Source organism: Filicampus tigris, chromosome 4, assembly GCF_054856515.1.
Source record: "Filicampus tigris isolate MCC_2025a chromosome 4, RoL_Ftig_1.0, whole genome shotgun sequence".
Taxonomy (NCBI): domain Eukaryota; kingdom Metazoa; phylum Chordata; class Actinopteri; order Syngnathiformes; family Syngnathidae; genus Filicampus; species Filicampus tigris.
Genome location: NC_141220.1, coordinates 21,701,467 through 22,241,519, shown reverse-complemented (window position 1 = coordinate 22,241,519; position 540,053 = coordinate 21,701,467). Strand labels below are relative to the sequence as shown.

General features: G+C 41.0%; 24 protein-coding genes and 2 long non-coding RNA genes across 63 annotated transcripts; 12 read left to right on the top strand and 14 right to left on the bottom strand.

Moving 5' to 3' along the window:
* Positions 1-17,772: 17,772 nt before the first annotated feature.
* frmd4a (FERM domain containing 4A) lies at positions 17,773-131,188 on the top strand. Of its 9 annotated transcripts, none has more exons than XM_086027880.1 (24): positions 17,773-18,230; positions 89,433-89,498; positions 96,151-96,245; positions 97,359-97,451; positions 101,049-101,133; positions 103,344-103,400; positions 104,736-104,758; positions 107,197-107,280; positions 107,361-107,426; positions 107,508-107,565; positions 107,770-107,856; positions 112,751-112,827; positions 115,735-115,876; positions 115,993-116,134; positions 118,692-118,703; positions 119,070-119,203; positions 119,282-119,404; positions 120,125-120,356; positions 121,638-121,932; positions 122,089-122,247; positions 123,037-123,375; positions 124,064-124,632; positions 125,487-125,589; positions 126,677-131,188. In XM_086027880.1, the coding sequence occupies exons 1-24, from the start codon at positions 18,198-18,200 to the stop codon at positions 126,777-126,779; spliced, it is 3,177 nt and encodes a 1,058-aa protein (XP_085884006.1). In that variant the 5' UTR covers positions 17,773-18,197; the 3' UTR covers positions 126,780-131,188. The 9 variants fall into 9 exon arrangements, with proteins under 9 accessions (XP_085884006.1, XP_085883999.1, XP_085884005.1 ...); XM_086027879.1 differs by lacking the exon at positions 17,773-18,230 and adding an exon at positions 41,703-42,042; XM_086027877.1 differs by lacking the exon at positions 17,773-18,230 and adding an exon at positions 54,596-54,929 and having other exon boundaries at positions 115,738-115,876.
* A 2,950-nt stretch (positions 131,189-134,138) lies between these two features.
* Positions 134,139-135,888, bottom strand: LOC147148958 (galactose-specific lectin nattectin-like). Its single transcript, XM_086027505.1, has 6 exons — positions 135,541-135,888; positions 135,391-135,421; positions 135,196-135,281; positions 134,907-135,038; positions 134,314-134,425; positions 134,139-134,243 (listed from the first exon to the last, which is right to left on the bottom strand). The coding sequence occupies exons 1-6, from the start codon at positions 135,628-135,630 to the stop codon at positions 134,161-134,163; spliced, it is 534 nt and encodes a 177-aa protein (XP_085883631.1). The 5' UTR covers positions 135,631-135,888; the 3' UTR covers positions 134,139-134,160.
* A 117-nt stretch (positions 135,889-136,005) lies between these two features.
* Positions 136,006-141,616, bottom strand: tmem253 (transmembrane protein 253). Of its 3 annotated transcripts, none has more exons than XM_086027501.1 (7): positions 141,367-141,616; positions 141,025-141,174; positions 139,677-139,791; positions 139,549-139,577; positions 139,010-139,120; positions 138,740-138,892; positions 136,006-138,668 (listed from the first exon to the last, which is right to left on the bottom strand). In XM_086027501.1, the coding sequence occupies exons 2-7, from the start codon at positions 141,172-141,174 to the stop codon at positions 138,615-138,617; spliced, it is 612 nt and encodes a 203-aa protein (XP_085883627.1). In that variant the 5' UTR covers positions 141,367-141,616; the 3' UTR covers positions 136,006-138,614. The 3 variants fall into 3 exon arrangements, with proteins under 3 accessions (XP_085883627.1, XP_085883626.1, XP_085883629.1); XM_086027500.1 differs by having other exon boundaries at positions 139,549-139,605; positions 139,681-139,791; XM_086027503.1 differs by lacking the exon at positions 139,549-139,577 and having other exon boundaries at positions 139,681-139,791.
* Positions 141,617-142,034: 418 nt separating this feature from the next.
* On the bottom strand, positions 142,035-150,989 carry LOC147148956 (cadherin-1). The gene is made up of 15 exons (XM_086029544.1): positions 150,840-150,989; positions 150,635-150,715; positions 150,278-150,367; positions 150,057-150,212; positions 148,744-148,885; positions 148,509-148,681; positions 147,506-147,634; positions 147,249-147,431; positions 146,665-146,909; positions 145,754-145,896; positions 144,692-144,916; positions 144,390-144,620; positions 143,903-144,042; positions 143,089-143,232; positions 142,035-142,565 (listed from the first exon to the last, which is right to left on the bottom strand). Exons 1-15 carry the CDS (start codon positions 150,864-150,866, stop codon positions 142,317-142,319), a joined length of 2,358 nt encoding a protein of 785 aa, XP_085885670.1. The 5' UTR covers positions 150,867-150,989; the 3' UTR covers positions 142,035-142,316.
* A 693-nt stretch (positions 150,990-151,682) lies between these two features.
* Positions 151,683-159,609, bottom strand: pdp2 (putative pyruvate dehydrogenase phosphatase isoenzyme 2). Its single transcript, XM_086028702.1, has 8 exons — positions 159,052-159,609; positions 158,657-158,866; positions 157,664-157,783; positions 156,674-156,960; positions 156,231-156,336; positions 155,779-156,015; positions 154,637-154,936; positions 151,683-154,072 (listed from the first exon to the last, which is right to left on the bottom strand). Exons 1-8 carry the CDS (start codon positions 159,124-159,126, stop codon positions 153,809-153,811), a joined length of 1,599 nt encoding a protein of 532 aa, XP_085884828.1. The 5' UTR covers positions 159,127-159,609; the 3' UTR covers positions 151,683-153,808.
* On the top strand, positions 159,501-170,378 carry terb1 (telomere repeat binding bouquet formation protein 1). Of its 11 annotated transcripts, none has more exons than XM_086028696.1 (18): positions 159,501-159,516; positions 160,216-160,299; positions 160,829-160,939; positions 161,524-161,655; positions 162,437-162,568; positions 162,661-162,721; positions 162,806-162,903; positions 162,980-163,108; positions 163,184-163,336; positions 163,402-163,533; positions 164,002-164,127; positions 164,221-164,593; positions 165,789-165,856; positions 165,940-166,011; positions 166,116-166,361; positions 166,503-166,574; positions 167,286-167,351; positions 168,662-169,311. In XM_086028696.1, exons 2-18 carry the CDS (start codon positions 160,218-160,220, stop codon positions 168,745-168,747), a joined length of 2,139 nt encoding a protein of 712 aa, XP_085884822.1. In that variant the 5' UTR covers positions 159,501-159,516; positions 160,216-160,217; the 3' UTR covers positions 168,748-169,311. The 11 variants fall into 11 exon arrangements, 8 of the variants coding, with proteins under 8 accessions (XP_085884822.1, XP_085884823.1, XP_085884825.1 ...); XR_015086540.1 differs by lacking the exons at positions 159,501-159,516; positions 168,662-169,311 and adding exons at positions 159,527-159,928; positions 169,614-170,378 and having other exon boundaries at positions 166,116-166,273; XR_015086541.1 differs by lacking the exon at positions 159,501-159,516 and adding an exon at positions 159,527-159,928 and having other exon boundaries at positions 166,116-166,273; positions 168,662-168,740.
* A 1,215-nt stretch (positions 170,379-171,593) lies between these two features.
* LOC147148953 (uncharacterized) lies at positions 171,594-175,830 on the bottom strand. 2 transcript variants are annotated; one of them, XM_086028594.1, is made up of 3 exons: positions 175,667-175,830; positions 172,716-172,972; positions 171,594-172,643 (listed from the first exon to the last, which is right to left on the bottom strand). In XM_086028594.1, exons 2-3 carry the CDS (start codon positions 172,963-172,965, stop codon positions 172,336-172,338), a joined length of 558 nt encoding a protein of 185 aa, XP_085884720.1. In that variant the 5' UTR covers positions 172,966-172,972; positions 175,667-175,830; the 3' UTR covers positions 171,594-172,335. The 2 variants fall into 2 exon arrangements, with proteins under 2 accessions (XP_085884720.1, XP_085884719.1); XM_086028593.1 differs by having other exon boundaries at positions 171,594-172,972.
* A 1,804-nt stretch (positions 175,831-177,634) lies between these two features.
* Positions 177,635-179,057, bottom strand: LOC147148952 (uncharacterized). Its single transcript, XM_086028758.1, has 3 exons — positions 178,790-179,057; positions 178,585-178,678; positions 177,635-178,098 (listed from the first exon to the last, which is right to left on the bottom strand). The coding sequence occupies exons 1-3, from the start codon at positions 178,894-178,896 to the stop codon at positions 177,814-177,816; spliced, it is 486 nt and encodes a 161-aa protein (XP_085884884.1). The 5' UTR covers positions 178,897-179,057; the 3' UTR covers positions 177,635-177,813.
* Positions 179,058-184,271: 5,214 nt separating this feature from the next.
* On the top strand, positions 184,272-193,514 carry neto2b (neuropilin (NRP) and tolloid (TLL)-like 2b). Its single transcript, XM_086028268.1, has 12 exons — positions 184,272-184,538; positions 185,784-185,840; positions 187,037-187,195; positions 187,878-188,126; positions 188,435-188,482; positions 188,566-188,693; positions 188,998-189,099; positions 189,923-190,049; positions 190,484-190,597; positions 191,852-191,982; positions 192,076-192,168; positions 192,928-193,514. The coding sequence occupies exons 1-12, from the start codon at positions 184,529-184,531 to the stop codon at positions 193,369-193,371; spliced, it is 1,662 nt and encodes a 553-aa protein (XP_085884394.1). The 5' UTR covers positions 184,272-184,528; the 3' UTR covers positions 193,372-193,514.
* A 1,201-nt stretch (positions 193,515-194,715) lies between these two features.
* Positions 194,716-204,056, bottom strand: LOC147148950 (uncharacterized). 2 transcript variants are annotated; one of them, XM_086028612.1, is made up of 12 exons: positions 203,930-204,056; positions 203,795-203,838; positions 202,891-202,954; positions 202,686-202,817; positions 200,460-200,564; positions 200,333-200,382; positions 200,142-200,258; positions 200,011-200,056; positions 197,795-197,866; positions 197,555-197,708; positions 196,170-196,252; positions 194,716-195,912 (listed from the first exon to the last, which is right to left on the bottom strand). In XM_086028612.1, exons 1-12 carry the CDS (start codon positions 203,960-203,962, stop codon positions 195,736-195,738), a joined length of 1,077 nt encoding a protein of 358 aa, XP_085884738.1. In that variant the 5' UTR covers positions 203,963-204,056; the 3' UTR covers positions 194,716-195,735. The 2 variants fall into 2 exon arrangements, with proteins under 2 accessions (XP_085884738.1, XP_085884737.1); XM_086028611.1 differs by lacking the exon at positions 203,930-204,056 and having other exon boundaries at positions 203,795-203,877.
* Positions 204,057-205,763: 1,707 nt separating this feature from the next.
* LOC147148949 (snaclec CHH-B subunit beta-like) lies at positions 205,764-208,770 on the bottom strand. Its single transcript, XM_086027508.1, has 7 exons — positions 208,759-208,770; positions 208,534-208,596; positions 208,365-208,392; positions 208,158-208,255; positions 207,893-208,015; positions 206,223-206,319; positions 205,764-206,146 (listed from the first exon to the last, which is right to left on the bottom strand). The coding sequence occupies exons 2-7, from the start codon at positions 208,594-208,596 to the stop codon at positions 206,070-206,072; spliced, it is 486 nt and encodes a 161-aa protein (XP_085883634.1). The 5' UTR covers positions 208,759-208,770; the 3' UTR covers positions 205,764-206,069.
* A 4,843-nt stretch (positions 208,771-213,613) lies between these two features.
* On the top strand, positions 213,614-222,416 carry LOC147148948 (C-type mannose receptor 2-like). The gene is made up of 14 exons (XM_086027372.1): positions 213,614-213,673; positions 213,960-214,022; positions 214,155-214,182; positions 214,299-214,384; positions 214,514-214,639; positions 215,080-215,188; positions 215,260-215,352; positions 215,408-215,415; positions 218,179-218,238; positions 218,357-218,384; positions 218,506-218,594; positions 218,731-218,862; positions 222,119-222,227; positions 222,301-222,416. Exons 2-14 carry the CDS (start codon positions 213,960-213,962, stop codon positions 222,414-222,416), a joined length of 1,047 nt encoding a protein of 348 aa, XP_085883498.1. The 5' UTR covers positions 213,614-213,673.
* Positions 222,417-224,567: 2,151 nt separating this feature from the next.
* Positions 224,568-226,328, bottom strand: LOC147148947 (echinoidin-like). Its single transcript, XM_086027506.1, has 7 exons — positions 226,307-226,328; positions 226,104-226,166; positions 225,976-226,003; positions 225,760-225,845; positions 225,457-225,591; positions 224,893-224,995; positions 224,568-224,823 (listed from the first exon to the last, which is right to left on the bottom strand). Exons 2-7 carry the CDS (start codon positions 226,164-226,166, stop codon positions 224,753-224,755), a joined length of 486 nt encoding a protein of 161 aa, XP_085883632.1. The 5' UTR covers positions 226,307-226,328; the 3' UTR covers positions 224,568-224,752.
* A 7,765-nt stretch (positions 226,329-234,093) lies between these two features.
* LOC147148946 (galactose-specific lectin nattectin-like) lies at positions 234,094-235,914 on the top strand. Its single transcript, XM_086027507.1, has 7 exons — positions 234,094-234,126; positions 234,262-234,324; positions 234,447-234,474; positions 234,608-234,693; positions 234,837-234,971; positions 235,458-235,554; positions 235,626-235,914. Exons 2-7 carry the CDS (start codon positions 234,262-234,264, stop codon positions 235,700-235,702), a joined length of 486 nt encoding a protein of 161 aa, XP_085883633.1. The 5' UTR covers positions 234,094-234,126; the 3' UTR covers positions 235,703-235,914.
* Positions 235,915-247,711: 11,797 nt separating this feature from the next.
* On the top strand, positions 247,712-249,486 carry LOC147148945 (galactose-specific lectin nattectin-like). Its single transcript, XM_086027504.1, has 6 exons — positions 247,712-247,871; positions 247,966-247,993; positions 248,114-248,199; positions 248,462-248,593; positions 249,010-249,121; positions 249,192-249,486. The coding sequence occupies exons 1-6, from the start codon at positions 247,755-247,757 to the stop codon at positions 249,269-249,271; spliced, it is 555 nt and encodes a 184-aa protein (XP_085883630.1). The 5' UTR covers positions 247,712-247,754; the 3' UTR covers positions 249,272-249,486.
* An 8,430-nt stretch (positions 249,487-257,916) lies between these two features.
* LOC147148944 (ADP-ribosylation factor 4-like) lies at positions 257,917-262,487 on the top strand. The gene is made up of 6 exons (XM_086028098.1): positions 257,917-258,138; positions 258,663-258,743; positions 258,825-258,934; positions 260,148-260,219; positions 261,351-261,476; positions 261,565-262,487. Exons 1-6 carry the CDS (start codon positions 258,072-258,074, stop codon positions 261,646-261,648), a joined length of 540 nt encoding a protein of 179 aa, XP_085884224.1. The 5' UTR covers positions 257,917-258,071; the 3' UTR covers positions 261,649-262,487.
* Positions 262,488-263,542: 1,055 nt separating this feature from the next.
* Positions 263,543-268,673, bottom strand: LOC147148943 (uncharacterized). Its single transcript, XR_015086604.1, has 3 exons — positions 267,975-268,673; positions 267,817-267,914; positions 263,543-263,980 (listed from the first exon to the last, which is right to left on the bottom strand). It is a non-coding gene; the product is annotated as an uncharacterized LOC147148943 (long non-coding RNA).
* Positions 263,629-269,346, top strand: LOC147148942 (protein tyrosine phosphatase domain-containing protein 1). 3 transcript variants are annotated; one of them, XM_086029132.1, is made up of 13 exons: positions 263,636-263,795; positions 263,928-264,064; positions 264,152-264,232; positions 264,314-264,432; positions 265,664-265,801; positions 265,879-266,150; positions 266,214-266,507; positions 267,369-267,572; positions 267,645-267,761; positions 267,828-267,929; positions 268,023-268,103; positions 268,543-268,653; positions 268,743-269,346. In XM_086029132.1, exons 3-13 carry the CDS (start codon positions 264,174-264,176, stop codon positions 268,863-268,865), a joined length of 1,620 nt encoding a protein of 539 aa, XP_085885258.1. In that variant the 5' UTR covers positions 263,636-263,795; positions 263,928-264,064; positions 264,152-264,173; the 3' UTR covers positions 268,866-269,346. The 3 variants fall into 3 exon arrangements, with proteins under 3 accessions (XP_085885256.1, XP_085885258.1, XP_085885257.1); XM_086029131.1 differs by having other exon boundaries at positions 263,637-263,795; positions 263,867-264,064; XM_086029130.1 differs by having other exon boundaries at positions 263,629-264,064.
* Positions 269,347-270,708: 1,362 nt separating this feature from the next.
* On the top strand, positions 270,709-277,726 carry LOC147148941 (ciliary microtubule associated protein 1B-like). 2 transcript variants are annotated; one of them, XM_086029134.1, is made up of 7 exons: positions 270,709-270,837; positions 272,508-272,622; positions 272,720-272,923; positions 273,006-273,113; positions 274,851-274,972; positions 275,491-275,631; positions 276,782-277,726. In XM_086029134.1, the coding sequence occupies exons 2-7, from the start codon at positions 272,511-272,513 to the stop codon at positions 276,896-276,898; spliced, it is 804 nt and encodes a 267-aa protein (XP_085885260.1). In that variant the 5' UTR covers positions 270,709-270,837; positions 272,508-272,510; the 3' UTR covers positions 276,899-277,726. The 2 variants fall into 2 exon arrangements, with proteins under 2 accessions (XP_085885260.1, XP_085885259.1); XM_086029133.1 differs by lacking the exon at positions 270,709-270,837 and adding an exon at positions 271,089-271,224.
* A 2,477-nt stretch (positions 277,727-280,203) lies between these two features.
* LOC147148940 (ciliary microtubule associated protein 1B-like) lies at positions 280,204-285,967 on the top strand. Of its 2 annotated transcripts, XM_086028745.1 has the most exons (7): positions 280,204-280,426; positions 281,002-281,080; positions 282,218-282,421; positions 282,511-282,618; positions 283,845-283,966; positions 284,037-284,177; positions 284,809-285,967. In XM_086028745.1, exons 2-7 carry the CDS (start codon positions 281,005-281,007, stop codon positions 284,923-284,925), a joined length of 768 nt encoding a protein of 255 aa, XP_085884871.1. In that variant the 5' UTR covers positions 280,204-280,426; positions 281,002-281,004; the 3' UTR covers positions 284,926-285,967. The 2 variants fall into 2 exon arrangements, with proteins under 2 accessions (XP_085884871.1, XP_085884872.1); XM_086028746.1 differs by lacking the exon at positions 282,511-282,618.
* A 574-nt stretch (positions 285,968-286,541) lies between these two features.
* rabl2 (RAB, member of RAS oncogene family-like 2) lies at positions 286,542-292,919 on the top strand. Of its 2 annotated transcripts, XM_086028821.1 has the most exons (9): positions 286,542-286,969; positions 287,033-287,184; positions 287,269-287,298; positions 287,928-288,007; positions 288,377-288,456; positions 289,070-289,181; positions 289,267-289,364; positions 290,123-290,206; positions 290,912-292,919. In XM_086028821.1, exons 2-9 carry the CDS (start codon positions 287,075-287,077, stop codon positions 290,993-290,995), a joined length of 678 nt encoding a protein of 225 aa, XP_085884947.1. In that variant the 5' UTR covers positions 286,542-286,969; positions 287,033-287,074; the 3' UTR covers positions 290,996-292,919. The 2 variants fall into 2 exon arrangements, with proteins under 2 accessions (XP_085884947.1, XP_085884946.1); XM_086028820.1 differs by having other exon boundaries at positions 286,542-287,184.
* Position 292,920: 1 nt separating this feature from the next.
* On the bottom strand, positions 292,921-297,784 carry LOC147148938 (uncharacterized). Its single transcript, XR_015086558.1, has 2 exons — positions 296,967-297,784; positions 292,921-296,357 (listed from the first exon to the last, which is right to left on the bottom strand). It is a non-coding gene; the product is annotated as an uncharacterized LOC147148938 (long non-coding RNA).
* Positions 297,785-297,849: 65 nt separating this feature from the next.
* On the bottom strand, positions 297,850-499,414 carry shank3a (SH3 and multiple ankyrin repeat domains 3a). Of its 9 annotated transcripts, none has more exons than XM_086027947.1 (31): positions 451,860-451,918; positions 434,928-435,102; positions 430,685-431,163; positions 410,374-410,577; positions 406,706-406,777; positions 382,836-382,944; positions 380,964-381,115; positions 377,775-377,942; positions 377,365-377,481; positions 371,243-371,320; positions 370,686-370,752; positions 368,877-369,112; positions 368,318-368,481; positions 361,071-361,252; positions 358,633-358,656; positions 354,380-354,418; positions 354,125-354,151; positions 353,073-353,099; positions 352,641-352,706; positions 335,715-335,828; positions 321,369-321,444; positions 318,812-318,894; positions 317,537-317,661; positions 316,678-316,813; positions 314,665-314,745; positions 314,239-314,262; positions 312,848-312,975; positions 312,645-312,750; positions 311,478-312,004; positions 308,976-311,086; positions 297,850-300,253 (listed from the first exon to the last, which is right to left on the bottom strand). In XM_086027947.1, the coding sequence occupies exons 3-31, from the start codon at positions 431,006-431,008 to the stop codon at positions 299,701-299,703; spliced, it is 6,120 nt and encodes a 2,039-aa protein (XP_085884073.1). In that variant the 5' UTR covers positions 431,009-431,163; positions 434,928-435,102; positions 451,860-451,918; the 3' UTR covers positions 297,850-299,700. The 9 variants fall into 9 exon arrangements, with proteins under 9 accessions (XP_085884073.1, XP_085884074.1, XP_085884070.1 ...); XM_086027948.1 differs by lacking the exon at positions 434,928-435,102 and having other exon boundaries at positions 430,685-430,989; positions 431,141-431,163; positions 451,860-451,878; XM_086027944.1 differs by lacking the exon at positions 434,928-435,102 and having other exon boundaries at positions 451,860-451,935.
* A 73-nt stretch (positions 499,415-499,487) lies between these two features.
* arsa (arylsulfatase A) lies at positions 499,488-505,255 on the top strand. The gene is made up of 8 exons (XM_086028485.1): positions 499,488-499,805; positions 500,887-501,127; positions 501,882-502,100; positions 502,175-502,344; positions 502,494-502,618; positions 503,014-503,141; positions 503,610-503,712; positions 504,307-505,255. The coding sequence occupies exons 1-8, from the start codon at positions 499,585-499,587 to the stop codon at positions 504,600-504,602; spliced, it is 1,503 nt and encodes a 500-aa protein (XP_085884611.1). The 5' UTR covers positions 499,488-499,584; the 3' UTR covers positions 504,603-505,255.
* Positions 505,256-506,041: 786 nt separating this feature from the next.
* mapk8ip2 (mitogen-activated protein kinase 8 interacting protein 2) lies at positions 506,042-530,852 on the bottom strand. 3 transcript variants are annotated; one of them, XM_086028482.1, is made up of 14 exons: positions 530,325-530,852; positions 523,044-523,149; positions 517,286-517,528; positions 517,101-517,179; positions 516,398-516,499; positions 513,896-516,122; positions 512,280-512,488; positions 512,001-512,076; positions 511,596-511,768; positions 511,223-511,332; positions 510,974-511,096; positions 510,083-510,153; positions 509,912-510,010; positions 506,042-509,136 (listed from the first exon to the last, which is right to left on the bottom strand). In XM_086028482.1, exons 1-14 carry the CDS (start codon positions 530,387-530,389, stop codon positions 509,064-509,066), a joined length of 3,756 nt encoding a protein of 1,251 aa, XP_085884608.1. In that variant the 5' UTR covers positions 530,390-530,852; the 3' UTR covers positions 506,042-509,063. The 3 variants fall into 3 exon arrangements, with proteins under 3 accessions (XP_085884608.1, XP_085884607.1, XP_085884609.1); XM_086028481.1 differs by having other exon boundaries at positions 516,296-516,499; positions 530,325-530,851; XM_086028483.1 differs by lacking the exons at positions 523,044-523,149; positions 530,325-530,852 and adding an exon at positions 520,348-520,488 and having other exon boundaries at positions 516,296-516,499.
* A 967-nt stretch (positions 530,853-531,819) lies between these two features.
* LOC147148934 (zona pellucida sperm-binding protein 3-like) lies at positions 531,820-538,626 on the bottom strand. The gene is made up of 8 exons (XM_086027738.1): positions 538,168-538,626; positions 537,936-538,054; positions 537,189-537,292; positions 536,940-537,114; positions 534,464-534,581; positions 534,288-534,373; positions 532,230-532,801; positions 531,820-532,157 (listed from the first exon to the last, which is right to left on the bottom strand). Exons 1-8 carry the CDS (start codon positions 538,564-538,566, stop codon positions 532,096-532,098), a joined length of 1,635 nt encoding a protein of 544 aa, XP_085883864.1. The 5' UTR covers positions 538,567-538,626; the 3' UTR covers positions 531,820-532,095.
* Positions 538,627-540,053: the final 1,427 nt, after the last annotated feature.

Genomic DNA, 540,053 nt, shown 5'->3' with positions numbered 1-540,053 from the left:
TGCAAGCACCTGTATACTGGTGAAAATGGGGTCCCAACTTTACCACTCACAAAATTGACTCAGGATTGCACCCTGGAAAGTTAGAAAAACAAAAATAGCCCAACACCAGTTTCAATGATTTACCCGAAATTCGGTGGACATATTTATTATAACTGAAGATGCAGGAAAAAGTCTCAAGGACCAATGCCTGGAACTGAACAGGAAGTCGTCCAGCTGTTATGGGCCGATTTCTAGGGTTGCTACTTTGACAACTAGGAAATTCATGTAAATGAACCCCAATCAGAAGCAGATATAGAACATGGTTGTGCGAAGTTAAGTTGCTCAGTTTTTTTCACCTACACCAATTTATTTTGTCTTCAGTTTTCTCAGTGGGGCAACTTTTCACTGTCACCGCTCCATTTAGATGTGGAGTAAGATCTCTGTCAAAAAGGCATATGCGTGATTAACGATTCGTATGCGTAATAGTAATAATTTGTGAGTACAAATTAAAATTGTGAGGGTTTGACCTATTTTCTTGAGAATACGAATCAAAATCGTGAGGGTTTGAATTTTTTGTTATCTCTGTTTTCTTATCGCGGGGAGAGGAATCGCGGATCGATTAGCTCCCCTTGGGACCTGACTGTTCTGCGTGACGTCATCCTAAATTGCATATTGTGCAGATTCGTCCTCTCACAAAGTGATTCGTATCCTCAGCAATTTGTGCGTAATGAAGATTCGTAGTCGTAGAAGCGAGAGTTGTATTCACAAAACAATGGAACTCACAATTTTTATTCGTACCCACAAGAAAAGAAGTCAAACCCTCACAATTTTGATTCGTACTCACAAGAAAAAAAATCAAACCCTCACAATTTTGATTCATACTCTCAAGAAAAGAAGTCAAACACTCCCAATTTTAATTTGCACTAAATTATTACTATTACAGATACAAATCGTTAATCACGCATATGCCTTTTTGACAGCGATCTTACTCCATATTTAGACTCCCTTTAAAACGCTCGCCATTTACCACCTTCAGCGCTTGGCACCAAACAGCCCAGCATGCACATCAGTGGCTCTTAAATGTTGCTCTGCCATGAAGTAAATAACACACACTAATGAGCACCTGATAAGTCCCTGTGAAGCTGGGTGATCTATTCACAAAACCCAATAACATTCAGAGCTTGAACCCATCTGAATTATTAATGGGGGTTTATTCAGTGTATGTGCATCGGTGCGTGCTTGGCTGAGCCCTGGCTGATATTGATTATGCTCCCTGCATCTGCGTGTATTAATATTGCAGGTGAATAATTGAGGATCTCCTGTTGCTATGACTGGGAGCTGTTGTAAATAATTTGCAATGACATAGATAGATAGATGGGTTGTTGGATCTAAACTTTGGCCTCTGTATGCACAGGTAAACAAGAAATAATTATTACAATGAATATTGACCATTTGTTGTATATGTATATGTACATGTACTGTATATGTATATATATATTACATATTAGAATAAGTATTTCCCATTCATTCCCATGAATTTTATTAAGCAATCAATTCAAATCTGTGCCTCTTAGCGAGTGCCAGGTGTAAATAGGTGCAGTCGACCAACATCTCAAAGGCTCCATCCAATCAATAGGTTTAGTTTTTCATTTGGCTAATCTAAGATTTATCATTTCAACGCGTGTGGACTAAAACGCTTCCTAGAATTATAATTAACTCATTCACAGGCAGCTGTTTTCAAAGCAGAGTTTCTCATATTGCCATCAATTTCAAAGCATTTCGACAGAGCTTTCAAGACCCACAGCATTTTGTGTTCGATGACTATTAGCACCGAACCTACCAGAACACCCCTTTGTTTCTACCGCTTTCTCTTCTATAGTAATCAGCAGTTGAACATGTGATGGTTTCACCAATGTCTCCATTTACTGACTGTCCTCTACTTCCTCTTATTGCATGTTGGGCTACTGTTTCAACTTCTAAGTAGATTTTATCAATATGTACTTTGCTATCTGTTACACTGTGACTGAACCATGTAAACAACCATGGGAGAAAGCAGAGCTCTTGCGTTTTTATGCATTGCCTGTGTGACATCAAGGCACACTCGTGAAAAAGACGGCCGGTGTCATAACGATGACCTCATAACGGAAATATTATTGAATGCTCAGCTAAGGACCAGCAAAGAGACCAGCCAGAAATGAAGACCTCACATTGTCCTTGATGTTCCCATCTATAGCTCTTAATTACTGTCCCTCATTTGATTATCCCGCCACTAGGTACGCAGACAAGATGACTCCGTGTGATCAAGCCTAAGGTTTCTTTTGACACTAATCAAATCAGCGCTCTATGACATAATGCGGTGTACGCACGTGTGCGTTTGTAAATGCCCACTTGGAGCGCAGCATTGTGTCAACGCCCGCGATCACACCTCACGCTCAAATCTTCCATGCACGCACTGTTATCTTTGCATGTAGAATTATGGTTCTGCCTCCTGATTCCTGACGTGGCGTGCACCTGAAGTGTACAGATGGAGGAGGCTGCTTGGGGGAGGGTGGGCAGCATGACATCATGCTGGGATAATTGATTATTGCCTGTAACAATGGCAGAAGGAAGATAAGGCAGATCACGGTGTGTGTGCATGTGTGTGTTTCTGCACGCCGTACAGATTTATATCTCTCCTATCTGGTGTAAATGATACAGGTGCACTTGGAAGCTATTTGTTTTCCGTCATATTCACCTCCCATCTCTTGTTCTTGCACCGGTTTCTCCATTACAATAATGAAAAATAGCAATCATTTTGCACTTTATCATTGGCTCAAGGCCGCAGTGCGAAAGTGGAACGGTCATGCTTGAGTGACGCTGCGAGTGCTTACTGCTGATATCAGCTAACGAAAGCTGCAAAGTTGCTGCAGGCGGACGAAAGCTTTGTGTCCCGTTCACCTTATTAACTGTGTTCATTCTGCCAAAAGAAAAAGTGGGGTATTAATATGATTCATTTGTTTACTGATTGAACTGTTTGGTATGTGATGGAAAAAAGAGAGAGAGTTTTAATGTTAACACGTGTGGCGTGACGGTGGTCGTGCTCCAATTTGTTGTCGCCATCATAAAACGTTAATCTGTAACTGCAATGTTTTAAATAACTTTCTCAACTGGCCTACATAGGCTGACGTGTTTGTATAAACATAAAGAGATTTGAAGTGAGCTGTAAGCTCCCTCGATGCAGCAGCATTGGAGAGGTACAGACTTGGTATGGTGGTCTCGCTGTCAATTCTGGCACTCGAAACGGTCGTGGTATTTGTGTGTATTTTGAATTGCATGGCTCAATATTTGAGATTATTTAGATGTACTACTGACAGGCCTCACCAGGTTGCTCCGAGCTAATTTACAGGTCGGCCACCTTCATTGCTTCCCAAGTGATGTTTTCAGAGTTTCCTATCAAATGAGTTGCTGGTTTGTGCCGCAAAGTTTTACTTCATCAGCATCCAACACAAATACGAGCTTATTCTTGTTTCGTCATTTTTTTCCCTTCGTACTTGCTCCCGGCTCATCGTGTCTTTTGGACATCTCAACTGCCATGATGTCAGAGATGTCAAATGCTGTCAATGCAGCAATCATTGCCTCTCTCCTTCCTTGAGCGAATTTGGTGCTCTTCACGCTCCGTGTGTACGGCGTGCCTCACGGTAGTGCTTATGCTCATCAATTGCAAATCTCTTGCGCATATGGGCAAATGCATCCTCTTGCGCAAAAATGTGTCCATCTATAGAAGATGAGACCCTATGCAAAGTGCGTTTCCTGCGTTTAGGGAGGGACAGCCCTGGGTATATGTCCGGTTGGTGAAGTGGTGTGTTAGTAAGTGAGCATTTTTACGAATATTCGTGTAGTCGTACGGATTTAGCACCTAACGGTATTGGTGCATCCATAGTATTGATAGATCAAAGCAGTAAAATACTCTGAATTTAAAATAACAAATGAATGAGGCAGATATGCTTTTTATATAAACAGTTAGTAAAAAAGTACATTTTTATTAGTCATGCAAGTGTAAAAAGTAAAGTTTAATGAGTTAGCAGATCGCCAGTTGCCAACAAGACTGTCTTTAGCCTCACAGTCATCACTTTTGGTATACTACTCTATTTGCTTTATCAGACAACAGCAAATAAATACTGGTTGCCTCCTCCATTGATAACAGTGATATAAAGAACATCATCATAAATAAAACATCATAAATACGGATAAATACACCCGCAAGCTTTTCCTGATTTGAAATGTGTTTGGTTTTGCTGGATTTAGGCATGGTCTGTTAAAGTGATCTGCAGCAACATTAGTCACTTGTGCAAACTGTATTTGGAGCAAGTTACCCAGTTTTCTTGCACTGAGTTGGTTTCGCTTGTGGGCATGTGGCTCAGAGTGGATTTATTTGAGCTTGTATGACAAAAAAACAACAACCGTCTGTTGCTGGATGAAAGGATGGCAGCAGTTGAAATCAAGTTGACTCTTGCTGAATGTGCAGCCTTGAAAAACAAATTTGTGGAAATGTCAAGTTGGGAACGAGTGTCTGGCTTAGCCACTGATGATCATGTGTCCATAGTGACTGATTGACCAGGCAGCACAGAGACCTAGTGGCTCACACGTCTGCCTCACCGTTCTTAGGTTCGGGATTCGATTTTTGGCTGCCCGTGCCTGTGTGGGTTTTGTCCTGGTACTCCGGCTTCCATATTCCAAAAACATTGATGTTAGGTTCATTGATGACTCTAAATTCTCCATAGGTGTTAGTGTGACTGTGAGTGGTTATTTGTTTCTTTGTGCCCTCCAATGGCTGGCGATAATTCCAGAGTATTTCCCAAAGCCAACCGGAATAGGCTCCACCTCACCTGTGACCCTAGTGAGGACAAATTAAAACAAATGATGGATCGTTCTAGTTTCAGGATGGTTACTCACTGTTACTGAAGACAACATCCATCCATCCATTATCATTATCACCGCTTTATCCTCACAAGGGTCGCGGGCGTGATGGAGTCTATCCCAGCCGTCTTCGGGCAGTAGGCGGGGGACACCCGAATTGGTTGCCAGCCAATCGCAGGGCACACAGAAACAAACACTCACAATCACACCTAGGGGCAATTTAGAGTGCCCAATGAACTTACCATGCATGTTTTTGGAATGTGGGAGGAAAGGAGTACCCGGAGAAAACCCACGCAGGCACGGGGAGAACATGCAAACTCCACACAGGGAGGCCGGAGTCGGGATCAAACCCACGACCTCTGAACTGTGAGGCGGACGTGCTAACCAGCCGACCGCCCAAGACAACATGAATATTAAAATAAATAGCAAACAGAAAGGGGTGAAAAATGTTTCTCACGTCTCATCAGCACATGCATAAATGTATAAGTGCTGGTACATGTTAGACCGCAGTGAGAGCAGCGTATACCCTTAAATCGTCCGCACTGTTGACATTACAGCCTGTTTAAGACTACTGATGAGCTGCGGAAGTGAAGGTTTCTCCACATGTAATTGACTGACTAAATATTTGCGGTCATTTATTGTGTGAAGCTGCAGGAAGCTCTCAGGTGTGCAGCAAGGTTCCATTAAAGTGTGACTGTGCATCAAATGGCTGAGCGGCTCTGAAAGCAAACATTTATCAAAACTATCATTAATGAGAGGAATGTCCATACCCCTGACAGACGCTCTTCAAATGCTGGTATCCAACTGTTCATTTGTAGGGCTCTCCATCATTATTCTGCTTTCCCTTCATTTGTATTGCCACATAATACGTCTGTAAAAAAAAAAAAAAAATCAATATCATGCAGACCTTACATGTGTCTGTACCATTCATGAATATCAAATGATTGTGGTAGTCCAGGTAAACTGGAGTTCTACGGACCAGTAGTATTGAAACATGAAATTGACCATATTTGGACATGGACAGGGTTTTTGCCTGCCAGTGACAATATGTAGTATCTTCAAATAAATTAACACGCAATGTTAATTAACATAATTTGGGATGAAGCCTAGTAACCTGAGAAAAACCACGCAAGCGCCCATAGGGACAAAGACCAACATGGAAGCTTGGAGATCCAAATCAATGTTGGCCTAACAAGCAGTTTCCCAACAGCTAAGGTGTTCTACATATGATATTCATCTTGTTTTGCGATGGATGGGGTTAACTGGAAAAAGGGCAATACCAAGAGACCTAATTAGGGTACACTACATTCTCCTTTGGCAGATGAATCAATTGCCCTTCAATTTAAATACTAGAACAACACAAGTTCACTATTACATACCTTAGTCAAACTACAGTGTGCATGTCCTCATACATTTGTTTTCTCATTACTCGTTTTCGCATTTATTCTTAGAATGTTTTGTCTGTCAGTGAGGCTCTGCTTTCAGAGCAAACAAAGTTCACGCAGCAAACAGAAGAAAGAGCCGTATCTTATTACACAGTAAGCCTCCAGGATATTGCCTACAGCAGAGCCCATGCATGACATTTATCTGATGTCCTGATGCCCTGCAGAAGGCCAAGTTGCCATCCAAATAAACAAGACAAATGTGTGCTTGTGCTTGTTGGTGTGAGCATCAAACCACGAGAATAGAGTCTGTGTACTCCACTTTAATCCACTATGGCGGACATTTTGGCAGCGGCCAGTGGTACATTAGATTTACAGTCTCTCATCCATGCCGTCAGGGATATTTTTTTTTTCTGTGTGTGCAGAACTAAGGCTACATTTTATTGAGATTAAAGTGCTTGAATGTGTGTATTTGAAACAATCGCATAACTTTGCCTTTAAGTGCATTTGCTTAATGCGAATTGGAAGTGCCATCGTCGGGCTAATGACTAGTTTTGATTGGCAGTGTTATAATGCTTTGGACGAACCAACAATATTTGCCTTGGAATAGCTTGTATAGTATCAATGTAATTACATTGTTTTGGTCTCGTCACCGTTCCACCCTTGCAAGGTGCCACCTGTCATGTGTGCTGAGGAGCGTTGCCAGAAGGGGCACGGGCAGCCCAGAGTGGCAGAGGCAGCAGGCGGTCTGATTGGTTGGCCATCTGTCTCCGGGAGCAAGCAGATGTCTGAGTAGGAAGACCAATCTCCGCTCGCTTCCATATTCACCTCCGTTCCCTCTGCTTTCCTTTTATGTGTGTGTGGTTGAGAGTGTGGACCTTTGACATGCCGCACTCGGCTTGATGCAGGTCCCATCGGGGCTTCCATATGGATTGAGTTTAACAGTGAATAGGTCCTTGTCATAATGAAGAGATGCCTTGTTAGCATCACAATCAAAAGATCCATAAACCACTTTCAGCAACCACTCCGTTTGAGGTTACAATGCGTATGTATTCTCATTGATGAGACGTTTTTAGTTAATGTACATCTTCGACAGCTTATTTTGACAAGGGAACATAACTTCATCCTCATCTATTATTTTGTGAGGCCCAAATTTTTGATACAGCTTTGAATCTCTTTTTTTCCACAGGATTCAGAGGGAATGTTACAATACTCAATGAAAATTTACATTACTGGTATTGCTTTTTGTTAGGTAAGTATCATTGTGCAAATTTCAAGTTGGATCGATATTAGAACATCATAATCAGCAGAGATGGAAGGATCCCATTTTGGGAATGGAGGATGAGAATTTTTTTTTTTTTTTGAAAGGACAGACACCCCAAACCACAGGATAATCTTTCCAAGACACATGATAATTGGGCCTTTGCTGACTTTGATCAGAATCGAGGGGAAAATGCTCAAGCTCTTCCAGATAGTGGCTGTTTTTTAAATGTGTGGTTAGCTTTGAATTTAAAACAGCATCTCTCTCTGTCCCCCACACCAGCGTTACCTTGGTTGTCACGGCAACATTTTGCATTCCTGCCCTGCAATTTGAGAACAACAAAAAGCATGTCGATGATGAATGAATAAAAGAAAGATTCAACTGGGCTCAATTTAAAAAATAGCGACAGACATCAATGCAAGGCGAGTGTGGGGCCATGAGCAGGGCATGTGATTTGCGCAGGTGTCAAACATGGCCAGGGGACTAATTTCACTTTGACTGACATATAAGTGCCTCATATTGCACCGCACCATTTAAACATTAAGTACACTGCAGGGGAAAAAAATCCAAAGAGGAGGGGGAGGCAAGAAGGCTCTTGTTGTTTATCACGTTTGCAGCTAGAGGGAGTCGGAGACCACAGAAATTGGCTTCCAAACAGACAGAAGATGGTTATTGCTTAGCTGTGTTTTATTGGCTTGCTTAAATGTTGTATGCAGAGTATAGCATTTTTAAAACAATATAATTTTTGTAAACAATAGTAGGTGCCAAACTTGAACTGTTAAAAACATTGAATTAGTCCAAATAATGGAAAAATCATTTAATTAGCCAGTCCCTCAATGATCTTGTTAACTGTGTCTGAATTTCCACAATGTCCATTTTTGAATACATTTAACTGTTAAAATGTAAAATTACCACTTCAGTTCTGCCTCCTTTGGAAGCAATTTACCCCATGTAACATCTTTCCGAATGACCCTTCACACTTTCAAACTCCAGTGGTAAAGAAGATAATGATCACCCAAGCCATTTTTCCCATATTCTCATTCGCTCTGCCTCGGTTAGATAGCATAGAAGGATTTGATTACTAGTGTTGCATTTCGCAGATCGCTTGAGTTATTTCCACCCAGGTGTGTGATGTCATGGTGAAAAGGTCTTTAGTGCCTCTGGCATTTTCTCGTGTGGTCTCAGGTACTGTGCACTCAGGTTCAATGTCAAACCCCTGTGGTTAGAAGCAGGTCTTCCCTGTGTGCTATTATAAATGGCAACGCCGCAGGAAATAGGCCAGTCACGTACCCGTGCATATACTGTACATAAGGAAACCGTGTAGCTGAGGGTTAATTATTGAACTGTTTATCTCAGTGGAGCAGATTAGACAAACAATCGTTCCTTTGACTCTGGTGCTAGCCACCAGAAATTCCATTAAGATGGACATTTATTTATTTTTATTTTTTTTGGTGTGAGATAATGTCAATATTTTTGTATGAACAGCCACAGCACAGTTACTATTGTGATGAATATTATGTTTCTTGGTTATGCTTCCATTACTGTTACTGACTGTTTCTAGCATTAGTCAGACAACAACTTTGATTGGGAGGACAATTCCAGCCTTTCAGGATCCCTATCTGAAAATAACTGCCTAATATGAATAGAAAATGTCATCATATAGCTACATACTGTATTTGTCCTTATAACCTGACTTTTATGAGTGTGTGTAGTTGTTTGCTCATAGAAATACTGACTAAATGCAGATATGATAGGTATGTATGTTGACTCATTATTAACTATGTCAGAGAATGAACATAATGAATCCTTCAGTCCTTGTTTAACGGAAATCACATAACTGTTAATTTTTGGTGAAATTCATTTTGATGGCTTGTGTTATTGACTGACTGCTTCTGCTCCCCACACCTGTCAAGTTGTACACTTTCGGCGTAATTTCTACAAGTGGAAACACCTTTTCAAACATGTACACCGTAAATAATATGTAATGTGCAAGATTATATACATATATAAGGGCAAATTACAATTTTCATAAGATTCAGTACACCCAGGGGCCCTCCAAAACCAGTCTAGTGTATTTTACGTTTTTGTCGATCACTTCTGTTCTTAGTATGCCCCCTTCTTAACCTTTCACTTCATCACCCGTCTCACACACACATGCAGTAAGATCAGCACCCTCAGACAATATGTTCAACCTCAGGCCACGTTCATTTAATTTCCATCCTCATTCATCACTGCAACTGCATTTCAGCAAAACCTGTTTTTCTTATCTTGAGCAATTCTATCAGAAAACGGGAATACATCCTCGCTTATCAGCACCTTTACGGTGTCTTGATTCATGTTTGTTTGTGTGCATGTGAGATGTTATTGTACATATCAAGATGGAAGGATGGATTTTTATCAACATTGCGATGGATTACATGAGCTCCCTGCTGTTAATACAGATGCTTTGCACGCATTTTCTCTTTGAACACAGGCGATGTACACTATAGTAGTTCTTCTGAAGACTGCTTGCTTTTACTGTGTTTCGGCAGTTGGTGGCGGTGTGTTAATATCTTTGCTGAGTGAGTACACACATGTGTCAGTAGTACTGAAATAGGTCACGTTTTTGGAGGGGCAATGTAAACATGGCACCCCTTAACAATGGACATGATTGATGATGATGATAAAAGATGGCTCTCCAGAGATTGTTGACACAATGCCCCTATATATATTTTTATACAGTATAGATTGATCTATTCTCTTAGTCTCCCCTCTCTGCAAAGCTCAGTCCGTTGTCTCCAATGCTGGTTGCCAGTGGCGACGGTTGCCAGGCTACCACTCTGGAGTGACTTCATAGCATGGGACGTGTGTGCTGTGGCTCAAGATGAATAGGAGGGCATTTTCTCCTTCTTTGGGTCCAAATTGTGTATTTAAATGTCTATTTCGGAGCACTGATATAAATCTCTCATGCAGCATGTGGTGGGTAAAAGTTGTTTTGTCATAGATGATATTAGATGTGCTTTTCGAAGAGATGAATGGCGATCAAATTTGTTTTTAATGGTTTATTGGTGAAGAAGTACGGACACAAAGGTTCTCTCCTTAGATGATGAAAGTTATGGAAATGAGCTTGATTAAATATTCTCTTTCTCTTTCCATCTCTGCCACTCTCTCTTGCTCGCCCACTCTCTCAGAGTCCCGCATGCCCTTCCGCTCGCTCACATTTTGCTCTCCCATCCGTCTCCCTCCCTCGATTTCTGTGTCTCTGCACTCGTGAGATAAGATGTTCCTTGCTGTGAGCGACAGCGCTGGTGGTAGTGGTGGCGGTGAGGTGTGAGGGAGGAGGAGAGGGGCTTCCCTCTCCCTTTTTTTAACCACCTCCAGGCTTGCCAATGCCCCCACACATTGCAAATGTGGATCACATCTCTGTGTATGCATTTTTCGCCTGCGCTTGTGCAACGTGTTTCCTAGAACTGCTGTTTAATTAACTTTAGATTGCACGTCACACACGCTGTCCCCCTTGGCAACAAACATGAACCATTGGCAGCAGGAATGGGCCAAAGTACTTTCAGTATTCGGTGGAACTGTAACGATTGAAAGCAAAACATTCTGGATTGCTATATTTTTTTATTTTCATTGTTTTTCCAAACCCCCCAAAATTCTTCAAAAAAATGCTGATAAGCAGTCAATAAATGAAACAAAAATGTCAATATATGTTTTCCACGAAATATGGGAGGTAAATGGTGGGGGACTCTGGGGGGACCCCCCCCCCAAAAAAAAACTAATTATTTGTAATTATTTTGTTGTTGTTGTTGTTGTTTTTCAACTGGGAGTGGCATTAAACATTGCATTGGATTGAAGCCTCCTTTTTCAAGATCAATTGTTCCCTATCTGCCAAACTGCTGCTTATTGTGAAATGAGTTTTCAAGTCAAAGCAAAAACAACAACAAAAAACAAACACACACACACACACAAAAAACAGCTGAATGATTGCTGGTATCTTGAAAAACCTGAACGTTGGGCCTCACTGTTCTGAGGTTCAGGGTGGGGTATCCCTCTGTGGTGAAATCACCAAAATGGCTTTGTGAAACCTCACGTGATTTCCAAATTGCACATTTTAAAATGTTACGGTTCCACTGTATCGCAAAATGATTTGCCATGACTCAACCTTCAGGAATTGTAAAATTGCATAAAAGGTCATTGAAAGCGTCCGCTGGAGGCAAACACCCCAGCTCAACTTCACATGCTCAATGTGCATATGTTTTGAAGATCATGTCCCAGCCTATCACTGCTGGAGTAATGTCTGGATTAACCCACCTTCCTGCCTACCCCCTGTCCCGATTAGGATTTACATACTGTATGTTTCACTTAGGTAATTGATTCAAACAGTCATTATTACCCTCCGTGGCGTATTACTTTAATCTCACAGATACATGTCCCATAGATCCACTGTTAATTAGTGGAATTAGATTGCTCCTCTGCCTTTGCCAATGCTGTGGACTGGAGTAGGAAGCTTTCCAAAAAATTATGTTCATGGACAATGAAACATGGACGTGTCCACATGAAATATGCGACTCATCAAGTTCCAGACAATGCACTTTTCCGTCAGAGCTTGCTGTGTATTGACCCTTGATTGTTAACAGGCACACATGAGTCGATTAGTGTTGTTTTGTACGAAGCAGGAGTCTCACTCTGGCGAATGAGAGTCCACAGCAGTTCCCTTTCGAGCGGCATTGATTTAGCCGTAATGCTCTGACAGGGTTGCGCATTGACTTATGGCTCCCAGAGCCAGACGCCCGGGACTACACGCGAGTAGCGATGAATATGGTTTCTCTCTTTTCGCGTCCTGCTTCTCCATGTCATTGTTGCCATCCTGTGTTTATTCAGTCCACATGGGTCGCTGCTGCGTTTGCCATTCCTATTGATGCAACCTGTCGTTACTTTTCTTACGTATGAAAACAGATATTCCCCAATTGCAGTTGCACGATCACACAAAAACAAACATTTCAAACAGTTCCCATGTGTCTTAAGAAAACGTTTCTGACATTTTTCAGTGTGTGTATGTTCAAAAAGGAGTAGTAGGAACGATAAACATATCTATTCCTACTCGCTTATTTTTATTTCATAATTAATAAACGACTGTGGTTAATTCATCATCCGAAACTCTTTTTCAAAAGTCTAATAGCCATGAGTGATGCAATTAACAATAAATAAATCAATAAAATAATGAGCTGAGAAAAGAGTGTAATCAGATGATACTAATCTGCATGCATACTTACCTTCGCGGCTGATGCACTTTCTTTTGCAACGAAGCGTCCATGCAAAAAAAAAAATAATAATAATGATACAGTTTCCATAATGTGTCCAGTTGACTGTGAGTCTGACGAGTCTCTAAAAGACATAAGACGATCCCTAATTCTCCCTTCCTGGCTGTGATGTAGTTTAATTGATAAATCAGTACAATTTCACTCCTTGTTTCCCCCTTGGAAGGGCAGCTTGTGTTTAGCGGCGGCTAATTACCACAGCCCATCGGCCGTCTGCTTTGTAATTGCAGCTCTGTGTCGAAAGAGCCCAAGAAAAATCACACATTATTTACACGCATTTGTAGACTTGTGTCTGCAGAAGCCTTCAGATTTGACATGGCTGTAGGCACTCGCCAAATTAGGCACCATGAGATAGAAACTCAGATGGAACACAAGAGACAAGAATAGCAAGACGTACGGATGATGCATCACCGCACTCTGACCAAGTTGTGTTAGCTCACATGTGCGTGATGGAAAAAGTCACAAGGGATTCATTTTAGGGTCCAGATGGAGCAGCGAAGACCAGTAGGAGATGAGGAGGAAGGGGGATGGGTTCACACTGGGGGTGGATTTCAGGGTAGCATATTGCACTATGCATCGAGCTGTGCAATATTGTCCTATTATTATAATGTTATTGCCTCCTACATCCCTTGCACCCATTCTCTTTTTTATGTGTGACTATGTGTAAGATTTAGTGGGGGGGCTGGTAAGGTTTGGGGGCAGGGATAGTCTGTATTTCTGTCTGCATGTATATATCTACTGCGTATGTATGTATGTGTGTGTGTGTGTGTGCATATATATATATATATATATATATGTATATATATATATATATATATATATGTATACATATATATACCTATATACATATATATATATATACACATATATATACATATATATACACATATATACATATATATGTATATTATGTATATATGTTTGCTATCAGCAGTAATGTGCAATGGCAATATATTGGGCGGCATGTCACTGAGGTGCGACAGACTCTGTAAAAAGAAAAAAACAAATACATATACAAGGCAGCTTGTATAAATATCTTTTGTGCCATAAACATCCTCCTGCCCAAAGAGACCCCAAGCTAAAATGGTCTTATTTATTCAGCTTCTACATTAGCTGAGAACAAGAGACGCGCAAAATAGAAACAAGGCATTTGTGTTAGTGCAGTCTGTTCATTCCCCAAGCACTACTGCTGCCGCTATCACAGGTCAGCTAAATAATGAGATTTCCCATGTGAGACCCCTGCTTCACTTATCCAATTTTGTCCATTATCAGTGCATGTGTGAGAGAGAACGAGGAGCTGATATAGTGCAAGTGTGTTTATTTGTGTTGAGCTTGTGAGTGTGTGTGTGAGAGGGAGAGCTTGTGTAGCGCGTGCTGTGATACAATCATATGGTCCAGTGGCGATGCTCAGCACAAAGTGATACATTCTCTGATGTGAAGTAGACCACGGAATATTCTCCTGTGGGAGATCCCCTGTTTGAATGCGCTTCATAAATGAAACCACATGCCACGGGCGAAGCTGGCTCATTTTCACTTGATGTTAGCTGGCGCACAGATAACAACCTGAAAGGTAATGTTTGCTGCAAAAGAGTGGACGTGCTATACGCAGGTCAAATTGTCCTGATCTCGTCATTTTGTGTTGTCAATGCCAAGAGGGCCATCCTGCACCCACCTGGCGATGACGGCTGCCGTAGTTAGCTTGTCGCCAGAATGGCCATCATTTAGCGTCATGTAAGATATGATAATCAAGACAGCAAAAAAATAAATTAAAAAATCGAGCCCAAGATGTGGATGTTGTCACTTTAGTATCTTAGTTTAATCAGACCAATGTTACAATTAACACCGTCATCAATACATTATGAAAAGTTTGTAATTGTCTAAGACATTTTTTTATGATAAATAATAATAGGTAATGTCTGATCGCTCGCTGATTCTCACAGATCACAGATGGTCACCGTAATACCACAATTCTTGATCAGGTAATCACTGAGCCCTATTTATATTACCCTTTGGAAGGTAATCAACAGAGTGGCAGGTATTTTGGGGCTGATGTATATGATGTATATGCTCCACCAAAAAACTAATAAATAAAAAAAATTCAATAAAAAAAAAAAAAAAAAAAAATATATATATATATATATATATATATATATATATATATATATATATATATATATATATATATATATATATACACACACACACACAGTATATTGCGTCTGTCTCCGTGCCCAGTACAATGTGGCCCACGGACCGGTGGTTGGGGACCACTGTGAAAGACCATCAACTTTAACCCAATTACCGGTAGTTGAGAACACCGCTTCTGAAGAGATCATTTCAGGCATGTTACTGTTGAGCAGTCTCTTCTGTGAGTGAAAATGACTTCATTCGCCCAAATTCCTCTTGTTTCAATGTCAGTGTTTTCAAGTGATAAGCAAGGAGGAAAGGAGGAGGAGGGAAATAGCGCTGACTCGTCTCTCTCAAGATGGAGAAGTGCAGGTACAAAGGCGGAGTTAATCTAACCCACTGCAGAATTAATCTAACAGTAGGTGATAAACTCTGTGAAATAACACCGACTCTGGACTCCATTTAACGCAGAAAATGTTTAAACTATTTTTTAAAAAACGAGTTAAAATCATCTCCCAAAAATGAACTCTCTTTAACACTCCAATTTTTGCTGTGTAAATTGGTGATAGACTTTGATGAATTCCATACAAATTGGAATTATGTCATGCTCCTTTGAAACGGCTTTTTATTTTAAACCGATGACCCTCTGTATACAGTATCATAGAAAATTGAAGGGGTTGGGAATGAACCATGTTCATATAGGACTGCGTACATTTCTATTTTTTTTTTTTTTAACTAGGCATACATTAACAACCTGTCAAGGTCCCCTGGGGCACCCATGCAATTGGAACTGCGTTGTGTTCGAAATGTCACCTGTGCACAGTTCAGACAAAGATATGCTGTCCTGTGCATTAGAGGACAGTCATGTCCACTGTGGTTAATTATAGTACAGTTCTTTTTTTCACCTTTTCTGGGTCAATGCAGAGAAGCCTAGCTGAAAATACTTGAGGTAGATGAGAAGGGATAGAGTGAGCGCTTCACTTGTAGTTGCGCTGTGCACCCTTAAAGGCTTGTCACAAACACTTCTTCATTGTAAAGGTCATGGACAACACGCTGTGATTTTTTTATTTGTTACACTTTTCAATGCTGGCTTTGTGTTCCTGGCCAAACAGACATGGTTGTCTTAGCATCGAGCACATGCAGCTGGGATTTGTCCACGTAAGTGGGGTACACACGGCAATTTTTATCTCGAAAAAATTGGACGGTTGTTTGCTTACTGCTTATACTGTACTCGAAATGACCAACACGCTCTTCCCCTTAACCAGAAGTCGGGTGTAGTACCAAGACAGACCAGTGAGAGGCAGCATCATGCGACACAGCATCCAGACTGCCAGAACAAAGAAAAAAAGAGTAGTAGCAGAAAAGAAGACGCTAGGCTGGCTAACTGTTACTTTATCTGGTAACTAAGTTGCAGTTGCAACCTCTTCTCCTTGTCAAGTGGTGAATGATTTGTGAGACACTTTATCCAAACAATTGGCAATTGTTTTGTTTTATGGCTTAGCTCAACTCGATGATGACAGGTCCTTTTGATACTGTTTGACTCTACTGAAAAATCACTCTTAAAGGGGGAGTTTGCCACAATTATTAGCAATGTTTGAATGTAATATAGCCTCACTTCACTCTTCCCTCTCTGACCAAAGCCACACCCCTTACTATTGTGAATAAGTGTGATTCTCAAGCATTACCATTTATAATGGCAAGCAAGTGAAAGTGCATAGAGAGAACGCTTGTTGAGCTTCAACATAAGCGCAAGCATCAAGACTGTACATACTGTAAGCCAGGGGTCACCAACTCCGGTCCTCGAGGGCACCTGTCCTGCAGGTTTTCCATCTCTCCCTGCTGTAACACACCTGTTAAAATGATCAGGATCGTTATCAGGCTTCTCAAGAGCTTGCTGACGAGCTGCTCATTTTAACAGGTGTGTTGCAGCAGGGAGAGACGGAAAACCTGCAGGACAGGTGCCCTCGAGGACCGGAGTTGGTGACCCCTGCTGTAAGCTAACGTTAGCTATGGCTGCTATGTTGGTAGTGTCACTTTTTCATATTGAAATGTTACTGTTAATTGATTGGATGTTTTATGTTTTTGGGGACAATTAAGTGATAGGAGTTTAAGCAGGAATATTGCTAATTCCGCCGCACTCTCTGAAGCTTCCACCCTGCTGCTGGTTGTCTTGTGCCCACTCGTTAACCAATGAGAGATGGGGGCTCTTTTTTCATTTTTCAGAGGTGGATATTCAGCCATTGGTTTAGCAAAGGCCCTTTAACCCAAGGTAACAAGTCAGCATGAGGTCAATGACTGACACCTCGCCAGCCACACCTTTAATTAGGCCTGATTATCAAGATGCAGGTACCTTGCGTGAGTGCACAAAGCAACTCCTACTGTATAAAGAAACAATCACCCCGTGGAACATACCTCACAGTGGTCTTCTGTCATGTCTCACGATTGCCTACAGCTGGAGGCCATGTGAGAATGGCTGTGTGTGTGAAGTACAAGGTCTGTGCATTAGCGCTAGTGACTCATGCTCTTGTCTATTGAGAGAAAGGAAGCTGATCAGGTTGCTAGGCGATTAAGAGCCACTATTGTCCCAAGGGACAATACTAGCCCCGTTAATGCCCTGTCCCTCTTCTGTTCCTCTGTTCTTTCCTGTGCCACCTCTTTCACACACATACACACAGACGGGCACCGTTTTTCCCCACCCCACCATAACCCCCCGCCCACCCAAACACACACACACACCTCCCTTCTGTGCTTGGGTGGGAGCTGCCAGTGAGCAGGAGGACAGTAAAAGATGCAGCGGGGCTGTAGCATTAAAAAAAACTGAAAAAAAAAAAAAGACCTGCAATCATTTGCCACATTGAAGGGAACAAATGTAGCTGGAGGCAGGAGAGAGAAGGGAAACGGAGAGAGAGGTAGCACAAAAAAAGAGAGAGCGAGAAAGAGAGAGAGAGAGAGAGAGATCTTGCTGGACATTGTAGGCTGAACTCATTGACAGGTTAGTGGGAGGAGAAGCACCAGGACTTTTGCACTGCTCTCTCTTCTCCTGGTCCCAAATACAAGTGTGTCAGTGATTGTGCGTGTGACACACAGTGCCACACACACCGCTCACACTGTCAGTGCACTGCGTGTGGGTAGAGAGGAGATGTTCGCTCCGAGGATGAGACAGCGTTTCTAACAGGATCTATTTGCGGACCGGGGATAATTCCGCCGACACGGCTGAGGCAAGCGAGCCCACCGGAACCGAGCCAATCCGTCATGGAGGGGCTGCTGTCGCCGATGAGGACGCGGGTAGGTTACCATGGGGATTGCTGAGTTTCTCAAAACTACCATCGCCAAGATGTCAGTAGGGAGGAGAGGATGCTGAGCTGATCAAATGAATGAATGGCTCCATGATGCGGAGAACTTTTCGAGCCAACTTGCTGCTTCGTGCTCGGGTTATAGGTTATGAAAGTGTTGAAAAAGAACGACGCAAGCTGTGAGTGTGTGTTTGTGTACGTGTATCTCCGGCTTTGAAAGAATGAGGCAGTGTGTTCGAGTGGTGCCAATCTCCCCTCAGTACCACTGTGGCCTTTTGATTTGGACCAGAGGAGCAGAGCAAGAGGTGCAAGGGAGGAACTTGTTCTTGTCACATACGAGCCTTTGTGTTGCGCTTTGCACTTGAGCGTTTAGTTTGTCTATAAAAAAAGTACTCTGCTCCCAGACAACACAAAAGGCAACTGGCACATGGAAATGGTGTGTGTGGTTTAGTGAAAGTGTGCTTGTGTGAGAGCACACTCAATTATTTGTGTGGAGCCATGCGCCTGCCTGACACCCAATGCGAGTGCGGGGACCTTAATGCACCCCGAGAGCCTCGTCTCCCTCCCAGATGAGATGTGAGACGAAGACCTGTTTATTCCAGCGGGGATTTTATGTTGGTTATATATTATAGCGTGAGCGTCAAGCTTGATGATAGCCTGTATTAATATTTATAAAGGCATGATTGCATTTTCAAAGAAAGCGGGTATAAGTGGCTTTGTGCTCCGCTCAGTTAAAACCGGGGGGGCTATCAAACACAGAATAAAATGCACTGTCGCAGTGTAACAACATTTGCAGAATGAACTAGTTGTCATTTTAAACTGTTTTTCTTCTAATTCTCAGTCTGACACAAAGCCTCTCTCCTCCTCAACTCAGGCATATCACTACTGGTACAGACCGATACAACCCCTAAAATATATTCTGGATGCAACCTCCTCTTCCAACAGCTTGACAACTTGTATACATTTTCACAGGAGGGCAACCTTAAAGCGAGTACTCAGACGACCTACGTGCCCATCTGCTGCCTTTTGCTAATTCACCTTTAAAGGAGATATCATAAAATGCTTTCACAATTTAAAACCGCTTCCCATCTTGTGTCTTAAAGCGGAAGTCATCCCAAACATATTTTTTTCAAGGATATGTTCTATGCAGCCCCACTAGTTGAAACACGGCATTCTGATTAATATTGCGTTTGTGGATTCAGAGTTAAGCAGCAAAATCCACCCGTTTTTTGCCGTCTCAGGAGGCGACCATTTTTGTCACTTCTGTCGACTGAAAATGACATCACAAATGCTCACTTCTTAGATAACGACCAATCACAGCTCACCTGTTTTCTGAAGCCGAGGCATGATGGCCGCCCCCGCAGAGGGCAAAAAACAGGTGGATTCACTATTATTCCACAAACGTAATTTTTATCATGTGTTTTTATGTGTGTTTCTCACCAGTGAGTGAATGCTTATCAGTGGTGGACTGGTTACCAGTAAGTGTGTGTCTAACAGTGGACTGGATCTTTCCAATGACTGCGTGCGAGACAGCGGGTTGGGTCTCGCTGACAGGTGTATGAACCACAGCAGACTTGATCTTGCCAGTGAGTGCATGCGTGAATGCAGGCGTTATCTCGCTGGCGAATGTACGCAGAACAGCACGCCAGGTCTTTCCATTGAGTGCAAGCGTAAGCGCGGGCTAGATCTTGCTGGCGAAATCCCAAGAGGCAGCCAATGAAGGTCGTCATGGGAACCAAAGTTGGACTTGCCATTGGCTTAGAAGTGTATGGTCTGGAACCCCCTTAAAGACCGTATCCCACTGAGCGTCGGAGGTTTGCGATTTTTTTGCGAACGAAGTAAATTTTGATTTTTCATCCGGTTTTGTTTACTCACATCTAAAAGATTGTCGGGTTGTAGACATACAGTGCTAGTGAGTTTGTGCTTAAATTGGATCTCGCTTGGAATTCTTTTTCACTCTTCCTCTTTCATTAGGTCTCACCACTCCATCTTGACTCCTCAGCCCCTCGCAGTGTATTTGGCACCTAATATGTGCGGCCCAGCTGGTAATTTCGTATGACTCCCGTGATCTTGTCCAAAAGAGTGGCTTCACAGGGCTTTTTGGAGATAGTTTGGGCTTCAAAGGCATGGCGGAGATTCAAATCGAGCTGCTAAATCAATGCTGTCTGCCACACTGGCCAGATTTACCCAAGAGCAGCGCTAATAACCGTCAATGATGAAATGACCTTTTTGATTCTCTCAGTTTATCTTCATCAGACACATTTAGCTTCTGATGCCCCGCAGTAGATTTGGTGTATCCTCCCTGCTTTGGATTCAAAGCCACTTTGAGATTTATTTGAAACAATCACAGCGTGACGAAACTGAGAAGGCGCCACACTTAAAGTTTTATACCTCTCTGTGATAAAAGGAAGAATAAAGTGCAGGCAGATTGTGTCTCCTGCTTGTCTTCATATTTAACCAGCAGCAACTTTTCTTCTTTCACCAGAAAAAAAGTATGTGTCTAGCTTTTACCATGATTTAGTAATCAGCGGTTGTTCATGGGTTGGTTTCACCAAAACACTGATTTCTGACAAAAGGTTAATCAAAAGAACAAGTAGAAGAGTGACTTAGAAGCGAATATGTTTTTCAAGACAGCGAAAGGGCTTTTGATGGTAAAATAATCATTCATTTACAGGTCATTTACAGGCCTTAAGTGACGCTGAACCACTGCGTGGCTCCAGTTGAACATCAGTGGCTTTTTTACATGGCTTTCGTCATTCGCTCCATGAAGTGCGTCATCTTTTACGATAGCAACACACACGGTCTGCCACCTACCACGACACATATACTGTTATACTCTTACCTATACATATGCGGTTCAAATGTGGATTGCCTAAACTTGCCCGACTTCCAACGTTCTCCCTCATAATCAAAGTGACAAGCCGAGATTCACCCACTAATCGTTATCTTCTACTTCAAAACTGCGTTGATCTCAAATTCAAAGTGACGCACTTCCGGCAGTGGTTTACAAACCTGAATTTGACAGACAAGCAGGGTGAGACTCTCTTCCATGCCTACCCATCGAAAAACGTACTTTACGCTGGTGGCAAAGAGCTGGATTCTAGTTGACTGATATAAACATTGATAGGTGTGAATGTGAATGTGTGTACCCTGCCTCTCAGCTGGAGTCAGCTGGTACTGGCTCCCGCAGTCACCCTAATGAGGACAAGTGGTATAGAAAATGGATATCTGACTGACGCCCCATGTATGTGTCTTGTTATACGGCTTCACTGCAACACGCGCCACCTGCAGAGCACATGTGACATATTTAACGCTATAGATTGTGAGAAAATCCTTCTACATGCCTTAAAAAGCAAACTTTGTGATATCCACTGACAAAGGAGCCTGCTTTTCTGGAGGAGGGACAAAGAAAATTAGGGAGGAGTTGGAAAGAAAGCTTTCAGTGTATTCTATGTGGGACAAGCATAACTAAGCATTGTCTCGAAAAATTATGAGAAAGAGGCAAAGAAATGCCCCACGGCCACTGTTAAGCGATAATACAGTACTGAAACTGTTCTTTTCAGGTCTTATCCATTGGGTTTTTTTTACTTCAGGGAACCACAAAAGCGACATCAGCCCAAAGATAACTGCAACCCTGAAGAAAAACTGCACCCTCCGTAATCGGCTGCCCTTTAAAATGAGAAATTTGTGCTGCGTAGGGTTTCTAAGAGATGTACTCAAAGCATCCTGCCAGTCTGTATCTCTCATGTGTTGTATCATTTTATTACTGGTGACAGTAATGCGCAGTGAAGCATGGAGATAAAATAAAAAGAGGCATTTGTGCGATGCGTTGCATTGCTGGCTGGAGTTGTGTTGGACTAAAAAAAAAAAAAAAGCAGGACAATGGAAAAACTGTGAAAGAAGTCGCACTGCTTACACATATTTCTTGTTACCAAGTTGTTGTTTCTTGGTGTCCTTTCAAATGAAATATTACCGTTTATTTCTGCTGACCATTGCACACTATCTTGGGAGGCATCCAGTGGCTAGCGGTGACAGTGGTGTCCCAAACCACTAGAATTAAAATAGATGCAAACTCACAGGGGCGTGGGCTTCAACCTCTAGCCTTATGTGTGTGTGTGTGCGTGTGTGTCTGTGTGTGCAATTGTCTGCAGCCGGGGAGGAAGTGAACATTACAGTGCTCTCCTATTAATTAATACAATAACTCTGAGTTGAATTTGTTCTGTTATCAAGCTTGTCATGCAATTTACTTGTATATCAAATCAATGTCCCCCATTGAAATTATTTGCTGTGGAAGGGGAATATCCGTTGGTGGCGCTAATGCACCTTTAAGTTGGTTTTCAAACTGCTAATAGACCCCACAGAAGAACATCCATCCATCCATCCATTATCTGTACCGCTTCTCCTCACAAGGGTCGCGGGGCGTGCTGGAGCCTATCCCAGCTGTCTTTGGGCAGTAGGCGGGGGACACCCTGAACAGGTTGCCAGCCAATCGCAGGGCACACAGAGACAAACATCCGCACTCACAATCACACCTAGGGGCAATTTAGAGTATCCAATCAAATTACCATGCATGTTTTTGGAATGTGGGAGGAAACCGGAGTGCCCGGAGAAAACCCACGCAGGCACGGGGAGAACATGCAAACTCCACACAGGGAGGCCGGAGCCGGGATCGAACCCATGACCTCTGAACTGTGAGGCGGACGTGCTAACCAGTCGACCACTGTGCCGCCGACACACACAGAAGAACAGTTAAGGGTAATATTGCAGGGTACAATTTGCAGGTTATGTGGAGAGCAAATGTTATTACTGTTTTAAAACAATGCACAATTGCTGAGTGCAATTTTTCTCATTAAAAATTGTGTGAAGAAAAATATGATTTTGAGGGGGCGGACCGAATTAAATGCATTTCCATTTATTTCAATGAGGAAGAATGATTTGATATACAAGTGTTTTGATATACAAACATGTTGTTTTTTGAGGGGGTGGAACGTATTAAATGCATTTCCATTCATTTCAATGAGGAAGAATGATTTGATACATGTTTCGATATACGAACATGGACATGGAATGAATTCAACTCATATCTCAAGGCACCGCTTTAATGTGCTTTTTTTTTAAACCATCAAGTGACATAGTACTTGTATATCCATCCATCCATTATCTATACATTATCTATACCGCTTTTCCTCACAAGGGTCGCGGGCGTGCTGGAACCTTTCCCAACTGTCTTCGGGCAGTAGGCAGTTTTTCGAATGTGGGAGGAAACCGGAGTACCCGGAGAAAAGCCACAAATGCACGGGGAGAACATGCAAACTCCACACAGGGAGGCCGGAGCCGGGATCGAACCCACGACCTCTGAACTGTGAGGCGGACGTGCTAATCTGTCGACCACCGTGCCGCCCAGTACTTGTATAATCATTTTTATTATGCTAAACAATAAGCTATAATTATAAATATTGTGCTTGCTAAATGTGTACCGTGGGCAGGTCTGAGCCAAGAATCTCCCGGGACCAACTCTTAGCTTGGAAGGACTGCTCCACACAGGCCTGTTCAAATAGTGCAAAACACACACACTGCATGTAATATATGCATATAGGTCAGTAGAGTAGCACAAGGAGAGCCATAATTGAATCTTCCTCTTGAACAAATGTGAGACACTCTGAAGTGTATTAGTATGTGTGTATGTTTGTGTGTGTGTGCGTGCGTGCCTGAGTGCATTGTTAACACTCCCCCTCCTTACTCAATCAATATGGAGTAGTTATCAAGAGATTAACCCTGTCGATGCATTATCTGTCTAATCATCAGCGCCCACCATTGCACTCTATCCCTCTCCAACTGCTGTCATTTATACGCTCGCTTGCTCCCTCTTGTGCCTCCTCGCACATGGGCACGTTTTTTCCGGCCACCTGCTGTGACAGATGTCTCCGTTATGGAAATGGTCGCATGCATGGACCAAGTGCAAACCGAAAATGTATGCTGTTTAGGGACGGATGGTTAAGCAGGATGTTTGTCTTCATTTTTCTCCTTGAGTTAGTATTATATGCACAATCTAAAGTTGAAAACAATGAATTCCTGCAATTTGCCAGGGATTGGGACCAAGCACTAACGTTGTACGAACTTGCCGAACTTGATTTTTTGTGCTGTATGTGTCAAACTGTATTTATGAAGCTAAGTTTCAAATTTCTGATGTTAGCTTTACTCTAGCATAGTTAGCACACCATTGACGTTTGTTAATACCTCGGTGGCCAGCACTCATGTTGTCTTGTTGATTTACAGTGTTTTGAGTTCTAATCTTATGTTAGGTGGATCAGTGCAGGTGGCGATGATTCATTGACATCACATCGTCATCCGTGGCGAATGTAAGAAAACAAAAATTGATTTTACCTACTAAGCTTGACTCTTTTTGAGATTTTTTTTGTGTGTCTGGATTGCTGTTGTGTATAAACAAGATCAGCGAGGAATCACAAACTTGACCCTTTTCCACCTTCAGACGTAGTATCATAGCCGTAATTGATGCAGACTTAACTCTTTATGGGAAGGAATTCTGCAATGCTTGGGGACTGAAGGGCTTTGAAGTTGACCCCCTGACACTCTCTCCCTCCCAGTCGTGTTAAAAGCTGGCCAACAAGTATTTCATTCGTCAAACCAGAGGCTGATGTGACGTCAAAGATCTGTTCATCTAATTCCGGAATGCCGTGTAAATGTATAGTTGCGTTGTACAGATTTCGGACATATAACCAATGCATTTGCTGGTGTGTGTACAAATGCTGCTTAGCGATCGTGCCCTTCTCTGCATCTCCACATGCACAGCATTCATTAGCAGACAGGCGGGCGGCTGTCAGGATGACTAAATTCAGACTGGGGATTCAGAGCGCTATAAGTCAGCCAAAAGGGAAGTGACCAGAACCCGCATCCCTGCAGCCAAACGCCTCACTACTCAGATGAAAATAATTAGGAGGGAAAGGCAAGGGTGAGTGGGGTTTGGATCTGCTGGACAAGGTGGCCGTGCCTTTGGCAGCACACATACATATTCAGCACCACAGCAGGTTGGCTCGCAGCATTTAAGGGCCAAAGGAGGGACGATGTCTGGTGTTTGGAACCGCAAGAGACATTTTTTTTTTTTTTAATGTCACTAGTTCACTGTCACTGTTGAGATTTACAAGAGGTTTTCTCTAAAGACAAAACATAATCACAATAATAATTACATTCATCAATCTTTTGGATGTTTGATTTATTATTTACAGCTGATAGGAAAGCAGTTATTATTATATTAGTATTATTGTAGAATATGAGTTAACCAGCAAAAAACACCCGTTTTTAGCCATCTCAGGGGTGGTCGACTGAAAATGACATCACAGATGCTCAGGGCTCAGATAATTGCTCAGATAATGACCAATCATGGCTCAGCTTCAGAAAACAGGTGCGCTGTGATTGGTTGTTGATGAGCCCTCGACAGAGTCGACAGAAGTGACAAAGTGGCCGCTCTTAGAGATGGCTAAAACGTGTGGATTAGCTCTTATTCCACAAATGCAATATTTATCAGAATGCCTTCTTTCAACTAGTGGGCCTGCATAGAACATATTATTGGAAAAAATATGTTTGGGTTGACTTCCACTTTAAGAAGCTGTTGTTATGTTTTCACCCAGGCACTTACAGTAATGAAAGAGTGTGCCTGAGTGATGTCAGCGGGGAAACTGTGATGGTTGTACACCGATCCCCGTTTCAAGCATTACCTCTTCGCCCTCGCCTTGTGAAGGGCACACCCGCCATCTTGGCAAGCGGCGTGCGTCCGCGGTGCCTGCACGTCTGTGTCAAGCATGTCAAATGTGCTCTTGTCCCCTTGAAGAGGCCCGTGTGATGGAATCAATCAAAGCGCAGTTGAGCGGCCAAGGAAGAGAGCCGGCAATTCAGTTAATGTTAGGAGTTGTCATGGCAACACCCGATAAGGATTTTCCACTTCATTACTCGGCCGTCCTATTGCAGGCTTTGCTAGAACGAATAGATTGATGCCAGGGGAAATTAAATTTATGTAAAATCCCATAAATCACTGGCTGAGGTAATTGAGATACAGTGGTGACTTGAGATATATATGAGTGACCTGATGTAAGATTTTGAGATTTGAGTTCAGACGATTTTTATTTTTTTTAATTTTTTGCTTTGGCTTGCTAGCAGAAATTTGTGACATGAGCGCTGTGTGGTTGCCAGTCCCAGTTTATTTTCATTCAGCAACCTTCAGCAAAAACAACCAGTTCGCTTTGCACTGATACATTCTGTTCAGCTTAATGCTAACAAATAATGCAAAGCAACGGAAATTTAAACAATGGATATTTGAACACAAATATTGGAGCAACACATGTATAGACAGTATGACAGTACTCACAGGCATACATTTTTTATCCTCTGCAAATAACTTATATTACTGCAGGTTACTGAGGAGTTGTGATTGTCTGTATTATACTGCCTCGAGATTGCTAAAACACACAGAAGAAGATGCGCAATGTCCATTAAATTAAAGGGGAAAATGTGTCAAAAACGGTTTCATTCTTTACATTCTATTTAAATATGTTATACCTACGTTTTTTTAAATAATAAATTACAACAGTATATAGAGTGCTGTAGTTCTTATTAAGAGACACATCATAAAATGTTTTGTTTTATTTTGGATTACTGGCTTGATGGCATTTCCATTCATATCAGTGAGGAAAGTTGAGTTGAGAAACAAGTGTTTTCAATTATGAACTTGGTCACTGAACAATTGTATTCGTATCTCAAAGCATCTCTGTAATTTGATTCTTAATTGGCTAGATGTGCTAAAACCACGAACTTTACATGCAGTAGTTCTTTTAAAACATACGTACATTTTTTTTGCCAAAGCAAAGACCCATTAGACCTTTCTCACCTCTGATTTTTACAAGACCCGACTGGCAATTATACCCTTTCCATTACTGGGAGTTAGTCACACACACATGCAAACACACGCACAGAAAGACTTTGATGAACGAGCCGAGGATTAGTAATGTCACCCCTACCATGAAGGGTGACCCCTGCGTTGAAAGGATATCATACATCACCCCATCAGAAGAGCTTCATATTTACATAAACCCTCATAGGAAATTGGAGGGTCCTCGAACCTCATCATACATTTTCTCTCATTCTGTCTTTTTCTTCTGCTATTTTCATATAACCCCATCATTAGATGCTTCCACCCTGCCCTCCCTTTTACTTTTGGCCATTTGTCTTCTCTCTCGGAATCGCGGGCTGGCGGCAGCTATTGGCCGGCTGGCCTGCTTAAGATTGATTGGCTAACCGTGAAGTGGACCGATGTCAATGCTGTCCTGAGGGGTGCCAAGAGAAGGAAGGCAAGGACCGAGAAGCGGAGGGACAAATGAACTACATGTTTTGTGGAACCCAATTTGGAAGTACATCCGTAGCAATGACAACAACTGCATTTTAAGCTCCCAGTTTGTCTCCAATTGAATGTGTCCTCTGGCACGTCACAATTCCAGTCACTGCCTGGAGGTGTGTTGCAAAGACAAATCTGCAAGGTTCAATCTCCATGCTGCCGTGTTCCCGCTCTCTGGCCTCGGTGCTCCTTTGAGGGTAATTGGCAGTGTTGCAACGACAACAAGTTTCCCGGGCCTGGGTCCATTTTTTGGGGGGGAGATCCCATGGGCTGTGTGCACGCTTTACTAGACAACCGAGAATGGAAAACAGCTGTGAAGAGGATGCTAGCCATTCCAAACAGAGGAACATGAAAAGGAGGAATAAGAACAAAATGGAGTTCTAGGACGCAAGTCCAATGTCTTCATATTTAGCGTCAATTTTCTTATTTGCCGTTCAAGATTCCACTGTTGAATAATCCGCCACACATTCACGGGTCACTATTCACAAATTCACTCATTCACATTTTTTGTGGTCTTTGTGAAATGCTCTGAGAGGCCACAAGATGGTACAAAATCCCTGTCTATATAGGAATCGGTGTCAAGGAAATACAGTGGTCCCTTGACTTGCAGGTTTGATTAGTCCTGTGACCGTGCTTGTAATTCAAAACACTCTCAAATCCTCTTCTTCCATTGAAATGGCCTCCTCGCCAAAATTTAATCACTGTGTTGTATTGTACTTCATAAAAACACATGGTTATCAATAAGTCAATTATTATTGATTGATAATTACATAAGCTGTATACAGACATAGTGCATTGAGATGGTTTGCTCAGCAGCAGGCTGCAGTAATTTTTCAAAAAGGACGAAGAAAACATGCGCCTTGAGAATTATCATATTTTCTCTCTGCCTGTGTTGCTGCACTTTTGTCCAAAGTGTTTAAAGGATTATAACACCACGACTATCAATACCATTCATTAGCCTGTCAGTGGCGTTTTGAATTGTGCTAACAATAACTCACCGGTCAATTTTAAGGTAAAGTTATGTGGTTGTTGTGAATGCACAATTTGTTTTATGTTTAATTTGACTGTCAGCTTTAAGTGGGAGTGACAAGAAACAGCCTGAAGCCTCTTTTTTGAAGAATTATTCATCTGCCAAACTGCTGATTGCTGTGGCATGAGTTGAGTTAGCAGCAATCACATTGCCTTCTCAAATCGTAACTCTTGAGTCAAACCAAATAATCGGCTCATATTTTCAAACTTGTATATCAAAGCATCACTATATATTCTAGTAATACATCTCGACTGAGAGGTTTAATGTTTGACAGTGGTTCACTTTGCAGTGTTTTTATATTTTTCACAATATTTTTCTTGTATTTTACAGTATAGTAATTTACTATAATAATACTGTGACCAGCAGGTGATTACCAAACCAACATCATTTGTGGTCTTTATAGAGTCATTAACTGTGTTGACGCTTTGTCTTCCTAAAGCACAGCTTTGCTCCAAAGCATGTGTAGTTTTTACACTAGCAATCTTAATGCGTTAAAGATAATGGATCGACATCCTTGTTATGCCCCAGTGCACTAATGTCGATTTGATGATTACCATGTTCAAGGAGACAGAGACGTCAAACACTTACTGTGCTTGCATGCGTGTTGTTCAATTTGCATGCGTAATATACTCTAAGAACGGGCCACACGCACAGACGGCTGGGGCCAAATTCAATCACCAGACGGCTTTTCAGTACCTCCGCTCAGAAAGGCTGAGGCTTGCAGGTTAGGAGAAGCTGGCCAAAAACGGACGGATAGACAGATGGAGGAATAGGGAGCAGGGACTAATAGAATGAGAGATGATGAAGGTGCCAGATGAAAGGGGAATAAATCTGCTCCAATTGTACTCCAGAGAGGAGAATATTTTTAAGGCGAGGGGGATTTTTGTTGAAGCAGGAGTGCATGACACCGAAAGCAGCAGTGAGCATTTAGATTCCTCTTTAACGGGGTACACATGTCGTAAAATTTGGACCGACTATCAGTATGTGTGTAGGGGAAAGCAGGGGTAGAACTACCCAAAATGGCGGTGCATTGGTCAACTACACTAGTCTCAAAAAGTTCGGAATATTGCGCTTTTGGGTGAAATTTCACGATGATCCTGAATTGCACTGTGAACTTTACAGGTCAACTTAATTTGACTCTAAACATTTGAATACACGTCGACTTTCATGATTTATTAGTGCACAACTTGCTGTTCTCTAACACAGAGCTGAATTGGATCAGTGAATGGACCAATCCATTTTCTGGTTGAATTGGATGTGCTATTTTTCTTCATCATACTGTTCACATTTGACAGTATGAGGCTTCAAACAAGATGGACATAAAGTTTACACAAGATCAAATGAAGTTCACCTTTAAAAGTTAGAGCAGATTTAGGTTCATCCTGAAATTTCCCCAAAAAGCAAAACTACCGCGACTAACTGCATGGCACTCTCATGTTTAATCATTCCAGGCTCGATTGTCTGGCATCAGCACCAAAGTGTAGCGAGTACTGTTTGTTTTGTTTGACCTCTCCTGCGTAGACGTTTAGCTACGGATGGCGTGCAGTGGTTGCCAAGTGTCTAATTATCACACTTTTCCCATGTGCACACCACACCGAATTAAACCCAAATATGAAATCGCACTTGATAAATTGATGCTCACCGGCCTCCAGGGAATACTCACATCAACATAAGTGTCTCGCTGACCCCCGATGCTCAGCTTGTTACAGCAATTAAATACGACATGCGTCAGCTTTATATCTCACCCCGTGTGTGAATGTGCGTGCGCATACTCGGGGGGTATTTCATTCTGAGCAGATGTGCACATCTGCCGTCGCAGTTAAGGCCATTAATATATGTCTGGAGGTGTTTGTACGGATGTGTCTGTTTTCTGGCAACAGCTGCTGTTGTTCGGCCTGTATTATACGTTTTGGATTAGCTTACTTTGTTTATAGAGAGTGCTGATTTGAGTTTACTCTTTCTCTAATTTGGGTTTACAGTACAATGGCACAGACACATGGTAGCTCACCAAACATTGTAAATTGGAACGGCACGCTAAATTGTTCTGTAGATCCTGAACTTTATCCCCCAAAAATCCCAGCCCCCAAATACAAAATGAAACAGATTCCTGAAGCTGTTCTTCACTAGACCCTTCCTGATCCCTACACGCGTTTTCTTAGAATTTAGTGTTGTAGTTTTTGCATAATCCTCATTGCTGAGGTCATTAATACCACTCTGTGTCAATTAAAATGTTCAATTATTTTTGGATTAGACGTTCTCAAAAATGATTCCAACACAAAAACATAGAAGCTCAGCTGGCCCGATTTTTGCATTCATGACTTTGAATGGTAATTCAACCAGAATTATAGCACATGGATTTCTGACTGGCTAAAACTTCAAGGGTAAGTCATTTGGCCAAGGCAGACTGATTTGAGAAAACATAATAAATACTGACTTAGCAGTCTTCACTACTGCCGTAGTTTAAAGGTGTGACGTCAGTCAAAAAAAGATGATCTTACGTGATATGCTTAGATGGGAGACAGATCGCCAGATAAAATTCACATTTTGGATTCAAACGACAGTGTTTCAGATGTATTTAATATGATAACCGAGGGACTGGCCAATAAATTTACTTTCTTGTTGCTCTGGTTCATGGCACAGACATGCTCTTTTGACGCTGAAGTGGTTAGCACAAACCAACCCAATAAACATTTTATACATACCTGTGAGGAAATCTCTACCACACACCCAATAAACAAATGCTTCGTTACTGTACTTGAGTATTTTTTCCAGTACTTTGTAATCCAAGGAATATTTATTTTTTAGAAAACTTTTTACTTTTATCCGTTCCATTTTAACACCAGTGTCTGTACCTTTTACTCAATACATTTTCAAAACAGGGTCGTTGCTTTTGTTTTACATGATGCATGATGATTAAAAAATTAATTAGATCATAAATGTTCGAGGCTCCGCCAGTCAAATGAAGGGTTACACCCGGTCCCGGACATCCCAGCTCCTAGTTCTATCTCAAGCTTTGAATTCATCTGAGAAGACGCTATGCTACCCCGCTATAGAAGATAATTTAATTGGAAGGTGAGAAGAAGTGACATGATCGACGATGTGGAGTATGTTTATGAACAATTCTTGGCGAATGCATTGTGACTTGTGTAAACCTATTGTCCACGAGCTTGCCGCCGACAAGAATTCCCCACCCAATCTGAGAAAACATGTCAAGGTAAAGCTAAATCATTACCCCTTCGCTAGCTTGGCCCTGGTTAATGACGTTCATTTAGCATAACATGCTGTATTAGCATTGTGTATGTGATGGTAGACCATTCCATTTGTTTGCTCTCGAGAAGACTTAAAAAACTAAAAAAACCAATCCAGTCAGTTGAAAGGGTGTGAAGTGACGACTTTAAAATTTAATAGCCTTCAAATTATATGACATTAGGAGGAAATATCTGGTAAAGAATGTCAGTACTTTTCCCATCTCTGAAACCTATTGAGGTCGGTGTATCTGGATGCCGAACCACAAGCACAAGATTGTGTCATCATTTTCAGTTCAAGTCAACAGTAGTCTTTTTTTTCCACACTATTCTGGCGCTGCTTGTTTACAAACATGAAAAGGTCTGTATGTGCCTCTAGTCGATGGAAATTTGGTGCACATTTTTGGCTGTGTGTCTTACACACACTGGCCACCAGAAGGCGCCCGATGATGGGCTTCCCTTTAATTTGCCAAGACTTCCCTAAAACAACGCCAGCACTTCCTTGGGCTTGCGTCTCAAATGGTGTTTACACTCCTAAATAGGCACCTTTAATGAAAAAAAATGGAGAAAGAAGAACTACTAACTGAGAAACATATCCATCTCTGAGGCGCACGAGGACTCCTCCCCGGGTCGTGTCTGATGTATGGAGCCAATGAGAGGAGACCTTGAGCTCTAATGAGCGGCGCTCTACCACCCGGCTGCTGTAGTGGCTGGACGTTTGGCCCCAGTAAACACAGACCTTTAGCGGGCCGCTCCGCCCATCCGTCATCAAAGCTTCCTTACAGGGGACCAGGTGGGAAAGCAGGAGAGAGTGGGTGTATAATTAATGACCTCAAGTCGATCCTCCTGCTGTCCCGAGCAGAGACAATGTTGGAGCCAGACAAAGACTGGAGACAGCTAATAAAGGCAGGTAATAACGAGTAGGGAAAAGAGAAAGACACTATGATAAAAGGGTTGCATAACAAGGATGGATTTAGACTGCATTTAGCGGTGGACAATTCGGATTTAATTAGCATCTCTGGTTTATGTCCGTCTATTTCAGGGTTGTTAAACTCACTTTCATTGCGGGCCACATCATAGTTATGGTTTCACGTAAAGCGCCATTATGACAAGATCATAGATAGACAGTGGTTCCTTGAGATACGTGTTTAATGCATTCCACGCTCGTTACTCAAAACAATATCTCAAATTATTTTTCCCCACTGAAATGAATGGAAATAACATTAATACAGTCCAGCCGCCATCAACAAAAATGTTTGTTGTGTTTTTAATTTGAAAAAAAATCACGCCCTATATTGTACTTTATTATAAAACACAGTTATGGCTTACCGGTAATTAAAGGGAATGTGAAGGAATTAAAAATGTTTTGCTTGGATTTAGTAAACACTGTGCCGCTCCTTCTGATGTGCATGATGTCCACTTGGCGGAGTATAATGCAGACATGAATAGCTTCAGCTATTACTGTACCTACCAGTATTTGTGTTTGGGCAGATGCACTTGTGTAAATGTTACATTACTGATCGTTCATTTTGTTGTTTGTTTGTTTTTTTAATAGTGACATCAAGAATACATTGATGGGCCATATCCAGTCTTTGTGTTTACACTGCACTCAGATTGGTAGACATCCAATATCTGTCAGGCTTTTATCCACTGCGGCCTGATTCTAATCTGAAGCTGTACGATTCCGTGCCGTTTTATTTTTCTCTTTACACTTCTGCAATTGAGGCACTTGAGAGCAAAGAGTAAAAATTGAGTCACTTGATCGAAGTAGTGCGAAACCAGCCTGGCACCCATGCTTAGTTCTTAAATCTGTCTTTTGTCTGCAGCCATCCCATTAAGCTCACTATCTACCAGAGGCGCAATTACACTAGATCTAGCCCCTCCTACCACTAATCCCGCCTCCTCTGCTCTTTTCTGTCCTTTTGTTACCACAGAGGCCTTTCAGTTTCCATGGCAATGATGGGAACTGAGGCTAAAATCGGGGCAAACATCAAGGGAAAGGCTTTGGCCTAAAGTGGAACCTGGGAGTGATCAAGCTCTGTCTGTCATGGCACATATGTTTTAAGACGGCCAAGGAGGTGAGGAGGACAAAAGCAAGCAAAGGTTGGCTTGACTGGTCTGTAATCTCAGGGGAAGCCTGTAAAGGCCATGGTCCCCATGGGGTCAGTACTTGCCCACTTTTGTCTTCACTACACATGGCAGGGTTAAATGGCATTATGCATGCTCTCTGAAAAGCGGTTTCAGCTGAAATCAATCCACAAACTCAGACAGTAATTTTAAATAGTGAATGGGATTTAACTTGTATCGCACTTTTCTACCACTAAGTTGCTCACATCAATGATTCCTAACCAAACCAAATCACATTGATCTTTTCTCGATATGTTCATTCTCTGTCAACCAATCAACAGGCGACAAGGCGTGTCACTGCCTATCACCAAAGTGGGACGTGGGGATGCGTATTTGTCTGTACCCTTACGATGGAAACCCACTAAATTTTGTAACATACTGAGCGGAATCAAATTGCACCACTTGCTCGAGACAAGACTTTGGCAAAACATTACATGCAGCGAGGTTAGTGGGTGGAGACCAGCTCCTCAAATTACATTTTGAACCTCACAACAATCTGCCCACGTCCTTCGCTTGCATGGCTACCACAGCTTTCCCGCACCTGTCTGCGGTGTGTACCAACAAGCAGCTTAGTGTCATGCCTGCAGCAAGAGGTGGAGCTTTCGCCTGCTTTGCCGCCCTCCCGGCAGAGACCGGATGCTTGTCCACTGAGGCACCGACATTCACTAGGTCATGTTGGCTCGTCTGGAGAACTAGTAAAAGACAAGCCTGAGTGAATGTGTGCGTGACCCAGTGCGCAGGTGCATCCTCTTTGGACTTTATGTCCACATGTGCGTTTAAGTTGTTGGGCCATGTGCCTGAGGGATTCTTTGTCTATAAAAGAGCCGAGTCGTTTAGTCATGAGCGGCTGAGAGTTTATGAGCCTTATAAATGCAGCTGCATCCTGTAACCAAACAAAATAAAAAGCTTTGCTTCGTTTAGAAATATGGAGATTTGGTTTTTGCCTTTAAAAAATTTTATATTGATTGCCTTTGGTAAAGTGAGTCGAACAACATAGAGCAGGCTAATTAATAATGTATAAGGTGTGTGTTTATTTTGATTTTAACAGCTGTAAAGTTGAATGTATAACCTAAGTTCATTCATCCATATATCCAATACTCATGCAATCAAAATGTTACCACATGAAATCAGAACAATAGTCATTGTTTTGCATCTATTTTTTTGACAGCAAAAACTTGCTATTAGAAATGTCGTACGGACATCGCATGCGATATCGCAGATTTCTAAAAAAAAAAAAAAAAACATATCGGACTTTATATCTGAAAATTTTATTCTATATCGCAGGATTTTTCAGTGATCATTTTCTACATGAACTAATGTTACTGCGGACTCATATGGTAATTAGCGCATTCCCGGAGAAAAGAGTAAAAGACAGAGAAGGTTCAAAGTTTGGAATCATTTCACACTTAAAAAAAAACACTTAAAAAAAAGAAGATAAAGTACAGCGTCCATCAAAACAGAACTGTCTACGATAAAGTAAGCATAGTTACAGGGCTGCAGAATAACTGTTTTTACTAGGAGCTCAGCCTTTAAATTTTAGAGGCCTACAAGAACAAAATTTAGGGGCGCACATGAATTACGAATTGATTTCCGTAGTAAATATACACAGTTGCACTTATTATCCCGATACATTACAATACTGCTAAGTGGGTCGAAGTGGCTATGGACAGAGGTTTGTCAGCAACAAAAATATTCAAGAATATATATATATATATATATATATATATATATATATATATATATATATATATATATATATATATATATATATATATATATACACTTTTTTTTTTTTTTATCTGAAAATTTACTGGTCACATATGCGCAATGATGAAAAATTTTGTTGCACTGTCTGTCTGAAATTGTCTGAAATGGCACCATTTAGGGGCAGCCTGGAGCCCTGTAGTTATCCAATTTAATATGCTTGTTGTTATCCCCCCACAGGTGGACAAGCATAGACACAGCCGCTGGTACCCTTTCAATCACTTTATTGAACAAAATTCTAACAAAATCATTCTGTACCAAGCACATTCATACACTAGGTAACCGGGCAACAACTCAAGCGCAAACGGTTAACAGTTAACCTCCAGCCGCTACCAACTCTACACTCTCATTCGCTAACTCCCACATCACGGAACAAGCTCAGCCCTGAATTTAAAACTGCACACTCAAATGAATATTTTGTAGTGGGGTTATGCATCAAGCTTTATAATATTGTATATAGTTAATAACAAGCTATATATGGTTGCTATTCTGCATATTTTAGAGTGAAGAAACGTTTTTGACTGCTTGTTTTTTAAGGCCCTACTCTATTTAAACATTATCATCATGTGTTATCGCATAGTCAACTTGGTTGAAATTGATTAAAAAACTGATTTGATATACAGCTCAGTACAAAGGATTTGCTTGTGAGCGTGGTCACGGAAGGAAGTCAAGGTGCCACTGTATCTTTGTCCACTTTATCAATAAACTTCCCAAACAGTACAGTTTCCACATATAAATAATCCAAATGTAGGGCAGTGATCCATTACTGAATTTCTGTTGACATTTTTTCAACACACAGACTTACGCTCATACATGCGCACATTCAATTGTGTAAACCCATGTTTCTCTTCTTGACAGTGTTTTCCCCTGAGAGCGGAATCATGTCCCACCCATTTCCCCTCATGATCAACCCTGTACAGATGAAATATGTAGCTGCGGCATCAAACATTTAATGCCCACTGCTCCAAATCAGACTCTTAATCGTGCGTGGACTTTAGGGATGTGGACTCACGTGCCTGTCTTGATGCTAAGTGAACGTGAGTGTGGAGTTTGCACGCTAGAGTAAGTCATAACGGTCGTGCTGGATAGCAGGCTAGCGAGCATGTTGGCTAATTGGAAGAGTCGGTAGGTGCGTGTGCGTCTGTCTGTGTTTGGATGCTGAGCCTTCTTGTTGCTGGGTAAACTGGGCTAAGTTTACTAGGGCAGAAAATGTAGGAAGCCTTCATACAAGCAGCATCTAAAATCTGCCCCGTGTCACATTCTGTTTGCTCACTGCCTCTCAAGCATGCACTCGTTTACCAATGAGATGTTTGGACGGACAAGCCCTCTAAGGCAGAAAAGTTGCTGTTGATGTCAATAATTCAGATATTTCTGATCAACTCCTTTCCCATGACAAGAAATGCATACAAATGTCAAAGGCACCTGCTTCTGTCCTCACATGCCTTTCCAGAAATCGCAAGGAGCAGCTTCCAAAGAGAAAAACACACAACAGAGACATCCACTCTAATGTGGAGTGACATATTTAGGGTGCCGAGTGACGCAGCAAAATACACATGAATGAGAGAATGAGTGAGCACAATGCCACTTGCTTCCTTTTGGCAAAAACAACAGGAATGCAACTCTCCAAAAAAAGAGAAGAACATCTTTTTTTACTTGTCCTCATTAGGGTAGGCTGGAGCATATCTCAGCTGACTTAGGGCGAGAGACTTGTCGCCAGGTAAAAGCAATGCACATATAAACCAACAACCATTCACAACTATAGACAACTTAAGGCAATGGATCCTCAAGAGCCTCTGTAAGGATTGGACTTGGGTACCCCTGATTTAAGGCGTTGCAAAACCCATTCATGTGCTGCAATGATGCAATGATGTAACACTGTTTCGTGTCATGCGGTGACACTCAATGTCACACATGGCATTTGTCGTCACGGGGCCGCACTTAAATAAATTCGGTTGCCGTATCTCTGTGACATCAGACGGCACATTCAATAGAAGAGGGGTTGGCGGAGTGAATTAATTGTGCAAACAGCAAAAGGTTTTGGTGAACTAGTACAGTCGATGGCACAGAGAAACTGAAAGAGGTAATAATGATTTATGTGTCCCAGAGTCCTGAGCGTTGGGAGACCAAAAGAAATTACATACTGTGACGTGGTTAAGAAGGCACAGCAATCGACGGAGATCTCCACCACATGAATCCTAATTCATATTGCTAAAGTCTATCCGTCCATCCACCCATCCATTTTCAATAGCGCTTGTCCTCATTAGGATGAGCTGGAGCCTATCCCAGATGATTTTGACAAAGAGGTGGACGGGTCACACCCTGGACTAGTGGTCAACCAATAAAGGCCACATTTAGAAAAACAACTATTTGCATCCACACCTATGGACAATTTAAAATCGCCTAAGAACTTCATGCATGTTTTTCGAATGTGGAGGAAGCCTGAGTAGCAGGAGAAAACTTACACGAGTACTTGGAGAACATGCAAATTACGTAGGAAGGCCAGAGCAGAGATTTGAATATAAGATCTGATCTCAACTCCATCAGATATCTGTGGGATAAGCTAGAACTGAGCTCACGAGCCAGACCATCGTTCACATCGACCATCATTCCCCTCACAGGTGTTCTTCTGGACGATGGACAATTTGCAGACCCACACTGAAAGGCGCACAATCAGATGTAGTACAGGTGTCTCAACTCTCTACACTATCACACCTACTTTGTGTCAAAGGGTATATGGAATAAATCCCTGAAACAGTTGGCTGCAAACCTTCCTTAAGAAGCTTTGTCAACGTGTCTGGAGTAGATGCTATTTTTAAATGACACAGTGTGTGTTTGCATGTGTGTGCCCGAATTTGGAATCCTGCCCAGGATTTGATTAGCATCTTATTTTCCATGCCAGGTGATAACATCACCACCAATCATGAAGACGAAGAGGTGTTCTCGAGCTCAGAGTGTTAAAATGTCCTGAGAGGTTAAGGTTGACAGCAAGCCCGGGACTTGTTAATTTGGGGGTTTTTTGCCATGCAACTTATGAGCTGCTGCAATAGTCAAAGATCAAATGGCTTTGACACTTTCTGGATTACTTGTACAATAAGCTTCCTGGACATGTCTGATGCCAAGGGACGATGGGCTAACAGCTCGGGCTGCTTCAGCATGCTGCAATTAAAGGTACTGCCAGATTTGGTTTGATTTCCCCTAACAATGGGAAAAAGAACATTTTATTTGTTGTCCTTCCTGGATAATCCCTAAAGTAAAAGACCACCATATTCCTAACATCAAATAGTGTTCTGTGTTCAGTATCCTGGATCAGTCTGAGCTCCCCTATTGTTGAATTTTGATGTATTATGTTAATTAAACTTACAGCTCAGTCTTCGGTGGGTATTTTCACATGAATAAAAGCATCCTAAAGTGTAAATGTTACTATGTATAGTACACGATAGTTTCATAGTGGGGAAGCACAGTGGTACTCTGGTTGCCACTTTCCCAAAACAAGAATGGTAATTTGATTTGACAAAATTATCCATAGCAATGAATTGTTTGTGTGAATGCTTCTTTGTCTATATTTGCCCTGCGATTGTCTGGTGACCAGTCTAAGGTTTTGCCTAAAATCAGCTGTGATAGGCCCCAGAACACTCATAACCCTAATATGGACAAGAGCAAAAGAAAATGCAGTAGATGAATGGAAAAATCTGGTTGTTTCCATCAGGATTATGCAAACATTTTTCACCAAGTATATTTAAGTTCCCTTTCCAGAAAATAAGTGCTTTTCCTAAAATGGCTTTTGTCAGACTATGACTTCTGTCTCCTTGTCTTCATTTATCATCATCCGCACGTTTAAGTCAAGTGTTTAGCTGTGAATGATGCGCCAAAGACATAGTCACACTGAGACGTGGCAATCCGAGTGGTTACTGTTGAAGGCTAAGCTCCTCACCAATGACAAACGCGGGTCCAATCGTTGATAACCTACCGCATTCTGCCCTCCACCTGCTCGCCGCTTATAAGTGACGCACAGTCTGTCTCCACATTCAAGGCGAGGAGAATTAATAATAATTACATGAGAGGCACACCGATGAGAATTAAGAGGGATATAGTGAGTTATTAATAGTGGTTTGATGCATATTCACTGCAGGCTGCAGGAACCATAAGGAGCTACTTGGTGATTGGCGAACAGCCTCCTGAGGCGAACAAAGACCCCATGATTGACTGCATTTTGTCTTCAACACTCAGTCGCATATGTTCCGCGTGGCATATATGATCCATGAGTGTGCAGAATTCAGGCTGTGTCATATGTCACAATCCGGTGCTCCTCACCGCAGAGCTGATGCAAGAACTTATGAGTTGCTGATTCTGTTGACCTCGCATTCAGGAGGGGTCATGGGGCCAAGTGTCATCGGCTCTCTGGGACTGTACGACTTTGCAAGGCAAGAGATAGGACAGACAGGGCATGTCTCCATGATGAGATGTGAAGCTAGAACAGGGGTGTCCAAACTACAGACCAGGGTCCATTTGAATACACCAGTTTTGGTATATTGCAATGTTCTTTTGTTATTTCTAATATGTCATGTTTGTATCATTTCCAGAGTGTAGTTTCGTATTGCAGCAGTGCAGTTTGAACGGCTTTATTTTAGAGATCTTCCGTTTGGAATTCCAACTGGGAATTGGCTGTCCCTTCGTGAGCGAATTGGATGCTTTTGCTTTGCTCAGTGGATATTTACCTAAATGTTTTCCTTGGACCATCCATACTAGAAACTACAACGCCCAATCACTTGGAAATGAAAATCCAACCAACCATTCACTTTCTTCCGTGTTTCGGGGTCTGGTCGCGGGGGCAGCAGCCTAAGTGAGGCAACCCAGACTTCCCTCTTATTTCACCAGGGATGCTTCCTAACCAGGTGCCAGAGCCACCTCATCGGGCTACTCGATTCGGAGAAGTGGATGACCAAGCTTCTTACCCTATCTTTAAGAGAAAGCCTGTACACCCTGCAAAGGATAGTTATTTAGGCCGCTTGTCTCTGTGATATTGTTCTTTCAGCTGCGACCCACAGCTTTTGACCATAGGTGAGGGCGGGGAAAGTAGATCAACTGGTAAATATAAAGGTTACATTTTCTGCATAATCCTGCTGAAGAACAAGAAACAAAGCAAGTAGGAATATCTGCCACTTTTTGCAATATGCTTATGCAAATGAACTGTCTCCCTGCTTATTCTAGTCATATCCTGTTGTGGGAAAAGCCCATATAAACTCACCTCCCACATTTCTTCCTACATCTTCTTACTAATAAGTCTGTATGTATCACTTCGCCTCAGACAGAACAGAATCTTCTTATAGGGCAAACAGAGGGTGCATTCCACCAGCGCTTAGCAGAAAAACAACTCTTCTTGAAGTGTCCTATTAAGATCCTTCACTTTCGCTCATCTTCTTGCTTCCTCCCTCACTGATGCCCCTGTGTTCTTCCCTACCCCAAAACTGCTCGTCCCCCACCCCTGCCCATCAGTGTTACGTAAGCTTCCTGTCAGTTCATCGACATATCGCTGTTGATGTCCCCCGCCCCATGTGCCTGTGAGACATGTGAGATTTCTGGCCAGTCTTTAATGAGACCTTCACAAAGGCGCATTGACTAGAAGCCCAGTGTGAGAGAGGATGACCCTAGCCAAGAGCACCCAGAACTGGGCATCAGCTGCCCCAGGCTCACTCTCCTTACAAAGACGTCCACTGTGGACACAGAGTTGAAAGGGCATGGAGGGGAAAAAAGGGGAGTGCAAGAGAAAAATAAGGGGGAAGAGGGAGGAGACATCCTGTTCCAACAAATATCCCAAAAATGAAACTGTTGCATGACTTTTCTGAAGATGAGTGTCCAATCAAGTCTTCTCTAGCGGCAAGTTAGAGCTACCCTATACAACTCTGATCAGTAGAGTCCACAATGGGGATGGTCAAAAATTTTGACCATTAGCCACCCAAAAAAGATCCAAAGGAACACTCTTGGAACCAGTCGGAATACTTATCGTAAAGCGCTCATTTGCTACCATCCTCTGTGGACAAATCCACGCAGAAATCAAGGTGTTATCATTTAGGGAATGGTTTCAACCAATTGCCAGGATTCCATGGTTAAACATAGTATCAGTACAGTTTAAATTCTTTTTGGGGACATTTTTTTTTGTACTGGCTAAAGAATGACTCTCTCATCCCGACTGGAGGACATGGAGGTGACCTTGGAGCACATGCTGATGGATGTCTTTGTAAGTTTTTTTTAGGGTCTCTTTTGTCTTTATGCTCTGTAATTTTGCAATTTTGCTTTTTCAACATGTTATTTCACTCTCCGTTTCTTTTGCACATGACGTGGCTGACCTCTTGGTGCATAATTACGATCCGAGGCCAGAGGCCGGGATATGCTCATGTCTTTTCCAGATGCTCTCATTAATTAGTGCAGAAACATTGTGCCGATTTATATGTCAAAGGTAACACTGCAGGATAAATTGCTAGTCCAGGGAGCTAACCTTGGTTACGCGGCCTACATGGCTCAGCACAAGGTGAGCCCACTGAGGAGCGACTTTAGTGTTTTTTCAGCATGCGAGATCCTTTCATCCATAGAACTTAAAACTCAAGTCGTGGTTTGATCTTTTGCCTTATGTCGTCGACATCCTTCACATGTTTTCTACAGCGAGCCATGAATCACACCACTGGGAATAAATACAGGAAGGAAGGATTGAGAATGAAATAAGGAAGGAGAACAAGATGGGGATTCTGATGGATGCTGCTGTCATATTTCCATGTCCCCTGACGCTTGTCTTGAGACAGATGACTCAGAAGGCTCATGTAGTTTACGAGGTGCCCAAGCATTCCCAATGAAAACTCACATACAGTCTTTAAGATACGCTACCTTAAATGTCGCCCAGTACGGTGTCCGAATCCCCGCTTGCTTTGAGCTGCTGGATGATGTAATGAGTTTGGTCATTAAGCTCCTGTTTCCCCTTAACATTGTTTACGAGCACAAGCATCTGTTGGAGGGAAGAGTAATCCTTTCCCTGGATAAACTCAGTCTCTAGCATAGCACCTTCCAAACTTAAATCCAGGGTAGCAGTGTGTCAATGTTACATATTTTTGGCGATAATTATTATAACTGTATTAACTGATGAGAAATTATCATTCTGAATAATAGTTTTAGGCAGGAACATTGGATTATTCATGCAGTGCGTGATGTCCAGGAAAATCCTCGACCTCCTCCGTGTTTCCTCTTCGCCACCTAATTAGGCTACCGGTACTCAGTTATTCATTGTGCTAATTGCTGGTGGATGCTGGAAAACAGAGGGATACATACTTTGCATTGCTGATTATTCAAATTGTTTGATTAATGCGCACACATACACAGTGGTACACGGTTTCAAAAACATTTATTCACCCACAAAATACAAATAAATTAATCTATCAAAATGTCATTCATTGTACAGGTATGATAAAGTTGTTTCGATAGCAATGCTAACATTGTGAACAACCTAATAAGAAATGCTAAATTAGTTATTGATAACAAATGAAAACCTTACCTGTGTTCTTTCAGCTGGCACAAGGCTCAACACATTAATCAGGAATCTGTTTTTTTTTAAGCAAAGTCATCAAATAATTTTTGTAAAGCCATCCTGCCCCTCCAAATTTGTTGCATCATTGTCACTAATGCTCCCTGGTTCCAATTCCTTCAAGTCGCCGCTGTCTGTTTATCTGCCTTGTAAGACCCCAAGATATCAATCAAGATCTCAACCTCGGTAAACTTACCCTTTATCGTTTTTTTTACGTTGTGTCGTTATCTAAGTACGTTGGAAAAAATGAATGAGCCTATTTTGACAAAGTTGGGACGAGAAAGTACAGTAGCCAAGTGTTTTACTTACGTTACTTCCCACCACCATCATTGTCTATCATTTTGTTTCATGTCACAATCTAGAGGTCCATAACTCTGCCCTCCTCAGTGTTGACCACAAATACATGAATGCTCCTTTGTAAATATCGAACAGTTTTAACATGTACGATTGTCAAGCCTTTTTAGCTGAAATGCTCACATTTGGTCCGATTATCGGTATGTCCGTACCCCTCTTTAGTTACAAGAACTACTCCCCTTTATTGATGACCTTCTGTCTCTTGCCCTGTCCTTATTTCATGTGTTAACCAATGCAACCTTGCGTAAAGAAGGGAATATTAGAAGTCAATACTGTAATATAATGAAATGTTCTTCACCCCTTAGTCATGAAGAGGTCGCAGACCCATCACATAGTTGTGCGTGGTGTTAGCTATTTTAATTAGCACTGGGTTAGCACAGCGAGGGCACATGAATGATTCAGCTACGTTAAGAGGATTTAAGGGAACCAACCTTCCTTTTACAAGCACCACACTGTGAAAGTGGGTCATCAAATACAGTACAACCACTGGTAGATTTTGGATTTTTCAGGTCACCATTCTCATTTCTTGTACATGCGCAACAATAAGTTGCTGTCGCTAAAGAGTCATCCCTAGAAGCTTAACATTCCGACATTCTCACGGCATTATGACAAAGGCCGCAAAATGCAACAAAAATAAATACCCTGCCCAAGGGAGGGCTATTGAGCGTCAGAAGAAAGAGCTTTAAGTCTATTCATGTTTCCAGGCAAAGTAGTTCCCCCATTGCTTACTACTGGCTTAATTTCCATGGAGTCTGTGCCACAGAGGTTTCATTCACACACAAACATGTCCACAGTGACAAGTCTCCTCTCACATTAGCCAAACAGTGGCATGATGTGTATGTGCTAATTGGATCCGCTTTTGGCTTCTGCAAAATGTCTCTTCGTGGCACCCACGTGGTCTTCAGCCAAAACTGCTGTGTTGTTTGTTGCGCTTCTGAACATGCACACACTCACTCACATGCGCACACACAGATGGTGGATCCTCATCCTTACAGTCCTACACAAAGGCTGTGGCTGTCACGTCAGGAAACGGAGCGGCATGATTAAAAATACATTCATTCCTTATGTAGTTTAATTGGAACTCTAAACCCCACCAACCTCTCAGTCCTCTCCCCCAACATGCTTTCTTCAACGCAAGGCTGGTTCCCGCAGCCAAACACCCACCTTTCTTTTCCTTGTTTTGTTCTCTCTGCTGCCTTTTTACAGAAGAGGACCAATGCAAAATGGGAACGCTTCCATCACATCTGCTCATTTCTGCATCTCCTCTCCTTCCAATGAATGCAAGAGGCAGCTATGCCACAAAGGTCTCGGAGTGATTTCAGGAATCCAACTGGACCATATTCATGAACCAGATGCTGAAGTGATATAACTGAGATTTTTTTTTTTTGGAATCTCACATGGCACAATTGGCAGCGTAAAAAATGCTTACAATAGGATATGTTCACAATGGATTAAGTCCACTTCCAAATGTGACAAATCCTAGCTGACTTTAGGCGAAAGGCAGCGTAGTTTAATTCGTTCCGCGATCCTGCTCGTAACCTCAAAAATCTTGTACCTCAAATTCCCATTAAAACGAATGGAAATGCCATTAAACCTTTCCAGCCTCTCTCACATATTTTTTAAATGTGACTTTTATTAAGAAAAGTAACAATCTATAATACTTCGTATTTAACTTTATAAAAACGGACAGTAATGATTACCAAATTTTTTGCTTCAATTCAATAGACATTGTGCCGCTCCTTCACGTGTGTGTACTTTTGCCACCTGGATGCAGGTTAATTCTGATAAACATGGAAATGGTCAGAACTCCTCAGTAAGATGCAATAATATTAGTCATTGTTAATTGAGGATAAAGAATACATGTTTGTGAGTAGTTTATATTATGTCTTTATCTGTGTTGCTCCACGGTTTGTGTTTTGCTATCCATTGCATAAGGGGTTATAGCACTGCAAGACTGATGCTGTTCATTCGTCAGTCAATGGCATTTTGCATTGCTTGTTAGCGGCCTTTTCTGAGACGAAGTTATAGGCTTATTTTAAATACATACACATAATTGTCTTTATTTAATATTTCGTTTGACAGTAAACATAAATTGGGAGTGGCAATAAACAGCTTGAAGTCTCTTTTCTGAAGAATTGTTCACGTTCTGCCGAACTGCCGCTTGTTGTGAAATGAGCTGAGTTGAGTTCACCGCCACCATACAGAGCTCCTATCTCAAAGTTTTGCTTGCATGTCAAGCAGAAAAAAAATCGTACAAACAATGGCTTGTATCTCAAAAACCCGTACGTCAAATGACTTTTATCTCAAGGCACAACTCTACTTTCATTAGTTACGTATTGTTTGATCCTAGTGTTGAGTTATTCAGGTGCAATCGGTGTTAGTTCCATGTGTTCCATTAGCCTTATTGGATGTGAGTGACTTGAAATGTACATGGTAATAGTAAAAGAATAATAATAATAAAATAAGGGATATCCAATAGGTAATAAATAAAGCTAGAGAGAGAGCGAGTCCATTGCTACTGTGTCCTCCTAATCACTTATGTAACGGGTGTGTCAAAACGACTCAATTATAGCAAGCTGACCCCGTCCCTCTCACTCTCCCTCTGCCGTGCCCCCTCCCTCCTCTCTCTGCTCATTCAGTTTGAATTTTTTCGATATTCAGGCTGATGTCATCTCAGATCTCTGGCAGAGCACGCTATGGCATTATGAGTTCTCCCACTTTGTCATATCGGGAACATGTGTCACCATGCATATACTTTGTACTTTTCCCCAAAACTTATATTCTCCAAAAGTCCAGTCTTTACCCTGCCTTTTGCCCAAAGTCAGCTGAGATAGGCTCTAGCTCACTCGACACCCTAATAAGGCTAAACGCTGTAGAAAAGAGATGGAAATAATGGAAACAAAACTAACTGATACTAGAGCAGAATCTTGGCACAAAGCATCCTTTGTTCCTTGAGCTCTAAATTGTTAAAATAGAGGTATTAAATTTTGGACATGTCACAATATATTGAAGCCCCAAAACTGACCTCCAGTACCCATATGGAAGGATTAAAATTGGAGCATAATCCTACTTTAATCAGATCTCCTTCATTAAACTTCTGCCCAGGCTGCACAATAAGCCAAATACTGTACATGGAGCGAAGACAATTACCATAAATCTGATCCCATTTGTATGTGCACATAATCAATCCTAAACTTGTATTACCGTTATTATTATTGAGCCTCCGCTTTCCATCAGTTTGTCATCTGCCTATCACATACATACACATGCACACACACACACATGCAGACACATGCACACACACACTGAATAGGCATGGGTGTGTAATTTAGAGACCTCATCTGCTATTCACAACTGCAAATTGCACATCTCGCATCCATTCATGACAGCCTCTGCTCTCTTAATCGAGTACTTATAGGGCCATTTGAATGATATATTCTGAAATATTGTAATTCTAATACCAGCAAGGCATGATGGCTGCTTATAAGGACAATGGGTGTGGACTCTTTTTTTCTTTGTTGCTTTTTTGACGGCACATTAGTCAGTACAATGTTGAAGACCTTCCTGGAGGTCATAACATGTACGTTGAAAAGATGAAAGGGAACATTAAGGCTACCTACTTTACCGGTGTTTCTGACCTATTGGTGGTGGTAGCTGGCTAATGATGTCTATGTTTGACATTTGTATAAGTCTCTCAATTTAAGTACGTTCAGCACCGGGATCCATAATGATCTTTTTCAGTATTTACTAGTATGTTGGTGTACCTGACCAACAAGCTGCTCAGTTTTCTTGGTAATTCAAAACTGGAAATGTTTTACTTGTTTTGTGATAAAAACCATAGAAAACATGGCTTTGTGTGATGGTCTTTGTGTGATGGTCTTGTGCTCACAGTGGGGTCTCTAATTTCCTGTGCAGTTCGCTAGTGTCTATACTTTTAATTTGGGACTTCAAAGCATTACCATGAATAAACCACATTTAGCCCGATGCTAATTTCCATCTGTAGTCCCATACAGGAAACCTAAAGAAATAGACAGACAAAATATTCTCTTGTAACATTGACCAGTGATTCCCAACCTATTTTATGAATAACAACAGGTTACAGGACACAGGTTAGTGAAAGAGCATTTCATTGTTCTAAATGTCACTATAAGTCACCGGCATAGATAGATCAACAAATATATATCGCTAGCGCCGGGTCAAAACCTTGTACCTCCAAAAGAGTCACTTTTAAGGAAACCCCAAAAATGGCAAGTTTGCTCAACCATTAGCATTTCCATTTTCAACACTCAACACAAAGATTGTCCGATAATGTGTAAAAATAACACCCAGACGTATGGACTGACCAATACTATAGATTTTTTGAAAAAAAAAAAAAAAATTGCCAAAATATGACTTATAAGGTTTTGGACTGACACCAGCGATATGTTATTTGTAGTAAATAATCATTTTAGTTTTCCGGTGCTATTTCATGTCATGACAATGACAAAAACAACATCTACAGTAAAACTAAACACATAATCTATTATGAATGTATTTGTTGTACTCTCAATCTGCTAGCATTGTAAAACCTTTATTAACCGCGAAGACAATGTTATAAATTTTAATATTTACGTGGTTGTATGTAAGTCTCTCACTTCAGCGTCATTTGTAACTGTGAGATTTCCCGATCAAGTCGTTTTGATTTGCGGTTCTACTGTACCTCAAATCTTTGTGTCACTGGCTAAAGAGCTTTTATTTTCAATGCCTATGTTTTATTCATAGGGTAGCAACAACCAAGCAGGTTGAGCATGTTTTTCAGAGGGCAGCCTGGCTTGACTCCAGTGAATCATTGATTTTCCTTGACTAGCCACCCTGACAAGCAAAGCTGTAATATTATAATAACAACATATGGCGAGACTTGCATAGGCTCAGCAAATGCAAAGATAGATAGATAGAATGTCATCGACTTTCCACTTGGTGTGCTGAGGTGCTCAATAAACTGTTTGTGAACTCCAGAGACTTTCTCAGGAATCTGTCCCGCTGTCATCTGTGCAGTGGAAAAGCCAATAACAATCCTGCTGCTCTCACCGCATGATCATATTTAGATTTGGTGACTGTGGGGAGGAAGAGGAGGGAGGAAGTTTGTGTTGTGTCAACAAATAGACATGCAGCTCCACAAAGGAATGTGATTTTAATCATATTAAATAATCAATATGAGTCCATATTGACTAACGAAATCAATGTATGAGAAATGGCTCAAATGCTAACCATATTTCAAGCTGATACATAAAAGGGAGGTACACGCATACTAATAATCGTACCAAATTTGAGCATTTTCCTCTCTTTCCGTCAAAGTCAGGTCCGATCAGACGTCTCTAAAGCCCGTATCTCACTGATCGGTGAAGGCTTGCGAGTGTTAGCGAATCTAGCGAATGTTGTTTTTCACCAGCGTGTATTATAGGTTGCAAAATGTTGCAAAGACGTTCGCCGGTTGCCAACAAACAGTTTTAATGGTCGCAAACAGTGTTTCTTGTCACCATCAAATTTTGCACATGTTCAAAATTTTGAACACGTTCAAAATTTTTGTGTGACAAGAAAAACGGTTTGGTACCGTTAGGGTAACTGTTTTCAAATGTCTGGCAAACCTTGTAACCTTGAATGAGCACTGACAAAAAAACAACATTCGGGCCGTGTGCTCATAAACCTTTGCCGCTCTGTGTGATATGGGCTTAAAAGATTATCCTGTGTTGTGTGTGTGTGTCTCGAGTAATTTTTCCTCTCTAATTTGTCCAGAAAATGATCGTCCATGTTAAACTTGTTCAGTATTTACGATGGCAAATCCTTACGTGTGTGGTCAACAACGAGCTCAGCCGAGCCACAGAATCAGTGATTGTGATAACAGATGATATTGTGATGTTAACTGCAACGATAGCCAATTAGAAATTGGGTACACACATTCCGAGAATCAAACCAACATTTTGGCTTTGTTAGCACCCTTCTGATCAAAGTTGGCAAAAATCAGATTATTGGATGTCTCTAAAAGCTTAATCCTGTGGTAATGGGTGCTTTCTTTCATCACAGGTAAGTATTGGTATTATGAGACATCTGTCATCTCGTGAGTGGGTGGGGATATGGTTATGTCTGTAATGTACTGTGTTAGTCATCCAAAGTACACCACATACTTTAAGAGCAGTAAGTACATACTTGCCGATTTTTTCCCTTTTCACTTGTGAGGTCGATGTAAAAAATCATTGTGCATAACCAGCTTCACTGTATGTGAGTCGCCTCACAGCAGGTTGAGCAGATGCTGCGCTGAATGATGCAGTTTGTCCAAAACAGCTTTGTCCCCTGAGCGCGGACAAAGCTTTTCAAATATATATGTCCCAGTTTTCGACACAAGTCGTACAATTGCTCCCACTTCCAGGAAACCTCCAGGCAATCTATGAAATGTAGAACTTAACTCACAAAAGAACTTCTCTGTAAAACTGTACTTGTATTCAAAGCAACTTATTACTTAGTCATCCGGAGCAACTGATGATTCTCTCTTCGGTGCATACCATCACCTCCTGTACATATACAGTCAATGCAGTCTGGATCACGTTTCCATCTCTCTTCAGCAAAACAGACATCCGTCGATAATGAACTGTGAGACCCGTTCGGACGACCAGTTTAGTTATGTTTACACAGACGGACGAAAATCCACTTCCGTCCTATGCTTATTCTGTCTTTCCCATCTGTCGTATAACGTCAGCAAAACGGGCATCCGTCATAGACAGATAGATGGACTAGTGGTCAGATGGAATGCCCACCTCTGTTAATTAATTCCGGGTCGCTGGTTGGCATCCATTTTGTTTACATTTTGAAAACGTTTCCCAGCATAACACATACTTGAAAAAAAACGGTAAATGCCAGTAATAGACTTTGTTCCCCCAGAGCGTATCTGCTCTGTTTGTATCAGTTGCTGCTCTGTGTGTGTTAAAGGAACAGTTTATAATTATTGTAAAACCTATGCTAATTTCCATTATCCCGTTTCGCAATATGTGTTAGCTTTAAGCTTGCATTATTTTGCTAGAAAAATTCGAGTATATGGTTTGATTATACGTTTGGTGTTTAAATCAGTTTGGTGAATTAGAGTTATATTTGTTACAGTCCTATGATCATTTTCTGATTTGCTGCTTTGTCATTTGCTTAAAGTGAAAACACCAAGCGGATTGAGAGGCAAGGCAGTCCAGCTCCAGGGTGTCATTCTCCTAAAAACAGATGCAAAAAGAGAAAAAGCCCAGTGTGTAGCAGGACCATAGGGATGAGTCAGACGGCCTCAAGGCAGTCAAACAGTCTGGCAGGGTTATCAGACTAAATTAACATAGAGCCTAGATCCAACGATGCTTTTTATTACATCCCAAAACAAAGAGGAGGCAGATGTCTATAATCACACATAAAATTAGCCCTGCTTTGATTGCATCTCCCTTATTAGCTTTCTCTTTTAATATGGACTCTCTTTCTATTCTAGTTGCTTGGTTTGTATCTGTCAAATCTTACGTCTTACTATCAGGGGGATGTATTAATAGCTGATTTATTTCGAGGACTGCCGGCGCAAACTGACCCAGATCACTGAGGCATGTAAGAATCACCCGGTTTAACGCTTGATATTCACAGTTTAATGCCTTGTTTTTAGGTCCTAATCATGCGCGAATGATTTTGTGGAGATGTGTTGCCCTTGGCTGCAAATGCAAACGTAGACCCGCCCATGTCTGTCAAGATGATACGGAGGGAAATTATTTTGAGGGGAAAATGGTGATAACACACACCTAGCGTGTGGTCTTCTACCTATGAAGGTCTGTCAGGCCAAAACCCCATCAACCAGACCAACCTTTTGTCTCACATCTCAGATATGAATTTTCCTTCGGCCATCATGCGCTCCAAGCAGAAGGGCCAAAAGTACTCATACAATTTTTTTTTGAAAGCCAGAAGCTTCCGGCCCAACATAACGTCTTAACAACGAATCAAGATCTCAATCAAAAAAAGTTAAAAGCCTATTTTGACAAAGTAAGGAGTAAAACATACAGATATGTCTTCAAATGTAGGGATTAAAAATAAAAAGTCATCAGAAAAATAAATACTCGTGTAAAGTACAGATAACTAAAAAAAAAGCTACTTAAATTGAATAAAGTATTTGTACATGGTTACTTCTCACCACTGAGTCCTACGTACCAAGCAGACGCAACGTTTATAAATAAACGTCTGATATTTCTCATGTAGGCCACAGTCAGTGGCATGCAGATGTGGGCCAGTTCTCTTGAATAAATAATGCTGACTGGGGATTACCTCAGTAGATGATTTTCTCCTGTGTGATTGTCAGTCCGCAATGTGTGTCGGTGTGTTTATCCTATAGTATCATGTCATGAAAGCTGGCGGGTGGTCCTCATGGGTGGCGGTGGGAGATGCTCTGTTGGATGGCTGCTTTTTAATCTGATATTAAGACCCAACAACAAATCATATGACCTTAGTTGTCAGATTGTTTTTGATCCTACAGCGTTAGAGTCGTTAGAATCACATTTAGAATGTCTTGCAGAGGTCTTCTCTTTCTGACACAATTCCATTCCTACGTTCACTGTAATCAGTTTTGCCTTTTAAAGCCGGGGATGGGGCTGTGTTTAGAATTAGAGTCAGCATACACCACCATTTAAACTGCTTAGAAAGTATTGAAGTTTAGCCCGTCTAGCAGGTTTTCACCGACATTTTTTGCCTTACAGTAGAAGCTGGGTGGTTTGGTGCTTACAGTACACTGACTGCTATTTGGAACTGTCCACAACTCCCTCCACCTTGACTAAGGTTCCAGTTCCATCTGAAAAAAAAATAACAAGCCCCCAGGCATCATACTGTGTTAACACAGAAGCGCTTCAAAAAGGGGCAAGTGTGCTGACTCCCATAAACCAAACACAAGTTTGAATGTGACTGGTTAATACTGAACACAGCCACACACCCCTGTTATAATAGGGTGTGCATATTATTGGACTTGTTTAGTTTTACATAATATTTTCCAAATGAACTGTACAGATGTTTGGTCACCTTAATGGAGTAAAAAGTGGAGAAATTATATATCTCGGTCTCATATTTTATGTCATAAAAACCTAGCATGTAGACTTTTTATATCCACTGTATTTCTCTGTGCACGTGTTTTGATCCTCTCCGATTAATCAGCCGACAGCTCAATATTGATGTGTGCAGCCCACCCGGGCTTGGCGGTGAGTGATGATGAGAGACCCGGTGGGTGCTGCCATATCTCACAGGTTCAATAGTTCTAATGGATATGTAAACCTGGACCTCCCCCGCTAGAAGCTGATTCAGCTGAATGGCCGCTGACCCGGATGAGGGTCTGAGGCTGCTGGGGGGGAAATCTGGCTAATTTCCTGACTGTTTTGCATACAGATGATGCATCTTGTATTAGAATAATGTAGGCTTGACTTCACTGATGAATGTTTGTGTGTGATCCCCCCGCCACCCCTCCCCCTAAATCCAGACAGTGCAGCGAGAGAAAGCGGGATGTGGGATTTCATTGATAATCTCCCTACCAGATGGCAAAAAATCCCATATTCCTTTTGAGGTCCCTTCACACACATACGTGATCCCAGTGGGTGGGTGCGTCTATCAATGTTGTACTACAGGGTTGGGCAATGTATGGCCCGCCGATCATTTATCAGTATTCCTGTAAAAATTTGTTGCATTAATTTAACCTTTTTTTTTTTTTGTCTAAAATGTGGTTCCTTTTTTTGTTTTTAATTAGCTTTAAATGATTGAGTGTTTTTTATCGTAAGTAATAAAGATACAAATATTAGTAAGTAAAAAATATGAATACTGTTCATGTTTACTTTTTTAAATGATTTAAAATATATATTTTGTGAAATTATTGGTAAATTAATATGGTTAGATACATTAGAAAACAATACAGTTAAAAATGTACAGTTAAAAAATGTATTCACTCTGTTCTTTAAGGCAGTTTAGTTCAATTCATTGCAATAGTCCTGTGATATTTATTAATTTAGCATGTTTCCCCCTCTAGAATTAGGTACTTACAATATATATATTCATTTTAAAAAAGTTATTTTGTAGTCATTTACTGTATTACATTAAATAATTTTCAAATTCATTTATTATAAATAGTAAATAAGTAAAATAAACAATCAAACAAATTTCAATTGATATTTTTTATTTGTTAAATTGGTTAATTAATTATGGTTTATTTCATTGTAAATTATTTTAAATTGAGATTATTCGTGTTTTGCCATTATTTTGTTCATTTACCTAATTCAGTAATTAAGGTTAATGTTTTGATCTATTATAAGTAATTATAATAAACGTAAAATAAAAAATACATATATATTGAATTTGATCTTTTCAAGTAATAGGTTAAGTAATTAGAATAAATGCATTTTTGTTAATGTTATATAATTCAAATCAGACACTGTACATTCGTAATACCTTTTGTTTTGGTTAATAATTGGCAAATTAATTCTAATGAAATTAATTGCAAATTACTTACAGTTACAAAAAGCATGAGAATTAATATTAAAATTAAATATTTTACATACACCATTTTTTTTTCCAAACACAACTAGGAATGAAATGGATCCTCCCGATTTTAAAAATGAAACGTTCGCCCACCCCTGGCGTTCCGTTCATGCAAAACGACAACCCGAGCGCATACGCTCATAACATCTATGACGTCACATTAATCCCGTGACCTGGATAAGCCCCCCGACTGGAGGAAGTGAGGAAGGGGAAAGGGGAGGGTGAATGTAGAGGGGTGGGTTGCCGCTGTCAGACTGAGAGGAGGAGAGACAAAAGCGTCTCCCTGTCCCTCCCACTCTCACTCACTCATTCAGCACAGAGTGTGGAGCACGGCGGAATGGACAGCGTGCTCACAACAAAGAAAGGAACTTAGAATTGCTTCTTTTTCTAAGCACACTGAACACCTCCCCCCCAACCCCCTTTCTTAACTGGTGCACGCGGGAAAGCTCGCGTGGATCCCGGCTGCCAGGCTGGACGGGACGGCAAGGACGCCCACGCCTACGCCAACCTCGCACGGCGGCACACATGCTCACACGCCCACGGACACTCTGGAGCGTACCATGCTGGTCCAGGGAGCAGTGACGCCCGGGAGGACCCGCCGGCTGATGCTCAAGCTGCCGGTTGGGACTCTCCGGAGGAACAGCGGCGAGCGGGTGAGCTCTTGGGTTTCCCTTTTCCTACTCTTTTTGGACCAGGCTCTTGTGTCTTGTGTGTGTGTAAACGGGATTGCAAGTGGTTCTAGGCTAATCCAGGAGATGGCATTAGTTTGGAGTTGGAGGCAAGTCGAGAGGAAAGCTTTTAATCTCCGCGGTGGACAATTACTGGTGTGTCTGTCAATCCTGGTCCGTCTCTAACGTATTCCGCCATCTCTCTGATAGTTCAAGGTTGTCAGAGGGACCGTGGGAGTGCTCGTCTCAACACATTCAAAGTGACAGTGAGGGACCGTGAGCTCTTTTCATCAGCTTTGTATCACGTACTACCGGAGCTCAGTTTGTAACTCGCATTGTGCGTCAGTGGGTGCGGATGCAGGGTAATGGTTTTCCAGCAAAGACTTAGACATGGAATGTGCGTGCCACACAGTTCATCATAATTTGTTTGTAAAGACAGGCTGCAACCTGCCAGCTCAATGAATCATTTGCCCGGTGTGTTCTTCAGGAAAGTTGTCTACCAGAATGGGAAGCTCGTTGGTGGTGTAGCGTGGGTCACGTTGTTGTTATTGCTTTTCTCAGAAGACCTATGACTATAAAAACCTTATATAGAGGTTTTTTTACCATGACATTTTCACACCATGTACTTCCAGGTGGGGAAAACTCAGGTATTGTCATTGTAAGCAAACCATTACATGTCATTTGACAAAGTGCAAAGTGATTGAGAAAACACCGAAAAAGGCTTGATGATGATATTAGCCTTCATCTTTGCCACCATCGTTTGAATGTGTGAACAAAAGATGATGTTACATGAGGTGAACTGCTTCCAAGGAAGATGAAATGCTGGCCAAGAAGTTGATTCCAAAATAGATGTTAGGAAATTCAGGCATGGTTAACATGATCATTGAGGAACTGGCTAGTCAATTGACTTTTCAGTTGCTCGGATTTATGGCAAGGGGATACTTTTTGATTCTAAAATGGATAGCGTCTATAGGGCTGACATTAGCCAGCAGGCTAGCCAATTACTCAATAGCGTTGAGAAAATGCCTTCCACAAACCCGATGATGGGGTTTTGGTTGTCGTCACCACTAGTGATTCTTGTGATCTTCTCTCCAACTATTTACGCTTCGCAATATTAATTCAGATATTTTTATTATTTTTTACACAAATAGAAAAATTTGATATCTTTTGGTGTATATCTGGCGGTGTTGAGTGACTACAGATTTTCATTTGATATTTTTTCAGTTGCCAACTGAAACCCTTCCTGTTTGCTGTGCAGATGCACTACCTGCTGATTTCAGCAAGGTGTCAGTCATATCAATACTGTAACGCACAGAACATATTATTGTGAAGAAGATTTGGGGGTTGATTTCCCCCTTTGATGCCCATTGGTGCAACCCCTAACACAACGAGTTTTTGTGCATGATTTTCAGTTCAAGTCAGCGGTAGTCAATCGTTATTCCCCACCGCAAGCACCCGTGTGCCGGTTGTTTACAAATATGAAAAGGTATATTAAGCGAAGCTAACATTAGATTATAGGATGGCATGTATTTGAATTGCATCTTCTTTTGTAGTTTGCAACTCATGTAAACGCCTCGAGCACCGCTGAGGATTCTCTTTGTACTTTACTTCTTTGAATGCACGCAGGAGTGTGTGGAGCCCACACATTGCTGTCGAAAATACATGAGTTCACTACACCGGAGGCATTACGGCGGACAAGTGATTTGCATATCTGCCTCACACTCGGGGGCTTTGGAATTGAATCTCCTCTGTTGCGTGGATTTTCTCCTATCATTTCACAATCACTGTTTGAAGACTAAATAGGCCTTAGGAGTGAACCGCCTTGTCGATCCATTGTGCAACTTTTGAAGTGTACTCTACGCTGTTGTTGTCATGTAAATACTGAGAGAAAGTCAAATGCTTGGAAGGAAAGCAGATGAATAAATACTTCCTGACGTAATTGCGTCTACCCCGTTAGTGAAATCACCTCGCTTACGACGAGCAAGGCAGATTTTCTGGCAGAATAGCGGTGGGAGGCCTGCACCGTGATTGCAGTCTCACATTCACATCCTCTATATTCAACTTGCAGATCTGCCGGGTTCAGGAACGCTTAGTGGGAGTTATTTGTGGGGTGTATGTCTGTTCACTTCAGAAAAATGTCTGACTATAAACACAAGTAGTGTATTGACCTTTTGGCAAAAATGCAGTGGAGTTTTACATGGGAGACTTAAAATGCTTTAGGATTTAATTTAAAAAGTAATACAGTCATGAATGGAAAATTGACACTCTATTTTAGGATGACCTCTTTAAATTAACACTTACATATCGCTTAGGTCCCTTGTAAACATGCAAGTAGTATATTCTGAGTCCATTTTGACCAAGAATATCCTCATACTAATTTTCTGTATCAATTGTATTCAATCAATTATGAACTACAGATCTTTTCAAATGTATTAATAGCCTCGTGGTCAACATCCCTGCACAAAACGTCTCCCGTATGTTGGACAAATTTGCCTGTCTTGAAGCTAAGAACCAATTAAAAGCAATTAGGACATGAGGGAAGCAGATTTTTAAAGAGCCTACAGCATTGAGCTGCACACACGCATATTAGCCTAGTGCATGCATGTTACTTTCTTCAAAACGCCATTAGCTACCATGGAGATTTTATTTTAATGGATTCACTTTATTTTCCTCTCTTTTTTTTTTAAATTAAATTGTCTCTTCCCTGTCACTCATTTAATGCAGATGAATCATTCAATGTCGCTGTAAGTGATGGATGTAGGTAAGATGATTGGTTTCTACCGGGAGAACACATAAAACAAGTGCTTAACTAAGCAAAAAGTAAATTGTATGCAATTTCTCTCCTTTTACAATACGAAACTTGTCACGCCCAGCTGCTTCGCCTTGACTTCCTTAGCATGGAAAGAAATCAAACATTCAAGGAGGAATATTACCGGTATGTCTGTGACATGCTTTCAGCATAAATCCCCCAAGGGTCAAGAACTATAGCAGACTTTTTACCCTATTTCTTATCATGATGACATCATCATGTCAGCAACATCTATTGACAGACATAACAATTAAATGCTCTTTCACTAAATGGCAGAAGGCACAATTAACCTTTATAGCCACCTGTTGCCATTCATACAACTGGATTTCTCGTAGATTAAGTCAATTACTGAATAAATTGAGATAAGATCATCATTGTTTCGGAATGGTAAATATACTTTTGTGATCGTTCGGTCTGGTGGTGCACCGTCATATTTTCGAATGTAAAATGGGCGTCTTGGCTCAACAATATTTGGGAAGCACAGTTGTTGACAGTGTAGTCTGAGCACAGGACTGCAGTTGTTGCTTGAAAGTGGTTCTGGATTTTCTCCCAGCCGAGCCGGCCAGTCATTGATGGAGAAAGTGTGGCGTGGGGATGGTTATAATATAACTGTGGCTTGTTCAAAGACACATTTTCAGAAATAGGCAGATAAACAAATAATCAGTGGTTGTTTAATTTCACACTTGGTGGGCAGGCACCCCAGAGACCCAACTATTTACTTCAAAAGTCAATTTTTCATACTGTATTATGTCCGCTTTATGTTAAATAGCAGAGAGTATAAACAGTTTGTTGTGGAGATGTTTACCTCTGTGAGCAGTTTGAATTAGGATTATCGCCCGCCTTTGTTAACCCGCTACCACTTTAAGCAGCTCAAGCTTTTACTGTGAAATTAGGGATAGAAAAATAACAAACAAGGGGATGAGAGGGCGTGAGCAGGAGCCAGACGTCAACAAAGACTGATTTACTAAAGCTTCGCACGGGCAAAATCGGGAGAGGAAGAATGTTAGACAAAGTGAGAGGCCTCAGAAATTCACTCTTGACACCCCAACACGACCGAGAGTGGTGTGATCGGAGAGGCAGAGCACGCTACCCTCCCATTAATTTCTGAACATACTCTGAAGCTTGTGCTTGAACGGTTTCCATCTATAATACCTGGCGCTCTGGGCGCTCCGCGTCTCCAGTTGGAGCAGGAAGAGTGTGCTCTGGCGCTCCTTTTACGAAACATATCTTTTATGAGAGTGCTGGCTCACAATCATTTTCTGTAATGTACATTTTTCTGAAATTTTCTGTCTGTTTGTCTGTCCAATTCCATCACTACGAATTTCATTTTTATGCTTGTGGCGTTTTCACCAATTTTCCTTGGGGAAAACCATCATAGCTACAGAAAGAGGGAAAAAAACGTCTTTTAATTATGGCCGCTTTCACCACTTTTACACTTGTTGCCAGTTTCACCACAATCTGAACACACAATTTAGGGCTGACTATTTGGGATCTTGGTAAACCAGGACTTTGGGATTTTGTGTGTGTGTGTGGGGGGGGGGGGGGGGGGGGGCGTTAAAATGCTCTCTTGCATGAGAAAATGTCAGCAGAGGAGCAGCTAGTTGTAAAGCTTGCGTGGCCAATGAAAAAAAAGTTCACTCACGTATTTTCCAGACACATTCAGCAGCAAAACAATAGCAGACAATAGCCTGACTGTAATTTACCGCCGTATATATTGGCCCTTTAAAAGCGGGGGAAGCTAGACAAGAATACTAATCGATCCTCGTTACCTTTAAACAGCCTGTCGGCGCCAATCACTGAGAAGGTCAGCCGTGTGGATCAGGTGCACGCAAATTCCAATCCTCATCAAGATGATCCAATTGTGCGCACATTACAGTCAGGGTTCATTTGGAGAAATAACATCCACATGCAGAATCACTTAATTCCAGTGGCTCCCACTTTGTAGAGTTTGTCCTAGTCTAACCATCCGTGCATCCATTTTCTATAGCACTCGTCCTCATTAGGGTCGCAGGTGAGCTGAAGCACCCAGCTGATTTTGGACGAGAGGTTGGATACACACTGGACTGGTTGCCAGCCAACCACAGGGATACAGACGAGCAAGCATTCACACTCACTTCACACCTCTGGACGACACAGAGTCTTCCCTGATCCGAACATGCATGTTTTTGGAATGTGGATGACTGTGAGGGAGATCACCACGTGCACGTGCTACCTTGCATCATTTTGTTTCAAAATGTTTCAAGTTTGTTTCAAAACCCCAAACAAATCAGACATTGTGTTCCACTGTACGATTGGACCTCATCATGGAGGTTATGTTTTGGAGCTTCTAATAAAAGAGGAAACTCCGCCATGTAACAACCATATCTTCACAGTATGACATTTTTAATGGCAAACATTTATGTAAAAAATGTTTTTTAAACATTTTTATTTAAAAAAAATGTTTTTTAAACATGTTTATGTAAAAAATGGTTTTACAGTCAAATCTTGAATTAAGTACATTTTTTAAACTGTAAAATCCACAGTATCAGTACTTTTTTTGTACCGTAAATGTAGAAAAGTTTGTAATTTAACGGTAGAGTTTCGGCAACCATAGATCCCGGTATTTTACCATATAAGTAATATTTGTTTAATGTAAATGTTCAGGTAAAACATTTTTTTTTAAATGTTAAAAAACAAAAATCTACAGTAAAATCTTGAATGAAGTCAATTTTTTAAGTGTAAAAATAAATGGTAGCAGTACATTTTGTACCGTAAATGTTGAAAATGTGTTACCACAATTTAACGGTAGCTTTTCGGCAACCACAGCTGCCGGCGTTTCACCATAAAAAATGGAAAAAAAAAAATTTACAGTGTATTTTATCATTTATATTTTAAAGCTTCATACACAATACCAATACAAAAATATGCATGTGAGGTCCAGGTGTTATACTCATACATTGCACATTCTACACTGTATCTGTGAATTGCAATGTTATTAGATTGAAAATCGTCTTTGAGAGACGTCGGCGAATGACTCAGGCTCAGAATAGCGCTGGCTAACTGGCTAACCGTTATCCAGTCTGCATATTGAGTTACATGTTGTAAATTATGGCCATCGGCAGCTTGTTTATGAATGTGCTGTTACACGTTTATTTTGCTATGTTTGTTCACTAAAGCTATTGAAGTTGCCCGTGTCTATCCTTGACCACCTACATGGAGGGATTAAAATTTGTACCAACTTGTGGTGTAGGCTATATTGAATTATTCTAAAAGTGCAGATATCGATTTTATAGGAAAATGTTCACCACAAAATACTACGTTATGTTGAAAAATCAGTGATGTTAAATTAGATAAGTACGATCGTAAAGTGCTTTGTTCCAGCTCTAGCTGTTATGAAATGCGCTATATAAATAAAATAGTATTATTATATTGTATTGTTTTAAAAATCCACAACAGCGCAAAATGTAAACTACGATACGGCGAGAGACCACTGTACTTTGTGTTTACACTAGCCATGCCGCTGTTACCGACTAGCTCCTTTAAGTGGTAGCCAACATATTGATTTCCTGTGATCTCACCGAGCCTTCCAGGACTTCGGGCAGGAACGCTGAGGCCAGTCAGTCCAATTAGAGAGACAAAGGACAGTGAAAGGCAGAGGAAAAAAAAGAGTTGTGAGAAACTGGAGCTGGAGGCTGGGCGTCCCCTGCAGGCCCCTCTCGCATCTCCCTCCCTTGCCCGCCTTGAAAGGGAACCCCCCTCTCCTCCCCAAGGCTGAATGTTTTTGAGACTGGAGAGGAGGCAAAGGGAGGGAATGAAGTGACTCCCATCCTTTCATCACTCTCTGCTGTGATTTTTTTTTTCTTTTTTTTTTTTTTGCCCTCTCTCCCTTATCTTTTATTCCCCGTCCAAAAATCAGACCTATAGCCACCCTGCACAGCTGCGTTCAAAGTCCACGTGCAAGATCAAACGATGAGGAGCCTTTTGGCTGCAGGAGGACGCCAGTCAACCATTAATAATGTCTCTCTCTCTCTCTCTCTCACTCTCTCTCTCTCCCTCTCTCTTTCTCTCTCTCTCTTTCTCTCTGTGGAGACAGTATGTTAGCCTGGTCGCTATGGTGAGAGTGGACTCCTCTGTCCTTGGTAAAGCATCCTCAGTGGGAAACAGTTGGGGGGGGGGCGGTCTCTCTCTGCCACTTTCACACAGAGCTTGGGAAGATGACTTAATTATCTCTACTTCTTTATTTGCAGAAATGTTTGCTGGCAAGAGGAGGACGAGAGTGGGGGAGGGGGGGTGTTGGAAGGGCTTTGAAAAGGAAAGAGAGGGATAAGGGGAGAACCAAAGTATAAAATATTTTCATGTTGGCGAATATCTGCGACAGAAAAAGGCATCGTGACGTAAATGTTTTCATTGTGTGTTTGACTGTTCTTGTCTTTCCGTCTTTGTGTGGCACCTTCCTTGGTATTCTCATATATTGTACTTTTTATTATGTGGACACTTTGGCTGGTATACGGAATATATTTTAATTGTGTGTGTGTTTGTGTTCTTGCCTTTCTACTTTTGTTTGGTTCCATCTTTGAGAGAGAGAGAGAGAGAGACCAAGAGTGACTGCTTATGTCCATCTTCTTGTCTTCCTATTGTTGTGTGGCGCCATCATTGTACTTTTTGTTGTAGACAATTATATTGGTCTACACAATAATTTTCTTTTATTGTTCGTGAAGGGGGTTCTTGTCTTCCTGTCTTTGTATGGCACCTCCCTTGTTAACATCCCACCTTTCTATGGTATGGACAATGTGTGTGGGTGTGTGCATGTATATGTGTGGTGTTCTGCCAAAATGTCCTACCCGTGCAAAACTTCCTACCGGAGGCTGATTTGACAGCCTATTCCGCCAAAATGCCTAACCCTAACCCGCAAGCGCGCTGGGCATTGGTAGGACGTCTCGATGGGTAGGAAGAAATTTCAGAACAGTGCGTGTGTGCGCTCTTGTCTTCCTGTCTTTGTGTGGCACAATCCTTGTTGTCTTGTGACTCTTTTAAAGGGGTGTCCATTGTGTGTGTGTGTGCGCTCTTTTCTTTCTGTCGTTGTGTGGCACAATCCAAGCCACCTTTTATTGTATGTGTGTAACATTTTTATTTTGCGTGTACAATCTGGTGCATGTGTGTGTGTGTGTGTTTGCTGTCCTTGAAATAGCGTTTATTTTTTGGGATATTTCTTTTTCTTGTGGACATTTTGAAGAGTGTATATATGTGTTTGTGTTCTTGCCCATGTGTCTTTGTATGGCACAATCCTCGACATCCCACCTTTTTCTCCTTTTGTATGTATGTGTGTGTGTGCACGTACACGGGTATGTGCACGAGTGAAAAAGAGGGAGAGAATATGTCTTCTCCCCTCCCTTGTTTTCCTGTGGGTGTACTGCAGTAACATGGTAATCCTCATTAATATTTATCTGCAAGGCAAAGTGGATAGAGGGAATGATTAGCTAGAGCACATGCGCACGTTTTCTCTTGTCGGTGCTCGCTGTACTCTTTATTATGACTTGTCAACTAGGTCATACTGTGTACCAGATATTCCTGATAATTCAAAGGTTTTTCTTGACATCCTGTATATGATCATCTGTGCACATATACGCATCACCGTGGAAACCAAAGCACACACACACGCAAATACGGAGGCTCCCTGTCTTCATCCCTCTCTCAAGCAACATTAAGTTATGTTATTGATTTTCACGCTTGCAGCTCTAACACAATCAAATTAAATGAGAGTGATCGGAATTGAATTTCCATCACATTCAATCCACACGTCACTTCTCGTCCCAGCTGTATCGTTAACAGCACGGACTGATTCCCAACCAGCTGTGCAGGGAGAGATCACTGGGAAATTATCGAATTTCAAAATGTATTTACTACGAATAATGTGCCTTTGTTCATCTATCTGTGCCAGGGACTGGTAGAACAATTACATTCTCCTCCACGAGATGGCAGAAGGTACAATTAACTTGTGTATCCACCTGTTGGCATTCATTAACATAATAATAGGTTTGTGTTCACCTAAACAGGCTCCGTTTTCGCATGGATTAAGTCAATTTGTGAGTAAAAAAAAAAAGATCATCAATATTTCAGTGTTACCTTGACATACCAGTGTCTCAACTTGTTAGTTAAGTTAAACATATCGTCCCTGTCCTGTGAAAAACACGTCTATTTTTTTCAATGTTCTTATTTTGACGTGAATTTCCGCATTAACATGAAAATTAAAAATATTTCCAAAATTGGACATAAGTGTTTTTCACAGGACAGCGACGATATATCAAAGACAAATTTATGTAAAACAGTCAAATGTTTTGCCTGTAATGCATATCTTTGTTGTAAGCGTTAAGGGACCAAAAAAGAAGTTCTTTTATTCATTATTTTTCCTTGCTCAGGGCATTGCATCGATCACACCGGGACTGCACTCTTTAGGACAGGCACCAGCCTCAGGCTGATCTTTTCTAACCAAGCTTTGGTGCATGAACTGATGAAGCCTTCTTGGATGAGTCTTTTAAGACAAACAGAGCAGTCCATTTGTGTTCTGCTCAGTGCCCTGAAAAATAAAACACCTGATGGAATGAGAATATCTACAAACATCTTTATTCATTATGTATTTTTTCATTAATCATCCGATTAATCGGTTATCAGAATTGTATTTAGTCAAATATCCAAATTGCCATCAGCCTAAAAAAAAAAAATCCATATCGGTCAGACCCTAGACATAATTAGAATAAAAAATAATGAAACAGTTTTTGTCAGACTTTGTATCTATTGAATGGTCACCTGGTGGCAGACAGATATGAATACTCTATGTGGAGACGTTTCAGCTTCCCTCTGCACTAATATTACTTGTGCTTCAAAGAGGAGAAAGAATATATGACTGGGTACGGTTATATTGTCGATTGTGTTCAAATATCTGCCAAAATGCAGCTTGTTGTGAAGTTGAGTCACTGCCTCCAGACAGTGCTTGTATCTCAAGCTTGCGCTTTTTTGTTTGGTGATGTGCTGTGAGATTTTTCTAATAAAATAAAAAACACGTACCTTGGTTCAATGAAGTTTGGGAAACACTGGATTTAGCGAGTAGAAATAATACGCCTGTAGTGTTTGTTCAGCTTTTTGCACTTACACTTGTTTAGGCCAGGTAGCTTCACATAACGCCGCTGTTTAAGCATTCGTAGAGTTTGTGACCCATTTCACTCCAGCGCGCACCCGCTGCCACTTCATTCTTCATGCATTCGCCTGAGTGAAGATGAGAGCAATAGGAGGGATGAGAGTGAGAGGGAAGCGGGGTAGAGATACATAGGGTCGAGGAGAGGAGGCAAAACGTTTGAAAACGAATGCACAGATGAAAAAGAGGAAGACTTGTTAGCGAGGACCGCATTTGACGCCTCGTTAGCAGCGGAAGCTCTCAAGGACGAGAACTTACAAGATCATACGTGGTTCGAGCGGCAGTGGCTGTGTAAAATCATTCAGTCATTGACTGTTGAACTGGTTGTAATTTGTCATTTGATTGGGCAGCTCAAGTTAGGTTAGTTAGTTAGTTAGTTAGTGCGTTGTTTCTCAACCTTTGCTGAACCAAAACAATAGCAATATCTCATGGGACACCACCTAACAAAAAGTGAACAGAACTGTGGTCCTTGAGATTTGAGTTTTTAAATATTTTTGTAAAGTATTTTGGAATAAGGAAAATAACACTCTCTACGATATTATACTTCTCAAAAGCAAACAATCCGATCAACGTGGTAGGAAATCAGGGCCGATCATGTGATTTTCATGTGATCGGCTGAAAAAGATTGGATCGTTTTCATAATTTCTAAAGTCAAGAATAAGATATTTTCGCCCTTTACTTGAACCACTGAACACTTTACTCGAACTACTGCTGATTGACAGCCATGTACAAAAGTATCATCTTGGGATACCTTAAGGGGAAGTCAACCCAACCATTTTCTTTACAAGATTATTAAATTCTATGCAGGCTCACTACTGGAAACATGTCATTCTGATTAATTTTGCATTTGTGGAATATGAGTTTAGCACTAAAATTCACCCGTTTTTGTCCATCTCAGGGGGTGGCCATTTTGATATAGGTGTCAACTGAAAATGACATCACAGTTGCTCAGGGCTCAGATAATGACCAATCATGGCTCAGCTTCAGAAAACAGGTGAGCCGTGATTGGTTGTTACCTGAGCAACTGTGGCCCAATCCCAATCCCACACTTGCACCCTACGGCCTTCACTGAAGTGCACACGTAGTCGAAGTGCATGAAGGGTTCGAGGGCGCAGGTTACGTGTGTACAAAAATTGCAGAATTGGTACACTTCGTGTGACGTTATCGACTTATGCCCCTGCGTCAGCGAACATGGCCGATAATAATTTGTGGATAATTCATGAATTTCAACTCCTTCTTGTCTGGTATGCACAACTTGGCAACCGCGGGGCAGTAAAATACAGTGATGCAGACCCAAATGAAGAAAACTTTCACAACTACTGTGCGGGCCTCATTTTTTGCAGACTTTAATATAACGGTCATGTGGTTGTTTTCAATACATGTGTAATTACTTTTGTTTTATGTTTAGTTTGACAGTAGACGAACTGGGAGTGGCAAAAACAGCTTGAGACCTTATTTTTCTTTTTGGAAGAATGTTGTTCACTTTCTGCCATTTAATAGAAGAGCATTTCATTGGTTCTAGCGTAGACGGATTTTGAAAGTGGCTGGACTTCAGAGAGTCAACTGTGCTATTTCAGAGAGAGAGAGAGAGAGACCAAAAAACAGCAGTTTACCTGTCAATCACAACTGGTATTTTTATATTCGACCAGCTGTCACTGATTGTTTACATCAGTGGGCCCCGCGTGACCTTTCCCAGGATTCAGTGTGACATACGCACACACAGGGAATCATGGGAACAGTTCAGTGCGGTCCCTAACCCCGCAGCTCTCACCTCGGCAAATATTTACTCCTGTCATAAATTACGGCCTCCGCGGAGGTGCGCGTGTCCAACCTTCCGACGTTGCTCCAGCCAGTCCCGCTGATTCATGTTGGAAAAATCACAGCGTAGGAATGCTGCGCATTCCTCCAGGGTTTCTCAGGAGACTGCTGAGAGGGCAGCAGCACGAGGCCCTGAGATAGGCTGGTGAGAAACTATGCGCTTGTTCGTTTTAAATGGGCTAAAACTGTACAGAGGAGACATTCTGGTCCCATGATGTCATCTAAAGAAGCTTCCAACTTGTGTAAGGGTGACACCCTTCCAACATCCATCTGTTTCTCAGGCCTTCCTCTAGTCTCTTTCACACATGCATCATCCGAATCTGAAGACACAGATTAAGAGACAATGGCTTTCAACCCTAGTGGTTAGCATGACTGACTCACAGCTTTGAGTTTAGCAATTTGAATTTCAGCGCAGGCGTGTTGGGCTTTTTTTTAAGACCGCAAACTGTCCATAGATGTCAATGTGAGTGTGAATGCTTTTTTTGTCTGTATGGGCCCTGCGATTGACTGGCGACCAGTTGACGGTGCAATCTGGAACTCATCCGTCTGGCTCGAGACCTTAATGAGAACGAGCGCTACAAAAACAGCTGGGATTGGCTCTAGTTTACTCGTGACCCTAATGCGAAGAAGCGTTGCAGAAAATGAATGGATATTTTCAGTCACATTATCAATATGTGCCCTGTGATTGACTGCCGCGCAAATAAATGAAATATGTATGGTGGAGAGTTATGTGTTGTCATGTATTTAAAACAACCACATAGCTTTGCCTTAAAGTACATTTAGCTTAGTGCTGACAAACAACGAGTGTCTGTTGTTTGAACAAATATTCTAACACAAACAGTGGAGCAACACATGTAGAGATAAAACAATTTACAGGCATATATTGTCAATCCTTTGCGAACGACGAATATTACTTTAGCTCACTGATATGTGCATATCTATACAGAGCATATCCATACAACACAACTGAATGGAGGCAAAAATGTGTAAAAAAACCTGTTTATATTCTGTACATTTGATCTAATTTATGTCATTACCCTCTGTTTTCCTGAAGTAAAGTATTATACAGTGCCCGTGTTTTTATTCATTTGTTTTTTAAATGCATTTAGAACATTTCTGTTGCGCTTTAATGGGGTTGGAATGGATTAATGGCATTTTACCATCAACACCAAACCATGTAATTTTGTCAAAGCAAAGTCTGCTATCTTAATTCTAATATGTAATGAAAACTGACATGTATAGACAAACGGAAATTATCAAAGATTTTACAGTAATTGCAAAGCGTCAAACAATTGCTGTTTTGTCACACATGGACCTTAGTGCTGCCTGAAATTAAATTCCCATTCCGAGATGTTTAGCGCGGTGCTCCAATGTAACTTTTTCTCTCAGCTTTAGCGGAAAAGCAACAGTTGTGTGTATCACTTTAAAACCAAGCAGCAGCGAGAGAGCGATGGTGACGAGGAGAGCGTCTGCATTTCCTTAGTGGGAATGTTTGTTTTTGTGGGACCGGAGAAGTGGGACTTGAGTGGGAGAGTAAGCAGGGGTTGATGAGGAAGAGAGGCTCGCTGGGGACCATTAGTTGCGTGGGACTTGCAGGGCTTTGACCTTGACGAGGGAGAAAGCACACAGGGCAGCTCTCTCTGGCTCACATCCAGAGGTGACCCAAATATTTTATCGTATTCGTCCCAAGAGACGCTGATCATTGCCTCGGCGTTGGGAGATGTTACCTGTGATGGCTCATGTGGATGTTTAAGGAGACAAGCAGCACCTGTGGATGTCTGACCGGCTGTCCGGTCATGGAGGCTCTCTGGCCTGGCCCGGATGAAGCAGCGTGTGCCCGGCATCGTAGTCTTCTCTGGGCCGTCGTGCATTCGCGGAGCTTTCATGCTCCACTGCAGTTATTACACGCTCACGTGTGCGCTTCGAGGCCACTCTACCAGGTAGGATTTAACTTGCAAGGTTAAAAAAAAAAAAGGGTCGTCCTTGTGATGGATTGTGCCGTAACGTGGCACTTCATTCAGGGGGTGTCCAAAGTTTGTCCCGGGGGCCATTTGTGGCCAGCTGCGTGTTTTTGAGTGCTGCTGCGTATTCTAATAAGAAAATTAAACATAGCCTGCAGTGAAAGGTTATGACAAAGAGTGAAAGTTTTAGAAGACAGCAAAACATTTTTAGATGATTAAAATGAACAAAAAAGTTGAATGTTTCAAGATATCAATTTTATTCCAAAATTATTTTTAAATTTAAAAAAAGGTGATGAAAAATGGTCAGAATTGTGTTATTCAAAATTGTAAATACATGTGAAAGTTGCAAAATCTCACTTTATTACAAATCTAAAAAAAAGTTGAGAGAAAAATTAAGTTTGAGATTTGATCGGATTTTATTTGCTTTTAAATATTAGTTTTAAATATACTTTTTATTACGATTGTAAATGTCGATACATCACAAAATCACACTACTATTTAATTTTAAAAACTACATATCACCCAAAACCTAATAATGTTTCACTTTGTTTCACCAATAACAGATTAATACTGCACAGTATTATATTCTAAATTGTTTCGCTAATAAGAATATGTTGAAGTATAGGTGAAGTCGGTCCCCCTCTTCCTTCCATTTGTTCTAAAAGTGGCCCGCAATATAAAAAAAAAAACGGCCATATCTGTGGTAGACCATAATCAGGGGGAAGGGCTGATGGCTGATTTGCTCCATTAATCCCAGTGAAAGAACTGTTAGATAGTGCCAAGCCGCTTGCGATAACGTCGCTAACGACGTTTCATACTTAAACTGTATGCGAGATCAGGTTGTGGTCTTCTTTTTGTTTGTCATTGTTCTGCTCAGGATGCAGAGACACTTCCAGGAAATGGCGTTGTGAGGAAGGAGCTGGCTGCCAAATAAGCCGGTTATTGTTGAAATGGATATCTGAAAAGAGGACAAACACACAAAGCTTTCATCGGCTTTCACTGTGCCTTCAGGCCGCCTCCGGTTAAAACACACTCCTTGGTCACTTTTGATAGCCTTAATGTGCTCGTTTCATTAGTTGTATTGATATTTAATGCTGAGTGAAAAACAACTTTGCTCGGTGAATCAGCAAAACGCTTCATCAGTATTCGGTGGGTGAGATCTGAACTTGGACTCAGAGCTTTCATGGAGCGATTAGTATTCCCTGTGTGCTTCTCTGGCCCCGTTTGCAGCTGGCAACACCAGAACTAAACCAACAGGCCTCTCGCTAAATGCACGATCTGCGCTTAAAAGCAGCGGTTCTCACACTGTTAGGGTCCAAGGGAAAAATCGTTAGGCTAATTGCATAACTGTCAATGTCGTTTTGATTTACTGTCACAGTATCAATGAAAACAATACTGATATGATGGAAAAACATTGTGTTTTTACTTTCCCTATGTGGCTTCTCAGTCTTCCAGGTCATAGAAAACAGTAGTATATACATACATACATACATATATATATATATATATATATATATATATACATACATACATACATATATATATATATATATATATATATATATATATATATATATATATATATATATATATATATATATATATATATATATATATATATATATATATATATATATATGATGTGTTTGTACTTGGTGTAAGAACTATTGGTAGACAGCTATTGTACATTGCACCTGTCTTGCATGTTCATTCATTGTGTTTGCTTGTGGTTCCTGAGGGAGAGTAAAACAATAGAAGGAAACCCAACCGACACAACAGGTTGCCCCAAAATAAATGCCTCTTTAACGCCCCCTGCTGCTTCAGAGACACTCATATGTGAAACGTCAACACCCGCCAAACATCCTCTTCCAAAAACAGTGCTTTCAAGTGGTATGAGCAATATGTGCGACCCTCGCACTCCCCGTGTCTTGATGAAACCATGGAATCCAAGATGAAGCACTTATCGGTGGGGGGTGGGGGGCGCAGGGTGGCAATGGGGGGCTCGGTTCGGTGCGTCAGATTGCAGGAAGGGGATATCCAAGGCTCCCTGCTTTGCCTCGGAGCCCTGCTTCCTCTGACGCTGTCAATATGACACCGAGACTCACTCAGTTGGTATGTACATTGAGTGTGTGTCAGTATGAATCATACTTATCAGACAATAATTGCCACATGGGTATTGTTTTTTGTCCAATTGTGTTTTACATGACTAAACACCTGCATTTACCAAACATTACTCATCTGTTTTTTTTTTTTTAATTATAATTATCAGAGGTGGGCAGGTGCTGACGAATTACGGGACACTTTTTAAAAATGACGGACTAAGGTCTGACGGAAGTCGATTTTCGTCTGTCAGTGTAATCGTCACTAATCGTCAGTTTGACAAACCATCACAAGGCTACAGTGTTCAATCTAGGGCCAGAGTTCAGTTTATCTCTTTAATTGATAAAAATATTTCTTTGAATGATGAACATAACCAGTTTGGCTTTCTTCAAAATTAGCTCATAAATGTGCCTGCCATCTTGTATTTAGCCCCACAAATAAACGTAAGGCCAGAGCAAAGTGCACCAAAATGGTTAAAAACTTAACCAAAAATCTCTTCGTCTTCTACAATGGAAACCATTTTCGTAACTGTCACGGCCCCCTACTTAGCTATCAGCTGTCTATTTTATCTTTGTGATTTTCGTATAACACTTGGATAGCAATAAATTTACTAAAGGGAAGGCATTTAGCTTTACTGGCAGATGAATGGCAAGACCTTGAAGTTGAACCTGTGTGTCGTCCTTCTGATGAATTTTCATCCCGGTCCCAATCTGTTGTCTGTCTTTACTCTTTGCCATAATCTGGATCTGTATGTGAGAAAATCCCCCCTCACCACCCCACACAAAATGTTCCTTTCTCAAGGTTTTGAGAATGCATTTTGCTCCTTGTTTCTGAACTTTCCCAGCACCCTATTTGGGTTTGAGGGCAATTTTCTAATTTGTTTGGGACTCGCTGGAGGCATGTTTGTTTTTTGATATGGCAGCGTTAGCGCACAAACAACCGCTGTAGTCATTTGCTGTATCTCTGAACTGTCTTATTTGCATAGTTTGACTGGAAAGCACTTTCACTGCGCCATCGCCAGCTTGTGGAGTGATTACACAGTGGCTTGGGAGGAGTCGTAATCTTTGAACTTCCACAGTCCACTATCCACATTGTCACATTACAAAGCTTTGGAGAAAAAAAAAAAAAAAAGAAAATACAAGGAAAACTTGTCAATTCATGTTAAATTGTCACAATATGTCCCTGAGGACAAATGGAATATTGAGTTGTTAATGTCTGTTTTACAAGTACTTACTGCGCGAGTGCCTGCCTTCCAATCAAGGGTGAAATTCACCAAATAAAATTATGGAGTAGTCTACCTATTTCTGAAAATGTGTCATAGTGGACTGTATGTCCCCTTTATAACTTGTGATTGTGTATTGATGCCACTCACAATGTTTTTGCTCTAAAGCCTTGCCTTGTGGTGTCCGCTTCCCACCCCAGGGAGCCCAGGTCATGGCCCTTAATATTCATCCTTCCCTCCAAACGTCAGACAATTTCAAATATTGTAGGAATATGAACAAAACTAAAAGTAAACAGAATTTAACCACTGTTAATAGTGAAACGTTTTTAAAAAATCACCCATTATAACTTTCTTAGTTGCCGTACAAGTGTAAAGAGTCATAAGAATAGGCTTAGGTTATGGAATAAAATTTTGAGTTCAAAGGGTATGGATACTGTTGCAAGCCATTGTATGTGAATGGGAAAATAAGATCTCTTTCTCAGCCATCACCACAATCTGTTAGGAAAGCTCGAATGTGTGCATGGCCACCATTCAGCCGATTAATTACAGCACACTTGGATCGGGGCGCACTCACGCATGGCTCACATGCTCACCACGCAACCACCTCGACTCTCTAATCTGATTTAAGGCCGGGCATTAGTTTTAATGAGAGTAGGATATTAGAATTTTACACTCAAAAGGATGGGAAAGGCAAGTCCCGGATGAATATCCCACAAAAATATACAGACGTTTCGTCCCTCACCTTGTTGGAGATTATTGTCATGTTAAATTTGATAAATGCTGTAAAATGTGTTTTGCTTGATAAATCTGGCTAGCCGCCACAGACCTCACATCGTTTTTTGAGGTGGTCCTCCTAGGTTTAACTGCAGCATTAGTGACGGGGATAAAAGCGTTTATAATGCTTTGGGTTCAAAGGTTAGGGCCTCCAGTGTAGGATGGTAATCCAGGCGGATTAAAAGGGAATCTGGTGAATATCTGAGGAAATCCCACTCGGGGACTTTCAGATCCTATGTTTGCATGGATATAATAGCCGCGCTGTGTTTACTGAACTGAGATTTACAAAGTTGTACATGAGGATGTGTCATTTGACATTTAGAAAGGATGTCAGTTGATAGATAGATAGATAGATAGATAGATAGATAGATAGATAGATAGATAGATAGATAGATAGATAGATAGATAGATAGATAGATAGATAGATAGATAGATAGATAGATAGATAGATAGATAGCATTGTTCATAGATAGATAGCTGAATTGTGTGACGAATTTAATTTAATTGTGGAGAGTTTTTCCACACTCTTGAAGGAAAAATATTTTTTTTGTTGGATTAATGGTGGATTTTTTTTTAAATTATTTATCTTAGTCTCTCTTTTTTTTCATTTTTCTTTTTAACAAGGGTGTGTAGACTGTATATATAGTATGTATGTTTGTATGTATGAACCTGTATTTGTATATATGTATGTATGTATGCATGTATGTATGTATGTATGTATGTATTGTTTCATCTATCTTAATTGTCATTTGTAATGAGAGTTGATAAATGCACTTATAAATGTCGAGGCTGCATAGATTCATGCTTAATAAGCGCATATTTTGCAGTAATTTTATATCCTTTGTGACGCTTGAAAAAATGCTCTATGGTCTTAATAGACCTTATCAGTTATCGTTTAGGAATAAAATGCATGAGAACATGAGGACTCGATATACAAATTTCAAACCCCCACCCCCGCGCCCACCCCGCCGTCCCTCTCGAGTGCTTCCATCTGTAGACTGAATTATTCATATACATAAATTAAATTGCACAAAATGTGCAGAAATGTGCAGTCAGCGACTGTTCACATAGGTTTTGCTCTTATTTGCATCTTTGTATTACCGTTACACACAGATGTTATCTCAACAAGTAATACAGACGGTTAACGGTTGGGAAAATGACCACGTGTAACATGATTGATCAGGTGTTTTTATTTATTGAGCAAACTCCACTTTTTTTCCACCTCAGATCCTGGACCCTGCCTGAGGCGTAAAGGCCAAATGGCGGACATTCAATACATTTTCAATGACAGGGGTTCCCTTTGGAGAAGAACACAGTGTCGGCTATGCATCCTTGCCGAGGGGCTCTCCCTACAGATGAGCCGGGTCATTTTTCATTACGCCGTCTCGGTGGAATCAAGTGTGACGGTACATTGAGCCAAAGTTGTGCGGGGCTTTTGCAGTGTGGGGCTTTTGCAGGTTTGAGCCTTTGGTTTTAGATGTAATTTAATTTTTGGAACTCGTCTGTTTGTCATTAGAATGAGCGGGTCGCTGACTGACCTCCGACTTCAGATTTCAAATGAGGTTTTTCCCCGAAGAAAACAATGATTTTTTTTTTTCCATGATCAAACTATCTAAGATAGAGGCAGAGTTCATCCATACGTTCATCCATTCTCTGTACTTCTTATCCTCATTAGATTTGGGGCTGAGTTGTAGCCTATCCCAGGTAATTTCAGGCGAGTTCACCCTGGACTCGCAGCCAGCCAATCACATGGTACATAGAGGCAAACAACCATCCACATGAGTCCCGACTGATGGTAGTTAAATGTACTTTCCTTCTAGATTTCCGGGCACGTTTTTCAACAAAATGTTGGTTTAAATTAATTTTACATTTAGGGGATGTTTGAATGGAGGTTCCACTGTGAAGGAAATAATCTGTAAATAGCAGAGAAAGTCCAAGGTTTTGGATCATTTAACACTTCAAAAAGCTGAACCTGAACCTGTGCAAAGATGAGATAGCTCTTAAACTAACTTCAGCATAACCTCACATTGTCCCCTCTCTTATGTTTTGCTTTTAAGTCAGCCTCCGGTTCCGGCTTACCTGAGTGCTTTGCCCTTTTCAAGCCTGTAAACCCTCCCAACCACTTACTGTTTTTATTGTAAACCTTCACTCTCCATACCCATCTTTAATCCCTCTTACATCACACAAGTCAGTGTGTCCTGAAGGTCAACGGAGTTGTACTGAGCAGGTGACTGCAGTCATCCGTAACTCACAATATTCCCAGAGGCATGATGGATTACTTATGTCCTGTTCCATTCCAGTTACTCACTTAATTCTGACGTTTGGGTCCAACCTTTTCATGACTTTTTCCCTAATTCCCAACATTTCTAGCACAATCTGCGCTTTGGGGGATGTGCACATCTCTTAGGAAGTTTTCAAAGGGACGAACTTTGAATCAGTAAACCTTGATCAACCTCGCAAGTCCACTGCTACACTCTGTTGTTTCACGGAGGTTCTGATTCGTATAACTTTTTAGGTATATCTTACCCAGACTTGTCATGATATTTACTTATGGTCTGATGAATAAAATGGACACGGTAGTCATTTTCTGGATTCAATAAATGGACATTTACATGCGTGTTTCTTTGCATAGGTCCTCAGCAGTCAGTCGCGCTGATTTATTCCCTAACTTGTCAGCCACATTACTCACTGCTGACTGAGTTGGCAGTTAGACACGCACACACATACACGCTAGGGGTGGAAAGGCTTTTGAAAATCGTTTAAACTGTTCAGTTTGGCTGCTTCAGTCTGGTTCATATGTGTCTTATCAGTTCATGGGCATGAACAACTTTGTCTCATTTATCGATGAGGCGCAGAAGTGTACAATAGTGCTAATGTTAGCCAAGTAGCGCTAATGCTAGCCGGCGCAACCATATGCTTCGGCTAGCTGCTATCCTCTGTGGTGTTCTTTAATTACTATTTTATTGCTTGTGTATGAACAACGGTTATGTGAACATTCGCTAAAAATCTCCTAGAACTCGTCAAATCACACTGTAATCCAATGTCGAAAAGAAAAAGAAAAAGGCATGGCTCGGTCGTCATTGCTGTCTTGTGTCCGAGCCCACTGATGGCCGCCCAAAGCCACCACCAACCATCGAGCTGGGTGAAAATGATTATGACAGGTCTGATCGTATCATGTGACCGAAACCGGACTCAATAAGATATTTATTTTTCTGTGCCCCTGTGCGAACCGGTCCCAAATATACTTAAGGACCGCTACCACCCTCCTGTCTTCTCTCCACTCCCAAGATGTTCTGTCTCAGAGAACAGAGAACACAAAGCACTGCGAGAAACTCACTCGTCTACGACTGTATTCAGGTCTGCTTAATATTCAGCATACAAAACCATTAGAGTGTTTGGTATTCAAGCCAGTCACATGGCAGTGCATCAAGGCCACTGGGGTTCAATGTCTCCTCAGTGAGCAATGCCCTTGAGTTTGCAAAACACTTAGAAAAAAAGAAAAAACAGCAGAGCAGATCAAGAATTCTCCATGGATAGGCAAGAGTGTGTCAGTTTGAACTCAAACTGTACATTATAATAAAACACGCAGAACCAAATACCCCCACGTGACAACACGCCGTCTTCCGGCATACATTTCCAGCCGTGTCGGTGAGCTGAGGGTCACATGGGGTCCACGCGGATTTCTCACCTTGTAAATTATAAATGAAGATAGAAGTGTAAGCGGAAAGAGATCCTTCCCTTGTGAACTAGGCTCACACTCATTGTCACCTCGCATCGCTGCAGATCCCGCCAGCCCCCTTTCGGACTGAGTTTCATTGATAAAAATCATGATATCACACTCAACCTTTTTGTCTCTGGAAGTCATGCCACGTAGGCCGGGTTTACAATGCAAGTCCAAGTTCCCAATCAAGCTACAATATAATGCATTTATCCATTTATTTAAGTATCTTTCAAGTGACACAAATGGCTGTGTTTACGCTGATGGAACACGACACAACCCGCATGTGCCAACGCCCAACTTGCATGGAAATAACTACAGCGACAACGTCAACTATAATACATGAGTAATACAAATATTAAATGTTTCATAACATTCATCTGGGGTGACTCCTTGCCCACTGATTTAAATGAAGTAACATTCAACTTGCTCCACTTTATTTGCTCATTTAAAGTCAGTAAAAGGGAAAAGAAATGTAAACATTTTGTAAATGTGACACACTACAGAGAAGAGTGTCTTTAACAACTCGGCGAAAATTGAATTATTAGAAAAATTAGCAAGTACATAAAATGAGGCTTCAAAACACCCCAAAAATCAAGCCGTTCTCTTTGTTTTCAGACTTTGTAAGCGTGTCCGCTGAATGCGCTGAAAGGGTTAGTGTTCGGGTGAGTCAACCGCCAATCAAATACCTCAAGTAAGACTTTGAAATGGGAGCTACTTTGTCCAGCATCTATCCTATGCCTACACATAACAACAGGAGTGAGTCGTGACACATCCACTTAAAGCCTCCAGTGGCTGGCATATCCCAGCAGGTTGTAGCAGGGCTTTCCACGGTGCAACAACGAGGTGCTCTAAAGTGGCTATGCCAGTCCAAAGCTCCTGTCCACATGCATGGCTGTCACATAGGACTTAAAAAAATGTTTTACCTCGCTCTTCCATACCCTCTCCTTGCCATCCACACACTCCCAGTCAACAATGAGGCACTCTAAAGTGACCACGCCAGCTCAAAGCCCCGGTCCACACAGTGGCTGTCAAGTGGACTTATTTTTTAACCTTCTCACTCTTTGGACTTTCTTTGCATGGCGTGTTTGCACTCATGGCTGACAATGAGGCGCTCTAAAGTGGCCACACCAGCAGTCTATCCAAAGGAAAGATGCATTTCTGGAATGTGGGCGTAGCTATTTAGCTAACTGCACGTCACAATTGTACCGGTTAACCACTGATGCCAACAAAGGCGATCAAGTTCTTATATTTTGGGGGAGGGGCAACTCATGCCAAAAAAATTGAAAAAACTGAAATGGTGCAAAATAGTTTAATGCTTAATCCGCACAATTGAGGTCTACAGTTATAAATGAACATGTATAATATATTTAAAAACGATTCTCCGAATACACAGAATACACACTCTTTAATTGCCTGTTTAGATTTACAGTGGATGTTTTTTTTGTATTTATTTTGATATGTGTCAAATTTGTATCCACATTTGGAAGAGGCCTGTTTCAGATCGAAAAATCTTGCATTCCATGCGATTTTTTTTTTCCACCTCTACGCTCCCATGACACATCCCAATATCACCAAAACGGTGTCACATAAACCATGTAGTCTAACTCCAATCTTAGCTTGAAATTACATTAAATGACAGTGGGTAAGAGACTTGTTCTACTATTACAGACTGCCAGGCAAGCCTTGGTTCCAACCAAATGTTTGGTTCGCAATTGTAATTATTTTCCTTTCTACTGTTGCACAGGCTATGATGAACTGATTTATAGCAAACCACTTTTCAGTACTCTTCAGTTGGGATACCAAACCACAGTAATGCAGTACAGTACACTCGTGGTAGGGTGGCGTTAGATTCGATAGAATGGCTGATAAAGAATGCAGCATTTCTCTGTTGACTTACATGCACATCTGCAGTGTGCGACCCAGTTCGCCCTGCCTATTCTGGGTATCCTTGAGGGCAACATAGGAACTTGGCCTGATGGGACATGTTGTTTTTTCTGCACTATCAGGAAGTACAAGGAAAAAGGGATGTTAAGTTGTACATCCATTATGCAGTTTCTCTTCCGCTTATCATGATCAAGGTCACGGGCAGATGCCAGACTGGTTGCCATGCAGTCGTGTGAGAGTCAACTATGAGAACCCTTATACTACCAATGGCCCGTCATACTCCTTATTTTGGGTTAATCAGTCAAGTAATTTCAATGTAATGGGTCACATTCACAACCCGTCCAAGAAACATGAAAAACAATGACTAACAGAGTGTGACAGAACAGGAAGTCTGGCAAGATGAATTGGAGAATAAAATGCACTTAGGAAAAACAAGTCAATCACAAAAGAAACTGCTGTAAGAACACCACAAAACACTTTTTATGTGCTCACTGCCTGCCGAACAACCAGAAGTCCCATTTCTTGGTCCATAAAAGTGGTGGTCAGATTCCATCAAATCTGTCAGTTGGAGGCAAAGTTGGAAATCTGGGGAATAAATGTGAGTTTTTATTTATTTATTTTTGGGCGGGGAGGTCATAACGTCTGGCAATGTTGCATCCAAGTAAAACAAGAACAAAGGCTTGTCTGCTTTAGAAATATCTTCTATTTGTTTTGAAGTGCCACAGCGTGTTTCTGATTTGGGGAATAAAAGAGGAAGAAAAAAACCTAACTGGAACCACATTTCAGCCTCAAAGTCAGTCACTGGCGCACGGGTGGAGCTCGCAGACACACACAAAAACACAGTCCCACGCACACATACACACACTTGAGCAAACAAAACAGATCGCTCCCGGTCAGTGGATTCTCGAGACATTCCTGGCTGCCTTTGCGTGACCCTCCCTGCGCAGTCTCAACTTTGGTGCTTTACGTCCAGGAGATGCTTATATTTTCTCATCACTAGTGGTTTGAACAAAAGAAGTACAACTACCCCATTAGTGTATTTGAAGAGGAAGTCAACCCGAACATACTTTTTTCAAGAGAGGAGTTTTATGCAGGATCACAAGTTGAAACAAAGCATTCTGATGAATATTGCGTTTGTGGAATAGGAGTTAAACAACAAAATCCACTCGTTTTTAGCCATCCCCGGGGGCGGCCATTTAGTAACTTCTGTTGACTGAAAATGACATCACAGTTTCTCAGGGCTCAGGTAACGACCAATCACGGCTCAGCTTCAGAAACAGGTGAGCTGTGATTGGTCGGTACCTCAGCCCTGAGCAACTGTGATGTCCTTTTCAGTCGACAGAAGTGACAAAATTAATTAATCAAGTAATTAATTTATCGAATCGATTTTAAATTGATTTCCGCTTTTATCGTTACATCCCTAATCTTCTGTGTTTGTAATGCAGCCATGTGTTGATGCGCAACCGTCATGTATCAGTCAGAGTAAGGCCATGCTTGTTTGTTGAGTCACCGAGGTTGGTGTTAAGGAGACTCCCCATCTTGCCTCAATCACCATTCAGGCCGGTTTATATCAAATTGCAGCCAATGTAGGTTACCTTTTGGCGTGCACGCCATCCCGTTCTGTTCCTAACACCCACCATCCAGATCACTTCCCATCAGCACGTCGTTAAGACCGCACCTCACCATCATAACAAATCTCTGCCCAGATTGGTCACACCTAGTCAAGTGTTTGCCCACATTGTATTTTTTGGCATACACCCTTTGTGGGTCACGGAACATGTGACATATGAAAATGGCAGATGTTTACCCTGTTAAGCGGGGTACACATTTAAAGGGGAATTCAAGGCAAAACGTATTTTTGCACTAAGATGTGCCCCCCGCTAGTCCAAACACTGTAGTTTTATTAATATTGCAGTTGTGGAATAAGAATTAAGCAGATTAATCCATGTATTTAGATCAGTGTCATGGCGCTGCCATTGTGTCCTGCACCACCCTCTACTGTCAACTGAAATTGATACCAAAGCGCCCTCGGGCTTGCATTGCGAAAGTCACGGCTCACCTGTTTTCTGGTTTTGGTCATGTAATGTTCGCAATGCATGCCAGACGGGCACACTTCAAAAATGAGGTCTGTTAAAAATGATATGTGCACTCTGCTATACTTTAGTCGCACTGCTCACGTTATATTCATAAACTTTTGAAGGGAAAGTGTTTAGGGTCTTCCTCTCACAGTTCTCCCATGATCACTCCCCCAATGTGTCTTTTATCGATTTTTGCCCATATTGTCCCCTTTTGCACTTCCCTCCTTCGCTTCAGTCAAACAACCGGGGCCTTGTGATGGCTAACAGAGGAAGTAACCAATGAAGGCAAATATGTATTTGACTGCGGGGAAAGGAAAAATGAGCAACGGGTGTTTGTGTTAAAGCCGGGGAAAGGACTCATCTGGAGATGTTTAAGTTGGACAAGGCAGTTTCCGGTGTCTGGGAGAGGCCAAAAATATCCAGAACCAAAAAAACCCGGTTAGAGTGAATTTGGAAGCGGGGTGGAGAGGATACACCTCCTTTTTGCTTCTCATGTGACCTTCTAGAATTCAGCAAAAGTGAGTGTTGAACTTGCAGCAATTGTTTTGGATCAAATAGAACAGAGGTTGGTCACTGTCACTGATGCTGGCGTGGTTCACTTGCCTGACTTCCATGTGTCAGTGAGTGTGAATGGTTGTCTGTCTTCATGGGCCCCATTTTCGTGCCCAACGCAGATCTAGCACAAAGTGCCGTCTTAACTGTGCGCATGGATGGAGTTTTCATTCTTTTGGTAATTTCATTGACAGACGCAATTAGAAATGGGCATTTGCGCCGTTGTGGGCGTGATTCCTTGATTTGAAGCGGCTTTCCTCATTCCCTTTAAATTCAACGCATGAGAGGCACGCGATCTACTGTATATTCGGAAGTATAACGCATTCACTGGAGGTCCGTGCAGGACATCTGCGTGCTCCAAATACACTTATGAAGAACCGCAATAAGATCTCCACTTGCGGATGATGTAAAGTTGGCCACTGCGAAGTGGTCACTTGGAGATGATTCAGGCAGTTTGATGTCATATTTATGAATGAAATAGATAACACCACCACACATTGTTAATCGTGTTACACCACCTGCGCCACAACTTAGACCTGCTTTCACCAGGTCTAAAGTCTACTCTACTTTCCGTCACCAAAGAAAGGTGCACCGGGTGCGCGTCATATAAAACGCTCTCGGTCCGCCGGAACGCCCAGAAAGATGTAGCGCAAATTCCCAAACACGGTAAACTAGACTTGCCCTGGCACGAAAAAGAAGATGCACCAGTTTTTATGCGCCCTGTGTACGAAAATAGGGCCCAACGTGGGGTTACGGTAGTGCCATCATAACCTGTGGCGTTTCCAGTCATTACAAGGGTAAATGTACACAGGAAATACACCGACCAAACGCCAGTGTCGTAACTGCGCCCTTGTGATTCAAGCCAATCACATCGTCAGAGCTGCTTTGCAATTTGAGGGTAAACTGATAATATTGTGCTTGCTCTAGCGGTTATTACTTTGTATGTGTTTATTTCTAAGCTATTTTTGCAAATGTAGTTGATGCAGCATCTCAAAATGCCCTCATTCAAGCTTGTTTCTTTAATATTTAATGGACTTATTTATCTTTCCATTCTCAGGCACTCAATAGGAGGACACAAACTTATTTGAATTCTACTCACATTCACATCTATGTACAAATTAGGGTCCTCAATTAAACAAACACACAAGCACTAAATATGAAACCCAAACTCCTGAACTGTGAGGCAGACATGCTTAACCCGATGTCACTGTGCTGCTCAACAACATCAACAACTTTTTTTTTTTTTGCAGTTATTTTACAGAGTTTAATTCTTGATCCCTTAAATATTATTTAAAAAGCGTGCAAATTCTGGATCGATATAATTTACTGTTATTCTGGCAAGTTTAAAGTTAAGACTGCAATTTCTTGTAGCTGAAATTACACTGAATAGCGTGCACACACAATAATCTCAGAAATTTCTATTACTCTAAGAATAGTAGACAAAGAAAGAGCTGCCTACGCATACGTCTCGGAGGCCGTGTCTATTTTTGGTACCAAAAACTGGAGCTGATTGTGTTATGTTAACAACTTTGTGGTTTTCAACAGCTGCAGCTCGGCGAGCGTCAGGTGAACACAAGCTTCCAATTTAGCTTCCCGGAACGTGAGTGTGGCGGTTGCGTGAGCGCTGAGGGCCAGAAAAATCATTGAGGCGAGGCGAACCCGGGGAAGGAGATTTGTGTTGGTGGAGTGCGGAAAGGAAGCAGCGGGATGGAGAAAGGCCAAATGCAGGCAGTGCAAAGCAATCCAATTGGAAGCGCCATTATTTTTCCTTGTCTGTGTATGGAAATGAAAACTTGTACTCTCTATAATAGCACCGTAAACCCTGGCTGATTTGAAAACTCACCTTCTCTGAGAATTTTTTGAGGTGGGTAGTAATAAGTCGGCATATTTCAGCCTGCAAAAACTCCACTTCGAACTTGAGAAACAGAACAACAGGTTGTGTTGGTCTGCATTTGCAAAACGTAATGCTCTGTGGAAAAAAACAGCAGGTCAACGGCAGCATGTGAATACAAGTTGCAGGTCGTCTGACCCAGTTTGACCCAATTAAGTTCTGTGTTTCTCGCTGCAGGGCTGGAGTACTCTAGTCCGGACTCGGATATATACTGCAATGATAATATATAATACTGTATTTAAAATTTGGGAACAGATTTTACTAGCAAGCATCATGGAAGGTGACATACTTGATTTTCTTTTGCAGGCCACATAGAATAATGTCGCAGGCCAGACCTGGCTCCCCGGGCATTGAGTTTGACACCTGTGGTTAATGAGCTGGTCTGTCTTTGTGACTTTGTGACTTACCTTTGAGTTGCAAACCTAGTATGTTGCCATTCTCTTTTTACCGATTGTATCAGTCATAATCCTTCAAATCAAATGTAGTAATCTTCATTAATCAATCATTAATTGTAATGCAGTAGGCATTTCTTTAGGTTGTCTTTTGTTAGGTTTTTATGCAATAATTTTATTTTCTTTATTAAAAACACATTTTCCATCAATTCAAATATGAGGACAATTGATTTACGAGATTGGCCCCAGAACGAATTATTCTCGTAAATCAAGGTGCAACTGTAGAATAAAATTACTATCAAGTGTGGCTGTGATAGAGAGCAAACAGACAGGTGTCCATACGCGCTTTTATGTGAATGAATGAATGTGTGTCATCATCATGTGTCATCTTCCAAACCGCTTATCCTATACAGGGTCGCGGGGAGGTGCCGGAGCCTATCCCATCTGACAATGGGCGAAAGGCGGACTACACCCTGAACTGGTCGCACACACACATACACCGTCACTGAGCGGGAACCGATCCTACGATGCCCGCACATAACTCAGGCGTGTGTACCACTACACTATCAGTGACATGAATGAATGAATCACATGTTTTGACTGTAGACGTGAGAGTGCAGTGCACGCGCGAAGCCAATGAGAATTTTCGAGAAGGAGGGTTGCTATTTCTCTTGGACACGAGCGCCGAATGTTTCCTTCTACCTCTTTGTCATATTTTCCTCCATTATTCAGATGTCGTTACCCCCACAAAGGAAACAATCCAATCCAAGACACAGTGGAAGACAAGTTTCCGAATTCATTTTTGATGGGGTTTCTTTTACCCCCTCCCCCCTTTGTCACTTGGTACAGTCCGTTGCTCCGCTCTCGTTCATGCAGTTTACGCCGGTGGCGGCAGGAGGAGGAGGCGGAAGAGGGGAGGGAGCCCGCATCATTCTCAGCCTTCTGGAGGTGGAGCGGGAGGGATGAGAGCAGTGGGAGCTAACCTGCTAGTTAGCCGAGTTATTCCTTCGTTGAGCGGCGTCCGGGCTGGCGAGGGGGCGGGGGGGAGACGACGAAGCTCGGAAGAGTGCCCAGTGAGTGAGCCGCTTGTCCGTTGAACCCGCTGGTCAGTTGTCACCTCTAACATGGATGCGGACGTGTCTCCTCCTCCTCCCTCGGGCCGGCTGCTGTTGGACGCTTGTCTGCCTGCCGCGCGACTCGTTTCTTTCTGGGATTAATAAGAAATTTGGAGTCTTTTTTTGTTCTTCTGAGTACCCCCTCTCAGTGTTTTTTTTTTTTTTTTTTTGCGTGGGAGCCTCACGCACCGCGTTGAAGGTAATGTTTGAATTGAGTGTATGCCGGCGCTGGCTGAGCATCACTGGCAGAAACAGTCAAAATGACCAAAAATGCTGATTAATCTTCACACCCAGGTTGAGATGCATTGCACTAGTGTGTAAGACTTGTGTTTACATGCTCACCTCTCCTCTTGACATGTTAGATTCTGATCCTTCCATCCTAGCATGTCTCAAATATTCCACGTTGCTTTTTCTTCATCCACTTGGCTCTATTTATACACTTAATTGTTTTTGGCTTTAAAAGGGCTCAGCAGTGTTTGTCCAATGCCACAAAGCAAAAGCCAAAAGTGTTTGTCCCTTAAAATAAAAAGCCTCCAAGGCGGTGATTTGTTGCATTTGCACTATTCTTGTCACTCTGCATTTTGGGTGTTGGAAAGACATTTTAGCATTCAGTCCAGATCTTGATATCCAACAAGGTCCATCTATTATTACTTTTTCTCCTCCCTCTTCCTAGCACACTATTAGAATGACTTACTTTTGGATTTTCTCCACTACTAAATTACATTTCTGCACACCAGTAGAACAAGTTTGGCATACTAGTAGGTCAACTACATGTTAGTGGTGATGCAAAACCATTAGTCTGGTCCAAGAGGCTACCAGTGCTTCTAGTAAGACCTATTAGTGTTACTAGTGCAGCAGAGTAGTTTACTACTAAGGTTTAAATGTATACTAGTTGGTCAAAAGTGGCACTAGTAGTGGAAAAAACATTACTGTTACTGTTGTACTTAAGTTGTATATAAAATACATGCTCAAACGGTAGAACTTCAACTGTTCATTGTGCGGTATGTTTTAAAACACATGGCTGGCGACGATGTAATACTGTTGTCACAATCACATTCCCCGAGGTAGCACTAATTAAAATTACTTGTATACAGTATAAACACAGAACGATAAATCCAAGATGAAAGCAAACGGTTTAGAGAATAAATGTGTTTGTGTGCACAGGTGCACCTCATCCAAAGCCTCAAACCGCAGTGGATCAGTCAGTGGCGAGTGGGCGGGGTCAGCTGAGGCTTTAAAGCGCAAGGCGACCGCACATGCTTGAACAGTTCACGAAATGCTCACCCCAATCCAAGCTGCTGTGAAAAAGTGTGTTTGTTACCCTTCCCCACCGCACCATGCTGTGGACACACCCTGTGCACCCTGGTTAGTGCGCCCAACGCGATCCCTGTGGTTGAAAGTTGTAAACCCGTTTTGCATGTGTGTATGGCTGCTAAGTTTTGGAACTTTTTCATTATGTTTTTTCCAACTTTTCTTCAGCGGGTTACCCTCATACCAGGGGTGGGGCCTCATTTCTGTAGTTTCACTCACCTTGTGATCAGAATGACATCTTTTTGAAAATCGTTCATTATTTACGACTGAAAATCACATACATACAACAATACATGGTTGTGTGATTTCAACTTTAGTTGGTGGGATGGAACTACAGAGACCTAACTTTTAAATATGCAAGTAATGCCTGTCAAATGTTAAATATTCAGTTAGATTTTATTCTGCCCCAAAAAACATAACAGAGTCACCCTTCTAAAATAATGTCGAGTAATTTTTTAAATATTTTTTTTCTTTCAGAAAACACAATAAACTGACCCAAATTCTAATTAGATTATATGTATTCATAATTTCCATTCAGGGGTGGAAATGAATTATCTATTTAACTAAGGATGTAGTTAGCCGATTTCAGCAGAGCTAACAAGTTTACGGCAACAAAAAAAAAAAATGGGATTCAAAATATGACTAAGCCATTATTTGAAGACGTGATGACATGCAAAAAAATAACTACACAGGAGAAATAGTTTTTTAAATGCTTAAAAAATACTGTATCAAGACGCTAAATATAAAATAATCATTGAAACTTAGGGGAAACTTAAGCGTATGAGATCATAAATATACATGGTCTGTGCCGGTTCTGGCAGGGCCACCACCACATAGATCAAATAGGCTTAATGTAGGACCTTGCCAGTGTACCTACTGGTTGAGTCATCTCAGTAGTTAACCTAACAAGTGCCACTATGCTAGAGCTTGTATTTTTTACACCATTTCGATTGCAGAACGTAGTTGTTTTCAAAGTGTGGTATGACGGCTCCCTCAAGTGGTACCCAAAAGAATCACTTCCCTAGTTCAGTTGTATTTAACTTTTTACAACATTTGCATTTCATCTTTAAGAACTGTTTGTTTTCAAACTTTTACTATGGTACTTTCGCGTGCACTACTGTATTTTCCGGACTATACGTCGTTCCGGAGTACAAGTCGCACCAGCCATAAAATGCATAATACAGAAGAAAAAAACATATACAAGTCGCACTGGAGTATAAGTCGCCCTCCACCCCCTCTCGGAATCCAAGTTGTCTCTGTCGCGTAATGCAAATAAACGTGTCCATATAAATCAAATTAAAAAAAATTGTGTGCTTAGTACACATCATTTCCACCAAGCTACGATGGTAGCATTTAGCTAACATCTACACATGTAGCATTACAAGAAAGTTACGGTAAGATAACTTTAAACTCACCAAAACGTAGAGTCACGTCGTAGATTGATTAAATAAGTCTTCTATTCATTGCCGACCATGTAGAATGTTTTCAAGTCTCCAAAAGTATTTTTGTATTCGGTCAAGTCTGTCTGTGTGTGTGTGTGGGGGGGGGGGGGGGGCCTGGCTGATGATGCAAGACCATACACTGCCAGGCGCAGCGCCTTTTAAAGGAACAGTACACTATTTTGTATAGATGGATTGATAGACAGTCAAATTGTCTTTTTGTCATACTATTTACTTATTTCCACACTGTTAGATTTTAACCGTTTAAATTATTCATGCATTTTAATAACTTTTAGGATTTATCTTTATGTTCTTTATGTGGGTTAAAATAACATATGAGATGATATGATATACAGGTAATAATGTGTTAATAATTTCACACATAAGTCGCTCCGGCGTATAAGTCGCACCACTGGCCAAACTATGAAAAAAAACGTGACTTATATTCTGGAAAATATGGTATTATACAGTGGTGGGCAAAGTAACAACGGAAATGTTGATGGACTGACAACTGGTTGGTTAGGCACTGACAAATGATGAATGAGGAAGTATCACGTTTGTTGTTGCAGCAATGCCATTTTACAATGTATAATTCAAAAGCCACAAAGTTGAGTGCTCACCTCTACCAAGATCGAACTGCTAAGTTATGTTTGTTTTCCATCTGTTGATTCATTAGCAGGCTACTTCCTGATTCATGGAGGATAATGAATTCAGCAAAAGCCAGATTGTCAGACCCCTGTGATGTGGTGTGTGTTAAGAGTGACTTTTCCTCCCCGATATGCTCACGAAACAATCGGGAGAGAGGAATGTAAATCTTAAACTTGTTCAATGTTTACGATGGCTAATCCTTGTGTGCGTTCAACAAATGTTCGGCAGAGCCACGGACCCCTTGATGGTGACATGAAGTGGAATAATAGCCAGTTACGACCTGAAGCTCGCACATCAGTCCCTCTGTGAGGGGGGCACATATAAAATACTTGACGGAAAGTGACAATTGCAATCGGCGTGGTAGAGAAGGAGTGTTAGGTGTTGAACTTCACACAAAGGTTTTCAGGCCCCATTCCCAGTAAAGTGGCCCATCAATAGATTTACAGACCCAAGATTTTGTTTGTGCGTTTACACAGCATGTGTTGCAGCCACAGTTGCTTTCGACATTATGGCATGAGTCGCTGGTATTAAACTTCATACACAAATTAGTCATTGGATTTAAGCCCCCCCCCCCCCACACACTCTTATAGTTCCATTACTTACAGCAGCTAACCAGTAATTTGCCCGCTTCGATAGCCAGTGCGAAAGAAGCTAAAGGTCTTGCCCGCCTCTATTTTGCCTCTGATATTACCTGTGAAGGTGGAAAATTGCCAGGCCGACTTACCCTACCCCACCATTTCATGTTGGTGCCCTTCATACAGAACAGTGACACTGGGGGGGAAAGGTTGACATACAACATATTTTTCAGGCGGTGTAAAAGCGCTTTGGTTTGATCTTAGCCTAAACCCCGTCTGCTTTCAAAAAGAGCCTAACACCGATGGGATAAGCTGCTGCACAAGAGTTTGTTTGCCCAGCCACACATGCAATTGCTTCATACGTCTGTGGAATAGAGTGCAGGTGCGAAAAGCAGCACGACTCTGCAGGAATTATATAAGTGCATGACAACTACCCGACAATACCAGTCAGTCGTCAATTTCCGAGCCCAGTGAACACCAAGAAACCAGGAGAAAACAACAATCGGCTTCATTCTCAAGGATCGGACAAAACTATTCAACTAATCCCAACCAGTCTGTACATCTCCAGTACAACTTGTGTGAATTTTGAAACATGTGGACATGATTGGAAGGAACTTGTCTCAGCTTTGTCTGCCGTTCGGATTGTTTAGCTCGTACTGTGCTTGTGTGCGAGCGCCGTGTGTTTCCCACACTATTTCGCCGTTGCACCTGCTTGTGTGTTTATGGACTTGGCAGCTCTATTCAGCAAGCATTGCATCAACAATTCAAACGTTGTCACAATCGGCCGCCCTCATTGTGGTTGCTGTAGTTAAAGCTTTGATGGATGCTGCTTTTCCTGCTCAAAAGCGGGATTGCTGGAAAGGTCCGTCATCACGTGGCTGTATTGAGCCATTGTGTCTTTAGAACTGTGATCTAACCTTGTTATGACTGGGGAGGGTTCACAGACTGCGATTAGATTATTGGATAATATGCATTTTTCTTTGTGATTAAATATCACAAAATATTGACCAGTATCTCTTCTGTCCGACAGATGACGGAGGGGAGACGATGTCAGGTCCATCTCCTGGACGACAGGAAGCTGGAGCTCCTGGTGCAGGTGAGTTGCTCATACCGTCTAGCTCTTTTATTCCTCTTTTCTTAGCTCCAAGTAAGGGAGGAGTAACGCCGGTGTCCCAGAGGGGTCCACAGTTGCTGCTGACTAGGCAAAATGTGTCAGCAGTAGGTGACTTTGCACTTTTCTCACGCTCACCTGACCGTGCAGACATTAAACAGACAGATGCCCGGGGCAGTGCATCAGCAAGGCCTGAATCTGTTCTTGAGTGATCATCTCGACCCTACAGAATAGCTTTGGATGTCCTTGGGTGTCTGACAACAACCTTCACGATACAAAGGGTCTCATCAAAACAGCCACTTAGGGAAACTGTTTATTTATTTATTTATTTTTTATTTCCCCCTTTTTTTATGCATATAAGGCAATTTCAAACCGATTCTCATTTGCAATACGGACCTGGCAGCAGACAGCATTGTAAAATAAAGACAAAATAAAAGCAAATACATAAACAACAAACTGTAATATAGTTCGGTAAATAGCTGCATATTACCATATTACATTGTTACATTATAGCACATGTTGAATAAAAGGTTCAGGAGCAGTGATCATGTACAGTAACCCCCACTAACGTTTTAAAGAAAAATGTTGGGATGAATAGATGATTTTTTTTTTTTTCCGTATTACAGAGTGTTTGAGGAACGCAGAAAGGGGGTGGTGGTATGCATGGTGAGCAGAGAGCAAAGATTGGGTTGCTTCTTGGCAATGAGTGTCTTATAGATAAACACGGACCAGTGAATTTGTCTGTGTGAGTAACGAGAGGGCCAATTAGCCGGGGAGTACAGTTCACAATGGTCGGTGTTAAAGGGGCATCCTACGCCTTCCCCTAAACTCTCAATTCCCCTCAACTCTCAGGCCTTGTCTACACGTAGCCGGGGTTTCGGACAGCGCCACACATCATAACGTGGGAACCATCCCATTGACTGAAAAAGTCAAGAGGTTTTACCCAGAGATAGCAAATTGAGATAAGGGCTCAGAAATAGACAAATGGGAGAAAGGGAGAGGGGGAAAAATTCAGTTTCAAGTCTGATTCGATTACGGTGCCAGAGCTGATCCCCTCGTCCTCTCTCTCTCTCTCTCTCTCTCTCTCTCTCTCTCTCTCTCTCTCTCTCTTTCTCTTTCTCTCTCTCTCTCTGTCTCTCTTTCTCTCTCGCCCGCTCTATCTTTCAGATTTCCGCTTCATGCTCCTGCAGTTGAGCTTCTTTTCCGAGTCACAGCCTCCTGTTGCCCTAACCACCAAATCCCACTGCTTCTCCAAACACAACTGAACCGTTACCTTATCACCTCCATCCATGCGTCCATGCGTAGTGTATCCATTCTTTCTGCCATCCTTTTATCTGTGCAACCACCTATTCAGCCATCCCATTCATCCATACATTCCCAATTGATCTGATCCTAACATTTATCCATGCATGCAGTCACCTCTTTATCTGTCCCACATCCACAAATCCATCCAGTCAGAAAAACATCCAACTGACCATCAATCCATCCGTGCATCCAGTCATTCACCCGAACAACCATCTAGGCATGGTCTGCTATCAGATTCAGAGTTTTGCATGTCATTCCTCTACCAAGCGACGGTAACTGAAAAATTCCCAAAAGAGCTGACTTTTTTTTCACAAGGGGAAAAGTCATTGAATTGTAAATGTTTCATGCCTGGTTACAACCAACCTATAATCTATTCTCCCGATCGCCCACTTACCCATCATGAAGATGGGTGCAGTGAATATCTGTGGCATCTCCTTTTTACCAATGAGTATGGAGATTTGACACGTCTGTGATGCATTACTCAAGATACTGCCTGGGAATTCAGTAGGCTACTGAGCCATTAGTAAGAGCAGAGAAAAATTATCATGTTGACTTTCTGAAAATGTTGTCTTGAGGGAATGGCCATAACCCGCCAGAAGTGGAATGTTTTTTCCAAGCGTTGAGAAAGTAGTCTTTTGCTGTGCTGGACTATTTCATGTTTTGCTAATAATTTAACAGCGCCTTTCCTGCAAAGCCTCAGATGGACTCTAAAATCTTTATCTCATTAAGGTCAGCGACTTGTAACATTGGCCAGGTGTTTAATCCCAGAGTTCTCATTTCCTTGACGCCCCCCCCACCCCCCCCCCCCCTTCCTTTACCGCCTTCCTCTTACCTTTTGAGAGGGAGTCCTCTTGCGGTTTGTTTATGGAGCAACGCCTCGTTGGCCGGCAGCTATGTGCCAGGAGGCCAGCGCACCTATTGGCCAGGTTGTAAACCTAGAAGCCCACCACCTGATATCACCTGATATAGCACCCTTGTAAAATATGTGCCGTTTATATGGCTAACACTCCCTGTGGCTAAATGGTGTAGGCTAATGGGCAGCAAATGGAGCATTGAGGCCAAGTTGTGTAACGGTGTCGTGCATCCATCAAGAAGGATTTGCTTCCTCTGTGTCTGCGTGATGCTTGTTTGCAGGGTTTCCCTTAAACTTTTACACTGGTTGAAGTGGAATGTCAGTCAGAGAGGCATTGCGGCCCAATAAGGGCACATTAATGTTGATGCACGTCTGGACCCGAAGTCAGATCTGGCGCTTGGACCTTGTGCAAGGCATCAACATTTACTGTATGTCTTGATTTATTTATTCCCATGGAAATGTTGCACGGACCTCTTTGATCGAGAAACTCTCGTACCACCACAGTATTACAAAATGAATCGTTTGACACTAAGGTACTAGTACACAGTAAATATCATAGAGTACATTTTAATTCTAAAAAATATATATTTGGTCCCAGTCTAAAAAGAGAGTAAAATAGTCAGAGTACATTTTACTCATAGTAGTGGATTAATTGTACTCCAAAAGATTAAAATCAACTTTTATTTGATGATTTAGTCGACAACAAGTGGCAAAATGGCCGCCCTGATGGCCAAAAACGGGTGCATTTTACTAACGTAACTCATATTTCACAAACACAATATCAATCAGAATGCCATAGTTAAACTATTGGTGCAGCATAGAATAATATTATTGTAAGGAAAATTGGGGGGCGGGGGGGGGGCGGGTAGCTGGCCTTCCCTTTTAAGACATTTTTTTACTTAGGCAAGGCGTATTGTCTGAAGATAGAGCCTAATTAGGAGTGCGCGGTGCCTTTTGTGCATTTGTCACATCTTCTCAACATCAGCACTCCCCTGCAATTTTACTCTTAATAATTACCTTTGTTACCAGCAAGCTTTTTTTGCATGAAACCACTTACTGACTTGTCAGTCTGATTCCTCAAAACACAGTTGCACGTCCTGTATACCATATGTTTGGTGTCTACTGCCTCACAGATAAGATGACGTACAGTGTGACAGGTAGAAAGATCCAAACCCAATTACACAGTTCAGCGTAGCCTGTACGCTACAGTATTCATAACAACGTAGCGACAAGTGACTCAAGGCAAAGCTCCCAGGATTGCTTCTGTTGCTCTCATCTCCCTCACAACAGGCTTTTATCATTGTGTCCCTGTTCGTTGCTCGCAGCTGGATCCGCTGTGGTTTGCACGGATGCGCATTAATTGCTATTATCGGCCCGAATTGTTGATGGCTGCGTGTGGTAATAAAAGACCGCGGCGTGCGTTTCAAAAAAGCCGAAAACACTTATTACTGCTAATGCTAGAAAGCACATCGTTCCAGACCCAACATTTCCATACATTGGTTATGCCTGCTACTTATCCTCGCCTGGCGCTTACAATGCATTAAAGGGCAAGTTACTGACTTTATGTGGCTCTCCAGTTCAGGGCAGAATAAAAACAGTGCTCACTTACTGTACATTCACATGGCCAGTCAACCCAAACATTTTTTTAAGAATAAGTTAAGCAACAAAATCCACCCGTTTTTAGCTATCTCAGGGGGCGGCCATTTTGTCACTACTGTCGACTGAAAATGACATCACAGTTGCTTAGGGTAATGACCAGTCATGGCTCAGCTTCAGAAAACAGGTGAGCTGCGATTGGTCGTTACCTGAGGCCTGAGCAACTGTGATGTCATTTTCAGTCGACAGAAGTGAAAAAATGGCCGCCCCCTGAGATGGATGAAAACAGATGGATTTTGCTGCTTAATTCATATTCCACAAATGCAATATTAATCAGAATGCCTTGTTTCAACTAGTGGGCCTGCATAGAACATATTCTTGAAAAAAAAATGTGTTGACTTCCTCTTTAGAAGCTGACTCTCTCTTCATCTGTTCTATTTTATTGAAAGCGTTTGTCACAGCCTGACAAATATTTTTATATGTTACCCGGACCATGAAGTTTTCACACTATTGCAGCAATATTATACTTAATTAGATTCTGAAAAAAAAAGAAGCAAAGGTGGTTAATACAGCATATGATACAACTCGGATGCTTCAGTTTTGTGCAATAGTAAATTTTAAAGTATATTTATGTCCTAGAAGTGATTTTCATTTACTGTACTTTAATTATGACTTGTCACTTTCCAATTTTGTTAGCGTAGGTTAGTGATGGATTACGGTGTGTTCTGACTTAACCTACAAATTTGAGTTATGCGACATCACTTTCATAGGAGCGCAACTCCATTACAAACCGAGGACCCCCTTTTATTTTCCTTGATGAAAATATGGTTAATCAGCTATTTATCAGCTCTCATTCTGCTTTTGTGTCTCAAAACTAATAGATGAAAATCTCAGACATGTCCCGACTTATATTTTTCTCTCTGTTGTGCTTGTCTGCTCTCCTCAGCCTTTTTTTTGTGTTGCAAACAGAAAATAGAAAAATCACTGTAGGCGGCCATTCTTACATGTGATCTAGGTCAGTGGAGATGTGTGCGTGTGTATGTTTGTGTATGTACTGGGATGACATCATCAGTGGCATCTCTTTAAATAGCTCCCAGTAGCATCCGTCACTGTGGTTGTACAACATAAGTGTGCTGTGAGTAGATAGCAGCAGACCTCGGGGGAAGATTGTTAGTGCTGTTGCTAATAGTGCGAGTGTGTTGCGAGTGCAAGGGCTGTTTGCTTGTGGAGCACATGCCCGTGTCTGTGAGTGCGTATGTGTGTGCGTATTGCAGGGGCGAGGCACACCCATGGTTAACCTCACTCAGGGCGGGGCATCCTCTTACTCAAGATGTCACGGCCCAGCAGCATGAGGCAGCAGTCCTCATCCGCAACCCTGATTTAAAACGTCCCCGGATGCCGTTAGCGAGGCGATGAGTGAAGGGGGGGTGGCTGTCATCACATTGCCTCTACGATACATCACTCACAACTGAACGGTACGCCACAGCCTCAACCATTCGGGCCGACGATTAGAAGCTGGTCCCGGCCGCAGCCCTCTACCTCCTCTGCAGTACAGCGCTTTGGCCCAGAGGCATGACTCTGCAGCAGAGGTGCGGGTCAGGGGCTGAGAGGAGAGCAGGAGCAGAAGGAAAGGCACGGTCGCCGCACTGTCAGCAGCATCCACGAGCGTCATCCATTTCTACTCCCTTTCTGTCATTAATCTCTTCTTCGCTCACTTATTTTCGCACTTTTACCCCCGTTCTGTCGAAATATGCTTCGTCACTGCAGTGAACCAATACCCTCTGTACACTATGCACTTCATTGCTAGCAAGTCTAATGATAATAAAATAATTTGTTTCCTATTACGCTATGTACCTATATGTTATTGTTAAGCCCCGTCTAGTGGTGTCGAGGACATAACACAAAAAAAGGATTCTCATAGCCCCCAAGTCCCCAAGCAGCCATGAGACACATAACTCCACCATTGCAATGGAAATTTATATTCATCAACTGTAATCCAGCTGTTTACTGCCACTGACATATATATTCGTCAACAACCGGAATATTTTTCAGCGGGTTTTGAGCGTTCAAGAGCGTTTGCAGGTTTGTTCTAAAGCTATTTTCCCCACTTCAAATAGGTTAATATTGTGTAAAACAGGCAGAAAAAAGAAAACTGTCAAGGGCTGCAACGAATATATTTTAATAATATATTTAGCTGTCGATTATTTTGTTGATTAATCACTGAATCGCCCCCAAAAAACATGTTTTAATCCCATCCTTTTATTCCAAACAGGACATTGTTTCACATTGACAGTGTAGAAATTGTACAAACATAAATTACTTAGAATTCAGTTACTGATTTGTTCCATTACATGTCAGAAAATGACATTGTTTTCCAGAGTAAAGCAATCGTTTTATTTTTATTCAATCATTCTGCTGCCATGGTAGTCTTGCATTGCATTAATATGTATTGTTGATAAGCTATATACCAAGCATTTGGACAAATTTAACAATAGAAAAATTTAACTGATTGATCGATTAGCAAAGATAGTTCTTGATTAATTTGATAATGAATGAGTTTTTCGATTAATCATTGCACCTCTATAACAGACCAAGTGGGGACAGGCACAGGTACTATTATGGGGAAATGGGCTCGTCCTCTTCCTCTGCCACAAGTCTGACATGTTTTCATGTTTTCACCCTAAATATTTACCTAAAATCACTACCGAGCCTTTTCAGAGGGGAATTTTTAGTGTAGACATAATTCTGAAGTCCATAATTTTAATTTGCCAATGTTCGGCCAATTAAAGTAACACTTAAACTTGGTACAGTCTGAGAGACAGCTATGTATGCTGCAGTGCTCTAAAGTCATTTGCTGATGATATCGAACATGTCTTTCTGTAGCCCAAGTTAATGGCGAAGGACCTGCTGGACCTGGTGGCCTCTCACTTCAACCTCAAGGAGAAGGAGTACTTCGGAATTGCATACACAGACGAAACGTAAGTAATAAGTTACATTTATAAATACATTTTCTTGGTGGAGATGATCAGTCTGTAGCGCCATTTCCTCTATCAAAGCAGAAGAAGAAAAACCTGAAAAACGTTTCGTTTTGCTCCAGTTTGGTGACAGGTTTGTTCCAGTGTACTAGCAGAGATCACAGTTCCTCACCAAGGTTTCCATTCAGAACTTTGCTTCAAACGTAGAAAAAAATTACACGTAGTCAGTCTATTGCTCAGCATGAAACACTGCTCGATACGGAGTCCTATCAAGCTAGCGGGAAAGGGAACAAGAGCAGGAAGTAGAAACCATCTGATTCTTTTTTACTTATATTTCCACGTATATTTCAAATGACCCATAACTGATATGGCTGTCTTTGCACTGAATGCACAATATATGAAACAACGTACGTGTGCGGAAATCCAAATTTCATGTGAACTCCAGAAGCATCAACAGCAGAACAACAAACACACATCCAGCCATCCATTGAGCCTATCCCAGCTGTCTTGGGGCAAGAGGCGGGATACACTGAACCAATCGCCGGTCAATCGCAGCCACAAATAGACAAACAACCATCCACACTCACATTTCACACCTACGGACAATTGAGATTGTTCATTCAACCTACCATGCATGTTCTTGTAATATGGCAGGAAAGCGGAGAAACAATAATCCATAAATAAAACAAATATTAAATTTACATTTATTTTCTCATGGGCTGACATGTACATGTATAGCTGCCGTCTACAATTATTTTGCAGAACAGTGCAACATAATAGTAAATAGTGTCCCTTGACCCTGGTAGTGTAAGTCTAGCCTTTGAGCAGTGGCCATTGTTTGAGAAAACACAGTAATGAATTCTCCGACCTACTGTACAATGACAAGTTGCACCTCGCGACGCTCCATGCAAATCCATGTAAAGGCTCAAATAATTTACATAAAGGGAAATAATGTGGCTGCTGTTGTGCGCACGCTTGTCTCCTTTGTTTATGTCAATCAGGGGGAGGGGCAAACCCGGCAGAAACAATCAGGCTCATCAGCATTAGTAATTATTTTCCTCCAGCATATCTCAATAGGGGGGTTAATGGTGTTGTTTTGTTTTTTTATCTCCTCAGGGGCCATTTTAGTTGGCTACAGCTGGACCGCAGGGTATTAGAACATGAATTCCCCAAGAAATCAGGACCCATTGTCCTCTACTTCTGTGTCAGGTGAGTTCTTCATCCACTTTGTCCCCCACTTAAGGATTGTGTGTGTGTGTGTGTGTGTGTGTGAGAAAGACGGGCCGTTATGATTGTGTCTTTGTGCCTATGCCTCGGTGCCACATGAATGTGGTCGGTTATTACGGTCCCAATAAAATTGCGCTGGCCCGAGGAATTAACTCCCGGCGTGTGGGCCTCTCAAGAGCCGCCAATCAAGAGCCTCGCTGATCTCAAGTGTGTGCACTGTTTACCATTTCCCACCCCTCAACAAAGACTGCTTGACATTTTTATAGAGAGGAGTGCACATTTGTTAAAAAGATGTTCAGCTTTGCAGCTTGTCGAGAGTAAAATGTGGTCATTCACCAACTCAAAATGCTACTCGTAGAAAAATATGAACTGCTGATGCGAAACACACACACACACACACACACATAAACATGCAACCTCAGATAGCCCTGAGTGAAAAGCACAGGCTTTGTTTTTGGCCCACTGGAGTTCTTTGTTCCCCACACACACATCCGGATAATGTCACTGGCCCACCCCGCCCCAGCTCCCCTCTGGAGAGTTCCCCATTGGCTAGCAACATGCGTAGCAACGCGGTACACTGGGCCAAACAATGCTGCTGAGAAGTCGTTCCTAGGTTGACATTTACAACAGGATGAAAAATAATGACACAATGCAGCGACTGTTCGGCAAAAGCCTACTGTCGTCTCAATTGGAGGAAAGCAGTGGTGTCTGTGCAGCAGGGACTTTTTAAAAAATGAATGCATTTTATTTTCTATGATGCGCTAATATGTTGTAAATCATGCCGATCTGATCATGTGGTTGGAAATCGGAGGCGATCATGTCATTTACAGCTCAGGTCAGAAGACTCTTTTTTTTTTTTTTTTTTTTTTTTAATTTTTAAAGGTCATAACGCAACAACATTTTTTACTAAATCAAACAGACATAGCTTAGTTTTTTATTCACAATGTGCTCAATGTATTCATGTGATCATTTTGGGTATGTGCGGTAATAAATAATCAAGAGGCAGAAAACCACTGCACTAGGCTTCGAGCCATATAAAAAGGTATCTTGTTGGGTTGCATTATTTCAAATAAAATGATTTGAGACGATTTAAATGTACTGTTTTCCTTAATGCATTAGCCAGGTATTCCTTGCCTTCAAACCCTCGAAACCTCACATCAGCCGTCGTAAAACCAAGGTCCCCCTGTATGTGTCTATTTACAATTACTCACAAATTACAAAGACAGTGTCCGTAACTCATGACATTTAGCATTTTATAGCCCTTATATATGAAGGTAATAGGATGTGGAAGGGGTGGTGTAACTGCTGAACTAAGACCCCAGTTAAAGGTTCTCACTCACTCATTCGCTGCCATTGTTCAGTCCAATCATCAGCCTCAATACCTTCCACACACACACACACGCACACACACACACGCATGCACCCCTACACACGTGGACTGGCAGATACAAGACTGATAGAACAACAATCAACCCAAATGTCAACGCTGAATTCATTTCCAGCCCAAGCATATTGTTTTCACTGGCATAAAGTATAAGGATGGTTGTGTGCGTATGGTATTTGAATCACGCTTAAAAATGTACGGCTCTCATCAAGGGTATGGCTTTAATTAAACGTTCATACGTGGTTATCGATCGGGCCGGTCTTCCATTTTGTCGACGTTCAATCGGTAAAGCAATAAGGGCCCTCCGTCGTTGATCCTTTTACGATCCCTCGCTGTCACGGCCTATAACCTAAATCAGTGTGTTCCCAACCGTTACCTAGCCAAGAAATACATCAAATAAAATCTCGACACCAAGCAAAAATGTCACAAAAAGCGAATACTGAAATAATGATGATCTTGTCTCAATTTACTCACAAATACAGTACTTCCTCAGGAAGAATGTGAATACCCCTAATGGGCAGTAACGCCAATCGTATGGAGTTCCATAACCATTTAGGTTGAGAGGGAGCCGGTATGTTTTTTGGTTAATAAAGCGTTCTTAATAGAACAGCCGCAGAACTACATCCTTACTGAAGCACATCTCAGAGTTTTATCTTCTCCTCAATGTTCATGATCTTACTTTGGTGCTAATAGGCTTAATACAAGAAGCCCTTCCAAGATGTAAGACACTTTTTTTGTTACCCAATCAAATTTCAGCCTCTATGTGTCGTTATGTCAATCTAATCTGCCCAAGGCCTTCACAATCAGGAGTGTTGGCCAATGAAACTTAACATTTATTTCGTCCCAATGTTTGTTTGTTTAGTCAATCAGATTTCAAATGCATCCTCATAGGGCCAAACTGCTGGCCTTCGATGGCGCCAGCATTTTTCCATCCACCGATCGGTCCATCAGAGCAAAACATCCTAGTTCGAAAAACAACATCTGTAGCGATGTGCACACATTGATTTCATTTATGTTGCACAGTTGTGGGCTGTTATATTGTGTTTTTGTATGGCTTGGGAGTTTCTACAATATAAGTGTGACGTGATAGTTGTGATATTGAGAGATGGATAAAGTTAGGTATGTCATCAGGTACCAAACACATACTAAATAAATGGCCTGCCGCTGTCTAAATGTATGTGGTTAGGATGGATGGCCAAGAGGTGGTAGGAATTCATTTAGTGTGAAGCATCTTTTAACATGGGCACTGAATGAGTAGCTTCCTTCCCAGCATACTGCCATCGTAGCGTCCCTAAAGCTCTACGTGCATGCATGCATGCATTCATGAGCTAAATTTAGAAGGCGTTATTATGTTACTTCCCTGCCTCACAAGCGGCCCGCCAGAAGTGGGTTACTGTGCTTCGCCCTCTACTGTGTGCGTGCGTGTCTATCTATATGTATCTTTACAAGCCAATATAGGGATACGGCAGACATGGTTTAAGGATCTGAACGTGAGATACACAAGCTCACGATAAAGAGGACTGTAGTGCCTCCTTGTGGTCATTTTGATGGTCACACACAACAGCAACGCCATTAGGTACACCAGCTGTTTAATGAGATCCAGTCCAGTGCAAGGGCTGAAAGCAATAAACCTGCCTTTACACTTATAGTAATACTGTAATGCTTTGCTTGTCATGTCAGTGATCTTTATTGGTTTTACGAGAGGGACGAAATATTAGAAACAGCTCACTACAGTGCAGCTCTTCTCCATAATAGTAAATATAATGTAAAAGTAGGGGGCGCTGCAGACCTACTTTTTGTACACGTGTATGGCGACTTTAAAATATCAAATTTTTCGCCAGTGTGTGCAAAGTTTGGTGAATTTTCGTTGACGTTTAGTTACTCAAAAATGTGAGTGTTTACAGTGACTAATAATAATAATAATAAGAAGAAGAAGAAGAAGAGACCTGCATTGTGTCATTATTTTTCATCCTGTTGTAATGAAAACAATAGGATACTGGCAGCTTCGCTACTCGGTGCCCTAATGAATAGCTGTCCAACAAGTGCATTTTCATCCTTTTGTCATATAAATCTCATTCGACTGCATAGGTGTGCCTAACAAAGATGCCAAAGTGTGCACGTGCTCAGTGCAATCGTTTGTGTGCTGTTTTCCTTGTTGGAAATGACACATTGTCTTTTGTTTTCTTCATGTTCAGGTTCTACATAGAGAGTATATCATACTTGAAAGACAATGCCACCATTGAGCTGTTTTTCCTCAATGCCAAGTCCATCATCTACAAGGTAAATCAGCTTTTTGTTGCCATAATGTATACTGATGACTAGATTACTGTTTGGTATGTCATTCAAAGTGGCTCTGCTCTGCAGCATTACTAAATAACTTAGTGTTAATAATACAGAAAATTAAATCCATGTTTCTTCCTTTGCTTCTGCAAACTTTATGGAAAATGAAAATAAGACAGTGACATGAGATTTGGTCCTGCAAATGACAAATGATTTCATTGATTGAACCATTACCGGTCATCTGCTCAGTTTTGTTAGTGGTGCAGATGAGCCAATCAACCAAATATTTGATAATACAAGCATGAAGTTTAGCAAAAATTGCGGGGTCGATTTAAGGGGGGAAAAAAGTGCTAACCAACTGAAATTTCAACATGACAGCCAATTTTTTGGCAATATGGACGTGTTTTGTTTACTGTTTTAAATATATAAAGTCAATGATTTGTATAAATAGCCAAAGTGCAGTTATTATTGAGATACATTTGGGGTTTCTTTGCCATATTGCATTTACTGACTTTAATTTAGAGAACAGTCTGTGCCTGTCAGGAATACAGTGTAGAAAATGATTGCCTCATGTGGAAAATATGGTAAGTTCTCAAATTACAGTTATATATCTTCAGTTCTAAGTTATGTATTGCTGTATATTTGTCCACATAACTTACTGTTACTATTTTTAGTCATCAAGTAAGAGCTATACTGCGGGGAAAAACAAGATATGATACGTATTTGAACACGTTATTAACTATGTCCGAACTGAATGAACATCCATCCATCCATCCATTATCTGTACCGCTTCTCCTCACAAGGGTCGCGGGGCATGCTGGAGCCTATCCCAGCTGTCTTTGGGCAGTAGGCGGGGGACACCCTGAACTGGTTGCCAGCCAATCGCAGGGCACACAGAGACAAACATCCGCACTCACAATCACACCTAGGGGCAATTTTTAGAGTATCCAATCAACTTACCATGCATGTCTTTGGAATGTGGGAGGAAACCGGAGTGCCCGGAGAAAACCCACGCAGGCACGGGGAGAACATGCAAACTCCACACAGGGAGGCCGGAGCCGGGATCGAACCCACGACCTCTGAACTGTGAGGCGGACGTGCTAACCAGTCGACCACCGTGCCGCTGAATGAACATAACATGTTATATCTAAAAGACACCAATATTAGATTTTTTTTTTTTTCATGGCTTGCACTTTTTTTCCTCAATTAGTGAGTTACAGATTATTTTCATACCACATATCATGCTTGTCAATTGAATGATTCTGGCCAAAAATCACACTTGGCTGCTTCGGCCATGCCAGTGGTTCTCAAACTTTTCACACTATTAAATGCAAACATATTGAATGTATGTTAAAGACAACTGAACTGTACTTGTTCAGGGATTTCTTCGCACTTTAAAAATCACTGCCCTATACCTCTGCTACTGCTGCTACGCCAGTCAAGCCTTTAAGTGTCGTGTCCAGAAGAGGGCAACCATCACCCAAAATTATAGCAGCCTTCCATAAATCACATGTGGGAAATCATGAATGGATCAAATATGAGCAGCTTTTTTTCCCCCTCACCATCATTAATATCTACTTGTCATAATAATAAAAATAATAAAAAGCAGACACATGTCGATTTGTGATGCACAGAAAGAAAACAATGTGTTTGGTGTGCGTTACAAAATGACACATTTGCGTTTGAAGGGGCAACGCTGTGGGTGGTACGCTCTCAGTCTGTCTCGTGTTTCATCGCGGCCGTCTGATCTCACCAAGCCAATTAAGAGGTGGATTGGAAAGAGAGCATTCCTGGCATACTTGGCCCAGTATTCACATCCACAACCACCCTCCCCCCATAATATACATTGGATAATATAAACAGAGACGGGGCAAAGAGTTCTCCTTGCTTTCCAAATCTTGATTTTCATGTATCATGTCTCCCAAGGTGTAAATAACCCTTTAAAAACCAAATATGCAATCAAAAATAAGTTAAGAATCATCAAGAAGCTTGGTAGCCTCCCAAATCCCCTCCCCCTAATCTCCCAGCCCCATCCACATGAAGAGGTCACGAAATGAGAGATGGCAACAGTTTGAAAGCAGATGAAAAGAATTACCAGGCAGTCTTTGGGCAAGACATGAACATCAGAGACATTTCAGTGGGTCCACACCCCATTTTGGCAAAGTGTCTCATTTCCATCATGTCCTTCATGTGTCTCTTTTCTCTCATAGGAGCTCATTGAAGTGGACAGCGATGTCGTCTTTGAACTGGCTTCCTATATTCTCCAAGTAAGATAAAGTGCTTCGCCGCCTCCCCTGTCCCCATTTTCCTCAAATGGCGCACTTGATCTGATCCAAGGAAACGGTCCCCTTTCCACAGTGTGGCCACAAGCGTTTGATGCTAATTGACGAGGATCAAACTGGCATTATGTTATGCGCTTGTCGGTCTGTCAGAGATGGTGTAATGATGCTTCCAAGTTGAAATACCCAAAAGCCTCCACTGTCTTTGTTGGCGGCCATCGACATTCCTGGCTGCCCTCAGCCACTTCTAATGTAACCCAGCAGCTGGGTGACGCTTTTGGTTCACATAGTCGCGCCATTTATAAGTATGTTTGCATGTGTGTATGTGGATGCGCTTACGTGGGTAGAGGGTTACATTGACTTTCGGGCTGTAACGATTTATTCGAATAATTTGATTAACTCATTCACTGCCATTGATGAATTTATTTGTCTTTTCACAGACCAGCCATTCAATCCACGGAATTTATCTATATATTTTTATCATTGTTTTTCAAACGTTAGGGTAAAAGAGGGTCTGAAAATGTCTGGCAGTGAATGAGTTAATTATTGTATTTTTTTTTTTTTTTTTTTAAAACACGTTGAAGCACAATCTCTTCCTTGGAGCTTCCCACATGCGCCACTCAGTGTAGAAATATATTGGGATGAAGCCCTGTAAAAAAACAAGACAATCCGAAGTTTGGGAACCATTCTCACTTTAAAAAGAGGATAAAGTGCAATGTGTATCACAACGGCACGTCTACATTCACAAGGTTAATATAGTTTAATATAGTCTACCTTCGCTATTTAGAATGTATTGCAACGACCCCACAACTGGTCAAAAATAGATACAGCCATTGGTGGGTTTTCAATCCTTATATTGAACAAGCATTAAAAAAACAAACACGTAATAATAAACGCTTTCATTCAGAAATTTGTCAAAGGAGACAATCCACACAGATTAACGCAGCATGCAGACTGGCTAACAGGTTAGGCAGTTAACAGCCGGCCAACTCTCCACTTCACTGATGTCCACATCCACCTTTTCAAGCCATACACACTCAAAATCACAGATACTACAGTAGAAGGTGAGGATGACAACCCTAGGTGGACAAAAATAATACTTCCACTTCTTAGGTGACATTTGTAACTCGTGTGAATTTGGCCTCTCAACGTAATGCAAAAAAACGACCATGTGACGGCTTCTAAGATAAGGTTCCACTGTATCTCCTCTCAGCGCCTTGAAAGACGGTGGTGTCATTTTCCTCTGTGATTGCAACCAATAACAATGCAATGTTTTATAATCCAAATTCTCCCACACTCATAATCCCTCTTGTCATTTTGCAGGAGGCAAAAAGTGATTTCACCAGGTAAGACCTCTCACTATTCGTGTTGCTGTCTTCTCACTGAGATACACTTTTATTTCATTCAACTCGTTTGACTCTGCGCAAAGCACCACGACACTGTTGGAGTCGCTAACGAGGCACGCTTGCGTCTATGGCTAATAACACATTTCCAGTGTGGCTGTATTTACACAAACGACACAAATCACATGTGCAGACACCAAAATTGTACGTCGATAAATCCCAACGCGCCAACGTCAGGCAGGGACAAGAAAACAATGATACGATATGATGATATAATATGTTAGCAAAACGGACTCCGGTGTGAAGGTATCAGAATCCACGCAGTTTTTTTTTCTATTCTTGCTGCCATGATGCTTATTCCAATTGTCACACTGGCGCGGAAAAAAAATGCAGTTGTCACTTTAACCATTCAGTGGAAATCTTTCTTGCGCTGAAGAGATAGAAAACTATACATAATCATATACTGTACGGTACTGTATATGTGCAACGAAAGAGAAAGATGAAGTGACAGTCCTTGGCAAGGCAATTTACCGCAAATATTACTTTAATGGGTAACTGTGAAGTTAATCAGCAAATGTAAAGATTGGTGTAGACAAAAGTATTGAGACACCACCCTCAATTACTAGTTTTAGTTGAATGACTTTGGTTTGGAAAAACTTGACAGCCTGGACCTCAACCCCACGAAACAAACTAGACTGTGAGCCTATGACCTCACAAGTGTTCCACAGAGCCACTCCAGCATCTTGTCGGAAGTCATCCACATGCTTGGAATCTGATCTGCAAAATGGAAATGTCTCGTAAAGGAAATCACCATGCTTCCCTTTACATTTGCCTGTATAGCATGCAGTATGGGAACTCTGTTAGTCATGCCCATGAGGCATTGAGGCCACACCCACACGTGATTTTTTTGTATGTCCTTGTGTGTGATGTCGCCCTCAAAGTGTGTCATCCTTCATCACTTTGCCTCAGCAAACAGTGACATACTGCAGCAGCCTCCACGTCTGACCTCATTTCCTCCAGTCAAGCATCCTGCATGCCCGAGTTGGAATGTGACAAACTCCGGTGACATTCCTGCCCACTTCTCTTTCTCCCTCCCCCCGCCTTACACCCACATACTGTTCGCCCTATAAGGCCTACCCCCCTGTCCCCCAAAGCCATATGCAACATTTCCCTGTAACTCTACCGTGCTGTTTCTCAACCTCCAATACAGTCCACTCACTCCTAGTGACTGGATACAGATACATAACCTGCTATATAGACAACAAAAAAAAAATCTTATGTGCTGTATCAGAATAAGCTTCAGTTTTAGTCACTTTAATCAAAGAAACACGAAATAGGCCTGTTGAGTCTCCATTGCCAACTGGGCTGCATGACACATTTCATTTTTTTTTAAAATAACTCTTAAGAGAGTCTGAGAGGATATGTGTCATCATGGCAGCTGAAAGAGAAAAAAAAAGGCATTTAAATGGATGTCTTCAGATCAAACAGGACGTTTCCAAATGTCGATCTTTCAATGCGAAAGCAGCCTTACAAAAGCATGGAAAGTTTGTCCGTCATTAAAAAAGCAAAATAATGCAGCAGGTAGGTCATTTCTGTATATCAAATTGCTTAGTCAGCTCATCATTTTATGTATTGTGTCACTCATCGACTTTGCTTTTTGACCTGCTCAATGTGTAAAGTGCCTTTAAATAATATCTATTGTGAATTGGCTCAATATGAAAATTTATTTTCCAGATGACTCCTTCTTTCACAACAAATACAGTAGCAATCTGGCCAAACAGTTCGATTGTTAAATGGAGAAATCACATAAAACCCAAGTGGTTTCCTTTCCCTAAACGTAAATATGTAATTTAATGCAGTTGTAAAAGCATGAAAGTTGATCCTGAAGGTCTTTAGAAAATGACTTTGGGAAAAAGCTGTATGATCCTAGAGTGTAACCTATGAAGTACAACAAATTGCGTTCACACGTCAAAGACCCAGGCAGACTGTCGCTGGGAGATCTCCCTGGCACTCAATTCCGAGACGGTCGTGTTCCCAGGGCTTCCCCCAATCCTCCCGGTGCTTGGCAGACAGACTTTGGGATTAATGCGAGGTTTTCGTGACCTCCTGCCAGAGGCGGTCTAAAAACTCCATCCAAAACCAAGTCTGTTTGGCTCATTGCCTCATTTACGCTTTCTGTCTTTTCCCTCTTCCATCTTTTTGCTTTTTAATATCGCTTTAATATGCTTCTTTATTGCTCTCTATTCTTCCTGTTACTTGACTCTTTCCTGCAGCACAGAGCATCCGCTGTCACTCTTTAATGTCTTCACACTTGATTTAATGTCCTTCTTCCAGTGTAACATGATACAGTCATCTCGCTACAGTCCATCGGTGTCGCTTCAAAGCTTTATGAACCGAAAAAGATGTGTTGACCATGCCTTGTGGTCTCTCTCCCCTCCTAGTAACGAGGCAACCAGGTCTGACCTAAAGAAGCTCCCTGCTCTGCCCACCCAGGCCCTAAAGGAGCATCCGTCCCTGGCCTACTGGTGACAGTCAAATCTACTCACCTTCCTCCTTCTCTCAACTTCTTTTGTTTATTTTCAAAGCTTTCCTTCTCCCTTTGCAGCGAAGAGCGGGTCATCGAGCACTACAAAAAGCTCAACGGACAGTCCAGGGGACAAGCTATCGTAAAGTGAGTGTTAGCGCCACTTTAGCATGATTAGCCTGTTTGGCTTCAAGTCTCACATGTGTTGTCCGTTCCTCATTCTCACAGCTACATGAGTATTGTGGAGTCCCTGCCCACATATGGAGTACATTACTACGCCGTAAAGGTACAATTTTACTACCCTGCCTTCTTTTTTTCCACACCAACCTCTTTTCACCACGTGTTGTTTTTCATTCTGGACTTTTAAGCAGTCAGTGTGGAGCCATAATGGCGCTTGAAGCGATCTGGGCTTTGGGTTGTCTTATTTCTCTTGCTGTCAAACCATCCACACACACACTCAGGTGATGTTTTAATTGTCGTTTTGTCACAGGATAAGCAGGGGATCCCATGGTGGCTGGGACTGAGCTATAAAGGCATATTTCAGTATGACCATCAGGACAAAGTCAAGCCAAGAAAGGTGAGATGACTCCAAAGCATCCCTGCTTTCCCCAGTCGGTCAAAGATGAAATACAGTGGAACCTTGACTCACGGGTGCTCCAATTCGAGCGGGGGGGGGGGGGGGGGGGGGGAGTAGCACGGGAGGCACTGTGATGCACGGGCATGTGAACCTAGCCTAGGTTAGCACTGCAGGCAAATGCGACCCAGATACGACCTATATCTGATTTTTTTATGACAGTCTGAACGGCTTAATTCCGATTTTTTCGCTTTCATATGTGATCCTAGATCGGATACGTATCCAAATTTTTTCAATGCGACCCCGGCCTGAACGGCCAAGTCGCATATATCCGACATTGACGTATCCGGAGCCCAAAAAGCGACCCGTGCAGGAAGGGGAAAAGTGCTGGCAGCAGGGGATCGAATCTGCAGTTGTTTTGAGTAACATTATTGACTCTATATTTTACTTTACTTGAATCCCACTTGAAACATGAAGCATAAAGTGGACATTTATGGCGATCGCAGTAATTCAGCTACGGCTCGGATCGATTCATTTTTTGCGCACGGTTATGACATGACATCATCGTTAGTTATGTCTCCATGAAATGAGATATTAAAGCATCACCTCGTGATTTTCCCCAAATACTGTATTTATTTCCACCTTCTAACTAATCGCTTCACTGTATAAATACCCCGACACGCTCGACCACATTTACTTCCGCAAACACGTCGGGAGTGACGTCGTCTCTTCTTCTGCGCACGTGGGCAACTTTCGTGACGCATGTGTTCATACAGCAGACAAGACCGAGGTCGCATTTATAATGTAATATGAACGCTTACACAGAAAGATCGTGTTTTTTCAAAAAATCCGAATTGAGCATTAAGACCTGCGGTGTGAACCTAGCCTAAATGGTCACGACTCATATTTTTTCCCCGCCGGTGAGTCAGTTTATTGTGTTAGAGAAGAACAGTGACAGTGTTTCACAGATCTGTCTGTCTGTCTGTCTGTCTGTCTCTCGCTCTCGCTCTCTCTCTCAATCTCTGTCTTTTGCTCTCACTCTCTTGCTCTGTCTCACTCTCTTGCTCTCAGTCTTTTGCTCTCTGTCTTTTGCTCTCACTCTTGCGCTGTCTGTCTCTCTCTACCTCTCTCTCTCTCTTTTTTGCTCACCTCTGGTGCCCCCCGTCATGTTTAAAGCCATGCTTATTGGCATTTTGCCTCTTCTCACAAGGTGTTAATGGGTTTAACACCATCCCTGAACGGCCACCGACACACTCTGCAGCACATAAACCCACACACGCGCTCACAAATTTGCACACACACTCACAGGAACTGAACTGAGTTATGAACTCGTCATCCTGATAAATACATCCTGTCTGCTGAAGCTTTCCTGTTTGTCACAAATGATTTGTCTGTGTGTTTCAGTAACAGAAGTCATCCAGCTAAATTATGTTGGGTTACAGTTTTGAGAAACCAAATGAGCTATTTTATTAGGTGTAAAAAATTATACTCTGTTTAATCGTTATTTGGCTTTCACCATATCGCTTATTACTCCTGGACAGAATGAATGATTGCCGCTTTTCTTTGTAAAATGTCAAAAGGAAGCGGCAAGAAGGAGTGTGCTAAAACCATATTGAACATTCCGACACAACTGACTTATCAAGCATTACCATAACCATAGCAACAGCCTCTCTGAGGCTCTTGTCTGTTGTTATGTATCAGAACTGACCACTGCACCACCACTTTCTCCACCCCCTCAAAACCTCCATGATACACACTGTCACTGTCCAATGAAAAGCATCTATAATCAACACAGCAGTTACCTTCCCTTAGGAAGTAATACAAATTAAATGAATCAGTTCAACGGTCAGTCTTCATTTGAAGCCTTTTTAACCGTACAGGCAGGTTATAAGCGACTTCAACGTTGTCATGCAAATGTAAAAATGATGTGATGCAAAACATGACGTTAATGCTGTATTAACTTTCAGAACATATAGCAACTAAATAAGGGGGTAAAGACTTAGGGCTCTATTTTTGTGGCCAGCGCAAGTGCATCACAAAAAAATATATATTGTAGCTACATGCTTGCCTTTAACGATACAATGTATTGACTACATATATGGAACATTCCAAGACGTGACTCAATTCCACTGAACACACGGTTTTCATTGGTGAAAACAGGATGTGAAGTCTTTAGCAGGAAGATATACATACGCCTCACTAAAAGAGAGGGAGAACAAATTCTCAGTCAAGCGTACCGGCTCCAGTAATCACTGACTCACGCTGTCATCCCTTGCTTGCCACTGAAAGGCTGATTCAGTTAGGCAAACACACAACACTTAATTGTGTGCTATTTTGGAGTGACTTTACTATCTTTTTTCCCACAGTTAAAATAATTACTGTGTGAAATGATCATCCGTAAGCTACTAAGTGACTGTACTGCGTATAATACGCTGCTAGCGGCTTTTATATTGCTTTTTATGGTTACTGTATAAGACCCTGTTGCTATTTGGGGATGTGAAAGACCACACATGCACACGCACACACACACACACACACACACACACACAGACACACACGCACGCACCTGAAGCTCACAGCATTGGAGGTTCTACTACATCATTAGACAGACGGCTCTGTCGAGTGACTGACTTCAGGCATATCATATGATTTCATTTTTGAGCGTACCCACCCACCCACTCGCTGGAGCGCAGAGGCGCATCCAGACATCCAGCCGGTTCCCATTACTTTTTCCAGATATGTCATCCCTCCAAAATGGCACAGTCCCATGAAAACAACAGGAAAGAGTGTATGTGCTTCGCCTTGACGACGGCTGGATACACCAGAACCCCACCCACATGGACGTAGCATTGCAGTCCAGCTGTAGAAAGGAATAATAGGCCAGCCAAGGCTATTTAAAAACTATTCTTCTCCAGTACACCGAAGAAAGGCCTTTACTCTTTATCAGATCTGACCTTTACTATATGACATACTCAGGATACGGGCGCCCGATTGTTAAAAACTATATGCCAGCTCTGCATCTGCATGTGAATGTTTGTGCAGTGATGTGTGTATTTTCGTGTCTCGGATTTAGGATTTATAGCATACATGTGCCTGACTCCCAGGCTCTGCACTACCCTGGCTTTGGCAGACTTCTTTTTTTTTCTAAAAAAAAAACGAAGGCATATGTCAGCATGGAAGTGCAAACATGTCGTGTCTGAACACAATTACAAATGTCTCTTATCGCCATTATTCTGGCCAACACACACAGTCCTTCACTATCTGCCTCGACCTGCTATATTTAGCACCATGCTACATTAGCGCTTCATACTCCATTGAGCAAGAAGTCTGATAAGAGAGCACACTTTCCTTCTGCAGGACTGCAGATGAAACGGTAGGAACATTTAGCAGTTTTTCATGTCGATTGTCAAGACAAGAAAATGGTAACAGTTGTTTTTGTTGAAAGTTTGTGAGTAAATTATATATATTCAGGCAGTTGTCACAGAGAGGACTCAGAAAATTCTTCACATGGTTAAAAAATACAGAATACCAAACAGTTAATACAAAGAAAAAAGGGTAAAGGAAAATAAGTTACATATATTTGAGTAGACCTGTTTGGTTAAAAATCAGTAGTTTCTCATTCTTAAAAGAATAAGCCCTTCAGGCACAAAAGTAAGTTTCCATGCAGATTTTCACCAATTACAAGCCCTCTAGTTGGAACTCGGCATTCTGATTAATATTGTGTTTGTGGAATATAAATTGAGCAGAAAAATGAACCCGTTTTTAGCCATCTCAGGGGTCTTTACCTGAGGTCTTTACCTGAGCCCCGAGCAACTGAGATGTCATTTTCAGTTGATAGAAGTGACAAAATGGCCGCCCCCAGATATGGCTAATTAAATCATACTCCACAAACACAATATTCATCAGAATTTCTTGTTTCAACTAGTGGGCCTGCAAAGAAACATATTCTGGAAAAAAATATGTTTGAGTTGACTTCTGCTTTAATAACGCGAGAAAGACGGCAGCTTTTTCGCAACAATAAAATGGTAATACAGCACTGTTCTAAACATTGTAAGATGTTATAATGGTTTATCAGCTATTCATTTCAATCCCTATCCAAGACATCCATTGGCATATTCCACATCTGTCCTGTAAGTTTATGACATTCTCGTCTCTCTTGTTCGTCACTCCATTGTTTTCCCAGGCTGTTCAAATTCCCGGACCAACTTGGTCTCTCGTCTTTTCCTGCCTGGTCCTCCCTGAGTCTTACAGTTTGTTTACATTTTATTTTTATGTTTTTTATCCTCACTTCCTTCCAATATATTTTGTTGGCTGTGCATTTGCTCGCGTCGGGGCTACTCGGCCCTCACGGCTCTCTTTCTCTCTCTCTTTCGCTCTCTCCCCATAACGAGAACCAGACTCAGACAGTGTGTGTTTATGTGTGCACTAGCTCTGATCAAACAAAGCAAGGGCACTTCAATTGTAGAGAGGAAGGAGAGGAGATGTGGGGAGGGGGGTGGTCACCAAACGCCCCATCACTCCTCCCCTGGACCCTTTTTACTCACACACACACACACACATACACGCGCACACACACTCTCCTCCCCGACCGCAGAGCAGGAAGCACAGTCCCTGTGGGAGGGAGGAGGGGTCAGGAGCCCCAAAAGCCCCCCCCCCCCTCCCTCCCTCCAAGTCAAGTTCCAGGAGAAGAGGAAACTTTACACACTTTCACTCACACACACGCCTACAAATGGTGAAGCGGAGGATGTAACAGCACACATGAGGAATACGTCTTTCGGCTTCTTATATAGCGCGCGGTAATCAAGCGCTGTGAGCTCTCTTCCCTCCTCTTTGTGGTGGAGAAAAGGATTGCCTTCAAAGTTGCGTGGACTCATTGTCGCGCCGTGTTTTGTCTCAGGTGTTCCAATGGCGTCAGCTGGAGAACCTCTACTTTCGAGAGAAGAAGTTCTCCGTGGAAGTTCATGACCCCAGGAGGTAAATCTATACAACAGACCGACCGTTGGAACGTGAAGGCAATTTGATTATATGCATTTCCAATCAAGGTAGACTTTTGACTCTTATTTAAACATATTGATTAGTCCTTTATTATTGAATAACACAACTAGTTCATTGAATATTGCTGCTGTTGAATTCTACTCCCATTTATTATTTTGACATAAGTCATGTTTCTCTATCTTTACTGTTCCTGACTACACACACACTGCAAAGTTTTCAGCCTTGTCTTATATGCTGGAACAATAGTGGGTGCATGAGTCTACACGGCAACATGCTACTTAATGCCATTCAATAAGCAGCACTTTGGCGTGAAAGATTGAAGTGTTGCCCATGTTATACGTTTAATGTTGAACTTATTCATTTCCGGCTGGTTTTAAAGCAGTCTCTCCTATATTATGTTCTGTGACGATATAAGCACCAAACCAACCAAAAGAAAGAGTACACTCACTTCTTTCACCAGAAAGCGGTTTCTGGCATTTCTGTTCTTTAGTAAGCAGTAGTCAACCAGGTGTTGGTTACGCCAAAAACACCGGTTTCTGACCAGAAGGCGGCGAAAACAAAACAGAACAGTGATTTCAGTGCTTATGTTTTTTTGCATTTGTTACACCTAAAACTATAAAGCAACAAAAGCAAGACTGAGAAAGAATTTTTGAAAGCAAAATAGTACATTTATTTACAGCTAAACAACTACGAAATGCGCAAAGACCGATGCTGACTCACCGCATGGCTTGAGTTTAACGGCCGTGGCTTTTTTACATGGGGGTCGTCATTCACTCCCTGAGTCATCTTTTCTCACAATCGCAACACACACTTCCTACGACCTACCACGACACATACTCCATTTATACCATACATATACTTACTCTGTTTGAGTATGAGGCATTTCTCTCCTTCGTGATCGACGAGACGAAATTACCCTTCCAATCTACATCTACTCAAATCCAAAACAATGCAACACCGCCATCTAGACAGATCTGTTCATCTTTACAACAGTTTAAAAACTGCGACAAACTGGATGAGATCCTCCTCCGTGCCTACTCAATGAAAAATATATTTAATATATAAACATTGATGGCAGTGAATGCCTTTAATATAAGTCACTTTTAGTGTCGTGTTACACTCGCCCATATGCGCTATGGAACATAGATGAGAACATGAGCCAATGCAGAAATAGGGATGGAACTAACGGATTAACTGACAGTACAGTTATGTACTTCAGTAAACACTCTCTTTATGCACATAAATAAAATATAGATAAAATATCTATCTAAAATATCAAACACACACGTCAAAAAGTTTTGACAAGGGAACCCCACGAAGGACTTAACATGTATGTGAGCGGGCCGCTTTGTTGCCGAAGTGACCCGGCCTGTATTTATTTAACATGGCTCCATATGTGCGGTGTTGCGGGGGGAGCAAAAACAGTCAGGGACAGGGTGAAACGACGAGCAGCGGTGTTTTCTTTGAGAGGAGCTGTCATTAGGGTTAGCTGGCCGTGAGTGTGTGTTTAAATAAGGATGAGCAAACACGCCAGCATCGTGTGTGGCTAATATGTGCCTTCTCTTCTCGCAAGCAGCGGAGAAGCCTTTTATTGCTGGGAAAGTGGCACTCTAATAGGCATACAATGTTTGCCCGCTCCACCACTGTACACATACATCGGAGATCTTTTTGTGGAACGTACTTACTTGTCCGGTTGTCAAACCTTTTACACCAAGTATTACCATCATTGCCAACATTTAACTCATTCACTGCCAGACATTTTCAGATACTCTTTTACCCTAAATTGCAAAAAAATAATAAATTCCTGGAATTGAATGGCTGGACTATGAAATGACAAGTAAATTCGTCAATGGCAGTGAATGAGTTAAAGGGGAAGTCAACCCAAGAAAAGTCTTTGCAATAATATGGTCTATGTGCCTTCACTAGTCTAAACATGGCATTCTGATTAATATTGTGTTTGTGCAGTATGAGTAAAGCAGCAAAATCCACCTGTTTTTGGCCATTTTGTCACTTCTGTCGACTAAAAACGACATCACAGTTGCTCAGGGCTCAGGTAATGGCCAATCACGGCTCAGCTGTTTTCTGAAATTGAGCCATGACTGGCTGCCCCCTGAGATGACTAAAAATGGATGGATTTTGCTGCTTAACTCATACTCCACAAACGCACTATCAATCAGAATGCCACGTTTCGACTAGTGGGCCTGCATAGAACATATTCTAGTAAATAATTTTTGGGAGTTGACTTCCACTTTAAATACAGCAGTATACAGGCGTATATGTGCATATAAAAAATAAGACTGAAGATTTATTCCTAAAAAGAGTGTTTAATATTCTTGTAAGCCACTGTAACATTATGCACAGTTTAATGTTAATATTATTCTAAAATATGGTAAAAAAAAAAGAAAAAGGCTTTATCTAAATCAGGGGTGCCCGCACTTTTTCTGCCTGACAGCTACTTATGACATGACGTAGCAATACATTAGTGAGGACTTTCTGGGTTTTTTTGTTTTTTCTCTATACTGGACTCTTTCTATGGTCATTGCATGAACAATTGTTTAATTTCCCATCGGGAGTTTTGTATTATATTGTATTATGTGAATAAAAAAAAAAAACAGTAGTGAGGACGAATGATAGGCTGGCGATCTACCCACGATGCCTTTGGGATCGACCGGTCGATCGCGATCGACGTAATGGGCAATCCTGATCTAAATAATGATTACATTAAAATGCATGATATAAAATATGGTGTAAAATAATTTTCAATTTGATGTGGTCTCCATATTGCAGATTGTAACAATTGCGGCATCACCTCAATGGGCGCGGGTTCAGTGTTGTCATTTTTCTGCATTCAGTGCATATAAAGAGGCCTTGTGTCCGCTTCTACTGTAGGGCGTCGGTGACACGCAGGACGTTTGGCCACAGCGGCATCGCAGTGCACACCTGGTACGCCTGTCCGGCCCTCATCAAGTCCATCTGGGCCATGGCCATAAGCCAACACCAGTTCTATCTGGACCGCAAGCAGAGCAAGGTCAGCAATTTTCTCCTCACCGCTTCACTATTACAATGCACACAAGATCAGCGGTTGAGATTCTGGCAGCTCTCGATGATAACGTCCTCTTGCTTCTCGCACTTGTATGTGTCCAGTCCAAGATCCACGCTGCACGCAGTCTGAGCGAGATTGCCATCGACCTCACCGAAACGGGAACGCTGAAAACGTCCAAACTGGCCAACATGGGCAGCAAAGGCAAGATTATTAGTGGGAGCAGTGGCAGTCTGCTCTCATCAGGTTAGTACACGCATGCATGCTGTATATGTATATGTATATGTATATGTGTGTGTGTGGGTGTGTGCGTGCGTGTCTGTGCCCGCGCTTGTGCGTGCGTGTGTGTGTTTCAGGGGGTGTAAAAGTGAAAGATTGATAGGGCAAGTGCATACTTGGGCGGTGGCATTCGAGCAGGGTGTTGGTTGACAGCTGGATGTACAGAAACAGCTGCCTCCATAGAGAAGCCATCGATTGTGCACCTCACAGGCACACGCACGCACACACACAAAAACTTTTGTTCTCAAGGGGCTGCATTTTATTTTTAAATCGGACAGGTGGGCCAGTTCACATGTAGAAGTGTTTATTTTATTTTAATTTTTTTTGTATGTAAAAGTGTGTTAGTTATACTATAAATCAGTGGTCCCCAACCTCTGGCATGTCGTAACCATTTGGTACGAGCCACACAGAGAAACGATTTTTACGTTTTTTTCGCGGAGCATCTACATCTGCCCCCCAGGGCAATCTACGTAAGGCTGGGTGATTACATATATGATTGAGAATCTTAATATTACGTTACTTTCACTTGCAAGTTAAAGTAAACAGAACCTAATAGCCAGACGTAAGCAATGACCGAACGTGCAGCTAAACGCGCAGCTGACGGGTAGCAATGACTTGGCGTTATCTTCTGAAGATGAAGCTATTTTGACAAAAGACATTATTCACTGAAGCCGTTGTGCATGATACAGTATGGCCTCAAAAACGGGCAACGCAACAATCATGTTGAATCATTTGAGCACATACAACACAAGTGGTATATGGAAAGTCATGAAAATGTGAGTTTGCATACCCAGTGCATGTAGGATTACCATAGAGGTGCAACGATTAACCGATTAATTGGCACCTGATCGATTCGCAACTTAATTGGTAATTATTTTTCTGCTGCATAATTTAGCCGTGACCAAAACAGGTTGACACCAATCAAACAAAGCTCTTTATAATGTTAACGCTCAGTGGCTTTAAGACCATTCATTGTCTGTATGTAGTCCGTGGCCATACTTGGACCACCCTTGCCATGTACGAATCACTTCCCGTGCCTTTCTGTATATAACCTCCTTCGCCCTACGTGTTGTGCACACTTGTCCTCCAGAGTCCCCCAGCCTCTAAATTTAGTGTTTATGGGAATGTGAAGTTCATGGGGTCAAACGTCATCTTTTGAATAGCGTTTTCAAACAATGCGGACATGTGCTGAACAAGTTGTGTGTTGTGTGACGCGACAGGAAGTCTGTCTCCCACCTCGTCCTCTTGAGTGTGATATTCAACTCGTTCTTGTTCTAGCTAAACTGTTTCTACGTTGTCGGGTCATTTGTCCACCATCCACTGCTGATTGAAGGTCATCTTGCCGTAGTAGGTTATATCCGTCTCCGTGCCCCTTTTTAACCGGTAACTCCTTGGTTCGACAAGCTTTTTCTCGCTATTGGTGAAAGAACACGCAAATTTATCTTAGCTCTCCATTTCACTGCCCTCAATCTCTTCTCACATCCACAGTGGCATATAGCAGCAATTGTTTAGTTTATAATGATTATGCAAACATATTCATATTAATGTTTAATACACTGTATTGTATTTATTTTGTAATTCAAAATATTATTTTATATACCGGTATATTATTTTTTAGATGTACCAGTTAATGTGTTTCATTCCTTCCTCATTGCTGCGCTTTGTTTTAGTTTGCAGTCAATTTGTATTACACCACCTTCCAAATTATAATGCAAATGATGTTTTGCAATCCAAACAGCAGCTCTGGGAGGCTATTCTGACATACTGGAAAGAAATTCGAGCAAGTCTGTCCAAAAACTCACAAGTGCAATGGATGCAAGGATTGCAAATGTGCTGTCAAATTAGAGGTCCTATGTTAAGATGTGTTGGATTGAAATAGCGTTCAATTTCAGCAAATACAGCCTCCTAGCGCTGCAAATTCAACAAATGACTATTTTCAGTTCTTTACAACCAAAGCAAAGGCTTGAAACAACCGTTGTGTATAGTAATTTGGAACAGTTTTTATTTTTGGAAAAAAAAATCTTATCATTGGGATATTTGTTTGAAAACATTCAATTTATTCTGTAACAGTTGATGACTTAAAAATTATACTAAGCTCCATTTGGATAGACTATAAAAATCTGAGGCAAACCTCACTTGCATAATAAGTTGGAATTCTATGAGTTATTGCGAGTGCTTATGTTTATCGATCTATCATCCTATCTACGAAGTGACAAGATCAGAAGTCACTGCAATGAATACAGCAGAACCTCCGCCTTGGAGCATAATGTCTCTAAATATTAACATGAGCCTCAACGCTATGGTCCAGTTTGTTTTAATAACATTACAACCCGATGTAGGTGATCCATGGTCACCATGCCAACAACAGACACTGTTCTCTTTATAGTAGGCCAGTCTACCATCCTAAGGACTATTGTTTCATGTTGCGCCTTTCAAAGCCAGTGTCAGAATAGCCAACAATCCAACCTTGACTGAATTAAAGCCATGTGTTGTGTTTTTTTTGTTTTTTTTTTTCCTGCCACAGCTTTCTCAGCGGGTGAGTCTTGCGTTGTTTCTGTCTTTCCCCAAGGAGAGGGCAACAGTGTGTCTGTGTGCTTGTGTGTGAGCAGTTTGTCTTAAACTTAAAGGCGTGTTACAAACAAAACTGGCACCATCTCTGGCCCCCCCAGAGATTGTGCGTCACCGACTTTGTCCTCTGCACTGCCCCCCCCCCCCTTTTTCCTTGAAACAAACAGCTTCCTTATCGAAACGTTCCACTCACTTCCCTGCAAACATCCTGGCAGGCTTGTGCAGGTGCATGGACAATCTCTCCTTCTTTCTCCCGGGCAGCCAAGACCCCACAACTGCAAACAGCGGCATACCAGCACTCTCCTGACACTTAACCGCTCGGATTGTTTTGCAGGCTCTCAGGAATCAGACAGCTCCCAAACAGCCAAGAAGGACATGTTGGCTGCGCTGAGGGCCCGCCAGGAAGCACTGGAGGAAACGCTGAGGCAGAGGCTTGAGGAGCTCAAGAACATCTGCATCAGAGAGGCTGTATGCCAAGACTTTGACAAAAAAAGATCTTTGCGTCTAAGTCTTCATTTGTAACCTCATTTTACTTGAAATTTGCAGGAGCTGACAGGGAAACTTCCCAAGGAATATCCTCTAGACCCAGGCGAGGAAGCTCCCACAGTGAGGCGAAAGATCGGGACTGCCTTCAAACTGGATGAGAAGAAGATTCTCCCAAAGGGGGAGGTAAATGATTTTCATATTTTGAAGGTTTTTCGCTATTTAAAACCTACCTCAAGTCTGACATGCTTTTATCAAAATACCCTTTAATATTCAGGACCAGATATTTTCATTGCATGCATATAAACAGGTGAATCTCAATAAATTAGAATATCCTAGAAAAATGCATTTATTTCAGTAGTTCTGTTGTGAAATCACATATTAATTAACCAATTGTTGAATACAAAATGAGAAATGTAAAATAGTTTATTTTTTTTCAAACTTTTTTATATATTTTAATTTTTCATTGATTGGGATAAATTATTTTTGCTACATGTTACAGTACAATGCATGGTTGCCAAAACCTTGTTGCAGCACAGTACCTTTGATGCCAAATTTAACTGAGAGTAGGATTGAGATGTTTGACTTGGTGATCCCTACTTGACAAATCCCAGCAGAAGCATGGAGAAAGACAGCCTTGTTACGGACACCGGTTTGTTATTATTGGAGCGTTGACTGTTTCTATAGAGAGGATTCAGCGGTGAGAAAATATGCTGCGACCGAGATAAATTATTTCTCTGCACCGTGCTTTCTCTGGCAGCCGGTGTATGCATATAGAGTACGGGAGAATTACAGTGTCTGCAAAATAAGACTGTTGTTGTTTTTGGATTACGAGCATGTAACTTAATTTAGCTCGCTGGTGTTGCCCACATTGTGGCGTCATATCCTTACATGCGCTCGTCTCAGGAAGAGGAGCTGGAGCGGCTGGAGCGGGAGTTTGCCATTCAGTCGCAGATTACCGAGGCCGCCCGGCGCCTGGCCAGCGACCCGCACGTGAGCAGCAAGAAGCTGAAGAAGCAGAGGAAGACATCTTATCTCAACGCGCTCAAGAAACTACAGGAGATTGAGAACTCCATCAATGAATATCGGATTCGCTCTGGAAAGAAGCCCACGCAGAGGGCATCGCTTATAATTGAAGGTACCAGCACACTCTGGATTTGTCATCACATGACAGTATTTTCTTATGTGGTATTTTATACTCTAATAGACGTCACTCTCCCTTTGATTGTTTTATATGTATGGCCTGGAATTTTATTTAATTCAAACAGTGAACAGTTGGTGATCGACTTAACTACTTCTGCTACCCGTATAACTTCAGTAACACTTATGATGGTCAGTATAAATGCTGCACAAAAATTAGAACTATCCAGAAAAACAACCTTTGAATAATCTGACAAAAATATTGGGAAAAAAATTGACAACCATATGAGAAAGCTTGGACAAAAATCTGTCAGAAATATGACAAACATACACAAATCTTACCAAAACAGCAAAAATGTTTAAAAGATGGTAAAAAAAATTGCATTAAAAAAAGGAAATAAAACAGTATTACTACACTGCATAAATGTAGCTTAAAGGTGCCTTCAGACAAATTTAGGTTACATCCCTGCCGTTGAAGTATTAGTCCTACAACAAACAAAATAAATATTGACTAAAATGACAAATATCGGGGGGGGGCGGTGGATAGAAACAAATCTGACAAAAATGTGGCAAAACGAAAATGATGTAATAATAATAATATGACAAACCATGGACAAATATCGGGCAAAGGCATGACCAAAAAAGAAAAAAACTGATGAAAAAATCACCGACCATGACAATGAATTCGAGATAGAGAAAGGTAATCTTACTGGGCTACGTTTCACTCAGTATTTCATACCTGCTCCATTACCCGACAGCAGAAACAGAAAATATGTGAATGTGACAAACTTCATTAGGGATTCAGCTCTATTAAAATGCTGCACGCAAGAAAAAAAATAGTCAATTTGGTATGGTATAATAACACTTCTCCAAAGTTAGGGCGTGGAATTTATTCGTTTATGTTGTGATAACTTGAATCGTACTGTAGCAGATGAAAAAGTCCTTGGAGAACTCCCTGAAAAGTCCTGGAAACATCTTGAAAAATAATCTCAGGAAGAAAGTGGGAACCCTAACAAAACTTTTATTTAAAAAAATGAATAAATAAGAACAACGACCAAAATATAACAAACCTTTGGGAAAAAAAGTTGGGGAAACCCCAAAATGATCAAAAACTCTGACAAAAACCCACTGCACAAAAAAATTGAAAAAGATGACAAAAAATGTGATAATTCGGTCAAAAGCTTTACTACTACATGAATATAGATGAACAACATGTTCTGATTTACGGACAAATTTTGGGCATAAAGCGAGCATCTCCTGGTGTTTTTCGGTCCTGTAGAGGCCAACATCGGCTCCGAAGACAGTTCGCTATCTGACGCTCTGGTCCTGGACGATGACGACTCCCAAGTGACCGGCACCCCCAACTTCTCACCCATGGCGTCGCCCCACAAGGGCCTCCCCCCACGCCCGCCGTCTCACAGTCGTCCCCCACCGCCGCAGTCCCTGGACGGGCTGCGGCACCTGCACTTCGGCCGCGCCGACTACGACAAATCGCCCATCAAGCCCAAAATGTGGAGCGAGTCGTCGCTTGACGAGCCCTATGAAAAAGTCAAGAAGCGCTCGTCTCACTCCAGGTAAGGAGGCTGTGTTGACTCAAACGTTTTTTCCCAACCTTTACTGAGCCAAGGCACGTATTTTACATCAGAAAAATGTCACAGCATGAGACACCTGATAACACCCGTGGAGGCATTTTGTGTGCCACTCATTCAAATGATTTGTTTTCTTTTCAGTCACAGAAGATTCCCAAGCTCCGGCAGCACAGAAGCAGGCGGTAGCAACTCTCTGCAAAGCAGCCCCATCAGGAGCCTCCCTCAGTGGAACTCTCAGTCCAGCATGCCGTCCACACCGGACCTGAGGACCCGAACGCCACACTACGTACATTCCACCAGGTCTGACCATCACAACTTAACCTTGATGTCATTGTTTCTGTTTCAGCATATAAGATTTGGGAAAATTAAAAGCTCTTATATGGTTGTGACTAGAGATAGACCGATGTGTTTTTTTTCAGCGTTGATACAGATACCGATTATTGGTAGTCAGGGAGGCAGATAATCGATATTTGGAGCCGATATTCATTTTCAGCAAAAAGGAAAATATTGGCGTCAAAATCTAAACAAAAATAAAACTCTTAACTTTGTTGAAATGTCTTTACGTGTATGTTTATTGAACAATTTTTCAGATTTGTATAATGTTGATTTTTTGTTGTTGTTGATTGTTATAAATGTTTGCCAATATACATCTTTGTTGTAAAATTCGAACAAAAAGGGAGCTCCCAGAGTCATCAGCATGTCTTTAAAATTTAAATGAAAACTTAATAGATTCTTATAGTTTTCTACAGTAAATAAAGCCCTCCAAAATTTCTAAATGACAAATGTTAAAATTTCACTTAAAAACAAAAAATGCAGAGTGTTCCCAGGCTAAGTAGAATCTCTTATAAAGATAACTGAAAATGTATAATTTATTTATCAGCCTTCAGATTTGTTAAAAAAAAAAAAAAAAGCAGATGCCGTTATTCATCCGATATATGAATATTGAAGCCGATAATCGGCCCGGCCGATAATCAGTCTATTCCTAATCTAATCCCTAATCACATCAATCGGCACTTTATTAATTCCTGTGGCATTTAGAGGCGCTCATGATAGTTATGTGTAATAATATGTCGTCTGCATGCCCTACAGGTCAGTGGACATCAGTCCCACACGTCTGCACAGTCTCGCTCAGCACTTTAGGAACCGCAGCTCCAGCCTGGAGTCCCAGGGCAAACTCCTGACTTCAGACCCAGACGCGCACCCGCACGCCCTGGGCACGCTGGGAAGCCCGGATTTTTTCCTGGGCCCGACGCGGAGTTCCAACGGCTCTGACCCGCTGGACGACTGCTCCTCCTGCACCAGCCAGAGCAGCTCGGAGCACTTCTACCCGGCTGGCGGGCCATTGGCACCCAGTAGCAACCCCAACTACTCAACCCTCGGGGAGGACTCACCCTCCAAAGCCAGGCAGCGGCAGCGGCAGAGGCACAGGTAAGGCTGGCGGAAGGGCAAGTTTTTTCAGCATTTATTCCATATCCTGAAATCCAGTTTGAGGTCCATGCACTGGTACACCCTTTTTTTCTCACTAGTAAGACAATTCAGTGGAAGTGCTCCACCTCAGATCTTGTCTGGTTGGTCGGTGCAAAATCGTTTCGGCAACAATCTCACATCGATTATCATCATCTAGCCGCCTCATTGAGCATGAGAGGAGAGAATTCGCAGTGAAACCGGCCAAAATCCAGATGTCAGTTTCAAACGAAGGGAAAAACGCAATTTACCTCACGTGTGGTTCAACAAAATGTCAGAGTGTAAAATCGAGATTTAACATTTCTGCAGAGGTAGTACCTGAAATTTCCGCAAATATTCCAGATTACTGGAGCCTGAATAGATAACGAGAGATTTATTTTAGTTCTCGGGGTCAGCAAAAATAGGAAGGTGCTAAGCCATGTAATATTTTATGAGTAAACCCTAAAATTGCATCTCGGGTGGACAGTAAACCAGCTCCACTTTGCCAGTATCGGGATAATATCAAATTTGTCTTTACTGGTGAGGACGAAGAGCGTACTAATATCAGTATCAAGGGTACACAGTAAAAGATCAAATGGCTCTCCGTATGTTCTTAAAGTTCTATTTGTAGCACCTCCCTTCACCCGTGATTGATCCACATGTTCCCCTTCAGGTCCGCCGGTCACCTGGGGTCATCCAACTCGGGCTCTATGCCAAACCTGGCAGCTAAGAACGGCTCGATCGGGGGTTCAGGCGGAAGAGGACATCACGGCGTCTACCTCCACAGCCAGAGCCAGCCGTCCTCCCAATATCGCATCAAAGAATACCCGCTGTACGTGGAGGGCAGCCCCAACCCGGTGGTGGTGCGCAGCCTGGAGAGCGACCAGGAGGGCCACTACAGCGTGAAGGCCCAGTTCAAGACCTCCAGCTCCTACACGGCCGGGGGACTGTACAAGGAGGCCTGGGGAGGGGAGGAGAGCGGCGAGGGCGGCGGCAGGCTAACGCCGTCCCGCTCGCAGATTGTACGGACTCCATCGCTGGGGCGCGAGGGGAGCGGCGGAGGGGGCGGGAGGGCGGCCGTTTCGGAAGAGCTGCGCTGCTGGTACCAGAGGTCGTCCGGGAGCCTGAAGGAGAGGAGTCACTCCCACTCGGGATCCACCTCATCTGAAACAGGGTCGCAGCAAGGCACGCTGGGACACGGGCGAGGCAGCCGGGTGGGAACGCTCGCCAAGGGTTCACCAGGTACTCATCCTTTACTCATGCTGGCGCATCCCAGTGAGACGGTCATTTCGTAATGATAATAATAACATTATGCCCGTTGTGTGAATTTTTTCCAGGAGGTCTGGCTTCCTCCCACATTCCAAAAACATGTTTCTTAGGTTAATTAAAAACTGTACATTGTCCTTAGGTGTGAATGTGAAGGAATGTTTTTTTGTTCATATGTGACCTGCAATTATCTGGATTTTGCTTTATTTGTTTTTATTTAACATAAAAGGCATGCACATGAGGAGTAGGTATTATTTTTGTTCACCATCCCTAAAGGGGAAGTCAACCCAACAATTGTCTTCCCCATAATATGTTTTATGCGCCCCACTAGTCTAAACACGGAATTCTGATTAATGTTGCATTTGTGGAATAAAAATAAAACAGTTAAGCAGCAAAAAACATCTTTTTTTTTTACCCATCTCAGGGGCATTTTGTCACTCTCTGTCAACTAAAAATGACATCGCAGTTGCTCAGGGCTCAGGTAACAACCAATCATGGCTCAGCTTCAGAAAACAGCCCTGAGCAACTGTGATGTCATTTTCGGTCGACAGCAAGTGACAAAATGGCCACTCCCTAAATTGGCTGAAAACGGATGGATTTTGCTGCTTAATTCATATTCCACAAACACAATATTATTCAGAATATCAAGTTTAGACTAGTGGGGCTGCACAGAACATATTGTAAAGAAAACATTTGGCTCAATTCAAGTGTCTGTGACATTGTGTATGGTGAGTGATGTGGGCGTCAGCTGATGCTAAGCACAATTGAGCGTGTCGAATATGTTCCAGTGTTACCAACATTCCTAACCGTGGGTCATTCTCCCTCCGTAGTCGCGTCCCCACACAGCCAGAGGAGTATGACGCCCTCCAGCGAGCAGGCGGCCACGCCCACGCCCCCCTGCAGTCCACAGCACATCCTCAACTGGCAGAGCGGGTAAGACCCCCGACGCCCGCTCGGCATGTTTCACGCTACCACTACTACGTCTTGCATCTCTGCTCTTTGGCCTCACTGTTTGTCCGCTCTGCAGCCTAACTTTCCTCCTCAACGAGGCTCTCTCTGTTCTACACTAACACACCTTCCCGTGTGTGTGTGTGTGTGTGCTGTCCCCTGCTTTAGAGGCACAGCAGACAGCTCTCCCACTGAGGACATCTGTCAGTCCCCTCTTCAGCCCGGCTCTGGTGTCTAGAGGTACTGTCCCTAGTACTGGAGAGACCACCACCATGAGCCATGCTTTCTTTGTAGTGATGGCGGTGGTCGCGCTACTCTCTTTCTGGCTGCAACCTGTACTTTTTCACTAATCTGCTCTCGAATCTCTCACGCTTGACTGTGGCTCACTAACAAAGATGTGTCTGCTGTAAAGTACACCATAGACCTTGTCACGTCACACGTACGTCCAGGTGGCATAACTTTCTGTTTGTATTTAGGGCCCTAGTATTAGGCAGTGTTTATTTGATCAAAATGGCCTTCAAAGTTTTTCTGTGAGGTTTTGTCCCTGGTAGCCATGGCAGCCCCATTTTGACCGAATTCCCCCGGCACACTGCTTTTTGATATTTTTTTTCCTCCGTGTCCATGTCACAATATCGGAAATATCGTTATATCATGATATCAAAATAGGCCACAATAACGCCATCGTCATGTCACGTCACGATATTATGCGACCGCGGCCGACTAGGTTCCTCATCAGCACCGTGACTCTGCTGGCAATTCTGGGGGGTTATCACAACCCCCTGTATTATGTCACATCCATCGCTTTGTGTACATGGTGGCCTGCAGCGTGATTGCCGTGGCTGCCGGGAACGTAGTTTAATTGTACATAGAAACATAGTTTCCTATCACATTTTGCTTGAATATGCAAATACTAAGTGTCACAAAAATAGCCAAAGAAAAAGCAAAATACATGCAGATTTGGCTGATATGGGGCCTTGGGGGGTACACAAAGCTTCAGTGGAGTTGGACTTTCCAAGGAGGGACTGCAAATTGTTTTGTTGTTTTCCTGATACCAGTTTCCTCCTTTTGCCAGGTCGTTCAGTGACAGCTGCTTCCTGGGCGGCCCTTCCTGTTCCGAGCTGGCGGACATGCAGTGGTACAGACGCGACAAGGCCAAACCTGGAACCCTGGTCTGAGACCTTCCCGAAAAGGCCTCCTCCCCCCTTTCACCGCATCCCCACTCACAACAGCCGTATGTGCCCCTCCCTCCAACCCACCTCACCACCCCAACTCGGGACGCGAGCTGTGGGGCCCAGTGGATGTTAAAGAGAGAGAGAGAGAGAGCACAGTCTTGTGTGTTTCAAAGTTGTCCACCCCACCCGGAGGATTCCTGCTGGTTTTGAGCCACCAGTCCGAAAAACCCATACTAGTGTGTTGGGTTTCAGTATTCACGTTTCTCTTTTATTTTTCCCTTGCATATTTATTATCAAACATAGAAAAGATGAATTTTCTTAAGAAGAAAAAAATCTCGCATAGATGTATGGCAACAATTCCTTCGCCCGGTTTTAACCAACAGTTTGGATGGACTGACCGCAGGTCACCGAGCGCAGAACACGATCCGGACTACAGCAATAACAAACATTGTTGGATTTGTTCTTGGAAGAGAGACCGCCGACTGTGTCGTGTGCCGAAGATTTGCAAATGTGGGGCTGTTGGCGTCCATTCTGAGCTCGCTCAAGCGACCTCACTCCCATCTTCTCCTGTCTGTCACTCCGAGTAGGGTTGCAAAATTACGGGGAATTTTCAAAGTCGTAAACTTTCCATGGGAATTAACGGGAATAAACCAGAAAGTTACAAAATTGAAGATTGACTCTTATATTATATTATAAATTATATTTAGCATAATTGTGAATAAAACAACCGTTATGAGCCATCACGAGGTTGATTCAGAAATATTTTAGTTTCTTTTCTTTTTTTTTTTTTTGCATTGTGCTACAGGCCAAAATAATTGGAGTTACGAATGAATGTTGGATCCGCCGCCTCTCAACTGAAGTGAGAAAAAGTGGAGCATGTAACTGCATTGCCTTCGCATGTGGGCAAGGAGAGCCACCTTTGGTATTTTGCATGGCTGTCTGCTTGGGGCAAAACAAACATGTTTTTATTTAGGTGTTAATATGATACCTTCCATTAAAGTTGCCAATTCAGTTAATTCCCGTGGAAATTTACTGGAAACATTCTAGAAATTGACCATGAATTTTCCACTCCATTGCGAACCTCATTACTCAGTCTGAGCCCCAACTGGAAACTCTAGAGCGAGGCAGCGTTTCTCACTTGACATGTGAACAAAAGTATTGGGACACTCGGCCATTGCAAGTACAGGAAGTAGGAGTTGTAATCCTAGTCGACCCTCCAACACGATTGCTGGAGAAAAGGTTAAGACTTTGTTCATCTAATATTACAAGATGGTTTTTATTGGGGGGTGGGGAAGAGAGTTTAATTCTCGTGAGATTATAAATATCGCTTGAAGTACAAGTATAATCTTGTATTATTTGTCTTTGTTTTTCTAAAAAAAAAATACATCTCATAAAATTAATCCTTAATACTATTAATACTAAAAATATGACTGCAATGTCGTGTTGCAACTTTTAATCTGGCAATATCACTTTTCTTCACAACTTCATTCTGTTTTTCTCTTTAAAAAAAAAGGAAAACTTCATTTTATGAGGTTTTTTTTTTCCTTTAAAAAATAATGTTCCAATGTCATAATATGACCTTTTCTCTCAAAAATAACACATAAATGAAAGAAAAGCTTCAGACAAAAATACAAACGAACTCACATAAATTGAATATATTTTTCTTGGAATAAATACAAGTTTAATTTCGTAATGTTATGAATTTTTCATAAAAAGATACTCCTCCATGAAAAACTCCATTCTCATAAAATTAAAACAGTATGCAGATTTTTTTTTTCTCAAAAAAGAATTCCAATGGTAATATCAGATGTTTTTTTTCTTGAAATATCCTAAATATTGTAATATTATGACTTTTTCTTTTTAAAAAGAAAACTTTCATAAGGTTAACATTTCATTTTCTGGGTGTGGGGAGTAAAAAAAATGAATGTTGTAATATTCAGACTTTTTTTCCCCCCTCCCTCAAACAAAACAACTTTATTCACATTATATAATGAATCGATTTTTCTTTCCTTCCCCAACTGTTCCCACAAAGATTCAATGTAACCCTTTTATCCTATTGGAATAGTCTTTTACAAGGTCGTTAACCTTTGCGCCAACCCACTGGGAAATGACTGCAAAATCATCTACGTGAACCACCACTTACTAACTTACTACATTAAGAATGGCCCTTAACCATTAAGTGTGTCCCAACACTTGTGTCCATATAGTGCCTGAACACACACACCCATACACACACCGTGAGGGTGAGAACACTTGTATTCATGGGTGCTACTATTTATATTTTTTTGGGGTGCCAACCATAAAGTAGGCGCTGGAGGCCTTGAAAAGTAGCAGCCAGGCGGATTAGCCAAACTTCAGAAAGCACAATGTCACCTCCACTCACAGGCATGTCATCAGGACAAGAGAAGCCATAAAGCGGGGTACACACACACACACAAACACAAATTTTTTACATCTTAACGCATTTTTAACATGTGAGCGCACTTAAGACTACAAAAATCCTCTTACAGTGCGTGTTGTGTACTCCAAACGACCAACAGCACGACACATGTAACCATATTTGTTGCAGTACCAAGACTGGCCTGTGAGAGGCAGCATGAAAATACAAAGAAAAACAAACTGCAATCTTAGCTAGTAATTGCAGCTGTTCAATTACACGTCAAAATTGCGGAGTACTTAACGGTTTGCTATTGTAAATATTACACAGGTTTAACCTTTGCGATTTTCTGAGCCGTTTGAGGGAGGATTATCACTCCGTGAACACCCCACACAACAAGAAAATTACTCTGGATATTTTTTGCAAGACATCCAAGAATCAGGCCTTTGCTAATTTTGATCGGAAATGGGGGGAAATGTTCAAATTTGTCCCGCTTGTCGATAGGGGTGTGGTACACCCATAAGCATTTGCCAACATACAGTAAGTCCTTAACATTTACAGTAGTTGGCCTTGATCGTTTTCTGGCCCGATCAGGAAAAAAGGAAACAATCTTAACATTATTCACGCCACATGATAATCTCTCAGGATAATCTATTTGCAGCCAATTATCGCTGTGTGTGTATCCTGATTTACACACCTCACACGACAGGTCAGGATAATCGTTGTCATCAAGTATCGTGCCTTTGCTGACATTGAGTGCAAAGGATTAAAAAAATACTGAACTGTGGTCTAATTGTTGGTATGTGTGTACCCTGCTTGAAACACCTCACACCACAGGATAATCAATCAGGAGATATCGTTGCAAGACATCTGATAATCGAGTCTTTACTGATTTTTAAACGTAAGGGAGGGGAAATGCTCAATTTGGCCATATTGTCGGCATGTGTATCCCACTTTACACATCCTACACCACAGGATTATCGGTCATGATAATCCTGTAGAGACATCTGATAATCATGTCTTTGTTGACTTTGATCGTAAAGGAAAAATACTCAAATTTGGTCCGGTTGTTGGTATGTGTGTACCTGTTTTTACACAGCTGCCACCACAGGATAATCATTTAGAGACATCCGATAATCGGGCCTTGACTGACTTTGATCGTAAGGTCAGAGTATCGGTATGTGTAGGTGAAGGATTCATCCCGTATGTTGCAACAAGACAGGGTTAGAAAAGCACAGCTTGCAGGACCGCCAGCATCGTGTTATATTAATGCACAACAGCTGACCAACCACCAACCATCATTTTTGTCACGTCAGGTCTTGATCGGTGCTCATTTTCCTCACTTTCAGCCCCTTGCCAACATCCAAGCGTTCCCATTAGGTTCCCAAATTCACAATATGTGAAATCATCCCATGCTCACCATCCCTTGCGCATGCCACTGAAAACGAACGACTCCCAAATCCGCCCCATCCAACCACGATATGGTGTCACCCTTAATGACCTTTGTGGAAATGTGGTTCAGTGCAGCCTCCTCCTCCCGCTAATCTTGTCAATCCATGCCAAGAGAATTTCGACTCACTTGTTTTTAATGCTCTTAAAGAGGCTTGGCATTGTTTTCTTAGAATTTTTAATACTGACGCTTTTCAACAATGTGCCCCTCACTGTTGTTGTTGTTTTGTTTTTTTTCTACCCCGGTGCTGCACAAGTTAACATGATACCGTTGCCCCATAGAGTCAGTCCAATCCGAGTTGATTTTTAACACAGCAGACAAATAGAGCATGAAACTGTTAACATGAATACATTTAATGTGCTGTAGGAAAACAAGTGTGGAATTGATCATACGGGGGGGGGGGTAAAGAACAATAATATGATTATAACTGAATTCCACAGTTAATTTATTCTTTTCTAATAAAAATTTGTATAGTAACTTTACATTTTTCAAAAAGCGTGTCGTTGGAAAATGTAGTGAGGAATTTTTTCAAAGACGCTGTCGCTGGTTCAGGAGATGAACACAAATAAATTATTGATGAATGTTTGCAAGGCTCCTGTCTGTTGCTTTTTTTTTTTTAATTCAATTTTCATTTCAGTATTCAGTTGTGCCTTGAGATGCGAATTTTGTTTGTATCGCAAATCACCTTTCCCCATTCAAATGAATGAAAGCACGATAAATCCATTTTAGCCTTCCAAAAATACGTTTTGTAATGTGTTTTTTGATGAGGAAAATAGCACTTTAAATGTTGCATTTCACAAGAACAGAGAGTAATAACATCATGAAATACAATGTAAAGAATTCAGCAGTGTGTGCGTCATGATTTAATGCTATAAAAAGTTTGACCAAACACGGACAAGAGGTGAGCCGAGACATTTGGAATGCGAGGCCGGGTGCACTTTGATGACAAAGTGGCAACTCCCTGATATTGAAGCAAACAGATTACCGGTAATCTTAATCCCTATTCCACCAACTCAGTAGTTGAGTAGTTGATGGGTGTTCCAACGGAAGTTTCCGGTCACTGTACATGAAGCTTCGCAGTATGTTATGCCACTTGACATTTTGGGGATGAACACCCCACACCCCAACTCCACCCCACCACACCCGGACCCTTTTCACTACCGTGGGAGTGATTCCCAATTTAACCAAAAGTGTCCATTCCCCTAATGGCTACCATTTTTGTCTTCCTGTTCTCCTTTTGCGGAAAAGGCGCCAACAGCTGGAAAGTGTTAGACACACATGGCGTGAGAAAGTAGCCTGCTTGAATATTTTTTTAAACACATGTGTGAGAGTATGTTTTGTGTGAGTCGTTGTGTGTATATTTGTATGATCTTGCTTTATAGTGAAATCCTGTGTTTAAAAGAGCCGTCCACAGTGTCTCGGAAAGATGATGTCATCAGTTGGGTATTTCTTCTTGTGTGGGAAGTGGTGACTCTTTTTGCAGTGCTTTATTTTGCACAAAATGAACCACTATTTAGTGGTGACAAAAACATGGAAAAGAAATCATTTAAAAATATAAAAATTAAATAATTTGATTTACTTTTTTAATCATAAAATTGTCTAAGAATAATATTTTGGGACAGAGGACGGGGAGCGACAAGTTTTAAAAAAGGGACTGACTAAGCAAGGGCGGAGGTAGATTTTAGTCCTGCCCACTGATCGTCCCTCATGCGTGTGACGTGGTCGCGAGGCGGCCAAAGTTAATCTCTACCTACTCGGCGAAATGGGCAAACGACAAAAATTGCCTCCAAACACTTCAAACGCAACACTAGTTATCCAACTGCTCAGGAGATTTTTCAACAGGAGATACAGCGTGAGTTCTACTAGTACAACAAGTTATTAGACCCAGTAGTGCAAGCACACCGGTGAGTGACACCAGCATGTCACTTGACTGTCCGCTGCTGGAGGAGTACGTAGCTTTAGTTGTGCTAAAGCTAATGCAAAAAAATACGGCCATCTTGGTAAAAGTTCAACAGCTGTAAAAAAAAAAAAAAAAAAAAAACTGAAAGTAAAAACACACCAGGTATAGCAAGCTCCTCGCTCACGGTTCTCCAAACCTGGTCTCTCTTTTTCTTGTCCCGGTACTATAAGATAGCCGTGTCATATAGCTCGGGGTGTCCACAAACCACAACGATAATGTTTACTTTAATTTTGCACTCTCCACACAATACCCGCCAAGTGTACAGGACGCTGTGTGTGACGTGTGACTTCAATTGAATGGCGCCGTCAGAAACACCCTCAACGGATTTATGAACACGTGTAGCTGCACCGAAACAGCAGGAGGGGAAACCTGCGAGCCAATCGGCAACCCGAAGGGCTGACCAAAAGAAGCACTCTCTGGACCGGGCGTCTCCGCCCATCCGTCCAGAGACCTCTCTCACATCTCTCGTGCAGCGTCAGGCACGGCCGCTTTTTTTTTTGGCGGTGGGTCGTGGCGGGCGAGAGGGGCGGACGTACGGACGGAACCGCTTAAAATGACGAGGATGGATGGGGGCGGAGGACAATAGTTTTTATAAATAAGGATGGAGGGACGAGGACGGAAATGTACCCAGGTCGTGGACGGAGGACGGCCCCTTAAGGGGCGATGTCTGTTGTGAATGTTATGTATTTGAAATATTTAACCTGTTGTACCACCACAGCGGCCCTATGTCTCTCCCCCAGTAGTGTTTTAGAGTGGTTTGAACTGTTTGGAGTTGTGGTGCTCAATAATTGACTTGAATGTAGTCATTCCACTTTGCTGTCTATTGATTGCCTCTGTGTCAAGTATGCAGTGTTTTTAAGGGTGATTCTTTTTTTAACTCATGAGAGCATTTAAGGGAGGGTTTAACGATCAAGTGTGAAGTAATTTCTGAAAATGTCAAATGAAATCAAAGTAAAGTAATTAAACATCATATAAAAAAAATAAAGAAGGAAGAAAAGCATTGCTATTGGATCACATTTGCCTGAGGTGTAAACCTAGCATTAGACTGTTGTCTCAAATCCAAAGCGCTGCAATGTTACCATCTACTGGTGTCAGTCTTTCTGCAAATTCCGTATTTTTGTTATTTGGAATGGATACATTCTTGGCGAAAATCATTTATCAAACGTGGAAATAGTTTACATTTTGGTCATCGATGACCATTCATTGTTGTTACATCTTCAGTGCAATGATATTTCATTTTTAAGTGTAAAGCTTTGCAAGTTTGAAATGGTCGTGGAGCATGTTTAAAAAAATAAAAACGTGTATATTTTGATGCAGATAGATTCCTTTATTTGTCACAGACAGTCTTTGAGATAACAAATGTGTTGTCAATAATAATTAACCGTTGAAGATGAAGAAAAGAAGATACGAAAATACATCCCAATATAAAAAGACCTCTCCAAAGGTTGACATTGTCTCAGTAAGTGAATGAATTCATTAATTGAACCTATATTTGTAGACAACACAAAAGGAAAATCAAAGAGAAAAAGCATTTTTTTCTTTTCTTTTTTTTTAAACTAAGTCACCACGATTGCGGACTAGATGAGAACAAGACCGATTAATAATGGTAGGGAGCGCTCACTTCTCTGATGCAAATGTATGGTTCCTCGTCCATGCAGTCGGCAGTTTGCCATAATCCATCTTGGAAAAAATAAATGTTTAAGTATAACAGCATTATGGGTTTAGCGAACTGATCACTGATTTTACTTACCATCCTGAGCCATCGTTACGCATTCACCAGTAGAGGGATCAGGCTCTGAATTTGTTGTATCAAATCTCAAAAAATCATTATCTGTGCCATCAGTCCATATGAAGGTATTATTCTGGAAGACAAATAACGTTTGAATGAGTCAAATGTAAAGGTAACGACTGCTTGGATTTGCATCTGCTGTTTGTTAGTCACAACATAATCGATCTTGATTGTGTTTTAATCAATTTGAATCATACGTGATCATCGTGAAACTGCTGATTGGCGTCAAACTAGATATTGAGGAAGGAGTGTAGAGGGCGCGATCAGGTGATTGAGTGTTAAAAAAAATGTATCCTTAAAGAGTGGATTTATTCTCAAAGTTGAGCTGAAGTCCTCCCTATGTATATTTGATAAATGTCAACCTAAGTAGACGATGTGTTCCATTGTGTTGTCCCTGCAAATTGGGAACAGCCTCAACTCTACACTTCCTTCCTTTAAACTGGTGACAAGATTGAGTCTGGGGGACGCATTGCTTATCTCTGTGGCAAAAATACAGCTACCGAACACAAAGTGACAGGATGGAGTCCAAACATTTGTACTGGTCAATGGTTCACCTGGACTGCATCGCTGAATCCAATCCAGGCTGCGTCATCATTTCCACCCGCTGTAATAAGTTCCTGAACAGCTGCATTTTCCAAGGCGTTGTGGATGGAGGCAAGATTCCCACCGATAATGTTGCAGACGGCCTGATGGGGACAGAGAGTAAAAGTTGATTTCACTTATTGAGATTTGCCGGATTAAGTTATTTTGAAGCCCGGACCAAAGTCACCAGGACAGATGGATCACAGATTGTGATGGCAGTAGACTATTTGGGAACTACATCACAACTATTATTTTCCTGACCTCTGCATCTGCAAAGGTCCTGTCATCATTTTGGTAGATGTAGCAGTTACAGTTCAACTGAGTCCAGCCTGGAGGACAGTTATTGACTGCAAGAAAATTGTTGTTTTCAGAAGAAAACCATACATGTCAATCTGATGTCAATGAAGGAATTGTTCATTTGAAAAAGAACCGTTGAGTCTCACTGTAGCTACCAACCTCGTCGCATATGACTCATAGTGAAAGACCCCTGGAAGGAAAGAGGATCACACTGTTCAAATCAGACTGCAGAACAATGACGTCGACGCCAATCAGTTCAAACGTCACCGTGAACCTTTATTTCAGTCAGCGTGTGAGATGATGACTTACGACTCCAGTCAGCAGTCCAGTGATCCCGCAAAGGAGGAACAACGAGCGAAGAACTGCCGCCATCTGTGCAATGATAGAAAAAGACTTCATATTTGGACAAAATAAATATCAGCACTGCGTTTAATCTCACCATGTCAAAAAAAAAAAAAAGGGGAGTTAAGGGTGGAAAAAGTCACATGGAATCTAGTTTCAAAATCAGGATGGAAAATTGCGTGACCTTACCTTTTCAGTCGAGATGCTTGACGCGGAGAAAGACGACGAGCAGCTTTATATACGCTCAGTTGACGGTCTTGGAATGTTGAATGTGTAGTTAGTCAATGTCAAATAACGCATTTTACAGTAAGGGGAGTGTAGTGACTCCAAGCAGCCTTGTCGCTTCTGAGAGAAAGAGGGCGGGTTTGGTACCTGCCTGACACGCTGCTTGATGGTACAGTGGCTTGAGGTGAAACACACTTCAGTCTTGAATGCGTTTTGAACGATTTTAATAAAAACTGTTGCTCCCACGGATACACACTCTGGATGGTTTGATTCAGAAAACAGGTCATCCGTGATTGGTCGTTGTGAGCAGTTGTGATGTCATTTTCAGTCGACAGAAGTGACATAATGGCTGCCCCCCAGAGATGGATAAAAACGTGTGCATTTTGCTGATTAATTTATATTCCACAAACGCAAAATTAATCAGAATACCGTGTTTCAACTGGTGGGCTTTCATAGAACATATTCTTGAAAAAAAAAAAATGTTTGAGTTGACTTCCACTTTAAAGCATTTTTGTTTTTAGTTTTACTAACATTTTTTTTTTTTTTTACCAATTTTAGTTAGTTTTTTTTTTCTCATTAGTTTTGTCACTATAAATCCCATGTTTTGACCGACCATTTGGGATTGAAATCACAATGAAATATCACAATGAAGAACATTTTATTAGTTCCCTTTTCTTCGGTAATTACACAACTTGCAATGTATTCAGACTGGTTTGTCAGGAGTTTCCCCCCGTGCCTGCGTGGGTTTTATCCGGGTACTCCGGTTTCCTCCCACATTCTAAAAACATGCATGGTAAGTTGGTTGGACACTCTAAATTGCCCCTCGGTGCGATTGTGAGTGCAGATGTTTGTCTCTGTGTGCCCTGCGATTGGCTGGCAACCAATTCGGGGTGTCCCCCGAAGACAGCTGGGATAGGCTCCAGTACTCCTGCGACCCTTGTGAAGATAAGCGGTATAGATAATGGATGGTTGGATGTATTAAAAAAATAAAATAAAAAGACAGATGAACCTGACAGTGTAACCACCGCCAAGACATTTTTTATTGCATGCATAAAAGCTTGGTTCTATTACTGTCTGCCTGGGAAAAAGAGAAGAGTGAGCATTTGCATGCTATGGAGATAATGTTGCTGTGCAAGTGAGCGAAACTGAAGAGTCAAACTGAACAATAGGAGCACCAATCACACAAAAAATGACAGACTATAATTCAACTGGAACAGATGAACAGGAACCGAACAACATAAGTATCTTTACTGTAATAGGTAGCATAATAGCATTCCATCCTTTGGAGCCTATAGAGTGTTTATGATGTTGGGTGAGTCATCGAGTACAATGTAACAGCGCAAAAGACCCTATCCAGCCTGTTTTACATGTTTCAAATGATCAGGCTTTTGAAAAGCTTGCTGATGAGCTGCATAATTTTGAATTCCTGAAAAAATAATACATAATAATAATCAGGAGTTGCAATGAACATCACTGAAGAGATTTCTTCAATTCTGTATCTGTAATCTGTCACATCTTTTCATTTATTGTAATTTTGTCATTTGTTTTTGCTTGTTAAATATATTTAATACAATGGGGTTTTTTTTTCATAAGATAATATTTTTAATGTCGTTTGTCAGTTTGACTTTGTGCTAAAATAAGACACGCATACTGATGGAACCCCCGGGTGGAAGTTACAACAATGCGACGATTTTGACATAAATTGCATGATGGTAAAATGTGACAAGTCTCTTCTGCATTCATCATAGCAATTACATCCAGTTCAGGTGTCAGGTTACCCGATTCTGCTCCTTGAGCCCCGCCCACTCCCTTCCCTGTGTATGCGTGTGTATGCGTGTGTGTATGGTGGTCTTGGTCCCAATCCCGTCATTAAAGTGAAAGTTGACTCCCATCCCACGGGACCCGCAGGACTCCCGAAAAAATGTCAGCTTCTACTGTGCGCCTCAATGCCCCTTAAGACCAGCAGGAGCTTTGCCTACAGGTGCGACACCCAAGCTGCTCACGTCTTACAGTGGAGGTCTTACAACTTGCAATCCACTTTTGGGAGGGTTGGAGGGGTTAAAATACAGGGCCTGACTGGTTTAAAAATACGCCTTGCCATATTATGTTTAAATCAGGCCCTCATAATTAAATAATGGACACGACCGACTCGTTTACTTATGCGCTCCCTGAAGGAATGTATTTGATCATTTCGTCGCTGTCATGTGAAAAACACTCATCTCCATTTTTTCCCCCACTTTCTTATTTTTATATGAATCATGTTTCCGCGTTACAGACATCGCGTTAAAGTGAAAATTAAAAAAGTTTCCAAAATTCGAGATAAGTGTTTTTTCACAGGACAGCGACGATTTGTGTCTGCATGACTGTATTATACTGCCGCCCACTGGCCAAGGAGAGCACACCTAAAGGGGCATCACAAGGAATTTAATTGCATGAAACTGGGATGAACACATTTTTTAAATTCTATTTAATTATGAAATTCACTCTATTGTTTTAAGTACAATATTCTAAAGTGCTATTTTGTTTCCTGAAAAACATGGAATGGACAAAAATAAGATGGATGGATGGATGGATGGATGGATGGATGGATGGATGGATGGATGGATGGATGGATGGATGGATGGATGGATGGATGGATGGATGGATGGATAGATAGATAGATAGATAGATAGATAGATAGATAGATAGATAGATAGATAGATAGATAGATAGATAGATAGATAGATAGATAGATAGATAGATAGATAGATAGATAGATAGATAGATAGATAGATAGATAGATAGATAGACAGATAGAAAGATAGATAGATAGGTAGTCACACTGAGTCCACGTGCTCCATGATTGAAGGCCCAGTGTCATCGTCTGGCTCCTGTTACAGACAGTAGACAAGAGTGAGTTATGTTTTGCTTGGACTGTAAGTGACACAAGCAAGCAGCTCACCTGCGTGACACGGTCATACCCACGAACGTGGACTTTAGCACTCCCGTAGCGCCGGAGGCCTCTCCACGACAATAAGACGATATAGAGGGACAGTAGCAGACACAGCAAAGTGAACGCTACGGTGCTGCCCTTAGCCACGTACGAGCCGACAAGCTGTGAAGAGGAAATCAGCGCTGACTCACGCATACAGTTTGTCGACTGTTAGAATAAAGCATGGGTGGATGGTATATGACATTATACTGAAATAGCTAAAGACATCAATTGACTCGCCTGTTTTCTTGTATTGAGTGTGAGTGGCCGCTGAGACGAGAGGCAGTAGACTAACAGCAGGGAGAAACCAATCAACAGGCTGAGGAGGTGAACACCCATAAGGATAGTGATCTGTATAGAGAAAGGTTATTATAGTTAACGAAAACAAATAAAATAACTAAAACTAAAAATGAAAAAAAAAACATTTTTGTTAAACGGAAGTCAACCCAAACCCTTTTTTTTTCAAGAATAACTGCACTAACTGAAACACACCTCTTAAATGTACACATCCAACACACGAACACATAGGTAATAATTACACTTTATAAAAACATATGAATACTTTAAATTCTCTTTTATTACGTTTTCATACAATACAGTGCTATTTTTGTTGACTATAACAAAAAGGGTGTTTTTTGGGAGCCATTTCAATTTACATGATGTATGAGTGAATTGCGTTACATTCTTGGTCACAGAATAAATGAAACTCATAAATCAATGTAGCACTGTATTTAACATATAATACAAGTACAGTAGTATTGTATTAATTCAACACTTGCCTTGAGTTTACTGGCCTTCCTCCGGACTTCTACTGTCACACATGCAGCAGCTATAAACTGTAGCAACAGCAACAAAACTAGTTTGTCCACTCATGCCACACAGTTAACGCGATGGATGTGACACTGACTCACTAGGAGGCTGGACCACACCGGCGTCGTCATGGCGACGGAGCAGTCGTAGCTCACGCATGCGTGGCACAGGGCGGTCAGCACGCAGCCTACTCCGCTCGAGAACTGCACCACCTGAGTTGAAACACACCGTCATGTTTCATCTTGTACAACAGCGGTCCATACAGCTCCATTGGGCATTTGGTAGCAGGCTGTATGGCGAGACTGAACAAAAAGTTGCATTTTGGGAATGCGGTGCATCTGCCTGAGCCTCTGGAAACAAGCCATACCGTTCGTTTTGGTCACGTGATACAGCAAAAAAAAAAAAAAAAACAACAAAAAAAAACAGTGGTGATGGGCTGAATTATTACAGTTCCAATCAGTTCAATTCAACTCATTTCACAAAAAGCAACACTTTGGCAAATAGTTGAGAATTTATCAAAACAGTGGCTTTGAGTTGTTTATTGCCACTCTCTGTTGGCGTTTACTGCCAAAGTAAACATTAAAAAAAAAACATTATACAGTATATTTAAAACCACCACCAAAACTTTGCCATAAATTGGAAGTCAACCCAAACATATTTTTTTCAAGAATATGTTCTATGCAAGCCCACTAGTTGAAACGAGGCATTCTGATAAATATTGAGTTTGTGGAATAAGAGTTAATCCATCCGTTTTTCGCCATTTCTGGGGGCGGCCATTTTGTCACTTCTGTCAACAGAAAATGACATAACAAATGCTCAGGTAACAACTAATCACGGCTGACCTGTTTTCTGAAGCCAAAAACAGGTGGATTTTGCTGCTTAACTCATATTTCATGAACGCAATATTAATCAGAATGCTGTGCTTCAACTAGTGGGGATGCTGGGAACCTATTCTTGAAAAAAATGAGTTTGGGATGATTTCATCTTTAAGACTGGCTCCCTTACCTTAATATAATGGCAAACAATTAGCATTAGCATTGATCGTCAAGGTTATACAACTCATGAAGAAATGATTATTTGAAAACAATACTCACAGGCATATATTTTTTTATCCTATACGAAAAAGTCACTTACAGTATTTCTTTATATTGCTACTCTCTTTTTATAAAGTGCAATATTAACAAGTGCCATTTTTCCTTACTGAAAAACATACACAAAAATTTCCATTCATTTCAACGGGGAAAGATGATTTGCAATGTGAGTGTTTTGACTTCAGAGAATATTTTCATGAAAGTTATGAAACCCGTCGTATATCGATGGCGCCGCTGTATTCGTTTTCATTTGTTTCCATGTCGGTCTGTCAGAATATTGCTTGACGTGAAACTGCTTAGCGGCACAATAAAGGTTGGGGACCGCTATTGCACAACAAATCACGAGCGACTCACCCCGCTGACCAGCAGCCTGGTGTTGACCACCGAAGAGAACCAGCGATGAATCCTGGCATGGTGCAGGTCCTCCTGCTCGGCGGGCCTCGTCTGTGGGCGCTCTTTGAAGTACACCTGGTACAGACCCTCTTGGAACATGTTCTCACTCATCTGTTATGCACATCAAAAACATGAAGACCATGTCTGCACTCTATTAACCTTTTCAACATGACTTCCAGGTGGCAAAAAAGTGAATCATGCAAACGTTTTTGTCATCGTTTTGAGGTTAGGTCAGCGGTAGTCATGCACTCACGGTCTGCCACTCGGAGACCAAGATAGATTTTCATACTGCTGAATGCATACCTTCAACGACGGTTGTGAGGAGTGAAGTGTCACTTGGTTCCTCCGCGCTCATTCGTGACAACATAAAGGCTTTAAACTGAAGACTGTGAGGCAGATCCAAGTTCAAAGTTCACTTTTCGGCAGGTTGATTGTAAGTAAGGCTAAAGTCCACCAAAGAGGAAATGATTCCACTGTTGTTTATTTTCACTTTACAGTCTATTTCTTTTTCAAGACAAAAACCTCAGCCTAGAAAAATAGGCTTCAAAATGTTGAGTAATTTAATCTTATTTTGCTATTTTCATTACACTGGTTATTGGTTAAGTTTCCTATATGCTTGCAACAGAGAAACAAGCACTATCCGACTTCAGTGTATTTTATGAGACTTTTGCCTAAGTGCTGCAGATTTCTCGCCAATACATTTTTTTAAAGGCTGAGTAGGTTTTTTTTGTTTTAGTTTATACAGTGGTTGGTTAACCTCCATTTGGATTTGAGTGACACCACTGCTAGTATGTCCACAAAAGTGACTTTCTTCCCATTTTCCTTGAATGACTCTTCTCGTGTAGCAAGCCTGCAAAAATACATCCATTTACACTTCCAATTAGTTACATTGTTTTATTTTCGTAATAAGGTCAATATTAACAATAATAAATACAAGAAACAACTTTCAACAAATCATATACAAGCACGAGTAGATTTATGATAGAATTTATTTATATATTTCTTTAAAGGAAAAAAAAACAAAAAGAACTGAGAATTCTACCTTGAGGAATGCCACTTATTACACTGGTGACCAGCAAATTTGAATCAGAGATGGCTTTATGTATTCCCTTACATGCTCATTTAAAAAATTGACAACAGCAATTATTTTTATTGCACAAAAGCCGTGCAAAAATACAACAATTTAGACTTCAAATTACCGGTAAGCATTACGGTGATTGTTACTTTCACAGAATTGCAACACTTCGGCGCTCTCAGACCCACTCTGTTATTCCCGGCACTGTTTGCGAGTCATCATCGTCCTCTCTGCTTGAGTACATGTCAGCCAGCCTGTGAAAGCGTGGTCCCCACAGACGCAACACATCAAAGTCCTGCTCCTGGTCCGAGTCATCGGAACGGATGGAGCTGAGCGAAGTCGTCACAGAGCCGAGCCCCTCATAGTTGAACACTAGGAGCGAGTCGTAGGGTGGCGCCATGGAGTCTATAGCTGCAGCACACAACTTCTGGAGACAGGAATTAAGCTCAAGATAAACATCATGGGCTCTAATTTCATAGACAGTGCACATGCACTCTGGCGTAATAATTGTCACGTCTTGATTTTCATGCCAGTGCAAACCTCGTTTCGCAAGATTGCCTGCACCATGCTGGGTGTTCCGGCAGAGTGAGGGCATTTTTTTTTACACACCTGTGATCTCTGATCCCCCTAGCCATCCGTGTATTTGGAGTTCATTCATACTTTGCATGCTTCATTTTCTGCATGAACTCCAGTGTGTCTATTTCTGTTCCAGCAACGTCAAAAGACTGTGCATCTGGCACGCTAATGCCAAATTTAAAAGGAATGAGAAGACCACTTCCATTGACCGGAAAGCTAGTCAGCTGTGTTCACGCCCACAACGGCGAAAATGCCCGTTTCTAATGGCATGTGTCTATGAAAATACCAAAAGGAAGAAAACTCCATTCATCCGCACAATTAGACTTGCACTGGGAATGAAAATAGAGCCCCGTGCCTGTATCATTTTCACTCACTTCTTCAATTAATTTGTTGGCATCTTCAGTGGCTTGTGAGTCTAAGCGGTAGCCGGGGTGATTGTGGACACTTGGAAGGACATCGGCATAGAAGACCTCAGGACGCTGGTCCAGTCCCCTGTGCAGTTGGCCCAAGTCATACTCCTGCAAAAACAAATATAAATAAAGCTTTTCACTGTGATCAATCTCACAATCCACAAAGATCATCAAACTTTGACGTCGGGCTCTGCTACTTTCTTAAGAGTTTGTCACGAAATTTGCCCAAAATGACTCCTTCAAACCATATTTAGTGTACCTTGCCAACTTCCTGTTCAAATCAGACATGTCCACCCAAGTTAGTGTTGATCTCTAGAAACTAGAGTCAGGGGCTAATTCTTCCCAAATTCGAAAATCCTTGAAACAATCAACAAAAATCTATGCTCCCCCATACCATCCACAAAACTTTGTAATTCTGCAAGGCACATCTGTGCAGTATATCTGCTCCCAATTTGGATTCATTTGGGTGAATTCACTTGTAGGAATTTGTCAAAGCACAAGCACTGGAATTCACCCAAAATGGCTGACTTCCTGTTCAGTTTCGGCCATGGAGACTTTTTCACGTGTCCTGTCATTATAGGCATGTCCACTCAATTTTGTGTCGATCGGAGAAACTAATGTGAGGGGCTTATTGTTTCTAACTTTGCAGGTGACACTGTTGAATCAGTTTTAAAGGTGTTGATTTGGCAAAAAATGCTTAGTTTTCAGGCAAGCGGAGAACCCCCGAAACGGATTCATTTGTCAGGTGTCATTAGCGTATCTAATAAAGTGTCCGCACCCGGTCGTCTTCACCCCCTCCCTCGTCATCATAGTAGAAGATGTTATCCCTCGGCACGTCTTCACGCAGAGGAACATGAACATCTTTGGCACGCCTGCCTCTCCTCCTCCTCAGCAAGAGCAGCAGTAACAGCAGCAGAACTGTGCGTAATGACAAAAAAAATGACATAAGCGAAGCAAAATTGCATCTTACAGTATATCTACAGTATATTCGGCTATGTGTGTGTGTATATACATTATTTGTGGGTATACATATATATGTATATACGTACAGTATATATCACATATTCGTACAAGGTATTATAATTACATAATGGTAAAGATGTTTTACTTTCAATTTTACATCGGATAAAGTGGCACGTGCCTTCTTTTTCTTTCTTATAATCTTTTTAGATTATAAACACACATTATAAATGGTTAGTCTATGAATTGAGGTCGGCGGTAGTGACTAGTTTTGATAAGAGCAATGAAAAAGGATGTTCACATACTCAACAGGCCAAGCACTGCTCCCAGAATAGATGTGGCCAGAGAAAGGCGGCGCTTTGGTACTCGAGGAGCTTCTTGTGGCACAAAGCAGCGGATGATGTCTCCCTGGCATTGGCAAACCTCTACATGGACAGAACTGTCCTGGTAGAGCATGTCCACATCATAGACACGAATCACCACCTGATAGTCTCCAGGAGACAACACCCGTCTGGGAGACAGCATGGCCACATGGCCTGGGAGAGCACAATGATGAGCTGGCTCCCGATTATTGTGTGAGATGTTGAGGTAGTGTGAAATGCGGTACTTGTGGAGTTGATGCCAACAGTCCAGTCTATGCGATGCCGCCCTTGAAGCTCTACGGTGAAGGGTCCAGCATGGCCCGGTCCATCCGGGTCCTCTAGGTTCAGAACCGTGGGGGAAGGTTGCTTGTTACATATCCTGACCTCCCTCTCTTTGATCACCGGGAGGTGGTCATTCACGTCTAGTAAGCTCACGACTAGAGTGCCTGTCCCAGTAGCTGGTACGGCGTCTATAGACATGAATACTCGGATTAGTTCAAAATCAAAAGACTTCTGAAAGCAATTCCTTAAGGTTGCGGGTGTGATGGAGTTTGTCCCAGATGACTTTGGGCGAGAAGTGGTGTACACACTGGTTTGTGATTTTTTTGCGAACATAGTGATTGTTGATTTTTCGGCAGGGTTCATTCAAGGTCGCAAACGGTCGCAAAGACGTCTGACAGACCTTTGCCAATAGTTTTAATGGTGTCAAAGAATTGTTCTTGAAAGGAAATTTTAAACAAGCAAAACTGTTTGCGACCATTAAACTGTTAGCGAACATCTGGCAAATTCCTTTGCGACTGTTTAGTGTTGGTAAGATGTTGGGAGAGTTGGTCGGTTGGTTGGTAGATTAATTTTTGGTTGGTAGGTATGATTGGTTTTGGAGTGTATGTAGGTTGGTTGGTAAGCAGTTCAGTTGGAGTCGGTTTGGGTAGGTTGATTGGTTGGTAGGGTTGCTTCGGTGGGTTGGTAAGAGGTGTGACGGGTTAGTAGGGTGAGTTTTGGTTGGTTGGCAGGTATGTATGTATGTATGATGGCTGGTCGGTCGGCCGGCAGGCCGATTTGTCAGTCAGTCGGTAGGTAGGTATGACTTTTTATTATTGAAAATAAACAGGTTCCTTTTATTGAAAATAAACACTATGCGGTTGATCTTGAAGCCGACTCATATTAGAATTGATCACTATGACTGGTAAAGAAAAGCTGAAAGGGAAAATGATTCTTTTTCCATTTGACCTCAGTCCCCGTGTCCATGTGGTATGGGATATTTCAAAATCACACAAAGGCTGTGAGAATGAAAGCAAGACGATTACCATTGTCATATGCCAACACCAGCACGGTGTACTTGTTGTCTTTAACATACGGAGACTCTCTGTCCATGTTGCCTTTCACTGCGATGGATCCTGTATCCTTATCAATAGCCAACCACCTGGCAGGGTCACTGTGTAGTTTGTATCTAAAAGCAAAGACAACAATGGCTTAATTAGCACACATGTCTGCCCACTTGTACATTTTGCTAGGTAACCAGGTAGGGAGGATCAGTTTGTTGGGTCAGTGTTAGGTAGGTACTGTAGATTGGGAGGGTCTGTTCTGGGGCATTGGCGCACAGCTATTTTCACATCCCGCCGAGGATGGTCGATCAGATTCCAGTCTTGGTGATAGATGGGCAGCCAGCTCAAGGAAGAGTCCTGTTGGTTAGAAATGTCTTCCTTCTTCTGTCTATTTATGGATAAAGGAGGCTAGTCTGCTCATTGGAGCCTTCAAAGCAGCAGATTTTATTCTATCGGCTACCCTTCCCCAGATTTGTGCCTCGAGACAATCCGGTTTCAGAGGTCTACAGGCAATTCCTTTGACTTCATGCTTGGTTTTTTGCTCTGACAGGTCTCATCTGTGGGACCTTACCTTGGGACAGGTGTGTGCCTTTCCAAATCATGTCCAAACAACTTTACCACAGGTGAACTCCAATTAAGCTGTACGAACCTCACAGTGATCAGTGGAAACATGATACGCCTGAGCTCAATTTTGAGCTCAAGCTCAAAGCTCAAAGGTTGCAACATAAAATGTGGAAAAAATTGAAGCACTGTCAATACTTTGCAGATGCACTGTAGATGGGTAGGTTGGTAGGGTCTGTTTCTGCAGGTAGGTTGGTACGGCCAGTTTTGTTAGTTGGGTAGGTAGGGTCTGTTTTGGTTGGTTGGAAGGTAGATATGTAAGTTAACATCACCTGACACGTTGGTGCCTTGAAGTATCTGGGTCCTTGGCTCTGAGGTCTGCCACGTGACTCCCCAGTGGCGGCTCCTCTGAGATGATGCGATGGATTAGCGGTGGGTTAAAGAATGGTGGTTCGTTCTGGTCTAAGACCGTAACTGTGACGGTGCACGAGGAGGTGGACACAGGCGCACTGAAGGGAGCGTCGTTTGTCGCAACCAGCAGCAGGGTGAACACAGGGTCACGCTCAAAGTCCACAGCCTAGAAAGTGATGGACAGTATTGACAGAGAGTCTTTATTTAGCCTGTAATGGGGAAATTCCAGCAGCAACAATAGTCAGCTGCATTATACGGAGCAAAAAACTGTACATGTATCAATAGTCCATCATGCAGAGGGCAATATGCTAACTTGCTTGAAAAAAATAGACAAATAAATTGATTTTAAGTGAATGTGAACAGGAGCAACAATAGTCAGCATAAAGAAACGATACACATTAATAAATATTATGCCAATGTGAGTATAAAACTGGCCTTGAGTAAATAGATACTAAGAAATGAATGTGGCTAACTGCAGCAATAGACAGCAGTGTTGTATTCATACCTTGGCTGTAGTGAGTATTCCCTCCATTTTCCAGTGTCCTGTTTTGACGCTGAAGTGTCCTCTCTGGTTGCCTCTGACGATAGTGTACTTGGTGTTGGTGTTGATTTCCAAATCGTCCTCATCAGTCACCATTAACTTTAGCACTTCCCAGCCAACCTCATTTTCAGGTGTAGAAACAGACATCTTGCAGGAATGTACAAAATCAAAACAAACAGTAACCAATGGATGTAAGACTTAGTGGATATCGTTGCACTCACTGATGTGAAGGTGAATCGCGGTGCGTGATCATTGCTGTCAGTCACGCTGACAATGGCGGTACAGGTGGTGCGGAGACCCTCCCCCGCCATGTCTGCAGCCTCTATGATCAGCTCGTAGTTTGGCTGGGTCTACAATGCAATATTATACGGTATATACATACTCAGCAGACACTGAACTCATTCACTGCCGGACATTTTCAGACTGCGATTTACCTTAATATGAAATAATAAAAATGTGAAAAAAATAAATCCCTGGGATTAAATGGCTAGACTAGTAGGAAGCACATACAATGAGACCCAATTTCAGAGCTTCATCAACACATTCAGAAGTTGCATGTGAACATCGCTTTGAAGGGGTGACTAGTTGTACCTCATTTTAGTTTTAACCTGTGCTACCAAACTACCAAAACTGACATATTCAACCTACTGTACATATCTGTCAAAACCTTCCCTACAGTACGTGTGTACTGTAATTACCTCTGCAACAAATTATCTAATCAGCAAAATTGACCCTCCCTCCGTCCAACCAACCAACCAACCAATCAACCAACCCTACCCATCTACAGAACTTAATGTACCTCACATAACCAAACCCACCAACATACAGTACCTTCCTGCCTACTTATCAAACCCACACTAAACATACCCATTGATCTACCTACCCAACACATCCAACCCCACCAACCTATCTACCTAGAAACCTACCAAACTAGCCAATCAATCACTGACATACAAATACCCAGCCTAAGAACCTATCTACCTGCCAACATTCCAGATATAGTACTAGTATGCTAATATTATATTATATATAATAATATTATATTATCATATAATAATACATCTGTATATTACCTCATTACACTAGAATAAATGAGTTCCATTGAGATCACTTGTAAAGGCATAGTTTTGTTATAGCTCTTGTATCGGATGACATGAGTACATCTATAGCCGTACCTAATAAAGTGGTCACTCTTAGGAAGGGAAATAACACCAAGTATTTTACCTCTCTGTCAAGTCCCTCTGCCATTATGCTGATCAATCCGCTGACTGGATTGATACTAAACATTCCGTCTTTGGGCCTGTCAGCCATTTGAGTCTTAAGTCGATATCGAATGTCTGCATTGTCTGTATTGGCAGCATCCTTGTCCACTGCTGTTATCCTCATGAAGGACTCACCTGCGGAATAGATTTGGTACACTATTGTATACTTTGATCGTTTTGGGGAGTCTTTTTCTTACCAACTTGAGCACTTTCGCTGATGTTTCCATAAAAAGGGGTTTGAGAGCATTCCGGGACGTTGTCGTTCTGATCCACCACATTGATGACCAGCTCCATCGGCTCTTCAGCCTTGGAACCTTCGATCGTAGCGTGGGCCAAGAGCTGAAATTGACATCACATGACCATCGACAAATTCTTCCATTTTTTTGTAGCTTGTTCTCATTAGAGTAACGGGCGACCTTAATCCTATCCCAGCTGACTTTAGTTAGTTAGGTTAGTTTATAGGCAGGTAGTTATACAGGGTTGGATTTTGGAAGGTATGTGTTGTAGGTCGGAAGACATGTAGATTTGCTGGTAGCTTGGTTGGTAGGTAGTAGGGCTGCACGATATTGGAAAAAGTGCGATATGTGATTGGGGTTGTTGAATATAGTGATATTGATATTATTGTGTGATTCAACATGTAACTAAAGACATTACATTTTTATTATCATGATTTTTTTTTTTCATGCAGAAAAATAAGCAAGCGTACTTCATGGGCCAATATCGCAATATCGACAATTTTGCGATATATTGTGCAGCTCTTGTAGGTAAGAAGTAGTAGGTAGGGTAATGGGATCAATTTTAGAGGATTGGAAGGTTGGTAGGGTCAGTTCATCTACCTTAGTGGTGCCCAAGTCCGGTCTTAGAGCATGCATGCGTAGAGTATGCAGCCTGTTTTAGAGTTCTCCCTCCTCCAACACACCTGATTCAAATGATCAGGTCACCAGCAAGCTTTGCAGAAGCCTGACACTGATCATTTGAATCAGGTGTGTTGGAAGAAGGAGGCATCTAAAACAGGCTCCCAAGAACCAGACTTGGGCATCCCTGATTAACACTGACAGTAACACCTGTGGACAATTTAGAGCAGGGGATCTCCAAGTCCGGTTCTTGTGAGCTCATCACCAGCCTGTTTTAATGTTATCCTGTTCGTCATACCTGAATGAAAGGACAAGGATCGTTATCAGGCTTGTGCAAAGCTTGGCGATGAGCTGATCATTTGAATCAGGTTTGTTGGAACAGGCTAACATAAAACAGGCTGGATAGGGGCTCATGAGAGCCGTACCTGGAGACCCCTGATTTAGTCTTCGATGAACCCAAAATGAATGGTTTTGGCTTGTAGGGAGAAATCCAGAACATGCAAACTCCACACCGGAAGGCCAGAGCGGCTACTGAATCCCGAAGCTCAGAAGTGCGATGCAGATGTGCAAACCACTAGATCACTGTGCAGCCCACTATCAACAGCTACAGTAAGTTAGAGCTTGAAGAGGATTTCTCCAGATAAGTTCCCACTCACAACATATCTGCTTATTTTCTCTCTGTCCAGTGGCTGCGTCACATACAGAACACCAGAGCGCCGATCGACGGTGAACACACCCTCTGGGGCCTGGTCAGCCCCAGGGCCTACCAGCTGGTAGGTGATGGCCGCCTTTTCCTCGCTGCTTGATTTAATCTAGTGGAGAAGATGTAGTTAGACTTTCGAGCTGTTCTTTCCAAAACGACTTCCTCGTGTTCTACCTTAATCATGAATTTGGGGAATGGACCTCTGTCATTCTCTGGGACGTTGATGTCAGGGATGACCCACTCTCGTTTCATCCGTCTAAAACTCTGCCAGTCATGCGGAATGTCATAAATCAGTTTAAAATGCCAACATAGCACTCAGCAACAATTCTTTCAAGCATGTGAATCTTGGTGAAAAAGTATTTTAGGGTGTCCCTAATACAATCTAAGTAAATCCCATTGAGCTGGGACCCCCGGAAAAACTTGAAAACTGCTTGTTTGATCACCGATAACCAACCGTCTGGTTCTCCTAATGGTTACACCATGCTCAGAAACACACCAGTTGAAAAAAATTGCAGTTACTTGGTGGTTTACCTCGACATGTTTAGTTGCACTTGATTCCATTCCTGAGTCCACGGTTGTGTTTCTGGAGCAAGAATGTCCTGCCGCCAAAAACTGAAAACAATCAACAGTACCTTAGACGTCTAGTTGTTTTTGTCTGTTGTACTTTCCAGACACGAGGAATACGCCCAAGGACATATTTTAGAAACACTATATAAAAATGTTAGGTAAGACTAACCTTGCAAAGGAAAAAGAGCAATTCCATGGTGTCTTCTTGATTTAGTTAAGGACCTTTTCTTATAGTGCTATTATTTCCAGGACTCATGTTGGGAAAGCACAATTGTGCTCTTGGCTGTAGTGAAGAGTGGTTGCTGTTGCCTGATTGGAATCAGCCGACGTTTGGGGCAAAACAAAGACGTTGAACTGGAGGTGACCTTAGGCACTTGAGCATGCAGGTGAAGGTTTGTTGTGTATTTGCTCTAATGGGGATATTTAATGGTTTGTACACAAAAAGTTGGGCTTTGCGCAGATGGCTTTTATTCACAGCCCTGACACAGTGGGAGTGAACAGCTTCTGCTCTGGAGGGAGTCGGAGATGCTCCATAATTCACAAAATGTGGCTAGATTTTTTTTTTGCCACTTTTTTTTCAATTAAAAATAGTTACTAGAGGGGGTGGAAAAGCAGCTAAATATAGCAACGAAGTTGGCACGCTTCACCACATGCTCTGGCTCTGCCCCTTATTGTCATGGTTACAGTAGCTTCACTTAGCATTTGCGAGAGGCATGACTGCTCCCCCAAAAGAGTGTGATCTGAAACAGCGTGTGCTGTAATTCTTATGCTTTTTTTGTATGTTGATCAAAAAATGAAAGACCTGGGGGTTTGTTGAAATTGTGGAAAGCAATGCTTGTCTTCTTTTAATACACTGTGAGCTGAGCTTAGTGAGCATGGGGTCCGAATAAGAGCCTCAACATGTTGACAAAACACATCAGGAGCGCATTGACTCAGCACCACTTATTTTGCATGCTTACGCACTGTTTACACTTGACGCAATCAAACCTGTCAACATCCAAGCACACAAGGCATCTTTATACATCTTTTATTCTTCCCTTCATTCAGTGTAAAGTCAAATCATACAGTGCCACAGAGAGGAAAGTACATTTACATTCAACAGTGTCACACAGATAGTCCACAGAGCCGGATTTCAGACTTATGTTCAAGGAGTAATCCACCATAAAAATTATTCATTACGAAATGCATTGACAATCATGTAATATGATGTGGGCACGATTAGTATTTCTGCACAGAACATATTTGGTATGGGACAGGAAGTGTAACTGCAGCACACCTAGTCTGTAAACAAACAGTGCTGTTCAGAAATCATAACTACCCAAATGATAAACAGGATACATATTTTTGGGAAAATAGCACTGTACTAACACAGCATCCAGCTGCAACTAAACAGTCTCTCCAAATGGAGGAAACGCAATAACAAATGGCATTAATATATTTTTCAGCATAATCAACACTTTTACAACTGTTATTGTTGCACTCGTTTGCAGCCTTTATTTCCTAAAATGGCAATCAACTATTAATGTTAAGAAAAAGATTTACGCCGTTAATGTTTCATTTCAAATGGCATTAAATTTGTACCTGTTAACACAAAACATAGTTTGTTTTGCTGTTTGTTAACTAACTATACTCAATGGTGTGGAACCAAACCATGAGCACAAAACAAAGGTTCCAGGTTTGCCGTTTACAGCCCTAACCATAACAGTTACGTGATCTCAGCATTAGAACTGGCCCGCCAAGGGCAACCATAACTAGAATGAGTAACAGTGAAAAATAATTTGACAGCCGAGAAAATACAGGCAATGGCGGTCAAAACTAACAATGTGTGCGTTATTCTTAACATGTGACATACTGTAGGTAAAAAAATGCCCAAAATAGACAAAATCATTCAATGTGCGTTTCTGAAATATAATCTGACCATTTCTTCACATTATCTGTGTTTGGCTTGATATGATACAATCTGAAACAGGACTGTGCAAATTTACAAACAAAAGCCTGTAAACGATCAATACCAGTGGCGGCTTGTTCATTTGGTCCCGGGGCCTTCAGTGGCGTTTTATGCGACCTAATCCACCTCTCAACACGGTCACTATTATGTCACAGTTCTACAGTAGAAGGTTTCTAGAAACTATCAATTAAACACAATACAACAGCACACAAAAGTACAACATCATCTGGAGCAGTTCATACTCAGTATTAATCTAATAACATGACAAAATCATTACCAAAAAAAGGAAAGAAAAAAAAAGTTTTCCTCTGACCAACCAGTCGCTCTAGATGAACAACTTACATATAAAATATAACAGATACATCAAGTGTTTTTGGTGATGTATTCCATGGAATAGTTACAACATTTTGGTTTTATCATACACTTTTAAATATTAAGCTCTGACAGTGTGTCTCCACATACACACAACCCTGTTACTCGGACCTCTTTAGAAATCTAGATGAAGAAAAACCAAATGAGCTACATGACTCAGCAGAAACGACAGAATCACATGGGGAGACCAAAGATAAGTCTCTCTTCTATTATCATTTTTCTTTGAATATATTCAGCCAAAACGGAGTGTGTCAAGTCAACGCAACCCTGTTACTCATATAATCAGAAAATTAAATAACCAAGTTTTTCTTCTTTATTATGGTATATAGCTATAGTTTGTTTTTGACCAGTTAGCACAGTGATTCCCAAACTTTATTGAGCCAAGGCACATATTTGAAGTTGGAAAAACTTCAAGGCACACCACCAAACAAAAATGTCACAAAAAATGAATAGAATTGTCAATTTCATGCTTTCTGTCATCTATAAGAAAATCATGTATTTGTTCTGTCTGTCTCTGCAAATCGCTGGCATAGATGGACGAACAAAGATATGTTATTTGTTAAAAAGAAATACTCTTTTGGCCAATTAAGTGAAATTTGATCATTTCCCATGGCACACCTATATACCCCAGCACACTTTTTCAAAATTGTCTGCCTATTGTGGAATGACCCAGAATCTGAAATCGGATTGGACAAAAAAAAAAAAAAAAAAAAAGACAAGCTACTAAATTAAGAGAATAGACGGTTGGAAATAAATTAATACAATTTCATGGAAGAAATCATAAAATTCTTCTGTGTTGAAAACGCCAAGCCATTCAATCAGTCATTAGCCTGCGTGTTCAGATACACCACGATGGCCGTGATGTCGTCGCGGTACATGCGAGCCAGGCCCTGAGGCAGCGCCAGCATGGACGCCAGCCTCTCGTGGCACAGCTCGCCGTACTCACCGGTGCCCAGGGCGTGCCGGATGAGGTGTGTGGCGGCGTTGGCGTCCGAGGCGGGCGAGGCGCGGGCCTGACGCTTGAGCAGGAGCTGGTGCAGCTGGCCCAGCTTCAGCTGACGTTCCGACTGAGAGACCGGAGACTGGGGAAGGAAACCAGAGAAACCTTTAGGGCGTATTGTGTTCTGTTGTCGAAACAATGGCGTCATCACTGATTATCATGCTTGAAGGCAGAGGGCAGAAATTATTTCAGTAAAGACTAGTTTGCTGAATAAACAGGCTTCTGACAGAGAAAATTACGTTTGGTGCGTTCGCACAAGCATATATTCCTTATCCTCTGCGGAGAACATCTAATATTATAGCAAATTACTGAGGAGCTGAGACTTCTCTATGTACAGTGGGTGCGGAAAGTATTCAGACCCCTTGACATTTTTCACTTTTCTGCGTCATTGCACCCATTTGCCAAAATCAAAAGAGTTAATTTTATTTCTCATGAACTCATTCACTGCCGTTGACAAATTTACTTATCTTTTCACAGTCCAGCCATACAATACCAGGAATTTATTTATATATTTTTTTTAGGGTAAAAGAGGGTCTGAAAATGTCTGGCTGTGAATGAGTTCATGTACACTCAGCACACCATCTCGACCTGAATAATTTAGTTGAATAGTATTGGTGTACGGCATCCATCTTGTGAGCACGCATACCTGCAGGTGAACGCCGCTCAGGTGCTCGCCGACCAACCGCACGGCCTCTTGACTCCTCAGCTCGTCCCACAGGCCATCGGTGCCCAGGATCAGGAAGCGGTCCTGCGGTCTCACTTTGTGGTACATCACCTCTGGAGCTGCGTCCAGGTAGGGTGGCGTCAGGTAGTTGGGCAGGGTGTAGTGGTACAGGTTGAGCGAGTCAGGGTCCACGTTGGATTCCAGGCTAGCGAGGATGCTCCGCTGCAACTCGTGGCTCCACTTGAACTTCACGTCACCAAACGCTCGCAAGGGCATCAAAACCTGACGAAAATTTTACCATCAAAAAAGAGATCAGATTTTACTCATAACTAGATATGTCCTTAAAATGGAGTGTCCGATTGTTTTTCAGGAACATCAGATTATCTGAGTTTATTGAATTGCTTCCCCTTCACTTCAAACAAGCTTTCCTTTTGTTTATTTTCCCGTTGCTTGAAACCTCCTGATACCAAAATTTGAAACTTTTATTCTTAGCAAGTTTTGTTGCCAAGCAAGGAGAATTCAAGGCAACCTCTGCAAAATATTTGTGGCTTAGAAACACATAACTCGGAAAATTGCTAAATTTTTCAACATATTGATCAACAACTGCTTTTGAAATGGAAAAAAATGGACATCCTGTCTACCTTGTTCAACAATACTGACTCCATAAGTGTCACCAGGCTCTTTTCTTATTATACAATAGAGAATGGGAAAATAGAAAAAAATATAGGACAATGCAGGAGAATGCTGTAGATGCTACACTCAATCGCTAATTTGGCAACACAAACTGTGCTTTGCTGAATTAAAAGTTATGCTAAAAATAATTGCAGTGATTTTAAAAACATAACTAGAGCACAAAATCCTTAGTATACTGTACTGTAATGGTGTTTACCGGTAATTCCATGCAGTGGGAACACCAGTCACATTTATTCTAAATGAAATCAATCAAAAGATAAAGAAAAACGACTACTGGGCTCTTCAAAACGATATCAGACTTTTTTCAGCACAAGCTATGAAATATGGATGTAGCTAATAAGAAAAATGCAAAAAAAAAAAAAAAACCCATCACCCTGTAATTGGAATTGAAAGTTGAATTAATATAATCAATAAATCAGAAGATCACTCACCCCTAAAAGTCTGTCATCAGTGACCACGGTCTGCCTTTCTGAGGGCGGGTGCTGGGCCCTGATACGCTCTAGCTCAGCCAGGTTCTGGCAGTTGTGGTCCTGAGAGAGGTCCACGGCACTCCATGTGCCGTCGGCTTCCTGAACGCCCAACACCGCTCTGCAGTCACCGGCGTTGGCCACGTGGATGCCCTCCGAGCCGACGTGAGCCACGCAGGCGGTTGACCCGGCGAAAGCAACCTGGAAACAGAATCATACGTAAAGTATGTGTTAATCATACAGTGCATTAGCCCAGCACGGGGGTGTCAAACAGACTTTCACCGCGGGACACTTATTAGTAATGGTTACCCTAATGAAAGACGTAACGTAAATACTAGATGGGCCGGGTTAAAGAACGAAGTGGGCCATACTGTGCCCACCCCTAGCAAAAAACAAAAAAATGTTTGCCATGATACCTGGATGGCGGTACTTTTCATCAAGTCATTGGAGAGAGGAACTTGAGCCTCTAAGGAGATGTCGGCATCCAGACGCTTGAAGGCGTAATGCATGGCATCCGAAGGACTGGGAGGGAAAGACATATACATACCTCTGGATTGTACAGTACAAGTATGCCATGTCTATATATCTATTTTATATCTATGTATCTATCTACCGTACATCTATCTATGTATCGTCACTGTCCTGTGAAAAACACTTATCTCCAATTTTGGACACATTTTTAATTTTCACTTTAACGTGGAAACATGATTCATGTAAAAATAAGAAAATAAAAAAAAAAAAAATGGAGATAAGTGTTTTTCACATGACAGCGACGATATCTAGTTTCTAGCGTATCTATCTGTCAATTAAAAATGTTTCAGAGCATTTGTGTTTGTAAAGCAGGGTGATTAGCACATACCACATGCCTTCCCCATGTTCATGGCTGTCCAAAAGCTCCTGCCAGAAGACTCGAAGGTGGTGGACGTAGAGTGAAGCCGAGTCGCGGTAATTAAAGTCGGTGTGGTGCTTATACCACTGCAAAACGGGCGGGACGGGCCTGCCGTGCTCCACGCATGTCTCCAGCTCCTCTAGGCTGCGCTTGGGCATCATGGCGACGGTGATGTAGTACAGCAGGCGCTCGCTGACCGCCTGCGCGCAGGCCCAGCCGCCATGGCCATCGAAGACGCCAAAGAGCGTGCCCTTTGCCTGGGGAGAATCATTACCTTATTTCAACTTAAGCCGCGAATATTTGAAACGTGTGGGAATATCTAGAAAACTGTGTGATATTTGTCTCAAAAATCAATGAGCCTGTCCATTGAACCACAAACGCACATTCAACAATTCACAAGCAGAATTGAGTTATTACAAATGAAAAATCATGTCACACGCAACATTTAAAAAAAAAAATTTTTAAAAAGGGTAAATTGAGGACATATTTATGTGAATAATTTTGAGACTAATTTCTACCCATACTATAAGAGCTGGCCCTATAAATTGAACAAAACGTTCACTTAAAAGCAAAGCCTTTGTTTTTCGTTATGTCTGCTTTTAAAATTATTGCTTGTTGCAGACAGTAAAATATTTTCCAAATATATCTTGGGTCGATGTCAATTTTTACATCATACAACAGTATGCCTATTAAGACTACTTTACATTCGCAAATATGGTCATGCTGTACCTCCCAAGAAACTGACAAAGTCTTTTGCACCGGTGCTACCAGTGCAAAAGTTAGTGGACAGCTCTGACACATACATTACGTTCCAGGTCAATTTTGACCCAGACTAAGAATATCCTCAAAATAGCGGTCAATTGTCAAATTATGAGCTACAGAAAAGGAAAAAAAAAAAAAAAGAAGCGACCTGAAGCTAACAGAATTCAAAGTGATTATTGGCACAGAATGCTTGCATACCTGCAAACAGGTGGCTGCGCTGCGGCGGTCTTCATTGGGCGTGTTGGCGGCTAAGTTGTTGCTCTCAAACTTTCGCACTAGGCCGAGGCCTCGTACATCAAACTCTGGCACGCTCACACTCTGTAACACAGATGATAAAGGCTTCAGCAATTTTCCCAAAAACATACAATGCATCAATATAGTCAGGTGAATAAGAATTTGGGCAATGGTGTTTTTATAATTCTGCCTTACATGCCAACATAATGGATTTGATTTTTTTTTTTAAGTCTATATGTGGCTGAAGTGTTGACTTTCAGTTTTAATTTAGGAGGTTTCAACAAAAGAGGGTCCACCAAAACAATGGTACAGTTGTACGGTGGTGTGCCACCAAGCCTGTCAACCTGGTGTCCTCTTTTGCTAGCATCACTCCCCTTGACCATGTGAGACGTTGGAATCGGAAGACAAAAACCTATGTCAATGGTTCCCAGACCATCCATTGTGGAAACATACAACAGTTTCATTGGTGATTTGGCTCATTGGATATGTTACCACCCTGCACAAATATACAGCTTCAAAATCAGAAGATGGTATTTGTATATTTTGTAGCATAGTGTCACAGTGGCACTCAGAAATTATTGGTCCCTGTATCGACGACACCTGAAGGCACTAGACCTAGAGAAAAACAAACTTCTTTCATGCTTACTACATTTAATAATAAAACAAAAGAATTTCTGTTAAACGTAGCAGTTTGCAAAAAAAGGCTGATGCTTTTGTTATATCATATGAACGCCAGAATGGCAAGTGATGCCTGTGGTATCATTTATGATACATTAGAATTTTTTTTTTATTGTGTTAAAGAGACAAATAAAGGTTTCAGATTTATTTTTTTTAAAAATAGAATTTTCTGTTCATTATCTCTGGGGTCTGGCAGGGTTAAATACAAACTTTCTTTGCGACAAATCCTTCATTGTGCAAACAGAGTTCACCCTCAATATGCCACAGTATTATTATTACCTGCTCATTTGCCCGCAGAATGCTGTCGATCTGCACTCGGTTGAGCTGAAAGTCAAAGTCCTGATGTGTTGACAGCTGGCGTCCACTTTGAGTTGTCAACGTGACACCTGTGCACACCTTGTGCTCGTTTCTTCTGGATGACAGATCCCAGCAGGATGAAGAGTTACGATGCCGGTGTGCTTGCTTAGGGAACACTGCGTGTGGGCGACACTGAGAGACCCCCAAAAAGCAGCAATCGTTAAAACAATTTTATATATATATATATAGATAGATAGATAGATAGATAGATAGATAGATAGATAGATAGATAGATAGATAGATAGATAGATAGATAGATAGACAGATAGATAGATAGATAGATAGATATGAATGACTGAAAAAGACGAAATAAGAACCTGTAGTGCATTTGGGATGTTGCTGCCTCTTCTTGACGCTCGATCAATGATGCTGGCGTACGAACGCCTCAACATTTCTTATAGCTTTTAAGCAATTGTAAACTTAACCAGTAGGTTGCATGAGTAGAGAGAACAAGGGTAAAGTTCGGCACACGGAACAACTAGGGGGGCTTTGCGAAATTAGACGAAAGGTGAAACCATGATGTTTGTTTTGTTATCTATGTAGGTTACACGAGCTACCGTTAGCATAGCAGGCTACTGCAGAGTAATCGCTACTTTCGTATTCAAAACTCAAACTACAGCGTCATTATCGGAAATATAAACTGCGGCGTAAGTACATTAGTAGCTGTCACGTATTGAAACGCACACAAGGCGGTTTAGTAAAGTTGTTAATGAATAGAGCGACGCCGAGGACAGATAAGCATGTGAGTGACGTAAATGACATCATCCATGACGTAAATCCGGGTAATAGTCAATACTGTAGTTGAAACTTGGTGATGTATAAATACTACAAATATAAAATACATATGGTTAATGAGTTAGTACATCGTGTCCTCTTATACGTTCAATAATTTAATAATTTTTATTTACCTTCTTCTGCGGGAGTTTTTATGTCCTCTTTTCGTCAGGTGGTAATACTTCCGCGTACGAGTTAAAAAAAATACCTCATAGTTTAAAAGAAAGAAAGAAAACGAATTATTGTACTAAATATATATCTGCGTTTACTGTTCTAAAACAACACAATTGGTAACAGGATGCTTGTACGAAATTACAAAGGATTTAAATAAAGAGGATAAATGAATAAAAATGAAGTAGGTCAAATATGTTGGCGACGCCATGTTTCTTTTACTTCAGCAAAAACATTTACACAGTCGAGGTAAACTTCAAGTCAGTTGCTAGTCCATATTTGTAAATGAACATCTATGACTCACATATTGATCTGTTATTGTTTTTTTTTACTCACGCAAATAGCGTGTATAGACTAATCTGACTAAATGTGATCATTGGGGATTTTTTTCAATTTATCTCATGCATTTTTGAAAATACCCATTCGTGGGTCTTAGAATTAGCTGTTTATTATGTATACAGTCAACCTATCGATTTTGCTAACTCTTGTAAAACGAAGTTTACTTGACTGTAATTAACTCTTGACAACAATTACAGTAATGTATCACTTGGGAGTTCAAACTACTGAAACAGCTCAAGAGAGCACAGATGATGCAGTGATTTACACCAGCAGCCGCAACAGTGAGTCACATGTATTCTTTAAATGTGATTTTTTGAATCATCTGTGTTTCCAAGCTTCCTGAGTCACACATATTTTACATTCGAAAAATTTCAGGGCAGGCACACCATCAAACACAAAATATCACAAAAAGTATGTACAGTATTCTGAAATTACTGTATCTTCATCTGGCCTCAGTTTACTCTCAAATGTACTTAGACTGGACGTGTTTAGCTGAACACTGCTATTCTGTTGATGATGGGCAACAGGTGGATAGCGTACGTTGTACCTTGTGCCGTCTAGTGGAAGAGCTTTTAATTGTTCTGCCTGCCGTTAGGTCACTGCCATAGATACAGTACATTATTTTATAAATAATAATTTTCTGACTTATTAGGTGAAATTGGGTAACTTTCCACAGCACATCGATGTTTTCTCAGGGCACACTGTGGTTGGGAATGACTGATCTATGTATATCAACAGAGGCTGTACTAACTTTCGAAGTAGCTGTATACTGATGTACATCTGGCTGTTGTTTCGTGGTTGTGATGTCAGCTACCAAGACAGATCTCTATTTGCTGCTGGAATGTGTGAAGTACCAGATGAACTGTCCAGATCTGCAAAAGCAAGCCCTCGTCACCATCAACTCCATATGTGAGAAAAAAGGTAAGCATTAACAATCATTTGATAAATTACAAATGCTTGCCCTATTCTTTGACGTGTGGCGATACATCTGTCCTGGTCGTTCCCAACTCATGGTTGAACCTGATACACTATGAAACACCACTTACACGAATCCTGCTCTTACATGTGGTATTCATTTTTTTATTGGTTTTGTTGTTTTTACTCTTCCATTGCTTACTTTTAGATACTGTATATTATAGATGATTAGTACACTACTTTAGTCAATCCTGTTGTTTAAAACACTTCTATAAATACAATTTGATTTATTGGATTGGATCATGAAGGGACAGTGGTTGCCACTCGGGACAATGGTTGATCGTAGTAGCAACATGAAGAGTGGTCGCCATATGTATTTGTGGAATCAAATAAAACAAAACATGGAATGAGCACTTCAAAGGCCTCTAAAATTTTCCATCACAAATCTGGATCGGGGCCAATCAAAATCTCCACACTGACTTCCTGTCACCATGTGCATCCTCATATTTCTGACAAAGACAAATGCTCGAGTCCGTTACCCCTTTTCATTCTTATTTAGAGTGTTTCACACAGAGTACGTACGATTTCAGAGCACAATGTGGACCTGCTGAGAGAAATGGGAGGTGTGATGTTTGTGTACAACCTCTTCAAATCCAACGTCGTTCATCCAAATGTGAAGCAGACTGCGCTTTTTACACTCTGCACTTTAGCAGAGGCCAATGGTACGTATGTATTGCGTGCTCAATAACAAGCAATTCGCAGTGGCATCATTGTGATACGACAAGACCGGTGTTACAAATTACAATACAATACAATTTTATTTATATAGCGCATTTCATAACAGCTAGAGCTGTAACAAAGCACTTTACAAACAATACAATAAATAGAACAAAAACATTAAAAGGCTGTGATACATGTATTAATAAATATAGATATTGTATTAAGATACTCACTTTATTCACTAAGCTTAAAGTGGAAGTCAACCCAAACATGTTTTTTGAAGAATATGTTTTATGCAGGCCCACTAGTTGAAACACGACATTCTAATTAATATTGCGTTTGTGGAATACGAGTTAAACAGCAGAATCCACCCGTTTTAGTCATCTCAGGGGGCGGCCATTTTGTCACTTTTGTCGACTGAAAATGACATCACAAATGCTCAGACCTCAGATAACGATCAATCGTGGCTCAGCTTCAGAAAACAGGTGAGCTGTAATTGGTCGTTACCAGAGCCCGAAGCAACTGTGAAGTCATTTTCAGTCGACATAAGTGACAAAATGGCCGCCCCCAGAGATGGCTAAAAACGGGTGGATTAACGTTGATTCCACAAACGCAATATTTATCAGAATGCCTTGTTTCAACTAGTGGGCCTGCATAAAACATATTCTTGAAAAAAAAATGTTTGTGTTGACTTCCTTTTTAAATAACAGAGATACTATTGAACCTTTTGCTTTGTTAAATCCATGCAGTAAAAGTGGCAACCATGTGTGTTTCCTCTTGAAGTGCACTGCAAGAATAGTCTGTGCCAAAGAGAGATGTTTCTGGACCTCTGTGGTTTTATGAAAGAAGAAGATGCCTCGCTTAAACAGAAGAGTGTCTCTGTTTATTTACTGTCTGTGTTGGTAGCCAACAACAGTAAGACTCATGCCGCTCACTTTAAAAATGGAAATCAATGAATGTCGACTTATTCAAGGGCATAAACCTCATCAATAGCTGTTCTTTTCCAGAGGCAGGGCAGACTTTAGCCCAAACCACTGGCTGCCTAGACATTCTGCTGAACCTCTTCAGGTAAGATGCAAAAGAATCAGTGTTGTATTTGCACAGAAATCAAGCAAATATCGACCGTAAATGTTTGCGTTTATACCGTTTCAGCAACATGTTCCCTGAATCTACCGCCGACTCTGCTCACGTCTGTTTATGGGTATCAGTGTCAAATGCTCTCTGTGGCTGCGTCAACAACCCCCAGAATGGTATTGCAATGAAATATTTAATGAATAATGACGATGCGTGACTAAAGACAACGTTTGTCCTCCCCACATACTTTAGAGGAGACTCAGCGTGTCTGTGTGCCGTCCTTTCCCAAAATAAAAATGTGGCTTCAGCGGATTTCTTTGCCTTGCTTCGAGGTGTTTCGATACCTTTGCTCCTTCATAGCGATGACCGTCGCCAACAACGGTGAGTCAAGTCAACGTTCCAAACTGTCAAATTTAAAGCCCAGTATGATATCCAATGTGTACTTTGTGTTTGCAGAACGTGTTCAAAGGAGCTTTGCCGCCACCGGGGTGTTAGAGACTCTTGTTCACATGCTGATCCGTCTGGCGTCTGAATCTGACACGAGCCCGTCACTTTGCCAGCTTTTAATAACAATAATCAAGACCGTGTCAGCTTGTATCGCTAACAACGGTGAGTATTAACCTCATAATATTTAACTGTAAAAACGGTTTCATCTGCCTCTTATTTCCATGCAGCAAACCTGGCTTCAGCTTTGGCCCGTTATGCTGTCGTGGATCATCTTGTTTCCCTGCTGGCGAGCCCGCACCTCAACTGCGAGGACAAACTGGCGGTGCTCGTCTTGCTCGGCCATTTCACCGAAGCTTCTGGTAAGAAATTAAGTGGCCGTGGAAACAACAACATTTTAATTATCCATCCAGTGTGGTACGCGGCCTGCCTCTAGTGATAGGCCCAAAAAAATCATTGCCTAAGTACAGTTCAGTTGTATTTCACTCGCAGGGCACATCTTGACAAATAACTATTCCCACATTTACAGTCTTGTCATGCTATTCATGGTTGCATTGTTCGTTTTTATCAAGTGGGTTTTTACAGTTACTCACTGTGCCCTTGCATATGGGAAAGGAGAGCCACAGTCGCGGTTGCACTTTTCAGCTGTTTACTGAAGGCCACCATAACAGTAAAAGCCAGCGCGCATACATCCTGAAGCTGCTGTCGGCGATGGCTGTCACCCAGTAAAAAGTAAAAAGGAGGATGATTTTTTTTATTAGGTTGTTGTTGTGTAACATCAAGAGCACGGCTCTCTAGTACAGTAGCCTGTTTTCTATCCGTGTCCGCAGAGGAACACCAGTCCCAGCTGGTGCAGTGTGGCGGCCTGCCACTCATCATCACTCTGCTCGCTGAAGATGCAAACGAGGAGGTCAGGAAGTTCGCAACGTTCATATTGCAGACCTGCAAACAGGCTAGTAAGTCAATGGCATGAAGGCAGCTTCATTAAAGGAGATCATCATGGTCAATAATTGAATGAATTGGTGTAATCTGTTTGTCTGTCTCTGAAGTCACGTCCTTGGGAATCCCTGATCCAAAGCAAGAGGAAGATGAGAAGCTTGACACAGAAGCCACTGAAGAGTCTGGCCCATCTTCTTTTCCTGCCACCTCACAGCTGCTGCAAGGAGGTCGCCTGTCACTCAACCGCAAGGCTCTTAGTGTCTTCAAAACGCTGGATTCATCCAATGTAGACAACTCGGAGGAGGAAAAAGAAAAAGAGGCAGGAGGCAGACACGTGAAGAACGCGGAGCCATGTGCTGAGAAAGAGACGGTTGAAAGCAGGAGAGGAATTGTGTCATGTTCATTGTGTAACGGTACTGGATCTATTATGCCGTCCCAAGTACAGCCACAAGAGGGAAGCAGAGATGCACATACAGTAGACAGGTTGGCTTGTGTCCTTTACATCAGTGTTTTTCAAACTTTTTTGAGTCAAGGCACATTTATTACATTGAAAAATATCCAGCGGCACACCAGCAGCTGAAATTGTGAAAAAAAAAGCTTATTTTAACAATATAAGTGTTAATTTGTTTACATAACCATTTTTTAACATTGACGAATGACGTCATATTATAACATCTTGGATAGGAATTAAATAAACGCAAAGAAAAAGGTATTTTATAATGTTTCATATTGATACTTATTAAGTGTGAAACATGGGCCTGTTTGGATAAACATGCGTCACTAATTCGCTTGTCTCTAAGCAAAGACAATTAAGTACTTGCTGCTGCTACTACCTGCTGGTATGGAAGAGTACTACAATGTAGTAAGGTCATGAATACGCTGCCAGGCGCTAGAGCACAGGCACACAAATTCGATTATTTCCCACGGCACACCTGACAATATCTCGCAGCATACCAGGAAAAAAACATCTGTTTGGTTATGTTTACATGCTGATTAAAACTAAAATTAGCATACTGATTCCAAAATTGCAGTCATGTTTTTTTTTTTTTTTTTTCAATCACGTGAAGTTTTTTTTTTCTTCCACATTTTACCAGAAAAGAACAATTCCAATGATTAGCTGTATTAAGACTAAAGTAAGAAGACCTGATTACGATTGAATTTATCTTCAGCTATGTGGCAACTTTTTGGGGCAATCACAATTGAGACAGTGCGGTGATTGGCAGCTCCCAATAGGACAGTACCATCAATATCTGCATAGAAAGCTAGCATAGTAGGAATTAAGAGGATTAGTGCTGGCTTTTCTCTTAACCTTGTAATCATGGACATACGGCTACAATTTCTTTATCATTTTATGCGGTCGTTTTAGTTTTCAATTCTTTTAACTATTCTATCTTAGTGTTTTATTTACATACATACGCATTTATTTTATATTTTTTAAGAAAACGGGTATCCTTTAGCTCAAAAACCTGTATAAATAAATTGGGGTCCGTTTTGGATTTCCCTCCCCAAAAATTAATTTTAAAAAAGCTGTCAGACCTAACTCAACGAGGTCTTCATTAGGCATACTTGCACAATCCAAGTATATCAATACAAAAACAATAATGCAAAATGTTTCCCCAATTATGAAGTATCAAACACTAAAGCATGGATAATGATCTTTTTTTTTTTTTTTTTTAAGTCCGCCAATGAACTGTCTGCAGCAAGACCCCCAATTACCAAGAGCTCTTAATTGCAGTGATGGAGAAAGTAAGCCACGAAGAATGAAATACGTGTGTGTATCAAGAATGTGTTGTTTTTCATGTTTATAAATGCCATGTTTTGATGTTCAGAGTTGCAGGACAATGACATGTTTGTGGATAAAAGGCAAGGGGAAGAATCACGCTACAATGAAAGATGCGCCGGTAAGAGAAACAGTGCTTGTCACAAAAGCATTGATTTATTGTGTCTTTGTGGTAATTGAGATAATTCTCTTCTCGTTATCTCTCATTTTGTTTCACTCCCTCAGGTTGCGTGATGCCTTTCGAGAGAGTGACCAGTCGCACTTTTGCATCTGTCCTGGAATCCTGCCATCAGAAGTGCGAAATGCACAAGGTCCTTCTTGAGGCGACAGAGTGCTTCAAGGCCCCCCTCCGCCGCTCTCTGCTGAAGGGAGAGCACGCAATGGTAGACCCGACCTACCCGAAACTTGAGAGGGAGTCAGCGCCACAGGGAACCCTCCCAACCCGCAGGCTTCCGTGTTTGAATTTAAAAAGTAACCCTTCCTCTTCCTGGACAGAAAGTGGAGCAAACCACTAATCCACCGTGCTGCCATGTTTCAGTTTTGTTATGTATTTATTTTTTCATCATCATTTCTCAACATCTCAAACAAAATCAAAATTCTTCCTCCATCCAGATGTCACCCTGACTCCAACATATAAAGGAGCCAAGCAAAAGCAGCCTGAAAGGATTTGGAAGTGCCACAATGGTAAGGATGACACATCACATGGGTGTTTGTTTAAACGGGAAGTAAACCCCCAAATATCCTTTATATTGTGTTTGGACTAGTGGGGCTGCATAGGACATTTCGTAAAGAATTTCTTTGAGTTAACTTAACCTGTAAATTTTGTAGCTGCCTGTGTGTTGTGTCTGCTGACTTTTACCCACCTTTATTGTTATGAACAATTCATCGCATTGTGTAGTGTATAATCCACCATCACCAATAAGTCTGTGACAGTTTGTGAATACAGGAGGTCCTCGAGTTATAAATGAGTTTTCCGTTCCTACGCTGATGGCATATCCCGGATTTTTGCGTAGATCGGAAATTAACCCTTAAATAAAATACAATACAATATTGTTCAGGGCTCAGGTAACGACCAGTCACGACTCACCTGTTTTCTGAAGCTGAGCCATGCCTCCACCTTTAATACCGCCTAAATCTCAAAATAAATATCCGATTTCCGTCGACGTCTCGCCTTTCTCCGACCTTTTGATGATATCCAGCTTCATTTCCATCGTAATGGCTTTCGTTTTGGTTGGACCAGCGTCGCTGGAAGATCCTGCTTTCTTTTTTACCCACACACTATGGGGCTCGAGACAAAATGGAGGACGAGACTCAAGCGTCGAAAAGTCGAAACAGTACCGCTTAACCCGAAGACCTCCTGTAATGAATTTATGGATCTTCAATCTCCACTGACAGGTATCAACTTGATTCCAGTGCAAAGAGGAGCTGAAACAACAAAGTTCCCATTTCACCACAGGTCCGGTACGTGTATACTGTATTTCTTATGAATTGTGGCGGCAGAGTGTCCAATGCAATGTACACTCAAAGTGAAAGGCGAACATATGTTAAAAACAATTTCAGTATGATTAGTTCACTTTTACACATAATTCACAATATTGCTGTCCCTCAAAGAGAATGTACATCTCTTGTGTTACTAGCTCTTAGTTGATTGCGAAGGTAATGTCTTATTGGACTGACACAAACACATTCAAGATTGATCAATTTCAGGTACAAGAATGAAAGTGAGATAGTATGTGGGATGCCATCTAAACAAAACAAAATATTTAGAAAAACCTAGCATACATTCTAAATATTGGTGGATAATACTGCATTCTAGAATCTCTTCAAGTATGCTTTAATGATAATAATATGACAAGTAAAGTATGACAAGTCAAATATGTTTGCTGGCTGTGGACAGAAATAAATTGCATAACCATAATAAATGTTCTGGCACAACAGAAATACAGTGGAACCGCTAACCTCTTTTTTCCCCATAAGAAATACTGTAGTGTCCATTATTCTAAAACATGTATTAACTCATTCACTGACAGACATTTTCAGACCCTCTTTTACCCAACGTTTGAAAAAATTTTGAAAAAAATATATAAATAAATTCCTGGGATTGAATCGCTGAACTGTGAAAAGACAAGTAAATTTGTCAATGGCAGTGAATGAGTTCATTGTACAGGCAATTTACCCCTCAAAAATGTTTAAAATGTGCAAATTTATCCCACAGCAGTTTTTTTTTCTCTGTGTAACGTTAGGGGCGCTTTTTTTCCGAAAATGTTCCAATTCTGTATTTTGCGACCTTGTGAGCATTTAACTCCACTGTACGTCCTCGACGATCTAAGATGGGCTTCCCTGAGAATGCCTCAGAGTAAAGAGTGAGTGTGTATTCCCGGAGGATAAATGACTGGAGGAGTGTGTTTGTGTGTGTGGGGGTGTGTGTGTGTGTGCGTGTTTGCTGGGAGCAGACAAACTAAAAACCAAATAGCAGAAGGAATGTTTGAATTGCAGCCAGTGTTGTCACAGTGCAGGCCAGCGCCGGTCGGGAGCTGCACAGCCACGAGAGCGTATTCAACTGCCGCCTTGCCTTCCATTTCGTTACGTGTACAAAGTACAGTATACTGTAAATTGTGTGTTCATATTTTGCCCTTAATCTGACCTTGCTTTACCGGTTTTTGCAAATTCGAGCCAACGGGAAATGGCTCCGCATCTTGTTTGGTGAATGCACTCTTGGTTACTCAGCTGTCGTGCTGAAATGAAACGTGATTTGCATTTCCAATTTGCAGGAAACGTACTAAGTAGCGCAACGACAGTCACATGCGAGCCGGCCACTCACTTTCAAACCCAGAAACCAGAGGAGAGAGCGAAATGAATGCGAAGGCCATGCTGCTGTTCTTCCGGCTGCCAGAAAGGTTAAAGGGATGAAGCGCATAAAAGCAAATATCAGTTCCCATCAAAACAAGTTTGAATTTGCCCACTTTTCGAGGATTGTTTAGCGCTTAAAAAAAGCGCTTCCTGTTTTCCCACCAACATTAGAGAAAGAAGGATTGCGAAACTCAAGCCTGCCTGTATCGCAACCAGCACTCTCATCAACCTCTCCACATTATTTAGTGTTAGTTGGTAACGTGCTGCAACACTTCACTGCGCACTGCAGCATCAGTGTGTACGGTATTTCCGACTCGCGACACATATCTTACAAAAGGCTCATTTCAGAGGGTCCTTGACTCACAACAGGGGAAGTAATTCACGTCTTTGGAAATGCAACAGTGTTACCGCAAAGATAATCCTGTTTTTGAATTGTATCATTTCAACCATTCACATTAAAGCGGAAGTCAACCCAAACATATTTTTTCAAGAATACGTTTGATGCAAGCCCACCGTTTTTAGCCAGCTGAGGGCGCGGCTATTTTGTCACTTCTGTCGACTGAAAATGACATCACAGATGCTCGGGGCTCGGATAACGACCAATCATGGCTCATCTTCAGAAAATGGAGCTGTGATTGGTTGTTGCCTGAGCAACTGTGATGTCATTTTCAGTCGACAGAAGTGACAAAATGGCCGCGCCCTCAGCTACCTAAAACGGGTGGATTAACTCTTATTCCACAAACTCAAAATGTATCAGTATGGCTTGTTTCAACTAGTGGGCCTGCATAGAACATATTCTTGAAAAAAAAATGTTTGGGTTGACTTCTCTTTAAGTGTAACTCAAGCTTAAGACTGTCCTATTTCTGTCTTCAGACAAGTAAAGCCACAAGATGCTGACTGTGTGTGAGACATTCCGGACCAAAACTTCCTAACCCTTCATCAGGCTCAACATAAACTGTTTAGCTACACAGCCTTTAGTTCTAGTTCAGTTGATGTTTAAATGTGCTCCCGTGTGCTGAGTAATGAGTTCTACAGCACGTACAAACTAGTTCTGCTGCACTTGTATGAGTGCGTCGTCATTGTTAATGGGTGTATTTGTTGTCATTTATGAATTTAAATACATGTTTAAGCCGTGTCTTTGATCGCATGACAACTTGCATACACTTGCGTTATTTGGTTCCTTCCAACCGAGAGTTTCGATCGACGCTGGCAGCGAGGAATTCGTTTGAGTTTATTATTGCGATTGGCTCCCACATTCCGAAAAAACGCATGTTAGGCTGATTGAGGACTTTAAATAGGCAATAAGTGTGAATAGTATTTGTAAGATTGACTTTAGGGACCAGTCCATGCAGGACGAAAGTCCGCTGGGATAGACTCCAAGCTTATTAACCGTGACCTTGAATCGGGCAAGTGGTAGAAATTGGAAAGGTGGTACGTGACTGCCGGCAGTAATCATTCATCTCATTCCAACAGACTTCGGACTTTTTGCAAAAACAACAGTAGCACTTTTTGGGTGAATCTGAGAACCTGTTCCAATTGTGCAGAAAATTCTATGCTAGACAACAAATCAGCATGGTCTGTTAATGTTGTGTTCATTTTTTGTCGTTTTGTTTAGCAATTTTTTTTTTTGGGGGGGGGGATGTCATTTCAAGCGTGTGAATTAAAACAATAAGTGCTTTAAAGCCAATAAAATGTTCATGATGAGTTTCTAAGACACTTTTTTGGGGAGGGGGGCTTTGCTGGAATTCTTTGAGACTTACCATTGGGCAAACACAGGAAATTTCCTGCAAGTCAGCCCCTGCTCCGTTGAAAACAAAACAAGACCCCCTAATATAGTAATATTTAATCTACTTTTGTGATTTGTTAAGTTTTGGCCACAAGTCAAGACAGGAAATCAAGACTTTCTGTGCATTAGTCCTTGTTTTGTTTTTGTTTTTTTTATGGAGCTTTGCTACGGCAGGAATCACAACACACACACATTAGTCATGCAGCTTGTGTGTTCTTGTCCAGCATCTCACGCAGCACCGACTTACAAGTTATACTTTAGGACTTTCGCGTTCTTAAAAGTATCCCTCCCAGTCGGTGGGGACTGTCTGACGTTGGTGTCGGTTGTCCCTGGAAGTGTGTTCAAAAGCTTGGGTGTAATATCATTTCTTGTGAGGAAAAGGGCAACAAAAAGTGAGGCGGGGCCATAAAGCTGAGGAGCATTCCTCAAGCTTCAGCGCGAGACAGTGTGGTGGCCTCGCATACCACGTCAGTGACTTCATTTGTCGAGATGGTCCGGATGGTGGGAGAGGCAGCAGATTTTCTCATGGATGGAGACAATCCCACTTGAGGACTTTTGACCCAGGATCCCCCTCCCCCCGAAAAACGTTTTCCTCTGGAAAGAATGTGGCCCCGTGAAAACCCCAGGACCCCCCCCACCCCCCACCCACCCCCGAGACTGTGAGAAGGCACTGCCTAACACGAGCTGTGCAAGAATTGCATTTCCAAATGTGCGCTCATCACGCTTGGCTGTGCACTCGCAAGCAATGCAGATCACGTTTGATTTCGTCTAATAGCTGGATGTACTCTATGTATCATACTTTTGACTTTTTCCTCATCAACAGTATACGATCATGGAAGGCTTTAAAGTGTTTTTAATACAAATACTCCTATTTACTGATTTACTATAAGCGTGAGACTTCACTACTGCGAGTGGTAGCTAACAGACGTGTTCCGACTTGCATACAAATTTGGGTTACGTGATCAAAATTACAGGAATGGAACACAATCTTCATCACATACGCTTTTGGCTAATAACTTTTTTTTTTTAATCGAATACCATTTTTTTTTCAAACAACACCACATGGGAGAGAGAATATTAATTTGTTTATTGAAACAAGAAATATAGAATAATTAACAGCTTGTCACTAAGGAAAATACACTTGTGATCCACATGGAATACGATAAAGGCCATTGTTTTGGGTTTATTTTGCAGAAATGAAACATCTCTTTTGTCCCGGTACTGGATTTCCTCAAATAGTGGCCAACCCTCTCAGACACCTTCAAGATAACGAACAACCCACTGAAAAAGATGCCTCCCGTCTCCCATTAAGAAAAGAAAACGAGCATTCACTGCAATTAGCTCAGTTTTTTATGCTATTCATATCAAGAATAAACTTTTTTTTTTCAGTTAAACACCCCTGACAAAACAAGCCCTAAGTCAAAACAACATCAACAACAACAAAATGACGGTCATTCTGCTGAATGTTGATCGTCGCTAAAGACGCAAAAAAAATTATCACATAATGGGAATTACTTTTAAGTCTGCACATTCAGGAGATTAATGGACTGGTAATATTGGTTCATATTCCAAAAACGTGTTTAAACAATGTCCTCACCCCCTATTGAGTAAATAAAAGCTCCCATCCACTATTTTTGGAAATACAGTGTGCAGTTGACTCAAAACCCCCACAATAAGTCACTTTTGTTCCCACATTAGCTTGATGCATGCAAGTCTATAAAGAAACAAGAATAAAGCTGTTCACCTTTCAGTGTGACAAACCCAAGGACATCAGTGTCAGTGTTTTCCTTGAGGAGTCTCGTAGCGGGACTACAGATCTTCGGATCCACGGATCAGCTCGGCGGACACACCCATGTCTAATGGGGCGTCGTCAATGAGGTGCGGATCGTTTCCCGTCAGCGACAACCCCTTCAGGCATTTACTTAGGCTTTCCTCCTGCTTTGAATTCCCATCAGCCCCTGCCTCCGAATTCCCAGCATCCCCAGCCTTCAACGTGGTATCTGGATCTAAGGCGGGGGTCACAGCAGCCTCTGTGCACTCTGGGGATCCCTCAGCCTCAGCAACATCTGTAACCTTCTCCTCCGGGATGGGTGTTTGGTACGGAGGGGTGATTGTGGCTTGCGGGGAGGAGAAAGACGTGCTCAGGTCAAGTGAAGGAGATGAAGACGGAGATGGGACCTTCTCTTCACCTGGGGCTGTCTCAAAATCCACCTCTGGCGTTGGTTCACAAGCGGCCGCACACACTTCATTGGGCAGACATGGCTTCTGAGCCACTTCTTGCCCTAACACCACATCCAAGCCCTCTGCTGGCGCAGTCTGCTGAGCCGGCGTCACATCAGAATCTCCCATCTCCGTTGTCTTTTGATTCTCGGCTGGCTCCTGCTGTGAGTCAGCAGCGTTGACTGAAGACTCGGTCTTCCGGATGATTTTGTTTCCCATGGTGAACCTGTTGTCGTGAGATAAGTCATCTTCATGTTAAATGCGTCTGGATGACCTAATATGATCAATGCAGACTCTTTTGGGACGTTGTTTAAAAAAAATAAGAGAAACACAGTGAAAAGACACCAATTCACTATTCATAAATTCACCTACAGTGAATATGATGTCTATATATCTGTTCGATGCCAGGTTCTTGTGATGTCAAAAAAATAATGCAAGATAAAATTAAATCATAATAATATTAAATAGGACTCATCACACACTTGCCACAAGTGCTTCCAATTAATGCCCAATCAAGTTCAGATGTTCTAGCAGGCTATTCCTGTCATCTTTGTAGTCGGATCTTACATTGCAAGCCACGCTTGCAGAGAGCTTCCACAGCATCAGAGGAATCTTGTTGTTCAAAGGAATCAGTCAGTCATAAGAAGGGTACAAAAGAATCTTCAAGGTATTTAATAAAGCATGAAAGACAGTGAATGTGGCCGTCAACAAGTGGAGAAAATAGTGCTCAACAGTGACATTACCAAGAACTGAACCTCCTTCCAAAGTTGATGAAAAGAGGAGAAGAAAATTGGTCAGGGAGCTGCAGTTGTTTCTGGCAAGTACAGGTTGTTTAGAACATGAGACAACAATACAATCTCTTCTTCATGAGATAACAATCTCTTGTCTTCTTCATGTTTGGCCCATGGGACAAGGGTGGCAAGAAGGAAGCCTTATCTTGCAAGAAAACATACATTCTGCCTAGTAACATGTGCCAGGTATTCTTGCATCTGCTACATAGTTATAATTTGAGTGTAGATGTTAAATTTTGTTGCCAAACCCCCACCCCCTAAAAAAGGCTATTAAAAAGTACACCGGGCAGTAAGTGCCAAAACACTAGTGTTCCTGGAATTTAAGTGATTGGTGCTCTGCGGTTATACAAAGCTCACTAAGGGTAATGCACTTTTTACTGGCCTTCCAAAGAAAACTATTCAAGGGCTCGGCGTTTAGTCAAAGCCAAATAGAGAGCACGTCGGTCCACTTAAGAGTTGCTCCCTCGGACTTTCTGTTAACATGTAGAACAGTAAAGCTTACATTGGTAGGAAGTAAGGAAGTACAAATAATTTTTGGAGAGATCAAATCAACTACAGTCGAGTTCTTGATTATGATCTTGGGGACATTTAAATGGCGGAACAAAAAGAAGGGACAGCAGTGACATGGAGTCAGAGATGGGCACAAGTCTCTAAGGCCAAGTCTTTAGGTTCCACGTTTCAAGTCCCTAACCACGAGTCCAAGTCAAATCCAAGTCCCTGACCATGTCCAACGGCAGCGCTGCAGCAGCCTGTTGTTCCTGTTGTTTGCCATTGTTACCTTCCGTTATCAGGCAACATATTCCCCATTCAAAGCTAGCTAGCGCATTACAAATCAAGAACCAACAACGTCCAAAGACCTATAAAAGGCCTTAATTTTGGCCAAGAAACACACCAGCTCCCTTATTATATACCAGCCATCTGGTAGTCTTTTGGAAATGTTGCCTATGACCCAAAAATTATTACAAAGGAAATGCAACCTTCAGTTTCCTCAAATTCTCTTTGTTGTCAAGCAAGGTACAGACGTACCGATTTTTTCCGCATCGTAACTGATTTTAAATACGAGAGACCACCTAAATAACCAGGAAAAATTTGGCAATGGTGTTCTGGGTTCTTTTGCTGTGGTGTACTGCAGATGACTACCGCAGGACAACAACAATCGCAGGTCTCTTCAACAAAACGTCAAACCAAGACTGAGCTAGGCTGCATGATGTAAATTATAAAGAAAAAGTAGAAGTAGAAATGGAAAAAGTGAGGCTAACTTTTCACTTATCTGATAACGAACTTGGGGAAATATTGAACAGGTATAACATTTACGATTGACAGCGGCGACTATTTTTTGAGAGACTTCCGATAATTGGGCCTTTGCTGACTTTGATTGAAAAATAAGTCAAATGCTCAAATTAGGCGTGTATATTTGCAATGGTAAATTAAGTTTTGATTAGGTTTCACATAGGCAAATTGTCAACCCTGACTTTTCCGAGCAGTTCGGGAGGAAAAAGTACTTTAAACACACCCCACACCAAAGGTCATTCAGGATAATCTTTTAGAACCATCTGATAATCTGGATTTTGATGAGTTCAACCAGAAGGGAGGAAAATGTTCAAATCAGGCCTGATTGATTGTCAGTAACCGTCTTGAAAGACATCTGACAAATCAGACCTTTGGTGACTTTGATCATAAAAGATTCAAAATAGTGAAATTCAGGCCTATTAATTGTGAGTACCCCGCAAGCATGCAATTTTTCACAATCAATACTATACAAAGGATCAATAAAATTAGGCTATAATGTAATGCTTACATTCCAAGATTAGATTACATTGTGATCTCTTTCATCCCTCACAGGACCTGTCTTCTCTCAAATGTCTCTCATACTTCAAACTACCAAATGAAGGACCACAACTTTGGCACGGTGTACCGCATCTTTATGTAATACATCTCCGTTGAAAATATAAATGGCAACAACAATTTTAAGAAAGGCATTAATGCATGGACACTAACAAGAGTCCTACGCACTGCCCCGCCCCCCTCTTCATACTTTACAAAAAAATGACTCCACATATTATAATCTCATATTAATCCACCACGATGTAGTTATAGTGACATTAAAAGTTTAGAGACGTGTCACCCACCTTAATGTACGCTGGCTGGCCGACGATTGATATGCACGGACACTCGCTTTTTCTATGGTCGCGCGCGCGCGCTCCCTCCGTCCTATAAAGTTGGCTCTCGGGAGCGCGCCTGTCTCTTCTGTTCAAGCGAACGCGCGCGCTCCCGTGGACCTTTTGAGGTTCGGTAGAAAGCTTCTATTTACACAAGTGTCAGAGCTTTCTTGTAAATATTTGTTTAATATTGATAAAAGCAGTCACGCGGTTGTCATTGAAGTGCACTGAGGAATAAGTCAACAGCGATTAGCTGGCTGCTGATTGGCTAACTTAGTGCAGTGAGCTCACCGAGCTTCAGAGATAACAACAAATAATAATAATAATAATAATGATAAAAATAATTTAAAAAAAAGCTCCACTGCATGGGGCCGGTGCGAGTTTTACTCATCACTTATCCAGCAGATGGCGCTGTGACGCCAAAAAGTAGTGTGCAATACTGATTTTTTGTTTGTTTGTATCTGATACCAAGTCACAACAAGGCCAGTATCGTCGATATAGATGTGATACATGATGGCCATTGTGAATTTCGTGAAAATATATGAATTTTCCACCCTCCCGGGTAGCAAGCACTCCAGCGCATGAACCTATTAAACAAAACGATGTGATTAAGGAAATGGCAATAATTATTATTTGAGCGTCCGCTATCGCCATAATGTGTAGGCAGCCTAAAAGAAATGTGCAATTAGCTAAATTGCCCATAATTTACATTTTAAGTCTCAAAAACAGATGTGGTGGAAATTCACACATGATCATTGAAGGACTGGCTCGTTAAGTAACTTTTCTTTTGCCTGGCTAAATGGCACAGACATGCTGCTTTGACACTGAAATGGATAGCATCCTATTGAGCTGACGTTAGCTACGAGGCTAGCCATTAGGTTATGCAAAATTATTCAAACAACCCAAACAAACATTTTATACCCGTACCACATTGTGTCACAACATTCCAGGCAGCACTGAAGTGTGCTGAAGAGAGGCGGTGTAATTGAGAGAAAAAGGAGGGGGCAGAAAAGGTCTCCTACACTGAAAAAAATGTTGTGCATCATTTACTCAATTTTATTTCATCAAGTGGTTTCATTAACTAAAATCATCTGAATGCAGATATATTTTTTGGCAGACTATATATCTACTTTAAAAATGATTCTGGATAGCGATGATTTCATTTTGTGCAACCACTTGGCAAAATAAAATTGACTAAATTCAACCATCAAAAAAGGTACTTGCTCTTCGATGGCACATGATTAAAATGTGTTAAGCAAACACATATCATTTGTTTATTCTTGAAGAAAACACTGGAAATTTAAATCCGCTTACCACATTTTAATCATGTGCAACCGATGTACATGTTCAAATTAAGTAAATCCAAAGGATCGAGAGTAAAAAAGCTACGTTGAAAAAAAAATGGAATGTTGAATTTACTCAATTTTATTTCATCAGGTAGTTGTACAAAATAATATCATCTGGATCCAGATACATTTTTTAAGATGTATCGTCTATTTAAGAAATGCATCTAGATCCAGATGATATTTTGTACAACCACTTGACAAAATAAAATTGAGTAAATTCAACAAAAACTTTTTTTTATTGTACAGGAGCAGTAGTTTCCATGCACAGAGCAGACAATACGTGCTGCTTTGTGTATGGTGAAGTAATTGTTTAAAGGTTTTATAATCACCATACCATCAATGCTAAATTACTGTATGTACATTAGCCCATCTATGGTGTTTTGCATTATACGTTAGCATTAAACTAGTGGAAATTTATGTGGGTTGGTTCAATATTTTGGTGTTTAAAAAATTTACTGTAAAAATTGTGAGTGACAAGCAGCTTAAAGAAAGCACACTTTGTCTCTTATTTGGAGAACCGAGTACTCTTTTTTTTCCACAATGTGATGGTGTACGATCGTCTCCAATAAGAGTGACAACAAACGCTAAGGCATACTTTTAAAAAAGTGTTTTAATAAGTTTAACTTCTTCATTGCCGAAGTGCACCGGCTGTTTTCACAGCCACTGGTTTTCACCTGATGCAGGTAAATCCGGATTGTATCCCCGTGATTAACGAGTGTTCTCTGGATGCAACCACAAGTCAAGTGTGTGTGTGCATTGCCGAGTTTACTGTCAAGTGAAAAAGATTTCTCGTACAAGGCGCATGGCGTCGTCACTGCCTTGGTTTTCAGTCAAATGCTCTTTGTCCGTTTTCTCCATCTGCCGTCTCGAGTCCTCCTCCTCCTCATGGGTGCTCCTGGCGTAAGGCACAGTCTCCATGTCGGCAACGTCCAAGTCTGTTTCTGAAACGTAGTTCTCGTCGCATGCTGACTCCCCCTCCTCTAAAGCAACCAGCTTCCCTGTCTTCTTTATTGAGGAGACACTTTTTGCAGCAGCATCCTCTGGCTTGGATTGAACCTGTCGTGGACAGGCAGGTAGGCTTTTGTAGTTTAATGTAAATAATACAAAAATTATTACTAAAACAGTTTTCCATTCACACAGTTTAATTTATTCAACAAACATATTAATTAAATAATAAACACAATTAAACGTGTCAAATAAAATCACAACATATTGCTCATTCTTCTTTTATTCATTCATCAAATTACATATAGTAGCTTATTGATTTATTCAAAAATAATAAAACAAAAACTAGAAAACTATTTCTAAAATTGACATTTTTTTATACATCTATATTTTTTTTACTAATCAAATAAACTTTTGTACATCAATCTAAGTTTTTTATGTGTATGTAATTTAACTTTTTTTTTTACTCATCTCAGAATGAGCTCTTTTTTTAAAAATCAATTGTGGCCATTGAACGTGAAAAAATTGCCCACATATGTTGATGTTTTGTAATGTCCAAAAAAAAAAAAAAATTTAAAAAAGAGGAAACGGCGTCACCTTCTGGCCGGACAGTGGAGTTGCATGCTGGTAACCAAGATATGCCGCAGCCGCCTCTAGCAGCTCTTTCTCGTTCATGCAGTAGAAAACAGCCCTTGGAAAAAAAAAAACCTGATTGTTTACGATAATATTAAAAAAAAAAAAAACAGAAAAAAACGAAAGGACTTTGATGAATGCTCAATTTTGACTCGCTGACTTCAGCTACCGTGCGGGTTTCTTCTTCCTTTTGGTTTTCAGGGTCTGCTTTTCCTTCCCCTCGTCGCCGTTTTTTTTGGACATCCACAACGGCAAAGTGCGGCGTCGCTCCCACATGTTGTTGTTGTCGTCCACTTCGGTTATATATGCGGCAGTATTTGCTGTTTACGGGTGAGGGCTTCGTTTTTTGTTTTTTTTTTGCTTACATGCCCGAAGGTATAGGCGGTACAAAAACAAACGCAATTCACCATAAAGGAAGGAAGTGACACATCGGATGCGGAAGTGTCATTTTTTTTGCCCGCAAAACTTTATGGAATAAAAAACAAACAATCTAACAATGTCACACAGTGGAAGATCAAAATTAAACAGAAATCAAAATTATGTGATATCAGGAAATCCAATTAGTAGTTAGTTACATTGTACCACTATTAAACAAAATAGTCTCAACAACAAAAAAAAGACAATAAATGTAAAAGGTAAAGCACAGTAAAACAGGAAAAGTATCTCTATTTGCAACTAAGGTTTTAAAGGATAAAAAGCGTTAAAAATGTCACTAACTTACTGCTTTTCTTAATGTTAATTAATTTGATAGGGTTAAATATGGATTTCAATTGCTTCCAATAGGAAAGGCACAAATGGGCAAAGGGGCTCACCAAATAATGTAATTTTAGTAACTTTACAAAGGCACACAATATACAGTAAGTACAATTTGCGTTTGGATTTAATCTCAGGATGCAATCACATCTCAGTGTAATTAAAACTGCAAAGTCTGCATCACACCCTCATGCACACAAACACGCGGCTGGTTCGTCTGTTGCTGTTTTCTGAAAATATTTACTGAGGCTTTTACTTCCACCACATGGCCATTTCTCTTTTTCTTTTTCTTTTGCATAACCATAAAAAACTGAACCAGAACTCATAGTTAAACAATTGATTATATTTGTATGGCCTTTTTCCATTTTATTGCCCATTTATGATTGCTGTCTTATTCATTGAAGAAGGTATATACAGGTGCATCACAATAAATTTGGATATCATGGAAAACTTGATTTCAGTAGTTCCATTCAAAAAGTGAAACTTTATATATGTTATAAAGATTCACCACACCGAGTGAAATATATGAGCGAGCCAATTTTAGGGGGAAAAAGATGGATAAATAAATGCAAGAACTATCTGCATCTGCCTTTCAGTATCTCTGGACTAATAGTTATTTGTAATAGCATGACATCAATGAATATAAAGTTATACATAGAAAATATCACATTTTTGAGAGGTGAAATGAGAACCTCTCAAAAGCACTTTATGATGATAATATATATATATACCGGTATGTACAATTTTTGTCACTCTTCATAATACAAATTTGTATCCAACTGTGACTTTTTGCTCCAAAGCTCTCAGTTAGTCATTCAGGCCTTTTAATTACGCCGCTAAAGCCCCTTGCGACAAGTGCTTAGGCCTTGATTGCAAAGAGCAGCTTTGCATATTGGACTAAATTAAAGAGTGAAGAAGGAAAAAGGGGGCGAAATACTGGGTCCTTCTCACTGAAAACTCTTCATGCCATAACCGAAATATTGAACTATTTCTTTTTAAATGGACATCTGTTAAGAGCGCCCCACCACTGACCTAAATATTTCCACCATTGACTCTCTTTGGCAACAAACACCAGTAAAAGGTGACATATTGTACACAATCCTACCAATAATTAACATTGGTACATTGTCCTCATACTAAAAACTAGTTGAAATGAAATATAAATGTGAACATTTGAGAGAAGCCCGAAGCAAAGTGCAGCAGGGCTGCTCATCCTCCTCCAGGCTTGCTGCCACATGCACAGATCAGGCTGGACTAAGAAGATTTATAATTTTTCAGCAAGGAAAAAGCTGGTTGTTGCTCCCCCACCCCAAATTTGTGGGTCAAACATGATCAGGAAAAAAAAAAGTAATCTAAATCTAGCGACATGACATCATGATTCCTTGTTGTCAAATGAATCGTTGCAGTTTTCCATTACAAAAAGAAAACGTTGATGCATGTTGGAGCATCTACAGGGTCATGTTCGGGGGAAAAATGTGTTTATGGGAAAACGTTTTACAATAATAATGATCCCTATTTATAATTTCATATTTACCTGCAATTTGAAAGCAAAGTGCAGTCTCTGTCACCGAAATTTGCAGGAGCAGCCAGTCAAAGGGGAAGTAGATTACAATAATGCCATCAATCTCAAAATATCCCCACTCTCTCCTTTATTATTGCCTTGTTTCCTTCCTTCTGCTTCCAATCTGCTTCTTCCTTGACAATCGTGACATGTTTTTGTGGTTTAATAAAAGCTATACAGTACAGTGTATTGTATGTATTTGGAGCCTCAAAACACGATTCATGATTGCAATTTTTCTTGTTACTCAATCCACTTGGTTTGCGGCGAAGACTTGCCAACCCGTTTTTTTTTTTTTTTTTCAAAATGGTCGACTTTAGTCTGTGATTGGCTGAACTGCTCACTGTGTGGCCAGTTTAAGGGTTAGTGGTGAATTCTGAGTTTTTGCCACCTGGAAATTTGTTATCATGGTGAAAAGGTCTCAAGTCAACAAGTGGTTGGGTTTCTGGAGTACCTGCGCACCTATCCAGGGATAGATTATACCAAGTAAATCTTTTGTGAGCTGCCTATTTCCCCAAATGTGTCTGTTAACAATCTGTTATGAATTTTAAGAATTGTGAGGTAACAGTGGGGGTAATTGACGTAATCCCACATAAGAACAGAGATGACTTATATAACTCGAATAAGATCCGCCATTTTGAAGGGGCAGTACTACTCGGGGTGGACAAACATGTCAAAGGCTAAGCAGAGCTGCGGTGAGCTGCAGAGCTGCGGTGTTCGCACAGATTAGCATTAGCTAGCATGTTTGGCGAAGAAAAAAATGCAGCAATTTCACTTTATAAAACCAGTTTATTTCTTTACATCATATTACATTCACTTTTATTATGTTTTCATCCAATACAGTGCTATTTTTCTTAATTAGAAACGTCACAAAAATGTTCTGGGGAATGACGGAATGCATTCATGGCGTTTTAATGGCGAAAAATGATTTGATAGAGAGAGAGATAGAGATAGATTGAGTTATATGCTTGGTCACCAAACTGTAAAATGAAAGGCATTGTTGAGTGACCTGAGTCGAACTGGACAACATGAAGGTCAAAAGTCAAACAGAAAAGTCACTTTCTCTCAGCTTCCTCCCAACTGGTGGCAAGCAGACTAATCTTTCCGCTCGTCTTCAGGGATTTAACTCCACTTTTGATTACGGGTCTCCGCCACTGGCCATCTGGCCGACACACGCTGGTGATTGGCCATATGGCGCTTGGCACACAGATTTAGGAAGTTCGCCGTGCTTTAAATTAAACGGGGTGTCTCTGTTAGTGGTTGAAGTCCTTAAGGGAGAGAGATTTGATGATTTGCTAAACGCAACAGTGAAAAACACAGAAAGTCTGATGAAAGAAAAAGAGGAAGTGGAGCGCCTTTCAAGTGTGCATGCGCATAAAAATGGTCATGAAATTCATCTTGTCTTGTCCAAATGGCCACAATAAACACAAGTGATTGCAAAGTAAATGTTTTCTGTTGGATTGAATTCCCCAAAAAACAGTCTATAAATATGGAGATTTGATCTGTTTTTCATAGAGTGAAAAGTGACACATACTGTACAGTATGCTAAAATGATTTATTTATGATCAGTGGTTATTGCGATGAATGGAGTTTAGCAGTGTCAAAAATTATGCAGGATTGTTTGTGTTTACCCTTGGAGATTCCCAGAACGGGTTAAAATGACTTTTATGTGAGAAATCATGGGGATTATTATTATTAAATATCCAGTGGAGGAGTCTTTGACGGCAAAGTACTATTGGGACCACTCTGAAAAGAAAAACATGAATGCAAATAATGAATAAATAAGCAAAGAATTTTATGCGTTTTTAAATTTCATGTTACAAGAATTAAATTGTAATATTCAGATAAAAAAAGATTGATTTCAGGAGAGCTTTGAACAGCATTTTTACAAATGCTTGATAGTTTTGCAAACTTTGTGAGTGTTTTTTTGCGTTAGATATTAATAGTTTTAGAAACTGTGCTACAAGAATCACAGTTAGAGTTTAAAGGGGAATCAGCCCAAACACATATTTTTCTCTCAACCCCAATAGTTGAAACAAGGCATTCTAATAAATATTGCGTCTGTGGAATAAGAGTTAATCCACCCGTCTTTAGCCATCTCCGGAGGCGGCCATTTTGTCACTTCTGTCGACTGAAATGACATCGCAACTTCTCAGGGCTCAGGTAACGACCAATCACGGCTGACCTGTTTTCTGAAGCTGAGCCGTGATTGGTCGTTACCTGAGCCCTGAGCAGATGTCATTTTCAGTCGACAGAAGTGACAAAATGGCCGCCCCTGAGATGGCTAAAAAGAGGTGGATTTTGCTGCTTAACCCATATTCCACAAATACAATATTAATCAGAATGCTGTGTTTCAACTAGTGGGCCTGCTGGCAACATATTCTTGAAAAAAATATCTTTGGGTTGATTTCCGCTTTAAGCATCCGGGAAAAAAACGGTACTATAGGATCTTTGTAACTTCCCATCACCAGGGACCTGTGTACCCCAGAAAAGTGGCTAATTTAACCAGATCGGGCCACAAGTCTGACGGGGAATAAATTCATGCAATTTAATGGAACAAATATTTGAATTTAAATTGCAGGCTAGTGCTTGTGACAGTGTACAGCAAGAAACATGAAGTAGAACCTTTAATTGCTTTCGTGCGCCTCAAAAAATTTGTGGCGTGGTGGGCAGAATCTGACCTTCTCACCTTGATTTTGACACAATTAGTATTTCCCATGATTTGCTTCAAACAACACACCACATTTCCAGCAGCCACAAGAGAGCCCGAAGCAGGAGGAAGGAGGATTTCGTCTCACTTTTTGATCCCTTATTTCTTCAACGTCTGCTTTCTAGGCACCTGATTACATCACACCCAGCAGGCAAGACACCATCGGGGGTTGCCATGGTGACGGCACTTGTCCTTAATGCCTCTTGGCTTACTCTTGTTTTGAACTTTGTCTGATTTCACTGATGTCAAGAGCAGATCGCTCACGGTGGCAGCTGCAGTGTCACAGCTGGCGTTCATTGAAACGGTGTACAAGTCCCACACACTTTGTCGTAGCATCTCAAATGTCATCCGGCTCATGTCGAGTTGGTTTTAAACATATTATTGATACGTCTCAATATGAGGTCTAGACCTTTTTTGCAATGATCACAAATGCATGTGGATGTGAAAAACTGTAGTCAGTCACTCTTTACCACCAGGAAGTACCCTGGTGCCTGTTGTTTACAAACATGGACAAAAGGTTTAATAGATGAAGGGACTAGTGTGCGGTGTAATGCATAAGTACAGTATTGGTCTTGATGCACATGCGTGATGATCTCTCTCTCCCTCAAGCTCCAGTTCGGTCTAGTCTTAAACCCCTCTTGTGGCATCCTCCTCCTCCTTTTCCTCCTCTTGCTCTTCATCTCTTCACTGATGTGCTGATCCAATATCTTGACTTGTGTAACGTGTGAGCTTCAGTTCCCCCCCAGCAGGGAGCACGTCTGTTGGGGTGAGGGGTTATTAGGAGGAAAACTAGTCGTCATCGTTCACGTAGCGCCAATATTGACGTAAACATGTCCACTGTCGCTCGGGTTTTCACATAAAAGCGACCAAAACTCCCAGCAGAGGCGATGAACGCAGGTGAGTAAGATATTCATTATTTATTTATTTTTTATTTTTTCTATGAGAATAGAGTAGTTTCTAGTTAATTGCGTAGCTCTAACGGTCTTGAGCTCAGCACGAAAGCATTTACAGTACAGTATTTGCCTTTTTTTAAAAAATAACAGACAAAATATATTACATGATTCAGTGAAATTCTTCTTTTTGGGCGCCTTGTTTTTGTCACGTTAAGTAAAGAAGAATTTAATGTTAATGATATTGTGGTTGGTTGTGCAATATACAGCTCTGGATAAAATTATGAGGCTACTACAAAATTAGACAAAACTAGAAGTAGAGGAATTCAATATTTGGTATCAGGATAAGAACACAATATTACAAAAAGAAATTGAGCCCAAAACAACGATATCGCAGCAAAACTACTCTCCCATTGTCGACCACTTATAAAACCTGGTTGCGTCGCCCCGGCTGAAGCGTAAAATGTACCAAAAATATTAAAATCAGCTGTCAGTAGGAAGCAGGGAACTTCCAAAACACTGCAAAAAAAAAAAAAACTATTATAAAGAATGTATATTTGTATTTTATTGACTGTTAAAAATGCGCCTCATAGTGTCATCATATTTTAGTATAGTTTTTGGTTTTCCTGTGGCATGATTCAGAATGCTTGCTTTGAGTTTAAATACCATTGAGCGCATGATTGCGATGTTCTTGAAAAGTTGTGATGTGCCGTGCCTTGCAGTGGGTCAAGATCACACGGCACTGTGGCAGCAAGCCGCAGCACATTTCAGCACCCTGGGGCCACATGTACTATTTGGGGCAGATTTTTACGTAATGGACGCAAATGTGGCACAACGTGTGATTGCTTGGCTCTTTTCGTGTTTTTGTTGTCTTTGCACATGAGGCTCATGTGAGGAGGCATGCAACATCGCACTGGGAGATGTTCTTACGACAGCCAAGTTACAGTAACTGAATTGCCATAAAACGAATACAATACAACAACTTTTGTTGACAAATTTCCATACAACGAATATAGTATGACTGTGAATTTTGACAACACATGAGTAGATAAATAAGTGGGAAAAAAAAGAAAACTGAGTGAGACTTGAGCAAGCAGATGGCCCAAGTATTGTGTGTTGATTCCTCCCGGCCTGTCATATACATTCCGAGCCAAAGACAACAAGTGGAGACACACAAATCCAGCTAAGTGCTGTCTGGCTTTCCTTTATTCCCTTCCTGTCCTCACGCACTGTCTGTGGCCTTCCTTTACAGTCTGGATGCTTCTCCTTTTCATTGAGGAGGGATTTGCTCGGGCTCAGAAGACAGCAGGTAAGATTGCAGTCTGCTTGCATTGTTCAAAAGAGAGCATGCACGTCCCATCGTTTGTCTTTTTTTTTTTTTTATATGTATTGTCACTTCCAGGGAGATGCTGTAGGCCCCTTGATAACATGCAAAAGAATGGAAATGTCAGCAAAGCAAAATCCGTGGCTCGTATTGAATTGCCTGGAGCAGGGTTTTATCTGAAGACACAAAATTCACTCACTCTCAGGGAACGATATTTTGCTAGAAATGCAGATATTTGTATAAAATTGACTGGTAAAAAAAGTAGAAGTACTGATTCAACTCTTGTACTTAAATTGTTCTCCCTCCAAAAGTATTGGAATGGCAAGGTCAATTGGTTTGTTTTTTGTTGGATAATGAAGACATTTGAGTGTCAGATCATCGTTGTCACCGTATGGAAACACTGTGGGATATGTACCAGGAACCGCTTTCATTGGATATATTTTCATATCTCGAACTTGTAATTATGTGTCGGGATAAGAAAAATGCTGAATCAAAGCAGCATCCATTTTTCCAGGTCATAGTAGTTGTATCTGATTGAAAGTTGACAGTCGAGCGGTTGGTTCCAGCACATTCAACACGCCTCCAGCATGTGAGAGCAGGGAGAAAGGCTTGATTTTGAAGCCTCATTTCATTTAGTTGGCAATGTTTTTAATGGCTGAAATTTGGCAGGGTTGTTGACAACACTATTCACTGCGGTGTGTGAAATTTAATAGGCATATTTATTTTCACATTACACACACACATAAGTATAGTTCTGTTTGTTCTGTTTTAATTACACTAAAGCAAATTAATTTAATCAGTAGGGTTGACTTCCCCTTTAATAGTATTGAGGCACTATTTTTGTTTACATATCATTCCAAATCCGCCAAAATGTATTCGGCCTACTAACTTTGCAGTATAAAGCAGTACAAAACCGTGTGTAAGTGCAACTAAGCCATGTCTGCCATCTATTGGTGAATGGTGATATTACAACTTGAAACTATAGTCCACTCCTACATACTCGCAGTCCGGCACCCTCAGATTTGCATATTCATGAATTTGTTTTTTCTTTATTTTCCTTTGTATTTTTATATATTTTTTCCCCCCTTCCCAGCTTTTTCTGCATGTGGCCCATGGGCCGCCAGTTGCCCATCCCTGCATTAGACCCTCACTTGTGTCTTGTGCTCGGTGTTATTGTGCAGATGATGGCGCGGCATCCAAAGGTCTCAAACCGTCTCAGAGGCCACCACGTTCTCGCCACTGTGGGAACTGGATACGACACGCGGACGGCGGCAGCTTTAGCTCCCCAAACTACCCCAACACCTACCCTCCCAACAAGGAGTGCCTGTATGTGTTAGAAGGTAAATTTACATGATTAGATTAAAATATGCAGAGCTGGGCATTTTACAAAAAATTCACGGTGCGTTTATCACCTTCCGCCTACAGCCGGGGTAGCCTTCCACCGTCCGTTTATCCGCCATTTTGTCCGACCGGACCAAATCGTAATTGTCTATAGGCCGGTCCGACTATCATTTTAAACGGGCTTCCGTTAGCGAGAAATAAAGGAAAAAATCTATTTTATGTGCGCTCATATGTATAATTTGGGTCTTTGCAGTAACACTTTAAAAAATTGTGGCTCTAGTGTTCATAAATGAATGTTTTAATGTGATAATAGTCATTCTTATTGGAACTCTTAATTTAAAGTTTGTTGCCTGTAAAAGAAAGCGAGTAAATCGAATTTACATAATCCATGCACGTCATGGCGCATGGTCACCACCTCTGCCTCAGTCTGAGCCAGGAAAAAAATCCTGGTACATTTGTACAACAAGAATATTTCTAATTAAATTGTGCAGATTATAGGTCACATTGTTAGAAAGAGTTTTGCATTCATTTATAGTGGTCTCTTTTTTTTACGTTACAAAAACCTGGCATTTGAATAAGGGTGTGTAGACTTTTTATATCTTCTGCTCTGTCACTGAAGTTGGTTTAACGGGAAGCAAGTCCCATGCCATAATGACCTGTGCGACTCACTCTGCCGCCCAGCGCTCCCCCGGCAGAGGATTGAGCTGCAGTTCAACAAGTCCTTCTACATCGAGGCATCCTTCGAGTGTCGCTTCGACCACATCGAGGTGCGCGACGGCCCCTTCAGTTTCTCGCCGCTCATCAACCGCTTCTGCGGCGCCACCTGCCCCGGGCTGGTCCTCTCCAGTGGACGCTTCATGTGGATCCGCTTCTATAGCGACGAAGAACTGGAGGGGATTGGTTTCCACGTCCGCTACAGCTTCACGGCAGGTGATCACTTTATTTAATCATTTTGTCGCTTGACATGGCTAGTTTACCTTGTTTGGGAATATGGCAGACCACGTTGCGCCTCGCTGGGTGTCTGGCGGTCCGAGGGTGTATTCTATTACACGCCTGTGGCGCGACTGACGATTTGGTGACAGAAAGTAGAGTAGAATTTAGATGAGCTAAAAACTCTCTTCAGATCTCTTTCACAATCCCCGTTGCTTTGAAAAGTTGATTTCACCACAGACTGTCAATCTGAGAATTTCAAATGATTGCTAGAAACTCAAATGTACTGTCTTTTGTTCCATCCAAAGATCCAGAGTTCTATCTGCATGTGGGGGGACTCCTGAACCCCATCCCAGGTAGCTTATCAATGACTTATTGTTAAATTAAAACAGAATGCTGAGACTCATTGTTCTTCCTCCTTTTCTTTCTCCTCCTCTAGATTGTCAGTTTGAGCTGTCCGGGGCTGATGGCCTGATCCGATCCAGCCAAGTGGAGGAGGAGTACAAGGTCAAGCCTGACCAGGCCGTGGACTGCATCTGGACCATACGCGCCCCGACTAACAACAAGGTGCAAAACCTGCCTGTTTATGGTTCGCTATTCACAAATGAAAGGGGGCGTTTGAAGTCAAGAACAAAATGCTTTTGTGCCATATATGCTAAGACTGTTAATATGACTTGACTGTAGTACACGCAACAACCAATCAGAGACCGAAGACGTGATTGCGTTATTTCTTGTGCAATTGTGGGCACACTCATTGCAGGCAATTAGTATGATAGTAACATTTTGGTATGAATAAGGTGCCTTTCATGATGGTTAAAGTGGACGATGATGAATTACAAACTTGAGTTCCTCCATGTTGTCATTGTTGTAGATTTACCTGAGATTCCTGGAGTACCAGATGGAGAACTCCAACGAGTGCAAGAAGAACTTTGTGGCTGTTTACGATGGAAGCAACGCCATCGAAGACCTCAAGGTCATTCGCGGGCTTTGTTTGAACAGACGTTTTGACCACAATGTACTTCTGTGTGGCAAATATCCAGATTGCACCTCTAGTAAACAAACCCTAGCTAGCAGGATAGTAATTATAATTTGGTAAATTATGCAAAGCCAAAGCAAGCTCACATTTTATACATACCTGTGAGATAATGTTTCCACAAACCCGATGATGGAGGTTTGGCTTTAGAAGCACTGGCGGAGCTAAAGGGGGGGCCGCGGGGGCACTACCCCCTCCTGAAACGGGGTGTTTTACATACTTGCTCAATAAATCTGCAAATAAATCTTGGACTCGCCCCCGGTCCAAGGCCAAATAATTGACATTTGGGTATTTTCCGATGTTTTCTGGAATCTCTTTTTTTCCCCTCGTTCTCCATAGAGGACAAGAATAGATGTTTATGAGTATTTTCTGAAGACTTTTTGGGGTTTGTAAAAAACATTTTTTGTTTTGTGGGCTCCCTGAGATAGCCTTGCCCCCGCTGTGGCCCACCTTACAATAAAAGTCAAGCTTTGGCACTGTTTAGAAGTGACTACTTTTTGTGATCTTCTCTGTACAACATCTACTCGATTTATCCTCCATATTCATAGGTTCCACTGGACTGAATTAACTTTTGGGGTAAATTTGGCATTAAAAACCTCAAACAAAATACATCTTTCTCATCCTTTACAGATACCGATAGTCAGTTGCATACTGCCACTCGGAAATAATTTGTCACCTATTATTTACAAACATTCTGAAAAGGTCTATAAAGGATCACGGAGATCTTTGGAGGGAAAAAGTTATGTTGCTATGTTGGTTGCAGGCCAAGTTTTGCAGCACCGTGGCCAACGACATCATGCTGGACACGGGCGTGGGCGTGGTGAGGATGTGGGCAGACGAGAGCAGCCGACTCAGTCGCTTTCGGATGTTGTTCACCTCTTTCGCTGACCGTGAGATGACAACAATTTTTACTCATGACATGTGAGCCCCAGGGCTGTGAATAACTTCTGGCGTGACTGTAGGTCTAGCCCTATTTCAAATAGACCATAGTGATGAGCATGACAGTTTTTTTAAGTGAACTGAATCATTTGAATCAGTTCATCAAAAAGAACCATTCAAAAAATGTGTTCACCCTTTCACCCCCCCCCCCCCCCCCACACACACACACACGAACCTCTCCCCGGGCACGGATGGAGTGAGTTTAAACCCCCCCACCCAAAAAAACCCCACTATTGTGCTCACCCTGTTGTACTGTTGCTGTAATTGTAATTTGTCAAAAACTTTGCAGTTTTAATTTAACGGAATGCCCAGCTCTGATGTTTATGTTGTGTTTAGTTTCACTTTAACAATGCACTCTATATGTGTGTGTGTGTGTGTGTTGCAGCTCCGTGTGTAGGCAGGGCGTTCTTCTGTCACAGTAACATGTGCATAAACACTTCTCTGGTGTGCAACGGAATACAAAACTGTGTCTTTCCTTGGGATGAAAGCAACTGCAAAGGTAATACTTTGGATTTTTATTTATTGGCAAATGATCCTTTTAGTAATTTGAGGATCTAACATGCTCTGTCTTATTCATGCCTGCAGTCAATTGGCAGACATGATATACTTAGTTATACTTAGTCATCTGCTTTTTCTGTTTTCGTTTTTTCAAACTAATCCTAGTAGTAATTTGTACCTTTTTTTTAATAATTATACTTTTTTTCCACTTGATTTTTACTAATTATATTTTTTTATTTTTCTGTACGTTGCTAATTGCAATGCTTTTCTGTTTATTTTTAATTTTGCGTTGATGTCGTGAAATACTGTCTTACATTTATGCCAGTAACGAGACACACACCTTGCATAAAGTTCAACATTTATCTTGTCAGTCTATAGAATATTCTGCCAAATGTGTTGGGAATCATTGATGTATTTTTATTTTTTATTTTTTTGCCAAACTAAGATGAGACTGTATTTTTTGATTGGCAGTGTTTTTTGCGTTGGAATTCTGCCACGGACGTCCTTTTTGCCCAGTCTTTTCCTTATTGTTGAGTCATGAACACTGACCTTAAAGCGAAAGTGGACCCGAAAATATTCTTTACAAGAATATGTTCTATGCAGGCCCACTAGTGGAAACTGACTGATTTTGTGTTTGTGGAATATGAGTTAAGCAGTAAAGAAAAAAACGTTTTTGTCCATCTCAGGGGATGGCCATTTTGTCACTTGCCGTCGACTGAAAATGACATCACAATTGCTCAGGGCTCAGGTAACGACCAATCACGGCTCACCTATTTTCTGAAGCTGAGTAGGGCCAACCCCTGAGATGGCTAAAAAAACGGGTGGATTTTGCTGCTCAACTCATATTCCACAAACACAATATTAATCAGAATGCCATGTTTAGAGTAGTAAAGGTGCATAGAACATATTATTGCAAATATATTTTTAGGCTTGACTTCCCTTTAACCGAGGCAAGCAAGGCCTGCAGTTCTTTAGATGTTGTTCTGGGTTTCTTTATGACCTCCTGCACGAGCTGCCATTGTGCTCTTGGGGTCATTTTTGTTGGCCGGCTGTTAACCACTGGTCCTTGTTGTGGATAATGCTACTTACATTCGTTTGATTTTAACCATTTAATGGGGAAACCACGAGAAGAGGTCGGATACTTTTTCACGGCACTGTACTTTTGATCCAGTGAATGTTATTCCATTGTGCTGATATACCTTATGAAGTGTCCATTGAGCGTAATAACGGAGCGTCCCGTGTTTTTGTCACACAGAGAAGAAACAGAAAGGAATCTTCCAGCACATGACGAGAACGCACGGCACGGTGATTTGCGTGTCCACGGGCGTAGTCATGCTGCTCCTGGCAGTCTCCATCTTGGTGCAGATCAAGCAGCCGCGCAAGAAGGTGTTCACATGAGCTCATCTTCAAATTCTAACTGGGATATCTTTACAAAGGTGTCCCCATGTTCAAATACTGACTGTGTGTTTTACATTTTAGGTGTTGGTACGGAAGAATAACATGTTCCAGCGAGGGGACTACCACTCGCCGTTTGAGCCTCCGCACTATGAACTCTTGACCCTCAGAGAAAAGGTTAGAGTGCTAAACTCAAGACTGGGATTATTACTCACATTTTTAGGGAGGGGGATTGAAAATAATTCAGCGAATTGAAAATAATTCAGAAAGCGGCCAAATACTTGCCTCAAGCTTTTTGTTGTCGTTCCTAATTAAAGTCGGAACATAAAACAAAGAGAATGACACGTTGTGTATTTAACCAAACCACATAACTTCCACAAGTATTCTAGCTTAATGATAACACACAAAGCAAAACAATATAGATGGGCTAACAAAACTAGCATCAACGCTGGTGTATTGGATAAACACAAACGGTGCAGTGACACATGTAAACAGTCAATATAATAATGCTCAAAGGCATACTTTTTTTTATTCTCTGCCACAAATAACTAATATTAATGCATCTTACTGCTATTTAGCTACGTAGTGCTATTATTGTTCCGTTATAAACTTAAAAAAAACATACAGTAATAATTAGATAATGTAAAGAATTAAACAAATGATAATATTGTCAAGTGCTATTTTTTCCTCATTAAAAATATGTTGAATTTTTTTTGTTGGTGAATTCAACGTGTAAGTTAAGGCACAAAGGCTGTTGCAATCTGATCGCCGAGCCGATCAGGTGTTGTTGTTTTTTAGCTGATCAGGGATCAGGGCAAAATATCGTTTTTCTTGATGTTCATAATTTTATAGGTCACAAAGTGACGATATAATCAAGTCACACCAAAAAAGCTGTATTAAAACAATGTTGACTTGTGAGTGGTGTATGTTTTATAGAAACTGTCAGGGGACCTGGGCGATCTTTCGGAGGAGCTTCAGTCCCTGCAGGCCTTGAGGAGGTCATCTTCTTCAGGCTCACGCTGCGTTCATGAGCACCACTGTGGCTCTCATGCCTCGCTTAACTCCATCAAGGGCGCGCACGGGGCGGTCCGCGGCTCTTCGGAGCTCTCCTCGATCCGAGGTGACGTCCAGCGGGCTCCGCCTCCTCGGCGCGACTCCGTCGGCAGCCTGCGCAAGAAAAGCTGGCCTAGCATCAAAGCCGCTGCCAGCCTCCATACGCAGTACAGCCTGGCAGAGAGACACCATCGAGTAGTGGAGGACCACGAAGACGACCACGGGGCGGGGGATGCCGCCGGCTATGACGTGTACGTACACAGGGCTCCCAATAGGAGAGGTCGCTACGAGATGGCTCAGCAAAGATCTTTATCCATGGACTTTTAATACAACTAAACCCGCTAGAACTGTAACACTACAATGTGTCAGCCTTCACTTTTTTGCTTCTGTGTGTTACTAAGTATGCATTCGATTCATTAGCCAGGTTTACATGCAGACATATCATTACGATTAAAATCATTCTGATTGAAGATCTCTGGCCAACTGTTCATATGTGATGTGATCTAGTCTGATCAGCCATTTGGTTACATGTGCCATTAGATTAAATAACAACAGCTATTTTACAGCCACGTGATAGCCACAGATCAACGTAAACATCACGTGATATATCGAGACGGAAGGCAGTCGTCTATTTACATACATACATACATATACAGCACAGCAGTTGAGACTGTTTTTACACTTTTATTAAAAAGAACAGATTGATGAAAACAAGTTACAAGTAGTTAAAACTAGCTTTCCCATATACAGACCAGCTCTGGTTGGAAGCCATTTCCAAGTGTGTAAACGACATCATCACGCAGTTACGTCAAGATTAAGCATCAGCGGCAGTTCTAGAGCAATTTTACTGGGGCGGCCGGGCTAGGGCCAAGGGTTTTGGAAGAAGGCCACAGTTTTAAGCATGCAACACGAGACCTCGGAGTCAACAAATATGGCGGGTGAAAAGGCAGAAGGGGTCTCAGGTCGTGTCTTGACGGCGGCGCATTTTTAGTGTGAAAACATGACACAAAAAGAAAAGACTTTGGGCTCCGTTGCGGGATGACTGTTTTCATTTTGGATCCCCACCGAGCTAACCCTAACCCGTCACGTCGCTTTCTGATCGGCCGTACGTCACTGTCAACCGACTGCGTGCTCGTTTGTCCTCGGACCACAGCACACACGGTGCGAAGTGGGGCCAAAAAAAATCCAACAAGTTGAATATCCCCGATTTGAGGTCGGACGTCCTTCAGAGCAGAATTGGGCATTTTACAAAAAAATTGTGGTCTGTTTATCGACTTCCGCCGTCCGACTATCAGCCCGGATCAAATATTAATCGACTACAGGCCGGATGGGCTTCCATTAGCGTTTCCGACTACCAACTTTGACAAACTAAAAAATAAATAAATAAAATAATACATAACTCCAATCAAGCACAACAAGTGGTAAACACGATAACAGGAAATACTAGTGATGGGACGAACAACACTGGCGCATCAGCACTGTGCCGAGTTCTCAAGTGTGAAACCCCGTATTGGTGCGTGTATCGCTTTAACAAAAAAAATCATGTGACCAATACAGGAAATGTGTCGTTTGGCTGTGCCGCGTCGAATTGCGTTTATAAGGAAAGAAACTGTATCAACATGTTGTGGGTTCGTTGGATGGAAATTGAACACTTTGGTTAGCATGCATTAATTACACCTTATCTCTAAATTTTATTAGAGAAATGTGTTATATATTACCTGCTCATTTGAGCTTTTACACAAACAAGCAGATTTTGAACTCTTAATAACTTCACTCAGCAAGCAAATGGAGCAAATACAATATACAGAGATCATATTTTAAGTACAAATCTAGCAATTGAATTGGGTCAGCATGCAAGCTGTTCCATCATATTTTCATATTGTTTACCTGCATTGATTTTAGATTTACAGCAGAGGTCACTATTGAGTTACCAACGCAGTGTCAACACAGTTTGTTAAATGTGTCACTTTGAGGCGTCATCATGCCATCATCATCGTCCCATGGCATGATGGCATGACTAGGAAATCCAACAAATTACACAAGTGGAAAACACAACAGATTAATCTGGCACCAACCTTCTGCTTCTGCTGCACCTTAAATACCTTGCTAATTCTCATAGCAAACAGGTGTGCTCACAAGATGCTCTGCCAACCAGCAATCACCCAGGAAATGGTTGAACACAGAAAACAACAGAACAGACCGACAGAAAACAGGAGCATGGCAATTTGCAAACCCGTATATATGGATACGGCATCCGTGCGTCATCATCAATCGGTCATTATTTCAGGCCAAACCAAACTGCTAATGTCAGTGGGACAGCACGTCCATTTTAAGACAGACTGACGGAATGCCCACCTCTGGTATATGTGTATGTGTGACATTTTTATTGTGAGGCAAGCAAAGAATTCCTGGCAGTCGAAGCAGTTCTCGATAAGAACAGGTTTTCGAAGCTCGCTCTTACTGCAAAAAAAGTTAACCACGAAGGCTTGAAAATCTGGTAAGTTGGTGCGCTCGTAAGGGAGATGGGAACCACTGTATAATTTTTACTATTTCATTTAAGCGAGCGTGACTATAAATAAGAGTTTGATTCCACCGTACGTATCCCGGTAGTTTCAGTGAGACGAAACTGCACCAGTCTGTGTTCACCCTCCTCCAACTGATCTTCAATTGTCCAGCCTTAGTTCCGCCTTACTAGAAGAATGTCTTGTTTTCTTGCCTGATGTCACTCTTGAGCGACTCATCAAAGAAGGCAATGTGTCTGTACGCCATCAGGGGTGTGCTCTCCCCCAGCACAGCCTGGGTAAAGTTTGGGCGTCCCCATGCGTACACCACACTGTTGAGAAAGCCTTGAAAGGACACGCTGGCAGCCTGAAATGAACACGGAAGGGCCTTTGCAATTTTGATGGTACTGACTTCTTATATGTGAAAGGAATCTAGTTTTGAAGCATGTGTGAACAGTTTTGGGAGAGATATGGGCTTTTGCTATAGTGAGCTGTAATGTTGCGCAGAGCTGTGAGACTGTTTGGCCAAATGGTCTTATGGTTTTAAGAATGTACTTTCTGTTCCCAGAAATGATCCAAACCAGCAGAGAAAAACGTTATGTGCTGCTCAATTATAAAACTCACCTGTATCATGTAGGCGGCAAACAGGCTCCGCTGCTCAACACCAGGCCACACCATCAAAGTTGACAGCAAAATGATAAGCAGGGCTGGAAACATTTGGAGACATTTTTTTTATTTTTTTTATTAGAGCCATTTTCATTCGAGGTCAGCACAGCATTTGGTCCTAAGCCATAAGCCAAATCAGCACACCAAACCAATTAATAGTCTGAGTGGAGTAACGTAAAAAAGTTGCATGTTTGGATCAAGGTAGTTCGTTTTTATTCATTTATTTATTTTAATTAAGTATTAGCAAATTTCACTTCAACTAATTATTCAACTGTATATTCGTTTTTTTCCAAACCATTTTATAGGCGGACCGGCATATAGGCGGGTAATATCCCCCCTGAAAAAAAGGCGAATGACGGACGATCCAACCTGCACGCTGCAGACGGATGACGAATAACGGACGCTCAATTTTTAGTAAAATACCCAACTCGGCTCTGTTACAGAAAATAAACCAACTGTAACTGTATTAAAGCCATATTTTGTGTGATTTAGGGTGGCATGGTGGTCAACTGGTTAGCACATCAGTCAAAGGTCATAAAGTCGAATCCATGCTCCGGCCTTCCTGTGTGGAGTTTGCACGTTCTTCCCGCGCCTGCGTCTGTTTTCTCCGGGTCCTTCGGTTTCCTCCCACATTCCAATAACATGCATGGTAGGTTAATTGAACACTCTAAATTGTCGCTAGGTGTGACAGTGAGTGTGAATGGTTGTTTGTCTATGTGTGCCTTGCGATTGGCTGGCGACCAATTCCGGGTGTACCCTGTCTACCGCCCGATGACAACTGGGATAGGCTCCAGCACGTCCGCGACCCTCATGAGAATAAGCGGATCAGATAATGGATGTATTGGATGTTTGATTTCATTTGACTCAAGTGAGACTTGAATGTATGCCCCCATCCTGCCTGACATTGCACAAGAAAACTTGTGACAGCGCCTGAAAAAAATGGTCTGCACCAATTACCACAGTGAGCTTTAATGCAGATTTGAGAGTAGTTTTGTCATAGATGATGCGGCATGATGTTAGTGACTCCAAGTCAGCCCTTAGATCAGGGATGAGCAACTTAAATGATGAAGGGGGCCACAATTTTTATTGGCGCAACTCAGGGCCACAAAGAACCGCATACTTTCTAACCATGATGCATGCCCCCCAAAAATGACATTTTAAACATGGACAAAATATGTGCGTACGTCTGTTTTGTTTTTTTTAATTGAACCAATGAGCACCACAGCATCATAATATATTGCCATCATTTCAAGGCATGTATAAAAGATCCTGTCTTCAACAACAAAAGGTTTGAACAATGTGTGTGTATATGTGTGTGTGTGTGTGTGTGTGTGTGTGTTTACCTGGTGTCCAACAGAACAAGATGACCATGAGCATGTTCCTGGCTGTGGTGAAGACACTTTTCAATCTCCTGCCAGAAAGTCTGTCTCCTTCCACTGGGAAAAGAGCCTCCTGTTTGTGCTCTTCATACCACCTGCCCACCTTATAATAAATAACCTTTCATATGTAAAAACAAAGCCACAGTGTCAAAAAAAAAAAAAAAAAAAAAAGCCTGAAAATACTTAAAGTGGGTGGCGACTTACAGAGCATGACAGCATCACAGGAATCACCACCATAAACACAAAGACTCGCATAAAAGTGTCATGGATGATCTCCTGGGAAGAACAAAACAAATTGGTTGCTCATGTGATCATTATAAAACTCAATCATGAAATAATTGCAGCGTCAGGAATGCCGTAATTACATCGATGCCGCTCCGCCTGTTGGGCAATTTTCGCAATTTACCATTGTCTGTGTAGCACAGCCTACTGAATGCGGTGCAGAATTATTGAATAATTACTCATTAATTAATTAATAATTATATTGTCATTATATCACAAGGTGCAACAAAATTGAATAGCAGCTCTAAGGTGCGGAATCAACAAAGCACACACTAATTTCCAGAGCTGGGCGTTACGTCTATTTGACGTGTAGTCGGACTCGCCGACGGACGCCTGTTTAAAATTAGAGGCGGACCGGCCTATAGACAAGTACTATTTTTTCCACCCCGGAAAAAAGGTGATTGACGGACAACGGAAGGGTACCCACGCTGCAGACAGATGACGAATAGCGGATGCTCAATTTTTAGTAAAATGCGAAGCTCTGCTAAATTCCAATGCAACAAATACAAAAAAGATAAGAATGAATTAAAAGGGGGAGGGTTGTTTTTTTTTTTTTTTGGGATACACTTAGAATGTGAGATTTTCTTTTTTACAAGTTTGAGTTTAGTGCTGGACAGCCCTTGGGAAGAAGTTGTTTCTGAGTATTTGTTCTGGCTTATAATGTCCTCGAGCGGGTTGTCTTATGTATATGCCTTACAGTACGTCATGGTTGGGTTTGTTTTGAAGCAAACATGGAAATGGACAAAATGACTCTAAAAAAATGACCTCTTATTACCAAAATGGAGACTTCCTGTATGGCTTCTCGAGACTTTTTTGTCTATCTGGTCATGAGAGACGTTTCTACCAAATTCAATTCTGCTAAGTAAACCATTTACATTTGGGGGCTGAATATTCAAAGACAAAAATCTATGTCACAAGTTCCTCTTTCTGGGTCGCTGGAAAAAATGAGGATAAATGGCTGCTTGAACCAAAACGGCAGGCTACCTGTGTCTTTTCAGACATTGTTTCCCTGAGACATTTTGTGTATGTGCTCATATTAGGCATGTCTACGAAATGTTCATGGTGATGACTATAACAGGATCCTAGAAATGGCCAAAATGAGCACAAAATGGCTGCTTCAAGCCAAAATGGCAAACTTTTGGTGCCTTTTCAGAGATTGCTTCTTGAGATTTTTTTTCTTTTGAGAATCTACACATGATAGACATGAATACCACTTTTATGTTGCTGATTGAAACTGGCTTCTGCGGCGGGATTTTCAAAGAAACGATCACTCCGACAAGTTCCCCTTGAAGGGCGCCTGGAAATGAACACATTGAGCCTAAAATGGCTGATTCAAGCCAAATGGCAGACTGCCTGCGTCTTATCGGGAAGACTCTTTTAGTCCACTCATGACTATGGAGCCCTTAAGGTGACATGGAAGTAAAAGAAAACAACTTTGTGTTCCCTCGCAAAGATTTGCTTTGCCTCGCAAAAAATTGCGAGATAACGCAAAGTTTTTTGCGAGGGAATGCATTTTGTTTTAAATGCGTGTTTATGTACTTCCGGGTCAGTTTGGCAGCTAGCCTAGCCTAGCCTCTAATGGAGGAGGACTTGGAACGCTCCTTGAGGTCAAGAGATGTCCTCTATTGTTTAGCACTCGCTTCAGATGTCTTTCGCTTATTAGGAAACTGTGCTTAATATCAAAAACTGATTTTATGTCTTCGTATTTCAAGCGAATTTCAAAGCAATTCAATCAAACTCGCCCACGGCTAAAAACGCTCCCTTTGTTACTTTTGTTTACCCGGAAAATGACCCGTAAGTACATAAACATGAATTAAAAAAATAAATAAATAAAAAACTTTCACCTGCAGAAAAAATCTTTGCGTTGCCTCGCAATCTTTGTGAGGGAATACAAATCTTTGAGAGGGAACGCTACCTTTGCGAGGGAACGCAAAGTTTTCGCGAAGGAACGCAAAGTTTTTATTTTTTACTTCTATGTCACCTTAGGGGCTCCGTACATGACAGACATAGCAACCAAATTGTATGTTGCCAAGGGAAATGTCTGGTCTGGTTCACATCATGTGAAGTTGAGATTCATCATCCAAATGTCGATTCAAGTAAATAACGACAAAGAAAAGAAGCGATGTTTTGACACTCACAGCATCCGAGCAGGAATCCCTCCAGATGTGCATGAACAAAATACAACTAAAGATGCAAAACAAAAAGACAACAAAAGAGATCAGAAAACATTGACACGTCTTTTCCGTTTTATTCAAAGTGTGGCGCTGACCTGGTGCAGTATTTAGCGCGGTCCTGGATGGTGGCGCTTTGGGGGTCAGGAATCAGTGGAGTGGATCTGATGAAAGGAGTTAGCACGTACGCTAAGTAAACGGCAGCAGGGATCAACCTGATAAAGAGTTTAATGGTGTTAGCCACATCATTTACGCTCTAGTTGAAAAATGATTCAAAAGAAACACTCACCACACGTACATGTACACTGGTAAAGATAATAGTCTACTTCCAAAGTGACTCTGTGACACAAAAATGTATTTATTATGTACAGGTCTTATTTAAAAAGTGGTCAACAATGCTCTTGTTGATATCTCACCCGCTTGCCCTCGTCCTCTGCGGGAATCGCTCGCCATCCTTTGATGAAGTTTTTGGACTTCCATGCATACACTGCCACCAGCAAGAACGAGATCAGATAAAATGTCTGGGACAAAAGGAAAAAGACAACCGGCCATGAGGAGTTATAGCTTAGAGTAATATGCAGTGGTACCGTCGACGTCAGCCGGGGCCGCATCATGTAGAGCACGGCTCCCTCAACCACTGGGACGCATACGGTACCGGGCCATAAGCCGTTCAGTACTCGAGTATTGGTGTGTTATTCACTGGCGATTTGTTCAATTGGAAAAAAAAATCTTTGATTTGATGGGATTGTTTATGGAAAAGCCTGTGGATTTCCAGCCTAAATTTAGCTTGCTCATAGAATTATTAAAATGAGTACGAAATTAGAAAAAGGCAATTGTCAGCTTTATACTGATACTCATATGCTGGAGCTTCTGCATCTATGGCAACGGTAAGGTAATGAGCGAATGTTTTGATATATTTTGAGATAATTACTGATTTTGTTGTTGAGTACCTTTTTACGTGATGCGATGTTTGCTTCATGAAAATGAAACTATTAATTGATGAAAGAGGTGGATGTATGACCTACTAAACCATTATTGCCATGTATCTGTTAGTTGAGGCACTCATAAATCAAGGCACCACTGTACTGGACACAGGGACTTACTGTATATACTGTTTGATGGACTCAAAATGCCGCTCTCATTACTTCATTCAGGGATCCTGCGTAAAACATGCACTAAGTGTGCATTCAAAGACAACCGAGCAGAAGCTGTCAGTAACAGTGCTTAACAACTGAGCACGTCTGCGAGTGCCACACTGTTCAATATCAGTGTGATGTTCCGAGAGTGTCTCTTTGGCAAATGATTGTTCAGTCTGCCTGTGTTGTTATGTAACGCATGAAGTCCAAGTACATGTTCTCGTGACAATGATGTCATTTTTTTTAACGAGTGTCCCTTTGGCACATTCACATTCCTCAGATTTACAACACGTGTTTTACATCACGATGATGGCTTGTCTCTTTATAGTCAACTTAATGTACATGGAATGAAAGACATTTCATATATATATATATATATATATATATATATATATATATATATATATATATATATATATATATATATATATATATATATATATATATATATATATATAAAAATACAGATCTTATCATGTAGGATGTAATTTTCAGTTTTTAACTAAAAATTGCCTTTCCTTTAATTATTTCCAATACATATCCAATACAATATATTCTATAATTATTATAAAGTGTAAAACAAACCATTTATCTTGAAAAAGGATGATTTATTTTCCAATGCAAAACTTAAATCCCTCGGTGGGGAAAAAAAATACTCAAAATACTAAAAAATTTCAGCGTGTGCTTTGTGTGTTTTATTTAAGCTGTAACACAATTTAATGCTGTTGTTTTGTTGTTGTTGTTGGTGTTTTTTGTTTTTTTTAAAATGGTATTTATTCAACTGTACTATAGTGTCCTAAATGTAAGCGATACTTCACAGTGGTAGGGGAAACCAGGGAACAAAAGAAAACATTTCCTACTTCCGCTTTAAAGAGAAAAGAATGGTTTCACTCTCTCTCCCTGTTACTCTGTCTCCATGTATAGATATCTCTCTCTCTCTCCCTCTATCTCTCTCTCTCTCTTTCTCTCTCTCTCTCTCTCTCTCTCTCTTTATATATATATATAAGACTTTATGTTCAATCATAAACATATGCTGTACACATGTTTTGCTGTGTATTTTATACTAAACTATACTATACTATACTATACTATCCTGTACTATAGTGTACTATACTATACTAAATATTTGATATGATCCTTCATCTGGTGAACTGGCTCGTATTCCTTTTGTGTTGGCCAAGTATTCAACCAGATAGTCTGAATATTTTCCATATTTGCATTTTGAAAGAATAGACACGTGCATTCCATCGTATTTTGCTTATCTATAGCAATCAAAGTATCCATGATCCGAGCAACATTCCCTTCGACCACTGACAAATGTATCTGAACTGCAAATTGTGTCACTGATACAAATAACTGTTTGACATAATGAATACCAAGCGGTAGGCAGTGCCCCTCCCCCAAAAGGATCCCTGTATTTTAATGTTGGTCATGATGGTCGTACTTGGAGAGCCAAGTGATATGTCAGGTGTTACTTGACTTTTATAAAAGGCTATTGTTCCTCACCAGTGACAGAGGCAGACTGTATTGACAGATGGTTACGCTGTAGTTGGTTCGGACTTTGTTCATGGCACTGGTGAACATCAGGACCAGAGCAGCCGCAAGGTCTGCAAGGGACAGCTGGACTAGGAGGTGCACCTGCACACACAAACGCCATGCTTTAATTCTTTCGATGGATGGATCCATGGATCCATCCATCTGAAAATCTAACCTGTTCTTTGAGATGCCTCCATCTGATCATGGAAACCACCAGCACGGAACAGCTACCAATCACGCTGCAGATGACATTGAGACACACCCATGCATACGGACAGCAAAAAAACACACGCGCCCGCACAAACACGCATACACACAGCGTTTCGTAACCAAGTGTACTGTATGCATGAAATGTGCATGTTAAGTTGATGGTACTTTGGAACCTGCTCTGCTTCAAAAAGATGAATCAAGAGGGATGACACATTAAAAAAAAAAAAAAAAGGTGTGTGAAATCAATGCCCTGCACTGCTTTTTCTCCTGCTCCAATAGTGCTTTTGTCCTAGTGCGTAAGAAAAAAAAAACTGTGCAGTAAAAAACAAACAATACATTAACTTTGTCTGGCAGGCAGCGCAATTTTTAGTCATCAGTTATTTATCGTGTTTTATGTTCCAATTTCAGCTTTATTATGTAGAGAACTGTGTTATCGATGCATTTGGGCTGCAAAAATAGAGTTGGGTTACGTCATTACATGGATTTGATTGACATTTTTGATTGGTGTTAATTATACAATGAGAGAGCCAAAGTTGAACATAATTCATTCTGTGATGCTCTTTGACCGCCATGTAGTTCTCATTCTACGCCATAGAAATGTGCCAGTAGGAATGAATGTAAAGTGGCATGGGGCATGTTTTCTATATCATACAGTGAATATCATTGCTGTCATGTGAAACACACTTATCTCCATTTTTTTTCAGTTTCTTATTTTTACATGAATGGTGTTTCCGCATTCCAGACATCGCATTAATGTGAAAATTTTAAAAAGTGACCAAAATTGGAGATAAGTGTTTTTCACGGGACAGCGACGATATGATTTTCATATGAATAAAGTCTAATGGGAAAAGCATGCCGAAATGTATTACCTGGGAGCTAATGAGAGTAAATATACTGTTGAGAGAACATCAATCTGCAAAACAAAAATCGACATTTCATGCAGGTTTTCCATATCAGTCTCGCCCTTTTTACATCCCTACAGAATAGTCTAAAGAAGGTCTTACCTGATAAGCAGTAAGCGTACCGTTGAGGTCCATTCTTGATAAATCAGTTAAAGTAAAAGTCACGTTTGGTTGGACACACACACACTGAAGAACATTCCTCCATGGCAGCTTTTATGGCAAATGTGTGCTTTGGTCGTTGAACACCTGCACACAAGCGCAAAGTGAAACTGGTCACGTGATGCTGCTTTCACTCCCCCCGCAATTCTGTGTGTGTGTGTGTGTGTGTGTGTGTGCTTGTGTATGTGTGCGTGTTGTGGCTTGTTGCATTATGGACATTTTGTTGTATGTAAAGTGCTTTGTTACAGCTGTAGCTGTTGTGAAATGCGCTGCATGAATAAAACTGCATTGTATTGTATTTTAGTAAGCACACAATGTGCCGTTTGATGGGAAGAATGAAAAACATCTGGCTTTTGATTTCTCCGTGCGCAAGGTAGGTTATGTCAGTTTGAGGTTACACTTTTGTCCCAGTTCTGTAAACACAAAGGGATCCAAATTTCAAGTCTTTTTATTGAAGGTGTTTACTGTAAACATCAGAGCAAACACAAAAGAGTCTTTTTTCCATGTCAAAACACACACCAAAAATCCATCAAGTAATTTCACTGAGTAGAAAAAAAAAAAAGCCTCATCCTACATTGTGACGTCCCTCTGGGTCATTCCATGGTTGATTCGACGGTCCACTATTGAAGCTCTGATGTCATCAGTAGTTATTTCTCCTCCTCCTCTCACACTTGCTTCTGCACCTCCACATCTCTTTCTTCTAACGCCTCCTCTCATCCTCACTCTTCCAGCTCCCTCCATTGTACTCCGCAGCGACATTTTACCTGTGGCTTATTGATAGTGTTCAGGCTGATTGCAAAATGAACTATTGATCTAAGACCGTTTTTTCCTGTGACAGTGTGACCAGATATTTGCCAAAATAGTATAAATAATAGCCATAAATTAGTATGGTTTTGCAAGGTGATCATTTGGAATTTGAGTGTAAAAGCAGTGAGTTGTGTGTTACAAAATGACGAAGACAGTACAAAGCAGTGTTTGTCCAAAGCAAACTTTGTGAGTGTTTTTTCTGACATCATGATCAACAGTATTACAAATTGTGCTACAAGAATCACTGTCAGAGTTTTAAGCGTTAAAAAAACAAAAAAAAAAACTGTCCCAGTTTGTGCATGTCACATCATCCTTTGTGCTGCAATTTCACAAATTGGGGTCCTCCACCATCATGCCAATTTGGGCCCTTACAACAAAGATCGCATTCTCACATTTTTGGACCGATTGCATGGATGTAACACATTGTCATCAGGGACAATATGTAATTCAATCACTCTGCTCTAGTGCAGAACTGGGTTTCAGCACCATTCACAGTTTTCAGCATTATATCTTCCACCGTCAAAGACTTTTTTCAGCACGGTGGTGGAAGGTTTATTTACATTTTGGGCTTGTGAACAAATCAACCCTGCGGCTCTGCACGATGGAGTCGTCGTTCAATATGGCTCTTAGCCTGCGATGTTGATGAAATTCTCTGGCCAGATCCATCGAGACGAATAGATGTGTATTATTTGATTATTTCAGATTTTTTTCAGATTTCTTTTTATTTTCTTTACAGCCCTTTTAACCTGATCACACAGAGGTGCAATTGCTAAAAGTGTTTTAAGTTAAACACAGCAGCGTGTAAATGGCTCAAGCACAATCGAACCTGTTGAAATGTGTGTGTTCTATGTGTGGTTGTGATAATTGTGTGTAGTGTTTTGAAATTCAGAGTCCTGTTTTCTAAATCGTGCTTAAGCAATCATAAAAAACTGTACTAGTGTTTTGCATTGTGGTCACCAAAGTCCATGCATTGTTGTTATATCATCATCATTTTAATCATTTTTAACATTTAATAGCAAGTTCAAAATGGTGAGAAGTAAAAAATAGACACAACCATGACTTTTTTCTCTCAAATATTCTTTCATTTACCAGACAAATGCTCTTTGACTTTGCAAATTTGTTGTCAATAACAATTGAGCATTGTTGAAAAAGACAAGCAAAGTTGATAGTAGGCCCGGAAATATAAAGACATCAGCAGGGTTTGACATTGTCTCATTGAGGCATCATGATTAGGAAACTCAAATGTGACAGAAAGACAGGATGGGAAGATGAGTGATTAGTGAGTAGGGTCGACTGGTTTGCTGCAAATATATTCATTTTGGTCAGTGCACGATACATCCTGCCAAAGACCGTCTGTAAGAAAAAAATAAACATTTTTTGTGTAACAGCATTAGATTGTCAGCAAACTTTATTCACTGATTTCACTCACCATTCTCACTCATCGTGACACAGTCACCAGTAGCATCAGGTTCTCCACTTCGAAATTTATCATGAGGAGGTGAGCCATCAGTCCATGTGAAGGAACCCTGGAAGACAAAGTCAAATTTCAATGAGTTACACTTAAAGGGTTATGGTCACACACTCAATTCTACACCCCCTTCATTAATGCTGCAGACAAGAGTCTGAGTCTTCAGGACATACTGTATACATGTGGCAAAACTATAGTGGTACTAAAAAACACATATAAATTATATTCTAATTTTTTTCTACCATCAAAGTACTTTACATTGAAAATCTGTACAATTTACATTGGAAATCAATTTGTTTTAGTGCAATAATACTCCAAATTTGTGATCAGCCTGTATGCATATTTTAGCAGTGGTGTGCTGCCAGGGCCATCAAGGCCTAAATATTATCAAAAGCACTGACCTGCATTTAATACTTTGTAAAATATTGTATTCATTTCTTTCCAACAGTCTTTCGTCTTCATTCATTAGCTTGTGTCTTGGCAGCGCAGTTGTAAGTTGTTCTTTTTTTTCCCAATCAAATTTCAGCTTCAATGTGTTGCTATATGGGCATGAACTTCCCAAAGCCTTCAGATGCAGGATTTGCAGGCGATCCAAACAAAAAATAGATTTTTTTTTTTTTTTTTAAGATTCTGAATCAATCAGATTTGAGATTCAGTACAGGAGAGCCTGCATGCTTCGCTTCCTAATAGGTCAGCACTTTGCAGTCCTCTGATTGGTTCAGAGCAACTAGTGTGGGATTCATTGCGTGACTGAAATTCATTTTCGAGGCGGAATTCTCAAATAAAAAAGAAAAGAAAAGAAAAGAAAACCTGGACATCGTGAGGATAAGTCGGACAAGGCGTGCAGCTGGCTGGCTTGGCGGTAAAGGATTAATTTGCCACTTTCACAGTGGCCACAACACTACGCAGCTGTACATATCAACGCTGCTACTAGCAAAAGACGATGGAGTTCACCCACAAATTATAAACGTTTCTGTTGAGTATGATGTATTTTATTTAATGTTTTATATTCTTATGACTATGTTATTATATTATTAGATAATGATTGTGCACTGCTATATTTTAGTGAAGACATTTTGTGTTGAACGTTGAAATGGAGTCACTGATAGTATGAAAACTGAGTGTGAGTGGTTTCCCGTACGTGTTCCTCACTTTGTCCCGTGCAGGTAGTGCGGGATCAGTTCTCACTAAGTGACGGAGTGAAAGTGAGTGCGAGTGGTTGCCCTTCTCAATATGTACTCTGCAATGAGTGGCAACAAGTTACGGGTGCAGTCCGCCTTTCGTCCCAAGTCAGCTGGGGTGAAGTCTAGCACCCGTGACCTTCAAAAGGAGGTCGTGTGGAGAATGGATGGATGTTGTGATGGAAGATGAACAGTCGGACTATTTTCGTCACCAGGTCACCATTGGTATCCCGGAGTTACTAGCCACTTGACCAGACTGAAATGTAATTTAAGTTGTTTTCGTGCTGAACAAACTTTTTACAAATTCAAGAACTTTGAGGCGGGGGTGGCGGGGTTGTCTTTGTACAGTGCTACAGGCCTACACCTTAAAGTAACAGCCCGCCATTGTATTTTCGTATGACTGTACTAGTGACAGGATTCAATCGGATCTTGTATTGATAGATGTTTTACCGCATCTCGACGATATCCAATCCAAACGTCAATGTTTTCCTCTGGAATAAGTCCTTGAATAAATGCATTTTCCAGGTCATCGTTGGAGGAGACCAGATTCCCACCGAGAATCACGCAGACTTTCTGAGAGGTGTTCAAAGAGAGTAAAATGTTGATTTCACTCATTTAGAGCCACCAGAACGTTGTCAAGGCATTTGGATCAACAGACAGATTGTATCAGCAGTAAACTGGTTAGGAACTACATCACAACTATTGTCTTCTATACCTCTGCATCGTCAAAGTTCCTCTCGTCCCCTTGGAAAATGTAACAGTGACAGTTAAACTGAGTCCAGCCTGGGGGACAGTTATTGATGGCTGTCTTTTCTTTAAGAAACAAAAAAACAAAAACACAGGTCAGTCAAATTTGCCGTCAACACCAACAAAACTAATAGTGTTCATTCAAAAAAACTGTCATTGAGATATAGCTACCAACTTTTCCAAAAATTGAAAGAGAAAGACCGCTGCGAAGAACAAAAGCACATTGTTAAAATTTGACAGCAGAACATCAGCAAATGAAAACACAAATACAGTAAACACCATAGTGAATATAAAGTAAGTAAATATGTTTTAAATTTAAGTCAGCGTGTGAGATTTTGACTTACGACTCCATTCAACAGTCCATTGGTCACACAAAGGAGGAACAACAAGCGAAGAGCAAATGCCATCTGTGCAATTAAAAAATATATATAATAATCATATTGCTAACAATACATATTAGCATTACACTTACATTTCACCATGTGAAACAAAAATGTGCTAAATGCTCAAAACTCACATGATATCGAGTTTAAAAAACGGGATGTGAATTGTGTGTTGTGTGAAGTTACCTTCGCAGTCGTGTGCCTTAACGCTGAGGACGATGACGACAATGATTCCTTTTATATGCTGGGTTGGGAGTCTTGGAATGTTTCATGTGTCAAATCATGTCAAAGTCACATGATACATCAGACCAGGTCCCAGAACAAGGAAACAACTTTAAGTCAAGTGTCTCATTAGACAAACAAATAAAACAAAGAACCTCTTTGCCAAACAGGTTTTGGACCAAAGTGACACACTGGGAACCCAAATTTGAGACTAATAAAAGGTATATTTTAGTCGTTTCGAATCCGTACGCAAGTCGCAACATGCAGTAATCTATCATTAATCTACCTTAATGCTGCAGTCAAGTCACGATTACAAAAACAAATTTGAAAAAAAAAAACAAGGCCAGAAATAGATACAAGTAGAAACAATGAGTATGGTGGTAATTGAGTGTACTTTGTGTCGTGTGACGACATATTCTTGTACTGCGCAAACTACTTCATCACTCATCATTCGGCACCTCGAAGCCTCATATGTTGGAACTGTTGTAAAATGAAGATCTCCCGTGCATATAAAAACATCAACCTAGACCTACCAGACAGGGATGGAAATGATTCAGTGGGGTGGCCACGGTGCCACATCTACTCACTAAGGGGCACGCGCGTGTGCGTACGAATTTCAAATCCCTGAAATATTACTTTAATAGATGTTCAACGTTGACTCATTCATTCAATGATGTCTAAAGCTAGCCACGGCAAGATTTTAAAATTGTTGGCAGACTTTCAAACTCTGAGAGACCCCACACATGACAAGAAAAAAATCTCACTGGTATAACTGTTTTGACCGCACGGTGTGTGATGTGCAGCCACATGGCAAAATCAACACATCACACATGAACCAATTACACTCATGAGTATTACCAGGTCACGCGGGAACTCTCGCACAACCTCTCGAAATGAAATGTGACTTCAGAGTAAACACTGTCAACAGAATGAGTCTTGTTTGTACGTGGGAAAAACAATAAACGGTGAGAAATCGCGCCAAAACAATCCCACGTGTTGAATATCCCCGATCTGTTCCTGCTTGTATTATGAGTGTGTATTCCACCATTGAATAAGATATAGCTCCACCTGTTAGCCCCTAGCGATTAGTTACAGTGAGACCATTGACTTTGCTCTCACTCTGTTGGTTGTTGATGACTTTTTACTTAGTTCTTTTTCATGAGTGAAACTTTGTTACTCGTGCTTGAGTAATTGCACTTGGTGTTTGCCTTGTTCATCATGTTTTGCCACATTATATCATACCAAGAACTTGATTCACCATAGCAGACTGATAATTAGTTATTTGATTATGCTCAGGAACACCTAAACCAGTTTTACCATGTTACTGCGTATATTTACATAGGTTTGATCCTAAATGTTTGCCGTCAATGTTATACATTAATGGCCACATTATGCCGCCGTCCCTGTGTGACCTATATCTTTGCTGCTGTAACAATGAAAATTTCCCCACTGTGGGATCAATAAAGGCATTCTTATCTTATCTTATCTAAATCTACTGTGAAGAATACAAGCAAAGCTAAATTAAAAAGTACTGTCACAGTGAGCACTGAAAAAGGGTGCAGGTGACAAGCAATTCAACTCGACAGAGAGACGACAGCAAATGTAAAACTGGTTTAGATGTTCCTGAATGTCATCAAATAACTTTAATTATCGGTCTATTGTTGAGAATCAACTTCTCGGTATGATATAATGTGGCAACAGTCGATGGAGAAGAGACACCCCAAGTGTAATTACTCAAACACAAGATACAAAGTCTCACCCATCAAAGCACTGAATTTAAAAAGTCATCAACAAGCAAAGTTAATGGTCTGACTGTACAATATACTGTTTCTTCAACTTTTTCCCCAGAATCCCAAAATGGCAGAGGTCGGCATTCGTACTGCTTTAGTCCGTCTATGAGTTCTCATCAGTATTTCAGGCCTACCCGGTCGGTCCAAGTCAGCGAAACGGCGTCGAGAACGAACTTACCGCTACCACGTCACAAGCAGATGCCGCACTACTAACATGCAACCAAATAAGAAAAAAACATTTTAAAAACCAGTGGTGATACATTTCGGTCCCACAGACGCAATGACATATTGTTTTGATTTCACCGATCACCACGGGTCATGACCGAAAGAACAAGATCTCGGATACAAGCGGCCGAAATGGGTTTCCTTCGCAGGGTGTCCGGGCTCTCCCTTAAAGATAGGGTGAGAAGTTCGGCCATCCGGGAGGGACTCAGAGTCGAGCCGCTGCTCCTCCGCGTCGAGAGGAGCCAGTTGAGGTGGCTCGGGCATCTGGTTAGGATGCCTCCTGGACGCCTCCCTGGTGAGGTGTTCCGGGCATGTCCCACCGGCAGGAGACCCCGAGGACGACCCAGAACACGCTGGAGAGACTATGTCTCCCGGCTTGCCTGGGAACGCCTTGGGATCCTTCCGGAAGAGCTGGAGGATGTTGCTGGGGAGAGGGAAGTCTGGGCTTCCCTGCTGAAGCTGCTGCCTCCGCGACCCGACTTCGGATAAGCGGGAGATAATGGATGGATGGATGGACGATCACCACGCTGTGAGCGTGTGTGTGTCTGTTGTTTTTATTTAATTTTTCTTTATCTGGCTACGTGTCTGCTTGTGCGGCACCTGCATGTGATGTGGAAATTATGTTCTCAATGCTGAATGGCTGTCGCCGACGAGATATACTGGGCCTACGTGGGTCTGCCAGAAATACTGGCGGGAACTTAGTGACGGACTGACGATGACCACCTCTGCCAAATGGTGTATGGTAATACTAGAGGTGGCATTCCGTCAATCTGACGGATCTGTCCGTCAGTCCGTCACTGACAGGCAACCATTTTGCTGACGATTGATGACACTTTTTAAAAATGACAGACTAATCACTGACTGTAGTGGATTTTCATCTGTCTGAGTAATCCTCACCAATCGGGTCAAATAGCGATGGACCTCTCAAGGCCTAGATAGATCGATCAATCCGACGTTGGCCAACAGTGACAGACGCTTAGCCCCTGTGACGTCCAGCCGTCTGTCGGCACGTCACGCTGGAAAAATACACCGCAACGACAGACAGCGACGCTGACCATTAAAGTACCTTCTACGCCCGTTTTCCTGACGCATTTTTTTTTTGGTGGGCGGATGGGGTGGGGAGACGGACTGACAGACCGACTGACGGACCGACTGACGGACCGACGGACTCCTGACGGACTCCTGACGGACTCCTGACGGACTCCTGACGGACTGACCAACTGGCGCTTACAATCCGTCCCGGACTGACGCCCATTTTGGTGGCCAGACGTACGGAGGACAAGAAGTCGGCCCAATCCCAAAACCCACACTTACACCCTTGTGCCCCTCACTTGCGCATTTCCGCAAAGGGGATGAGTCTGTAGGGTGTCCCAATTCTGCAAAGTGCTCTGTCGCTGGACGGAATGTTGACGGATAAATGCTAGTTTTTGTCACTGCTCTCCACTGTTAGCCCTTGGCGTGCTGGCGCCAGTGTTGCCATCTCCTCAGTAAGGAAAGTAGCTATTGGCTGTCCGAAAAGTCGCTACATGACGCCATCACCCAATTTGCATAGTTGTACTTTTGACTGTTCAGTTTAGACTGAGCCATGTTAAGCTAGAGAGCTAATGTTAGAGGTTTAGCTTGTGTCGCAGATAAATGCAAACACACACTGAACTGTCTGGACGAGATGAGTACCTTGAAGTGAAGTTATTTATTGAGACAAAAAAAACATATATATTGCAGCATCACGGTAAACCAAGGAGGAGAAAAAATGGCGGGTTCGCTTGAGCGATTCATTTGCAGTCTGGACACAGAGCGAGGGGTGAACATCTTCTGCTCTGACTATAGCTGGGAGGGGCTGCTCCGAGAGGACTGGGGAGACTGTGAGTGCTCTGGGACAGGGGAAAGGCCGATGGAAGCACCCGCTGCATGTCAAGAACGATACATGCTTTCACATTAGTCTCCAATAACACCAGAAAAAGTCGCGAGAGGGGTCTGAAAACTCACTAAATATAGCGAGAAAATCGCTAAGTTGGCAGCACTGCCTGGCACTACTATTCTGTGGCTGCGGAAACAAACGTATGCGGGAATAGTCACGTGACACCTGCAGCTCTGTACAAGTGAAACTTAACAATTTCTTAAGATAAATAATAAAATCAAATTCTAAATGATCACAATTTGAAAAGTACTCTTCCCTTTTAATACTTAAAGGGTATGAGGAATATGAGTTAAGCAGCAAAATTCACCCCGTTTTCAGCCATTTCAGGGGGCGGCCATTTTGTCATTTCTGTCGACCGAAAATGACATCACAATTACTTAGAACATATTCTTGAAAAAATATGTTTGGGTTGACTTCCTCTTTAAGTACATTTAAAATCAGATATGTGCTTTGGACACTTAAGTACAGCAATTGTCAGACACTTTAATACTTTTTCTCAAAGTATATTGTACAAGGTGACCTTTACTTCTCTTGCGGTTATTTTTTTGTTCTGATGCTTGTACTGTTATCCAAGTATCAGTTCAGTTGGCAAACACTGCAGTTCACAAACCGACTTGGAACAAATTAATGCATACTTTGTGAAGTTCCGTTGTACTGCATTACAATATTCCTTCATTATAGTCCACGAGTTGGGCTCCTAGTGACTCATTTTGGTTCAAAACCTATTTGTCAAACACGGAACATCAGTAATAAAGGTCTATTGTTTTGTTGTTTGTCTTATTACAAACTGACTTGATTTAAAGTTATTTCCTCGTTGTGGGACGTGGTTTGATGTGTCATGTGACTTTGACATCATTTGGCACATTCAACATTCCAAGACAGCCAACCCGACATATAAAAGGAAGCTGCGTCATCATATTCAGCATCAAGCAACACGACTGCTAAGGTAGCTTCACACAACTTTATATCACACTTTTCAAACTCAATATTATGTGTCGTCTTGAGCATTTATTGCATTTTTGATTCACATGGTGAGATGTCAGTGTAACGCTAATATTTAGTGTTAGAAATCTGAAAATTCAAGGTAACTTTCAAAACTTTACATTCTACTTTTCAAACTCTATTGAATGGGACCTCTTCAACAATAACTGCATTTTTGTTCCATGTGGTCGCATGTACATGTAATGACGGTATTCATCAGTAGTATGAAGTATTTTTCTATCATTACACAGATGGCATTTGCTCTTTGCTCGTTGTTCCTCCTTTGTGGCATAAGTGGACTGTTGACTGGAGTCGTAAGTCAAAAGTCTTACTCACTGGCTTCAATATAAATATATATTGAATGATTATACTGTTTGATGTTGGTGCCTGTGTTTGTGTCAATGCTCTGCAGTCTGACCTTAGCAATGTGCTCTCCTTCTTTACAGCGGCCATTACCTTTGAAACATTGGAAAAGTTGGTAGCTGTGACTCCGTGCTACTTTTCAATTGAACAATTTCTAAATGTTGTCAATGTTGACCTTAGATTTTGACATGTCTCATTTTCTCCCTAAAACAACACTTGTGTTGCAGACATTAAATGTCCTACAGGCTGGACTCAGTTGGACTGTCACTGTTACATGTTGCAAACTACCCCAGGAACCTTTGTAGAAGCAGAGGTATGGAACACTTTAACACTTGAGCTGTTATATAGTTCTTTTTAAATCAGTACTCCATTCACCTGTTGATTGGTGTGTGATGGATCCGAATGAGTGAAACGGCTTTGCAATGTCTTTTTCCATCACCAGAACAACTGCATCAATAATTTTAATGGAAATCTGGCCTCCATTCACAGACGGGTGGAAAATAATGTTGTTAGTCAACTGTTACCAAACGGGGTAAAAGGCTGGATTGGGCTCCATGATGCAATTAGGGTAAGACCTTTACCATTACAAACGTTCTGAATGAATCCTGTCACTTGTGTTCATCGTGTCCTGTCGACTCGATCTTGTTAGAGATTAAATCAAGAAGGTGTAGAGTCATGAGAGGACAAAACACGAAAACATATCTTGCTCCACCTAGAGGTCGATGTTTGTCAATATCCACTAGGGGGATTTAAATTCAACTTTTTGTATAAATCCAATCCACTTTCCTCTTCAGATTAATTTCATTTTTAAACATTTATTTATTTATACATTTATTTCTTTTTCTATCACTTGGCCTTTTCTTCCACACTCCTACCTCAAAATCTAGTTTGACATCAAACATATGTGTAACGATGAATCCAAATGGATTGTGACTAAGAGTAGATGCACATCCAAGCAATGGTTATCTTTACATGGGATTCATTCAACTGTGACTCTTTGACTTCCAGGAAAATGACTTCCTATGGACTGATGGTTCACTTGTGGATTTCACTAACTTTGAGCCGACTCTTCCAGAGCCTGATGGCACTGGTGTCTGTGTCGAGATGGAAGAGGATAGTAAGTAAAACTTGCGATTTAAATTTGGTTACAACATAATGTTGTTTTACATCAATATCTATTTCTTACAGCTGGATTTTGGCAGGATGCAGACTGCACAAACCAGAACGCTTATGTTTGCATCCAGGATGTGTGCAATGGCGGAGATCCTACCTCTCCGGACTGTCCTGCCATTCCTCAATGAGACATTGTCAAACTCACCGTGTTTTTGTATCTAAGGGTTTACGGTACTATAATCTCTCTTTTTCTTCTCCCTTCTTCTTCTCTTTTTATGGAAAACAATTTGTCCTGTCCCTTGGTTTGGCCTACAAATCCCTTTCCTGTTTTGAGAGTCCATTGTGCCTCTGATTTTGGGAATGAACATCTGTTGTGAATGTGAATTGGGCAAATGTTCCAAGTAAAAAGGGGGCACATGGAACAAGGGTTTGAACCACCTTACAGAAACATACTGTACTCATTGTACAATGTACCTTGTATATTGCTGAAATGGCATGTGTGTGACTAGTGCATTCCTGCAATGCCTGCTGATAGCATTTACGGGACCCAAGAATTTTTTTTTTTTTTTTTTGTGGCCTTAATATAGATACAGTATAACTTGCACACTTATTGCTAATTTTTGGCCTTAAAAAAGCTGTCACTCCATACTGTTGACATTGAATTTTCTTTCAAGCCCCATTCAAGTGCTGGGTAAATGCATGAAGCATTACTGTGTGCATGTCTCTTAATTTCCTTGAGTTAAAAAGAGAAAAACTGAGCAAGTTGGTTTTGGACCCAAGGAGGAATCTTTCTTCAGTCAGCATGCAGCTCCATTCACTAATGTGAAAAAAAACACAACCAGACCAAAAATCTGGGGGTTGTCATGGATTTGGAAAAAAATATATATGATAAATTAGATTTGAAAAAAACAAAACACACAAATCAATTACAAAGTCCAGTTTGTTATACCCTAAAGAATATTGCTAGGAATAAAGGCCTAATATCAAAGCTGACTCTTGAAAAACCTGCCCGTGTATTTGTCTATCGTCGAGGTGGAACAGCTGGAACACTGGAACAGTCTCTTTCCCGGGCTCGCTAAAAACTCAATCAGACTGCTGCAGCTGATTCAAAACACTGCAGATCCAGTCCTCACCACGAGAGTGGATCACATCACACACTTGCTCTGAGGTTTCTTTTCTCTTTTTGAGGGACTCATAATAGATTCTAAAGCTCTGGATGTTTCAGATCCCAAAATAAATCTAGTCCAGTGTGAACCATTCAGAGTACTCAGGTCTTCTGGTGCAGGTGTGCTCTGTGTCCCCGGATTCAGAAGCAAGAAGCAATCACGGAGAGGCATTCAGTTTCTATACGCCATATATTTTTATATATATTTTGAACAGACTCCCAGGAAACATCAGGTCTACTGAGAGTGTGAGCTCTCTTAAAACAAGATTAATGACACACCTGTTCATTGCTGTTTTTGCCTAAAAGGTTTTAAGCTTTCTATTTTTTTTTTATTCCAAGTCAACATAGTAAACTTTATGTTTATCTCTTGTGGGTGTTATTAGCTGTTTTAACCACTTATTATATATGTCTTTCAAAATGTTTGTACTGTGTTGTCTAGCGTGTCCTGTGTGAAGCACTTGAAATTACAAATAAACTTGCCTTGCATTCCAAACAGTTATTTACACTAATATATAATAACATATTACAATAAGCAACACAATTTGTAGTTCGCATACAAGTTTGATGATGAAACCCAACTCCGCAAGGGCAATTGAACTGAATTTGGAAGGTATGCCTATTAGGACCAAGCCTATAAAAAAGTCTCGAAAGGCCATGGCTGAAAAGACACAGGAAGTCTGGCAGATGTATTCTATGCGAATACAATGTAGAATAAAAGGAGCTGTATTAATTGGTTCGGAATTCAAATCAGTTCTTTTACCTTGATTATTAAATAAAGTAACAGAGAGAAAACATCCTTGGATTTGCTTTTGTTGTTTGTTGTCGGAATTCTCAACAACAGAACAACTAATCAGAGTTATTTAAAGACGCTCAGGGACTTTTTCATCATAATTGATGGCACACCTCCCATTTTAGGGTTAGGATGGAATGCTACCTGTCACAGTGAAACAGTTATGCTTGTTGGCTTGGTATGCAACTGCTCCGGTTGAATCGTCTTCTTTCTGATAATTAGCATGCTTGAGCTTCTCAGCCATACCCTGTTCCCAGTGCTCTCATTTTGACAGCAAAAGCAATACATAAATATAGTCGACAAAAATCTTAGTCTGAACATTGAGACATAAATATAGTCGACAAAAATCTTAGTCTGAACATTGAGTGTTTTGACACACAAACAGCACAACTGACTTTTCTTCTTTCAACACTTCATTTAGGCTACCTGACAGAGTATCTCAGTAACAACGATATTCACAACAAACAAACCTGCTCCCCGTTAATATACTGACTGGCAATAATGTCACATTAAAAATGTTTTACTTCTATGCCAGTACTCCTAAAATTTTCAAGGCACTGTGCATTCCAAAAATGTGGTCTCTCAGCATTAACGGCAACATTATTATTATTGTTATTGTTATTATTGTTAGATAAGACAAAAAGCATTTTCCATGAAAAATGGGGGTTGTCACCCACAAAAAAAAAGTAATGTACAGTATTTTGCAACTTACAACGTTGACATCAAAACAACGTTGTTGTGTTCGGTTACATACTGAAGTTAAAGTTAGTTCCCTCTTGTGGGACCTCTTCTCGTGTGACACTGATATAATGCGCATATTCAACATTCCGTGGCTGTCAAGTGCAACGTATATAAAGCTGCTCACCTTCTTTCCAAGCATCAAGCATCAAGACTGCAAAGGTAACATCATCCAACTTTTCATCCTACATTTAAAACTCATGTTACTTTTTCAACGTTAACCACATTTTTTTGTTTTACACAGTCTTTTGTAAATAGATATTTATCGTTCAAAATCTGAAGTATTTTTCTATCATTGCAGATGGCATTTGCTGTTCATTCGTTCCTCCTTTTTGGCATCATTGGACTGCTGACTGGAGTCGTAAGTGAAAATCGCATCCACTCACTGAAGTAAACATATTTACTACAATGTTTGTTTGATGTATTTTGTGTCAGTGTTCGGCAGTCTGATTTTATCATTGTGCTTTTTTTCTTTGCAGTGGCCTTTACCTTTGAGTCATTGGAAAAGTTGGTAGCTGTAACTCAATGATCTTTTTTTTTAATCAACCAATTCTTTGCTTTGCCAATACTGACACCAGATTTTATTGACATGCCTGAATTTCTTCCTGAAACAACAATTGTGTTGCAGACATCAACTGTCCTAACAGCACCTGGACTCAAGTGGACTGTTACTGTTTCCTCTACCAAAATACCACAATGAGCTTTGTAGATGCGGAGGTATGGAAACCTTTTATACAGAAGCTGTGATAAAGTCCTATTACAATCAGTGATTTATTTGTTTGTTGTTTGAACCCATTGCACAGCTGATAGCTGTGAATGAGTGAAATCAACACTGTGCTCTTTTTCCATGAAGGCCGCCTGCATTGCTCTAGACGGAAATCTTGCTTCAATCCGCAACGACCTGGAAAATGCGCTCATTGTTGAACTGGTTGTAGAAGGTGATAATGCGACAACATCCTGGATTGGACTCCATGATGCAGTTGAGGTGAAACATGGCCCAGTACAAACATTATGATTGGATCCTGTCACTTTTGTTCATTACAGGCCAAAGCATTTTCTCACTTACAAATTGAATGTGTCTTACTGACTCAAACTTATCACTAGCGTAAGGAAAGGAGGTGTCGTCTTGAGTAGTTAAGGGCACATTCTCCCTTTCGTGCTGAAGTAATTTTTTTATGCACCTGGCTTGAGCACTTTCAAGGTGCAGCGATTCTCCCGTCCAGACTTGTGAAACACCGTGCGGAAACTGGAAATTTGTGAGCAACTACCAAATAGGCGTGATACGGTCAAGTCTAAGGGTAGCCTTAATTTCCGGATTGTGGAGTTTCCATGACACATATGAATTCCATGGAGATCCATTTAGAACATTTGTCACACTTTTACTGTGAAATTAACTTGCGTAGTGGATCCGGAAGTTATAACAATCGTCACTGTCTGGTTCATCTTTCAAATGATGACAAATAGTAATTAATTAGTAACCGCCAGTGTGTGCTTGTGCTTTTATTATCCTTTTATTATCCAGAAGCTATAAACAAACATTACACATAAACAAAACAAAAAAACATGTGCCTACAACTTAAACATTGTCATGAAAACATCAACATTTGCTTTTTCTTTACGTTACACATCCATTGACTCACAGATCAAGTCTAGCTGGTTTTTCCATCTGCCACTCATACCTCCTCAATGCAGGTAATCCTGTGCACACGTCACCTGCCTCCGCCTGCACATTTCCATTCGTTTTCAAGTCAGGCACTGTGACTGAACATGACACAGAATCCTTCACATCCGCAAGATCACAATTTGTCCCTTGGAAGGTCTCCTTGGTCTTTAGAAGGTTGCAACAGTTCTTTTTTAGCACTTGTCCTTGCTCCATCCTCACATCATAGGATCTTGGTCCAACTTCTTGAAGAAGAGTAGGCTTTCTGTCCCAAGCAGTTTGCTCGCAAATTCTCACATCATCTTTTGCAAGTGGTTTGCGACATTTAGTTGATTTTCATGGTATTGTTTCTGTTTCGGCAGCACGGTGGTCGACTGGTTAGCACGTCCGCCTCACAGTTCAGAGGTCGTGGGTTCAATCCCGGCCCCGGCCTCCCTGTGGGGAGTTTGCATGGTCTCCCCGTGCCTGCGTGGGTTTTCTGCGGGTACTCCGGTTTCCTCCCACATTCCAAAAACATGCATGGTAAGTTGGTTGGACTCTCTAAATTGCCCCTAGGTGTGATTGTGAGTGCGGACGTTTGTCTTTGTGTGCCCTGCGATTGGCTGGCAACCAATTCAGGGTGTCCCCCGCCCACTGCCCGAAGACAGCTGGGATAGGCTCCAGCACGCCCCGCGACCCTTGTGAGGATAAGCGGTATAGATAATGGATGGATGGATGTTTTTATTTCCTCATTATGATTGACCTTTGGTTAGTAGGGCAATGTTGTGCATCGTTCGCGATTCGTCAACAGTTCTCCTAGAGATAAGTCGCAGTCCAGAGGAGCAGTCCTGTAGGGCAGAAGAGTCAAATAGGGTTCAGACTTGCTGTCTGTTGGCTTCTTCAGAAGCTGTTTGATGATATGCACTCAGTTCTCAGCTTTGCCATTTTTTCTGAGCATTTTGAGGACTGGATGTTACATGTTGGAAACTGTCTTGTAAATTGCAGCCATTCTTTGTAATTATAGCAAGGACCATTGTCGCTCACAACAGGTTCTGGTATCCCATGTCTGGCAAATATTGACGTGGCATGAGCAATGACATTGCATTCCTGACTTGAGCAACTCAGGGAAGTTTGAACAATAGTCTATCGCTAGCAAAAGGTTATTTCTGTTACAATGAAACCAATCTGTTCCTACTTCATTTCAAATTGCAATGGGAAGACTGGGAATTGCCATGGGTTCCCTCACGTGTTTACTCTGGTGCTTTTTCTCACTGCACATCTTCCTATCATGTCGTCAATGTCTTTATTGATGGCAGGCCAGTAAACAGTGTGTCTTACAGTTCTCTAAAGAACTCCCTCATGTAACCTTTACAGTATGTCACATTCCTGGCTGTGTGGAATTGGGATTCTATTGTCTCTCAATAATAGCCCATTGGCCACACTTAGCTCTGATCTGACATGACAATACTTTGGACAGGATCTTTTGGGCCAGCCATTTTCAATGTGTTCTTTCACTGTTTTGTTTCTCTTTGTCCTTAGCTGTCTCTTCACTTTACTGTTGCGACTTAGCATCAGACACTTGCAATGCCTCAACTATCATGTTGACATGACTCTCTGCTTCATCTTCAGTGGAGCTTGTTTTACTCCTCTCCAGTGCTCGTGATATTGCATCTGTTAACACTTCAAAAATGACATCTTTGCCGTTTCATAATGAGTTGCTGAATCTTCGGTAACATCTCATTCAAGCATGTCCTTATTATTAAGACAGGAGGGGAATGATCTGTTTTGACATTGGAGGCAGGAAGGCCGTATACATAGCAGTGAAATGTTTCCAGTCCAGCGCGGTTAAAATAACATGACGGACTGACCGATTGACAATTATAGTTTGGTTCGGCTTGGGAAAAAATGATCGACTGATGATGACGGACACATGCCAGGCCGCTGACATATGACGAATGACGGACCAGCAAAATTTTGTAAATTGCCCACCTCTGCATGTTATCATGTGGTTCATGATAAGACGGGTAAATCAATGCAGCTTCACCGCTTATCCTCACAAGGGTCGCGGGGCGTGCTGGAGCCTATCCCAGCTGTCATCGGGCAGTAGGCGGGGGACCCCCTGAATTGGTTGCCAGCCAATCGCAGGGCACACAGAGACAAACATCCGCACTCACAATCGCACCTAGGGGCAATTTAGACAGTCCAATCAACTTACCATGCATGTTTTTGGAATGTGGGAAGAAACCGGAGTACCCGGAGAAAACCCACGCAGGCACGGGGAGAACATGCAAACTCCACACAGGGAGGCCGGAGCCGGGATCGAACCCACGACCTCTGAACTGTGAGGCGGACGTGCTAACCAGTCGGCCACCGTGCCGCCCCGTTTTATTTATTCTAAATTTTTTATTTATATCAAAAGTTTCAGCTTACAAGTACGCGCAACAACAAACACCAAAGCACTCAAGCATACAATAATGGCACCGGGCGAGTTGGCCCCAAGGAGCTGCCAGGAAAACCCCCGCACTCCAAGAAAAGCAGATGCAAATCGAAGCAATTATTATCTGTACATGTGACTCATACAAATCTTGACTTTGTATTTCAGAATGATGACTTTATATGGACCGATGGATCACTCGGGACTTTCCGAAACTTTGATTCAGAAAATAATCAGCCTGATGACAGTGGTACTTGTGTAGCGTTAATAACGAGCGGTAAGTAAAATCTGTGATCAAAGTATGCTTAAACTATATAATGCTGTTCTACTCCAACATTTATTTCTTACAGATGGACTTTGGCAAGATGATCCCTGCACAAGCCAGAACACATTTACCTGCATCATAGATTTGTGCAACGGCGGAAATCCTGCCAATCCAAACAATTGTACGAAGTCAAACAACTGACAAAGATGTAAGCGGCTTTCTAACCTTTCCTATTATCAAAGTTAAACATTTGTATGTCAATAACATTTTTTAGAGACACAATTATTGTTTCATATATGTCAGTCTGAGAAATTGTTTGTGTTAGACTTGTTCGATTTATGCATTATGTCATTTAGTGTATAAATATGGCCATTGTATTAGTCCGGTCTCTTTTTCTCTCAGCCATTTGTTTGCATAATTTTTCTTGGGTGATGTAATGTTTCACCATAGCAATAAAAATGAGAAAAATCAAACATACAACTTTTTGACATGTCAATCACCTCAAATTCATCTCAAGTGGGCTGGACCAGTACATTTGTAAACTATTTACTACAAATAACCACAATTCCAAATTTCCCCCCAACGTTTTGGTGTAAATAATTACACTATGATAATATGTATTAGTGACTATCATGTTGCAAATCTTGTTTCAAATAAAAGCAATGTGAATTTCCTCAACATAAATGAGTGCAATTTCAACAATACTATGAATCTGTGTTTTTCCTTTAAACGTGCAACTTTTAGATCACAATGGATCTATATGCTGTGTGCGCCTGAAACAAATCTAGGATCCATTTTAAATTCACCCAAATTTCCAAAACCTTCTGAAAATCCTGACAATCTCAGCGGACACAAAACACAATAAAAAAAATAGTAGGAACTTTTCACAAAGAAGGTGCAGTTGTCCCCCCCCCCGACATGTATGTATTCATAAAAAACACTCAAGATGTTTCAGTGCATGAAAAAACATAAAATAGTTCCAACAAACTAACCTCTTTTGAATTGAAGCGGTGTTTCCCATATGCATTCTCTTAAAACAATTTTACTGACGGTTACCATTTTCACAGAGCTGTATTCTTCACAAGGCTCCAGCACGCCCGCGACCCTTGTGAGGAGAAGCGGTATAGATAATGGATGGATGGTATTCTTCACAATGCCCAGCATTTTAGACAGTACAAAGTACTCTGCTACTGAAACCACTGTCGAGGTGAACAACCATTTAATTTACTGCGTTTTGTCTTGTTTTGTTAGAGGGGAAGGTAATAACTGGTGTTCTTGTTTCATTAGAATTGTTACTTTCCCAGCAAGAAATGTTTTGTTTGCTGTTGTGGCCTTGGTTCACACTGAAGTTCTTTTGTTCAGTTATGTGTTAATGACGAAACTAAAATAGTAATTATTGTAAGGTAATCAGTCTTACTGCCGGCTTCGTGTTATGTCCTGGACACCCCTAGACGGAGCATAACATATGTGTCTTGAAAGGTTTTATCATATATAAATAAATAAATAAATAAATATATTCTTATCAAAGAAAAAAAGGACCTGAATTGTCCATATGTGTGACTGTGAGTGTGAATGGTTGTTCGTCTGTGTCCCCTGCGTTTGGCTGGCGACCAGCTGAAGGTGTACCCCGCCTACCGCCAAAAGTCGACTGGGATAGGCTCCAGCACACCCGCAACCCGAGTGAGGATAAGCAGTTCAGAAAATGGATGGATGAACCACAATCGCAAGAGAAAGGTAAGATGTGCATTTCCTCATTCTCTAATAGTGCATATGAAGAGGGCTGTCGTTTTGATATTTTCAGAGGTTGACGTGGGCATTAGCCGAGATGTCCACATGCATTTTGGTGACGATTGATGTCAGTTTTTGGACATTATACGCAATGTATAGTCCGCATTTTACAATGTACTAATTGCTTCTAGTTCCTTCACTGACATCACACCATGCCATGTAGGAACCATCAGTCACACCATCCCCTCACTGATTCAATTGAATTGAATGGGACAGTAACTGTATTTGCATGACTGCTTTTGACTCCAGACAAAATATATGCACATTGTTATCTTAATTTGAACATTTGCACTTTGTACAAATTTACACTCAGAAGTGTTGTGCAGACGGCATATTATTTTTGTCCTGTTTTTGAATTTTGATCATTTCTTCATTACGCTTTTCATTCTTGCATTTTAATTAGTATTATACGGACCCTTTAATTGTAGTTTAACCATTTAAATGTTGGTCACCAATGTCCATGCAGTTGTCATACGTTCAACATAAACATTTGATAACTTTCTATGAATAAGCATTAAACTGAGCAGGTTTAAAATGGAGTGAATAAAAAAGGCACAAATAATATTTTGATGCAGAAAGATTCCTTCGTTTACCAGAGAAAATCACTTTGACATGACAAATTTGTAGTCAATAATAATAGAGCATTGTGGAAGAAGTAAAGGAGACTAGATAGGAACACAATATACCAACAAAGTTTGATGTTATCTTACTGAGTCATTATGATTAGCAAACTTGATGTTAAAGACTGATTAGTGCAACAAATCTCTGATGCAGACATATGCCTCCTCTTCTGTGCACATATCAACTTGCCAATCTCCATCTGTAAGAGAGATATGTTAAAGTGTAACAACATTGTATTTTGGCAACTTTAATCAATGATTTTACTTACCATTTTGATCCATCTGTACACAGTCCTCGTTAGTGGGGCCAAGTGGTGGGTTAAAGTTGGTGAAATCATTAATCGAGCCATCAGTCCATATGAAATCATCTTGCTGGAAGATAAAGTCAAATTGAATGAGTGACATGTAAAGATCATTACTTGGATTTGCATCTTCTGTTTGTTGGTCACAATCCATCGTGATTTTGATTCAGCATTATTTGAATTATAGTATCATTGTGAAACTGGTATTTGTGAAACCGCTATGAATCATTGTATCATTGTGAACCTGGTATTTGACACACTGAGGTAGAAGTGTGGAGGGCAAGGGTGCTTGGACTATTGAAAAAAGAAAATAATGACAATTTATCCTGTAGGAAAATGTGTTTTTGTTTTTCTTTTCAAGTGGCGCTAGATATTTTCCAGTGAGTTCCCCTCTCATGAAATTCTCAACACCACATCCCTTAATCTGGTGACAAGTTTGAGTATGAGGACATTGATTTTCTATGTGGCAAAAATGCTTCTACGGAACACAAGTGACAATATTCAATCTGAATGTGCTGTTCATTAATTCACCAGAATCGCATCATTGAGTCCAATCCAGATTACACCGTTGGTATTACCACCCGCTCGAGCCAGTTCAAGAACAAATGCATTTTCCAGATCACTGTGGATGGAGACCAGATTCCCTTCAAGAATGTTGCAGACGCTCTGATGGAAAAAGAGAGTGAAAAAGTGATATCACTCATTCAGATCTGTCATACAGTAGGCAAGATATTTTTACTTTGATCCAAAGTGTTTAATCAAGAGACAGATAAATCACTGCTTGTAATAGCAGTAAAATAGTTGGGAACTAGATTCCACGTATATTCTTCATACCTCTGCATCTGCAAAGCTCCTAATTTCACTTTGGTAGATATAACATTGACAGCCCAACCGGGTCCAGTCTTTGGGACAGTTATTATCTGCAGCACAATTGTTGTTTTAAGAAGGAAACAATATGTGTCAATCAAATTGGATGTCAAGAAGACAAAACTAAATTTGTGCGTTTGAAAAAAATAAATAAATAAATAAAAAAGAGTCAAAGCTACCAACCTTTCAGCTGAACCTTTTTCCAAGACCACTGTGATGAAGAAGAGCACATTGGTCAAAATTAGACTGCAGAACATTGACACGAATGAAGACACCAGTTCATTCAGTCAGGGGGTGAGATTTTGACTTACGGCTCCAGTGAACAGTCCACTGATCCCACAAAGGAGGAACAACAAACGAAGAGCAAATGCCATCTGAGCAATGAGAAAACAATTCTTGATATTTCTAACAATAAATATTAGCGTGACATTGACAGGTCATCATGTAAAAGACAGCAATGCAATACATGCTGAAAAAGTCGCATGAAGTTTGAAAAAGTAAGATGTAAAGTTACCTTTGCAGTTCTGATGCTTGATCCTAAGGATGGCAACAACGATTCCTTTTATATGTTGAGTTGGCAGTCTTGGAATGTCGAATGTGTCACATGACACATCAGACAAGATACCATTACTAGCTCATAAGCAAGTACCATACAAGAAAAACAAAGAACCTTTATTAGTGTTGTTCTGGATTTGCCAAACATGTTTTGGACCAGAGTGAGTCACTGCTAAATATAACTCAGAGTAACAAAGGAATATTTTGTCCTTTGAAAATTGTAGACAATTCGAAAAGCACCATTGTCTACTATTAGGCCATAATTACTGTAAATATTTGTATGAAAAGCAGCAACCACGTCGGTAACTGAGCGTGCCTTCTTGTGCCGTGTGGCCTCTGGATTCTTACACCGCAACGCAAACTACTTCAATGCTCACTGTTTGTAACCAGAGAACTGCGTACTTGAAAACTGCGTACTCTACTACAAAGAACTGTAAACTGAGGGTAGCTCGATTCACAACAAAACAGACACAAGCGGTTCTATTGGTGGGTGTTTATTGCTTGGAAACAGTGTCGGCACAGTTACTTTACTACTTGCTTTTAAAAGTAACTTAGTTACTTTACTGATTACATGATTTTAAAAGAAGCCATTAGATTCCAAGTTTCTTTAATAGGTACATTCAGCAGACGCTGACAACCTTGCTTAACTAAAACGACACCCAGTTTTGTCAATACACTTCATTGGAAGTGCATTTTTAACAGTGATGTAAAAGACTTCAGGTGTTTTTTATTAAAAAATAAAATTAAAACAACTATTTGCATGAATACTACTTATTTTAATTTAAAAAAAGTATTTTTCTGGATTTTACCCACCATATAGGGGCTACTTATTTTGTGCATATGAAAAAATAAAAACTAATAGAAAGTCTTCACTTATCATTTTGTAATATAAAATGAAAGGTTTTTATTTACTTTACATATTCAACTATTAATATTGCGTTGGCAAAACTTAACATCTATAATGTACATTGTTTATAAATAGAACAGTTACATTTGAAGACTTCAGGGATGGGCAGCTACATTTCATTTTATTTGATATTTATTTTTATTGATGAAGAAATAATGTGAAGAAAGAAGTTACAGTACTAGGATTTGCTGTTGCTATTGTCTGTCTTCACCCTCCAGATTGTGCACAATAAATCATACGAGGAAATGAATCTGAACAACAGGCTGACTAATTAATGTGTGATGACAGTCAGGGACTTTTGCCTCATAACTGACAACACACCCATGATCAGAAATCCCCCATTAGGTCAGAGAGAAAAGGATGGAACACCACCTGTTCCAGTGAAGATAATTATGCTTCCGTCGGTATGCAACTGATCCAGTTGAATTATCGTCTCTCTTTTACCGTCAGTATCTTGTCAGCCTGCATGCCTTGTTCGCATTGTTCATTTTCACAGTAATTACAGTTTTAGCTTTCTATAAGGAGTGTCTACTTTTGCATTTGAGCTCTTAATGTCCAGCCATTTCACATGGATGACACACAGCGTCAACACCTGCCTGCCTGCATTGGTTAAACCTGAACTTGAACTCACCTTTCAATCCTCTTAGAAATTATTTAGTCAAATAATTTCAAATAATACATGTTAGCTATACTGGTGAAAAGCGATTGGTGCCATTTCTTGCATTGCATTGTTATCACGACTAAAGCTTGAGTTTCGGTAAAAGTTTGCTATTCTTGGCAAAGAGGATGGAGGAAGAGTACACATAGGAAGTACTAACTGCATTCTCTCTTTGTATGATTGACTTGTTAATTAAATGCCTGAACAGCTTGCGTAATGAGTTCCTCATTTTTGGGTAATTACCCAGCATTGTAGTGACAAGTGAGATGTTCTTGTTTTCTTTCTGCATGCCCAAAACACGAAAACATGGGAACAAGCTCATCTAAACAGATACAAAGAGTATGTTTAATTTCTGGTTACAACTAAAACATTTAGAACTCTGAGTAAAGACACTTACTTTCCAAAACAAGTCAGTGTCTATTTGAGTACTCTGCGGAGTCATGAAATTAAGGTCAAACTTAATCATCCACTTGCGGCGAACCACACATACAAAACCAAAAATGTTTGCTTCTGTATTGCGTCATCATTATATCGCATGCATAGCATGCAGTCAGCTGGCAACAAGCATTTAACAGGACTATTTCACTTAAAGTGAAAATCAACCCAAACGTTTTTTGTTTTTTTTCAAGAATATGTTCCCAGCAGGACCACTGATTAATATTGCGTTTGTGGAATATGAGTTAAGCAGCAAAATCCACCCCTTTTTAGCCATCTCAGGGGGCGGCCATTTTGTCACTTATGTCGACTGAAAATGACATCACAACTGCTCTGGCCTCAAGTAACGACCAATCACGGCTCAGCTTCAGAAAACAGGTCAGCCGTGATTGGTTGTTACCTGAGCCCTGAGTAGTTGTGATGTCATTTTCAGTCGACAGAAGTGACGAAAATGGCCACCCCTAGAGATGGCTAAAAACGATTGGATTAACTCTTATTCCACAAACGCAATGTTTATCGGAATGCCTTGTTTCAACTAGTTGGCTTGCATAGAACTTATTCTTGAAAAAAATGTGTTTGGGTGGACTTCCGCTTTAACAGTGTAATATATTTTTACTGGTAGGAAAAATGTCATTTAGAATACTTCTTTTTACCTAGCAAATGTGAATTTGAAATGAGAAAAAATATATAAATAAATTCCTGGGATTGAATGACTAGACTGTGAAATGATGACTAAATATGTCAATGGCGGTGAATGAGTTCATTTCCCAATACAAGATATCACATAAAAAAAATGTGTATGTGAAAATCACCCCACATTGGTGTTCTAGGGTTAAGTTTGGCTGAATTTATCATTTGATTGATTTCTTCTATTTTCATTCATCTTTTATATCTTTTAATCTTGTTCATTTTTACTCATACCTATTTCATGGTTTTACCTGATACATGGTTGTCTTTTTTCGGTTAGAACACGGAAGTGTGACATCATTTCCAGAACAACAATGGCAGAGCTCAACGGGGAAAGTGCGTGTACAGTCAGAAATCGACTCAGAAAGCGATGTTTCAAACTTATCTGAGGCGATCCAGGTGTTTGAAGAGTTGGAGGAAGAGGAGGTTGTTGGCATGATGTATGTTGGACCATACACGCACGAGCCAGAAGCTCAGGACGCCGAAAATGTTGTGCCCGAACGACCGGACATGGAGTGGAGACAAGACCCAGCGAGATTTGGAAGAATGCTATAAACTATATAGGCTGCGGTTATTAGCCGATTATTGTTTGAAATTCGAGGCTGTGCCGCGCGGTAAATTATGCATAGTTTTAGTTCAACGTTTCCCACATTCACTTTGTTGATACTGTATATGATTTACATTTGTTTATTTTGGCTTTTATGATGTAAACTGCAACTGGGGGAAAAAGAAGAAGAGCCTTGTTTGATTTATTTTTCAAATTTTTATTGAGAAGGAGGTTCGATCCCGGCTCGGGCCTCCCTGTGTGGAGTTTGCATGTTCTCCTCGTGCCTGAGTGGGTTTTCTCCGGGTACTCCGGTTTCCTCCCACATTCCAAAAACATGCATGGCAGGTTAATTGATCACTCTGAATTGCCCCTAGGTGTGATTGTGAGTGCAGATGTTTGTCTCTGTGTGCCCTGCGATTGGCTGGCAACCAATTCAGGGTGTGCCCCGCCTACTGCTGGGATAGGCTCCAGAACGCCCCGCGACCCTCGTGAGGATAAGCAGTATCGATAATGGATGGATGGATATTGAGAAAGAAAGAAAGAAACTTGCCGTTACCTCTCAAGACTCGGAACAATTAAATACCATGAAGGGAGTATGAACAAAAAACATGCTGATCCTCACAGACGACAACGTGGACCTCATTGGGTCAGAGACAAGGAATGGAACACTACTTGTTGAACCAGTGACAACAATTAGGCTATGTTTGTTTCGTATGCAACTGATCCAGTTGAATTATCTTCAAGGTTATTAGTGTTCTTTTGTTTGTCACCCTGTATGCCCTCTTACCGGTTTTTATTTTTCACAGTTTTTAATTTCATTTTAGTCTTCTATAGTCAATTCAGTCATGTAAAATCCAAATTGCAAAGTTTGACTGTTTAAATAACACTGCCCAACATTTAACTTTTTTGGGACACAAACTCACTTTTAAGCTCCTGGACATCTCAGTAGCAATGACAATTTCACATTTGAATTATTTGAACTCAAAAACATTCAAAGCACTCTGCAGAGTCTCAGCAATCACGACGCATTACATAGAATCCTCATTTATTGTGCAAATTGTGCAAATGAATGACTAAGATCTTTTTGTAGTCGACTATAATAACGACTATATACTGAGTTGAAGTTGATTCATCGAGGACATCGCTGAAATTTTTCAGCCCATTACCGGACACAAACCGGTTTTACGTAAATGCATTTCAAAGGACAGGCCTAAAAGCAAATAACAACAAATGATTAAATATACATCTCACCGTTACTGTCGTGATCCATGTTTTTGTTGAGATTTGTATTTGGTTTTGTTTCATTTTATATGTAGTTTTCTTGTGGTTATTAACTCATTCACTGCCAGACATTTTCAGACGCTCTTTTACCCTAACGTTTGAAAAAAAAATCGAAAAAAATACAAATAAGTTCCTGGGATTGAATAGCTGGACTGTGAAAAGACAAATAAATTCGACAATCGAAGTGAATGAGTTAACTAAGTTTACATGCATTCAATATTCGGGTTGAGGTCAAAATTCAAATTTATGAGTCATTCGTAATAACCTCTTTGCATAGCTAGAGCAAAGAGAGTTACCCGCAACATTTAAATAACCCGATTGAAAAACGGCAACGTGCGGGCAGCATGACGCAATTTACGGCATGTCCGCTAGTTACTTGCTTCCGTCTACAAAACACATTATATTCATGTCACTCACCGCAGGGTTGAAGCAGTTGTGCTCCTCGCTTTAAAAGTGTGGTGTCGTACTTACACTACGTTTGTCATGTTTTGTTTATCACTAAACGTGTATTTCCGATGCGTTGCACAGCAAACAGCGCTCATACAAGCACTTCCTGCACTACAAAGACCAAGATTCCTTGCAGTTGAGCATGCGCAAAGACCCTCGTGCGTTCGGGATATATTAATGTATACATGCACGCATATTTGGGTTGGAAAGGGAGTAACCCAGGCATGATATTCGGAATTTTAAAAACCTGAATAAGAGTTACTGCATGCGTTCTCATGGCTTTTAAAAAGCCGAATACTGCCAATATTCTGGTTTTAAAAGGTTTATTGGCTGCATGCAAACGCAATCAGTGTCCAGTTAGTTAGATGAGATTAATTAATTTGAAAGGGATAGTGCAATTACACATAACATGAAGAATCATGGTTAAAAAAAAGCCTTGATGTAAAAAAAAGAACAAAAACAAAAAAAAACCTTAAAGTACATTTACAAGAAATACATATAAATAGCAAGACACCAAGTCCTTTACACATTTTACAATATACTGTACATTATAGTAATTAACTATAGTTAACCCATTAAGGATGGGAGTGTCTTTCTACCCTTAAAGCCTGGAGCGCTGTTGCGTCTTTCTACCCTTAAAGCCTGGAGACCATATACGCCATTTTCTTTTTTTAATCCAATTTTTGTTCTCTTAACCAATGAAATGCATCAAAATATACACGTGATGGTGTCGTGAGGCCGCAGAGGATGTTCTAGAATTCTTTCGAGTCATAATGGCGGACGCCATCGATGGCAGGAGCTTTGAAATGAGCAACGGCAATGATATAGACGATGCGCTTGTGGACTTTGAACCATATGGTTAATATATATGTTTGTAGACAATGACAATATCGACGTCTTTGTAACAAAATAGAGGATGGTAAATACCACTCGATTTTTAAAAGTAAAAATAGTGCTTCTCTTACAATGACACTTTATTTTTACACCTTCGATAGAAACAGTAAAGATTAATAAACTCGGGCCTGTGTGCAAGCCACATGTCTAAGGTCTCAAAATTTGGGGGAATTACGTTTCTGTCTGCTACAGGGGCTGAGATATTAATTATTTTGTAGGTGTTGAATTTCTGGGAAAAATTCAGGTTTTCAAGGGCAATTCCAAAGATGACCTTAGGTTTTGGGGAGCTGTTTAGCCAGGCGCTTTAGGCTTTAAACGGGTTAAGAGGCACACAATAAAAATCACAATTAAAATACAGTAAACACATGAAGACAATGACAACATTGAAGGTTTAGTATGTTTTACAGTTTGGTTTATGACTGAAAATCATTGAATGTAAAAAATGTAGGTGTTTTGTTTCCACCTGTGCTTATTAACCCGGTCTCTTGTGTCTTCTAATCAGCTCCCTCAGCCACTTGCATTTTGCCCAGGTGTTGCTCATTAGTCAGTTGGCTTGTTTTTAGTTTCATGGTTACTTTAAGTCTTTGTTGTATCGCTGCCGCTGTCACATCTTACTGTCACGTGAGGAGCACAATGTGGACCTAGCAGCAGACAGGACACGGAAGGAGAAAAACAGAAAGTCTTAATATATTAAAATACCATGTAACAACAAAGAGCAGGGATGGGCGCAGAACACAAAAATACCAAGTCACAACAGAAAGCATGACTGGCTGCAGAAGGCCTGGAAGAAAGCTTGACGTTCTGACAACATCTCACTGAGCAACTCAAGCTTAAACACTGAAAGAGATCAGGTCATGCCCAATTCTATATGACAAAAATAAAGGTGACAAAGACCATAACAATTGACAACGTCAAGGACCCAACCCAAAATGCTGTCAGAAGTCTTATACTTTGGGGACGATGCCCAGATCTGCCAGTCGACCTACCTGGATGAACTTAAAGACTTAGGGACCTTATAATCAGATGATCTAAGGTAGCAGTCCCAAATCTTTTTTGCGACTCTCCACCCTTGACTTGGGTACCCTCCCGTACGTGTTTGTATTTCCTTATTTTCACATCACGTAACCCAGCCTCTCCACCCTGGAGCTTTTTTATGCTACCAGGGCTGTTGTCACATCACGTAATCCGCGCCTCCCACCTGCAACTGGGGCATACCATTACAAGAGGGGGCGGGGGGTGCTGGGGGGCAATACCACAATCCCTATAACATCAGTTGTCGCTCGCGCCGACGCGGGAGTAGAAAGAAGTCTAAAAAGAAGTCTTTCACCGAGTAGGCTGAGATGAAATTTTACCGCCTCGCGAGCACGTCACACGCATGAGGGCCAATTAGTGGGCCTAAAATCGATTTCCGCCCATGCTTAGTACAGCCATTTTTTAAAAACTTGTCAGCCGCCTAACCCCCGCCCCAAATATGGGCATCCGGCCGGGCCGGAGGGTCCGACCGGTCCGGCCCAGGGACGGACTGCCCAGCTCTGGAAACTGAGAAAACTCACACAAGCAAGGGGACAAAATGCAAACTCCACACAGGAAGGCTGGAGTCTTGATTTGAACCCACAACTTCTGAACTGTGAGGCGGACGTGCTAAATTATCGGCATGCCACCTTGACACATTAATTACTACGTTAGTCCTGGAGGTAGGTATGACAGGTTCCCAGTGACTCACTGTGTTGCAAAACTTGTTTGTCAAAGACAGAGCAATAGTAATAAAGTGAATTTATTGTTTTGATTGCTAATTACTTGCCAATTGTGTGACTTGATCTGATGTGTCATGTGACACGATGAATGATCGTTCCAGGACTGGTAACCAACATATAAAAGAAATTGGCATTGTTGTCCTCAGTATCAAACATCGCAACTACAAAGGTAACTTTACATTGTACCAATTTCATGTGATTCTTTTAACGTTTACAGCAATCTTGATTCACAGGGTCAAATGATAATGAAATGCAGATTTTTTATTTTTGTGTGAAATAATAAGTATATTTCAATATTATACAGATGGCATTTGCTCTTCACTTGGTGTTCTTCCTTTGTGGGATCAGTGGACTGTTGACTGGAGTCGTAAGTCAAAATCTCACCCGCTGACTTAAATAAATATGTATTTGCAATGGTGTCTGATGTATTGGTGTCTTCAGTTGTTTCAATGTTCAGTCTTACTTTAACCACATGCTTTTCTTCTTCAGTGGTCTTTCCCTTCAAAAGATTTGAAAGGTTGGTGGCTGTGACTCAGTAATACTTTTTCCAATGTTCAACATCATTGTTTTGTCGTCATTGACACCACATTTGATTGACATGTCTCCATTTCTTCTGAAAAATAAATAACTAAATAAAAATTGTGCTGCAGACATTTTCTGTCCTAAAGGCTGGACTCAGTTGGACTGTTTCTGTTACGTGTACCAAGATGAAGCGAGGTCCTTTGCAGATGCAGAGGTATGGAATACAACAGTTTACTGCTCATACAAGCAGTGAACCATCTGTCTGGCGATTGAATATTTCGGCCCAAAATGAGTCCAATTCTCTTGCCAACTGCCTGGCATATTTGAATGAGTGAAATCAACTTGTTTACTCCTCAGGGCGTCTGCAACATTCTTGGTGGGAATCTGGTCTCCATCCACAATGCCCTGGAAAATGCAGTCGTTCGAGAACTGGCTAGCATGGGTACCGATATGGATGCTCTGACCTGGATTGGACTCTATGACACAATTGAGGTGAAACACTGACCAGATGAAATATTTTGATTGCTCCCTGTCACTTTTATTCTAGTACAAGTATTTTTGCCACAGAAAAGGAATGTGTCCTCAATTTTGTCACCATCTTAAGAGACGGAAGCGTAGAGTTTGAGGGTCTTCAGCATAATAGGGTTAGGACTTCGTGAGGGGAAAAGACACTGGAACACATCTATCTCCACTTGTATGACATTGTATGACAAATGTAATATTTGTCAAATATGCACAGGGGGACCTTAGATCCACTTTTCTTTCAGAAAAATGTTTTACATTTAACACTCCAATCATCTGACCTTGTGCTCTTCACTCCTACCTCGAACACCAGCTTGACTCAGTTTTGTAATGATACTGTATGATGATAACAATGTTCAAACACAATCTAAATAGATGCAACAAACAAACAGCAGCTGCAAATCCAAGCGGCCGTTACCATCTAGTGTCATTTATTGAAATGTCACCGACTTCCAGGATGATGACTACTTGTGGACTGATGGCTCAATTGAGAATTTCCTTAATTTTGGGACGAATGCCCCTACTGGGACCTGTACAGCAATGAACAACAACGGTAAGTGAAACCAGTAATTGAAGTGTGATAAGAATATAATGCTGTGATACTTAAACGTTTGTTTATTGCAGATGGACTATGGGAAGGTGAGCTGTGTACCACTGAACAAGAATATGTTTGTATCAAAGAAGCGCACCGTTTCCACTAATCACCCGTCTTACCATCCCACTTTCTGTTACACTGTAGCTCCATAATTAGCATGACTCAATGAGACAATATCAAACTTAATTAGTGTCTTTGTATTTTAGGGTTTACTATCAACACTCCTTTTCCTCACTAATCCTCAATTGTTACTGACAGCAAATTTGTAATGTCAAAGAGCATCTCTCTAGTAAATGAAGGAATCTGTCTACATCAAAATGTGAGTTTGTCTTTTTTTTCATACTCTTTTCCACACTTACTGAGTCTATTTATCATGCACATAATCCCTGCCTGAGCTCCCCAGCACTACTCACTAGAACTCCGACAGTAAAATTGAAACTGAAGGAACTATCATTAAAGTTAAGATGGAAAATGGAACACATAAAATAAAGCACAATCACTAAAAAACATGCCCATGAAGGGGAACTCTGAAGACTGACATTCAAAAACACATCCATCCATCCGTCCATCCATCCATTTTCTGAAGCTTTTGTACTCACCAGGATCTCAGGTGAGCTGGTGCTTCTCCCAGTTGGCTTTGGGGTGGGATACACCCTGCTCTGCCTGCTCTGGTCATGAGCCAATAGTAGGGCTTGCTGTGCTGTACATAGACACATTTAAACTAACATTTACAACCATGGAAAATGTAGTCTTCAATGACTCTACATTAACATTCATGATTTTGGAATACTGTTTGTTTGTTTGTTTGTTTTCAACATGTCTGGTATTGGTGTAATCTAAAAGTAATTAAACATATTCAAGTTACATTACTTTAATATTATGGCACTTGGATCACGTTACTGTTTTACAGGTAACTAGTCACTATGTATCCACTTACCCGTTTTAAAAGTGAGCGAGTGCACTTATTTAGGGTGCTCGTCTTGCCTTACTGCGGGTAGTCATCAATCATCTCATCGCATGATACGTTCTCAGCTAGGTGTGGTTCATCCGCACTTTTGGGGAGATGGGGAGAGTTTTTGGTCCGTCTAGCAATGTACAGAAAAGCGCCAAATAAATCTGACTTAATAATAATGTAATATCTGTTCCTTGTTTTGTGCATGTGCTGGCTGGGCCTATGGGTAGTGAGTGACGTCATAGCGAGGGGACAAGGAGTTGAGGAGGGTAGTTGGGAGAGAGAGGGGGTGGAATGATTGAGCGCATGGGCGTGAGTTGTGGCCACCAGCAGCTCTTGTGTGAATGTGTTCTTTTTTCCGTGACGATCTGTTATTAAAAACAACGATCAGACTGCATCAGCGACTGTGTGCATCTTTGACCACTTCGAGGGGCATTACAATAATAATGAAGGTCTTCGCCTTAACATAATAATAATAATAATGATAATAATAATGATAATAATAACAATAATAATAACAATAATGATAATAATTTTAATTATAATAATAATAATAATAATAATTTGTTGGCGGCACGGTGGCCGACTGGTTAGCACGTCCGCCTCACAGTTCAGAGGTCGTGGGTTCGATCCCGGCTCCGGCCTCCCTGTGTGGAGTTTGCATGTTCTCTCCGTGCCTGCGTGGGTTTCTTCCGGGTACTCCGGTTTCCTCCCACATTCCAAAAACATGCATGGTAAGTTGATTGGACACTCTAAATTGCCCCTAGGTGTGATTGTGAGTGCGGATGTTTGTCTCTGTGTGCCCTGCGATTGGCTGGCAACCAATTCAGGGTGTCCCCGCCTACTGCCCGAAGACAGCTGGGATAGGCTCCAGCACGCCCCGCGACCCTTGTGAGGATAAGCGGTATGGATAATGAATGAATGAATGAATAATAATTTGTGCTCCTGTCCTTCACTTCATGGCCGCATTCAGTCAGTCAATGCCTTTGGCATTACTGACATCTAGGTGTAGAAACAGCACATGGGTAGACTCGGGCTCAAAAAAAAATAAATAAAAAGAAATTAATAGATGCTGAAAATAAGACATACCCAAAAGTTGATCCCGGCTGTAAATAAAGCGTCGTTGTGTCTCAACGGTGGTGGGAATGAGCTAACTGGAACGCATGCATACTTTTATACATATTTTATTTATAATGATTTTATTAAACACTGGCGGCATTTCTCATCGACGTCTAACATCGACACTTTACATGGACGTCAAACATAGACACTTATCATCAGTCTAACATAGACTTATCATCGACGTCTAACATATATAGACACTTATCATCCACACATAACATAGACACGTATCCACACATAACAGACACGTATCATCGACATAACATAGACACATCGTGGACGCCTAACAAACACTTATCGTCACATTACATAGACACGTATCATGGACGTATAACATAGACACGTATCATCGACACATTACATATTTTTGGCACATATGGAACCCCATAATAGACTACCGCAAAACCCAGTTATAAATATTTTTTGTTGTTGTTTGTTAATATGATCCCAAATTGGGAATTGGGGGACTAGTGTTATACTGGGGGCTAAAAAAGAGCCATTTTCCCCACATAATTTAAGCATTTAGTGTTTAGGCAGGACCTATGGGTTGTAAAAAAAAATAATAATAATAAAAATAAAACAATTGGAAAAAAACAGCATAATTTTCATTCCAGAATGTCATAAAACGTATACATGTTTAATGTCTAATGTTATGAATTTACATTAATATATAAGATTTTCACTACTCACCGTGAGTCAAAAAGCAACACGGACACCCCATACTGACATTGAGGAAAGCTACTCCTATATGGCCATAGGTAGGAAAAAAATACCGGTTAAGTCATGAAGAGCACAGTCGCTTGCTTGACTGGTTCCAACCCGCACAAACCCATGCTCGTAATTAACAGAACTTAATGAATTAAGGTTGCCATGCACAACCTAACCATCAATTACTGGCATCCCTCTCCAACCCAAACTGAGATGCTCAATAAATTTTTTACCATTGACAAACAGATCACAACGCATTTTGTGCATTTCATCAATTTTAACAAACAGAATAGCCAACAAGTCAAAAGGTTCACACACTGTACTTTTTACAAGCCAATAGTGTATTTTTCCAATTATTTCTATGAATGAAAAAAAACTTCAATGAAAAAAAACCATCGCTGTAGCAGAGTCAGAGGGCAGTAGCAGGCCTTGCGCCGCCCTAGCAGAATTGGAGGGCGGCAGCAGAGCTTGCGCCGCCGTAGCAGAATCAGAGGGCGGCAGCAGAGCTTGTGCCACCATAGCAGAATCGGAGGGCCGCCGCAGAACCTGTGCCACGATAGCAGAGTCTAGTAGAATCGGAGAGCGGCCGCAGAGCTTGCACCGTTGGAGCAGAGCCAGAGGGCAGCCTCAGGCCTTGCACCGCCTTAGCAGAATCGGAGGGCGGCAGCAGAGTTTGTGGCGCTGTAGCAGAGTCAGAGGGCAGTTGCAGGCCTTGCGACGCCTTAGCAGAATTGAAGGGCGGCAGCAGAGCTTGCGCCACCGTAGCAGAATCGGAGCGCGGCCGCAGAGCTTGCACCGCTGCAGCAGAGTCAGTGGGCAGCCGCAGGCCTTGTGCCACCTTAACAGAATCAGAGGCCGGCAGCAGAGCTTGCGGCGCTTTAGCAGAGTCAGAGGGCAGCCGCAGAGCTTGTGCCGCCATAACAGAGTCTAGCAGAATCGGAGAGCGGCCGCAGAGCTTGCACCGTTGAAGCAGAGCCAGAGGGCAGCCGCAGGCCTTGCACCACCATAGCAGAATCGGAGCGTAGCCGCAGAGCTTGCACCGCTGCAGCAGAGTCAGTGGGCAGCCGCAGGCCTTGCGCCGCCTTAGCAGAATCAGAGGGCGGCAGCAGAGCTTGTTGCGCTATAGCAGAGTCTGAGGGCAGCCGCAGGCCTTGCGTCGCTTTAGCAGAATTGGAGGGCGGCAGCAGAGTCAGTGGGCAGCCGCAGGCCTTGCGCCGCCTTAGCAGAATCAGAGGGCGGCAGCAGAGCTTGCTGCGCCATAGCAGAATCGGAGGGCGGCAGCAGAGCTTGCGCCGCCATAGCAGAATCGGAGGGCGGCAGCAGAGCTTGCGCCGCCGTAGTAGAATTGTAGGGCAGCCTCAGAGCTTGTGCTGCTGTAGCAGAGCTTGAAGCTCTTTTAGGGCCACTGGGTTGACCCCTCCAAGACCCTCTCGTCTGGCCTCCTGGACGCCTACTAGTCTGGCCCTCCAAGACCCTCTCGTCTGGCCTCCGGGTCGCCTACCAGACTGGCCCCTCTTGTCTGGCCTCTGGGTTGCCCACCAGACTGGTCCTGCCAAGACCCTCTCGTCTGGCCTCCTGGACAGGTTCCGCCCGGAACCTCTTGTCTGGCCTTCTCTGATCTGTTGTTGATTTTTATTACATTTATTTTGACTTATCGTGATATTTCTTGTATGTTTCACTAGTTGTAGTAAATAAAAATTGTCCATATACAGAAGTCCAGTGTGAATTGTGTTTGTTTGGGTCAAGGTATTGTAACGTTTCGTTTGCTACGCCGTATTTCCAGAAGTAGAAGACGCCAGAAGAAGTCCATGAACTCCACCTTGATGTGGCAGTGTCATACTTGAGTGCTGCGCGCATATATTCCCGGACACAAGTTGTTTTGAAACCGTTAAGTTCCAAGTCGCAGGGGCGTCGCTTCAAAAAGACAGCGACAACAATGGATATCGTACCTGCTACCGAGAGAGGGGACCGAGATGACTAGACTATGCATTAAATTTCATTGCCAAACTAGCTTGCTTTTGCAGCAGCAAGGAGCTGCATGCTGCATCCGCTCCCTCCTCTCCATGTGGGAAACTGTATGTCATCGCAACATGTGACATAATGGACCAATCAGAGCAGCAACAATTCCTGATGGGTGCATGGCATGTGTTGCAGACCTGTCGCCAACAGCACAATGCGTCGGTCACGTGAATCAATGCGGCAGTTGTCACTCGTGCCGACGCGGGATCTTCCAGCTGAAATTGCCGCACTTGGGAATGGTCTTCCACTACCACTGGAGGCAGTGTGCGAAGATCCAGAGTTCCTATCACAGCATGCGATGGCAAAAGATCCAAAGGGTCGTCATTTGCTGGTAGGGGATTTCGTGACAAAGCGTCTGGCACTGTGTTACGCTCCCCAGGCTTATGAATAACTTCAAAATCAAAATCCTGAAAACAAAGCGACCAACGAGCTAGCCTGCCAGAAGGGTTGGGACGAGACATCAGCCATCTGAGGCTGCTGTGATTGGTGTATACCGTCACATGGAAGCCCTCAATGTATGGCCTAAAGTGCTCCAAAGCCCATATGAGAGCAAGACACTCCTTTTGAGGAGTTGAATATGTTTTTTCTGCCTTATGAAGAACACGGCCAGCAAACGCGACTGCCACATCTCTACCCTCCCCATTTTTCTGCATTAACGCCGCTCCAAGGCCAGCGTCACAAGCGTCTGTGTGTATGGAAAAAGGGCAATCAATCAATCAATCACATTTTATTTATATAGCACTTTTCATACATAAAAATGCAACTCAAAGTGCTTTAAAACATTCAAAGCAAAACATAGAAGAGAAATCAGGAAACCTCAGGACGGGTGCCGAAGTGATACGATCCTTTGGTAGATCCATGGCTGCTTGACATCTGTTGTCCCAATTGAATTGAACATCCTTTTTCGTCAAGGCAAAAAGCAGCTCAGCATGTTTGGCATAGTCCTGCGCGAAACGACAGTAGTAACCCATCAGACCCAGAAATTGTCGAACCTGCTTTGCAGTGGAGGGTACCTTGAATTTGGTCACTGCTCTCACCTTATCCAGGTCAGGATGTGTGCCTGAAGGTGTGACCTGGAAACCCCAAAACGGTCAACTCACTGAGACAAAACTGGCATTTACTGATTTTCAAAGAAAGACCAGCTGACTTCAATCTGGTTAGGACTTTCTCCAAGTCCAACAAACTCTGTTCGAATGTGGGCGATGCTATGACGATGTCATTGATATACACGGCACAGGTCTTGTATATGAGACCGGCAAGGACAGAGTTCATGAGCCTCTGAAAGGTGGCTGGCGCATTGCACAGACTGAAAGGGAGAACTCTGAACTGACATTTAGACATGGATGGATTCTGAACATGTCCCGGGACTAAATCTGCTCTCACAGCCGAAAGAGAGGCTCCTGTGTCGAGCGTGGCGTCCAGAGTTACCCCTTTCAAGTTTACTTTCACCTTAAGTGGAGTATTCCAAGAAGAGTCTCCTCCACATGACCAAGCATGGGCTGATCCACTTGAGGAGATTGAAATGAAAGAGGCTGTATTAGACTCCGGGGGGAGGGTTGCCCCTGCATTGACATCGCCCCACGCACGTTTCCCTGCCTTCTATCAACCGATGCTGTCTCTGCCACCTGAAACTCACCCTCCCTTACCACACAAACCATATCAGGGGTATGAACTGGAAGTGATGTATGCAAAGACTCCCCACTGCAATCCAGGAAACTTGCTTGACCTCGTAATGTTGAAGAGCAGTTCGGCCAAGTACGAGATGTGAAGACTGGCATCGAACATTTAAAACAATACGTTTCCCTGTCAGGTTTATTCTTCGCCCAAACACGAGGTGGCTGCAGGGTGGTAGGGCCAAGGACAGAGTGGAGTTCATGGGCCCGCAACATCAGGTCAATGGCAGATTTGACAGGCGTCGCGTATAACGCGTCCCTGTACTTCTCCAAAGCATGCTTGCATATTAGCTCAATTTGTTCTAGTTCCGAAGGTGAACTCCGGAGTTTTTTTAAGTCATTGAACATATGGGCGACAAACGTGGGAAGTGGATCGTCTGGACTTTGGAAGTAGTCCAGAATGTTTCTCATAATACGCTCTTGATTGTCCTCAAGTAAGAAAACAGCCCTAAATGACTCACAAATGTCTGAGCAATTTTTAAAGTGAGTCACGAGCACACTACACCATTTCCTTGGGTCTTTTGCTAGGAAGCGAGGCAGCTCTCTGAGAATCTGAGCGTCAGACAGGGCGAATGATGACCGGTAGGCATCAACAGACTGCAACCATTCCTCAGGATGAATTGACCCATCCCCAGAGAAGACCGGGTGCTCAAGCTTAGTTTGGTGTAACGCAGCCGCAAGGATTCTGCCAGTATTATTGACGTCAGAAAAGTCTGGTTGGGAACACGGAGTTAAAGTTTCCACATCAGGGTAACGAGGTCTACCACTGGGCAGACTAGGTACGTTAGGTGTCGAAACTGCCACCGGGACAGGGCCATTAGGTTGTTCATTGGAGTTATCACAACATGTGTCCTTGCGTTTGTGTGGCCAATGCTGCACCATACGCCGCTGGAGGTCAAGAGAGTCATGCAGACACACTTGAAGCATTTCTAACTCAGCCTGTAGAATCTTCACCTTCGAATCAAGGTCCACAGGTGATTTGCCTACAGTAATTTGGGATGGTAGAGGAGCAAAGTCAGTCTCGTCATCCGACAACTCAGGGTGAAATGCCACTATTTTTTTTATGGTCCCATAAACCCTGGTAACTCAGCCGTGATGTCAATCCCAACTCTGACTTCCGACTTCCGAGGCAAATGGAATACACCAAAAGGCCAGAGAAATTCCCCGATTCCCAGAGATAGAGTTCCAAAAATACAAGATTTATTTAAAAAAAAGTGTCATTTAAAAAAAGATCATGTGACCATGCTTGAGAGGCTTTACCTAAAGGGGGGATGATCAGGCCAAGGCAGCCATACTGCTTCTTAAAACCCTCTCATGAGTAAAAACAAGCACCCTTAAAGCAGAAATCCACCCAAACACATTTTTTTTCAAGAATATGTTCCCAGCAGGCCCACTAGTTCAAACACGGCATTCTGATTAATATTGCATTTGTGGATTATGAGTTAAGCAGCAAAATCCACTCCTTTTTAGCCATCTCAGAGGGTGGCCATTTTGTCACTTCTGTCGACTGAAAATGACATCACAACTGCTCAGGGCTCAGGTAACGACCAATCACGGTTCAGCTTCAGAATACAGGTCAGCTGTGATTGGTCAAAATGGTTCAGGCAGAGATGGCTGAAAATGGATGGATTAACTCTTATTCCACAAACACAATATTTATCAGAATGCCTTGTTTCAACCAGTGGTCTTGCATAGTACATATTTTTGAAAAAAATATGTTTGGGTTGATTTCCCTCTTTAAAAGCACTGCACACTTGAGACAGAGGCAATCAATGTACAGCAAAGTGGAATGGCGACATGCAAGTCGATTTTTGAACACCTCACCTACGGGCCAAACAAGTCAAACCACTCTAAATGACTAGTGGGTGAGACAGAAGGGTAATTGCTTGCAGGTCGATAATGGGTTGAAAAAATTCAAATACATATAATTTACAATAGAAGTCTCTCATAAAGGCTGGAAGTGACAGACATTGTCTGCGCTTGTTCTATAGTGTGGCGGTGCAATGGTGAGAAGGGGGAAGATGTAGACCAGGGGTGCCGAAGTCCGGTCTTGGAGAGCCCCTATCCAGCCTGTGTTAGATTCTCCCTTTGCCAACACACCTGATTCAAACGATCAGGACTGTTGTCTGGCTTCTGCAAAGCTTGCTGATTTGGTTCCACAGAGAAAAAACAAAATATCCAAAGATTCATCTTTGGATGGGATCGGAGCCATGTTATTGCAGGCTTATGGAGACAACTGGAGGCCAGTGGCCTACGCTTCAAGAACAACGACGGCATCAGAATGTCGTTATGCCCAAATAGAAAAAGAGACTTTAGGGCTAGTGTATGGATTTGAAAAGTTCCATAGCTATATTTATGGGTTACCAACATTTGTGGCAGAAACAGACCACAAGCCATTGATAGCCATCATAAGGAAAAACCTGAGTGAAATGTCTCCACGCATTCAAAGGCTCATGATGAAACTACAACGTTACGACTTCAACTTGATCTACACGCCAGGTAAACTCATCGTGTTGGCAGATGCTCTCTCAAGGGCTAGAACACAAAACAAAGAACAAAGCCTCACAGAAATATAAATGTAAATGTACCGGTACATGTAAACCTGGTCACTAAGTCACTTCCTATGTCAGACATGAAATCAAAGCAAATTGCAGCTGAGACACAAAAAGACACTTGTTTGCAAAAAGTAATGACACCGTTAAATGGGAAATGGTCAAGAGGCGAATGCCAACCATACTACAACTTAAGGGCGGAACTCAGTGTTGTGAATGGACTTTTGCATTATAGACATGCCAGATGAACCATGGCAGAAAATAGGGACAGATATTTTCCATTTGGATGGTAAAAACTACTTGCTAGTCATAGACTATTTGTCACACTATCCAGAGATGGCATTATTGGCCAGCATGTCAGCCGCTTGTGTCATAACACACATGAAATCCATCTTTGCGAGGCATGGAATACCTCAGATTGTTTGCAGTGACAATGGACCTTGCTATAGTTGTTGGGAATATTTGCTCAAGGATATGACTTTAAACATGTGACCTCTAGCCCTCTGTATCCTCAGTCAAATGGGAAAGCAGAAAAAGGTGTACACATTGTGAAACAGTTACTGAAAAAGGCACAAGACAGTAAGGCAGAGCCTTACTTGGCACTTCTTAGCTACAGAGCTTCACCATTAGAGCACGGGAAATCTCCTGCAGAACTACTAATGGGAAGGCAACTTCGCACCACTCTTCCTTATACTGCAACCAAGAAACAGGATAAAGTGACAGACAAAATGAGAAAGTTGCAGAAAAGGCAAAAGATCAACTAGGACAAGTCCTCAAAACGTTTAAAACCACTTGCACCCAATGACACAGTCAGAGTGGAAGATGGAAGCGTCTGGAGAAAGAAAGCAACTGTTTTGGATAAAGTTAACCTGAGATCATACAACGTGAAAACTGAAGATGGACTGATACCAAGGAGAAACAGAAGAGGTTTGTTGCGTACACAAGAGGCCACAAGCTCACAAGATGGACAGCATGAGGATAACAACAAAACAACACCTGAACCAACCTCACCTGTAAAGGACAGTGTGGAGCAAAGCGATCAATCTCCTACGCTCAGAAGATCCACACGCACTGTTAAAACACCGGACAGACTGAACCTTTAGTTGATTTATGTATACAAAAAAAAAATTATTATTATTATTTGGTTGTAATACAAACGAAAAAAAATTGCATTGTATGCATGTTCGGTTTATTCTGATTTTTAAAAAAAGTTTATACATATAACTATGTTAGTATGTTATACATTATGTGAATGCCGGGTATTGTTGTGAACAGTTTATTTTAAGTCTAAAGAAAAGGGGATGTGCTGATTAGAGATACAGCTACACCACCAGGAGGCTATCTATGCTAAAGTAGCCTACTATCTGCAGTAGAGGCAGCGGCAGGATGGGCAGGAGAAAAACAGTGTATGGAACCAAGACGAGTGTTGCGTCCATGTTCAATAAAAGCTACAGCAACCCACGAATATTTAATATGTTTTATCAAAAACAAAACAGTCACTTATTTCCTGGATTTTTTGCACATCTGCAAGATCAACAGTCCATCATTGTCTTCATTGTACTCCGGAAAGACCATACTGAAACACCGTAAATTACTTAGTGTCATTAAACTGTAATTAGTTTGGCTTTTGACATTACCTTTTCGGTGTGATTTACTGCTGGCAAAGCTTGAGGATGCTTCTCGGCACATAAAAGCAATTATAGTCAGTGGAAAATCCCAGTCATCGTTTAATATTATTTTTCTTATTTTTGATATAAAAGAGAGCAAAATAAGACAGGCATCAATCATAACATTGATTTGCTGTTATTATGGTGTGTCTTCACCCTCATCATACCAAGATGTCAACAACACACTGACTAATTTCACTTATATGATGATGCTCACAGACTTTACCTACCTACTGGTGACACACACGTACCATAAATTCATATATAGTAAGACACAAAAGTATGGGACGCTAGCTTTGACAGTAAGCACAATCATGCTCATTTAATTGGAATGCGACAGATCCAGTTGAATAAGCTTCTTTCTGTCAGTGCATTTAGTCAAACAAAAATCTAAACTGTAAAGTTTGAAAACAAAATGTAAATCAACAAAATATAAAAACACAACCACACAATTAACATATGTCATTTCAATCATGATTAATTCTATTTACGCTACCTGACAGAGCATCTCTCGGTAACAATAATATTCACAACAAACATTACAGTACACCTGCACCCATCAATGTATTGACTGTCAAATTCCCATTCAAATGATTTGACTAGAAATCATTATTAAAAAAATCTCAGCACTCTGCTTAAATAACACAAGTACGCTGTCTCAGCATTAACAGCACCAATAATCAGAAACCTCATTTATTGCACACATTTTCACGGCTGAAGTGCTCTCAGTATCACCTTAGCTTCCCACGCATTTATTTGCTTCTATTCATTACAAGGTAATGATGCCCTTGCTATGTTACGGTGATGCCACAGTCTCTGGCAACGTCATTTGTGGGACTAAATTCCCTCATCTTTTGAGTAGCAATGCTTGTGGAGGTTGTCGTGCATTTCCCAGAAATAATTGATCCACATGGTTTATATGGCAACATGTTGTCAATAAAGTCACACGTGAAATGTATCCATATGTCTACCCTTCTCTTTCTCCCAGGCAGCGACGTAGTATGTAACTTGAGTGAGTTACATATAGTATGTATATAGTATCATCTTGGCAGTCCTAACACTTCCTGTTTCTCCTTGTCTTATTTTCTGCTGTGAAAATAATAATAATCTATTAGAAACCAAGTTGAGTTTCAGTGATTTATTTTGCTCTAAAACCTACATGGCAAAGACAAGCCAAGAGTGGTACACGCTGTTCTACTTAATTATTGGTTATATTGTTGACTTATGTTGAGTTATTAACTTTTTTCATGATTGCTTGTTGTGAAATTGACATAACTGGACCTTCAACATTCCAAGACTGTCAACTTAGCATATATAAAGTGGCTTGCCGTCTTTCTCAGCATCAACCATCAAGACTGCAAAGGTAAAGTCACACGACTTTTCATCCGACTTTGGAAACTCAATTCCATGTGACTTTTTTTTACGTTAACTGCATTTTTGCTTCACGTGGTCAGCTGTAAATGTAATGCTGGTATGCAGTATATTGCGAGAAATATTTAGTATGCTTCTTTCATTGCAGATGACGTTTTCTCTTCGCTTGTTGTTCCTCCTTTATGGGATCAGTGGACTGTTCACTGGATTTGTAAGTCAAAATTTTAATGAACTTTAATGAACATATTAACTATGGTGTTTAATGTATTGGTCAGATTTTAACAATGTGTTTTTCTGGTTCACAGTTGTCTTATCCTACGAGTCATTTGAAAGGTTGGTAACTTTGACTCATTACATTTTACCATTGAACAATTTTTCAGACTTTGTCAGTATTGACACCAGATTTGATTCAACGTGTCATGTTTTCTTCCTAAAACAACCATTGTGTTGCAGGCAATAACTGTCCTAAAGACTGGACTCAGTTGGACTGTAAATGTTACATCTTCGAAGAAGAAGCCAGGAGCTTTGCAGATGCAGAGGTATGCAAAGAAATACTAGTGAAGTAGTTCCCAAAGATTTGGATTTGGAATTTGGGAAATTTGAAATATATTTCTGAAGAAGAAAATGCCAATAAGTATAATGATTTAATGTGATTTTCTAAAGATAATAAACTAGCTGTACCTCAAGTTGCATTTGAATCCGTAAAAAAATGAATGAAATGATGTCTATTGAAAGTTGTGGTCCGTTTTTTGGGGGGGTGTCGCCCTGTAAGTGAAATCAACTTTTTACTTTTTCCACCAGGCTGTCTGCAACATTCTTAGTGGGAATCTGGTCTCCATCCACAATGGCCTGGAAAATGCACTTGTTCTTGAACTGATTCGAGCAGCTGGTGACTTCAATCAAAGCTGGATTGGACTCCAAGATGCTATTCAGGTGAAACATTGACCAGTAAAAATATTTTTGATTGAATCCTGTCACTTGTATCTGAGAAGTATTTTTCCCACATAGAAAATAAATGTGTCCAGACTCAATCTTGTCACCAGATTAAAGCAAGGAGGTGTAGTGTTGGGTACGTCATGATAGGAGAACATGCAGTAGATTTTTACATTTGTCGAATATTCACCAGACTTTAGTACAATTTTGTTACACAATCAAGTTTCCTTTACGGTTAAATTGTAAATTCTTGAACATTCCAGTCACCTGACCTTTCCCTCCAAATTCCTACCACAAAATGTGTGACATTAAACCAATTGAATCAATTTCATGATTTGTGACAAATGAACGGCAGATCTAAATCCAAGCACTCGTTATGTTCATGTGATTAATTCAAATGTGACTTTTTCTTCCAGAATGATGACTACATATGGATGGATGGCTCAATCAATAATTTCCGTAACTTTGATACGACAAATTCTGAGCCTAATAGCAGTTCGGGTGACTGTGTGATTATTGATGAGACCGGTAAGTAAAACCGATAATATGTTTTCTAACAACATAATGCTGTTGTACTTACACATTTTTTTTCTTCAAGATGGAATGTGGCAAACTGACAACTGCACAGACCACAGTGTGTATGTTTGCATCAAGGATGTGCACCATATCCACTACTAATCGCTCATCCTACTTGCTGTCTTCGCTCACTCAGAGAGTTTGCTAATCATGATCACTCAGTGAGACAACATCAAACTTTTGTGGTGTCTTTACATTTTTTGGGTTTACTTTAAACTTCTCTGTTTTTCTCACAATGTTTGATTGTTATTGACAACACATCTGCAATGTCAAGGAGCATTCTGTCAGGTAAATAAAGGAATCTATCTGCATCAAAATATGCTCGTCTATTTTGCCTTAATAAAGGTCCTGATACACCAAACCGACATCGAGGTCATGAAGCTTCGTGGCGTCTTTAAGCGCCGTCTGGTTGGTGTAGTGGCCACCGTCGTAGTGTCGTAATCCGTCTGTAAGCGTCTTGGGAGCGTTTACGTATGTTGAATCGGCGTCGCCAGTCGTGACAATTGGTCACTCTGATTGGCTGTTAGCTAGCACCGACGGGAAGTGACAAAGGCGGGAAAACAGTGAGCACGCCTCCGCTGCCTTAATCTTCTTACAAGTACAAGAGCGAGGGTTGATGATTACACAATACCGTGTCAAAAACGTGATGGTTTAGTTCGCGCGGGAGTTCATCATGAGCGAAGAATAGAGCTGAATGCATTGTTTACGTTTTTACAATCTGCCCCCGGAGTGAAGGCACTAAGATGGCGGACAAGTAGGTTATGTGTTGATTAGCTCCGTTTTGGACTGTAACTTTTGCTGTCAAAAATCATTGGTCTCCACCCAGATTGAGAAGATGAACACTGCTACGCGTATTAAACCTGCAAAACTACAGCCTCCGGTGCCTCCGACCACCAAAACGCCGCAAAAATCACTAGAAGTTTATGAACACAACTACTCTGTGATGGAGGTGACTACAGAGACGAAACGTGGTCGTAACGACGACTCTGCTCCCTCAACTCCAAGTAAGACAATAGACAAGAAATCAAAACCAAATGAGAATAAGGATGATGGTCAAGTTTCCAACAATGCCATTTTTGACGCAATAATGGAACTGATTAAGCGTGTGACCGGGATGGAGACACAGCTTGATGATATTCAAGAACAAAACAGACAGAATACAGCTATGATTGCTAACTTGACAAAGACCGTTCAATTTAACTCGGAGGAGTTAGAAGGAGCTAAAAAGAAAATGCTGGAAATGGAAAAGACCAATGAACGCTTGTTGAAAGAAAATGATGGGCTTCTGGAAAAAGTGAAAAATCTTGAACGAACATGAGATGGTGTCTCGGGGTGAAAGGTGTTAAGGAGAGGAGCGATCAGTGATCTTCCATCCATCCATTATCTATACCGCTTATCCTCACAAGGGTCGCGGGGCGTGCTGGAGCCTATCCCAGCTGTCTTCGGGCAGTAGGCGGGGGACACCCTGAATTGGTTGCCAGCCAATCGCAGGGCACACAAAGACAAATATCCGCACTCACAATCGCACCTAAGGGCAATTTAGAGAGTTCAATCAACTTACCATGCATGTTTTTGGAATGTGGGAGGAAACCGGAGTACCCGGAGAAAACCCACGCAGGCACGGGGAGAACATGCAAACTCCACACAGGGAGGCCGGGGCCGGGATCGAACCCACAACCTCTGAACTGTGAGGCGGATGTGCTAACCAGTCGAACACCGTGCCGCCCCGATCAGTGATCTTATTGAGGAAAATTGTTTTATTTTTTTCTTAGAATTTTACAAAGCATTTGATTCTGTTGAACATCCTTTTATTTTTGAAACACTTAATCATTTGGGTTTTGAGAAAAAAAAATTTTTTAGCACTATTGGTATGTTATATTTTGATATAAATAGTTTGGTTTCTTTAAATCATGGCACATGTAAGAGATTCAACATAAATAGATGCATTCGCCGGGGCTGTGGAAGCTCTCCCCTCTTGTTTATAATGGTTGCAGAGATGTTATCAATATTAATTAAAAGTAGTGCAATTGCAGGGATCGAGATAATGGGTAAACAATTAGTAATAAGTCAGCTGGCTGACGATACAACCCTGTTTTTGAAAAACGAAGCTCAAATTCCATTAGTTCTGCAAACAATTGATCATTTTTCAAAGGCCTCTGGCCTACAACTAAATTTAAATAAATGTGAATTATTTGCTCTGAAAGAGCATGCTATGCAATTATTATTTAATATAAAAGTCACGAAAGAGACTTCAAAGAGTTTTCAATACTTCTTTATTGAAAACTAATCTTTAAACATAATTTTACGCCACATAACTCTCCAATATAGAATAATAGATATATAACCCTCAACAGAAGGTCTATCTTTATTCAAGATTGGTTGTCTAAAGACATATGGGCAGTTGCACATTTTTTGAATGATGAGGGTAATATTCTACTGCATGCTGATTTTTGTGAGAAATTTCAAATCCATTGTACCAAGAAGTACAATGAAACTGTAAAAGCTATTCCAGTATCTCTTTTTTCTATAGTGCAACAAGATGTATACTATTCAGATGTTACACCTAATTTGAAACAACTCTGGATTGGTGGCATGGCCTTTCTTAATCCCAAGTGTAATAACACACTAAGACATTATTTACAAAATTGTAGTTTCCCAAACTCTGTAAAAAGGTGTTACATCTTAAAAGATTTTAAAAAAGAAGAAATTAAGAAGATCAGATGTAATTACCTGTCTTTTCCAATCCCATTTAAAATGAAGGAAAACCAATTCAAAATCATAAACAAAATTTACCCAACGAATGATTATCTAAAATATAAATTCAAAATGGAAACTGGGAAATGTGTTTTCTGTGAAACTGAAAGTGAAAACCTAGAACATCTTTTCTTCTCTTGTGATATAATGACTGGCTACAACTCAAGGGGATTCAATTAGCTGTGTTAACAATGAAAGAGATCCAATTGGTATAACTATTAAGAATAATAAACTAGACTTTGGAATCAATAGTTTACTAATAATGTGTAAACATTTTATTCATAAATGTCATTTTTTTAAGACGAAACCTACTATATCTCACTTGAAGAATGAGATCAGTCTCTTTGTAAAATCTTTGAAGCTAATAGAACAGAAAAAGGCACATGCTCTTGAAGCATTCTTACGGAAGCGTATTGCTGTCATACCAGGAAGAAAAAAAACCACAAACCTTATCATGTACAAACGTGAAACTTATGTAAAAATGTGATACTTATCATGTGAAAACGTGATACAAAGTAAGGTTTGTGGGTTAATTTTCCTGGTGCGGCAGCAATACGCTTCTGTACGTTCTTGTCTGATTTTGATTTCTTTTTTATTTATTTATTTATTTTTTTTTTCTTTGTTTTTTGTATTTGTACCTGTCATTTGATTGTCACAATGCGGTACTTTATTTGTTTGTATTTAAGATTTGTTGAAACACGGTAATAATAATAAAAAAAAAATAATAAAAAAAAATAATAATAAATCAATCTAAAAAAAATCCGACCCTGGCCAAAAGCTTTCCGGTTGGAATTTTCTAACCATGAGAAATGGTGACTACCGCCGCCGATGGTATGGAAGGGTATGACATCTTATGCATGCGCAGAAGGTACTTTAATAGTCAACGTCGCTGTCTGTCGCTGCAGTGTATTCCTCCAGCGTGACGTGCCGACAGCCGGCCGGACGCCACAGGGGGTGAGCGTCTGTCACTGTTGGCCAGCGTCTTTTTGGTGTATCAGGTACACACTCCATTTGAAACTTGGTGAGTCTGTTGCTTGAAATTTAATAAATTCATAATAATAATGAAGATAGAACAATGCATGACAATTCATGACCAAAATGCTAACCACTATTTAAGTACTTTTCGGCATAGCAGCTACACCTTCGGACTCCTAACTACCCCCCCGCCCCACACCGGCCCCCAGCGAATAATTTAAGATGCGCTCCAAATGGGGACACAGTGCGCCAGTTTTGGCTACGTTTGGAAATTAATGGGAGCGGAGCAGACTCTACCTCTTTGTGCAGACTCTACCTCTTTGTACATACCCACTCTCATATCCAGTAGTGCATTTCTGAACGCGCCTTAGGTGAGTGTACGGAGGAGTAATTGCGATGGATGTGGCATTCATTATAACGCGGTCGTAGAATTGGACGGCTTCCAAATCATACGCGCGGACAGGACGCTGGAGAGTGGAAAGAGGAAAGGAGGAGGGCTGGCTGTGTTTGTGAACGATAGATGGTGTAATCCTGGGCACATCACGATTAAGGAGCAGCTTTGCAGCAGGGATATTGAGCTGCTAGCTGTTGGCATGAGGCCATTCTACATCCCGCGAGAGTTTAGTCATGTGATCGCGGTGACCGTCTACGTCCCACCAGCTGCCAGCAGCGACACAGCCTGTGATGTCTTGACTGCAGCAGTGAGCAGGCTACAAACACAGCACCCAAATGCCCTGGTACTCATCTCTGGTGACTTCAATCATGCCTCCCCTTCCTCCTCTCTGCCTTCATTCACACAGTATGTCACCTGCCACACCAGAGACAATAAAACACTGGACCTTTTCTATGCCAACACCAAGGAGGCATACACATCACTGCCCCTCCCCCCGCTGGGCAAAGCTGATCACAACCTGGTGGCTCTCCAGTCTGTGTACAAACCTCTGGTCCGCAGGCAGCCAGCTGTGACCCGCACGGTTCAGAGATGGTCTGGAGAGGCCGAGGAGGCCTTAAAGGACTGCTTCAGCACAACTGTGTGGGAAGTATTCAGCGATACTCACGGGAAAGACATTAGTCGTCTAACAGACACTGTTACGGACTATATAAATTTCTGCATGGAGAACACCATACCCACCAGGACAGTAAGGTGTTTCTCCAACAACAAACCCTGGATCACACCAGACATAAAAGCTCTCCTGAAGGAGAAGAGGAGGGCTTTTGCGTCAGGCAACATAGAGGAGCGGAAGACTGTGCAGCGCCAGCTGAGGAGGAGGATCAGAGAGGGGAAAAGGTCCTACAGGAAGAGGATGGAGGAGCAGCTGCTGCAGAATAACGCCAGGGGAGTCTGGAGGGGCCTGAAGACCATCTCAGGCCACGGACAACCCAAGACCCGGACTGGGGGGGACCTGCAGTGGGCAAATGAGCTGAATCTCTCGCACGGATGGTGCGTTTGAAGCGGTGGGGTTTGTTGACATCTACCATTTTTATCGTTTGCCCATTTCGCAGAGTAGGTTGAGAAGAACTTTGGCTACCTCGCGATCACGTCCGGACTAAAATCTGCCTCCGCCCTTGCTTAGTCCGTCCCTTTTTTTAAACTTGTCGCCCCCCCATCCCAAAAATGGGCGTCCGTCCAGAACCCTCATGACGGACTGCCCAGCTCTGCTAATAAATAATGTAAATAGAGTACACTGACTAAAATGAAATATCTATGATGAAGACGGGCGGCTTCTCTCTCACTATGCTTAGCAGGTTTTCTGGGAGAAAATTAGCACTTTTAGTTTTTAAATAGTTGTCAAACTTGAATGTTGCTTGAAGCATTTATATTTCACACTTTATTGCATTCTTTAAAAAACAGATATTTTTAATGATTTGGCTACTGGAAATTAGCTTTTTATTTGTATTAAGCTTTTATGTATTTTATTGTGTTTCCTATGTATTTTTATATTAAAAATCCTGAAAAGTAAGATACAGACTTATACTATACCTGGGTGTACTGTATATAGTTATTGGGATTTAACATTTTGTCCATGTCAACAACAGACGACTATATTTAGCAGACTATACTGACACTCGGGAAGTTTCATAATTGTTGGCAACACCCATCATCATACTCCATACGGTGAGTATCATATGGACGGTATGTAACTGAGCCAGTTGAATGATCAAAGTTATGATAATTAGCGTATTTGTCAAAGGTATGATAATTAGCGTATTTGTCAGCGATGCCCTGTTCCCAGGGTTCATTTTAACAGTACTTTTTACTTTAATTTTAGTCTTTGACAGTAAATTGAGTAAAGTGAAATATTAAGTGCAAAGTAATTAGTTAATTAATTTATTAATTAATTAGTAATTCGTTTTCAGGGTGGTTCTGTTAGTTTTTATTAGTTGTAGTTTTATTTATTTTTTTCAAAACACAAAAACTGTTTTAGTATTAGTTTACGTTTTAGTTTTTTGTTTTTAGACATAGCTAATTTTGGATTGTGGTTCAGCAGACTAATTACAAAAAAATAAATCACGAAACAGTCCTGGACAAAAATGTGGGAGTTTAAAGACTATGGTGACACACTAGTAAGATTGCATTTTCTTTGAGGCTGTTAATAAGCTACAAAGACATTGTGAAAAAGCTGCCATTGCAGGATAAAGATAAGAACAGACTATTTACACTTGTCATTAAGAACACCAGACACTGAGGTCTCCAACAAAGGTGTGCGGCATTTGCTAACCCAGATGTCAAAGTTGTTCATGTGAAATTTAACCCACAAATTAGTATTTTGTGCACCCATTATATCTATTTCATGGTCACACATTAGCATGTTGTGTTCATGGTTCATTAATATTGTGGCCACGAATAAAAAAAATATATCATGTAATTTTTGGATCTCTGTTTATGTTGGATCTATTCTCTGCAGCTTTTATTCTTTTGTTTTAAAAGAAATACACAATTGAAGAAATGCTGATGTGAGAAAGTGGTTTTCGTATTTTACTTATTATATTATCATTTTATTTATTCATTTCTTTAACAGTGATACCAACATTTTTTTACACGTGTAGAGTTTGTGGAAGTTAGGATAGAAATGACATTACGGTACAGGTCACAATATCGTCTTCAGGCGCTACGCTGTCGCCATTTCCTGGTCAGTCGGAGAAATGCTGTTTGTAACAACTTCCAGGAATCTCAAACAAATACAGCATGTGAGCCTTATTTCGGGTCCGTGTACCTTACGTTCATTCTGTTTTTAATTATGAAACGCAAATCAAAAACCACATTTAAGGTTGTATTTTCAATTTTCATTTTTGAAACAAAAATAGGATATTCATTTTAACGCCCCTTTTAAAAATAAACTACAAAAAAGTTTTCTGGAAAGGGCTCAAATTTCCGTATTTCCAGTTTCAATATTAAATTGTCAATTTTTACGCTTTTCAGCCGTTGGTTCGCGCTGCAGGAAGCACAGGAAATAGTGTAGTGGCTTCGCTTTCTACTAGCTTCGCTTTCCGAGCAAGAAAAAATTGGTTCGACATTCTGACGTTCGATATTCAGTTAGAGTTAGGGACCATCCACAAATTTTATGCGTGATGGTATCAAAAATTGATAAAACTTCTCCAAAATGGCCTATATACAATACAATTTTAGAGGCTTTATTTTGCCACCTACTGCAGCAATCAGAATGAGAAAAAGTGTTTCACTCGATTTTGGGTGAATATTTGTGTCAGTTTAGCACTATACTAATTGTTGAATTGGCCTCAACCTCTCACAAATGATCTATAAAAGGAACATTTGAGGTGTAGTAGTTGAATACCTCCCTTTGCTCATCTACTACAGAAATCGGAATTACAAAAAGTTATTTAACTGATTTTTGGTGAATATTTTCGTCAATTTATGACACAAACAAATATAACACTTGTGGACTGTCCCTAACCCGTGAATATCGAACGTCAAGCCAACTTTTTCTCGCTGAGCTGCACCGCCATTGTAATAAAATGGTAGAAATGTTGCAAGAGATTTAGCGTGACCATTTCTCTTATTGAATATCCTTAGGGTTCGCCCATTGTGTTGGTAGCTATAAGTGCGGGCTCCACTAAATAGACGAGACAGACGGCTCCGAATTGAAGGAATTGCAATCGTTTATTTTATAACGTCAAAACAGTAACTCCCCTGGGCCACAAGAGGACGCTCGGGGTTAGCTCATGCAATGAGTCTCTACCATAACATCCCCCTTATTGAGTACATTATGAACTGTAATGTAAATTCGAAATGTTTCAATGTAGAATGTAGAATGGAAATATTGGACTAGAAGTGGTGTGAAGGAAGAACCATTCAGAGGAGAACTTTTGGAATTTCTCTGTTAAGAACATGTGGTGCTGGGGGGGATCAGCGGGTGTGCAGGGATGGTTCCGATCAAACAGATCCGCATCAACTAGCTCCCAGGGTCGTGTTGGAAATTCCGTGGGCAGAAAAAAAAAAAAAAAAAACTATGCAGTGACGCAGACTGACGTTACATTCCGTGCTACCTGACCTGCCTCTGCGAGGGTCGACCGCGGCAACAATACATTAAAAAACACAAGCGGGCCAATGGGTTTACAAAACCCATCAACCCCGCGTGATATAGGCGACTGCCTATGCATTAGGTTTAGGCTCGCGGAGCGGAACAGTACATTGTTTAGGGTGGGTAAACATAAATCGGGTGAATGGGTGAATCTAGCTGTGGGGAATTAGAAACAGTTGAGCATGTCTTATTCGGGTGTGAAAGATATGAGGTTGAGAGAAGACCTGATTATGAGATTTTGGAGTGTAAAAAGTCGTTTTAGTTTACACATTTTGAGGATGAGCACAAGCAGGAAAATGCCTTTGCAGTATTTGAGGGAAATACTTAGTAGGACATAGTTGTTTATTTTTGTTATTATTTTTATCTTATTTTTCTTCCTTCCCTATTAGGCTGAGCAAAATTGGGACTCATACTCCATATCAGTTGGTGGCGGTAATGCGCCATTAAGTTGTTTGCCAACCGCCATGACAAAGCCAAAAGGAGGAAAAGAATACGTCACACGTTCCACGTTGTCCCGGACGTGGCAGTTGGTCCGGACTCCAGAGTTTTGCGAGGAAGCAACTCGAGCAATTCCGACACGTTTGTCTCTGTTGAAGGGTATTCGCGAAGGAATCAAGCATCACCCAGCAGTCATGGGGCTGACCATATCTTCAATCTTTGGTCGACTTTTTGGAAAAAAACAAATGAGGATTTTAATGGGTGAGTGGAAGTGCTTGGTTAGCTTAGCCGCTCGCTAAAATAGTCGCTGAGGTCCTCTACCAGAATTTAGTTAGCAAAGGTTTACGTTCAGAAATGTATACAGGTGGCCGAATTAAAATATAAACCATGCGAGTTTACCGTAGTGTTGCAAAAAGTGACGGAGAAAAAAACCGAGTTGGTTTGTAAATTAATTAAGGTTGTTTTCAAAGGCCGTCTTGTCTTTCTCGAGGAAGTACAATAATTTGACGCATTCTTGATAATCCAACATTTTATTTAGGTTGTTAACCAACTTTTTTTTTTTACACTACCTGTCCAACTTTAGCTGTTTTCACCAACTGTCAGTCATTCGTTGTTCACGTCCTTCCAGATCTCTTCATTTTTGCACTTGAATAGCTTTCCTGTTATCTGAAGCCAACCGGCACGTTCTGCTAGTTTAGCTTTGTTCTGTTATGTAACAACTGACACGTTGTCGTCATCCAGCTGTCGTAACTTGTGTGTAATTTCACAACGTTTTGCCCATATAGTTGGTCTGGATGCTGCTGGAAAAACTACCATCCTGTACAAGCTGAAGCTTGGCGAAATCGTGACTACCATCCCAACTATAGGTAAAGACACCTTTAATAAGATGTTCTACTTGTTGCTCATTTTCTGCTAAGGTCTGTTGTTATTTTTCTGCTTGTGGTCAGGTTTCAATGTGGAGACGGTGGAGTACAAGAACATCAGTTTCACGGTGTGGGATGTGGGTGGCCAGGATAAGATCAGACCCCTGTGGCGACACTACTTCCAGAACACACAGGTATGAGGGATCCTGGTGGGCCAAAGTGAAATGGACAATCTCAGTAGCTGCCGGCATAACACACGCCTGTCCGTAGGGCTGGGTAATTAATCGAAATGTAATCGTCATTTTGATTTTGGCTTATCTTGATCTTAAAGACAGTGTAATTAAAGAAGACCGCTAAACATGCTGTGTGGTGTTTATGCAAGTCCCAGATGTTGTGAAAGTACCGTGAATGTACTAATGTTACCAGCACAGCAAGCATCTGACGTTATGTGATTTTGCCCTCCCTGCATGCTGATGTCATTGTAGTCTTGGTTTAGTTAAAGAAAATGTTTATTTTTGTCTCTTTTCAGTGCTGCAATTGTATTTAAAGCTGTCAATATAGAAATAGAAATATAGAAACATTGTTGTTTAGCCAAAACCAATTGTTACCTTAAAGTCCAGAATACATTCATTTCAGACAGGAAAGATGCTCTGACTTGAATTACAGTAATCCCTCGCCACTTTGCCGTTCCAGTTTTGCGGGTTTTCAAAACGTTTTCATCAAAAAATGAAAATGAAAATATTACAGCCTTATTGGTAGCCATATCGCGGAAAGACTCGTCCTTTCAAAGAGATGAGATGACTCGGAGGCTTTGTACATACCCACAAGCACTCATACAAGGTGTGTGATTGGTTGCAGGCGTGAAAGCACGAGTGAATTTATCCTGTTTAGGCGTAAGCTGATTGGCTGCGCTACATCGCAGCATCATGCAGCATCTCCTCTTGTTGTATCTCGCCAGTCTTGTAGACGTCTAATAAACGAACGGCACTTTAGAACAACGTTCTGGTAAACCAATAACGTTATTCAAATGTGCCGTTCAGTTAGTCAGAGTCGAGCCGGATAAGCGAGTAGTAAACAGGTGTATGTGAGCGGAGTGCGCTGAGCCACCTGACTATCACGAAGCGGTCAGCCCAACAAGGATGACGAAACATCAGCAAATAAAATGTTAGTGTTTGTTAAAGGTTGTCTTAAGACATCTTACTAGAATCCCACGTTGCATGTTATCCAATTCATTGTTGGTGTTGCTGTGAAAAGCGAAAGTTAAACCATGATTACTTCTGATTACAATACTTCACATTTTTACACAAGAGAACTCTTATCATATACTTAACAAAAACATACATGTCAAATCTGAGTTTTCACTGAGTCATATACAAAGTTGTCATCAATGTTGCTTTTCTCTTGCAGGGCCTCATTTTTGTCGTGGACAGCAATGACGAAGACAGAGCGGGTGAGGCTGCACAGGAGCTTACGAAGATGGTGCGTATTATTGGTGCTTAGAAACATCCCAGAATGCTGGTAATACCTCTCTGTGTCTGTGACTGTCAAAATGAAGCATTATCTTTGTATTGAATTTTTACATATTCCATAAGTAGTGATGGGTACCTGCTGATTTTTTTTAAAGTGCAGTATCGATAAGATAGCGGTACTGTTAACGCTCTTGGAAAAATTACTCAATAATTTTCGATTGATTTAGGCTATATGAATGTCACTTTGTACTTTCTGCCTCTGATGTCATTTGTAACGTAGCGCACACCCTCCCCTTGCGCTGGAGAGCAAACTGCGAGCCGGGGGAGCCCTCTGTCTGAGCGCCAGCTACTTGCTGAGAAGGAAGGGGGGAAAAAAGGATTAGCAGTTATTCAAACCTTGACTTTTTAAAACATTGGTAAATCGTCAAACCGGTTATCAGCCCATCCCTAGTCCAGCCCACAAAAAAAAAAAACCTGGCCTTTCATTCTTGAAGGAACATAATTCCACAAAGCTGCGGCAGTCAAGGAAAGGTTACATTTTATGACCCTTATCGGTCAGTTCAAGTGTCCAGAACAGTTAATAGATTTGCTTTCAAGCTATTTTCAACACTTTAGATTTGTTTCAAATAAATAAACAGAGCTGGGTATCGTCTGTCTATCGTCTATTTTCGGCCGACCCACGTGGCCCCAGTCCGTCCTTCGTCGGCGTCAAGAACACAAACGTCTCGCCACACGCAGGTGCCGCTCTAGCAGACACGCCGCCAAAGAAAAAAAATGTCAAATAAACCAGACACAGCGTGGTGATTTCGTGAAATAAAAACAAAATGGGGCACATCGTTGCATCTGTGGGACCGAAAGGTATACGCCACAGTTGTTATTTGACTGCGTGCCAGTAGTGGGGCACTTATGTGTGACGCGGTGCCGGTAAAGTCTGTTCTCGATGCCGTTTGGCTGACTCAGACCGACCGGGCTGGCCTGAAATATAGACAGGAACTTATAGACGAATGAATGACCAGCTCTGTAAATAAATAAAAATAAAACAGACCACATGCGGACTGTCGATTATTGCTTTGTGGAAAAAATATGAAATTGACAATATTTGGACACACGCCATTCAAGTCTTTGGTGTATGTGCTTCCAGTTGGACGAGCAGGAATTGAAAGATGCCGTGTTGCTGGTGTTTGCCAACAAACAAGACCTCCCCAATGCCCTGACAATCAGCAAGCTCACAGAAATACTGGGTCTCAACAAGCTGCGGAACAAACAGGTAAGTCACCCAGGAACGCCAACATTGTAAGAAAAGTGTCGACAAGTTGCCTACGCTCACATGTCATATCCTCGCCTGCTTTTTGCAGTGGCATATTCAGGCGACCTGCGCCACCCAGGGCACCGGCTTGTACGAAGGACTTGAGTGGCTTTCCGCGGAGCTGTCGAAGTAACTCGGGTCAGCCGGGCAGATGAAAGTGTGAATTTTCATTTTCACACGGACATTCAACGTTTGTTCCCGAAGCTGCAGGTGGCAAACGTTTTTTTTTTGTTTGTTTTGTTTTGTTTTGTTTGTTTTTCGACAGGGGAAGTGTAGGGTGGGGCGGGGTTGTCTTATTTACTTTCATTCCCATTGTATGACCAACAACTATGAGAGTCATTATCAAAATGATGCAGTTTGACCACTTTAGTAATTCCAGTCGGGTCGTGTTAGTTTGGGTTTTGTGACGTTGTAGTCAACAGATATGGACCTGGATTGCAGTGATGTCTTTGAAGTGTTCTTCCACCACATTGCCTCACGGTGAATGGATCCAAAAAGGAACATTGTGCCTTACAGACTCTTAATTTCATGTTTAATGCTCATGCCCTCACAAGATGCTTTTGTGACTTAAAAAAGGCAAAAGACTTTTTTTGTACTGTTTTTCTGTGGGTGCGGCTAGATAAATCAACCCAAAGTCTGCACTTGCATCCGTCAATACCTACAAAATTGTCAGATCTAACAGTTGTTGAACAGCAGAAAATGATTCATTGTGTATTCATTGCTAAAATTGTTTTCATTACATAAGTGTAATTTTTGTTTTGCTTGCAATGTTTGCTAGCATTGCTAGGACTTAATATTTAGTATCGTACTATACGCCTGCATACTTCATTGTTTACTCCATCTTGGAAAAACAATTAGCGGAGTGAACACTCCGGCATATGCTTGTAGACCCTAAAATTTGTGATTGTTTATAACATAAATTTGCTTTAAAGTGTTTTACAAATGGGTTCACAATAAAGATTTTAAAACATATATTTTGATTATCTTGTCAACCAATTATTTTCCAAGAAATCTGCCTTTAATGAGAGCCAACCCGTGATAATGCTAATTTTTGATTGACGGTATTACAAATGGGTTAGTTTCGTATAACCAACACATCCCACTGGGAGTTTTCTAATGCTGTTATCAAATTAGAACATTTGGCAGTATCAAATCAAACCACAGTCAGTCTAATGTGTGCCATTACAGTGCCTTGCGAGTATTAGTGTATCATGAATTTGAACAAAATGTATACAATATTTTAAACTTTTTTTTGTGTTTTTTTTTAACAAACTGACAAGTACAATGTGAACATATTCACCATAGTTAAAATGTTGTAGAACCACCTGTTGCTGCAATTACGGCTACAAGTCTTTTAGAGTATGTCTCTATTAGTTTAACTTATTTTTGCCCATTATTACTTGCAAAACAGCTCCAGCTCAGGTAGATTGGATAGAGAGTGTTTGAGAACAGCAGTTTTCAGATCTTTCCACAGATTGTCAATTGGATTCAGGTCTGTACTTTGACTTGGCCATTCTACCCATGAACTGTTCCATTGTAGATTTTGCTATATGTTTAAGTTCATTGTCTTGTTGGAAGCTAAACCTCTGTCCCAGTCTCAGGTCTTTTGCAGCCTCAAACAAGTTTTCTTCGGAAATTGCCCTGTATTTGGGCAGATGGTGTTTTCAGGGCGATGTGCATTGTGCAGTGTTACATTTATGCCAAACATATTTTGCATTGAGCCCCAAAAGTTAAATTTATGAAAATAGGACCAGTTGAGTCAGTTGGCTGCACTGAGAGAAAGGGGTGAATAATGTCGCACATCCTTCTTCTGATTTTTTATTTGTATAAAAATATCATGTAAATTCAGTCCCGCTTCATGTGTCCAACTTGGTGTTGGTTCTTCACAAAAAAAAAAAATCCAAGTTTATATATTTGGTTGAAACCTGAACTGTGGTAAAAGGTCAAAAAGTTCAAGGCAGGCTAATGCTTTCGAAAGGTACTGTAAATTGCAATACACTAAACTAAATGAGGATTTTTTGGGGCAATTAGGACATGGACACACAGTGTTTACAAGTGTATGCACAAGCATTATTTAATTGGTCTAATACATTTATGACAGCTAATCTGGCTTAGCAAAAATGGGTCACGCTGCGTCCGCCTGTCAGCAAGCAGCCGAATGGGTCAGCATTGAACAGCACGTTGATTCTGCTTTACTTTCTTGTACTTTTACACACTTGGACTAAATACGATTAATGGGAATTATAGCGACTCTGTCCGACATATTTCCAAACGTAAGCGGTGAGTGAACTTGACTAACCAGACCCTCAGACATTTGTGTAGTACAGGCTGATGTTGGGTGGGGGTGTTAGACCTCCTCCCTGGTGTAGGATGCAGACCCATGTTCCAGTTCCGCGACCCGCTTACTCCCAGGCCCGAGAGAACCTGGTAAAGGCGATCCCGCCCAAGCTGCTGTGTCTGCTGGCCTGTGGAGGAGTGGACTGTCGTTATGAAGGACCCGAGTGTTGGAAAACAAACCAGCAAGTCATCAGAGGCATTTTCTCATCATGGTAGGACTAAATGAATGTCTTTGTAACAATCAGGAACATGAGGCATTTGGTTATTTATGATTGATGAACTCTCACCTGAAATTCTAGGGTGACCGATGACATTATCGCCATGGCACGACCATCCAAAAGCTTGATTGACAAGTTTAACATCATTGAGCAATTCAAGCGGTATTGCCTTGAGTTTATGTCTAAAGTATACAACAGATGTGGGTGGTGGCATTGTGTTCTCATATGTGGCTTCTTCCCTAGATTAAACATCAGATCCATCATAAACATGCAACTGCCAGGCGAGCACGCTCACTGTGGACCCCCACTGGACCCCAAGAGTGGCTTCACGTACTCGCCGCAGACCTTCATGGAGAATGACAGTGAGATACTGTATAACGGGGGTCTCAAACTCATTTGCAGCCTGTAGGATATTTCACGGCCCACTACTTGACATCAAAGTTGAATATTATTGCGGCCCTCACATTTTTTGTCATGTTGTTGTTGCCCTGGGCGTTTTGTGTTTTTATGTTTGTTTTTTCATCACGAATCGGCTACCTTAGCTCAGGCTCACGGCAGCTTTCAGCAAAATGTAATTCTGAAGTGACACCAGAACCTGCCATGAAGAGAAATGTTGGTGATAAGATCAGCCAATTTCTTGAAAAACAGGAGACATGTTTTTTTGTCTTGAATGCAGTGCACAAAGTTACGCTGTTCAAGAAATCAGACGCCATCACTCAACTAGACGTGCTAAGCCGTATACGAAGCACCAGGGAGATAACAGAGAGGACCAGGTCACCAATCTTGTTCACGTTCTGAAGAACTACTAATATTCTTAACTTTTATTAATAAAATTTGAGAAGATTGGATTAGTTATCCTTTTTTTTGAATACTCGAACCCTTTTTGTGGAATACTTGATGTGGCCCAGACACACCCTGACTATCTCCAGCAGCCCCCACGTAATTTTACTTTTAAGACTACTGCTGTGTAGTATACCCTGAGGTCCATTACCCACCACCAAATAGTATGTACTGTACATGATGTAGGTACTATACTGTAAGAAGTATGTTGTAGAAAGTCAAAACACTTGATTGTGTAAAGAACCAATAAGAGCCACTACCAAAGCTATATCCAAAAAGACAACCGACACAGTTTATCCTGTTCAGAGTTGCATATGAGCTTGATCGATATTCCAGATGACTTTGGGCAAAAGGCATAGTTGGAGCCTATTCTAGATGATTTAGAGCAAGGAGAGGTGGGAACGCCTACAACAGATTGCCTGTCAATCACAGCGCTAACACATTTTGAGACAGACAACCATTCTACAACTATATCTCCTCATGGCAATTGTCAGTGTTAAGGACAATTTTATGCTTTCAACTTTGTGGAAACAAAATTTTCCCAGACACATTTCAAAATCTTACCAAGAGTGCAGACTAGTAGAGTTCCAAGCGAGCAACACATTTTCATCCATTTGTAATTCCAGGAGTGGATTTTGTACTGCTGCTGGACTGGATCTCATTGGTTACCAAGTGTTGAGATACCAACGAGTGCATTTCTCTCAACAATCCAAAAGATCCAAAGGATTTTATGTGCATGTGTTCAATTTGCAGTTTACTTTTACAACTTTGGGATGCCAGACTTCTGCGTGTCATCCCTGGTCAACATAATAGATGGGGTCAAGGTGCTGGCCTTCGCAGTGGGGGAAGGCAGGGTTGCTGTGCACTGCCACGCAGGCCTCGGCAGAACAGGTTTGGGCTCCATCAGTCGTATCCCAGCAAGCATGACAGCAAGCAATACACAACGTTGTACTGTGACTGCTCCAAAGGTGTCCTGATTGCCTGCTACTTAATCTACACTTTGCGCATCAGTCCCAGCGAGGCTGTGCATTATGTCCGCATCAAGAGGCCACGTTCCATCCAAACTCGAGCACAGATCAGCCAGGTGTTCGACTTCGCTCGGCTGCTCGGCACGCAGCTGGTTCAGTACCCAGACCTCAGCCTGCGACACGGATCCCCCGTCACCCTGCAGCACCACCTCAACCGCCAGGCGCTTCTGCTGCACGGCCATGAGGCCCGCACGCTCAGATACATACCCAAGGTCAGAACTTGATTGTCGACCGCGTCACTAATTGTACTGATCCCTCACTTGCCATCGCATCAGGTGGTGTACCTCTTGTGTGTGCACCTCTCCTGCTTGTCGATGGGGCTACCCGCTGCTCCGGAGATAAACGCTGAACTGGAGAAGAGGTCAGCTTTGAGGATTCTGACCAGAGTAGTGAGGGAGACCCTGGTGTCCAAACAGTTCCTGCCCTTGTTGAGGGAACATCACAACATTGAACGGGTGGCCTCGGGCTCCGTGTCCTCCTGGGATGAGCATCTAGGATTCATGGAGAGGAAGAGGGACTTGCTTCTGAACAAGCGCAGCTACAGTGACTCTGACCTCTACAAGATGGCGGTAAATGAGGCGGAATTTCACACACTCAGAAATACAGAGTCCAGATCACCATCTTGTCAAGGGGGAGACTTCTTAAGATTAAAAACAAGTGGTTTGTGTTTCCTTTGTGTTTTTTTGCATCCACCACAACTGGCAAAGAGGAAAATGTTCGGGAAATAGAGCTAATCAGAGGCTGGCATTCTGTCAGACTGATAGACCAGTCCGTCACTGAAGGACGCCTCTTGTGCTGACGTGTGATTGACGGAACTCTTTAAAAATGTAACGGACCTCTGATGGAAGTGGATTTTCATCCCTCAGAGTAATCATCAGTAACCGGGTCAAGTACCGACGGACCTTTCAGTCTGTAACTGACTGGGGAGGGAAGGACTGACCGACGGACTGACTGACTGATTGACTGACTGACAGACCAACTGACGATTACAGGTCGGTTCAGCTTGAAAAAATGACGTACTGGCAGATGACGTATGGGTACCCAGGTCGCTGCCCGAGGACAAATGACGGACCAGCAACATTTAGTAAAATGCCCACCTCTGGAACTAATGCATGCAATGTCAGACACTGCTACATAAATCTCTTTCCTGATTGCTTGTTTCAATATGGCATTGTCAACAATAATTAAGAACTGTACACTTAAGCTGGTTGACACTTTCATCGTTTACATTACAGGGGTCTTCAGTTTACGACGTTCCCGTCAATGTTGATGGTTAATATTGTCAACATTGTCTGGACAGTAAATATGATGGCTATTGGTTATCCTCTGGAACACATTAGTTCCATTTCCATCATTTCTTATGAGAAAAATGAAATGTAAATCTGACCAAATAAGAATCTGTTGTCATTCCATTGTCTGTTGTCCTACAGGATCTGGAGATGAGTCCCTGGTGTGCATGGGATGTGATAGGACCTGAACTGAGACCACTTAGCTCCAAGACTGCCCCACTTTCACCCCACCTGATCACCAAGGACCACTCTCATGTGCGCAATATGCAGCCAAGCAGAAACTCTGCTAGGAAGTTAAAGTGTACAGTCAAAAAGGCTCAATCCAAGTACAGCTCCAACATTGAGGTAAAAGAAACCGACTATTTGAGATGACAAAATGTGTGATGAATGCCCTGACTAATGATTATTCCTCAATAGTTGTGCAGGAGCACACATCACGTGTGCCCAACTTCAGCGGCTCGTGCCATTGCTAAGGCAATGGCTGACCAAGGTCCACCGGAAGAAACCATTCTCCAGCGATCGTCTCTTCTACAGGTAAAAATCCCACATTGGTACATTTTTATACACTATTCCAAAGTCAATCACTCACCCTCCTAACAGGAGGAGCTGAACAGCAGTGAATGTGGCTGGGCTCTTTTGGTGACAGAGACGGATGTTCAGGTTCTCACGTGTCTGCTGTGGACCTGGCTGGAGAAGCTCAAAGTCAGTCATTGGACTTCGTCAAAACACAATCGTGTCAATACTTACAATTCATCCAATCCAATACTCCAACATATTTGATCCATCTTTACACAGGAGCCTGTTCTTGGTGCCGAGGATATAGTAAGGTTAAGTTGTGTCGGATGCAACAGGAAGCCTCTTAGTGTGCTCAAAAAGGTAAGGTACCCAAACATCTTGATATTCCTTTGTATCCGTGTTAAAGCTAAGTCAAGTGTCTTAATCATATGTATGGGCAAACTTGCTACTAATATACTGATTCTTTTGTCTCTTCAAAAGCTGTAGCTCAAAAGATTGGTTCTATTTTTGGGTCAATAGCGATGGAGACCGATTCGAGAGGCGAGAGCTCCCAGTTCTGAAATATTGCCATTCTTCATGCAAAACAGAGAACCAGTGTAGCGATCGTAGCACTTATAAAGAATTCAATCATGTCGAGCCATTGCGTTTAAGGGGCCTAATGGAGCACTTTTGCTGTCTTTCTTGGATATGGTGGTTATGATTGTTATGGTTATCTTCACTCCCTCTACTTGTAATAAATGCGGTATCAATCAGCAATTTCAGTGACAAAGAGTTACTTGTATTCGTAATGTCCTTTCAGTCACAGAGGCACACCATCTATTGTCTGTTGAGCTGTGTCAACACGGTGACCAGCCTGTGTCCACACAGAGAAGATGCCGTGCTGCAGCGACTGATTCGAGCACTGACAAAGGTAAGGGCATAAACGGTGCGTTTGCGCTGCTCTTCTTCCTCGATGAGGAAAGCATAACAACATAGATATTTGCCTTTTTGACTCAACAGCGGCCTCAAGAGGACATGGGAAGCCTTGCAAGTTTAATAAATCTAATGAGTGCCCATTTGAGGGAGACCTTTCACAACAACAGTTACATCCGGAGGGCCTGCAGCTGGGATGCTACACTCTGACCAGTTATTTTCAAACATTCCGACATATGATTTTTTGGGGATATGAATGGGCCAGTGAACTAAAAAGAGTTTTAGTTCACAAAAGGGCATGCTCAGTTACTGACATACTTGCTGTTTTTAATTTGATTGTAATATATCTGTGGCCTAGAATTGTTTTTCATAAAAATATTTACTGGAAATATGACTAAACTACATGTGCTTGCATAGATTAGTGATAGACTACAGTTGGTTACAATTTATGTACAAATTCTGATTAGGACGCTACTGTAGGAATGGAATTCTGCTGGTAACTGAGGACTCCCTTCAATTCTTTTTTAAAAATTTTGATTATTGTAGAACAGCAATAAAACAGGAGATGGTTGGATAACTCATGTCATCCAGTAAAGTGTGAACTCAGTTTTGGCATGTTGGTGTTCAATGCATGATGGATCATTGTCACATTTTTGAGCCATTACAGTAGACTTAAACAATTCACACTGAACCAAGTGAGATCTTATTTTAGTGTTGTGACGTTCGTGAACTTTTGGGGTGAACGATGGGAATAGATTTGCAGCCGTGAGAGCCATTCTGTTGTTTTTTTTAGCCAATTTGGTGTTGTATTTGGTAACATTTAAGCAATCTGGTTAAATGCACAAACTATCCATCTAAGGTACAGCTGTAGAAAATAACACTTCTCCAAAGCTTGGGGGTGGAATTTATTTGTGTATGTTGTGATAACTTGACTCGTGCAGCATGAAAAAGTCCTGGAAATTTTCTAGAAAAGTCCGAGAAAATAATTTCAAGAAAAGAGTGGGAACCCCGATAAAGTCGGCCTATTGTATTTCAAAATACATTGTTGCTATGTCAAAAGTGACCCATTTGTGTTAAACAACTGACCAACCAAAGGAATACTATTAGAAAGCTACAGAGGGTAAAATAAGAATTTGTTTCTGTATATAATTTATTATTCTATAGGTAGTATCTATGTTTGTAGAAATTATATTTATCAATTGATGACCATAAGAGAAGCATCTGTTCAATACCTAAATCCGATCCAAGTTTCATATTTTGAAACCGTTTGAGATCCTCTCAGAAAAATGCGCTCTGGCTGGTTACAAATGGGTATGTCGCATCTGTTTATTGACATGACATATACACATAGTGCCCCCTATCGCCTCTTGTTCAATTTTATGATTTCATGTCGTACTTAGATGTTTCTCGCAGGCATAGCAGGATAACTAATCATTGATCCCCCAAAAAGTATTGAAAGGTGGCTTGCTTTTTTATATCAATTTATATAATCTAATTTTGGGGTATTTTAGGTCATGTAAAAGAAGCTACATCAAATTTGTAGGATGCCAAAGAGTATGATACGATGCTAACTTTTTTTATCATTTCAAATGAATAATTAATCAGTAGATTCATGTAATAAATTAAAGGCCTCATCTTCATTCATTCCTTTTCTTAAAAACTGATCATAGGGCATTCCAGCTTCATGCAGGAGGTCATGTCACTCACATATTTATCTGCGCGCGCACCCGTCCGGCTATTTCTGCTTCATTCAACAATTAAACTTTTGATCCACCCTTTCGTGAGGTCACCGTGCGAACGTCTGCCTCACCTGGCAAAATACCACCTGTCCTTTTTTTGTCACTACTTCTACATGAGGTGCAAAGTGCGACTTCTGAAAGAGGTGTTTGACAACCCGAACCTGCGACGTCACCGACGGGCGGGTTGTGATCAGCGTCGGACGAGCGCGCGCACTGTTAAACTATCACAACCGTTTAGTGCATAAACACTAGTGTGCTGTGTTTCTCGCACACGCCACCCGAGTACAAATGGGCCGCCGGATGACACGTCATCACATTCAGGCTGTAATTATGTCATCTCCCAGCCAGGACGCAGGGGCGGCGTCAGGATGCTAAAATGCTGCATTGCACTTTTTGTCCAACGCGAGAAACTTCAACAAAAAAAACAAGGGTCGTCCTGACAGGTCAGTCGTGTGGTTAAAACAAATATCCTTTTAAGTGAACAACTACAAACTGATCAAAAGTGCACGATAGCAAAAATAAAAAATAAAACTATGAAATGTGATAAGCTTGAATCGCGTGAACCGTAGTAATCGTGTGGAGCATTCATGAAACTCGGACTTCTAAAATCGGACGTTGCAAATGCTTTCACAACATGCTTAGTTTTGCAAATCCCTTGACTTGCTTGTGAGTTTTGAACACACCACGTTCAGCATGTCCAGCCATCTCCCTGGCAACATTGTCATAGTGAAGTGGGCCGGCTCGAAACAATTTGTGTTGTAGTTCAATGGTCGCACTGATTTCCGGATCACATGAAGTCTAGAGAAGGAGAGGATTAGAATTCGCAAAAGGTAAACTATTTCAACCAATATGTTTAATCAACCCCCTGCCCCGTTAGAAATAACGAAATTTATAATGAACCTTAGAATAACAATTTCTTCCTGGGAGACGTTTTTGTTATTGAGTAACTTGCGCAGCTAAGAGATTGCTTTCGTGTAATATTTACAGGTGAGAAACTGCCAAGCAGCTCGGTGATTTAGTGGTGAGCATCTCTGCCTCACAGTCCCGAGATTATTGGTTAAAATGTTCCTGTGTGGAAATGCACGTTCTCCCCATGCTTGCGGGATTTTCTGACGCTCTGCGGGCACACAAACTTCTTCCCACATTCTCAGAAACAGACATGTAAATCACATGTCAAACTTTTTAGTGGCCCACTAAAGCAAATAAAGTGTCAACTACATCTATTTTGCTAAATAGAACTGTTGCATTTGGGCAGAAAATCCATTCCAAATTTTCTTGCCTTTCAGATACTATATATTTAAAAAAAATCATCATCATAAACTCTCCAAAACACAAAGGGGAAATGTGTCAAGGCTCAATAAAACCAAGGGAGAGTTTGGCTACTATTATGTTTGGTGCTAACGTAACACTGCTCATCATCAATTGAACACCATAACTACAGTAAATCATGGTGACAGCATCATGCCTAGGGGCTGTTTTTCATCAGATGGGTCTGGGACATTCATCAAAGTGGAAAGATTTATGAACAGTATGAAATAGAAATGAAGTGTTCGCACAAAACCTTCAGGCTTTTGTTGATAAAAAAAAAGGGAAAAGTGTGCTAGAACATGTGAAATTTATTTGGGGTTATTTAGAGGCACTTTAAATATTGGCAGGTGTGCACTTGACTCCCTTTTGACATTTTTTTGGGATGTGATGGTTTAACTTTGAACACAGAGGGTGTGCACACTTGTGCAACCACAATTATTTTATATTAATTAATAATAATTATATGATATAATTATATAATAATTATAGTATTTCTATTGTTTTTCTTTTCTTACATCCTCAACGATTCAACATTTTTTTTCAAATGAGTTGTACTGGCTTATGGTCATGGTGATGGAAAAAGTTGTGAAATTATTTGTTTTGGTCTCATTTTTTTTTATATCGCAGAAACGTGATATTTGACCAGAGGTGTGTAGACTTTTTTTTTTAATGTCCACTATATGTGACCAGTCCAAGGTGTACCTAAACTACTGAATTAGTATTGGCTGATTATTAAAGTGGAGGTCAGCTGGTTGGTTTCACACTGCCTATCGAGTGGAAAACAACATTTGAGTATTCGTTACAGATAATGCCTGATGAAGAGCCTTGGGTTGGATCATGGAGGCCCCACAGACCGCGAGGGCCCATAGCTGCCCTCTATAGTAGCCCAGGGCCAAAGTATGCCTTGCCTTCACTGACAGGTAGAATACTTTTTTTTTCTCCCCTACCAGTATTAATATTTGTGGTGTCATAAAATAATAAGCATTCTTTTTTTTTTTTTCTCCCCCCTTCATCCAGGTTCTACACTGCATGATCCGACAAAATACAAAGCGCCCAGTTTCAGCTTTCGGGCCCAGTATGACTTAAGCACACAAGAAACCTCACCTGGGCCTAAACACCTCATCCCCTCGAACATCACCAAAAAGGGCCGTGATGGGACGCCAGCCTTTTCGTTCGGCAGCCGCCCCAAGGAAGTAGTGCGCGCCCAAGTCCCTGCACCCAGTGAGCATGACACACGTTTTTATTTTTAGCATCACAACTTGGCTACCTTGGGAATGATGACAATTTCTTTTGCTGTTTTTAGACCATTACCACCTTGAAAGTTCGGACAAGGTCACTTATCACTCTTCTCCTTCTTATACGTTGTCCGGGAGGTGGAAACAAGTTGTACCAAGCAACCAGATTACACCTGGTAACTTTTCTCTTCTTGACATTTCTTACACTTCTTTGGAGTTGACAGAAACAATGTCTTCTGCTGTAGGGTACACGCGTTAGCATCTTATCTGATTTTTAAAATCGAAATGTGTTCTGTTGCAGCTATAGTAGTGTGTAGCGTAATCACAGCATACCACACAAATAACGACATCTCTACAGACATTCACTAGTCCCCCCAGCCCCCAATTAGATTTCTGTTGTAGTACTGAGACTGACCTGTAAGTGGCAGCATGGTGCCACTGCCGGAAATACAAAGATCGAGTAGTAGTACGGTGGCGTCTTTAGATACGGGCTGAGGACTTTTTTCTGGACACGAACCATTGTTCGGTTAATTGAACAAGAGTGAACAATTCCTGAAAAAGAACGTTCAAGATTCGTTCCAATCTTTATGCCACTCCAAGTTGAAGTTTACTGTCAATCTAAACACACACAAAAAACACTTACACATGTATTTAAAATGGCAAAATAGTTTAGCTTTAATTATGCTGAGCAAAATGCCATTGGCTGGCTAAAGAATAGCATCTTTGTGGTGGTGTTGCTTTAATGCTTTAAGCAGCAGATATTGGAACATAAAGGTGCATCAATACATACAGACAGACAATGTAACAAAACATACAGGCATGCAGTGTATTTATCCTCTTCAAAAATGATTAATAGTACTTCAGCTTTTTGAGTTCCAAAAACTCTTTTTGTGTCACTTGTGTCTGTGTGACTATTATACGTGCCAGCCGGTGGCCAGATTTGAAAAAAAAGGGAGTCAATGTAATCATGATGCATAATCCGTTAAATTGTTTATATTTTATTCAATTATGTTACAACTACAGTATATGGCTTTATAAAGCACAATGATGTAGAGTGTTATTTTCTTTTTTCACCTATTAAGGCCTAAGGCGCCTGGCGAAACATCTTCCAAAAGGGCGACAATAGAATAACCCTCTCAAACCTGAAGTTTTCCCAGAAATTCAACACTTGCAAAGTATATCTCTGCCCTTGTAGTAGATAGAAACATAATTCCACAAAAAATTCAGAGCTAAGGCACGTGGCTTTCACGCAGACCTGAGTTTATTATTAGTGACTGTTTCAATCAAAAATGTAAAAATGAAGTGTCAGTGCAAGGGAAGCATTATTTTTGATCAAATAAAAAAATAAAAAAATCTGTTGCAAAGCTGTCGATATCGTCATTGTCTACAAACATATATCTTAACCATTTATTACAATCAACTGGTTCCACTGGTTCAAAATCCACAAGTGCGTCGTCTATATCTCTACCGTCACTTATTTGAGAGCTCCCGCGATCGACTGCGTCCACCATTACTGCTGAAAAAAATTTGGCTAAGAGACAGAAAATTGGATTAAAAAAATGAAAATGACGTATGTACCCTCCCGGCCCGAAGGTTAGAAAGACGTAACAGTGTTCCCGGCTCTAGTGGTAGATACGCGGTTGTGCGCTTTTGTTTGTTTGTTGGGAAGGCGAAATTGTAAAGAATTTTTTAGGGTTGACTTCCCTTTAACAGGTTTAACATTCATGATTATGGCTTTGACCGTTTTCCGAGCAGAACAGGGAGGAAAAAAAAATGCTCAACACACCTCACATCACAGTATAATCGCTCAGGATAATCAGAGATATCCAACAATCGGACCTTTTACTGACTCTGATCGAAAGGGCCCGATTATTGGTATGTGTGTACTCTTCTGAACAGTTTTGTCCCTGCAGGTCCAGCATCCAACAGTCTACCTCCTGTGTTGGGACCCAAAACGGTCAATATACGCGCAGCACCCGCACATTCGCTCTACGGTCGAAGTAAAAATGGCAACTTCATGGAAGACTACACAAAGGTAGCTTCAACAAGCAACTGGGGGTTCAGTATCTTACTCAAGGATACTTCGACATAGTCACAATGGACGGGGATCGAAGCCACAACCTTTAGGTTGGGAGACAACCACTCTACCACTGAGCCATGCCGCCCCCTGATTACTAAAGAATGAAAAAAAAGATAGAAACAAGCTATTTTTCTAATGAAAAGTAGAGTTATAAATAAATGGTATTTTCTTAAAATCGTCTGTCACTAGTTTAATAGAAAGTGTCAAACGCATTAGTGGTATCGGTTACTTGGTATTTGTATGTGTTGGCAAACGAGGGTTGTGCATTTTTTTTCCAAAATAGTTACAGCAAAGCTGCTGACGCCAAACTCAGCACAAGGCTACGAGTGTGTGCCGGTGACTGGCTATGAGTGTGCCCGCTAGTCTACAGCAAACGACTGACACCTTGTCAGTCACGCCTTTTATCTCTGATTGGTTGTTCTTCAAATGGCAACCTGCCCTTTTAACATGACTTTTTGTACTTTCTCTTTCAGTCTCCAGGCCCTGCAGCCTATCAAGCTGTGGATCCCCAAGTATACCTAAATAAATCCCCTCAGTACAGCATGCCAGGGCGCAAGTTTGTGCCTCAAAGCGCTACGAGGACACCAGCGCCTGGAGTCTACCGTCCTGAGAAGGTGGGGGAGGTCTTGCTTCCTAATTGGTGCCAATTATGCATTTTTTTTTTTTTTTCACAGTGAAAAATAGTTCCCATGTGTCTTAATACATTGTTTCTCAATCTTTATTGAGCCAAAGCACATATTTTACATATCCAAAACAAAACCTCGAAGCACACCACACTAAAAATGTCACAAAAGGTACGTACGTATGCTAAAATCCAACACCTGGCACGCGAACATAGTATGTATATCTATGGTATGAACAGAATGTGTTGCACTGGTTTGTGGACAGTATGTCGCGATCACGAGAAAAGATGACGCAGTTGATGCAGAGAATGACGATTGCCACGGAAAAGAGCTGCTGATGTGTTTTTGATTAAATTAGACTGTGTTCTGCTGACTACTAAAGAACGGGAAAAAAAAGATAGAGTGTACTCTTTTGTTAGGTTCAGTGTTTATATTGACGCAGAACAAAATATTCTGTATGTCTGGAAAGATCAGTTAAATTGTGCTAAAAATGGTCGGCAATATAGGAAACTCCTCTATGAAAACAGATGCCAGTGAATGATTTAATAACAGGTCTCTGACATTTGGATAAATAGTTATCTAACACGTAATATCCTCGTGTTAAATTGGATGAAATTACTTAATTTCGTTGGAGGCTTGACTGATGCTGAGTACAGATTTCATTACCATGGCGACCTTTGGCACGGCGAGGGCATGGAACGAAATGAGGAGAAATGGGCACTTGACCCTATTTTGCCGGTCCGTCCTCCATTCGTGACCTGGGGTCCCTTCCGTCATCGTCCCTCCGTCCTTATTTATAAAAATAATCGTCATTTATCCCCGTCCGTCTTCATGCTTTTAAAGCGCTGCCGTCCTTACATTTCATCATTCCGTTCGCCCCGCTCCAAAAAAAAAAAAAAAAAGCGTCACCATGACGCTGTGGGGGGGTTATTTGCAACTACCGTAGACACTGAGACTCCCATTCAGATTAGATCTTCTCTGTGCAAAGTTTATTCCAATTTAACCATACAGCTATATTTATTTATTGATTTATTTTTCCCATACTTGATAGAGGCAGGTCCTCCACTGGTTATTGTATAAAAGCAATTAAAAAGTCAATTGGGGGAATTTTGTTTTCTAAGATACATTTTCTTTTCTCCAGGTTACCACCACACACACCAAAGCGCCAGCCTTCACCTTTGGACTGCGTCACTCGCAATACACAATATGCCCCATCATGAATGCGGATAGATACCAACAGTCATTATCCTTCCTTTGAGCTGGACACTTCAACGCAGTGGCATCAGATGAAGCAAAGCGGTCAAAGTCAGCGGATGAGATTTGTTGATGAGAGCTCACAGTTCAGCGTTTGCAATACTTTGTCTCGTCTGTGAATGTGATTCACAATTGCAAGCGGTCGGGAGATGTCCTTTTCCATCACATCCTACTGTGGCTCCTCAATTAAGGCTTACTAAATCTCCCTGAAATACACCCTGCATATGGCACTTGTGATCTCATTGGTGTCAGGGAAATTCATTGCATTGTGTTCTACAATCCTTTTTTTTTTTTTTTTATAAAAATAACCATTAAAAAAATAAGAATGAAAATAAGGATTTTTTTTTATTTTGTAGTACAGTGCAGTTACAGTAAGGTCAAATTTCGATGGCGAGTTATTTTTTATTGGCCTTCTATTTTGGAAGGAAATGACACAGCAAAGTTGTGCAATAATCATTTCCATATTTTTTGGTCAAGAATTAGTCACAGTACTGGCAGAGGCGATGTTTTTAAAGCACTTTACTAGGTTACTTCAGAATAGTGCACAAGGTAATGCAAAACTAGCCCATGAAGAATATGAGTGAAAATGGCAAATAGTCTTGCAACTTGTCATTTCATGTTAAAATACATCCATTCCACTATTACAAAGTTACTTCATTTCTAAACTTGGCCAGGCATTTTGGGCTTCATTGTATATGCACTGACTTAACCTAATTTATGTCCTTTTTATATATTGGATTGTACAAATAAAAAATGTAAACAATTTATTTTGTATATACTGCATATTTTATATGGTGAATACATTTAGAATATGGTGAATCATGTTGAAGAATGCTGAATAAATAACGATATTATTTCAAATGATTCCACGTAGCTGACGTCATTTTAGGACACCGGTGTCAAACTCAAGGTTCGGGGGCCAGATCCGGCCCGCAACCTCATTTTATGTGGCCTATGAAGGCAAATCATGTGCGTCAAATTGTTTTTTGCTAATTGTTTTCACTTTTAACAACACTAAGATATGAGATTCTGCAATGTGTTATTTGTTACCAATTCTCCACTTTAAAATAAATTGAAAAATTGAACAATTACTGACCGGTTTCTAGTTTCAAAACTAGCTATTCACCAATTTGTTGTGTATATGTGATCATATAAGGTGATCATACATTTATACAGGTTCACAGTCATAACGGCCCTCTGAGGGACACCATAACCACAATATGACCCCTGACAAAAAACGAGTTTGACACCCCTCTTTTAGGACATCCCTGACAGGCTCATGCTAGGGCAGCACATAGCGTCAATAAAGTCAATCTACTGCTCACCTATTTTAGTAATTTGAAGTTTTTTTTTTTTTTTGTATTTGCCTTATTTGATCATAATTTACAGTGAAAGTACTATTTTAATAGTAATTCTCGTGAGACAATCAGGTTATGAAAAGTATTGGAGTTCAATTGCTGCACGTATGTTAAATCCAACAGCGGCCTTAAGAGGACATAGGAAGCAGGTTTAGCAGGCTGGAACTCATGGAAAACAACAAATGCCCATTTTTCTGTTATCTCAAGCACAAAGTTCGAGTTCACCAAGTGGCTCTGAAAAAGACACGGAGGGGTGATATACTTTCATATTTTCAAAATGGATCACGATGGAATTCTCATGTCTCATGAATACAGTACACCATGATCCGTAAATGAGGACCAGCCTCAGTCTTCACCGAATCGCGCCTCTTTGGTGGTTGCGCATATATTTCCAGGTTACAGATGCCTAGAAAGGAGACTTGCTGTGTGCTGAAAGTGCACGTACGGAATTGACTGGAGCACGAACGGGGGAATATGCTCCTTAAAGAATAAACTTGCAACTGATCTGAAAGAATTGGCCTTCAGTAAAGACCATTTGATTCTTGGAGTCAATATCAACCTAAATCTTTCTTTCATACCATAGCAAGCAAAACACATGACAGAGAAGTCATTTTTTTATCATACCATCCACAGTTATGGTTCCATTAAATGAATGGCACACATTTACCAATCTTGCCAACACAGTCATAATATTGTACAAGCAGGAAGAACCCTAAGTAAAAAGCTGTGTTTAGAATGTTTAGAAATGTTTAGAATTGTGAGGAATGAATGGAGCTTCGTGTCATGGTGCTTTTTAGATATGATTTGAATGAATGCGCCACTGATGACAGTATTCAAAATGGCGTTGACAGTTGAACAATCTGATAGACTGTTAGTTGCTTTACTGAGCTCCTGCACTTGAACCTGCAAAACGGATAAAAATTCAATCAACTTTACCCAACTTTTAGTGTAAGTAAATCAAATGTAAATCTGTGTACAAAGCAACAGAAAAAGTTTAAATGACATTGAGGAAGAGGATGCAGTGTACAAAAATCTCAACTCCAGAATCTCAGGTTGAAAACTTGCTAATTGCCTCGTATCATATGACTATGCTAGCATGTCAGCACCAACATCATCAATTGCAACTGCATCCGGACAAGAATTTTTCAACAAGACATTGTATCTACAGCTTCTGCAGTATCTTACTGGTCTTCCTTTGTAGGTATAGTATTATACATTGGGAGAAGGTTTGGCACTTGCCTCACTTTTTTTTTTCATCACAAACAAAATTAAAGAGATTTCCTATAAAATGATTCATAGATTCTACCCAACCAATTTATATCTTTTGAAATTTAAAAAAGATGTAGATGATAATTGTAGCTTTTGTCTTGAAATAAGAGAAACATTAGTCCATTTGGTCTGGTCCTGCTCATATTCAAAACAGCTGTGCTGTGACGTAACACGATTCACTATAGATCATATTTACCCCCGCTTCTCCTTACTGTGAAAACATGTTTTATTTGGTATCATTGACTATGATAGGTCGGCCTATGCACAATTTTATTCAATAAATCTTATTATTTTAACAAAATTCTATAGTCATAGATCAAAATGTATGCCTAAGCAACCAACTTTTGTTGATTTCTTCTTTGTTCATCCGAATAATTACGTTTCTGCATTATCTGTTTGTACGAAGAGAATAGCTGTGAAAGCATAATTATTGTTTATTCATAATTAAGTTTATTCATACTAGTACCTTCTTTTATAATACATTTTATTTGATTTGTTTTTATACGAATTGTAACGTCCCTGAAGTGTTTTGTGAATGTTGTATACTATTTGTTTTTAATGTCCCGCATGTTTTGTATACTTGATTCTGTCAGTAATATTGCCTTTTTGTCTTGAATTGTTCAATAAAGATTGTTTGAAAAAAAAAAAAACTTATCCCGTCCGCAGTAGAACAGCAGCCAGGCCGCCATGACGTCATCGCTACTCACAGCACGTTTATGTGCTCTGTGTTTCGCGCACACGCTACCCTAATCCAAAATGCATCATCATTTTTGGCCTCTAATGATGTCGAACCCAAGGGGCGGCGTCAGGATGCATTAACTGCACGATAGAATTTTGGTTTGGTTAGCATGTGACAGCATTCGACGTGTTCTAATTTCACCGGAAGTTCCAGAGAGCCGTGACAGGTTAGTTGCATGCTCAAAAGTGTTTCATGTTGTAGTTGCCACATTAAAAGTTCTTTTAAATTACTTTACTAGTTGTTTAGAATGTTTTTTTTAAATGTAATTCAAGTTATGAGTCAATTAACTATGTAGTGTTAATTAATTGAAATGAATTATTAACAGTATCATAGCTATTAATAATTAACACTCCTAAATAAACATTGAGAATTATTTTGGATTAAGAACATTCGTACGTCAGTCCAGTGAGTTTAATTTCACTACAAAGGGAACCAATATTGTTCAGCAGTTTTTTAACATTAAAAATTAAAGTGAATTCAAAATCATATAAAAAATATGTGCAATACATGTTATAAAGTTTATGTATATAATAGACGCTATGCATTTCTAAAATAAAGAAGAACAATAAAATAAATGATACCTAAGAACTGTTGATCACATCCATCCATCCATTTTGGCTGACACGACTTGATACACGATCGTTGTGCTGTATTTAACATAATTTTTAAAAATGTTTTCACACTCTTCCATTACAGTGAAAATTGTATCCTATCAATTAATGTCTACTCTTCTTCATTTAGCTCATGCCTGGCGAAAAGCCTAAAGTTGTCGGGGTGGTGGGGCCCAAAAGATCACTGTATGCACTTCCTTCACTCACAGGTAAAACTCAAATAGTGTATTTCCTCACGTAGTGGCCTATGTCTTCATCCTTTAAACAAACCAGTCCCTTGGACCTGTGTTGATAACATGCAAATTACACAACTGCTCAAATATCAGAATGGTTTTACAGCAGTGCAGCAAGCGCAAACTTGAATTAGACCTGACTTCGCCAGCTTGTTTGCGCTTGTTTCTGTGTGTAAACTGTATTGAATAGTTTTGTTAAGCCACGCCCCCCCCAAGAAACGCACACTTTAGTCACCCACACCACAGGATAATCACTCTGGGTAATTTTTCAGTGACATCCTTTGCTGACTTGGATTGGAAGAAAGAAAAAAACTGCTCCAATTTGGTCCAATTATCTGTGTGTGTGTGACCCTGCTTCAGGATTTGTATCGTAAATAGTAGGTTTAACATTTACAAGCAGATTGTAGAGGGAAAATCACTCTGAATACACCCCACAGCGCAGGATAATCACTCTGCATAATCTTTCAGAGACATCCATTTACAGTGGTCAACAGCAAATTTTAATCAGGCTTTATGTGTATCTAAACGTTTTTGACATTGATTTAAAAATGTCTTTACTTTTTTGTAGCACATCAGGTTTTTTGAGATATTTTCATTTTTCGATTTTAGGTTTGACCTATAAAAGCTTGCGCAATATGGCGTTTACAATGGGTGGTCATTTTTTTTTATGACGTTTCAGGAAAAAAATTCACCTGTTGCCAAACTTAACCCTAAATTCAAAAATATTACAAAAGATAATTACTATATTATTATTACAATTATAATGATGATGAAAGCCTGATGTGCTACAAACACAACGGGGGCAGATTCGGAATCTGCAAAAAATGAATCCCGACAAGTTTATTTGCATCTCTGATTACAAGTAAAAAAAAATATCGGGGTAATATCCCTGCGTTGGCGCACTGAAAATGACAAACTATAAATGACGGCTGCAATTGACACGCTAGCGATGTATTGTAAACAACTAACAAAACATGACCTTGCATTTCTGGTGCAGAAAACAATCATACAATAACCACCTATACCTCTAAAGATCTTTTTTACCAACTGGCTGTCCTTATGCTGATAATGTTCAGATTAATGCTAACATTTGTGCATTGCCCTTTCATCTAGGTGCTAATAACCACGATCCGACAAAAAACAAAGCACCGAGTTACACTTTTGGCAAAACCTGTCACACGAGCAAACAACACATCTCACCTGGACCCGCCCACTTTATTCCCTCCAACATCACCAAAACCGGGCGCGATGGAACACCAGCATTTTCCTTTGGCAGACGTCGGAAGGAGCGGGCACGTGAGGAAATCCCTGCACCCAGTGAGCAAAACACGAATATTGGACTTTGGAGATGGTGTACAGTAAACAAGATCGCAGCAATTGCATCTTTTTCATGTGGTTTTTTTTAGACTGCTACCACATTGCAAATGCAGAGAAGGTCACATTTCGTACTTCTCCCGCTTATACGTTGTCTACAAGGTGGAAACAAGCAATGCCAAGCTACCTGACTACACCCGGTAACATTCTACTGATAGATAATCCTTATCAGTGGCAGCTGGGGAGTTTTATTCTATATGTGTGTATATATACAGTATATGCAGTATGTGTGTGTTTGTATTCACAGCACTTTACTTTTCACATTTTATTTTACCTCATTCCAAGATGGAATCAATCATCTTTTCCCCGTAAAATTCTACACGACACCCCATAATAACAATATGAAAATGTTATTTCATTAGATTTTTTTTGCAAATTTATAAAAAATAACAAAACCATTAATCACATGTACATAGGTAAATATTCATAGCCTTTGCTCAGTACTTTGTTGATGCACCTTTGGCGGTAATTACAGCATCAAGTCTTTTTTAATTTGATGTCACGAGCTTGGCACACTTATCTTTGAGCAGTTTCACCCTTTCCTCTTTGCAGCACCTCCCATGTTGGATGGAGAGCGTTGGTGCACAGCCATTATCACATCTCTCCGGAGATGTTCGATCAGGTTCAAGTCTGGGCTCTGACTGGGCTACTTTCAAGGACATTGACAGAGTTGTCCTAAAGCCACTCGTACGTTGTCTTGGCTGTGCTTAGTGTCATTGTCTTGTTGAAAGGAAAACCTTCGCCCTAGTCTGAGGTCCTGAGACCTCTGGAGCATGTTTTCATCCAGAATGTATATACATTGCTGAATTAATCTTTTCCACAATCAGTTTAGACTGGCAGCCGGGTCTAGGAAGAGTTCTGGTCGGAACATCTTCCATTTATGGATGATGGAGGCCATTGTGCTCACTGGAGCATTCAAACTAGCAGATATTTTTCTGTTCCCTTCCCCAGATTTGTGCCTCGAGACAATCCGGTCATGGAGGTCTACAGACAGTTCCTTTTACTTCATGCTTGGATTGTACTCTGACATGCACTGTCCCCTGTGGGACCTTATATAGACAGGTGTGTGCCTTTCCAAATTATGCCCAGTCAACTGAATTCACCACAAGTGGTGCCCAAAGATTGCTTGTGGTATCAAATAAAAACATACTTGAGGGTGTAATTAAAGTACTGAGCAAAGGCTGTGGATATTTATGTACATGTGATTTCTTGGTTTGTTATTTTTTGTATAAATTTGCAAAAAAAAAAAAAAAAATCCACATTATGGGGTGTCGTATGTAGAATTTTAAGGGAAAACAAAGATTATTATATATAAGATTATTATAAAGTGTATATGAGATCCTTCATATTCTGCCTGTCACTGCAGGTCCAGCATCCAACATGCTGCCTCCTGTTCTGGGATCCAAAACTGTGAACATACCTTCAGTGCCCTCACACACAATATGTGGTCGCAGCAAAGTTGGCAACTTTTTTAATGATTTGGCTCAGGTAGACATACAAGACCTCATTTTCACGTTTTCTAAATCTATCCTGGTTTAATCGATACATCCTCCTGCAGACTCCGGGCCCCGCAGCGTATCAAGCTGTGGACCCCAAAACGTACTTAAAGAAATCTCCCCAGTACAGCATGCCAGCCCGCAACTTCCTACCTACAAGCTTTACAAAGACGCCAGCACCTGGAGTCTACTGCCCTGAGAAGGTAGGAAGCTTTACTTCTTTCATGAGAGCATTTCTTTTTCACAATTTCAAACAGTTTGTCTTGAAATGGTATGCTTTCATCAGAGATTGAGTGAGAAGTGAATCCGGAGTACTCCGGATTGAAGGGGATTATACAAGAGCAGACTCAGATGACAATTGACAAAAAATATTGATACAAAAATGGCGCAATACCACCAAAATGCAAATTACAACGCCGGTTAACATAAACCAGGATAAAACGAGATGAAACCAAAAGCGCTTGCAAAAAGCAAGGAAAGATATAAACGGAAATTGCTTGTCTCCCAAGGACAAGGAAACCCAGACGCGGAGACGGTAATATAAACCGAGGATATATCTAGAAACCAAAAACACTACGTACATGAACATAGAAAAACCTGGCGATAGAAAAATTGGCATGAACAAGGTACGTCTAGAAAATTCAAGCACTTTTGGACTCTCCGCACTTTGCTTTCTAGCCACGTGTACTTATGAAATTATGAATATAGTTAAGTATGATTGTAATTATATTGGGCAACTATGTTAGTAGGCTTACAATACAGTATGTTACGTTGAAGTATTGACACACTGTTATCTATGTTGGATTATTTAACTAAAGGCCTTTTTTGTTCTAGGTTACCTCCTCACACGCAAAAGCCCCATCCTTCAGTTTTGGAAGACATCACTCAGAAAACACCCTAATCCCCCTTACGGATTTGGATCGTTGTCAACGCTCATTAACGCTGATTTAAATTCACACTAATAAACGTGATAAAAGACAGCTGGTGGGAATGAAAACAAGGGAACAATTGAAAGACAATGAAATTACCTTCAACTTTAGACTCTAGAGCAGCCTTTACCAAATGCTTTACGCCACACACACCGCTTCATCATCCTCATAGGGATGGCACACCCTCAGAAAAAGTTCAAGAAAATAAAAGCCATCATGTTTACTCATGCAATACAAACAAACAAAAGATAGATCGATTTTGTCATTTGGGTCCATATTTTCCATTCATTTTCTTTAGAGCTCGTCCCCATTAGGGCTGGGGTGGGCAAGAGCCAGAGATGGGCACTTTACACTTTTTTGCCGGTCCGTCCTCGACCTTGATACCCTTCCATCCTCGTCCATTATTCATAAAAATAATCGTCCTCCGACTCCATCCGTCCTCTTCCTTATAAAGCGCCTCCGTCCTTATTCATTAAAATAATCGTCCTGCGACCCCGTCCTTCCTCGTTCTTTTAAAGCGTTTCCGTCCTTACATTTTGTAAGACCGTAGAGTACAAATGTGGATATTGGGATTGGGCCGACTTCTTGTCCTCCGTCCTTCCACAAAATGGGTCCTGGACGGATGGACCGTTCCGTTCCTGGGACAGAATGCCCAACTCTGGCTAGAGCTATACCTCATCTGACTTTGGGAGAGAGGCCAGGTACATCCTGGATTAGTTGGCAGTCAATTGCAGGTCATATAAAGACAAAAAGAAACCTTACACCCACAGTATGAACAATTTCAATTTGTCAGTGAACCTAACATGCATGTTTCTGAAATGTTGGAGAAAGCGCGAGTGCCTGAAAAATTTGCAAGCACGGGGAAACATGCACACTCCACACAGGAAGGCCTGAGTCTAGATTCCTGTCCAGAACTCCAGAACTGTGAGGCAGACAACAAGGTCACCATATATTTTATATATATTTTTTAAAATCAAAGTGTTTATTTTTGTGTTATAAAAACTTCTATTTTGAGAAAGAAAATCACATCCACACTGCCATTTTAATCTTCTACCTGTTTTGTGAATCTGCTCTAGAATATTTTGAAATAAAAAATATAAAAGAAAAGTATTTTGTGCATATTAGTTTTTTTTTCAAAACCATAGTTTTGCAAAGTACAAAAATCTTGGGGAAACCGCAATTTCTGCAAAAACCAATTATCCAGAAGTAATCATGCCAAACTATAATCCTTCAGATTTTATTGCAGCCATAAAGCCTGCAAAATGACAACAATGGAATTAGCCCATTCTAGTTCAGTGGCTCATGTAGTTCCACTTTTGTGATTTGCTGTTTGTCGCAAAACAGAATTATTTACATATATGAAAACAACTGAATATGTTAAAAATGTTTACAATTAAATAGAATGCAAATGTCAAGCAAATGTTTAACTGAACTTGAAACAGACACAAACGAACAATGTGGTTTATCAAAATGTAATAATAATTTCTGAAAGCTATAAAAGAATTTTCAAAAGCTTTATTTAAAATAATATCTTAATCCGAACATTTGCAACTTGAAGCTCAGGAAAAAAACGTTGCCAAGGTAACAGAAGGAACGCCCCATGTCAAAGATTTTTCTGACAGGCACTAGTAAGGACACCCAGGTGAAAGACGGAAGAGGTCCTATAGGCGTCCCCGTTGCATAGAAACACAAACCGCCAACACGGATTTGTATATTCACAAACGAAAAATGATAAACGTGTGTCATATTTTACAGCGGTAGAGACGACTATATAAAATATAATTGTGTAAAGATATATACGTGATAAATAGTCGTGACGTGGTTGTAAAAAGTAACTCAATATCCGTCGTAACTCTTTGAATTCGGTAACTCACCGCGAGCCAGTTAGCAAGTATGTACACAAAGTCGTACAAAATCCGCTCGTTTTATTTCGACAGAATGTTACTTCAGCTGCAGTCGTTATCGGATTGATTTCGCCTGAGCTGAAAACTAACCACTAAAATCATCAGAGGCGAAAAATAACGATCACACCTTCATTAATCTCTGCTAACTATCCGGCGGACGAGGTGAGCTACTCTTCGTTAGCTTGCGAAGCTCTTTCGCAATGTCAAAATTGTCTTGAATCGAAGTGGAGGCGAATAAAACATACACGAGGAGGAGGAGGCGAGGAAATGGCTGCCGACGACGATGACAACATCCCGGATCTGGACCAAAAGAAGTACGACGCGGACGAACAAGTGAAGATCATCTGTCTGGGAGACAGTGCCGTCGGTAAATCCAAGTAAGTTGTCAAAAAAAAAAAAAAAAAAACAGTCACTGTGAACTTGTTGCTTTGTAACGTTGTTTTCCTTAATTTCTTCTTCAGGCTGATGGAGAGGTTTCTCCTGGACGAATAGTATCCTTCGTGGAGGTACAACCACTACATTGACAGAAGTATTGGGTTACCAACTCATTACGCTTGCCTTGTAACATTGACATTTCCATTACTAGTATGTGTCATCACACGCACAACCATATCGTTAGCCAAATAGCATTATTCCCCCAGACATTTTTTTTTAACCTTTTCGGAAATCATAGGGAAAAAAATTCAACAAACATTGCAGATTCCCATCACCGGATGACTGAGAAAAAAATTTAGCAAGCACAATTGCAGATACTAAAATACATTGTTGTAGTAGTAGTAGTAGTAGTAGCAGTAGTAGTAGTAGTAATAGTAGTTAGTGGTCAGATTTAGCAAAAGTACTATCACACCTTAAGTACAGTACAGGTATTTGTGTTAAAAAAAGACTGGTAAAAGTACTGATTCAACACCTGCACTTCGCTTACTTATTTATTTACTATTACTTTGCTCTGTCCAAACAGAGGTCCAAACAGAGGTGGCAAAAGTACTTACAATCTATACTTTCTGCAGTGTTGTACTCCATAGTCTGCACTTTGCCGCAGCCATCACTTACCGGTTTCACAGCCCTACGAACTACTAAAAGCGAAAAGCGACAATTAAAAAATCCTTAATTCCACCTTCAGTCGTCCACAACAGTTGTCAACGTATGCTTTGACACTCTACAAACACACAGCCACTTTGGCCGACAGGACTGTGGCAGTTGGTATGTACCCCCCCCACCCCCCCACACACACACCAGGCTCTAGACTGAGACCAATTTAGGTGGAGCTGTGATTTAAGAAAAAGAACTTAATGATGACCAGATTGTACCAGTCAACATTGCTTAAAAAGACAGGCAGCAATATTGATTAAAAAAATAAATAAATAAAATGGAACCTATAAAACTGCATTGTTGAATGTGATGCAGTTCAAAATTTGGATGGGCCTAACTTTTGTGCCGGGTAAGAAACAAACAAATGCAGGGTGCACCAGTGCAACCGGTGCAAAAACTTAGTCTAGAGCCCTCCTCACACACTTCCTGTCACCCTAACTGGTCTCAGCACGTTGTTGTTAATGTTGCCCTGATCAACAGATTTCTGGGACACGGCTGGTCAGGAGAGGTTTCAAAGCATGCACCCCTCATACTACCACAAAGCACACGCTTGCATCATGGTAAGACACATGCACGGTGGACGGTGGACAGCGGGTACGGAAAGTATTCAGACCCCTTGAAATTGTTCACTCTCTGTGTCATTGCAGCCATTTGCCAAAATCAAAACAGTTCATTTGATTTCTCATTAATGTACACTCAACACCCCATCTTGACAGAAAAAAAAAAACAGAAATGAAGACGTTTTTACAAATTTATGAAAAAAAGAAAAACTGAAATATCATATGGTCCTAAGTATTCAGATCCTTTGCAGATATTTAACTCACATGCCGGTCATTTCTTCTGAAAATCCTCCTTGAGCTGGTTCTGCTCCTTTTTTGGAGTCCAGCTTGGACTTGATTAGGAAAGGACCTTACAGCTCACGGCTCACGTCAGAGAAAATGAGAATCATGAGGTCGAAGGAACTGTCCAAAGGTGATCAGAGACAAAATTGATTTTGGCAAATGGTTGCAATGACACAGAAAGTGAAAGACTTCAAGGAGTCAGAATACTTTCCGTACCCACTGTACAGTTCAACAACATGAACTTGTCTCTTTTTAAAATGTTACTGAAAACATTGCCCGCACACCTTGGATTACATTTCTAATATCTCTTTTGTCTCGTTCCGTGCGTAAGGTTTTCGACGTCCAGAGGAAGATCACCTACAAGAACTTGGCCAACTGGTACAAGGAGCTGAGAGAGTACAGACCCGAGATCCCCTGTTGCGTGGTGGCCAACAAGATCGACGGTGGGTCTCTGTTGTTTTCCAACTGCACGTAGCTAACAATGACGACGGCAGCTCGGTGACCTCGCCGGTTTATTCCCATCTGCAGCTGACATGAAGGTGACGCAGCGAAGTTTCAACTTTGCCAAGAAGAAAGGACTCCCTTTTTACTTTGTGTCGGCGGCCGATGGCACTAACGTTGTTAAGGTATGACGTCTTGTCCTCTTCATTTTTTCGACCCCATTTGGGGACACGCATTTTCCCAATTGGCCACACAGTTGGCATTCAAGCTTGCATGTATTGTTTTGTATTTGAGGTGGAGGGCCGGCTAGAGCCTATCCCAGCAGATTGGGACAATCACAGGGGACATATAGATAAACAGACTCACGGAACAGTGTCCGTCTCATTTTGGGAAAGAATAAAAATGTAGTAGAGAATATGCAGGTGTGTTAACCACTACGCCCACCGTGCTCCCTCAACCACAATTATTTTACAAAATAGCATTGGTAAACACATTTGAGTTACATACTGCATGTAATAATGTGTGTTTCAGAGCACTTTATTAAGGTACTGGGAGGGACAAAAAAAAAAAAAAAAAAGCAAAAATCATGATTGTACAAAATTAATAAGGTCACAAAATGAGACACTTATTTCTGTAGGTAGATTATATAAAATATAAAAATGGCCACACTTCACTAAATGTATTGCAGTGAGATTTCTGTCCCTTTTCATCGTCAACATATATATATGAAAAAAAAAAAAATAGTCCAGGGTCATAATTAGACTTCACCATCTTGCTTCTTGTACCGGTTGACTATTTTTGGTGCACGCGTACAAAATAAAATGATTTTCAAAATTCACCCAATGAGCGTTCTTGTGAGCCGAGTAGTGCGGGGACTAGTCTGGGCCGCTCCACTGGTCTGGGTTGAGTGTTGGCTGCTTTCATTTGTAACTTGTGCCAACAGATGTTTCGAGAGATGATCAAGCGAGCCGTGGAATACAAGCAAAACCCCAGCGACTTCATGGACGAAGTCATGCAAGAACTGGAGGCAAGTTAATGCTTTCTACCACAGGTTATTTCCTGCCGTTTGAAGCAAAAGTAATCTTATTCAGTAATCCGGTTTAGTACACAGGCTTACAATTTAGACAATTATGTGTCAAGTTCCCAATGACAACTCATTTTGTAGATTGACTACACAAAGCATGACATTTCACGATTGATTTTTTTCCCAAAATTTGACTGTTAAAGATACAAACCCCAAATTCACCATCAAGAAATTAGATTATATAACTATCAATAATATTTTAATTTTAAAAGTTATAATTTGGTCCTGTGTAATGTGCCGTTTACTTTTTTGGATTGAGCTAATGAAATGAACTTTTCCATGATATTCTAATTTATTGAGATTCACCTGTGTTTCCATATAATGAGGGTGGACCAACCAGGACACCTTTCTGTTGTGTTGTTAAAACACACACAAACTTTGTTGGTACGTAGTGCAAAACAGTAAAGACCATTTGACAAAATTTCCTGTTATCATTCAGATTTATCTATGGAAAAAAAAAAATCCTGTGCATGTGCAGTACAGAGGGTTCTCTGTTTAAGATGATTTTTTTTTACCAGCTGAGGTGTTGTCACTAGGTGGCACTGTAATTGCATTTACAAAGACTCATCGTGTTTTATTTTAGGAAAAACATGTTGCATTAAGAATTACTAGTATTTCATCATAATGATGATATTTTGTCTTTTGTAGAAGTTTGAGCTTGAGAAGAAAGATGCTCCTTTGGCCGCGGAAGGCGGTGACGTCAAGAGGGAGGAGAGCCCAGAGTTTCCCTGACCAAAGTCCTCACGTATCCGTCCTCGCCTCTCCTGAAGATGATACGTTGAATGACATCTGCTGCATGACATCTCAAATTCGGACTTGTGTTTTTCGATGTTGGTAGGCTCCCGTTGACAGGGGTCCTCGGTTTATGGTGTAACTTGAATTTCTTTGCGAGTCGTAACGCATCATTGTCAGTCACTTATCCACACTAATGCAGCAAATATGGGGGTAACTGAGATTGCTATCTCACGTCGCATGACCACGTATTTCTTATCACCGCCGCGCAAGCTAGTTTATCGTGTGCTATCCGTAATCTCAAAACAACATTTTGAGACCTTAGTAAACTGAAGCTCCCTTTTAATTTGTGCTCTGGTTACCTGTTGGAAGAATTGAGATTGTTTACTAGATTGTTTTTTGAAGAATTGATTGAATGTTTAAGAGCCGTAAAGACACCATCATTACTACGTTAACTCATTCACTGCCATTTGACGAATTTATTTGTCTTTTGCCAGTCCGGCCATTCAATCCCAGGAATTTATTTATATTTTTTTCACATTTTTTCAAACCTTGGCATAAAAGAGGGTCGAGAAATGTCTGGCAGTGAATGAGTTAAAGATACTACGTTACTAGGGTTGCAATATTTCAGAAATTTTCAACGTTGGAGAAGTTTCCTGGGAATTAAGGAGGATTTATGTGAATAAGACAGACATTCAGAAAATGAAAGGTTGACTCTTCATATGGAACTTAAACGTACCGGTCGTTATAGGGAAAAGTATCCATCTGTTTTCTGAGAGGCGTGCTATACCCTGTGCTTGTCACCAGCCAGTGTCAGGCACTTATACTGTACATGTACTTTAGCATTATCCTGACAAAAACAAACCGGATTTCATGGAAGTTGTCAACGTACGCGATTGCAGCTCGATGCACCCTGTTTAGAAGTCCCCTCAATACCGTTACTTGGTCCACTATAGATGGCAACAAAGGACTACTAATGAAGCTCCTCGCATCACTTAAGTACAGCTCCTTGTCACCAAGACGCCACAAGTTGGCACCAAAGTTATACAGTGGTGCCTCGAGATATGAGCTTAATTCGATCTATGATCATGCTTGTAGCTCAAAATATTCACATCTTTCCCATCTAAAATGAATGGGAATGCAATTAAAACAATTTTTTTTAAATTTATTGATTTTTTTTTTCTACGAAAAACTGCAATCAACAGTAGTATGGTGTCGAATAAAAACACACAATAACATTCTCTGTCCCCATAACCTGCACACATGGAAAATGTGAGCAGAAAACAGCTGCACCTTATGTGATACCTTTCTTGTTTCTTCTGTGGCGGTTCGCAAACCATCTTTATGGCACATTACTGCTGCAAATGATATTGTCCTTTCACGGCAAGGAAACCAGTGTGAATGAATTGATGGTGGTTGGATGTTGTGAAGAGTGCTGCCGCCGTCTAGTGGTGGGGGTCTGAAGCGCACCCATAACTCAGATTTTGCTCGTAACTCAGGACAACCGGCCAATGATGACTCGTATCTCAAAGCACCACCGTAAATGCGGGGAACATTTTTCGAATTTAAACTCCCCATGGACTTTTCCAGATATTTTTCATCCCTTGGCAAACGTACATGTCCTGTGATAAAAACATGAAAACACTTCCTGGTTGACGTTTTTTGTGTTCTGTCGTGTGCAAGAAGGCCTGAGTTGCTACATTAGTTTCAGACGGCACCGCCCGTTTGCCAGCAACAGCCTTTAGATGAAAACTCAATGTAGCGTGTAATAAAAAAGCGACAATGTCTTGAGCAGCAGTTTGCACGAGTCATCAATATTGTCATTTTCATATCGGAAGACAACGAATGTAACCCTTTTTATTTCAACAGTGTCAACAAGCTGTGTAAATGTTGTCAATTGTGAATAAATGTACCGAGGCACTGACTTAGCAGTTCATGTTTTAATTATAAATGTATTACATAATATAACAAACGTATCTCTTGCGGCAGCAATATCCCCTGCAACGTCTCGGAACCGTCGCGACCTCCCTTCGCCATGTGTCCATTTATTTCTTTTTGCGTCCCACGGGGGCTGATGTGTTGCCAACAATGTCGCGCGACAAGGCCGAGAAGTTGCAAGGGACAAAGTCCACCATTGAAAAACTTCACAGTGCAAACAAGGAAAGGAAGAAAAAAAACAAAAAAAAACACAACTCAACAGTGAAAAGAAAATGAAAACCCTTCCATGATAAGATCAGTGAGTGACCAGACCTCCGACCGGCTTTTTAAAAAGGTCACAGCGCACCTTCTCTAGGTTGATTGTGCTTTGTTGATTAGAAAAGAAGACGATGATAACCCCCTCACTTCGACTGATTAGCCCCAAATGATGTGTCACAAGTGTATTTTCAAAACAATTACATTTTCATAAACTGCAAATAATACTTCTTTGTCTATAAAGTCAAAATGGAAAAAGCAAGGGTCAAAAAGTAGATAAAACACAGGCCCGGACTTATGTACTTGTATATACACACACATATAGACATTATAAAGCCTGCCTCTGTACTTATTGTGACAGACAGTCTAGTCATGACCACGTCCTGTGTGGTGGTCAAGAAGTGAGCGAGCTATCAAATGTCAAATGCAGTTCTCAAGATTTTCAGGAGATGGCACCATATTATTGAGTCTAAACAGCTCCAAAAATGCTGCAACTAAGTGAGTCCTAAAGACAAATATACACTTAAAAGTTCACCTTTATTTTTATTTTTTGGCACATTTTTCATTTTGTGTTTGTCCCATTTCAGATCAACTCAAAGCGGAGGTGTCATAAAGGGCACACGGGAAGTGGAACTGGTGAACAAAGCAGTGAAACTAATCAGCTAAAAGGTGAATCATGTTCACAATGCAATTGACTGTGACAAAGTTTGTTCTCGATACACACACACACACACACACACACACACACACACACACACACACACACACACACACACACACACACACACACACACACACACACACACACACACAGGCACACTATATGGACAAAAGTCTTGAGATGCACCTTGTAATGTTTTGGAATACTGGGGATATGCGTTCCAGTACTTAAAGCAAGGTACATAACAATGTTCGGATGAGTTTTCGGTTTCCAAACACCTTTCGGATGAACTAAGTTGTTTTTGGTTGCCAAGACAACCATGTTACCAGGGAGGACGCCTGTCTGATGTGTTGGAATCTAGCTGTAATTAGCTCCTTTTACAGGGGTAATCTGCTTTTTGTCCGCGCTGGATAGGCTATGTTTGTTCCCGGCCCGTTTGCCCGAAAGCTAGCAAGTGGTGTTATTTAGAATTTTGTATTCTGTATTCAAGTCTTAGAAAATTTTCTCACCGCCTAAGGCACAGGTGTCAAACTCAAGGCCCGAGGGCCAGATCCAACCTGCCACTCACTTTATGGGGCCTGCGAAGCAAATTATGTGAGCCTTGCTGAAATCTGTACAGAAATGTTATATTTTCTTGACATTGAGATTTTGCAATTTTTTTGTTACTCTTTTTCAGTAACTTGTACAATAATCCAACAAAGACTTATCCATGACTTCTGATTTCCAAATTAGTAAGCCATGAATTTGTCGTGTATATGTAATAATATGATGAGACGATTAACATTCATTTGGTTTCACCGTCATAACGGCGAAATGAAGGAAGCCGTATACAAAGTGGCCTTTGTGAGTGAAACTTTCGTCGGACTCGCCTCCGGGAAAAAAAGGCCAATGACGGACGACGGATGACGAGTAACAGACGCTCAATTTTTTTTATAAAATGCCCAGCTCTGGTTATAAATAGGTATGCTGGGCATTGAAATGAAATTAAACACATTGCTTAGCTTTGGAAGAATCGTAGGTGGCGAGTATCAGATGCCAGAGAATACATATCTTTTCCATCCACTACAGACCGCCTCCATGTTTTGGATACGCCCCATTTCACAACAACCTGGTTTCTCATCCACTCCGTGACTGTGGCCATTTTGTTTGGCATCCATGGCAATCACAGCCAGTCACATTTGCCCTTGAGTGCCTATGTTTTCTCAAGCAGCCCAGTCTGCAGAGAGAAGAAGAGGTAAGCCTCCACGAAGACAAGTCAAAGATGGATTAACTCCTATATGTATCATTTTTTTTCCCAACATGAAGCCATCTTAATTTGTTAGCCTAGAACCCAAAACAAACCCAATACTACATTTGGGAAAATCAAACTGAAGCATTTTAAGGGTCTGCATCTGCTAGTCCCAGCACATTTGTCCATATAGTGCATTCATTTGTATTTTTGAGTAAATATCTCCTAATACTTAAGCCATATAGTGGGAATCTCTGATGGTAATCCAGTAAGGCTCTAGTGTACTCATTGTAAAGATGGATGTAAACCAGCAAGCAAACATTTGCACTCTCGCACACACGCAAAGTTGGGGGTTAGGGGTTTGGGGGGTGGGGGTTCGGCGGCGGGGTGGGGGATCCAGATGCATGCATGCGCTTGGACGATGGGTGGCTTCTATGTTAGCACCTTGTCACCTTTTATGTTTTGTGCAAATTATCCCCTAAAGTTCAACGTTGAAAAGATCATAGAAAGAATAAAATCTGCTCACCTTTTCCACAGGTGGTTAACTATGCATATACTGTATGCCAAACATTCATATATATATATGTATATATATATAGATCTATATATATATTTTTTGTCTTCCAAAAATTTATATGAAATCTATCCTATATACATTGCTTCTGATTTAAAATAACATGTTTTTTCATTTTCTATTTATTATTATTTTTTTAACAAGTATTGTATGTTTAGAATGGACAGGACATGTCTTTTGTCTCATTTTTTTGTTACGTTTCACACACTACAAAAATCTAGCCACAGTGTCAAAAGAGAAAAGAAAAAAAAAAAGCAGTTCAAACTGAGTGTGAGTGAGGTCACAGTGAGCGCCAGCTACTCTTACAACCCACCAACGCTTTTTAAACGAGAGGAAAAAAAAACATGCTTTAGATGCTTTTTGAGTGGGCACACAAAAAGGGCTCACTGTTCCTCGGCGAGATTGTAACCTCGTCTCCGTGGACAACCTGGCTCCCGTCGCTCTTCACAGTTTACCACGGTGTTCTGCTTACTAAGTGGATAGCAGTGATACATATGGTCGAGTTGCGATGCTTCAAGCCCGCCAGGTTGTTGATGAAGACCTTGCAAAGCCATCCCCATCCCCGCAGCCTCTTGCGTTTGGCTCATTGAGTTTCGATTGGAAAAAATGTGCCTGCCGTGAGGCGCAGCGTTGCCCTCAGGGATGGACGTTTCACTGGAGCGCACCAAGAACATTAGGCTTTCTGAGACGGCGTCGCAGAGTGTCACTGGTTGAAAAAATAATTGGGGGAAAAACGCTAGCATACCAGTTTGACCTGTTTGGATCATATATATATATGGTATCGGTTGACCACTGTTACAAATTGGTAGGGTTCTTTGAGCAATATAATACTGGACCTAAAGTTGTGTAAAACACAAAAGTGTCAAGAAACCTGATATGGAATTTTACATTCCGGGTCATAATGTCACTGACGTATCACCTATCGAATCGGGTTCGTGCTTGGTTATTGATTGAAGAATTACCATGTTAGCTCCCACTCTAATCTTAGGCTCAGATATCACGCAATATCAATCGGGCTCTTGCACTGGTATGCTATCAATAGCGTTCTTGCTTTGCCTTTAAAAAATGGTCCCTATCATTTGAAAGACAGCTCAAACCTGTTGGGTTGTACAGTACACTACGCATATAGATGCGTACGATTGAGCCTGTTAAAATGGTGTTACTCGGCTTAAAATGGCTGCCACGGCTCAATTGTAAACAATGCATTTTTGTCAAGCCTCTTCAATGACATTGCTTCAAACACGTCTCATTTCAAATCAATTGCGGAGCACGGTTGTAATAACCATCCCATTGTGACCAAAGAGAATTATTTCACCTCAAGTGCTTCCAAACTTCCATCGCTGAGAGGTAGAAGGGCCTCTTGTATTGATTTGCTGTCTCGTGCGTCAAGGCTGATGCAGATGGGATGGGGGAGGGGATGGGGTGTTCTCTGCCTCACATTTTGGGATGCCCTTTAACGTGAAGGAAGACTGTATGACAAGAATAATAACAAAACAAAAGACATGATGCAATTCGTCGTGCTACAGTTTGGGAAAAATGTGAACGTAAGGAGATGACCACCCAAAAAAATCAGGTCCATGTTTATATAATATTTTTCCCCTTTCAAATATATAAGTTTATAATTGTGAGAAATTAGTAAACTATTGGTGTAATAGATTTCTCTTTGTTTTCTATCGTAAAAAAAACAAAAGCAGGTGCAGATTCATTTTCCCTTTCCACAATTGTCTTTTGAAAGCTATAATTAGATAGACATATATTCATATTGTTATATAATACGTATTTATATATGCATTGGATATTAAAGTCCATACAAGCCTGTTCAAATGTCAGGATTTTGAGATCTGAAACAATTAGATAAAGATATATCGTTTCAAAACTTTATCTACCATTAATGTAACCTCTAACCTGTACAACTCAATTGGGGGGGCAAAAAAAGAGAAATCTTTTCAAGAAGGAAGTAAAAAATAAACATCTGTGACTGTAATAATGTGGTTGCACAAGTGTGCACACCCTCTTTCCAACTCATGTTAGCGGTAAATGGGAATCAGCACACACTTGTCACCTGTCGAAGTGCCTCTGATTGACCCCAAATAAAAGATTTATTCGCCTTTATATATATATATATATATATATATATATATATATATATATATATATATATATATATATATATATATATATATATATATATATATATATATATATATATATATATATAAATATGGTGGAATTGAAATGATTTATCTTGGTCTCATTTTTTTTTCATCAGAAAAACTGAGCATTTGAGCAAGGTTCACTTTCTATATCCACTGTATATATACAATATTCCCTTTGGAAAACCAAAATAATTGATTCTGGAAAAAAGCCACGAGTGTTGGTTAAACATTCTCCAAAAGGAATGGATAGCACAGTCTAGGTATAGCAAGGCTTCTCCTGTGGTCTGTGGAGCTGCGCCTGTTGGGGTTTTTCTTTAAAAACAACAGCAGACACGTTGTGGTTGTCCATCGTGTTCACCGCCGTCATCGTCGATCTCTGTAGAAATATTGTTGAAAGGCAACTGAGCTTTTTTTTTCTTGATTGGAGCGAGAACTCATTCCTCCTTTACTCGAAAACCGCAAAAAGGCTTGGCCTGGTGGATTGTGGGGTTAGAGGTAGAGAGGGGAGGAGGGCAATCCGTGTACCATTCCATTTTTCCGTTTTCAATTGGCATCCCAAAAGAAAAGGAAAACGTGATTCAGCGATTATTTTATGTTTTAATCCGACACAAAAGCAAACGAGCAAAAAAAAAAAACAACCTAACGGCGTGAATTTCAAATTCATTTTTAGCATCTGATCAGAAACAGGAAATTGAAAAAAGGGCCACAGAACTGAATTTTATTTGACTATTTAATTGGTCGGCTTTATGTGACTGGATGTTTGGTACGTTTCGGTTTTTATTAGTAAAGATAAATGAGTTTGTTTGCGGCCACAGTCAGTCCAGATCACAATCATAACCCAAATGTGCTGCAAAAACTAGTCGTATAAAACAAGAAGTAATGTAATAAGGAATATATGACTTAATCCAAGCAAAAATATCTGCAAATAGAACATGATCATTTGACTTGGCTAGATTTGTCATAACCGGTAAACATAGCTAGCCTCTTGCGGTTCTAAAACTTGGACTACCTGTCAATTATGGTATAGTGTAGAGTTCGATTTTAATATTGAATTCGTTTTAATAATTAATTAGTTGGGTTTACGTAACCCAGACATTTTATTACTGGCTATTGGTAAATTTAGATTAAAATATGAAATAACTTGTGTAAATGGTATGAACATATCAGTGGGAGTTTTTGAGTCCAGCTACATTGAAAAAAATAAGTGGGTCAAAAATAAGCCAAATTGGGTCAAAATAGGACCCATCTACTACTTGGGTCAATTCAAAGCAAATTGCTGGGTTATTTTGTACAAAACAACCCAGAAAGTTGGGTCAAATTGACCCAAGTAGTCGATCTTTTTCACCCAAAGTAGCATTTTTTTTACCCACTTGTTTAGCGGTACTTGTTTTTAGAAATCTTGCCTTTTTTTTTCTGTTCTATTTGCAAATAATTTTGCTTAAATTAAGTAATACGTTCCCATTTCATTTCACTTGTTGAAGGATTGTTTTCGTGATGTGGAATGATTGTGGGGGATTACAAGCCAATGTATCTCTACTAATGTGCATTAGCAAACTTTGATCGAATGTTAAACTCCAATTCAGTTTTCTGGTTCATTTTCACGTTTTGTATTTTGGATTTGTGGCTACGTTTGAAACACAAAGCATTTTTCCTTTGTGTTAGATGAAAAAACAAATTCAGTCACTCTTTCATTTTTGATTGCCAACTGAAAATGGAAAGGATGAACAGCACATGGCTTAACATCGTGTGGCAGAGCCCAACTTGGAGGACGAAGGGGCTGGCTCCTCCTCTTCAGTGCACGACGCCAAACGTCGGCGCGGCCCGAGTAAAAGAGGAGCTGTTGCTTTTTCCATCCACTCGGCCGCTGTTGTGGGTGTGGTCTCGGGGCGGGGGTCAGCTCTCCAGCAGCTGCTTGAGCGCCCGCTCGATGTTCATGCGGTGGCCCACCCGAGTCACGCCCAGCTCGGCGAAGTCGTCCTTGGTCAACGCTGGCAGGTGGGAGCCCTCGATCTCGTGCTCCTGGAAGCCGGCGCGGTGCTCGCCCAGGTTGATGCTCTCCAGCCAGTCGCCCACGTCGTACTTGTTCCACAGGTGCAGGGGCTTCTGGTGGAAAGGTCTGAGCGCCAGCAGTGGCGAGCCCAGACCAGGCGAGTGTGAGGGCGACGGGGACGGCGAGCGGGAGCGGGAACGGGCGCTGGAGCTCCGCATCACGAAGCGGACCTCCTTGGACTCCTGCGGTAAGCTGAGGCTGGACGATTTGAGGATGGTCGGAGGGGGCGTGGTCGGCGAGAAGCCCGGGTACCGTCCGAGGGGGTCGCCCCGGTCGGGGGATCCCGGGCTGGGGGTGCGTCGCATGACGGGGTAGCGGCTGCCGGGGCGGATGGTGTACGTGGTGCCGTAGCTTCTCTGAGAAATGGTGTGGAGTTCACCTAGGCTGCTGAAAAGTCTGAATGAGATGAGCAGAAGCAGACATAAAAGTAGAGGGGCTTGAGGTCGGACGGATCAGAATGGAAACAGGCCTCATTTCTTTCCTTGTTTCCACCAAGCGGCATCGTTTGCTTTAGCCCTACCCCCCCCCCCCCCCCCTCCCCAAATACCTGATTCTAACCTGTCGCTGTTCAAAACTCCTTCAACGGACTGATGGTTGCAGTGGTACATTTTGGGTGGGCACAAACCTTTGCGCTCAAGGACCACCTTGGATTTTGAAAAATGGTCAAGTCAGATGAAGTCCAAAAACTGTGTAAAACGTGCGTGGAAAATACAGTCCATTTGCGAGCCACTACTTCTGAATTCCCCTACCTCTGTTATTTGAAGAAATCAGAGAGAGATTTACTCAATCAGAACAAATTGGACCACTTGGTGCAAACTTGATCTCGGTGTCAGAAGTTGAGGTTAGTGCAAAGGCAGAGGTGTCGGAAAATCACAGCAATAATACAAAGCCATTAACTTCAGTCTTGAGCTTTATCCTGACAGAAAGAAAATGCTGAGTAGTTTTACTAGGTAAGAGTTTGTGGGGGGAAAAAAAATCCCATCTGATTTAATACAAGCGCTTTTATTGCACTTGCTTTATTCAAAGTTTGTTTTCGGCTAGGATGCATTCCCAAAGACACGAAACACGACGTATTCTGCATTCCAGGACTGTTTGAAAGTCGAGATAATCCCACTTGGACTTCACCAGGTCGACAATTCATACTTGAGAGCTTGTGTAGTGCAATATTTAGTCCACGGAGTCCTCACTTTATGACGATCCTGACAAATGGTTATAAACGGTGTGGAAGAATACGTATTTCATAGACTAAAACGCACGCCGGATTATATAGCGCGATATCAATGACCAGGTCTATTTTCATACATGTTCTTACATGGGGCGCACCGTATTATTATTATTAGAAGACACATTATCTTTATGAAGCATTGAATGTTAAATAGTTGATGTAAATTGTATGTTTATTTGATAGTGTAGCGCCAACTTACTTTACCATTATCATAGGTCAGCAGCGCATGAAATTCCTGATTCCGTCGGCGAGCCTCGCATAATTCAACAATAACAACAACAAGGAACAACGCCGTTACAAAAAGGAGAAACAAATCACCCACTACTGGAACCATACACATACGGTCAGAAAAGTTGTTTCCCCATGCCCTACTCGTTTGTCTTTATTATGTTTACTTCAACACCAGACTTTTGGGCAGCGACTTTCCCTTTACGAAAGCCTGAAAGTATGGCAAACTAATGGAGCATCGGTGCTTGAATACTACTAATAAATTAGCTTTAAAGTGGAAGTCAACCCTAACATATTTTTTTCAAGAATAAGTTCTATGCAGGCCCACTATTTGAAACAAGGCATTGTGATAAATATTGCGTTTGTGGAATAAGAGTTAATCCAAACGTTTTTAGCCATCTCTGGGGGAGGCCTGTCGACAGAAAGTGACAAAATGGCCGCCCGCTGAGATGGACAAAAGTGGGTGGATTTTACTGCTTAACTCATATTCCACAAACATAATATTTATCAGAATGCCATGTTTAGACTAGCGGGCCCGCATAGAACATATTCTTGTAAAGAACATTTTTGGGTTGACTTCCTCTTTAAATATACACTGGTGAAGTCGTGGCGCATCGCTCTAAATTCGCAACTGATAAATGTAAATTCTTCTACTCGGAAACCTCGTAAATGCCGCACTTTTCTGCACTGTAGTATAGATGAGGAATTCATGTAATTAAATGTGTCACGTGACTCCAGATAATTACCATTCACCTGCTCCAGCTGTTCAATCTCCAGCGTAAGGAAGCATACTTTTTTCACGTCAAAAATGGAAAGACGGCGGATTGTAGTTGAATAAGTAGCAGGTACATGGTTGTGTGAACACTTTTGCCTGGCTTGTTGCAGGCAGGGAGGAGCAGAGAGGAGAGACTACATTGCGTTGATGTTGTTTTCTCGCATGCGTGTTGTTTGCATCGCGTCACTCACCAATGAAAATCATGTATCCCCTCTTTGAAACCCAAATCAAAGTTGGCTACAATTTATTGGCGATACATCTTTTTCATTGGCCAGCAACAGTGTGGGTGAGGTGCGTACTACAAGGCAGTGATTCCCAACAACTGTGCCATTAGTGTAATCATGAGGTGTGACACAGGCCGTTCTCCACTTTCATTTATTTACTAGCAATAATGTGTCTTCGTTCATCTATCTATGCCAATGACGTGTAATGACCGGCAGAACAATTCAATGCTCCTTCACCAGATGGCAGAAGGTGTATCACCTGTTGTCGTTCATACAACAGAATAGTTTGTGTTCAAATTAACCGGCCCAAATTTCACACTAAGACACAATTATATTTCAACGTCTTCGATCGGTGGCGTCCTGTGACTTTTGCCGTATAAAATAAGTGCTTTGGCTCAATCAGGTTGGGAAACACTTCTACAAGGGGTGCGTTGGAACCAAGCCCCCCCTAAAAAAAAAAAAAAAAAAAAAAGTTCAGACTACATAGGGGGCCGACGGACATGAGATGAGCTCCATGCGCACTTACACAGTGGTCCTGCCCTCCTGGGCGCACAGTCAGTTCTAGACCAATCAGATCAGAGCAGCAGGGGCGGAACATGCAAGGCGAGCAAAGAGAGAGCAATGGGAGAGAATGTTAGCATCGCTCGCATGGGACGCGGCCCGCTAAGCCCTCGTCTGCTGTCTTTGACATGCTACGTGTCTGTGTTGTGTGTTTGTCGCAGGGGCTGTGGCCCAAGAAACACACCTTTAGGATTGTTGTCATAGTTTGCAGTGGTGCACTACAGCTGTGTTCTTTGATCCGACCCGCTGGGCATTCATATTCATAGGAGTCCTGTTATATTTATTACATTAATTTAGATGATTTTTTTTTTTTTTTTTTTAAAGATGTTTAGATTCATGCCGTTGATTAACTCTTCATATTAAATTAACCAGGGTAAAATGCAAAATTGAGAATACATTATTGTTAAATCAACCTACTTGACATGCATTTATTCATTTCCCATTATTTTTTATTCATGCATGTCATTAAATAATTGGTTTATTGATTCATTTTGCTAATACATTAAAACCTATTCATAAAAGAACTTCACATTTAGATTTGTTTTTTAATTGTAGTCAACAAGTGGTTGGATTGCATCGTTATTTTAAAAATATTTTTTAATCATACAGTTACCTCAATGCCAAAATAAACATATTTCAAAACAAGCCATTTGACATTTGAATAATATATATTCATTTTTTAATTCAAGCATTTAATGAAATAATTGGTTAAGGGATTTCTCGTAAATAATAAAAATATATTTGTAAAACACATCTTTGACATGTACAGTACATGCAGCAATTCAATATTCATTTTTAAATAGTTTATGATTTAAATAATCAAATACAAAAATGATTTCTTTTTATATCACAAACAATTATTTTTACACACATACACATTTCAATTCCTCATTTGGCCGATCTTTTGATTTTACATACCATGACTTTATTATTGAAACAAACTATTGTAAATTCAAGTGTACAATTAAATAACTGGTTAATTGATTATTGTTATTAACACAATAACAAACATCAGTAATGCTAGTAAACATGCATTTACATTTTCATGTATTTTAATAAGGAATTGGTTGATTAATTATACAACATACAAACTGAATGAATTCTTATTTTATTATTAAAATATACTGTACATTAAAAAAAAATGAAACCTCATCATTTTCCAATGAGCTGGCCCATCTGTGGATTAAAAAAAAAAAAGTAACGCGGCCCTTGAGCACAAAAGTTTGCCCACCCCTAATATGTTAACTCATTCACTGCCATTGACGAAGTTACTTGTCTTTTCACAGTCCAGCCATTAAATCCTAGGATTCTATTTATATTTTTATTTTTTCAAACATTAGGGTAAAAGAGGGTCTGAAAATGTCTAGCAGTGAATGAGTTAAAAGTACAGTGCTATACTGTACAATCTATACAGTATAATCTCTATGCACATAATCTAGATGCATGTGCGTATGTGTATGTAGTATGTTGAGGAAACATGACAATGACAGCAGAGTAGGTTTGAGCACCAGTCGGTCTGACTCACGGGCCACATGAGAGAGAAATGAGCACACAGTTCACAATCTCAAACAACTGCACAAAGAAAAACACACAGATACACACACGGGGGGGGGGGAAAGGACACGCGTCCCTTGAATTTTATGGATGCTTTTGTTGTTGTTGCTCTTGCTGCATTCAAGCTGGAATGGATAAAAGAAAACAAAGGGATTGTCCCAAGTCTTTGTCCATGTATAGTACTTGTACACTTGACAATTTCGATCAGGAGTACTAGTATGTGCGCCTTGGCTTGAATGCATTTTTAGTGTGCGTGACCGTGGACAGTCGGGGACAGACGAACTGAATTGAAACATGACAAGCGCCCGAAAGCATGGAGAACGAGGCGGATGCGTGACACAGTACCATACGTGGAAGAGGGCAGACACATGGCGAGTGAGGACTGAGGAGGAAGTAATGGTGCGCATGATGGTCTTTGTCACAAGCCGATCCTCTCCGCTGCCGCTTCCAGTCACAACTCCGTCCTATTTGCTCATTACACTACTCTCAAAAAGTTTGTGAAATTTCAGGATCAAGCTAAAATGCACAGTAACCTTTACTTATTCATTACACTGGTCCACGATTTTTCACAAAATGTATTAACTCATTCACTGCCATTGACAAATTCATTTGTCTTTTCACATTCCAGCCATTCAATCCCAGGAACTTATTTATATTTTTGTCAATTCTTTTTCAAACATTAGGGTAAAAGCGGGTCTGAAAATGTCTGGAAGCGAATGAGTTAATCAGAGATGCAAGTAAACTTTTCTAGATGACTTTTGTGCTCTGACAAAAGGTGACATTTTGGCCAATTGAAAATTCCAGGTCATATCTTATGATCTTTGACAACCGAAATTCAATTTCCGGGTATGAATTCAACCAGCTGCCGCCAAGCCTTACCAACAGAGTAAACCAAGTGTATTTATACAGCGTAGTGTTTTTGCATCTCTGTTGCTGACTAATTTGCTCGCAATTGTCTAGTTTAGTCGCGATTGGCGTCGGGCCTTCAAGGGAAGTCAACCCAAACATATTTTTTTCAAGAATATGTTCTATGCAGGCCCACTAATTGAAACAAGGCAATATGACTATTATGAAATATGAGTTAAGCAGCACTATCCACCCGTTTTTAGCCATCTTAGGGGGCGGCCATTCTGTCACTTTTGTCGACTGAAAATGACATCACAGACCCTCAGGGCTCAGATAACGACCAATCACGGCTCACCTGTTTTCTGAAGCTGAGCTACGATTGGTCGTTATCAGAGCCCTCAGGGTGTGTGATGTCATTTTCATTCGACAGAAGTGACAAAATGGCCGCCCCCAGAGATGGCTAAAAACGGGTGGATTAACTCATATTCCACATACACAATATTAAGAGTGCTGTGTTTCAACTAGTGGGCCAGCATAGAACATATTCTTCAAAAACATATGTTTGAGTTGACTTCCGCTTTAAATAACCTTTACAAGTTAACGTAATTGGACCTCTTCTCTAAACTTTGAGCCCGGGGGATATCTTTGAAATGTGTCACCTGTGGGCCTGAGACGCCCTATGAGATTCTTTAGTGATTAAGGGACTTGACTCAAATTGAATGCATGTATCAAAATGAACGCCTTTTACACCATGACACCCCCAAAAGTAGTGCCCCTTGGAAATTTTGGAAAAAAAAACCCAAAAAACCAACAAAAAAAACAATAACAATAATAAATAAATTAATTAAAAAAGCCCCCAACGTCAGTTTTACCAAACCACATGAAAATGGGTGGAGTGGTCTCTAATAACAAGACCAACAAGTTTCTAGGACCTGTGCCCAAAATTAGAAAAGGAGTCAGATGTTTTGGTTTACTGCCACTTGTAGCTATAATTATTATTCTCTCAACAAATAAATTGCCTTTTTAATCCTTCATTTCTCCCCAAAAGGTCAATCTAACCAACTGGGCTCTTCTTGGTTGTTAAACACATTTCATCCTTTAATCCAAAAAGGTTAATCAGTTCCAAATCTTCAGTGTAGTATCCCCAACTTTTTTGCATCTGGTTATCTCTCACCAGAGACATAAATAGGGGGAACTCATCACTTAAGATTGAAGTCTTTTGGATTAATGGTGAAACATCTTCATCAACCATGCCCCATTTGATTTTTTTCAGATTACCATAACATGGATGACTGAGAATACATGCACAGATTTACAGTAATAATGAGTTCATCCTTGATTTTAAATGAGAACAATTCAGACTTGAGATGACCCCAACAACATTTCAAAGGACTTTTGCCCAGATATTCTATGTTGGCGGTGAAACCATATCACCACGAGGGGGACTCCTGAGTTATTTAAATCGAGGCTGTACTGTCCACTATTAAAAATTAAAACTATCAAAATTTGATCTGGTAGTCGGTGCAAAGACCGCGAGAAGGCTTTTCACCAGAGACACGGCACACCATTAATTCAGTCATGTTCAAATACATCTGAAGATACATCCTTGGAGGTTATTACTGATAATAGTGTCAGATGCGAGACAGGGATAACCCATTTCACGTTCTTATCTTATCAATGTCGAGCCCACGGAGCTGTCGATGTATCATTTGATGTATTATTTGAACCACGACTTGGGGTGGAGCTCGGGGAAAGGGGGAGAAAGGGCGGGATCCAGTAGGTCACGGTCTTACAGACTCTGTGTGTGTGTGTGTGTGTGTGTGTGTGTGTGGTGTGAAGCCCTCAGGTGTACACGCTCACACCTGAAGGCCAGTTTCCTTGTTTGCATCAACTGATAATGCATACACGCATACTATGCTTAACTTGCGTGTGCTGTAAAACACACGTCTGTCACTACAGAAACAAGAGTGCCGATGATGCAGTATTCTCTGCGCAATTTCAGTACTTAAGGTAAATAACTGGTCAAAAGCACGAGGGACCCAACTCCTAGTTAGTAGACGTAATCAAGCGATGCAAACAAGGTAACCAATATACCTTATTTCCTCATATAGCAGCTAGGGGTGTTTAACTGCTTGACTGCGCGGTATTTTTTATAAACTTTCAGTCATAGTTAAACCCAAAACCGTAAACAACAAATGAATTAGCCTTCTTTTCGATAGCCCAGTCCCTAAATACACGACTTCCTGAAAGTTTGGGATTTTGCAATTTCGGGCGAAATTTGAGGATGAACCAAAAATGCACTATTACAAGTCAATTTAATTTAACCTTGGGTAAGCCTTTTGAATGTCCAACTGGTCAGTGTTTCAGTGCTTTTCGGACACCTTTCTGTTCTCCAACAAGAAGCTTGAATAGAATCATTCACAATTGGTGTTTGATCCAGGAAAATTCCAGTGTTTCTTTATTTCTTTTGCAACCGCTATTCTCTTACATGCTAAGCTCAGTTGAAGCACACCGTTAATCGAATTGTTCTTCTTGATGTCAAAATGCGAACATCGTGACATAAAGAGCAGACCCGCCCCAGACATCAGTCTTAAGGGGGGGAGGGGGAGGCAGGAAATGCATGGAGGCGCCCAATTGTTATTATTACCCTACAAACAACCGCGTGCGTGCGAGGCTCGAATACAGAAGTGCAATTTAGGTTCTTTGAGCAATGCACTAGCTTATTAATCATGTCTGGCTTCAGACAGGGCCGCTCACAATTTACGTTGTTGCTCAATGCACTAAAAACGTTGCGTTGTCGTGTTTGTTTGACGTGGTGTCACAAAAATTAAGTTTCCTTTTTTTTATGTATTCGAAATGTGTGGTTATTTTTTGTATTTTATTATTCATAAACTATTACTTTTACAGTACAATACATACATTCACCAACGTAATGCTTTGTGGTAGAATAAAAGTAACTGCAACACTGAACAGTTGGACATTTAGAGAAGTTAAAAATTTAGAGAAGGTCATCTCAAGTTCACCCGTACCGTTAGTGTATATTTTAAGTTCATCATGAAATTTCACCCGGAAGCTGAACATTCCAAAGTTTTGCAAATAATGCATATGAGCAGGTTGCACAGATTTTGATTTGGATTGTCTTTCTAAACTCTGTCATGAACTTCAGCTTTACAGACGCCGTGTGTGCAGTGAAGACATCCGCCGCCAAACCCTGTGGTATTGCTGTTAAGTAGACTACACAGGACCATTGTAAGACCTACAAAAAGGCTTTAAGTTTGTGGGCGACACATTCATTGAGGAACAGCATCTGTTAGAGTGGAGGCCGCTACGTGAGGAAATACAGTATTTAACTAAAGGAAAAACAAATACGAGTAAATGTGTATAAGGGAATCGTTTTAAGCAGGATTAGTTGACAAGGTGGTTAGGAAACAGTGTTTGAAAAAAAAAGAAAAAAAAAAAGTTTACCCTAGTGCCTACAACCTTAGGGTTTACTCTCTCCAGTGTCCTCACATCTGCAGAAATAAAAAGCACTTTGTTGTTTTCTCAGGCATAGCGCGATTCCCCCAACACACACCAAACAGTAGTCGTTGGGAAAACTGCTCTGAGCTTCATAAATTGCAAACATCGCGTTTCATTATCGAGCAATGATGCGGCACTTTTTTTGTTTCTTTACTACGGATTCCAAGAGTTTATCTGGACACTTACCTGGCACCTGCTACAGGAGACTTCCTCCCAGGGTCAAGCGACGCTCCCAGTGGTTCCTCCCCCAACGACCGCGTGTCTTTATTTAGCTGCTGTAGTCGTGAACTGAGCTCCCCCATCACAGAGGGTTTCGCACCCTCGTCGGCACCCAGCCCTAGTCCCAGCCCACCGAGGTTGCCCAAACTCCCAATACCGAGTCCCACTCCTGGCCCGCGGGGCTCCACCGGGTCCCCCCATAGCTTGGAGCGCCGCTGGAAGAGGTAGCGCGGCTTGGCGGGTGCTAGTCCGGTCACGGAGGCCGAGCCGCCGGGGGGCAGCCCGGCTCCTCCGGCCAGCGCCGCGGCCAGCGCCGCAGCCTGTTGCTGGGATAGCAGCTCACTGTCAGAACTCTGCTTCAGCAGAGGGTCCCTGAAGGTGACGGGGCCTTTACTGCCTCCTATGTGGGACTTGAGTCGGGGCTTTGGAGGCACTGGTGGCTTGTCGAGCACAAAAGTCTGCCCGTCGGCATAGGAAGTGTGTGTGGTGTGTGTGTCGGCTGGTTCGCCGCTTTCTGAGGACAGCGTGGACATGCTGGAAACCGTGGAGACAGTGCTGGTGGTCTCGAGATGGTGGTCTCTCTCCCGCTCGCTGGAGCTGCGCGTGTCGGCCTCCTCCACGCCCGAATCGGCTGCAGAGCCGGACTCGCCCACTGGCGGGGGCTCCAGGGGGTCCGAGGGTTTCCCTGAGACAGCTGCTGCGCTGAGAGGAGCGCTGGGCGGAGGTACAAGCTGTGGTGGAGGCTGAGGCTGGGTGGGGGTGACACTTGGTGTAATTGGGGTTGAGGGCGTTTGGGGAGTGGGTGTCGGCGGGGTGGTGGGCGAAGGGACAGAAGGTTTGCTCGGGGAGATTAAAATACCCTTTGCCTGAGCCTGTGCCAGCAGCCCGTTAGCGAACTCATCAGGCGGCGGGACAAAACCGATCTTGCGCAGCTCCTCGCGAGTTTCCTCGTCACTGGAGGACAGCATGGCGGGGGGCAGCGTCACCGTGTATGGATCGGCGTCCTCCTCCGAGCTTCCCTGAATCAGAACCTTCTCTAGAGCTGGACTGGCAGCACGCTGACTCTGAAACTGGGGCAAAGAGACTGTGGGACCGGGGGACTTAGTCCGTGGACTTAGAGACTTGCTCGGCTCTTTGGATGTCGGGACAGTTCTAGTCTGTTCTAGCTCTGGACCCCCGCCGCCAGCCTGGCCATTACTGGTCGCATGGACCATGATCAGCCCTGCCGTTTTCTGCTGCGACGTGTCCATGATACTGATCAACATGCTTTTCTTGTCGTCAAGTGTCTTTTCCTCCTTCCTCTCTTCAATCCTGGCCTCCATCTCCTGGTGGAACGACACACTTGATGGTGACCACGGTGGTTTGCTGGGCTGAGGGACTAACACTGAAGCTGGAGTGGAGCCAAGGCCAGACCCCGCTCCCTTGGAGCTTTGCGATGGAAAAGGAGGAGATGTGGGTGGCCCTTCTCCATGAGGAGACTCTTTGGTCTGAGTGTCAATGAATATTATACCCTGGCCCACCCGCTCCTGTTTAGTCCGTGGCTCTGGGCTACTAGTTGGCGATTGGCTCTGGGAGGTCAGCGCCCTCTCCCTTGCGGCCAGCGCAAGAGCCAGAGGGGAGTTGGGGTCCAGGGGCTTTCCTGTCAGCGGATGGATAAAGGTGGTCCCGCTGGGTGAGGGGCTCAAGGCCAAGGCAGGAGGTGGCAGCTGGCCAAGCTCTCTGGTGAGTATCCGTTCATCGATGGAGTGAGACTGAGTCAGAGAAGGGACCTCCGTTCCGGCGGAGGATGCCCCCTCCATCGTTCCCACAGAAAGGAAGACAGTGGATTTCCGCCGCTCCTCCAGGCGACGCTCACGGTCTTTCACTGCTCCGGCAATGGCGGCGGCAAAGGGGCCCTTACCCTGAAACATGGCCTCGCCCTGGGCCCGCAAACGCTCCCGCTCGGCCATCAGCTGCTGCTGGTAGTAGTCTGCACGGCTGGTGCGCGTGTGGCCGTGCGGGGGTCGTCCTGAGGGGGAGCTCTCTCGGGAGTGGGCGGCTGCTAAGGCCAAATTAGCTTTTTCTTGTGCATCCTCCACCTGGAAACAACAGACGTATGCGTAAAAAAGACAACAACAAAAAATGACTCTCCATAGACGGCTGCAGCCTCACCTGCGACATGCAGTTAACTACCACTAACGGTAGTTAAGTCATAATTGCAGTACATTTTGCATGAGAAACCACACAAAAAGGGCTGTCAAGGTACCGCACAGAGACAGACAGCCAGTCACATTCACATCGTCCCTGAGTGAGAACTAAACCCATAGTGCCTAAATGGAAGTCGGGCAACTGGACCATTACAAATCAGTGACTGGCTACGGGATCCCCTGTAAACAGTTTCAAAGACTCTGGATCCTGAATTTCAAGCGTGCATTATGAAAATAAGAGAGAGGCTCTCTGACACCAGTTCAACTAACAAATACCACATACCTGTAATTGCTTCACCAAGGGGCTTTTCTTCCTCTGAGGCTTAGTAGGTGTGTACAGTCCAATACTGAATTGACCCACATTGGCGTAGGGGTTGTCAATAATCCGCCCCTTCCGTTTTATTCGCTCAGGCGCTGTGGCAGCAGAAGGCCGGGGGATTTCAGTGGGTTCCACGGGTAAATGGGAAGAGTCCTGCAGGATGATCATGGAGCGGGCTTTCTTCTGTCTCTCCATCTGGGCGGCCTGCCGATGAGCCGCCTCGTAGGGCAGGTCCAGGGAGGAGGGCTTAAAGCTGGAGCGCCCCCCGGGTTCGTGCCCCTGACTCTGAGTTCGCGACGGGGGCGGCGGCGGGCAGAAAGCCGGGGGAGGTCCCGTGTCCAGGTAATAGGGAGGCGGAGGAGGTGCTGTTTGCGGAGGAGGTGGGATGGGATGAGGCTGCGGGTGGTCTCGGAGGCTGTCTGTCATGGAGGAACTGCGGGGGAAACGGTGCTCACCTTCCAGGGCAGATAGCTGATCCTCCTCAGTGGCACCTGCAGGGCACGCCACATTTAAGGATGAGGATTACAGTAAGATTGCAGAAAAACAGACCTTTTGTTAAAACAGCCCCGCAGGTCCATGGGTACTTCACACTTTAATCCTGCTATGTGAGAAACTGCCACCTGACACAGTCAACAGCTTATCCTTTTAACACATTTTTTTACAAAGGCTTTTTAAATCTTTGTTTGACTTATTCAACACTTCATTCAACATGAATTAAGTGAGTGACTCACACAGCAAAATCTTTTCCTGTTACTTGGAGGATTAACATTTTTAAAATGTATCTCTGGCTCCATACTAAAACAATCTGCCCCACAAATAAACTGCGAACTGTTTATCGCAACAAATGAAACCAAAGAGAATACATTACAAAACACAATACTGCATTTGTTTACGGAATCAGGCATATGTCTCCAAAAATCAAAACTGATATTCATGTATTCCAATTCTACACTTTAATTCCCTTTAAAATGACGTACTGGAGCAGCATTAGATTGTTTTGCCACTTCCAATAGAAAAATATTTGACATTTTCAGACCAATTAAGGGAAAGTTGATGATATCCTGCGGCACACCTGATGATTTGTCACTGCACACTTTATGGGGTTGGGAACAGGATAGGTGATTGTTTTACCAAATGACTTGGTCCTGGACATCCCCTTAGGTAGTGCCATATGATCTCTCTCCATGGCTGGATGAAAACCTCCATGTAGCGTCATCCCTTGTCGCTCAAACAGTGACTGCAGCCAGACCCCCCCCCACCCACACACAAAACATTGAAATGTGATACGTTATGTGTTTGGAGTAAGGTGCTGATCTTTGAATAGGTGCACTCACACTGATCTCTGCTGGTGTTATTCTCCTGCTGGTGGGCCGCTGTTTGACGGTGGCTGCTCTGTAATCGGCCTCCGGGGGCTGAGAACGCAACATGGACTCCTGGGATGCCAACATCTCGTCGAGTCTCTCTGTTGAGAAGGCAAATGAGTCGGAACTAAGTAAGAAAGAAAGCAATGAGAGTGAGAGGCACGAGGAGGCAACCGCCACATCATTTTTTTTAAACTGATAAACACAATAGAGAATACAAAGGATGACATGACGGGTTGCATTTAATTTTGTAAAGCAATGATTCGCCAAGTGTGGTACAGGGGCTCCCTCTAGCGGCATCTGACAGAATCACTGGACTAAATGTTCAAACTGTGCATAATGTTACAATGGCTTAATTATTTTGTTTTAAATCCTGTACAGTATATTTGTTGAGTACAGTTCAGTTGTATTTCACTTTTAATTACAATTCATTTACGTTTAATTTTATAGGACTGTTTGTGTTCAAACATTTAGGTACAATTTTGATTTAACTTTTATATTTAATACATTTTAAATGAATAATTCAAATATATTTTTCCCTATATTTAAGCGCAGCATTAATGTTTAAACTGTGCATAATGTTCTAGTGGGCGACTGGTTAGCACGTCCGCCTCACAGTTCAGAGGTTGTGGGTTCGATCCAGGCTCCGGCCTACCTGTGTGGAGTTTGCATGTTCTCCCCGTGCCTGCGTGGGTTTTCTCCGGGTACTCCGGTTTCCTCCCACATTCCAAAAACATGCATGGCAAGTTGATTGGACACTCTAAATTGTCCCTCGGTGTGATTGTGAGTGCGGTTGTTTGTTTGTCTCTGTGTGCCCTGCGATTGGTTGACAACCAATTCAGGGTGTCCCCCGCCTACTGCCCGAAGACAGCTGGGATAGGCTCCAGCACGCCCGCGACCCTTGTAAGGATAAGCGGTATCGATAATGGATGGATGGATAATGTTCTAGTGAGGTAAATATGTTCCCTTGCCCCACAAAATAGCAGTGATAAAACATCTGAGCAGTGGCGGAGCCAGAGCGTGGGTATTGGGTGGGCCTGGAAAAATCAGGGTGGTCCTGAATATTTCTCTCACTGAGCACAGTCCTCCTGTCCCGACATATCCTATATTCAAATAAAATGACAAATTGAAAAATATGAAGTTCAGATCTTCCTTAGACACAACTATGCCATTATTAATATTCAATAAAATTAAAAAAAAAAAACACTAAATGCAATTTAAAAAATTATTTAATAATACTTTTTTTTTTTTCATGAATCTCACTGGGTGGGCAGTCTGTCAATCTGGGTGGGCCTGTGCACACCCATGCCCACCCATGGCTCCGCCCCTGCATCTGAGTCTCTCGCCTCTTGCCTCAGACTCACCTCCTCTTCTCCTCCGAGCAGAAGCTTTGTAGACAATGAAAGCGTCAGCAGTGGAGAGAAAAAGCACAAGAACAAGCCAAGAGAAGTAACTGTTGAACTATTGTCAAAGTTAGTGGAAAAAAAGAAAAGCAGACAAAAGGAGGAGTATGGAAAGCCGTTTGAGCATTTATACGATATCCTTGATATGATATCAATAGCTTAAGTTTCAGGTACTTACTTCAGGTTTGCTCTTTGACTTCGCTACTAAGAAACTTCGGCGCAATATTACTACCGGTAGTAATATTTTTTTCACAACTGCCATCCACTACTCTATGGACAAAAATCATACTGCTACATGGATCCCAAAGTGAATAAGAAGCATATCGAACAAGTGTTCCAACGGCTTTCCATAGAGAATAGGACACGTCCAAAAATGCCAGCACTCACCCAATTCTTCCAGCTCGGCCGTCATGGACTTGGAGCGCAGCGTGAGTGTGGTGCTGGGAGCTCTTTTGGGAGGTGGCGGTGCTGTGGAGAAAAGGCACGGCGTTGAGGAGGACCACGATGGTATCGAAGACCGTGATGGAAACTCTTTGGCTTTGCGGCTCAGTGCCCTCCGGGGCCTTCGTTTTGATTGGATCCGTATTGGGTGAAGTGCTACGTTGGGAGCCCAATTAGATTAGTCAGGAGGTGCCTTTTCCCCGTCACTCGCGCACATGACAGTGCATTAAGGGAAAATGTGGTCCATGAATGCTATGTTAAACGCATCAACATAGCAGCTCGGACACACAAGCTGGTCCTCAATCGGCTGATTCACTACTGTCGTTTGAGCTTTCGGTATTTCTGCTGGTTTTCACTTTGCAAAATATGTGAGAGTACTGCAAGTGCAAAACAATGTTTCAAGTGATGGGATTGGAAGAGTTAGTGGAAAACTAACGTAAAACGGAGTTACAGAAAAGAAAACTATCGGTCCGATAATTTTAGGGAAGCCAGTAATTACACAAAGACATGTTTTGTTTGATTTAAAAATTGAACTGGCACATCCCAAAAAATGCTCTGGAGGACCACCAATTGCTGCAGTGTGTTGAAATGAGCCAGATACAAGGAAATGCAAAGCCGAAAGGAATTTTGTCATAGGTGATATGGCATGACTCCTTCTTGTGACTTGCTCCAAATCAGCCCTTAGATCACACAGAAGCTCAAAAATGGCATTACCACCCCTCCAGCCTATTTTTGTTTCTGGCATTTCAAAAAAAGTGCACGAGTGGAAAGGGCCAGTTCTGCCTGTCGCCTCTCATTTTGCCTACGCCTTTTTCTTGCCACGGTAACACAGCCATGGTTACACACGGCGGTGCCAGTCTGCACTTGCCTTTCAGACAACGCATTGAAAGACACAAAATAAGCCACTGCAACTTGTCTCAAATTTGATCAAAAACATTGCGTGTGCTAAATTCATCTACTGTATTTACATCAACTTCTCGCAAAATATACTGCGCGGCAATTTTGCCTGTTTGGCAGACGCCATCCTGGGTGCGCCTGGTTAGAAGATCAGGCTTCACATCTATGGGCGTGAGCAATTAAGTTTGCTCCTGTTTTTGCACGTGCAACCCTTTAGCAAATCAGGCCCTTGGAGGACAAAACGACATCTGTGTTAACAGATGGAGAGAGGACAATGGATTAACAGCTAAGGAGAACGATATGCACCAGACATCACAACCTCCACGCTTGAGGGAGTCTCGTAATCCTTCTCCAAACACTCTGTGTTGCAATCTCGCTGACTTTAAAATGTGTATTTAAGCATCTCAGGTGTGAAAAATACAGTCCCTCTATGCAGGAAGTTTACTACCGGGAGACCTGAGAAAAAAAAATGCAACTCACAGTCAAAAAGTGAAGCACTTTAGTGAAAAAAATTCATCGAATCCAACTATCCTTCATACGGCGTGTAAATCCACGGTCACCAGTCCTGGCTTTCGCCGATTCTGTACGCGTGCGGGTCGTGCCGCAGCATTGGTGGGGACGGAGGAGGTTTGCAAAAAAATAATAAAACAAAAAAAAAAAAAAGAGAGAGGAACCATCCAAGAGGTAGAGAGAGCCTGTTGCTATAATGCAATGCTTAATTCCAAACATGCGGTGTAGTCGCCATGACAACAGTGGTGAGGAGCACCAAAGATGCAGAGGTGCAGGCAGACTTTGTGTTCACTATGTGCATTTCATTACTGTACAAGAAGAGTGTGCGGTAAAGACTCAAATGCATCAAAGGAGGAGCCGGGTCATAATTGTCGACAATGAAGGGAGAAGCGCCTTGCTCAACAGTAGTCGGCATTCAGATTAGCATCTCCCCAATCATCCATTTTCGAGAGTCTATCATAGTTGACTTTGGGTGAAAGCTGTTGTGCATCTCCCTCAAATTTCAATGTGAAGTGATTTTGTGTTTCCTCTCCCGTATTTGGTGGTGTTTACCTTTCTTGCGGACAACTTCCTCCGACTCTGGCTTACGCATGACGGACACCACCTTCATCAGCAGCCGGTTGCCTCCTTGCCGGATCAACGACACCACCTGCTTATGGCCGACCTTCACCACGTTCACACCGTTCACCTAATGGGTGCCACAAATGCCTTTAAGATACAGTATGAATTCAACTCAATTTCGGCGTCTTGGAAGTTACAAGACATTGCTTTTTGCTTTGCGTTGTGAGCAAAAACGTGAATTACAAGCAAGCTTTTTCCTAAGGTCCTAAGAAAGTGAGAGCTGAAAGAAGCAGATCATGTCTAGTCTGCCCTCTCTATACGTTGCAGTGCAGTTTGACAGGCAGCCAAGAGTTATTGACAAAAGAGGACACGTGTCCTCGCTTCAAGCTGATTATTGACACTCGGGGTGTTACTTTCGTTCCAGGCGCAAGTCTAGCGCAAAGTTAACTATGCACATTGGTGGACTTTTCTTTCTTTTGTTATTTTGCTCGATTTTGCAGCGTAGACTTTGCAGCTTTGCGCGCCGTTGTGGAATGGAACGCAACGTTTTCCCGGCCAATCCTCGCCGTATCCCTAATTTGCATCGAAATTAGGGCGGTGCCGAGCGCATGCCCGAGTATGCCGTGCTTGACGCGCGTAAACAGAAATTAGACCCGACATTGGCACGTAAACTGTAATATCTCCCGTTTCGGATGATGTAGTCAGCCGTGTGTGTGATGTGGGATAGTTGGACTGGAAAAATGGCATTCCCATTGAGTTTCTACTTCTCAGTGGCGAGTGTGGTTATGAAACAAATTCAACTGGTAAGTCAAGGTACAAAAGATGAGGAATTCTGTATGTGCTCGATTACCTCAATGAGAAAGTCTCCCGTCCTCAGACCGGCCCTCCAGGCCACACCCTCCACGTCCACAGACTCCAGATACTGCAGAGCGGGGAACGCTGGGGTTGGCGTGAACTCTTCGATGGGCGTCTCGGCTAAGTAAACAAATAAGGTGGTTTAGTGGTCAAGCTGAGTTTTTGGCGCAATTAAAAAGAGAACGATCGTAGCTTTCCAATGATATCAAACATTATGCTATGCCACACACGACATTATTACCACAGATACGAATAGGTAGAAATGACACGCTCCCTTTGAGATGTGTGCCTATTACGCGACTTGAACAAACTGTAGAGTTCATGGGGATTATTTATGGAAATTGTGCAGATTCCCGGCCTAATCATAGCTCATAATGGCGCGGGATTATAAAATGAGTACGAAATTAGCCAAAGGGAATTGTTAGCTTTATACTGATACGGATTCCTCGAGTGGATATCTATGACAATGATAATGATTGCTTTGCAATATTTTGAGATAATTGCTGACTTCTTTGTTGAGTACCTTTTAAAAAAGGCAATTTTTGAACACTTCCCGATGTTCCTTTCATGAGGTAGGAGGAGTTTTGACCCAATCAACCCTTATTGCTTTGTATCTTGAAATCTACTGTACCTGTGCAACTTTGGACTCATTTAGCTTTGTCGGGTCACAGTTTGGAGTCTTCAGTGTACCTAACGTGCTAATTATTGGTGTGTGAGAGTAGAAATGACTATATGGGTAAAAAAAGTCAAACACATTCAGATTGAAGGAAATGAGTACAGTGGCCATACTGAGGGAATAGGTAGAGCGGTTGCCAAGCTATTTTAAAGAGCAGGAGTGAGGAAGGGAGGGGGGAAAGAAAAGATGAGAAAGAGTGAGAGGAGAGGTGTCTACTAAATGTAAGGGCCATGTGCGTGAGCAGCAGATGGGACAGCGAGTTGGCAGTGGACACACACACACACACACACACGCACACGGTGCATCTGAATACACGAACGTGTTGACCAAAGCTGCTACTGACTCATTGGCAGCACTGTGGACTAGGTGGTTAGTATGTCTGTCTCACAGTGGAAAGGTTCTGGGTTCAAGACTTTCCCGTGTGTATTTTGCAAGTTCATTCCTTGCTTGCGTGTGTTTTCTGACAAACCACCCAAATCACGGACCACACAGGAATGCTGGAACCTGGATTTCAACACCCAGCCTACCACAGTTCCACAGCGTCACTGTCCAGTAAATAACGCTAAAATCCACTATGGGTATAATAATTCTCACCTTTTGCTCCACGCAGGACAAAACCGAAGCCCTCATTTTCTTTCTTCTGTAAGACGGCATTCTTCTCCTCGATGATGTAATCACTGGGGAGAGAATAGATGAGAAGAGGAAGTATGACTCTGGAACCAACCACACACACACACACACACACACTGGCAAAAGGCAGTTGTGACTGAAGTGCGGCTCAGAAACATCTAAAGAGCGAATCAAACCTTCGCCACTGAAGTGACAGACACACACGAGAGGCTCAGACCTGATGCGAATGACGGAGCAAATTCATCACAGGAAAGCGTCAAAATTCAGAAGTCAAAAATGTTCTTTGCATTATGTTCTACAGTATGTACCCCCACTCGTCTAACCACGGCCTTCTGGTTATCAGATGATCACCTGTTTTCAGCCATCCACGGAAGGTGACATTTTATGCAGCACCGCCTCCTGCTGTTGACTGAAATTGACGTCAACGTGCCCGCAGGCTCACATAGCGATTGTCACGTGATCAAACCCAGAAAGCAGGTAAGCCAGATGCTATTAAATCGCTCCAGACTCCATTTTTGGGGGGACAAAGTAAGGCATAAAAAGGACGACTTCGGGTATATTTTTTTAAATGTCGGGAGCATAAGTAAAAAGTCATCAGAAAAATAAAACACATGAAAAAAACAATGTCGTGCCTTGTTACTTCTGCCAAACACTCAATGTCAAATACACTTCAATCCAAACTCAACACACTTTGCTCGGTGAGGTTGCAGCCACTCTAAACATCAAAGCAAACGTTTTAGTGTGACATGAATCATTAGCCATTGCGCTCGCTCTCCCGTTAGCTAAGCAACACATCGCTTGACACTCGAGACTTACCAAGAGAACACAGAGCTCGTGCTGGTGCAAGTGGCTGATCGGAAACAAACCTTTCTGCAAGAGGGAGGCCAAAGGCGTTCTGTGTTACCGGCAAGTCATACAAAACGCTTGCAGTTGCGAAATTCCACGAATGTTATTGTATTTAAATGATTTGATAGGAATGAAGCAAAAATTTACAAAACTGAAGGTTGGGCTTTAACAGGAAACTTGTCAAATGCTATCAGCAAAACAGACTTGAATTGAGGCAACTGTTTTTTTTTTGTTCATTGCTCACCTCCAATCCAAAAGGCTTCCTCTGTTTTAAATTTAAAGTGAGGAGTCTTCGTACATCCAGTACTCCCTCAAACGTCTCTGGTTTGCTTGCCTTTTAACTGGATCATATAAGAGGGAGCAAATAACGCCGATTCTGGCCTGTGATATACTTGGACTCCTTTCTGGGATTCAAACACTAATTATCACCAAACATTCTGTTGTTCTTCCTTAATGTGTGAGGTGCTTCTTAACAATGCATATATATATATATATATTTATATATATATATATATATATATATATATATATATATATATATATATATATATATATATTTATATTTATATATTCTTTTAGTCCTAAGCAAGTAGTTTGGATGTCAGTATCAGACTTTTTGTATCTAGGCGACGGCCCCATTGACATATTGGATGTGTATGGTTGTCGACTGTCAAGTGCACTGCGCATGCAGACGGTAAATTCTATAATACCTGGAGCTCAAGTGACACAAATGACATTTAGAAACTCCAAAAACAGGGAAGAAATGAATGAGAAGCTGACATTTCATGGGAAGGCAGAGAGAGCGTGTGGAAACAATACCCGCCGTGTGAGAAAGTCACATTAAAACTGCCACTTTTCTATTGAAATTGCCACATATTGTATTCGCCTCCAAACTAAAAGAATGCATTTTTCTATTATTGTCAGCTTGAGAGATGACAAATTCATAGAGTTATGCCAACAAGTATATGGACGATGTCAGAATGTTCATAATTTTGCCTTTATGTGCCACCACAATAGATTTGAATACAACTTTCAGCTTTAATTTCAGGTGCTTCAGACAAAAGGGCTGTTATTTGTCCGTTGAATATGGTATATTTTGTTGTAATGTCCATTTTCTATTGCGCTTGTCCTCATTTGGATTCCTCCCACACTCCAGAAACATACATAAGGTAAACTGAACTTTCTAAATTAAAATGTGCCCTGGGTGACAACCAGTCCAGGGTAAACGCAACCGCTCACATAAAGTCAGCTGAGATAGGCTTCAACTTGCCCAGGGCTCTAATAAAGACAAGAGCTATGAAAAAGCATGAGAAAGGATAGAAATTACAAGTAATTACAGTATTTTTCTTTTTTGAATTTTTTTTTTTTTTTTTCGATTCATGTTTTTGTAGAAATGATTTCCTCTATTAATTTCATTTTTATGGTTCGGAGCCACCCCACGACCCTGTACGGGATAAAAGATGTTAAAAATGGATGGATGGTTCAGATCCACTGAGGTGGTACGCACAAAAAAAAAAACCTCCAAAAATATTTCATCAGTGCAGTGGCAGATTTCTGCCTTTAGGTGGCAGCCAATTCCACAATAGAATTCGCTGTCCGGCAGCACACTCCAAGGAGGCTGACTCTCTCTTTTGGGAGTTTTGGGCATGACCAGCAACAGTGAGCAAGGACGTACCTGTATGAGGTGAAGTTGTCATAGGATCCCACAGTGTAGTGTCTGAACAGTCTTTTGGTGCGGTCCTCTCGGGTCTCTGCAAAACAAAACAACACCAACACGACGATATGAAGATTTTCTGCTACATGAATGGACACGGTGGTAAAAGCCTGTTAAGTCACAACATTACCCCGGAATGCAGTTCAGCAAACATCAAAGGGTGAAGCTCGGGTGTGTGTTTTTCTTTTTCTTCCGCTTGCATGTGATGCTAAGTCCATATGGAGGAGGAGTCCCACCCAAAAATAATGTGACAGGACTCCAGCACCACCAAAAAATGTTTCGAGTCAAACTTTTTACACTTGTGAAAATGTGAACTCTCATCCTTAAAACATCACTTGTGCGGTTAACATCTAATAGCTGACATTTTTGACTAAGGTACTTTTCCATTATTAAAGAATATTATATTATATAAGGGAAAAGTGTTTGAAATCCAAAGAAGAAGAAGTAGAAAAAAAAGAGGAAGAAGACGACAAAGAAGAGGAAGAATAAGAGGAAGAACACCAACAACACCAACAACAACAAAACCCACCTTTCACCGAATCATAATATAGGTCATGGGTATTTGCATGTTTAACAGTGGCTAACTTCTTTCTACACTTGTATGACATGTTAAAATGTTATTCGGTACATGGCCTGCCCGGTCAAAAAACATTTCAATAGTCAAGTGTCACTTACCGTAATCAAACAAACCTTTTTTTTCTTCACATTTAGTACAGTTCATTTGTTGATTATAGCTGTATTTATTTAACCTTTAAGTACAATACAGTTGCATTTATTTTTCTAAAACAGTTTCTGTTCAAACATTTAAGTCAAATTTTAATTCAACTTATGCGTAATAGATTTGATCTAGTTATTATAATGTTTTTTCGACAGTATGTTTAAGAGCAGCGTTAATATTGAAACTGCGCATAAGTTACAGTTATTACAAATGTATTATATACATTTTCAATATTTCACATTTCATACAATATAGTTATTTAATATGCCTGATGGTCATGAAGTCTTTTTTTTAGGTGGTTCTTGGTGTAAAAAGTTTGACTACTATTGATCTATCATAATTAACCGGTAGAGTGTAGCACAGAGGCGGGCATTTTTACTAAAGTTTTCCAGTCCGTCATTTGTAATCCGTCAGTCGCCCATTCTTCTTCTTCTGTCTTTTAGCGATTGGCAAACAACTTTTGGTGCATGCCTGCCACCTTCTGAAATAGAGTGTGGGCCTGCAAAATGCCGTTTCACAACCTCCTAATCCTATTCATTCCAAAAATAAAAACAGAAATGTAAAACTTAACTCACAAGAACTTCTCTGTAAAACTGTCTCTGTATTCAAAGCTACTTCATTACTTCTTAGTTCATTAATTATTAGCCCGACTAACTCATGATTCTCTCTTTGGTGCATACCGCCACCTGCTGGACATATACAGTCAAAGCAGTCTGGGTTGCGTTTCCATCTCTCAGCAGCCAAAGGGGCGTGTCCATCAATGATTAACTGTGAGGTCTGTTCGGACTTGACCAGGTTAGTGATGATTACGCAGGCGGATGAAAATCGGGGGGGGGGGGGGGTGCGTGTGTGTGAGTGTGTGTGTGTGTAGGGGTGTGCACGTGTGTGTGTGCGTGAGTGACAGTGATGAACTGTCAGCTTAACATGCTGATGAATTAATTTTTCATGTTGTGTGCATGTGTGTGTGTGCGACAAACTACGAGCTGCCCATGCCGCCAAATTCTACATTTCGAGTTCAAGTCTGACACATCATCCATCACCTCCCAGTCATTGCAGTGTAACATTTAGAATATTTACCCTTGTGTCGGCTGTCACTTCTATTTCCCGTTTCGCCCCTCAGAGAATAAGGTATTCACTTATCGACCTCTTTAACGCCTATTTGATGTGTGAGGATGGATGGACTTCATATTATAAAGACCCCATGCTCGCATGATGCTATACAGTATACCGGGACAAGAGTATGCACAGCATGCACTTTTGAAATTAATATGTATTTTCACAGGCACTGTGAATAATGGCAAATAATTTAAGAACCAAGAAAGGAGATTCTAATGCAGTGTTGGACAGGTGCCAAAGAAAGGAACGCAGGAAAGTAGCTCTAAGCAGAGGAAAAAAGGATGCAAAATAGGGTCTGATGGAAGGAAGGGCAGCATGAAGGAAGGCAGATAGGAGGTACACTGTAAATCTACTGGTGTTAATTCAACACTACAGGGTGTTAATTTCAACACCGGCAAAGAGTTTATATGCATCCACGCTACCCGGTGTTAAAGTAACATTTATGAAAGTGTTTATGGTTCAACATCCAGTCGTGTGTTCCAGCAACAATGTAGTGTTGGCAATTTTTTTTTCCATCAAATAAAATCACATGGAAGTTTTACCTACCTGAGGGAAGTTTTATTCCATTTTACAGGTGAGGAGGACAATTATGCTGAAGAAAATTATCTCGACTCTAACCAGTCAACATCAATCATTATGTAAGGGCGTGGGAAAGAAGGAGAGAAGAAAAAAAAGCAGGTCTGAGACTAACGGAAGGAGGGAAGGAAGCAAGGCAGAAAATTAGGTTCAAACCATGGAAGGAAAGTTGTAAGGAAGCATTAATAAAAAGTGGGTCTGACGGAAGGAAGGAAGGCAGAAAAGATTAAATGAAGGCTGTCATGAAGGAAAAGAAGAAGACAAGAGAGAGCACAGAAAGCACGAAAGGAAGGCAGAAATGTAGTTTTAAGCAAAGAATAGAAGGATACAAAATACTGTCTGAGGGAAGGTGGGAAAAAATGAATGGAAAATGAATGATAATTCAAGGAATGAAAAAAGTAAAGAAAGAACAAAGGAAAGAAGGAAGGAAGAAGGCAGGGAGGATGTAAGGAAAGAAGCTAATAGGAAGGAGGGAAACAAGGAAGGAAAAATAAAGGAAGAAAGGACAGAAGGAAGGAAGGAAGGAAGGAAGGAAGGAAGGAAGGAAGGAAGGTGCTGAATAAAGGAAGACAGAAAGGCAAGTAGTAAAATCAAGATAAGGACGTCAAACAGAGAAGCAGTTTCAAGCCACGGAAGGAAGGATTTAAGAATGCCTGCATAAAAAACAGCCAGGACAGAAAGAAAGCCGAGTAGTTAAACAATAAGCCTGTAAAATATTACGAACAGTTTGCTGTTATTAGTGCTGTTGTTGTTGTTGGTGTTGTTTGGGCAAAGATGCTAACAGACCCACGTAGCCTATTTAGCACAAGTCACGGCGAGACGCTCAGGGTCGTTGTGCGAGCGTTATAGCGGCGGGCGACTCTTATGACGGATCCTCTCCAGGACACACCAACATCTTTGCTGTCCTTGTCTGAAGGGCACACGCAGCACACATGCACACAGACAGTCTCTGAACCCTGCTGAAAAGGGAATTAACCTACACTGTCTTGCCACTGATAGATAAGAGCTGCCGACAAACATGCGTACACACACACACACACACACACGCACACGCAGGCACTCACTTATCGAGTAAGCCTCATTGACTTTGTAAATCTTTCCTCCTACACCCTGACTCATCTGATTTTCCTTGCTCATGCCAGGAATGTTAACCTCCTTAACTAGGTGAATTGACGCCTCAAGCGGGGGAAAAACATACTGATAATCGGCCCAAATTGAGACTTTTGCCTCCATTCCGACCAAAATCACAAAAGACCCGATATTGGATGTCTCTAAAAGATGATCTTATGTGGTTGTCCTGTGGTGTTGGGTATGTTAAAAGGATTTTTTCCTCCCTAATCTACTCAGAAAACAGTTGCAATCAACAATCACAAATGTTAAACCTGTTCAACATTTACAATGGCAAATCGTTGGGCAGGGTACACACAAACGGATAATCGGGATTACAGTATTCCCTCCCTTGCGATCAAAGACAGCAAAAACCGGATTATCGGATGTCTCTAAAAAATCACATGATGGGATTTCTCTAAAAGATTATCATGAGTGATTACACTGTGACATCGGGTGTGCTAAAAGGGATTTTTTTCCCCCCCCGATCTGCTCGGAAAACAGTTGGTGCCGACAGTCGCAAATGTTAAACTTACTTTACTCAATGTTTACGATGATAATTGGGCCGAATCTGAGCATTTTCCCTTCCCAAGTTCATCAGATGTCTCTAAAAGATGATCCTAACTGGCTATTCATTGGTTTTGGAGTGTGTTAACAGGGATCTGCTAGCTGTTCAATATTCACGTTTGCAAATCCTTAGCAGAGTGTACAAACATACCAACAATCAGGCCAACTTTAAGAATTTTCCCTAACTTCTGATCAAAGTCAACCAAGGCCCGATTTTTTTTTTAAGTTTCTAAATGATTATGCTGAGTGATTATTCTGTATGGGCTATGTTAAAAAATCTACACAGTATAGTCAGGACCAACAACCGTAAAAACCTGTTCAACTTTTCAGCTAGCAAAACCTTAGTCAACACCTAGCGGGGTTGATCCGCGGACTGTGATGTGAAGCAGAACAGACGTAGTTTCCTGATTAGCAAACAGTTAGCCTAGCTTTTTCCATTTATTCTCCTTGACATTTTACGGCGGTCTATGGCATAGTGCTGCAGTCTTAGTACTACGACAGACATCTGCTTTGGGGAGGAGACTCGCGATTGTCGGTGATAATATCGGTAAGAGCAGTAAGAACACATGTTGATTTGGTTTACTCGTCATGTAAGTGGTCTCACATTAAAATTCGGTTAAGACTTTAGAAATCGGTCTGCACAGCTGCTTAAAAACAATTTGGTTGTCTAACCCTGCTTCACTAATCGTTGACAAGAAGATTCTTTGAACAAAACGTCCTGCCTCGTTCAAGATAAATTTAGCATGCTGACAATAAGAGAGGGTGAGGGAAGGGACAGCAAGTGGAGAAAAGTCAGCACAAATCCTCAAAAGTGCACATCAGTTTCAGTCGCAGTTTTCAGCGTAAAGAGTGAGGGGAGGAGTCGAAGGAGTTTTCGAGCAGCGAGAGACATCGAGTTGAGAGAAAAGAGAGGCTTTCTGTCAAACCATCCTGACAGCTAAATGACAAAATAGCTTGTTGGTTCAGGTTGCTTCCTTCCTGGATAAAATTGTTGGTTCAGGGTGGTTCCTTTCAGGATAAAAGATGTCACAATCACAAAGTCTGTGACTCGTACGAACTCAGTGTAGACCACACACATAAGGGTTTGCCATCGTAAAAATATGGACTTTTTCAAAATGTCACCATCACCAGACTCTGTCCAATACTTGAAAGTGCTTTTCACCTACATAGGGTAAATATGTTAATTAGCGCCACAGTTTTGTCACAATTTGACAACATTTAAAACGGGTTGCTTACAGACCCATTATGGAAGTACTGCCTTACTTACCAGTAAGTAAACCTTAAAAGACTCTGATGTTGTTAGTGGATCTTTTTTTCTGGCTGACAAGACCCCAAGATGTCACTCAACCAAGATCGACCTCTCTCTATTTACAACGTTTTGTCATCCTCAAAGGCTGAAAAAAGTATTCGGCCTATTGGGACAATGTCATGAGTATTGATATCAATTTTCAAATATACGGGGTAAAAGTAATCATTTGTCAAAAAAATCAGTACTCAAGTAAAGATACCTGGAAAATCTACTTAGAGCGCAGTAACAAAAAACTTGTCCTTGGTTACTTCCCACACCTGGACTTACCCCAGTAAAAATCCCGCCATAACATGGCAGCTTGCTCCGCCTTCACCACCGTCACCACCCCGTCGATCCTGCTACACACCACAGGCAGCTCGGACACCATGACGGGACAGCAGTCCATTTTGTGTCCCGTCCAACAGTTTAGACACAACGGTCTGTCCCCCGAGACGATCCCTCCGAGACGCCGGCCTTCCACGCTCGCCTTATCCGCATTTTTCCTTCACCAACAGCCGAAAGTGTGTCAGACTCTTTCAGCCTCCAGCAAACAACTGCTTCACATCTCCACTCTCTCGCTCCCTCTCGCTCTCTTGCTCTCAGATTTCGGCGGGTTTGCTTGAAGAGCCTTTGGAGAGCTCCTCGTTACCGCCTGAGTGTCGTCATGGACCGAAAATACCTCTGCTCTTGTCAAAGTTGAGGAAGCCTTGAATAATTCAGTGCAAACGCACTCACAACAAGAGGCGAGTTGTGTCAAAGCCAAACGCTACAACACTCGCTGACAAACACCGGGTGAGCTAGTCAATTATAAATGCTTCTTAACACAACAATAATGTCAACATATCCCAACCCTTACATAACGTTCAAACTACATTTGTGAAATATGAGAGCAATACAAATAACTTAAATATCATTCGTTCACCTTGAAATTGTGATGACTTTTCCTCAGGTGACCCAAAATTGACAAAAATGAAACTATTCAAAATACAGTGGTACATTGACTTACGAGTGACTTTCACAAAAAATGCGCCATCGCTCGGCTGATTTTCTGTTTTGTGGAGCAAGTATTTGAGTTACAAGCGTTAGATGGCCGCAGTGAACTTAAAAGTGGAGTTTGCAGTGATATAAAAATAAATGCTTGTTGGCATATATGTCAAAAGTGACTGTATGGCCTGACAATAGAACATTATTAAAATATTTTTTGAGGAAAAATCAACCATCTCTGGACCCATCTTATTTCCCTTTTGCCATTTTTTATTAATATTTCTTAACTCATCACGGCGTGAATAAACCTAACCAATCAGAGACTGTAGACAGAAGGCATGACCGAGGGATCGTCAATCATTTGCTGACATCGCCACTCAGAGAGACTCGTGGCTGCATATGGACGGCCGAATCCAGTTGCAACACCAGGTAAGCAGATCGCCTCTTTTATGCTTTAATTGATCGCACATTCCCAAAACGCAACATCAAACCGTTAACATTTCATTTTTGGCAATACTCCATTATGTACAATGTGATCTTCATAACGCCGCAAAGGCCCAAGTGTTTGCCAATTTGGCAAACCGGTCTCCGCCAAGCTGGACGTTTCGGCTCAGTGAGGGCGTGTCCTTGGAGATGCGGCTGGCAGGGTGAAAATTTGGCGGCAGAATGTCTGTCGAAACTGTATTATGGTCTTAACACATGTTCCTTTGAGTGCCTCAGAGGACAAAACCGTTTCTGTATGGCAGAAAATACCTTGGAAGAGGTCTGTTAGGCTCTAGTGGCTGCAAAGTTGACGTCAACCTTGAGGCACTCGAAGTATAAAGTAGGAAATACGTATGAAGGACAGCAATGAAGGGAATATACAGTGAACCGTGCGCTGGCACTCGCCCACTGGAGTACACCAAGCAGACACGTGCATTTACGTGCATGTGACCTGCTGTCCTCCAATCAGGCTCCCTTGTCAAGTGCGATACATCTTCTCCTCTAGTGGAGCCGCTTGGCTCTGATTCATTTCTGCCATCGCGCCACTGCCGTCTGTTGCCATTTGATGTGCCTCGCTCCTCCGCAGAGTGAGAGATGCCTCGCATTGCACCTGACTGACTTCTGATGAAAAGCTTTCTGCGTCCGACACAGGCGCATGCATGTACGCGCACACGCAGATGCTCGCACGCTGACTAAGACATTTGAGTTCACACGCGCATTATCATACAGAAATACAGGAAAAGGGGCCGCTTCATACGAGCAGTGCCCCCCTTGAGCTGATTTTGCCGACTCGGCACAACTTTAGTGCTAGACACGTCTTCCAAGCTGTGCTTTACAGTCTGCGTCTGGCTAAAGTGTCTGCTGACTCCATACGCCACACACATCACATTCACGTGAGTGAATTGTGTGCATGTTTCCCCATTTCATAGCCACCAGCTGACGGCCCCCGAACGTGCCACAATTTAGAATTCACATAAAATAGCATATGGCTGATAACTAGCATGAAAATGTTATTTTACTGTCCTTCATTCAAATTCCGAATTAGCAGGAGTGAGGGCCGTAGCCACGCCGCAGATGTGACGGCCAATCAAAATAAGCCATGTCATATCACGTTAGCTTTCGCAACCAAAATCAACGTTTCCAGCTATATGCGACATTAAGCTGACCGACATTGCCAAGCTATACCAGTCAAGTTTATATACAGTATTTATATTGTGTTTTACAATGATATTTAGCTATAATTATAAGTGTGGAGAGTCTCTGTTGTCAGGATGCACAAGCGCATTCAATGAATGGAACAGCCACAGAAATATCTACTTTTTCCTTGTCAGTCATCCCCGCACAACACGAGTATCCAGTTTGTGGAGCCTCAAAATTTTGTCTCCCTGTAAAAACACTGTGGGCCGCACTTTTTCCAGGTTTTAATATGTGAGGGTCAAACCTCTGACGTGCGGCGGTAGAGGACTGTGCATTTTTTGCGATTGTCCAGTTGAGTCACTTTCAGGTGTGTCACTCGCTGCGCGATGGGCCTTACTATACAAACGACATCTTTTGAGTGGACAACTAACAGATATTTGGTGCCGTGCTACAAGCAGCAGAGAAAGGACAAGGTGCAATGAGAAAAGTGACAGGCATAATGAGCACACAGACACAAAAAAAAGGCCTCTGTGTCGGATGTGTTAACATGACATTTTAAGTGTGAAGGGCGAAAACTGGACCTGTCTGATAACATGACAAGGAGTAAAAAATAAATGGAGAAGTGAGGGCAAAAAGGCCAGAAAACGTTTTTCAGTGTTCATTTAACATATTAAAGATTAAAGGCCTTTTTTAATAGTTTAATAGCACTCAGTTTAATACAGAACCTCACATACTGTACATTTAACTCATTCACTGCCAGCCCAGTTAAAATGGATCTTTGATTTGTATAGTTTGTGAATGGCAGTGGATGAGTTTGAAGATCAGTGTGATTTAAAGCAGCAGTAATTAAGTTTTTTTTATTTTTTATATATTGATTTGTTAATTCAGGGTGTCCCCCGCCTACTGCCTGAAGACAGCTGGGATAGGCTCCAGCACCCCCCGCGACCCGTGTGAGGATAAGCGGTATCCATAATGGATGGATGGATGGATTTGTTAAATGTTAAATGCCATTTTTTTCACGTTTATAAAATGCATTGAACAGGAATTGCCTTTCTTTGGAAGTATTGCTGTCTCATTATAATTTTTACTTTTTATTTCTGTTTCAATCAAAGGGGAAAACACACCACTGGACTTGTTGTCTGGATTCTGTCTTGATGAGTGTTCATCTGCTCGAAAATGTGTCTAATTAAAAAACCCTGTGGCCTCTTGGTTTGTTGTTTCAACCCGTCACACACAAAAACAAAAACTGCATCGTGCATGCGTGCTAAGTAGTGATTACGCCGCAGTGAAATGACATTATCCTTAGGCTCTTTGTCACTTGTGAGCACAACACAGGAAGTGAATGGCGTGGTTAGCTGGGTTGACGACGCTTGGTCTCTCTTTTGGGATGCAAGCATTTAATGATCGCCATATTCTGTTGTTTTTTTTTACTTCGCGTGAAAAGCATTTTCACGTAATGCTCAGTAGAAACACACCGATTCTACATCTATGGTAGATATAAAAAGTCTACACCCCCCTGTTCAAATGCCAATGAAATCTTCTCAAAAGAGGAAGTAAAAAGAAACAACTGACAGGTGGTTGTACAAGTGCGCACACCCTCTCATAAGTGGGGATGCGGCTCTTTCCAGAATCGACCGACAACATTCAGACTCAGGAGTCAGCACACGCCTAGCACCATTTAAAGTGACTCAAATTAACCCAAAACAAATTTCACATGTTCTATTAGTCATTTCCTGGAATTCCTTTGCTTTCTGAAGATATGGTGCTTAAAATGCTATTTGGAACTGTTCATAATTCCTTTTACCAAGGCACGAGTTCCATCTGAAGACAAGTCGCCCAAAGCATGATGTTACTTGTATTACACACACACACACAAAAAACCAAGATGTTCAAACAGACACAAACGTTTTTGAGTGCATGTATGTGTTTATGTTTCAGCAAGGCTAGACATTTTTTAATTGATTATTTAATGAAGATAGTATACTCATTCTAATCCTGCAAGTGGATATGATCAAAAATGACTGTTTGCAGATATAGAGGACCCCCAAATCAAACGTTGCTTCGGCGTGGGCCGGCTGTACGGGTCAGTGTATCTAATGATTTGGCCGGTGAGTGTTTTCACCAGGTGTTCCCTCACAAGTGCATTGCATCATCCATCTAAATCCTCTCCCTCTCTCTCTCTCTCTCTCTCTCTCTCTTTCTCTCTCTTTCTCTCTCGTCACACTGCCGCAGCCACTCGGATGTTTAAGCATTCCAAGGGTGTGCAGACACACTTCCAAACTTCTTAATGGCCGTGCTAAAAATAGCGCAGGCTGGGCACGACTGAGCTGATTCATGCAGCTGTGAGTCATTCAAGTACACATCGGTGAATGAGAAGCGCTTAAATCCAAATCAGTGCTGCAAATGTCCGTATTGCTTTTTCCATCACGGAGAAAAACGTGCCTTTAAATGGCTGCAGGTGTTTTTGAAATGGGTTTTGCATATACTGCAATCGACGATAAAAATTTATTCCTACTATCACTTCTACTTTTTCCCAGATTCTTTTTTTTTTTTTTAAACTAAAGTGTCCGCAATTCTACTGGAGTAGAGTGCGTGAGTATTTCTGCCACCTCTGACTGGCAGCAGGATGAGGGGCAGGGTTTGCGGTGAGTAAAATCCCAATCAATTGCAGCCATTATCAAGAGCGCTATTGGTGAAAACGAGTAGCCCACGATCATTGGGTTACGTCATTAGAAAGGCAAAGACGAGCTCACATCATAATCCCCACCATTAGCATGTGTAAACAGCCTAATAGGGGTGTATGTGTGTGTGTGTGTGTGAGATGGAATGCATTGAGGCTACAGCCGCTTAGTCCCATTTAAAGGGGAAGTCAACCCCAAAATTTACAATAATATGTTCTATGCAGCCCCATTTGTTTAAACACGGCACTCTGATTAATATTGAGTTTCTGGGATATGAGTTAAGCAGTAAAATCCACCCGTTTTTGTCCATCTCAGGGGGTGGCCATTTTGCCATTTGCTGTCGACTGACAATGAATGACATCGCATTTATTCAGGGCTCGGGTAACGATCAATCATGGCTCAGCTTCAGACAACAGGTGAGCCGTGATTGGTTCTCTATCTGTTCTATTACAGGGTCCGGTGCACTCTACAATTTGGTCACAGAAAGGAGAGTAGACTTTAGACCAGGCGAAACCAGGTCTAAGTTGTGGCGCAGGTGGTGTAACGTGATTTTGGTGGATTTGATCAAATCAATTCGTTGAATGCATTATTATTATCATTATTATTGTTATTGTTATTATTATTATTATTATTATTATTATTATTATCCATGCATCCATCCATTCATCTATTATCCAAGCTTTTTTTAAAATTTTGTCCAAGTTGGTAGTTGGAAACGGTAACGGAAGCCCGTTTAAAATGATAGTCGGACCAGATAGGCGATTACTATTTGGCGATTTTACGATTTACAAAATGGCGGCCATGGATGATGGAAGGGTTACCCCACCTGCAGGTGGAAGGCGATAAATGGACTGTGAAATTTTAATAAAGTGCAGGAAATGTAGTAGTAATTTCCAAGTAGTATTCATCCAATCAGACACATGTTTAATGCTACAGAATCTGCCGCCAAGGTTCCTGAAGCGCTTTTTTTTTTTTTTTTTTTTAAACCCATTAGGACCTTTTTTGGGCACCAATCAATTACCCCAAACTAAAATTAGACAACAGCTCCTGTTGCCCAAGCACAATAATCAATATTTTCTGGGATCAATAAAGTATTAGCCTAATAACAAGGGTCCTCCAAAATTTCCAGAAACACGCCATGTGACTCAAAACAATCTCAGCCCCGTATCACTTCTAATGATTTCAATCAATAGCATTTGCTTTGCAGCCTCATGTTCCCCATCAGCTCTTTCACGCCTTCTTTCGTCCTTTCTTTCCCCTCAACACTGCGACCGTCATTTTTCACCTGCTCCAAGATAAACGGCCGCCAACTCACCAGCAGCGGCCACCTCGTGCTGAAGCAATCATTTCCTTCTTTCTTTCTTTCTTTCTTTTTTTTTTTGGACTTCCCAGGGTCCATTTTGAGAGCAGAGTGATGGAGCCCTCAGAAGGATGACTGATAAGAGGGCACCGAGGGAAAAGAAAAAAGTCGAGAATGCGGCTTCAACTCAATTGTAGGTGGCGCCGTCTTGCCTGCTTCACTAGGCTGAGACATATTGGCCTAACCGTCAACGACGCCTCGATGCTTAACTTCAGGTAAACAAAAGCCGCGCGTGTGTTTGTGTGTGCGCGGGTGTGTTGACTCAAAGTTGATGAGTCTGGGGAAGAGATTCATTTATCCACGCCTCAGTGTTCCTCACAAATTAGCCTGTTATTCGGTAAAAAGATTATGCCGCCGTTTCATTTCAATCATTTTGTACTGCACCCCGCACTAAAAGAACAATGGGATATAATAAGGTTATGTAATTATACAGTCAATTCCCGTTTATCGGGCGGAAATCCGTGAGACGCAGACACTCACTGTCAAGAAATGGGAGATGATACATCACACTCACTGAGGGGAAACGAAAAGAAGGCTCTCCAAGTAAGATGTAAGGTGTGCTAGTTTCAAGCCGTTTGTCAATCTCAGTTGAGGTCTATTGTAAATCTGACAAATAAAACAAAAGGGAAATAAACGTTGTACATTTAAACAGTAAACTGTTAAACCAAACCATGTACTTTTGCTGAATGAAAGATTGCTATCTTAACGTTAACAAATAATAAGAAACGCCATAGATTAGCTAACGGAAATTAGCATAGATGTTACGCAAATTATAAACCTTTCAACAAGTCTACCCATTCAAATGACACAAATGTATTCACCCTATTTCCTGAACACATTTGTGTTTATTTTTTTTGTTCCCTTGCCGCGGTCACAAGATCCCAAATGTGAAGTCAAATACGTGTGTGATACTTCCATGCTGATGAGTGAGTGGCATGTAAGACGGGAGATCGTTTCTACCTCCCTCTGTGAAAAATGCCACTCGGCCGCATTCACTTTGCTGCCCTGTAGAGTTGTCTCCATCATACATCTTGCTGCTTTCTGCATTCCTTTCTTACTTTCCCCGCCTGCCTCGTATCCTTTCCCGACCAACAATGCATTTAAATCGTGTATTTAGGGATTCCGCCCTTTTCTCATCGCTCTACGCCCAACAGCAGGGCAAACGGCAATCCTCCCTACCAAAAAATAAAACACACTTCTGCTGAGGAAATGGATGAAATCCCCAGAGGTGGCAAAAGTACTCCAACTTTGTACTTAAGTAGAAGTACAGATACTTGTGTAAATACAGACTTCAGTAAAAGAAGTACTGATTTAACTCGTGTTCTTTGCTTACAACGTATTACTACTACCGTACTATTACTATGCACTGTCATAAGTATAGGAGGCAAAAGTACTCTCACTCTGAAGTACTGCTACTTAAGATACTAAAGAAAATTACTACGGTAAAAGAACTACTGATTCGATTTCTGTACTTTTCTGACAACTTAATACTACTACTACTTGTATTACTAAGCATTGTCATAAGCAGGGGCAGGGTGGCCTTCGGGAATTTCAGGAAAATATGTGAAATATGGTGTATTTACGGACCAGTCCTGGCCATCACGGCCGTAAGTAACCGTCTGCTGGAAATGGGTATGCCCAGGGAATGCTAGGCCGTTTTGATGTGGAGCGGGGCTAATGCAAAAGCTCCTTAAGTAGAAGTACAGAAAAAAATAGACGATGGTAAATTCAAAGTACTGATTCAACTACTGTATTTGGGAAAAAAATAATTATTACAACAATTACTACGCATTTGCCATAAGTAGAGGTACTCAAAGTACTCACACAATTTACTTCAGTAAAAGTTTAGATTCTTGCATGAAAAAAGACAACTGAAAAACGATGTAATTGGTGTAATTATTTTTTTCTCTCATGACATTTTTTTTCCTCAATGTTTTGACATTTGATGAACACTCCTTTGTTCTGTTATTGGTACAGCATTTTTCTTGTGCTATAATAACTTCATTTGTAATCTAACGTTTTAAAAATAATAAAATATCTTTTTCACAAATCAAGACTTGAATGTCATTTTTTTTGTGATATTACAATTGTTTTCATAGTTACTTTTTCCTCATGTTTTGACATCTTGATTTCCGTGAATGCAACTTAATTTGTTAGTAATGCGACATGACATTAACACTCTGAATATATTTTCATCTGACTTTCTTCCTCATGAAACAATTACTTTTTTCCATGAATAATCGTGTACCTTCAACGTATTGACGATTGCTTATTCGTATGCATGTCTTACCTAGCCGAGGGTCAAACTGCCTCATCTGAACTTCTTCCACGCAGTCGGCAGGAAACCAGCCCGTCCTCCCTTTGACGCTGCCTTCCCAGAAGCCTCCTTCTCCGATGCTCAGCACTACACGGGAAGAAAGACATGGTAAATTAGCACACGTGCGCTCATAAAACAAGCGCGCCCGATGTTGCCGATGGGAGGCGGCGGAGCGCTCCTAAAAAAATGGAAAAAAAGCAATGAAGGACAGGAAAGGACAAAAGACACATTACGACTCACTCAGGAATTATGCATTCATTTTTGTGGGGGGGACAAGAGACAGGTTTGAATACATTGTCTATAACTGAAAACTTAATCTTATAATAATAATCAAAATAATAATAATAAAATAATAATAATAACATTGTTCATGTAATATTGTAACTTATTTTTGGTATATTACAACTTTATCTTCATGAAGGAACTTTGTTTGACATATTACTATTCTTGTAAAGTAACACGTTCTCATGTATTATGACTTTATTCATATGAAATGTATTTAACTCTTTACATTTTTTTCTCTCTTTACGGTACGATTTGTTTACTGTAAACAAATAGAGGGATCTTTACACAATTTTTGGGTTATCAATTACTCTTGCCCTCTCTCAATATATTATGTGTTTGAATGTGTTTTATATTTTTAAAGTGTATTTCAACATCTTAAAACAATTGTGCGCCATAAATGCTATCAAAACATGCCTCAAGAGTATTTAAATAGGGTATTTCTATATTGTGGATTTCATTTATTGTTGGGGTGATCTGGAATGTAACCCGTGTGATGGAAGGGGGTTAACACTATTCTGATTTTATTTCAGTGTCATTCTTTAATCATTTCAGTGAGACCTTAATACTCCTGCGTGGAATCTCATTAGATTATGCAGATATACGTGAAAAATAATGCTGTGTAGAAAAACTGGCGTAATGAGGCAAGGCGGCAAAAAGAAAAAATCCTGTTCCGAATCGCGAGCGAATTTTTCGAGGGGTTTGCTGACCCACTCCTAATGATTAAACACAGCAGTCCAAGGTGTGGGAAGGCTCTGCAACTAATGGATCTATCAGCACTGAAGTGTATGATGTGTGAGTGGAGGGAAAAAGATGTTGAAAAACCAGAAACAGGCGCTGTAAAGAAAGTCAAAAGAAGGAGAAAGAGAAAAGTTGCGCTGTGGTAATTAGAGATAAATGTAGAGCTGATATTGATCGTCCCCGCAGGACCATGCCGGCGCGCTCGTATCTAAAGCACTCATCCATTATCCCAGCGAGCAAATACACACACGCATACGCGTTCACACACACACACACACACACACACACACCAGCTGGAAGTGAAGCTTTGCCTGAGTGAGCCCTCCTTCCAGCCGGTTGCTAGGATACGGCAGTATGATGTTGCAACCGGCTGCGAGACAGCTTGCTAAATGATGCAGTGTATTTCCTCCGGCGCGGTGATGCAACCCGAGGCCGGTGCACAAAGTGCTCAACCAGTGACGTCATAAGACGAGTCTGAAGTATCTGCAAGCCCTGAGAGGAAGATGGTGGTGGTGGTGATGAAGTCTTGTATCTAATTGCAAAGATGATGAAGTCTGGAATGTTCTTGTCTTCCTGGACAAGCACCTGACGCTCGGACTGAGTATGTATATGTATGGTAGAAAACGAGCGTGGGTTGCGGTAGGTATTGTAAGTGTGTCTCGCCATCATGGGAAAAGATGACGTGGTCAGTGCAGTGAATGACAAATGCCACCGCATAAAAAAAAGAGCCTGACGTTCAACTCGGACCACGACGTGAGTCAGCGTTGCTCATGTAGCACTTTTTAGTTGTAAAAAATTATTTTGCCATCAATAGTCTTGTTTTTGTTCTTTTATAGTTTGAAGGGTCACAAAAGCAAAAAATACCGGCATCAAAGACTATGCTCAGACAGCAGGTGCTTAATTCAGATTTTTGGGGTGAAATCCGATTTTAATTGTTCACATTACACATTAATTGCAATGTCAGTCTGTCTGGTGCGTGAACCTAATGCGTCCCCAAAATGACCCACATGTGCAGAAGAAGAGACGACGTCACTCACAACGTAGTTTTTATGGAAGTATATATGGTCCAGCGTGTAGGGGCTCATCTTTTCATCATCTCATATCTACCGAGGAGTGATGCGGGAGGAGGTAGAAATGTTTTGGGGAAATTAGGCGACAATTTTCAATCTCATTTCACGGCGACGTCTACTAAAGCTGATGTCACATCATTGCTGTGCGTGGTAAATGAACCGTCTGCATGGCTGAATTACTGCACCACATCATCACAAATGTCCACTTTATGCTTCATGTTTGAAGTGTGAATATCTTAAAGTCAAATGTAAAGGCAAAACTGTGACTCAAAACAACTTTCATGAGCAATTGTCAATAACACTTCAAAGCACTCTCAACTGCCTGCACAGAGCGCATATTATGACTTCGTTCGTCTCTGTTGTGAAAATAGTTAATATATGACTTATTTCATAATACAACTTTTGAAATAATTTTAAAAAATCAGAAAGTAAGACCCTTTGTCCACAATTTTACAAAAATGTCTAATATTAACTGTTTCTTGAAATGTTATGTTAAATTGTCCAAATATATATTTCATTATAACAAACTAACTTTATTTTTGCAATATTGCATTCTCAATAATTAATTTTCTTTCATTTTTTTTCTGTTTATTCTCGTAAAACATTTTTCATCTTATATTAAAACAGTTTTTATTTTCTTACCTAATTATACGCAACTATCTTGTGAAACATGTTAATGTAATATTGCCAATTTATTCTCAGAAAATTACTCTCCCTCTACTTCCCGTGACAATATTCATGTAAATCAACATTGTTTTTAAAATTGTATTTTTATTTTTAATATAATGAAATCTCTATCGTGGAATTTCAATTTTGTGAGAGGCGTATCCTCTTTTCAGCAACAAATTCTACCATTGCACTTCCAGGTTAAATGCAGACTTGCTATGTACAATGAAAAAATATTCACTACTTGAACATTGATTATTTAAAACGCTGTGCCTGGCGAGTGCAGTGTGGCTATTCACGATTCTATGAATGAAGAACGGTGGGGAAGCACAGCATGTTGCGTATCTACCACCCCGTGAGAAAAAAAAAAAAAAAAAAAAACGCCACTCAGTAGAGGCTGATCCGCCCTCTGTGATCTCATCTTAGCACAAGTTTAGCGTGCCAGTCTTCTGGGAAAACCCCTTCCTCCTTCCTTTTTTAAAGCTTTAATCTCTCGCTAGTACACACTTCTTCACACTTGGGAACGAACGGGTGAGTAAATGTGTCTGCTCACAGACAGCTCCTCGCCGTTCTTGCCACTTCCCGTTGACAGCGGTGACAGCGAAGGTGAAACCTAAGATTGATCCTCACCAATGGCCCCTTAGTCCCTTTATGGCCCCGCCGTCGATTGATTTCTGGTGCGGGCTGTCAATGTTATAACATTGCCAGGCAGATTGTTTCATAAGAACACCGGTTTGTAATCTCACAAATGCATCCTGGCAAGCGTTGGATAAGGGGTGTCCAAAGTACAGTATGGGGGCCATTAAGAATCCAGAGCAGAAGTGGGTAATAATGCGCTAAATATGCCTTGTTATATTTGCTGATGTAACTTTTTGAATGGATTGTGCTTGTCAGAGTAGTTCTGACGCAAGATACGTTTTACTATATCTTGAGTATTTTTGTTTACAAGGCAAATATTTCCTTTTCACTAATACGATGTATGTGCCCCCACTAGTCTAAACACAATATTCTGGTTGATATTGTATCGGTAGAATAAGAATTCAGCATATCAGTCCACCCATTTTCATCAATCTCAGGCCGCTGCCATTTTGTCCTGTACCGCTCTCTGCTGTCGACTGAAATTGACGTCAAAGTGCCCTTGGGCTCACATTGCGAATGTCTAGGCTCGCCTCTTTTCTGGGTTTGGTCACTTGACATTCGCAATGTCACCCCGAGGGCAATTTGACGTCAATTTCAGGTGAGGCTGGTAGAGGACAAAATGGCAACGCCCTGAGATTGGTGAAAAGATGAATGTAATAATCTTCTTAATTCTTATTCCACAAACACAATAGTAATCAGAATACCGTGTTTAGAGTATTGGGGGACCTTAGAATACATTATTGCAAAGAACATTTCTGTCTTGCATTCCAACAGAGACGGCCTTCCTGGCCATTTTCACTCACCGATGCACTGTACATAATGTAAATAACAGCTCGCCATGGAAGCCAATCAACACCTCAGCAGAAACCGAGCTTGCTCTGAGGTGCACATGGAGAGGTCAAGCGCATCATGGCCTACTTTACCGACTCATAATCACCTCTACGGGTAAACAGGGTGCAGTGTACAGACACACACATGGCATTGTGTTAATATCCTTGGTATTATTCTTTGTGCCTTGCATATTTGTTCCGTTCTTGCCCTTGCGCGTTACCTACCGGCCATTTCTTTTTGGCCTTACAGAATCATTGACCCCCCCATCTACATTTGAGTCATTTATTCGTTAGTTTTGACTTCAAGTACAATTATTAACATTGGTAATTGAGGAAAACATTGCATGAGAGGGGAGGGAACTACTGTATTGCAAAATATGAATATCACAGGATTGATAGATTTATAGAGCTATCGAAACTTGCTAAAATATGTTTTTAACAAAATGAAAACATAATTGAACGTCAAAAAATATAACTGCAAGCATAAAATGTACGAAATAAACAAAATGCATTTTAGTGTCTACCTACATGCATGAACCTTTAAGAGGCGTGGCCTGTGGTGTGGCATGACATTGGCGAGTCTGTGTGGGAGTTTTTACATCATTCCGTGACCACTCTCACAACACTCTGTTTCCCCCCCCCCCCCGCCCCATTGAAATGAATGTAAAGCCTATTAATATATTCCAGCCTCCGCAAAAATTCCCACCAATTTTTTTTAGTATCAGAAAAATACCACTCATTACTATTTACTTTATTAAAGCATACATTGATGACATAAATAAAAGAATGTAAAGAAATCAAACAGTTTCTGACATTTTTTGGGGGCTTCAATTCAATGGCCACTGTGCTGTTCCTTCTGACGTGTGCGCCTTGGCCACTTGAGGGCAGTAGAGTAAAAACATACAGATATACTGTACATGGAGGAGGACTCAGCCTGTAATATTAGTCGTTCTTTGCAGAGGATAAAGATAATATGTCTGCGAGTATTGTTACATCACTTGTCTACATGTGTTCCTCTACTATCTAGGCCCTATTTCCATGCCGAGAGTTGTAATACAGGTTAGACCAACATGATCACAAATATGCCAACATGCTGTATAAATTGAGGTGACGCAGTGTCACGATTTCCACTGACATGTACACATTGCACTTGCAATGTGTTTTCAAAGTTATACACATTGACAATAAAGTGCGCAGCGTGTTGCAGTACAGTTAATAGCAAAGAAGAGGCATGAATAGAAATAGCAGCTGTGGCACAAAAGAGAAAATCCCCCCCGAGAATGAAACAAAGGAGACGCAATGTGACAGAAGCTTCAATGGCGCCGTGACAAAGAGAGATGCTGGATGCGATTAAGACAGACACGAACTGACAAAGAGTGGAAGAAAAAAGATGCGTATCTCCGTCGGGTGTGGTGAAAAGATTGGTTTAGGTATTTCTCTGTGTGTGCCGAGTCGTCCCTTATGAGTTTTGCCCTTGCTTAAGTCACTCACGACTCTTTGCAGGTTCACAAATAGCACTTGTGTGAGTTTGCGCGGCTATTTATACAGTATATCACACGTCCTTTCTTGCTGCAAGCATCAAGGCTTCACCAATATGCGCGCGTGTACGCGTGTGTGCGTGTGTGTGAGCGTGAGTGATTGTATTTAGTTTAAAACGAGCAGAGCTCATTTCAATTTTGCCTATCGCATCAGGCTGAGTCACTCATTTACTCCCAGCAGTCTCAGCATCTTTGTTCCTCTAAATGCACGTCCACTCTCACACACACAAATTCACACACACACAGACACAATGCGAGAGTAATTGCCTCGCATGAATGAGGGAAACATTTTCCCATACTACAATAGGCACAAGTCAAACCCTTTACATTTGCGCTTGTCACACAGTACAAAGACGTGCAAATGAAAGCCTCGCCAGGGGAACCGAATATACCTCGACCGGCTTTATGTAACATCTTAGTACGGTCACGGCAGGACGATTTGGCGATGACGCAGCATATTCCTCAAGGATATTGTGACACTAAAAGGCATTGATCAGCTCATCCAACGCCACAATGCACAAAATGTCTTTTTTTTTTTTTTACCAGTTTGATTTTTAGGTATTTATTTATTTTCTATAGCACTTGGGACTCATTACGGGTCTAGCTGACTTTAGGGCGGAATGTACGACACACACTAGACCGGTTGCCAGCTAATAATAAACAAACTAGCATAACTATGGACAATTTGTTGTCCAAACTACAACCCGAGGGCAATTTGCGGCCCTCCATCACTTTTGAATGGCCTGTGGCATATACTAAAATTAACAATTGATATTATAAGATATATTCTTATATTACAGCTTTCAGCGCAGACTAGGACACACACACACACACACACACACACACACACATTATTCTGGTAACGGTGATGACACCAAATAATGCAATCACATAGGGACATGGGGGACATGGGGGGGCTGGCCCTGTTTATAACCCATTATCAAACTAATGTGCTACGTTTTAACCACTATTCAACTGTGCTGCTGACGGTTGGATTCACTTCATCATTTAAATACTTTGAAATTGGAACAACTTGGAAGTCAACCAGCGCGTTTAACGTTGGACGTACAGGCTAAACCGGAGATCACCCATGCCATACAAAGAGTCTCTTGCTCATGATGTATCACTTCAACACACTTTCTTGACAACATACAATTTAGACAGGTGTTTGGCAGTAGCTTGCGACGATTCGTGGCAGTTTTTCAGCAAATGGCCGGAGATAGGTGCTACAGAAAAACATTTCTAAATAGTTCATATCAGAGCTGGGCATTCCGCTAATGTGACCGACTGGTCCGTCTATCCGTCACTGATGGACGCCTGTTTTGCTGACGGTTGACGAATGATGAGATAAAAAATAAAACAGATTAAGCATAGACGGAAACCCCTTAATTCAATCCGCCATTCATCTGCAGTCCGTTCCTAGTCTGTTGGGGGAGGGCATTTAGTCGGACGTGTCGACGGACGGCTGTTTAAAAATAGAGGCGGACTGGCCTGTAGACGGGTACTATTTTTTCCACCCGGAAAAAAAGGCAAATGACGGACGACGAAGGGTACCCACACGGCAGACGGGTGACGAATAACGGATGCTCAATATTTAGTAAAATGCCCAGCTCTGGCTAATATCACACATATGCCGGTATAACTGTATTACAATGATTGTTAAATTGACTGTAATCCGGTTTAAAATCATCACCCGCTCAAGCATTCGTACAAAATCAACTTCTCAAACAGCAGCCTCGCTTATTTACAAATATAAAGCTAGGTTCATCCGCGGTTACGTAAAACAAAACACCAAGGTTCACTACGGTAGGAAATGATAACGTGACCTTGTGCCTCTTCGCGTATTAAAACACAACACCCCGCGACAACAACAAGCGGAAGTGAGGCCACCGTTGTCGTTCACCGCTGTATGCGAACAAGACTTGCCGAGTCAGGCTGTTCTCAATTAGCGGTACATGGCCGATCCTATGTTGCCACACCGGTGTGAAACAAAGTGTGCGAGAGACTTGAGCGAGGAGAGCGAAATCCAATAAGCAGAATGGAGCTGTTATTAGATTTGCTTGCCTGCTCTCTTTATTAAACTTCACTTCTAGTCAGTGTTACACACACACACACACACGCACACACACACGCATATAGAGAAGAGCAAAGTCACAAATTAATGGGACTGAACCAGACACAAGAAGAATCAGAAAACGTCAATCAGTAATTAGTCATAAATGAGCGAATACATTTTAATGTCCTGCTGAGAGGACTCCATGCTGCTGAGTTCTTTTGCTCGAGTGAGGACAGAGATGGCAAAAGTAGAAGTACTGTACAGATACTTGTGTGAAAAAAAGACAACGGCAAAAGCAGAAGTACAGTGTCCCTTCACTACTTCGCGGTTTGGTTATTGTGGCTTCACTCTATCGCAGGGGTTTCATTTATGACCATAACATCATCTATAGCGGTTTTAACTCGCTTTTTTATGGGGTTTATTGCTATTTTTCAATCTTCTAAGTAGCCGCAGTCAAAATGATTTTGATTTTTTTTTTAAAGGAAATTTGTTTTACAAAAAACGAGACCATGAACATTAGAGCCCACGGACCACAAAAATCTCACTCACACCAATCGGAAACTCGCAACATTGTTCAAATGTGCCGTTTTGCTATTCAAGTGACCACAAAAAACAGAGTACCGGAGCCCAGTGCGTCAGGCAGTTGAGGTACAATCTGCTGACTATAGGCTGCATTCATAAATTAATGTGAAAGGAGTACGCTCTGGCTCCCGCAGCACACGACGAGATGAAACATCCACTTAATAACTATGTTAACAATTTTCTTTTTAGTTTAAAATGGTTTACTTTAAACAGAATCCTGTGTTGCATTATAGCCAAAGGTACAATTCAGGTGGGTTATTTTGCCTTTTGGCGCAGTAAATCCTTGTGGAAACTGAAATCTAGTTCCCATGACTACCGTTCTTCTTCTTCATCTTCTTCTTCATTTTCATCTTCTTCTAAATGGAAGACAAAGAAGAACTTCCCTTGGAAGTCCAAGGATTTACAGTGGTGGTATTTATAATTTATTTTGCATTTTAACTTATTCACTGCCATTGACATATTCACTTGTCTTTTCACAGTCCAGCCATTCAATCCCAGGAATCCATCCATCCATTATCGATACCGCTTCTCCTCACAAGGGTCGCGGGGCGTGCTGCAGCCCATCCCAGCTGTCTTCGGGCAGTAGGCTGGGGACACCCTGAATTGGTTGCCAGCCAATCGCAGGGCACACAAAGACAAACATCCCCACTCACAATCACACCTAGGGGCAATTTAGAGTGTCCAATCAACTTGCCATGCATGTTTTTGGAATGTGGGAGGAAACCGGAGTACCCGGAGAAAACCCACGCAGGCACGCGGAGAACATGCAAACTCCACACAGGGAGGCCGGAGCCGGGATCGAACCCACAACCTCTGAACTGTGAGGCGGACGTTTTAACCAGTAGGCCCTCAATCCCAGGAATTTATTTATTTATTTTTTCTATTTTTTTCAAACGTTAGGGTAAAAGAGGGTCTGAAAATGTCTGGTAGTGACTGAGTTAAAAGCGACATTTGTTTGGTGTAACTAGTATTTAGAAGGGTGGAAACTGTGTGGGGGAGGTAATCATTAAAAAAAAAAAAAATCTACCTCGGTGATCATGGGATGTATCACCCGCTAAAAGTGAGGGAGCACTGTAATGATTCAACTCAAAGTATCGGTAAAAAACGACAGCCTCTGAAGCCTACAAAGAAAACACATTTGTCACTGTTAATTAGATACAATGCGCATTTTGATAACTTTGCACAATGAAAATTAAACTAGAGCAGTGTAACTCGCGTCCTCAATTACAGAAAATATTGAGAGACGAATGCCAGCATTCCATATTCTGTCACGAGCAAAGTATAATTATATCGATGTCAGTTTAAATATATAAAATGGTGCCACATCTGTTTGGCAGATTAAAACAGCGGGGGAAATGGTTGTAAGAGGCTACTAACACTTAGGATTTGTTAGTCTGTAACAGAAGATGAGATTAATTCCCACAGAACATACAAATCTCGTCATTTTACATCAAAAAATGAATTATATATAGTAACTACAGCTAACGTAAGGAGTAAATCAGGGATTATGACGGTAAGACAATAAACGGTATGGGTAATACAGGGCATGAATAATGAAGCGTAACTGAACAATGGATATGTCATGTAAATTTATGCAGTCGACAATGAGTGAGTGAAAAGGAATCTACAAACAGATGGAAGTGCAAAGATAATTATCTGGCTAACAATACATTGACACGCCTCGACTAACTAGCATCAATTCCGTTACTTTGTCAAAGCTAAGTTTGGACGTATTGAGACAGTGAGAGGTAAGTAACTTTCGTCTTGGCTGGTGTGGAGCACAAAAGCTATGTCTTCTTGCTGTCGCTGGTTGTTTAAAAGATAGCTAGTGTTACCTCGACTTTTACAGTATTAAAATAGCATTTGCGCATAGCTTTGCAAACTTTGCAAATTTACTAACAAAAAAAGCTTGAGTAGGTAATGATAATTTGTCACAAAAATATTCTTATAGCGACATTATCAAACAATTCTCTTAAGGCAATGGAAAGGTCGTATTTTGCTTCTCCAAATCTGTTTTCGTTGTTGATAATGCTCCCTCGTTCATGTTGCTCCATGTTGCTCTTGTCCTTTTTTTGTGCCTTATTAGTCTCAAACTGTGGTTGTGTTTACCTCTCCTTATTTATGTCTTTTTTAATGTATTTTTTCATGTCTTTACTTAGAGAGGTTGAAAAAAAATAAATGAACATATTTTGAAAAAGTACGTTTCCAATGTAGGGAGTAAAAGTAAAAGGTCATCAGAAAAATAAATACTCAAGTACAAACACTTGAAAAACCTAGCTAAATACGTTAACGAGGTATTTGCATTTTCTTACTTCTCGCCACTAGGTGAGGGCGAGGAATGGAGCAGCCTCATCTGCACTCAGCTGAGAGGAGGACGAGCAGATGGGTAAATAAATCAAAACCAGGTGGTGGCGGCCACAAAAAGCTTTCGGTGAGTGACGACCCGAGTCAGAGGAGGAAGACAAAAACGAGGAAAAGCAGAGGAGGGTGGGAGTGTTAGACTGGGAGGAAAAATCAAAGGGTGACTTAGAGGGATTCCTCTTCTCGTTTCCTCCTCCCTAACTGGCGGCTGACTTACATTTATAGCATCTCTCCTTGCTTCAGGTGAAAATAAGAACAAGGCTGCTGAGGCCTCCTCTCATCACACATGTTGAAAGAGAATATTTTGTAATTTCGCAGGGATGATGGACTTCGGTCGCATGACTTGACTCAAGTCAGACTTAAGTCATCAATTTGAGGACTTGGGATTTGCTTGGAGAAAACAGATGAACGACTGGACTGGACGTGACTATGACATTGCATTTATGAGACTGAACTTGACTTGTAATTGAACTATATGACTTGACTTACCTTTTTTTGTTTGAAAATCTGCCTTTTAAAGGGAGTGTGCCAAGTGTTCTGGTTTTGAAAGAAAAGTATATTTTTTGTAGTGCAGGCAAAAATGGCAACCCACCAGTACATACAGAGCCTAAATAAACTAAGTATAAAAGACGCTCCAAAAATTATTACATCTGGATTTGGGATTTTGTTTTTGATCAAAGAGAGAAAAAGAGAATGGCAATAAGGTTGGCAATTCAAAGATAATGTAGTAAACACTAAAACATCTTACTTATAATAGAACCCACAAGACAAGAGAGCTATGTAAACCTCACAGTTAAGATCACTCTTAGCTGGTCAAACAGATTAATAACCTGATTTAACTTGCTTGAAATTTAATAGGGAATCTACTTGTCTTTAATTTTTTCCAGCAACTTTGAAATTACTTGAAACTTGTAGGGATGACTTCAGAAGTACTGACAGTATGACTTGCGCACGTGACTTATTCCCGCCTCTGGTAATTAGAAGACAATTGCCTTAATTTTAGGAGAAACAATTTGTTATTTTTAGGACCCGGGCAGAAGTGGTTGAACCGACTAGTCAACTAGTCAATGCTAATGACGGCAAGGGCTTGAAGTCGAGTAATCGGCAATCACGTGCTTTGACATTGACGCCTCACAGAAAGCAACAGGATGTGAGTCAGCGCGGCAAACTAGCAGTGCCTCAAAAGTCTATCCTCAAATATAATAAAAGCCAAATCTGAAAAAGGCATCCGCTAATGCAAGATGATGATAAGCTGAAACGCTCACATCAGCCATCAGTTAGCGAATGCACCAAATGCCCTCCTGGAACAGAGAAAAGACAGGGAATATACCTTAGCGTCTGCTTGGATGAAATGAGGATGAGCAATAGGGATGTAACGATATCCAAACATTACGATGCGATATTATCACGATATGAACCTCACGGTATGATAATTATGATGATATTGTGTGGAGGTTGGCGATATAAAAAAATCTCACAATATTTCATAAAAATTTACGATATTGTAAAAAAAAAAAAAAAGCAGAACATTGTGTTTTTAGACATAACAGTAGTGGCCAAGAAATAAGGCTTGGTCAGTCATTTTATTGTCATGTGTTCCTATTCGCTCAGCTGCGCAAAGTATCATGGTCTATGTAGTTCCGACTTAACCGGACAAAAAGTAATGTTTTTTGACAGAGATATGTTGCTTTTGATATCGTGACATGACAATGACGATATTGTGGCAATTTTCGCAATATCGCAATATCACGATATCCCTGTTATTGTTGCATCACTAATAAGCAGCAGACAATCAACAACCTCTTTGTTGTGAAAATGACTGGACGATATTGGCTGTAATCACACTTAAAAAACATCCAACCAGTGCTTTTTTTGTTATAGGTCACTAGAGAGTAATGATCCTGCAGTTGAGTTACGCGAATTGGTGTTAGAGTTCTATTCCAACTGTCTGCGAGGCTGTGAAAGTCTCCGAATATGATTGGATGAGCAAGTCGCGGGTAAGGTGTCGACTCGAGAATCATCCCCGCTACAAAAATCTGACGTCGCTGAAACTTTACCTTATGAGAAGATAATGACCAATACTTGAAAGTAAAGGGATTGAAGCAAAATCGTGTTTTCAACAACAAGCCGTGAATTTGAATTAGGTTTACTTGTACTATTTAAAAACCTAACAACATGGGTCTTACGAGTTCTTGTTCTTATTTGATAAATCCTTTTTCAGTTTCACAAACATCATTTCCAAAGTGATTTTCGGCAGCCACATAACTGTTGTATTTGCTGTATTAGAATTGGGATAAATGGATGAACACTCTCAAAACCCTTCAGGCAAGGTCACAAAAGTCACAGTTGACCATCTCGCTGTCCAATAATGGTGTCAACGGGGCGCAAAGTCCCGCCCACGCACCCTACTGCTCCCTGCAGATCTCACCACCTGTCTTCCTATTCTGCCCTCACGCTCACTTTGCCTTGTTTGTGTTTCTGTTTATTTAGCCCAGCACTTAGCTGTCAATGGAATTAAAACACCAGCTTTTTTAGATTTAGATCGTTTTTTTTTGTCCTTTATTTACAAGTATGCAGCAGACAACCCGCCCATCCCCATGACAAAACAGCCAAAATAGCAATTGCTGAGGTAATCAGTTGATGAATAAACATGAAGAGGAAGAGCATAATGCATAACCATTAGCTAATACAGACGGAGCCAAGGATGCTCCGTTGACAGCATGACAGGGCCACATTGACCAGATGGTTCTGACCAACGACCATTTGTTGCCTGTTTTACTGTACTTAAAAAATATGCTCGGGAAGTCATAGAATTTAGATTGATTTTTGACTAACAGAAGCTATTTTTTCATCAAATTGTTAGACTTTTAGCTGTAAATTAAACATTGTAGAGGAACTGCTCGTACAGGATAGATGCATGTTTAAGGAAGCCACATTAAAGTGCTTTTTAAGACCACATTGATCAAATTCAAGACTTCTTCACCAATATTTACATTTTTTAAAGGGAAAATAAACACTGTGCCTTAGTAAGCATATCTGCCACACAGAATGGAGGTTCTGCGTTCGAATATTTGAGTTTTCATCTCCTTGTGCTTGTGTGTGTTTTCTCCAGGTACTCTAGCACATTGCAAAAGCATGCATGTTTGGTTCACTGAAGGCTCTCATTGTCTGTTGGTGTAAGCGTGTGTGTGAATGGTTTGTTGATAAGTTCATTCTTGGGACCTGTCATTAAAAACAAAGCAAAACCTAATTTTTACAAGCAATGCTTAGGTGAGCAATACAAGTTATTGACCTGGATGTCACTATTTAACACACAACCTAAAGTCACGGTTTGTTGAAAAAAATAAAATAAATAAAAACACAGTGTAACATATATGTGTTAAATATAATAGACATTCAACTACTGGTAACACAAAAACAAATATGACAAAGATTAATGTCCTTATTACTTCATTAATTAAATGCAATACGCCATCCATGCATTCTATGAATGGAACATTATTTTTTGTATTATTTTATTATGTATAATTTTTTTTAACTGTATATTTACAGTTGAGCGATGCTATTTGCGATGAAAAAGGACCAGGCCGGCCCGCAAATAGTCCAAATCTGTGTATAAATGACGTCCACTGAAATGCGTTGGGGGAAATTTTTATTATTATAATCGGTATAATCGGTAATGAGTATTTTTTTCTGCCAAAAATCGGCATCGGCATCAGCCTAAAAAAAACATATTGGTCAGGCCCTAATAAATGAATGATTCCGTGATATCTGCATATTCCGATTTTCTTATGAGTTATGTCGCCACTGTAGGAACACAACTTATAAACCATAAACCGAGGACAGCTGGAATCTAATTTCACAATTAGCACCGAGGCTGTCATATGAGCAAATTTGCCAGCAGACGCTAAACAGCAGAAAATTAAGCCATCTCCCGAAGAATCACACAAACTAAGGTAAAAGAGAAAACAAATGGATTTGTCCGCCGACAGCGCCTGTGTGTTGGTTGCTTGGTAACGCCAACATGCATATGCATTTGTGTCTAAACAACAACAACTTGCATGCTCCAAATAATGTCATGTATTATTCATTTGCACAGTCCGCTGGCTCTTATCATTGACCAGAAAGCAGGAAAGCACACTACAGTGCACACTCTACTGTACGTGCAATCATACATGATGACAGCCACAAAACAACAACAACAAAAAAGAAGCTTTTAGCTCTTCCCGGACTGTATTGCAACATTTGCCAGTGGCTACAGATGCGATGTTTATTCCCAGTTATCCAAGCGGCGGTAACGGGAGCGTGAAGGAAGAATCAAACATCTGCGTTGCCGGCCGGTCATAGCGGCGGCCATGATGGCGTTAATATTCCGCACATAGCGGGAGCGCAAAGCAAGCCCATTAATCATGTTTGTGAATGTCTAATCGCAACGTTACTTGCGCTGCTTTTCATTTTCACGCCTGTCTGCAAGATTTATAATGGCGTTGGGTGGAGAGGTGCATATAATGTGTAAGTGTGTGTGAGAGCTGGCTAGCACACTGGTGAGGGAATGCTCTTCAATGTGTCACCTCGCCAAGGAGGAGTAAGCCCTCGGTATGCAATTACGCTAATATTTTGACTGTCGCGGCCATGGAAAACTTTTTAAGCCTGTTCAATATTTACAAAGGGGAAAACAACCCAAACGTATTTTTTTCAAGAATGTGTTCTGTGCAGGCCCACTAGTTGAGCTTTCAAAATCAAAACAAACGGCACACTATCTTGAAACTATTTTTTTTTATGAAACCGTTAACAGGCAAGACTTATCAGGTGCTGTAGTAAAGTCCCAAAGTCTGAATACTAAAACTGGTGACTTAAGGCTGACTCCTGTCAAGTCATGTGATACCGAAGAAACCAAATTTGTTAATTAAAAAAATAATTGAGTAAAAAGATCTAAAGTAGTAGGCCCGACGCCAGCAATCTTATCATCTCAGTGCACATGTAACGGGGCGTGTACAAGCAAACCCGTGACTGGGTAAAAAATTACACAATTTGGGGTCAAAAATGGACCGATCCACTACATGGGTCAATTTGACTCAACTTTATGGAATGTTTTTGCATAAAACAACCCCAAAAATGGGTAGTTTTGCACAAAACAACCCAAGAAATTGGGCTGTTTTGTACAAGACAATGCAAGGCGGTAGGTCAAATTAACCCTAATAGTGGATCAGTACACTTTTATCCCAAAATGTTGTTATTTTTAACTCAACTGTTTTTAGAGTGTAGTGATGCTAGTACTAACACAACACAAGAGGTGCCCTAGTTGTTCCAATGACATCACAGACAACTGGAAACTAAAAAAAAAAAAAAAAACGCCGACTGCAAAACTTAACCGCGTTGCGATGATTGTGGCGGCTCTGTGCGATTACTGTGGTCACCATGGCAACAGTGAGTCGCCTTTTAGACGAGATGACCATTTGGACCTTGAGATTAGATCAATAAAAACAGAGAACGGAAGGACATACGGGGCAAATCGGGGAACGAGGTTAGCGTTAGCATGTACGAGAGGGCGAGGCACTTGGACGGACCGAACTCGAGCGTGTGCAAACACACACTCAAAACACACGGTCCCATAGTGCACGCTCGTGTTTGTGCTCCGGTGGTGGTCAGTGAACGCACAAAGGCAAGCTGAGCTCATTACCCCGAGACAGCGTACTTAAGAGAGCTGCACGCGGACGACCCTGCTGAACGGCGGAAGGCAGGCACGCCGCGTGCCCGAAAGTGTGTCTGTGGACGGAGGCTAACTACACGCATTGTCTCTAATCACTGCTGGAGTTTTTCCAAGTCAGTCTTGATGGAGGAGGGAAGCAGTAAGGGGAAAAGAAAACTGTACACACTATGGAGACTTTTAAATGCGACTACTATGGCTGAATGCACAGCACGTGAATCATCCATAAACGGAAGGGATGGGCAAAAAAGTGCAATTAGCTTCATTTTCCAGCTCAAATGAGCTTTTCATTTATTTATTTATTCACTACTCAAAGCTATTAACAGTATAGTAGCCTAAGGCACACACATCGTTAACAGGGGCAGCACAATTGGCCTGTTTTAAAGCACTTTGTCATCACCAGTTCATTTCAACAATGCACTTTTACCTTCACCGTCATCAATGAAAATGGAATCCTCCTCCTCCGCTTCTTCCTCATTAAACATAGTGTCAGCTTTATGGCATGGGTAAACAAACAAAGGTGTATGTTTTAGTACAGGTGCAGCTCAATTAGTTAGAATATGTAGAAAAAGAATTTTTTTTCAGTGGCTCAATTCCAAAAGTGAAACTTATATATTGAGCAATAAATGTGTACTGTACGTACATACAGTTTGACTTTTTGAACTTGAACTCCTTAAATAGAACAACTTTTCAACCATATTCTAATTTATCGAGATGCATTTGTCGATGCGGTTCACTGAAAATCCCAAAATATATTGATTAAACTAATGGTCAAAGGATGTTTCATATTTCAAGAATATACAGTGATATTTTGCTAAGACACAGTAATGACCTGAAAAAAAAAGAATGCGGTATTTACCATCCGAGTCCAGATAGTCATCTTTCACTATAGAACACCAGAAAAAAAAAAGAATGATTACTTTGTGCAACGTTCAAGCTATAAATATCGTCTTTGTCCAATGAAACACATACATCTGCAAATTTTGTGTGCTTTATTTATTTATTTATTTTAAAATGCAACTCAATGCACACCTTTTTGAATTGGTGTTTCGAATAAAAGAAGAAAAAAGTGAAAAGGTGAAAGAAAAAGTGACTCGAAAAAAAATGGGATTCCCTAAAGAGCAATAGAATAACGGATAACATATTTTCACTCCTGGAGGCAGCACTTCATCATCAGGCCACCAAATAACATTTGTCTTTTAGTGTGCAGATCTTTGCATGTGGCACATGCAAACACATCGGCAAATGCAAACTATTATTGACAAACCTGCAGAGGTATGCTTTTCATTTGACAGCAAGATTACGGAAAACCCAGGACGAAACTTTCTACGACATACTGTTGGGATTCTACACTACTGCTTCTACTACTTTTTAAAAACCAAATACAGTGGAACCTTGAAAGTTGAATGCCCCAAAGTTTGTATGAATCTGAATGTTTTCTATCCACTTTGGGAAGTTTACACAGTTTTGCTGGCATCATCGGCCATGTTTTGCTTTGTCTTTTTGGTGACGCTTATTCCAAATCACAACAAGGGCAGTTAGGAGCACCCGGTTGTGCGAATGCATTTTTGGGGCTGTCAACATGCCCAAAAAGGCACACATTTTTGCAACCCTGGTGAAAATATATGTATTTTAGGGGTCCCCAAAACTCCTTCATAAGCACTCGCTGGAAAGTCATTAAAAATTAGCCCCTTGAGACCTTTTTCACCAATCAACATCCATACATGCATGGATACACAAATCCAAGACAGACACCATGAAAAAAGGGGGTCGCAAAGGCCCATTCATGGCTGCTTACTGCATGGACTTCATATTAGTGTTCAACTTTAGAGGCTCCACTCTACTGCTACTTCTTATTTCACAACTGTCCTATTTTAGTGTAGTGTTGGGATCTATTATTGCTGTATTTACCGTCTGAATCCAAATAGCCGTCCTTCACTATAAAAGTACACAAAAACAAAGATGAGTGGAATATGTCCAAGTCTGTAGCTCAAAATACAATTCTGTAAAGTTTAGTTCGATACATGCTCTTGCTACTCCAAGTCTCTACAATTGGGAGCAAAATGTCACATCCAACATACACATGTATACTAATTCTATACTATAATAACAATGATACTTTGATGATACCAAATACTGAAACTCAATCATTCTAATTAGATTTACCCAGTCTGATCTCATCGTAAAGATGCTCCTCCGGCAAAGCTGGTGATTAACAAGACCACACTGATGAGTGAGAGCGTGCGTTTGCGTGCGTGTGTGAGCGTCGTAGGTTGGGAGGTTGTTAACACACTAATTACCGCTCAATGAATCACTGTCACGTTTGTAATGCAAAGCGGTATGACAGCTTCAGGGTACAAGCAGACCATTGTGTTGATATTTCATACACACCCGCCGGACATTTCATTAGGTACACCTGCACGCTCCAATGATCTCCAATACGAGAGCAGTATCACATATTCATCCTTTAATAAGGCTCACTCACGAGCTCCCTTGAAACACGATGCCGTGTTCCTTCTTTGCTTTTTAACCCGCTTGACTTCCTTTCGTCCTCCGTTGCAAATGAGCACTATTACTATTAACGAGTCCATCCATTTATGAATGCAGATGAGACGGAATGCATTATGTATCAAAGGCAGGGTCATCCGTCTTTAAAATAGCTTCTCTCAAGCCTCAAGGCGGACTGGTCATTCTCTGCGTGAGACACATGGAATTTAAAAAAATAAGCTACAAGGGAATATTTTTTTCTGTTGCTTTAAATGAACAAGCAACATTTGGTTTTGCCGATGGTTATCCACCAACATTAATGGAGACATATTGTGTCTTTTTTTTTTTTACATTTTTAATTCCTGGTGTCCTAATAACACACCTGTGACAAACAAAAGTCCAAACATCTAAAAGATCAACAATTATAGCACAAGTTCCCCCTCATTCTTTTCCATTCTTGAGTGCAAATGAGCCACTGCTAACTCAACCGCACTCAACTGGGGGCCAATGCCGAGTTCGGCTTCTATTATAATGGCAAGTAGGGGCGGAGCTAAGGACTGCAACAAGGTGACTTTCTCTAAGTGTGAAGAAAAAAGCAAACTAACTTGAAAGGCAGTCAAAGCATGGATTTCATTTTCACTCATGGAAGCAGCACTTCATCACCTCGGCGCCAAATCACACGTGTCAATTAGTTTATCAGATCTGTGCATGAGGTGACACACTGCCCAACACAATGTCAACAACTTCGCCAAACATCTGAGTATGTGCTGCACATCGGAATAAAGCGCTTCCTACACTGCAGCTCTGCTTAATTTTCAGCTTTGACATGATAAGAGTTTCCTTATTGTCAAGCTACCAAATTTGGGGGTAGAAATTCAGCGTGGGGGGCCGTATTGTGTAAATTAGCCAGACTGTTACATCACAATACGGTAAAAGTCAGGAGGGCTTCCTTCCAGACACATTTTCAAAAACAGACAACTCAAATATGCACTCCAGAGAACCAACCATCTGTATACAAAAAAATTAAAAAGTCAATTTACCATAATATGTCGGCTTTAAGTGGTTAATTTGGCGTCGCAATGAAAGCGACACTATTTGCCCTATCAAAAGCTAATGTACCAGCTGTTCTCTAGAGGCCAAATTATTACATGTTGCTAGTTTAACCTTAACTTCAACAGCCATCTAAATGTTTACGTGCCCAACATGACCTGGGCAAGGCAAATGACACGCAGTGTGACAGCCAGTGTTGCATAACAGAGCCAGATGGTTCGGTCGCGATGTCCTGGCAGCCCGGCGCAAGCATTTGTGCATGCGTTTCCTGCGTGGAACGACAAGGAAGAACTAAGTTTCCATTAGCGGCGGGATGAAGAATTGGTCTGTACCGACAAGAAACGCGACAGATGGCTGGTCCATCCATTTTCTTTTTTACTGATTGACCTCAATTTGGTTGCAGGTGAGCCGGAGCTTATCCCAGTTGAATTTGGGCGAGACACTGCATACATAATGGTGTGGTTGCCAGTTAATCAGCTACAGACAAAAAAAATTCGCCATTGTGATAAAATCGTTTAAGAAACGGCTATTTGAACACAAACGGTGCATCATCACACGGAGACAGACAATTTAACAACATTGCTTCGTTGGGCGTAACAAGTCTGAATTGTTTATTATTAGTATCAGTAATAGGAATGTAAAGGAATGGTGACAACATTATCACCATAAACCCTATGACCCCATTAGGGACATTGGCTAGGGTGTGCAGACAGAATCGTATCATTGTGCACCAGCCAGAAAGGATGCGATACCAAATACTTTAATGCTTCACTTCTTGGCATATGTGAAGAGAGTGTGAGTGATCTCAACCTGAGTGCAACTACTACTCACTCTCTCTGAAGTGTTTTCATTAGCTAATGTGGGTATGAACCACAGTGATGGATGCAAAGTGGGTTGTGTGTGTGTGTGAGGGGGGGTGTGGGGTGGGGTGGGGGGGGGTCGGGGGGGGCTCTAGAGTGGGCCTGGGTATATCCGTGGAAAGGTGACGGTGGGAAAAGGAGGTCGCATGCTCAAGTGGGAGAGCACTACCAGAGAGGAGGAAGTTGACAGGACCTGTTTGAATCTGCATGCACTCTCCTCGGACGAGGGATGGGCATTGGAAGAAAATTCCGATATCATATTTTTTACTCAATTTGAAGGAATGATCATTGTTATTGCAGTCACAGATGTTTAAAGGGGAAGTCAACTCCCAAAAATTATTTCCCAGAATATGTTCTACGCAGGCCCACTAGTCAAAACATGGCATTCTGCTAAATATTGCGTTTGTGGCATATGAGTTAAGGCATGTCCAACTCATTTTTGCCACGGGCCACATCATAGTTTTGGTGTCCCTTGGAGGGCTGTTATGACTGTGAACCCATATCAATGTTTGATCGCTTTATATTAACACATATTCACAACAAATTGATGGATAATTAGTTTTGAAATTACAAGCCAGTAAAAAGTTTGTTTAATCATTTTTCAATTTTAAAGGAGGGATTGTTAACAAATGCTTGCAATACCACCTCTGTAGTGTAAAAAGTGAAGACAATTCCACATAAACTTATGTCGCGGGCCGGATCTGATCTGCCCTTGAGTTTGACGCCTGTGAGTTAAGTAGTAAAATCCACCTGTCTTTGTCCATCTCAGGGGGCGGCCATTTTGCCACGTTCTGTCGACTGAAAATGACATCACAGTTGGTCGGGTCTCAGATAACGACCAATAATGGCTCAGCTTCAGAAAACAGTTGAGCAGTGATTGGTCATTACCTGAGCCCTGTGATGTCATTTTCAGTCAACAGAATTTTCTAAATGCCCCCCACCCCACCCCGGCCATGGCTAAAAATGGGTGGATTTTTCTACTTCACTCATATTCCACCAAAGCAATATTAATCAGAATGCCATGTTTCGACTAGTGGAGGCGCATAGAACACACAGTATTATTACATAGATTTTTGGGGGGTTCACTTCCCTTTAAAGCAAACAAATGGAAAAGAATGCTGCCATTATCTGATGCTCTGCGCTAAAAGTCCTCACCTAAAACTGGTGTATCAAACATATGTACATTGCACCGCTGATCTTCGCTGAAGCATGTGTGGCAAGTGACTGTCTGCTAAAGTAAAACGGCTCATTTTGTCAGCCTGGGTAAAACTGACTCCTTTAACTTCCCAACGGTCTGTCATGTAGGTATACAAATTATTGCAGTTTTTACAACCAAATTTAAATTTTGGGCCACCAAACGCTATTCATTTACTGTTTGTATTGCAACAGCAGACCATTCAGGCAGTGACCAAGTTGGCTCTGAATTTACTGCGCCCTCTAGAAAATGCAAAAACCTCAATTTGTGACCTTTGCCAGCTTGGGAAGCGTAACTCCATTCACTTCCCAGTAGTCTTTCTTGCAGGTAAACTCAATCTAATAATCGGGACACCAAACATTCCTCACTTCCTGTTTTGACCTGGTTGGGTCTGAATTCGTCTGCAACCACGATAACCTCGACATGTGAAAAGTGAACTTTAGGGCCATCTTGGGGAACCTCACTCCACTCATTACCTGGCCCAAAAAAGCTTCCTTTCAAAATTCTTGTTTTGAATTCAACAGCAGCTCATTGAGGTAGCTAAATCATCGTGTCTGCGTAAATCTCACACTCTGCCGATTGCTGCCAAGTAGTGAAATCCTGCTGTAGATACAAAACCATGCCGATAAGATCGTATGATCCATCTAATTCCACATAATCAGTGATAATTCTCGCTTGCTGACTAAAGTGCGATGCCCATCCCGACAGCTTCGCTAAAACCACCCGCTGTGATTCAAACAGGGCAGCGGGTGTGCTACACGGCGCACACGGAGGGGTGACACATGGAGGACAGTGGCAAGGGTTGAGAAGAACAGTATGGCGTTTACCTTCTACGTCATTAGAGTCAAAGTCTTGAGTGAGGCATGGATGGAGACAAAAAGCACACACACGCACACACGCACACACACACAAACAGATGAAAAGCCGAGCCACTGCAGCTTTGGGTAAAGCACAAAATAAATGCAAACATTTATAACATGAGTAGAGCTCAACATGAGGCAGAAATATTCATAGCGCTGCGCTGTGTGGGAAGAATGACAATTCACGTTATTTTTTGCAGTCGTGGCACTGATGATTTCTAAATGACAGACAGGACAGCACCATTTGGACTCTGAGGTAGGTGGCATTTCACATTCACATGAACATCCTGTATGATGGATTCTCACGCCTTATGCACGCTGACAAATAGGTGAAAAATGAACACAACGTATGTGTACATATATTAACAAATAAAACTAAAATAGAATGTGCCACGATGTAACAAAAAAAAAAGAGAATGTATTTTTGAAAACATTTAAACATTTCATTTGCCCTTGAATGCAAACATGGTCCTGCTCTCTTATATCTTATGCTAACAATACAAATACAATGAACAAACAAACATACAACACTCCCTGATTTTTTTTCTTCGAGGAACTTATTTAGCCTTTTCTCTGTTTGACTGACAACAGGACATTTGATTCCACCCCAGGATGAAAAATGGTTCAGCCATGGTACAATATCATGCTATCTTAAAAACTTAAGAATAAGTTTTCAACTAAATAAATGTAAAAAAAAAAAAAGGGTGTGGGAAGCTAGTATTCTCAACAGATTCAATGCTAATGGTGTCAAACTGCTGTAATTTACCACAACGTAATATGCTCGCAATTATTTTCAATTCTCCCCAGTTTAATGCGACAACAATGATAGCAAAGGCAACAAATTCACCTTAGAAAACATCTCGCGACGTCGCTTCAGTTCGAATTCGTTGTAAACCACCCACAAATGACCGTTCCACATTATTCACACTTTTGCCTTTTTTCTTCATCGTTGAAGGTGAAAAATCATTTTATTGCTTTCTACCAGCATTATTATATACTGGACATAATCTTCGACTTTCACAATCATATCTGTCTCATTTGTCGACTGCTTCCGGGTGACCGCTGAAGTTATCGTCTGATTGGTTCTCTTCTCACTTCGTCCCGTCTGTTCCATTTTCTGAGTGGTGCCTTTCTCCTACCCGTGTATGTTTCCTTCTTCCAATTGGATGGTCAAGTTAGTGTAGTGATCGTTATCGTCTCAATGAATGACTTCTAATTAAGTTTTCGTTTCGTTTTTGTCATTTTAGTAGAGGGAAAATTTACGCTGGTGATATTCTGCATATTTCAATTCTGCATGTAACCCAATTGAGTCTGACGTACTGATGGAGACATACAAACACAGACAAACAAACCCACAGTACAACAGTGGCTATGTTTATATGGACACATTTATTCAGATTAAAAACCTGATCGGAATAGAAATGCTTTTACAACCCATTTAGAATATTCCAACCCGATCAAGCCCATTACGATCAAGATTTTATTCCGAATGAGAGGGGTGGTTTATGTCGATTGATAATCCGATCGGCGCACATGAAAACACTTATTCCGAAATTTCCGAACAAAGCGTCATGACAGCGCATGTCTGTGACGTCAGAATACGTATTACTGTTATTCCCGGAAGCTAGTAGAAGCAGAGCAAGCGAAAGACATGGAAGGGCGCAAGACTGAACTGGCACACTTGCAGCTCCATTAGGAAGTGTTAACTCGACATTACAGTGCAAACAGGAAAAATGCGTGAAATAATGCTAATGTTTAAAGTAGAAATGCACGGAGCGATGTTTTGTTGACACCGATGTCACTGCGGCTTCTTCTTCCACTACTTTTACCGGTATACTTGGTCAATCTGCGCATGTCAGAATTTTTTGTTCCAATCGAAAGTGTGATGCACGAATACTCAAGTCCTAATCGGATCAATATTTTTAGTGTCCATGAAAACATAAACTCTAACCAGATGAAAGAAATTGTGTCCATGTAAACGGAGCCAGTGAATCCCAAACAGGATGCAGTGAGAGATCATCGGATGTACCTCAGGAAATTGTCCAATTTTACTTGATTTGTCCCCAAATTATTTTACTACAAATAATGTGTTTTTGTTTAGATTTTTCACTGAGCGATTTAACTTTATTTTGAAAATGGAGTACAAGATACACATTTCCAATACAGAAACACTGCGTACGGCTGCTCTGAAAAAGTGGAGGAAAACGTTCAAATGTGTTCATCAGCCTGATATATACAGACGGGCGGATCACTTAAATGCTCTGCCATTAGTTAACGGTCAACCTGCGTCTCAACTTTTCATGCCATTTTTGTTGTGCGCTGTAGTATTTTTCCTCATGTATAATAAGTGCCTCATGTCTTATGTCAACAAAGGTTGGAAAGCACTGCAAGTGATGTCGTCTTACCTTTGACCCTTTCTCCTCGATTGAGTTGAATCTCCCCCTCCCCCTGCGGCGCGTAGGGCTTGACGACGATGAAGGTGCGACCCGGGACGGCACTGTAGAGTTTCCGCTTGGGCCCGCGGGCCCCCATCAACGCCGGCGGAGTGTGATGAGGCGGGCTGGGGTCCCGCTGCACCGAGCCGGGGCTGTAAACAAACACATAGGTCACCGTGGTGATCCCGGGCAGCTGGTAGCCGAAGCCCGTGGTCACGGACATGACGGTCCGCGGGGCCGCCGGCGGGCGACGGCCCCTGGTCTTCGCGGCGGGCAGGGAGAGATTCATAAAAGGTTTGCGTTCAAACGATAGCCGTCAGTGTTCCACGGGAGAAGCTCCACTGGCATCCGAAGCAAAACCAAGATCGTCAGGTGCCTTCCCGTGCTATAGATCCCATTGGAATCCCCTCTTAGTCATCCCGAGTTGGCAGAAGCCCCCTCCGGAGAGGAGGGACGCGTATCCCGCATGTCTCCCCGCTGGCGGGTGGGACTACGGATCCTGACACCTACGGATCCCTCCTGTCGAGGGGGGAGCGTGGATTTCTGCTCCCCTTCTCCTCAGGAGACCCTCCGCCTTCCTTCCTTTCGTCCTTCCTTCCCCCCTCCTCCACTCCTTCCACCACTCCTCTCTCACACACATGCGCTCACACACACACGACCAATCCTGCTGCTACTACTGCCGCTGCTGCTGTTGTTGTGTTGCTCCCCTCCCCTTTGACAGCTCGCACAAGACCATCTAAGAGCGTGCTAGCCTTACACACACAGACCCCTCCGACATATTGCACTGGTGGTCCCAGTGCACACGATTGATTTCAAAGTGTGTGTGTGTGTCAATGTTGGCGTGTGCGACCGGGTAAGGAAGGGCGGCGGGGGGGCTGAGGTGAAAAAGCTCGAGCTCATTTGGTTGATGCTCCGCCCCTCTTTCCCCGGCACCAGCATCTCTTCACGCGCACGGCGAAAGCCGGCGAATTACAGCGGTGGCAGAGCTCCACCTATAGTTTTCATTCATCCTTCCTCCGTCGCTACAAGCCAAGCCACGTGCTCTCGGCATCCTGGTCATCCCGCTCCTCCTCCTTCTCTCGCTTCTCAAACGCATTTAATACCGCAGCACGCGCTCATGTAAAGCTCTGTAAGCTAATGGAATCAAAATAACACAAAATAACAACAACCAGGGTTTTTAAAGGCTCAAACTGAGGCAGAGGTGGTACAACTGTGATATGCCATCACCTGCGGCTATGTTTAAGGATTTACATGGGTTTTATTGCTCTTGAAAGTGTGTCTGTTTCTTCAAACCTGCCACCTTGCCTTGAAAAATACTCACATATTTTACCACACTTATCCAAATAGCCAAAATCATAAGGTGTGATGCTCATTTAAGATACTTTTCCCTACAAAATCAGACGCACGTGGTTACAAACAAAACAATGTAAACCAATTGAAAATCAACAGAATTGTTTGACCCATTGGCTGTCGGAAATAAAATCTGTTGATGGGTTTAGGAGTTAACTATACCAATTGTAGGTGCACCTGGTTAGTAAATCAGCTTCCACATCAAGTTTGTGCTTGTGATTGTGCATACAAACCTTTAGCAAATCAGGCTTTTACGCTTACATATAACAGTGGTCAATTACTGTTTTAAAATGATGAATTCTTAACTTCTTTTTACATTTGTAAGACAATGTTAAAATCACTCCCAAAAATGTGATTCAAGAATTAATACAGGTTTTATAGTGGCCATAGTTTGTCAAGATTATTTCTTCATTTCTATGCATAGTTTTGGTGGTTAACTCCAGGTTACACTTGAAAAACTGTTTAAAATATAGTTGAATGGGTATATTTTCAGGTTGCAGAAAATTCAAGATTGTTTTAAGAGATATTGATGACCAATATTTGCTTGCTATAACTTTCAAATCATTATTATCCCGAATCAATTGTGAGGAAAAAAAAATTTGCCCCATGGTAAAGGCTGTTGTTAACTTCGAGATATTCTCTCCTAGAGTGTTCCAATAGACAGAAAAATAACATCATATACAATACTAACCAGGAGAATGCATGTAGCAATTCCCTGCACATTTCCCGCAAATTGTGCTATAAATGTTACTGTTTGAGTAAGGAATAATGAAGTCACAAAGTTTGCTGAAATTCCATTTCTATTTAGTGGCCCATTAAACACAGTCAATTATATTAGTAATATCATAAGTAAATACACTATTAGCCATGTGACTTCGATGAAATGGCAGAATAAATGAGCAAAATAAAAACATGCTGTTTTTGATTGCGGTTGTGCTGCACAGCATCGTGTTACTGCAACGTGCTACGAGCATTTAGTATTAAACTACAAAAAAGGATGTTAACACGTGGAGGTATTCGCATCACACTGTTGATGAAGCTCAATTCATTTGTCTATTGGTTCTACGTACACGCATCAAACTCGAGGCCCGGGGGCCAGATGTGTGCCATCACATCATTTGATGTGGCCCACGAAGGCTAATCATGTGTCGACTTCATGTTTCTTGCTAAAATGCCCAAACTGCAAATTGTTGTCACTTTTAGTAACACTGCGATATCGTAAACATTTTTGTTACCAAGCCCCTTATTAAAATAAATTGAAAAATAGTTGAACAAATATTTTTTTTACCGTATTCTGTGTGTGATGTGATAATGAGGGGATTGTACGTTTTTAATCTATGGCTTCACAGTCATAATGGCCCCCCCGAGGGAAACCATGACTACATAACTCCTGGTTACCTAGTCAGAACAAACACATGCTACAGCCAAGTGTGACTAGCAAAACACTTCAGTAGCAATCTTTGCACATGAATACATTTAATAATCAGCATCTCGGGCAAGCATGTTTTTTGGGATGCTATTAGGGAAATATGGATTGTAAACTGCTCGATATGATGTACGTGGCACACTTGTGTGTTGTTATACTTTGTTTTTGTTTTGTACTGACAGTTTCTGTCATTGTGATGTGATCGTGGTAGAAATAGGATATTTTTTAAGATAGGTAAATCACACTTCAGGATGCTGCATTTAAAGGGACTGAAAGGAGCTGCTTTTGATTGTCCATGATTGAAGTCGGCTGTTACCACACCCACAGCAGCACAGCCCTCCCTCTCTCAGAGTTGCTGGCCTGCACTCATCTGCGAGCTGACAGTGGGTTTAACCCGCCTCCATGCAATTACGCCGCACATGATTTACAGAATAAAGCTCTGAGTGTTTCATTGTTGTAACTTTTTATATTACGAAAAATGGTTAAATTATTTTAGAGTTCAAAAAGTTACTTCACACATAGCCCATAGTTAAAAAAGCTGTTTAATTTCCATTATTTTCTATGGGAAAAGTGTTTTAAACTCCAAAATGTCAGGTTATTTTTGTTCAAATTTCTATAGAACATTTTCCTGAGAACTGGCCCTCTAGCCCTTGTATTGTGTTGGGGTTGAAATCGACCCGTTTTTCAAGTCAATTCTGGGGTCAACTTGAACCCAACACAATACAAGGGCTTGACTTTGTATGCAAAACTCATATTGATCCACATCAACAGAGTTTATTTCGCTGAAATATTTCGAGCACGTCCGTCTCCCTTTTGTCAGTGTGTTGGCCCCTTCAAATTGTATCACTCACGTTACAGCTTTTATTTACGTCATTGCTCCCTTCCGTCTCAACTCTACTCTTCTTATCCACGAGACCTCCAACACCCGCCCCCCACCCTCCCCTCACACAAACCTTTCTCTCTCCATTCCCATCTACAAGCAACAACAGCTTGCTGACGGCTTTCCAATTACTGTGGGGGCTGATGGTAGCGGGGGACCAACCGGGACGACTGCCGCATGTTAATGTTTGAACCCCGGCATGGAACAACACGAGGCGCAGAAGAGAGGCGAGCGTCAGGGCACACGATGATGCACAAAGTGACAAGGCAGCCTTTAGAAGTGAATCCCTTGACAAGAGCATCTTTTCATCCTTCTTCCATACATGTGATGTGCGACTTTTTTTTAAAGGTAAAAGGTAACAGGTATCACATTTATACATACCAACATGACAGTGGTTAACTGATTAAGGACAAATAATTGGCTACAGCACTTAACGACATGGAGGATGTGAACCAGGGAGCATTAACAGCAATGACGCAACAATCAGAGAAGCAAGATTCAATTTGATTTCCCATTCATGCATGACTCAAAAAGGAATTAAATGAGTACTTCAATTTTGACCAGAGTTGTTTTTTACACAATTATCCGTGCAACTGTTTACAGCGAGCACAGAGTGGGACTAATTTTGCCACTTATAGTGTGTTTGCAAACTGTTAAGAAAATGTTTGTAATTAGTAATTTGCCCGTGTTATAATATTTATTTATATTATTTTTAGGTTCACTCTTATTTATGCTTAATTGTCAGTTAATACAACCCACACTTACATCAAGCCAAGAACGCTAATGTCTGTCATGCATGCCGCGGGCATGACCCAAGAGTCTCCTCTGCCATTTCGGCCTTGAAAGCGCATCAGAATTGACTTAACAATTACGAATAAATGACTCCGATCACACGTGGAGGATAATGCGCTTGATTGGATCTGCAAGGCCGCCCGACAGGTTAACACGCAGATAACAAGTCGGTATTGCCGGCCCAGCGCGAGCGGCTGCGACCCGAAGTTCAATGTGAAAATGTCACGAGATGGCATTCAGGCGGATGTTTTTCAGAGTTCACAACAGCTTTTTCTCAGCCGACTGCTTTCAAAGGTGGCAAAGTTTTCGCACTCTGTACTCAAGTAGAAGTACAGATACTTCGAAGGGCAGAGGTGCCATGAGTCTTCAAGCTGTTTATTGCCACTCTCAGTTGAAGGTTACTGTAAAATGAGACATAAAACAAAGGAAAACTTTGTCGTGTACTGTATTATTAGCTGGCAACTAGTTCAGGGTGTTGTTTATATATATATATTTATTTATTTATTTTTATTTACATCTGTGTTCTAGCGTATGTTTTAGGTTCCTTTTTAATATTTGTTATTTATTTCAGCGGCTCTGGCTGCTTTCTCTCACGCTCTGTGTGTGTCTCTCTCCGCCCCATTAAAAAGGAAAAAAGACTAATCAGCATTGTGCTTCGCATCCTGATAATCGTCTGTCTTTTTGCATGCAAATAATGGGCTATCTCATTACGAATAAGGCAACGAGGGAGTGAATGCTGGCTATCAAGGCCTAGGAAGGACGAATATAGCACAGCTCAGGTTTGTGTGAGAGAAATGGGATGTTAAGATAATTTAGTATTTATTTGGTCCTTTTGATATTTGAGGCCGTCCAATTTGAGCAACCGTGGGTTAAATGTGGGCCTGTAGGCATACAGAGAAGAAGGTTTGTGGAATGGAATCTGTTATGACCTTCGGGTATTTCCACCATAGAAACTAATGGAAACAATAAATCATTTGTTCAAGGTTCAAACTGTCCTTAACATAAAACATGTGTTGACGACGCTGGAAATATTTTAAGTCACCTTCATCAACTGTCATCTAATTGTTATCCAAAAAAGGTAATCGAAAAACATGAAAAGAACTTTAAAAATCGTAACTCTAAGTACAATGGCATTTTGCAAATGTCCGGCAAATGTAAAAAAGAAGTTGACTGCTGTTGACACAAAGTTTGTTTGTTTTTTTGAATGAGAAAATACTACAAAATTGTCAGTGCAGACCATTTTTCATGTAACATTTGAACTCATTTTTAACGTGTTATTAACTGTCATGCAAGTGTAAAAAAAGTTAGGCTAAATTAAGTCAACCACTGTCATCAATAGAACAAACATCTATCTTAACTTACATATCGTCGCTGTCCTGTGAAAAGCACGTGTCCATTTTTTCTTTTTCTTTTTACGTTAATGGGGATTCTGCGTTACAGACATCCCATTAACGTGAGAATCTTAAAAATGGCAAAATTGGACATACGTATTTTTCATAGGACAGCAACCATATGTATTTTCATTTCCAACGACTTCAAGGCTATCTAATAGCCCTCTTGTTATGTCACGCGTCAAATTGACCCATTTTTCAAAGTAGAGAAAATTCAAATTATATATTTTTCCAAAAGAAATATAACGTAAAACTAGAAGCCTTTTTCGATTAAAACAAAAAACAAAAAAAAACATGCATTTTTTGTGAAAAACGATTGGCCGGCACCCGTCCAGGGAGTACCCTGTCTCTCTCCCAAAGTCATCTGGGATAGGCTCCAGCACACCTGCGACACTTGTGAGGGTAAGTAGTACAGAAAAAGGATGGCTAATGAAATTAAAATGATCCCCATTGAAGCATGATCTGTTAGACATAATGCAATCATGTGAATCAAAATAGCAATGCAGTTAATAATCAGATGTAATCAGTTTCTGTGGATTTTTTTTTAATGAGTCAAATTAACCCTGCAGGAATGATTACTGTTCCTGAGAAACTTTGTGCTCACTTTGTTAGCGTCTTTTAGTACAATATGAATAAAATATCCATGTGACGACCGCACAGGTCAACCAACCAATCCAAACTGAGCCATAAAAAGGTCAGTAAACGAGAGCGTCGTATTATTGAAGGAAACTACTCAAGGGTATCGTAACGTTTCGGGTTAGTGAGGTGAAGAGGAAAAGACGAGGCAAAAAAAAGTACACATCCACGCCAACGCTGGGATATCAAAAAAAGCCCGTCGTTTATTCACACACTCCAAAAAAAAAACAAGCCCGTTAGCAGGTCCGCTATATCATACATGACGAAGCAGATTCGTCCGCACTTCACCTTCCGTCACAAAAACGGTTGACCAGCAAAAACAGTGGGACTGCAAACATACGTCCATCTCCTTCGAAGTCTGGCTACCAACTGGCGGGAAGTCAGGGCGGCAACCCACACATAGGCACCAGCCCATGACATCACTAGTTAGCGACACCTAACTAAAGGACCCAGTACATTTGTTACAGTATGCATGTGGGCCATATGAGCAGCTGGGTGGTCAATTAGGCCACGATGCGGCTAACATGATAAACCCGGCCAAATCCGGACTTCCTTTTGTACTCACTCCCAACAAGCATTTGCAACATGGCAGAGGCAGTTCATGTATTGCTAGGATTTGATTGACCAGGGGGAGGAGGGCCTGCGAGGTGTTATTAAAGGGTGAGTAGTTTGCCCTATCCACATCCACATCCACACCTACACACAGATCTCCAGCCTTCTCGCCAAAGTAAGCATTACAGACCTAAGTCTTCCCCGATGTCCGTGGGGGTAGCCGTGGCTGTGGGAGCGTCTGGGTACCGGCCTGTCGTCATCGTGCGAGTGATGCAGAGAAGGCGAGCGGGAATGAGAGGACCTAGAGCTGCCCGTGCTCTGGAGGCTGCTGTCAGGGAAGTCGCCATGACGACTCTGGAAATCACAGCAAAGGAGTGCATATTCAAGGTAGAGTAGATGTGTCCTCCACATACAGGTGAATTAAACTATTTTGATACCAAAATTGAAATCATTAAAGTGGAACTGAAATCATGCATCCATTTTCTCTGCAATAATATGTACTATGTGCCCCCACTAGTCAAAACACATTATTCTGATTTATACGGCATTGGTGGACTAAGAGTAAATCAGATTAATCCAACCGTGTTCATCCATATCTGGGGGCTGCCATTTAGCAATATCCTAACGTCAATTTCAACAACAATTATCAATCTCTGTGGACTTTGTCCAATATCCTTCTTTGAACACTGCTGGGTGAGCTCTTTCGTGTGATTAAAAGAAAAACAGTCAGTTGCACGATGCTGTCTTACCTCCCCAAGGCTGCCCCCCTGGTGCTGGCCGAAAGCAGGCAGGCTCCGCAGCGACGGCACGGGGGAGTGACCCTGCTGGCGGCCGCGGGACTCTCGAGGCATCTGCCGGAGGGCATGGACACTGTCGTTGCCATTGAGGTTGTTGTCGCTTGCCGAGCGTAGCAGTGAGCGGGGGGACGGCGTGGGGCCCGTCACCCGGCGACGGTTTGTGTAGGAGGGCGTCTCCCGGAAAGGCACTGACGACATCGACGACACAAAACACAATTTGTGGTGGATCGTTTTCAGAGGTGGACATTTTAGTAAAATTTCTTGGTCCGTTTATCGCCTTCCGCCTGCAGCCAGGGTACCATTCCGCCGTCCGTCTATCTGCCTTTTTGTCCGTTTGGAACAAGTAGTAATCGCCTATAGGCCGGTCTGTCCATGATTTTAAACAGGCTTCCGTTTGTGTTCCATCTACGAACTTCGACCAACTTCCACTCGCCCCATCTTATTTGAAACGAAAGACACCGCGGGATGGAAGCCTCACCGTGAAAATAGACGATAGACGATTACATAGACGGAAAAAATGGGCTTCCGACTATGCTTAATCCATCAATTTTTTTAAATTTCCAGACTTTTGTTTAACACCAACAAAATGGCCGTCTGTCATAGGCGGATAGATGGACCGGTTTGTCACATAGGCGGAATGCCCAGCACTGACCGTGTTATTCTTTTCAAAGCAATACAAATTGTGTTCCATAATGTCCCCGTGTCAAATAAATAATACAATGGGACATAATGGTGGACATTGTGGGACACTATGGGATATTAAGAGATGTGAGATAATGGGGAGCCTATGGGATGCTATGGAAAGAAACGGGGGACATAATCGGAAACTACAGGACAAAATGCGACATGATGAGACCTAATAGGGTACTGGTAGGACAAAATAGGAAATAAGCGGGGACATTGTGGGACCCAATAAGACATAATGGGACAATGGTGAAAGCCTATGGGTCAAAACAGGACATTACACTACGGGACAAAATGAGACGTGATAAGACCTTAACGGCTTTAAGGGACATTATGGGGGATATTGTAGGACAGGATGAGACACGATAGAGGAAATTATGGAACACTATTGGACAAAATGGGACATGATGCGACAGTGTGGGCCAAAATTGGACACAATAGAGGATATCATAGGACAAACTGGGCCATGGCGGCCAATGTATAGGACGATGGGGACTTTAAGAGACAAACTAAGACAAAAAGAGACATAATGGTATTATTTATATGTTACGACAGACTACCGTTCAGTGTCAAAAAGTGCATTTGGACTCTATTAATGTTACTATTAATGCTGTTAACACCTTCATCAAGATCAATCAAATTTCCATTTTGTCACATTGAAAAAAAATGTGATTGTGTTTTAGAGGTTCCACTGTAACTGATACTAACTGGCTGAAATTGAAGATCTTTGAAAGAGCTATTGCATAACGTGTAATACTGTATGCCCTAGATGTAAAAAAGATGCACGGGGGGTATTGCTGTGTTGTATACGGTACATACTGTCTAGGTATATGTACACTAGATGGCAGAGTTTTCCTGCATGTACTGTAGCAGCTCAGCTCAGCAGGGGTTGGATGGGGGATCCAATACCCTCCATCCCCCTGAAAACTTCTCTGCATCTCTTTAATCTCACGTTCTTCATCTTCCCTGCTTTTTATTCAGTCTCCCTTTACACCTCCCCGCCCTGACATCTTTCTATCTGAAGCTTCCACAGCCTTAAAACCTGGAGGAAGGATTGGCAAAATGCGAGTCACTCACCAACATCTGATGCTTTGTGGACCTTTATGATTTCAGCCAAATCAAAGTTCCCTGCTATAATAGCCACCTGGAGGACCACGAGTTCAACAGAAGAGAACATTCATTGCAGTGGTCAAATGTGATTATTTAAAGGGTGCACACATACTTCTTATCGGTCGGTATAACTCTGATCAACGTCAGCAAAGGCCCGATTGTCTCTAAATGAAATCTCTGAGAGATTATCCTGTGATGTGGGATGTGAATGATTTTTCCCTGAGCCGCGATTGGTCGTTATCTGAGCCCCGAGCAACTTCAAGTCATCCGTCCCCTGAGATGGCTAAAAGTGGGTGCATTTTGCTGCTTAACTTATATTCCACAAACGCAACATTAATCAGAATGCCGTATTTCAACTAGTGTCCCTGCATAGAACATATTATGGAAAAAAATACATTTTGGTTGACCCCCCTCTTTAAGGATAAGACAGCCAAGAATCTGGCCTTGGATAACTTTGATTGGAATCATAACGACCGATGTCAGAACGCTTAAGATGTTAAAAAAAACTTTAAGCAGTGTCATACCTGAAAAGCAGTCTGGCTGTTGTAATTCTTGATCTCCTTGTTGGCCCCCCGAAACAGGAGAACTCGAGCACAGCTGTCCTGAATGACAATACAGACATTTATGTGATATGAGCAGCCGCAATCATGCGCCAAGGTGAACAGGCGCCATTTTCCCCAACTTTTAATTGGTCTGCCTATTCGACAGGTGTGGTGGAGGTCACATGACTGTCTGCATGTTCAGACTTTTAAATGTCACCTTGTACAAATAGCACTAAAGTCTAGCTGGAGAGGGAGAGAAACACTCGAGAAGGGATCAATATACGAGCTGTCGCGGAAACATAAACTGAGTGTAAAATGCGAAGAAAGCCTGAGGGGATGTTTGGGGCAACATCATCATCCAGGCTGTATTTGGCATTTGGTGGAACAATGACTTTTTATTAGTTTTTTAACGCAATATGCTTTTTTTTTCACAAAGACACGAACCCCCAACAAGCAGCGAAAACAACCTTAGGTACATCAGCACAATCAGATGCTTTGCCAAATCATTTTTGTCCTTTAAAGACGACGTATTACATTTATTTTCACATTTAAAAACAGTTCCCAAGCGTCTTAATTATATGAATGATGTAAAGAAAAACAAAGATCAAGAATTACAGTACGGTAGTTGCTATCCTGTCTAATATACTTAATGGATTGCTCATTTTTACTGCAGAGCAGGCTGCTGCTTGCGGCTGGCAAGTGCGAAGAAAAAAAGCAAAACAAAATAGCACCAAGCTGCTGAATTACACTTTTTACACTTCTCAATTAGTTTAGAGCAGGCATGGGGAAAAAATGAAAACATAAAAATAAACAATTCAGAATTTTTTATTTTTTTTATTCTAAATCTGCACATTTGTGAATCTGCAAGGGTGGAATTGTGAGACTGTAGTTTTAAGTTGTAACATCACCATTCACCAATAGATGGCAGACAGGGCTTAGTTTTGCTTACACTGGGTCTTATACTGCCTTATCCTACAACGTGAGTAGGACTAATATCTTAGAGATTTGGAATGATATGCAGGACAATCATAGCATCACATTAATAATAACATTGTGAAGGAGATGATTTTTGTGAAAAAAAAAATGCACAAAATGAATTCTTGCACTTCATGTTGGTTTTCTGGTGAGCTGTTTTGTGTCGTCCTTGAATGGTATTTTTTATGCAAGAGAGCCCTTTTCCCCCTGGAAAAAATAAATACAGTAATGATTTTGTTGTTTTCTTCAAACAATTTGTTGTTGGGTTAGAATATGTTTTATACATTCATTGAAAAATGTATTATCTGAATGATATTTATCAAGAGCATATATTTTGCACATATGCATGTATTTTGTCCATATTTAAAATAAACATTTTTGTCATACATCTGGTTCGGAAACGCGTGGTCCTACGTGGCCCCCACAGTAGCACTGATGAAAAATCGCATTAAAGTTGCCCATTCCTAGCCTACATAATGTTGTATATGTTCTATTATTTCCTCTTTTTAAAGTACCGTTACGAGCTGAGCTGATATTTACTTAAGTGTGAGGAAGTCCGAGCTGTCTTTCTTTTCCAACTCACTGCCATGTACTTAGTGTAACTGTACACCGAGCCCTAAGGCAAGGTAAAATCCACTAGTAAATTGATGGACACATCTACAGGCCCACACGTGCGGGGGCTGGCTGTTCAGCTTCGGGGTTGGGGGGCGAGAGGGTGGGGGGTGGTCGATATGTAATTTAGCACTGAGCACAAAATGAACAGGAAAAGCGTTGGTGCGCAAGCAAGCACCGAGGCTCCAAACTCAACCAGTCAAGTGTTTGCTTGCAATGCATTCCTAAATTCATAAACGATTGAATAAATTAAGAAAATGTATTCAAAATATAAAATGGTTAAATGTTAACTAGGTAGAAAAGTCCATCTCCATCATAATTTGATGGTTTAAAAAATAATAATAAAATGACGTGTATAATATAATAGAAAAACCAATAGAGATACAGATAACAAATGTAATAAAGTAAAAGAGAAACACAATTACAACAAAAACAATAAATACAACAAAACAAACAAAATGAAAAATAATTAACAAAATACAAACACATAACATTAAAATTAATAATAATATATATTAACAACAAAACATGAACATGAAAATACTGTATAGTAACACAAAATAAAAATGTGAATAAACAAACAAAGACAAGAACTAAATGTAATGACAAAAATAAACAAATCGATACAAAACCTAAAAATAAAGGAAAAATAAAGCGAAACATAGAATAAGTTAAACCAAGCAAATGCTCATAAATAAATAGGTTGTTTTCCTTGAAATGCATAAAATAAAAATCGGCATAAAATAAATACAAAGAAATAAAAGGAGAAAAAAAAGAAAATGCATTTGATAAAAATATGAAACAAAAATAAACTGAATATGCTGCACATTTGAATAGATTGTTCTTCCTCAAACCAAATACAACATTTAAAAATAATTATGAATTATTCTGAAATAATGGGTTTTAGTGCTAACCCTGCATACTCCATGATATCTTCTCAAAACTGGTTTTAAAAACCTGTTGCGGCACATTAGAAACATGAATATTAGATAACCTCGGTTAAAGAAGGAGACATGTAAATATTATAGGACATCAATCAGTTTTACGAGCCTTGGTAAAAGTTTAAAGAAAAGTGCCTGTAGCAGACTAAGAGCCACTCTGAAGCTAACTGAGCCATGACCTTGTAAGATGTATCCAAAAACATCCTCCAGCGTGTGTGTGCTTTGTGTGTGAGTAAACTTCAGTCCTGCACATTGATTACAAAAACAGGGTTCAGCAAAAGGTGAAGTAGAAGTAAATAAGAAACCTCTAAAAAGTACTGTATTAGGAGCAGTCCACATTACACAAACAATACATTAACATTGTGGTTGTCGTTTGTGCAACTAATATTCAAAATACAGCAACCACTTTCACATTTTGGTGAACACATTTTGAGCATCACGGAGTAGGGAATATTAAGAAACATAATAAATACATTAAGTGAAGGTGTGAATGCATATTGTGGGATGCTCATTAGACTCCATGCTGTTGACTAAAAGAAAGCCTTTTCCCTCTTGTTTACAAAGACGCAGAGCACACAGTCTACATTGAGACTCAGAGAAGCCAATTAGCGCGTGCACCATCAGTCTTCCCGCAGCAAAGCACTCGGAACACCATTCCATGACGACTTCAGAGTGGCTTTGCACTACAGTCACTTAATGACCATGTTCAGTCATGTCTAAAGAAGAAGACAGATGCTTCCTGTCAGCGCCGTGTTTGTACCTTGGATAATTCAGGAGCCACTTCATTATGTGACTTTTCCTCACCATTTCCATCGTGAAAGGTGGCATTTACGAAGAATGACTGGTAAGAGGAGCAATCATATTCATTGTGTGTGGAACCGATAAATTGACTAGTCGATGAGTTGACTGTATTACACCACATCAACATTTAAAGCTCCTGTAACGTAAAAATGAATGGCTTTTAAATTTGACACATCACGACCTGGAAAAACGGATTCTATTTAGTCAGGCCTCTGTTGTGCCTACACAACACAACTATTTGTTTGAGTCGCCAAAATATATCCATTTCAAACCTTTGGTGGCTGGAATATATCTCACCAGGTGGTTTTTGGGTGAGGCACTTTTAAGATGTGCAAGGCTGAAAATGTATTAATGGCCTCATCGAGCAATCAACTTCGACTCCACTTTCATCACAGCATGTATGATTTTTTGAAAATCCAAACATGTTAAGACACTAAAGCCCTAATCTAAATACAGTAGAGTGTGCGCGCGTGCCTGTGCTTGACTTTTTTGTGTTTGTGTAGAGCTCAGCGACGCCCCTAGCAGAGTCTCTCTCCCGCCAGATGACAACTTAAACATCCATCGAGTTTGCATGAGCAGACAGTAACACCTTGTGATCGCCACAAACCCAAAAGTCCTCCTGTTGCTACAAATGTAGAACATCTCTCATCTTTCACGGTTTGGGATCCTCCCATGTGTTCCGTTATGGATGTATTGATCTCAGACAGCGGCTTGGATTGCGCCAGCCCATTAGGATACGTGATTGCAGACGACCGTGGAGATAAGCGTGTCTTGAACTTTTCGGGAGGACCCCCGAACACACACACACACACACACCTCCGACCCCCCGTTGCTAAAGTCTGCCTGTTTCACAGATCAATCTGCTCATCTCCGTGTTGCATCTCCACAGGGAGAAGAACGGGGACTTCTCTCTAATGGAGGACACACAAAGAGCCCAAACTCCTTTTTACCCAAGTCATGAAGATGTAGGCCTGAATACAAATGTAACTAGTGTACATCAATCCTTTTTTTATAGAATAAAGAGAAGAACAGAAGTAGGCTATTTTTTTAGAAAAAATGAACACGGGACAATTTGACCTGCAACACAACAGAAGGGGGTGATCGATGTATCATAACCACATCACTATACAGCATTCACTCACATGTCAGCGAGCAGACATCAATGCATATTGTCAGTTCACTGATCCATAAGTGAGCCATTACGTAAAGGCGCGTTACCTTCCCGGGCATACATTATTGCATTTATTGATTTCCATTGTGATTTGTATTTTCTTGTATGTCACCGAATTGGAAAGACAACCAAAGAAAGAAATCGTCGCATGCTGGCATCTCACTCATTTGTTTATGGTTACCAGTGTTGGGAATAACGGCGTTTAAATATAACGACATTACTAACGGCGGTAACTTTTGAGTAAATAATTACATCTCAGGCTGAAAAAGGTTGTGGGCACCCCTGGTTTACATCATAGTCTCACCTTCGTGCGGTAAATGATAGACTTGAATGCTTGCATTCTTCCGATCGCCTCAAGCATCGAACGGACACTGAATAGCAGTAAATGAATACAGTATAGCTTAATATGTTTGTTAGTGACTGTTTAAGTGTTGGACAAAGGTCAATTTTATTGTGCAATAATATACAAATAGCAGTACCAAGAGAGATCTACCTAATGGCCACATTGTCCTTTACGTCTATTTACCGGTACATTAAAGTTTAGGTTTGGGTGTTTTGGTTTTGCACTTAAATGCAGTGTGTGATTATTATTTATTTTCAAATCTAATTTTAACATTTTTATTTCTATGCATGTGGCTAGTTGAAATCTGTGGAGTTCGAATAAATGCCAAATATTCCAAAATATATTGTTTTAATTCTTCATTCCGCTGTTATAAACATCTTTTACACTATAAATAGAACATAAAAGAAAAATATCAATTACTTTGCTGACAAACTAATTACTAACTAATTACTACTAAAAGTAATTGAGTTACTCAGTTACTGCCTTGAAGAAGTAATTTGTAACTCTAACTAATTACTTTTTAAAAGTAACATGCCCAACATTGCTGGTTACTATATCATGACTGGTGATATGATACATCACGATACAGCATAGCATCAATATTTTATGCCGTTGTATTAATATTGTATCACATAGGCCAGTGGTATGATAAATCTCAATAGTAGTATTTGAATGCTGATGTATTGATCCGGTATCACAGAAGACAGATACTTTGCAATATTGGTCTCAATGTCATGGTGACAGACTGGGAAACATTACATTGTGATATCAATGTTTCATTCTGTTGTAATGAAACTGTATCATGACAACATTGTTGACATTGATATTTGATGACATTGTAACAATGTATATATATATTTATTGAGGTTTGATGCTGTTTTACCCATATGGTATTGTGTCAGACATCAGTACGATACATCGTGATATTGATATTTGATGACGGTGTATCGATACCATATAGCGACAAACAATGGTACAGTACATCGCGATATCAGAATTTGATGCTTGTTTAGTCAGGCTGTACCATGACAGACATAGATATGATCGATCAGAATATCAATATTAGATGCTGTTGTATTGATACTATACCATTATGCATTGAAATGTCAGTAGTTGACGCTAATGTACCGATGCTGTATTGTGACAGACAGATACAGTATGTTCGTTACATTTCAATAGCAGTATTGAATGTTGTTGATATTAATGCTGGTGTAGAAACCCTTAAGGGGAACCTAGTAATTGATAAAAAAAAAAGTGGTACCTGGTTGTAGAGTGCGCACACATGCAGAGCCGTGTTCCCGGAGGCGTTTTGGGCGCTCATGTCCGCTCCGTAAAACAGAAGATGTTCCAGGTGCTGCACGTGGCCATAGCGACATGACTGCAAGTACAGGACGTAATAAAAGCCTGCTTTACAAAGTGCTCGAAAAAAATACAATACAATACAATTTTATTTGTGAGCTAAATTAATATATTTGAATCTACTCTTCCCGGAACAAAGTGAAGAGCGTGGCAATTTTGCCGCTTTGGCAGATTCGATCTGTGTGCCCCTGGTTCGGAGATCAGCTGCCACATCTGCTAGCGTCAGTAATCAGGTTTGCGCCCATTACCTTCAGTAAACAAGCCCATGGAATATGTAGTTTGCTTAGCAATCGGCATCGGCACGTTTGTCACCTGGTGTATCTCCTGCCAGCCGTTCTCGTCCACGCAGCCGACCTGTGCATGGTCGTGCAGCAGCAGCTCGCAGCAGTAAGGGTCCCCCCCCACCATGGAGCTGTGGTAGAGGGGAGTTAGCCCCCGACTGTCCTTGTAGTCAGGAGATGCGCCCAAGTCTAACAGCGTCTAAAGGGTATGAGGAGGGAAAATAACTTGGATTTCTTGTAGAAGCTTAAAGCAACTATATGTTGTGTTACGTTTTATGTTAAAGCTTTAAAGGTAATAATGGGGCTGGAGAAAGAAGAAGACTGTACTGTGACAACTGAACGGTGCATGGCAATATCATTAATACCGGTGTATTGATATTATATCATGGCAGATGATGGAACGATGAATCACATCTGTATTTTGTGCTGATGTATTGATAATGTAACATGACTGACAGACATGATACGTTGCAATATCCATATTTGCTTGTGTTCGCTGGTGTATCAGAACTGTACTATGACAAATGAAACAAAACATGCATTTGATATTGATAGTTGATACCGGTGTATTAATACTGTATCATGGCAAATAATGTATTAAATAATGTATAACATTGCAAAATCTGTATTTTATGTTGGTGTATCGATATGATACAGTGAAAGACTGATATGATTAATTGTGATATTGATATTTGACACCGGCGTATCGATACGATACCATTATGGCAAACAATCATATCATATTTTCAATGTTTAATTCCTTTATTGTTTAACAAGTTTGCTTCACAGTCAAATCGAACTGGGACTAAAATACAATAAACAGTTTGAAGCAAGAACACTTTGCCTATTTGGTGAACTACAGTAGTTAAACAAGAAAGTATTTTTTTCCTCAAGGTGATAATAGTCTATGATAGTATCCCATTTCTGGACATTGAGAGACTGAGATCAGGTGCTAAAGAATACGTTTTGTTTTATAATGTTGTTGGTTTACAAAGTTCAAGTGGGTTTTAATTAGTTTGAATGTATTTAAAACATTTTTTTTAAAATGTCCAGTTAAATGTTAAAAATGTTTTAACCTGTTTTCACCTAATACGAGTGGGTCTGTACGTTCTTAAAAAAAACAACAACAAAAAACAAAATCATGTGCGTTTTTTTGGCCTGAAACAGTAATTTAACTTTAAAATATGAAATAGTGTTATTTGGGGCAAGAATATATATAATAACAATAATAATAATAATAAAACAATTTGTTGAGTTTTTTTTACTTACAGTATATCTTTAAGTTGTGGGTCAGTACGGAAAACAGTTCTGTAAATTCTTGTTTCTTTGTTGTGAAATGTGTGAAATGTGTGAACACTTTTAAGTTGAATACCTCAACTTAAATTGTAGTTTATTGCCTTGAAATTTTGAGTTCAACCAACTTTTATTCATTTGTATTTATTTTTTTCTACTTAACCTATCCTATTCCAACTTACACTACAACACCATATTACGATTCAATGGTGAAGTTCATTCAATGTTCACTGCTTTTACACAACCGTGCACCCTCTGAGAAAGTACAACAACAGCATTTTTTCCCCGACTAATAAAAACATTTTAATGATTGGATTCAGGTGTAAGCAGGTTGGGGATATTTTGAAGGGCTACATTTTGCTTCTGCTCTACAGACTGCTATTCATGTTTCTTTCATGCAGTTGTTAAATTACGTTTTAAGACTGTCATCCATTAAAAACAACACAATGGAAACCGCAGTAACAAAAGCTTGTCCATATCCTATGCACAAGATAACAACAAGAGAGTAAATAACCTATTGTAGTAGGACAAAAAGTTTTGGAAATCAAAAACATGAGTCATGCAAGTGATCTGAGTCAGCGTAGACGGCCGGCCTACGAGAGATGTCCGTAAATGTCAAATCATTCAAAGATGATGCGCTAAGCTTCATACGGAGCAAAATTGCTCAAGCACACTCCAGCGGAGGAGATTGCCCGCTTGCAAAACTCTGTTCTGCCAAATTGGCCCAGCAAGCCTTTTGTTGTGGAGAATGAATGAAAGAGATGAGTCACCCTTTCTGCTGCCATTACAGTGAGAGTTCATGGCAGGGGATACGTTCCAGACCCACTCGCTATTGAGACACCGTATAAAATACTTTTCAAATGGAAAGTTTTACCCCTTCCATGCAGTAAAATTGATTTAAACACACTTCAGATGATTAAAACATTTTTTTAAGATAAGAGCCATCATTCGGCCATTTTTTTTGCTTTGACTTCAGAGCAGGGGTGCAGTAAGCAGCAGTACAGTACTTTGGCAAATAGTGAACAGCTGTTACAAAATGAGGCTTCGATCTGTTTAATGCCACTCCTAGCTGAGGTTTTTAGTCAAACTAAACATAGAACAGAGAGAATTATACGTTTTATGTATAAAAGCTTAATGCTAACATATAATGGAAACTACCATTGACGTGCTAAGTTTTAGCATTGATATTTGCAATTTTAGAGCCCTTTAAGCAGAGCTGAGCATCGTCCCTCCGTCCCTGAATTTCCGTCCTGCATATTTCGACCCACGTGGTCTTGGCCCGTTCCTCGTCAGCGACAGCCAATCGCCGTCGAGAACGTAATTTTCACGTCACACGCAGGCGCCGCACAAGCAGACATGCCGACAAACAAAGAAAAAATATTTACAAAAAAAAAACCTGACACATGCACACAGCATGGTGATCGTTGAAATAAAAACAATATGGGGCACATGCCATTGCGTCTGCGGGACCGCAAGGTACACAACACTCTTTAATTTTTCATTTTTTCCTTACTCGACCATGTGTCAGGAGTGCGGCACCTGCGTGTCACGTGGTATCGGTTAAGTCCGTTCTCGACGCCGGTTGGCTGACTCCGACCGACTGGTCCAACGTGGGTCGATTAAATATGCAGGACGAAAATTGAGGGACAGAGGGACGATGCCCAGCTCTGCCTTTAAGCAATGGATATTTAAACACGAATGGTGGAGCAATACATGTAGACAATGTGTTACGTCGCCGAAGCTGCGTGTGAATGTCTAAAAATGAGCTGTGGCCAACAGCAGCTCCTACAGTACATCAGTGTCCTCATTGTGTTTATGTGTTCCCCCTGCATTCAATAAACGGCTTCAAAAATGGAATTCTGCAACACACTGATAAATACGGCCCTCAAAAAAAACAATATTGTGTGTGCATGCGTGTGTCACTCACGATCAGGGCAGTGTGGTTCTTGCTGCGCACCGCCTTGTGCAGGGAGGTGATGCCATCTTTTGTTCTGAAGTCCAGATGAGCGCCGCCGCTCTTCAGCACCTTGATGAGTTCCGCGCATCCCTCCAGCTGCACCGCCAGCGTCAGAGGGCATTCTACACCACGCAGGCACAAGGACGTACGTAAAAATGAGAACAACATCAATGTCACTTTATTCCTCAGAGGACAACTAGTAAAAAAATTAGCTATTTTTCTGGCTTTCTCGAAAATACTTTATGGCCTTTATAGTAAAGGCCGGCTGCTCTCAAATGTTTTACAACACATTTTGTGGTCCCTTAATTAAGATACTAATTTAATTTGTTCCGTGACCATGCTTGTAAGTCAAAACACACGTATCGCAAATCATCGTACCCCACTGAAATGTACTGAAATGCCATTCATTTGTTGCAGCCTAAAAAAAAAATTGTTTTTTTTTAATCAGAAAAAAACATACAGTGACGCCATTATGAAATAGAATGCAAAGAAACAGTTTTTGCCACATTTTTGTGCTTTATTGCAATAGCCATTATGCCGCTCCTCCTGATGTGCACGCTTTAGCCACCTGGGGGCAGTATATTACAGACATATGGATATAAATGGAGCTGGTCAAAACTCTCCAGTAAGCTGCAGTAATATTAGTCTGTTCATCACAAAAGATACAAAATATATGCCTATGGGTATTCTTATATTACAGTACGTGTCTACATGTGTTGCTCCACTGCTTGTGTTGAAAGATCTTTTGCTAGAAGTGTTAGAACACCGATGCTCTTCGTTAGGTCATCTATGACATTTCCCATGATGTGTTAGCATTAAACTAGCATACTTTAAGGCAGTCACGTGGTTGTTTGAAATGAAAGAAAGTGTGATATCTTTTTGTTCGGAATTTAGTTTGACAGTTTGATTCCATTAAGATATATTGTACATAGAGGTCAAATGGAAACTGTACCTAAATAAATGTTTACAAACAAGCAGTTCTTGGGAGATTAAATGCAAATGTAGTAACATAAAAGTTAAATACAACAGAACTGTACTATGGTCGTTATAGAAATGAGGAGCCAAAATAATGCAAAACTGCCCTGTGAGGCATCTTAACAGCTGCAAGATTAACTACATCCTGTTGGCGTCCACACAAAGTATTCTCCCGTTCGCGCTTGGAGACTTACAGGTCACCGAGCATGCAAATTTCTGTCGGGCATGGACAAACATTTGGAATAAAAAATGAGGGGATTAGGAAAGAGATCAATCCGGCTTTATTCAAGGCGTCTTTCGCTAAATTGAATGACTGACATCTCTGACCACGTAGATTACTCCTCAGGTTCATGAAGATGCTCTTAGAAACAGTTTGATTTTGTGAATAAAAATACTTAATGTGCATATATTTAATGTTTTGTTAATTCTCTCAGTCTCACCTTATGTTTAGGTGATTAGCTTTTTGTTTGAAGACCATCTAACTTTTCTTTTTTTTTTTTTTGTACCTATTACAAACATTTTTTTCCCACAAAGGTCCTTCTTAACATTGAAAAACAGCAGCATAATACACTTAAATAATAAATTGAAACACTTTTCCATAACTTCTGATTTCAATAATTTTTGGGGGGGTTAAAACTATAACAATGAAATGCAGTGGCAGATGTGCATAACCTGATGAAGTGATCATACATTTGAATGATTTTCATAACGGCCCTCTGAGGGAAACCGCAACTACAATGTGGCCTGCGATGAAAATGAGTTTCACACCCTGGGCCCTGACCTACTAGTATATTCAAGAAAAGGACACACAATGAAGATAGGTACTATATATATACTGTAAGTGACCTTTCCTTCTGACTTCCTCACCTCCAGTGTCGGGATCGTGGAAATTGGGGTCCAAGCCTTTTTCCAGAAACCGGGAGACTTTTTCAACGCTCCTCTGTTGCACATACTCCATGAACTTCTTCAGGTTGGCCTAATGGAGGGAGACAAGGGAGTGAAGAGGGAGAAGGAGTTGTTGGGGGAGAGAAAGAAGAGACAGCTGTGATTGGCCCATGGCACACTCATGTGGCTGATGCCGTTTAATAATGCAGCGGCGAGATGAAAGCTTAATTCGCTGCGCTCCTCTTTGCCGGCGCGTGAAGGTTTTATGTCTCTTCTGTCATCATATCAAACAAATGGAGCGTGCGGCCGTAGATAAATTTGTGACAAAGACAACGGGAGGAAAAGGGGTCTGGAGAGTTAACGCGGGAATAAAGTTTTATTTATGCTTCCAATGTTGAAAAATGGGCAGCACAGTATGCTAGTTCATGTCTACCTCTGGGTTTTACTACAGCTTTCTCCCACATTTCAAAAACATGCGTAGTAGGTTCATGGAAGACTAAATTGGCCCTGGGTGTTAATGTGAGTTCTTTGTCCAGATGTGCCTTATGATTGGCCGGTGACTACACCCAGCCTCTGGCTTGAAAGATTGCTGGGATAGGCTCCACCTCACCAGGGAACTCTAATGAGGACACAGAATATGGATGGATATGCCATTGTAACATGTCCATTCAGTCATTATTCGCAGTAAAATTTTTGTAACACATTGGTGGCATTCCAAGAGAGAAAGTTCTGAATGTCAGAATGTGTTACCGCAATCAAGTTTGAAAATATGTCTTTGTGAATACGAGCAAACCTTGGTTTTCGTGACCTAGCTGTTCCAAAAAATTGACTAAATCCAATTCATACGAAAAACAAAGCAATATTTCCCACAAGAAATTATGTAAATTTGTTCCACACACCAAATATTAACACATATTAACAAAAGAAAGAATATCTACAGTGAAAACAGTGTGAAATAAATATATAGTAACCAAGGAAATGGCTCAATTAACATTAAACAAAACTTTTACCTTAATTTGAACATAGTAGACACATTTAAGCGGTTGCAAGTCATGGTCCTTAATACAATGTTACCAATTTTAGCACCCTCTATTCTTAAAATGTTTCTAATGCACCTATACACTGAATCAAGTAGGCTAGTTCAGTCAGTAAGGTCTTGGCTGTGCAAAAGCTTCACTCAAAGAAGTACAGCTTCAGGCTGACAAAATACTAAGTGGACAAAAATACAAACAGAGGAAGGACCGTGACAGGTCAGGTCCAAGTAGCAAACAAAAATGGCCGACAATTCCATAATGCAGCGCGGCATGATGACACGTACAAGTTGTCCATGCTTTTTTTTTTTTTTCGACAAAAAATAAATAAAATAAAAAAACGAGGTTCCAATGTGCAGCAACTTCAGCTAATTGTCATGAGGACAAGCACAAGAGCAAATGGATGGATGGATGTTGTAAAACGCATTTCAATCAACAAACATAAGGAGTTCATCAACAAATACAAGTAAATCCACTCTGTTTTGACATTCATTACTGATGCAAGCACACAAAGGAAGCTTTCCGAATGATGTCAACGTAGAATGAAATCAGAATCTTTGATTATCAAGATCAGAAGGAACTGTATCGTCCCTTGGGGAGCAGCTGAATACTACATACACAATCACTACTTACACACTGCACATCTTATAAAAATGCGTGCACCAAAAATGACTATACACTCTTTGCTGAAACTTTGTTTCAAGTTGGCTATGAGACGTGAGGCCATCAGTATTTGACATCTTACACTTTGCACTTTATGTATGCCTTACATATGAATAAATTGCAAAACTGCAGTTGAGTGCCAGATTGAGAAACGTCATGAAAAAATATACACGATACAGTATATGTAGAGCCTCAAAATTTTGTTTCCGGGTAACACAAGTTGTTTCGTGTGCAAAAGTCCATTTCCTGGTGTGCGGGTGTCAGTTGTCGATTGCGTGTTTTTCACAAATGTCCAGTTGAATCATGTTCGGTCGCATTGCTTGACATGCGGCAAGAAAAAGTCGGAAGAGGAAATCCAGTCTGTGTGACAATTTCACTCGCAGGTATTTGTAGGAGCCAACCTGCTTCATTCAGATGCCAACCGGGAACTCACACCCTTCCCTGGGGTTAACCATAATCTCTTTTGTTCTTGAAAACATTGAAAATAGTTTATGAATATGAGTGATGACGTCAACAAAACAGTTACTTTGAAACCCCAATCCTAGTTTAAAACCTCAATTTGAAATCCTAACAGAGTTCAAAATCCTAATTTGATACTCTAAACCCAGGGTGAAACCCTAATTCAAAACCCTCACCCAAGTTTAAAACTCTACTTTCAAACCATAACAGTTACATTGAGACCCCAATCCTACTTTGAAACATTAATCGTACTTTGAAACCCTAATCCTAGTTCAAAACCCCAAATTGAACACTTAAATCTAGTTTAAAACCCTAAATTGACACCATAACCCTATCTTGAAATCCTAATTTGTATCCTACTCCATGTTTGAAACCCTAATATGAAATGCTAAAACCAGTTTGAAACCCTAATACAAAACCCTAACCCTAGTTTAAAACCCTACTTCCAAACCCTAACCCTAATTTGAAACGGCAATGTGAACCCATAACTCTAGTTTGAAACCCTACCTGGAAGACCTACTTTGAAACCTGAGGTTATGCATTCTGATGGTGTAACCCTAACCAAGACCCTACCCCTGCCACTGTTAAAAATTGTACCCCTACTTTGAAAACATAACAGCTACCTTGAAACCGTACTTTTAACGCCTTTTAATATGAGACATGGGTGCGCTGGGACCTATCGCGGCCGACTTTGGGGCAAGAGGCAGTGTAAACCCTGGACTGGTCGCCAGCCAATTGCAATTACGACAAATAGCAAATTACATTTATGCTCATATGAATGTACAATTTAGAGTATTCCGAACCTAACATGCATGTTTTTAGAATGTGGGAGGAAGATGACATACCTGGAGAAAAGACAACAAAAGTCCACACAGTTGCAATAGAGATTCAAACCCAGACCTCCTGACTGTGAAGCAGACATGCTAACCATGAGCCTAGCCTCGAACCGCTACTCTCCTGTGATGCCATTACTGAACAAATACTTATTTTATAATTAACTGAACTTTCACGATGAATGTACTATCTCTCGAGGCTTCCTGCTGCAGCCATTACATAACATTGCACGCACACGCACCCACCCCACACACACACACGCTGCACACACTCGCACTTAACAATGAGTGAGAATCGATAAAGCGCTCACCTTGTGCAGCATCATATATTTCACGCGCTTCCTCTCCTTAATTCCACTTCACTCAAGCTGCGTTTATCTTCACGCCGAGTCCCGCCTGCCTGTCTCCACACGCTGGTAACCCCCTCATCCTCCCCATCACACCCCTCACTGACACGCTGCCACGAGCCGCCGCTGCAGACTGCAACTCTCACCATCTCCGGAGGAGTGAGAGAAATACGCTGTAGCCTTTTTTCTTTCTTTCCCCCTCCTGCTATCTTCAGATGTTGGCAGATGTGGTTGTTATGGCGATGGGATACAAAGGCAGCTCGCGAGTGGAGAGAGTGCAACTGTGGCGGTTTTTGTGAACGCAGAGCAGGGGAGTCCACGGGTTTACGACAGTTTTGACCTATGACGTTTAACCAACTAGAGTATCTCTTCCAGTATGCAGCCCAACTACAAATTCACTTTGAGAGGTTTTATGGCGTCGTGGTTAGAACACAAAATTTACACAATCAAAATGGCGAGTTTCACAAATGGATGTTTTAAGAAGTTTGCAGTCGGAATTGCTGACGGAAGCCCGTTTCAAATTAGAGGTGGACCGCTCAATAGGTGCGTACTACCCCCCCCCCCCAAACCCCCCAAAAAAGGCGAATGGTGGATGATGGAAAGGTTCCCACGCTGCAGACAGATGACGAATAACGGACGCTCAATTTTTTAGCAAAAGGCCCAGCTCTGCCATTTTTACCAGTTCTAATGACTTTCTGGATTATTTGGGAATTTGAGTGCAACTTCGACATGGAGTTAACTAGATAAACCCAAATAATTCTGATTCACTTTATACAGGCCACTTGCTGTAGAGTGCCTTGTTATAGGCCACGTGTGAGTGCATGTCCAGAAACAAGGCGGAAGAGCAAGTTAAATTCTTGGGGGGGTAAAAGTCCTACATGACAGCCAGCGTGTGGACGATGGCTTTGCGCTGGCTTGGTTGCTATAGAGTGCCTCATTGTTGCAGTGTGGAAAAGCATGATGACCTACTGAGATATATTCCAGAGATTTTTCACAATTGTCAAGCTTCATTTTATATACTTGATGGATTGAGGTAGTTAACAACACCTTTCTCTGTGGCAGGTCAACTTGAGAGGACTTTTAGTTTACAGGGTCTCTGATTCAAACCAGACGAGTGACAAGGAATGAGATCCAAAAACAGATGCAGAGTCCACTGATAAACTAGTACATGATGTCTGCAGCTTTTGGCTAAAAGAAGGGAGGGACGCCGAGTCAGCTTATTTTTTAAACGGCACATTATGAGGAGCAATCTGCGTGGCATATGCATCCAAGAAGCAGCCAAAACAAAGCATTAGCAAACACCAGTGGTGAGTTACAGCTGCACCTGCATATCACTTACAAACACAGCAAGTGAGCAAAGCAAAGATAGAGACATGTGAGCCACGGTGCGGCATTATTAGAAATACATCAACAGTCTCGATGCGGGCCATGTGAACGTGATTAATGCATTACTGTACTTCATTAATTGGTAAACAATAAGAAATAGATCTCCAGTCAGAAATAATTGATGAATGTCCTTTTTTTAAAATGAGAAACTACTTCTTAATAAAGGTGGTGGAGTACGGCATTTTTCAATCTGTTATGTAGCAGATTGCATTTTTTTCACTATACTTTTCAGAAATACTGTACCTTTAAAGGCTATATTTTCTCTTGAGTAAAACAAGTAAACAAAGCATGCATAAATCGAACCGATTAATACAATAATAATAATGATAAAATATATATGGTATAAAACTCTATTTCTATGTATTATTCACAATGAATATAATCAGATTAAAAAGTTAAAGTTAAAAATAAAAAAAATAAAAAATAAACTAAAACAAAAACAAATAGACTCAAATACAATGTATTTTTATGTTATACAGTATATTTGAATATAAAATAAACACAAAATGAAAAATATGCCATAAGACCAAAATAAAAACTAAACACAAATTAAAACAAGCGAAAATACATAAAACTAATACAATTAATAAATAAACTTGATGTATATAAAATAAAATATAATACAGTAAAATGCATTTTATGTTATATATTTGAATATGAAATAAACAGAATTGTAAATAAAATGAATTGGACAAAAAAAGATTAAACAAATGTAAATACAAAATAAAACAAAATTAGGCAAAAATAAAATTTGAACTGGTTTCATCAACACAATAATCTTAAGAATGTACTTCATAGTCGTAACAATGCTGGATGTGTCCCTCCACATTATCCACAATTTAAAATCTAAATGAAGAGTAGCTTGAATGCAATCTTTGCACTTGTAAATAAAGAAAGTTGTCTATTATCTTCAGCAAAACATGTCAATACATCGATCACATTTCCATGTTCTCCATATTTAAGAGAGAAAGTATCTGTACCATTATATTTAAGAGATTGTTAAAGTGGATTAGGATGATGAGTAACATTACATTTTTCTCAGGTCGAATAACTAATACACACATGCACAAACTCCCATTTGTAAAGGGATCGGTCACACTGGTGGGAAATCAATGCCAAACACAGGAAGTTGAAGGTAGTCACAGAAGAGAGCAGCATCAATCACGCCCTAAGGTGACGGCGGCCTGGGAGTCAATTGAGCTCATAGAACAGGAGCAGGAAGTGCACATATATATATATATATATATATATATATATATATATATATATATATATATTTTTTTTTTTTTAAACAATAAATGAAAATAAAATAAAGCTTGTTGCTTCGGGGTGGGGGGGGGGGGGTCATTGGGGATCATTGAACATGCAATAGTGTATATGTCCTTATTGCGCGATCAATGTGATCAAATCAATGTTTTATTAGCAACCAGCACTCAGTTCACTGAGTCCCTAGTGTGGAAATAACTTGCAAATGGTCACACATGCTGTGGAACTACACAATTGAAGCAGAATCTCAAAATGTTCCTCTAAAGTGGCAAATAATTGAGATTCACATCCACTGTCGTGCATAAAAATGGATTTACTGTCAATTTGCTTTTTCATCATTTGGAGTAAATGTTACAAAATGAGATTTCTGAGCATTTTATCATTTTTGCATGATTTTTACTCGAATTCATCTTTTTTGTTTGTTTACACTCGTATGACAGTTGAGAAAATGCCAAACGTTACTTAAAAACGGTGGTTTACCCAACTCGATGCTGCTCAACCACACTTTGAGCATGCTCGTGAATATAATATTTTGGGTCGGGGAAGGGTTTCTGTGAATACAGCCCCTCTGCTGGATGACCCGTTCGCGCCACCCACAGCATGCCCCGGGAGGATAATCTTATTATGCCAGCTTGGAAAGGTTTGCTGATAGACACATTTTGGGGAAATTGGCTGCTCAAGCGTTGCTTTGGTTGGGTTGGCATGTACCCCGAGATTCAACTATTTGTATACACACTATTGAAGTCCATCTTACATAACATTACCCCTTTAAAATGTCGCCTCCTGCTTCCCAAAACTACTCTTCACTTGCACCTTTTGAGCAGAGCATGGCTTTGATAGTTTATTTTGGTCGCTGCGACACAATTTTGCACAGATGGCTGTGAATGGGCCACATATCTCGTTAAGATCTTATGAAGACAAATAGCAAACCCTGAAGTCTGCACTCTTCCACATCATTTTTATATCGGGGATGTTTCCTAAACACAATGCAACAAAATAAAACATAAAGTGATTTTAAAAAAAATCAAAAGCTGGATTTCCATTCCATGGTTTAAGTGACCCGATTGAGAGTTTTTTTTTTTTTTTGTATTTTGTTTTTTTGAGGGGGGGGGGGGGGGGGGGGGTTCGGGTGTTGGATTGGCATAATTGTACAGAGCAGGCCAGGGGACCTGACAAGAATTTTTTAGATATCATACGAGGAGAACGAAAGACTTCCACTTCCGGGTCGTAGCTTTCAATGTACGGTGGAGCTGGCATGAGCATGAACCGTCAAGTTTGGAGAGATTTTTACACTCAAGGAGACAGACAAGGACATACTTCGCATGTAAAGGGATAAGGTATGTACTAAATGTTAACAGTTAACTTAACAAAATTGCTATCCATCTTATTCCTATGCCCCATGAGCTCCATGCATACCTTTACATTATAACATTGCGTTATTTTGCAATAATTATTTTTATTGCGAAACCATTAAAAATGGAAAACTTATTGAGTTATAACACAAATGTTTTGCATTTAAATGAAATAATATAGCGAAAGTATTGCATTATAATACAAAGCATTGCTTAATAACGCAATCTTAACTATTCTCCTGATGTCCCTTGGCAGCTCCGTGTAATTGGGATTTGCAAAAAAAAAAAAAGAAAAACCCCGGTTTTTAAAAAATTTAAGTAAACTCCTCTCGATTATTTTTTGGGCTGATTCTGGATCTACCCTAATTTTTTGTCTAGCACCATCAGGTTTTCATAATAATAACAATAATGATATAATAACATATTATAGTAATATATAGGCCTATTTATGAATTAAGGGTTAGGTTCAAACCGGTGGATTTTTTTTTTCTGAAAGGTCATTTCTATAAATTACAATGCATGGTAAAATCTGTATTGCACAAGCTTTTATAGGGGAAACGTCAAACCATAAATGAAACATTTTTGAGATTCCATCAAAGGTACAGTATCAAACAGTTTTTGCTTCATCTCAATAGACATTGCGCCGCTCCTTCTGTGGTATGCACCTTGGCCACATGGGGCAGTATAATACAGACACACAGATATCCTGTGCATGAAAATTGCATGTACAAAGCTCATCCATGGTTCCTACAGCGTAAAGCAAGTTAACTTCAAAACTCTTGAACTCCCTTTGAATTGAAACTTCCCAATGTTCCATGTTGTCCAAAGATGCTACAGTACATCAATGACGTGCATCTGTCCTGACTAAAACCGCATCATTGTTTTTGTTTGCCCCGCTATCGCAACGGCACAATGTTCACGATGCTGGTTGTCGAAAAGCAACAACCAAACCGGCTTATCCACTCCCCTCATAGCTATTGACTTTTTCTTTTCCTTTTTTCCAATCAGTGACCAGATGAATACGGGCCTATGCATGTGTCGCATGTGTGATGTACATACGATAAGTGTGTCAAACACTCGTGCTGGCCTATATTGACACTCGTAACCAGGACGGCCGCTTCGCCTCTGGTGCCTCGCAGCTGTCCAGCACGGGTGAGTAGTCATTAGCGAGGATGCTCGTGTAAACCTTGATGTCACACATACAGTACATCGGGTGGCAAGAACTCCGACTGCATCACTTTGGGGTATATCTGGCCACACAGCCCCAAACACAACAAGTTCTTGGCATTTTTCAGTTTCTGCCACCCGGAAGTAACTTGGCGCGTGTTTACACAAAATCCGAAATTGGCTATTCGTGCACTATTGCGAGGCGTGCAGCCAAAATATGAGCGCAGGAGGAAGGGCATGCTGCTTCAAGATGCAGCGAGACAGACTAAACATTTGTGGAAGAAGAGCCCGGGATTTGAGTGTTAGCCCACAAATAACAAACCCCTGCTGTCAAGCCAGCAAGAAGGATTGAGGCTATGATTACACAACAACAATCTGACCAAAGTTTTGGGGAAAAATATGCCCCAAAGTTCTGTGAGGGGCCCCACACAACGAGAGAAATCAAAATAATTGCGTACTGCTCTCACAATGCGTGCTAAAATGTCTGTCAAAGTACCGAGACTATCTTGTGAGAGGCAACACTCCCATAGTAGCGCAGCCCACCCACTGTCAGATCCGCCAGTGTACGCTCATCTATGAAATGACCGACTCCGGTCTAACTGTCGTCTGGTGCCAAGTTGCGCTGCCTGCTATACAAGATTTATTCTGTTAAAGAAAATAGAGCCCAAACAAGTCAAAAACCAAAATACAAAACGAGAACACTTGCTGTTGTAGTCCACCACCGCCAGACGCTTACACACAGACCTGCCGGGCATCTAGACTCCAGGTCCTAATGTCACTTCCAGACTTTATTTTTGTCCCTCACTATCCCACCTTTTTTTTGTAATGTGTGCACTCGCAGCTGGCAACGAGGCGCTCTGAAGCGGCCAAGTCAGCTTTAAGCCCCGGTCGACACACTGGCTGTGCAGTCAGACTTTGGGAAAAAAAAAAATCCCACCTCCTTGCTATTTGTCAATTCTCCGTATGGCACGCGAACACTCTCAACAAACAACGAGGCACTCTAATGCGAAGAAAACCCTGACAAGCATTGGAAGAACGTGGCGGAGCTCTGATTGGCCCACATGTTCACCGTTACTTAAAATGACTTACTGTAAAAAAATGTAGTTACAGTTCCATCTACCGGTTAGCAATCAATACAGCACACGGAGGCAGACTGTGCACTAAATGACAGTTAGTGACGCTGCCCAATAAGGATGCTATCAATTACACAGTTAAGTGTGTGATTAGAACTCTCATTACATGCATACACATATTGAACTGTAGCTGGTTCATGATTTTCTCTCACTCTCTTTCTCTCTCTCTCTCTCTCTCTCGCTCATATGTTGCTGGCCTGAGAGGTTTTATAAACGCCGCTCTCCATATCTAACAGGATTATATTGTAATGCTCCCTGCAGTAGAAAAGACCAATAGACTCTCTGACGGTTTACGAATTTCATCCCAATGAATAGGATTTACTTTGTCAGGAAAAATCTTTAACCTTTTACACACTATGGTGCCAAACAAACTTTTTTGTTTTGTTTTGCAATTTGAATGACTAAAAGCTTTACATACCACTTCATACAAAAGAACTGGAAGGTACAGAATTTGTGGTCCTCATTCATACACACGCACGAGCGCGCGCACACACACACACACACACACACACACAGATTCATAATTCATAGCACTTAAGATGAACACACTGGATGTATCATTCATGAGTGCAGAAAGAAAACATTCCCCAACGTAAAAAAAAAAAAAAGGAAAAAAAGTGGTGTTACTATAGCAACAGCATTCACAGCGTCATTAACCATAAATGTTACATTTCAATGCAATAATGCATGTGTCTGGTGAAGATTTGGACTCGAGATATTGAAGAAAAATATAAATGCAACACTTTTGTTTTTCCACACGCACACACACAAACACAAACACTCTCTCTTTCTCTCACTCACACACACACATACGCACATACATAATCACATACGGTACATACTGGTACACTTTTGTCCTCATGTATTATATGCTTTCCTGATGTTGTTTTTCTCTTTTTCAGTTAGCAAGCTTCAGATTCACTCCCGCTTAAGCGAAGTGAAGAAATAATGGAGCAACTGTGGCCTTGTTGAGGCCTCACATGTTGACAAGGAGAGCGGTAGTTGATGTTGCAATTTCAGATATACAGTATATTGAATGGGACAAACACACATTCAAAATGAGAAAATTGACAAGGAGCAGGCATTCACACTGAACTAAGCGGTCCGTCAGACTCATTCCACCTCCTGTTGTCATTCACTAGGCCACACCCCTTAAAAGTACACATCCTCTCCACAAGAGGAAAAGTTGTCGGGCTTACTGATTGCTCACACCAACAATGAGAAGCAGAGTCGACTGGCCACTTGGCCTGGACTGATGACTCAAAAAACAAAACAAAAAAAAAACAAAAACGGCGGTATACCTTGAAACCGGTAGCCGGCTCATGCCTATTATTCAGCAACTAAAATATAAGAAAGGCAGCCAAATCACAGAGAAAAAAGCAGCACAATAAGGTTAGCAGAACAGTGCGCGATTACATAAGTAAGCTTGGCGTCCAACCTCTGTGGCTTTGCTCCTTGCAGCTCTCTCCAAACGCAGCATCTCACAATGCCTCCTGGGTAATCCTTTTCAAAAAGGTGCCGGAGCAATCTGCTTGCTATGTATTATGTATATTCACAGTATTATAGGAATATTATTTTTGCTGCTATTCCTGGCAAGCCAGTAGGTAGTTCAGTGTTAGCTGGCAGTGTTGGCTTGATTAAAGACCACAACAAAGCACAGAGCCTCTTTGCCACTCAGCGCCACACGCACACACGCACACGCTGCTTACTGTATTGTGTGTGAGCCCCCCCCCCAAAACACACATTCTGCTCCACTCTCTCAACTAATTCCACCCACCCGAGTGGCCACAATGGTAGGACAGCTTTGTTGTGTCCTTTCAATCAGGCCAGTTGCAGGCTCATTTGGCCAAAGAGACGTCAACAAATTAAAAATGAACGAGGTGAATATAAAGTGCGCAACATTCGGCTGAATGATGTTTATTATTGTCGCATGCATCATCATACTGAAGGGTGGAGCTGATCTGTTGCCCTCTTTCGTAGTGCATTTCTACCACTCTCATGTGAAAAACAATTTTTATTGCCCTATTTCATTCATTACGTGTCGTAATTGTAATTCTGATTAGTTTAAGGCTATTTTAATCAGCTTTATAAGACAACATGTCCACTTTCTATTTTCTGCAGTGTTTGTCCTCAATAGGGAAGTAACGTATTGTAACTTACAGAGGTTGGTATTCCGTCAGACTGACGGATCGGTCAGTGATGGACTTACGGACGCCCGTTTTGCTGACGACTGACGAATGACGGGACACTTTTTTTAAATAACGGACAAAGCAATGACCCAAGTGGATTTTCATCAGTCAGTGTAATCGTACTACCTGTGTCCCTCATCAGTCCGTCACTGAATAATAATAATAATAATTATAATAATAATAATAATACGTATTATTATATTAATAATAATAATAATAATAATAATAATAATAATTATTGTTTGTTTGTTGTGTAAGGATGTATATCCTGTGTCAAAGGTGGGATTTTCCCACGGCAGAACAAGACTTTTCATCAGTCAGTGTAATCGTACTACCTGTGTCCCTCATCAGTCCGTCACTGAATAATAATAATAATTATTATAATAATAATAATAATAATACGTATTATTATATTAATAATAATAATAATAATAATAATAATAATTATTATTATTATTATTATTATTATTAGTATTATTATTAATACACTACTAACACATTATAATTATGCCATTATTTACATTTGAAAATACCTCATTTAATATATTTTATAACATTATGTAGAGATAAAATAATGCTATGTTTAAAAATAAGTGATTAATTAAGTTTTAATACATTGGCTAATAATATTTATGCATATTTATATTCAGTATATATAACTACTGTTAAGCATCACAACAGTTGCTTGAATGCATTAGAATGCCGGCAGCGGGGATGAGGAGAATGCATGTTGTCATCACAATCAACAGAAAGGAGAACGCTGAATCAGGATTGGTCAGGTGCTTTCACAAATACACACACACAAACGCGGACACACGCACACACACACACACACACACACAGCATGTAAACAACATATTGCAAGAGTAATTGTAATTTGAAGTCATTCTAAACCTTCAAACAACAGCTACTTAACACACAACGAGCAGTATCACACAACATTTATTCAAATGTCTAATTGTTCAACCAAACCAAGAAGTGCAACGTTAAGTACAGGCATACAAATTATTCTCTTTGCTCTGACGTAACAACATCCAGTACACCTCAGCATTGTCCGAACTACAACTCTTAATTCAGACTTGCCCGTTATTAAAAAAAAAAAAACATGAAAAAAAATGACTGCTTAAAATATGCAATTTAGCAGGAGTGCAGACCCAACTATTTGTATGTAAGCATTTCAAACACCAAAGTGGGTTTTACTCTTATATGTTTTACAACTTCTATTAACCAATAATAAAAGAAAAAAGTTACAAAAAGTATGTAAAATGTTAAAGATAAGTTAAAGTTCAAGGTAAGTTACGGTTAAAGTCAAGGGCTTTATGACTTTTTCTTTAGCCTGGAACAATTTATTTATTTATATTTTTGAGTGCTGCCGCTTGAGTGAATATTCTTTTTTTATGATAATCACTGTAATTTGAGACCAGCACAGCTTTTGAGTTAAAGATAAAGATTAGGGTGTGAACTTCAGCTTGTCATGTCATTTGTGATGGACAGAAATGCCGATACTTTGGAAGGCGGACAAGTTTATGCACCTTATACTCCAACAGTGTATGTATATGTATGGTATAAACAGAATATGTGTCTTAGAAGAAGTGTTAGAAAAAAAATCTGTGTATGGCTCAGAGGAATAAGGTAGTAGTAAAACCTGGCATCATGTTACACATACTTTATATGTAAATATATTCCTATTTTGTTGTATATTTTCACAAAAATCTTCTTTTTCTTTTTTGGTCAGAAACTTGTTTTTTTGGGTGAACCCAACCCATGTTTCCTGCTGGTTAATAAAGAACGGAAATTCCAAACTCCCAAATAAATGAACCACGTTATGTTAACGGCAGGTTTTTAACTGTAAGCGAGAGGTTGCGTGATTGATCGAGAGATACTTTCATGGGGGGAACGCAGTCCATTTTTGCTGCACCAGCAAAGAAGAAGAACGAGAACAACATTAGGTACAGTGCAACAGAGGCAACACAATGGCTGGAAAATCTATGATCCACTATATTTGGACCTGGGCTACAAAGGGAGCTGCGGGCGACACGCGGACAGCACAAGAGGACAGACGACAAAAACTGCCAGCTGAAAGCGGAGCGATGTGTGTCGTCTATTTATTCAGCTTGATGATTATTAGAACTCCATTGTGCTTTGTGTGTGCCTGTGGCATCTCATTCCACGGCCATCTATTCAAACTTCCTGACCCAGAATGATCAAGTCTCATGCAAGTGGACCGATGTGCCCAGAGCTTTATGACGTGAATTATGTGGGACCAAGTTAGGCAACAAGGCAAAGGACTTTCAAGGCCAAACATCAAGTCCTATAGTGGCTGAGATGAGGGATGATGGATCAGTGGATTGATGCATGCGTGGCTGAATATACAGTAAGGGGTCCTTGGTATATGACATACCAACATATCGGCGTTATGAAACGCACAGGAAATGACGAGTTGAAGAATACGAGACGGCAAACTCGGTTAACGACATATTGACTGTTTTTTCACGTGATGATTGTATATTTAGTATACATATTTAGCATACCTAGTGATGTGTTGTTCATGGTCATTTACACTGCAATTACAGTATACATTACATTAATAATAAAACATTGTATTTTTTATATATGATTAAAAAAACATTTAAATAACCATTGAAAAAGGTGCCTGCACTCCATGTACGGGGGTGCCTACTATTTCGCTTTATCCTCTGCGAAGAGCGAATACTATTATTATGGCTTATTGAGAAGTAACTGACCGTCTCCATTATACTGCCCTCTGGTGGCTGGGGGACGCGAACCAGAAAGAGCAGCACAAGGTCTATTGAATTGAAGCAAACAATGTGGCAAAAGAAGTTTCATTCTTTATATTTTATGTCACTACTTATTTTTTTTTTATAAAGTACAGTATCATTGGCCAATATTGTCAATTTCCATAACAAACTACTGTTTTTCTTATTAAAAAACACATGCCAACAATTTTCTTGTTGTTTATGGGCGGCTGGAATGGACTAACGGCATTTTTATTTCCATTCATTTCAATTGGGAACAATATTTTTAAGACGTGAGTGCTTTGGGTTACAAATGTAGCAATCCTATTTAATATTTTAAGTTTCAATTTCTATGTGTTTATAGCACGTGCGAGGGGTAGAACTATATTTAAACTACAGTATTTGACTTATCTATTTTTTTTCTCGATATTGCTGATTTTCATCTATCGCAGGTGAGTCTGTAACACATCCCCATGTTAAATGGTCGTTCGCTGCAATGGTCATCATTCCGACCACATCACTAGTTTGGTTTCAAGTGGACTATGAGACGTTTGATTGGCCTTGGTCGCCGGCTGCTATTTCCCGCTACACTGGTATCACACTTATAAAAAGGGGGAAAAAAGGATTAACTTTGTAGATGTGGCTGGGCTGTATCATTAAGCGCCTGAAGCCTTGTTTTCCATATGGCCTGATTCCAGAGCATAGTGAACAAACAATCAATTTTCCCTTTGTACTCACACACACCCCCACACACACACACACACACACTTCCCCCAAATGAAGTGACATATTTAAACAGGATTTAAGCTATTGTGGTGTCATGGGTTTGAGAGTCAAGTGTATTGGTAAATACTGCGAACAACACAAGGCAAATCCTGTGCTCTTGAAATGAACCTGCAAAATATCGATTTACTTCATTGAATGGCTTGAAGTTTTCTTGTATTTATGGCTGTGGTGGGGAAGCTAGGGCCCACGATCCATATGTGGCCCGTGAAAGCATTTTATCTGTCCCAACGTGAGTGAACAAACCAGACTGAGTGGCTCTGGTACGACTCCTGGAAAGGTGTCAATATCCCCCCCAAAAACTTCATCAAAATGGCAGACTATTTTTTAGACTGCGATTTACAACATGGGTTCATTAATGAGTTTTATGTCATGATTTTATGCCACTGGGGGTGGGGGTAGATATTTCGTAACAATCTGGCTGAGCTGTTACTTCTGATTTTGACTCAGTTGGGGGAATCACCTTATCGAATTTCATCCAAGTATGCCCTGAAAATATCTGCTTCAAAACAAATTGGACAATTTCTTCTTCCATTTCAGGCATGGGTCCTTGAGGCTTTTTCATGCGTACCGTTATGATAGACATGTCCACCAAATTTACTTTCAACCACTGAAACTGGTGTCGGGGGCTGATTTTTCAAATGTCCGGGGGGCACTACTGACTTGAGTTTGGGAAGGTGTCATGTTGGGGACCCTTAAGATACATTCATTCTCATCATGAAAAACACACTTGCAAAAATGGGTGAGTTTTAGGTCAAAAAGGTGTTGAATTCATAAATTTAGGGGCTGGAACAGACAGACAGAACGTTGGGCAGTGAATGGAGTGAAGTGAGATACTCAACTCCCTCTCCGGCGCAAACATGACATCAACGGCAGGAATTTCACACACTCAAGCCAACGGTTGTGACAATGTTTTGACCCCCCCGAGGGAGACTCCTATGCCAACATGTCTGCGCACAAACAACTGCCGCCTATCCGCACTTGTTATTAACACACGAGACAAATCCACAGTGATCCACGGCTGTGGTTTGGGAAGTGAACCGGCAGAGGTGCATTAGCATTCTGGCAGTCTTTCAGACAAGACTGCACCAACTCCTCGCACAGCCAACATGCAGCAGAGCGTAACAACAGAAGGAAAGCCAAGACGAGAGAGGGAGGGAGCCCGCGAGAGAGCAGCTTGACAGGTAGCAGGTACGCTTGGAGAGTTTCTGCAAATGGCCACTGACAGAAAGTGTATGAAAAGTCAGCATGCAGAGTGGAGATTAAAAAAAGAGACGATTGGGCTACCTTACTATTGACTTTGGCCTTCCTGGCTTCTTTGGTTCTCCTTTCCCTTTTCTCGCTCGCTCGTCTTCGGCCCAGAGCGGAACCCATTTCACAAGCGGACACGCTCGGCGCCACACACGCAACCCCGTAGGTCATCTGCGCTCCCCGAGCCCGAACGCCGTCCACATGTCCGCCGCGTCCTCCCGATCCTGCCACCGACCTGTTCCCCTCTCGCTCCCTGCTCTCTCACTGGGCTTGTCAAAGTAGCACATGGACATTCACATGGTCTCACTCACACGCAAAAACATACACGCGCACACGCACACTCACCCCGGCATGGACGCATGCGCTGCACAGACGGGGAGATGGTGAGGGGGAAGTGTGCAGGATGCCGGAGAGATGTGAAAGAGAGGGAGGCAAAGCTGAGAGTGGGACAAGAGGGCGGGGATGCATGAGATACAGTGGTATCGCCAACACAAAATTCCTTAGGTTACAATCAGCCAACTTCTGCTCGCTCGAGTTTATAAAACTATTCACCCACTGAGATGAATCAAATTTGGAATCAAAGCTGCGAGTAGCCATGAATTGGTCCTCACGCCCCCTTTTCTCATGGCAATCCTGCTTGTGTGGAGGATGGGTGAAGGGCGGTCGCACCGCTGCCGTCGTGTGCCGAAACGTATTTGTCAACGGGCCGTCATGCTCTGAAACGTAATCGTTAACGGGGGTGAGCTGACCGACCCGGAAATACTCCGGACGTTCTGGAAAATTCACACAATTTTCCGAAATTCCCAATGGCCAACATGCGAGTATTGTCATATTATCGGTCTGCATGTGTTGCTCCACCATTTATGTTCACATATCTGTTGCTGAAAGGGTTATAACACAGCACCATTGATCCTATTATTTAGCTTTTCTATGGAATTTCACATTATGTGTTATCAATAAGCAAGTGAACTTTAAGGCAAAGCTTTGCGGCATTTTTACATACACAACAAGCTGTCTTCTTATGTCCTTGCTTAGTCCGCCATTTTTAGTCCGTACGTCCCGTTTCTTTCCTGGGACAGAATGCCCATCCATGGTTAGTATATATATATTTTTAAACTTAACATGGAACACATTTCTTAATGTACCAAATATTATATATTTTGTTTAAAAATTAAATAGATTTTGCTAAATGTAAACATAATGATTTTTTTATTTGTTTGATGTTTTTATTCATCCAAATGATTAGAAAAGAACACTTTAGAGCTGTAATTTTAATACCGTGATACCACAATATTTTTGCTCACGGTTATCATTCTGTCAGAATCTCTCTGACATCAACTTAAATATCGACCCATGCCAAATTGTGACATCGGAGGGTAAAGCCGGAGATAAAGTAGTGAATTTCTAGGCAACGTTAGTTTACACTAATAGGCAATCATATTTTCTGACACACATGTATTTTTCTCATACACTAACAACAGTTATGTGTTATGCAAGGGACCCAGTGCAAATGTGTGAATTGTGTGGTCTCTGTAATTGTAATGTGATGTAATGCTGCGTTTTCATATTTCGCATCCACAATCACGCACTGCATTCCCTGTGTTATATTGCAAGCAATGTGGGAATTTCCATTCACAATGACAAGAGACACAATGAGCCACTTACAACATTCAGACGAGTGGGAGGAACAGCTTGAGTGAAATGTGAGACTATTCAATTAGAATATTGCCTTTTGTGTCCTCACGAGAAATCAGGACGGATAGTGTTTGTTTACGCTGGGATTCCGTTAATTATTGCAAGCAGTGGAAATATTAGCACAGTGCGTCGTTGGGCCGGACTGAGGCGGTGTCATGACCACGTTGCCAAATAGTGCGTTACTAAAGGGCTCTCCACATTCTACTGTATGTGCCACCCACTTACACCATGCTGAGGGCTTTTGTGCAAGCTTCGCATATCAACAGAATTTGTATTTGTGATGCGTAAATATTCCATGCAATTGTCCTGCTGGCAAACCAGGACAGCACAAAGGGTGAGGAGTGTATGTGGGGGGGAAAGAAAAATCCTATTAATTATGACCTCATTTTGAACTTTGGCCCGCAGCAAATTAACTCCATGATGGCAAAGTAGGCTAAATGCTCAGACGGTGAATGCCCACACGCTGGTTGCTTTCTCGGCCGCACTGGATGCACGCTCACACCGGGCCAGCGGGCATCCACCAATTGATTATGATACTGTATATCATTGCTCAATAAAAATGAAACTCTTTGACACACCCCAAAAAGATTGTTCTGAGAAAGATGTTACACTTGAAACATTTGCCATTTGAGCTCTAGAAACGTTTGTGTGTGAGCTTAATCTTGTGGAGATTTTGCAATAATCTTATGCATAATTATTACATATCATCACTGCCGGGCTGAAACTCCGTACAGTATGTCCAAATATGGTCAATTTCATATTTTTACACAAATCGATATTATTGGACTGTCCCCACGTTTGTTATTTTGACACATTATTAACCTATTAAAAGTGATTAAAATAGCTTGAGTGGAAAACGGATGCTTTCGTGCAGAAGGAAGTGGTCGGCCGCGAAGGTAAGTGCGTGCAGTTTCATTTGTGCCTATCAAACTGCTAAATCGGCTCATAGTTTCATCTTTTGCATTACTTGTGGAGCTAAGACCTTTGAAAGTTTGACAAGCTGATGAAATCATAGCTGTTTGCTTTTGCGAATTATAAAAGAATTTGTGTTGTTAGGTGGTCAGTGCAACACTTGGCGTGCGCAACCGGTAGTAATCAGAAGAGGGAATCAGGCTCAAAATTCAGCTTGATCATTGGCATGTGTGTACCATGCTTGATGAGGAAATCAACCCAAACACATTTTTCAAGAATATGTTCCCAGCAAGCCCACGAGTTGAAACATGCCATTCTGATTAATATTGCGTCTCTGGAATATGAGTTAAGCAGCAAAAGCCACCCTTTTTAGCCATCTCAGGGGGCGGCCATTTTGTCACTTTTGTCGACTGAAAATGACATCACAACTGCTCAGGTGCCACAGGTTCGTTCGTGAAACTTAATGTAAATGATGGCGCAGTAGATAAAATGAATTTGAGTGATTTTTAATTACCCCAAAATGTCCCAACATGTGAAAAAGATATTTACAATGATGACCAAAGTGACAAAATAACAAAAATAAAGCAAATCAAAACAAAGAAAAATAATGACAATGACAAGTTGAACAACTGCCCTGGGCAGTTGTGATGTCATCTTCAGTCGACAGAAGTGACAAAATGGCCGCCCCCAGAAATGGCTAAAAATGGGTGAATTAACTCTTATTCCACAAACACAATATTTATCAGAATGCTTTGTTTCAACTAGTGGGCTTGCATAGAACATATTCTGCAAAAACATATTTTTTTGTCGAGTTCCCCCTGTAAGGGAATAGCAATAAGCTCCAAGTAGAGTGTGACATTTAACACTCAAGACTCATTGCCAGTCTCTCTCTGACACCGGTGCTGATATTCACACATCTAATAATCTCAATTACCTAATTGATTCCAATTCTAATAAATGCAAGGGGAAGTACCCATTTTTGTTTGAAAGAAGTTTCAAATCAGGGTGTTTTATAGCAATGTGCAATGTTTACCTCTGCACAAAGTGCATGGAGACCTGTAAATATATACGAGTGGGAGGAAGATGGTCCATTGCACCGCTGAAGCGCCACATCTTTCTGGTCTGTTTATTCACCAGTCCACACAATGCTGCCACGCCACAGCTCTCTCCAGAAACCTCACACGGTCATGCCTCGCGTCTTGTAACTTCCAAGCTGCCAACACGTAAGGTCTGCTTTGAATGTGCTCATTCTCTACACAGCCCATTCATTCTGTAGTTTCGACAAAAACACATATTGTCCAGTGATGGATGCAAAAATAGGCACTTCACTGAACGCAACTTTCAAGGAAAGCATTGAAATAATATACTTTGCGAAACATCCCGCTGGCTGCCACACGAATGGAATTGGCCTGAGGCGCTGATCTTTTCCATTAGGGAATAACTGTTGAGAAGTGCTACTTTTACTGCTGTTTTTCAAAGTCAGTTTGCGCCGCTGAATGTATTACCGCTGCAATTATAGAAGAAGCGGTGGAAGGCAAAAACTATACAGTGTATATGAATAATTCATGAGGGTGAATTTTAAGTGAAAAGTGTGGATGTCTCACAACTTGTGACGTCACTAATTACACAGTGTTAAAATGCTAAAAGAGCCATATTGTGCTTTTTTCCCACCCACAATTGCAAACAGTTCCCGCGTGTCTTAACTAATTTGTTGCAAAGCAGAGTTCCCCATAGTGCCTGGTCTGCTGTCTTAGCACAGTTTGACTCATCTTTCAAGACCCACAGAATATTGTGTTCTGTTGCTGAACCTACCAAAAGAAGGCTGAGACTCAGTTCTTTTAACTCATTCAATGCCAGCCATTTTTGAGGATTTTGAGCCATCTTTGAAGGCCCACAGAATATTGTTTTATGACTGTATAGACATGGAACCTACCAAAGGAAAGATTAGACTATCTTCTTTCATTAGAAAATAAAACGTTTATTTCTAGCATTTGTCAATCTTGAGTAATCTTCAGTAGAACAGAGGCAAATTTCACTGCAAATCCTGTTTCTCAAAAAGAAACCCGGAGAAATCAAGACTTATATATAAACTATAAACTTATAAATTTCAACTTTGACCCCAATATTTTTGTTTTTATGACACCTCAGATATATAAACAGTACTTTTCTTGTTTAAAAAACCCCAAACAATTCTGAAAAAGCAACTTTGATGCCCAAAAACAAAAGATGTATGAAGTTTGTGCTACATATATGGCAATGGGTCTGATAAAGGACACTGGTGACATCTGCTGGCTTTTGCACGTCATTACAACGCTTCCCAAGCCTGAAACTTTGTGATTAATTGCGTCAAAAACGAGTTAACTCGATGTTGGGGGTGTACTAGTAGATTATAAAAAAACGATTTCAAACGGTGTAGGCATCAAATGAGTTAACAGAAAAAAAAAGAAACTTTAAATTTGCATGATGTTCGACATTCACTCCATGAACTGTGTCATGTTTTCTCTCGATCATGACACACACTTTCAACTACCTACCGTTATACACACACTCTTTAATATATGTCCATGTGTTGGCATTTCTGTCTCTCACAATCGGCGTGACAAGATGAGATCCACCCCCTAATCTTTGTCTTCTAATAAAAAGCTGTGCTTATCTTACCCAAATTAATGCAATCCATTCAATTAATGACATCCACAGGCATTTCTTATTTACATGTCTGTCGTCGTCAATGGTTGGCTTCCAGTTGCTGAATATAAACATCCACAGCAGTAAATGAATTCAAAGTAGCTTTTGTTTAATATGCCTCCATTAACGGAATTTAATGGCGCTGGCTATAAATCAAAAAAGCTCTAGTCAGCAAAATTAAAAAATATTAGCAACTGACTAGTTGAAGAAGTGAAGTTATTCTTAAACTCGACCTTGTATGGAGTTCAATATGATGGATATTGAACTCCATACAAGGTCGAGTTGTTCTAGTTGTTCCCACTGGGCAAACATTTCTGACCATCTGTCTTGCTTTGAATTCTGCTCTCTTCTTCTTGCGAGTAATATAAAAATTTGACCAAACTGGTCTCTCCTGCTGTGTCTGTTCATAAACATCCAAACGATTCTCTGTGAGGGGGGTCCATCTGCCTGATGTCAGGCTAATGGAGAACACCGCTTAAGTACAAATGAATTAACTCAAGGGCATGCTACGCTTTGACTAAAGTCCTCTTTTTTTTTTACGGAAAAAAAGTTTAGTCACAACGATTTGTATTAGGCTGAATTAACACCAAAAATTTCAAGTGACACAATGCCAATAATACAAGTGGAAGAAAAACATTGTAAACCTTCCAAATAGGGATACAAATCTGATACTAATTGTGATATTGGCCAATGCAAGTTGAATGTTAAAGCACAGATTGCACAATACAATACAACAGATACAAAAAGTCTACACACCCCTGTTCATATGCCAGATTTTTGTGACGTAAAAAAAAAAAAAAGATGAGACCAAGATAAATAATTTCTACTTTTTTCACTGTCAATGTGACCAATAAATTGAACAACTCAATCTAAAAAAATTGGTTTAAAATAGACAAATTGAGATAATGGAGTTGTACAAGTGTGCATATCCTATTGTACCTATTCAGAACACAGCATGCCAACCACATTCAAACTCATGTTAAAGGGGAGTTGGTACACGGTTGACACCATTTAAAGTGGCTCTGACACCAACAGTGACTGCTAATTGGAACCACCACCTTGTTGGAGGGCCCAATTCCAGATACACAACAACCCCAAAGCACGATGCCACCAAGTCAAGTCAAGTCAAGTCAAATGTATTTTTATAGCCCTTAATCACAGGAAAGTCTCAAAGGGCTTCACATATGCACCAGATCATATACGCGACATCCCCTGATCTTAACCCCCAGGAGGGCAAGGAAAAACTAAAAAAAAAACATCTGGGGAAAAATGAGAAACCTTGAGAAGGGACCACAGATGGGGGAATCCCCCTTCCAGGATGATCAGGCTGCAATGGATGTTGAGTGGGCAACATTGAACACACATTATAGTGTTTGTTAAAGTGATGTGGAAGTTAATCAAGAACGTCGTGCTTCACTCTGGGTATGGTGCTCATTTGGTGATCAGCAATATTATGTTTGTACCAGACACACCGTCTGAAATATGGCTAACAAGTTCAACATTGGTTTCAAAATGTTGCTGAAACATTTAGGAAAATACCTTACAGTCCCATGAAAATTCATAACTGACCATTACAGAGATGGTGGGGGAAAAAATAAACGTTACATTCCAAATACAACCTCAGTTCTCTTAGAACATTAGTTGTCTGCTGAAGTTAGATTCCACGGACTACATAGCATGTCTACTAAATGATGACATCCATGACAGCACTCCATCATTTGTAATACGTAATGACACCAAAAGCCAAAGAAAATTGAAAACTGCAGGCAGTTAATCCATCACGAATGGTGCTACTTTAAGAGTGATCGGAGAGTTTTTAGTGACTGACAAAGTCTGCAGTTGCTGGGTGTCTTTTGGGCTGACACTGTTCTGTCCCTGAGACTTGCAGCATTTCTTCACAACACAAGCAGGATGCAACGGCTCCAACATGCAGTGGGCTCTTACCTTTGTATGGAGCTTAGACAGCTGTTTCTCATCCAGGTAGGACTGAGTGTAGACACGTCTTTTGTAGCGGAACTGAAACACAAACAGAGGTGACTCAATACAGTACTAAACAACAACGATCTCGGGAATTGTCAAAATATTGTACGTTCACATTTGGGTGATTTAATCATTGTTTGGAGAGAGCATTAAAAATGATACGTTTAGGCTGGATTTACGCTGCATGGTTCAATTGAGACAAATTTTGTTTGCTGTCAAGTGGTACTATTGGGAAATGGAAATGAATAACTTCAGATCAAAATGAAGCCTCTTTTAAATGTGAATACAAATCAGATACGTATTGGATATCTGCCAATATCACCGTAAAGCCACAGATTGAATATACCTCATAAAATGCCAGCTTGATGTCAATGAACTACACCGATTGGCGACGTATACAAAACCGCTGACAAAGCAACACAAAAACACCCTCTCTAAATCTAAACTATAGCAAACACATCAAACCACAGGTGGTACACAGGCTCCCTAAAGCGATGCGCACAAAAATCACTGACTTAAATACAATATACATTTAAAACATGAAATATAATCAAACATTAGAAAGAATGAAAATAACAATCCAATGGCAAGAAAATCAAAACATAATCCAAATTCTTAAAAAGTCTAAGTAAAACTTTCATTTAACTTTTAAGTACAATACCTTTGCATTTAATCTTTGAAAAAAGTTTGTTTTTGAAAAAAAAAATCTTAGGTACAATTTACATTTTACTTTTACGTGCATACATTTGAATTCATTGACTATTAAAGTTGTTTTTCTACATAAAAGCACGATGCAAATGTTCAAACTGTGAACGATGTTATAGTGCCTTACGTAAAATGATTACGGTAAATATTTTTAGGAATAAAAAAAACTACATGACGTATTTTAATGTTGAGGCAGTGTTGGTTAATAATGGTGGCAATAAAAAATATCACCACTGGGCAAAAATTGAACATTTTCACCTAGGGGTGTAGAATTCAATATTGTTGCCAGTGGTTTCGAAATAAATGGTTGCGTGTGTGAGTTGTTTCAAGGGGACAGTAAATTGACACTGTTACACAAGATGTACACAGTGTCATTTCTTCTGTGTTAACCCATGAAAACAGGAAATAAAATATTTATGTGAATGTGTTGCACTGACTTTTGCGAGACACTTTAGGCATTAAATGAGAATTGTGCACTTGGACGTGCAGTGCAAATCCAGTCTCCACGCATTTTACACCAGTCAACACCAGCAAAACGCTCCATGGAACAAATGGACTCATCTCATCCTGTCAGTCAGCCCGGCGCCCCAGGGAAAGTAAGTGTGGGTCAATCAATGACACACACAGCACGACAACGCTGTAACACTCGTAAAACACACAATGAAAGCCGTTGAGAATGAATGGATGCTTTTTGACGAACAGAAAAACGAACAGAAAAATGTGAAGTGCAGGTGAACAAGTATATATTACAGTATTGGATGTCTTTTTAATGTCACTTCACCCACTTTTCTACTCTAGTGTTCTATCCATCATCATCTATCAATCATACATATATATATATATATATATATATATATATATATATATATATATATATATACACATACATACATATGCACACAGTGTACTGTGTGTGTATATATATATATATATATATATATATATATATATATATATATATATATATATATATATATATATATATATATATATATATAACATAAACTATAAAACTGTAAAATTAAAACAAAAACAATCTCAATAATATAGGTTGTTAGGGGACAGAGAGGTTTTAGCCTTAACGAGTCCCAAATTTACAATGCAAGCCCAGACCACTATCAGTAATTATGATAGTGAATAATAACACGTCGGCGCCATATCCCAAAAGATGAGGGCGTGACATTCATCTTGATTTCACCCCTGGTCGTAAAAAAGTGCAGGGAGCAAGACAGCCGCTCAGAAAAGTGTGTGATGTTTTTATACCGCAGTCGTAACACGTCTTTTTTATTCACTACGTTTCCCATCGTGATGAACGAGCGCTGGGATTCTGTCCGAGACGTCACAGTTGCTCGCTTCTGCATGCCATCGTTGCTATTTGGACAAATATGCATCCCATATACAAATGCTGGGCATGTATCACTCTTCAATTGTCGGCTATGCACACACCTATGTTCACATGCAATTTTTTTGTGAAAAAAAGAAGCAGGGTGAATTAATTCCAATTTTTTTCCCACCATTAATGTGACAGATAATCTGTACAATTGAATTCAAAAATAAAATATTTTCAAGACGGGAAGTAAAAATGAAACATGGACATAATGTGGTTGCAGCAGTTTGCACACCTTCTGAGACGTAGCTATGTTCAGAATTCCCAATCCCATTCAAATTCATGTTAAATGCAAGTCAGCAACTCAGCACACACCTGCCACACACAAAAAGTGTCTCAGATAAACCCCACATGAAGTTCTGTTGTTCTCGTAGGCTTTACTAAGTTTACTAAGTTGTAAATTTTACATGATCACATCAATGGTGGAAAAAAGTTTTAAACTGATAACTTGGTGTCATTTTTTTTGTAGCTCAAAAAAATCTGGCATTTAAAAAGGGTGTTTAGACTACTTTTTTATATCTGCTGTATCTGTACAGTACTTTACTTAAGTATTTGTTTCTGATGACTTTTTACTTTTACCCCCTACATTTGGAAAGAGATAGCATTTCGCTCTACTCCTTACGTTGTCAAAATAAGATTGTTACTTTTTTCAACCTCCACAGCGTAAAAAGCAGTAAATAGAGAGAGGTAAAAGGTCAACTGTGTATGAGATCTTGATTGGTTGTTGATCGAAAGCTCGGGGTCTTAAAATGCATTTAACATTTGTACTCTAGTAAATTTCTGTCCGTTTGTATTTTTACTTAAAGGGGAAGTCCACCCAAACACATTTTTTTCAAGAATATGTTCTATGCAGGCCCACTAGTTGAAACAAGGCAATATGAATAATATGAAATATGAGTTAAGCAGCAAAATCCACCCATTTTTAGCCATCTCAGGGGGCTGCCATTTCATCACTTTCTGTTGACTGAAAGTGATATCACAGTTGCTCAGCGCTCAAGTAACAACCAATTCACCTGTTTTCTAAAGCTGAGCCATAATTGGTTGTTACCTGAGCCCTGAACCACTGTGATGCCATTTTCAGTCGACAGCAAGTGGCTAAATGACCGCCTCCTTAGCTGTACAAAAATTGGTGGATTTTATTGCTTAGCTCATATATATAAGCAATATTAATCAGAATACTGTGTTTAGACTACTAGGGCTGCGTAGGACATATTCTTGTAAAGAATATGTTTGGGTTGACTCGCCCTCTTTAAGTTTTATGACTTCCAAAAATGTAATGCTGCATCATCATTAACAATGATGACAAAAAGTCATGATTTTCTTCTTTTTTTTGGTCTCTCATTTTTCTTTCTATTTAATTGCTTTTTCTTTTTCATTAAGTCAATAGTCTAGTGTTGATTGTCCCATATCTCAGCTCTCCATCTCTGCTAACACTCCAGCGTTATTCTCATCACATACATTTCCAAGACGTCACTTTTCTTTTGTCCATTCTCTCAGCCTGCTTGTAAAGTGTCATCCATATATACGATCCATAGCCTACCTCCAGGTAAGGTACGGGGGCGATGGATGGGAAAGGGTATTCCCTCAGCTGTCTCTCCTCATCCAGAAACTTGCCAGCCTTGCCATTGTACGCTGGCTGGAACAGGCCATAGTTGAGCACATCCTTCAGGCTCTGATTGAGTGTGCACAGGATCCGCTGCTTGGAGCGCCAGATGGGAGCGTCCACGTTGAATTTCATGCATTTCTGCAGGAACCACAGGACAGGGTCAGTCACACTTGTCTGTTTTTACCCCAGATAACACATGATGACCTTTAAAGGAAACAGACTGACACGTGCAGGTGGAATATTCTTCACTTAACAAAAGAGGCCTTCAAAAGGCAGGAATGACCCAAAAATGTCAAACCAAAGTGGCAGACTTTCTGTATGTTTTACGGCATGGGTACTTGAGATTTTTGGGTCGGTCTTCTCATGACAGACCACCAACTTTCAAGTGAAACTTGCATCGAGGGCTGAATTTTTAAAGACTTCTCTGGCACTCAATTAGACTTTCAGATTTTATGGCAAGTCATCAAACATTTGACCTGCTCCTCCCACATGCAATGTCAAAAACTAAAATGTTCATAACACAGTGTCGTCAATCTATCCAGTGAACATGGTTCAAATTTATTAGCAATCAGATGAAATCTCTTGGAGCAGTTTGTCTTTGAAGGACCTTTGGAAATTGTATAAAAGACACTAATGGGCATTTTCAGACTAAAATGCCAGACTTGTATGTTTTCCGACATGGGACCATGAGACTTTTTTGTGGGCCTATCATAATAGCTTACCAGCTACCATGTTGCTAAGTGAAACCGCCTTTGGGGCTGAATTTTGAAAGACTTATGGAGGCACTGAATTAGATGTCTGTTTTTATGACAAGTCATCAAACTTTCACAGCCTTGCTCCACCCACATGCAATAAAAAAATAAATAAAGACGGTCATAAGTTACTGTCATCCGTAAGTCTAGTGTACATGGTTCCAATTTAGCAGCAATCAGACAAAATCTTTAGGAGGAGAATTTGTCATTGAAGGAGCCCCAGAAAGACAGAAAGGAGCCTAAAAATGGCTTTTTCAAAGCAAAATGGTAGACTTCATGTTTGTTTGACAGCCCTGGTCCTTGACACCTTTTAGTGTGTCTATGATAGACAAGCCTAACAGCTTTCATGTTTCTAAATTAAACTGGCTTAGAGGGTTGAGTTTTTCAAGACACTAAGGGCACTAAGAGTTTCAGGTTTTATGGCAAGTCATCAAACCTTTGCTGCACTGCCCCACCCACACGTAATGACAATAATAAAAATGGTCATAATTTAGTTTCATCCATCTGCTTAGCGTAAGTGGTTCAAATTTAATAGGAATCAGACAATCCCTCCAAGTTTGTCTTTATTCTATATTCCTTTATTATATATTAAAGATCCTAAAAGAGAAAACCAGAATGGCAGTCTTCCCGTTTGTTTTACAGCATGGGTTGTTGAGACTTTTTTTTGTGGGTCTTCTCATGATTGACTCCAAGGGCTGAATTTTCAAAACACTCCAAGGGGCGCACCCGAGCCAGTTTGCAAATCACAGTACGGTATTTTCCCCAAGCTCACATTGCAAAGTAAGATGCAAGATGCCCATTTTTGAATTTGTGTATGTAAGGTGTTCGATTAAACTGTGAAGAAAGTTTCTTCTCCACTTGGATGGCCTTGCCCAATGTGGCAATGTTTGACAAGCAGTGCTGACTCACTCCCTTGCTTTCCTCCTCCTGTCACGGCGTTGTTTACATCCTCAGCCTACCGCGCACCGTGCCCCGCGTATTAATCAGTGTCCCGACGTGTCAGACTAGTTCACACGCCGGCGGAGAGTCACCCGGCTGTGACGTTGCCCCCGTCTTCAGTCCTCCTCCCTGCTCTTCTACACTTTCTTTCTTCTCGTTTTTTTTTTGTTTGTTTTTTACATCAAAGACCTGCTTGTCTCCTCATTTAGAGGCATCATTGAAATATGATTAGAAGGGACAGGATTTGATAACCTATAGGTCAAGGAATGGCGGATACTTCAGGGAAAAAGTAGCTACTGATCCTCTAATTCAGGGATTCCCAATCACTGTGAGGTGAGATATCATCAGGTGTGCCATGAGAAATTATGCGGTGTCCGGATTATATCATTTATTTACTACAAATAACAATAATCCGTGTTCATCTATCTATGGCAGAGATAGTGACAGGCATAACAATTACATGGGCTTCCAAAAGATGGCAGAAGGTCAAATTAACACACAACAGAATAATAGATTTGCTTGATTCACAAGTAAGTACATTTATTAGTAGACAAGTTCATCATTTTCTCAGGACAGTCAACCACAGCATATTTGCAGATTCAACTATTCATGAACTTTTGGAATGAAACTATCCTGACCAATTGGCTGCTGTATGCTTAGGCCTATGCCTAAGCAAACAAATAAATTCATCCATCCATCCATTATCGATACCGCTTATCCTCACAAGGGTCGCGTGCGTGCTGGAGCCAATCCCAGCTGTCTTCAGGCAGTAGGTGGGGGACACCCTGAATTGGTTGCCAGCCAATCGCAGGGCACACAAAGACAAACAAACATCCACACTCACAATCACACCGAGTGGCAATTTAGAGTCAGCCTACCATGCATGTTTTTGGAATGTGGGAGGAAACCGGAGTACCCGGAGAAAACCCACGCAGGCACAGGGAGAACATCCAAACTCCACACAGGAAGGCCGCGGCCGGAATCGAACCCACGAACTCTGAACTGTGAGGCAGACGTGCTAACCAGTCGACCACCGGGCTGCCCTCAAATAAATTCATTAAAATAAAATTTTATTTTCAGATGAGTTTATTTCACCCAAGCAGTTTACAATATTTCATCTGTGTGGTGATATACTGTTGGTCTTCTATTAACTCATTCACTGCCATTGACAAATTTACTGTTTTTTTCACAGTCCAGCCATTCAATCCGAGGAATTTATTCAATTTGTTTTCAATTTTTTTTTCAAGCATTAGGGTAAAAGAGGGTATGAAAATGTCTGCCAGTGAATGAGTTAAATATAATTTCACAACATAGTGCAATGTATATAATGTTATGTATCACTTTTCCGGTGACCATCAGTTGTTCATTACTTTTGCAGATGCATGGTGTCATAGATTATCAGCACTGTAGAAACCGTAAATGTATACCTTTTTTATGTTTATAAAGAATCAGCACCAGATTACCTCTAAGGGGCATAACGGGAGTGACTACTGCTGCCCTAAACTCAAAACAATGAAGAAAAAAACTATTGTGTTTGGGTTGCACTGTCAAATATTCCCCAAGTGAAGGATTTTTTCAATTTCCTTCCAAAAAATCTCATTTAATCCAGTGAAACCTGTGGTAAAGGAGGCTAAATCGAGTGGATGTCGTACATAGTTGGACAGAGAAGCTTGAAAGTCTGCCTAGAGGCGGAGTCACCACTTCTAAAGGGACTGATTGGTTTGTGGAAGGCATTTTCCCTCAAGTCTGTATAAAATTTTGAGTGGGTTGCCTTTAAGTAATTTAGCAAAACATCAATAGGTCGCAGCGAAGGGGCTGCTCTGCTACACATGAAACCCTGACTCAGAATCAGATCATCTGCAAATCATTTAGAACCAGGCTCTCCACAGGATAGAATATGTTTGATACCGGATAGATCATTGCTTGCTTTACCATTAGATTAGCTATAATGTTAATGACCATGTCATACTGATTGAGCAACGACCAGTGATTGCTATTTGATGATTCTAATCACTATTTGCATTCCAATTACCACTGATTCTCAGTTCCCCAATCCAAACAGCCATAAATTAGTATGATTTTATTCCCTCTTAGCTAGCCTGCTCGCTGACGTCAACACTACAGCACACTATCCGTTTCAGCGTCAAAAGAGCACATCTGTGCTATTAATCCAAGCAACAGAAAAGTCAGTTAATTAGCCAGTTCCTCAAACATTGTGGTAACTCTAACAACTCCACCAAATCTATTATGGAAACAGCTCACGATGCACTTGGGACTTTGATGACGCTAAAACTTCCACTATATTTATAATTTTCACAGTACAGTGCAACCACGCTCTCTCCTTTATTGTCTTTATTCCTTTCTTAGTGGCAAGCTCGGCTCCATCCTTGACAATTGGCCAAGCTTTCCTGGTTTAATAGAAAACAAAATACAGTACAGGGTGTTTCATGATTGTGTATCACTTTAATTTACCCTATAACTCAATGACTGTTGAAGATATGAAAACTCAAACTTATATTTCCTGAAAGGTATTGATCCTAAGTTTTTGTAGCAAAAATCTGAACACAGAAATCCAAGAAATCAATGTTTTATGACATTTTTCACAAATGTTCAATATGTGAGTCCTTGTTTACACAACATACAAATGGTGATAAGATCTGAGGCTCCCGACTGGCTCTTCTGATTGACTTTTGGGGGCTGTTCTGGAAGGATGTTTCAAACTAGTTCAATCATTTCAGTTGAAGGTTGTGGGCATCCAATTCTTTTTCGGGGGAACAAACACCCATCTTCCTTAACTCAATCACTGCCATTGACATATTTATTTGTCTTTCCACAGTCCAGCCATTCAATCCAGCCATTCAATCCGAGGAATTTATTGATATTTTTTTCAATTTTTTTCAGACTTTAGAGTAAAAGAGCGTCTAAAAATCTCTGGCAGCGGAATTAAGTGTCGCTTTGTCATTGGAGTGTCAAATGTCATTTCGGTTCGGTACGTCTGTCTTGTGGCTGTCAGTGTGATATCATGATGAAAAGACCTATAGGTGATGACCTAATCTCACCGGACAATTGAACGCCACTACAAAATGGTGCACTCACTTTACAATAGTTGATACAGAGTTATTCTGAACACAGCATTACTATCTGCACACTTTCTGTGCTTCCATAAAGCAACAAACTGTGGCCTTGAGGGCAGAGCATTAGACGCATACTAATAAACAGAACGAGAATGCTCCAGGTTATCATTCTCCAGGCTGTACAGTAGGTTTAATGGGTTACTTAAGTGGGACATACGCATCTCATGTCCGCATTCAATTGCTAAGTGCTAAGGGTTGTACCTAATCCAAACAAATCCACAATGACATGTAATTAAGTCACAGCGTATTTTGAATTCACAACACACACCTGCTAATTAGGACACATTGTTGTGTGCTTACGTAATCAAGGATGATATACGGAGGAGGAGGATGCTGCTGCAGTATCTGCAAAGCCACAGAAGGTATGGAAGGCACGGAAGGAGGGGCCACAACGGGCAGAAGACAACACATTGTCATAGGAAGTAAAGAAAGAAGATACGAGTGTTGAGATGATGGTGGGTAATGACTGTAACGCACTGCCATGACTCCATTTTGGCCGTATGACATATGCGTTAATTAACTCTTGGGAGTGTGTGACTGGAAAAGGACAGAAAGAAGAGGGGACATTCCAGGTCACTCCTTTTGCTGTTGTGATTTTTACCTACGGTTATGAAATGGCTAGTGGGCACGCTGACTGCATTTCCTTTTGGGCTGCAGTCCAAAGGGAAGACAAAGTGACTGCTTGCTTGCTGCAAAGCACAGCATAGTAGATTAGCGGAAAGGTTAAGCGCTACAAGGTGATTGAAAAGCAACTCCTTATTTTAAAATATTCATAATTACCAATGTTGTTGTTCTGTTGGAGAATCAGTGGCATATGAATAGAAAAAGCCATATAAAAAAGCCGCCACTGACGTTCAACTCGAGCCACGGGGTAGGTCAGCGTTGCTCGCGGTGCATTTCAAAATTGTATACAACATCTGTAAAATGATTAAAATGATTATTTTGCCACCAATTTATAAAACAACTACTTACTCAATGCGTGTTCGTTTTATCTTTCAAGAAGGTATCCAATGTAAATGAAGACTCACACAAGTCGATTGAATTTTCTTGTCAGTTTTCTTTTCCATCTCTGAAGTTCAGGAATCATACAATAATCAGATCTGGGCAGCTTTTCTATCCTCACGAATGCTCTCACCCAAGACAGGCGAGGTCAAAAAAGGGGCACAGTCTAACATACAGCCCTCACATTTATATTGTCTTCAAAATCTAAACATAATGTGGGCTGGTCTCCTCTCTGGCTGGCCCTGCCGATGCGGCTGATCTTCTCCAGCTGGTTCCATGCTCAGATCAGGGCACGTTGACTCTTAACTTTTAACTGGTTATGCGATGTGTAATTCCCATTTTGTTTTTGTTGTTTTACTTGACATGTTTCTGTCTTATTTTCTCCATTTTTTGGACAGAAACCAGTGTTCTTAGTTCAACCGACCAGAAACCAGTGTTCTTAGTTCAACCAACCTATGTTCAACTGCGTATTTTCTAATGAACGGGGAAAAAAGTAGAAGAAACGTCTACTCTTCCTCTTTTCAAGAGCCGTCCTGATGTTCTCCTCCTTTGATCACAACTCGCCAAGCATGAACTTTGCGGGCATAATGTCATGGGGACACATCTGGCTACAGACAAATTAACACAGCACAGCGTGCCTTCAATTTGTGATCATCACCATCATCTGCACAATCATCTTGCAGAAGAACGATAATGCAGCCAGTCCCCTTCTGGCACTCATACACTGCAGTTGAGCTGAACAGTTCACTGAGAAATGGCATCGCTTTAATGAACACGAACAAACACGCTTGACTTAAATTAAAAGGTGCACAGTTGCACTCCCACTCTGGTCGAATTCACCAAAGGGTTAACATCTGAGCCGTGACGACCCACCCCTGAGACAAGTGGTGGAAACTGCATTGATTCAATTAACTTGGATTAATGGCCTAGCACAGAGAATCAGACACCTTGAAAAATACCACTTGAACATATACTTTACAACAAAAATGCTGAGGATGGACTTTCACCCTCCTCAGCCATCACGGACAGCCGTATAGGGTGAAGGATGAATCAGGCGAGTTTGACACTTAACGGCAAAGTTTGATTTCTTTTTAAAGTGGCATTTTGTTAGGCGAGTGAATATTTGAAGTTGTGCATGATTGAGTATGATTACAATGAAATACTCCATAAAAGTAATGCCAGATAGTAGTAAGGCAAAATACTGTTCTATTTGTACCTTTAAAAAAACAAAACTGTAGCTGTAGACTTATCCAGGTAAAAAAAAAAAAAAGACATTTGTCTGAACACTGATGTGGGTAAATTCAAAGGGCCCTATTTTATTGCCCTGCACGAATTTAGCGTAAAACACAGTCTAACTGTACATGGCTAGAATTGTTTTTTTGGGGGTTCACTGGAGTCCGAAGAGCAGAAGAACGAAGAGCAAGTTTTTTTTTTAAGGAACTGCAAGCATACATCCATGTGTGGATGATTTAAAGTTGGCCACGGTAATCACAGATCACCGCTGTAAATTCCACACTTGGAGACCGCCGTTTACCCCGATCCTTCATGTCATTTATGAATGAAATACCATGACATAAACCACACAGGTCCACAGAGGTCAGAGTCTATCGGCCTGCACCACGATCAAATCCATCAAAATTGTGATGCGCCACCTACTTGCTGATAAAATGTGAGAAACACAGGTCTATAATATTGGTGGACCGGCCAGAAGACCTGTTGTGTCAGCACTCAAATTGGCGCTAAAGCTACTGTGCCGAGTTATCCTCGTCCCACAACTCAAGGGCTAAGGTCACGGTTGTCACGGTCGCATGGGTATGTTTATGCGATAAATATCGTGACAGACAAGTGTGTCGTAATGCTAAACGCGTGTCGACTGGCCGTGTACTTTGTAAGCGAGTGTTGCAAATAATTAGGCAGCAGCTTAGTTCCAGGTCCAGACGGTTTACCACAAGTAGATCTGACATGGCCAACTTGCTGTGACTGCCCGTTAGCAATCTGCTCAAACCTTATTACTCAAGTAAGACCATTACAAATAAAGCTTACAGTGCATTTTAGGATCACCCTGAAATTTCACCCCAAAGCCCAATATTCCTGTAACTTTTTGTGAGCAGGGTATTACGCCTTTTTATATGTCATAATATGTGATTGATCAAAGCTTCCAAGTACACTGTGTGTATACGAGTGACTGAATTTAATTGAGATGGAGAAGCAGCAAGCGCCATTGAAACGTCAAACACATTTTATTTCACAGTTTATTTCTGCACGAGGCGACCCACTAAATATGTTGTACAAAGAACGAACGGGCCATGCCGGAACATTAGTATAATGTTTTCTACCTTTCAGTCCTATAAACCAAATCATCAATAAGCGAGGTTGGAAAAAAAAAATACACTTTATAAAATACTGCTGGTGCTAAAAGCCAATCTTCTCAATACAGAAGCAAAAGTATGCGAGTGCAACACTTGACAATTGTAGTGCATCAAATTGGCTTTTGCCATTGGTGGCAAGGTAGAGAGAGGTGTAATACAGTATTGGCTATAAAGCTCACGGAGAGAGCTTAGCACCAAACATGCAATTTCATATTACACTTCTCATGAGATGACTCCATCTCTCAGTGGAGACCACATCATCATCCAGGAAAGGAAATCATATATTACCATCTAGTGTCCTCTCCTTTTTCTAGTTGTGGATATTATATTACAACGGAGAGTGATGCTCACCGTGCACACGTAAGGTGTACCCTTACCAGACATACAAAAGCATGGTGCGTTTGGACCAATATTAAGGTTTCCATCAACTCCAAAGTCTCTCTGGGGAAATAGTTATGTAACAGGAGATGGAGAAAAACAAGAAACAGAAGAGGGAGGTATGAAAAGGTTGTGCGTGTAAAGCAGTCTGCAAATGGATCGATCAAATAATCACAAGTGTGTGGTCAAAGCGGGGGGGGGACACATAACGAGGAAAAAAATGGCAAGTGTGTTCTTACGGCTCCTATAGGGCCTGATTTACAAAGATCGCAAACTGTGGACGATAAATTACTTGTTCACTCTAGCGTGCTAATGATGGGTGTGTTGCAAATGATAAGATTGCTATCTTTTACTAAGATCCCAAATAGTGAGTGCCAAATTACATATTTACTACCAAACTGCATGTTATTGGCAACAGGTATAAAACGAGGGTTTAAAAGAGGGTTTTGCGATACCTCTGATGGTTCTGACCATAGAACATTTGGGAGAGCACCACAAGCGCCAAATGCAGTCTGTGTTGATGGAACTGGAAGTGTCAGTAGAAGAGGCAGACAAACATATTATCGAATTACAGAAAAAAATCAACCAGTCCAATAATTGGATGTACGTGCCCATCCTTTATAACATTGGGTCTCATTCACTAATAAACGTGTAGGAAAGTTCGCACAAGTTGCACATATACACAAAATCACCGAATGAAAGTGTTGGAAATGGCGATATTTGACGATGTAATTTTAAAGGATGATTTGGGGGTCTGCTGAAAAGTGATGACTGCGGAGGTACGAATTCCACCCAACACCAGCGATATACTCCACACACCCAAAAAATGTATTATATAGTCACGAAACTCATAGCTCAGCTCAAATCATTGTTGAGCACACACTCAAGGATTTGCAATCTTAACTATTGAACAGGTATAACATTTATGAATGTCAGCACGGATGGTTTTCTGAGCAGATTGAGGAAGAAAAAAAAAATAATTCAAACACTACCGACACTACAAGATAATCGCTCAGGATAATCTTTTAGAGACATCCGATAATTGGGTCTTTGCTGACTTTAATCAGAAGGCAGAAAAAAATCCTCAATCAGACCTGATTATCTTTAATTATGAACCCCACATAACATTCTCTGAACCTTAATTATCAACAAAGTATTTGCCATAAACGGATCAAGTTTGTAGCATTTTTAAGTTGGCTTGAGGCAAAAATCACATTTCAAAAACGTGACTTCTCTTTCTGCTTCACCACTCTTTGGGAGGGCCCAAGAACAGATGCTCAGGGAGAGGAGGGATGCGGGACGAGTGAGATAAGGACACTTGGAAAGGGATGTTACGCTACAGTCAACCCTTCCCTGGCAGGGGAGGAACATGCGAGGCTTTTACAGTGAGAATGAAGCTCAAAAGTAACACGTAGACGTGCTAGAAAAACATGTAAAGTACGGGGTACACACACACACACACACACACAAGACTTAAAATGTGAGCGACCACACGTGACAGCAACAATATGACAACACAGCACGCCATACAGTTAACCATCTGCTTATCGACAATGAACAGTTTCATCTCCCAAACCAGAAGCTGGGCGTAGTAGCTGGTATTGATTTGCATGTGATAAGACTATGATAGAGCCTAATATATATATATATATTCATTTATAAATATTCATCACTATCAACTTAGTTACAAACACAGTTATGGTGTTTTTTGCTGATAATTTGAATTGAACAATTTAAATTGTACCATTGTTTTTTTCTGCAATGCTTAGAAACATTTGTTTCAATAGAAATATTACACTAATTAACACATCTTTTTCACACTTTTCAAGCAACCTTCATACCTCACATCACAAGATAATCTTAGAGTATGTGTCTCCAATCCTGTTCCTCGAGGGCCGGTGTCATGCCTGTTTTCCATCTCTCCTTGCTGCAGTCCACACCTGATTCAAATGAGCAGGGTCATTATCCAGTTTCTGCAGACCTTGCTGATTATATGGTCATTTGATTCAGGTGTGTGGCAGCAGGGAGAAACGGAAAACAGGTAGGACACCGGCCCTCGAGGAACAGGATTGAAGACCCATGTCTTACAGGATCCTTATTAGAGACATCAGATAAATTGGGCCTTTGCTAATTGGTTAGAATGACGGAATCTGATTCACATAAAACAGATTATTTTTATGAATGCAGAGAAGGGGAATTAAGATTGGAGTGACTAAAATGAACGTCATTTGGAATTTGGTTTGAGTTTTATCCCAAATATTTTGTGCGACACCATAAAAAACGGTTTCGATTATGAACTCTAAGACCTCTTCCACTGCACAGATCTTCACCTTCAATTATGATTTGCCCGCTGCAGCTCAAAATCTCAATAACGTTGCCAATAATAGTAATTAAAATAAAATCATGAATGTTGAGATCCCAGTAGGACAACCTATAGTCAGAAGCCTGCTGAAGTGTAGTGATGCAGTCACACAAGAAGCACCATCTGCTGAAAGTGAAATCAAAGACGCAAAACACACAGCGACGATGCCCACTGGATGACATGTTTCCAGGCAGAATGTCCCCAAAAAGTTAAATGCATGAATAACCACTGGAGTCTCCAAACAGGACACACAAGGCTGTATAGCAGGGATCTTCAAGTCAAAATTCAGAGGTGGCCAGTTGCAAAGGTTTTCTGGGGTCAAAGGTCGGAACCTTGTTTTGATATGTGTGGCCAACCTGCCAAACAAAATCAAAATGGCACATTTCCTTTTGATTTTCACAACGGTTACCTGTATTTGTTGTTTGGCAAACAGGATGTTTGGTTTCCATGAAAAAAAAAATAGTATCTCTCTGGCTGTACCAGGACAACAATGCATGAACCTGAATAAATGTGTTTCCAAAACCACATAAATACAAGGGCTGTGTAAAAATTGGTGGCGACTCGAATAGAGAAGTGACAAAATACAAAAATACCTAGGTTAACTTAGGGCTAGCTAGCAGCTTGTACTATGCAAGCGGATGGTTTTAAAATGGGTCTAAAAGAACACCCTGGGTTCTGCCCTTGGCCAGTGTACAGCGAGGGATCATAAAGTAAGCTATTTTAAACTAAAAAGGAAAACCTTTCCGTAGGTTGATGCGGCTGCTTTAGCGTGTCAGTGGACACTCAGATGTGTTTTCAAAAAAGTGAAGATGAGGCTTGGTAAAGAGCTTTGGACACTGATCTTCTTGAGTCGTGGATGCTTGCTTGAGTTTGTCAAACAGCTCCTCTTTTCGTTAGCCTTGAGACGTTGGTTTTTGATGAAAGATTGTTAAACGTTCACGTACGTGAACCCAAAACACTACCGCACAATCTGGAGTGAACATTCATTCGTTTGTTGGGTTCTAAACGAGTGAGTGATCGGTCATGCTGCTCCGCTGAGGTCTGTTAGCTTATCTTTGCATGTTCTCTTAAAGCTGCTGTCTCACTTTTGTGCTGGCTTCTGGAGGAATAAAAACGTAGCGGCCCATCCATTGAATTTTAAAAACTGTCATTTCTGAGTCAACTTTTGATACCATATTATGTCACCAATCCTGCAAATGTCCCATGTAAATAAATGGTTTGATTGGCTCATTATTGTCACATGATCACGACAAGGGTTAGCGCCGTACTGAATAGATCTGCCTACATAGTCTGTGTCGGCGGCCTATGTGAGACAGAAAACAGCAGTGCGACAACTCACATACTTTATCTCTATTTAACAGCAACTGACCGTGGGTCAGCATGAGACCTCGGCTTGGTCCGGACCCAGACCACGGTCCATCATCTGAGAAGACCCACTTTAGGTGAAGAGCCCTTTAATAATCATTGTAGCAAGTATTGAACTCAGAAATGTTTTCCAATCAATGGGACACCGTGAAAACCAAGCTGCACTGAATGCATCACACGCAACAATAAGTTTTATGAAAACAGCAAAAATGGAGGACAACTTGAGTCCCTTGTAGTGACTTCTAAACATGTGGCTATCTATTTGGAAATGACATTCAGGGCCAATGAAGCAAAATGGAGACTGTTGAGTACCATACTACGATACTAATGCAAGAAAGTGTATTTTCCTATCATTACTCACTGTAAATTCTTAAAGATTGCAATTATTACACAATTATTGCATCATCAAGCACCACTGGAACCCCCAGATACTGGAAATAGATAGAATAGATGTAAAAAAATGACCTTTGGAAATAATCTGCCTGAAGATCTGACTGAATGGGATGCTATTAATTGGTAATACGACCAAAACACAGGTGCTTCTGTTTAGGTTTAAAAACTTAAACCGATTAAAAAACATATCGGTCAGGCCTTAGACATTATTGAATTCAAAAATGTATGTTTGCAGACTACCAAGCAGAGCAGGTTTAACCCTACTAATTAATATGAAGAGTAATGAAAATCAAACTAAAACAAAGCCTCTTTGAAAAAACAAAAAGTAATGAAAACTAACACACTGGCTCTAAAAACTAATTAAATCTAACTGAATTTAAGAAATGAAAGTCAAAATGAAATAAAAATCCAAACAATTATAACCCTGACCCTGAGGAATTGTCTTAACTGGTCATACGATTACATACACCATAAAAGTATTTCAACAAAATGGTCAGGTTCACATAATTTGTCTCAAATGAAACAGCTTTTTCAACAACACTTAATCTATGAGAAATCAAAGTAACAACTTCATTCGAATTCAATAAAGACAAGCTACATTCGGCCCATGTACTCTTGCAGAGCTCGAGGCCACCCCAAGAATGGCCGTTGTGGACGGATGGATATGGTTCCTTTGTGATTCCTCAGTGAGATAAGATTAGGGCTGGGCAAAAAAAAAGTCAACAAAGTCAGATGAGTCGACCGCAAAAATAGGTCGACACAAAATTTTGCCCCAATGTTAAGGCTTCCACATTTCCAGCCAACATAAAACTCCATTGTACTGTAATCAAGCTACTCATGACCGTTTGAAATCCATCCAATCACTCAATTATTCATTGGAATGTAATAAAATGGAAAAAATAAAACGGAATATATAGGCAAAAGAATTGATAGTGACAGCTGTAGATACAATTAACTAAACTCTTAGTTTTATGTATCCTCCATTAAATTCTAAAATGCGTACACTGAATAAGACCATGAACCACAACCCAGTTATGGAGTATGTAATAAGAGTCCCTTGATGTTTCATTAGTATTAAAAATATGACAATGGCCTTGAAGACAGGAGCAGATATTGGAATGTGCACATAACAGTGAGAGCGAGTGCTGTCCTAAAGGAATGCTGAGGAGTTAAGTGCTTCCTGCTTTGATAGCATACTTTAGCCAGCATTTAATGTGATAGAGTGGTCACTGAAGAAGCAGTCTAAGGACTAAGCCATTTTAGACTTGAAGCTTAACCCTGCAGGAGGTTTCCTTGCTTCCTCTTTCGGCTGCTGAAAAGACAAAAGTGTCGCCGGTGTCGTCCTCGCATGTTGCTTATCCTGCTCCGTGAAAAAACAGCAGGAGACACGTAAGCCTACTTCAGGTTGACTTTCCAATTGTAATCTGCCGCTCGGTGCACACCAGTTACTTATGACTGCTCGAAGAAAGACAGGGGATTAGCTTCTATCTTCTGCTGCTCACTTTATTAGTGCTGACAGTAGGGCTTGAGCGACTTCAGATTTTTCAGAAGTGACGTTTAGGTGATGAAAGTCAAGTTGACGCCGAGTAATCGATGACATCATCGATATTTGTTTTTAGTTGTCCAATAGCTGGGCGTTCAAACTAAGCTCTCTCAGTCACTCGCCCCGCCTCTCTCAGTTGGAAAGGCACCACCCCTCTGAATTGTTCATCCAATCACATTCAGACACGCTCTCATTCAACCACATTCAGATACCTTCTTTGCATCGCAGACAGCCGGAACTTATAAAGCACGAACGCCACTTCACGTAACACAACTGTAGTCGCTACTCGCTACAGTAATTTATATTGTATATGATATTGTATCTGCACCTTTAATCTTATCACCAAGATGCAATAGATTTTTAATTGTCACATCCCTTTACAAAGTTTTGTTGTTTTTGCTTACTGACAAACCAACAATCGTTTACATTTAGAAAAACTAAGAAAGCTGTTTATTTTGAATGCCTTTCTGCATATGACAAAACACAATGTGTATATCTGTGCTTGAATATGATACCTTTCCATTTAATTACCCTCACTTCCTAGTTATGTCTCATAATAATTCCCATGAAAGGTTTCCACTTTCATTTCCAAATTCCCCGGAAATTTACTGGAAACTTTACAGAAATGTACCAGAAATGTTCCACGCATTCGCAACCGTACACATAATGAAAAAAAAAAACGCATTCGCAACCGTACACATAATGAAAAAAAAAACATTTCCCCAAAGGCCTGTCTTTTAGTTAAGAATTCAAATATAATGAGCAACTGCCCATATTTAACCTTTGTATATTGTGAAACTATACGTTTAATCTCATGTATCGTTTGGAGGACGCACTACAGTAAGTGAAGGCGCACACAGCTAATAGACCTTGAACTGACATAAAAGACTATCACTTTGCATTATTCCGGAAAAAAGTGATCAAGATCTTCAAGACAAGGTCCTCAGTACTACGTGTAGGTGTGCGCCGGTGTGTGTTTGACCACTGTGTGCGTGTGCGTGTGTGTGTGAAAGAAAAATCGTTTTGGGTTCACAGACGGCGATTCCGCGGCACCTTTGGGGAATTCTCTGCTTTCTTTTCAACTACTACTACTATTCCTTTCATTTCCTTAGCACAAATTTCACAAGTCGCCCACCACGGATGGATAATCAACAATAATAAACGCATTGGACGGTCGAATAAAGACAACAGACAGCAGAGCAAAGAGTGCATGCAGCACAGTGATACCCTGTAAAAAGGGTCCATCTGCATTTTGCACCACCATTAGCAGATAAAGGTCTCCTGAGGAAATGTGAGAGAAGGTGAGTCGAGGACAGATGACAAGGCCCCATTAGAATGTACAAAAAATGTGTGTGTATTTGTGTGTGTGTTGTTACACAGAGAAATATCACTAGGTATTTGTCCAGCAGTTTGCGCTTGTGTGTAATAGCTAAAAAGAAGGGACTGACATAAAAACTCCACATAGGCAGGTTTATGTGTTCACGTGATGCATTTAATTTTATGAGCAATGACTGTTTGATGCTATGTCATGTAAAAAGGTTTTTCTGTGCACTTTAATCAACAACCCTTTGACGATCTAACATTAAATTAAGGTAACGGCTGGAATCATTAAAACAGGCTCAACAGTGTCACTGTGGAATGAATACAACGTATGTCCACTTTATGACAATTTGAACTTTTATGCATAATGACATGACGTGTTTTCATACAAAAAAAAGAACGACGCGCAATGAACTGGTTTGCGAAGTGATGGAAGAATACGGGGTCACATAGCGCAAGAAGGCACACTCAGTTACAGCAGTCTTTACTGTTTGTAAATGTAATTATTAAGTATTTTTTCACACAGCGATATGCAGCGTACCCCCACATATTCAGTTTGACGAATCCGTTATTCGCTAAATAAAAGTATCACTTTGGTGCCATCTTGTGGAATCTTGTTGTTGTAATTTCAGTTGATAAATAGTTTTTTTTTGGTCTGAGTTTGCTTTTCTAGTCGGCACCGTGTGACACCTGCAATGGGACCGGGATGGCCCATGAAATGGAAAAATACACATTAAATGACACCAAAAATAATTGCATTCGGTAGATCAAAAAAAAAAAAAAAGAAGAAAAAAAATTTTTTGGAACCCCCCAAAATCTTGCATAAACGCTGATAGAGAGCCAATAAGTGATTTCCATGTTTGTATATTTAAAAATGTTTAAAAAAAGTTCAGTAAATAGGTGAATGTGCATGTGCCAAACAGCAAGTATGTGTCCACTATATTTTTTTGCCCATGTTTTATTTAGGCTAGTGTACTACTATTGATGAGAATCAAGTGAAGGTGGTTTGTTTATGTTGACTAATTTATCTACCAGAGGTGGGCATTTTACAACATTTTGCTGGTCCGTCATTCGTCAATCCATCATTTTTCGTGACGAACCAAATTGTAATCATCACTTGGTCAGTCCATCGAGCCAGTCCGTCAGTTAAGTCCGTCAGAAGTCTGTCGGTCTATCAGTCCGTCCCCAACAAAAAATCAGCAAAACAGGATGTCCGTCACTGATGGACTCGGTTAGTGACGAATACTATGACGGATAAAAATCCACTTCCGTCAGTGCTTAATCCGTCATTTTTAAATAGTGTCCCATCATTCGTCAGCAAAACGGAAGGGCCCCTCTGTTATCTACTGAATATAGTCATTTATGTAACATGTTTGTGATTATAGATGCAGGGTGTTGTTGCTTTATGGTCCTTTCCGTCATCTTGTGGCATCTATAGAAAATTACAAACCCCTTTTGGGGGGGAGCAAATAGCATCTGAAGACGTGACTTTTACTGCATTACAGTAGATTAATGATTGAGACTGCATACATTCTGGTTTACATACAAATTCATTGTAGTTTGTGCAATGGATTAAGAATATGTGGTCACTCAGGTTTGTACCTGAATTTGATGTTCAGTTATCGCCGCGTTTTCTGTTATTCATTTTTTTAATATTTATGGCCTAGAAGTGTTTTTCATGAAAATATTTACTGTATGACTGGAAGTTAACGGCTTACTTACAAATTCGGTTTATATCACTCCTGAAAGGAACGTGGCGCTATTATAAACCGAGGACCCCCTGTACTATCGTCAGTGTGAAGCGCGACAAACCAATGATTTGTAATGCCATATTTTTTACAAGCATCTCCACAAGTGATGCCGTTCAAAACAGGTAGTTCAGCTTCAAAGCACTCATTCCAGACTTGTTTTCTTTTGAAGAGGATAGGTCAGGACAGCCGACAACCTTGGATTATGTTTTACGTCATATGTCATTACGTTTTGAGCAGATGTCAATAATGGAGGTCAAATCAGGTCTCATTTTCATTCCAGGTTTGATTAACCATTAGACAATGACATTTTTTCTTCTTTTTTTTTTCTTTTAGTAGATTGGGTTTGATCAAAGCAGCAAGAGGCAATTGATGGGACCGCTGCACCTGCATGTTCATGGTGAATCCTTGAGCATGATGACCGCAGTTAATAAAAAGAAAAAGGGTGGCGATGCCCAAGTGTCAAGGCTACTGGGCTGGAATCATTTGGGCGAATTCACAAGCAGAAGTTTGTTGAAGTGGGATAAATGCAATTCACTTATAATGGTTTGTTGAAATTAACATTGCTTCCAATTCAATTTCAGGCAGGCAGGGTTCTTTGAGACCTTTTTGTGCGGCCTATTATGATAGACACGACCACCAAATTTCTTGTTGATTCGTGGAACTGCATGGTGCCAGGGGCTAATTTTGTTCACTGTCCTTTTTCATAGAAAACTAAACATTTTTGTGTTTGTGATTTAAAATATGCAAAATAGCACGCTATAGGCCTTACTCTTGTACATTATAAAAACATAGTGTGATACTATAAGTACAAGAGAAATGAAGAAGAGACACCACTACTGTATTGTCAGTGACTCAGTAAGATGGAATAATGTTAGTTGTTTTTTCTCAGAAAATAAAGAATATATTCTCATCAGTACTGTGATATTATCTACATGAGTTGCGTCACCATTTGTATTCAAATGTCCATTTCTTAAAGAGTTTTAACACCCCGAATATCGATGATAATCATTGGCCCGTCAATAGTATTGTAGTATTGTATATTGTAGCTTTGCTACAAGCTAGTGGGGCCATTCTTAGGGCACAGTTGTTTGGTTATTGTTGAATACACAACATGTAATTCTCTTTGTTTAATGTTTAGTTTGGCAGTAAACTTCAAGTGGGAGTGGCAAAAAACTGAAGTATCTTTTTTTTGATGAACTGTTCACTATTTTCCAAACTGCTGCTTATTATGAAGTGAGTTGAATTGAGTTCACTGCCAACATACAATGTTCATATCATAAGTTTGTGCTCACAAGTCAGTACAAAAAAAAAATCATCCGAATGACAGCTTGACTTATATCTAGGACTGATATCCGGTGCTAAAGGTATCTAAAAAAAATGTGTCATTTGTGCTGTGTCTTGATCAAAAAATGGAAACGGACAGCAAGGATGTGTATGACTTCCAGCTTTTACATTAGAAAATGATGTGCTTGCCTGTGCATTCTGAGAAGAAAAAGAGGTCGTGCATGCATTTCCTGGATACCGAGGAAGCAATCAATGCCACCGACTAATGGATTGAACTATTTTATGAAGAAGAATGTAAAGTTTGCCAGATGGGTCATAACTACCTTTACACAGCCACCTAATATGCTCCCTACCATGAAGATTTACAATGCTTCTCATGGCTCTGTCTCTACTCAGTACCCACCCCGTTGCATCTCCTTCCACACTCTCCTTCCTCACTTCCAGCTCTCGCTTTAACCCTTATACACCGTTCGGGTCAAATTTCACCCGATTTGATATTTGGCAGCTATTAAAAGTACCCAAAATGTCATTCTTTCACACTGAACTTGGATGGCTTTTCCTAAAGGGATCCAAAATAAATCCATCCATCTTCTATACTGCTAACATTGCTAACACAAAAATAGAGATATTTAAAAATGTCATTATTTTGTACAGGCGCTACAAAGTTTGTGTTTTGGGGTCAAATTTGACCATGCCCACTACAATGGATTTTGGATTTCGAAGTGTCTGCTAAAAGGAAAATGGTAGTAATGGTGGGAATCTTGAAACTATAAAACTGCACTTTCCATAAATGTGAATATCTTTTATGGGCCATGGGTAACAGTGCTCAAAAAGGCGCTTGAAACAATCTAGCGAACTGTCTGTGTTCCACCACATCTGCACAGGTTCCCGTAGTAACAGGCACCTGTTGGTCCTTTAACAGGCCATGGGGGAATCTTGAAAGCGTATAAGTATCCGAGTCATGTATGTGCATATCTGAGGAATAGTTGGGATGATGTTCAGAGAAGTTTGCAACAGTCCGAGAACTGTCTGTGTTTCCACCACATTTGCACAGGCTGCTGCAGAAAAACGCACCTGTTGGTCTTTGAAGCGTCATGGGGAAATCCCGATACAGTGAAAGTCAAACAGCATAGGAATAATCATACATGCTAAACATGAGGAAGAGAAGTCACACAGAGGTCAGAGGGTGCCTTGGCACAAGCGTGAGATGTGCACCTGTACAAACAGGCAATGTTTTCACTGAAATTGTTTAAGGATTGATCATCCATTTATTCATATCAGACAAGCTTTAATACAATGTGAATAAATATGTAGTTCATCATTTGATTTATACAATTACTATGAAGATACTCTTAGTCCTGGTCAAAATTGACTCGGAACAGATGCACTACATGTGCATGGGAAATGAACAGTACGTAAGGGTTAAGTGGCCAATTGTCAAAGTCAGCTCCAGCCCAGTTAATGAAGAGCGAGATTTATTAGCGGGGCTTTTGGAAGGTGGCAGGATGGATAAACACAGTGAGAAAAAGAATCATGGAGAACAGAGTGATGAACAAGGAAGGTATAGAAACAAAGTAGGAAAACACCAGTGGATGAATGAAGCAAAAAGTAATCATAGAGAGGGGAGAGGCCAGTCTCCGGTCTGTCTCTTACCGTCTGTTGCAGGTCTGGGATTCCGATGCGGATCACGACCGTGTTGCCCGTGGGCTCCTCCATGGGTGCAGTGGCGCCGGGTAGGAACGGCGGCGAGACGGGAACGGGAACACCGCTGCCGCTGTCACCGTTACTGGCGCCGACGATGTCCTCTTCCAGGGAGCTGCCGCCGCTGTCGGTGCTGGCTCCCTGGCTGCCGTTTGCGGTGTGTGCGTAAGAGGAGTGTGCGCGCGGGTGTGTGTGCGCGCACTGCTGCTGCTGCTGCTGGTCCTGCCGTGGAGGGCTGGGTGGCTCATGTTTGCCGGCTGCCGGACGCAGAGGCATGCTCTGTGTTAGGGACTTGGACTATCTCTCTCTCTCTCTCTCTCTCTCTCTCTCTCTCTCTCTATCTCTCTCACATTCACACACAGATACACACACACCCTTGTGGCTGACACGCACACGGAACACACACACCTCTTGGAGCATGCATCTCTCGCCTGGGAAACACAAAAAAAGAGGAAGGGAGAGAAGAGAAGGGGGGGCGAAGAGCGGAGGCAACAGAAGGGAGACGGAAGGGAAAAACACAAGCGGATCAGAAGTGCACGAGCATTGAGGAGGAGTCCAAACCAACACATTTAAAGATCCTGAGAGCACAAAAATGAATCATTGCAATCGGGTGGGGAAGCTTTTTTGGTTTTATGCTGCCTAAAGTTAGGGATATTCTCTACCTCTTCTATTCTTGTATTATGTTCACAGTGTTAATTCAACACTTAGAGTTAAATTCAACACCGTGTCTGAGTGCATTTGGTCCTTATCAGAATTGGTGTTAAAGTAACTCTTTCCACAGTGTTAAAACATTCTGTCTTAAAACAACTTAAAACTGAGTACATATTTTTCACTGGCTACCACGGCACAGTGTTAATACAATTCAACACCACAAGTTAAATAACTCTGGAGAGAATAAATATGACTCCCAATGTGTTGATTATTTACTCTACACAGATGAAAATTGAGTGTTAAAATGACTCCCACAGAGTCGATTTTAACACTTTTTCAGGGGTTTATATAGCTCCATACAGAGTTGAATGAACATTTTGTAAATAGTTCATCATTTTACACTGTGCTAGAGTTATTGAACAACATTATAGGAGTAGGGAGATAACATTACTGAGATATATTTAACAACCAGTTTAGTGTTAGTTTCACTCCCAGAAGTGTTGAAATATTTCAATTGATTATATTTCTTTTTTTTTCATTGCAGGAACACCCATTGCACAAATTAGCTTTAGGTGAATTTATCATCATCACTTCACCCTAAGTGTGAAACCATTACATGACAGGGACATAGAAATAATGCTCTCCTCGTTGCTGTTGTGTGGCAGGAACTCATCTGACACACTGCCACTTTCAGTCACACTGTCCCATTTCCCCCCCCAAAAAAACACTACAACTCTGATGTAAGAGTGAACTTAACATCTCTTTGGTAGTTTAACAATTAAACATGAACATAACATTATTAATAAAAAAGAACAGTTAAATTTAACTGTCACACTTTGCACTCCCAGAAGTCTTTGCGGCAGAGCAGTTCTAATCGAGTGGGTGAGGCTTACTCCTATTAACTCTATGCAGACTTATTTAACACTAAATAAATCAACTCTGTCAAATAACTCCAACACCAACTTCCATTTAAACTATACTGTGTTAAAAATACACTTTGGGGATGGAAATCAACTCTGAAACATTTGACACCAATATTTTAACACTGCAATTTTTGCTGTGTTGGTTCTCTTCAAGTAGAACACAGTGCTCCCCGGCATGTTGCCGTACAACTTGGCACTAAAAAGGAGGCATGCAACTCTAAACGAATACTTTAAAACATGTGTTTTAATCAATTTAAATGTGTTAAACGTGTGTGGGAGGGGCACAACTATACAAAGATGTTTTTTATTGTAGGTTTCATAGCATATCGATTGTTCGACTGTTATTGAAAAAATATTTTGATAATATTGTACTAGGATTTCTCTTGAATTCCCACTGTACAGTGTATGGCCCACAGGCCATAGGTTTGCCTCCCCAGCGTTAAACAAAAGTGTTGCTCCAATGTGGAACGATATTACGACAAGGGGAAGGGCGGGTGGGTGTATGGATGTTTGTTCAGATCAATACTGGGCAGGATGTGACCGTCATGCTCGGCTTTATCCATCCGCTAAAACAAACTGACGTAAAGCGCAAACAATCAGACACATAACATTTTTGTGGGACTTTTTCCTAATCAAAGAGGGTCGTTATTATCTCCGCAAAGGACGTTGTGATGTTAACTGGCATTAATTTGTAAAAGTTAGCAAAATTCCGTAGGCAGCAGCCAAAGAAAATGGAAAGAATATTTGAATGACAGCAGTTTTATCAGAACTGGACATATCTACATGATATAAAATAAAGCTGGTTCATAAGATACAAGCCTGGAGTGAATTCGTAATTATTAAGACACCAATGGGAACACTCACAAGAAGAGATCAGGACATGAACTCTGCATTGCAAAAAATGAATACTTTAAGGCTTTGACTATTATTTGAAACATCGCTAGTTGAACAAGTGAGCTTCTGATGGGAGGAAAATGGGCCATAAAACATTTCTGGCAGGTTCCTGAATTATTAAGTAAGATCTTAAGTCAGTGCTGTGTTCCAAAGTATTCTCCGACATTGTCGCTGCTCGCGCTGACCCTGCAGCTTCAGAACGAGAACGCCCCGATTGGTTGGAATTTTAAACATGCACGTCAACAGCGGTGTGATGCAACTGCTGCTACATAGCGTAATGTGCTTGGACATACACAGAGTACATGAGTGCACAGAAAAGATGGCAGAAATATGTAAACTCCAAATTAAAACTGACGTTGTCGACATAATTGACCCAGTGGAATGGTATGAATTAAACATTAAACATAATGCTATGCAAGAAAGTACACAGATTCACCACACAGCTTCCCATTGTGTTTTTCTGAGTATGAACCTGACTATTTCAGAGAAACAGGTTGTAGCTGACAAAACGGAAAATTGGCTGTGCAGTGTTGCAATCACGGTTTCTGTGTATTTTCACATAACATCTCAAGCCAAAATACAAAATATATTCCCATCCAGAGTTTGTCAGAAGTCAAACGTTGCCACTGTCCAACAATTGGACAGAGTCCAGAATCTGCCTCCCTCCACTGTTAGACAGCCACATTTTCAAGTCATTTATCTGTGAGACTTTCAAAACACATTGGTACAAGATGTAAAGGAGACATGTGGAAAAGCAGCTTTTTAATTGCTTCTATAGACCTTTTTTAGCCTGTAATCAACAGGCACCAGGGGACTTCTGGGTTGCAGATTGCCAGTGATGACTACTAGTCTCCCAGTTTACTTAGGAAAAAAAACTAAAATAAACAGAATGAATCTATTAAGCTGTGGGTGAGGATGTTAAATCAAGTAGATGTCATAAATAGATGTACAGGGAAGAGCTCCCTATCAATTAGCCGGTCTCTCATTGATCATGTTAACTTTGTTTGAATTTCCACAAGGTATAATCAAGGTCTTGAAGATACTATACCTGTTAAAATGTACTGGAGGTACAGCTGGCGTTCTGTCCCTTGCAAGCACTCTACCACATATAACATCTTTTTTCCACTGAAACTTCAGACATTTAAACAACGGCAGCAGAAAAGAAGGCAAAAATCATCAAGCCATTTACTCGTTTTCTCAAATCATTTTTTCTTGGTCAAATGACATAGAAGTGTGTGTTTACCCGTGGCGCCATTGAAGCTAATGCTATCCAAAAGTATGTGATGTCATGGTGAAAAGGTCTTTACAAGTAGTTGGGTCTCACCCAACTATTAGAGTTGGCCCACCCATCAAGTGTGAATTTGCACAATCAAAAACTTTTTTAGTGAGCTGCCTATGTCAGGAAATGTATCTTGAAGCAAGTTTCATAGGGTTTGCCCCTAACTTAAAAAAAACAAAAAACACCATCACATCAAGTTTCTTCCTTAATGACTTGGCAGCTACGGACAAAGATCTGCCATTTTGTTCTCACAAGTGACGGATGAATCACATAGAAGCATTATCATGTGAAAAACCAAGCACTTGGATCTGTCAGCAAACCGGCTCATAAAAAAACACACTATTACTAAAGCTACAAGCTAAGCTGTTAGCATTCACTAGCATAGCTGCCAGAAAAATTTACATGAACTCCACCTGAAGGCCAGGACAAGAAAAGAACAGCAAAGTACCGGTATCTAAAACTCTCCAAGTTGTTGGGTACTCAAACGTCCAATGCAATTTCTCCAGCTGCCATGTTTCTGCCAGGAATCAGGGTTCACGTTCAGTCGTCATCATGGCAACACAACGCCGTACTCGCGTTGGCACATCCCACAGTAGGGTGGGGAGGGGTGAGCCACGGTTTATCTGCATGAGACAGAAGACGACAGCTCCTAAAACTGGCTGCTTTGAACAGGGCTCCTTAGAGAGGGTGATACATCTATAACTCTTGATCCTTTGGTATTTTCATCAAGACACCAAGTTTTAATTTGTCTCTTTTAAGTAGTTGAAATGTATATGAAAAGTTGAGGTTTGCTTTGTAACCGTAGTTCCAGTACCATAACTTGTCCCTCAACTTTATAGTCTATTGCACCCCTTATTTTAGAAAAATATTATATTGATCCAAACAACAAGTACACACAAGAACGTTGTAGGGGGAAATAGTATAATATTGTTTACTATTGCCAATTAATAGTGAATCCTAAACACACTTCACAAAATAACAAGAAACATCCACTCATCCATCCATTTTCTGTTGTAATTAGGGTAGCAGGTGAGCTGGAGCCTATCCAGTGGGGTACACCTTGGACTCGCCAGTCACCAGCCAATCACAGGGAACTGAAGACAAGCAACATTTCACACCGGTGGACAATTTAGAATCCTCGATTAAACTAGCAGTAAGCTGAAGCACCCATGAAAGACCAAGACAAGCATGGGGAGAACATGCAATCTCCACACAAAAAAGGCCGCAGCTGAGATTCCAACCACAAGCATACGCTGAAAGAGAGGAAGTCAAATGTCCTACATGTGGAACTATTTGGAATGTTTTTCTAAGGTTGCTGATGCTGCTTAACTTGTGTTAAAGTTCAACTAACCTGATAACGAGGATCAAGTGCAAAAGGAATCGATTCACTGGTGACATCGGTGACAGTGACCTGTGGATGGTTGTTGTCTATTTTGGCAAAATGTTCAACGGCAATGCCTCCGATTTGTTGTGTTTTTGTTTTATTGAGGGTTGACAATAAGAAAGGGACGTTTCCCGTTCAGATTTACTTGGATATGAATATGATGAACACATCATATTTTCTCTACAAAGGAAAATACTATTCTCCCCGTAGAAGGTGAAATCTTATTTTCATTGCAATGTGGAGAGATGTGAATGTATAACCAATGCCGTGCAATGAGTTGAATGTAGATGAAGAACAGAGCATGACAGATAGCCCAAATGCATTAGCATATCACTCCAGCGCTGAAGGCTCTAGTCTGCCACAAGGCCAGAATGATTTACTTGACCAAACTTTGTCTTCTAAATGATGTGCATTCACAATTCTTCTCAAATCAAGATTATTCATGTGTGTGCGACAAATATGAAGCCACCAGAAGCAGGAATGAGTCAATCAACACTTCGCAAATAGTGAGACAGCCTGTTTAATAAACTGAAATCGGCTGGATGGATCATTTCGTCTGACTTGCGTCATCGTGCTCAAGCAGAAGCTTTCGGGATATTGGTACTTGAGAGAAAAAGTAAACGCACAGCACATATGTATCTGTTTGAACCTCCATCCATGCATTTTATGTAGCGCTTATACCCTGCTCACGGTCATATGGGGGATGGATCCAAGATGACTTCGGCAAAAGGCGGACTACAACTAACTGCACACTCTGGACCTGTTCACAGGTCATCTATAGAAAAAGACAGCCTTTCACGTTCACATTGACACCATACCGGAGTAAGAACTGAACCTATGCTGCAAGCACGCAACTCAGCTGAGCGAGCCGTTACACTGAACTACAGTGTATAAGGGGAAAAAAGAGGAGGCTCAACTGGAGTTACAGTTCTCAATCCCTGTAATTCACCAGCAGATCTCTGTAACTGAATTGTACATTCTACAATAAGAAACACCATATACACACGAACATGAACGCAAAAGTGAAATCATTAGCTCTAGGGTGAAATGACGTTGCAGATATCTGTAATTCAGTTTTGACTAGGCAAAACTGAAGTATAGTCTAGATTACTAACAATTATGTAACAATACTAATTTTTTATTAAAAATTCCACATATTTGATATCTGATTATGACTAGTCAGAAAGACGATGATATCTGCAATGTTAATTCCAGAATTTAAATGTTGAATGTGCTTGCCATATGTATACATCTGTGTAGTTTTTTTACCAAATGCATTTGATGTCGGGTATTTTAGTACATCTTTGAAGTGCTTTTTTCGCTTCTTCAAGACATTCCAAATGGTTGTAGAGTACTGGTAATTGTTTGGGTGGACATTCCACCGTCTTTTAGTTTCACAAGTTCTTGTTCGGTTGTCCTGCTAGTTAGGTCACTAGCTAATATAAAAGTAAGGAATAATACCATCCAAATATAGAGCAAAAAACTCGCCACAATAATGAAACCAAGACTCAAAAACAGCAAGTAACTACTTTTAGTACTTTGGCACCAGGTAGTCTTGCTGTCTTCTCTGTAGAACTATTCATGACATTAGCCTTAACTTCCTCATATACAGGTTCTGCTGGATTACAGTCATCGCTCACTTTATAGCCACACAAATTCAAGTCACAGATACTATAGTGTAAAAAGTGAGGATGGAGATCCCAAATGGTCAACAATACCTGCACCTCATATGCATATTTTGTACTGGTATCATGCATAAAACCTTAAAAATCTAAACAACAAAAGAAAACATGGTACTTTGCAGATTTTCTTCTAGGATTCTGAAACACAAACACTGCGATAAATGAGGTACTATGGTAATTTGGATTTTTTTTTTTTTTAAATAAATCAATGAAAAAAAACAACCTTTGGGTAATATCATTGCAGTTTCCAATTAATAACAGTGTCATTGACGATCTCTACGGTGGCCAACTGGATCACTTCAGGTCAGCGGTAGGCGCTAGCAACTCGCATTATGCCGCCCTACCTATTATTGAAAGGATGAATACCATATTTGGCTCAGGTTGAGATCCCAGGTACTGTGAAAACCCCCATTAAACTTAAACCTGATCTAAATAAAACACGTGTTCTGTGCACACCAAGGATAGCCTACAATGATATCATTATTCCTCTCTATAATCTGTCAATTGTGGATGCAGATCCACTGTCTTATTCACTCCACCTGGGAAATTAAGCGAGTGAAGAGTGGAATCAGAAGGAGGTTATCTACCATGCCTTAGCGAGCAGAGAGTACCTCACCTCCTGTTAGCTCGTATCTTCAGTGCACCTTCGTCTCACCCCGTCATTTGCACTCTGGCACAGCTAAAACAAAGTGAATAATTTAGAGGCATCCAAAGCCACGCGAGCATGAATCCGGTTCAATGTATGCCAGAGAGCCAGAATCACAACCTCTGATGTTCAGGTGGAGGGGTAAGGCTTCTCGTGGAGGGAAGGGTGAGTCCCTCACGGGTAACCAACCACGGAGCTTGAAAAGCAGGAGTAAATGTGATAACCCACAACAGTGTGCTTCATGCTCCTCCACACCTTGTATAGCAAATGTCACGGCCATTCACCAAAGCCGATCCTTCAAGGGACATATTTTTCTCTTTCACACACTCCCACACAGACAGTTTTTTTGTGCTGCATCCCTTCCCAATGAGAGTGAATTTGGTAATTGATTAGACAGGCGGAGAGGCATTAAACATGAAGGGACAATGTCGATGCTTCATTTGTTTACGGTAAATCGGTGCTTTATGGCTCTACAGATGAGCTCAGAGTGAAATATTGTTCAACAGATCTAATGGTGCAGTCAATTTGGGAAGGATATGATGAATATTAATACTTGTACTTGTTATAGTAGGTTGTCCTCCGGGGTGCAACATAATAAAGCAATGGGCAGACTAAGAATGTCACCGTTAAACTGTATGCCCAACTAATTAAGGTTTTAAATGCCATCACTTCACAGAAAAGCTCCAATTAAAAATCGTGAAAAATCATGCCATTGTCTCAAGATGCCACTCCCTGCTGATAAAAATCAATGCTAGTTCGTCAACTTTCTTATGATTGCGTCCCAAAAAATAGATCTGCTTAAAGCGTCTGATGGCTGGAATAAATCTCATTGGGTCATTGCGATGAGAAGCGCTAGCCAACAGCTAGCTCGCAAACTAACAGTGTAACATGGATCCTCTCGGCCAGCAGAAAGGTGGCGGGCTCGTCTGTGGCATCACCTTCTCGCTTCAGAATTTAAAAATGACACCAAGCTGTTCTATAAATTGTGGCATCAAGGGAAGACAAACTTTCGGGGTGTAGGCATAGCTATCTAGCTAACTGCACACTGTACTTGTAGTAATAATAACTACGTAACTCATAAATGTGCCCGATAACCACTGATGCGAACGAAGGCACGCAAGTTTTTCTATAGCCTACGTAGTGAGGGAGGGTCGACTCGCGGACGCCCAAATGCCTCACTGGGTCCTGTCTCGAAAGTCATTAACACAGGGTATTTAACTGAAGTTCTTTAACTCCAATTTAGATATAGGTAATATCAGAGGTGGGCATCGTCTATCGATCACTAAGTTTCCGTCTGCATTTCCGGCCGACCCACATGATCCCAGTCCATCCCTCATCGGCCAATCGGCATAGAAAACATCATTTTCACGCCACACACAGGCGCCGCACAAGCAGACACGCTGCTAAATAAAGAAAATATATCAAATAAAAACAACAGACACACGCACAGCGTGGTGATCAGTGAAATAAAAACAATATGGGGCACGTTATTGCGTCTGTGGGACCGAAAGGTATTCAACACTGTTTTATTTTTAATTTTTTCTTTATTTGGCTGCATGTCAGTAGTGCGGCACCTGTGAGTGATGGGGTACCAGTAAGTCCGTTCTCGACGCCGTTTGGCTGACTCGGACTAACCAGGCGGGCCTGAAATATAGACGAGATCTCATAGACGGGACTAAAGCGTTGATGAATGCCCAGCTCTGGGTAATATGTTTGTGTACTATACAGTATGCGTTATAAGTCCACTAGTTGATATGTCATCTTTACTACTCCACAAAGTTCAGAGACAATGATGCTGTTTAGTTTTTTTTTTTTTTTTTTTAATGCTTGAGGAAAAAGCTGAAATCCCACAAGATCCCACAATATCTTTCAATATAACGTTTATTGAGTGTATTTTGATTGTTTTGTGTATTCAATCCACTAAAGAAGCATGCATGCACCAGTGAGCACAAAAGAGAAAAAAATGCCCATCCAGCTGTAAAGCAGTGCAATTAGACCTGAAAATCCTCCGGTTTGTGTGTGAAAGCATGCATACACTTCTAAGATACACTCACACACACGCACATGCACACAAACGCACACTGTCACACACAAATACGTTTACAGAAAGATTAGCCACATACTGCCCCCATATACCTCCCCTTTCCCTTTCTGCAATCCCGGCGCCACATGCACACAGAAAATTAAATATGGAAAATTAGCCACACGCTAAAAGCTTTTGAAATCAATACTCTACAGTAACTGAAGCGCCATCCCAAAGCCACATTTTCTATCCGATTCGCATGCTCTGATACAGCATGTGGCTCTCTCTCTCTCTCTCTCACACACACACACATACACACGCGCACACGCACTCAGACACACACACACACACACACAAAGCCGCACTTACCAAAGGGTTTACCTGGGCTTAAGCCCTGGGGCCTACGGAAGTTGGGGGGCTATCAGAATTTAAAAAAAAAAAAGAAAAGTTGACCAAACCGCAGGCGATTCTGTGCAACGCCGTGGGAGTAGAGAGGGTCACTTGCTGCTACGGGGGCCTATCGGAAGGCATTAAATTCCACATTATTTTTCTGTCAATCATGTCATTATGGCATCCGCGGACCAATCACACACCCGTACCATATACTATGACAATTTTCAGCCAATCCCCATGTACAGGAAGTTCCCCAAGACAGAGCTTCGGACGTCACGTGACTGATCCCCACACGTATTTGTTTACGCAGCCAAGATGACAGGACCGTAGCTGGTGGCACCTAATCAGTCAATATTCTTTCCAATTGAAGGCACATCTCACTTTGATGAAAAGGACATAATGAGTGGACAGGTTGGAATATCAAAAAACAACGGCAGAGGTACCGGTGAATCCTTAAGAAGTTGTCTGACGAATGTCGGACGACAGCTTGGTGAACATTTGCGACCTGGAACGAACTCTGATGTGATTTTTCTACCTTCACCAACAGTTGGAAATGTTTGGGACATGTGTTTTCAAGTCGGGGATGGGGGGCCTATATTTGATGATTAGCCCCGGGGCCTACTATGAGTAGGTAAAGGTGGCCCTGCACACACAAACACGCACACATTTACAACTCGCATTTGTGAAACTACCAGGGCAAATGGCAAGCAAAAAGAGTCAAATGCACACACCCGATTGGAAGAAATACATTTGTGGTTCATGAATAAATTGTAAACACATTCCTACTGCGTGTGCAGAAAAAGGTGTGTATGTACAGTACTATCTATTGATCTACTGCTTGGCAGCTGGGTCTTTGATGCAGCATGACTATTAATAATCAATGGGTCTCTCAGGAGAGAAGTTAATAAACCTGCCAGCCAATTAAAGTGAGGTACACACATAGCAAATATCAGGCTGGATTTGAGCATTTTTCCTCTCTTCTGATCAAAGTCAGCAAAGGCCTAATTTTTGGATGTCTCTGAAAGATGTTTCAGAGCGATTGTCCAGTGGTGGAGAGTGAGCTATGAGGGATTTTTCCTGCCTAATCTGCATAGGAAATGGTCAGTCGACAATTAATCCTGTTCAATATTTACAGCAAATCCGAGTTGGTTGGTAGAGATATGGTCTTGCGTGTGTGTGATGTACTGTGTTGGTCACCTTGAATAGACCACACACTGGGCTCTATTTTCGTAAAGAGGCGCACACTGAGATGGGCATTTGACCCTATTTTGCCCGTCCGTTCTCCATCCGCGACCTGGGCACCATTTCGTCATCATCCCTACATCTTTATTAATAAAAATAATTGTCCTCCAACCCCGCCCCAATATGGCATTATAACTTCTGAGGATGTGGCTCGAAATGAAGACAACAACAACACACTTCCTGTGCCTTAGCTCATGACGCCGCATTGTTATACTCCACAGTCTCCACTTTGCTGCGGCAGCCCTCTTTTCGCCTTGAGCCGTACTGGTCTTAATTGTTCTTTGTTAGCGCGTCTCGCTCTGACTCCATAAGTAGTCTTTCTCATCTATCGGATAATAGACGATGATTCAACAAGAGGGCCCACACAATCTCCTGACAAATCCCCCTAAGGACTCTCAGAGCCACAGAAGTGATGGGAAATTAATTAGATGAAAAGATAAATCATCATAAAATCTCAGATCAAATTATGGCTGAAGATGAGGCTGATCAATCACAATGAGAACAAGGACACGCCAGACACTGGTGGACGCCAAACTGGTAACAGAGGAGGATTTGCAACGTCTATTTCCATTCATTACGTCTGCCTCAAGTTTTGGCGCTATGATCTGCAAACCTCCCCGTGTGTAAATATTTTACACTGTTTGCTCTGTTGCTGCCTTAAAACAGCACACAGTGTTCCGTCTTTGTTAGCATCCATGCAAAATTGAGGAAAATAATTACTGTAGTTTGCAGCACGGGGATTGCCGCACTAATGGGAGGAACGGTAACAATAAAAGGACTTTTGTCACTAATTAGCATAGCAAACGGAGTGGAAGAAGGTACGCTACTCATTATCGCATCAAGATCAGCTCCTTTGATCTCTCTTAAACGGTGACATAAGCTTCTGCGAAGTCATCTGCTCCTGGCATTTTAGGACTATTGATCGGCCATTTGTGTAAGGAGAATACAATACAGGGGTCCTTGGAATATGATCCAGTTTCATCAATGCGGGCCGTGCATTTGGTACCTGGGCCTTAGGTGAGGATTTACCGGATTTCATAAAACCACCACGTTCACGTCGCAATCACAGAAACGCAACGCAAATGCAAAAGGATGAAAATACATCATGCTACATACATTATCTGGAGCAGTTCAGAATCATTATTTATGTAATAGCATGACCAAAAAAAAAAAGAAACACATCATATTCAACAGAGATGCTAATTATTTAATATATACAGACAACTTTTGCCAGTTGAACTTTGCTTACTCTGACCAGCCAATCGGAGGACAGAAAAATGACGATATCATCGCGTCACAGCGATCAAGTTGACGTCTGATTGGTTAAAGAAACAGTTCTGTCGATAAAGTAGTTGAAGTTACAGCACAACTGAGTCTGCAAGCCCTGGGCAGATTAGATTGACATGGCAACACAAAGACGCTGAAATCTGATTGGATTAAAAAAAAATCCAACATCCAAGTGCACGTACTGGAAGCAGAGCAGTCGTATGAAATGCTTGGAAAAGAAGAGACTCAACTTTTGAGAATATATTCAGACAGTTTCAAAGAAAAAATATTACAGTTTAGGTTGCAAATGTGAGTCAATGCTTCTGATCGTGTTTAGGCTAACAGAAAAGACATGAGCGTACACCAATGACAGATAGTGAATGGACTTTTACCTGTACAGTAAACCACCACTATTTGCAAGGGATAGGGGCTGAGCCCTTCTATACATTTTACACTTACAATCTACTCAAATATGTCAACAGTGTGTTTAAAAAGTGTTTTACATTCAGATTTGAAACATATTCTCTGTAGTGAACGGAGATTCACTGCACAACATGTAATGATTAACTTTCCGTCTAAATTAAGTGATGTTTCCAGATGAAGCTTCTCTGAGACAAACTCCTTGGACTGACGTCAATAGCAGACTGCACTTGAATGTTAGGAAATGTGCTCGAGTGCCATGCGGGCTACGCTTGTTGTGTCTGAAAGACCGCTAATTAGAGTCAGTCACCGCAAACGTGTGCCTGTTTAGCTAGTTAAAAAAAAGCAACAGATGGTAACACCTGAGAAGCCCGGGATGTTTTCAGGGTTTCTATTGTGAAACACCAGCAGGATAATTGTTGCCGGCGTTTGCAGCAGGGGGGCTCGTGGAGAGCCCAGATGTAGGCTGATGTAAACGACAGGCACTCACTACACCATCAACCCTCAAAGACGTCACTGTGTATATATCAAAAAATATCCATATTTATATCTATTTGCGATTAGGTGACTTGTGAACATATGTTTTGACCAGGGGCGTCCAAACCGTGGCTCGGGGCCATCTCACCCAAAATCAACTGGGATAGGCTGCCACTCACCCACAACCCTGGTGAGGATAGACGGTATTGCGAATGGATGGACGGATGAACTCAATAGCCGACGACTTAGCTGGCGGCCGTGATGGCCAGTATCGGCCCGGAAACACACCGGCCGTTCGGGAGAATTCCCATATTTTCCCGAAATTCCCAATGGCCGCCCTGCCCCGCCAACCTTTATTAACTATATCATTGTCATTTTAAGTTCATTTTCTGGCCTCTTTTATGCATAATAATTCACTTTGGTTGTTGCCATTTACAATTCCTAATGGCAAAAAGTACATTACCTTTTTTTGTCCTTTTGTCAACATAGTTTCAAATGTTGTCATACACAGTGTATTATGTATTTTTGTAACAGCCGGGTGTCCCAATAGTGTTATCTTTACAGTCTCTCCTGTGAGCAAATCCTTTTTATACTACTGCTGGTGCAATGATAAGATAAGCACCGTTACACCGGCTACAACATTCACACATTTGTCAATGACTATAGAGTTTGCACACGCTCGCTTTCTCAGTCTCTCTCACACACACACACGCATGTGCACCCCCACGCACGTACTCACACACAAACACACAACAGAGGTGATGTATTGCCTATTACTCCACTGTAGTCAGAGTGGCCTACAGCCTAAAGCAGTGGATGCTTTATGATTTTTGGGCTAATATTCCCCCTTAAAAATAACTTTATTATCAAATGTGCCTCGGCGACAGAACGGTGACGCGTACTCAGAGACCGCACGACAAAACGAGATGGGGGCGCCTGCGAGGGGGGCTGGTGTGCAGTGCACTGTCACATTTCATGGGCTCTGACATTATAAAGGAAACTCCATTTGCGCCAATGGAGCAGAAATATAGTTACACAGGGACACAAAGCCTTTATAAATGTACTTTTCGATTACGCATCTGCGACTGCCGCTGCCTCCATGCCTTATTGTCGTCCATCCATTATTGTCACTTCTCTGCAAATGTAACCACCTCAGTTGAAAGATAACAAGGCCTCCAACTACAATGCCTGAGTTAACGTTGGGAGCAGTGATGAACGGGCATTCGCACCCTCTTTTTCATGGAGAAATCTCAAAATCATCAAAACTTTGACACAATGCTCTTCCTGCATTAGATGTTATTGGCAAAGAGCTTTGCAATTTAGCATCGGGGATGCACAAATTGGTGCTCATTTGGGCAAATTCCCTAGTAGGGGTTGACGGTTTCAAAAGAAAATTGCTGACTTCCTGTTTACTATCAAGCATGGGTCCTTGGGACTTTTTCAGGCATCCTGTTATGGTATAAATACACACCTAATATCATGTCGAGTCAAGAAATTGGTGTCAGGGGCTTTTTTCACAGGCTGTGACTAAATGGAAAGATTTTGACGGCATGCTATGCCCACATTAGATGTCGAGGTGAAAAAACGTTACCACTTTGCAACTAGGATACCTGCTTCAATTGGGCCTCATTTGAATTACAGATAAGAAGCATGGCACAAACACAAATATTGGGACATGGACTCTATTCTCATACTCATTCTCATTTTAATTGGATCATTATTCGCCTATATTGGCCTAGATTACAATAACTTTAAATATATTTTTCGGAATAAAACCTGTCTCATTTTCTACTCCATGACTATCTTTAAAATATTAATAAATATAGCACGTCCGCCTCACAGTTCGGAGTTGGTGGGTTCGATCCCGGCTCTGGCCTCCCTGTGTGGAGTTTGCATGTTCTCCCCGTGCCTGTGTGGCTTTTCTCCGGGTACTCCGGTTTCCTCCCACATTCCCAAAAAAACATGCTTGGTAGGTTTAGTATAATATATAGGTATACTTCTATATTTAAGTATTTTCAAGGTGTTACTTGGTGGTGAACATTTCACAACCACTCTTTTAATACATTGTTGATGCTACAATCACATGCATTAAAGTGCACCTGTGTGTTTGGAGGTCGGATCAACAACCTCAAGATGAGGCAGCAATATGATGTGACCACTTTTTTACAGCTACAACAATGACACAAAACCCCAAGTTCCAGAGGGATGTATAAGGTGCCTTTGTGTATACATTTGTATGCAGGCCCAAGTGAATGTCTGAATATGTACATGCACTGCATTTGAAATTGCCCTCCTTCAGCCAAAGAGCCAGCAGAGGAAAATCTGATTCCCCTCTCAAGAGAAATAAATGCTACAAAGGGTCTATGGGAAAAAGTGGATGAGCAGATAAAAGTGACTGTGTAATGAGAGAGAGAAAGCAAAGCGCAACTCATTCCTATAGGCAGACAGCTTGCAGTGAGGGCTGAATAAAAGCACTGACCTCGCAATGGAGTGAAGCAGCCACTGAGCCAGATGTTTACTGCATAAATGCGTTAGCATCTCTGGGGTGATGTAATGAGGCCAACACACTTTAAACAATAGACGGAAACAGTGGGCTGACCTGCCCTAAAAACAAGTCTAGTATATTAGCATCAAAGTCAAAATCGCATATAGTGGCTGCCGGCTGCACTGCGGGCAAATTCAGAAAACGCGACGGCAACATGGTATCATGGTGATCGAGGACTTTGTCGATTCACCGTGAACTCATTTCACACTTATTTCACAGATATTTGAATCCTGTGAAATGAGCTCATCATTCTTGAACAGTTGCTTGTGTGCTAAATTAGCTGGCGTGTTGCCCTACGACACCAAAGTGTCGCTCTGCGGCGGATAATAGAGCCTGTCTGCTTTTCCAGTTCAAATCCAAAGCATTGTCATTTTCTTGACCAGCGGCCAAAGTCATTATGCGCGAGTCTCCATCATCTGCATACCTCTCTCTCCAGTACCTCGCACCTGCTTATGCAACCCATTTAGAATAATGGCCATTGCATCTTCCATACTTCCATTTTCTATAGCGCTTGTCCTTACTGAGGTCACGGGCGAACTGAAGCTTACGCCAGCTGAAGCTGGACAGGAGGCTGGGTACACCTTGGGCTGGTCACCATCTAATCGCAGGGCACAAACAACCATTTCTACAATTTAACAATTTAACGTCTTCATGAACAGAAAATGCATAATTCTCAATGTGGGAGGAAACCGGAGTACCCGCTCAAGTGCATGCAAACTACACAAAGAGATCCAAATCCAAGTACCAACCATTGTAACAACCTGATCATATCTTTCATGAGAGAAGTAAAAACTTGCTCAACCAAAACTTGCGAGTACATTCCCTAAAGCAATCCTGGACAAACACAGGTAGATTTTGATGCTTAAATCATATTCCACAAACGCAATATTAATCAAAATGCGTGGGCCTGCTGGGAATGTGTTCTAGAAAAATATGTGTTTGGGTTGATTTCCTCTTTAACTTCTATTGACACTTGTAATAACAAGCCCAATGAGACACATTGCTGCTGATAATAACTTGATGATGGACTTGAAAAGCATGGACGACTACTGTATCGCTATTTCTACGCATGGCCATCTTCATGAATATTTGTCTACATAATGGCAAATCTTCAAAATGATTATCAAACTATTGATGATGATGATGATGATGATGATGATGAAGAAAAACTGTGCAGCTGTCTAGGTCACCTGCTTGATCAAAGCTCATTTGGGGCAAGCCCTGGAATCCCCACAAAATGGCTGCTTCAAACCGAAATGGCAGACTTCTGTTCAATTTTTGGCATGAGACTTTTACAGGCATCCTGTGATGAAAGACATATCCACCCAATTTCATGTTGATTATACAAACAAGGGTTGGAGGCAATTTTTTAAATTTATTTTTTTGACTTTCAAAGGAGCACTACTGAGTGAATATTTGGCGATTGTGTTGGGTACCACTAAAATACATACAATAGATTTTCACCAGGATACACGCATTTGTAAAAAATGTGTGGGTTTTTTTTTTGTTCTTGTTATTTTCAGGTACGTTGAGGCCCCGAAAAGGGTGATTCATTTGTTGGAATAATTAAAAAAACACAATTATTTCAAGAGTACTTTAGCGCTGTCTGGTCCTTGGGCTTAATAACACATTATGAACAAAAATTACACAATATACACTCTGAACCCAATAAACTGGAGTCATAATATAGTGTGAAGATGCAATTTAAGGATTCCTACAGCCCGACACAAATCGCTTCCCCTTTGAAAACATGGTCCTATCACACACTCCAGAAGGAAATGAATGCAAGTCAAGCTGAACCAATACACACAGTGATTCCCACAGGTGCCTTGTGCAGAGTCATTAGTAATAACTCAGCCAGGCTTCTCCGCTCATTTCTCCCCCAGTAATGTCAACACTCTGAGACAACAATTACCCGTCCCTTACCCCCACAGCTACTTTAGTCATGTCCGTGTTAAAATATAATACCTTTTTGCACATTTAGCCATCTAAACCAAACACATCTCATTAACGTCATTCATTTGGTTGTGAGGTTTGTTTTCCAGAATTTGGTAATCAAGTCAATGTTTTATCAAGCAGAAGAACAAGTGAAAATAGAAAGCACCGCTCCCGCAAAAAAAAAAAAATCAATCGTCAATTGTATGAAAGTGGACACGTTTTGTTCAATATAATTGAGACAAGCAGTATTTTTTTAGAGCATATTTTTATTAATCCTATGGGAAATTTCTATTCCGTTATTGATCTTGAGTCACACTCCCAAAAGTAATATCAAAGTGAGGCCAATTCTCTTTGCTTTTGCTGTCGACACACGTCTAAATAAAAGCATTCTTTTACTGTTGATCTCTTTAATATTTTGATGTCAAACCAAAACGTTTTCTGTCTACAATAAAAATGAATCTGTGTCACTGTTCCATATACTTTAAGTGGGGGATATATTACAAGGTCACAATCAGGATCCTGAATGGAACATTCGGTTTGCTCATGCTTTGCTAGCCTAAATTCAACATCTTAAGACATATGACATGACTTCTGTCTTTAGACTGCAGGTCTGAGTGAACAATTTCCTATTTAGTGCGACTGCTAATATCCTTTTTTTTTTATTTACATTTACGTGACTTATGTCTGAGTTCACTGTGTTTATACAAAGTATTTACTTAACACCTGAAACCACCTGCATGCACACGTCCAAAATGCAAAAATGGCTCATAAGTGAGAGGCTGGACCAATCGCCAGCCAAAGGCCAGGTCAAACTAACATGTCATTTTTTTTAAATGTTACATACAATGTAATTGGCTTGGACTGACTCTTTTTCTCATTACTTTAACAACCTTTGTGATTCTGACCATGTTAGTTCAGTTAACTAATGCAGGAACATTTAGTGTTGATGACTACATGCTAGTACTGAGCACAAAGTGGCTAAGGTTCTAGTATACAGTTTGTGATTGAGCAAGACTGTCTGACTTGACTGACCCAGCAATGCCTTAACTTGACTTGCTTGATGGCCCGTGCCCACACAGATATGAGCTTAAGCGTATCCTCAAAGGTTGTTTATCGTTTCTACGTTTCAACCACTAAGAAGTGGAATTTTGGGAGTCTGAAAACGATGTTTATTGAACCCGGGTCCCAGTCTGAATAATGTGTTTTCGACTTTCCTGAGATGATGACGCAATACTGTCAGTTCTGTCAGGCTGCTTGGCATTCTCCGCCATTGTTGTTAATGTTTACATCACGCAGACTTCTTATCCTGTGCTTTTGTGGCTTCCACCGGCAGTGTCACGGAAAAACATACAGGCCTGGTAAATATACAACAGTCTTTCAGCATTTTTGCTTGCTGGATTATTGCCATGGTACGACGGGGCATGCAAGACTGCCCAGTGACGACTATAAAGCCAACAGATCACCGTACGGTGTATTTTTGTTCTCCCATTAGATTCAAAGTGTGACTAGAGTGAGCATGTCGCATGTCAACATCAAAGGTCTTAACAATAGTCCCCCGTATCATTGACCCATCGCGCCTAATTTGCATGGTTTTATCTCCCTCATGAGGAGCTAAGTGGCGCTTCCTCAGGTGAAGTGCCTCATCAAACACATTGAACATTTGCTCAGTGAAGGCCCCCGACTGCCTGCACCTGTCATGCCTTAACTAGCGAACGACATCTTCATGTGGGATTTTAAGCCTGACACTAGATGCACGTTTTGCCTTTCAGTGCCGCCGTAAAACATAGCAGTTCCTGTTCATTCATGCTCGGATGGAGAGGAGCGCAGCTGGCAATCAAGTTCACTTGAGGAGTTTGTGTGTGGGTCACAATCAATGATGCCAGGAAGCTCGCTTGCTTACTTGGCATGAGTGTAGAGATCACGACGAGAGGCTTGTAATATTGGATTTATTTGTTTAGAATGTTCTGTTTGGAAGCAAAAGCAGAAAGCAATTTCCTGCGATTTGTTTCAAAAAAGGTACAGCTGAAAATGACACAAACAAAGTCCAGTCTCCAACCATTACATGAAATCAACAAAAAATTTGTAATAAAAAGTTTCTCAGGTATGCAAGTCTAGTTATCATGAGGTATTCACATTTACCATTCCCACCTGAAATTCACATATGGGGACACTCCACCAGAGATTTAACTATTCATCCATTATCCAAACACTTCTCCTCACAAGGGCCGCGGGCGTGCTGGGGCCTATCCCAGCTGTCTTTGGGCATTTGGCGGGGTACACCCTGAATTGGTTGCCAGCCAATCGCAGGGCACACAGAGACAAACAAACATTCACACTCAAAATCATACTAGGGATAATTTAGAGTCTTCAATTAACCTACCATGCATGTTTTTGGAATGTGGGAGGAAATCGGAGTCCCAGGAGAAAACCCACGCAGGCACGGGAAAAACATGCAAACTCCACACAGGAAGGCCGGGGCTGGATTCGAACCCACAAACTCTACACTGTGAGGCGAACGTGCTAAATAGTCAAGAACTGTGCTGCCCGATATTTAACTAACTTTACCTTAATATAACTTCAGCGTTGAAGGTGAAATGTCTTGAACAACTAGGAGGTCCAGTGAACAATAGGGTCTCCAGTCCACATGACTCAGTCAGACTTAAGTCACAAATTTTAAGACTTGCTTGGCAAAAACTTAAGCACGACACAATTTTACTTTGACTTGGTGTTCAAGGGACTGGACTTGTGTTGAGTTAAAAGGTCTTCGCCGTTTAGCCCTGAACATCTGCATTCTCAAGATAGTGTGCCTTTAGTTTCGTTTTTGAAAGAAACATTATCTTTTGTGTGGTACACGCAAACCTGGTAACCCACCAGTAGGGTATGATTTTGAAGTCACTACATGAAGCAGGTATCATGGAGGGTGCTCTGAAGATGATTAAATTTGGTTTCAAGGACTATGTTTTGGAGAACTGCAACTAGCAAGGATTGCAAACCAAAGATAAGTCACACAACAGCTTGGACATCAAACGCCATCCCTCAGAACAAAACCCACAAAAAGCTGGTGAGCTACATCAAATTCAAGCTGGTCAAACATTAACTAAGCTCGATTTGCAAAAACGATTCATAAAAAGTATATATGAAGCTTAATTATGTACATTCAGTCATCAAGTGGAAGAGCATTTCATTGTTTTGCCTGTAACTGTGTGTGGTTGGCATAGATACATTTTGTCAAAATAATTGACATTGTATAATTTTCCGCAGCACACCTAATAATCTCTCACGGCACGCTGGTTGACAATCACTGGTCTACCGTATAACTTGTAACTGTGACACGCATGTCTACCCAAACAATTGCGACACGTACCGTGCAACAGTGCTTCTGTCTGAATGGATGAGCAGGTTGTCAATAAGCAAAATGAGCTAAGGTGTCCATCTCTAGTGACCGAGTGCAACTTCTGAGAAGGTAACGCCTCTCCTACCGCGAGAGGTAAACACGTAATAGGATCACAGGCCGACCAGCTGGCCTCATTGCTGACACACGCCACAAGACTATAAATAGACATGCTAATTATGTTATTAGCTGACTGTATCACATCAAGGCTTTGATTGATTGTATTGTAGAGACAACAACACGATGCAGACTTTTCCGATTGTGATTCTGATTGATATCATAGTGGGAGATAAACACTGCTTAGAATGAACTTCTGAACCACAACAACCCCTGGCAACTTGCCACTGCCCGCCACTTGACCAGCCTTGCGCTACATAGTGGCAGTCCTAGCTTGAATGGTGCCTAACCTCAGGCTTCTTCAGTGACAGAAGCTGCTCCAAAATATTTGAGTGCTTGTGATGTTACATAAAATATTATTTTCAGATTAGACATTCATGGATTGAGCATGTAACTTAAAGTTTTGTTTCATGTTACTCAGTACTACCAATGACATTTTTTCAGGAATACTCTCTTTTTCAAAGTAATTTACTCTTACTTTGATGTAATGTCCATCCATTTGGATAAAAAAAAAAAAAAAAGTAGAGATCACAACTTGCAATCGTCAATTGTCAAACAATAATGAGACTTCCATCGCTGGTTGTCTTATGTTTTTAATTTCCCACTTGGCAAATCAGAACCATAGACATGCGACATCCATGACATTCTCTGTCACTTTCTAGAAACAATAAGCTAAACTTAGTTCCTCCCCCAAATCCAGAGATATTAAAAATTGAAGATGTTATACTTCCTTGACATTGACAAGCTCATTTTGCTTATTAGCAAAATATTTGAAAGCCCCGTAGTGTCTCCACAAGGGGGGCTCAGGCTTCACCGCCCGGAGGTTAGGTAGGTCGGTAAGTATATGGTCCGTCACTGACAGACACCCGGTTTGCTGACGATTGAAGAATGATGTGATACTTTTTTAAAAATGGCGGACTAAGCACTGACAGATGTGGCTTTTCATCCGTCAGTGATTACCTGTCCATCGACTGACCGTTTTGCTGTTTTTTTGGGGACCGGCTGACCGACCAACAGACTTCTGACGGACAGACTTCCGCAACATTTAGTAAACTGCCCACCTTTGAAAAGCAGCAAATATGCTATTTAATCTATCACATCTTTGAGGGAGGCCACCAACAGACAGCTAATCTAGCTATCAATCTTTTTTGGGGTAATGTTGACTGATGATTGTCAGTGGCACGGCATCCTTACAGGAGGCTGTAGTTGACTTTCCCGGGGAAGCTTCCGCAGCCTGGCCGCACTCGTGTCCATCATATTGGCACTGACAGATGTCAAGAAGCATCTGCAACCATACAAATGAGCAAAACACACACTCACACACTTTCTAGCATGTGTCTAAAAACTAGGTAAGAGTTTTCATATTGGGGCTCAGGCTTGGGAGAGACACAAGTAAAATGAAGAGGGAGGTACTGTTGAGCGAGCCACTTGATCTACCATGCTGCCACACACTTTGGTCTGTGTGTGCATGTCTGTGTGTGTGTGTACGTCAAATGCTAATTGCCTCCATAGGAATACGATAACAAGGGCTGCACAGAGAATGGCAAATGTGAGATGGAGTGCGTTGGGAGAGCTAGCAAGAACAAAAGGCACTCAATACCATAGTGTATACAGTGAACCCTCTCTATTTTCTGACTTGCAAAGATTGGCAAAGGCTCCCTCACCACCTAAACTATGCATCATTACCTATATTAATAACTGAAACCCTAAATCCACCCCAAATTATTGTCCCAACAAATTCAAACTCATCTTACAATGTTACAATGTGGGATAATATCATTGTGGTCTGTGAGACCGAGAGGTAAACGGTAAGTTAAATTTCTTCGTATTTACTTTCACATTCATGTTTGCGTTCTCATTCTCATCCACGTCAAATCGCTAGCAGCCATCTGTTTTCGTCACCCAGGAACTAGAACTACTTCCTGCCTTCGTGTGTGAGAATCATGCGAAATGTCCTGTTATCCCAACGCTGCAGTCGCCGGAAACACCCAAAGCTGTTCTGGCGACATATTCCATTTCAACATTACAATGTGGAACCGGACTGGCACAAGGTAAACAACATAGACAGCTTGTCAAGACCAAGCAAAATATATTAACTGTCACCCACGATAGCATTCAGCATAAGACAAAGTAATAACACAACCACTGGTCACCAGATTGACTAGCGATGTTCAAACTTTTTTTTCATCAGTCGGATGATCCCCTCCTCCGCCCGAAGCAACCATGGTGTAATTACACGGCAAACAAAAACCAAGCGAGACACGCGGCGCTACCCGATGTTTTCGGACGGTCTGAACCAAGCATAATAGAACTAAATGTATCAAATAAACATATGTTACAATTAGAATAAACTATTTCACATGCAAATCTAAACAAATAAAATGCGCCTTATAACTTGGTGCGTCTTACGCATGATTTTTTTGGAGGGTCTGTGAAATACAGTACTTCATTTACTAGCAATCTAATTCAGTTTTTAAACATAAATATCTTGAAATGGGTACAGTGTTCTCCCGCCAATTCACATTTTGTTGCCCAGTGTCTTGCAATCTATCCACGTACACAAAAGTGTATCTTTGCATTTTGAATACTGAATTGGTCATCAAAACTTAAGTGGCAGTTTACATCAGAACATCCCTCCAGAGTACACTGTTAGACTGACAACATGAAAAGCAATTTGACTGTGTTTTCCTTTCAAAATGACAGAAAGACTTGTCTTTCTGTTGCGACTGACATGTTCAGAGGATTTTCAGAAAGAAATGGCTTTTGCCGGAGAACCATGGTGTTTTGCTATTTGTATGAACTGTTTAGAGAAATGCACTTACTGTTTTGTAAATTTCAATTCTGATCTGAGAAATGTACCAAGGCGAAAAACAGTGATAGTGTGCTTTTCCCAACCCCTTCTTATACAGAAAACTTGAGGTAATGATACCGAAAATAATAACAATAAATAAAAATAAATTTTAAAAAACACGTGGATGGTACAGTGGCTCGTAATGAAAGTAAAAAAAAAAAAGGGTAAAATGTCAGCTTAGTTTAGCTTTTTCTTGAGTTTTTTTTTTAATGCTTTTAGTGATGTTAAAACAAGGGCATGATGACCATATAAAAATAATTGAAATAGCTATAAGAATGAATTAATGGCATTTCAGTTCATTTCAAATGACAATTTTAATTAGGGTTCAAACGTAAATTATACCATCGGTGGAGCTCTGAAGTGTAGGAGATATACATTTATTCCTCACAGTGGTGTTTAAAGTCGTATTTGGGGAAATTCTGGGTCACTTGAACAGTAAAAAGACATCCACCTGTCAGTTTACAAGGGCAAATAAAATCCAGCAAAGACTCGAACGAGGCTCGTGAGATTCGCTCTCACAGCTGCTGGCGTCCAAAAGCGAACGGCTTAGTACGTTAAACCTCGATACGGCGTAAAGACGTGAGAAATTGACGTACATGTGTCACTGTACTGCCGTTGAGGGAGAAGCAATGATGTGGAATGCATTATTGGTATCCTAATTAGCTCTGGCGCCTTGTGACAGGATGCAGCAATATGTTCAGGGGCCCTGTGACATCTGGCTATCATTTTGACACTGTTATAATAGTGACTAGTTTAATTACATTGATATCTGTAAAGCTCATTATTATATAATTACATATGGAGCTGGTCACAGCTGTCACAATGTTATACAATGAAACAAAATGGACTGTTTGTGTAGAAAACACCAACAATGTATTGTACAATCACAGCCAAAATTTGTATAACACCATAAATGTGCCTGTGGCTCTAATTATAAACAGATTTACAGCAGGAGTAGAGCGCTCCCCATTTATATCAAGGTTCATCGTTTGCACACCAGCTATATGGCCTATTTTAAAGCGATTTGTCTATTTTTTTTATGGTAGAGCAGAGAGAATATACGCCTATTAGTAGCGTTATTTGCTTTGTTTATATGGGTTACTGCTCTGTTTGTGTCAAGGTAGCAGTTTGTTTGCATTTTGGTTAGCTTGTCATTGGCATTTCACCTTACATGTAAACATTAAGATAGCAGTCTTTGTTAGTTGAAATTAGATGGGTTGGCAGAACACTTTGGTCTTTAAATATACAATGTGTAATTGTCTTTTGTTTTATGAGTCCGTTTTACAGTAAACTTTAACTAAGTGACAAATAGCTTGAAGCAAGCAACTTGTTATACTTATTAGGAGACCTGTGCAAGAGTCATTTTTTTTCCTCAAAGTGATTCTTATACAATAATCTCACATTTCTTGACACTGAGTGAGTGAGAACAGTCGCCTAGGAATACTTTAAGATTGGTTTTATTAAGATTGTGTTTCAACTGTGCAGAAGTAACTAAAACCTCATTAAGTGCTTCAGTTGACAAAATGTCCTTTTTAAGCATGAACACCAAGTTCAAATTTAGCAGTCATTCAATATGAATATAACACTGGTCAACAAATGTTTGCAAAATGTTTTAATAAGAGATGTAAGTACCGATGATTAGAGCTAGATGATTTTTTCATACTGATTCCAAATCTGCCCTCGTTTTTTCTTCATTACATCAGGTTTTCAGAAGAAGAATAAAACAAAAAAAATCATATAATCTGTACTGCAGTAATATATTTAGTCATATTTATGAATTAATTAAGAGTCAGATTCAGCAACAGATGGATCTCTTTATTTTAAACAATATAGCTGTAAATACACCACAACGCATGGTAAATTGCATTGGGCAAGCTTTTATTGATCAATTAAAAAAAAGAAAAAGAAAGAAAAGAAATTTCTTAAAAGAAAAGTACATAGGGTTGCAAATTTTATGTTTTGGATTCAAAATCAAACACTACGCAATGTTTTCAGAACATGTCTGTGTTGTTTGTTTTCTTTTAGCATTATTGTCATATCAATAATCGTAAACATTTAGTCAGGATAATAGTGTTGTGAAATTTGCACACGCATTCATCTCTAGTTGTTCTGTATATGAAATGGCGGTTGGGTGCTGAATAATCAGCTTTTCAGTTAGTATAACTCTAATGTACAAGCCTGCAAAAGACTATCTTTTAGTGCACTGGACTGTATCAAGATGAGTGCTGGAGGGGAAAATGAGTGCCAAGTGTTTCCAGGAGAGTGAAGCAAAAAAAACAACGGAAGATCCTACTTTACTTTTAAGGCCTGCCTTTATGAAAAATTAACTCTGACACTTCGGAAATCGAAAATCATGGTTCTTGCTAAAGTGTGTGCGACTACGCATTGTGTGAGTGTGTGTTTATGGGTTTGAATACATTTCTTTTTCGTGTCCATGACATTGAAACAACAAAGTGGTATTATAACTGTAATGATGCTAATATACACAAACCCAAAACAAGTGCTACTCAAGTAGGATAATAAGCACGAGTGACCTTGAGTGGGGCCAGGAGGGACTTGCGTTAGGCTAACTTGGACTTGGTACCTTCTCTGTCTTCTATTCTTGCTATTAATTATGCTGTATCTCTTACAGTCGACAGTAGTGCTACTCATGCAGCATGTTGCCACATAATACGGTAATACAGTGAAGGTACACAAATCTAACTCCGTACTCCGTATCTTAAACATTGTTTGAGCTAATAACTTAATAAAACGTGTCGGTTTCACACTAAACAACAGTCACACAGAGAAAGACATTACTAACATTTTAGTATATTTCCAATGTTTTGAGTGAGCACCACACCAAGACAACATGGGAGGAAACTAGCAAATACAGTTAACAAATTAACTTTTAAAATCACAGTTGCAAAATGAGACGTAAATTTTAAATGAATGAATACCGTAAAATCCCGTGGATAATAAACCTTTTTCCCCAAAAAAATTATCCCAAATTGGAGGTGGGTGGGGGTATATTATACACGGGTGTTAAAAGGACATGCACATTTTTTACCTTGTTGCTGTGCAACACGCCGCCAATGTGGTAAGAAGGCCAATTTGAAAATAAAACTTACCCAACCAAATAACACATGGACATCAATGCCTTGGTAAGATTGCTGCTGCCAGTGTTTATGTTGTATTGTTTATAGTGAAACTGTTATTGGAGAATTTAAAACATACCCTTGCACAAATGCAACCAGATGATAATATTGAATACCAGCAAATATTATACACATTATACATGCCCCACACCAGAAAGGCCTCACTAATCAGACAACATACTAGTGATTGATTATTGACCAGCCGCCAATGGGTGCTGTCGGAGATTGCTTGACCTTTTGACACATGGAAAAACGTGTCATCGTCATTGTGAAAAGGTTTATAGCGGGGTCGCAAATGATAAACCACAGTTAAGTGAAGGTTCACTCTAAATGAAAATGATAGAAATGGTCAGTGTGTCCAATATTCGCGAAGGGATTAACTGGGTCTGGATGGTTATCTGCTGACCACTGAGAGTGCTTTCATAGAGATGTGTATGTGTGGCTGCCATCCTGGCAGCACTTGCCTCATCAGCGGCTGTGTGATGTGGCAAAGCGACGCTCACGTGCATTCATACCGAAGGGAGCACTAACGCAAACAGATGAGGATTGATGTCGTCCTCTGTGTCGCCTTGGCAGACGGTCCCCCTCCCATTCAGTTCGTCCCCTCTGTCGCTATCTCTCAAGACCTCTGCTGGACTGTTTCCCAGCATGCTTTGGAAAAGCCCCTTTAGAAAGGCCAGAACTCGCAGTCCTGTTTGGACTCTTTTTCAAGCTAAGGGCTATTGGATGCAAATTGCTTCCTGGCTAGTTTGTGTGTGCGCTGTGTTCTGTCCTTGGACTTTCTTTTCCTATCCAGCCCTTGTTCTTGTTGTTGTTTGGTGTCTTAAGAGGCCCCTGCCTTCTGCTGTGTTCTCTGAATTAAGTCATTCAAATTGAATTTACTTCTTCACATGACTGTGAAAAATGTTTAGGCTACCTCTAGCTTAATTGTTTAATGGCTCTTTTTCCATTTTTTTCAGAGGTGGCAAAGGTACTCCACATTTTACATTAAAAGGGGAAGTTTTTTCAAGAATATGTTCCCACTCGTCGAAACACGGCATTCTGATTAATTTTGAGTTTGCGGAGTATAAGTTAAGCAGCAAAATGCACTTGTTTTTAGCCATCTCTCGGGGCGGCCATTTTGTCTTCTGTCGACTGAAAATGACATCACAACTGCTCACAACGACCAATCACGGCTCAGATTATAAAAACAAGTCAGCCGTGGTTGGTCGTTGTGAGCAGTTGTGATGTTGTTGCATGCATGTGCGTGTGACATACAACTTACGTTCTCGACGCTGATTGGCTGTCGTCACCACTGCCGGATCGAAACAATGGCTGGCAGACTGCTGTGCCCATCTCTGGGTAATTCCAAAAGGTATATTAGTGGAAACACAAAACTGCTCATCACCAAAAAAACACAGTATCTAGGCCAGGGGTCACCAACTCCGGTCCTCGAGGGCACCTGTCCTGCAGGTTTTCAATCTCTCCCTGCTGTAACAAACTGTTAAAATGATCAGGATCGTTATCAGGCTTCTCAAGAGCTTGCTGATGAGCTGATCATTTGAATCAGGTGTGTTACAGCAGGGAGAGATTGAAAACCTGCAGGACAGGTGCCCTCGAGGACCAGAGTTGGTGACCCCTGATCTAGGCAGTAGAGTTAATGTGTTATTCTTCCGCTGGAACTCGGGCTTTAGTCAGGGTGGAGGGAATTATGGACAATTTTAATATCGGTGTTAAAACAAAACCTTCAGGCTTCTGTTAGAAAGCAATCAAATGTCACGAAAATATTTGGGTTTAACCAGAGGCACTAATAACGGTAGCAGGTTTGTGCACTTTTTGTGTTATGAGGTTGGGCATACTTCTGGAATCATACCACTATTGTTTATTTTTACTTCCTTTCTCAAAGTTTTTTTTTTTTTTAAATTTGTATTTGTTTCGGTGTCATTTGTTTGTATATAAAAACAGCATTTGAACAAGGGCGTGTACATTATTTTTATTTAAGTATTCTTAATGAGTTGCGTTTCCCACAAACTTTTTAATTATACAGTCACACTAATGCAAGGACATCTGCACTGAACCGACAAAATCGTGCCAGAATGATTCCGTCGTTGCATTTAAATGAAGTGGGATCATTGTTATCGAGCAACCAGTGCCTGTATAAGGATGGAGAGTGACTGCACTTGAAGCGAGTAAGTAAGGACATTGATCATTTTATGCGAGCTCAATAAAAACAAGCAGAAGATAGCAAGACGTACTGACCACAGGGAAGAACGGGGGAAAAAAACATCAGGAGGTCTTCTCTTAGCAAAGCAAATAACAGGAAAGCGAGGTAGTTACTGAAAATTTTCATGAGAAGGAAAAAGACGGGTCCGAGATTTTACCACATAACATTCATTTTGTTCATTGGTTATGACAGCCATGAGTCATACAACCAAGGATGAGTAACAAATTCTAAATAGTACAACCCAAGGATTTCACTTTGGAGGTTCCTCAGAATTGCCACGCGCATAAAAAAATGTTTACTATGTCCAGTATGTGGCTCTAATGTAGGTAGAGCAAAGGTTTGTTTCTGTATATAATCTTCTCGAGTCTGTCAGAGAGCAAGATTAAGATATGTAATAATGGAAAGAGACAAGAAGCCCCCGCATTAATTAATCAGCTTTGACAAAGGAGACAAATTATGCTTATTAAAATAGAAAATATGCAAGAGTGAATTGGACAAAAACTAGCACTCAAAGTAGACAAATGATGCTTAAAAACGACAATGACGGAAGGGTGCCCAAGCCGCGGCCGAAAGACAGACCGGCAAAATAGGGTAAAGTGCCCATCTGGTAAAATTGTGTATACATTATATATTATTTTATTTCATATGATATGTATATTTTTTTTCTCAATGACATCCAATGGAGAAAAGACGAATATCCTACAAAAAACAACAGGAGATTTGGACAGAGTGGCAAGCGTAATGCAATCACATCTCCTGGCTTTAGACAAACCCCACTGTCCTCCTCTGTTAATCCATCATCAACTGTTCCCACATCCCTTCTGCCAGGCTGGAATGTGTGTGCAGTGCTGAGTTGAACACACAAGCTGATAAATGACACCCAGAGAGAGAGCACACAAATGGCCTGTTCTCCATCTAAGGCTGTGAATCATTGATTGACCTGCGCTTTTGGGAGAATGTCAATGTTCAAATGACCATGATGTCACCTCACTTCATATTTATTTAGTGGCAGCTTTGAAGTCACTGAGGTGTCTCAGGCTCGCCGCACACAGAGCGATGGGGCTGAATTAGATGGAACAGGACAATCACTAAACAGATTACTTTTGGTGGCTCACCCTCGCACACATGGCGACTGAACATTGCGCACCTGCCAATTCGCTGCAACAGGATTAAACTCTGACCCATGGTGTTATTATCGGTACACAACGTTTTGAGGTGTTGAATATAGACCTAAATGTACTTCCAGGGTGTAAAATCTTTGATTGCTCCCCCAGCAAAAGTAACCTTTACATGGCATTCGACCAAAAGAGAGCAATTGAGAATACCTGGGAAATGGCTTGAATGACGATTTTGATGACCACCTGTAGAGTTCATAACGGTTTATGATGGCGAGCGTTTGAGCAGGAACAAATTAATTCATTAGTTTATACTACAGTGAATCCCCGTGTATCGTGGGGAATACATTCCAGACCCACCGGCAAAAGCTGAAACGCCACGATATAGACAGACCAGATAAAAAAATGTTTTCTACTTTTACGGGCTTGGACGGGCGGAATGTTGGCACTTATATAAAAGGTCTGTATGTAAAAAAATATGTCAGCATTAAAACTCAACCCCACTAAAAGAATATGTGCTGATTTAAGCTTTTTTTGTGACGACCTTTACCACAAATTGTCGCGCCCCCTTTTAGAGCTTGGCTTGTTTTTCTTGTCCACCTCAGCCTGTCCACGTCATAGCGGGATACGCAAGCATTTGTAAAATTGCTTGGTTTGTCACGTTCTGTTATCAACTAGTGTCTGAAACTGTGGCCAAACGCCACTGAAATTCATATGCACATTACTACTGTGGTAATACTGGTGTTAAGAGTAACACCACTACTCAAGGAAGCAATTAGCTTCCGGCCGCTAAACAGACGAGGTTAGCGGAACAAAATCAGCTTCTTATGGTCCAAACATGGAGCTCCGTGTCGTGGACGCCTGACGCTACTCATGCAGTCGAATATGTTCGCGCCCGAAGTTCATGAAGCCGTCAGGGTAGTGGTATGAGTGGGTGTCGACATCTCATCGACAAGCCTTGGAGGTGGACTTTTTTAACGTTCCGCATCGCGGTGTGGCATGTGTTTTTCAAGTAGCCGCTTCGAGAGCGTCAATGTCGGATAGCGATCTCCAGGACAACCCCGACCGACTCTACAGCCAAGAGCGACCACGTTCAACGTGTCATTTTTGGATGAGTGGTGCAGGGCAGGCGTACCCCCTGGAGTGGCTTGGGGAAAAAAGTAATTCAAGCTAACGCTTAGAGATCAAATCTAATACATAACGACCTACGAATAATTATGTTTCCGAAAAGTCTCTCGGAACGCATTGTGTTTTCCGTATCTTGGTGACTAAAGAAAACAGACATGACAGAAACTGCATATAAGCAGCTCATTTCCTTATTCTCTTTTAAACCAGCCACGGAAAGGCAAATTGTTGTGATATATTTCAGAGGTTGAAGTGGGCCTAAGTAGAGATGTCCACATACATTCTGGGGCCGGTTATTTTGATAATATTAAGGATGTATTTACAATGATTTTTAAACAAGTAGCTGTCGTGACTCCCGCCAAGACATGTAGATAGGCGTGGCCATATTCCTAATTTCTGGTGGGCGGTTTTATGGTCGTTAGTTATTTACTGATTTCTCCAAAACAAATTGATAAAACTTAAAATGCAAGCTAATATCATTTTCCTGATAAAAAAAAAAAATACATACATTGAGCTTCTTAGTGAAAAATGGACCAATCCGACCGGATGATCCCTTTAAGATGTCCCAATCCATTTTTTTTTAACAGACCTGGCTGCTTTCATGCAGTACTCTCTGTAGTGAGCGGCTCCTTTGTCCCCAAAGCTTGTGTTCCAAATGGCCACAAGCTTTAGTGCGCCTCGGCAGCTGATTAAGGGAAAAGAGGCACAGAGAGAGAAGTGGAGACATTTTGCTTATACAACAGTCAGGGAAAGCCGAAAGATACTACAAATGAAACAAAGTCCGGAAAGCTGCACAGACCACAGTTGGGAACATTATGGCCAAAAAGCTCGCTGAGCAGCATTGTTAGAGTACAAAGAGGAACAGGTTAGCAAATATGACACAACGAACATGAATAACTTTGTGACAAGAAAACTAATGCCTCACTGATTGTATTTGAACCTACTAACTACACAGCTGCATTACCCGAGTCATTACGCATTTAATTAAGACACATGCTTCTGAATAACAATGTATTATTTACAAAGGAAGAAATCAAATGCGCAAACCCGGGTGCATAAAAATGTAAGCGGGACATCCCTACCACAACCAAATGTAAACTTCATAAAAGACACAAACTTATTAAAACATTGTAGGTAAATTGACTGTAAAAATAATAAGCGATAAAGCAAACATTATCTTATTTTGCATTTAGAACAACTTGAAAGTCAGCCAGTGTCACAAAACAGATCGCATCTAACTCCGCCTTGCTTTCAAACGGAATTGTTTTCGGCAAGACTTCAAAATAGTGTAACTTTCAAACTCAATATTGCTGTCATTTCAACCTACTTTTTAGTTCAATAGAATTAATTAGATAAAAAAAAAAAACAATATGCAATTTACCAACTCATTGCGTCTATCATAAAATATCTGATTAAACATGCTGATTCCTTTGCGTCCTATGTACACTGCAGCGTTTCCAATAGCAACCGATTTTGCTCGTTGAAACAGCTGGTGGTGTTAATAAATTGGACGACTTTGTTTTTGTATGTGTTATGTGTGTGTGCGTGTGTATATGTGTTTACAGTGCAGCAGTAGAATAGATAAGTGGAACTGTGGAGCTCAGGGTTCAGCCATGCAGAACACAGGAACAGCAATCTAACAGAGTTGGAAAAACAAACCACCGTGACTCCAAACTGGAACACCTGCTATCAAACACAGCGGGCTTCAGTCTCTGGTCCGCCATTAAATAGCATATAGAAAAGCTCAATAATCAGGGCAAAGAACAATCCTGGTGTTAATGAAACATGTTTGACTAGTTGTCATCGCAAAAAAGTTCTCCAACCCGCTAACTTGCTGATTAAACTGTTTAGGTCCAAGAGTCATTCAGCTTTATTTAAAATAAGCATCAAAAGAGTTGAACTTGTATGCCTTTGAGGTTGCAATGCGTCTTCCCAGAAACACACTCATCAACTTTCGAGGTTCCACTGTATGCTCACAACATCCACCTTCGCCACCCCTCTCGCTCTATTTGCTGTTGTTCCCTACAGATGAAAAGGCCATTATCCTTTGCACTTAACCTATAATCTCTGCTTAAAGGGCAACATGGAAATGACAACAGTGCTCCCCAAGCCAATAAAGAAGAGCAGGGACCCTTCATGAGTCCTACCTGAAGAGAATTTTAACTGGGGATATTTTGAAATAATTATGCCTCTTGTTGGCGGCAAGAGGTGTTCACGGCTCACAGGAGGAAGTGAAGCCATGAAGGATAACTTTGACAAAAAATGTGGGGCAAGTGCAACAAGCAGGCACAGATGGTTGACGGAACCGTTTTCGAGTTGGTCAAATGTCTTCAGAATGTATCACTATGGGGTAGATTAGGAAAAGACAACCATACCGATGATGATGATGATAATGAAAATGGAGTGTACTTGTTATCAGCCACAAAAAAACACTTTGATTACACTTATGATTAGTTTTGGTGACTCCAGCTGATTGATCATTTGAGTAATCATGTTGACAGGTGTTATGTTTGTCAATGATTTGAAGGATATTTCTATGAAATATAGTATTTGTTTCGTGGTAGAGTTTTCCCGCTCAGCAGTCGGACGGTTGGCAGGTGGGCGATTTGGTAACCCACGGCACAGTCCATATCTCGGTTGTTGGGCCACTGTTTGGTACATTTTGGCTATGTGTTTTGTGCATAAAGACAACTTTTTTCCCCCTCTCTCAAAATTATCTCCTTATTTAAGTTGTCAACAAAAACTACATTTAGTGTACTGAATAATATAGCACGTGATTCAAATAATGAGGATCATTATAAAGCTCCTGCAGAGCTTGCTGATGAGCTGATCATTTGACACCTGTGCTCCAAAGATAGTATAATTACCGTATGTTCCACACTATAAGACGCACCTTTATATAAGCCGCACCCATTCTAATTTTTGAAAAAATAATGAAAAAACAAATATATGCCACACCTTTATATAAGCCGCACCTTAAAAAAACGGAACAGAACCAAGAGAAAATAAAGTAATTATCTTCATTTCACTGCCCGCTGCCACTACATTTTGTCAGTTAACTTCCGCATACCACCTAATTCATAACCTAGTCCGTAGTGCCCTCGCCTGTTGAACTCCCCCACCTGCAGTCACATCCTGTTAATGGCAATTGTATTGTATTGTAATTCCGGTTAGAGCGCCCTTTGTGGTGGAAGAAAAATCTGCAGAATAGTCGCACTTTTGTGTAATGGTTTAAAACCTAGGCTTATAGTCCGGAAAATATGGTATTATATTATAGTCCGGAAAATACGTTATTATATTATAAAGTCATAATATAATGTAAACAGTTTTCACTCCCTTGGTGTTTTATTCAATGGTAAAATGGAGGAAATTAATCCAATCAGGAGTTTTGAATGAAGTCACTGCATTTTCGAATGTTCGTCCCTCAAAACCTACGCTCATATTAGTGGGTTTATGTTTTACCTTATCCGTGAGCTGCGCTTTGAAGCCATATACAGTTGGAAGTGGGTGAATTTTCAACGGGTACGCACTTAAACATACAAACAGTTTCAATGCAAAATGAATTGCAAAATGATGCATAAGAGTGTATGTTCTGTGCCGTACCGTACCATATTTAGTTTTTAGATAGGTAGAGATTACAAAATTTGTAAATTGCAAAAAAAAAATGCATATTAATTCCTTGTGCTCTAATGCCTGAAATGTTTCTGTATATATTTTTTCAATACTTGTTGAAAAGTTCTGAGGGCACAAAGGGTCCTAATCTAACAGTGTCAAATCCACCATGTGGAGAAAAAAAGTGCACTCATCTCATGCGAGTGCGCTTTTGCGGGCATCTGAACGTTCTGTTCAGTCGCACCTTTGTGTAATGTGTTCAGATCTTTTAACCAGCAGAGTTAAATGCTCTGCATCCTCATGAGCCTCATTTGGCTGAACTCTTATTTAGTTAATTGACATGAAAACTTGCTTATGAAAGAGAAGCCGCCAATTACCTACTGTTCACGGCCCCTATGTTCTCAGTCTGCTGTGTATGATGTTTTATTATTTTTGAGCATGTGTAAGGTTTCAAGCTTAGTTATGATCCAAAGTATTCAATGATTCAAAATATTACTTCAGCCTCATCCACATAAGTGTGGTACATACTGTACAAGGACCGTTTCCAAAGGTATTGTCTGTGTTGTGATGTCACGAAGAAAAACAACATGAAGCATAGCGGACAGTGTTGGAATCAGGAGGTTCTGTTTCCCCCTATGGGAAAGAGTAAGTGTTGATTTACTCTCACAGAAAGACGAGAAGAGAGAGTGTCTGCCAGTAACCTTGGAGACGAAAATGAAAGCTTTATTCTTATCAATTTGAGATAGTTTTCCAAATGACCCGAATGCTTTGTTTGTCTTACGACAATCGCACAGACACCCAATGAATAGGCAGCTGGCAAAAAAAAAATTGAGGGACATCTCCATGGAAATAAAGCCAAGTGTTTGCTCGAGAGTCATACGTTACACTTCTAAACCGTGCTCATACACTCACACATCTTTTAAGTGTATGTGTGTTTCCTTTGTGGGATTTTGTTTCACTTGTTGCGATAGTGACAAATGCTTAGGAAGAGAGTGGTGGACAGAAATTTGTTTTTGTTTTTTTTCGGGGGTGTAAAATTGTTCATCTCTTTGCCCCATGGTGCCAGGTGACACTGCACAAAGACTGGTACACACTACAATGCCCACCAGAGTGTAGCAGGTGCCAAAACTTCCTAGATGACAAGAGAGACGGCAACTGCCAAGGAACATTTCTGCATGCCGACTTCACAAGAAGACAAGAGAGAAAATAAGACTTCAACAGGGAATGTGTGTGGATAACTAGACAGAAATCAATGAGTCCCATTTGTCCATTAAAGCCCGTTAAGACACTGTTGACAAACCCGCTTGTTAAGTTGCTCACTGGCTCATTTGTCTGCGAACTGACCTTAAAAGTGGTGTTAAGGTGAAAGTCAACCCAAACATGTTTTTTCACGAATATGTTCTATGCAGGCCCACTAGTTGAAACAAGGCAGTAAGATTAATATGAAATAGGAGTTAAGCAGCAAAATCCACCCGTTTTTAGCCCTCTCTGGGGGCGGCCATTTTGTTACTTCTGTCGACTGAAAATAACATCACAGACCCTCAGGGCTCAGATAACAACCAATCACAGCTCACCTGTTTTCTGAAGCTGAGCTGAAATTGAAAATTGGCATCAGGAGCAGGATCAGATTGAAGGAACATCCCCCAGGGATCCATAAGGCGGTGTACTGTAAACCATCTGGTTACTGCTCCGAATAACATGAGGCATTTATTTTATATCATATCACATTCTACAGTATATCCACAAAACCGCCTTCAAATCCGGGCTGAGGAAACTTCATGGCAATTGGTGTCATTAGTGGGATCATCAACTGTGACTGAGGTCTTCAGAAGGCTACCTGGCTACTGTCCCTACTGTGCCAAAGAGGTCTATTATATATAACACGATGACGTGGCATTTAGTAGCATGCAAATGGAATAATTGCCAACAGAAGTGAAGTCTGTCCCAAGAATCCACTTTATTCCTGAGGACTCTCATGGAGAAACGATTATATGCGTGACTTCCGGTCAGGGACTTTCGGTAAGAATTTTGCTATTTGTTACAGCGTGTTTCATTTCACGGAGCGTTTTATTTGAATGTTATTTTCACACCCTTTTCTAAGAAATCATAATCCCATATCGCATTGTAATATGTCTTGCGCGGCTTGGGAACTTGTTGCGCTGTTGGCGGTTGCACTAACAAGCAGAAGGAGTTGAATCTGTGACTACAAAAGCAATGTTTTGAAATGGCTGCCTAGACGAGGAGGAGAGAATTTTGTTGTGATAAACGCTAGTTTCCAGAACCTTCCCGGGGATGAGGATCACATAAAAAATAGTCTTAGAGTCTTCGTTTCAAAAGACCACAAAGACCACCTGTGCTCCTTTTGATTTTGTGGACAAAGAGGGCAACAGGCACATTGAACTTTGTGCTAATGTGCTTCCATTGCAAAGAAGATTCGGCAGGTTCTAAGTGAACATCAGGTATCGTTTTTACGTGTGTGGGAGACACCGCACTTAACAAGTTAACCTCTCAAATTATTAGAAGGATAGCCACGATATTTTGGATTTTGTGGACCGTAAGCGTTTTTGTCAGTAAACTAGTGAGCGCCGAAATGCGCTGTATAAATAAAGTTGTGTTGTATTGAATATGGCGAGGAAGACGTTACTCATAAAATCCAAAATATTGATGGTTGATGGTAATCTACAAAACCGGTGTCAGGCATGGGTAGATCACTCTCTGAAAATGGCACCCTACCTACCAATGGCTACCAATGTCTGTTGCTCAACATAGGTTTCAAGTTAAGGCACCCCCACAGAGGCCACAAACCTTAATATAGGATACATGTGTCATTAATTGATAACTCCTTCAGTAGTGAACAGCTGTTTGATTCTTTTTCTAAAGACTACCCAGCTACAGGAAAGGAAAGGGGAAATATCATGTGACCAATTAAGCACGTGAGTGTTCCTGCTGGTACAGTATGCAATCAAAAATTAGGTTACCCTTATTAGTTTAAAAGGAATTTACCATTTACTGGTTGGGGGTTTGGCGGCACGGTGGTCGACTGGTTAGCACGTCCGCCTCACAGTTCAGAGGTCGTGGGTTCGATCCCGGCTCCGGCCTCCCTGTGTGGAGTTTGCATGTTCTCCCCGTGCCTGCGTGGGTTTTCTCCGGGCACTCCGGTTTCCTCCCACATTCCAAAAACATGCATGGTAAGTTGATTGGATACTCTAAATTGCCCCTAGGTGTGATTGTGAGTGCGGATGTTTGTCTCTGTGTGCCCTGCGATTGGCTGGCAACCAGTTCAGGGTGTCCCCCGCCTACTGCCCAAAGACAGCTGGGATAGGCTCCAGCACGCCCCGCGACCCTTGTGAGGAGAAGCGGTACAGATAATGGATGGATGGATGGTTGGGGGTTTAGATCAGGGTATATCACTAATATTTGTCATCGGTGGGGTTGTGAAGCCTTGGACTTTTTTTGTGATACACAAATAAACTCGACTTGATCATTAAATATCCAGTTTATGGCGGAATCGTTTGTCAATTTAGATTCAAAATTTAAAAAACAACTTCTGAAATTCTTTTTACATACAAGTGCATGCTAACTAGGCTTTGTTGCACAACCATGTTTAATTACACACATCCATTGTATACAGCGGTGCTGAAGCCTCACATACAGCTTATTAAAAAAGGAAGCTCTTCTGGCAGGTCGATGCATCAAAAGCTACAATTACCGTCCACGTTACACACAGCACCCTCATGTAAATTAATGTTGTGCCGTTTCATATCCTTTCAACCAGGGGCTGTCATCCATTGGAGCGAAGCACTGATGAGCTTAATAGTGCTTTGATTCATCTGACGTCTCTGCTGTAATGAACGGGAGGAGGTTACAACACCAGGCCACAATATTTAAAGTGATTTTACACCATCTTACACTAGCGCATAACCCTTGCCTCAGCACAACACGTGAACACACAGAGGGACACAAAATCTGAAGGTCCACACTCCACCCCCCCACCCCCCTCTTCTCTCATTTGCTGCAGTGGTTTCACTCGTCGCTATGGTAACTTCAGTTTCCTGCCAAGACCACTTCCACTGCACCAGATTTGACACTCATCCTTTCTTCATTTCCTCTTTCCCACTTGTGCCCAACTGCGCCATTTCCTGTTTTCACCTATGCCTCCCTCAAAGTCGGTGGGAGTTTAGAATTAGTTCACTAAGAAAAATTCAAAATCATCAAACTTATTATATTTGTGCTCAGAGCGTGAAGCTGGTGAAGGACTAGACCTTTGCGCACGCTATGTTTGATGGATCACTCTTCAACGATCACCTAAGAAATTGGTATTGAAGGAATCATAAATCAGGGACATTCAAATGAAGGGTGGTTCAATATTTGTAGAGTCAGACATGGAATTTGGTCATGGTCAGAGTACAAGTGTTTCAATCCGTAAACCAGGTTGATGGAAAATAAGTGTCAGAAATGTGACCGACTCAATGTGAAAAAAGGGAGAACATGCGGTCACAACGATTATATATATGATCTGGCTGTCATGCCAAATAGCATTGCCACTTGGTGTTGTGGTACTGTCTATCTGTTCCAACCGAGTAAACACACTTTAAATCCAGGTTGAGGGTACTCCATGACACTTGATGTAAGAAGTGAGATTGTCAGGAAAAACCTGCATACACTCTGGATGACGGACCACGCCTCTTAGGAGGACCACAGTTAGTATGAGTAATTGGTCATTAAGCAACCATGGCTCAGGGAGAAGCAATAGGAGGATGATTCAATATTAATAAATTTCATGCATGTGTCTTATCGGATTCATCTTTACTGACGTTCTGTGGGTTGAGAAAATCTCTCCGGTCTTGAGAATTTTTCTAAAATCTGATTTTATGTGGAACGGAAATGTTCATACAGCAAAAAAAAGCTACTTTTGTGTGACTCAAAAACGTTGATTTTCTAATAAAGTGATGACAGGGTCATTGAATCGAGATGACAGGACTCTTGTTGGTTGTTGAAGACGTTTCACCTTTAAAGCGGAAGTCAACCCAAACATGTTTTTCAAGAATATGTTTATATGCAAGCCCACTAGTTGAAACAAGGCATTCTGGTAAATATTGCATTTGTGGAATAAGAGTTAACCCACTCATGTTTAGCCATCTATGGGGGTGGCCATTTTGTCACTTCTGTCGACTGAAGCTGACATCACAACTGCTCAGGGCTCAGGTAGCGACCAACCACAGCTCAGCTTCAGAAAACAGGTCAGCCGTGATTGGTCCTTACCTGAGCCCTGAGCAGTGGTGAAGACATCCCCACTTTGATGTCTCCAGTGGGAGGTTTCCCCTGGATGTGTCTTCAACAACCAAAAAGAGTGCAGTTACCTCAATTTACTTTTGCAGATAAAGGCAACGTTGAAAACTATAATCTGCACATGCACATGAGAAACTAACATTTCTTTCCTAAAAACTTGCAAAATGTAATATCCCTAGTACTTTCTGAGAGGGACTTTGCAAAGTCAAAACAAACAGGTTTCACTACTGTTTGACCTTAGTGTCTAAAAGGCCGTCACTTGGCAACTGACCCCATTGGGAATATTCAGTATGAAGAAGCCAAGCAACAGACTTAATAAAAGACACAGATTCTGTGACCTACAGTAAACAGGCACTCAAAGTTTTCCCAGAGCATCTGCTTTATGAGGAAAGCACTTTGTAAAGTCAAAGTAAAACTTGTGTATGCAGTCTTTCTAAAGCCTCTCACTGACAGCAGCCGTCATAATTGCATGTGGTAGTCATAACCTGAGAGAATCCTGGCCAGAATCTTGATGTGTAACCTTTACCCAATGGGGAAGCATTTGGGTAATGAGGTCTGGCAAACCACCCGAATGCAATCTTTTTTTTCCTTGATCTCAATTGAAAAAGGGGCACGGAGACTCCGCGAGGACGGGACCCTTCTCAATTTCACACAAAGACTAGCACATAAAATGCTATTGCACGGCAAACTAATCACTCCTGCTCCGAGCGGACAATTTGGTCACAAAGAAGTGAGACTGGAGGATTTGTTGTCAAACTGCAATTGTTAGAGTTCTGAATTGTGGATTTGGATATTGACGTAGTTGTCATTGTTGAGTACAGAACACATTCACTGCATCCGACAATGAAGAGAGTTGAAACTCCCTGTGCGGTTCAGTTGGAAATGTGTTAAGCCTTTAACAATGTGCACTTGTGGAATATACAGTGGAACAGTCAAAATCAAACAAGACTTGGGGAGTTTAAACGATCATCATACTGGTGCAATATATCAAATGAAACATCAGCAAATCTTGTGAGACTTCATCACTGAACATCTAAAGCATTGCTTAACTTGCTGTAGGTGCTTTGGTCTTAGTGATTCCACCACAGCAGGGTACAGAGTGAGGGCCAAGTTGAAAAAGTGATCATAACCATGGGTAGGAGAAATAATCGATTCTGGATGAGTCGCAATGCAGATGTAATGATCCTGAATCAATGAATACATTTTAATAATTGAATATATTATGTGTTGCTGGCGGTCAAAGCAGACAATCCGTCGCACACATACTGCACCAACATAAGCCATTTCGTTGAATAACACATTTATGTTTCCCCTTGGTCGAAAAAAAACCCCTACAATATTATTGAGATTACATTTTCATGTGTCAATGAGTTCATCTTGTCTTCTTATACTGTATATTCAAATGATTACTTTTAGGACACTGAGGTTTTTTAGTCAAATCTACAAGTTTCAACGTCAAGAGGCAGCTCCTCTTAGCTCCTCTCAATGGCACGATTAATACATGTTTCAGTCTGTCAAAAATATGAAAAAATGATGCGATTTTTCTCAGGTTTCTTATGTCTCTGGTTGGTGACTAAGTAGATTTGTGTGTGAAAAGACTGTGATAAGGCCTAATGCAAAAAACTAAAAATGTCTTTTTTTTTAGTTTTTTTTGTCGATAGCACAACTAGGATCTCCATTTAGACGCCTCCCAGCAGATTGTCTGCCTTCTAACTATTATGTTACCCTTTAACAATGAGGTGCCTTTAGATTTCAATCAATTTGAAATGTGCATGTGTCATTTGTTCAACTTCGCACTAAAAAATGATGGGTTGTTTTCCTAACTCACTCGCTGTGGATTTTGATCAGGTTGGGTTAATTATTTTCACCCAACAGATTGGAATTTGGCAGGCTGAACACGGCAGGCTGGTAGCCATTTTGGAGTTTTGATGTGTAATGAAGTGAAACATTCTTCGAAAAGTTGGGACGCAGATGGATGGATGGCCTAGTGGGTAACACCTCTGGTTTCAGACATGGGCTTCAAAACCGGGTAAGGGTGAATGATAACATCTAGTTAGGTCTCTAGGTAAGACCCTTTATGCTGATTTCCTGCCTGAATAAAAATGGGTGGGTTAGGTAATGATCAACGAAGACCCAAATTTAAGAACCGTGCCAAACTTATGCGAGTGACTCACTGTGGCGACCCCTCACTGGGCAAAGTTTGTTCTTGCTAGAAAATGTTGGTAGCAAAATTAATGTTATTTTTAACCACAGCTTTACTGTTAACCTGGAAATCCATTTCTTGGTAACTTTAACGCATCAATATGGGTAGTTTTTTTACCCCTTGTTGGATCAAAATCTTGGCCCAACATGCTGGGTCAAAACCTCAACCCAATGCGCTGGGTCTAAATAACTCAGAATTGGCTTTGTCCCTTTTGGACCAAGCACTGGGTTAGCTATTTCTATGCTATTACTCTCTGGCAAACGGCCAAGCTTCACTCTAATCGCCAGCGTTTACATGGCAACACAGACACACAGCATTTCCCTGACTCAGTCTTGGAAAACAATCTAACCGAAGGGCCAGAAAAGAAGTAATGAGATTCTCAGTTTTCTCTTCATATTGCCCAACGGCTGAATCGTGATCAGTGTTGAGTTTGCTACCGCAACACGGACTCGACGGGCGGAACCGCGAAAGATGACACATTGTTTGCTCGGCACAAGACTGGCCATTAGGCTCAAGCTGCACGGCAATCACACACATCATGTGCTTCATAGACAGACTGCAGTCATCCAATCCATACTGTCATTTTCTCCAATTTGTAACAGCGCAATGTGGCACAGCAATATGTTTGTCTGCGTGGGTGTGTGATGTGGTGCCTTTATGCATGACGGCTGCATTTTGCCTGTTTCCATTAGCACCTGGCTGTCTGTGCCTGACCACCACTCACTGTGTGACTGCTGTGTACCAGAACAGATTGTGGATGGACTTTACGGTTCCATGTATTACTGTTTTTTGTTTTTTTTTCTTTTAACCTTAACGTGGAAGTCAACCCAAACATATTTTCCCCAGAATATGTTTTATGCAAGCCCACTAGTTGAAACAAGGCATTCTCATTAATATTACGTTTGTGGAATATGAGTTAATCCACCCGTTTTCGCCATCTCTGGGGGCGGCCATTTTGTCACTTTTGTCGAAATGACATGACTACTGCTCAGGACTCTGGAAACGACCAACCACGGCTGACCTGTTTTCTGAAGCTGAGCCGTGATTGGTCGTTACCTGAGCTTTGGGCAGTTGTGATGCAATTTTGCTGCTCAAGTCATATACCACAAATGCAATATTAATCATAGAATATATTCTTGAAAAAAATATGTGTGGGGTGATTTCCACTTCAAAATTGTAGCTTTGAAATCATTTGTCAGGCACAATGACTATTTTACCTTTCAGTTCATAGGTTGGTTTTTAAGGTCCTGGTTTGGTTCAGGAACAAATCTAAGTGCATTTAAAATGAAACATAAAAACCTGATACATACCAGCAGTAAATGCAACAGTAACTAAAAGATTCGCAAATTAAATATATAACAACTGGGATCTGTTCTTTTCACGATGAGTTCTTTTTGGGAAGTGAATGATGCAGACAAGTCCAACAATAACAGTTTGAACAGGTCTTATTAACAACGTGTTACTGTAAATGGCAAAATTCACAACAGGTGTTTGATCCATTAATCGACCAACACATTCTCAAGGACATCCACTTCTCACCTCTGTGACTTTTCCAGTTTCTCCCCATCTCTGTTGCAACCTGCTGATGACACATTGTGACCACCACCCACTGAGAGCATCCTGTTATAAGCCTCGCAGTGGCGACGAACTGTAAATCAATTGTTAAGTGTCCTCATGGTCTCATGATGTCAAAATGTGAACAGCATGATGAAGTGGACTGTTTAAATAGCAATTCTGATTGAATCAGAAAATATATTGGTCCATCCATGGACCAAAGCTAAGTGTCATCAGTAGGTTGCAACAAAGAGGCAGACAAACCGGAAGAGTCTCAGAAAGGCGAAGAAGTGGACATCCGTGGAAATTTTCATGGATCAAACACCTGTTGTGAATTTTTTTTGCCATTCAGCATTCAAAAATTACTGGAAAAACTGAACATATGGACTCATGCATTCAAAAGTTTTCATATGGTTAAATTAAGTTCACCTGTAAGGATTAGTGTGCATTCTAGGTTCCTCCAGAAATTTCACCTGAAAGTCCAATCCCTAACTTTTTAAATATAGTTGGTATTCATTAAGCTTCTGACCATGTTGGGTGAAATATTTACCACTCACAATCGGTACCATTGTAGTATTTCTATATTTAGATCAGCATCTGTCTAATGTCACATTTGGTATCGCAACAGGCTCGGTGTCTGCCAGGCAGCCCCGAGCAGCTGGTTCCAGCCTTTACTCAGCCCTGTCATAAACATACTCAGGAGGCCATTTTGGTGAAAGGAATACATCGCCTTCACTTGAAAGCGCAGACAAAGGAGTGTGCTTACAACAGAGGGAACTTGTTCAACACCTCAGCGGCACGTAAATTGCACATTTTCAATCAATGTCCAACTGTGTCGTCTTCCATCGGCGAGGCCAACCACGCGGATGCTAATGAGTTCTTGCATCTAAACAGCAGGTCGTGGCTGAGAGTTGGCCCTCCATCCACGCATTGACAAACTTGGCTGCCATTGCACTACTCACGCTGATTATAATAGAGCCACATGAGATTTAACCACTACAGATATTTGGCATAAATGAATTCCTAATGATGATAATAAGCAGATAAAAAAGTTAACATTTGTGGAACTCTTGATATCACTGAGTGTGGGTAAATTTTACAGGAAATCATATTACAAATCCAGCATCATCGCACTTGATTAAGTCTGGCCTTAAAGGGGGGAAATCAACCCAACCATATTTTTTTCAAGAATATGTTCCCAGCAGGCGCACTAGTTGAAACAGGGCATTCTGATGAATATTGCGTTGGTGGACTATGAGTTAAGCAGCAAAATCCACCCCTTTTAAGCCATCTCAGGGGGCGGCCATTTTGTCACTTCTGTCGACTAAAGATGACATCACAACTACTCAGGGCTCAGATAATGACCAATCACGGCTCAGCTTCGGAAAACGCTGAGGTCAGCCGTGATTGGTCGTTACCTTGTCCTGAGTAGTTGTGGTGTCATTTTCAGTCGACAGAAGTGACAAAATGGCCTCCCCCAGAGATGGCTAAAAACGAGTAGATTAAATCTTATTCCACAAACGCAATAGTTATCAGAATGCCTTGTTTCAACTAGTGGGTGTGCATAGAACATATTCTTGAAAAAATATGTTTGGGTTGACTTCCACTTTAAAAACAAAAATAAATAAATTTTTAAAAAAACCTTCAGCAATCAGTCAGTTTTCTTGATCGACCACAGTGAACCTCCCCCTCCCCACCCCCCCACCCCCCGCTATATCATGGATCAAGGTTTTGCGCTTCTATTTTGGTTCAACTGCTGCGAGATGAATCCCGAAATTCCACAAAAATCAACCATGTTAAAATTCCTAATGATCAATTAGTTGATTGGTTGACAATATCTATTCCATATACAGTACAATTTCAGGCTGCGCTCTTATGACTGTAATGCATTGTGCACACTGTAATTTAAACATGCTGGACAAGGAACTTCAATACCGCGTTCAAACCATTTTGTAATGCTACCCACCTAATTGAACAGCTGCATTATTTCCTTATACATACACACACAGCATGATTGCATGTTATTTGACAGTGAACACAACATCCAATCACGACACAAGTGTTGCCCCTGACAGGAGTTGTCTGTGACGTCATGGCAAGCGGCACAATGCGACGCTGAGGTGACTGCACGGGAATTACATAGCAAAATAATCCATTACTTTTCCTAAAACCTCGTGTTTTATTGATCTCCATGTGAAGCGACATGCATGTAAGCTTCACTCATCTATCAAAAGTGATACTATACATCATGTTAATACTGTGTGTATTTGAAATATTGATTGGAACTCGACCATGTGTATTCATCTGCAGCACTTCTAACGTGTACAGCAAATAATATATAGACCGGGGTGTCCAAAGTTCAGCCTGTGAATCACCCGCAGTCCATTAGGTCATTTTCATATAATTTATTACGAACAGTAATGACGCTTAAAAATCTAATTTAGCCTTTTTTTTGTCTCCTTGGATTTATATGGGTAAATGTTCCGTACTGAACAGGCCATGCTTTAGTATCCCATTTTGAAAAAGTTATTGATGATTTCAAATTTTAGGAGTTCATAGTAAAGGCAATCTCTGACAGAGCAAATGGTGGCAGCCCATTGAAATATACTTATTGCATAACAGTAGAGAAAAAGGTGCAAACAGTGAAGACAAACAGCTTCATAATCCAGTGGGCTGCACAATTTGCATGTGTTGCCCTTCAAACTCTGCGGATACAAGTGCATCAAAGATCCTTACGACTCATTAAACTCACTACACTCACTGCACGCTGTTGTCATATTTATGAATGAAATACAATGACGTCCACCACACATATCGGCGCAGCACGGAATCTGTCTGTACGCCTCGATCAAATTCAGCAGAATCCCGTTACACCACCAGCGCCACAATTTAGACCTGGTTTCATCTGGTCTTAAATCTAGTCTGCTTTCAGCCACCAAATTGTCTGTTGTGCCAGGGTCATGTAAAAGAAAACGGTCCGCATCGTGGTCTGCCAAATTTCCATAACACTGTAAACTAGACTTGCCCCGGCACAAATTGAAGATGTACCAGTTTTTTGCCCCGGCACAAATTGAAGATGTACCAGTTTTGACACCAAGCTTGCATGCACTGTCTATGAAAATTTAGCCCTGAGCAATAACATAATTAAATAGAATGTCAAGAATCCACTTCAACTTCTTCTGGTGTGTGCAACATGTCCACCAAGGGGCAGTACAATAAAGTCATAAAGACAAAAATGAAAAAGATTTTCACAACCACTGTGACTCAGTAAACTGTAACAAAATACTGTTTTTTCACGGAGGATACAGAAAATGTGTTTGTGAGTATTGTGATATGTGTGAATGTTTTGTTACACCATTTGTGTTCGAATATCTGGTGCTTGACGGGTTACAACACTGCGACTAACAACGCGATTTGTTTGCCCGCCTATGGTATTTTGCATTGTGTGTTAATGTTAAGCTAGTGAAGACGAATATCTGTGCCTATAAAGAACAAAATCAGAGCAACCCAAAATTTTGCAGTGGTCTCTTAATTCCAGAGCTGTCTATAAAAACATATATTTGATCGATGCTTTCGCCTGTGAAATAAATTTATGTTGAAAAATGTCAAAGTAGCCCTTGCATTCTTCGATTTTGCTGTGTGTTGCCCTCATGTCCGAACATGTCCGGACTGTAGACCTTTTGCCCAGTGGCCATAAAAGGATCACACAGGTCAATCACATAGGACAATACAAATTGCAAAAATAGGACAAAAAATAATAAAAGGTCACAACCAAGCGGAGCAAAGCAAAACCAGAGGCAAAGTCACCACTGTCATCACAGTGATGGCTGCATCTGCGGAAGGGCTGAAGTGACGGACGGAGACAATCAACACCTCAGACCACAGCCAACAGCCCAGTGACCTTCGTGACTTAACTACCATTTTTGCTTGGACTCTCGTCCCCAAAAAGTGGTTCAAATGGCACCGTGGGTGTGAATTACAGAATTGCTCAAGCCCATTATATAAAGACTGTAATTATGGCGAGGCGGCTGTGGCGATGACATTGTAGGCCAGTAGTGCTGGCCCCTCACAGCAAGAGAACTCAATCATACTCTTTCCTTCCTTACCGTTTTATGGGTTTAGTCTGGGTAATTCTCAGGCTCCTTTACAGCACATGTGTCAAACTCAAGGCTAGAACTGTCTCCCCACTCAAAGGAATCAAGTCTATCCACTTCATGTTTTGTGCTAGATGGATTTGTCCCCCTTTCATTTTGGCAGAAAATATGTCAAAAAAGGCTATTTTTCCTCACTTTTTACTGATATTACACCAAGCTTTTTTTCCCCCCACCAGATCCCTTCTTCAAAATGTCATGTTTGTATTTGGTTGTCCCTATTTTCTATACCTTCTGCTTTAAGTACTCAATGTTAACAAAACAGTAAAACAAAAACAATGAAATCCAGCGGCAATTGTGTATATCGTCGCTGTCATGCGAAAAACACTTATCTCCATTTTTTTTTTCATTTTCTTATTTTTACATGAATAGTGTTTCCACGATACAGACATAGCGTTAATGTGAAAATTTCCAAAGTTGGAGATAAGTGTTTTTCACAGGACAGCGACGATATGTAATTATGTATACGACTCTCTCAGGGAAAGCGTAATTACAAATTAAAATGAATTTGGATTTTGGCCTGTTTTACTGCCAATTCTCCCTCCTACCACCCTCCTCTCCGACTTGTAGAAGGGGCTAGGTGGCAGTGAGCCAAGTGCGGCTGTTGTATACATTTTCTCATGAAAGCAATTACTTTTAGGGGGAAACAATCACGTTCAACGCAAGGAAAAGCTTAATGACATACTTGCACAACATGCATGTGCTATTTTGTCTTCGCAAACTCTGTCTTCCCATGCTGGGGCGAGGTAATCTCCTTAATCATGGAGAGAATCTCAGAGGAAGACATTCTAATATAGCCAAGTACCCCACCTTCTGCCATAAAAAGTGACAGATATTAGTTTGGGAGACAGGTAGCTTGAAAAAGACAGGTGCATCGTACAGCACACACTGTTCTTTTGTACCCCAAAATGTGCTGTCTTAGAAGTAAAATGTCTACCCCGTGTGAATGTATACAGTATTTACAATTAAAAGGTAAAAAGCTATAACATTTTTATTGTAGCTCAGCAGAAAGACAAAAGATTGGAGGCTTCCTGCTAACAAGTAATGGGCAGTTTAGGGTTTTTGATCACTAAGAATTAGGGATCGACAAGTATCGATACCAGGTATCATATCGGGCCGTTGCCAGGCTTTAATTCAAGGTATTGGTACTCGCGACGGCGCATCGGCAGCCCCTCTTGTGAGCATTTTACCATCAGGAATTAAAAATGTCTGACGGATGCACATTAGTATGCAATTTGTGGATGTATATGTATATTTATAAGATTTATGTTAATGCTTTGTAGGATTTGAACTGGATGTCACTATTTTAAGTCAGGGTATGTTTGAATTAATAAATGCATCATTTATATAGTCAAACAAATGTGACAGTTAAATTTTCAGTCGACAGATATGACAAAATGGCCGCCCCCAGAGATGGCTAAAAACGAGCAGATTAGCTCTTATTCCAAAAACGCAATATTTATCAGAATGCCTTGTTTCAACTAGTGGGCTTGCATAGAACATATTCTTGAAAAAAATATATGTTTGGGTTGACTTCCACTTTAAGCAAGTATGAGATGCATGATCTGTACTGGATCACCTGGCATGCTGCTGAACATTTTGCATTTATGGTTTATGATATCACCATGAAAAGTGCGGGTTTGCCTTATTTGCCAGAAATTCTGTGTGGTGTTTGCCTCCAGTTGCCTCCACTGTGATATTTAACAAGCTGTCTGCAGCTTTGCAAGTGGCCAGAGAAGTAAAAGTCATTAGTGTTCCTTATTCCATATCTCCTCTGTGCTTGAGGGAACGTCATTAGCACTGCACCCTATGTCAAAAGAGCTTCTGCATTGGTTCTATTTCTTCCCATGCCTCGGCGTCATTCATTTCTGGAGCGCCTTGGCGTGCAAGTGAACCAGCTGAGATGAGGTCGGATCACAAATGAAGAGGTCAGCTGTTTTTGTTTGAGCGGCGGGTCAAAACGAGCCCTTTTGGTTGTCTGGGCGATAAAACACACGTAGCATTGTTCATCACCTCCATGACTGCTTGCAGTGAGTGCCGGCAGCGGAGGATGGCTCATGTTGGGCGTATGTTTAAATGACTTTCTTGGGAAGCGACAGAATGATTTGTTTTACTTGTCGAGGGCAAAAAGTTAAGCATATCATTCTTACGTGATTCCATTTGGGTGTTTGCATATTTGCAAAATCTTGTTATCGCTGCAGAGGAAGGCGCTACAAAATGAGGGATCATCTCGATTTGGTTGAACTGCACATTTATACTTTAGCAAAACACCGGCAAACACATTTGTAGGACCACGAGATATTTCAATGAGTGTTTGTGCTCCAATTGAAAATACAGGGGTTGCTGAGTTGTTTTTAAGTCACAGTCTTGGATTGTAGTTATAACAACATGGCCATAAGTGGTTGTCATGAGTTTAAAAAAATAAAAATAAATAAAGAAATATTGCACTGAGACACAGTAATCCCTCATACCATTACTGGAGGCTTTTATTTACTCAATTGCTGATGCTAACTATTAGGAACAAGACTATTGTGATTAATGTTAAACTGGGGTGTAAAACTAAATAAAATGGCTGTCATAGAAAGAATGCAGCTAATTTATTTGCTGTAAAAGACTGAATGAAAGATTGTGTCCCCACATGCCCTAACTTAAATTTAGACCGACCGGTATTACTCCACAGGCTACTTGTTTACAATACCCGAGCCGGTAAAACTGCAGACTTTAATCGTTCAGAGAAACTATTTCTGTGCCTCGGTTGACTCTGCTGTTTTGGTTTACACCCGTTCAGGTGGGTTCATCAGTTGACTCTTAACATCTGTGTGTTAGAAAGCGGCCATCTATGAACTGACCTTGTGATTAGAATTGTATGAGGGCTTTACTCATTGGAAACATAAGAGAGTAATAAAGAAGGCATTCATTTGGAAGGGTGGTGATTACGAGAAACCTGGCATCTTAGAGTCTGACCAGTCAAGCTGAGACACTCTTGCTCATGAAGTGAAACAATGTCGGTAAAGATATTGAATACGTTCACATGCAGTCAACAACACTTTCAAAAACGGAAGATTAGCAATATTACGGGTACGCAAGTAAATACCCTTAAAAATAATGTCAATAATAATATGCTCATATTACTTTTTAAAAAAATGTGCAGCACTTTGTATGCATTAATGGTTGTTTTTAAACTCAAATAAAGTTGCGTTGAGAGTTGAGTTTTGAGTGTTCTGCGCATTTAACGATCAATCACAGCTCACCTGTTTAATGAAGCTGAGTCGTGAATGGTCGTTATCTGAGCCCGGAGCATCCGTGATGTCATTTTCAGGCGACAGAAGTGACAAAATGGCCAAAATGGCCTGAGATGGCTAAAAACGGGTGAATTTTGCTGCTTAACTCTTATTCCAAAAACGAAATATTAATCAGAATGCTGTATTTCAACTAGTGGGCCTGTATAGAACATATTCTTGAAAAAAATATGTTAAGTTTGATTTCCTCATTAAGGTCGGCTCAAAAGCAAAAGAGCAGAGTTCCTCCTGCTCTTCCCAGTGTGCCTCTTAATTGGCAATAGTGTAACACCAGAAACACCTCTGGGCAATGCATTCACCACTAATCCAATGAGCTGGCTAGCTGAAAAAGACTCTCATACAACAATGCGTGAGAAAGCCGGCAGAGGTGAGAAGAAATACAGTATGTAAGCGAGGCAGCAGATAAAGCATCCGAGTGTCTCGTATGCAGATTGCTGCCGACTGCCTGTCACGGTGGGCCCAAATTACCTTTGCTATCTCACAAACACTCGTGGCAGCTGCCTTGCCTTACTCGTCCAGATCCAACGGCGCAGCCCCACCTGAGAGACAAACACAGCGACTCTTGTTTTTCTTACTGGAGGCGCACCTGCGTCGCCGTGCACGTGCTATCAACCTCTTTGCTCCGCCCCGCACTCCACCTAATTGAAACAGATGGAGGAGCCGGAGCGGGCGAGGAGGGGGAGGCCCTGAGGGGGACTGTGATGGAAGAAGAGGCGAGAACGCGGGGCATGTTGAAGTTGTTACGACCGTACCACATTCAGGTGCAACTCACACTTATCCAGCACGTGCACATAAAAAATGAAAAAGGCCACCACTCAGTAAGTAGAATTAAGTAGTGGAGTAAATGCAGGTTTTAGCGGTGACAATTTAGGTTCCATTCCAATTAAAGTAGACATGGGATGGGTTCAGAATCATTCAATAACCTCTAAGAGGGATGAGAATTGATGACAGTTTAGCGATTCTGATTCCATTAGGGATAATGCTTATTGATCCGATTCCTTATCAATTCTTGTTGGGTTAGGGATTGAAATACAACTGACGTATATTGTCACTGATGTTATCATGACATATATCATTACATGCTATGTAATGTTGTTTTCTGCAAAAACAACCCAAAAAATTCAGTTTTGTACAAAAAAAAAATTGTGCTGTTTTGTACAAAACAAGAAGGTGACTCAAATGTACCCAATTAGTGGATTCGTCCATTTTTTTTTTTACCCAAAATTGTGTTATTTTTAACGCAACTGTTTTTAGATTGCAAAATTCAGACTTTTCGCCACCTGAGAAATTGTACCATCAAAATATATTGAATTGAGAATAAAAATACACATTCATGTGATTTCTTTGCATATATTTCCATATGTATACCACAGAAAGATGGTCAACAGGCCCTGTTTGAGACACAAGAATGCTGAGCCTCTCCGCGCCAACTAGTTGCATGTGCTACTTTGACATTCAGTTGCCTCCTTCAGGAGCAACTTGAATATTGCAAGCTTTTTTTTTTCATTGTATACAGGCGCTTTTATCCCTCTCTCTATCTCGCTATGCATCTCTATGCATCATGCATTGTGTGGTATGGACCATTTTTTATTTGTGGCCCTGAAATGCTAGTGCAGGTAAAATGTCAGGATGAATATAACATAAACAAACACAATGTGCTTTCGAGGCCCTAAATTCAGTCACTGCCAGACATTTTCAGACCCTCTTTTACCCTAAGGCTTGAAAAAATTTGAAAAAAATATAAATAAATTCCTAGGATTGAATGGCTGGACTGTGAAAAGACAAATAACTACGTCAATGGCAGTGAATGAGTTAAAGTGGAAATCAACCCAAACATGTTTTTTCAAGAATATCTTCCCAGCAGGCCAACTGGTAGAAACATATAACATATGACTTAAGCAGCAAAATTAACCTCTTTTTAGCCATCTCAGTGGGCGGCCATTTTGTCACTTCTGTCGACTTAAAATGACATCACAACTGCTCAGGGCTCAGGTAACAACCAATCATGGCTCAGCTTCAAAAAACAGGTGAGCCGGCATTGCTCATTACCTGCGCCCTGAGCAGTTGTGATGCCATTTTCAGTCGACAGAAGTGACAAAATGGCCGCCCCCAGAAATGGCTAAAAACGGGTGGATTAACTCTTATTCTACAAATGCAATATTTATCAGAATACCTTGTTTCAACTAGTGGGTTTGCATAAAACATATTCTTGAAAAAAATATGTTTGGGTTGACTTCCACTTAAAGTCATTGTCGGGCAGTAATGAGGAAATGTACATCAAAACAAGGGCAAAGTAGCCACACTAGACATTGGTACATTATTGATTCAAAATGGTGTCAACATGTCAAACTATAGTCGAAAAATGCATCAATTAATGTGGGAATCGGCGTAATTAAGAATTGTCAATAAATGACTAATTTCCTACCTGCAGAGCTGAACATCGAGCAGTGAGAGCTTCTGGGTCTTGGCAGCTAATTTACATCAGACCAAAAAAGAATGGAAATTGTTTGTTAATAAAGAATAAATCAATGAAAAAAAGAAAATAGAAAAAGACTCTAATTAATTAACACCATGCAGAAGAAAAGTTACTGTGTCTGCAAGCTTCCCAGATGAACGACTGTGCAAAATGTGACTGCTGCTCTCGGGCTGCCAACCCAAAGTCTGTTCCCCTGTGTGTGCGCGTGCGTGTGTGTGTGTGTGTAAGGAGGCAATGCTGGCCTCTCTTTGTTGTCCGCAGTAAGAGGATCCTACTGGTGAAACAATATCAGGCCTTTCAAACGGAGGTGAACATACTCAACTGAGTCACGCTGAGCCAGTCTTGAACAGACCAGACAGTATATTAAATGTATATGTATGTGGGGGGGGGGGGGGTTGCTTGTGTGTGTGTGTGTGTGTGCATGTGACTGTGTGTGTGTGTTGACTGACTAACTCCTGTGTGGCTGAAAAGAAGACATGACTGTCAGTGCTGGTCAGTCATTAGCCATCAACGTGTGTGTCTGTGCGTGTGTGCGTGTGTGTGTGTGTGTATTTCCTCATGCGGCAGGTTCAAAGGTCACCTGGGGAGCAGATTGGCTTTTTGGAGATGAAAGTTTGAAGAGGAAATTGGATAAACAGCATGAAAGATCACTTTTTAAAAAGTGTGTAAACTCTCCCTCTCTAGGCAGAAGTGATCCACACCTGCATTAATAATTGAATACTGTGCGCGTGTGCGTGTGTGCGTGCACGTGTGCCTGAGAGGGATTTTCTCTCTATCTGTATTGTACAGTTTTGTCACCGAAAAAGTCAGCGAAATTCCGCTCCTTTGTTGGCAATTTGCCAGATCCGAATTAAGGGGATAAGGATTTGCGTCTGATAATTACCACCTCTAAGCAGTGGCGTGACATTGTTATCAGCGTAGTTACACACTCACACATACATACACAAGCTGGCCCAATTATTCCTCTCACTCTCCCACCTGAGAAGGGCAATGCATGCCACTCATGGCAATGAGCTTCCCGGCTATTTAACAGTCTGCGAATCAGCCCTCCTCCAAACTGATGTGGCCTGTAATTGAGCTCCCCCTAAAAATAAAAAACACAATAAATAACAGATTCATGGCTGTGATGAGGGTCACCTTCATCCAAAGTTGATTCCTGCTGGGATGGAGATGATTTAAGAAAAAAAAATTATTACGCTTCAATGAACAGGAGAAAGTGCAGCAGACCTTCAGACCCACCATGGAGGACAATTGTCTCCAAACACCAAGATGGGACATTTGGTACCAAGCCACACAGAGACAGTGAAAATAATTATTACCATAAACATTATTTAAAGTTAATTGAAACGTATAAAACGAGATTGAAGATACATTACTTCAGCAAGCCTCCTCTACCTGTACGTCATGTGATTGGTTTTTCCGGTGATGGTCATCTGACTGGAGTGTGCAAAGCTACAGCGAATGCTAGGTCAACTATACTAAGCGGAATGGAGGAGTGGAGGAAAAATGGCTAATATGATGAACAATTCTGAAATTGTGGATCCTCCAAAACCCATTTTGGTCAAAACGATGGGAGCATTTTGGCTAACCCCTTGAGAACACAGATGGAAATTGCGTAGTTGACAAGACTCTGCTAAAGAGCTTGAAAACAATCCCAAAGTCCCAAGCAAAAGGTTGGACACGGTAATGCCACTTCAAAGACAACATCCTGAAAATAAATTTTCGTGGGGCACAGAAAAAAAATGCAGGCGCCATCTACTCTCTCTCACAATAAAATACAGTGAGAGGCTCGCAAATGAGGCAAAGATGGTTTCTAAACTCCACAACAACAAGCACAAAATGTGTTGCTTCCATTTCCAATATCCTATCTTTGCGAAGTGGGATTTTCTGCATTGACCCCGACCAAAACTAAATTATGCAGTAGACTGGACATTTAACAATTAACAAACTTTGGTTGTCATTTTCTCCCATTGCGAACCCCGACTGACCAAGTACAAGAAATGTTACCTGATATTTAATGCAAAAGAACCAAAAATGAGCAGACTAAGCTAAATAGAATGGTAAAATGATGTAGTGGTTCGCTTGCCTGACGTCAGTGCACAAAGCATGAGTTCAGTTACCACTCAGTGAATATGAATGGTTTCCATTCTGAATAAGTACTGAAGGAGATACTTTTTCTGTTTTTACTTGTTTTGGGTTTTTTGGGGGGGCTAAATATGATCAATGTAGATTGGCATGTACAATTCAGGGATTGTCACAGTTACGATGAGTGGAATATTGTCTCCCATAATAAAAGATTTGTGGGTTGGTGCATCCATTTTTGGGCAGGACGTTTTTAAGAGTTTAAGGAAGGCAAGCCAATTGTTGCTAAACGGGATCATACGGGATCTGATGATGTCACCAGCGGTCAGGCTCAAGACCGTTATTGTAAAAACCTTAGTTATAATTTTTGTATTTGTTTTGTTAGTTAAATGAATCAAGGACATTGAATCTGAAATCTGAACATGCACATGAGTTTTTATTTGACTACATGGACACAAGCCGGCCCCCTGCTTTAAAGAAAAACCCTTTTAACCTTTTTTAAATCCAGGGTGTAGTCTGCCTTTTGCCCAAAGTCAACTGGGATAGGCTCCAGGTCCTGACTCTGACAGGATAGGTGGTATCGAAAATGGTGGTATTGAAAATGGATGGATGGATGGATGGATGGATGGATGGACGGACGGATGGATGGCACCATGAAGTAGGTAGCATGTGGTGGAAAGAGGGTTTGGTCAGCCTACTTTAGGTTGTTAACAAATACATATATTTGATTTTCCTCCTAATCTAAGAATTTATCTTTATTCCATTTTAAAAGAATGCACCACTGCATAACCTCTCTCCATGGAGCTCTTTGTCTCTTTGTCAGTGTGTTGTGTGTTTTTTTTTTGGTTTTTTTACGCCATCACAACTTTATCCCCTAGTGGAGCTTTTCTTCACTTTCCAGTTATTTTGTGTGACGCTTCTATTTTGTTGACAGCACAGGACTTGATGTACATATCCATCTGTCTCGACGGGGATCATGTAAGCCTGTGTTGTCAGAAAAGAAGATGCCTGCATTTGCATCATGAATAAAAAACGCAATAGTAGCCTCTGTGCCCAGAAGAAAGTGTACCAGGCCCCAGAGCTCTCTGGTGATGACGCCTATTGATCATTCGTGTTTGAAAATGTTGAGCAGCGGCATATTGAAGCAGACGTGGGCGCATATTAAAGCTGAGTTGTTTCACACGCTGACAGAGGACAATCAGGCTCACTGTGATCAGCAGTGATGAGATGAATATTTTTGGAGAGCGTATAGCATTCCCATTCGATCTGGGGCGATGATGGCGGGAACGAAGTGACATCACAAAGTACTTCAAAACCGAGCTCAGGACCTTCAGATTGACTCAAGTTGAATTTAGTTGGAGAGCGACGACCAATTTACAGAAGGTCCTCGGTTTATGCCGAAGTTCCGTTCCTCTCGCTGTGAAGACGGAAAATGGCATAATTCTCACTACCGTAATTGACGCGAACACACTAGTAGAGATAGAGAAGGTGTGTGGGATGTTAAAGAGCTGACGCCGAATGCCACTGAATTAAGTGAAATGGAATAAATATAGAACATAATAATAGGTTGGTCAAATAAAAAAATGTCGAAAATCTTCAAAGTCAAGACACTCGTGAGTCAATGTGCCACTGTACGTTATAAATGAAGACTGTCCTATACCTGAATATTGTTGTCCAAGTAAATAAAAACAGTCAAGGTACAACAGTCTTCTCAAAAACTGTATTTAGAAAGACAATAACAATCAGACTCTATTGAAATTGTCTCAAAATAATTTTAACTACGGCTCTTAAATTGGACTCCATTGGCTTGTGCAAACATACTCAATGCATTGGGCGAGTGTTTTGAGACAAGGACAGTGCCTCTAAGAGCGGTGGGACAAGCGAGAAGCTGCTTCAGCACGCCAAGGCGAACAATGCGGAAAGATGTTATCAAGCGTGACACAAAGAAATAGGATGTCACTTTGTGGGCACCGCATTGCTAATTGATTCAAGATATGGCAGCTGACATGCACTGCGATGACCTGAATAGCTATTCGTTGAGTCCCTGTGCCTAATAGCTCGCCATGCTAATTCAGAGTCAAGAATGCAATTAGACACTATGAGACGCTATACTTGCTAATTCATTTACGTTCATTAAGCTGCCGGCTTCCTCGCCAAATGAATTTCGTGTGATTAAACCGAGCCGATGCCGGAAATGGTAACGAGAATGATGAGCTGCCGCTCTACGCTACTCGAGTCAGTGGGGACACTGACGGAGCTTCGCTCAGTAGGCAGCTGAGGAATTCCAATGTGGAAGTTTTATCACTAATTTAATCCTCTGCCGGAGTTAATAACGAGAGCATTAGCAATTACTTCACCATTTCGGGGCAAGAACATTTAGCACGTCAAAGAAATATTTTGATCTCATACCATATGTTCATTTTGATATGGCAACACATGTCGCTATCCAAAAGGTTACTTTAAAAAAAAATATGACAAAAGTAAAAGTAAAAAATAGTCCTCCTATTTACGAAGTACTTGTACACTCGTATGATCCATTTCAAAAGTATTGGTAACAGTGAGGACAATTCAATTTGTTGTTGTTTTTGTAGACCTGATTTGCCTGTGAAGACTATTTTTATACTCATTACAGGTGTAACCGAGATGTCTATGGGGGGGAAAACGAGTAAAAGGGGAGTGCACTGAACAGCAATAATCCCAAGGTTGACAGTTGTTTCTGGAGTTTAAATTGACATTGCATTACACGAACCATTTGCGTTATTGCCAATCTGCACGATACTAGCATGCACTGAATGTATCAAAATTGATGCAGGGTTCGTTGGATGAAGTACCGGTACAGTATATCCTCTTAATAGGATAATCCCAGTGCCCACCATGAGCCCCAAAGTCAGCCGTGTTTACCAGCAGCTGATCAAGATAACCTCTCGCTCTGGCAAAAACTAATCGTGAGGCTTGCTCATGCATTTTCCATTTATTACAGTACGCGCCTCTGAAGTCATTAGCGTGAGCTGCTTGCATACTGTAAAAGAGCAAAGCGCTGAAGCTGCTAATGAAGAGCCCGGCAATCTTGTTTACATCTTCCAGTGTGAAATATATTCTGCAAGTGTTTATCGGTGTTTGACATCATTTTGTTCCATGTGAGGAGTGTAAATTGTGAATTCATCTGAATATGTTAGAAGTTCGACACTCTAAAGGCATTACTAGAGGGCTTTTAAGTTTATGTGTAACTAATACTGGAAAGAAAATCACAGTGTGTAAGAAGAACAGGGATGCCTCTAAGGACATGATTGGTTAAGATTTGGAAACAATTTACATTCACTAAGTATATATTAAAAAAAAAAGTTACTGCTCTTTGAAATCGTAAAACAAAAACAGTTTGAATTTAAAGCGAAAGTCAACTCAAACATATGTTTTTCAAGAATATGTTCTATGCAGGCCCACTAGTTGAAACAGGGCATTTTGATTAATATTGCATCTGTGGAATAAGAGTTATTCCACCCGTTTTTAGCCATCTCTGGGGCGGCCATTTTGTCACTCCTGTTGACTGAAAATGACATCATAGTTGCTCAGGGCTCAGGTAACGACCAATCACGGCTCACCTGTTTTCTGAAGCTGAGCCATGATTGGTCGTTACATGAGCCCTGGGCATCTGTGATGTCATTTTCACTCGACAGAAGTGACAAAATGGCCGTCCCCAGAGATGGCAGAAAATGGGTGGATTTTGATGCTTAACCCATATTCCACAAATGCAGTATTAATCAAAATGCCTTGTGTTAACTCGTGGGCCTGCATAGAACACATTCTTGAAAAAAATATGTTTGGGTAGACTTCCCACTTTCATGATAACGATTCTTAATTAGCACAAGTGAATGCTTCCTTGACTATGGCACCATGTTGTGAGAGGTTCAATGAAAAAAATTATACAGAACAGTGTATGTGGCACCTCAAAACTATTTCTTGATAAGAAAACCAAAGGTCGCCGTTTTTTTGTGTGCAGGCATGCGAAGGTCAATCGCAATGTGCAGGTGTTAGTCACTGCCTGTAATTTACTTGCGATTGCCCAGATCAGTCGAATTTGGGACGCATCACTCGGTGTGCGGCAGGCGCTAGACAACACAAATGACGCCCGATTGGAAAATGAAAAGGACAATTTACTTCTAACAAGAGGCATTTGAGGTGAGTATGGAAATTTCGAGGTGAGGAGCGGGTCTTGGTGATGACACATTCATTGCAAATGATGATCAATTCTACTGGAGATGTTTACGGTCAGAGTGGAGCACCTGAGGACAAGCAAATCTCAAGGTGACGATGACGATAAATCTTCACACCCAAATCCCACATTCTGCATAAAGCCCATGTAACACTTATCATAATATGTTTGGATTTTTGCTTTCAGGCATAAATCTACTCTTTATATCAACACATATGCGGGTAAACTCATTTTTCCATGGGAGCCGTCGCTGTGGATTGCTCAGAAGCGAGGGCTGAGGTGGGAGTCAGTCTGAAATGGAATAAATCACTTCTGGAGCTTGGCTGCGTGGCGGAGGATGAGACTGGAGGGTAAAGCAGTGGCCACGAGGGCGACTCAGGCCGCCTCACTTTTTAATATCGCCAGGCAGTTCCAAAAGGAAATGGTCAATGGATCACTGAAGTTGATTCGATCTGGCAAAGTGTGTCAAATGCAGAAGAGGGAGTAAGCCACATATGTGCACATCCTAAGTGTTAATGTTCAACTTCCAAGCACGTCCGAAGTTACTGTGGCAAAAATCAAGCAAGTCGAGTCCCTACGAGCAGTTGAATGACTAAAGATTTTTAAAGTCAACGCTAACGTGATGACAAGTCTAAGTCGATTAGTTGATGATCTCATTGATTTTTTTTCAGTCCAGAGCAACAGTCCCCAACCATTTTTGGGCCACCGACCGGTTTCACGTAAACACTTATATCTGACGGACCGGCATTAACGCATTCACATTTTCAGACCCTCTTTTACTCGGTTGAAAAAATTTTAAAAATACAAATAAGTTCCTGGGATTGCATTATGGGACAAAACATTTTGGCAGCGGAGATGGAGCTTTAAGTCGGACCGCTGCACTCGTTCCTCGCGGCCAGTCCCGTGGTCCCGCTGGCATCAATCTTTTAAGACGAGTGGTGATTCCGACCCACAGCTAACCGCTATGCTCATCCACAACCAGATTGTTTTTAGTACTCTCTGACCCACAAAAATATATGAAGACTGTGTCAATAGAGTGTTTTAGTCTGGTCGTCGGCAGCAGACGGGTGAGTCAAAGGTCCACTTTAAATTGGCCGATTGAAAGACGAGATGCCAATAACACAAGATACGCAATTAGTCGACTTCAAGCTCTAAATGTCAATGAGGAATAGTACATTTGAACCCCATAAGATGCGTCATTACTTCAAGAATATGTTCTATGCAGGCCCACTAGTTGAAACAAGGCATTCTGATTAATATTGTGTTTGTGGAATATGAGTTAAGCACCTAAATGCACCCGTTTTTAGCCATCTCAGGGGGCAGATTTTGTCACTTCTGTCAAAAACGACATCACAGTTGCTCGGGGTTCAGGTAACAACCAATCACAGCTCACCTGTTTTATGAAACCCAGCCATGATTGGTCGCCCCCTGAGAACATATTCTTGAAAAAAATGTTTGGGTTGACTACCCTTTAAGTCAAGTCATACACACTTGCTCAGTCACGAAGTACTGCATATTTGCACACTGAGTTTTTAATGGTTTCAAACCAGTTTCTTTATTGCCTATTTCTTTATTGTCTTCTCAACGAAATGCAAAACCGACACGAAGCTTGAGTTCACCAGTTATCATGAGAAAAACTGTGAAGTTCATGTAGCTTACTAGTTTTTGTAGGTTTTATGGTGATAAAAGGTGTAAGATGTCATGGTGTGTGCTGGGCGATATGGCCTAAAATTCATATCAGGTACATATTAAATCACGGTAATAGTATATATCACAATATCAACTAAAGTCTAAAAATGATAATAGAAGTATGGTGTGGCGCAAGTCAGCAATGCGTCTAGCATTCCACTGATAGATCCGAAACAGTCTGGAAAGCAGAGAGGGTGGGTGACTCTTTGACGTAGATGCAACTCCACCAGCTCTGGTCAGACATGCTCAAAGCCATTTTCACACCGCGGCAGGTATGGTGACATCATCAACAAGCGTTATCACAGTTGATCAGTAGGGTTCAAATCAATATCGTACACAAAATTCACACCATCTATCGCATATATCGGGCAGATCGTTTATACCAGGTGCCATTACCTAGATGTCATTGACAGTTGCTTCATGATGTTGCCGCCGCAGTCCACATCGAAACATGCAGTTGGGTTGCCAGGTTTGAGCTCACGAGTCACTACACCAAAAAAAAAAAAAAAAAAAAACAATCTTAAAATTAAAACTAACGGCATACTACTTGAACATGCAGAATTTCAAATGTAAACATACAAGTCTTGTCATGTCATGTAGTTCAAGTCTCAGGAATACCAAGTCAAAGCAAAGTCGAGGCTTTAGCCAAGCGAGTCCTAAAATTGCTGACTTAAGTCTGACTCGAGTCAATTCGTGTGACTCGAATCCCCCACATGCAGTAGTTAAATAACAATGGCAATGTTCATTGACAATTTTGCGATCAAGTGATGCCAGCCTCCGAGTTTGGAACAATGACAATGCGAATGTGCGAGCTAATAATGTCAATATTAGCCCAGCAGCTCCTCAAACATTAATGAGTTCTTAGGCTCGCGTTGCTCCACCGAGACCTGTTAGATTTCACTGCATGATTCCGCTCGCTCGCTCTTCCAGCGTCAGTTGTTCCAGAGAGCGCCGCCGCCGTGGCCGCCAGCGCGTTCACTCTCGTTACTGACGCAGCGCATGAGCCAGACGCACAATGACTTTCATCATAAGGACCGCTTGATCTCCACTCAAACAGGGGATGGCCACAAAATGTGACTCAAGTAAATACCTCAAGCTGGCACTGCATTCAATCTCGTATGTAAATAGCACACTTAATGCTCACTTTTAATTGACACTGTGCTTTATTCACATGAGACTCGCTGTGTATAACTCAAACAGTGCCCGCATAACTATTGCTGATTTTACGAAGGCGCACAGATTTACAGAGCCCCATATTTTTAAGTGTGGCTAAAATATAGTCTCAATATTATAGAGAGTGGTATAAAAAGTCTAAAGTCTTTCCAATTGAGCTGTACAGGTTATAGGTCACAATCATTGTGTAACAGTTGTTCAATGATTTATCTTGGTCTATTTTTTTTTCATATCACAAAGACCTGGCAATTGAATAGGGGTGTGTGGACATTTTACATGCATGTATATGCATTAACTAATCTTGGACAGCTGGGTAAGAAAATTGAGGGTTGAGAGCACCTTCTCCAGAAAGTAAGGCAGTAAAGTAATTAAGTATAGTAAGGACATCACAAATTGTCTAGCAAAGGTGTGCTCCATTTGAAAGATACTACAATTTTGTATTTTGTGCACACATTAGATGTTAATTGGTCACACACACACAAATCCATGTCATGTCTGAGGCGACGTCCAAATCATTTTTGACAGATTTCGGTTGGAACTGATGGCGAAATGCAGTATGAATGAAGCCTGTGCTAATTCTACTTGTGATCCTTTAGCGCCCACTAGTGTTCATAGGCTTGATTTTTTTTTTTGTCTGTTCTTGCAGAGCCAAGCAATGCCCACATTATTCATGATTTAACTCCCAGCTTTTAGACTGGTAACTCAACGCCAGCGGCCAAACAGCAACTGCAAAAGCAAACAAAAGCATGGAACAGGATAAGGGTGTCAAGTCAAGTCAAACTCTCAAACTAGGGTTAGGATGTCACAAAAGGGTTTCAAGACAGGGTTTCAAACTAAATTTGGAGTTTTGAATTAAGTTTTAAGGCCAGGGTGGAGGCTTTAAACAACGGTTGGGGCGTCAAATTAGGGTTTAAAATTGGGGTTGGTGTTTCAAATGAGGATTAAGGTGTCGGATTAGGGTTTCTAGCAACGGTTGGGTTTTAAAATTAAGAGTTCTAGACAAGGGTTTCAAACAAGAGTTATGGTTTCAAATTATGGTTTCAAGTCATGGTTGAGGCTTCAAATTACAGTTTCAAGGCAAGGTTGGGTTGCAAACAAGGGTTTCAAGCCAGGTAAAGGGTCTCAAACTAGAGTTATGGTTTCAAATTACGGTTTCACACCAGGATTTGTGGTTCAAAAGCGGGTAGGGTGTCAAATTAGGCTGTCAAGACGGGGTTAGGGTTTCACACATGGGTTAAGGTTAGCTGAGGTATCAAGAAAGTATTTGGGTGTCAAACTAGAGTCAGGGTTTATTTGGAGTATTCATGATTGTGGGTTATGATGTACCATTTCGTCTGAAGGCTCCTCCTTTGCAGCGCACATTCAACTGGCCTGCAGACACAAACCCATGGATGCACGCGCCCACCCACACGCACATAAACACTCACACAAAGCTGTTGAAGCAGATGTTAAAAACAGCTCCAAAGCTACTCAAGACTCGCAAGCTCCATCAAGGGAATCGCAAATCAGAAGACTTGCCAACTTATCAGACGATGCCCACATTAGAAGCCAAAAAGCTGCAGCTTCCAGACATGCCAACTGATCTGTGCCTGTGTGTGTGTGTCTGCGTACGTGCGTGTCTATGTGTGTGTGTGTGTGTGTGTGTGTGTGTGTGCGCGTGTTCGGTTTACTTCGGCACAGTGAGGCAAATGAGGTAAATTCCTCTGAGATGAGGCCATTACGTAAAACTATGCACAACATATGAAGACAGCCTTGAGGTTGGACAATTTAAAAAAAAAAAATGTTTGACCAATGTTTTGCACTTTTATGTGAAAAGACGTGTACATGTACATGCAGTCAGTCATCTCTCTACATCTTGGATTCAATACATCCATTTTCTATACAACTCACCCAGTCCTACTAATAATTTAGAGTCAGATGCCAAGTGCACAAAACAAAAAGTTGTGTATTTAAAACAACCACATAACTTTGCCTTAGGAAAATCCACTAGCTTAATGCTAACACACAATGCAAAACAACACAGACGAGCTAACAAAACTACCGTTAATGTTGCGGTAGGCGAAACCCTTGACCCAATGTATTATGAACACAAACGACGCAGCAACGCATGTTGACATGTATCGCTGCATTATGCTGCCTCCAGGTGGCCAAGTCGCGTAGACCAGAAGGAGCCGCACAACGAATTCATCTTGACAAACAAACCATTTAAATCTTTAAAGTCTATTTAATTACCTTATTCCAGCGTTTCTTTATGGTACAACACTGTAGAGTAGGGGTGTACATATTGTGCCGATCTGACGAGGAAATTAGCAACGGCATACAGAAATCTTTTTTTTTTTTTTTTTCGGCGCGCTCGTGCACCACCTGATAGATTGCGCCCTTGGCGATTGCCCACTTTGCCCATAGCAAGAACCGGCTATGATTAAAATAAATCATTTTACACACACATTTAACACTACACACACAGAGGATTTCATTTTCCATTATTTTCTGTGGGGAAAAATACTGACTGCCTATAGCCAGCACCCTGGAAAGGTTCGCATTTAACCGTAGAGCTTCCACTGTAAAAGAAAAAACAATGAACAACTCACACAACTAGCTACTAAGGAGCTAAGTGACTTGAAGTGAGAAATAAAAGCGTGCCGGCCGTTTCATCAATGGCTATACACCATCTCATTTTTGTATACTGTACTCCTTGCACAGTCTCTCTCTCTCTCTCTTATACAGAGAGAATTAAAAGCTGAATGTAGGTCAGTCCTGCAGAGAAATGTGAAAGTGAATAGTAAATCAAAACTATCAGCAGATGCTACAGCAACAACAACCCCCCTCGCCCCCAAAAAGCTAAACTGCAGTGTGAGGGAGAAGAGCACAAACACACACATTGATGCAAATATTTATGCCTCACACTAGATCTAGAAGTTTGCAAGCTAATGCTTGCCATGTTAAAACGTGATAAATTTCAAGTTTATCGTGACAAGTTTTGTTTTAACGATAAGTTATCACGTTTTAATGTGATAAATTTCTTGTTACAGTGTGAGAAATTTCGTTTTAAGTTTTAAGTTCATAACTGGAACTACGTGCACGTTTTAACATGATAAATTGATAAAAAAATACTACAACTTTAAAATGTGATCATTTTCATCACGTGATGTTATTTTTTAACATATCATCGCTGTGCTGTGAAATACACTTATGTCCATTTTTTCCATTTTTTAGAACTTTTACGTGAATGGGGTTTCCCCGTTACAGACATTGCATTGTGAAAATTTCCAAAAATTCCAAAATTGGACATACCGGGTATGTGTTTTTCACAGCACAGCGATGATATGTTTCACGTTTTAACATGACAATTTACAAGTTATCACTAAGGATTTTAACATTTTAAACGTGATAAGTTGATGAGGTTCACTTTGAAATAAAATCTTACCACATTAAAACATGATAACTTACCATGTTAAAACATGATAACTTATCACTTTAAAACATGCTAAAATGTCATGTTTTAGCATCATTTTCATGCTAAAACCTGATAAATTTCACATTTTAAAATGCTGCATTTTACGTGATAATTTTCACATTAAAACGTGATGATTTACCACTTTAAAACATATTTAGTTTGACTTCAGGTCATTGGTAGAGTCCTTTTTTGTTTCTTAGAAACCAAATTTCTGAACTACACAAGATGATGTTCTATACTGTTACAAAAAATATGACCAATTCAATTAAAAAGATTTACAATTTAAAAAGAAGACACAAACCTACACAGGGCTCAGCCTGAACCGGAAGGAAATGCTTTGTTTTGCTAAGTCGAATGTCTAAGTCAAAGATATCATGTTTCAGCGAAATAAGTTACGTTAAATCATGTTATTGAGCTTTTTGTTTGTTTGTTTTTCTGGTGTGGCAGCAATACGCTTCCATACACTGACCTGCTGTGCATTTTCAATGCAGGAGGCTTCTACTGTCTTCCTCCTACGACTTTCTCCTCCTCTATTCAAACCCAACCTGTCCACCTCAAATGGTGGGATTGGATGGCTCAGAATAAATAAATGGATAAACAGACGCGCTAGCGGAGCGTTGTCTTCACCGAAATCAGCAGTGACGTCCTCTCCTGCCGGCCATTATTTTCTGCTCATGTTGGCGTAATGGAGTGAGTGCAGGGTCCAATCGTGGTGACAAAGCCAAGGTTGCCACAGAGGACATGTGGGGGTGTTGTTGTGGGTGGGGGTGATATGGAACCAACACACACTGAAATTTAATATTTTTGTTTAAGGAGCACCATGACCCAGCAAATTAAAAATGGGGTGCTAAAATTGGGTTTTCAAGTCTGGGGTATGGCATCAAATTTGCATTTCAAGACAAGTTTGGTGGCCCTGGTTCCAAACAAGAGGTGGGGGTCTAATTAGAGTCTGCACTGGAGCCAAGGTTAGGTCTTCAAAGTAGGGTTTCAAGGGAGGCATGGGGATTCAAACTAGGATTAGGGTAATGTTAGGGTTTCAAAATAGGGTTTTCAAATGTGCCTTCAAAATTAGGGCTGAGGGTTTCAAATGTGAGTTTGGGAGTCAAATGTTAGTTTGTAAAAGCCAGTACTAGGGTTTAAAATTGGGGTTAGGGTTGAAAATTAGGATCTCAAACAAGGGTTATGGCTTCATTGTAGGATTCCTGGGTATAGATGGATGGATGGATGGATGGATGGATGGATGGATGGATGGATGGATGGATGGATGGATGGATGGATGGATGGATGGATGGATGGATGGATAGATAGATAGATAGATAGATAGATAGATAGATAGATAGATAGATAGATAGATAGATAGATAGATAGATAGATAATTCAATCACTCTCTGAGCACACTGTCTAACTAATTCATGTCCTTAAACACTAATCCAAAAACTCACCAAAACATCGGATTACTTGTAGTGTAGACAGTCACAGGATAATTTCTGCCCTTAAGAGAAGTTCAATGAGCCTATGGACTTCTTAGTCCAACAACAAATTCTGCTAAAATCATGCCGTAATCATGCTACTAGGGTAGCTAGGAAAAGGTGCCTGTTCACTTTTGAGAAATAGTGTGTCTTTCGGCATATTTTATAACTAAAATACGCAATAATATTTCATTCTAATCAATTTAGATTGTATTATGATGTAATTCAAGTAAACATCGTCTCGGCTAAAACATGAATCCATTTAGTCTTTATCTAGTAATCTGCGTAGAGGCTCCGTACTAATCCGAACAAGGCGATGGCATTTTAAGGCCATGGCAAATTGGCGATGGACTACAATTCCGCATGTGCGTGACGTCACAAACACGCGACACTTATGTCCACAAAGTGACTGTTTGTTGTCATTCGTTTCTTTTCAAATTCCGCTTGCATTCGCCGACTTTCTTGTTTCGTGTGACAAGATTCAGAATGGAATTTACCCACCTTGGGTTTATGGCTCTGTTATCCGTCTATGCGTACGCGACCCCGCCTCCCAATTTCGTTGTGATCTTCGCCGATGATTTGGGTTTTGGAGACTTGGGGTGTTACGGTCACCCCAGCTCGCTTACACCGAATCTGGACCGACTTGCAGCGGGGGGACTCCGCTTTACGGACTTCTACTGCACCAGTCCCGTCTGCAGCCCGTCCAGGTCAATGGGATACACTGGTTACAACATGCACTTATTTGATTTACTTGACGTATTGTTTCTCCGTGTACCTAATGAAGTGTCTAGTCTAGTGGGAGTTTTGCCCTTCTGAATCTTTTCAGTTATTAAATCTTCATATTAAACCGGCAATCATATGTTGGGTGACGACTTGAGCTGTCGCCAATAGCAGTTCCTAAATGAATGAGCATCCTGTTAATGCTTGTGGCAATAAAACAACTGAAGAGCATCCATCGGCAACTCTGTCGTCCTTAAGGCAACGAGGGCTTTACAATATTGTGTTATTGTTGTCATTCATTCTGTTTAATCATTAAGTGTTTGGATAAATAAATATATTGTCGGTTTTTAAATGTCATATTTCTATATTTTTCTTATGAATGTTATTTTATTAATAACGTATTCTCTTATAAACTTATAAGAGTGAAAATAAAACAGTTAATAAAAATAAATACTGTATTACAAAATGTGCACTGTAATTGTGTAGGACATTAAATTGTGTCTTCATTACATACTTTTGTAATTTTTCAGTAATTACAGGTCATTGCATTTTTACAATCAATAAAAAAAATACTAGTTGTGTGTTTTTTGTAAGATTGTTTTTATTATTTCATTGATTTAAATTAAATTACTTCCTTATTAACTAACTATTAAATGGTGGGAAAATAAAAGGGCTGGGCGATATGACTGAAAAGTATATCACTTAGGGCTGGGCGATATGAGTGAAAAGTATATCACGAAGTGTTTCACATCGGTCGACATCTATATATTGATTTTTTTTCCTTTTTTTTAACTTTTGAAAATAATGATCCGAGAAAAATAAATGTAGAATATTTTATTGTAACATAATACCATACAATGCAATGCGATACAACTTTATTTATACACCACACATTATAACAGCTACAGTAACAAAGCACAAATCACTTTCCAAATTTGTTTATATCTACCGTACATATTTTACACACTGCTTTCTATTGTCCTTATATTTGTTCATATTGATATAAGAGGATATTAGCATGTCTAAAGTGTAATGTCACCGTCTCTTTATATGCCGTTGTCCGTCCAGGGCGTCGCTGCTGACGGGACGCTATCAGACCCGCTCGGGTATATACCCAGGAGTTCTGTATCCCGGTTCCATCGGCGGCCTGCCGCTCAATGAAACCACCATCGCCGAGGTGCTGAAGCCTCTGGGCTATGCCACGGCTGCCATGGGGAAGTGGCACCTGGGATTCGGGCTGAACGGAATGTTTCTTCCCACCAAGCAGGGCTTCGATGAATACCTCGGCATACCTTACTCACACGACATGGTCAGTTTGCAAAACGTATGGAAATGGATGTGACTAAAGTTTCCAGTAAATTTCCACAGGAAGTTAAATAGGGGGATTTTGGAAATACTGAGCTAATTATAACATTTTGTTTTGTTATAAGCAGACACCCACGGGGAAAAATACAATTAAAAATGTATTAAAACTGTTTGACATTTCAACCATTTAATATAAGCCTCTGAGAAATAAAGAACCCACAACTGTGAGGCAGACGTGCTAACCAGTCAACCGCCTACCTTTTTTCCATTCTATCAAATTTACAGTCAAACGATATAACGCCATCTAGTGGTAAACAGTGAAATCACCCCCAGATAAACAGCAAGGAGAGCAAAATAGTTATGAACTCCTCATAAGAAAAAGGTGCGTACTCGGAACTCGCAATAGAGGGGGGTTTACTGTAAACTGACTTTGATTTTGATGAGATATAATGACACTTTAATCCGCAAATGAGATATTGTCATCATGTTCTGTTTCATAGGTTGGATTCTAGTCAGTTGGTTTTCTGAGATAAAACAAACAAACTTGGATTATGTTTGAATATTATTTTCATTGTTTTATGTTGTAATCTGTTAATGTGTTAAAAAGAAACGGACTATCAGCCATTTAAAATGGTCTTTCCCTAAGCCTGACATTTGAACACATTTACAACTATCAAGTTTTTGAAATTGTATTTATCAATACTTTCAAGAACAAAAGCTTGTAAAAGTAAAGTCATGTGGTTTATTATCCGCATTAGGGTCCATGTCACAACCTGACCTGCTTCCCTCCGGATGTTAAGTGCTTCGGGCAGTGTGACATCGGCACCGTTCTGGTCCCGTTGATGCACAACGAAGTCATCAAGGAGCAGCCCGTGAACTTCCTGACTCTGGAACGAGCATACAGCGACTTCGCCACCAGCTTTATCACCACCTCGGCCAAGAAGAAGCAACCCTTCTTCCTCTACTATCCGTCCCACGTAGGCAACCAACGACGTACTGTAGCTTGTTACGTCAATGTTTGAAACTCATGTTTTTCTTTGTCCCACACCAGCACACCCATTACCCCCAGTATGCTGGCGAGGGCGCTGCCGGGAAGACGTTAAGAGGCCCGTTCGGAGACTCTCTGCTGGAGTTTGACAACACTGTTGGAAGCATTCTGACCACCTTGGAGGAGAGCGGAGTGATTAACAATACATTGGTCTTCTTCACGGCAGACAACGGGTCGGCTTCAGTTTGATGGGAATTCTGTTTAGTAGTGGATGTAGTCACCATGTACAGTACATTCAAATCTTAGTCCTTTATATATATTAAAATTGCCAACAAAACCGTTATACTTTGCTACTTTGCCCTCAACGTTGTTTTTGTGTCAGGCCTTCGCTGATGCGCATGACCCGCGGTGGCAATGCCGGAGCTCTGAGATGCGGCAAAGGTACCACATACGAGGGCGGCATGAGGGAGCCCGCCATCGCCTTCTGGCCCGGCACCATCACACCAGGTTTGCTGCAGTAATGCCACTATGCTATTTAAACACAATCCAAACAGAGTTGCCAGCTGTTACTGCACAACGCGGTACAACACGGAAGCTGTGCAACTCTAAATTTGGACATTTCTATATACTGTGAATTAGGGGTGGGCGATATGACTCAAAAAGCATATCACAAGATAAGTGTTTCATATTGGTCAATATCAAGATATACCAACCGTCTTAGGATGCTTGATTTTACCTTGAGTGCGATGCTGAGGGTCGGATATGGCTAACTGGCATTAGCATGTCAAAGCCAGGGAACTCCTTTACTTGTACACCACGTCTCCATCCGGAGGTGTTTAATCGGGTTATCATGCATAATCAGCTGGGCATTTTACTTTTTTGTGTTCCTTTGTTGTGTTCAGGTGTGACACATGAGCTGGCCAGCACTCTGGACGTCCTGCCCACCATCGCTAGGCTAGCAGGAGCTAAATGGCCCCCGGTTGAGCTGGATGGTGTCGATATGACAGAAATCCTGATCAATCATGGAAAGGTAAAACTCATAAACCTATTGCAACAACAATTTTAAGATAAAATACTAAAACATTACAAAGAAAAAAAGAAAAAATGTTCAAATAAAAATTCTGGTAAGATGACAAGAAAAAGAAAGATTAGGAAAAAAATACTGGTAAAAGTTATCTTTTCCAAGGAAAAGTATTGGTTTTCATACTGGAGAATGTCATTTTTTTCACAGAAAAGACACAAAATAATTTTCTTTAAATAGAATACTAGTAATCTTAAAAGTGAAAAGTGACGTTTCAATACAGGTAAACTTGGAAGGATAAAGGTAAAAATAAATAAATAAATAATGCCAATGCAAGAACAAGAAAAATACTTCCTATTTTACAAGAAAAAGTCACATTTATGCTGACAAAAGGTTGGTATCATATTTGAATCAGATCTTTTTTCATAGTTGAACGAATTGTGTTCATGTAGACGTTTGTCAATTTTGTTTTTGCAGAGTAAAAGGGAGGCGATGATGTTCTACCCTCCAGATCCCAGTGAAAAGTTGGGCCTCTTCGCTCTTCGACTTGGGAAGTACAAGGCGCACTTCTATACACGAGGTGGAATTCACATGTTCAGTGCAGCGAGAATACTTCACTCTGGCTCCCCAATATGAACCCTAACCCCCAAGTTTATATACATATACTTACATGTTGTTGCCAGAAACCACGATAATCTCATTTAAGGCAGCTGTGGACAAAACGGGATGACTGGCAAGATATTTAAGTTAAAAAAAATTGCCACGGCCAGTTACAAAAATACGAAGTAACGCATTACTCCAAAATGTGCACATCTGCCAGTAATGTCTAATCTATCACATTACTTTTTGCAGTCAAGTAGTCAGACTACAGTTTTATGTTAAGCAGGGTTGTCAGTATCTGCTGAATGTAACTATTAATGTAACTTGTAATCTTACTTTTAAAATTAAATAATCACAGAAGTGACATAGGATACTTTTTAAAGCAAGTCATCTGTAAAATAATAGTTACTTTTTCAAGATAACTGTGGCACTGGCAACACAGCACTTAAGACATAAGGGTCTATTTTAAAACCACTTTCCAAGCCCCTAACTCTGTTCCCTAACAGTAACCGCAACACACTACATATTTCCAAGGTACCCTACTCTTGTATTCATCACTGTTCCCATCCACCAGGTTCAACCCTAAGCAGCACCACCCCCGACAAAGAATGCTCTGTGTTTGCCGTCCTGACCGCTCACGACCCGCCGCTGCTCTTCGACTTGGAGGCGGACCCCTCGGAGCATTACTCGCTGGTGCCGGGCAGCGAGACGGGCATCCCGGCGTTGCTAGAGAGGATCAAGAAAATCAAGGAGCGTTTTGAAGCCTCCATGGTGTTCGGAGAGAGTCAGATCGGGAAAGGAAGCGACCCGCAGCTGGAGCCTTGCTGCAGTCCGCAGTGCATACCAAAACCTCATTGCTGTCAATGCTGACGACTCATTACAAAAATATTGCAAAAATCCATGAAGGTGTACTATTATCTTAGTTCGTTGCGGTGATTCTGTTGACAATTAATGTTGCAATGTCTCTGTATATCGGCTGCCTAATAGCATAATAAGTTTGGCACAAATACCACTAGTAGTATGCAGGCTCCATCTAATGGTACAAGAAAAAAAATCACTGAATTATATTTTCAAACCGTGCATAATGTTAATGACTTAAACATTTATTTCAAACCAGTGTAGTACAGTTCAGATGTATTTAACTTTTAACTCAAATAAGTTGCATGTAATCTTTAAGGACTCTTTGTTTTAAAACATTTATTTAGGTGCTTTTTTAATGTAACTTGTCATTATTTAAGTACAGTCCCCCCCGCCCCCCATCCCCCTATCTTTAATTCACTGCCAGACATTTTCAGACCCTATTTTCCCCTAAAGTTTGAAAAAAATTGAAAAATATAAATAAATTCCTGGGATTGAATGGCTGGAATGTGAAGAGACAAATAAACTCGTCAATGGCAGTGAATAAGTTAAGACAGAGAAAGTATTTTTTAGATGATACTTGATTTAAAAAGTTAGAGAACCAATGGCTTAAGTCATGCTTTAACTTACTGTCAGTAATAAAACAATATCAATGCTAAAAAGAATATTTTGTCAGTGTAGATTCTCAGTCATCCGGGTCATAGTAAATGAAAAAGTTTGAATTGTGGCAACTGGAGTTTTCTTTTTTGATGATTTAAAAAAAAAAAGTCTTGTTTTCTGAAAACATTGAAAAATGAGTCGGGCAATAATGCTAATAGGCTAATGATATGTTTGCTAACACTTAGAGTGCGTACTAGTATTTCAGAAATAAAAACATTAACACAAAGTGATATACTGTATATGGTAGAAGGAAGTAATGTGAACCAATACAAAGAGAGAACATTTTGATCGAGCACAGTTGGGTAAACTTCTCTTTTCGAAAACATGTTTGTATTGTACAGTGAGCTTCTTTTTAATGGACTATCATAACGTTATTTTGATAGCCAACAAGCTTCCAAGAATGTAAACCGCTTCTAAGAAGTGTTTTTGACTCAGTATAAATAGCCTGTGTTCAGTAAACAATCAAATTGTTACCTCCAACCGTCTGCCTTATTGGGCCATCTGTGTATCCACAACATATTGCCAATGTCGGCAGGATAAAGTATCAGATTACAAAAGACAAATCCAGAAGTTGTAAGAGTACAATAAAGATGTGATTTTATGAAAATAAAGTTGGAAATTGCTAGAGAACAAAAGATTGCAAGAAAATCCTTTTGTAAGAAGTCAGAATATTACGAAGAATTAAGCAAAGAGTTTTAATTTTAAGACAATAAAGTTACTGCATATCATGAGAGTAAAATAATATTACGGTGGTTCCGTGTGTTGTTTTGTAACAAAGACAAGAAGAACGGTTTCGGACATCAAGCATATATTTTATTCGTAAGACCAAATTCATGACAAAGCGGATTCTATTTTTTTTTCTCCCTTGTGTTGTACAAGTTTTGAAAGGTAAAAGATAAGATATGTTGCTCGGTCACATACTGCACTGTGTTCCTCTAATGTACGTAGTATACACAAATACCCTAGCCAATTAGCAACGTAACCACGCGGTGCCTCATTGTCGCAAACATCATTTTTGCCCGAGCATTTTTGGAACAGGGCACAATAATCCGGTCACCGCATTATGCCCTGAAAGTAATGCCAAAAATATGTTGAGACGCCCAATTATTGCAGATCACATACATGAATGTGTTGTTTCTTTTTTTGTTGTTGTGGTCTGTTTTGAATCCATGGCATACTCAGTAGTTGGATAACACAGAAGAAAAAGGACACAGCACTACTTGGGAGTCTCTATGGTTATATACACCAGCGAAATGACAGCATTGGGATGGATGGAGATAATGGCCAAGCCCTGCCAAAATTCTAACAAAACAAATTTCAAACAGCTGTTTGAGCATTTATACAATATACTCAATAGCCATTCGACTAGTGCGCTGAATTGTGAAATACAAGTACATGGACCCTAAAATGGATATCAATGATGCAGAATAAATGCTCAAACGGCCAATATCAGTGTGCCCCCCTCTTGTATATAAGCTATTAAATATTCTGGATAGCCTACTGGAGATAATATGACTAGTGCTCACCCTGTCGCCACGCTAAAAGCAAGAAATAAAATGTGAGAGTGCACGTGACGACCGTAACGCTTTTTTTCTGTCCGCCTTCATACTTAAAAGCCCATCCACTTTTTTTTGTAGCTCGTTCAGAAAAAATACACAGCAGACATAACGTTTCTACTAAACGCTAAAACAGTCGTCGGAGTGAAAATATGGCTTTTCATTGGGCCTCTTGGCTGGCTGACAAACAATAAACAAATGATTGTGTCATAACATGAGCTGCATGTTCTGTATTGTCCTATCAACAAGGCCAACACTGAAGAGAAAAAAACTTGACAACCAGTTTATGAGGTGAAAAAATGTAGATCATAAGGGAAAAGTTAGATTTTTTTTTTTTAAAGAACTTCCCTGTAATTTCAGGAAAAATTGTTGAAACACTACAAGAAAAAGTCCTATTTATTCGAGAGAGAGAGAATAAAAGTCATAATATTACAAGGCAAAAGTTATATTTTTTTGGGCGGGGGCTATTTTCACAAGAACAATTTTATAATATTACAGGAAAAAATGTTTTAAGATTTGATGGAAATAGTCCTATTTTGAGAAAAGTGTCCTATTTGTTTGAGAAGAAAAAGGAAAAACTAAGATTTTCCGTGTGAAAAAGTGATAAACCTACGTGGGTTAAGTCATAATATTATGAGAAAAAAAATCTGTATTGTTCTTCTGAAAGAACTGTTGTAAAGAATCCATATATTTCCAAAAATGAAAAATCACAATATTATAGAAAAAATGTATGAGAAACATATCGTCGGCCCCATAGCAGAATTGCCTCAGTCATTTTTCAATATTTTTAGAAAACAAAAAAAAAGCACAATTTTTAAGACACACATTGGTATTTTTCTATTGGGTCTTTTTCCTTTCGCTTACTTGTTCACCTGTCTGGTTGACGTTTTTGTTAAAATATCAATAAAAAAATATATCAATGTGTGTTATACACAAACATTGTTTATTTTCTTGTTTTCCAAATTTATTGGAAAATGATTTAGGCAATTATGCTACAATGATATGTAATATTACAAAAAAATACATTTTAATAAAGCTGTAACAATAACGATAAAGGGCATAACCTTGTGAGAATGACTCGTAACCTTGCGAGAATAAAATAGTACGTACTACGCACACTTTTTTTATGACATCAAAGTTGGAACATCAAAAACAACACTGCAATCTTATGAAAATAGCAAAAAATCACATGAAATATGTAGTATTATGAGACAAAAAGAAATTCCCCTGCAAAAAATAATTCTTGTGAGATTATTCTTCAAAACCTAATGATCTAACAAGAAAATGTTCAAGGGAAAAAGTTGTCTTTAAAGAATCCTTTTGTGATGCAAAAAATATATATATTTCAAAGAAAAAACTGCAATTAAGTCCATAACACTAGCGAAGTGTGTAAATAATAAACTGTGGCCTGCTGTCCATGAAAAGATGGATAAACTATTGCAAGTGAAATGTAGCATTTTATTATATTATAGTACAATACTGTACAGTGATATTTTTCAACAATCAACTGTACTTTTCCCCTCATAATATTAAATCGTACTACCAAGTCACATTATCACTTCATCCTTGTAAGATTCTGACTTTTTTTTCACTCATTTCACGATTCGGTTTTGTTTGGTTTTTTTTCTTTTTCTTTTCAGCGTGGCACCTAATACTACCAATGTTGTACTGTCCAAATTGACTCCAGTTGATGATATCGATATAATTAATGTGCCTCGGCCATGAACAACCACAAGAAAACTATCAGATCCCTTTGTGAGCGTGGATGAGGCGCTTGTTTGAACGTCTACTTCCTATACATCTACAGTATTTACAGCACACCGTATTGAACGCGACACCGAGGTAAGCTCACTGCACTCTCTGCCACTACTCTGCTGCCGTGTGACTACCAGTAGAAACCCAAGCAGCTTGGAACATGAAAACAAATACATATTTACAGACCTTGTTGAGCCGCTCACACATGTTCCTGAATACGTGTCGCTGTGCGTGGTAAATCCTACAAGCCATGCATTGGGAGAGTGACTGGTCACTAGTAGTTAGGTAGGTAGGTAGGTGGTTTACATGTCAGAAGAGGAACCTTCAAATAGCTCAGCACTTTTAGTTTGTCTCATAGAAAACGGTCAAAGGAACCATTCCAGTGAGATGGAGAGAAGGTGGATTTGCTGTTGAACTGAAGAGCCCAGTCTCAGAGGAGCAAGAAGAAGAAGGGGAAAAAGCCCTCTGATGGCAAGTGGATGAGCGTACAAGGCGATGCGTCTTACTCCAGATAGATGTCCTCAGTGGGGCAAGCGTACTCCACGTGCTCCTGGTAATATTCCTGGAAGGCCCGACTAAGTAAAAGACAGACAATTAAATGCCTTTGCTGCAAGTTAGTTCGATTTTAACTCATGTACATAGATGAAGATGAATTTGTCCATATTTCCAAAGTAGAAGAAGAAAAATAACACTGGTCAACAGCTCATTTCAATCAGAGATGCTTTATGTGTCCCGACACGTATTTGTGATGCAGATTTAAAAAATGTCTTTTAATTTTATTTTAACACATCAGGTTTTTGAGATATTTTCATTTTGTTGTTATTAAGTTTGACCTATAAAAGCTTGCCCGGTACAGATTTTACCACGCATTGTAATTTATAGCTAAATGACATTTCAGGGGGAAAAAAATGGCAACAGTGCAAAAAATTCAATCTCAATTTGTCCACCACATGGACAAATCTCTCTACCTTAACAAGACAAATGACATTAGACTGGGCAAGGGTATAGAGACACCAAATGGGCAATTAAGTATTTGACCAACATGTGGACAAAGTATCAGGACATCATAAGGACAAACACATTGGGACACTATAAGAACAACAGTACAGTATGGGGACACCATGTGGACAAAGGTATTGGGAAAGTATAAGGACAAACATGTCCTCAATACTTTTGCCCTTTGTTGTTTTGATTTGTTTTGACACTTTACTGTGGTTACCTTCTTTAAAATGTTAAGTTAAACCATTTGTGAATACTGTTATTATAGCTACATTTTGATAAACCTGTACTAGATTATTTCCAATTGTTTTGCTATTTGCATTGTTTTTCGACAAAAGGATTTGCACTCACCCGACACACTCTGCTACAGGTCGCATGGACTCCTGGGAGACAAACACATGGCACGCAAACCTGCTCAGCATGGGGTGCTTAGTGATGAAGCCGAAGTAGCTGAGCAAACGAAGAGCAAAAATCAGAAAAATCATCACTGGCACATAAAGGGTGGAGAATCTGTCCAGTTACCAGTTGTTCCTGGGATGACAACCGCAGAAGGAGATGTTCTTCATCTGGAAGAAGTGACTGCATCTGTCAAACTGATGACAGAAAAAATTAAAATTCGATCTACATTTTTATGGCCATTTCTTCTGATAAACCTCATTCTCTGCTGTCATAGATCATTTTGACAACCACTAACATGTGAGATTTATATTCTACAATCATGATCAAAAGATTACCACAAGAAAAGGAGACGAAAATGAGACATCTATTGTACGACGGAAAGCTCTTTGAGAATTAATTCTATATACTTGATATCCTGCTTAACTATCAAAAATTTTCCCCACTTTTAGTGCCTAAGTCATTCAACTAGTACACTGAATTGTCTTAATCATGGGGACCAAGAGCATACTGGTACACTGACCTTGAAGGAGTCAACCCAAACATATTTTTTTCAAGAATGTATTCTATGCAGGCCCACTACTTGAAACACGGCATTCTGATTAATACAGTATATTAATATTAAAATCCACCCATTTTTAGCCATCTCAGGGCTCAGCTTCAGAAAACTGTGATGTCATTTTCAGTCGACAGAAGAGACAAAATGGCCGCCCCCAGAGATGGCTAAAAACGAGTGGATTAACTCTTATTCCACAAACACAATATTTATCAAAATGCCTTGTTTCAACTGTTATATGTTTGCGTTGAATTCCACATTAAGCTATAGAGTAGTCTTCAATGAACTTAACATACATGTTTTTCAAATGTGGGAGTAAAGCCGGAGTAACAGAAGAAGGCTAAATAAATCAATTGCTACCGCTCTCAAATTTGAGCATGATATACATTTGTTGAGGTCATGAGACTGTGTGTGTACCTAATATTTTGTACATGTACCTACGAGCTCTATGTTCTTCTCACCTCATCCAGACAGTCGTATTCGTCCTCCAGACTCATGATCAGCTTCACTCCTTGCAAGCTGATCTCCAGCTCACACAGGGAGGGGGGGCGCACGTGCACGGTCCTCTTCCTGGACAGTGCAATCTTCCGCAAAGGAGTTCAAATAAATACAGAGGTTTTTCACCAAAAAGATCCAAAATTCGAGCGCTGGTAAACCATGTTCGAAGCATGAACCAATGTCTGTTTGTTGTGTTTCAGTGTTTTGTTTACCTTCTGCATGGCAGCGCAAAGAATTCCGTTGCCTTGGTGTTGAGGGACTTCGACGGAACCCAAGAACTGTACGTCGAACGTCTCGATCCACGCGGGGTTACGTTTCATGGCTGCAGGTGTCAAACTCAGATCAGGCCCTCGACACTTTTTTGAGAGTCTCCCCACAAAAAATGTTTGCATTTTTTTTCTTAGCTTCTGTTCAAAACTATGATGAGAACCAAATGCAGGGGCATTTATGTACAGTATATGATGGTAGTTATGGACATTATGAAAACATAATCATTTTTTCCCTCAGCACAATTTCTTGGGCACCATTCTTAGAAAGAAAAACTTGAACCTGGAAAGAAAAGTCAATCCGAGGTTCTGCTCTCACCCAACATCTCTTTGGAGTGACCGATGACCTCGTGGGCATAGAAGGCGGGGAAGATTCCGCGTTCTCCCGTGCGCATGTTGTACCCTCGGTACCAATAGTCGTCTTCTTCCTCCTCTACGTACAGAGGGTCGTCCACGTCCAGCTCCAGTTCATCTGCGTGTCTGGGGATAAACCTACACAGGGAGGTTCAAGGATTACCACGGATCAATTCCATACATCCATTTTTGGATGTCCTCCCTAGAGTGGCAGGTGAGCGGCAGCCTATGCCAACTGGCTTTTGGGTATGAAGCGGGGCATAATTGGTGGCAAGACAATTGCAGGACACATATACAGTAGATAAACATCCATTTGCCATGTGATTGCCTAGCGACCAGTCCGAAGATGTCGTTCAGCAATGTATCTTACCTGTACACTGCCCTGTGCGTTTGGTCCCGCTCCTCCCCATTGATAGTGCAGGAGAAAAGTCCAAAGGATTCGGTACCTACGTGAGAAACAGTCAGGTGTTTTCCTAAATGTTTAACAAATGTTGAATAAAACTAGTAAATGATCCTATCCTATAGTAAAAAACACGAAAGTAAAGGCCATCACAGAACGTCCCCGTGACTATCGAATGACAATGTTCACATAATACCACTGCTCGGTCACAGTGACCAATGCAAAGCTGTCCAAAAAGTTGTTACTCACTAGAGGAGCGTGATGTGCTATTGACAAAGACGTTGAGGAACTTCTTGGAAAATGGGAGGTCCGCCTCAGGGGACGAGTCTTCTGGAGAACTGAGCAGTTCCGGCCTCACCCCCTCATCATCACAATAGTAGTCCACCTGACCCGTCTCCAAAGGCTCTTCGTCGCATAGTGTCGAGAGCTCGCTGTCGTCACTCAGGACTGATGTGCACCTGAGAAGATGAAGGCTTTTAAATGGGGTGACAACCTATTGAATCAACCTATTGAAGTTACTCTCATTTATAATCCAGAAAACAGTCCCCTCAGTAGACATCCCGTTTTTTACTATGCTGTCGCTTGCATATCTGTTGAATTTGCACCATCTAGCACTGGTTCTATACTCATTGACCTTCTTTTCCATCACCATTTATGCAATCATTAAAGTGATACTTGGGTGAGCTTAACATTGGCACTTATATAATAGGTCTGTCGTTATTTAAGGTCTTTTTTTTGTGATTACATTTACGAAAAAATTGCCCCGCCCCCTTTTGGGGCGTGGCTTATGTTATGTTTTCGGTCTCAGCGGTCTACGTCACGGGAGGGAGGCAAGCATGGTAATATTGCTCGCTTTGTCAGTTCTGTTGTCTAAAACGGCGACCGATCGCCACCAAAATGCAAATGCATTACTACTCCTGTCCACTTCAACCTGTGAAAATATAAAAGTGTTCTGCACAATAGTTTGGATATATTGACATAAAACGTGAGCTCATCATGATCACCTCCACAAAATCAAAAATACTGTGGCTAAACTCGCGTCAACTCTCAGGAGGCAGACGGCGACTGGCAGCGGGCAAGCAATCAGGCAAGCATGGATCTTAATCCCCGCCCCGTCTCAGTCTCTGTAAATATCCTGACTGTTGTTTAATGCCTCGCCCGTCCTAGCGGTGATGAGAAGCAGTGTTGTTTTTTTTTAAGCAAAGAAGCAGTGTGCGCTCGTCCCAGCATAAGCTATGTAGCTCTGCTCACTTCCACATTTCCTCATCCTCATATAAATCAGCCACGGAGCGGTTAATCCTTTTGATATGTTGAAGTGGGCATTAGTAGGGATGTCCACATAAATTTTAGTGCCAATTGATCACCGTTTTTGGACGTTATAAGCAATGAAAGTACAATGATTTGCAATGGAGAGTTTAGAATCGATTCCTCCCGTGACTCGGGCCGAACAAGGATAGAACGGCATTCTCCTCATTAACAAGAGGCGCTATTCATGGAGTCATTAATTTCCTAATTTCTCCCAAATGTATTGATCAAATAGAAAAAGTCAACCCTTTTTTCATTTTCCTGATCAAAAACTATATAAAATTAACTTGTTAGTGAAAACATGGTCATCCCGGCCCCACCGTCCCTTTGAGCAGTCAATATATTCATCACTATACACAGACCCAAGGATTACACTACTCAACATCTTACATGTTTACAGCAGCACCAGGTAAGTGAGTTTCGTTCAGTTAAAAAAGTACAAACATTGAATGAAAAGTGCCAATTACTACCAAAAGTTTGGCATTTTAAGATATTTATCCTATGTATTCTGGACAACAACCTGTCCTAAATGATAATCTAACACTACTGTCATAACATACCTTTTGAGGCTCACTAGTTCCAGAGTTGTGTTCTCATCAACCACAAGAGTGTATTTCATGGAGTCGTAAGCCAGTCCATCGTCTTCACTGGGTGGCTTCGGAGACAAGTCTTTCTCACATGGCGGGAGGTTACGGTCTGGGCAAGGATGGTCCGGCATGCAGGAGTCGACAGAAGGAGAACCATCAAGCTGTGAATCGCTACCCCTATAGGACCGTCTCCTCAAGTCATCCAAGAATGGGTACGAGTCCCCTTGGTCATCTTCTTCATCATTGTCCGTGGAGTAAGTGAGTCTGAAGCAACGGTTGGTCTGAGAAGTAGGTATGTCCAGTGTCAGGCTGTGTTTGACCTCAGTGATTCGTTCAAGAGAGGCGGATGAGCGACTTGTCGTCTGGGGCTTCGTCTCCCGTCCGATATCTTTGTCGCTTATGATACTCTCGCTAAGGCTCGGAGAGTCCATGTCCTTCCTTCCCTCTAGCATTGTCAAATCGTTATCTGGCTCATCGTTTTCCTCTGGTCTCTTGGTGTTCTTGGAGAGTTTATCTGTAAAGTTCTTTGCAGTGGTGGAGACTCTGGCGGTGCACGCCGAGTAATCGGTGGTTTCTCTTGAATTCTCTGCACAGAGATCCAGACTCAGTGGTTTGATTGTATCACCGGTGGGGTTAGACATATAGAGGCAAGAGTTCATGGCTACACCTTCAGTGGAAGGTCCCACGTTTATTCTCTGACTTTCCTCAGCCTTAATGTTGTGGATCCCTTCATCATCCTTCTCTGATCCAACCATTTCTGGCTCCTCATCAGCAAAACAATCTCCCTCACCAATTTCTGAGGATGGTGAGATGGTATCTGACACAGATACCTCCCTCTTGAAGCACTCCTCAGGACAACTGATTGGGTATGAGCCTTCTGAGATCATCCTGTTGACCAAATTGCTAAGCAGCCAGGGTGAGTCAGAGTTTTCACTCAGGTCATCCTCACTTTCTGATTCCGAGTCCCCTTCACTAGTTTCATCATAATCATCTGTAGCAGGCATAAGCTTGGGTCCCACTGGAAGATAGAAGGAGCGTTTGAAGCACTCAAGGCTGTGGTCGGGTTCTATCTTGAGCACCATTTGTCTGGACATGATGTCCTCGCACTGTTGAGGAGGAAGAGTTTCATCTGGGTCAGCCTGGTGTTCGCCAGACACATCGTCATCCACGCTCTTTAGCTCAATCATAGCCTGGTCATCAATGTATGACTTAGGTGGAAAAAAGGGGGAGTCAACAGGGGATGGGGTGGCAATAGTTGGAGAGGTTAAAGGAGATGGAGAGGGCAGGGGAGAACCTTCTTTGATTGGGTCAGGCTGGCCCAAAAAGAGAGATGCTTTGATTCCCACAATCCCACTGTCCTGCTCTAACTCTGTATCCGCGTCCAGTTCCTGGTCGGATGTGGGTGAGCTGGCTTCCTCGATTGAGTTGGTGAGATGAGAAGAGCGCCCACTGCTGCTATCATCGCTAGTCAAGTCGAGCTCTGTTTCTGAGATAGACGAGATCATATTGGAGTGCACGGCACCTTCGCAAGCAAATGCTATGTCCACTTCTCCCTCAAGATCAGAGTCAGAGCCTGGGGAGCTCAGTTCCTTATCCAGATCTGACGTCACATAACCTTGCTGGTTCATGTCTGCTATTCCAGGATCTGATGACGGAGAATGAGAATCATGAGCCGCAACCACCGGAGCTGCCAAGGAAGGAGAATCAGAACTTTTGGACTGGTCAGGAGCATCTGAGTGACTGGAGGATACAGTGCTGGAGAAGGCAGCCAGCTCATAGGGTTCAATGCACGGGAACTCCACATATGACAATGGATGCTCCTTGCACACCATATCATATGTCTCCTTGCGCATGAACTCAACTTCAAAATCCTTGTCCAGTTCGTCTTCAGACAAGGGGGTGTCAGCACCGTCATTGCCTCCCAAAGGAGCAGTAGATGACAAGCAGTGACTGGTTCCATCTGGATCCAGGTCATTCATGGCTTCCATGCCAGACTCGCTTGTGATTGTGTACGTGTCAGTGGCAAGCCGATTTAAGTGTTTGTGGTTGTGGCCGTTGTTGAGGTCATGGTCCACCTCCGTGTCCGAACACTGGGAATGCTCATCCACAGAAGGTACTCTGGTGGTGTAGATTGAAGGGTCGGCCTTAGGTTGCGCGACATCACCAGGGCAAGGGTGGGACTGGAGTTGACCAAATGAGCCTAAGAAGATAACATTTACAGAGAAAACAAGTACTGCTTAGAATAACAGATGGTGTATGGAAATATGCATTGTGAGATCGAATGGAAACAGTTAATGGTAATCAGTTGGTGGGCATCACCAATGTTGGATGAAATGAGTTCTAAACTAGCTGGGCAGGCTTTTTTTCTGTTACCGTATTCAAGCTTCTCCCGCCTGTTGCCCTCCATGTCACAGAGGAGGGGCCTGTGAGGGGAATGGGGGTTCCCACCCTTCCCTGCTTGTTTTGCTGGAGTACCTTGACTCTGGGACCCTGGAGGCTGGGAAACGGCTGAAGCTGGACATTGGCCTGTCACATGGCTACCATCCTCCAGACATGAGTGGGTTGGAGTTGTGCGGCCTGAAGTCGGAGTACAAATATGTAATGATTGGTTAAGATGAATTATAATTCATAGCATACTGTATATAATGGCCTAAGACTTTTGCTAAGTAATTTCTAAATATTAATAAAAGGTTAAATGAAGCTGATGTGAAAATTAAAGCAACAATGAATGAGCCATCGCAACCTTTGACACCATGCTTGGGCTACATTAGACGGCATAGGCAACATAAGCTTTACAATTTAGCGTCGGCCATCCGTCTAGTATACCTACTTCCATTCACGGCACACTTGGACAAATTCTCAAGCAGTACTGGTACGTCTTTAAAGTATCTTATCTGGAACGTGACCAAAATGCCCTTTTCGAACCAAGATGGCTGACTATCTGTTCAATTTCATGAACGGGTCCTTAAGACTGTGTCCATTTATGTCGAAATGCCCACTCAGTTTTCATGTCAATTAGTGAACCTGGTGCCAGGAACTGACATACATTTTTTCCGTCCAAGTAATCGTCGCGATGAGGCTTCAAAGGCCGCGGTGAGTCTTCTGTTTCCCGTTGGCCGCGCCCAAGCCAAAGAGTACCTTTTGGTGTGTGCTCCTAAATAACAAAGCCAAGTCTCACCCTGTGTAGATGGGTTGCGCAACGAGTCCTGCCAGCTTGCTTTCTTTGGTGACAGACTGCTGTTGTTGTTAAGTGAATCCTAATGACAAAAAGAGGGACAGAAATTAATCAAGCTCGCTTGGATATACTGTACGTTACATACAGTATACAGAACATACAGTAGGTTTCTTTATGTGAACAGATACCTGGGACACAGCCGTGGTGAGGTTTAGTGTGGTGGGTCTACTTTTCAGGGTGCCGAGAATGGGCGAGGGGGGAGGTGACGCTGAGGGAGACGGGGGCGCATTAGGGTCTACTTCCTCATCTTCCTCCTCCTCTTCCTCTTCGTCATCCTCATCTTCGTCGTCAATCATTTCGAACTCCTGGAAGTCGTCCTGGAAAGAGCACACCGGGTGGTGTATGTCGTTCTTCTCGAGAATGAGGGAGTCCTGAAAGAGAGAGTGGATGGTATCAAGTTACACTCAACCTGCACAGTTAGGGGCATACATATTTAAGTGCTTTCTACTCAAACAGCAGGTACAACCGAAAAAACGCATAACACCAATTCAATAAAGCCCCACACCTTCGCAGCTCGGCATTCATGAATTTACATATTCGCTGATTTTGGGGGAGAAAAGTCAAGTCAATGTATTAGTTTGGCGCTATCTTGTGGAATCTAGGTGTTGTTCTTACCGTAGGTGTTGTCACCCCATTTTTTCCGCGTTATGTGTGGGGCATCTTGCTCTTAAAAATCAGTTAAGTTGTTAAAAATCAGTTGACACTGTGCAGCCATGACATGAGTAAGCTTTCCGAACGACGCATTTACTGACCAGAATGTGGGTGAAAAACAAAGAGCCAGCGACAGTTGTTGGGAGATCAATTCGGCATGCTGCTCAGGTTTCACAAGGTTTACGGGAAGGCCCGATGAACAGACCGCACCTCATATTTTGAGTGCATATTCTATTGATATTCAGTGGTGTACAACTGCACTGCATCACGTTGAGAGTTGTTTCTGATACTCATAATACAATGACTGGTGACCAGGGTTGGTTAGAGTTGCCAAAAAATTGTACGTACGTAGTAAGACAGCTACTTTAGGATAGCATGACAAGTAAAAATAAAAAACAGCCTTCAAAGTATAATTTGAGTAAGAGTACGTGAGTATTCAGTGAAAAAAAATTGATGGGAAACTTCTGATGGATGGATGGATGGATGGATGGATGGATGGATGGATATTCTCTTGTGCAAATGAATCACGACCACTGGGGTTTGCCTTTTGAGAGGCTCTGTGTTCATCTCGCTCTACGTGTCAAGCTCAGTGGTGTAACCCTCCGGAGAGGCAGCTCTTCCATTTCACAAAATGACACATCGTTCCCTCTCCAGGGAACCTTACATAGACCATAGGACAAAAGTACATACTGGAACATAATCTGTCAGGGGTGTTGATGACCTTTAGGTTCCCCCAAGCAACCTAAAGGGGACCCTTTGTGGAAAATCATCTTAATAATTGCTCTTACACAAAGAGTGGGTTCTCTGCTGTGTCCGCCCACCCATCGGGCATGACATTATGCAACCAAGTAAATCTGTTGTGAGCTGCCTATTTCCCAAAAGTGAGCAAGTCATTCTATATTTTGTTAGATGTTACCCATGACTTAAGCGCAGGCTGGGCGAAGATTTCATTTTCAAGTAATAGACTACACAATCTCAAACATGTCTAAGCTAAAAGCTAAGCAGAGCTGTGTTGTGTTTTGTTGGATACACAGATTAGCATTAGCTGAGAGTATCAGCTTCTGATAAACTGCACATACTCAGGTTCATACCGTCTTAGACATATTGAGATTTTTTTTTGTTGTATGAGGACAACAGCAACTTCAAACCCTTCCTCGCTTTTGTTAAACTAATTGAGAAGTGTAATGTGGCAGGCTAGAAAAGAAGTCTTGCCTGAAAACATAATCTATACTTTAGTGAAGATGTGGTAAATATTAAGACGATGAGACGAAGGTGCGTTGTGGCTCTTTTACTCTCCACACAAACCTGATTGTTTACAGAGCCAGCAGCAAGCCGCTTCAGCTGATCACAGCACGATGAACTTACAAAGACAATGATACTTTGCGCCACATAGCCAGCAAAAACACATAAAATGACTGGCCACGCCATTTCTTTGACAATGCTGTTAAAATATCAACCTTTTTTTTATTTTTTATACAATATAGAGAGTTTTTATACAGTATCGTGAGCTACCATTTTTGGAGTCAACTTCACAGACATTTGTGGATTTGATCTCTATTTTTACAAGAAGTGACTGATCGTCTTTGGAGTCTGCACAACGCAGCAGTTTTCTCTGGCTCTCGCACTGCTGTCTTTTTTATTGGACGGATCAAAAGCTCTCACATCACTATCCTGCTGACGCCGGCTTTATGTGCCACACAAACACCCGATCCTTTCCTAGGAGAGCAACAAATCCTTGTTCGGAGTTGATATTAACGCGCTTGTGCTCGTCAAATTTCTCATTCCCTGTCCCTCTAATAAAAGCCACCATGAGGATATGCGACCAATACAAATCTTCATGCCTCAGCTGTGTTGTGAAAGTGCCACTGATCCAGAGGATGATGACCATAATAACAATGATGGGTTCTGTCAGAGTGCATCTGTTGGCACGGCCACTAAAAAAGCATGAATATAAATAGAAACCGTTTGTATGTCAGGAAAGGGACATATTATAGAAAACTGTCTATTTAATTGCTTGAATTCAAAGAGTTAGGTCTCTGGAGTGTCTGCCCACCCATTCAGTGTGAAATTACACAACCAAGTAAATCTTTTGTTATGTGACTATTTCTGAAAATATGTTTGTAAGCAAGCCCTGATCGATTTTGCCAGACTGTGACCTCACAGTGTGGGTACTTTGCATAATACTTCCTGCACCAAGTTTCCACATCCACGATTTGGCAGGGAGGCTTGACTAAGACCCATTTTTGGGTGACGGCCAGAATCCACAGTCTGAAACACGATTGTGTCAGAACCACAATGTAAGCAGAGCTGCATTGAGTCTTGTTTAGTGCACAGAATGAAGAGGTGGGCATTTTACTACGTTTTGCTGGTTCGTCATTCGTCATCTGACAGCGGCCAGATTACCTGTCCGTCGTTCATCAAAAATGACGAACTGAATTGTAATCGTCAGTCCATCACTCAGTCGGTCAGTTAAGTCCGTCAGCTAGTCTGTTGGTCCAGAGCTTTGCATTTTAATAAAATTTCGCGGTCTGTTTATCACCTGCCGTTTGTCTGTCCACCTTTTTGTCCGGCCAGATCAAATGGTAATCCCCTATGGACCACTCTGCCTATCATTTTAAACGGCCTCACATTAGCGTTTCCATCGAGCAACTGATGGTCCTAAAATAGCAGTGCCAAACTGTAATTTAGCAATGACGGAAGCACGGTTCGAATACCAATGACGGTGTTATGACTGGTTGTTACGTGATGTATCAGTTGCTATGCAGTTGCTATGGTACTTTTATGCTTTGTACTTTATTATGTCATATAGGCCTGATGTCTTACCAGTTTATAATCTTGAGTTACTCAGTCACAGGTTGTCAGTACGTCAAATCTTCTTCGAGTGAAGATGCAAACTCTCTTACAGTTCAGCTCTCTGTAGTTACTTTGTAGTTACTTTGTATTTTAAGACTTAAGACTTTTTACCCTACAACCTCCGTGCCATATCTGCATATGGGTCCAAATCCCGATCCTCACGGGACAGATGGAGTGACAGACTGACGACTGATGGACTGGGCCAACCTGAAATAATGACGGACTGATGACTGACGGACTGGCGGGCCGGCCGCTCACGAATAACGGACGAAAATGCCCACCACTGCTAATGAGATCCAAACAAAAGCTGCATTGAGAAATTTTGACAATTTTTTACACTTGTACGGCAGTCAAGAACATTAAAATACTGCCTATATAGTAAACAAAGATTTTTAGAATGATGAGTTTAACCCTGAAATATTTCATTTGTTTCCTCTGTGACCGTATGTATGAAATAAAAATAAACCAATTTCCTTAGTCATTAGAAATACATTTGTTTGTTTTTTGTATCTTTGCACAAGCTCCTTTCAAAGGGGCAGCCTTCCGCAGATTAAAAACCGAACCCCCGTGACTAATTGTGATTAATCAGGTCTGGGGATTGGGGTCAAAGGATAAACTCAAGGTTGGCGCTTCTGTCCACAAAAATCACAATGCGTTATGATCATCACAATTTGCAGAGTCAGTGCACGGAAGAACGACTGCCGCAGGGGCTTGAGGTGACAACAAGAGAAAATCCAATCTGAAACGTCGTGAGCGTGACATTTCCCTGTCTCGCTTTTGTTGATCTTCTTCCTAAATGTCCTTGTGCAGTTGGGGGGCAGTCGGCCGAGTCCGATCCAGCTCCTGTCAGTAAGATGGATCCCTCGGGGCTACGGCGCATCCTGATTTGTTTTACTGGGTGCAGTCTGATGTGTCTGAGGGAGTGTCATACGCACAATGCCTGAGTTGTCCATCAGGAAATGAAATATCTTTCAGGCCTCGGCAGGCTTTTGTTGTCGCTTTTAAGTACAAATATATTGCAGAAGATTAAGACGTGAGCTTAAGCTTCTCAAGCAATGATACCTAGTCTAAGTTCATTCAGCTGAATGGGGGAGGAAGGAAGAAGGGCGGAAATGACTGCAGAGGAGGGAAACAAGTGGATAGGAGGATGGAGTTCAGAAGGGAGAAGAGAAAGAAAGGAGAAAGGGGGGTGGGAGAGTGTGAAGGTAGGATTCCACAAAGGCAAAGGAAATAGGTGGAGTTAGATAGAGGGAAAAAGTTGTGGAAAGAGTAGGTGTGATGGCCATGAGAAGGGAGAAAGGGAAGGAGGTAGAGGGACGGAGATAGCACGTGAACGAGGAGGTAGAGAAGGAAAAGATAAGGTGTGAAGAAGGAGGTAGAGAAGAAAGCAGAAGGGGAAGCAGCTAGGACATGAAGAAGAAGGGGGGGGCGTGTACAGAACTCCTAACTCCATTAGGACATTAAAGTGGAGATCAAGAGGGGATGGGATGCGATTTGAAAGAGAAGGTAGAATTGGAAGGACCAGAGCTAGGTGAGAGAGGGGGAGTGAGGACATGAAAGGGGAGGTAGCAAAGGAACATGTAGAAAGAGCTAGGGAAGGAAGTAGAGAGGTGGTGATAGGACATGAAAGAGGACGTAGGGAAGAATGAGAAAGCATGTGAGAAAGGATGTAGGAAAGGAGCTAGGGCACGTAAAAGGAGCTAAGGAAGGAGTTACGACATGAAGGAGGATGTAGAGAGGGAAGGGGGAGTTAAAGAAGAAGGTAAAAGGAGAAGATGCTAGGACATTTAGAAGGAGATGGGGAATGAGGTACAAGAAGGTGTTAAGACTAAGCAAGGAGGTATAGAAGGATGGTATTAGGACAAATGAGAAGAGACAGAGAGGGGATGAGAGGACATGAAGGAAGGAGGTGGAGGAGAGCTGCCAGGACATGAAAGGAGGCAGAGAAGGAGGTTATCCCTGACTCTAGAAATCTTAAACGCGTGGTCGGCTGCCCTCTGCTGCAGTCATGGCTCCGGGCCACCGACATCAAACATTTACATGACATGATGGATGCAGAGAGAGGGAGAGAGCGTCCAGCATATAGTTAGGATATGAAAGGACACTTGCTCGAAAGGACCTAATTAAGGGATAAACCCGGGATGATAGATCTAATGACGCAATTATACACACATTCACTTCGTCATTGCGCAATCATTCCAACCAGAGGCTTCTTGCAATTTGTGCCAACAATGACACATGAAACACACTTAGATCATCATTGTCAGCATGTCAATATGACTGAACCCCAATATTTTGTCATCAGTCTATTTGTGGAAATTCCCCCTTCTGAATAGCAATGTTAGAGGTCCAAATCAGGATTTAAAGACACGGTAAACTCACCTTTTCATAGGGATCTGAGTCGTAATTGAGACCAATCCCGCAGTCGTCTGTGATTTCGGAGAGATCTTCGTCGTCAAACTCCTCCAGGCTGATGTCGTGGGCTGGCCTAAAACATGCAGCAGACACACCATAGTCAACACATGTTGGAGGACAAAGTAACTTCGTGTGTTTTTCTTGATATATGTCTTGTTTTTTTTTTTTTAAATCCCAACCAAAAAATAGCTACATAATACAAACAAAATATTACTTCTGTAATTCAAACTACTTTGCTGTGTCTGTATCTTTTTTACATTAAAAATATGAACAAAAACTACAAAGGGGAAATAAAATAGAAATCACAAGTACAGAACATTACCAAAAAAAAAATTGAACCAAAAATATACTGTACTGTGCAATTTAAAAAGATACATATTTAAACTGACAAAAACCTAACTAAAACTGACTAAATAAGACAAAATATCAATTCAGCAATGTCAAAGTATGTTGCTGCATCTATTTTTGTATTAAAAAATACACACCAACGGCTAACAATACATTAAACAAAAAATTATAGAAACATCAAAAATACAAATGAAAATTTTCCCCGGAATACAAACCAAAACTACCACAAAATACGGCAAAAATAGAAACCAAATCCATAAAATAATACTAATACTATAAAAAATAATAATTTAAAAAATACTCCAAAACTTACGAACCAAAAATCAATTCTCTAATTCTGTTGAGCTAAATACTTCATCGTTTTTTGCATTGAAAAGTACAAACCAAAAATTCCACAAAAAATACTAAAATAAAAAACTACAAACCAAAATTGATTCTTCAATTGTGTTGGGCTATATGGATCATTTTTTTACTTTAAAAATACATTTAGTGAAGTATGAAAAATACTGTTTTATTTTTAAAATACTAAAAAAAATAATTTAAAAAAGTTGAAAATAAATCACCCAAATTTACTACTAAAATACAAACCAATAGAGTGACATACAATACAACAAAATACAATACAACCAAAAATCTATTCTAGTATTCTGATGAGCTAGGTTGCTGTGTTGTTGTTTTTATTTTCTCAAATTAAAAAATCCAACTACTCCCCCCAAACATAAACCAACAAAATTACAAAAGCCCCCCAAAAAATTTTCAAACTAAAACAAAAACTATCACATGAATAAATAAACCTCCTCATCTTTTTTACAACAACAAATACAATTCCTGCCACTATTTTTAGCCAATAATAAATGATGTGAGGAAGTTGGAAGGATGATCCAGAAGCAGAGTTGGTCTGCATTCACAAGTCACAGCAGGTGAAGTCCATAAAGTTGATGCTGCCTGTAATGAACCATGGCTAGTTTTCGTCATTAGTCTAGAATTCTACGGCACCCCATTAGCTGCGGCGTGCATTCATTTTCCACAGCAGCTGTCTTGCAATTGTGTCACAAGGAAATGCTGCATTGCAGTACTTCTAATCGAGGGGAAAGGACACTGCGTGCACTGTGCATGCAAGAAAGCATGTGTTGTGCACAATGCCATGGAGCAAATGCTCACATGAAAGTTGGCAGCTTTTATGATGTCACTTTTATGCAAAAGACAGCAAGAGATAAGCATAATTGAAAGAAAAATAGCACTGCATTGAATAAAAACAATGTAAAGTAATTAACTGGCTTTATATCATGTAAATGCTGTACATGTATGTGTGCCTTTAGTAGGCATCGCATTGTGAATGACATCAAAAGCTACAGTTGGTTAGTATGCATGTGAGCATCTGCGCGTGAGTGGTGGCCAATAGCAGCTCCTTATGGGTGTTCTCATTTTGTATTGACCCATTGAGTAAACGGTTGAAAGTGCATCAGCTACTGTGGCTGTCCTTGCCCACATGCCAGGGCATTACACTATGTTAAATGCTCAATTTTTTGGACTTCACTCACGCATAACTCAAATTTGGCTCATAACATGATGCAAAAGAAAAAAATATATACACTAAACAGCTCATAACAGCGAATACAATTTTTGTATTGGTTGCCATCGTGACCCTGTATCAACTAATTTTGTGGTCTATATTGCTAGTGGACCAGCCAGGACACCTCTTATATAGTGCTAGCATTAGTCTTGACGCTAATGCTACTGTGAAAACAAAAAAGCATCGCCAACTTCAAATACAAATAAAGTAGATACAAATATGGAAACAAAGGAAAAGACAGGGGGGAAACTAATAGAGTTAGTTAGTTAGTTAGTTAGTTAGTTAGTTAGTTAGTTAGTTAGTTAGTTAGTTAGTTAGTTAAAAAATAATAATCAAAATAAAAATATAAAATATAGTCCGCTGATAGTGTAGTGGTACACACGCCTGAGTTGTGTGCGGGCAGCGTGGGATCGATTCCCGCTCAGTGACAGTGTCTATGTGTGCCCTGCGACTGGCTGGCGACCAGTTCGGGGTGTAGTCTGCCTTCGCCCATTGACGGCTGGGATAGGCTCCAGCAACTCCCCGCGACCCTATATAGGATAAGCGGTTTGGAAGATGACATGACATGACAAAATATAAAATAACAAAAATATAATTACATTAATAGAAAAAATAGAAATACTTGCAAACAAAACACATGAGAAATAAAACCGCTTAACGCCATATTCGAAAAGGAATGGGAAGAAGTCAGACATATTTGCTCCCACCCCTTAATCCATACCTCCTTATTATTCTCACCTCCTTATTACTATAATCACTGCAGTCATTTACTGGATTTATTCTCATACATTCATGCTCAGAATAAATTTTACCCATGTATGCCACAATCACTTAAAATATATTATTATTATTATTATCATTATTATTATTATTACACTTCACACATGCAAGTGAGGCCATGGCATGTCGAGTACATAAGGTGAAAGCAAAAGTAGAAATGCCATGTAAACAACTACTGTGGCACCACACAAAATTTCTTAAAAGATGTCAGTGCACAAAAAAAGACTTTATTCATACTGTATATAAATGTATGGCTTTTTTGTATTGAGGAATTGAGACTCAGTGGTAATTTGACTGCAAATAGTGATTTGAATTGTTCAAATAGAAAGCACACATGCTATGGTTACAATTCAGCGATCATAAAAGTAATATTACAAAAATTATGAATTTAAACTTTGATTCCGCCTTCAATTTGCATCTCTGTCACACATAGCTATACTCATTTGTGTCTATTATCAACAATATGATGCTGAAATATTTATTGTAGTAACTACTTTATGTCCAAATGATGTAATTTGGACATTACATTAATAACAATGTCAACCTGCCGCATTGATACAACTCTCGCTGTACGACAGTGCGATCAAATCACTGGCACAGGCACTGTGTACTGTGTGCCTCACAACACCTTCCAAGTCCTTCCATCAAAACTGTTGGGTGGATTCAAAGTCTGCCAATGTGCGTGGGCGCCGATTCAGGCTCTGCGGGACGCACAAACTGACTACCAAATGCCTCATCTGTCAAATTGTGTGTGAAACTACATGTTGCGACTCTCAAAAACTGCTGGCTAATGCTGAGAGATGCCGTTGAAATAAATAATTCAGGGCCATGATGCTGCTTAATTGATTGAATAGCAGGAGGCAGAGTTAGAAATTGGTCAGCGTAAGTCTTTTTCACATGTATATCTGGCAAAATAGCCGCATATGAATCATAATGGGATATCTGTCTTTCTAGACAGGAAATATGAATATCCTGAAAATAATTTTCCTGGATCAAACTATGAACTACAGATCTTTAGTAATCCTTAAAGGGGGAAGTCATCCCCAAAATTTTCTTTACAAGAATTTGTTCCATGTAAGACCACTAGTCAAAACACGGCATTCTGATTAATATTGTGTTTGTGGAATATGAGTTAAGTAGTAAAATCCACCCGTTTTTGTCGATTTCAGGGGGCCAATTGCTGTCGACCAAAAATGACATCACATGAATATTAACATACAACACAAATGTTTATGCCATCATAAATCGTAAATAATAAATGAAAGAAAGAACAAGGCATAGCACCGGCTCACAATGACATCATCATTTTTAAAGAGCCAAGGACATTTATTCTATGAGTCATTGAGAAGATCAATTACGCAGGCTTTTCACCCTGCTGTCTTTCTCCCACTAACGTGTGTGCGCACACAATTACACGCGCACTTTGAGTCACTACTAATTAAATCAAATTATCAAATGATCTAATGCCATGGCTATTTTTCATTATATATGCATTCAAGCACCCCAAAGTCAATTTCGAACTCTGACTTAAGTGTTTTTGGCCAAATCAATGGCATATGGTCCTACAGACGCCCGTTTAAAATTAGAGGCGGACCGGCCTATAGTATAAACAATTTTTTGACCCCCGGAAAAAAAAAGGCGAATGACGGACGACGGAAGGATACCCACGCACCAGACGGATGCGGAATGACGGATGTTCAATTTGGAGTAAAATGCCCAGCTCTGTATTAAAAAAAAAAAAAATGAGACCAAGATTTCAAAATATTTTCCACCGTTATTGTGACCTCGAACCCGTAAAACTCAATTGAAAAAAGGAAATATTTTCGAGAAGGGAAGTAAAAACAAACTGAGATCATGCAGTTGCAAACGTATGCTTAGAATTAACCAATCACATTCAACCCCATGTCAAATGGGAGTCAGCACACACCTGCCACCATTTAAGGTGCCTTTGATTAACCCCAAATGAAGTTCTTTTAGTCTTGAAATTTTTGTGCAAACCTGCCTTTTTAACAGGGGTGTGTACACATTTTATGTCTAATTTACTGTATATGTCAAGCAAGCAATATAAAATAGATTCCAAAATAATGAAAAAAAATTTCTAAAAATACATAATAATAATAATAATAATAATAATGATAATAATAATAATAATGATAATAATAGCTATAAAAATAAAAGAGAAGTACAGTATTTGCCTGTTAAAATACAATCAATAATAATAACAACGAAGGCCCGCATCAGTTGAAAAATAGTCAAATTCAAACAAAAATATAAATCTTAAATACTGTAAATGTTAAAAATATATTAACAACAATGTATTTCTATCCATCAGATTAAAGATTGACTCGATTTGTCGACATGAGTTCACGCGTTGCTACATAAAGGGGATTACATGACAGGTGCATGTTTTGGTCCTCATTCGTCACACTGTCCACGACCTAATATTACATTATGAGGATTATACGGCAATAGTTCTCTTCAGTTCAGCGTGATTACATTTGACATGATGACGATGACATTTTTTGGGCCCGATATGATTAAGAGCAACACGACCAATCAACTGTCGCTGGGCACGTGTTGTCCAGTAGCATTGATCTGAGAGCATGAGGAGATAAAGCTGCAGCATGAAATTAAATCCCTCATAAGTGCACAGTGTTAGATAACAAATCCTTTGGGGTTGCTAATGTGATTGTGTGTGCGTGTGGTATGAGATATTTGAATCATTTCTGATTATTATTATTATTATTATTATTATTATTATTATTATTATTATTATTATTATTATTATTATTGTTGTTTTGTTTTTAGTCACTCTTGAGTAATGTATCAAAGTCAAATGGAAGGCCTTTTTTAGATTTGGATTGTGTGGCTTTGTCCAGCATTTTGAAGCTGAAAGGAATATTAATCATAAATCATTACAATAACGCTCTCTAAATGTAAATGAATGCGAAATGACATTTGTCACCTAAAAAAATACTCATTAATTCCCATAAGATTACAAAAAACAACTCTCCAATTTTTTTTTTGTTCTCCTAAACATACCATTTTATTCACCTAATATTACGACTACTTTACATTAGGGCTGCACGATACTGGAAAAATGTGCAATATGCGATACAGTTGTTGAATATAGCAATATTATATATCGATATTATTATGATATTTAACATGTTCCAAAAGTAATGAAATTTGTATTATCTAGTGAAAGATTTTCATGCAGTTAAATAAGCAAGTTCAATGAATTCTTAGTTAATTAACTGTAATTATAGTAAATAATGTTTAACTACTGACTTTGAAAATGCAAAATGACTGCTTTTCGATTCCCCCCCGAAATGATCTATTAAATTTTTTTCTTACATATAACTCTTGTATTTTATCATGTGCAGTACTGATTTTCAATTATTTGAAACATGATTTGACATTACTGTTAAACTTCATAATGGAAATTACATCACGTTATTTTCAGAGCGAGCCGGTCCGTCCATCCGCCTATGATGGACTGACGCCCATTTTGTAGGCGATAAACGAAAGACGGGAAATTTAGAAAAATAGACGGACCAAGCAAAGTCGGAAGCGCATTTTTCAATCTATGTAATCATCTATCGTCTATTTCGCGGTGATGATTCAAAGGCCGCGGCGAGGCTTCCGTTTCCCGTTTCACCGTTGGCCACGGCTCCTGGGTCCTAAAAGGAGACTTATTTAATCCAATCGAGGTGAGGATTCCATGCCACGGTGAGTCTTTCGTTTCAAATATCACTCAGCGAGGGGGTAGTGTAAGTTGGTTGATGTTGGTAGACGGAAACGCTAATGGAAGCCCGTTTAAAATAATAGTCGCAATTACTATTTGGTCAGCGCATAGATGGACGGCGGAAGGGACGGAAGACGATAAACGGACCGGGACATTTTTGTAAAATGCCCAGCTCTGGTTATTCTACATCCCCATTTATGAAGCACTTTCATAGGTTCTTGTGTAGTTCTTGAGAAGATATTCTGCATTGAGATTTTATTTTCTTCATCACATTTTGAACTGCGCATCTTTTAGAAAACTTGACATTGTAATAAACAAATGGAGTGAATTGAATTGCTTGATTTGAGCTCTTGCCTTGGATGCGATTGGCTTGTGCAAGTGTTCCTAATGTTGTGGCCGGCGGCCGCTTTGTTGATTCCAAGCGTCTCAAAGAACGAAAGCAGCCATTGCATATATGGATTTGATTCCCGCTCAAGTGTACCCCAGTAGTGATGAGTGCATCCCACTCACACTCATGTGTTTCATACATCATCACAATCACTTCCCAGCAGCAGCCTGCGCGAACGAAGGCTTCGCCAATCAGATTCAGGGCGTGGGCCTCCACAGCACCGCAAGGCCACAAGCAGACAACAACACCAAACTAGAAAGCATATTCACCACCTTTTGTTGTTGTTTCTGACATATGAATGGCGCCATTTGCCGCATGTTGCATTGGAATGAAACGCAAACAAGCAAGCGGGCAGTTTCCCTTCCCTTCCCTCCCCCCAAGCCACGAAGCATCCAGCAGATTTTTTTTTACCTGCAGCCCGGAGGAGAGAGGGAGTGGAACGTATTGAGGGAGAACATCTCAGCCCGGTCCGCCATCTTCTCTGACTCGAGAGCCCACTATGCCGTGGAGATGATCACGGAGGGGAAACGGCAGTCCATCCACGGCAAGGGCGTTCGCAGTGGCGTTTTCTTTTCTTCCCCCCCACCCCCCCACCCATCCACTCTCTCCGTCTTATTCAGTCGTGGATGTTGCGCGTGCAGCAGGAGTCGAGCATCCACGCAGAGGGGACGGAGGGAGGGAGGGACGGTAGTGCCGTCTCGGTTTAAATTATCTGCATGGAAGCAAAGGACAATATCCCGAATTATGATCCAATATGTCAGACACGGTGTCCCCCCCCACCACCACCGCCACTTGCGAACGTCTGGCGAGGATGACGATAAAGAGGGTGGAGAGGTTGAAGATGCTGCGGGTGACACACGACGGAAGCTAGCAGGCAGTAGTGCAGAGATGGGAGATGGGAGGGGGCAGGATGAGAGGCGGATAGCGTCATTTAAACCGAGTGGGATGCAAGCAGAGGGAGTGGAGGGATAGTCCAGCAGTAGTGACGTCACTGGGGGGGCTCGATTTTTTTAGCACTTCATTGATTGATTTTTTTAATTATCATTATTTCTAACAGAAATAAAGAAAATAAAACACTACGTACTGCCCTTTACTAGTTTTTCAGTTATTATTTGATATTATCATTCGGAATTATTATTGATTGTTTGAAATTTTGATTAATTTATTATTACAGTCTGTGGAACTGTGACATACATTTTATTTAGACATTGCCATTTTGATTATTATATGACATCATCATTTCATCATTATTATTGTTTGAAAATATTATGAACTAAATTATAAATTAAGTAATGTTTCACATGAACTGCCCAAATACATTTAATTGACTTCATCACTATTAGTATTAGTGGTAGTAGTAATAGTAGTATTTCATATGACCATTTGAAATAGCTACACGTGTTGGTAAATTATTTGAAAATATTATTTGACGTACAATGAGACTGTCACTGCCACCTACTGTAGTGAATGTTCAATTACTTTATTCTCGTAGGCAATAAATAAATAAATAAATAGCATTATTAGATGGGGTCACACGTGCACACCCACCTGCAGTGACCTGCATGCTACCCCACAATGAACGCCACATAAACCAAGTGCAGCGTGAAATGGCCTTTAGTCTCTCAGTCGAGACGTACAACTTCAACACACTTCCTTGACACCAATTACTACTTTCATATTAGCTTTGGCGCCATCTTATAGCAATTTAGCCATACAAAGTTCACAAAAAATTGTAGCAAATAGCTAAGGATAGGTTCCACAGGGGGAAAAAAATGCAAGTTTGTAAGTAGCTTCACTTAACTGTGTACTTTTACTGTTTTTGCAAAGTTTTATTCAGTATTTGCCATTATGTAAGCAGGTTACAGATTAAGAAACTGTGTTGGTTGGTCAGATCAAGACACCAGCATTCCACACAACTGCAATTTTATTTCCATTCAAAACCCTGACTTGGGAATAAAAAATATTCATATCATTACAAAGCAGCAGCGCAAAAATGTGACAATTTGTGTACGGAAAGATTTGTCACTTTCCAACAAGTGTCAAATTTTGAGGGTTTTTTTCTCTTCTCTTTGTCATTTTAATGGGGGCATTATGAAGAAGACTTGTTGTGCAGGGAATAACATCCAGTCAGCCATGATCCAATCAGAATGTTTATTTCGATCGCCACGTTGGAATGTTGACTTTAAGCGAGTTTCTCTGCAATTTCGAAGGGACCCAGTGTGACATCACCTCTCCATTCGTAAACTGAGAAAGAAAAATGCAACAATTGCATCACGCATCAACATCAGACATTTAAGGTAAGACTGAAATACATACCTTGGTTTTGTTTCACTGAACGGCCCTTCCTACCACTCCAGGTAGTGCCACCAGATGTGGTGGTGGTCCAAGAAGTGCCTGAGCTGCCACTACCTCCGGAGTCCCTGGGGTTCCATGAAACGGTTTGTTTGCCTGTTTGGCCCCCAGGTGTTTGGCCCCCAGGTGTTTGACCGACGCTCCCTCCACTGCTGTGCCAGGTGCTGCTTCCAGAACTTCCACCACTGGTGCTCCAGGAACTACCTGAGCTGCCACTACTTCCGGAGCTAGTCCAGGAAACTCCGGTTTTCTTTCCTCCTGTTTGCTTGCCGCCGCCGCCGCTTCCACTGCCACTGCCACTGCCACCACTGCCACTGCCACCACCGCCACCACCTGTTTGAGAGCCGCCTCCACCACCGGTGTTCCATTTACCGCCTCCTGTTTGAGAGCCACCTCCGCCACCAGTGTTCCAGTTTCCACCTCCTGTTTGAGAGCCACCTCCACCACCAGTGTTCCAGCTGCCGCCTGTTTGTTGTTGTCCACCAAAGGAATCACAGGTGTTGCATGCCGAATCCACACCACTAGCCTCCCTCCAGCTGCAGCATGACAAAGACAGTCAGTCCTGCCTGTGCTCCAGTATAGGTGAGTCTCAATAAATGAGAATAGCATGAAAGTTTCTTTCAGTATTTCAATCCTTCAAGTGAAACTCATACATTATGCCAGATTCACTCAAAAACATATAAAAAAATATTTTGTAATTTTATTTATTTTAATTCTTGATGATTATATCTTACAGTTAACTAAAATGTGATATTCAACAGCTCAAGAAATGAAAATATTACAGTTAAACACACCCTTTGCTGAGTTGGGTTCACTGCCACCAGACAGTGCTCATATCTCTTGTAGCTCAAAAAACAAGTAAATCGGGTCACTAATGCACCACTGTACATCTCTGACACTATTTACTACTTTCCTGTTAATCAGGTCTTTGGTGCTATCCTGTGGCATTTTAGAGCGGTATAGAAATTGAGAATTGGTGAATTGGGGAGGTTTTCAGGTTCCGCAAAAAAGTATGAATACTGTGAACCCACTTTAATCGCGGGGAAAAGGGACTGGCCCGGCCTACAAATAGCTCAAATCTGTAGATGACTGACACCCATTGAAATGCATTGTGGTCCGTGGCGGGTAATGAATCCCCCCAATAATATTATTTTTTTAAATTAATAAATATTCTTTATGTGTTTTCCACAAAAAAGCTTGAAAAAATAAACTAAAAGAAATAGAAAACATGTATCCGAATATGCAAATCTGCGGGTACCGAACCACTATTATGCTTTCGTGAATAGCAAATTTCATGTATGACTGTATCAGTTTCACTTTTTGAAATGAACTACTGAAATGAATACATTACAATTACTTTGATCCTGTGACATTATCAAATAAATGTTTGAAATTATTATTATTGAAAGTATTATTTGATGTTAATTAGACAAATTTCTGATTTTATTTTAAATAATTTCAAATTAATATTTTACATTATTTAAACTATTAGACATTTTAGATGATTATTGTTGAATTTTTGCTTTGAAATATTTACAGAATTAGATATTATTTATTATTCAATTATTGCGTGAATTTTTTAAAAATTGACATTATTCAAATTATTTGACATATTTGTCAAATTATCTTATTAATTAAGAGTAAAGTAATACTTATTTGAATTAATATTTCACCTGATTTGAATTATTTGACATTAATATGTAACATTAATACGTAGAATTATTTGAAATTATTAACATTAAGGGAATTTGGATTTAAAAAAATATAAATTCTACATGTGTTGAAGTGATTCTAAGGTCATTTGTTAATTTTGATTTATTTAGAATTGATATAATTTGAATCATTTGACTTATTTAAATTTTGTGAAATTATTAAATGGAAAATAAAATTAGACTAAAATATATAAAATATTCTAAAACATGATTAGACTCGATGCTATAAAGTAATTTAATCAAATTTATTAAAAGGCACCTGTGTGAGTGTGTCCTCGGAATGCCATGTTTAGACTTCCTCATCACTCACCCGTTCATTGTGTAGGAGCAGGCCCTGTGGTCAGCATCAATGTCGTGGCTGGTTGACGTGGCTCTCAAGTGGCAAGTAATGTAAAGCTGTTGGAAGAGTCAATGGCATTTTTTTTTTTTTTTTAAAGGACTTTTGCCTTTCAAAATCCAGTCGGGCTCACTTTGGGAGCTGCTCACCATTCCGCTGTCGGCACCCTGGAACCTGAAGGCCTCAAACTGGAACTGGAGCATATTCTCTGCTGTGCGTTGCATGAACCTGGAGTCTGCACCTGTGACCCTCGCGTCGATTAAACACCTGCACGTAAAAGAAGCTGAGTCAAGAGGAAATGTCAATCTCGGAGTTCAAGGTTCATGTAAAGTACTGTTACTCTGATAAATTGTTCTTAAAGAGGAGGTCACCTCATAAAAGTTCTTTGCAATGATATGTTCTGTGCGGCTTCACTGGTCTAAACATGGCATTCTGATTAATATTACATTCATGGAATATGAATTAAACAACCAAATCCAATTGTTTTTATCCATCTCAAGGGGTGTCCATTTTGCCACTTGCTGTCGGCTGAAAATGACATGACAGCTGCTCAGGGCTCTGCCAACAAGCAATCATGGCTCAGCTTCAGAAAAAAGGTGAGCTGTGATTCGTCCTCACCTACCTGCTTGACTTATATTCCACAAACGCGATATTAATCGGAATGCCGTGTTTCGACTAGTGGGGCTGCATAGAACATATTCTTGCAAAGAGCATTTTTGGGTTGACTTCCTCCCTTTAAAATGAGATTGACAGATAAAATGAGATTGACAGACAGTAAAATGAAAAGCTGTGCAGTACTGTTTGTTACAGCCACTGTGATCTGTTTTGAAAATGTTCCTACTTTCAATTTCACATAGAGGTATTTTAATTAAACTGTGAAAAAGTGCAAACATTTTCTCTGATTTAAAATGTCATTAAGTATTTTTAATTACATTTTAAAGAAGAAATCAACCCCAAAAATGTCTTAACAAGAACATGTTCTATGCAAGCCCACTAGTCGAAACATGGCATTCTGATTGATATTACGTTTGTGGAATATGAGCTAAAGCAGTAAAATCCATCCGTTTTTGTCCATCTCTGGGGGAGGGCATTTTGCCACTTGTTCTCAGCTAAAAATGACATCACAGTTGCTCGAGGCTCAGATAATAACGAATCATGGCTCAGTTTCAGAAAACAGATGAGCCGTGATTGGTCGTTACCTGAGCCCTGAGCAACTGTGATGTCATTTTCAGTCGACAGAAGTGACAAAATGGCCATCCCCTGAGATTGCTAAAACAGGTGGATTTTGCTGCTTAACTCATATTCCACATGCGCAATATTAATCAGAATGCCATGTTTAGACGAGTGAAGGCGCACAGAACATTCATTCATTCATTCATTATCCATACCGCTTATCCTCACAAGGGTTGCGGGCGTGCTGGAGCCTATCCCAGCTGTCTTTGGGCAGTAGGCGGGGGACACCCTGAACTGGTTGCCAGCCAATCGCAGGGCACACAGAGACAAACATCCGCACTCACAATCACACCTAGGGGCAATTTAGACAGTCCAATCAACCTACCATGCATGTTTTTTGGAATGTGGGAGGAAACCGGAGTACCCGGAGGAAACCCACGCAGGCACGGGGAGAACATGCAAACTCCACACAGGGTGGCCGGAGCCGGGATCGAACCCACGACCTCTGAACTGTGAGGCGGACGTGCTAACCAGTCGACCACCGTGCCGGCCGCACAGAACATATTATTGCAAAAACATTTTTGGAGTTGACTTCCTTTTCAAACAGTTTCTACCATTTTGATTATTTTAGAGGCAGTATTAAGACAAGATAGACTCATTGTGATATGTTTATACATTCTCTGACTTGAAATTTCACGTGAGTTTGTAAATTAGATAAGTGTAGAGAGTAGACACTGAGCAGCACTGTGCTCAGGTGCATTGACAAATTAGTTCGGTGTACTGTAGATAGAGTGATAAACAACTCTGACATGAAATTCCTTGAATGCGGTGCAATGTTGTTTTTAATCTTCCTTAAGGAGGAAGTCAATAATTTGTTTTGTTTTTTTAATGTTGAACAATTTGGAGAATGAATAGTCATTTAGAAACATAGGTTTAAAGCGGAAATCAACCCAAACATTTTTTTTTCAAGAATATGTTCCCAGCAGGCCCACTAGTTGAAACACGGCATTCTGATTAATTTAGCGTTTGTGGGATATGAGTTAAGCAGCAAAATGCACTCGTTTTTAGCCATCTCCGGGGGCGGCCATTTTGTCTTCTATCGACTGAAAATGACATCACAGCTGCTCACAACAATCAATCACTGCTGACCTGTTTTCTGGATCTGAGCCATGATTGGTCATTGTGAGCAGTTGTGATGTAATTTTCAGTCGACAGAAGACAAAATGGCCGCCCCCGGAGATGGCTAAAAACGGGTGGGTAAACACTTATTCCACAAACGCAATATGTATCAGAATGGCTTGTTTCAACTAGTAGGCTTGCGTAGGAAATATTCTTGAAAAAAAAACAAAAAAATTACGTTGACTTGCTTTTTAAAATATGATTATTTCAACAGACAGTGGAAGTTGCATGTACTGTAGATACTAAGCTTTGTTGAGTATTGTGGTTGCTCACCCCTGCTCAAGGAAGGTGTATCTGGGGCTGGAGTTCATTTCAGGCGAGAGAGTAGCAGTGCAGCTTTCCACAAAAACACGGAGGGGTACGTGGTGGTACTGCCTGACGGAGGCCTCGATACGGATCATGTCTCCCAGGTAGTACTGGTAGCGGGGCCTCTCGTACATCCAGTCGTCTGTGAGGAGAGATGAATTCGGTCAACATGTTGAAAACCGACAAAGGAGTTGATTAGGAAAACTGTTTACTCACCGGTCCTCAGGGTCAGAGTGAAGTACAAAAACTCCTCGGCAACCCTGACCGCGGAGAACGGTATCCATTTTGGGTCGAGTGGGAGGCTGCTCACGTTGTGGTGCCTGAAGATTTAAACGACGGTCAAAGTTGGGATGGGACTACGAGTTTTGTTTTTGAGTTGTTTTGCTTTTTGTTGCTCTTGGTGCTTGGTTGGTCCTTGGTTGAAGGTTTTATTTTTTTGCTAGTTAGCTTGATTGCGCAAAAAGTATTTTCAGGAAGATGGTGACCCACGTGAGGTTAGTGTGTCTGCAACGCAGCCAAAAGGTTCTGGGTCCAAGTGCTTGCCTGGGTTCATCCTGGACAGCCCAGTTTCCTTCCAAATACTCCCGAAACCGTGTATGTTTTCGACGATTATACTCCAAGAGTGTAAATATAAGTGTAAATGTTTGTTTTGCCCATATTTGCCGTGCGACTGACTGACAACCAGTCCCGGTTTTACCACACCTCCTACCACAAGTCAGCTGTGATAAGACTCCAGTTTACCTATGACTGTGAACAGGATTGAGCGTAGAAAATGGATTTTCAGGAAAATAGAAGCAAATAAGAATCCATTACATTTTGGTGCATGTCCAGATAAAAGGTGCAAATTGTGCACTTTTTTATTCATTTTCATGTTGAACCACATGTTTTTGGTTTTTTTTACATCTTTCGAAAATTCCTTCTGGGAATAATGTGTGTATTTTCCTAAGAAAATAAAGGTGTCACCTTGGGTAGTGACATTCAACAATCACAGCAGCTTCGCTGGTCCTCACAACAGGTGATTGACCCAGGGTTGTGGGGTTATAGTTGAGAGTAAAGGTGTAGATCAGGGCATCATCTGTCGTCTGCACGAGGAGGATGAATAAAAAGGGATGAATAAAAAGTAAAATTGCAGGATGACGCATTAAAAAAGGGACATTTCCTCTGTATGGTTTCAGAATAGCGCGCTGCGGCTTACCCGTGACATGCTACCGCAGTCTTGGAGCTCTGACTCGAAAATCAGCACATGAGCTTGAGTGTCCTCAGCCACTGCGCCGCAGGGACCCAGCGTGAGGTCGGTGGGCTTGATGAACTGGCCTATTCCAAAGAAGTCCATCTGGACCTCCACTCGTGCTTGCCTTTCCCCGCACTCCACGGAGACAGTTGCTGCGGGGACGGGGTGCCTCAGCTCAAAATCAGGCAGATGCTCAACCGCAGCCGTGGGCTCTTCAGGGTAGCTCCAAACGAGCGGCTTCTCAAGTACGTACTTTGCCTGTTGCTGATCGTGTGGAGTCTGACCCGGCTTCTGATATCCGGAGCAGAAGCTGCCGAACAGGGCCAGTGCCACAAGGCACACAGCGGTGTGCTTCATTATCATGGACTCACCGCAACCAGTGATCCCCACTAGATCCTGTAAGGACGAGGGACGCGCTTTCCTACTTTTATAAGCAGACCTTGTGTTTGCCCCCCCGATCCTTGCGTTGGACGGCTCCCATGATAGCTGATAAGCCGAGGTGTCAGCCAATCCAGTTGAGTTGACCGCAGTTGTGTAGCGCTGTGTTTAGACGATGTGATGCTGATCTCCACTCGGCTTTGAATTGAAATTGTGCCATTCAGTTGCATAACACAAGATCACAATCTAGACAGTGCGACCACAAACCACTCAATAAGGGAGTAGAGTAATGACAACCGATTAAACCAGAACCCTAAGTACGATTTTGCTACACGGGGGATGCTAATAGAACAGCATTGATAATTGCCAAAATCATATTGTATATTTTCAGTTCTGTAAATAGGAAATGACATGATCAGTTCTGGATTAAGATTTCAAATGACAGTTGCTTACTTGCATTCCTAAACAGAGAAAATACAGTTCAAGTTCACACACCCTTGGCAGATGTATTATAGAAAGAAAACATGAGTGATAATTAAGGCAAAACTCTTTTATTTTATTTTATTTTTATTAATGGGATTCAAATTAAACTATTAAGTAATTTTAGAATAACACAATCCGTAAACAAAACAGAAATAACGAGATGGAGGTCTCCATTCATGTTTGAAAACTCTGCAATGGGTATGTTAACTGATGAGCACGAGTCTGTACTGTATAGTGGTTGAATTTTATGCTTGACTCATTTCTGGCTTGAATTTGGGTATTTAAAAAAATCCCCATTTTGAAATCAAAATTCAAAATAGTCAAATGTTTAGAGGTCTTTGATATCGAAGTAGTCCGTATTAAATCACTATGCAAGGCTTGATGGACTCATGATAACAAGAGTAGTCATTTTTGTTGTGTATATAACATTTAACATGCAAAACAAAAACAATGACACGCAATAGAAACCCTTTTCTCCCAGCCAATCAGCATGGATGTCAGAATAAATGAAAATCAATGAAAGAAAGGTAGAAGTGTATTGGTCTGGATAGTATTTATTACAAATATGAGGGTAACGTTTTGAAAATGCAAGATACTATAATATACCGCAAATGATGAATGAAGATACAATTGTGTCTGTTTTTGTTTCTTTTAATAATAACCAGAGTTGTACTGAGATGATGGCGGTCATCAAAAAGGTTATGTTGACAGTGGGTTAGGGCCACCTGCCCTTCACAGAACATGTCACACTCTGCCTTCTGCCAAAGTACATTCGTGCCAATCGATGGTGGACCCCAGCACAAAACCAGACCCATGAAAGTTGCAAAATAAGAACATCCAAACAGCTTCCCATGTCGTCAGTTTTACATAAAAACGGAACACCGTAAGAGCAACAGATCAAGCACGCTTGCGGATTCTTTATCTTACAGTATCCGTTTTATTTTCAGCACGACAAAAAATAATGAGGTCTAATACTTTGTGAAACTCTT

Excerpts from the sequence above, each read along its gene's own strand:
- frmd4a (XM_086027874.1), top strand. The coding sequence starts at position 84,443 with ATGCGGACGTGTCTCCTCCTCCTCCCTCGGGCCGGCTGCTGTTGGACG. Across the intron at positions 97,452-101,048 it reads GTCCTCTACTTCTGTGTCAG|GTTCTACATAGAGAGTATAT; the intron begins GTGAGTTCTTCA and ends CTTCATGTTCAG. Across the intron at positions 112,828-115,734 it reads GAAGTTCATGACCCCAGGAG|TAGGGCGTCGGTGACACGCA; the intron begins GTAAATCTATAC and ends CCGCTTCTACTG.
- LOC147148958 (XM_086027505.1), bottom strand. The coding sequence starts at position 135,630 with ATGAAGTCTTTTTCTATCATTGCACAGATGGCGGCAGTTCTTCGCTCG. Across the intron at positions 135,422-135,540 it reads CTGGACTGCTGACTGGAGTC|GGGTCTTTCACTATGAGTCA; the intron begins GTAAGTCATCAT and ends CTTTCCTTCCAG. Across the intron at positions 135,282-135,390 it reads TATGAGTCATATGCGACGAG|TCAATAACTGTCCTCCAGGC; the intron begins GTTGGTAGCTAC and ends ATTTTCTTGCAG.
- tmem253 (XM_086027500.1), bottom strand. The coding sequence starts at position 141,174 with ATGAGTGAGAACATGTTCCAAGAGGGTCTGTACCAGGTGTACTTCAAA. Across the intron at positions 139,121-139,548 it reads GGAAGGCCAGTAAACTCAAG|ATCACTATCCTTATGGGTGT; the intron begins GCAAGTGTTGAA and ends TTCTCTATACAG. Across the intron at positions 138,669-138,739 it reads GGTATGACCGTGTCACGCAG|GAGCCAGACGATGACACTGG; the intron begins GTGAGCTGCTTG and ends TGTCTGTAACAG.
- LOC147148956 (XM_086029544.1), bottom strand. The coding sequence starts at position 150,866 with ATGGAATTGCTCTTTTTCCTTTGCAAG. Across the intron at positions 148,886-150,056 it reads AGAAAATAAGCAGATATGTT|CTCTTGGCCCACGCTACGAT; the intron begins GTGAGTGGGAAC and ends TGTCAATTTCAG. Across the intron at positions 144,917-145,753 it reads GGTGTTGGCATATGACAATG|ACGCCGTACCAGCTACTGGG; the intron begins GTAATCGTCTTG and ends TCATGTCTATAG.
- pdp2 (XM_086028702.1), bottom strand. The coding sequence starts at position 159,126 with ATGTTGAGGCGTTCGTACGCCAGCATCATTGATCGAGCGTCAAGAAGA. Across the intron at positions 157,784-158,656 it reads TTCTGCGGGCAAATGAGCAG|AGTGTGAGCGTGCCAGAGTT; the intron begins GTAATAATAATA and ends TCTGTGTTACAG. Across the intron at positions 156,016-156,230 it reads TGAAAAGTACCGCCATCCAG|GTTGCTTTCGCCGGGTCAAC; the intron begins GTATCATGGCAA and ends TTCTGTTTCCAG.
- terb1 (XM_086028694.1), top strand. The coding sequence starts at position 159,889 with ATGTTTCTTTTACTTCAGCAAAAACATTTACACAGTCGAG. Across the intron at positions 162,904-162,979 it reads CGTCAACAACCCCCAGAATG|AGGAGACTCAGCGTGTCTGT; the intron begins GTATTGCAATGA and ends CACATACTTTAG. Across the intron at positions 163,534-164,001 it reads CCATTTCACCGAAGCTTCTG|AGGAACACCAGTCCCAGCTG; the intron begins GTAAGAAATTAA and ends CCGTGTCCGCAG.
- LOC147148953 (XM_086028593.1), bottom strand. The coding sequence starts at position 172,965 with ATGGGAAACAAAATCATCCGGAAGACCGAGTCTTCAGTCAACGCTGCT.
- LOC147148952 (XM_086028758.1), bottom strand. The coding sequence starts at position 178,896 with ATGTGGGAGCGACGCCGCACTTTGCCGTTGTGGATGTCCAAAAAAAAC. Across the intron at positions 178,679-178,789 it reads AGGAAGAAGAAACCCGCACG|GGCTGTTTTCTACTGCATGA; the intron begins GTAGCTGAAGTC and ends TTTTTTTCCAAG. Across the intron at positions 178,099-178,584 it reads CTCCACTGTCCGGCCAGAAG|GTTCAATCCAAGCCAGAGGA; the intron begins GTGACGCCGTTT and ends TGTCCACGACAG.
- neto2b (XM_086028268.1), top strand. Across the intron at positions 188,483-188,565 it reads ACTCCTGAACCCCATCCCAG|ATTGTCAGTTTGAGCTGTCC; the intron begins GTAGCTTATCAA and ends CTCCTCCTCTAG. Across the intron at positions 192,169-192,927 it reads TCTTGACCCTCAGAGAAAAG|AAACTGTCAGGGGACCTGGG; the intron begins GTTAGAGTGCTA and ends TATGTTTTATAG.
- LOC147148950 (XM_086028611.1), bottom strand. The coding sequence starts at position 203,877 with ATGGAAAACCTGCATGAAATGTCGATTTTTGTTTTGCAGATTGATGTT. Across the intron at positions 200,565-202,685 it reads ACAGTCTGCCTCTGTCACTG|ACATTTTATCTGATCTCGTT; the intron begins GTGAGGAACAAT and ends CTTTTGTCCCAG. Across the intron at positions 195,913-196,169 it reads TTGCCGCCTACATGATACAG|GCTGCCAGCGTGTCCTTTCA; the intron begins GTGAGTTTTATA and ends TGTTCATTTCAG.
- LOC147148949 (XM_086027508.1), bottom strand. The coding sequence starts at position 208,596 with ATGGCATTTGCTCTTCGCTTGTTGTTCCTCCTTTGTGTGACCAATGGA. Across the intron at positions 208,256-208,364 it reads CTCTTTCAATTTTTGGAAAA|AAAAGACAGCCATCAATAAC; the intron begins GTTGGTAGCTAT and ends TGTTTCTTAAAG. Across the intron at positions 206,147-206,222 it reads TGTCACGATGAGTGAGAATG|ACGGTCTTTGGCAGGATGTA; the intron begins GTGAGTGAAATC and ends TTTTTCTTACAG.
- LOC147148948 (XM_086027372.1), top strand. The coding sequence starts at position 213,960 with ATGGCATTTGCTCTTTGCTCGTTGTTCCTCCTTTGTGGCATAAGTGGA. Across the intron at positions 214,385-214,513 it reads GAACCTTTGTAGAAGCAGAG|AACAACTGCATCAATAATTT; the intron begins GTATGGAACACT and ends TTCCATCACCAG. Across the intron at positions 215,189-215,259 it reads TGTCGAGATGGAAGAGGATA|CTGGATTTTGGCAGGATGCA; the intron begins GTAAGTAAAACT and ends TATTTCTTACAG.
- LOC147148947 (XM_086027506.1), bottom strand. The coding sequence starts at position 226,166 with ATGGCATTTGCTCTTCGTTTGTTGTTCCTCCTTTGTGGGATCAGTGGA. Across the intron at positions 225,592-225,759 it reads GGAGCTTTGCAGATGCAGAG|AGCGTCTGCAACATTCTTGA; the intron begins GTATGAAGAATA and ends TTTTTCCATCAG. Across the intron at positions 224,996-225,456 it reads GACTCAATGATGCGATTCTG|CAAGATGATTTCATATGGAC; the intron begins GTGAATTAATGA and ends TTTATCTTCCAG.
- LOC147148946 (XM_086027507.1), top strand. The coding sequence starts at position 234,262 with ATGGCATTTGCTCTTCACTTGGTGTTCTTCCTTTGTGGGATCAGTGGA. Across the intron at positions 234,694-234,836 it reads GGTCCTTTGCAGATGCAGAG|GGCGTCTGCAACATTCTTGG; the intron begins GTATGGAATACA and ends TTTACTCCTCAG. Across the intron at positions 234,972-235,457 it reads GACTCTATGACACAATTGAG|GATGATGACTACTTGTGGAC; the intron begins GTGAAACACTGA and ends ACCGACTTCCAG.
- LOC147148945 (XM_086027504.1), top strand. The coding sequence starts at position 247,755 with ATGCTGGTATGCAGTATATTGCGAGAAATATTTAGTATGCTTCTTTCA. Across the intron at positions 247,994-248,113 it reads TCCTACGAGTCATTTGAAAG|GCAATAACTGTCCTAAAGAC; the intron begins GTTGGTAACTTT and ends ATTGTGTTGCAG. Across the intron at positions 248,200-248,461 it reads GGAGCTTTGCAGATGCAGAG|GCTGTCTGCAACATTCTTAG; the intron begins GTATGCAAAGAA and ends TTTTTCCACCAG.
- LOC147148944 (XM_086028098.1), top strand. The coding sequence starts at position 258,072 with ATGGGGCTGACCATATCTTCAATCTTTGGTCGACTTTTTGGAAAAAAA. Across the intron at positions 258,139-258,662 it reads ACAAATGAGGATTTTAATGG|TTGGTCTGGATGCTGCTGGA; the intron begins GTGAGTGGAAGT and ends TTGCCCATATAG. Across the intron at positions 258,935-260,147 it reads ACTACTTCCAGAACACACAG|GGCCTCATTTTTGTCGTGGA; the intron begins GTATGAGGGATC and ends TTTCTCTTGCAG.
- LOC147148942 (XM_086029130.1), top strand. The coding sequence starts at position 263,847 with ATGTTGGGTGGGGGTGTTAGACCTCCTCCCTGGTGTAGGATGCAGACC. Across the intron at positions 267,762-267,827 it reads AGCGATCGTCTCTTCTACAG|GAGGAGCTGAACAGCAGTGA; the intron begins GTAAAAATCCCA and ends CCCTCCTAACAG. Across the intron at positions 267,930-268,022 it reads CCTGGCTGGAGAAGCTCAAA|GAGCCTGTTCTTGGTGCCGA; the intron begins GTCAGTCATTGG and ends ATCTTTACACAG.
- LOC147148941 (XM_086029134.1), top strand. The coding sequence starts at position 272,511 with ATGCCTGATGAAGAGCCTTGGGTTGGATCATGGAGGCCCCACAGACCG. Across the intron at positions 272,623-272,719 it reads TGCCTTGCCTTCACTGACAG|GTTCTACACTGCATGATCCG; the intron begins GTAGAATACTTT and ends CCCTTCATCCAG. Across the intron at positions 274,973-275,490 it reads TCATGGAAGACTACACAAAG|TCTCCAGGCCCTGCAGCCTA; the intron begins GTAGCTTCAACA and ends TTTCTCTTTCAG.
- LOC147148940 (XM_086028745.1), top strand. The coding sequence starts at position 281,005 with ATGCCTGGCGAAAAGCCTAAAGTTGTCGGGGTGGTGGGGCCCAAAAGA. Across the intron at positions 281,081-282,217 it reads TGCACTTCCTTCACTCACAG|GTGCTAATAACCACGATCCG; the intron begins GTAAAACTCAAA and ends CCTTTCATCTAG. Across the intron at positions 282,619-283,844 it reads AAGCTACCTGACTACACCCG|GTCCAGCATCCAACATGCTG; the intron begins GTAACATTCTAC and ends CTGTCACTGCAG.
- rabl2 (XM_086028821.1), top strand. The coding sequence starts at position 287,075 with ATGGCTGCCGACGACGATGACAACATCCCGGATCTGGACCAAAAGAAG. Across the intron at positions 287,185-287,268 it reads AGTGCCGTCGGTAAATCCAA|GCTGATGGAGAGGTTTCTCC; the intron begins GTAAGTTGTCAA and ends TTTCTTCTTCAG. Across the intron at positions 289,182-289,266 it reads GGTGGCCAACAAGATCGACG|CTGACATGAAGGTGACGCAG; the intron begins GTGGGTCTCTGT and ends TCCCATCTGCAG.
- shank3a (XM_086027944.1), bottom strand. The coding sequence starts at position 431,008 with ATGCCTCTGCGTCCGGCAGCCGGCAAACATGAGCCACCCAGCCCTCCA. Across the intron at positions 381,116-382,835 it reads CCACGATCCCGACACTGGAG|AATGCCCTCTGACGCTGGCG; the intron begins GTGAGGAAGTCA and ends TGCGTGGTGTAG. Across the intron at positions 321,445-335,714 it reads GCAGTTTGACCCTCGGCTAG|AGACCCGAGAGGACCGCACC; the intron begins GTAAGACATGCA and ends TTTGTTTTGCAG.
- arsa (XM_086028485.1), top strand. The coding sequence starts at position 499,585 with ATGGAATTTACCCACCTTGGGTTTATGGCTCTGTTATCCGTCTATGCG. Across the intron at positions 502,101-502,174 it reads TCCTCTACTATCCGTCCCAC|CACACCCATTACCCCCAGTA; the intron begins GTAGGCAACCAA and ends GTCCCACACCAG. Across the intron at positions 503,713-504,306 it reads GGCGCACTTCTATACACGAG|GTTCAACCCTAAGCAGCACC; the intron begins GTGGAATTCACA and ends CCCATCCACCAG.
- mapk8ip2 (XM_086028481.1), bottom strand. The coding sequence starts at position 530,389 with ATGGCGGACCGGGCTGAGATGTTCTCCCTCAATACGTTCCACTCCCTC. Across the intron at positions 516,123-516,295 it reads GCGGGAGAAGCTTGAATACG|GCTCATTTGGTCAACTCCAG; the intron begins GTAACAGAAAAA and ends TTATCTTCTTAG. Across the intron at positions 511,333-511,595 it reads TCACTCCAAAGAGATGTTGG|CCATGAAACGTAACCCCGCG; the intron begins GTGAGAGCAGAA and ends TGACACCTGCAG.
- LOC147148934 (XM_086027738.1), bottom strand. The coding sequence starts at position 538,566 with ATGATAATGAAGCACACCGCTGTGTGCCTTGTGGCACTGGCCCTGTTC. Across the intron at positions 538,055-538,167 it reads ACTGCGGTAGCATGTCACGG|ACGACAGATGATGCCCTGAT; the intron begins GTAAGCCGCAGC and ends CTCCTCGTGCAG. Across the intron at positions 534,374-534,463 it reads AGGGTGCCGACAGCGGAATG|CTTTACATTACTTGCCACTT; the intron begins GTGAGCAGCTCC and ends CTCTTCCAACAG.